The 576716-nt window shown below is 40.5% G+C and overlaps 3 protein-coding genes and 3 long non-coding RNA genes across 25 annotated transcripts; 1 reads left to right on the plus strand and 5 right to left on the minus strand.

Moving 5' to 3' along the window:
- Positions 1-36964: 36964 nt before the first annotated feature.
- ENOX1 (ecto-NOX disulfide-thiol exchanger 1) lies at positions 36965-401229 on the minus strand. Of its 8 annotated transcripts, XM_066988333.1 has the most exons (19): positions 400882-401225; positions 328004-328077; positions 320631-320708; positions 289531-289608; positions 231551-231598; positions 177384-177519; positions 176406-176543; positions 138879-139052; positions 136939-137145; positions 129931-130164; positions 118962-119174; positions 102922-103028; positions 99579-99696; positions 78793-78977; positions 62183-62290; positions 57585-57641; positions 42475-42577; positions 40230-40315; positions 36965-37318 (listed from the first exon to the last, which is right to left on the minus strand). In XM_066988333.1, exons 6-19 carry the CDS (start codon positions 177391-177393, stop codon positions 37187-37189), a joined length of 1872 nt encoding a protein of 623 aa, XP_066844434.1. In that variant the 5' UTR covers positions 177394-177519; positions 231551-231598; positions 289531-289608; positions 320631-320708; positions 328004-328077; positions 400882-401225; the 3' UTR covers positions 36965-37186. The 8 variants fall into 8 exon arrangements, with proteins under 8 accessions (XP_066844434.1, XP_066844414.1, XP_066844428.1 ...); XM_066988313.1 differs by lacking the exon at positions 320631-320708; XM_066988327.1 differs by lacking the exon at positions 231551-231598.
- LACC1 (laccase domain containing 1) lies at positions 399741-449206 on the plus strand. 10 transcript variants are annotated; one of them, XM_066988366.1, is made up of 7 exons: positions 439369-439631; positions 441955-442402; positions 442649-443238; positions 444490-444671; positions 445146-445311; positions 447632-447857; positions 448320-449206. In XM_066988366.1, the coding sequence occupies exons 3-7, from the start codon at positions 442671-442673 to the stop codon at positions 448492-448494; spliced, it is 1317 nt and encodes a 438-aa protein (XP_066844467.1). In that variant the 5' UTR covers positions 439369-439631; positions 441955-442402; positions 442649-442670; the 3' UTR covers positions 448495-449206. The 10 variants fall into 10 exon arrangements, with proteins under 10 accessions (XP_066844499.1, XP_013035142.1, XP_013035141.1 ...); XM_066988392.1 differs by having other exon boundaries at positions 441955-442057; XM_066988398.1 differs by lacking the exons at positions 439369-439631; positions 441955-442402 and adding an exon at positions 399741-400138.
- Positions 423396-438569, minus strand: CCDC122 (coiled-coil domain containing 122). 3 transcript variants are annotated; one of them, XM_013179691.3, is made up of 5 exons: positions 437124-437496; positions 436276-436406; positions 433661-434059; positions 432387-432503; positions 423396-428621 (listed from the first exon to the last, which is right to left on the minus strand). In XM_013179691.3, the coding sequence occupies exons 2-5, from the start codon at positions 436387-436389 to the stop codon at positions 428469-428471; spliced, it is 783 nt and encodes a 260-aa protein (XP_013035145.1). In that variant the 5' UTR covers positions 436390-436406; positions 437124-437496; the 3' UTR covers positions 423396-428468. The 3 variants fall into 3 exon arrangements, with proteins under 3 accessions (XP_013035145.1, XP_013035144.1, XP_066844510.1); XM_013179690.3 differs by having other exon boundaries at positions 437112-437496; XM_066988409.1 differs by lacking the exon at positions 423396-428621 and adding an exon at positions 429300-429948 and having other exon boundaries at positions 437112-438569.
- Positions 449207-515391: 66185 nt separating the features above from the next.
- Positions 515392-523149, minus strand: LOC125179875 (uncharacterized). Its single transcript, XR_007157881.2, has 3 exons — positions 522144-523149; positions 516287-516465; positions 515392-515754 (listed from the first exon to the last, which is right to left on the minus strand). It is a non-coding gene; the product is annotated as an uncharacterized lncRNA (long non-coding RNA).
- Positions 523150-528470: 5321 nt separating this feature from the next.
- On the minus strand, positions 528471-558242 carry LOC106035109 (uncharacterized). Of its 2 annotated transcripts, XR_010827784.1 has the most exons (6): positions 557519-558242; positions 550730-550860; positions 533391-533444; positions 531408-531516; positions 530543-530853; positions 528471-528748 (listed from the first exon to the last, which is right to left on the minus strand). It is a non-coding gene; the product is annotated as an uncharacterized lncRNA (long non-coding RNA). The 2 variants fall into 2 exon arrangements; XR_007157879.2 differs by lacking the exon at positions 528471-528748 and having other exon boundaries at positions 529188-530853; positions 557519-558241.
- Positions 558243-559324: 1082 nt separating this feature from the next.
- LOC136789049 (uncharacterized) lies at positions 559325-564548 on the minus strand. The gene is made up of 2 exons (XR_010827785.1): positions 561499-564548; positions 559325-560425 (listed from the first exon to the last, which is right to left on the minus strand). It is a non-coding gene; the product is annotated as an uncharacterized lncRNA (long non-coding RNA).
- Positions 564549-576716: the final 12168 nt, after the last annotated feature.

Here is a 576716-nt window from a genome sequence, read left to right on the forward strand (position 1 = left end):
GCTACAGATATAAAATTTAGATACTCCCATTCCCTCTGATATTTAGCTGGAGGAAAGTGGATAAGAGCAGTTAAATAATTAAAGCATACAGCTATATACTATACACCAGAACATAAAAATGCCTGCCCACCCAATGGTGGATAGCCATATTATTTGGATATTTCCTTGAAAGGATGAAAGAATACGATGACTTTGTGTTGTTGTTTTGGTTTGGTTTTAATATATCAGGTTCCTCCTGTTTTATCACAATTCCCTTTCTTTTATTAAGGAGAGATGAAAAAGTTTAAGTTGACTCTGACAGCAAATGCTAAATTGAGGTGATTTAGAGACTTTTTGATAATTGGAGTGGACATGCATATTGTATCTTGACTGGATAAAGCAAAAAAGGCTGCAGGGAGAATGGTAATAGGCATACACTGTGTACTACAGTTCTGTCATTTAATGCTCCCGTACAAGAGGCTGCTTTATTCCCATGCAGTATCCCTAACTAATTTTTCTTGAAGGAGTAGCCACTCATTATTGCTTATTTAAGATTAGTTATTCGTTTCATTAGTATTTCAGTATGTATGGGGGGGGGGGGGGGGGAGTTTTTTGCAGGTTTTTGGGAAGAAAGAGGTGGGATTGTCCCTAATTTTATGAATGAGCGTAGGTGATCTGAGTCATTGCCCCCAAACCAAAGTTGCTGAGTATGGTAGGTAGCAAAAATATTCCTTCTAATGATTTTGAACTGACTAGCTGATCTTTTCATGTGATTGCCTTTTCTTGTTGCTGAGTAAAATGAGGTATAAATAGCTAAAGTATCAATTTAAACAAACTCACTGAAGATGGCTAATCTAGTTCTGTTCTTAAAAATTAACATCCCATATCTTTGTAGGAAGTACAGTGTTTATTTTTGTCAGATGGTTGTGTTGATTCTTTTCTTCCTGATCTCATTATTCATATCTGATTATTTTGGAAGCAGCAGTTTTTTTTTCTGATATTCAGTTATGATAGAGGTTGTCGTCCTTGATTTAAAAAGAAAAGATCCAAGTTCTAGTTCTGCTTTCTCCCTCTTTTCAGGGCAGACTAATGACAAATTAGCAAATTTGACATATTAACTTTGGCCAGTAGTGTCTCTGGAAGATGCCATAAAATGAGTGAAGCTAATGAATGGTGGTGGTAAAAGCATAATAGCTGTATGTCCAGTACTGTAACGTCACACATGCAATAGCATAAATATCCATGGAAGCAACTAATTTTTTCCTTGTCGGGTCACTGGCAAAGCTTATGTTTTACCTACCAAATGATGTTTGGGAGGATGAAGATAGGACAGTAAAAGGAAAGATGTAGTCAAGCAAATCATGTAAATACTGTTCAATTTCTTGTCACTGACTGTAAATTGTGCAGGCTAAGGAATGTCCTCAGAGGACGCTCACACAGACTGCCATGCAGAACAGCACCTGTGCTTGGTATTTTCATCCTCAGCTGGACTAGGAAGAACAAGACACTACTTCTTTAGTAGCATAGCCTTACATGAATTTAACCTTAAAAATATTCAGCCTCTTGAGACTACTTTGTCAGATGCCAAAGTTATCTGTGTAAGAAAACTGCATAGAATTTGACTTATTCTGATGAAATTTCATCTGTAACTCCAGCAACAAGTAAAATAATTTTAATGTGTGTTTTAATGCTCAAAAAGTATGTATCTATAAATTCTTAGCTTGGGAGTTCCCAGGTAGTTTTCTCCTCACATGATAATCACTTTAGAAGCCAGACAGGACTGAGTGCATTCGTTTGTCATTGTTGCAGGTGATTCCCATTTTACTTAACGAAGAACAGATTGCTCATCTGCCTGGTTTTTGCTCTTAATCCATGTGAGCTTAATCTGAAATACCATTCTTTCCTTTGCCCTTGCCACAGGAGACATAAATTCACAGAAAGACTTGGTGAAATCTGGTCATCTGACTGCAAGAGTGCAATTTGCAAACCTTTACTGGCCTAAAATGGGACTTGGGTAGAATCAAGACATACAAGCACAAAGGTACAATTCACAAAACCTTTGCTTGATCTCTTTGGAATTTTAGAAGTAAAAATTTGTGCTCTTGTATGCTTAAATTTTTGCTTCTGCACAGATATCAGACTGCTTCCATCTTGCCAGGTCTTTGCTTATCTTAATGCTCTTCTCACACTTAATCCACAGATGTGGTGTCTGTTGTCTAAATTCCCTGGAAAACCTGGTCCAGTAGCTGTGGTTAGGGCATTACAGAAGGCAATGTGCCTTCAGCCTTGGTGTGATAATCCTCGTGTCTGTCCTGGTACTCAGATGAAGCTGGTGATTAGGCTGGGCAGGGGAGGTGATGGTGCTTGTCCCACTTATTGCTGAAGTTGTGTCTCTGCAGAACAGAAAAAGCATGAAGTCTGCAAGATCCAAGGAACAGAGTAGTGAGCTCCAGTCCTCACTTCTTACCGAAGATGTTCACAATCTAAAGTATTGTTAACTTCTTCAGGAGCATCACTTCCTACTTATTGGGCTTTAGGATCTTTCCTTTAAATCACACTCATGTGAGTTTGTCTGTCCTTCCATCCTTGACAAGCAGCACAGTAGACTGGCAGTAAATTTCCATCTGTAGCCTCCAGAACTTTTTAGTTGAATAGTGATAAAATTAACATTTTCCTTGGGTCATCAACACAGCTTTTGGCATGGAGGTTGCCAAGACATACTTATGTGTGAATCAGTGATGCCAGCACAATCTTGGGACTTTGAACTTTGTCATTTCAACAACTGCTGTCAAGTGACAGAATGTGTGCATATGTACATGTATGTATAAACACACGTGTGTATATGCACGTGCACGCTTCTCAAGATCCTCTAAGGAATTGTGCACCAATAGTGCAGTGCACTTTTAAAAATATTTTTCTTTTTTTTTGACTGTATTCATTTTTCAAATCAGGTTAATGTTATTTGAGAGTGAGAAAAACTTTCATCTTCCCTGGTACATGCAATTCCTCTCATTTTTTTTAAAGACAAAAAATAAAAATGCCATTGTAAGTTGCAAATCTCAATTATTGTTGCATAAAGATGAAGCCTTTTTTTTAAAAAAAAAAAAATCACCACCCAAAACATATCTAATTTATATTCTTTTATTCAGTTTCTTTCTACCCAGTTTTGCTCTGATACGAGCACATACTTAATGTGGTTAAGTCTTTCAAAGAAATTATGGCACTGTTTCTGCCTCCCCCCAAATACTGTAACTCTATATAAGCTTTTTTTTTTTTTTTTTTCCTTTTCAGATGCATGTTCCCAACCCTTTTTAAATAAACAGAATAGCAAAGTTTCTGGAAAACAAAACAAAAAAAGTAGAGCTTTGTTGCCCAAATAAAAAATTAAATTTGCAAATACTTAAAACTTCATGTAAATATATTATTTGTACTTTCTCCCATTTTATACGTTTGTTCACTTGCTCAGGGCACTGAATACTGCTAGGGAGGGAATTTTAGATCAGTCTTACTGACTGTTGGTGATCCAGGAACCATGAGGTGAGAAACTCCTCTCTAATGAGTAACCTGAATTATTAGCCAAGATAGCGATAAGCATACTTCATTTAATACTAAGAACTAACCAAACTATATTTAGAATAAGGAATATCACTTTGACAGTGGTAACCCCATCACATTAACATTCTTAAGATTCTTCAGGAGGTAGTCATAGTACACAGAATAATTGCTGTACAGCTTGATATGACATTAAAAACCACCTACTGTGCTATTATGGTTTCCTTATTTGTATACTAACTTATACAAGGAGAGGTTAATTAGTTTTTTAAATATAGCAGATATTACATGTAATAAACTCCAGTTTTAAATAGTTGAGAAGTTCCTCTCCAGAATGATTCCTCTCTGAAATGGATGTATGATTTAAACATCACATGAAGCCTGTTTCTGGATATAGTGGTTTTTCCTGCTCGTTGGAATTGACGTGGGCACTGTGAGTGTTCATTACGTGCTGGTAGGTGAGTGAGAAGCTTGTCTTACAAAGAACGGTGGAGTTCCCAAACACTGTAGTGAATAATATATGATGCGAGAAACCTCAACAAAAATCCACTGAGCAATTCCATGGGTAAAAAAGTTGGTTAGCATCGAATTTGCAGATGACACCAAACTGCAGGAACCAGTCAATTCTCAAGGGGGCAGGGCTGACCTTCAGGGGCCATGGGTGGGCTGCAGGAAGGGGCTACTAGAAACCCTTCATGCAATTTGGCAAGGACACAGATGCAGAGCCCGGCACCTGGGGAGGAAGAGCCCCTCACAGCGCTATGAGCAGTGCACGGCTTGGTTGGGGAGCAGCTCTGCTGGAAGGACAACACCTGGAGGACAACAAGGTCATGAGCCAGCAGCAAAGGAGGACAGCAGCCTCATGGCAGTATGGACAGGAGCATGGTCACTTGGTTGCCAGAAGTATCTCTTCCCATCTACTCAGCCAAGCACATCCAGATGCTGCACCTCTGTTCTGAGCAACAGACAGACTAGAGATCTCCTTAGGTCCCTCTCAACCTCTGTTACCCTATCCTATGGCAGACGTATAATTGTACAACCATCTTATCTGGGAAGTACCCTGTAACAATATCTGTGGATAGTGGTTTTTTTTCCACTTCTTTTTGTGAAGTCCAAAGTACAACATTTGTGGCCTAGTGTGAGCTTAGAACCGTAGTAAAAAGTCTTGAATGTTTGGAGAGCTGCAGAGGAGCTGAAGCTTGGTACTGTGATACAACTCCTTGGTGGTACTGGTGAAGACTGACCCCAGTGTTGGTGTGGCTGGTCAGGTCAGTCCTTTGTCCTTAATACCAGGAGGGGGAAAGCCTTCCAGTCTCCACTGGGCTGAGAGCAACACATTCAGCCTTGTAAAACTGCCAGTAGCCTAAACAGACAGAAATCTCCTCAAATCATGAGTACCTTGTTAGTGGGTTCAGCAACCGGCCAGCCCGTAATTGTTCAGTGCTTCTCTGGCTGGCGTCAGTGGGAATTACTGCGGTATGCATTGCTGTAGGGGACAAATTGATCAGCTAAGAGAGGCTTAAAGATCTGAGTGCTGAGGTTACTGACAGCAGCACAGGTTGCCTGAATTAAGTAGAGGGATACAAGATTCCCAGTTAGGCTTTCTTTAGCCGCAGCCAGGGAAGAAGCAGCAGGATCCCCATTTGAGAATTTGTTTCTGCTGATCTGAGTACGTGATTTAACCACCAGCCAACATCGCTCTGAACAGAACATAGATACCATGGGGTCTGAAATACCTGAGAGAGAGCCAGGTGCTGTGCTACAGAGCAACATCTGCAACGTGCTTACGTGCTTGGTTGGCATCTTCATATGCTGATACTGCACAACGAAGGATTTCACCCTTTGGTGAGTCAGCTTAGGTGTTTTCCACCACCCCCTTCATTAAGCATACAATCCTGCAGATGTTTTCGGGACTCCTGTTGTCCCTTCAAGCGATCTTAGTAATGGTGAAAATGCACTTGCTATCAGTCTTTTTCTCGGTGCAGCCACTTTACCTTCTGTCTCCAATAATTCATAAGCTTGCAGGAGGTGCACCAAAGTGGTTTTAGCTACCTCCAACTTTTTTGGACAGAAGGATAATAAAAATGATTTCACGGTAACTAAAGTAAGTCAGTTTATTGGTGAAAGCACTTAAATATAACTTATTAGCTATTCAAGAGGAAGGTTTTACTAAAGGTACAATGCATTTATGTATTAAAGTGCAGCTCAACTCCTGAAAAAATGCCTACGTAAATAAGCACTTGTCACATCCTATTTTTGTTGATCTTTTTTTCTCCTTCTAAATTTGTTTTCTGCTGTTAGCTGTATTGCTGTCATGGTTTTAACCCTGAATTGGGCAGGTCCTAGTCCTTGTGGGATTAATTGCCAGTGAGTTACAGTTGTGTGAGTTGCCACTGATGAGGCAGACGGTGCTACGGGCATTTGCTCAAGACAGAAAGCCCAAGTCAGTGTTACCCATGGTGCAATCTGACCGCAGAAGCATTATTCAGTGAGGGTGATGGGAAGATCAGGCTGTGGTCCAGATTTGTAAGTCTGGGGAAAAAACTGTTAACAGAGAATCCAGAGATAAATCCACCAAATGTCTTCAAATCTTAATTTCCACAGGACTTAACTGTAGAGATGCCAGTATGTACAGTTGTGGATCCAGAATCACTTTGGCTCCAACAAAATGCATTGCTCATCTAATTTTCTAGTTTTATTGGTATCTGTAGGACATCAGGGTGGTTAGCACTAATGGGCTTATTTCTTCTAACATGCAAAGGCAGAATGTAGTTTTGGGAAAACAGGGGTTAAAACAAGCAAATACATAGCTGCAGTGCATTTCAAAGCTGAGGTGAGGAAGCAGCTGTTGAAGGGTTTCTAGAGTACAAATTTGACCACAGACATTGGAATTCAAGTTACTCAAAAGTTTGTCTCTTTTTATCTGTTTTGGATCTGGCTGTTAGCACCTTGGTATTTGTATAGAAAGAATACTTGATAGCACAATCACAAAAGCAATAAACAGCCTTACAGAGGCATAGATCTTAAGGTGACTTCTTCAAGTGGAATCTTACTTTAAGCACGATTTCAATGTCACGTATCATAATTGCATCTAATATTAGAGACTGACTTAATGCAACACAGTGTCAATGACAATATAAAGGCAATCAGGAACAGAGAAGATTGCTTAAAAATGTTTTGGGGGATGGAAGGATTACACTATAATGAAGTCTTCTGTAGACTTTATAAGTCTTTTTTTTCAGCAGCACTCAAAGGGATTTTTTTTTTCCCTAAGTTTCTGGACACTTTATCCATGCTTCCATTTTGGTACTGGAATCTGCCTGGAATTTATAAACGTGATCTATTTTTGGTATTTTTTTCCCTTCCTTACACGTGTGAATCTATCTACTGCTAAGCACTGAAGTTGCATATGTAAAGCTGGTTAGCAAGTTGATTAGAGTACCAACTGCTGAGAATTAAATGGGAAGGGGCTCTCTTTCCCACTCCACTTTCTCTACCTAGTGATAAGGCTTAGAAGATATGAACCTAGATTCTTATGGCTCTATCAGAGGCTGAAGCTGGAATGAAAATGGCATACCTCTTCCTGAGCGTCTAGGAATCTCTATCAGATTTTCTGTGGGCAGAGGTTGCAGTAGCATGACCTGCTTACACCAAGTTAAAATACCATTGCAGCTCCTGAAAGCACCCTTGGTTTATTCATGGTTCCCCCTTGCATTAGGGCTTGTGATGGGGCTTTAATTGCAACAAATCTTATAACTGCACGGTCTCTGGCTTGCACTGACATTAATGAATAGGGACACACACACAGGTGCTGGAGAGGAGTAGCCTTTGACTGTGGCATGTCTTAGACCCATTTATCATAGAATCATAGAACAGCTTAGGTTGGAAGGGGCCTTAAAGATCACCTAATTCCAACCCCCCCACCGTGGGCAGGGATGTCACCCATTACATCAAGTTGCTCAAAGCCCCATTGAACCTGGCACTGAACACCACAGCATCCACAGCTTCTCTGGGCAATCTGTTCTAGTGCCTCACCTGGCAGTGAGTACTGAAAGGCCACCATGAGGTCTCCCCGGAACTTTCTCTTCTTCAGGCTGAACAGCCGCGGCTCTCTCAGCCTTTCTTCACAGGAGAGGTGCTCCAGCCCCCTGACCACCCTCACGGCCCTCCTCTGGCCCCGCTCTCACAGCCCCACACCCTCCTTGTGCTGGGCCCAGCCCTGGACGCAGCACTCCAGGTGGGGCCTCACGAGGGCAGAGCAGAGGGGCACAATGCCCTCCCTCCCCTGCTGCCCACCCCTCTGGTGGTGCAGCCCAGGACGCAGTTGGCCTGCTGGGCTGCAGGCACACACTGATGGCTCCGGTCCAGCTTTTTGTCCACCAGAACCCCAAGTCCTTCTCCTTAGGGCTGCTCTCAGTGAGCTCTTCTCCCAGTCTGTGCTCATGGCTCGGATTGCCCCAACCCAGGTGCTGCACCTTGCACTTGGCCTTGTTGAACCTCACTGGGTTCACGTGGGCCTACTTCTCCAGCCTGTCCAGGTCCCTCTGGATGGCATCCCTTCCTTCTGGTGTATGACTGCACTACTCAGCTTGGTGTCATCTTCAGACTGGCTGAGGGTGCACTTGATCCCACTGTCTATGTCATTGATAAAGAAGACATTGAACAACACTGGTCCCAAGACAGATTCCTGAGGGACACCGCTCATCACCAGCCTCCACCTGGACATGCAGCCATTGGCCACCAATCTCCGAGTGTGTCCTTTAAGCCAATTCCTTACCAACTTTCACTCTTTTGAAGGTCATGGTCCTGACATTGCTCTTTGCCAGGCCCATATTCCTCGAGACCACAAACTCAGCCAGGGCGTGCTCACTGCAGCCCAGACTGCCTCCGGTCTTAACCTCTTTAATGAGTTCATCCCCGCTGGTGAGCACCAGGCCCAGTAACGCTTCTCCTCTGATTGGGTTGTCTCATACCTGGACCAGGAAGTTATCCTCAACACACTCCAGGAGTCTCCTGGATTAATGCCAATCACAAACGGACAGCTTATGCGTTCTTCAGGTCAGTGATTTACCACTATTTGGCTGTATGATCTTTCCCCTGATTTCATTCCCCCCACCAAAGCAATAGGTGCTTGTCTCTTTATGCTCAGCTGAAATTTTGAAGTGACAAAACCCAGAGACAGCACCTTACAAAAGTTATTTAGCCAAAGCTAATGAATAGCCTCTGCAGAGGTTAATGTGGTAGCAAAAGTGAGCTCAAGAAGGAGGTGTCAGACTTCAAAACAGAGAAGTTTGCCGGGGCTTCTTTTACTCTTTTGAACAGCTTCCTACAAAATCTGGACAAAGAAAGGCCAAGCCAGAGGTTCAGGCAGCAGCTGCTGTACTCTTGTCTTCTTGGCTTGTAATAAAAGCCAGGTTTCTGGCGCTGAAGCTGAGGAAAGCTTTAAAGTGACCCTCCTGCAGTCTAACAATGACTGCATTTTCAGGAGTTCATACAAAAGATACAAATTCCCTGCTTGTTTCAGTGGGCTTCAATTCTATTAACGCTTTGAACATCGGCAGTGATAACTATTCCTAATTACTCCTTCCAGTAAAGGAAGGAAGGAAAGATGCAAAATTATTTTGAATGAGGGATGAAACTGCCCTCCTAATAAGTGCTCCAAGAGCTGCAGAGACTTGCTCCACTGGGACCTGGCTGACACTTTAGCTTAACACTTGAGAGTTTAAATGACCTTACAGAATTTAAATTACCTTATGCTACTTCAGTGCTAGCTGCCAAGCAGACGGTACTTTGGAAGTGTAACCTGGTTATTCATGTTGACTCGAAGCTTAGCCACAAACACGCGTTTTTTGTTGGATTGGGAATAGAGGCAGGGAGGGCACATAATTTTGTTCTATATCATCAAAGTCTTATTTCGGAAACCTGTCCATGGATAACAAGAAAACAGAAGCAGCAATGTTTGTTGAGGGATCTTTGCTGCCTGATTAATTCCAGGTTTCAGGATGCCAGCAAGGTGAGGATGCTGAACTCATAAGCAAATGACTTTACAGCCCTGAAAATGAGTCTTCTGATACAAGCTGGTGTTAGCAGTAGCCCCTAATAAACACGCAAGCCTAGTCTTTTAAAGCCCAATTTAGAAGTTGAAACACAATGACTCAAAAGTTATTAAGGATACCAACTGCTGGCCCACAAGATTCCAGACCAAAGAAGAAAAGAAACAGTAAGTGCACACCTACTGTGCACTGGAACAGGCTCCCCAGGGCAGTGGTCACGGCACCAAGCCTGATAGAGTTCAAGAAGCATTTGGAGAACGCTCTCAGATATGTTAGTCTGATTTTTGGGTTGTACAATGTGGAGCCAGGAGCTGGACTCAGTGATCCTTGTGAGTCCCTTCCAACTTGGAATATCCTGTGATTCACTTACAGAAAAGGGGAAAAATGTGATATCATTATTTAACGATATTACCTGAAATTCAGAAAAAAGTGTGAAGATAAGTGCTTTATTTTTTATTTTTTTTTTAATAACTCAATGTTTTATAAAAATATGGAGGTGAAATGACTTCACAAAAGACAAAAGTATCTTTTCAACTAAATAACTCATCCATGCCTGGAAAAGCTGCCCTCCGATTCACATGTTCCTCTACTGCATCAAACTAGCAACGGATGATAGTGATTCTGATTGCAAATATCTAGTTTCACTTCAGTAAATACAAGTAAATGGAAGAATGCAGCTGTTCTGTCAACTTCTGAGTCTTCCTTTTGTATCCCTGCTTGCATTTGTGAAAAAGCATCAAACAGCTCTAAATGCTCTTCATCTCCAATGCCTGGTAGCCTACAGCTGTACTGATAGAGCCCACTAGAAAGCAAGCTGCCTGACTTTTGTTGCTTTATGAAATGCTTGGCTTTTATTTTTATTTTTTATTTTTTCTGCAAGCAGCAAAAAGCTAATGCCTCTGACTGACAGGAAAGATTGCCTGATCCTCATTGCCATGCTTCTGCCACCAATGCCCAGGGCTGCAGAGAATTTTTAAGAGCATGAAAGGCAAACTGAACATGACTAGGCACAGGGTTTGTGTTTGGATTTCTTTTTCCTGAGGACTTTGTTTCACTTCCTTTCATCTCACATATTATTTCTAGGCTTGAGAGGGAGGGAAAAATAAGTGTTTGTTGTTCTTTTGATTTTTTTTTTTTAAGAGAAATTCTCTTCTCCCTTCAAAAGGGATTGACATGGTGGACCATGCTTCCGAGGGGGATGTCTCTTCATTTTTCTTTTCTTCACCACAGTGCTGGGCACCTCTGTCAAGATGCAGAAAACCTGTTTCTAGTTAAGTAGTGTGGCAACAGCTGCATATACCTGGAAATCCTTAAGAACCCATTTCAAGTTACAGAAGGTGAAACCCACAAAAATTAGGTGAGATTTAAAGCCAGGGCATCGCTCATATTTTATGTCATTTGAATGTGAATAATGAAACCCAGCAACCATCATTCTTGACTGTATAAAAAGTGTGCATGAGCAGGTAAGCACTTTAAATGAGAAATATAGTGCCAAAGTCATCTCTGTTATATAATGTCCTCAAATTCACTGGAGTTATAGTAGGGATTAATTTGCTTCATAATGTTTGAAGACTGGAGGAAAAATAAGTTAAAGCTTCCTGCCAGAAATTCTTTGAAAAGCTTTGAAGGGAAGAGGTGAATGGATACTATTAAACATAAATTAAAAAAAAAAAAAAAAACACAAACAAAACAACTATGACGAAAAAACAAAACTCCTTTTAAGTGCTCAAAGGCTTAACATTTTTCATCCATTTTTCCTCTGCTTACAGTTGTTCTATGTGAAAGTTTTACTAGCACAAACAGTCTGTATAAATGAACTTTATAGCCAGGCACAAGTGTTAAAAGAAACATTATTTTTTTTTAAATTCACAACAGCATTTGCAAGAATTGTGCAAATATATATCCACAGAGATAGTGGCAACAGAAGAGCTATTGTGATTAAACTCAGCTCAAATATTCTGCTATAACTACTTGTACAACTACAGAGTAAAAAGAAACAGTAGTGAAATAAATAGAAGAAAGGAAATTGCAGTCTGCTTGTAGATATATTTTGAGAGCAGCAATAGGAACTAATTTGAACACCTGAATTATTCACCATGAATTATTCTTTTATTTCTGCTGAGGATTTGGCCCACAATAATGGTCTAAGATGAAGAACTGATGTGCTGTTAGAAAACATGTGTGCTGTCATTTGAAACCTATTCCAACCAACATGGAAGTATTTTAATTTTTTCTAAACATGTCATTTATGAATTCTGTGGCCAGTTGCCTCATGCCAAGAGAGAAACAGAAAACCTTGATGATTAAGCTATTTCTGAGTACAGTACAATAAATTATTCAGCAAAACAGTTGCAGCATCTATAAAGGCACCAAGCCTTAGTCTCTGGCCTGATGCTGTAATGAAGAAAAAGCAATCTTCTGCATTGTCCATCTCTGACAGATTCCTTTTTCATGACCATAATTAAAAAAATTACTGAAATTGCTTCAGTATTATCTTTTCAGGGATTGGGCTTTACCAATCTGCTGAATAATTTACACTGAAGTGAGTGGTTTCTCTAACTACTTTTGACCTTTAAGGTGAAATAGCCTCACACATAGTCTTCAATGCAAATGTTTATGGCTGCTAAACAATTTTCCAATGCAGCTGGCCATTTTTATATCTTGAAAAACTAGTAATGATACAAACAGTTGATTATGGTTTACAATGGCAATAAACCTCTCAGTATTGGTTGTTACCAAAATAAACTGCCATTCTGTTAAATGGTAAATAACAAGTCATAAACTGCTGAAAACAACCAATTTCTTGTGGATTATTGCCTGAATAAATTTCAGCAGGAAGTGCAGATCATGAAGTTGTGAGCAGCGGATCAGGCCTAGTGAAATGTTATATATTTCAGAAAGCTGAAGGATCTCCACAACATGATGCAAACAACAATGTACTTTAGACAAAGAAAAATTAAATTTTCTACTACTTTATTTGTTGCAAGACTGTTATTATCTTCAGAGGCAAGCTCTTGCTGTTTTCCATTGTTTCTTCAGGTGTCAAAAACCGCTGTCACTACTCTACTGGTATGTGGAGCCCACCGAGAAGGCAGAGATGAGCCTATTTTGATACACAGCATCTGTATGGGAATCTGCAATGAAATAATTACTATTGCTAATCTTGAAAGCAAAAATACTGTCAAGCGTTCACAACACAGGCGCCATCTTCCCAACAGTGAATGACAGAAGATGTCTTCACCACGGCAACAAGCCTTATCTCCCAAGAATAACATTAACCTCCCCTGTTACCAGTTTTAAATCCTCAAGTATAAACAGCAGTGGCAAGGCGTGTGTGCCTTGATTGTGCATTTTCATCACTTCATACGCACTGAGCACTTAGTAGCTGAAGAAAGACTAAAAAAGACATTACTAGAAGGGGAAGCAATTAAAGGGCTGAAACTATGACCATTAATAATCCTGGCCTGGAAGCATGATCAGGGAGAGGTCTCCCATTTGCACTCATGAAAATCAGACCTCTCTGCTGGCCAGTGCTCTTGAATAGGAGCATCCTCTATTTCCATCCTCAGGATGATTTTGAAAGTAAGAGAGAGTAGTTGGGAAAAAAATGAGCAAAAAGAGAAGAAAGAAGGTTATTTCTAATTTCTTCCTTTCTCTTTTGCATCCTGCCACCACTTTTTCTCAGACAGAGCTGAAATCCAGGAAATCTGAACAAAATATTTAAGTTATTTTAAATTCCTGCATTAGACATTTTTTCAGAATGTCACCAAAGCCCTTTTTTTGAGTAAAGCTGATGAAATTCCCATTATAATAGCCCTGTAGGATATGGAGATATCCTGGGAGTGCCATAAAGATGCCATTAAGAGACATTTCATTTTGGCTTCCAGAGACTCTACACTTACCTATTTTGACTTAAACTCTTTCTTCCATCTCTGCAAGAGAAGAACACGACACGAGTTGCAAAAATGAACTCAGATCAGGGAAGACAGACTGTAAATTGAGATGTGCTAAAGCTGAATCATGTTCTCTCTCTTGATCTCTTATCTGATAACTTTTATCCAAAAGGGTATTGAGGAAGCTAATTGCAACTGCTAAGATGAATCTTTAGGAAATATCACCCTCCAGAACCTTCCCTCCCCTGCTCCCCAAATCCTATCCTGCAGTTCTTTCAAGGCTTCAGATATGAAATGGTCAACTTATGTATTTTAATCTCCTTATCCTTTTGTACAGAGCTGTTTGGGTGCAGGAGAAAACTGTAGCTTTTCATTTGCAGGATTTAGGGATCCAGAGAAGCAGAACAATAGGGGAAAAGGAAGGGGCTTTCCAAATTCAAAACCTCACTGTACCTGGCAAGCTAAAGACAAAGGAAAAAAAAAAGTGTTATGTTTAGCAACTGAAATACTACAGCCTGTCTCAGATTTAAAACAGGCTGAAATTTGTGTGGTAAGCTTCTAATTACCTTGTGTGACATGGCTTCTAGACATGTTATCTTGCAAAGATTATTTAATGTTTTGGAAAAAAATCTGTGACAGGTGGAACTATTGTGGCACTCAGAAACAATAACACCAGCCTGATATGCACCTTCCTTGACCTTGAGAAAGTCCCTCATGTTCTGCATCATCATCATCTCCTAAGAGGGGAGTTGTGAGTATGTGTTAGCACAGCTTTAGGTGTATAAAGAACAGGTATGATTGCATTGATAAAGACTGTGGGAGACCTAGTTGCTCTCTGGAAATATATATCATAAAACTCTTGGTGGCAAAATATTGCAACTTACCCTTTGCCAGTATGTATTTTAAAATTCTCAGGCCACCAGTCATTACAACAGAGCCTGTTGTTACTTAATTAAAAGACCACAGGCATCAGCTGACCTTTGAATGTTTGAAGGAAGACAAAAATGTAATCAATACCTGTTGAGAAAGATCAGTTTATATCACATTCAAAGAGAGAGCTCTTCTCCCAGATAAGGCAGATGTTTCAGAAGGACATTATAGTCCATGTACCATGCTGAGAATCCCAGAAGACTACTGCTGCTGGTTTAAATATGAATGAAGGTCTGTCCCTACAATAGATGCGTTGGATGGCATTGAGACAATCCAAAGTGGAGATCCTAGAAACTTCTGCTCTGCTACTACCCTGCTCTACAATAGGCACAAGAAGGCTGCACACAGTGGGTTTCCATCACTGAAGGTCTCCAGTCCTGGGGATGCCGCACCCAGGTGCAACCAGAATCATCTGCAACCTCATGGGCCAGCATCAACTCGACGACAAAAAGAGCAAGGGATGGCCTCCAACCTTAAATTCAACAAATAACCTCCAACAAATAACCTTACACCTGCTGTCAGGCTGCCCCCTCTACAAGTGATCTGAGACCTCCTCAGTGCTCTGTCACCTGTGAGGAAAGGGAGAATCCTCTAAAAAATCCAGCCACAGTGCTGTAAGTTCCTGGCAAAACCCTGAATACACAGTAGGCATTCAGTGATACCAAGGGTCTCCACTGCTAGCTGTTCTCTGAGGATGTCTAGTGCCTAATGGAATGGGTGCTACACAAAACATTTTGGCATGTGTAGGTGTCTTTCAAAACAAAATGGGAAGCGTGCCCTTGATCTTGTAGGGTGTAGCTCCTGTATGTCTTTGAAGAACCCAAAGAACATGTCCATGATAAGGAAAGAGATGGAAAGTCCTGATATTTGTTTTCTGCTCCAAAGACTGTTTGCTTAAAACACAACAACAACCCTTGAAAGAAGAACATGGAACTCAGATTCCACCACTCGAGGCAAGATCTGCCTCTCTTGTTCTTATCTGTTATCTGCACAACATACTGGTGTCTCTCTGCTTTGCACAGACCTACTGGGAAGCACTGTTTGACCCACCACGTGTGACGGATGTTCTCCACATAGGTTGTGGTTGTACTATACATATTGTGCATCTGTGAGGTGCTTGACTGTGGCAATGCACAAATAATTTTGTGAAATTGGCTTTGGTTAACTAGCAATAGCAAACCCTAGCAATTCACAGTGCAGAGGTTGGTGTGCATGCAACGAGGTTGGCTAAATGCAGTTCACAAGAAACAGGAGACCCCCCAACTGCTTTCACACCAATGCAAGCACAAACAGCTTCTAACCGTCTGCACACTTAAAATTAAGTAAATTACCATCTTGCTGACAGCTGCAACAGAGGCATCACACCTTACTGGAAATAGCATCTGAATTTGTGAGTTATTTGCTTCAAGACCCAAGTGATTTTGTATTTCAATCTGTTGGAGAAATGGATAAGAGTCTGGATACTGAGCCAGAAGGTGTATAAGGATCTTGTTTGCTCAGGAACAGCTTGCTGTTATGGATGTGTTTGGAGGAAAAGGCATTCCTAAATCTTTTCTATTACGTGCCACCCAAAGAGGATGAAAAAGTATTCAAAAGAACCACTGGATTCAGCGACCTACCTTTTCCCATCCCTCATCTTCACTCCGTGCAGTTGTAGGGGCAGCAGTTGTGCAGGCAAGCACCAGAGCTGGTTGAAGGCACAAGAGCTATATAAGTGTCTGTACAAATGTGTCATACCCACGAAAAGGAGTGGTAATTGTGTACAGGGGGAAGCACACCCATTGCATCCAGTGATCCCAAGCACATCTCTCCCAAAGTCATCTTTTTTTTTTTTTTTTCCTATGTGACGCTGTGTTTTGTATATTCATTTCCACTAACCATTTAATTTTGAACTCAATTTTTATCTGGCATAGTTACTGATGAGGCTTTAAGCTGACTATTATTTTCACAGCCCTACTGGCATCTGCAGTGTTTTTGGACAAGAACAAGTAATTGTTTGTAATCCAAGTAAGATGGCTAGTCCACAAAACCAGCAACAGGTAGGGAGGGTGTATGGGAAGCAGAGGAGAAGGTGTGAAAAATAAGCAGTACCAAGTGATATATATATATATTTTTTTTTTTTGTCTGCAGAGATTTCTTCCAAAGGCGGAAGATTATCCAACCTCCATTACACAGAGTTTTCCTTTCGGTTGTTTTCCTTTTCATTGAGCATGCCAGGGTAGAGATTCATGGTGAAAATGAGAAGAAATGAGCTTTGATGAGAGACACGCGCAATGTTTTGTTTGCTCAGTGTCTCAAGAGATGTTGTAAGACTAAGTTGAGAGGTCAGTAAAAAAAAAAAAATCATGTTCCTTTCATTTTGAGAGCACTTAGTGGCACATTTATATTTTGCATCACCAGTTTCTTCTCTATTTCACACTGACAGTTTATACATACAAAACAATCAGTAATTTGGGCATTTTTTTTTATATGTAAGTGCAATCAAGATTAAAAAAAAAAAATCTTACATTGTTCTGCAACACTGGCAGTAGCAAGCAGGATACCTTTAGGAGCAAAGCACTGGGATAGGTGCTAACACCATACCATTTTGTGACTGCTATTTTCTTCATATACTTTGAAGCAGACAGATACAGGGGGTCCCCAAGCCAGCTACATTTTCCTCTGTATCTGCAAGTAGACAATAAAAAGCATAGGCTGGGGCGTGTGTTTCCCACCACGTTAGCATTTTTACCGTCCAGTTTGCTTTCCTCCTTTAGAGCTCTCTGCCCTCAATATATGCAAGGATGCTCCGTGCTGTGGCAGTGCCATTCCATGCAGCTCATCCAGATGTTATTTCATCTTTTTATGCCTGTCTGAGGTAGGTGGGTACCTTGGGAAACTCGTGCATCCACGCAGGGCTCCTGAATGAAGAAACACAGATTGATCATAGGGTGGGTGTCCCACCAAACTGAGCCAGTGATCTGCCTACCCAGCCTGTAGGATACTGCTGTGGGACACATACGTACCGATAATAACACAACTACATGCCAGGCAAGGAAGCACTGGGCAATGGGCTTCCAGTGGGAGAGCAGTTGGCAACAGATTTTGCTTTGGAAGCCAAACCTTACTTCCCTTTCCCTTTTTCATTCATTTGCTCTAACTATGGCTGTTCTCATTATCTTTATGAATGCCCCATTCCTGCGCTCTGCTGGATTTCAGAGCGTGGCTGTGGAAGAGGTCTGACATGTGCCACAGGACAGGAGCAGAGATGTATCCTCAGGACCGTTCCCAAATTATCCTCATTTTGTAAAGCTGTCAGAAAGCACAGTAATGGCCTTGCTGTGGAAAGGGAGTTTTGAATGGCAGTTTGTTTTATGACTCTTAATTTATTTCTCCTTCAGTTGTTGGTCTCATGACTGACTCCTCCTTCCCTCTCCCACACACGCTGTGCAGTGCTGCTCTGCAACAGCTTTCCTTACATTTCACTGTATGCAGCCTCATAATTTTTACTGCTGTGAAATGCTTTGGCATATAGGCAGTGAGGAAAAATCTGTGTAACAAGCTCGGTGCCTTAGAAATATTATGTGTGTTGCTCTGCAAAGGAAAGTGTTTTTAAGGGGAAAATATTCAGCAGAAAAAAAAAAAGTAATGTATTGTTGTATGTCACATGAACGCTGTTGCAGAGTTACAGATTTCTGTGCAAAACATAGCAGAATATAAAAAACAACTTTGCTGCTAGCAGCCTAATGGGAAGCCACAGCTCAGCTGCCATGAGGGTTGGTAGGAAAGGGACAGGGAGGAGAGAAGCTCTCAGACTCTTCCAAGCAGAGGGCATCCTGCCTGCCTTCTTCACATGCTTGGACAGTGGGTGACATGGATATCCTTGCAGACCCTGAACCTACGCTGAATGAAGCAGCAAACTGTGATGGAGATTCTCCAGCCTTCCCAGGCTTTGCTTGGAAATGCTCTCCTGCAGGCACAGATGATGCTGAGCTAAGGTGGGATGTTCCTTTTCCTCCATTCCCTCCTCCCACTGCATTGGTTCCATGATGGAGGTGCCACTGTGACAACCACGTCATGGAGGTGGGGAAGGAGGCATGTCTCCTACATCCCATCTTGCTGTGAGAAAATAGCCGCCCGGCTCTGCCCTGTAGTTGCCCAAAAAGCACTTTTCTTGGGAGAGAAAAGATGGTGTGGGCAATGGAAGTAGCTGTGGGCTGCCTTTGAAGATTCCTGAAGCTCTTAGCTGGTGTGCATGAAAGTCTTGCTCTCCCATCAAATGATGGAAAGGGAGGTCAAAAGAGCTCAGTTGGAAACAATTACCGAGGATAGCAGTCGTACAGATCGATGTGCCTTTTGGGAGGGAGGAAGGGAGCGCAATTTTGATGAGAAAGGTTGCTCTCACTTTGGGTTTAATCATGCAAGGTGCTGAGTGCCTTCAGTCCTCATTCATGTTGATGGGAACAGACAATCCTCCGGCTACCTGGCAGGCATGGATGCTAGGTCAGTTCTCATTCCCTGCAGGCTGTCGCTTCTCTTCCTAAAGCATGTCTTTTTTGATGTCGTCTATAGCACAGGAAATTCATGAGGTTTTCCTTCAGAGTCTGTTTGTCCCCAGAAAATCAGTGATAAATATTTCCCTCTGTTAGAAGATAAACATCTAGGAAGAAGAAGAAAGCGAGCTGGTTTTATGCTTGTACCACCCCCTTCCCAGAATGCTGGGAAGAGCCATGTAGAAAAGAACAGGCAACTTCTCCGTGCCTGGCTGCCTTCACAGGCTGAGGTTCCTCTTTCCCATTTCAAAGCACTGCTAACCCTCAGGGAGCATCTCTGAGCAGCAACCAGGCCATTCCTCAAAAAAATGGATGCAAAGCACGCTTAAAGTCCATGACATCTTAGTCACATGTTCTTTGAAAAGCAAGAGGCCAAGACAAGTGCTTCTGTTAGCATGAGAATGATAGTGGTTGATAAACAGCAACTGCATGCATCTAGTTAAGATGTTCATATGCTGAGCTGTGCAATTCGCAAAATGTAAATGGAGTGCATATCAGATGGATTATTTTCCAAAAGCACAGGCAAAATTACGGTAATTACTTTTCCTCCTGCTACATTATCTATATTCCCAAGAAACTTTATAACTTCATACAGAAAATAAATAAATATTTACTTAAAAGATCAGAACAGCTGAGTGAAGGTTTCCTTCGCTTCGCACAAAATCAGCATTTCTCATGAACAGAAAGCTGTTCTTGGAACCTGACCTTTTCACTTGGGCTATGGAGGAACAGGTATTGTCAGTGGAAACTTTTCAAGGATATCTCTAGATACTAATATAGATATTCAAGGGCTACAGTTTACCTAAACTACTGCTTCTTTGACATTCCTTTAGGTGAGAAATGAATTATCACTGCTGTTCGTCCTTCAGCCACTGAATGCTTAGGCCCAGCTTCTTCAACATAACCACCAGTGGTATTGACAGAATTATCAGTATGAAGGAGCCACCATTTTGATGTGAAATAAAGATTCATCTACTTCCTCAATCCACAACAAATTTTCTCCTTTAAATACACCTGTATAGATTTATGGAATGGTTTTGGTTGGAAGGAACCAACACCTGCCATGGGCAGGGACACCTCCCAGCAGACCAGGTTGCCCAAAGCCCCATCCAGCCTGGCCTTGAACACCTCCAGGGATGGGGCATCCACAGCTTCTCTGGGGAACCTGTGCCACTGCCTCACCAACCTCACAGTGAAGAATTTCTTCCTTATATCTAAACCAAACCTACCCTCTTTTAGTTGAAAGCCATTATCCCTTATCCTATCACTATGCCCCCTTACAAAGAGTCCCTCCCCAGCTTTCCTGTAGGCCCCCTTCAGGCACTTGAAGGCTGCTATGAGGTCTCCCTGGAGCCTTCTCTCCTCCAAGCTGAACAACCCCAACTCCCTCAGCCTGTCTTCATAAGAGAGGTTCTGCAGCCTTCAAATGTAAATATACATTTTTAGTGATTCACAAAGAATAAATCTAAAGCAATGGCTTTAAAGTAAATAAATAAATAAATAAATAGAATCATCTTCCAGGGCTGGTTCAGCTCATCAGCCTCTGTAGATAACAGTGTAATTCTTACACCAACAGGTTCTATAGTGTCTCAGAGTTTCAGAGATAAGTAATAAGTAAAACTTACAGCACTCTTGCCTCCATCCCAAATGTAAGCATTTTAACCTGTTTTGTTTGGTTTTTTTACTCTCACATACGAAAAACAAACAAACAAACAAAATTATTGGGCACTTGTATGTCCTTTGTTCCATCTGTTGAGTGATAGTGCCCACAGTCTTTAATGTGTTTTCCTCAAAATTTCTCCATGTTTTAAAGTGCTGTTGTTATAACTGAGAAACTGAAGTACAAAAAAAGTTAGAAGACTCTTCTCACGGCCTGAGAAAGTCAATAAGAGATGAAGAATTTAAGCTCCAGCTGGGACCTCCTCACTTCTTTTCAAGCTTACTTTTAAGGAAAATGGGTCACAGCAACTTTCACATCTCTAATCTGGGAATATTGCAGTGTCCTTATGGGATATGCTTAGAGTTAAGACAACCCAGCCAACTATACTGAAACAGCCTCAGAGTGTTCACCTCACTTATCACACTGTTCACCACAAGCTGTGAAGATGGGAAGAAGAATCTGGGTGACATTACAGACTTTAGCAAGAAGCCCAGAAGGACATCTATTCCCTTAGTGACAACACCAGGATCTGAGACTACCTCCAGTTCTTAGGACACCACTTCAGCCTCTGAACTAACCTTCTCCCTATAAAATGCAAATGTTCACCAGGCATGACTTGAAAAGTGGTTGGAAGCTTCCAAGCTTAGTCAGAGACCTTATAATGGGACCGGTCTAGTTCCCAAAACATCCATTTGAGCTCAGTCAACGCAAAAGTGCAACCTCATTCACCCAGCCCATGCCCTAAGTACACGGAAGTCATGAGAAACAATGCTATCCTGTAACACATGGGTGCAAATAGTTGGAAAAAATCTTAAAAGATATCAAGTAGATAATTGAATATCATGACTGCATCACTGCATAAACTCCTTGAAAGAGCAGCAAAGGGTGAAAACTGCTGATGGCAATTTCCACAGTAGAGTAATTTAACTTGGAGGCGAAGAGTGGTGAAGGAGAGAGAGAATATATATGTCAGCGTGGGAGAGGGTGGACTTGTACAAGAGGGAGTGCATTAGAGTATGTGTGAGTGTGGAGGAGGGTTAGAAGTGAGCTTCTCAGAATTAGGGCAAATTTACATTGATGGTAGACCTTGCGGAGAAGCTGTGTTTGTGCAACTTTATGCATTTGCACACATGTTTGGGCTAGGTCTCACAGGGTCTCAGGGTCCTTGGTGTTTTTTGAGACCTTTCAGTTAAATATATTCCCAGTTCTTGTAAGTGCAGGGGAAAAAACTTGAAGGTGGGATTGAAGGCTGGCTGAAGAATCAAAACCCAAAAGATGTAGCAGGGATTTTAAGCAAGATGTAGCAAGACTTTTCTTTTTTCTTCTTATTTTATTCTTCTTCTTCATTTCTTCTTGTTTTCCTGTTCCCTTCTGCTTCTCCTTCTTCATCTTCTCCTTTTCTTCTTCTTCCCCTTTTCTTCTTCTTCTTCTTTTGAGAGTGGAAAGATGGAAAGAGAGAGATGTCAAGGGGACTCTGTTCCTATAATTGCCTGCTGGAAGGAGGCTGTCAGATAGCCAATATTTTCAAAAGAGGAAATATTTAGGGTGGGTGGGTGTTCCAGCTCCATCACTAGGCAAAAGACATATAGAGGGTCCAGTGTTGCTGAGAATAAAGAGTAGGAATTAAATTGGCACAGAAGCTTCCTTCCTCCCTCCTTCACCATACCAGAGCATTCAGGTAGGCAAAAATAAGATGCTGTTTGCTATAACTCAGGGTCACTGGATTTACACAGGAGCACACTACTTCTAAGAAACTGAAGGTTCAAACAGAGAGAAATGATGTCCTACAGCAATTTAGTAGAAAACATCTCTTTATTGAGATGTGCAGTGAAGTAAATCCGAGCTCTTTATGCACACTGAATCTCTCTCCAAAATATATGGCTGGCAAAAACTGTCAGATGTTTAGGCTCTGGTTCCTGCACATTTCTGGTTTCCCTGGTAATCCACTGTAGCAGTATTCCAGCTTTGAGACTCCTAAACACAAATTTTTGGGCTCATTTCCAGTCACTTATCTTTCCAGTGGGAACAGTCTATTTCTTACCTCTCCCACTTAGGCGCAGCAATTTATACTTCTGATTCATGCTGGGGACAACTGAGGGGAAGCTTTTATAGTGGTAATACCAATTGTCCCCTATCCCACAATAACTTTACAGTGCTTAGCAAAAACCTCGGGAGGCGTGGAAATGTATGACAGGAAAATAAAGTGTTCATGTGTCAGAATTGCCCTTTACATTTCCTTTTACCCTCAAAATCATCGTTATGAAAACAAGGTTTCTTCTAATCAAGAAAACACTGCACAAGGCAAAGATTTTACCTTTAAAGATATATATATATATTTAATTCCCATTTCTAAAAAGATCTTAGAGTGAGGCAAATATATTCTGTGGTCATTGATTGTAGCATGTCATTTATCTCGTTGGTCAGTGACTAAAAGATGTTATGCTGACCACATTAACCTGTGGATGAATCTAACTGTACATTAAGTTGTCTGTACTTTCTTTTCCTTGCAGTGATTTAGTGCAGCATTGGCTAAGGAAGAACAATTTTTATTTGTGGAGTTTGTGTGGAATAACTATATTCCCTAATTTTTCCACAGTTAGAAGCTTCTAGCACCAGCAGTCCCAGCAGCCATGTTAGGATAACATAAAGGATTGCGAAAGCCCAATAGTCCCTGATTTTAACCTTTTATATTACTTCTATAAGGGAAATGGAATACATTTCTGATATTTAGGCTGGCTGCATGCTGACTTTACAAGGCACTGCCAAATTATTGGAGATGAATATTTCCTTCAAGATTCTGTTTTCTCTTAGGATCTTCTTTAGGAGTGAAAAACATACAGGTTTGATTGTTCAGATGGCACCTGATTTCTGGAAGCTTTACAACTTTACTATGTGCATGTGGCAAGACAATAAACTGAAGGGTTCAGCCTTCAATAATTACTTGCAAAATAAAGATTATGTGGTTTGTGTTTCACCACATGATTTTAGTATTTGTGATAGATTTTCACCTGTTCGTGTTTTGACTGCCAATTCACTTTATGCAGAAAATATATAGAACAAGGATCAACATTGTGCATCTAAGGTAATCACCTTCTGACCTCCCAAAGACTGCTTAATTGCTTCGCACTGCCGAAATGTCCTCTTGACTGTGGACTATCACAAACTCTACATATGAATTTTTAAATTGGTTCAAAGCATTAGGCCACAAGCTGCCAGCATCTCTTTGGAATAATTTAACGGTAATGAAGTTAAAGATAGAACTCAAAATAACCCCTTTAAGATGCCAAGTCATTAACACACACTTGCATAAATTCAACTTTCAAATGAAAGCTTTTACAAGATTCCTGAAAGTTTTGCATGTTAGAGCCCAAGTACGTTTGTGCACAACTCACAGTGATACTGTTTAAGACAGAAGTGATTGAAAAATCATCAAGGCTCGTTGGCCAAAAGCTAGAAGAACCTCAAAGCACGTTTTGGTTATGGATTAAAAGTAGTATTTTTATAGACTACAGAACTTAATGGGAATTCTGGGTCTTGAGCTGGCTGGATACAGGAGTGCACACCTGACCCTAAAGCAGACACCTACATCTGGCTAACTGGAGAGCCCTGCAGACTATCTCAGCTTAGGCTATTAACTCACTTTTCCACAGACTGTAAAGGCTTCTCTATTGAGGCTATTAACTCACTTTTCCACAGACTGTAAAGGCTTCTCTATTGAGGCCAGTGGGGACAGGTACTGAACTCTCTGAAGATCTGACCCTCATATTTGAATATATTGAATCCTTACAGAGCTGTTTGTTTTACAATAGATTGAATACTGGTATTTTGAGAGAGGAAACAGGCAATTGTGTACTTAGGGACTAGTTCAAACAAGTGTATTGGTAATGGTTAGCTTGTAATCAACCTACTTAGGAGGCAGTTATTTGGCACTGGAGTTAGTGCAATCAGCTCTGAAACAATTTTTTATATTGATCCATGTCTAGCTACATCCAGACTTGTCATTGCAATCACAGTCATCGATCTGACTGTCATTTGCTGGGATGACACCACTGATGTTGGGTGGAAGGCCTCCTTATCCTCACAGGGATGGGTCATCTCTGGTGCACATGTGCTGATGGGAAAAGCCTACAACCTTTTGCCATGATGAAACAGAAGCTGTTGCTCAAAGTAACTGAAGCCTCTCTGCAGCTGATGAGCTTGTGGCAAAATTCACTTCCAGGACATGTCTCTCATTTTATCTTCAGCCTACCTAATGAAGGCATGATTACTTCCAGCAGCACATCATCAGCAAGCTTCTCTTCAATGGATGCAACAGTATCTTAGAGGCATGGATGTATGTGCAGATCCTAGTCCTATACTCTTCCCTAGGAGGACACAGGAATAGCAAACTTCAACAACTGGATTAAATAAAGCAAAAAACATAAATTAATAATGATGATAATAATAATAATAAAAACTTCCTTAGATCTAAGTTTGAGTTTAGATTTGTTTAGTAAATGATGCTTTCTCTTTGTTCCTTGTATTTCTTGACCTTCTTGCTGGCAGAACAACCAACTGCTGTCTGGGAATGTATTTTAATTTGTAAGTTTGTTTATTTTTAGTATGTCCAAGATAATCCTTGTGTTTCTGTGACATTTTGTCATGGAGCATAACAGCTCCCTGTGCCCCTTCCACAGCAGCGCAGGTCTCAGCCTGTCTGTGCCTCTTAACAGCTTTCTCTGCTTACATTATAGAAATCCTCTCTTTATATCAATTCTTGGGACAGGTCAATCACTTTGAAGAAAGAATTTAGATTAAATCTAAGGAGTGGGAGGGAGTTTACATGGTTTGAGCTAGCACAGCACTGTATAGGGTCATTAAAGAACTATTTTTAGAAACTATTTTCTTTTAAGATGCATTTACGATGTATATCTATATAGTTTTCCCCCTAAGTGTCTGGGACTGGAAGCAGTATGCAAAGTCATTTCATGTTTAAAATACCATCACATTCTTCTGGCTGGTGATAAATATTGAATTTGACACTAGGGAAATACTCCTGTATTAATCTGATCAGCTTTTTTGTTTGCTTGCTTTTTAATTTGTCCCTTCAAATTTTTTTTTGTAACCCCTTGGACATAATTTTTTCTTTTCCTCCTCAGAGATTCTGAGATGATATTGAGTTACGTGGGAAATTAGATTTGTCAGCTTTCTTTCTGGTTGCTGTCTACATTAATTTTATAATTAAAACCCAAAGATGTGTGTCTAATATGTATGAAACTACAAAAAGCACAAAGAGAAAGTATGCTTAAGCCCATACAAAACAAGCAGTTTGACATGTGTCAATGTTATGTTTCAGTGCAATAATGGAATTTCTTTTTGGCACAGAGCTCAGAAAACATATAGGTAAACCAAGCAAAAACTCATGTATCTGAAAGTTAGTCTGTGGAGTGTTTGTAGACGCAGTCAGTTTTTGCTAAAACATTCAAAGACAAGTTAATGGATTGCTGGATTGGTATGCACTACTACATCCGTTACATATGGTGCACTTTGTATTTTAGGCAGGGATAGGGAAAGAGAAAAAAAAGTTTATTTTTTAACAGCTTGTTCCTTACTTCTTTGGCAAATTGGAAGGTTGCCATTTACATGTGAATTTGCCCTATGTATGAGATTGTCATATTACATTACGTGGATTGATAGACATATTTCCTTTGCGAGAGGGATCTCCTATCCACATCTTTCAACTGCATTTCCCCAGGTTCTGGTCATTCAATAAATTTAAAACAACGGGAAATGTGCATTTTCTTCTCCTCTCCTCTATTCTATAATTATTATTCACTACATATGTTAGAGCAAGCTATTTACTTTGTCTGCAGCACTACGACCTTTGAGCGACCTGCCTCTTCTGGAAGTGTCAGGAATAAATCACTGCGTACGTGTGTTGGTTGTGGCAGTGTTCTCTGCTGACAGACACCTTCAGTGAGTGATGTTGGTCTGGGGGAGAAGCAACAGCAAGGGGATTCTCTGCAGATTTAGGAGCACCTGGGCAATAGCAATCACGGTCCCTACCACTGAAAACCTAGCTTAAAGTGTTGATACTTATCAGCTGTTCCCTTATTTCACTAAAACTGGAAGACCTGGGGAGGCTGAGGAGCAGTGGTCTAGCATTTCCACAGAGGCACATCTGAAGATGTTTCCCCATCACTCAGCATCTGCTGAACAGGGTGCCAGTGCAGGATCTGGGACTGGACTGAGCACAAGATCTGTCTGCCCAAGAGCCTAAATTGGGATGAGATAAAGCCACTGCCACAGACATGTTCCTGCCCTCTGTGTTTTGAATAAAGTCATCTCTATGGATATTATAACCCTTAATCTTCTTGCAGCTACCTGTGATGAAGACCAAGTGCTCTTTCCCCACACTTGCTTCCCCTCAGCTAACTGCAGTATCACGCACCTTGTCATGATGCCTGAAAAGCAGTGTCCCAAGTGAAAGATGGGAGCTATTCCCCCTCTCCCAGCATGGTTGGACTGTGAAGGGAAGATCCAGTCTTCTTTATGCAGAACCTGCTGAGCAAAGGATGGATTCTGCCCTTACCTGCCTGAATGCCAGCTTTGTAGCCACTTCCCATGACCAGCCATAAGGCAGGAGCCTTGAGTCCTACCTTGCTGTCTTGAATTTAGACGTTGCGGTAATGTCAGTGCCTGAAGTTAGGTACTGGTAATCCATGGTCTTAGTAAGGCACAATAGTTCAGGTTTCCTCTTTATCATAGCTGAACAAAAATTTAAATAGCTGGTAGCTTTTTGTCTGTTAGGACAAAATAACTCTGAAAGGCAGCCTTTCTTCTTTCAAGACTAATACATATTACAAATTTATTTAAATCTTTATGGGTTGTCAGTTGCAATTGCTCATTCCTTACTTCTTTGTAAATTGTATGGGTTGCCATTTACATGTAAATTTGCCCTGTGTATGAGACTGTCATTATACATATTATATTACACGGATTGATAGATGGGTTTTTTTACTTTACAATTCCCCTCTACCCATATGACTTCCAGTAAAATAAACAGAAATTACGTAATGAACAAACTGAGAGGTGTGACTTGTTGAGGAGATGAGAAGCTTTAGGTGAATGGTCTTGAGCTCATACAGACACACACCAACCTGTGGAGAAGACAGGAGGTCTGGATTAAGAAGATCTGAAGAGAGGCCCCTTTAGAAACATGGAACACCCTACTCGTCCATGTGCTGTACTTCAAGGTCTGGATTAAACCTGGATAAAGCCTTACACAAAGTGATGGAAATGGGGCACTGTGACATCTTGCTTATCCAAGAGTTCAGGAGTAATCTTCTGCACAAGTAAAATCAGGCTGTGTTCTCTGGGCTACAGCATGAAGTGATGAGCACCTGCAATCACAAGATATTCTGTGAACTTAGTCTAATGGCTAAAGTCTTTCACATCTTTAGGTCTCTCTGTCCTCATTGCAGTTAAAATCCTGGTATTAGTGGTTTAGACTTTAAAAGTGAATTCTTGGTAGGAACGTGCACCATCTGGCTGGGTTTAGGAGTGTTGCTGAGTAGTGTTAATATCTGGCTCAGTCACAGATTCTCTTGTTCTCCTGTATTTTTTGGTGACAGCTCTCATATGCTCAGTGGTTCAGAAAGCTGGGGGGCTATGACCTAGCCCAAGTCTGTATGCTGTCATGTAATACATCCGCGATTAACAAGAACTTTTTAGTAGTAAGTTACACTTCTATGACATGGCCCAATGTGGTAATTTCCTGACATCTGTAATGGGAAAAAAAGCCCTGGTACTCACGTATAGCCTTAAACTTGTCAATCTTCTGCTGAGCTGCAAAACTGAGACTTCACATATCAAGAGTTATTTTCTCTGTTACTCAGCTCTTGATGTGTGTTGTTTAGCTGGGCTCTTGTGGGATTTTGTGTAGCTTTTTTTGCCAGCCCAAACATTCTCATTCAGTTTGTTTCACAATGCGTCAAATAAAGAGAGTTAATGAAAACCTTATTTTAGATTAGTTACACAGAAGAACAGTAGCATTGATCTTGGGATTGCCCGCAAGGGACCTTTTTGTAACCTTCACAAAGCTTTGAATTACTCACATGACTTAAACTCTGAAACAGTTTTTGCTTTCCTCTGAGCATTGCTGTATGCTTGGATTGGGGAACTTGGGACAGGTATAAGTCAAACAGGTCTGGGCCATCAGCTGAAACCCTGTTTCTGGAAACCTTTTTGCTGCTCTGTCTCCTTTAGAAATCAGTGATTGAAGTTATCTCAATGCTTTCAGTGAATTTAGGAAAAAGGTGAAAAGGTGTCCAGATTTTTTTTTTTTTTTTAGTTAGGATCCACCCACTATCACTGCAGGTAATTCACAATCTCCTGTTGATGCTACACCTTCCTGGCTAACTGGAACAATGCATGAACTATTTCAAAATAGTGAAGGAGAAGACACCATGGAGAAAGACGTCCAGAAGAAGACACCCAGTGGTACGTGACCTGGGAGCAGTAAGAGGAGGGTACTGAGCTGCAGAGAGGCTCTACAAACACAGCTATCATATTTTCTGTGGCCAAAGTGGCCTGTTCACTGTTAGCATGGTTATCTCTGCACAGTTCTTTGTGACTTCACTAGTTAGCCTGTGACTACAACTCTTTGACCAGATCCACCCAGTTTACCCTCCACCTTCTTTATCGTGGCTATATATAACAGAATGTTTGTTCTCATCACTCCTGAAAGACAAACGGAAAGCTGAAGCCTGAATCCTGAACATGTCTGTATTCCTTGCTGGTTGCATGACCAATATACACCAGTGAACTTTTGACCATCAGCCTGTGTCTTATTGCTGTAAGTAGAAGCTCTGCGCTGCAGAAAAGCAGCTGTTTTGTGTTGAGTGAACCATCGCCCACTTCCATTTCACCCCGGTACACACCACCATGGTTTTTTTTTTTTGGATGTTTGAACTGCATGGCCCAGAAAAAATCAAAGAAAGATTCTAAATCCTGTGTTATTCCAGCTCTTGACTGTAAATCTTTGAAACAAAAGGGATTTCAGCCTCCACTCTGAAATCCCTTCAGAGGAAGAATAGTGAAGTTCTCATAAATGGTAATACTTTTTATTTCATTGCTGTTCCCGTTCTCCATACTAACCTCTGTTTTAAGAGTATCTCACAGCTACAATCTAAAGCATCTGCTTTAGACTTAAAACTTATCTCAGAGCACTATGTGTGAACTGAATATGAGATCTTTTTCCTTCTCTCTAATAAGATGGACCACTTTGCAAGCTATGCAATTCCAAACCTTCTGTGCTTATTGTGAGTGTTAAGGGGGAAGAATGGGGGTCACCAGGGCATGCTTCTTCACTTGTACCTCAGGAAGGCTGCCTTCCTCTCCTCAGTCACTGGATAACTTTGTACTCGGACAGTAGGAGATCCATTTTGTAGATCAGAGGTTCCAATCCAGCCCTGAAACTAAACTTTTAATGAGCAAAAGTTCTGGGGCCTCAAATCAAGGTCAAATGCGCATTCTGCAGATGTCTCCTTCATCTGCAGTTTGCATGTATGAGGCAAGTATTTCATAAGCATGGAAATGAAACAGCAAGCGATTTCTGTACATCTCTGCTAGGACAATATTAGACACTTTTCTTGTCTTGCCCTGTGGACAAACAGAAAGCCTGCTTTCAGAGCTGCCAATCAAGAACTTCTCAGGGTAGGAAATTAATTTCAGAAATCTTCTGCTGTTGAGCCACTATCTGGCTTGCTTCTCTGTCGATATGTTGCATTGTGTAAAATAGGCTCCTACTATCCTCCCATAAAACAGTTCCTGCCTGGTAATTCTGTATCAACTCAGTTAGTTTTGGATCGATGGCATGATGTTACCCATGGTGGTTCATCTTCTGAAGATAAAAGTGTAGGTTCAGCTCTGATGAGATTTTAGCTTTGTCGTCTCCATCTAACCAAGTGACAAATCCCAGCAAGGGTGACAGTCAGTCAGAGCGGAGGGGTATAGGGCAGAAATGGCATTCTGAAATCAGTTCTGACTGCCTGGCAAATGTTTGCTTTCCATGAGCAAATGTCCTCACTAGCCTTCAAGGACAAGCAAAGTTTGCTGTTAGTATCACCATGCTTTATCAACACATGAACTGCAGAGCTGGAGCTGCAGGTTTTTCTTGCATGAGGGCTCCTCTGCTATTGGAAATTTGCATGATTTGAGTAGCTCATTTCTGGGTCAGAGCTGGCTGCAGAGTGATTTTGGAAGGTTCCTCTTTAGAGAGAGACTCAGACAGAACACCCACCTGACCTGACCCCATGGGCAGAACCAACTAAGAAAACTCAAGAAAGTCCAGTTCATTCAATGCCACCATACTTTAAAATGAGTTGTACTATCAAATCGTATCTCTCTCTCTCTCTTTTTTTTTTCCTGCTCCTCCTTCTAGTTTATAAGAGGATTCTGAGATGTCCTAGAATTTTTTTATTTTATTTATTTTATTTTATTTTATTTTATTTTATTTTATTTTATTTTATTTTATTTTATTTTTTTTATTTTATTTTATTTTATTTTATTTTTTGATGGAATGCCATGTTCAAATAAAATCCCTCCGGTCTCCACTATTTTTAATCCAATTTTATGGTGTTCTGTTCCTCCACTCCCATGCCTCTCAGAAGCATACCATGTCTCCCCCCTGTGAAATGCAAGTCAGCTTTTAACGTCAGCACACAGATCTGCAGAGTGTACAAGTTTTCCACACTCCTCCCCTGATAAGTACAGACTAATCAGCTGTATTCAGTGAGGAGCAGTGATGAAAGCAAAAATGCATCAGAGGGTTAATTTATAAATACAGCGCCTCTCATATGGAAATTGTTTTTTGGGGGGAAGATTTTAAAGAAGAGAAAACTTACCTAGATAAGTGTATAACGCTACTATATAGAGCTATTTCAGAGTAACTACTTGAGAATGAATCCCTTTCTGGTCTTAGAGACCTGGAATATTAGAAGTCCTTTAAATTCATAGCCTACCTTCTTCCAAATTAACTGGCCTTTGCAGACAAGCCCTTGGCTAACTTATTCTAAAACTCTGAAATAGACAAACCCATGTAGACGCCAATGCCCAAGGGCCTAACTCAGCCAGCTTTTCACATTAAAGGCATTATGCCTTGTCTGCCTCAGACTTTTAAAATGTATCAGCTAATATGTGCTAATGACACACATTTAAACCCTAGTCTAGACAAAGCCTGTGCGATTGCCCTCTGAATGCTTGATGGGATCAGCTAACATCCTGACAGCAGATCTGATTATTCCATTTTAATCACATAAGGCTATAAACATCATGGAATTATCCAGCCTTTCCTCCTGGTAAAGAACAAATCCTGAAGGCCGTGAATGGGAGCTAAACCCCAAAATGCCCTCAAGGGGTGGGACCTTTGCCCTTGTGCAAACAAGCCTATCAGTAGGGATTGAAAAACCAGGCTTGGCTTACAGAAACACACCAATGCAGGGGAATCTGTAACACCAGGAGGATGAATAAGATGACCTAACAGTGATTTACTTGTACTAAGGCTTTGACATTTGTGATTAGCTAACAGTCTGATCAGAACAGGAGGTGGAGAGGTGAGTGGGAGCAGAGACATGACTTCACGTCTGTGTACAGCATTGATCAGACTAACACTCCTGACTGCTTTGCTGGGCACATTTTAAAACAGGTGTTGAAAAATTGGAAAGGATATTAAAAAAAAAAAAAAAAAAAAAAAGATCTGCAGAAGGGAAGAGAAATACTTTATAGCAAAACACTTAAAAGCTCAATCTGTTTAGTTTATGAGCAAGAATACTGAGAAGTAAGTAGACTACAATATATAAATATCTTCACAGGGAGAAAATATGCAGTACTATAGGATTATTAAATCTTGCAGAGAAAAGCAAAACTGGCTAGATGAAGCCAGAAAAAATCAAGTTAGGAAGCAGGGACAGAATTTTGACAATGTTGACCTCTTCTAACAATCTACCAACCAAAAAAGTATCTTTCCTATCACTTGATAACTTTGATTACAGCTAGATATTTATATGGGAGATGTATTTTAATTCACTGTATGTTTTTGGAATCAGTACAGAATTAATTGTAACATGGCTATGATACAAACAGTCCGAGTGGATGATTTCTGTTGGCCTTCAATAGAACGCCTTTAACTGCACATAAATTCACAAGAAGTACTCACCAGCCATAAGTCTGAGCAATTGATTGTAATATTGCAATGCTAGAGTTGCAGGAATGCTTTCTACTAGGTTTAAAGGAATACATTTTTTTTCCTCTTTCTGCCCCTCAAATATCCCTGTTGAGAGGGAGTATGACATTGGGCCAGCCCACTAAGTCTGAACAGACACAATATTTATTACTCAGTGTGAGTCACAACTCTTAAATCTGTTGTTCCTGAGCACACCCATTTGATTTTGTTTACAAACGAGGATTTCCATGTATTCAATGAGTTTCTGTTGATTTTGTTTACAAACGAGGATTTCCATGTATTCAATGAGTTTCTGTAGTCAGAATATCTGTACCTTCTAAACATAATTTCTTGATTTGGCTGCTTTTTCAGTAGACTTGTTTTAGAAACACTCAATTTTAATTTATTAAGTAAGACCAAGCAGTGACATTGACTGTGCTCGCAGAGAATCTGGCAGAAGCAGCAGATTCCTGCAGATCTTGTCCTGCTTTATTGGCACTTAATGCCAATAAATGTAGGAAGATGGCAGATTCAGGGAGATGGGCAGTCTATGGTGCAAAGTGAACATCAGTCCTATATCAGATCTGGCTACTACTGTAGGTACAGAAACAGTGTATCTCCCAAACCAACGAATTCCTTTCCCCCTTCCTCTACTCAAACCTTCCCCTTCTCAAGTCAACTCTCATCAGAGCAGCACATTTGTGTTATACGGATGCTGGCTGTCCAAACCATTCTGATTTTAAATCAAACCATTCTTGCAAGACAAGAATTTTGACTTGAACAAACCACCCAGAATGCTTTCAAGACATTTTTTTTTTGACTCCAGAAACCAGTCTTTTCTGTATATGTTGTGCAACAAAATGTAGTTACACATTGCTTGATAAAGGATTTTCTGTAAACCTCAATATTGCTGCTCCGTAAGTGGATGTGGTGGTCTGGCAGTTGTGAACATGCAAGTTTTGCCTGAAAAGTACAAACATACGTGCTTAAAAAAAAAATAAAATAATATGTGCAGTAGCACAAGGTGGCATTAGAAATTTCCTTTTTAGTAATGGGGATAATGAAGTCTTCATCAAACTGTGAATAAAGTGCTGTTTATCAGAGAGGGTACACTCATCTCCCTTGAGTGTGCAGGGTGAAATGCACATTAGTCCAGGAGGTTTTGCACAGTGTCTCTTAATCCTTCAGGTGGGATACAAACACAGTCCAGCATAAGGCTGTCCCTCTAAACTGATGAAAGTCAACTCTGCTACCACTCCAAGACAATTCAAAGCCAAGGGTGACCTAAAAAGCTCTCAAAGAACAACTGGAGTTCAGGCCAACTGAGTTCACAGCTCTCTGCACAATACCCTAGGCATATTTGCTCAACAGGAAACCAAATCTTCTCCTGCATCATTAGTCCCTATTTGAGAAGAGGGGACATTGCTACAACCTTCTGCCATAACTTGCAGTTTCATGCCAGGCCATTGCATTGTCTTACCTGATGAGCTTGTGTTTAGCCTGATGGTGTGGTGTCTTTGGCCTCTCCTTCCCTTGTTTTCCTTCCAACTACTGTTGTGAGGCTCCTGTTAACTGTAAATTACATTGAGTCTTTGTCAAATAAGTGGCCTCCTTCAACCTGACTCAACTGGGAAAACCTGCTATGGTCTTGCACTGCCTCACCTCACTGGGTACTATTTAGCCACTCTCTGGGCTATTTAGTGCAACTCTCTGGGCTGTGATGGCATCAGATTGACTGACACTACTGCTCAGATTAGCCAGCTAAAGGATGCATCATCAGAATTTAACACTGGCTTCCAGAACATCACTGACTTCTCCATATATCAATAACATACTTGCAAGAGATGTTGTTCAAAGGTGGCTTCTTTGACATTCATCCCATAGTGTTGTTTTCAGGACTCTCAGGTAGAACCCCTAAGAGTCAGCACCAGAATATTTCAGTTTAGATCTTTCATGATGATATCCAAAGGCCAATCAAGGAGGTTCATTTTTAGCTGGTACAACACAAGGACTAAAAATCTACTCTTAAAACACTTACAGTCTAGGAAAAACAGAACAAAAAGAACAAAAAGAAAAAAAAAAAGGAAAAGGGGAAGAGAAAGCACAAGGGTTACAAAGGTTACAAGGGTCCCATCAGTTTTAAATATTTTGGGGCTATCTGGGATAGGAATTGTTTTGTGGGAGAGGAGATGAGCTAAAGGGACAAAAAGGAGGGCACGAGAAAAGGGAGGATGACATAATATAATGAATAAATATGGCATGAAAAAAAGGTGAGGTGAAAGTTTTCTCACATCTCTTCTCCCCAGTCTAAGTGCCATCCATACACATTTATGTTACAGTACTTAAATAAGAGCTGTCAGACCTAACACATTTTTTCTTGAATTATTCATAGGTCTGTATGATCGCAAGAGAAGAAAGAGTAGCTATTTGGATTAAACTAGTTAATTTTCATTAACATAACTGGCATATAATTACTAGTTTCACCCAAGTAACTTACCTTAATACAACCCCTGCAGCAACCATAATAGAAGTGTATGTTCTTTAAAACATTTTTGGTGTGTACAGTCTGAAAGCATAATTTTCTCCCATAATAGACCTGCTAAGCCTCTTTCTTTTTCCCTTTTGTACACAACTAACATTTCATATAATATTTCTATATTCCAGGTAGATGCCAGAAGAGAAATAGGACCTAAAGCAGTAATCACTAACAGCCATGTAAGAGAGTTCCTTCATGACTAATTACATTTGACACTAATTGCTGTTTATTGAAGAACCTGAGTGAAACATCACTCTGACATGTGTCTGGATACTCTCTGCATCTGTTGCAATTTGCCACATTTCCTGCTGTTGGTGCCCCAGTTTATAAGGTTGGCTCTCTTGTGGCCAGCTCCTCTGCCTACATAGAGGTGTGATTTGGAGAGGGTTGCTGTTTCTTATTTAGCACCGTGCTAAATGCTGTACTGATGCAGTTCTTCAAAGTAGGGCTCTGGGAGGAGCCATTCCTTCCATACTCACCTGGCTTGGTTTATACACACACTTCTTCAGCTTTTACTGGCTGTTACAGGAGTGCTGGAGTTACTCTTTCAGGAGTGCTGGAGTACTGTGTGTTTGACAGTAAATCCTAAATAATGATTCAGGTCAATGTCCCTACTTAAGGAACACCACCAGAAGTTATTCCATTTCTTGCCTGGCCAAAGGCCGGGAGCTTTAGCTGGGAGTTAGAAGGAGCAACTAATTGGATGCATTGCCACTACCCAACACCACACTGAAAATGAGGTTTGTTTTTAACCTGGCTGACCTTCTGAAAAAACAGATGAAATCTGTTCAGATGAACAAAACTCCATGCTGGTGTTTCTTCCAGCAATAACTTTAGCTATTTTAATTATAGCTAATCTTGCAAGCTCTTTTTTGATTCCAAGTTATCCAAGTTATCCAATTTATCCAAGTTATCTACAGTTAATAGTTTAGGACAAGGACAAATGCCAGCAGACTCTTACTGGGTTGATAAGAATTCAAAAACATCAGAAGAAAAACTTGTACAAACAATAAGGTAGAAGTCATATTTATTGATAAAAATTAATATATCTGCTATAAAATTTGTAACAGTAATGCAACTGAATATTTATTTTGATGCATAAACCTGAATGTTACATACCAAATACAATACAGTAACACTGGTTTCCTCCTTATTTACATGTTTATGAAAATTGATATGCAATCCATGTTAAAAGAACTTGTAATGGAGAATAGTTACATTAGAAAAATAATATTCTTGATAAAGCATTCTCGAGGACTCCAATCACATTTTCAGGCCTCTTTCAATAAGGCAAAAATCCCTGGTACAGCATATAACTTAATTTACAAAATACAATAACTTCAGACACATCTTCAAGTTTTCTTTTGGTATGCTTTCCCTCACTGTAAAATTACTCAGTTTTCTTACTAAACAGAAATAACTTTCAATAACAAAACTTAATGAGTTCTACTACATATTACATACAGACCGCTGCGGCTTAGTGACCACAACTGGGCAATCTTTCTGTTTAACTGTTTGCTCAATGAGCTTTTCTTAGATGTAGGACATGTAGTATTTTGAAATCATTATGACTGTGGTATCTTTCTTCAGTTTTCATAGGAAACAGATCTGTCACATTTTGAAAGTCTTTTTTTTTTGTTGTTTTTATTTTTTAATTTTATCTTAGGAACTGGTGCACAACTACAATTTCCACTCACAAGAGAACGTCACAAATGTAACTAAAATCAGGCTTGGATAACTTTGAAAACATACTACTATGTGCCAAAACCCAAATCTCTTACTTTAATACTTTATAACCCTGCCATGCTCTAGGAATTCTTCTTCTGCATAGCTTCATTACTAGTCACAGTCAGACAGTTTTAATTCCTTCAAAGGCACAAAACTTCCACCTCTTTTCCAGTGTTGCTCCTACACCAGTGAATTCTTGTTTAAACATGCGTGGCAGTCTCATTAAAAGCATTTCTATCTCATTTGCAGAGATCTGGGAAAGACAGAAAGGTAAAATTAAAGTGAGAAAACTGCCCTTTGGACTGGAAAGAGGAAATAAGCTAAAAAAAGTAAACATAAAAATCCAGGGCAGGTGAAAACACTTCCTTCTCCACTCAGCTCCATCAGTTTTCTCTTGGGAAAAAAAAAAAAAAAAAAAAAAAAGATAACTGCTTTTTTTTTTTTTTTTTTTACTTAGAGTTTACCATCTCTGGAGCCATCCTCTCCCAGTCTGGCCCAGTTCAGCAGTCCCAGATAAATGGGTATTGAAGTTCCTGACTCAGCATGGCTCAGGATATTTCTACGGTCTTGAAACCTTAATAACTGGTCACAATCCTAATGGAAAAATGTTCTCACTGCAGAAAACACTTCCACAAAGGCAACCTTTCTCATACATTCAGTAGAGAAGTCAAGAAATGAATGGCCATGGAAAATGAACCATTCTATTTTGTAGCTACTATTTTTAAAGTGATGGTCATGCAAGGAAAAGTGAAGAAATGTATTGGTTCTGCCAGTTGTCTACAGCTATCTCCATGATTTAATAGACTTCTCTGGCAATTATGATATTTCTGCTTATTCACATTTGTAGGACACTCCCATGATGAAAAGTTTTATTTTCAAAGCAGTGTATAAACACAGAACACACTAATTACACCTTATTACACCCAAAGGAAGTGCGAAAATATCTATCACCTTTTATTTTTCCTGAAGAGCTTAGCGAGACAGAAAGATTAAATGATTTGTTAAGGTGGTGCTGAAAAATCTGTGTTGGAGGCAGTCTGTCTAGAGTCCCAAAGTAATCAGGTCCATCTTTTACGTACTCTCATGGCAGTAATGGATAGCTGGTTACCTTTATGTAATGCATCTGAGCTCTATAGTGAGCCCTCAGCCCACATGGGTACGCTGACCTTATCATTCCTGTTCAGGTGAGGAATGACAGGCTAACCATGGAAAGTAATTGAAATTAATCTCTGAGATTACATCTCAGGATTGTGCTATTAAAAAGTAATTTGTTGCTACAAGCAGTTACTTCCAAAGTAAACCAGCGAGGTCAAATTCTGCAGCTCGTGTTTATTATGCAGCAGGTAGGTCGAGTGGTAGCTGCAGGGGCTGGTACTTCAGTGCCTTGGAGAGACCAAGACAATGCCTCATCCATTGCAAGTTAAAGGCTACCTGATCCTGGCAGCCTTGCAGAAGCCAACAGGCTACTCACATGACTAGAAAAAAAAAAAAAAAAAAAGAGCCTACAAACAAACACAAGGAGGGGCTGCAGCAGCAAAGGGGGCAGCCTCTGAAGAGCTCAGCAGGCAGAAGCAATGAGCAGCAGTGCTGGAGTGCACGGAACTGGTGTTCCAGTTGATTGTTGTTGTCAGTCAAGAGACAGATGGAGTGGTCAGCGAGGGGGAAAAGCTGGTGAAACTTAGCCAAATACAATGGGCTAAGGAGTGATTTGAATGACTGAAGAGATTGGGCAGACTGGGTGCTGCAACTGTGGCAGAAGGGGAAGGGCTGCAAATACGGCTGTGAAGCTGTGGTTATAACAGGGCTTGGTAAAATCAGATTTTTTAAAATATGAAGTGCAGTAATACCTCACCTTTTACTACCATCCTCTTCCACTACTCCTTTGTTTTTATGGGTAACAATGGATTTCAAAGCACTACCAGATCTGAGCTGTCATGGCCTGAAGATAATGCCTACAAACTTCATCATCCTTCCTCACTTCTCCATGCAAACTCTCTTATTTCCAGTGGGCTTCTAGCTCAGAATCTCCTCTGCTTTAAGAGGATCTCCTCTGCTTCACAGAGACAGAAGAAGGATCCTCCAGAGGCACGAAGCAGCCCATCAGAGGAGTTGGAGGGTGATCTTGGTATTGCTGGAGGAAGTCTTCAGGAACAAAACATTACCAGGATCAATGGAGTCGTGTCTAACAAGCACCACACAAGGAGTGCTGCTCACATTCTGAGCCCAGGTGCACCTCATGGCTGCATCCTGACTCCATGTCACAAGAAGGTCTGGGCAAGCACCATAATCCCCATGTTCAGAAGAGATACTGGCAGATGTGGATGAGAGCTGCGGCTAATCCGAGGGTGACCCCTGCATCTATCAAGTATCTCATGCAGTCTAGTGTCTTGTGGAGCCCTTGTTTGGAACTGAGAGTAGCATTAACCTGATCAAAGCTGGCTATTTTACAGCTGAGCTTCTCACCCTTGACTTGCTTAACATTTGGCAGAAAGAAATAGGCACTTCCAAAGTTTGATTCATCTCATCCTAGAGTAGATGCTTTAAAGTCAAAGTATCTTATTCTGTGGGTGTGTATTGGCTATGGACTGTAGAAACTGATGCGTTAAGAAACACTTTTTCATGCTATAGAGTGTTGGCATCACATTTGTGTTGGCCACAGCTCTCTGAATTTAGCAATAGGGTCAGAAAATTCCTTTATGAGGCCCTTTTGCTTCTATGTTGAGTCAAAGGATATGTATGTTTCATGGTCCATTTATGTGTTCATAAAAGTTCATGTTCAATGTGACCTGAGACTAACAACTTTTAGAAGAATAGGGAATTATCTCCTAAAATTCTGTACAGTTTAATGGCCACAGCTAAATCTGCCTCTTGTTCTGTTTTCTTTCTCTTCAGCTGTATTTCATGATCAGTATCATGAAATCAGCTGCTAGTCTTTGCCATTTAAAGCTCTGCTCTTCTTTTCCACAAATAATAGCTAACCAGTGCAAGGCAAAGGACCTCAACAGAAGTAGGTGTATTGTAATTTGCAAATGAATAAAGACCGCAAACCCCCAAGCCCCATATCCCATTATCTTTCTAATGGAAATACACGAAGAGTTTAACCTGCAGTAAAGAATAATACAGTATTTCTGTAGAGAAAACAGATTTTGATTAAATTTTTTTACCCTAGAGTCCAACTGCTGCATATAAGACCAAAGATATTCTATATTGGCTCCAAAAGGGTGGACGTGAAGAAATGTGGATATGATACCTGTATTAAAAACAAACGCACACAATATTGAAATTACTTCAGACAGTATATCATTAAAATAAGCAAAATAATTCTGAATAGTCTGTTCTTACAGGTTTTTCAGTATGAATTATGATTCCTATTTTTCTTGCACAACCCAATAAACATAAGAAAATGGCACATTTTTAATACAGTCATAATAACATGGTAAACACAATAGCTCATCTTCAGGAATGACAGCAGTTAGCAAGTAAGTGACCAAGATAATATACTGATGAATAAAGGAATTTCTAAACAAAGACTTGCTGGAAGCATTTCAACTACCAATTTTATGCTTGATTTACCAATATAAAATTGTGGATATTGTAGTGGTAAAATTATTGCTTTTTTCCCCTTCACTGGGTACTCTGTTGTGAAAACGTTTCATATAATTGTGTCACAAACCACACTCCCTCAAATTTTTTTCTAGTAATTACGCTGATGCTGGTTATGAAAAGTGTTTAATCCATATTACCCCTAACTGCTGCTGAAGAAAACACAAATCCTTTTTGACATATTTACTCATTTATTTTCTCTTAAAAGAAAGCCAGATCTGTCTGTCTTTATTGTTGTTTACAGGATCACTGTAAAAGGTATGGGAATAAAAGTGGTTTAGGAGGAGTCAGGATCTAAGTCTAGTGATTTTTTTCTGCAGTGGAAATCAAGTGACAGCATAATGATGACCGGAGAAAACAAGATTTGGGACATCAGAATTGCTATTAAAAGCACTATCCAATTTCTCCTCTTCTAAACAAACAGTGAAAATACAGAATGTCATGTATGTTACTGTTTGGGGAGAGTTGAACTGTAAGAATCAGAGCAAATATTTTCAGCTCTGTTTGGATGGGTTTCTTAACTGAACCACCCTAGGGGAAGTTCCTTATATTTAAAGCATAAACACCAGGATTAAAAATGCTTACAATTGACAAAAATGGGTCACTGTATCTTGTGTACTGCAGGCCATATTGCTTTCTTGATGCTGAATGAATTAGGATAATCTTGGATTTCAGTTTTCCCCAAATACTGGCCATGGTTGAAAATGATAAGTAAAATTTAACTCATTTTAGACTGGATTTGCAAAGAGCACCTTTTCCCCTCCCTCTTTTTTCCAATAGCATTTACAGAGTTCTGATCCTGCAAAAGGAAGGACATGTATTTAATTTGTATGCTATGGCATGTCCTCATAGCAGTTGTCTTCCTTGTGCTTTGTGTGACCATAAGCATATACACAAGAGTTCTTGAAGCAAAAATCAAGACCCACACATTTGGGTGGGTTGGTTGGAAATTCAATTGTATTCAAACCATGTTTGACCAGTGATATTGCATTGGTATTGCATTGGTAAGATGTGTGTCCAAGACTTTATAGTTCAGGATGTTCCAAGCTAGCTCTTCCATGCAATGTAAAGAAAACATCACTTGAAAACCTTTTCTAGTTACTGAGTGGAGTTCCATCACAACTTTTTTTAGTAATTTTGTTTTTCTTTTATACTCTTTTCCTCCATATACTCTCCAAGGACAGCACGGGCACCAAAGTTTTTGTGTCCCTAAACGCTAGGTACTAGTTACCTGGCCCACTGCCTCTGAGCTTTAGTTTTTAGGTATTCTTAAACAGTTTATTTCTATGATTTTATTCTAGGTGAAGGATACAACAGTCCTTGTGGTATTCTTTATAAATATTCATATGGCTAATTCCCTCACCTAATGTCAAAAGCATAAATCTGGCTTGCTTAATACATCCAGTACACATATTTTTGCTTGGTAGTTTGCTAATATTTTTTCCATCCCTTTCTCCTTCAGCATTTTTTCTAATAAACTGTTAACAAGTTATACAGTTCTAACCTGCTAAATTTAGATGTAAAGGAAATCTTCATACATACATGCTACAGTTCTAAATGCAGATCACTCTTTTATTAAACTCTGCAGATTTTTTCAGAAAGCAAAAGTTCACTTGTATTCTAGGATTTCTCTTACTAAATGCCAATCTGAATCCAGATGAAAGACAAGAATCTTTTTTTTTTTTTTTGATTTATTAATGCAAAGGTGCATGTAAATGCACATGCAAACAAAAAACTTATTAAAAGGCAGTTTGTTCTCAAAAAACAAACAAACAAACAAAAAAACTTATTTTTGGGTTATCTTACCTATTAATAGTGCCTCTTTCTCTGATTTTAGACCTGGACTTCGTTTCTCCGAATTTTTTTCTCTGTCTTGGTTGACCAGTGCTACTGTCAATACATTGATTTCCTATGAAGTTTAAAAAACAAAACAGGTAGTCATGTAGATTTCATTTACTTTGATTAAACCTGTCTGCTTTCTTTTCAACTCTATAAGAAAGATCGTTACTTTAATTCACATCTAAAGACAACACAATTATAAATAATTGATTTGTTTGCAGAATATTAAGACACTTTTTGAAGTACCTTTATGCCAAGAGCTGCCCAGAAGACAAATTTTGCTTATGGAGTAAGTAATAACTTTGTTGCTAGTGCTTCTTCATTAGAACAGCTTGAAAGATGTGCCATAAAACGTGGAGATGGTCAGAAAATTCACATTTTCTAGCTATTAAAGCTGTAAACAATGACCGCCTCTAGGGAACATGGCTGGAAACATTCAACTATAGCTATAAGAGTAAATTCAGCAGTCACTAGCAATGTTTCTAGCTACTAGAGCACAAGCATCTACCCTGCTATACTCTCCAGCCAATGCCTGGCATGGTGTTGGCTGCTGTCCCAGACAATTCCCAGGCACATTTTGGGGGTCAGCACATTTCAGGAACCGTTCCTATGCAACCACCTTGTTTTGAGGACTGAAAGAGAGCCAGCCTTAAGGGCAAACTGGTTAAGGCTCCTGTTTTGAGCTCCATTTTCTGCAGTCAGGTGGCCTGAACTAGCCAAATCTCAGCCAAGCTATCACACGCGTGATGCTCCATCAGAAGTACACAGGCAGTTGTGTGACACAGATTGCTCTTCTCCTGGGCATATGTGAAGTAAACAAATTATCTCTACTTCAGAGGCATGTAAGTGGCCTCAAAGTGCATTGCGCAGTATTCGAGCATATACATGGGCTGTTTCCATGGAGTGACTAGTATGCAGTAACTTGTTCCTTGGCGAGGCGGTGACTCACGCTCCTGCATCTGCTCTGCAAAATGCTTGGCAGTTCCTTGCAAAACCACAGAAGCAGCGAACTTGGGGCTGCAGATACGGTGGTCTGAGGTGGGACTGTGCAGGAACAGTGCTCTTGTTCTGGTTGAGGGAGACAAGGGGTGCTGCTAGCAGCTGGAGGTGGCACAGGACTGGGCAGCCTTAAATGTAATCAAATTTCAGCTATTTGGTGTAGTGATGTGGCCCATCTAAAACAGGCGTTTTAGCGGTGCCTCGCTCCAAAATAATTGGATAGCATTTTTGGCAATAAAAGAGGGACACTGGGTTTGGGTGGCTCTAGGGCATTTCCAGAGGTGTGAATAATCCACAGTTAAAAAATAAATAACTAAATAAAAATAAATAAATAAATAAATAGTATCAAATATGCCTTTCTCTAGATGAGTAAAGGCTCTACAATCTGTGATGGGTTCAAACGTTCCCCCAAGTTGTGAAGTGGAATATGCTGCCATGTGCCAGCTAAGGAACCGTATGAGCATCTCAGTGACTGAATGTGTATCCCTAGCCCCCAGTGACAAGGGACTCCGGTCCGCCTTAGCCCACAGTGACAGAGGTGTGAGATGCATTGAGGGACCTTTGGTTTGCTGCAGTTGTAGCAGCGAACTCAGGCATGTCTCTTGGCCAGATATCTATGTATAGTTGTGTATATGTAAGGTAGTGCACTTGTGCTGCCATTCTAGTCAATAGAAATGAAACTCTTTAGTCATATATTTTGGTTATATACTTTATGTTGAGCTAAATTGTACCTTAGAGATGCCTATTTTATTTTCCTCATTGGCTGCAAAGGGAACCTTGTGGTACAGATTTAGACACCTACAGGTAGGAGAGTCAGCAGTTCAAGAGTGGCAGTGATACTTTCTTAAAATAATGGTGCGCCTGAGTGCTCTGACAGCTACATCACCTTGACATCAATGCTCCTGTAGTGCTGCAATGCACAGGGCACATTATAGCGGCAGGAATATGCCCTAAGTTGTCCAGCACTGTTGATTCCCCTCCAGCCACAGGCAAAGGCTAATGCAAATACTCATCTGCTGCCAGCCACGACATCTGAGAACAGTGAAAGAAAACCCAGGCAGGAAGCAGAAATAAGGGAAGTGTTCATATGCATTTCTCCATGAGGGCAGCAATGACAAGGGGGTTACGGATCAGAAGAGCAGAGCTGGATGGCAGATTTCCTGATACTGCAGCAAAAGAGCAGAACAACATATGCCACCAGAGCTTGTATAGGTTAAGATGTAACTTTTGACTCCATCAGAGACAGAAAAGCAGTCTAAAAATAACAAATCCTGAGAGGGGAATGAGAGAGCAGAGAGATGTGTATTTGATACAACAGGCCCCAAACACAACACACTAGCAGTTTCAGATGGGATTAGAAGTTTTGTCAAGCAGCGAGGCAGAGAAAGAAACTATATTCCCATTGGGAGCAATGAACAGATGGATTCTCATTTAATCTCTAGATTTGAGCCTGTGCAGAACATTTTGTATGATTTATAGGACAGGGTAAATGGATGCAAAAGGAAGTCATATCAAGTCTTCCTTAACTGTATGTTGGTATGGAGGATAAAAGAGTAAAAAATTGGTTATGTGGGAGCCTGAGAAAACTGAGAATGGCAAAGATAGCTACTCAGCAAAAGACTGACATTAGAAAAAGGTTGCAGGTTCCTGAAGGTTTGGAAAGGGTAGGCTTCTACCATCCCAAACTGCCTGCCTCACAGAAATATGATAAATTAGACAACTCTGAGGTATCCAGCTGCCAAAATAAGCTTTCACAGGCCATGAGAAAATCCAGGGTGCGCATGGCTGGACAAAAGATGCAATAGCAATACTGCTAGGAATTAGCTGCAACTTAAAAGAAATCGGCATACTTGTGTCTAAAAAAATTAGTGTGTAGTTTACCCAGAAATGAGGCTAATTATAGTACAAATGAAAACCTTTAAGTATCAGACTACACACTGGAGGTACAAATCTGGTAACCAAGAAGCCTCTACAACTTGTCCTCACACAGTTAATTTGTACATTTTTAGAGGCTCTACTTATGCCAACACAAGAAACAGGAGTTTAAAGAGTACAAAGGTGAATGAGGCAATAACTAACTGGGAACAAACAGCTAGGTCACCTCTCTGACATGAGAAAAAGCTACTGATCAGCAGATGCCTGAGGAAAATTATTCAATATATACTACATTACAGTATTTCCTTTCGTTCCTGCAGACCATCCTTTATTTGGCAAATGATATTTTCTGAGGCCCTAAGCAGTCTCCTTCAGCAGGTTTCATTATAAAAGGAATATTTTGCTACCATCTGTCAGTTACTGCATTAAAGGAGAACACAGCTGAGCATGTGCAAAAACAATACTTATTAGAAACGAAATGACCTTGCAGGAACTAAATACAGCATGTGGAAGGCTTAATCCAGGTTAAATCACACCTGGAGACCATTAGAGACCTGGTCCTATTCATTATTCACAAATTATGTCAGGTATCGTAGAACATTGGAGGCCAGACTTGATGACAGCTCCGTAGCTGCTCAGCATGGATGCAATCATTCTATGTGAAGCTCTTGCTACTGCCAGCTCGGAGCTTTTCCCTACAAATGACACTTTCATCCTTCAGCAGATGATGAAAGGCCATGAATTCCCCTCAGGGACCCAACAAACCCTTTGATCTTGCAGACACCCCTTGGGGTCAGCATTTTGATTCGGGGTTCCCTGCCTTTGAACCAGGGAGGGAAAGACAGAGAGTCTTTCTGGCAAACTTTCAGAAGAACATGCTGAGGATGGCATAATTATACTTTTCGCACATGGACTACTCATTTCCACGGGCAGACCTCTCGCACCACCACTGACACGGAGCTGATGGCTGCGTTTGCACTGTGGAGACTTGTGCGTGGCAGTTCTGGAATATGGATGTCTACCTTAGATGTGTCCTGGCCATAAGGCGGGACAGATGTTGAGGTTGCATCATCCTCTCATGTACCCTGGCTTCTTTTGGAAGCAATTACAGAGGAATGACCAAGTGGAGTACTCCAAGAGGTGTCTGGTCTCACTGTCCACCATGGCCCATTACAGAGCAGCTGGGTCCCGTGCTGTTAATACAGCAAATGAGGGTGAGATTCCTGATAGAGCTGCATTGCCAGATGGAGACAGAAGTCCTGAGGAATAGAAGAGATGAGTCTCTGCAGAGAATAGTGGCAGGTACTGTGAGAATGAAAGGCTAGCTCTGCAGTCCAGGGGACTAGCAGATTAAAAAGCCCTAGATATTTCATCTGGATGAAATAGGTCTTTCAGTCCTTCATCAGTTTCTTTTTCCCCACTGTGGGAAAGTGTGACATTACATGCAACATTCTCATGCCAGACTTCACACATCCTCTATAAGCCAGTCTTGCACAAGTGCAAAAAAGGCAAACAGAATACAGAATGTCCACTCTTGCCTAGGGTTTCTCTCTTTAGCAAAAATGGTTCTCTTTAGCTTATAGAAGTGTGATTCTGAAAACATCTGCCAGTAGGCATCCCTAAAAGTGGGGGGGAGTGGGGACTTGCCATTATGCATAAAAACTGACCAAGAGCTGAGCAGGGCTTGAATGGCAGCTAACCTACCTAAAAGCTACTTCTACTTCACCCATTGTTGAGGACTCTGTGTGAAAGGCAGAATACGGAACTGAATGAATGTGACGTTGAAGACAACTGCCATGTGACCAGGATGCAAATGACAAATATCCAGAGATGTGAGATACTGCCTCAACTATCTGGGTAATCCAAATGTTTGATAATCACCGTTAAACCTGGGGGGAACGATGACTGAAGTTGTCTTCACAGACCTCGTTCCCTTTGCCGTGGTATGTGATATTTTGCAGAATTTTCTGGTGACAGGGTAAGAATAGCATTATGCCTTCTGAAGGACGTGTTAAAAAAGTCTGGAAGAGTTTGCAGGTCATGTTGATGCTCATACAAATCAAATTGCATTTAGAACAGAGGCAGGAGAAGGAAATAATAGATGTCGGACACAACAGGCTGAATATTGTCAACACACTGAATGTTGTCAGATGTATGGGATCCACCATGCTTTCTTATCAGCCAGGGGATTTCTGAGAGAAAATGAGTAGGAGGAGAAAAAGCTATTTATCAGCTATATAAACAAAAATCTTGCAGGCTATTAACAGCAGGCCAGAGAGATGTTGTAAACTTGAAAATGAAATGCAATTTTATGGGTTTTGATGGAAGAAAAACCCATACACACATGATACCAAATCTACAATCCTTAAGCTCTTGAAAGGTATATGTGTACTTGTTCTCAGTCCACAGAACTCAAGCTTAGATTTCAGAACTACTCGCCCAAATCCTGCTTATTGATGGACATGCAGGTTTGATGATCCCACTGCAAAGAGGAGTAGAAACTGGCTTATGACACAAAAAGCATGTGATTTTCATTTACTTTCATTTACCTGAGGATCTCTTAAAGGCTGGAATAGTTGTGATTGCTTTGCTGTTTCTTTTTTAAATTTTATTAAATGTATTTCAGACCCACATCTGAAAATTTTATCTTGCTGCTTTAACCTGAGTGGAGCCTAACTCGATTTCCAATCAAGCGAATGGAAGCTTTGCAGTAGTTTTAATGCACATCGAGCCATGCACCTTAAATTTATGGGCGACCACAAGGTTGAGGTACAAGACAACTTCTGACAGCTTAACATGCTTGTCAGTTGAGAATGGGCTACTGTGTTGTGGATGTTCTTATCCATGGTGAATACAAAATTATTCAGCTCACCTTGAGCTAAACCACACTGAAATAACTTATTTAAATTTAGTTTTCTTGCAAATGCAGAAATGTAGGAGTACAATCACAGTCAGCAATCATGACTCAGATGATCACAGACACAAAATCACTCAGGTGACTTTGGCAGGTCTCTAGTCCAACCTGATGCTCAAGGCAAGGTCAGCTGTAGGCTCAGAGCATGTTGCTCAGGAATTTACCCATACTAGCCTTGAAAACCTCCAAAGATGGAGAGTGTATAACCTTTCTAGGCAGTCTGTTTCACTGCTGAACTGTCCTAGGTATGAAGGTTTCTCTGTATACCCAGTCTGAGCCTATCTTTTTTCAGTTTCTAAACTTTGAGCCTGATGATCCAGCCAGTTTTTCATTCATCTAGAAGTCCACCCAGACAGTGTGTAATATCCCATACTGGGTAGAAAGATGCTATTGGATACCTTGTCAAAACCCCTGCAAAAGTCAGGGTGGACTTCAATCCACTGCTTTCCCCTCAGGCAAGGAGTTAGTCATTTCATCAGAGGCAATCATGTTGGTCAAGCATGATTACTCTTGGTAAATCTGTATTGTCAACTCTTAATTACCTTCTCCCTCATTTGCCCAGAAAAAAAAAAAAAAAAAAGAAAAAAGAAAAAAAAAAAAGGCTCCCAAGATTTTTTGATCCACCCTTTTTCCAGGGAATGTGGTAATGGTAGCTTCCTCTGATCTGGACCTGCCAGCTTTCAGCCAGCCTGCTGCCTGTTCCACTGACGAGCTCCATGCATTCAAACTTCATGTAAGAAGCAGGTAAAAGCTTGCCTTATTTTCCCTCCCTAAAGAGCCTGTGCACCCACCCATCACTGAACCCCAGCTGTATTCACTGTCCCAAAGGGCTCAGTTATCCCTGCGATGTCACAGCCCTATGCCAGCACACGCTGCTCCATCTCCTCCTGTTTGTTTCCCAGGTACATTTGTGTATGGGTACCTTAGATGGGTCTCCATCTCTTCTGCTTTATCCTTACCAAGGGCTATCTCTTGCTATCCTAATCCATTTTTCTCACCAGCCTGACCTCTGTTTCGTCACGAATCTGCAAGCTGTCTACACCCTCCCTAGTCATCTCCAGTTTACAGACCACCACCCCAAGCTGGCAAGTTCTTGTTTTTCTTTTCATCTTTTGCCCCTCAGACTCTCAAAGGATCCTTATCCTACTACTATCTAACCAGTGATGCAGAAGTATGTATTTGCCATATGCTACACTGCTGGTGAATATTGTAACAGTTTATGCTTGTGACTGCTTTATCATTAGAAATTATAGAGACCAGATGTCACCTTTTCACTCAGATCAAGCCTCAACTTTATAACTTATCTTGTGCTATGCAGGAAACCAGTGCTGAGTTTGTCAGCCACAGCAAATTGTAATTACTGCTAAAGTGTGCTAATGTAGAAATGTACTTTTAAAGTACACTAATATAGAAAATCATACCATGACAGAACATTTAAGAGTATACCAGTAGTAGCAAATAAACCATTGACAACTGGTTTGAAAAATTATCTGGCATTAAAATTATAAAGAACAACAATGAAGAAAAATTAGAACAGCAAACATAAGGCCTTGCAAACGAAGCACTTCAGACACAGCCCTATGCATCTAAGATTAGTTTGTCTGATTTATCCTACATGATAGAAATGTTTTCAGGAGTGAAGATTAATTGTATTATGGTGCTCTTGACATCCTATTTTTCCGACCCATTTGCCAGAGAGATGCTTTTAACTTTTTCATTACAAAGCTTTTACTATTATAACTTTCACCTGCTGAGTTTAGGCAACTAGCGATAATGTGAAAATGCTTTTCTCACTGAAACTATCTCTTTATATTGTTCTTCTTGTATTTGAGCACATCTATTTTATGAGAATGTACATATGCAAAATACAGATGACTAATATGAAAGTTACTTCATGCTTATTTCTAAAAGTATGATCAGGTTGCTTCATTTTCTAAAGCTGGATTTATGTGTAGGTTCCTGATGACTTAACACAGATGTTTTATGTGATCTGAAGGTGGTTGTTTTGCAAAGGAAAGGTAATTGTCATTTTGCACATTTTATGATAGGGAATTGCAGCAGATCAATGGCTGGCTGAATGAAAGCACTGCCTACCCACCAGCACTGCTGAAATCATTGTAGGAGGGGATACTTCATGTTTACTTGAGACTGAGAACTTGTCAAAGCCCTTGCAAAAGTTCTTTAACATAAATATAATTCCAGGAATCACCTCGAGACTGATGCACTTCTTAAAATAAATAAATAAATAAATAAATCTAGAAAGGAAATTCACTTCCCTTCTTGGATACGTAGAATTGTTTTGAAAATGTCTTAGCTAAAATAAAAGGAATTAATTGGGAGAAAAACAATAAATAAATAAATAAATAAATAAATGTTTGATGAGAACGAATGCATTTTCAGCAAGGGTCTGGATTTGAAAGACTTTAATCTTAGTTATCTGAAAACTCAGGCCAATCCCTATATTCACAGGAATCTCCATATGTAAATCTATGAGAAGTACTTGAAACAAACATTTTAGAGCTCTCATTCCCCTGGATTGACTCCCGATTGGGAAGATGAATTCTTCCAAGAAGAGTGTCTCCTGGGGATATTGAACTTCCTTTCTCAGCTCAGTCACTTTTTACTGTCCATTCTCTGAAGGACTTCAGCAGGTTGGAAGGAGTGTGAATGTGGTGTGCAACCTCAGGACTGCAGCAGGAGGCTTGTGGTTGAAGCAGAGGTGTCCCGTTATCCTTATGGTGGCTCTGGGGGAGCCTGGGTGCTGTGCTAACAAGCCAACCTGCCTTGTGTGCAGTGTGGGTTAAGCATACAGCTGCATATGTATAAGGCTGAATGTTATTCCTCAGTAGAAACGATGGGGTGACTCCTGTATAAATACTTGGGGAAAATACTTTGGGATGAAAGGCTGTACTTAATGATCAGATATTATTAAAATGTCAGATGGCTCCAGGGATTGAAGAACTGTCTCCCTGTGGAGCTCATATGAAATATGAAGTCAAAAAACTTTTGTGGTTTGCTGAGTGGGTGGCCAAATGGTTTTTACCATTGTGTCTCTTTGACATTGTCTCATTGAGTCCTCTCTTCTCCTCCCTCTGATGATGGGTATTTACTCCAAAAAAAAAAGCCAAATTACGATGACACTCTGACACTTTCAATCAGGGACAAGGGAGTTGGTGTGATTTCTTTCTGCACATTAACAAAGGGGATATTTGTGAAAACCCTTATCTGCTTCAGGTAGCACAGTCTTTGTCAGAATACACTGGTCTGTTGTAGCAGTTTGCTCCCTATAGGGTTAGATCATGTCTGAAACTGTAGAGACTGTGATTCTGCCAGCAGAGAGATCACCACTGTGCTAATGAAACCGAAATGCCATCCTCTAACATATGAAATCAGGGCTGGGGTAGCGAAGGTGGACCTCAGGGGGCATTTATCTATCAGTATGTGAGAACTTCTGATGGCTGACCAGGGTCTTGGGTAACATGGTCCTCACAGCCAGTTAAACTCCTGTTATTTTTCAGCCCTCATGGTATTAAATTCACAAGGTGATCATTCCTCATTCTTGCCATGGTAAGTAGGAAAGCTGCTGATCTGCAAATGGTCATAGCTGCTTGAATTTATCATACTCTACATGCCTTAAATTGAAGGAAATGAGAGGAAATGAGTGATGGGAGGGCTACAAATAAGTGCCTGGAATGGAAAAAAATGAGCAGGGACAAGAGAGAGACATAGCCACTCCTCACCCCCTGGTCCTGGCCCCATCATGACAGAAGAACCTGCATACAGGGAGTAATTCGTGTCCCTAATGCCTGGGAATAGTTTACACCTCCTTTACACCTCCCTCCAGTCAGGATACCTGAGTCCTTGCACCATCCAACAACATAGCACACTCAAGATCAGAAACTAAATCTCCCTCCCCTCAGGGGGCTATCCTCATTCCTGTGCTGCAGTTATTCTCGGTTGCTCTCTTCAGACAATTAATTGCATTTGTTAAATGAATTAGTTGACTGAATGCAGTCTTGCAAAGGGGAGCAGTTGTGACAGTGTGGCTGGAGAGTACAGGTAGACCATTCTGTCTTAAGAAGAGGAAATGGAGCTTTTAACCTTCTTAGGTGGAGGACAGAAAAACAAAATACAACTTTTGGCATCCTCTGCAGGGAATGTAGCCTCCGTAGCATAGAAAGGTTGCTGACACCCTTCCTACCCTCCTCTAATTCACCCAGCTGTCATTGCTTCATATTTTGCAGCGCCCACGCATTCCCGTGTGCTCCAGAAATGCCTACTGCAAGGACAGAGGGTCCCAGCAGAGCTGAGGCAGCTACTTACTGACCCATCTCAGCTTGCTGAAGCTGAGGTCCACAGGATACAAACCCCAGGCATCTGGAAAGCTCAGATAGAAAACAAATGCACATAATTTCCTGTCATACGCAACCTCTTCACTAAGGTTTTTTGGCCTGTAACTGGAGGACCAGATTCTTAGCCATATAGAGTACATTTTTCATCTCAAGTCCATGCTGTATGAATAGCAAGCCTTTTGAAAAGTGGGTTAACTGGGAGACGATCATTGTACTCACAACGAAGTGAAGCAAAAGCATCAGCAACCACTTTCTTGGGATCTTCATCAATAAAGGTGGCCAACTTTTGTCCCATAGTCCTGAATTGCTGAGACAATCCAAGCAGGCCTTGCTGTCTTCTAGCTCCCTCTCCTCCGCCTGTGTTCAAGGACCCTTTTCATCTCACCTGGCTCAATGTGAGACAGTCACATAGGAGGTGCCCCATCCCATGGCCGATGTGTACTAACACATATATTGACATGGAACATTCACAGCAGGTGCCCTTGGGTGCCTACATTAAAACTCTGCACACTGAAGCACAAGGACTGAACTCTAATGAGTTTGGTGGAATTACAGACTTCTCCAAAAATTGAAGGGGGTTAGATTTCTAAATCCTTGCCCAGCTGATTGCAAATCTGAGCCTTAATTAAGAGCAGTCTTGTCTTGGAGAAAGATCATCAGTGATTAACCCATTATATGTGAAAAGAGAAGACTAGGGTGTACTTAGAAATAACATCACTTCCAGTGTAGCACAAAGTGAGCAATTTAGTAAAATGGTTGAAACGTTTCACCCTAGATATACTCCTCCTCAGAGTCAAGGATTGTCTGGTAATTGCTTGAAAAGCAGATACAGGGGGGGAAATTAAAGGAAGAATCAACATCAAAAGTAAGATGCTTGGTTGAACTTGAGAAATGCTCTGATAATAGCTTCAAGCATTCAAATGGAAAAATGCATCCCTACTTAATATTATTGATTCGATGTCTGGAGACAAAACCACAGAATATTGTGTCCAAGTTGCTGGAGATGCTAACTGGAGGGAGGCAGATGAATGAGGTCAAAGTCATTACTTTGTTCAAGCAGTGAAACTCAAGCTGGAAAAAACGCTGTTAAAAAAAGCTTGTGGTGAAATCAGTTTTCCCCTCTGAAATATATCTATTTTGTTATGGCCTGGTGATAACAAGGTAACTCTGAAAACCTTTTGGTGAAATGCTGGCTTATTAAATCTGATGGGTATTTACGACTTCAACAGAATCAGGATTTTACCATGCAACTGCAGTTTGGACATTCAAAATGTCCGAAACAAGACCCATCTCTTGTTTTGGTCTGAAGCAAGAGGGCTGGTACTCTTGACTACCATTTTGTGGCACTTTTACAAAGGGTAGGAGTTATTAACAGGAGCTATTCTCCATCTAAGGAAGCCAGGTGGCTGTCAAGGGAGAAAGACAATTTCATGGAAAAATAATCATGAGGTTCTTCTAAAATTAGGATCATGTTCAAAAATCTCCCCTTCACCACTAAGAATAGAGGGATACCATGGAGGTTAATCTTCCCACCCCCCAAAATAAGGATATATTCACCAAAGCTATACATTATGTATGCTGGACTCAGCAGTGAGCAAAGGAGGTCTTCAGTCAAAACACAGCACTACCATTTACAGAAGAGGCTCCGCGGAAAGCCAATGAACCCACAGAAAAAGTGGAGGAATAAATTATGTTTACAGAGTGAACCGCAAAACATGAGATTAGTATTTTGAATTTCCAAAATGTTCTCTACTTGAACACATCTCCAAAGCAAGATTTTTTATTTTTTTTTTCACACGGTGACTAATCAGGTCTCAGGAGTATGGGCACATCCTGGAAGAGGATTATATCTGAAATTGTAATTGTACATTGGCCATTATTTTCTCTTCACTTAAGACAGATGCGTGAATTAAACAGAATTATATTCAGCGACAAAGAGAAAATTAAAGGGGGTAGAAATTAGAAGAAAGAAGCAATATTTTAGCAATCTTTTCCTAACTGCAAGGCTGAAGAGAATGAACGCTTGGTGACAACACCTCTGGCAGCGCTGGGTGCTGAAGTCTCTGTTAGCACTCGGGCTCCATGTACCACCCGAGCCTGGCATCTGGCCTTCCCTATAGGGTCTAGCTAGGAAATGTCAACAGCTGTAACAAATATTACCACATGTACCTGGCAAGTCACTTGTAAAACACCCTTCTGACTGTTTATAGAGCTTTGTAAGATGGTTTTGCTTTCTAGAAATAAATGCTGTACCTGCGTGTACCTGCAAGATGCTAAAATTTCTTGGTTTCACCCTCCAGGTTTGTGTGTGAACTGCCATGGCAGGGAGGGTAACATTGCCATTGCTCCAGCCTCTTAATTAACTGTGCTCAATTCTCTTGACAAAAGCAAGAGAAAAAGTCAAGAGTTGTATGTTTTACAAATGGGGCGCATTTCAGGAGGGATATTTTTATGTTTCCAAAGGTATCCAGCTCCTTGCTTCTCTTTCAGGATGGTCTGAAATAATTGAAACCTAGAAAAAATGTCAGGATAGTTCTAAGTATATGTTTTCATCTATATCTGCTTTTGCTAGGAAAAAAAATATTTCAAGGCTTTGTTTTAAGAAACAATATATTTTTAATGTAAATTACAATGCAGACCAATGCAATCAGCAGAAAGCTTCTGCTGGAAGAAGATAATCTTTTAAGACTACAATAGGAACTTTCTCGATGTGCACACAACATGCCTCAAGAATCCTACTGTCATTTTTAGGACACCGATTTTCTGCAGAGTAAATAATCTAAATATTCTACAGTGTGGAGATTAGATTGTGTTCCATGTATAGGCATATGTTGCCATTTTTCCTCACCAACACCTCCCACTATTGCTCTTCATGTAAAGGTATTTCATTTGCTGAATTCAACCTGTCAACTGTAACAAATATGCCCTAATCCCATTATATGCATCACAGTTCACTAACAGCCACATAGGAGCCACCGAGCCTTTTTCTCTTTGATCATCCCAGATTTACACACTGGCCAAGGGCAAGAGCTATGAAGTCTGCTGAGAATAGATGTGGAGAGAGAACCTGCAAGGCACAACACCTGAGCTCTACATGTTCAGTATAAAGGACACTTGTTTAAAAGGTGCCTCAACTTCCACATTACAAAGTTCACTACTGTAGCAAATGCTTTAACATCTATTCTTTTCCTTTAGTTCTTCATTTCTAATTGTGCTGCTGTGCTTTCTCAGACCTCTTAGTGGCATAACTGTTGAACACATACATGGCTGTAACTGTTACTCAGTAGTTGCAGCTGTCTAGTTTCCCTCTTCACCGTTAATTTAGATATTGACTTCTTATTAGTCTAATATTGCATTGAAGAAGAGCTCACGGAAAAGAGGGGCAAAAAATAGTTTTATCCTGTGGAAAGCTCAGGCGTTTGAACAACTCCTACAATTAAAAACTAGAATAAAATATTACATTTTGAAAAATTTACAATTAACCAAAGATTCTGAAATATTTTATTTCAGATTCGGGAAATAATCTACTGAAACAATTTCTTTAGACAATTGAAATATTTTATTTTAATGTTATTTAAACCTGTATATTATATAACAATAAAGCTTCCAGGCTCTTCTGCTTTATCCTGTTTTGTATGAGTCAGAATGATAAAAGTTGAAGCATTTTGGAAATTTTCCTTTAAAACATTTTGATCCTGCAAAACATTGTTTCATCCGCATTTTTTGGAGAGAAAGCAAGCTTCCTTTGGAAAGTTTCTAAATCTTAAGTTTCTATATTCCCTTAGGAAACTTGGAACCAGCTGTTGTGCAGGCAAAAGTTTTTAAGTAGCAAATGTGAGCATTTCAAGCTCATCAGTGGATTAATGTTTTTATTTGGGTTTGCAAACAGAATCTTTCAAGGGGGCAATGAGATGCTGTGCAGACAGACTGCAATTGCAGATTTGTTGGAGCTATCAGACAATATTGAATGTCTCCTGTCCAAATCCTGAGAGCTATGAGGCCCTATCGACTTCGCTGCGGAAACGGACCACAATGAATGAGATTCAGGGACGGATTAAAAAGAAAGGACATTTCCTTATCACAAAGCAGTTCACAAAATTTGAGAGTTCCATTCCGGTTGAAAATAAAACTGCTTTCCTGGCTGTGTCATTAGATAACATATTGACAAAAACAGATTTAAAATATATTAGTGTTCAGGCTGTTGCTGGCTCTTTTAGCTGGGTTGAAGATATCATGTATAATCAGTTTTAATTTTCTTATGTTTATGACAAAACACAAAGCTGCACGGTTTGCATTACAAACATAGCAGGAAAATTTTTCTTTATTTCCTTTCCCCTTATCCAAATTGCTGTTTTGACTGCAATCATTAAGGGAATAATAGAAGCATTTTTTTGGCAGTAGGATTTAAAAACCACGACCTTAACAAGTCCTTTAACAATTTTGGACAAAATAATGACTCAATTAATTAATTTAGTCCTTTCTGTGCAAATTAACTGTTTCCAAATTATACGCATACATGAATCACCTCACTCAGAACTGAATTATGGCCAGACTTGCTCAGCTGCAAGGTGGCAGCCACGGAGACAACAATACAACTTTGTAGGTTGAGTAATCCTGGACAGGACACTAAGGCAAAGCATTTCTCTTGCAGTCGTTTCCATGGTATCTTTAACACCCACATACAGCAACTAGGACATTGGTTGTGAAAGTCTCATCCAAATAAATCCGACAAAGTAAATTGCACGGAACTCAATTTATCTACCTTGAAATGAAGTTTGCTGGGATTTGAACCTGTGGCTTCAGGAAAAAACAGCCACTTCAAACCTGATGTGCAAATCATTCAGCCATTCTATCAGGTTTAAGACATAAACAGAAAAATTTGAAACCATAAGCATGCATATATATCTCTAAATCTGTGCATATACAGCTGTACCTACATTTGCCTGAGATTCATCATGCCCATTGATTTCTGCTAATTCCTTGGCGCTTTTTAACTGCAAAGAGTAAACAAAAAAACAAAAACAAAACAGAACAAAACAAGCACATTACTTGAGTATTTCACACAGTTATCTTTGATTTATTTGAAGGAGCATTTTATAAGGCTTCCAATGAGAAAAACAGATGGAGCATATAATTCTAATGAGTTTTTGCTCAAACCATTTTGAAACCAACGTACTTAAGGCTTGATAGGTTGGTAAAAAAAAAAAAAAAAAAAAAAGAAAAGAATAAGACAGGGTCATTATTTTTTAAATAATAAGAAAGTAGTTTCAGGGCATAAAAAGTGTGTAGAATTGGCTCTCAAGAATAATAAATGATTTAATTTCCCCTTCTTCTTGCTATTAATTTAAACTTTACAATATTTTCAAGTTGCCACTAGCTAAACAGTGTTTTGCTAATGATTACTTTTGAATGATATATTTTGAGCTTTCCAAGACGCCACAGTGCTACTGTATGTTTCCTTCCTGAGGAAGCATCTAAATAACTGATATGGCTCTTGGGTATGATGGAAAAGGAGGTGAAGAGACAAACAGCTCTTTTACTTAACCACTGGCAGGAAGGACCGATGAGACGCTACCAATTTCAAATATATGATCTGAACCAAAACATTTTTTCCTCCTGATTTAGCTTTTTTGGGGAAATCCAGGATTACAGAGAGGATTCTAAAAGTCTTTCCAGAGAGATTTAAGGAGTGTCCTAGCTCATGTCTCGAGCCACAGTGAAATATGCCGTTGTTCATCCTGTGATTGAACAAACAAGGAAAGGAGGGGACACCACAGCTCTCCTGAGCCTGTAAACCACGCAGGTTTGTACATTTAGCGGAAGAACTCAAAACCATTTAATCTCTATGTACACTTCTGAAAAGTGATGTGTTTATTGTAACCTAATTCAAAGTAGATATTTGGGGATGATGGAGATAGGATACAATCAACAGAACTTTTCTCTATATTCCTTGGTCTCTATCTGTTTTTGCCAAAGAAGCTGGGGTCCATTTAACAAGTGATGATACAACTGTGACACTGAATGACAACCGTCCTAAAATCAAGGTGAATATGGATGTTATTATGTTTTGATTGGGTGTCTGGCACAGAAGCCTTGTCTGACTACCACTGTTGGATGACTGGTCAGATTACCTCTATCATCTTTTTGCTGTGCAGCAGCAACAGCTAAACTGCCTGTGAATCAGTTCTTGGCTTCTCACCATTGCCAATCTGACAATTAAGGTAAGTGGGCCATGATCTCTGTATACCTCATGATGCAGGCCTGTGTGAGCCACTAAAGTGGTCCTGAAAGAGGGAAGGGGGCAACAGTCCCTGAGAAAGCAGTACGAAGGACAGCTGGGGACTGCAAACTCATCAGGTGTCCTGGTTCAATTCACTGACACTCATCTTTCAATGCCCTTGAAAAGCCTGCAACTCATACTAAAAACAGTGTGATGCATTTCCACTGAATGCTGCATGTTTTCCTTCCACTGAAATACAACCATCCTGTGAAAAAAATCTCGCTGTGAGGATGCTGGTAAGAACGAGACAAGAAGGCTACTTCCAGCCAAGAAAAGTTAGGTATTTCTGCACTGTGCTGTGAGCCATTTCCTGATTCTGCCAATTTTTCATTTTAAATATTCACCTCATGTGGGCTGTCCCGTTGAGTTCAGCTGAATTACTCATCCGAATATGAGGTTAGGAGTGTGCTCAGGTATATAAAACTGTTCTGCATGCTACGTCCATGTCCTGAGCGCTTTGGGAGTGCTGTTCATTACTTACCTTTCTACTTTCCTTTTTCAGGTGGATAAAGTGCCATCACCCCTTGGTAGCTGCTAGCTTCTTGGGCAATGCTCCACGTGCCTTTTGCTGGTGACATGCAGCTCTCCCATCCACCTCATGCATGTTTGATGGGAGAATGGGCTCAGCTTCCAGCCTACGTTGGTCTGCCAGACTTTCTCCCCACCACTGATTCCCACCATCACCTTCCCAGCACTGCTGCACTGGTGGAGGTAGTGTTAACGCAATTAGTGCAGGAAGGATGCTTGATCCTTTTTCTCTCTTTTATGTCCTGCAGTGCCCTGAAGAGGATGTCAGAGCTCAGGCAAGAAGCTGCTAGCATCCACATGTACACTAAAACCACTGCAGCAGGAGGTGGAGGTAAACCAGTGGAGATAATAGGAGAAAACTTATGGGTAGAAAATATGTTTCTGGATTCCCACAGGTTAAAGGGTTAAAGTCCCCTTTTTCCAATATTGTTTGTTTGCTTGTTTAATTGAAATTTAATTTATACTCTTCTCTCACAGCCTAAATCATGAAATGTTGGAATAGAAACCTTGGAAAAACATACAATATTGGAAAAACAGGACTTGCCTTACCCCCGAGGCAGGCTCCTTTGCAGGTTGGTGGTGAGACTGATGTTACCAGCAGGAAGCATACTGAGGCTACACACTGAACTAGTGCCAGTAACAACCAAGGGACTACCTGAAAGGAAGGGAGAAGAGTTAAGGAGCTGGAAGGCTCTCATACATCTCATGCCATGGTGGGGTCAGGTCAGGCATAAATCAGTGGGCTCAAAGTCCTCTGACAACTGGAGCTGGTGGCTGTGGACAAGATCTGATCCAGAAGCCTTTTTGCTACCATCCTGTAACATGGTGAACAAGCAAACAGGATCTCTCCCAGCAGGACATACAGGATGAAAAGGCAGATTTTAGCAAATATATCACCAAAAAAAAAAAAAATTCCAATAAAGATGGGAGCCCAGCACTGTTTATTTTTTAAAGAAATGTTCATATTTACTTGACTCTGCCATGATTTTCAATACCCATGGTTGGAAAAACACACAGATGAGCTGTGGTCCTTGTAAAGGAAAGCTGTGAGCCTTGGCAAGTGGGGGTCACTACTGCTAGGGGCTTTGCTGTTCTGGAAAATTTTGGAAATGGTTCAGGATTGTTGGAGAAGCACACTGGTTGTGCAGCTCTCTTTAGGAATTCTGGCTACTTACAGCCTTAGCTCTAGGCATGTTTCAGTTAATGCTCAAGACAAATGCAGATCCATTGTGCCCTTCTTCCAGCTACTGTTTCATCTGTCTGCCTAGCATGAGTGCACATTTGATTTGCAATTAGTAGGAGTCTGCAGAGATTTGGAAGTCACCCCTGTGGTCTCTATTGAGGCCTCATATTGTGAGATATTCCTATATGTTTTTGCAGAATTTAATTGCTACTAAGATATAAAATAATTTATATATAAATCTATATAAAATAAAAACCATAAATATAAATCTATATAAAATATAAACCATGCAATTTCATTCTTTTTTTTTGACTATTCTATGATGCTATACTTTGAATGACATGAAAATGTAAATGAGATGCAGTTAACTCAAGAGATCTAGTAGTTTCTGTGTTTATAAATATGCTGTTACCTAATCCACTCTTCCTCATGGCATTTTGTTTAATGCAGTCCTGCATCAGTTCTCATTTAGAAGGTTTTCTTTGTAGCCATAAGTGCTAAGAACACATAGCATTTACTTTTCCCATTATGCATATTAAATGTTTAAATCTGTTTGCAGACATATTCAGACATACATGCTGAAAACTCTTGAACATAAGAACTATCATCATTTTGAATCTCTGCCATCAAAGCAGTTCAGAACCTGCAGTCTTTAAGCTACAGATACTAACCAACTCGCTAAATATTTTAGCTCAAAGTTTATATATAAAGGACAAAAATACGTCTCACAACAGAGACTGTGCCTATGCAGCACAGGTGGGGATTTGAAATTTCAGTGTGTCCAAGCCATGTGGTTTATACACAACGCATGTATTTGCGCACACTGTGCTTGCACACAGTGTGCACTGCTTCATTTCCAGATTTACAGATCTAGCTCCAGATTTCCTTTTTTTTCTGCGTAACTATCCATCTTACCTTGCTTATAAAACAGTACTATCAAATACACTTCTCAGTGTCATAGAACACCTTAGTATCAAAGAAGGCTAACATTAAAGAATCAGATATACAGTTGTTTGCTTTTCACTGCTTAAATAAGTGCATTGGTGAACTACTATTTTTAATGCCATCATGATAATCTTTTTTGTATACTCGTATCTTCAGATATAACACAGGAGATGACAAGCTCTTTTTCTTCAATACTAGTCTTAAAAGAAAGAGGTTTTTGTTGTTGTTGTTGTTGCTTCCAATATGCTTGCTTTTCAGGCATATTTAACTTCTCCCCATTTTATTTTTTTTTAAATTATTCAGAGAGACAACACATTTCCCTAATATCTATGTAGAATGAGTGGAAATGTTACTTCAGATGTGAAATTCACTACTGCATAGTGTAAAATAAGGGTCTACTTTCACTGTTTTCTTAAACTGTTAGCCCCAGCTGCATGCACAAATGCTAATCAGAGCAGACACATGGACTACATAATGTTATGTCTTGCTCACAATACAGTCAGTGGTCAGAATCCTATGCATTTTGTAGGCAAAGCCATACATCCTCCATCCCCTTAGCATACCTAAGACAGCACTTTTCTCCCATGAGAAACACTCACCTGTTCCTGAAGGACTTTAAGCATCGCTTGTGTGTGTGTTTGTTCTTCCTTGGCTTGCTCCAGCTCGGATTTTTTGTTATTTAATTCTTCCTGTATGCTCAGCAATTGCTATACAAACAAAAGAAGGTTCTGGTTAGCACCGTCTGGATCAAAATCAGTTTTAAACACTCAGTTTGATAAATCTTCATTTCAAACAATGCTTTGCAGCCCGCTCCTACATTGATTATTGTTGCATAATCTGCTGTGTCTAAATGGACCAGAGGTAGATTATTTTCATCTGCATCTCCTTCTGCAGCAGTGCTCCACGAGTAATGCATCTGTTAATGTGTGTTAAGCTATTTGTTACATTAAAGTAGAAACTCCTGGTACACTATATCACCCACGGAGGGACTGTCACATTCATCTGAACCAAAATCTTATTTGTAGAAGTGTATGCGGTGGTTTTAATAATACTAGGGTAAACACTATGGTACATAAATAATTTAAAAGCACAGCCTTTTAATATAATTAGTCATTGGACCAAAGCCATTTTCATTCTATGCAAAGCAATATTCTGGAAAGCTTTCACATTGAGCTGCCAAGAAGACAAAAGCTTTTTTTTTTTTTTTTTTTTTTCTTAACCATGCTGTGATATTTTATTAGACAAGGAAGACTGATGCCCTAAAATCAATATATCATTCAGGAAGACAGCTGATCTGAACTGTCAAAACAAAAAACTATGTCCAAAACCATATTTTATGAAGACAATTCTGGGATGTAGGGACATCTTGAAAAGCCTACATTCCCTGCTCTTGGCTAGCTTCATGTTCTGCACAGATTTATTGTAACTGTTAAGAGCAGGTCAATAGATTTAATTAATCTGTAATAATGATATATTTTTATTTTTATGGGTAATATACATTGCTGAAGAGCAAGAGAAGACAACTAAGAGATTAAAAAGGAGTTTACAGTGCTTTCCCTTGGTGATCAAGAAAGGAAACTCTGGTTTTCTTGCACAACTTATTGCTCTGCATACACTCCTTTCCAAGGACAACTTGAGCAAGCAATTGCTTTAGTAACTTGTATTACTGATCTAACTATGTGTCTAAGCATCTAAGGCTTAGTTTATGCTTGTGCTTAGGATGGGTAGCTCTGACTCAAACAGACGTTGTAGGTGTTCAGCATCTTGATATGTTTCACACCACAAAAGTAGAAATAGCCCCTGGCCTTGTTCCACAATACTGGAAGTCCCAAGCACGAAGGGACTCTGTGCCACTATTGTTTTCAGAGCTGCTAGGAAACACTTGACATTTCGGGGCCTGACAGAGTTATTGGCAGTGCATTTCTTGTGTAAGTGAACACCAGTTTGATGAATTCTGTCTGCCACGGATGTAAAAATCCGTGTGTGTATAGGTCTGATTATATCTTGCACCCTCTGCTATCCAGCTAGGTGTGCTCTTTGATGTATCTTGCCACCTGGACTGCTTCCTGAGGGCCTACAAGACACTGAGGGCCTTCGGGTATGTGTATCCACTCCACCACAGCACAAAAGCATTTCAAATCTCATGATTTTACATGAATAGCAAGTTCTGTTCCAGTGTGGCCCCACCAACTTCTGCATGGAAATCTCTACTTCTGGCAGTTCCTGATGTGGACTGGATTGCCACCTCAGACTTGTCTTCATCTTGCCTGTTGGGTACCACTCTCTACATTCTCAGAAGATAAAATGAATCTATGTGTACTGTCATGTGTCACACATTGTTACCCATGCAGCTTCTTAGCACAGTTACAGATTTCCAGACATTTCATAACCTTCTAACCCCAAAGGGACAATTTAGTCACCTCATGTAACCTCATGTTTATAACAGACCATTGATCTTCACCCAGGATAGTTTTAGCTGATGCCTGTACTTTAGAAAGAAGGGACTCCAATCCTCAGGAGAGAAACAAATCATACAAGACACCAGAAGGATATCAGAAGCTCTTTCAAGGATCACTAGCAGAGACAGCAGAGTTTTGGCAAAGAGAAGTGTCACCTGAATGGGGCTGGTGAAATTCCTCTCCTTCACAACTGCAACCTGCTTGTCCTTACACACCTGGACAGGGCAAGGGCGTTTTAAGAAAAAGGAGTCTTTGGTCTCCACCTCAGTGTCTTCTCTGAGTAGTTATATCTCAACCAGTCTCTGACAATTCAAAGTGAGGAGCCAAAATGAATTAAATGATCCTCACATAAAGCCAGGAATGCATTTAGCCAATTATGTACCTGAGAAGGGAACTTCTTTGCCTCTCTAGGCAACAAGCTGAAATCCTGAATTATGAGGTTTTATTGCCATCATTGTCTAGTGCAGCGCTACAAGTACTATGGAGTCCAGAGAAAACTACACAAAAGATCCTGTCTGCTCCACAGCCTCTGAAGGATGTGGATAGACATCTAAGTTCAAGGACAACATCACTACTTTCCAGATCAAACCTTCATCCTGTTTCAGAGATTTTACTCCAGATTCTGGGAGAAACCCTGGAGCCCATCCTTCTGAACAATGGAAATTCCTATTTGGAAGACCCCAAGTGAGTCTTAAGTTAATCTCTGCCACTGGAAAGCCCTTTCACTTATAGGTTGAACTTGTTATACTTTCACCAGAAGAATTAAAATCACCTTCCCCATCCTAACCCCTCATGGTTCTTCCATAGCCAAGTCTTACACATCATGGACCAGCTCACAAACCACCACAGCTTTATCTTCACATCTCCCACTGATATCTCCAACTGTGCTTTAGTCTATTTATATCCCTCTTCCTTTGATCTTGACTTTATGTTTTGTGTTCAAGGCAATTTTTTCATAGCTGGCTGAGCATGAGAGGAAGTGGTGTGGCAGACACCATGTGAGAGCACAAGGAGAGATGCTCCCTGCTCTGCATCATTGTATTTGGCTCCAGACCAGCCAGGAACAGGAATCCCAGGAAAACATCCAATTTTCTCAGTTTGCATGGATTTGCAGCTCATACTGGTTGCAGCATGATCTGCAAAGCATTTGTCATGAGATAAAACTTTCTGGGAATCTTAATAGTTAAACTGTAAACTACTGCAGGCTGTCTGTTTGTCCCTAGGCTCATATTTTCAAGACAGTCAATGGGCCCCATTTTCACGGGGATGGAAAACAGAACATCTGTAACTAGTGTACCACGTTCCCAGTCACACATAAGGTTTTTCATTCACAGAACTGGGACCTTCCCATCCAGCCCCCAGAGATGCCAGAATTGTTTAAAACTTGCAGTCATTCCCTGGGGCTTTAACCTTCTTTCTTTTTCTCTCCCTGACATTTATCTCTAAAAGCTGCAGAATCTGCTCATTTTGCATGGGTCAGGTTCAGAGCTTTCTTTTTCCTGTGTGGTTGATGCCATCAACAAGAACCAGTAACAAGGACTTATACCTGCCAAAAAACATATTTTTCCCTTCTAGTCTTAATTTGGGAAATGACAAAATAGCTTTGACTGAAAAAAAGTATCAGACTGAGACAGACAATCAGCTTGAAAAATTTCAGCACAAACACGTGACTTTTGGCAAAATTAGAAGCAAATGGAAAGAAGATTTTACACTGGCAGGAATGAGGCAAGTTTCATAACAGTAACTGCTGTCATGCCTACTTATAAACAGACAGCCACTCCATAACGATTTTAATGAATGATGCCAAGATGATGGTATTTAATAATTCAGAATTGTTTTGTTTTTCACATAAATGTGCTTATTAAAAATTGATCCTATAGATATTTCTTCTGCCCTTCAGATTGCATGCAAATGAATACTACAATCAATTAAAATAAAAAATTGTTCTCCTTGGTTTTACTGTTTGTGCTGTCTGATCCTGTTCCACCTACTTCACCATCTCGTCGAGCCTTTCTGCCAGAGCTTCCCCCCCCCCGTGCCCACCCACCCACACAACATTTGCTACCCCGCTTCCCACCTGTTGTGTCCTGCTGGCTTGTCTCAGAGATTCTGCCAGCACAGCTATCAAAAAGTCCCTTCCTTCCATCTTGTCTCACCTCTCTGGACATTTCCTTTAAGCCCTTATGCCCCTAGTTTTGTGGCACAGCCATGGCAGTCAGTCAGTAAGTCCCCAGTTTTCTCAGGCAAAGGAGTGACTTCTTGGCTATGCAGCCAGGAAATTCCTGGTTCATTTGTCTATTGCCCTCCAAAGCAGCAGTCCTCAACATAAAACTGTTCGGGTGTCTGGGAGTCCCCTGACACTTATGCAAGGATCTCTTCCCTGAGCCAAAATCATAGTGTCAGGAGGCAGAAAAGCATCTCATGGTGGAGAGACAGCACTACAGAGAGACAGACATATCCTTGCTTTAGTGCATGCCCTCTGCTCTTGCTGGGGAGGGGAGAGGCTGGCTGCAGCCTTCTGCCAAAGACAAGGGAGAGGCTACCAGAGGCAAGAGTACACAACCCACAACAAACCTGACACAAAGAAAGCTTGATTTAGGGAGTGTTAATGTGAGGAGAAGATCTTTGAGGAAGGTTGGGGAATGTCCAACATCATGCTGTGGTAAGAAGGTAAAGGTAAGGAGAAGGGAAGAAGTCTGCTTCTGAAATCAGCAGGGAAAATTGTTCAGGACCGAGTGATAAATTAAAGGAGTATGGAACTCTGAGGATCCCGGAGAGAGGCACACACATAGCCCAGAGTGCCACCAGCACTGCTCTGGAAGCTCAGCTGCTGTCCATGCAAACAAAGCTATTTGTCACCATGGCTGCTGGGTTGTCCGTAAGAGATGAAGCCCTGGAGTAGGTCAACATCAGATGGGTAAATATCACTAATATCCCTTCATTGGCATTTCCAGAGAGGAGACAGGAAAGAAAAAAAGAATTAACTTACTAGTTGTCTCTCTAGATGTCAAGAAATGCATTTTACACAAAAAAATGCAAGACAGCTTTCCTGTTTCCATTGGCAGTTCTGGAGCTGCTCTGTTTATAAACGGAAAAGATCCCTCTCCAATGTTAAGCTTGCTTCATTCATGAGGACAAAATTCCTCCCCATTCATAAGTGGGTAGCTAATTTCTTTATATGGGAGGGACATGTGTGTGTTTTGTTTTATTTTATTTATTTTTTTCCACACATTCCAACTTCCAATGCTGAATCTCTGTCAGCAACAGTTCAGTACCGCCCATGTTGCATAGATCTTGAAAGTGCAGACAGAAAATTACCATCTTAAACCAATCCTCACAGCTTCTGAAACATTAAATATAGATGGCATTATTGAAGCCAGATGAATTACTCAGACTGTGTACAATGCGGTGCCAGCATGGCCAAGAATGCTAACGACTGAACAACAAACAGTGCCTTGAAAGATATGAGAAGTCCTAAAGGGAAAGTAATAGCTGGCTGTTGTGTATCACAAAACATTCCTTCATTTTCCTCCTCACCCCCCTGCCCACATTTCTTCTTTTGTCCCCAAAAGGCAGTGTTACATCTGTACATTTAAATATAAATTATGGACATATCCAGAAGGGAAGCCAAACACACAGTCTAGCAAAACAGAGAAGGATCTCAAAAGGAAAGCATGGTTGCCAGCGTGAAACCATCAACTTAGTACACTAAAAAAAGGGAGGCAACTCAGAAGAGACCACAAGACCTGAGGCAGTACTTAGGATAATGTAAGACTGACAGAACAATGAAAAACGAAAACCAACATTTGCCACAAGTTTAACAGTTACACTGCTGAATGGTCCTGTTCCTGCCCTTTATTATTTATTTATTTATTTATTTATTAATTTTTATTATTAATTTTTATTTTTATTTTCCACAGCTGCTTGAAAAGAAATATCAGAGGGAAGAAATGGAAGTGAAGAAGATCAGACAAAAGGATGAAAATTATGTCTCTGAGGTAGGAGCACTGACTTTGATCACAGGTAACAGGCAGTTTCAGCAAACCAAGTCAGTTTGGCCACAGGTGGACTCTTCCTCCAGCTTCTGGAGTAGCTGCAGAGTGTCCAGAAAAGATCTGTGGCAAACTGTTTTAAAATGAGGATATCAGTTAAAGTGGGATGGTGTTACACAGCCTAACCAAGTCAACTTAGTTGAACAGACATCTTAGACACCCAGTGAACTTAGGTAAACTGAATTCTCCTATCTATATGATATTAGGGGGTAGCATATTACTCTCCACTTACTACCTATGGGGAGTATATTTACTCCCTTATACAGGAAAAATGGGAAGATCTGGTTCACTAGGTGTCTAAAATGAAGGCAAAGCCCATGTGCCTCAAATAGGTAGGCTGATTCCCACCCGAGGTTACCTTTTTCAGTCCTGAAAAAACTAAGGCTTCACACTATACAGAAAACTGGGGAAGCAGTTCTCACCTGTGTAAAAGGGCAACAATTTCCCCTAAAGTACACTAGAACTGGAGATCTAAAATTTTTGCAATCGTAGGCATTGGAAGGACTGCAGAGATCATCTAAAATTAAAGCACCAATTTACACTGGCCATTTCTGAAGTTTTATTCTTTCTCTTTTTCTTCCTAAAAACAAGTTTTGTAGAGTCAGTTTGACCTTTATCTCATAAAAGAAAAAGAAGAAAAAAAAAGAGTTGGGTAGATGGAAAAGGATAAAAATCAGCATGGAAAAAAAGTGTTTCAAAAGTCTTAGAGGCTGATCACAAATAACGAGGGGAATGATGGTAAATATTTCTTGGTAGAGTCTTCCTTAAGTAGAAGGAAAAAAAATAATAAATCAAAATGAAATCTCAGACACATGATCAATTGCAAAACAAAAACACAGATTGTTCTCTCAGTACTTCTGTGGACAGGCTGGAAGGGTGTTTGTGTCTATTTCTAAGACAGACAAGATTTCATATCACAAATGGCCAGCACATGGCAGGCTTGAATAATGAGAAAGTGACTTCCCAGCTGAGCAAATATGCATTAGTAACAAGACGCTGATGAGGCCAGACAAATCACCAAGGAAACAGGAGAATGTGAAAGACAAGTCAAAGAAGCTTTAGAAATGAGCCCTCGAGGAAGTTAGCCATGTTGCAGCAGTAAGGGCAACATACGTGCCATCCTAATGTATGACAAGGCATTATTAAAATAAAGAGCATGATTGTGGATTTTTTTAAGGGAGCAAAGGGAAGTGCAGTGTAATAGATCAGTGCTTCTCACCCCTTCCATCTCTCAGGGACCACCTGTGTCACAGAAATAGGGATGACACTGTTTGGATGGCTCATGGGGTTTGCAATGATAAAGGAGTCCCAGACCTGATCCCCCCTGCCCTGGGCCTGAGCTGGTGAAAAGCTGCATGTGCATCAACAGCCCAGCTCCTGCTTGCTTTGGGAAGTTACCTGTAAAATAAGCAATTCTGGTTCTGAGCAGAGAAAAAGAACATGGTGAACATGTTAGCTCTGCAGGTTTGCCACCTCTGAAGGGGTTGGAGAGCTGGGCATGCACTTGATGGGTGAGTATGTACCGAGGCAATACTGAAGAACATTGTCCTGCTGCCTCCTTAGAAAAATGTTTGTCATGCTCCCTTCCCCTTGCTATGAGATTGACTACAGAGGTCCAACAGCTCCACGGCACGCAGAACGGGAGCAGGCAGGACTGACCCACAGAAATAAGTCAAGCAGGAAAACAGACAGATGGACACACTGAAACTACCTAAAGGGAGGTTATGGAGAAGAAGGGGTTGGGCTTTTCTCAGGTAAGGGTTGAGGGCTAATAGACACAAGGAGGAACATTTGTACTACATATAAAGAAAACATTCCACAGTTAGTATGGCCAGTTATGGGAGCAAGAGCTCAAAGAAGCTGTGGACTCTCCATCCTTGGAGGAAATGCAAATACAGCTAGCTGGGGCCCTGAGCAAACAGACAGCTCCAGAGCTGACCCTGCTTTGAGCTGGGGGATACTGTACATGATCTCCAGAGGTCGCTTTTGACTTACTTAATTCTATGATGCTAAAGAATACCTAATAGATATCAGATAAATAGACCTCTGTTTCTTTTGTTTCCGTGAGGCATAGTAATTCAGACTCACTAACTACGAGAGGCAGTATTTGGGATTGGATGAAAAGGAGAATTTGGATGGTGCAATGAATGTCTTAAGTCTGCAGCTTTTCTTTGTCAAGTAATTTTTAAGCGTTATTCTTGCTCTAATCAAGAAGGAAAAACAGTCTTAGGTCAGTTATATATTGTTACACTAAATGAAGAAAAGACTGAAGTCCTTAGGGATCTTACAGGATCAGCCCCTCCTCCTAGAATTGAAATCCTCACAATTTGCAAATAGATTTTTACTGCTAGCATAAGGGATTCTCTCTGGGATCTGATTTTCACAGCAGATTACCGAAGGTCTTTGATTTTGATGGTGCCTTATAGAGGGGAGAAGTTTGGACAAAGCAGTTACACCTCATCAGGAAAGCTCCCTCCTACCTTTGCTAAATGAGGTCACTGGCATGTTATATTAGCCCTTGCCTTTTACTGACAATGGGTGAGTGAGCAGATGGGCTTACAGTTTGCTCTGATTCAGATCAAATTAAGAGGGCTGATCCCAGATGAGTGTCAGGTTCCCTCTGCCCTCATAACCTACAAGGCAACCACCTGGCACCTGGCATGATGGACAGTCAAGAGAAGACATGGTCATTCATTCACAGCAACCTCCTCTTCTCCAGCCTTTCACCTGTACCTGGCCATTCCAGGTACCTCCTCACTAGGCAACAGCACTTGAACTTTATGACCACATCTATTCTTTTGTGGGACTGCAAATGAGCATGTTACAACACACTCTTTCTTAGCAAATCAAATTATTATTTTTTTTAATTTTGATTTTTCCTATTCAAGAAGAAATATTTTCTTCATATTAAAGGAGGATAAAAAGACCTGACACATTTTAACTAGGAAAACAATTTACATGAGTCAATTTGTCTTCTGTTACTCCCACTGAAACTTAGTTCCTTGCTGAGGAAGCAGGGCTCCTTGTATGAAAGCATCAAATACTTTTGGAACCTATGCAATCAGCAAGCCGATACTACTGTTTGGAATAGTTTAAAGAATCCACATAAGATTGCTAGACCGTACAACTGATATGACTTGTTTTTCATTAGCCTACACTAGTGTGCTAATGAAGATAGTAGTTGATTTATTTCATATTTTAAATTGAATGTATGCACCAGATTATTTCTCTCTGAAGTGTTTATTTTTCCTACCAATCTCACTTTAGTTTTACCATGGTATCAGGCAAAAAGATGCTACCTTCCACCATTTCACCACTACAACAGCTATCAAGAAGATGGCGTTTAGAGTATCTATAGGCCCTTGTTTATACTTCCCCTAGCACTGTTGAAGTGGTGGTGGCAGAAATGGGAAATTAAACACCACTTTCCGTAAGGAAAGGTTGTTAAACACAGAGGAGAACCTATGTGGCTTGTCTGAAATCTGGTAAAAAAATATCATTTAATTTCCAGCTGCTTTTTTTTTTTTAATATAATCAGAAAGAGTAAGTATTTTCTGGAAGTTTGGGTGTGCACAGTACTGTACAGAGCCTTAAAAAGCAGAAGAGAACAAAAAGAATACTTATGGGAACATTTGTCTATGTCCTGGAAGCAGACATATTTCTTACCAGCTTCTACATATCAACCATAGGGTAAAAGAAGAAGAGTTGGACCTGGAAGCGAACATTTGGACATTGGGTCCAGCTTCTTGCTTTTATCTTGTATCACATTAAATTATAAGTAATGTTCTAATGATCAATATTGCCATTATTACCCCAGTGCTGCTTTTCTAGGAAAACAGAAAGATCTAATTAGAATTCATACTGGAAGAGTAATAAAAACATTTCCAACTTAATTATTCTGGTCTATTTATTCAGCAGGTAAAAAGCAAATACAAGGGGTAATGTTTTTATCTCTATTATTTATTCTTCTCTTTAATACTGCATTTGGAGAAGAATCAGTTTATAGTTGTGCATAAGTACATTGTCTGGGTTGTGTGCTGAATAGATGTTCGGTGTGCAAGAGGTAGTTAGATAAAAAAAGACTGCAAAGCTCCTTTGCATTTAGGGTATATTAATAAATATAGCCATAACATGCTCCATCTATTCAACAATGATGCTATTTTCAGCTCTAAACTAATACAGAACCTGCCTATATTTAAGGGTAAATGGTCGTTACAATGATCACAGCACTCACATGGCACTGTATTCAGCAATTTTCAGCCAACAAAAAATACGTCTGTGACTTCTGACATTTCACAAAGTTTTCAGGTGAGAGAAAGGAATGACTGTGGCAGTTAACAACCAAACATCTGTGAAGAATCTGAGAGATGCAGACCTAAATGTCACCTGAGGCTTACTGAAGTTGGATAAGTGATGGAAAGGTGGTGGAAAAGTGATGTGGAAAGAAGGTCTCATGATGAAGGAGGTCTCTCCTCATCCTACTTACTATTGAACCCTCTTGGACAGAAATGTGCTTTTCTGCTCCTAGTGAATGAGAGTGGACCATGGGAAGAGTAAATTCTTCCATTACTTGAATGAGAAAAATCTCATATTCATATAGGATAGGCTAGGAAGGACCTAAGTAACGCCACCTTTTGTAGAAAAAAAATAGAGGAGATGTGGAAATGGACTAGCTTTGCTCCAGTGGCTGGTAATGGTAGAAATCAAATTCATTTCACAGCATCACAGTGAAACCAACACTAGCTAATTTTGGCTTTTCTACTTGAATTTGTTACTATATGTTTGATATATATTGTCTTGCTTAAAAAGCTGACAGAGACATGACCCTTATGCCAACTCACTGAGATAAAAGGGACACAATCCAGTTCACACTGACTGTCCATACAGTGGAGGCCGTGTGTACCCCAACTTCCTTTTCACCAAAGGTGTACCCTGGCCGTCCTCCAGGATGAGTGAGCAGTGAATAAAAGGAAGGTGCTGCAATGTGCTTCAGCAGCTCTTCTCCTGACCACAACCGTGAGGCATATCACAGAGCAAACTGTCTTCCCATGGATGAACACAGAAAGCCTGAAATGACTTCTAGTCATCTGGCATTTATCAGAGCCCTTTGAGATCAGACGTATAATTTTCAGATGCATGTACTATTTATTTTACATGCTAACTGATTAGTAAACTGCAAAAGCTAGTTCTCAATGGGAAATGTCATGAGTAATGTGGCCTTCGAAGAAAGACCTCGTGTTGCATATTGAACAACAAGACCAGGGACGTATTGAATAGGTGATGATTAACTGTGCACTCCCTGTCTGCAGCACTGAACAGGGAAGGATCCCTGAGGTATACAGAGCAAAACACACAGGCAGTAGCTCTGGCAGTTCCTGCCTTCTGAGCACTCAGGTTTGCAATCTGCATTGCTGTTGGAGGGAAATTGATACTGTTTGGGGGAAAAAAAAAAAAAAAAGACAAAAGAGGTTTAATTGTGCTGAATCAGAGTGACACCCATGTGGGTCATTAACAGGGTCAAAATGTGTTCTGATTCCTGCGGAGACATCCAGAGCTACCAGAGTCGATGACACTGGCAGCAGCATATCAGCCTGTATGTCAGCCCTATGCCTACCACCCACGACTTTTCTTATTGTTCTTGCTTTTCACCCTGAGCACTGATTTTAAGTGAGGCACCTCCACACATCCCCTGCTCATGCAATAACCCCGTGGCTAGGCTTTAATGCTTCACCACCAACGAAGAGGAGCGTATGCTGTCACGGTATGTTAGGAATATGAACCTAAGCCCAGCTAATCAGGCCCCTTGGGGAACCTAGGCAATGAGGTGCCTCTTAAATGTCCCAGATAAACTCAGCATGTGCAACAGAAGGACTGTAGGCACTTGGGTACATTTCCTGGAGAAAAGATAGGTGGAAGCATGGTTCAGACGGGGATTTCTGGATAACACCATTGCTTGCAGGAGCTTACATTCAGCCTATATTGGATCATGCTTAGGGAGTTATGAGAGGAAAGAACATCAGCAAGGCATATTTATATGACACAGTTAAGCACCACACCGAATTACCAGCCTATAGGAAAATCAACCAGTTTAGTACTGCTATGCAAGCATGGCAACACACTTTGGCCGATTAAGCCTGACAGAATGGTGGAGCTAACTAGTTCAAGTAGAGACCCATGCTAAAGGAGCTAGATTATTTCCAGGACCTGAACCGTGCTCTGTAGATTCAGGACTAACTTGAGACTTAAAACATTGCATTGGTGGCTGTGCTGTGGAGATGGTTCATAAACAAGCCTGGCTGCCCCGTAAAGATGTAAAATTGATTTGGATATGTGCTAACGACTGACATCTCCTATGTGGCACATTGAGATATTTCAAAGGCTTGCAATGTTATCAGTTTCAGGCAGATTTTATAAAGAATGTGGGAACCACATCACTGAATCCATAGTGACTCACTGTCAAATTCTGAATCAGTTTTTCAAAGCATGTAAGTGAAAAGTGCATTTCCTCAAGAATTTTATTCAGTGGACAACAAACAAGAAAAACAGTTTTTTTTTTTTCACTTTGTTCTTGGAAGGGCTGACAGATTTTGATGAGAATTTTTCAAGACTCTACTTGTTGCTCCACATGGAATATGTAAACCCAAATGGTTAAAATTTGGATGAGTTATTAACACAGTGAAATCCAAGTCTTCATAATGGCAAGTATTAAGCAACACTACTAGGTGCTATTTTCTGCATTACCTATAGTCATGTATCTGGTAAAACATTCCAGAAAAAGAGAAAAGATTAAAAAAAATCTTATAGCTGTGCTGTGAAGTATTGTAAAAATAGTTATAACTAAAACATGCCTCCTTATGATCACAGACTTTATTACAGAATACCAAACACTGCTGAAAAACGGAGCCATTTGAAAAGTGATCTGCCTGGTATGTGTGTTCTCATATAGAAATAAATTGAAGGCAATACCACCTATGCGGCAGTGACAAGTTAATTCAATTTCCATCTCAAAATCAGGTAAAGTGTATCTCATTTGTTACCATGGATACAAGACATTACTTCCATTTGTTTGAGATCTCACAGTGGGTATGAAATTAAACTGTGACACAGTTTTATGGAGGAAGTTGACTCAAAACCCCATAAGTTCAACGTCATTAGTCCAAAGGATTTTCTTTTTCAGACAATAAATAGGCAGGTTGCTACTACTGCCTATAAGGTACACCTTATAAACAAACATCTATGTGATTTTGCTGATGCTACTTTGGAGCAGTAGGATTGATGGAAGAGAAAATAAACATTCATTTCATCAGTCCTTCAAATGTGGGAAATAATCCTGAAAAATGTCCAGATGGTAGAAGTACATTAAAAATACATTGATGTTGTGTTATTTGCTATTGTTTGGCACCAAATATATTTACAAAAAAATTCTTGATTCTGAAAATGCATCCACTTTTTCTCAGATAAATCTGCTTTTCAGACTGCAGCTCAAATCAATTGTTCTCTAGTTCTAGAAGTTAGAAGAAAAAAGAGTTTTATGAAAGAGTGGGGGAGAATGGAGAGGAAAGAGAGAGGTGAAATACATTTTTTTTAATGCTGACATATATGTAGGCCCTGGGAATTCAATGGCATTCAGTTTACCTTGTCTGAAATTAATTTTAATATATACAAAAGGATAAAAGAGAATACAGGTCTTCTTGTTAAATTATTACCACTCAAGTCCTGGGTATATGTTTAATATTTCATAGAGAGACTGATTTCCATAGATGCTGAGCACCTGCTGTACTGATGGATTTCAGCGAAGGTTGTCATCTCTCAACATTTACAAAACTAAGCTGAGATAAAACAAAGTCTACCTAAATCAAAGGTTTAGTTCTAAATATTCATGGATGAACTGCATGAAAAGCACAAAGGTCTTGAGATATCATGACTACAGCTAATCATTGAAATCCAAAGCCATCATCCAGCTGCTTAATTGACTGATAATTCCCCACCAAATATTCTGAACTCCACCTCTTGTGCTTCTGTGTTGCTGCCCTCCTCAGCATATTGTCAGACTGGATTATCTGTAGTGTCTTCTCTGGCTCCTTGGGCCATCTCTAATTATATCCCATTGGGAGTTGGTAGGTTTGATCCCCCAGATGGCAAAATAGAAAAATTCAGAACCTCACAGCAAAATTGTCACAAACATAAATACTCTCAGAGAAACAGGGACTACAGTGGCCATTGCTCAGCTGGACAAATAGATAAGTCACTCTGTGTTATTGGCTTGCATTATTAACATTTACTTGAAGATACAATAGTAATCTATTTATATTCTCCAGACTTGATTATCCTTCATCCAGACCCCAGGTAGGAAATTATAATAATGCAAAATGAGCATTAGGGCTCTAGTATTTTGATTTAGTAGTATTTTGCGTCTAATTTTCACTAATTTTAATGGAGAATTAGCACCAGGCTGAAATTTAGCACAATATTTATATATGCAGTTAAATTTAATGAAGCCAGTGATATTTAAGTATTCATTTATATAAGGATAACATCATGAACAGACCTCAAGCATATCTAAAGTACACTGAAACCTTGAGTATTTCTGATTAGTGATTCATGCTCAAATGATCAATGACTTCTTTTCTTTTCTTTTTTTTCTTTTCTTTTCTTTTCTTTTCTTTTCTTTTCTTTTCTTTTCTTTTCTTTTCTTTTCTTTTCTTTTCTTTTCTTTTCTTTTCTTTTCTTTTCTTTTCTTTTCTTTTCTTTTCTTTTCTTTTCTTTTCTTTTCTTTTCTTTTCTTTTCTTTTCTTTTCTTTTCTTTTCTTTTCTTTTCTTTTCTTTTCTTTTCTTTTTTTCTTTTCTTTTCTTTTCTTTTCTTTTCTTTTCTTTTCTTTTCTTTTCTTTTCTTTTCTTTTCTTTTCTTTTCTTTTCTTTTCTTTTCTTTTCTTTTCTTTTCTTTTCTTTTCTTTTCTTTTCTTTTTTTTCAGAATTACTCCACTAGATGTTAAATCTCCCTGATTTCGTAAAACTATGAGGGCTTAGATGGGGCTTATGTTCATATAAACACATGTGTAATACTTAGGCTTGTGTTGTGCTCTGTTATTTGGTGTTAAGTGGGATTTGTAGACTGGTTGGATTTGATAGGTACTGTGATAGCAATGCAATTCCTAATCCAGCCAGGCAGGCAGCTCATACGTAAATTAATATCTTCTGGCTGAGGAGTTTTGTCACAAAAAGCAGCTTAGTACAATCTGGAAGTGAGTGCGACTTCTCCTCTTCTGGAATCTAATAACCAGGAATGATTGAGGAGGACGTGTTGCATCAGGGCACTCATGAACAAGGCAAAATTAACCTCTTCAGTGACATAGCTGTGCAGCTCTGTTCTAAATCATAGTCACAGGATGGTTTGGGTTGGAAGGTACCTTAAAGATCACCTAGTTCCAACCCCGCTGCCATGGGCTGGGATACAACTCAGTAGATCATGTTGCCCAAAGCCCCATCCAACTTGGCCTTGAACACCTCCAGGGATGGGACATCCACAGCTTCTCTGCATAACCTGTTCCAGTGACTCATCTCCCTCTGAGTAAATAATTTCTTCCTTATTTCTAATCTAAATCTCCCCCCTTTTAGTTTACAGCCATTCTCCTTTTTTCTATCACTACAGACCCTCATAAAAAGTCTCTCTCCGCATTTCTTACAAGGCCTCTTTAAGTATTGAAAGGCCAGAGTCAGGTCTCCTTGGAGCTTTCTCTTCTCCAGACTGAACAACTCTGATTCTCTCAGCATTCCTTCACAGGAGAGGTGTTCATCATAGATAGATGACCAGAGCGGCGTCATGGTGAGCCACTGCCCTTGCCTTTTATTTATTTATTTATTTATTTTTGCCCTTGCTGAATGTAGGTGCCTGGGCAGGAAAGAAGTAATACACATTCAAGTTGAAAGAGAAGTGCTTATGTGTAAATGGACATGTGAGATGAAGCAGTGGGAGCAGTCTGGATGTGCTTGCCAAGTCTTCCCCTGCACCATGTCAAGAACACACTGGTAGATGAGGGATAATGCATATGATAAACTGAGCCCCCCCTGCGAGGACACATTGCAGTTTATGGCTGACTGGCATCAGAAGAAAGCTTTGTTGCTGCGCTGAACCACTTAAATGTTGCCTGAGTGGAAACATTACATACATGGTTCAGTATACGTAAAAAAAGATATTGGGAGATAACACCAATGTTACTATCCACTTGTAAGTTAGCAGAAGGGCTGTCTGGACAAGCTGGAGATGTCTGAAATCCTCAAACAAGAGGCAGGAGAGGAAAAGAAAGCTGAGAAGTGAAGATGCATCTAAAGATGCAGATGAATGTAAATGAAGGTGCCACAGAGCACTGGAAAAACTTTTTTGAACTTCCATGCAGAATTAAGGCTAATTGGATTAAGTGAGAAGAGAAATAGAGGATGTACAAAAACAATTTGCTCATAAGTACAACATGCATGAGGATTTTCCTTGAATGATCAATGCATTTAGTGATTACTAAAATGACTGTCCCTACAAATGTCCCCAGTTTCTCCATCCCTTCCCCCCCAAATGAAATCTGCATGATTTTGACTTTGAAGAGAAATAGGACTAATAATTCATAGCTAATAGCCTTGAATACAGCACAGCTCCTTGGCACCACTTTCCTAAAAAAGAAGACACGTGTTTTTCTTCCATAGCAATACCTGCTGCATGCCTTGCATTGTCTGCTGTAGAAACTGCAGCTGCTGGTCTTTTGTAAGGCTTTCTTCTGTTCGAAAAAGCTGCCCTTTTTCTTGTTTCAGAAGCTCCACTTCATTCCTGTAAGCGTCCAGTTGCCATCGAAGACTATCATTCTCTTCCTTAAGTGCATATGCTTGGGCAGCTAGTGCTAAGAGAAAATGAAAATGCAAAGAAATCAGTAAAACGGATTGTTTCCTTACAAATAATGCAGAAGACATTGTCAGGGGAGACGACAATAGAGCTGAAAGCCAGTGAGACATTTCAGAGCTGAGACAAGACCTAGTAGAGCTGAAAATGATTAGGTTCTGGCAAAGACTGTCACTGGGAAGTTATTTCATGGGATGGAAGGAGCCATAAAGTGACCCTGGATAATTCAAATCCTACATGCAATCTAGCTGCTAAATTTAGACTTACAGTTTAGGAGGAAACTGGCATGCAATCCAAGAGCAAATCACCCCCCAACTTTGCAATATTTTCCCAGCGATATTATAGAATCTGATACAATCATTTAATATTTATACTAGTATAGTGCAGATTCAATCAGATCTCTGCTAAGGAATTTAGACTATGTAAAGTTGTCTGGATTTAATCCCGTGAGAGAAGAAACAGAAATTCCTCTCCAATCTCCCCATGAACTACTTCATAGCAATGGTTATAAGGATCCATTTAGACAGAAAAATGATGTAATAGAGTAAAATTATATAAAATGCAAATGATCAGAAAAAGTGTTGGCACTACAAGAACATTACTACATTACAGGCATTGAAAGACACTTAAGTCATTTCCTTAGGAAGCTCCATTTGGCCCCTTTTCAATTTAGAATGGCATTTTTATTATCATAACTGATAGCAGGTGTTTGTGAAGAAATCGATTAGTATGCAGGGATGGAAATTACATTTGCCAAATGACTTGCACAGTCTGCAATATAAGCTAAAATTTGTGTAGCAAAAGGCAGAGGGCTATAAAGCATGTAGTAGGAACATTATTTAAATAAATTATCTGAACATAAATACATATAGGGAAGTGTGGCATTCACTGCTTTAGGAGCGTGGTTATCATCCTATAGAAGAACCCACCCTGGTAGTATTTATACTTGGCAGTATCAGTGGTCATTTGGCATAGCAAAGTGCCATACTATACTATTTTCTTTCTTGGAACCTGATAACACAACAACATTACAGAGCAGCTGTAATTAAAAAACAACAATCTACCATAGCCAATTCTATCAACATTTGGTAACTGAAGCACATAACTGATTTACATTCCTGATTAAATGATTTCAGGCTTGATATTACAGAATTCTTTCTTGTCCACCTACAACAGCAGTATGCTTAAACTCCAAATTATCAGAAATTGTGTATTAACTTCATTTAATGTTAGGCCTCTCTTGACTAGACCTTTCACAGATAAAAAGTCCCCTGTTCCCTATGATAACACGATTCAACATATTTGTGAAATTATAACAGCTTTAGATGTCACAGTATTTCATTACCAATAAAAATGTTTCGTCTTTGGTAGGACAAATCTATTTTTATCTGAGATATTTTTTATTAATTTTAAAATAATACAAAAGCATTCTCCAAAATAAAGTACAGTTAGCTGGTATTAAAATATAGGTGTGGATTAGTTATTGTGCTTAATTTGGATATTCTACAGAATTCCTCTGGAAGATTTATTAAGAGTTACAGTATTGTTACATCCAATTAAATTGTTCTGAAAAGCATGTAATCATCTTCCCATGACAAAATTTACCCTCAAGAAATTACAATGATGAGTCCAATGGGCAAATAAATAAGACGATGATTTTTTTTTAATTTTGTAAGAGCCAACAAATTATGCTAAAAAAAAATAAAAATAAAAAAGAGGCTGAGCAAATAAAAACCTTAGTCTAACAAAAACTCAAATCAAAATTTTGCTCTTCAATTTCTGAAATGGATTTGAACCTAATTTTTAAACATGAAAATTTGGGGCCTCTTTGCACTACGTAGAGGTAAATAATTAGATAAAATGGCACATTTGTTTGTATTCTCTTCCTCTTACCAATTAGACTATTCCCAGTCAAAAAAAAAATTGTATTTTTTACACAATACTCAATTCCAGCCAGAAATTGCCTATCCTTGTGCTCTCTGAGCACAAGGTGTCATAAGTGTAGTCAATTTTTTACAGTGGTTTGGGAGCAGTAATTCATCTGCTGTCCATCATTTAATCCAGCTCTTGAAAAATTTCTGAAAGTTGTTGCATAAGTAGAGGGAGTGAGGTGTACGTATTTGTTAATTACCATCACTGTGGAAATGAAGTTTAGGACCCAGATTCAGCCAAGGTTCAGGCCACCCTACCTGAAAAGCCACTGTGCACTTTCTTGGCCACTTCATGGCCCAATTGGAAAACTCTTCCTTCTTTCTTCCTACGAAAAATCAGGCTATTGAGTGGAACTAGGGACAGCACAAGAAATCTGCTACAGAGGCAGCAAATTAAGGGAAATGGAAATTATTTACACATATTGTGTAAATAATCAACCTATAGGTGATGAACCTGTTAGGGATTAAAAAAATAATAAAAAAAAATCCAAATGCAGCAAATCACATTCTAAGGCAACAACCCATTTTTCCTTTAGAAATAAAATACAGCTTTTTTACTGCTTAAAAAAAAAATCAGTTGCATCTATGAATGTCATTATTTTATTATTTTAAATTATTTTTAGCATATCATATCTATATGATAATAATTACATTGCAGTACTACCATGAAGTCCCATCCAAGGATGGGTGCCCCACCAATCTAGATTCCAGATACTGGAAGACAAAGGCTGTGTTTGGAAGAGGTTACAACCTATGTTAAGGCAAAAGGAAAATATCGCAAACAACCTGAAGTGTGGGAATAAGAGTACAGCAGAGATAAGTTTGTGATATTAGGCAGGATTCCCAGAGGTGTGCAAGATCTTATCAACATCATTATACACACTGGTGATCTTCCTAGCCATTCACAGTAAGCAATTAAAGACAGAGTCCAAGGTAGAAATATGTCCTTAAATAGGGAGGATGCAACACATACAGCAATATAATAGAATACTAAACTGTCACAAGCTTTCAGATGAATTAATTAAAGATGAGTCCACAAACGATATGGTGTTCATATACATAGTTCTTTTGTTATTTAATTTTAAACTACAAATACTCTGTTCCTAATGTGTGGACAAAAAGGTTAGTAAAGAAGTCATTAAATGGAGACTAAGTCAAAGAAAGGCATCTGGTAGGCCCCAGGGGCTCCATTTCATTTACTGGGTAAATGTGAAACAAAATCAAAAAGATTCCTTGTGTTGACCTAACATGACTGTAATTTTAAGTTATTTATGTTTTAGTGAATTAAAATCATTCTGGTTTCAGAGCAATGCTGCTTTTGATCCCTAATAAAACAGTTTGTTTAAATTTTGTGCATATAGAAAAGCACTTCATTTAATACTAAATTAAAATTGATGGAGAGTTTTTGCAGAGAGGGTAATCTGCATTTTAAAAAGTAAATATTTTTCAAATTTGTTCAGATTTTTTTTTCTATGACTTCATTGATAAAACTGATGAGTGTATTTTTTGCTGAAAAAGTTTACTCAGCTTATCTCTTTACAACTTCTGATTGCATTTTAAGTTTGGTAGTTTAGATACACATCTACAGAATCCCTCTCTGAGACACGCTAAAAATCTTCTTAGGATAAAAAGACAATGAAAGCTGAAAGCCTTTACAAAAGAACTATATACAAGGAAGCTAGATCAAAATAAAACTCTGACAAGAATCCCAAATAGCTGCTGTGCTGCAAGCAGAAAAGAATATTTGTACCTGAACAAACACAGCTGGCAACCAGCCCAATATGTGCTTTATAACATTTTCACTGAGGGATGCCAAATGACACCTGCTAGTCTCAGAGAAGCAGCTAGAGAAAGATCAGACATATGTAGGCAGGGGAAGCCTTCTCATTGATATTTTGAAGACATGCAAGAGGTTAGTGTGATCTGCTTGTGTAGAGGCAGGGGTGCTATGCAGAGTTCAGCAACAGCCTCAGTGGCCAACACTGGCTCCATGTAGTGGAACTGGATTAGACCCAAAGCAAAAAGGCAGTCTGCTTAAATCAAGAAGTGACTGGCTGATCAGAAATCGACTGAAGGATCCGCTGAGTCTAGGGGTGTTCTCTTGATGTCTCAGAAAAAAAATTAAAAATTACTTTTCTAGGGCATATATTTCAGATACTGTTAGGTGAGTGCTTTCTTTATGAGCATTTACTTATAGTGGTACTCTGTGATTGCATTTAACTTAATGCATAATAGTTACCCACTGGAGCCAATATGTGGTAAGTCTACACAGGTGATAAAGTGTAATTGTAATATTTTATAACACATCATGTCACAGTGGCCAGGAAATACCCTGCATTTATATTTATATATTTTTTTGGAATTAAAAAATTCTACCAGTTTTATTAAAGCACACCCGGGCATTAATAACATTAATAACATCACATTTAATATAAATGACAGAGTACTAATTCATGTATGGGTGACACTCCTGGTTGAAATGCATAGGCAGCAGCTTATCTTAAGAATCTGCCTCAAACTGGAAATAATATCTGAAAAACAAATGAGCAAACAATGGCAATAATAGAAAACCCTCTTGTAAATTCAAGAGCATAGACTTTCCTCACATCCTGCTAGTAGAAGATTTTCTACAGATTGTTTTTTTCCTATAGATTTTTCTGTACTTCTAAAAAAATGGATCATAAAACTGACAACTTCTTTGCTTATTTGTTTATCTTCAGACTTTCAGTCTAACCTCTTTAGTAGAATTTCTCAGGGTTTTGGAACTTTAGCCAATGTATTGATATAGTGACATGGATAAAAATAAATGAACATATTTCCAAGCCTTCCTTACATCTGAGTTCTACCAATGTCATTATTCTAATTTTCTGTCTTGAAAATAAGGTTTAAAATGATATAATGCTCTTTTTTGATAACATCAACAAGAAAAGCATAAAAAACTGTCAAAAATGATGGCTGTTATTATTGTAATTTTTTGTCTGCATCAATTCCACTGCAAAGCATTTACAATGTGTCCCTCCTCACCCCCCCCCACAAAACAGCTTGCAATAAACAGCTACTACTTGAAAGTGTTTCCAGTTTGAGGGATTGAAAAAAATGCAAGAGAAGAGAAGTAAGGACATAAAGTTCACAACTATAAATATAAACATAAAAGTTATCCTTGGCCTCCATCTAGCTTGCTTGTTTTTCAAATAAGTGAACTGTGAAGCAATACAGCCAGGGGAATGTCAGCAAGGAAAAATGTTTGTGGAGGGTCTGGGAGGGCATAAGGTATGTCTTTATGCTGTGGAAAACAGGATAAATTATACAATAATGACAGTTGTCATTAGTAAGAAAGATGGTCTTAGCAGATGTAGAGCTTTGAAGGTCTTAGCTGATATTCCATGATTCTGGGATAAAACAGTATTTCAAGATTTGAAGATAATAGTCAATTCTTATACCAACTTTACAGATATCTAAAATATATTAAAAATTCTTATTCTTTCCAGTAATATACTAGGGGAAACCTTTAAATAGAATGAACGTCAATGTAGATCATCATACTCTCTCAATGGAAGACACCACTGAATCTAGACATCTGCTGAGAGAGCTGGAGAAGAGAAGGCTTTGGGAAGACCTAATTGTGGCCTTTCAGTACTTAAAGGGAGCTTATTAAAAAGATGGAGAGAGACCTTTTCAATAGGCAGACATTGATAGGACAAGGGGGAATAAATTAAAAGTGGGGAGATTTAGATTAAATGTTAGGAGAAAATTCTTCACTCAGAGAGTGGTGAGGCACAGGCTGCCCAGAGAAGCTGTGGATGTCCTATCCCTGGAGATCTTCAGCACCAGGCTGGATGAAGCCCTGCGCAACCTGGTCTAGTGAGCGACATCCCTGCCCATGTCAGTGGGGTTGGAACTAGGAGATCTTTAAGGTCCCTTCCAACCCAAGCCATTCTGTGATTCTATGATTCTATGATCTATGCACCAGTTCCGTTTCACTAATGTGATGTGTCTGTCTCCCCTGCCATATGAAGTTATGAAGTTAGTCATAATTGCATCCTTTTTTTATTAAATATTAAATTATTACATGTGAAGCAGATGTTATGCTCAAATAAAAACAAGAACAAAAAACAAACAAACAACAAAAAACAACCCTTAAAAAATTAAATAACCATCTTAGCAAGACAACTTTTAGTGCCTCTTTAGCTGTCTTCAGGATTTCGGGCTCTTGCAGAAAGCACCAACTAGTCTTGTGTAGCCCAAACATTAAGAAACTGAAATGCTAATGAGTCCTGTCTGTTCAAGCAGTATTTGAAGCCACGTCTTTGTACGTAGGAAACAACTTCGTAGTTGGACTCGGTGATCTTGAAGGTCTTTTCCAACCTAAATGATTTTATGACATGTATGTTAACTTGAGAAAGGGCTCAAGAAAGGGCCAAAGAAAAGTTATTCCTGGAATTCAAACACAAGGTCACATGATTTAGGTCTGAATTTTGGCAGAATAAATGTGGAGGCCAGAATCTAGAAAGAGTTAGGTGAAAGAAGAAAATTTTGGACTGGAGCTAAATATGTGAAGAGAAAACGAAGCATGGTAGGGCTCATGGTGGTGGCACAAGAAAGAAGGTGAGGGTTTTGACAGTGACTGAGTGTTTGAAGAAATAGCTCAAAAGTGGGTAATGGGCACAGGTGTGTGCCAGGAAAGGGTGAAGCTGAGACTAGGGCTGCCCTGAAGGAAAAAGCTGTTTCATACACTAGAAGGAACCTCATTCATTTATGCCCTATAAGACTCTTCTTAGTGCTCCAGTCTGTAGGAAATCAAATTTTGTGCTAGGGTTTGAGGATCTGAGTGTGGTCTCTCAGTGGCACAGTGTATGCAAGTTGATGCCAATGAGTGACCCACAACTTGAGAGGGGTGGAAACATTGGGTTTGCAAGAGATTTGTGAGGTGGTGGGAAGGAAGGTGTGGCCCTACTGCAGATGGAAAACAATAGTTTCTGAGGTGAGGGAGGCACAATGAGCAATGAAGAAGCTTTAACCTACGTCTGCTCTGCAAACTCCTCTATAATCGTTCTCAGCTCCTGGCAGAAGGGAATTTGAGACCGTTATTGCCCATAACTGCCCAGATATAGATGCCCCTGTCTCATAGCTGACTTTCTTAAACCCTACCACAAAAAGAGCACAGAGAACAAGTATTAGTTACACTCTGTGCATAGCTCAAAGGCATTTGGGAAAGCAACACTTTGGTGGTATTTCCAACAAGCTTTCTGGAAGAATAAGACTAAGCTACACCCCAGTTGCTTTAAGGCATCTTCTCAGCCCAGCTTTTTAACAATGACAAGCTCCTGATTTCTACAGTATTTCAGGTGGCTTTGATCTATTGCTTTGAGTTCCTGGAGGACACTCTTGTTTATGGATGGTTACCAAGTACCTGATCAACAGCATAAATAATATTCAAATATCAATGATGGGTGCATAGAAATGTATTTAATATTACCTGATAAAAGCAACATTATTACTATACCACATTCTTTAATAAATGCCTCTTTCTTTGTTCTCCCATGTTTCTACACCAATAGACCATGTCACTTGGCTTTTGTTTTTTATTTTTTTGAAAAAACAACTTTGGTTAAAACTTGAAAGCAGCTAGTAAATTAGCTTGAATAAACTCTGAAAACAGAATTAGAATTGTATAAAAATAAATAATTTGGGGCAATTATAAGCTAACCTTGCCATGAACGGTTTTTTTCTTTCCCCTTCAGACATAATGTAACCAAACAATGAAGCAATTTCCACATTTTTTCTAATGTTAGGCACACTTCATTTGAATGTCTCAGTACCTGCAAATTTAAACTCCAAGGGCACTAATTATCCTATGTGTGGAGGGGTTATTGTCATTAACGTTAGTGGGAGTTAAGGCCTGCACACTGGGAGGGAGATTTACTTTTTTACAAAACCTGTTTTATTCAGGTGCAGTTGCTTCAAAGTCCTTTCCTCACCATGCTTCTTATGTTCAATGCAGAGAAACTCATTATACCAGTTACATTCATGATGATGCCAGATGTTCAAATTGAATACTCATGAGAATTATTTTCAGACTCCCTATTCACATAAAACTTGCTGGTGAACAATTAGTAGATTGTTGGATGCTGCCAAAAAAAAAAAAAAAAGAGAAGGAGAAAGAAAGAAAAATTCCACCACCATTTAACGGCAATTTTATCCATCCCATCCAAGACACACAGATGTACGATTTGAGAAACCAAAGCATTTCTCTGAAGAGAGATTTTCTCAGTTTACAAAACTTCATCCTGCTTAGCAGACTTCAGCAATAGCACTGTTCTCTTCCAGGTTTACAATATATATGGCTCACCAAGTAATTTATGAAGGCTTATTATTTCTTGTGTAACGAAGCATATTGCTTTGCAAATAGCAAAGAAGGTGTGGGGAGGAGGGCAGATTACAGTCCAGCTGGGCCTAATAACAAAACCAGCAAAGCAGCACACAAAAAGTAGCATGCAAATGCTCGTTCTGCAGTGGACTAAGAATGCCCCAGAGAGTGGTGCTGCCAGGTCCTGTGACGTTATGATGAGTCTCATGATATCTGACATTTTACTGAAAGCCCTAGAGAGATCATTAACTGAAAACCTCAGCTTTAAGCTTCTGGATTAGTAGCTTCCAGACTTTCTAGACCGTGAATTACTACTGGCTCTCTGTATTTCACCATGCCTTCACAAATTTGAACTTTTAGTTAAAAACACAAGGGAAGTTGATCTCACAGCTTTATCCAGTCCTAGGAATAAGATGCAGATTACTTATTGCAGTATTGCACATGATCAGTGGCTCAGTAGATTAGCTCAGGATCATTGGTCTAGACCTCACGGCTTCAAAAAAACACTTGAAGAGTGAACCAACTGTCTCTAAAGGGCTCCAACACAGAAGACTAATCTTCTACTTAAGCCAGTCTTTCTTCCCCACTCTTCATACCTTCCCCCCCCTTTTTTTTTTTTCCTTTACTGGTTCTGTACAGTTCATTTCCTCCTCCAGCTCCAAACATCCATCTCTTTGTCCACTTGTAATTCCCACTTGTCTGACATTTCCAGGTGTTTGTCTCTGCTCTAACTTGTTTTGCAGTACATGCTCCAGCTCCCTCTTACCCAGTTCGGTCCCAGGTAAATTGCAGCATTAAGTGCTTTGTTCTTTTCCTACAAAGATGTCACATCACATAACTGAAATGCATATTTAGAATTTGGAAGAGACCCCCCTGTTACAAAAAATATCAAAGCCTGTCACATTTTAAGTCTGTTTTACTTGACAGCATCTCTTTGGAGAACTGGCATCTATGTAACTTACAAATGATATTTTGACGGTCACTAGTTAGCCTGTCCTGTTGAGACCAGGTTTCTCCAGGTCACCTCTTCAAACCAAAGGGATCTTGTTTCCTCTCCTTTTTGGGTCATATTTCTTCTATTACTGCTCATAATACGTATGAAGCCCAATGGACTTGGCATGTGCGTAGGAGGAGACAGGAGAGGAAAGAATTGCCTCTGCACATATTACTGCCATGGCTGGACTGTTAGCTGGGCTGGCTGTTGCACTTCCTTTTCTGCTTGATTCTCCTCTTGAACTAGAGGCATAGTAAGCCAACCGTCATAAGAAAATTTAGAGGTGTAATTTTGATCAAAAAGAGTAGCGTTTCTCAGAAATTTTCAAAAATCAGTAAAAGTCACTCCTCTTTCTTAGACTATTTGGTCTGTGATTAGGTGAATTTTTCAGATACTTATTCTTTATGTGTTTACCAATAAGTGCTTGAAAAACTGCTGCCTCAGTTAAACATAATTAATCAAGCACTGAATCTCTTTTAGAGGTTCTGCTTTTTTTTTTTTTTTTAATAATTGAGAAATTAAACCATTAAGACAATTCTACAGAGACTGTGCTTTAAAGATGCCAGCAAAGAAGCAACTTTTTCCTCTAATCAATGATTCTCAAGAAATGACTGTTTTCCTGTAACACTAAAAATGAACAGAGAAGATTTTAGTCTCAAGAGAGAAGGGGGTATGCTCACTCAAATAAGAAAAGTGCTGGTTACTGGGAAGGTGCCAAGTGGCATTGATGACCCTCTCCTACATCAGTAATAAAAAATGCTGTTTGTGTTAATGGTGCTTTGCAGTTGGAGGTACAAGCTTTTGAACTCTGCACCACACAAGATATGCTGATGGATGCTCAGTGCTTCCTAGATGTTACATTAATCTTATGTATATTGTGTAATTAGATTCTATGTATGTGTGTACATGTGATACACAAATTACCTAGGATATTCAAGCATTATTATATGTAGGTAAACCTCTGTATAGGTGGATTACTGATGGTTATTTCTTAGGAGTGAAAGTAATTGTCATCATTTCATTCAGATGTAAACAATAAACACTGTCCTTTACAACATGCATGGCTGCACTGCTACTCTTGACATTTAAAACTAGGAATTGCACTGAGGCCCAGCACCATTACAGCTTCAAAAAGAAATCTGTAGGATGCATAAATGTGAAGAAAATGTCATTGCTGGAAACAAACCTGTTTGTAAACAAACCTGACAGTGTACATGTGAATCCCTCAATTTGTCACATTCATTAGGGAAAGAAAGGGCTGATCTGACTGCTCTAGGTGTCTGTGCTGTTTTGAATTGTTCTGATTTATAGTAGCCAAATTCTGATTGTAAATGCAAAGTGCTTTCTATAAATGTGAGGATAAACAACCTTTGTACAAAATTCTATTGCACCTTAAATTGCAGGAGAGCATTTATCCAGCTACCTCTCTGACCGTGTAACGGATTGAAGTGCTGAGCTAATTTTTCTTTAAAATTGTGCATAGTACTGAATTATTTTCTCAGTTACTTTTGTCTTAGGTAAAAATGTATCTTAAATATAGGAATACTGTTTTTTACGCTTTTGGAAGGCATCAGCAAATGATCACAAGAAGCTTTGAATTTATTGATTGTCACATTCAAAGGTAAGTTTTCTTAAGCCATTTATCCCTTATGGTAATAGAAGAGTATCCAGAAGAGTTGAATCTGCAAGCCAAAACCTCTTTTCTCTCCTACTTCCTATCTTCAACATACACATTATCTGCAAACTAAGGTCACCGTGCTTCTCTGCAATTTAACATGTTTACTAGGTAATTTCTCAGCTACTGAGAAAAAACAAACATATTGTGAACTTGCAGGTGGCAGGTTTCTAGAGAGATTGGTGGTACTTCCAGTCCTTCCAGAAACAGACAATTTATTGAAACTTGCAAAAAGTATGTAACTTTGAAGAAAGAACAGTAAAATACTCCTTGTACCATACTTTCTGGGTAAGCCGTTACTTAGGACTTTGTATCTGTGGGTGTTGAGCAGAAGGTGAGTGCAAACTCTCTGAGCAGCAGGCAATAGCTTGTGGGATCAAGGTCTAATAGCACAGGCATCTCAAAACCTATCATCAAAACATGAGACAGATGAATATCTGATAATAGAACAATATGGGGAGAGGTATTACTTCCTCTCGTGTTTCTCCTTGACTGTTAAAAGTACACACTTGTCTCAGACAAATTTAGGAGGGAAGACTGTCTATAGCTGACACATGAAAAAGAAGCAATGTAGAAACTGGTGTTCTGGACTAGTATCCACATAAGTCTTTCCAGATAGATCCCTAGCTGACATGTGAGGTGGACACTTGGTAATTGTAGAAACAGTTGAACAATAACTGGGTACAGAAGTGCTGTAACTGCATGCTTGGCACATTTCCTGTGCCTGAGTTACAACTTACTATGAATTGAATACATGGAGGGTTGAGTAAATAAGCAAAAAGACAGCAAACTATTTGCCTGTGAAAAAGTAAAAATTATATATATATATATATAGAAATTAGAACTCCTAATTTAAAAAGAAAGAAAGAAAGAAAGAAAGAAAGAAAGAAAGAAAGAAAGAAAGAAAGAAAGAAAGAAAGAAAGAAAGAAAGAAAGAAAGAAAGAAAGAAAGAAAGAAAGAAAGAAAGAAAGAAAAACAAGGCAGGGCAGGGCAGGGCAGGGCAGGGCAGGGCAGGGCAGGGCAGGGCGGAAGGGCAGGGCAGGGCAGGGCAGGGAAGGGAAGGGAAGGGAAGGGAAGGGAAGGGAAGGGAAGGGAAGGGAAGGGAAGGGAAGGGAAGGGAAGGGAAGGGAAGGGAAGGGAAGGGAAGGGAAGGGAAGGGAAGGGAAGGGAAGGGAAGGGAAGGGAAGGGAAGGGAAGGGAAGGGAAGGGGAAAAAAACACTTTTTTTGTAACAAAGAAGAAACAATTTTTCCTCCTTTTGAATTAGTAGAGAAGTGGAATAAAATGGTGTGTTACCTAGTTCTTGACTCAGTCATTTTATGTACAAGATGGCTTTTATTTGATTTCTCTTTCCTTTGCCATGAATGTAAAACCAAATAAGGCTAAAAGAAAATCACTCACCCCTAAGCAGAATTGAATCTTCAACGTATTGCTCACAAAAAATTTTACACTGTGGATATGTGACATTAGTAAGAAGCTTATTTTCTTGAGATAGTCATTAAGTTAAAATGAAAGAGAAGGACATAATGAAACTCCTCTGAATCTAAGATTTATTCATTCATCAAAGTAAAACAGCAACACTAACCTGTAATAGTTTGGGGAATTTCTGTGGCCATCTAGCTTGAAGCATGAGCCCTGCTGGCTGGGTTTTGAACTCCTGGCATGCGACCACATCACAAGCTGCCAGTCTGCTGGGTCCATAGGGACTGAGGAACTGCACACTTTGAAAAGGAAGCTTTTAATGCTTTGGAAACTTCAGCCAGCCTTTCATGTCTCATGACATAAGGATGCTCCCCAAACCTGTAATTCTGAGCTTAGAAGTTTGCATTAATGCTGTAAAAGACTGATTTCTGACCATTATCTCCTCTGCTACCTTAGCAATGTCTGATGTTTCATGGATTAAGAAGGTAAGTGGATAAGAAGGTACCAACATCTCCACTTCACGCAGTATCTGCAAGCTTCTCTAATGTGTTGGAGTGAAAAGGGTTCCTTAAAACAACAGGGCATGAAGGGCAGCATAATTAAGAAAATCCTAACCAAGAGCTTAGTTCAAATAATAATAGAAATGATCTTCTGTAAGAGGTCAGAAATAGGGTTTAGGCTGTAAGCACCATGAAGCCACTCTTGAAGGAATTTATTTGGGCTCTGTTCAGAATCAACCACCTTCGCTATTATAAAAAGGGCTCATTCTTTTGAAAGCTAAATGCAGGAGGTAGAGCACAAATGCTATATATTGGAGAGGGCACTATAAGGAAGGTCACTTTATAGAAAGCATGAAGTGTAATTTGGAGAAGGATGCTAATACCAGCTATATCAAATTGTGAGGAAGCTGAAAACAGCATATGTTCTAATATTGTCTTTTATTGATTTTGCTGCCAACATCCCACTTCAACAATGTTACAGCCGCACTTCAAGATTCTTAATGGAGGGGGATGGAGAAAATCAATACATAGAGCTCGCTTCTGCTCCCATTGAAGTCAATGCGAGTTTCATTATTAACTGCAATGAGCACAGGACAGAGTTCAGGCCGTTTTGGTGCTTTGTGTTTGTTTTTTCTTTCCCTTTTTATTTAACCTCCTATGGGGCAACATATATTGTTACTCTGTGTTTTAGAAAAGTCCCATTTAAGCAGGGCAATTCCCTACCAAACTGCAATTCTATGCATTCAGAAATGATGCTCAGCTTTATGAAACCTAATGAAAAATTATAGCCTGTATCCTGTACAGGGAAAGTTATAATAAAAGATATAGGATTTGAAATAAATTCTGATAACAAAATCATTTTTTTTCTTAAAAATATTTTCATTCAGATATCAAGCAAATAAATAAAAATGGTTTAGCTTTCACTGACTCATAAAGTGTTACTTTCAATGCACATTGTTTGCTGTATTACAAACAGAGGGGATGCACCTAAACTTCTTTTCACTACTATTTTAATGCTTTTTACACAAAATGAAATATGCTAAAATTATCTCCAAAAATTATAAGCATCATCTTCATTCCAACAACATGCTGTTAATTTTGTTCTAGCATGAATGCAAAACATATTTTAACATGCTGTCAAAATGAGATACTAAGAATGTCAATAAAATGACACTAAAATAAATGTAAATTTAGATTGCTGTCACAAGTGGCTGCTTGGTTTTGTGAAGATGTTAGGTTGCTATAGCATTTTCCATAGCAACTTTGCATCTTATTACATAAATAATCCCTCAGTGTCCTTAAAGCTTACTAAAAACAGGATTAAATCTATTCTCATATGTAATGATCCTGCATAAAACCTTATCAGTATGAAATACCCAGAAAACATAATAAAATGTAATCTAGATAATAGTATTTCTGGCACTTGCAAAGCATCAAAGCACAGCAGACTTGTTTTGTAGTTAACGGGACATCCTCCTAAAACCCACGTCAGGGGAGTATCTTTGAAGTGTCTATTTCCTCTAAAAATTGAAAGTTAGGTTTTTAACCCCTTCACTGCTGTGTCCAAAGGACCTGCATAGACCTTCATCCCAAAGCCAGTGTTCTGGCCCAGAGAAAAGACCCAGTACTTGGGACAGGATGAGGTTGCCTTTTTTCCTCAGGGCAGACAGACAGCACTTACCTCCAGCCCTGATTCATCAAGGTATTTCTGTTAAATTCAGCTGCACAAGTAGCATTATTAAAGCCAAATGGACTTAAAACTGGGGACATAAAATTAAGCCCTTGCCTACATGCTTCCTGGATTTCAGCCTATATTTGTAAAAGCGGTGGGAAAAACGGAATGCATTTTAAGGCAGAAAATTGGAGTCTGCCTGATGATAACAGCTCTGAACTGGCATGCTGTGAAAGACACTACAGCAGACTTTTCCTTGCGTAGAGGGAGTAATCATCTTGTGCTGCTTTCTAGTGATCATCTCTGATGGTCCCTGGGAGCAAAGCTGATTGTCTCTGCTGTGTCCAGAGCATCTCCATTTGAAGGCAAGCTACGCCACTCGCAGAGCTCAAAAAGGGTTATTCAGCTGTCTTCTCCAGCTAGAGAGGGGACTGTGTCAGTACAGTGACAATTCGGCTCTTCAGATTTAAAATATGTTCTTTCCGAGATGGTTTATAAAACCTGGTTAGCAGATTTTGCTAACAAGTTTTATTTTCCTCTGCATACATGTTTATAAGTTTATTGCCACAGGGCTGATTAAGGCACCAGCTGCTAATGGCTTTGAAAGAGTATTGATTTATCTGAGGAATAAACCAATGCAAGCCCATTAATTTTTGAAATAAATACATCTTTCTATTTTACATTATATTTACCAACAAGTGTTTAAAAAGAAGATGGGCAAATTATGGGCTTGTTAAATATCAGTATTGCTTTCACAAATTCTGATGTTAAAAAGCTATGAAATGGAGAAGTAATGCCAGAAAAATAAGACTAGGCTTACAAGAAAGGAAGGGAGAAATGTCAAGTCCAGGGAATTAGTAGGAAGAGGAAGACCTGACATGAGATGTGGCATGACACCAGGCCAGCCAGAGGAAAAGGAAGAGCAAAGCTTAGCTCCACACAGCTGGGGCCGAACGATTTCCATTCAAAGTTGTAACAAGCTATAGAAAGCTTTCCTACTAGTTTAATCCAGCTATAAAGCACAGTTTCTATTACATGTGTGCATCTCTGCATTCACGTGAGCTTTAAAGAAAGCAAAAGAAGATTGAATTGCAGAGAAAAGATGAATAAGCATCACGCAGATCACTTTGGTGTTGTTTCAGGCTTTCCTTGAAGACTTGCCAGGCTTGCAACTTTCAGGATAGACTTATGGACAATACCACAAAGCCTGTTTTATGCTGTGTGCACAGGGGTGCGATTGTCAAATCCTGACTTTCACAAGGACTTATATTCTTCTGTCAGATGGACTGCCCACTGTTTGGACTGTCTCCTATGGCAACTAACTCTGCTGATGCTGCAAAGAGGACACATCGGTTCAGAAGAGTGCTTAAAGATACAGGCTGCTGTTCAAGACACGAGCTGCAGTGTTTAAATTTGGCACCTACTTTGGGTATGTTATGGTATCCTGCCAAGGAGGTCTTGTGTGTTCAGACTGGACACACACTGCTTAATGTGCAATTTATTAGTTGCATGCAATCCCCAGGATGTTATTAAGACGTGTCGTCGCGGGTAATATGATGGTGGTGAAATGTTCCAGTGCCCAAAGTGTGGGCTATTCCAAGTACGTTTAGCTGGAGAGAGCCTTGTTCCAAGGTGTTTATCATCCACATGGACAGGACGGGCAGTGGGTGAATGAACAGAAGTATCATTGCCTCCCTTTGATACTGAAATACTCCAGGTTCGTTGATTTGTCCTGCGGTGAGGTATGTGTATTTGGCCCAGGGCTCTGTGATCCCAGCCCTATCCTTCCTGTGTCCCTCTGCAAGCACTGTGCATTTTCTCTTTCCCGCAGTGCCGACCGCTGTCTGTCACTGAAGTTGGAGCTGGAATTAATGGCATGTTGCGGAGAACTGCAAAAGCAAGAGATTAACTCACCTCCCCTTAAAAGTAAAATTACAGGTGCCTTCTAGGCATAAACCAAACTTCAGCTCTTTTCTACAACACACAGCTTCACTTCACTAATTCTTAAAATTACTTTGGAGGCTTTTACATGTGGATCCTTACTCCCAGTGCCAGCAGGTGGGAGATGAAGCATCCATAAATCCTGATCATTCTGAAGATTTTCCTATATCCTCTAGACTCCAGCGTAGAATCTCATTTTTTCCCCCGTGCTAATGCTTCAGTAGCTGCACCCTGACTTTCAAATGTATTAACTGAGTTGCCAATAATCATTATTTTTTTTTCTTAGCAATCTCCCAGCTTTACTTCAGCAATCCTCTTGCCCCTTTCAAACTCCAAAATACACAACGTAGAAAAATCACTGTTTAAAGGCTGAATTTTGAAGAAAACATATTCTGGAGGAATAGCTGTGCCCACGGGTCAGATTTGCCGAGGTCAGCCTTTTGCCAGCTTTCCCCATAAAGCAAAAGATCTTTGGTCTCTGAAACCAGGAGGAATTCCTATAAATTAGGCATATATGCTGGTTCAGCTAACTTAATTTTCTTTCCCTGGGGTGCTGTTTAGGAGGTCCTGGCAGCAATTTGAGACGCTCTCCAACAAAACAAGCAGGCAGCGATGCCTCCCCTTTCCTTGAACATTCAGCTTGCACATTCTAGAGAAAGGAGGGTACTAACTAGCAAAAAGTGGAATAACCTATAAAACACCTGGAGGAACAGAAGGTCTTTGTGCAGGAGACAATACCCCTGCCCTGCACTATGGAGTAGAGAACGGAAGACAAGTCTAGGAGACCAAAGGTCCCAATTCTTATTCCAGCTCTGCCACTGAGTCAATGATATCAGTAAATCAGGTTCATCAACAAGAAGGAGAAGAGCAATTGGCAGATGAAAGAAGAGGATTTGAGTCTAGAATAGAGTGATGCACTTTGCAATGAGTCCCTCTTGAGCAGTTCTGTATTGCCTCAAGAAACAAACATGAATTTTCCCAAACAAACAGCCATTAGCAAATTTCTAATACAGAACACAAATTGTTCTCCTGCATGACTTAATATCTTTCACGGCTTGAAGGAAGAATGCAAACCATTCTTGCTAACTGCTTTTTCATCATCTACCCCAAATCCACGCAATTTGTTGTGTACAAGGGCTTGGCTCACTGTAACATTGCTCTGAAAACTGAAGTCCAGCAAGCCTGGATTAATAGTCAGACACAAGTTCTCGCATAGTCTCAGGACTTAGATGTGCTGCTCTGTGTTTTTGAATGTTGGGGCTGGAATCCACCCTCTCCTTTTCACGATGGTAGTTTTCAGATATTGTAGAAAAGAGTTTTCATTCTAATTCAGTCTAGCTGTGAGGAGATGTGACACACTCAGCACCGCACTATCTAAATGCTTGCAGATGTGGTGTTATTTCTGAATGAAAAAGGCTTGAGTAACAGAAGAAATCACACTGGGAGACTGCTGAAACTGCACACTTTAGTGAGATGGAATCAAGTCTCAGAAACCAATCTAATTTGTAGAATTATTTTGAAATTATGCCTTCTTACACAAGGGATGATTTAAATAGGTGAATTAATAAAAAAGAGTTCATTCAGGTGTTAGAGACTGGGGAAATCTCTGTTACCTGTTGTAGGTTTGGGGACGGTAACCTCCCAGCAGTGTTGTTCCCACCTTTGAATAGATGGTGAAATTCATTTGCCAGGCTGAAAAGTAAAGTCCTCAAGAAAGTCCTTAAGATGGCAGGAGAGGCAATCCAAAACTCTGGAACTATCCAAATCAATTCATACTGTCTGCTTGCTTCTGACATTTTTGGAGTTGGACTTTTAAGCCTTTATGTGTGCATGCTGTCTTTGAATTGAAGAGGAACAATATACTACTTGTGTTATTCAAGCCTTGTCCTCCCCATGGTTACGGGTTTAGGAAAATATTTTAAGAGAAGGGGTTAAAAATAAGGAAAGTGCCAATGTTTTCTTGCTGTGCAGAATTGTTTCTTTGTGATAAAAGACTCTTTAAAAGATATTTGTAAAACAACGTTGACCATACAAATAACTACTTGAATACAAATAACCACTCCAGTGAGATAAAGAGGTGGTTGTGGAATGACATACTCAAAAAGAAAGAAAAAAAAAGAAAAAGAAAAAGAGAAGGTGGCTAACACCAATAACAATTTAAAAAATGCTGTACATAAAAATGAAAAATATGTTTTTCTCTTACTTTATTTTTATTTGTCCATATTTTATACACAATATGTTTTATGGTATAACAAGTTCCCCCTATTGTCAATGACAGATGAATAAAATTCACGTGCTTTACTTGAGAGTGTAATGTTAGAAGAAGAAAGCTATAAAAAATAATTTTAGAACTGGATGACTCTGTGCAGCAGGCTGGATCATCTCCACTAAGATCAAGAGGATGATGAACGGTACAATGGACAATGATGGACAAGTACTCAAGTGGATTCATATTGCTAAATTTTGATTTAGTATGCAACAAAGTACTGGGCTTGCTACTCTCGTCATTGAGGGGAGTCAAGTGCCCACGCTGTAACAATACAAATAAACTGAAGTACTTTGGAATGCAGTAGAAATCTCAGATATCAAAACATTTGATAGAAATGTCCCTTTTTATGGAAGAAAACTAAACATGCTTTCCTATTTGTGATGTTACTAATCAGAGGCAAAGAGAATGACCCGCACAGTTCAGCCCTACATATGCATATGTTAAATCCAGCTGGACCAATGAGTATGGCTGTTTAAAACATCATTACTCCTTTTCTGGAGTGCAAGCTGTGGGTATTTCTGGCTCTACATTCCCATTGTTAATTCTGCTGACTTTTCTCCATAGGACTGGACATAGTCACTCATAAAAATCTCTGATGGCTAGCAGTACTTTGCCTGCAGAGACCCATTGTCTCAGCTCCAAGCATTCCGCTAATAGTCTCTAGAAAATTCAAAGCCATGCAATTAGCCATGTGAAAATTAAGGTTGCCCTTTACATGTTGTATCGATGCATTTTCCTTTCAGGAAAAAACATTAATCCTCCCCTCATGAGAAATGCCGTAGTAAAATTTCCTTGTCAGAATGACACTCCTTCCTTTGGTCTTTCCTTCTGGAGTAATTTGACCTCACACAGCATTTTGTCACAAGAGGAGTCAAAGAACCCTTCTCTATGAGCACTGGAACCCATTGAATGGATTGTATTATTTCCTGTCTTAATATGGTCCCTACATTGTGCACATGGTACGCAAATTATCCTTATCATCAGACTGTTTCTTTCTGTACTACTTTCTCCTTCTTTACCTTCCGTAAAGCTCACTGCTGTCTGGCTGTTTGCAGTCATGTTTTGGCTTCAGCTTCTGTAAATTTTCCTTCTGAAGATGAGTTTCTGAACAGGCAAACTCTTGTTAACTTCTCACAACTTTGTTAGCTAATGTCAAGAAATCAATCAAAGGTTCTATCCAGATTGTTTTACCAGTAAATTAGTAGCTTGTGAGCCATGTCCTTGAATGTCCGCTCTGGATCTTGGATGTACTTGGAGAAGGCTGAAAAAGTTGCTTTCCTTTCCAAACATTACAATCACCCTTGCTCGTTTTTTCATGACAGCCACCTAACGTGTGTCAAATTAATGCAGCATGCAGTACCATATTGTGAAAAATGTACCCTAAAAAGTTCATTCCACAAAACACACAGTTAAAATGGTGTAGTGTATTTGTTATTCATTACTGTGTATTTGCTGTTAAGAAAGGTAAGTATTAGAAAATACTGACTGAAACAGAATTGCGATTGCTCTCATAGTAAGATGTTGTTACTACTGTGGAATTAAATAGTATTATGCAAGACTGCAGACAGCGTGTTAAAGAAACATAATGCTTCCAGCCATGGGCAGAATTGGAGAGTTTTCATCATTACATTTCATAGCAGGTGACAGAAACCTCCTAGACACAGCTCGTATCATTCAGATAACTAGTTTATGAGGATTTAAAATAAGATAGTTTTATATAATCAGCTATTAATATGCCACTTCTCATATGTGAGTTTTTGTTTGCTTTAAAAAAAAAAAAAAAAGCTACAGCTATATATACCTGGGGACATTACAGAGGATTTGGCTTTACCTGAATCATCTACTCGCAGCTTTTTACTAGGATTGTCACCACTGTCATCATCAGACATTTCCATCTCCTCTTCCCGGCGGATTCCCATGAGCTGTTCACTGTGAGCATTTCGGAGCTCCTAAAATCCAAAACGACCTTTTGTCAGTATTAACTTACATAAAGTCACTGCTTTATCAACAGTATCTGCTTTTAAAACTGCTCTTATTTTTAATTATACATAATTTACCATTGTAATTGTATTTATTTGGCTATGAATATTTATAAGAACAGTATCCCAGGGAATTCTTCACGTGGAAGAACTGAATTTATCAATGGTAACAGAGGAAACAAGAGAAAAAGTGGATCTCCATTTCAAGTGATCTTTAGTTCTGCTAAACATAGAATAATGTTTTAGCAGCAATGATAATGCTTAAAACTGTATATAAAGCAGACTGATAACTTGCTAGCCTGTTTAAGGTATAAAGAATTCTTGTTTCTCACTGTTACTTGGGGTAGGATTCCCCTGGTCTAATGTAGGTTTCTCCATTAAAATTAGTTCCTACAGACACCTTTCATAGAAAAATAAAAAACCCTAGCACCTTTAAGCAATTCCTATCCATAACGTAGCTATCAAAATGAAGTTAGATTAACTGCACCTTAAAAGTGCCTTAGTCTGTCCTGCAAATTTCTGCGTCTTGGTGGGAAACAACTGACTAGTCTCTGGGTGACCACTGCAAGGGCAGGGTGTAGGAAACCTGTGCACTTTTCGTTGGGGAAATGATCAGGCATGAGGGCTTTGTGGGAACCTAGACAGTTTTTGTTCTCGGCAGAAAGGCTGGCGCTGGTGTAGCGGCTGGCTTTCTAAAGGCAGTGCTGAGAAGATTGAGAGAACTCTATTTTGTCCTAATAATCCTGTCAGGTGTAACACAGGGATGCTGCACCGTGATTAGTGTAGGCCTTTTCAGCCTGCAGACAGCTAATTTTTCTGACGACAAAGAGTCTAATTCCCAAAGAGGTGGTTTGAAATCTTTGAAACAAGAAAGAGGTGCACGGAAGGAGGAACGTTATTGAAGAGCCCAACCACGGCTCCATGCAATTAACAATAAGCTATCAGAGAGGGACTGGATGAAAAAAGGAAAGGCGTTTCCCTTTAGTTGTACCCTTGGTTCATCAGGAGATCTCAAATACTCTGATAGATGTATACATGTCCATTAATCACAGCAAAGGCAAGGAAGCTAATTAGTGGGCTTTTATACAATAATTAAAAAAAAAAAAAAGTGATTAAAATAGTAAATTCTCAACTAGTGTCTCATGCAATAAGTGGCATCTCTGGAAGAAATTAGCAAGCTTATTTCCTTATTGGAAAATGCCACCTGCACTTTTTGCTGGGGAATATTGACTGCATACATGAGCAGACATAAGCTTACATTTATTCCCTCTTTAGGGGATAAATGTCCTTGGTGCATCAATTTCTATGCTATCAGCAAAGCCAATAATCTTCCATGGAGAACGTCAATGTGTATGACTGTTTGCTCTGGGCTTGGGTTTCTAGCAAATCTTTCCTAAAGTCAGAACACAAGGGTAGGTGATCAGATAATTAAACAAATCAGCAGATAATGTCATGGTTAGACAGTATGATTTAAATCAAAGATGCCATTTTGTACATTTCTGTCATATTTTACATCTGAAAAACAGGCATTTGTAAAATCTGTTGGTTCAGTGAGAGGCTTCACATGTTTTTGAATTGCTTTTAATATCCTCCTGTTAGAAAAACAAAAGGCAATAATACTTGAAAAAGCAAGTAGTGAATTAACATTTCTGGAAAGTTCAACCCTTAAACATTTCATTTTATTAAAGATTTAGAAGCCAGCAAATCAATGATACACCACATCCCTTTACAGAAAGTTGGTTTAAGACAGGATCGTCTTAACATAATTGAAATAAACTACCAACAAATCATACTTTCATACCTTGCTGAGTGATAAGACAAATATCAACCCCCAACTTCTCAATTTTGAATTAAACCCAGGCTTTATCCACTACTTTTATGAAATATTTGTGAACAAAATGCAAAATACAGTTTGTAGCAATAAATTATGCTAACATTTTATTTTAAGTGTCCCATTATTGTGAAGTCATTTGGTATTCACCATAATAGCACTGATAATAAAGAATTCATTTGGTATTCATGTGGATGTTACATTTAGTGCCATTGGTATTCAACTGTAATTTAGCATTAGTTAATGGGCACTTAAAATGTTATCCAAATGATTTATATCACAGCACTTTAGTGTTTCTCAAACTAAGTGTACAACACTTATTTTACAAGTGTACTAGAAAATAATTAAATAAGTGCACCTTACCTTCTAAAGTTTTTATTTTGAGACAGAAAAATCATTTAAAGGACCTTCACACTAACAATCAACATACTGTACTACATGAAGGTAAGCCAAGTGTATGTAAGTTGCCCATATTAAAAAAATAATTTAAAAAAAAAAAAAAAAAAAAGGAAGAGGAGAGAGAGAAAACAAAGACAGTGGTACTTACTTTTTAACATACAGGCTCATAGCGTATATACTGAATTAAAAACCAAAGCTGGATGACCAAAACACAAGATGAGGTCTATCACTTCCTCTGCTGCCACTTGCAGCAAAGAGAGTTAGAATCCTATTTCCTCTGCTCATGTTTATGACAGTCACACATGTATGCTAATCCTTGTGGTATTATGATTACATTTATACTCTTTTCTTTGCAAGCAATATACTTAGAATCAATGCAAATGATTTATTTATTTTTCTATTTTTTTTAAAGACAAACATAAAACAAATGGGAAGAAGTATGCCATAATTCTAGACTGAGTATGCTTAAGTCATTATTTAGGAAAGAAATTCTCTTATTTTATTTTCAGGCAAAGTATCTTACAATGACCATATGATGGTACAACCAGAAAAAAATTTGTGCCATAGAATCCTTCTTTTAGAACCAGGTCACGATGACTCCTACAAAGATGTTTTTCTTAAATAATTCTTAATTCTATCCTTAGTTGAAAATAGTGCTACTAATTTCACTACTTCAGTTCATTATTTTAGATAGTAAACATATTCCTCCAACGATTTCCCAAATCTTGCATGAAAAATAAAAACACACTGCTCTCTATCTTAGTGTTATTTAGTGACTATTATCATAATGAGAGCAATGGGAGCAATTCATAATGTAGATGAGCTTGTATAATGGCCAGTTGATTAACAGCTAAAATGGTAGCCGTAAATATTGTTGAATACTCTATGTCCAGCTAAAATCACACTCATTCTGTGTCAATCCAGCTGTGAGATGATGGATAGAAAGTAATAATAAAATCACCAACCTCAGAATGCTTTCGCCAAATGTCTATGTTCTTTCGCTGGGCTTTCGAGAAATGGTCCCAAGCTTTTTGTCTGGTAGAAGCGTTGAAAACGGCGACAATCTGCTCAACTTTGGTGAACAAGGAAGTCAAACAAGACAAGCAATTTATGTTGTGATCACTATAGAGAAGCAAAGCAAAGACACTAGGAGTCTATGGATGATGTCATTACTGAAACAACATCATCAATATCCATCCAATTATGTGTCTTTTGTACTTACATTTTATCAATGTTGGAGATGTCTGCCTTCAAGTCTGTCTCCATAACTTTAGTCTACATATAACTATGTACCAAAGAACATGCATGCAGCTGCTTCCCAGTGATGCCTGCTATAACCTTCTGTGCAGCCATGTGCCTTTGTGTTTGTGGTATAGGCATGACACTCAAGGCATAAACCGGACGTGTTCCCCTGCGGCAGCTGTGTACAGATGAGCTGACTGAACAAACTAAAGCATGAAAGAAAAGCAGGTTCTGCTTGCAAGAGTAGGTAACTAACAGGGGGAAATTGCCAGCAGATAGGAAACACTAAACCATATTTAAATGCTGCACACTGTAACTGCAGCTGTTTCTTCTCCTTTATTTAATATATAGAAGCTCACCTGTTGCAGATCATTTTGTCCTGTGTCCATGGCCTATGTATTTTTATGTATATGAACAGTTACATTTTTGTGCAAGTGAGGAAGAGATGTGAAATGGGCTTCCCTCATTCAACTCTAATGAATTCATTCTGAAGCCAGACATCATTGTTTAGGACAATTATCTGGGGAAATTAAGATCTTTAAGTTTTTAAGTATTTGTTCATCCTAAACCAGAACCTTTTCTCCCAACCCTATTTCCCTTCTCTTCATTCTAGTTACAAGCAATATTGTCCTTCCACAGCAGTGACCCCCCTACAAATAATTGGGCCAAGATGTAAGTTGCTTTCATCCTGGCACTGTTGACTACAAGACCATTATGAAAACCAGATTTTTACAAATGACCTGGGCTGCGCTCCTGAGTGAGCAGCTGTGCTGACCTATGAAGTGAAATTCTAAAAAGCTTCAAGTCTATGACAAGCTTCTTGGATATTAACCTCTTTAGATTCTTGGGCCGTAATGTTCAATGTTTTGCAAAGCTGTACTTTCATCACCTTCTTCTTCCCTTCTTCACTGAAGGAGAAGGCAGTAGAAGTGCTGTAAGGACCTCTGATCTGGCCTCTCATTGAGTTGCCTGAGAGCTTCTCTCTTTCTCTTCTCTAGTCACATATGTGAAGGATCTTGCTATATATATATCTTCCTTAAAATGGTGAGGTCACCTAGTAAGTCACTTGTAGATTTTTCACCTTTAGATCTGAAAAATAACCTCACTCAAATCGAATAGGAACACTTTTATTCTCTTTTTTACTACTTTTGCAAGCTACTTACAGACTCAGGAAGCTGCATTGAGGTGGGTGTTGTCTCCTTTTCTCAGGTGACAAGTGATAGAACGTGAAGAAATGGTCTCAACTTGCACCAGGCGAAGTATAGATTGGGTATTAGGAAGATTTTCTTCATGGAAAGGATGGTTAGGCATTGGAACAAGCTGCCCAGGGAAGTGGTGAAGTCACCATCCCTGGAGATACTTAAGGGATGTGTGGATGTGGCACTTAGGGACATGGTTTAGTGGTCGATTTGGTAGTGTTAGGATGATGGTTGGACTTGATGATCTTCAGGGTCTTTTCCAACCTAAATGATTCTATGATTTTGTATATGGAATATTTTATTTGCAACCATCATGGTTACTTAATTAACTTCTAAAAAAATAAATGTCTTCTTTCAAAATTAAATCTTATATGTTGTTTATACTAAAGAAGTTGACTCAAAAGTACTGTGATGATCTGATCCATTTGTGATTCATTCAGGTTTTAATTGGAGATACCATAATTTCTGCATATTAGAAATTTCTTGGAATGAAGGGGGGATGTATCAAGGAAGTTATGAGGTGTATATTTATTCAATTAATTTGAAAAGAATGAAAATGTTAAAACACTATTATTATGTGTATAGAAACTGAGTCTAGAATTTAATTATTATCATTGTGTTGATGACCAAGGTGCTCAGAATATCGTGCTTAATTAACAACCTGTTTTTAGTTTGCAAGTGGAAATTCAAGTAGAAAAGATTCACAAAGAATCACAAAGATATGAGAAAGAGCTGGTTTTCCATTTTCTACTAATGGACATTAATAAGATCATCTGAATTTTGAAAAACATTTGAACTTTGAAGTGTTTAATTTCCATTCTGTGAACAGGTGCTAAGATATATCAAAAGTCATTATCTGATCATTTCAGAAACTATCCTCAGTGAAAACACAAGATAGGAAGATGTCAAAGAGTTTTTTGGGCATAATGGCACTAAACAAAATGAAGAGCAGAAAAAGAATCTCCCTCACTTACATAACTGTCAAGTATTTAAAAAAAAAAAAAAAAGGAAGTAGAATACTGTGAATACTAGACATGCTAAATATCAAGGAGTGTAAAGAAATATTGTCCAACAGACAGCAAAGGATAATAAGGCAACCATAGGGGAGAATATTAAATGCCCGTTGTAACTCATGTTAGTTAACAGTAACTTAGATTTAGAAAGTTCTTTATGCCTACAGTTAGGTTGAGTTGCTCTTCCCATTTTCTCACACATTAGTGCATATTGTGCTCAATTTACTTCACTTCTGAAAGGATGTGTGTGAAAGCAAAGTCATACTCTGAGCTCAGTCAAGAGTCCTCAGGCTGACACAAGTCTTGACTCCTGAGCCTTAAGGGAAAAGACCTCTTAGGCCTTAAGGAAAAAAAAAAATCATATATGTCAAAAACCAGTGTCCACTGCTATGTATTCTAAGAAATTATCAACACGTATACAGCAATTTAAATATAAACAACATCTTAGGTTATGAAGTGTTACAAACAGCAGTTAGGAATGCCCAACCTAAAAGGTCTCCAAGCACGACATTAGAGCTAAAGAGCAGTCAAGACCATTGTTAGACCATGGTTTGACAGTACAGGAAAACAGTTTCATATCTCCTTGTACTGTACCAAAATCCCACATTACTGTTTTATGAGCTGCCAACCTAGTATACACGCATTCTGCAAGTTCACAGGTTAGGTTAATTAGGTTGTTTGTAGGTTAATTTACATTGTATCGAGATTCATTTGTTCTCTCACAGACAACCTGAAAGCCTAAATATGGAATAACTCCTGTGCTTTGGCTAATTGGCAGACAAGACTTGATGTACCCATCACTCATCAGGAACAACTTTGTATGGGTAAGTACACCGGCAGCATGAGCCCACAAGGGGAAGCCGGGAGAGCTTATATTATCTGAGAAGCTCTCCAGTTAACTCATTTTTCTTCCATGCCTGTGTAAGATTTGGCCAAAGAGAGGTCCCACATTTGGGGCTGGTATCTGCAGAATCTAAGTGAAACAGTTGTTCCCAGTCTAGCTGCTGAGCATGATTTTCAGACTGTTGCCTGACCTCCAGAAGGAAATTTCCAAAATGAAATAATAGGTCGTACCTATCTCTCTAAGGCACCTTGAGATCTAGGATGCACTGCACTATCAACTGTGACTAGTAAGTAGAATTATTAAGTAGTATGAAATATTCATTGTCAAACATCTGCTGGTAAGTTCCATGCTATATCAAATTTTCATTGACCATATGCAAAGCTGTTTCCTTACTAAATTAGGTTTCAAAAAAACACATTGTTCTGGAAGGGTCCATGCCATGTCATTGTTTTTTTCCTATGAATATAACTTACAGTGTATAAATAATTGCATCTTTCCTAATGACTTATTCTGTGGCTGGTAATTTATGTGGCATGTTTCAGACAAAGGATTTTATGTAATTGTTTTTCTGCTGATTTATATAAAATGAAAAAGACCCAAACATCTAAGCCTAGAATGATATGAAAGTGTCAATGTTTAACAACTGTAGTGTAACTAGAAAACACGTCATTAGAGGTATAAGCATATTAAATGTAAGTTTAAATCTCAGTTTTTATTGCCATAAAACATGCCACTGGAATAGAGTATTATTATCAAGTGTAAATGTAAAAACAACCAGAAAAACTAGAAGCAACACCAACAAGAATCCCTTAAATTATGCCAGTAGGATTTTCATGGAAGATTGGATTAAAGGGAAAACTAGAATATCTCCGTGGGAAGAGACAATTTGATACAGGTTATTTGAAAATGATACTACTGGAGAAGAAGAGAAATAAATGAGAACCAACATATAGCCATATCTGCAGATTAAGGGGCAGAGAGAACAGTTTTACTCTCCCTTACATTTATCAAGCAGGCTATTTTAAATACAATTTAGAGAAGGCTGAAATTCTTCCTTGTGTTCAGGAGACAAGAGGTAACCAATTTTTCCTTTGCCAATTTTGTTATCAGCTGCCATGTATGCACGATCATTTTTAATTTCTTTTATGGAATAATAAACAACATCAGCAACCAAATCCTTTATGACACCACAATAAAAATGAAGCAAAATAGAAACTGAAACACAACATGTTAAAATAAAAACAAAAGGTCTTCACTGACAGATAAAATAATCAGATTTCATACAGAATTTCACTCAAAATTCCACCAATTTAGGATACAGGATGAAAAGGGCTTTGCACTAAATTACTGTAAGTGCGAGAGTAGAATATATGGCAATTTAGCTCAGAAAAAATCTGTAAGAGCACAACAGTTGACACGCAGGATAAAAGAAAAATCCCACCCATAAAATTACAGTGTAAAGGAAACTGTTATAGTAAATGTATAACATGCTTTTCAAATACAGATTCGCAGCACAGGGAGGATATAGAGTTGGCATGCTTTGGGTCAGAAGCCTCGATGCTGAATTCTGAATAAGTAGGAGTCTGCCAATCGATTTGGCTCCAAGCCCAGCAAACCAAGGAATTACAGTAGTCAAGGCTTGATGCTATAAGTGAATGAATTAAAGTCTCCAGGTCAATTTTGGATAGAAAAAAAAAAGCATATTTCTGGCAACAGTCCTGAAAGGCATTTGGTAAAATGCTGAACAGACCTTAGCATAAAGTCCAAAGCTAAAAATGCACGTCGGCAAATGATATATGACATCAACAAGAGAAATTGTAGATAGATTGCAGATTAATGAAAGAAATATTTTTTAATTATTGTGGGCCAAACCCTCAGCCTCTTGGTTATGATATTGCTTACTTTCAGAAAAGATTTTTTTCCCCACATATTTAGAGCTGAAAGCCTGCAGCCCCTCCCTTCTATCCAATTCACATGCCACAGAGGGAGGAACAGATATGCCTGACTGACTGGCAGAGGAGGGAACCATCAAAGCTGGAAATGTCACGCTGGAAAGGACTGCAGATAGTACAAGGGTTGGAGCCTAAATTAAAATGAACCAATGGTCATCAGCTGGGTAGTTAAGCAAATGTCATTATAGGTTTTTATAATGAAGGCAGAGATTTTAAAAGCAATGCAAAATCACTTATCTTCCACAATTAAATGCCAGCCTGGTTTTGCTTTGTTTTTTTGAACAAAACGAAACAAAAAGCAAAACAAGCAGAAAAAGTTGAAAGGGCATCAAAAAGAAGGCTGCAACTCCATAAGAAAATAGCAGGCTGTTGTTTGGTCTCCTTGCTGTCTGTGTGGGTGTAGGTTCCTTAAAACATAGCCTAGTCTTAAGACAGGGCATGGTAAAGGAGAAAACCACAGGGCTTCTCTAATTTATCTTCAATTTCTACCTTTTGGGACAGGCCAAGGGAACGGTGCCTCCAGTGATTTACCTCTCAGATTGTTCTGCTCTGCGGGGAGCGAGTTTGCAAAGCTGCCGTCCCTTCACTTGCCCTACTGCCAACATCTGTACGAACAATCAAAACCTCTCAGGGACTGTTCTCGTTCACTGAGGCTAACTGGCACAATGTGCTGAGTTTCCCCAGAGCAGCAAACCCTCTTCTCTACAAAAAGGTACTTTTAGGGAAACTACTTTGGCAGCACGAAACTCAAAACTGTATGGAAATTGTGTGGGAAAATGCTTACCAGAGGCAGAAGGATGTTTTCATATTCTGTCTACCCTATGTCACCTACCTGAACACTAGAAAGAATGAGAAACAGTCTAAGTTTTCTCTTCCTGAGTTACTATATTGTTTCTAGATTTCTCTTTCCTGGAGACCAGGAGGAGGTGTACGTGGGTTGATGACAGCGTCCCACGTCCTGGTGCTCTCCTAGCTTCATGGATGTGGCTCTCCTATTTGCTACCTGAACACTGCTGTGCTTCTCACACAAAAAGCTGTCAGTGCCCCTCTCTGCTGATATACCTCATTGTTTAAAAGGCTCTAAGAAAATGTGAGTACTAAGAGTTGTAAGTACATAACATTATGTATATCTACCTATTTAGCTTTAGCTTACACATACACATACACCTAACATAAATTAGATAAAATAAAAGAATCTACCTCTGTGTATTTTGCTGTCCCCATTCCCTTTGCTCATCCATCTGACTCAGACTAGTATTAATCAACATGCTGTTGGGGGTTATTAAGAGGCTGAGTGGGCATCAGTGGTCTACACTGGAGTGATGCAGGAAGAAATCACTTTTCATAATATAATAAGCAGATTTTCTCACTTAGATGAGGGACAATCCCCCAAATGCTTGTTCCACAGCACAAGTGATAATTCTTTGCCTTGTAAAAAGATCCAACCTCAGTGTTAGCAGCTGTTCTTTTCCTTTCTTCTTTTTTTTAGCTAAGAAACAGTGAAGAAAAGTGAAAGAAGGGGCATTATGGGGATACTGAAAACTTCCCATTTGCAGGATTTATAATGAAAATTGCATTGCTACTTGCCTGAGGTATGAATATCAACAATTAATGGTTCTAGAAATGGGAGAATATACCTTGTTATACTTGGAAATAAAAATACACACTGATTAAATACAGCACAGTTTGCCCTGCAAGGTATTGCTAGAAAATCTGTCTACAAAATAAGCTTTGAAAATCTTTTAGGTTGTGAAACGTGGTTTAATTTACAACAAAGAAACTGACAGCTTGGTGTAACAGCAAGCGCTGGCACTGTGCCATGTGATAAATCACTTGGACTCAACAAGACCACTTCACCTCCATGTCATTTCTCAACAAACAAGAACCTGACATCATGGCAGCACAACCCAGTAGGGCAGGTACAAATGTACTGTACCTGCTCTTTTAATGCCACCATCTTATATTACATAACATTTTATGGACCTTATCTTGACATCCAGAAAACAAAAGCAAAAAACAAAGCAAATCAAACCAAAACACCACTACCATCGACAAGAACAAAATCAACAACAGAAAAGCTCACTAACTCGAAGGAAGATTAAGTGAATGTCACTTTCTTCATCAGTTTGACAAGATTATAAACCAGCCCCAATGCACTGCATTTAATTAGGTGTTCTTATTGTTATTTATTGTTTGGTGAACCTTTCTTTCAGTTCTCAGTTTTAAAAATAGCAAGAGTAGGAACAACTATTTTGGTAACACCCCCCCCCCCCCAAAAAAAAAAAAAAAAAGGAAAAGAAAAAGAAAAACAAACAAACTAAAAAGGAAGGAAACCGAAAACAAAAACAAAAAACCCAAAGGAACCCTGAGATGAAGAACTGAAAATGGTGAAGAACTGAGATGATGATTGAGCCTGGCAGGTCCCACTAAGTGAGGCGACTCTCTCTAAGTGATAATTGGCCAGGGATCTTGCACCTTGGGATGTTCCTTGGATATCAGAAAGGCTATATTTGTTTTAGACATATATGTTTTCTTTTGCTGAAGAAAGCAAGCAAAACAGAAAAGAAAAAAAAAGTTGTCTCACACATGTTTTTGTGGGAACATTTACTTCTCCATTTGCTGCCATACCTTATGTTTCCTTGCCCACCATGAATTGTCCCCTTACCTTTTTGTTTATTGCCTCCTTTCTTCTTACTTATGGATTTTTGCTCCCTCTTGTTGCATGACTCCATCTTCCCCTCCCACTTATTCTATCCATTTCCCAGGCTCCCATCTTTTTCTGCCCCCATATCTCTGTCATCACCATGAACTCCACCATTTGGGACAAATCCAATGATTTGACATGAAGCAAGTGTCGAGCCTACTGAACGGAGTAAACACTACAACTGACTATAGTTGCATAAGGTTATTCATATTCATATTCATATTTACAAGGTTTATTCATTCACTTAGAAGCAGCCTGAACAGTTTTAGATGTGTAGGCCACATAGTATGTGGCAATTCAGAAAACCTCTTGGGTGAAACCACCGTCTTTCTGTCCTTGCCTTATTCTCATCTCTTATCATTCATTTCCACATAACTTTTACAGCTCACCTCTCATCAGGCCCTTCCCTCTATCCCTGCTCAGCAAGGCAGCTTAAGCACAAGCACATATTTCCATGTGATTCAAGCACATGCCTCTTTTCTTTGAACCTTGCTACATAACCTAGGAGATCCTGCAGGATTCAGGTGAGTGGGATGAATTGTGAAAATGGGGTCTTAGAAATCTCTTGGGAGAGAGTTCTTTTATTCTGCTGTAAAGCACCATGTATATTTAATGACCTACATAAAGAAAAAGAAAAGTCTTAAAAATAACAGGACAAGAGCTTCTGCTGAAATTCTGGCCACACTTAAATCGATACCAAGATTCCTATTGACTTCAGGTGGAGTGAAAGCTACAGACAATGGAAGGAACAAAGCAATCCAAAGAATATGAAGTACAAAGGAAGAAGCTATCTGTAACACTACAGGTTGCAACCACAAAGGCTTATACTGCCAGAAAACAGGGAGGAATTATAAGAATGTGAAACAAAATAGAAATGGAGTCTTTCATCTCTATTCTCTACCACGGCAGATGCATCCGGGATAGATATGCTTTTCAGAACATGTGTACATGAGATGGGAAATGGGAGGACAAGTAAAGAAGAATAGAGATACCCAGCTGAGCTTTACCAGACAAATTATCAGTATAGAAGCAAGCAAACAGCATGCCTACTAAATGAGCTAATCAAAAGGGACTGGATGGATTGTGGATGTTATTATTTTTTTTTTTTTTTTCTTAGAAATACATCAAGGTAGAAAGCAATAGTGGCAACTAATGACATGAATGATTAATGTTTTTGTTTGTATTATAGTGGTACTCTATGACACCAACTGAGATCTGGGCTGCACTGTAAAAACACATTATATGACTCAATCTCTATCACAAAGAGCTTAATGATGACCTAAAAATTGCACATAAAGTAAGCTCCTATTTTTGAATTAGTCACTGGCAAAAGAAAGAAAGACTGTAAGACCGGACAACTAAAGAGCAGGAAAATCCTTTTAAAAGTTGTTATTAATGCAGAGCAATTGAAAGAATACTCAGAAAGCATGAATGCATATAAAAAGTCTGACCTCTAAAAGAATTTTAACTAGCACCCCAGTAATGAAGCCAGCTGCATTTATAGTGCAATGAGGATATGCTAAAAAGTTGAAGGATTATTGGGGAAAAAGACTGCACTACGGTATTTAAGGCAAATCCAGTAAGATGGTGATTTTAGTAATTACTAATGTATCAATGAAAACCCTAACTCTTTTAAAGTATTAGTGGAACTTTTGAAGTAAAACTATAACGAGAAAAACAAAACTTATTCCAGTCCATTTTTGAAGAAAGCTCAAAAAGGATTTTTAACATTTTCTTTCCTTTTTTTTTTGTGTGTGTGTGTGTGTGTGTGTGTGTGTGTTAAAATTCAGTTTCTATCTGTGAAAGCGCTGATAATGTTAAAGCAGATTAAATCATATCTAGAGAGATCAGAGAATGAAAATGAACAGTCCAGAAGAAAGGATAATTTTATTGTCTGTTTAGAATACACTTCCCTTCAGAATTATTTCTCTTCAATTTTGGGGGGGGCAAGAAGAGATGGAAACGTGTTGGATACATCCCTGCCATTTGATAAAAGGTCAGAGAACTGCAATATGCCACTAAAGTCCTTCAGCAGGGAGAGAAGGGAAACTCGAGGTGACAATCCTGATCTTTCCAAGGGGGCAAAAACAGAGTTTTCTCCCCAGAGCTTTTATTCTTCTTCATGAATAGCCCTACTGAGTAAACTCAACGGTGTATTTAGCCTCAGACCCTGTATCATGAATAAAAGTGCTAAGGATGCTCAGCAACAAGTTAAGTTGATAAATTGCGTAATTTCCCAGTTTGAGGTTTCTTTGGTTCCAGAACTTCTTGAGAGATGTGTATCTCTCTTTCAGGTACATTTTAGATACTATCCAAGAGCACAAGAAAGCAAACAAGCTTGCTGGCATCAGAAAGAAGTGACTGGCACCCTACATATTGAACTGTGGAGTGAAAACTATTTTTTCTCAGTAGCAAGATGGAAAGAATATATACAAGAAGAATGGATTTGGACTACACAGTTCAGATCTTAAGATCATTTTCAAAAAACAAAAGTAGATGATGATGGCACATAGAGTTGTCATGAATTTCTTGATGATGATGTTGTGTACTTGCTTGCTTACTTGTTGTCTATACTCCAGTTGCCCTGGATGCTTCCCCACATCTTTCCTCACCCCTACCAGTGCAGGAGTACACCTACACGGGAGCTGTTAGATTCAGAGAACCACAGCATATCACTCTGATCAAAACTCCTTGCAAAGCTGGGATACCACTCATACACACTTTTGTATGTTTGTTTGTTTGTTTGTTTGTTTGTTTTTTCTCTGCCATCACCATGGCTTTTCTGACAAAGGTGCATCGGTGACATAATGAAAATTGCTGTGTTTTTTCTGACCTTCTCAGAAGCCAGCTTGCTGTCCAGGAAAAAGTAGGGAATCACTTAGATGCTGTGTCTTTTCTTTTTTTAAAAAAGAATTAATAATGTCATTTTTAACCATAGATATGAATTCTCATATTTTAAGACTACATAAGCTTCCCCAAACTACAAGGTTTTAATCCCTGATCAGAATTAGAGCTGTACCGAGAAAAAGATACTGACATTTTGGTTTCAGCTAGTGGAAAAATCTATTTTTAGTACAAATACTCTGTCAGTTCTAGTGAAGATTGCATCCTGTCACTTATAAAATGTACTAAACTTTGTAACAGCTCTGCTTTTACTGCTTATTGTGATGACATGATATTTAGTAGCTGAAATGGAAAAAAAAAGGTGTCAGCATGTAGCTTGTCCATGAGGTCCCCTGGAAATACCAGGATGGCCTACTGGCCCAGTTTGAGTGCTGGGAATTGCTACCTTGGATTGCCACTGGCTTGCCTAATGCCAACAGTAAGGTTGTCACTTACCCATTGTGAATAAAATTTAGGATGGCCGTTTTTAGACAGGTCTAAGTGATTTAGAGGTCTACATCCTAGTTTTAAAAATTGCTTACTGACAGCCAATGAACTAACTACTGCTTGTCAAGTAGGGTGAGAACCTGCAGCACCTCTCTTCTCCTTAATGCCAATCAATGCATAGAGGGATCTCAAGGTTGCTGGGGAGTGGCTTCCCTTTTGAGTAACTTCATGTCCACCATGAGGTAAAAACATTTCTGTTATTAGTTACAGTGGAATAAATGACTGCAGGTTTCTACTCCAACTTGCCCTCTAGGATAAACCTGTGTCTATCCACACCTTCAGGCTTTTTACACAGGTTGTAAATCTCCAGTGATTATCTGTAATTAACTGTGGTGGGTTAAATCTCAGGCTTTCTACAATGTACAGGGGAAGGGCTTCACACTTGGGAGGGCATATAAGGTCACTGCTGTAACTAGCTGATAGTCTATGCACATAGATCCCCTGGACAGAGATTTGCCATAGACGTTCTCATTTTGCCGTGTAATAGGAAACAGGGAGACACCTTCCTCCAGCTGGGATTGTTCTGGATGAGGTGCCTGAAAGCCTTCTGCCAAACACCCTATGGGAGATCAACACTCCCTTTCAGAGCATCTGACCTCACCATTTAGCACGCTCTTGGAAGGAGGGAGGCTTAGGTTCAGTTCCTTCCCTAGCATTCAGGGTGTTTAAAGATATCTGCCCAAAAGATCGTTCCAGGCATTAGGCACTGAAATTTGCTGAAGGCCATGGACAGAATGGAAGTGAAAGCTACCATGTGACAAGGAAGTAATCTGTCCATAATGCTCTTGGACTAAAAACACCTTCCCACTGTTCCCCCACAGCACATGAGAGACTGATTCATAGCCCCTGATATGAACTTGATGTCTATGCCCCTGCAAGATACATCCGTTAGTAAGGTTGACAAAAAAGACCAACTGAGTGTAATAACATGCTCAGTACCCAACCATGGGGCACTTCTGTTAATTATGCTGTGTGTCTATCTATCTGCGTTTGAGGGTACTTCCATCCCACTGTAAGTCTGGCCCTTGAGATAACAAGTTTATATTTGAATATGGGATTTTAGCTCTTCATTCACCTATAGGTACTTTTGAAAATGTCTAGGGACACTGCACAAAGTAGTTTGAAACCTCGATAAGAAGCAGATGAAATTTACTGTGTAGGGATGAGAAAGTCAAAGGAGAGAATTGCAGCTTTGCTGTAGTCTAAAAAACACAGATGTTTCTAGGGCTTCCATTTTTCTTAAACATGAGGATCAACATGCATAAGCCTTAGGCTGAAAAGGTGGTTTGGGAGGAAATTAAAAGGAGATGCATGGAAAGTCAGGGAGCAGTGTCACATGTAACGGTGCTGTGCAAGTAAAGTGAAAAAAATTTGGAAATCAAACCACAAAGATGGAACGATCCATATTTTAACCATAGATTCAAATCTAGGAAAACTAACTAACTTAATAAAAAGAAGCAAATGGACATTTTTCTCTCGTTATCCTTTAAATAACTGAAGAAACACCATAAGGAGGCTAAGAATCCCTGTAGAACTTAAATCAGGGGCTGTAAGTTGATGGTGTGACAGCAGTATTATACTTTATTTTGCTGATTATCCTGGCACAAGTATCTTGGTTAGGTAATTAATTCATGTCCAGAACACTTGACCCGATTTTTTAGGGGTAATCCGCTTGGTAATCTTCTAAATACCTGCAGGCAGAAATAGGTAGCTGGAATTTCAATACCTGTACTTCTTTAGTGTCTGGGCCAATAAGCTGAAATGTTCTGGCCACACTAATCCTCATTAATAAGAAAGCATTTTATACTGAGACCCACATAGACGGCATATGTGTTCCAGGTGAGTGCACTTCAAGCCCATTTGCTTAACTTATCTCTTCTTCACTCTCCATACTATGTACTGCTACAACGCTGGCATTTTTACCTAACTCCAAGTTCTGCCCTTATGCAATGTCCTTCTGAGTTAAGATTGAACACAGTAAGTGGGATTAATTGACCCCAGACTATGCATGTGAAAGTTGGACATCTGGTTCTGAGCTAGGCCCTCTAAGATTCCTCTATGGGCAGCAGAAAAAAAAAAACACGGCATCTCCAAGGGATGATTCATCTTGCTGGAAGAGCACTGCAAGGTGGGTCTGATGACTTATCCTCTGGAAATGCTTATTTTTCTATGCTCACTGCAAAGAAGGCCCAGAGTGGTCAGCTCAGACTTGGACATCTGACACAGATCACAACAGAGGAGCGACATATAGTATTTTAAAAATATTGTAATATCTATGTCAAATGGACACAGCTGCAGCATTACACTGGACTTTTGGATCCTTACTGCAGAACAGCAGAAGTGCTTTTTGTCACTCTGCAGTATTTAATAGACCACATTCTTATTTTGGACACCTAGTATTTTCAGATTCTTCTTCATAAATTGACATATTGTAGTTCATTAGATAGGGCTGTGAGAAAACAATGGAAGAGGAGGCATAAAACATTCCTTGGATCAACTCAAATACAAGAAAATTCTTGAAAAGGGGAAGCTCATTTCACATTCTCCATGTTTAGTAATCTTAGGCATATACACGTGTAAAGCAAAACATCATCCATCTGTTCATAGCAAGTTTGCAGAGAATTTTAATAAGACATTAATGCTAATAATGGCCAATGTTTATGATGTTTATAAAATAACCAATGTGGAGCATCTGGAAAGCTCATAAAATTTGTTCTTATAAAATCCACAGCGTGTGACACCTTTCCCTGAGCCTGTGTTTTTGCTGACCTTGTCCTCAATGGCCAGACGTGCCAGAAACTCTCTTCTTCCAGGCCATTGTTGTGACTTTATCACTCTGAGACTCATGTTTTGAAGCCAGACCTATTGTCATTTCTGTAAGTTCAACATTCAGCACATTACAGGAACAAACCAGATAGCCAAACTGCTAGTTTCCACCTGAAACTACAGGGATCTCTATTTCCAAGTGACAGATGTTCCACAACAGTTGGTGACAAACGGGCTAATTTAGACAGATTTAACTAAAGTTCAGCCTGCTGACAATGGGGGATTTTTTATTTATTTTTTTTAATTTTTTTAATGCAGCTGAAGAAGGTATTTCTGAATACTGGGGCTGGCTGTTGCATACAAAAATTCAACAGCATGCGTGGTGCCCGTGTCTCTGCTCCTCACACTGTCTTTTAGTTGCTGAGACAGGAGATGATATTGCCTAACAAATTAGCAGGGGAATTAGCTGACTTTTAAAATTTACACACTGAACATATGTCCTCAGAAACCAAATGCTTTTGGCCCAGATTATTTCTTACTAAGTTCAGGTGTCTAAACTCTTAAATCAGAAGGACAGTTTTCCTAGGGGTGAATTGGTCTTCTGAGGTGTTGAGCTCTCCATCAACTATGCAGGAAGATTTCAGGCACTTCTGGGCCAGAAAAATAGTGCAGAAGAGCCTTTAGGGTTCAAGATTTTATGTAAAGATTAGGGGTGTGATTCAGAAATTGCAATGCAACAACTGCATTGCCCACCATCTGTTAAATTGTCCCAGTTTTTGTTTTTAACTTGCATATTAAAACTAGTTCCATGCTCCATGTTTCTGAGTATCATAAAGCTTCTTGCTTGAGCATGACATTATTTCACAATTTGGGGGTTAGATGAAGTAGATGGGCCCAAAGATATTATATAGACATGTTAAAACTAGCTACAATGAATTTCCTCTTCTCTTCTCTTCTCTTCTCTTCTCTTCTCTTCTCTTCTCTTCTCTTCTCTTCTCTTCTCTTCTCTTCTCTTCTCTTCTCTTCTCTTCTCTTCTCTTCTCTTCTCTTCTCTTCTCTTCTCTTCTCTTCTCTTCTCTTCTCTTCTCTTCTCTTCTCTTCTCTTCTCTTCTCTTCTTCTCTTCTCTTCTCTTCTCTTCTCTTCTCTTCTCTTCTCTTCTCTTCTCTTCTTTCTCTACTCTACTCTACTCTCTCTCTTTCCTTTGAAAAACACTTCTAGGCAAATTTCATGATTGCTGTTTTATGAGGGAAACCCATTAAGGTAACTTCATTGATTATATTTCTGTACTAAGGAAATAGCTGCCAGCACTAAATATTTAAGGCAGTTTATCTGCCAAATGAATATTGGCATTGTATCAGCTGAGCAGTCCTGATGCCAGCACTGGTACAGCATATTCTCCGACTGTGGGGGTGGCCTGGTATGGTGTGAATATATCCCTAAGTTTCTGAATCCTACTGCCTTTCCCTAAACCCAGGCTAAAAATATAACCTAATTGTCCTCTATTCTGTAACTGGCCTGAGCTGTAACTCAAAGTTTAAAAATCACTTCTCTCCACAAAAGCATGATCTTTTTCAGAGCAGGGAGGCTTCTGTCTGGTTCGTTCCTGAAGTGTTTTGCCTATGTAATTATAGACGTTATGCATAGAGCATGTCTTCATCTATTAATAATAATAATAATAAATAAAAACTACTGAAACTTTGCTCACCTTGAGAAATAAGCTCTTAGGAATGGTCCTTGTTCCTCCAATTGCCACAGAGTATGAAATAGGACATGAAGTAGAATATGACTGCATTGCAACTACTTACCCCCAAACAAACAAATAAAATGATAAAAAAACCACTACCACCACCACCACCATCACTACAACACCACTGGACAAAAAGGAGTTACTTACATTGTGTCAGGATCCCTGTTAAGGCATTTTTAAAACTCTCCTTGGCTTGCTCCATCTCTTGCTCATGAGCTGCCTTTTCATTCATGAGCCGGCGAACATGGCTGTTTGCGGACTGCACCATTGAATAAAACTGGTTTGCAGAGCGACGATTCACCTCGCCTCGCTCAATCCAGGTAAGCAGCACTGTGATGGCCTCCGAAAACTTGCTATCATCTAGAACAATCAAAACATTGGGTTTTAAATTGCAGACATAAATATCCTGTCAAGAACACATTTTCTGCTCTGTGTCACATTAAAATCACCGTAAATCACACTCGCAGTGTATCATTTGGGGCAACTTTTGGGTCCTTTGTTCTATCAGATGTAGGAAGCCAATGGTACCATGTGAAGCTCCATAACTCTTCCTTCAAGACTTGCCTTCTGCTTATTCTAATAGCCTTCTCACAATAAAAAGCAGCCCACATACATCCATGGGCTGACTCCTCTCTTTTGCAACAGCTCCCTTAAGCTGTTCAGCAATATGAAATGACCTTAGAGAGGAGTGAGAAGAACTTTATGTTACAAGAACCACTGAAGAAATGAAATTTGTCCTTGTTAATCTTCTTGGCCGAAAGCTCAGTCTTGGAGCTTGGGCTCAGCCCTACTTTTGTCAACAGATTTCACTACCGTCACATTCTTAATTAATGAACAATGACTAGGCTGAACAACTTCTGCTTGAAGCACTGATTAATTACAAGGAACTGCTTTGAACAGATGATGCGTCTGTATTTATTTTGTATTTTGCATTTTTCTGTGCTTTATTTTCAACATTTTTCTTAAAGGAGTCCAAATGAATTCAGGCAAATACCTGGATTACTGCTTTTTGGTTAGTATTCACGTAACTGAAGTAATATTTCTCTGCAGAAAGATCAACAAAACCTGGTGGCTAAATTTTGTGCACTTCTTCCCCAGGTAATCTTATTTCCTCTGACAGTGCTCTCAGCTTCCTCAGAAGACTCTTAACACAGCATCCATTGCACTTCTGGCTTCATCAGGATTAAGAGGACACATTTCTTTTTAAGTCCCATTTAGAGCAAACTGCAAGAAAACGTTATTACAACAGTGTCTTCCTATGGAACCATTTTTTTGTGCAGTTCTCTCTCATTTTTTTTTTTTCTTAAGGTTTTTTATTCTATAAAACTTCAATTTCCAAACAAATCATTTTAAACAGTTCATCTGGTCCTTGCTGCTTAGATTTCTTCATATATTTTAGATGATAGGTACACCTTTCTGTAGAAGGTATGCTGTTAAGGTACAGAGAGGTAGTATAGTTGTAGCCAAAGGACATTTAAAATGAAAATTGGAAAATATTAAAACCAACCAGCTGTATTGGAGAATACAAAAATGTGGAACGTTGTTTCTAAGACTCTGCATTCCATGTGCAAAGAATAAAGAAATACTAATATTCAAGTGATGATTTGGGCTCTTATTCCCAATCAGTAATCACTTCCCTAAAAGGTGAAGAGCTTAAAGTGCAGAGAGGAAAAGTGCCATGCTCTGCGCCCACAGCCTCTGAGGAGTAGATTTTACTTTGCCTTATCTTTAGCATCTTATTAACTGAAACATGCTTTCAGCTATAGCAATGGGATTTGCTCTCTGCTGTCTGTGAACGCATGTTCACTCAATATCTCTGGAAAAAAACTGCAAAATAAGAACATCATAACTTCCTTTCTCTGTATGATGGTGTATCTGTTGTGACTTTACATTAATATGTGATTTATCGTCATCATCATTCGTTAAGTAATTGTCTCTGGAGAGGAAGAGGCAGTTGGGGATCTTCATTTTCTGTGTTGTCCCCTCGGATTTGTCTCCACATTCTAGCTTCCCTGGATGTATACAAAGCAGGTATGCATTAAGTGGCTCTGATGAGTGAAGTTGTCTGAATATAGGCCTTAGAAAAAATAAATTTAAACAAAACTTGTGCAAAACCTCTTCACTGATAAACAAAATCACTCTCCAAGCTTTTGCCTCCTGAAATACAGGGGAGCTGGATGTCACAAATCCAATACAGCCAAGAACTCACTCCTGGATCATAATGTTTATTATAATTACAGTAGTCAATAAGAATAACCTGTAAGGGCTTTTGGGAATGTTAGCATGCGATTTCCAACAATCTGTAGAGTCAGGTCACCCCGAGGATGGCATCAAACTGTTAACTGCAATGATGTAACTGACTGTGAGCAGAGAGTAACTGCAGCTGAATGTTCTTCTTTTTCTTTGTAGACATCATTATCTGTATCATCCCACATAATTTATCAACCAACACTAAAGCATCATTTTGAGTAAATTATCCCATTCAATCTGGGTCAAGACATGAACCTCAAAGTTGGGAGAAATGGTGCACAGAAGCACCTCTGAAGAGGTACCCCATGACCTGTGAAGAAAAAGTGTGCAGAACTGGGCAATAACATTTCACTGAGATGTATCGGGAAAATTATTTGCACAGAGCCATTTTCCCTTCTTCCTACTTCAGTCTCTCCACAATACACAGCTATGTGCTGTTTTGCTTCAGAATCTATACGAAATGAAAACACCCCTTCTTTTGTTTTGTTTTTATCAGGCACAGTTGGTGTGTATAAGGGATGTACATAAACATGCCATCCATCTGCCAGATGGATTCAACCCATTTAAGGGGACATGCTGAAAACTTGTTTTCAACTTGCTATAATGCCAAGGAGCTGCAGAGGACTGTGGGCTTGTTATAGTTAATTCATAGCTCTATACTAGCAGGAAAAAAGTTTCATTGGTAAACATCAGAATCTTCATTGATTACATAATTAGAAGATACATTAAAAAATGCTAGAGGGTAATATATTCACAACAGGAACACATTAGTTAATAAAATCTTTTATCTACAGTTCTAAAATTTCCTTATTTCACCTTCTAGAAATAGAAAAAATAGAAATATTTTTCTATTCCTAAATCAGCTGCTCAGTGACTGGCACAAGGTAACTCACTGTGAATTAATTTGCTTTATCCAGAATGGAGGGACTCTTTCTGAGCAATCAGAGGTTCACTTGGAAAATCAGATTTTTATACCAGATTGTTCATTTATTTTTTATTTAGTAGATAAATAGCAGAAGAAATGCAGTGATGGAATCTAATTTAAGCAGAGCATGAACTGTCTTATGATTGCAACCATTCATTAAAAAAATAAAACAAAACTCCTAATTCTGTTCAAAATTATTCCCTTGCGGTAGGATGCACATAAATATACACTGTTTAAAAACATACTCTTAAAATAAATTCCTTTATATAAGAAATGCTCTCAGATGTAATTGTTCCTTAAAAATAAGCACACAGCAAATTATGTCTTGCACTTAAATAATTTCTCCTCCAAGTTGCAGCACTTTTTAAGTAAGTAAGGTAGGATTCATCTCCTTCATGTCAACCTGAGTTTGTACACCCAGACTCCTGGTACAGTCAATGGAAAGAGTTGGACACTTCTTGGATAAGCTTTGTTGGTCCTGTTTTAGCTGTCTACTTGAAGGTGAGGCAAAACATGCCTCAAAAGTGCCTGTTTCCTTCAACCAGCTGTAAAGGAAGCCTGGGGTGCCCTGCTCATATATTGACATCCCTGCAAGAGACATCAGCATTTGGTCTGAGGAATCCCAACTACTACACAAGTACACCAGTTGCAGAACACCCACTCAGCTTTTGTGTATATGTGTTGGGTTTTCAAGTTACACAGCAAGCTGTGATGCACACTGTGACTTTTTCATATACCCACCTATTGCTGGGTGTCTGTCGCTAGAGATTTCCATGTGCTGCTAGACTCAGTCACATGCCTCTAGAGGTACGATACTTCAAATTCTTCTTATATGAACTGAAGATATTTGGCACTTAAATCCTAGCTCACAACTCAGATGAAATGAAATATAAAGAAAAGAAAATGCATCCTTACAGCTGTCTGGGAAAATGTCATCAGGGATATTTCTACGAAAAAGGGAAAAACTGTTGACAAATGTTTTGCATTTTTCTGCCAATAATTTGACGACCTCCAAGCAACCACAACAGGCACTAACTTCTTAATAGAAAAAGCTATGACAAGAATGACTAACAAATGGCAAACTGGGAAAAAGCATTGGAAACAAAGATTTTATTCTCAGTTTATGAAGTTTCCCTGGTGTAACTCCAAGCAGAATTCAGCTCAGAGGAATCTAAAATTTTGTGACTATTTGTTTCTCAATGTTAAGCACCTTCATAAGGTGCTTTCACAACTGGGGTGATGGTTTCTAAGGCCCTAGCTATTACAGGGAAGATAGATTAATCCATCACTCTAAAGCCAGGCATTCAAACACTCTTATTACTATCATTTTTATATTTGTATATATATTTCAAATATAGCCAACTTTATATTTCTGTATTTCAAGAATGACATTGTATGCTGGACTTTTAGCCAGGGCATGATCATACATTGCAACTATAGCTGCTTTTAGCTTTGTCAGTATCTTCCCAAAGCTAGGCTTTCTCAAATGCTTGAAAAATACCTGAGATAATTCACACAACCCTGGGAGCCTGTCTAAATTATAGCTATTCTTCTATGTTGTCCTACTGGACGTGCTGTTGTCCAAAGTCAGCACATACTATCTCTTGATCCTAATCTCGCTCCCCTAATGCAGTCTCTTAGGCTTGCAAGGAGATGGTTAAGGACAGAGCTGTTGTTCGTTGTCTTAATGCCTGCACCTAGAGAGCATATGCTCATTGCATATGCTTTAGGTTGCATTAATGATCTCATTTTTCTCTGGCCCTTCTGTGAAATAGGAAGAGCTAGGTATGCCCTTAAGCTCTGCCTGGACCAGAAGAAATCCAGTTAAACAACTCTTGAAGGTATCACTGCATCTGAGAGTGTCTGTGCTACAGGGTACATCAAGAGGGGACAAGAGCCATGGGCTGTGTCCCATCCATCTGCATCTGACTGACAGCTTGTCCTCTGCCAGCTGTAGCTGTGCCACAGGAAGATTTTGTGTCCCCTGCCTCATGCCCACCAGCTCAGCACCATCCATTTGCTGGTGGTTACACGCCCTCAGGTCTGCCTGGAGCTGCCCATCGGATCACATCCCACAGCCAGTTTGTCAAACCGAGCCCAGTTATCACAGGAAAGGGGCAGAGGCCAGCTCAGGTTGGAAACTGCTTCACTCCATATAACTGCAGCAGTGAGGATGTTTGAGCAAGATTACTGTTATTCTGACTTCTGATCTGATAATTTGTTAGACTATAACTAAGATTTCTAAACCGAAAACATCGAATTCAAAACAAAAAATGACAAACCCCAGTGCGTGACTGGTGTGGGTGAATTGGGTCAGGGAAAAGGTGTAGTAACATCACTCATCAGCAAGTTCAACCCAGCTCCCCTGTGCATCAGGAACAGTTTGCTTTCCAGCACACGCCACACTTGGTGCCACAATGATGACCTATTTTTCTCTTGGCTTAAGAGCTTCTCCTGCACAGAATGCCTGGCACTGACCTAGAAACACAACTCTTCAGTCTGCTACCCTCACCTTCTTTTTTCCCCGCTCAAATACTTTATATAACTGTGCCACACACCACACACATCAGTCTGGTACTTTGGGGATTAATAGCATTTTTAACCCAATGGTACTGCATAATAAGTGAGAGTCTGGGAATAAATATTCTTACTGCCAAAGAGTTACTTTAAAGAAAGATTAATCATCCACCTTACTCTTTCTTAACTATATGCTACCCCAGAGAAACTTTTGCAGTTATGTAATAAATGAGTAAGTGAAACTAGATTATATATATATATATATATATATATGTTTACTAAAAGATATCTTAAAAGGAAATTTCTCCTCCCTGTATCATCAAACTCCTTCCAAATTCAGTCACGCAAGATTCTTCCAGGGGTGGGTGTTTTGTGTGACACACAGAAATCCATTATCTTATCCTGCTGATGCCATTATTGCCAATAAAAAGTAATTATGAAGGTACTGAGCTTCCTCCTTATTTCTCAAAAATCACACCACAAACTTTCAGATCAGTGAGCTGCAATTTCCCAGTTCATAGTAATTAACTCGAGTCATTTTGCAGTGCTGCACATTTAATCAAGTGGGTTTATACTAAAGCCTTAAAATTTGCATTGATATAATACAGATTAGGTGAGGGAGGGCACTTTTGGTAACACACTTAACAGCAAATGTATTTCTTGCAGGTTTATGGAATGAGGTGCCAAGGGAAGTGGGTTATCAGGCCACTGACAGCTGAACCCACCTTCCGCTCTTTTACCAGGAGACAAAACCAGCCTTGCAATGTGCCTGCTCGTAGCCCTTGACTGATGCACTCTGAGCCAGATGTATAGTGCCACAGCAGATGTCAGCAGCATATGGAAGAAGGAAGGAGAAGATGATAATCTAAGGAACAGGGAGAGTGAGCGAACAGATTTGATGCTAAAGCCTCGAAGCATGTCTATTGTAGGTCTCTGCCTTGATATACTACTAATAAAAAAAAGACTGCTAAAAAAAGGTCTGGAGTCTTTCAGCGACAAACCTGGCACACATTAGATTTGTTAGGATGATCTCGACTTTGCCTCCCTCTTCAACACAGACTGGTGCTGAGCTCTATCCTATCAGTGTGAGACCTGCCTCCCTGGATAACCATGCAGCGTCTGCAGCAATCGCCAAATCTGGCTCTCAAGTGCAGAGCGAGACCGACAGCAGCGCAGTTTTCTTCTCGGTGAAATATCCTATTTCCCAAACAATTAAACGTTGTTTATGTTTCAAATGATGTGCAAGGGTTGAGATTGTCAGGCTTGATGTTACCTGAATCTTGCACAAGATGCATCCCCAGTTAGTTCACTCTACTCTAACTGCCACCTATTTATTTAAATTTCCAATCTGTTCTCTCTTCAGGGGATAATACAGTGCCTGGCAAAGCAGCAGCTTCTCAATTTTTCAAATTATATATATATATTTTTTTAAATGGAAGACCACATGAATAACTTTCCTATGCTCATAAAGAGACACTGTATTTAAAAGGGAGGTAAATATCGGGGTATTGCATATGACTTGCAGATGCTTATGTCTCTTTTTTCGCAAGATATTTAAAAAACAGGTATTCAGATATGAAGAGATGTCTTTGTTAAATGGTGGAACTATGTAACTACCTGCAGCAAATAAGACAGATGTAGTATTTTAAAGGAGCTTATTTGCAAGAAGTGATTTCTGAAGATGATACCATTAGGTACAGATATGCTCGAATTAAGAATACCATAACATTTGAAACTCTGCTTTGAAACACAAATGTCATAAGCACACAGATTAAAATGATTTGTTCCAATACACCTGACAGAGCAGCATTCCACTTAAAGATGAAAGGTTCAGCTCATCTCTAGTTGTGTGATGTTCTGGGCACCACGTTACTCAACCATTTATACAGCACCCAGGAAAACAGATGTAAGAATATGCAAATTTGATCCCAAATATCTACCGACACATCTCACTGCGCAGTAATAACACATCTGATTTAATACTGAGGAATCAAAATCTGAAATACATGCATGAAACAAGAAAGCTGCAATGAACCAGAAGAAAAGAAGGTCACGTTTTTTATAATATAATAGCAAAAGGCATAATATTTTGCTGGGTTTGTTGGCATAAGAACTCAAGGACTATTCTCAAAGGCATTTTAAGGAGGACAGTTCACATTTATGGTAACATTTCACTGTAAGAGATCCTGATTTTTCAGAATTCATATCTACGAAATTATTGAGACATTTTTTTGAGGAAACACAGACTTTTAACCAAAGCAAAAGGATCTCAAAAAGCAGGCTAGAAGTTTAATTAACCTGAGTTACACTTAGCTTTTATCTTATTCCTTGGTGATCAGACAATGGTTTTTGAAACTATTTGCACATTTACATCCAACTTTGGAATAATTGAGTCAAAAATTAGATTTGAAGAGCCCCTTTTGAAAAAAGTGAAATTTTGCTTTACCATTTTAAAAAACAGCACTTAATTTTTAATTAATTCATTATTTAATTAATTCCCCTTCAAGTCAACTTTAGTGGTTTGGAAGGTTAAAAAAAGGCAAAAAACAACTTCTCATGCAAAATTAACTGCCAGTTACTGCCACACCAGGTGGCTTTAGGACATGAGATAAGTAGGAATATGCTGGCAATGCTGGCATGAGAGTTTGCAGCCAAGTCTGGTACATAAAAACAGTAATTTCTTTAAGTCTTATGCTGCAGTTTGTGGGAGGTGAAAAAAGATATTGTCACCTCTCTTATAGACCCAATAAATATCTAAAGACCACAACAGAAAACTGTCTGATGAATCTAGTTCATCTCTACTCACCAACAGATTTCCTTGCTGTCAGGAATTTCCAAGGTTATTTTGACAACAAAAGTTCTTTGGACTCAGACCAAGTTGTCTACATCTGTGATTGCAGAGCAGTATCTTGGGATGACAGATGTTTAGCTATCTTGGCTTGCTTTTCAGCTAGTGTTGCTCAGTGAAGTTCTGGAGGCACTGCAGGTACTGAAACCTGCATGTTGGGCACCTGCAACTCTACCTCATGAATTAGCAACAGAGCTCAGGACACTTTTGAAGTGGGTACCATGGGAAGGTCATGACTTTCCTTAAGAAAATAACTACAAGGCATCTGCTCAACAACCAGTCTTTCATGGTAAATCCTGCCAAGAGCAGATTTGTTTTGATGGATGGATTGTTCAGGCTTTTTAAGCAATGCAAATCTGGTGCTACCCAGAGAAATGATATTTTGACCCCAAGTTTATAAATATATGTATATATAAATATATGTGTATATATATCTTCTGTTAGCTTCACTGAAGCCCACATTTAAATTCTGAATGTGTGATGAGATGAACTGACCTTTGTCAGAGTGAGAGACTGTAGATTGACTTCTAGTTTTAGGATGTCACACAGGGGCTCATGGTGAATCTGTGTTGCCCAAGGGAGGCTTTAATATTCTACCCTCTCCCTCATAGGTACTGGCCAAGATGCTATTGGAAATGCAGCAGTATGCACCCGTATAACAATTGGACTGCATTTCTCCTTTCTAGTGTACCTAGTAGAGGAGACAACCCAGTGAGAATGGAGGGGGCTTCTTTACATTCTCCATCCCCAACGGTCTATACAGATGCAGAACCAGTGCTGTTAATCTCACTAAAAGTCAATGGTTAATTAAAACCATTCTTAAAACTGCAACATGTTCTGTTGCTGGATTATAGTGATTTTTAACCCATTAAAAATAATCTTAACATTTTGGTTTCTTAATTGCTTATATTTAGTCCTGTATGTTTCTGAAATTTATTTTAATTTCCAGAGAAACATTTGGCCTCTATCGTGATCAAAACATTGCTATATTAAACTTGTGCATATATGACAAGCTCTGGTCAAATGTCCTTCAAGAGAACCAAAGCTCTAAAAACTTGTAATAAGCTTTAATTAAGCATGGAAACTTCCCAGACTGAAAAGAAAAACTCTTCTAAATATAAGCATCCGAAACATCTTGCAAAAACCCACATTCACTTGCCCTAAGCAATGGCCAGCCATATGGAAGAAATTGCCCAGACTTCTTGCATTTTCTGGCTTAGTTCAGGAAACCTCTAGGCCTTGCTACATAAAGCAAAACTTCCCTATAAAAGATTAACTTCTAAAATATTCAATTGAAAACAGATTCTGGGAACAGATGTATCTAAAGCTGTATTGTATTGCATAACCTCTAGAGGAGCTGGAGTGGAAGCTAGGTAAGAAATAAAAATTCTTATACATGGGCTTCATTCTTCCTTTCCTCCTGGTCTATCAGTCCCTCTGGGTTATTTTACCAATCTCCCAGTCATTTAAGGAGTTATTTAATAGCGGAGCGTATGTGGTCAGAATATCAGTTAGCCAAACTAGCAAGCAGCTGATGTAACAGTGACCAATGCAGTACTCAAAGAGACAGTAGGGTGCATCTCTGCTCCATGCTCCAAGGATGCAACACTTTGCACTGTCCTCCTGCAGCTTCCCAAACACGTTTGATAGTTAGAACAGAGGCCAGCGTGTTGACAGCTAGATAACCTACGTCTAATCTGGGTAATTCTGAAACAGTGGCAAGAATCAGTTTCTTGTGACCTGGCACACAATAATGTGCTTGGCCACCACATGGGGAAAGAATGCCAAACACAGTTGCTAAAAGCTTAATGAAAACAAACACAACTCTAAGAGGTATGAGGAGTCATTTATTTGACTTTTTATTATTTTTTTACTATGAACATTTTTATTTCTTTGCTTCTTGCTTTGTGTGTTAACTTTAAAAGAGAGAAATCATCAAGCTTCACCTTTGTAAAATACTAACTTGGTGAGTGTACCCAGACAAAAAAAAACAAGCAAGCAAACACATGAAGAAAACAATACGTTATCTTGCACATGTACTTCTAACCCTAAAGAGGGAATGAAAGAATGGATGATGGCGTGTGCCAAAGATAAATTGTGCCACTGCAACTGAGGGCCATGTTAAAATGCGGTTCATGAAGGCAGTTTAAATACCAGGAGTTAGGACATTCACATGCATGTAATATAATAAAATATCTCCCAGTGAAAAAAAAAAAAAAAAAAGCATTTTAAGAATCAGGGCTTTAATATGAAGGATGTGTGTAACAATTTGCTTTATTATGAGATAATTTCCAAAGCAGATGACGACATCAACTGAGCAGAAAAAAATCCCACTATATAATTTTCTAAAAGTTGTCTTTTAGCTGTTAAAGCACAGCTAGATGGACAGATGCTATAAATTCCTAGCAGGTGGGTGAGTATCATTACCACTGACATAAAAATGGCAGAGGAATGGGGAAAGGCTAACAGGTCAGGTAATGAAATACATTGGAGAGAAATCACCTCCCCTGTTCTGACTTCTGGATGGCTCCTGCTCTTAAGGAATAATGCACTGCAAAGTATCAAATGCTGCTTACCTTTCAATTTTTCAGCCAGCAAAGCAGCTTCGTGTTCAGAATAATGCATTATTGCTGGAGGAGAAGGAGGGCGCAGTCTGTCTTCTTCCATTTTGCGTCTGTGGCGTTCTTCTCGGGCCAGCATTCTTTGTTTGCATTCCCATTCATAAAAGTCATCTCTTGCCTGAGCAAAATCAACATGAAGTCGACCTGAATCCTTTTTGTCTGTGCTAGATCCTAATCTCATGCGGTAACCTGAAACCAACAAGCAGAACTAACTGTTGCAGAACTTCTTTGCTCATTTTTTTATTTTTTTTTCTTTATTTTTTTCCCCTCAAGTGCAGTTAAAATGTACATTCACATATTCCCCCTTATCTACACAGGATCTATTGATCATTGTGCTTTTACAGACAGATAAACATTCATCCACTTCTTTTTTCCTTGTAATTTTCTGCATCACCTATCAACGTAATAGATGAGATGAAAAACTAACCTCAAAGGTACAGAATCTACATTCCTGTTTAGGAGTCTCTCCAAATATATCGTTTTTTCTAGCTGATACTCCCAACATTTCTAAAAGCAAAGGACAGCTAAACAAAAACAACTACTAAACGAACTACGTTGGTTTGAATGTAAAGTCCTTCTTCTCCTGATCCTGTTTAGGTCATGTACAGTTTAGCACTACCTTCCAGCCTGCCAATGGAATTGGAAGTGTGGGAAAAGGCTGAAATTTATAACATTATGACCATGGATGAATGAGAAAAGTGTGCTACGTAAATTTCTGGGCCACAAAGAGGGTGATGTCATATCTGTGTTGATGCTAGATATCAAATTTTGAAGCTTCCCAATTGCAAATACCACATCTCAACAATCTGGCAGCAAACATAAACCACCTACAAGTTAATCTGATATAAAGTCAATAACAATGAAAAAAAAATAAATTGATCATTCTTTAAACTAATTTTAAGAGCATGGAGGGATTTATTAGACATTTGCAAGACCTTTTTCAAAACTAATAATGAAACCTGTCACATCTCATCTTTAGCAATCTTTTACATATTCATAATTTGGTCAATGTGTCATATGCTAAAGCTACCAGACTGAAAAGCCTTTGTTTAAGTCAGAGCCTATATAATAGCACAACAGGGCCCTGCTCTGTATTAAAGCCCTTGACTGCATTCAAAGGATGAACAAATCACACCAAAGCTATAAAAGAACACTTCCATGACCATTCTGTGGAAGAGCATATGCTGGGCACCAACCTTTTTTCAAGTTTTATTTTGAAGGCTGAAAGATATTCACAGAGCAGTTTCTCTAACTTTTAAAATGCTGATTCAGGGAAGATGAGAGAACCCCAAATAGAAAGCTGTAAACAGAGCCTTCAGATGCAGGTAAAAATAATTAGTCTGCACAGGGCTAAGCTCAAATTTCCCCATGCCAACATGCTGTAGTAGCCTCAAGAGGAGAGCATCCCGGCAGAGACTTCTCAAATCATGGGATGCTGTGGAAATTGACTTTGTGCTGAGCTGGCACATAGGAGGCTCTTCAGAAACATGCTCTACTACAGCCATTGTGAAATAGCCCCAGGGACAGGAAGTTGCCTTTCAAAATGGCAGGAAAATGTTTGTTCCTTTTGAACATCTATCCGAAAGAACCTACCTTTCAGTCTCATGATTTGCCTGTGGTTTAAAGAGCTTCAGCACCTCACCACTACAGTTAAAACTCCCTTTTGCACTCTCTCCAGGGACAGCAAAGTTAAGGCTTGTGTAATAGAGTAGGAGCATCTTTGCAAAAATGTGTATCTAGGCATACTCTGTTTTACTGCTGTAAAAACATCTTGATGTATGAATACAAGGGACTGGCTGTACTACAGCACACATGAAACCACAGCTTCAAAGATATCCACATATGTAATGACCCCTTCAAAACAAAACAAAAAGAGCCAAACAAACAATCTGTGTGCCTTTTGCTTGACATTTTCCTTTCAAGCATCTCATGGAGTTCAGCTACGTAGCCCGTCAGTGAGGAAGAGGTATGTCTTTCACGTTTCATCAAGAACTCTAGAGGAAAGCTCATGCTAAGTATTTCAGAGGTCTCTCAAAGCCTGAAGGTGACAAAAAATTCTGTGGACCAGACCAAGACTGGTCTCCAAGGTTCACAAGCTTATGGTACAGAGAGGCTGACAAGGGGTCTGTTTTTTACTTTAACACATCCTCTACTTTGCCCTGCTTTCTCTTGCTCAGAGGAGTACAAGCTACTTCCTCCCCAAGAAGGCTATTTGTGGTCTTACACGTAGCTCTAGTGATAAGATGTACGCTATATCCATTGAAACATAACAGAAGGAGAATGAGGGTGACCTGTCAGACCTGGAGATCTGAACTAATAAGGGGGTAATTTTGTGGTTTTATGCACAGAGGTCTAGGCATGAAGGGGTCATTGGTGCAGTTACTCTGATAACCATGACAAATGTTTCTCCCCAAGATGCATTCCTCAAATAGTGACTGCTCTGTGCCAAAACAGCATTATCAGCAATGTGAAAGAACACTGCCAGGGTGCCAGGTCTCATGAACCTATAATTAGATCTCCCATCTGGGCTGCAGTTTCCAGGAAGACACAGTCTCTCTTCCTCTCCACTGTCTTTTGCCTCCCTTGGCTGGAGCACGCTGGGTATGGACACACTGAGAAATCCAGTCCTGTAGGAAGCACGACTCTTGTGGTCCTCAAAGCCCCACTTACTCTGAACAAAGAACTACTGGAAAGGACACTCTATCTACACCTTGTGCGTGCACCTGCAAAGTTGAGTCTTCCTGAAGTCTTACCTTATTTTTGAAGTAAATGGGGATAGTGGGAAAAAACACAAATGGTGTAAATTGAAGTCCAAAACACAGTATCCTCATTAGCACTGGACAAATGGCTCCCTCAGGTAACCAGTTTAAGTGCCTCCAAATTAATAGATTTTTGAAATTGGCAGCGAACCACATTGAGAAAATTGCATTGTTTGTTTAACTGTTAAGACCGAAGATGGCCAGTCAACCGGTGGTTTCCCCAGGCACAGAAACCTAGACTGACCTCAGTCAGAAGGGACCTTGGGCATCATCTAGTCCAATCTCCTCCTCAGAGCAGGGTTGACTTCAAAATTATATCAGGCTGCTCAAGGCTTGGCATCTTTCCGTCACAAAAACAGTAAATGTCTTTTTGGCATGGCTTCTTGCATCCTCCTAAATCAGGCATGGGGGACACTACAGGACCAAAGGCATCCCTAGTGAAGATCGGACTCCTTGACAGGCCAATAGCCAGCAAGGCGCTGTGTAGGGTAGGGTGCATGACTTCCAGGACCAATTTTATATATGGGATCCTAAGGCACCCATCTGTAACAACAGGTCTGAGCTGTAGGGCAGCTGAAAGGCTCGCTCTTTTTCAATGCCATGTATCCTTACTGATGTTCAAAGGCATTTAAATGCATGAGAAAATCAACTGTCTTTCCCCCTCCTCATGCATGGGCAAGGAATTGCCCTCAAAAAACCTTTTTCCCAGCTCTTTGCTCAGGACTGCAGCTAGCACTAACTGCATGCCTGGCCTGTCATTTTTAATTTCAGTTTTGCACACACAATGGCAGAGGAAAAAAAGTCTGGGAACATGCCAAGATCCTCACTTTAAAGGAGCAGCAGCAGGAAAAGTTAATGAGGGTGCTAAATAAAAATCAAACACGGTATTTCCATATCACAGATCTAGTAAAAACTCTGTGGCTTGACTTACCTTTGAGTGTTGCTATATTGGGGACCAGGCATTAGCTGCTAACTGGGGATGTAGATCAGAGTGCTGGTGATCAATGAGAACGTGAAATAAAAGCCAGTACACAGTGCTAAATGGAAATCCACGTGGGAAAATATCAGCTTAGGAAAAATATATCCTTGGGCTTTTGGGGTATAAGCAGGTCTGTTTGAAGCAACCTGTTTGATCCTTACTTCCAATCCAGGGCCATCAACGTTTGCAGGAGTTACTGAATTGTCATGAATCTCAGCCACAAGACTAAAGTACACAGAGTTTGGAGAAAGAGCTTTCTCATGGGGTGGTATGTTGATTTTAGAAAGCCTTTTCCTTGGAAGATCAAAACGCAGGGCTAAATCAGATCAAAAATCAGGGCTAAATGAAAATATATCAACACAACTTTTTTAACATTATCTTCTACCCACCTCCCAGTCTCCTTTTATACATATTTAATTGGGAATAGAAATGAGAAAACTCAGTGATTAATCTACTTAATGAATTTTCTAATCACTTGCAATACTCCAATGATAAGCACAGGATAAATATTAAGTTTGATGAGATTAGATGAGGTAGACAGATAAAATTGATTAGGTAGACAAAATTGTCATTATATTACAGATATCAAAGTCATGATTCCTCCCTAATATAACACGCATACTGTATTTACCACAAATTCTGTTTGTACGTCTTTTTTGTCTCTTACGGGGAAAAGAAAAGGCCTTAACAATGTGTTTTTCCCCCATCATTTCAGAATACATAATGTTTGAAAGACTGATTAGAAAAACACAAAATTTAAGATCAAATAAAACGTGCCCCTGTCTAATGCCTGACCTCCCTGCTTTGCCTTGCTGGGGGAGATTCAGTGCTCCTTGTTTCATCTGCAGAGGTCTGCAGAAATCAATGGTTGTGGCAAAAAGATGTGAACGCTGGCTGCTATGTGCCCCTGCTTTTCTCCTTCCTCCTTCTCAGCTCCACTGTTTTTTGTTTTTTGTTGGTTTTTTTTTGCCTTTTTTTTTCTTGTTTTGGTTTTTCCTTTTTTATTTTTTTATTTCTTTCCCTGATCTGGTCAGAAACACTAAAAGTTCTAGAAGCAAGGAAAGGACTGGAAGAAAAGAAAATGGGGAGAGAGGGTGGAACAGGCAGTGAAGGCAGTGGTGCAACTGATGAAAGGAAAATGAAGAAGGAAGTATGTGAGAACAATACAGAGAAAAGGATCAGGAACTCAGAAATAAGCTGGCAGAAAAATCAGAAAGGAAGGATAAGGAAGGTAATCTGCCTCTGTCTCTGCTCAATTCCTTTGTTATGGTTGCACACTTAAGTGAGGACACACAGCAGCACAGGGAACTTTCTAGTAATCATCAGATCTGGTGCTCCAGGATTTTTCCATAGAAAATTAAAATTAAACCTTACTTGGAGTGAAACAAAGAGTGCACTCAACTGCAGAGAAGCAGGAAACTGAGCTATCAGGATGCTGACGCTGCCCCAGGATGGCAGTCTGTATGTTTCTGCAGTTTTCCCTGGCCTCTTTCTTGCTACTGTTTCTTTTATTATATACAGTAATCTCAGCTCCTACTGAATTTGTGAGCTTCTCACCTCCTCCACAAGTGCTGGAGTTACAAGTTACTGCTGGAGCTGGAGCCTCCTTGGGACAGAAGCTGGAAACTGGGAAGTGTGCTGCCTCTTCTTACTACTGTAAGGTCTGTACCCCATTCCTGTAAACTTTAGCATTATGGAAGTAATAAGTGAATAAGCACCTAAGCAGGAAGGATGGAAAATGGGAAGAGAGGATGAGGAGGGAGGAAGAAATGCGGTAATAATAATAATAATAGTAATAATAATAATAATAGTAATAATAATAAAAAGGAAGAAAAATACATAATGAAATGGAGATCTGGAAGAAGCATTAAAATGCAGATGTATTCTAAAGAAATCTTTACATAGGTCTCATAAAACTCATGATTTTGTGGAGCTCGTTGAACAGATATTTAAGGAAGGCAGCCAAGTTATGAAAAAGAAAAATAAAAGTGAAACGAATTAGCTTTTTTTCTGACAATACATTTCAAAAGTTCATATGTTCTTTTAATTTTCTTTTTTTTCCCCTTTCTTTCATTTAAGATGTAGCCAATGATGACTTGAGAGACCACTGGTTTCTAACTGTGTGAGCTTCCTATTGACACCTAAGGGACATTGAAACTATGTCCTTGCTGCTAAACAAAAGATGGTTAGGATGGGAGCTCAGACAAGGTATGCAGAATTGTTAACTCCCTAGCTCCCTTTTGGGTGGTCCCAGGAGGATTCCTCGAGGTTACCCTACACGAGGTGGTAAGCATATCTGTGTCAACTGGTCTTGGCCACGGAGTAGTCCCTGGCACTGTTCATTATGAATACCTTGCATGAGGGGTGAAGGTGTTGTGGGGCAAAACAAAGACAGGGGGTCCTCCAGGACCCAAAAAGAGTGATGAACCAGCCTGTGGAGACACACACAAGGGATGGGGTCCAGCTCAGGGTAGTGAAGGAGGTCTCAGGTGGGAAGCCAATCCTCACGTAAAGGAGATTATAACTTTACAAGGACATTAACAGTCACTGAAGACTGATTTGAGAAAGCAGAGATGGTTTTCTTCTTTTTTTTTTTTTTTCATGTGAGTTAGATTTTTAAGTCTGTTCCTTTGTTGGAAAAAAAAAAAAAAAAAAAAGAGAGAGAATCTGAAATTTTACACCTGAAGTTCTGTGGTACTCATTGTCCTGGGAGGCAAAAGGCACAGCCTTTTGGGTCTCAGAATCCAACCCAGGTGACTGCTGAATACACACACACATAAAGGTAGACTTTATTCAGACTGCACTGCAAATCTATAAAAATATGCCAATGAAATTGCCAGGCTATCACAGAAATTGGCATGGGAAACCAGCAGCATTCCTGGCCTGGTGCCCTCCTCTTTCTACAACCTGTGAGCAAAACTACATAAACCTGTGTAAATCGAAAATAAGATTGCCCTGTAGTGAATTTCAGGGTCTGTTGCATTGTTGTGGGATGGCAGGAAATTGCTCTTGAGTATGCAACATACAAAACAGAGCACAAGTCTTGGCAAACACATGGATATACAGAATTGCCCCTTGTCAGTCCATGCTAGAGCCACTGAGTTTAAAAAAAAAAAAAAAAAAAAAAAAAGACTTGCTGGGATAAAAGCTAAGAAAATGAGCAAACATTAACATCACAAAATACAAATGAGAAGCAAGGAAAATCCATTAAATAATGTGAAGTACCAGAAAGGTAAATGGCTTTATCAACCATGAACTCCTCTGCAAAACGAATGTGACAAAAATTCTTCTTGCTTTTCCGAATTGCTGTTATATCTCCACACTGCTCAAAGACTTCCTGAATAATTTCCTCCGTTGCGTTTTCTGGTAGTCCTCCAACAAACACTGTTTTACACCCGGGAGGTCTCTCTCTTGTTGAAGGTGGTGGAAGATCTAAGTCAAAACAGAAATCACATTGGAATACAAAATTCGTCTTTTGATCCACTGGTTCTATTCATTCCCCTAATCAGTTCTGGGCAGCAACAGTTATTTGACATAGCATTGAGGCAGGAGAGAGGGAGAAGCAAAATAATTGAATAGTGCAGAGATTGTCCAAAACTGGCTACTTGAATCTAAACCTTTTCAAGTTTTAGGTGGTTTTTCAGAGTCTAATTCCTGCCACTGCGGGTCATTCTCCAGGTGGGAATGTCTAAAAGGATCTTTCTTTTCCCTGCACAGTCTCCTGTTAGAAAATACACAAAAATAGAAAATACTCTGTTTCAAAGCAGGCAAACTTCTGTACCTTCATCATCTCTGGCTCATACCCAGCACTCTCCACACTCACCAGTTTATGCCAGTTTAAGCCCCCTGAAAATGAACCCATGCTGCATATAGTTTGGGAAGCCAGGACTGGACGCCCTTCCCTGGTCTTAGCATAATTTATTTTCTTTGTCAGAACACAGAAGCACAGCAAACAGAAAAACAAAGCGGGAAACACGATGAAGTGACAACATGATGAAAGCACTCTGCCGGTTATCTGTTCTGTCTTTGTGCCAGATAATGGAGTGGACGCCAGCATGCAGGAAGGATAAACTCACTGTTTACAAGTGCTTGTGAGATGGAGTGGCTAGAAATTTTATTTTTATGTATATACATATATATATATATGTATACACACAAATCAGAAAACTGTTAAATTTTTGAGGGCTGTATGAAAAATATGCTCTGTCATAACATTTCACCTTGTTTATATGCAGATTGCTAGAGCATTCCTCTAACAGTAATTCTCTGAGCAGGAATCTCTGATTGATATGAATTAGTTTTTTGGCCTTTTAGCACACTAAAGGGGGTTACAACCTTAAAATATCCATATATATATTCACACACACAGTCAGGTTGATTAAACCATGATCTGGGTACACTGCAAATCAACAGCACCAGGCTATTTGCTTAAATTTCTCTTTTGTCTTCATAGTGATGCTGCAAGCAGCTGGTCTGATGGCTATGAAACCAGATTCCTGGGGCTAACACACTCAAAATTAGGCTCTGTGCTTTGTCCTGACGGTAGTGGCTCAGTGGGAAGTTTTCCATTTGCATGAAGTCCCCAGAAGGGGCAGAAGAAAGCCTGGTCCCCAAAGAGGAGAAGCAACTCATCTGCACGCTGCCTCTCCAAAACTGGCATGGCTTGGAGAAATCTGCAGGACTCAGGAGTCACTTCTGACTTGAACCTCTCTGAAGGACATCCCCAGAGATGGTTCTCCACAGCAATGCTTTCACCATCAGACACCTGTGTACAGCCTACATGAGGCTAGATCAGTGCGAACAGGTCAATGAGTGACCAACAACACGCAGCAGCTTCAGCCACTGCTGGTTTGCACGGGGCTATGCTTTGTGACACTGATGTAAGGGAAAGACAGATTTCTACTATGAGTAGTGTAGATTTTCAGTTTCTGTTAGCTTTAAGTAATTCATTTTATTTTTTGTACAAGCTGCGTAAGTTTTTACGTGACCTTGCAGAGATGAATAAGCATGCTCTGATACTCCACTATGATTTACACACAGAGCAGAACTTATAAGGAAACATTAGACTTGCCTACAATTTATTTTAAAACCATAGTTTTTATTAGATAAAAACATCTCAGGTAATAAATTTAGGAAAATAACATTCTTTCATTAGACCCACTTACTTGGGTTTGGAGGGAAGAGCGTGCAGCTTTTGCAGTGAATTATTTCTTTGACTACAGGCACATCTGTTGGTGGTGGTGGTGGTACTAACCCCATGCCTGGTATCATTGGGTTGATCGGAGTGATTCCAGTCATCATGCTAAGGCTTGGATCAAAGCCTGGTACACAGATTGAATCTGTAAATATATAACATAAAATCCTGGCTTTTAAATCTTGAAACTACTTGTTACTATTTTCTTGCACAGACAGTTTTGCTTTAGGCTTTTTTTTTTTTTTTTTTTAAGCATCACTGTTAAAAATGGGAGAAGGGAAAAGAGAAAAGGGAAAAAGGGAAAAGGGAGGGAAAGTGGGAGGAGGAGAGGGAGGTGGAAGGGGAAAAAGGGAGAAGGATAGGGAAGGGGAGGGTCCATTTTCAGTGATCCATTCCAATGAAAAGAATTAAACTATGCATAAAGAAGGGAATGTTACATAATTTAAAATATTAACGACTGAGCAAAATACAGCACATTAAAGTGTAAAATCATGCACCATGAATATCTGTTGTTATCTGGAATGCAATTTTCTGTTTCTTAATGCTACTGTGGTGTTTCCATTGCCTTCTAACCAGAATGTACAAAGAATATCATTTAACATCGATACACCCTCTCCACCTAATTGTCAGACAGATTTATCACAATGTAGCTTTCTGACATAAGTGACCTTGATTTACAAACACCATTTTTGGCTGTTTTATATGAGTGCAGTTAGCCAAGACTCCTAACCTTTTTATCCTGGAACATAATGTTTCAGCAGCATAGGATGGGGTCTTTCTGAACCTTGGAGTAAGTCCTTCTTGTCCTGTTATTTAATTGAATTAGTAGATTCTCTTCAACAGACATATCACTAAAATGCACCACCACAGCCCCATCAAGTACAATGCATATTTGGCAAATATTACTCTTTCTCCTTCCTGATCTCCTTGCCAAGACTTCCATACATACTATTTAAAGCTGAAAGATTTACAGGGGAACACCAGTACATTAACACAAAGATGTGTAATAAGCAGATGTTTTAGATGAGCGGAGAGCCAACTTCTGAAATTTGCTTTTCTTAAAAACAAGGCTTTGGGTTTCTTGAGGCATAATGAATAAAATATTTTAAGAGACCATTCTCTTTGTTGGCATAACACTGCTGCTATTTGGCATCATCAATTATTTAAAAGAAGATAGTTACTTTGGTGTTCTACAGGTTTTCTGCTGAGTTTTCTGGCTAGCAACTGGAAAGTATTTAATGATACATGTAAACACGGGGTTTGGTAGCTTGGGAGCTTGTTTGTTTTAAAGTAGCAAAGACAGAAATGACTCCTTCTCTAAGATTTTTTTTTAAATGTTTAGGAAATTTGAGATACATTTTGCTACAAGGCAGCACAGTCAACCAAATATGACCAGAGAGGTCTGTTTCTTCATCCAAAATCTGCTGCTGAAAAGCTATGTGGCCCTGGGTCAGCCTGCTGACGTTTCCATATCTTAATTTCTGTGTTTGCAAAACAAATACAATCATACTCAATTACTGGTGAGGATTAACTCAAACATTTATAGCACTTTGCAGGTGTAAAGCACTCTGTAGGGGCTGAAAATCAGCATTGTTATTTCTGTGAAATGTCCATAACCACCTTCTCTGGGAAAGACAGCTGCAGACTGAGATCCTCTACTCTAATAGAACTCATATCTGTCTCAGCCGCACACTCCCTGCTCTCCATGCACTGACTGTGAGCCTTCATCACTTTCAGGTAGTTCTGTACAACAAGCATGGCAAGTGCACAGCGAGCGAGGATTTGCTTTAGGCTTATTGAAGACTAGTATTAATGAAAACTCATGATATTACATTACTTTTTTTTTAATAAGTGGGCTTATGAAAAAGGATTTTCTCTGGGTGTTACGCTTTTTGCAATATTGATGTGTATGCATTGCTTTTCAGATTAAGCTTTGAAACTCAGAGTCTGTCATTTATTCCACAAGATGCAGTGGTGACCATATTAAATATTCATGGTTAGTGAATGCCAAGACAATGTCAGAGGTGAAAGGGAACTATACAATTCGAAGAAGTCCTTAGGCTGTTCTAATTTCTTCTTCACAGTGAGGATGACGGAGAACTGGAACAGGCTGCCCAGGGAGGTTGTGGAGTCTCCTTTTCTGGAGATATTCAAGACCCGTCTGGATGGCTACCTGTGCAATTTGCCCTAGGGAACCTGCTTTGGCAGGGGGTCTGGACCTGATGAGCTCTTGAGGTCCCTTCCAACCCCTACAATTCTGTGATTCTGTAATTTGCTTGATCTTGTTTTTCACAAGCCAGACTTCTGACAGTCCCAGTAGGCCACCCTGTGCAGCACTCTCCTGATGCAGGTGGAAGTCCATAATTACCACTCCCAGCTAAGGTGGCCTGCAGAGCTCCATGGCATGACACGTGGAACACCACAATAGCTCTCCATGCACTGTGTCATACCGATCCTCTCTTAGCATCAGGGAGAACTGGGACTGGAGAGAAGCCAAGGAAGGCATCTTGACCACCTCTCTGGACAGATGTAGGATCAGCTACAATTCTAGCCAGATTTGAAATTTCACATTAAATTGAATATTCATAGTAGACCCACAGCATTCTGAGACAAGGATGGAGCACGTGGAGTGGATCATAAAAGAGGACGTAGAGAAGGTCAGGTTCTCCCTGTTCTTATGCATCTTTCACGTCCCATGTGAAAGCCAAGAAGAAACATCCTTAGCTGGTGAATGTTACCAGCTGCATTTAACCATTGCTGTTCTCTCTGTAGGACAGTTACTAGATGTACTGATGTTTCAACTTCTATACAAGAACAGAGAACTGAAACAACAGCAAACTACTTGCTATTACCCAAAGCAAAGATGGTTGGTTTCAAAAGATACGGTTTTTTTGAATAGTCCATTGACAGTGGTACATATACAAAGAAAAACACAACTAAGGGAGACTACACCATGGAAACTTGTGTCCACAAATGCAGCTACCATGGCCTCAGAAGGGATCTGAGAAAGAGTGCTTTTGGATTGCATGATGATTTGGGATTGCAGCAGAAAAAATAAATAAATATTTATATTTCCCACTAATTCCTGCCATTTTCAAAGAAATGTGACTTCATAAGTAACTGTGCTTGTGTTAAATAAGTACATGGCTTTGTCATCAATTTCTTCCATGGAGATCAATCTACAAGGGCACGTACAGACTGCAAGAAGCCAACACTCCTGATATGTCCTTCTAGGTGCACTGGGACTCCTTGCTTCCAGAATACGACTGTTCTGAGTTATATTGAAAAGGACTGAGTCAATAGTTCTTGAAATCTAACTCCATATTTATGGGCACTAATCCAAAAATGCCTAAGGTCAATAGGAAGACTACTGATGACATGGACAGCTTTCAACCAGGACCACATTCACTTTCTTTGTGGTCTTAATTGTTTCATTTCCCCAATGTGCTACACTGAGAATGAAATGCTTTCATACAACACACAAGCACTGACCGAATGTATGAGTACCATTTGTAGAGCTATCCTGTAAAAGATATTACTGTGCATTGCAGTGATGGAAAATTCAGCTGGATTTCTGAACATGGAAGACCTTGTTCAGGCCCCTTGAAGAGATTGTTGGTGCTTGCATCTACAGAGAAGTTGATGCATGCCCCACCTGTATATTGCTGACACACCATAGAGATAGTCTATGGATGATACATCCAAAGGAAGTACTGGTCTGGACTCTGAGGTGCAGAAAAAAAAGGAACTGATAAAGTCACTGGAAAGGAAAGACAATAAATTTGCCACATCTCTGAGAGGATCCAGAAAAATCCCAAGTTTAACTATATTAATGCTGCAGAGTGGTGCATTAATAGAAGTTGGATATATAGCTCTTGTCTAGGGACAGGAGACGATCATCAATCAGTGCTGCCACAGCAGTCTGCTTCATGTCCTGGCATAATGCCCATTTGGATCAGGACCAGGATACCAGAGTTAGAGCTGGAGACATCTCCTGTTGAACTTACTGGTAAGTTTGTTGTTCTTCAGAAACAAGGATACTGATAGAGTTATGTAGGATTACAAAACAAAACAAAACAAAATAAAACAAAACAACAACAATGAAATCCAACATAAAACAACCCTGCCAATGTAGGTTTTGTTGTCAGATGCATTTAGATATATGATTATTAAAATATTGTGGACATAATTGTGATACAATAAACACAGATATATGCACAAAATGTATATACCACATATCTGAATACTCTAAAAGTAGTATTTTTGTGCTTTCAGCGATCATAGTATTATCTTTTAAAGGTCTATATACAGAAGTTTATGCAGACAGTTAAAGGTTTCTGATCTCTTGGAATTATAAAAACTAACTTGGCAGAAGATAGAAAGTTTATATTTGAAAAAATGTTAATAAATAATTACTAAATTAAATAATTAAAATGGAAAGCAATCAGAGATGATGAAGCACTTTAAGAATGGAAAAGTTCAAGTTAGAGCTCCTGTGAATATTGTGCATTAAGGACTGAATAGTCACATTCACATATTACAAGAATGTAAAAGTATTGAACGTTAATATTTTCAAGTCCATGTTCTGCCTAAATTTAGCAAAACAAGGGTTAATGCATAGTAAGAAATTGGTATAGTGGAGAGCAATGAAAACTTCTGAAGAACAAATATATAGAATTGGCAGAGAGGCAAAAAGAAAAATCTGCTTGAATACTCAGTGTGGTTTTTAAAACTTCTTTTCCTTCAAGAAGAATATAGGAAGGAAAAAGCCTTTCACATGAAAATTTTGGGTCTGGAAAAAGGAGAAGAACAATAAAATCCCTTTAAGGATAACTATTTTATAATGCAGTACATAGCGTAAACCAACTCCTTTAATTAGTCTGCATTTTGGAAGGGTAAAGCAAGTCTGTCATCCATAAAAATAGCCACAAGATCTTGGAAAACCATCATCCTTTCCTTCTTTGGCAACAGTTGCTGTCTGAATCACCTTCTGTTTTTACCACATTATTGCTTTGCACAAATAACAGGGATGCGTACTCCTACCCACTGTGCTTTCGGGGATTGCACTCCATCACCAATGTAAAGTTCCCATCCCACTTCTGCCAGCCCCTACCACAAGTTATTTATCTGCTCAATATTATTTTTGAGGGGTGTAATCCCCTATATGATTCTCAGTGTTTGCATCAGGATGTGTCATTTGTTTTGCCTGCCACTGCCAATTGTTTCTGTGGTGTTTTATGGTAGCTGCCAAGCTGTGTTTCTGTTGGATGCATAAGAACACCCACATGTGCAAACACGGATTTGGTTGTATGCCTGTACACACATGCACAGAAGGTTTCCACCTGGGACACCAGCAGCCCAACAGTGGCTGCAGTGTTCAGACATGTTGGTCTAACACACTGGTGAAGAAAATGATGCAAATGCACAACAATAAACCAAAATAACAAACAATGAAAGGGTCTCCACGGCTTGGGAATGATAATTTTGTACCTTAGAAAAAGCAGTCTACTTTTTTGCTGGTGTCAAAAGATAAAAAATAAAAATAAAAAAAGATCTGGTTCCAGGAATGGAGTTGCCTGACAACACGCAGTGCAAGGATTAGGACAGTCCAGGCAGCAGCTGGTAATAAATGTAGTGAGATGTTTGTTACACTTTGGTTTCTGTGGGGAAAAAAGAAAAGCTTCTGGAGCCTAGAGATTTGATCATGTACTTCAGGAACACAACTGCTGAGTATTTTGAGACTGAACATAGAGTTGATTTCTAAAAGCTTTAAGTTTTCCTGAAAAAGTGCAAATCTAATACTGTTTTTCCCTGTCTTAAAACAAAACAAAACAATATATCAGTGAGATTATATATTACTTGGCAGTAGCAAAGAAAGAGTCGCTTTTTTTCCTAAAAAGAAGAGTCTTATCAGAATAAGAAAAACATTGTTATTCTAAAAAGTTCTTGTGTTTCTATCTAAAATTCTTCAAAACTCTACAGTCTGCCAGTGTCTTTATCCTTATGTGACTCTTTTTTCTTTATTAGCAGTTAAGAATAGCTATTCATCTGCAATCTAGATATGCAGATATTACTGTCTTCCCTGGTCATTCAAACCTTTCCATCTTCTGGGCTTCTGAAAGCTTTTGATGGATGTAACTATTCGGTCAGTATTATAGGGCTTTTCTCAATGTAACAAGCTTCCCTCACTGCAAAAATAAATAAATAAATAAATAAAAATGTGGGGGGTGACTGTAGGCACAAGGTTTCTGATGTCCCAAGGAGGTGTCCCAATTTAATCAGGTGTTGATCCTGATGGAGGATCCCAGCTTTGGAGTGCCACGATCAGCCCCAGAGAGTGAGACCTTCGAATGCAGCACCAGCATAGAATCATCTAGGCTGGAAAAGACCTTCAAGACCACCAAGTCCAAGATCTTCCAGTACATTTTCTTGTTCAGTTTGGACATCACTAAACTTCTAGACGTCCTATATCTAATACAGATTCTGGATTGTCCAGAGATATTTCAATTAAAAAAAAAAAAAAAAAGAGTGAAAGAAGTCTGACAACTCTTCCATTTGACCAGCATTACCACTATTGTTCTGCCTCAGATAAAGGACTGTGACCAGTTGCAGACACCCAGAAATCAATAAGAAATAGGCAGGAAAAGAGCAAGCTATTTTCAACTCCCATACATTGAGTGTTTTCTTATTTCCAATGCTAGAGATGACAACTGAACAATCTTTTCCAACAGGCACCTACCCTGCATGATCTGATTTATCCCTTTTCACAAAATTCTACTATACACCTATTTATATTTTTAATCCATTGGAACCTGTTTATATCCCTGGCTTTTAGTGTCCTGGTATTATGGTAGTAACTGAGTGGGGAAACACACTCCCTCCGCTTTGCTTAAACAAAGCATTTGACAGTTCTGTGTTCCTTCCACTTCTTTCATCCCGAGAAATCATAAATAGCTGTTCCTTATTCACCTTACCCACAAGATTACAGATTTTATTTCTGCTTTTATATTTTGCCATCTGCTTGGCATGTGACCTTTGTCTCTGTAAGGCTGGTACAAAGGAATATGGATATGGTACCTCTGCTTGTGGACCCCTTTAAAAAAATTGAGAAGGTTAACTGCAAGGGCAGAGATGCCTTTGTAGGTGCTCACCTAGCCCTAAATTTTTGAAGAACTAAATATCAAAGAAATGAGCAGGTGCCCTTAAATAAGTTCTGCATGAACCCAATTGATGCAGCAACATGTAGGCAAAGGAATCCTGTAGGAACAGAAGTAAGGCACATATAGGCAATGTCTGTGTGTGTGTGTTGTGCACGCCTGTGTATGTGTATTTGGAGGATGGGATGGGAGGGGCAGAAAATCATCTCCTTGACTTTCATCTGTCTCATTTGGCCATGGAATCCATGCTAATACCTTTCAGCAAGAGCTCTACATTCTGTGAAACAGAGCCTGGGTTGTAGCAAAGGCAAGTCTCTAAGGGCATTTTGGCAAAAATTTGGGGGGTGTAGGGGAATTGAGATGAATGTTTCTCATTAATAATCAACCAAGCAATAATTTACATGAACTCTACAGTTTCTGCCAGACCCACTCCATAAACAAAGCCCTCATAGCATCATCAAAACACTTGCCACTTGAAAATTACTTCTGTGAGACATATATCACTGACAATGCTTTAGGGCTGCAACATTGCACTTTTGCTTTTTTTTTGCAGGAAGCTCTCTGTCTGTAGAGAGGATTAGTTTACAGCAGACAATCCAGAAACTTTAGATGCTGCTCCTCAGAGCTGGCTATGCTGTAGCTGAAAACACTAAAAAAAAAAAAAAAGAAAGAAAATTTGGCCTCCTCTTGATCCCTGCCCACAAAATCACACAACAAACACTATATTTAGAGCAATATACATGACAAAGAGTAAATTAAAGAAAACCACCTTCTCTTTTTACAAGCAAATAATGGGGTGAATCACTCTTGCTTCATCCTTTATTGCTGCAGTGCTTGGCACAACAGGACCCCAGTCTTGCTTAGAGCATCTAATGCAATGCAAATAATAGGTGAGAATAGCAAATAATAATAATACAACAAAATATTGCCACAATAGATGCCACTCTCCTCCTAAGATACAATTTCATCACTGTTGTGTAAAAAAATCTTTCACGTCACTGTAATGCTATTTCTATTGCTCTTTTTGCTTATATGTTGCCATCAGTGCCATTCTGACCTCAAAGAGGCCGTGGACACTATCTGCCAATGGTGAAACTATTTAGTTTCCCCTTAGAGCAGCTCTGCAAAGATGTACCTGACAGACAAGCCTAAGAATAAGATGGAAAACTCAGGACTTCATGTTGAGGGAGTCTGATGACAGTTTGTCAGTTCTTCACAGCTGACAGCTGCGTACGTAAGAAGCTAGAGCCAGAAAAAAAATTGACTAATCTTAGCCTCCATCCACAATCAGCTGCTCTTCCATGTATAAAACCCCATTGTCATTGTAGTGGAAACTTGTGGGGGTGAAAACAAAAAGGGGAAAAGGAGGAGAAAAACAGGAAAGACAGGAAAAGATAAAGACAATAATCAAAAGAAATGTAGAGAAGGAGGTGAAGGAGAGGGAAAGATGAACAAACAGCAGTATCACCTGGAACATGTGTGGTATGAGTGTGTGCTCTATCCACATGCTACTTTGACCAGTGTTAGAATCTTGAAGGATTTATGACTTTGTAGCAATTCATAATGTCCAGAATTATGACCTTCCCAAAGTCGCCGTTGCTTAAGAACCACTCTGTGCAGTAGGAACAATGGGCTTCTTCCATCTCCTCAATAATAAATCACTTTCTATTATGAAGTCAGTCACAAGTTCACTGTGGAGAGAATAGCAAAACTGCAAATTCTGTACACTGCTACCTGATCTCCAGTTAATAGCTCCAAAGACGGATTGTTAAAATAAGTGGCTGGCTAATATGCAAGATGCAATAGAGTATAGTGCTTTTATGATGTAAAGTACGTGCAGCTGTATTTCTTGACTTCCAAATGTCTTTGTGTGCTCACTATATGCTTCTTGGGGTTACCTTCTCTAGGTCTGCACCTTTTCATTCCATTTTTCCAGTTTTGGCCTCATCAAGGAGGTAAGTAAGGCTAGCTTTAGGCAAAGGAAGTAGGCTCTCTAAGCTCCCTCCACTCAAAGTTGTTCTATATCTGATTGCTCAATGAACCTCTTCTTGTAAGGTCAAACTTTGTCATGTTCCTTCAAAATGACATTACTTTTCCCCTCAAAGCTCTAGAAGATGAGAAGAGAAATAAATAAAACATGATTATATGGCCCAGGAACAGTTAATGGGTTTTTATTTATTTGTTATTTAGGAAAGCACTGTATTACAGAAGTTTGGGAAGCATTTGGATAGCACGAGAAGGAAAAAGATTATTAGAAGATATAAGCAACTAATGTAAATGAATATTGAAAAGAAATTGGACAAATAGAAAAAAGAATGAATTCCTGAGCTAGGCTAATACTGAAATATAGCCCTTGTAACAGATGAAACATAAAAAGCCTGCAACGTTTAAAAAAAGGGTAAAATACCATCTTCTAGATATCATGTGACCTCAAAGAAAATGGGGAAGAAATGAAATTCAGACATATCATTTGACATACCCCAACTGAAAACAGAAGGACTAATTTTTCTCATGAATCATGAAACAAGTTCTATCTATTAAACTGGAGTTACCGTGTGGATTCCTGGATCTGTGAAATGCATATAAACGCTTACATTCCCAGGGTCACAGGAGTAACAAAAGCTTTGCTGAAACTGGAAAGAAGCTGTACAGTCCAGAAACACCTATCACCTGCACAAGCAAGTTCTTACAAGGTCTCATAGAAATGCGAGAAAAACTGTGCTCTGCCAGAGTGAAGGATCCTCTTAGTCCACAAATCTGTCTCTAAAAGCAAATCCCTAATTTTACTTGATACAAGAACAGGACAGTCCTGAAGTTAAAACTTCTGTGTCTCCAAGCTCTCAATATTCTGCAGCCCAGGGACTTCTTAAACCACAGGAAATTCTGTATGTCCTTCAGTGTTATCAAGGCATGGATAAAAATACCAATGAGCTTTATTGCTTGGGATGTATTTCTCTTGGTGTCATTACTGGAAATGACAGGAAGTTGTCCTGAGAAATCAGCTGGAAAATCTTTAGTGACAATATTTCAAACTTTTAAGCAGGTTATCCTACGTGCATGCTTCTCCTTTAAAAGCCTGAGCAAAGAGGCATAAAAGAGACTTAAACTGTAATGTTAAATGATTGCTCCTGGTACTATTTCCTTAGCTTCTTTCATGTTAAATTCTTCAAATAATAGGGACCAAATTTCTAACACTGTTGTATCTTTAACCCACGGCATACTGGAAGGAGGATTACTAGTCATAATAAAGATTAATGCAGTAATAAATCCTGATATTTTGAATTTTCCTCTACTAGAACTGTTTGATCTCCATACAGTTTATGGCAGCAACTTGTAGGACAAAATTTAAATGCTCTGTGCAGGGGCAGAATACCTGTTAGATTTGAATTTGATTAACTAACTGTTAAGTAAGTAATGAAGTGGTACTTTTGGTGAATTAATAAACTGTTTATTGGTTAAGAATTAACCAAGAATCCTATCTTGAGAAATACTATGCAACATAAAACATGATTTAAAAAGAAGTCAGAGTTGATAGCAGCAAGTAATGCTCCTGAGTATCTATAAAACTAGCTGCCTTAATTAACCTGCAATGCACTATGACAAAGCTATTTTGTTAGATTTTGGCTTTAGAAGCTATCTTGCACCTCAGCAAATTAAAATCATTCCTACATGCTTAGCTCTCATTGCAAATGTTGTGTTACTACAGATCTTCGGGACCATGAGAAAACATTAAGCTGCTTTACAGAAGCAGGTATCTTATCTAATGGCAAGCTCAGTCCATGGGCAGTGTATCTCCATCCAAAACAGAAGGACTTGTCAGTTCACAGGGGTCTCAGGCAGATGTTGTTTGAGGACTGGGTAGCCATGTGGAGAGGAAGAGAGTGAGCTCTGGTGGTGAGAGAGCTTGCACATAGATACAGATGACAAAGGAGGTAAAATCAGTACAGTAAATGACTTAAAGAAGAGGCCTTTTGCATTGAGGAGTATAGGATGAAAGTTGTATGAACAGAGAATGGAAAGTACCACCCAATGTTTGATTCCTCCTACATTCAAAAGAAGAAGAACGGAAAAAAAGAAAAAAAAAAAAGAGCATGTTATTGAGGATCCCCAGCACTTTGGCTCAGGCAAATATCTCTTCAGCTTTGGACAACCTGCAACACCTTTGGCTTTGGGCTTTGGACTATCTGCAACACCCTCTTTTTTCTTTTTTTTTTTTTTTTTTTTTTTTTTGTTAGACACCTGCCAGAAGGCAGGGCAATGAAATGTTCTAGAGAAAAATGGAGTAAGTTGCTTACTAAAAAGGAGATTGTTTTTGTTTTAAACTTTCCATTGGTAAATCTGTGATTTGACCTGTATTCTCAATCTCAAAAACAAATAGATGGAAAACATTAAATAAACATAAGTTTCCACATTAGTGGAAGATTTTCTTGATCTGAAGCTAGTAAATTCATGACTGTAATACTCTGCTTGAGCTACAGGTATTTAGAATGATGTTTTTGGAACATCTCTTCGCTGGCTAAGGCTTCCTTTAACTACCTTTCCCCTTCCCAAACTTCTCAGGATTTGAAAAATTTGTGATGCAGTTGTTGCCATTCACAATGATATGTTTTAATTCCTCTACATCTACAAATCCAATTGTTTTTAGATCTTGACAACACAAGCACGAGGACCCTCTCAGCTCTCTGAAGTGCCTATTTTAGGCAGCCAGACTAAATAGTCAAACAGGCAGAAACGGTGGTAACTGGAGTACTCTTCATGGTGAGCAGAGAAGTCCCAAATGGGATACCTCTAACTTCACAATAAAACAATTCCCTTTCTTCAATATGCTGTCTGAGTACCGTAATTATTCCATTGACCAATTTAGAAGAGAGGTTTGACATTAAAACAGTGTCAGGAGAGTGTGCGTCAGGCTAAGGTAAATAAGTATAGCCCATATGTCTGGAAGTTGTTATTTCCATTTTCAGCAGACTTAGACAGACATTTCTGCATCCTTTGACATCTGGGTCACCACCATAAAGTTTTCCAGAACAAGTGCAATAATTATAACATTATGACTAGCTTTCTCAGCTCATCTCCTCTCCCTTTGCATCTCCCACAGAGCAGAAAACCCTTCTCCCTACCATCTGGGCATCTCTATAGTACAAGGAAGGTCATCAGCAGCTAGAGATGCCAGAGTAGCCAGCTGCTCTGCAGGCCTCCTTCCCCAGGGCCTCAGCGTGGGAGCCATTATCAATGGAACGGTGCAAACTAATAATCCTTGATTTTGGCCAATAGCCCAGGGGCAGCCAGCTGAGATGGGTTAAAACATCCTGAGGTTCTTTCAAGCTACTCCGGGAGCTGTGCAGGGCATTGCACAGAACTAGGTTAATGCATTCAGCCCCCAGTGACTCCTTCCAACTCTCCTGTCTCTCACAGCAAGGGGAAACACAATCCTCAACTAATAATAAACCAGTGCTGAGCATGTGGAGAACACCGTGCCAAATATCAAACAGCTGGGGCTCTCTGGTCACCCATTAGCTAGCCCAGACACAGCACTGCCTCAAGTCTTCAGCTGAAGAAGTGAAAATAAGGTGGATAAAAAAACAACAACTTCCAAATCAGCTGAAATAATAATATCAATAATAATAATAATGATAATAATAATAAATAAAAATAAACAGAAAAAAAAACCCCACCACCAACCCCCCTAGAACATTTGTATAAAGCTCTCATGTCTTGTCAAGGAGTTTATTAAGACATAGATTTTATTTTCTAACAAACAAAAAAATCCCTCTCACCATTTTTTCACCAAAAAAAAAAAGGGGGACTAAAAAGATGAGAAATGCTTACAGGAGTCAACGGGAATCTCTCCAAGAACACTTGCATTTCTCTACCTCCAAACACAGGAATTGCTCTTGGCTGTCTTTCAGCATGGGAAAAAAAAGGGGCATATTTTTCCTTCGAAAGCAGCAATCTTGACAACATTCTTACAATGTCATATTTCATTATCCAGTTTAACAGAGGAAAGATCTTGTTTGAAAAGAAATTGGAAGTCTTTATAAATGAACAGCGTACTTTAGGAAGCAGAGTGAGACACTGTGTGCACAAAATTAGTTCAACTTGTATTCCGATTAAGGAAGAATCCAGGCTTTGTAGCACTTGTGCATAATACATTTTAATTTAGATTATATTAGTGATTGTGTGCAAAACTTGTAACTTAAAATTCCTGCTGCTAGAGAATTTCAGCTGTAATTTCTGGCAGCCTGCACCAAGGACTCTTCTGCTAATATTTCAGAGCAGTGAACTAAAGGCAAGGCAATTTCACACACACTCACACACAGAACCAACCCCACCATTCAGAAATGAAATTAGCCTTTTTGCTATTTGCAATTTATTATCAGAACACTTTAAATGTGACTCTCTTTGATGATGCTTTAAAGAAAGACGCAGGTTTATAAACACCAAGAACAGAACAGACATTCATTATTTTAAGAAGTATCCGTTTTTTGTAAATCAAAGATAAAGCCAAATGATATCAGACATACTTTGTATGAAATTATAATAATTCTTTCTCCCGCTTTTAAGAAAAATGCATTGCTTTGTAACATTTATGGGCTAGAAGATGTTATACACATTAAGATGCTTCTTTTGCCTCACCATGCACATTACAAATCTAGGGTTCTGTCAGCAATTTTAAAATAAATTATTTTTTTCTGAGGTTTGTAACTCAGCCACTAAAATATGTTCTAGGCTGAATATTGGAATAGTGTTGGTTCTAAGTTCAAGAATACATGGTAGTATTATTTTAAACATATTTTTCACAACTTTTTCCAACCCGAGAAAGTAACTCTAACACAAATGTCCCGATTGTTATATGTTAGCTTGGATAAGGGACAAAGGAGAAAAAGTATGGGAAAAGATACTGCAGACCTCTTAGAGAAACCACTTTCTCACCTGACTTACCATGTTCAAAATTAATCATCCCATCCTCCCCAAGCAAACTAAAAGCCCAGTAAAAATAGGACAATGGGTATCATCAGGAACATTATGAAGCAAACTCATAGGAAACACCACTGAAAAACCCACAGATTGCTCACAGGAGAAGAGGCAGTTAGGTAGGAGCATTACAAAGCTCATGAATTTTACAGAGGGGGTAGATGGACAGGTTCCGTGGGCTCTGCTCCATAACACAAAACAGGGAGACATTTAGTGAATTTAATAATGAGGCTGTAAATGAAGAACAGGTAGGAGGAAGCACTTCTTAACTGCATCAAGCAATTACTCCCATGGAACTGTATGTTACCTAGAACTTAACTGAAGCAAGACCTTCCCAGAATTAAAATATAAATAACTAACTAAGTAAATACGCACAAAAGCGTACACACAAACACATAACAGACCTTACACAACAAAAGCATTCGAAACCATAAAACAGGAGGCAGTGTTGCTAAGGTCATCTATTATTAAAATTGTCTGACACTTCCTATTACAACACCCTGGTTGTCAGACGCTTTTAGTTTTTGCCAATCATTAACAGTTTGTACTGTAATTTTACACACCGAATATCTGCCTGAGGCTGAAATCCTCTGGTAAATTTTAGTCCAAACGATTCAACTGCAGCACAAATGGAGCCACAGAAAGTTATTATTATTATTTTGTTTTTTAATTTCATGCTTAAAAATTTGGTGCTCTGTTTCAGCAGTTGTAGCCCCTCAGTCTTTGGAAGGAGGATGCCATTTTTCAGCCTTTGCATTGGAGCATTAAGATTTGCCGTTCTCTTTAAGCTTTACCCCAAAACTGAGGCAAATTATGCCTTTGAATAACATGATATTCACTCACTCTGAAAAATAGATCTATTTTTGTCTTTAACAGCTGAAATCAAAAAGGATTATATCTTCCGTGCGTATGTTGTATTATATTTGAGCCTCTGCTCTGCAACCAAGGGAAGAGTTAAAGCAGAAAGATCTCAGCTATTGTTAACATTTGAAATGATTTGTTCCAGCTTTTCTTAAAACTTGAAACCTCAAGTTGCCTTCTACTTCAGTGCTCTTTTTGCCTTCTGTCTGCAAAGTTTCCAGCTTAGCCAGAGAGGACAAATCTAACCTTGTGACACTTGCTGAGATCAGAGTGGTTAAATCAGAACATTGTCTGAGCAGCTTGATTCTCCTAAAAGCCTCTCAGGTCTGGAGCAGCTAATTGGGTCTTGCCCCATATGTTCTGCCTGTGATTTTCCAGCAACTGAACACGAAGAGCATCAGAGCCAGCTAGCAGATTTTTCTAAAGTTTTGCTGCTCTTTTCTCTCTCCTCATTTATGAGCAAGATATCTTTTATGCCAGTCCTAGGAGAGGTTTGCAAAGTTCTGAAATGTTGGCTTTTATCACTTGTTTTCATTTGAAACATCTCCTCTCTGCACAAGTTTTGAAAGGCAACAAACTTTTCAGACTATGATCTACAGGAGGACACTTCACAACCAGGATGCTGCCAGCTCACTGCCCACCACCAGTTTCTCCAGGGAGACAGGGAAGAGCTTTTCAAGCAGTATGGACCAAGGAGCTGATGGCAGTTTCTTGCATGCACACTGGTGCCAAAGAAAGAGCAGGTCAGGGATAACATTTAACCTTCTTTGTCCTCCTCTCTGACAAGAGCAGCTCTCCTCTTTGTGTTGCTCTATGATGGGCGCAGGAGAAGGCATCTGAGAGGCTGGGAGGTGGGAAAGGAGACAAGGGATGGTGACTAGAGCTGATGCCATCAGTATGGGTGGCATGGGGCAGATAAATCTGGATCTTGCCCAAGCAGCTGGGATGACTGAATTCCCTAGAGTTAGTGTAGATTTGGGTGCTTTTTTAGGTGCTGTATTCAGGGAAGAAGAGAGAAGAGGTTTTTAGCACATGGAAGTGCCACTGACAGCTTTGTCCTTTGCTTTATTCTGAAGTGGACAATTTTGAGTTTGGAGGGGCCAGATGTTTAACCAGAGCTGCTAAGAGGTCACATGCCTGCTCTTAATCCCCTTTACAAGGCGGGTGAATTCTCAGCCTTTCACATTTAGGCAGCTTTATAGGTTCTTTGCACTGCTGAAATGGGACAGTTAGGGACACTGCAGAAATGGGACAAAAGGATCAGTTTAGGAAAGGTCCTTTCAAATTCTAGAATGCATACCTTAAAACCAAATGATAAATTTTTGGCTGAAAGAGGTTTCCAGATAGCTCCTTTGGTCTCTGGGTGCCAGCACAGACAGGATTTATGTTTCATACCATGTACTGTAGTTCCAGATATTTAAATCAAGAACGTACTCGTCCGAGCTTCACAGGGAAGTATACTACTTCAGATAGAATTATGGCCAGCATCTTTATGTTTTGTTGTCATTTAAGCATTAAACAGCTCCATGCTGCCTTGCATAATTCTCAGAACAGTCAGGTTGCTCAGATTAAATGCCAGTCTCACATTATGAAACAGGTTGTGTTCCTGAGAATTAAATCATAAAATAACTATGGTCTTAGACTAGGAATTCATGTGCATTTTTTTTGCTGGTACCTTTTTCAGCATTTCCAGTTTATCAGTTTTCTGTTATCATGAACAGCCAAAGTCACGGTACCCCTCACAACATGAACCAACGTCATTCTGAATCACAGATGAGAGACAGCCCATCCATCAAAAAAACACCCAAAGTGGCTGAAGTAATGCAAAACCTTTCCCACTTTATCTGCCACTTTATAAATCTGACTGCACTTGTCTGAATCTTTTTCCCTAGGGCTTGTTAAATTTCAACAGAATTCTCATTCACGTTGTGAACTGAATATGAAAAAGCAAAGCAACCAAACTGATACTCAGCAAAGCTAAAATGCATAGTAACACTGATTCGAAAGGTGGGCAAACCGGAGCTCGTTAGCATGATTTTCTAAGAAAAAGAGCTGAAAAAAAAAAATGCTGCTTCAGGAGAGAAAGAAAGAATCTCACATATCTTGAAAAGGAAAAAGAAGGATAAAAGAGATATGACTGATACAAGCACAGATTAAAATGTAAAATAACCAGCAACTCCTTCTTTGACATTCTTCTTTGAACAGAATCTACTACAGAACAGAATATTCTAAAATAAATATTTTGGACTGAGCTCTGCATCCAGTTCCACCAGCGCTACTAGCAGGACTGTGTCAGGGTCCCAGATGGCAAGGATGAAAACAGAAACTCATTATGGAATGAGAAATGTAAGAATGCTTTGGTGAGAGCACATTCCCCATAGAGTGCCACGCAAGTAAAAAGAACATTTAAATAATACTGGCCCTTGATCCTCTCAAAAGCTGAGAGCACATTTGTTCAGCTTGAATTCCAAAAACCCAGTTACAGTTCAGAAAATGCACTTGATCCTTGTGTAAAACCCTTTGGCATTTTCTTTCAGCGAAAAGATCTCCAGATGTTATTTTTACAGTTCATCTTAAGTAAATGTATGTGTTTAGTTAAACATGCTTAAACGAAAGAGCCACCTAAGAGAACAATGATGAAATGCTTGACTTGATTTATGGACCAACTGTCAAACCCTTGTTTATGAACATCTGGCTGGGAAGGTGATTTTAAAAGTTTTTGTATCAGTAAATATCAGCATAGTAAGCTCTTCTAGTTATTGTCTCAGGCAGCTCTAAATTCTAAATGTAATTAGTGGAGAAATGGCATAGGAGTGTATGTCTAAAGTCACGTTCAGCTTATCCATGCACACAAAACATTCATTCTACAGCATTGCTAATGCATAACGTGTAATCTTTTGCAACTTCTTAATTAACAGAATACAAGGGACAAGCAGGTTCAGAACCTGAAAGTTGTTTTCCCTACAAGCTGCACAAGCAAACATGAGGCTGTCTCTGTTACTGTTCTTCAAAAAACTCCACGCGCCCCCCCTGACAACTTCTCAGCAACCACCACAGCCCAGATTTGGTCACCCAGCTTTCACCCACACCCCCGTACCTGTTTTCTCCAGCTTTGTCACAAAGGTCCAGCAGGAGATCCTGGGAGTAAGGAACCTCACCCATCCTCTACCCACTTCCATCTGCTTCTTAGCAGAATTTCTACAGTTTCCCATGAACACAACAGCTTGCAAGGGCCTAAATGCCACAGCAACATTCCTAATTCAAGGGCTGATATCATTTAAAATCTACAAAGCAAGGCTGAGCCCAGGCAAATCAAATTTTTCTCTCCTTCTTCCCCTGTTTTGCAATAAAATGACAACTCTGAGATGACACAATCCAGGAACACTTTCTGTAATTCAATTCTAGTTCTCAAGCAAAAGTCTACTTTCATCCCAGGTCTAATCTAATATTGAGAATGATGGTGGATTTTATATATATATATATATATATATTATTATTATTTTTTTTTTTTAGGAATTCCTTTGTTCACTCTGTTTGCTGAGAAAGTACAGCTTTCTTGTAGAATTTCATTTTTAACCTCAGCTAAAATGCAGATAATGACAATCCAGGAGCTCACTTTAGACAGAGAGAGACTCATATTACCCACACCAAAATATTTAACCATGACATCTCAGACAAGAATCTTTTCATCCTTTGATACTCACAGGGTCTGTGGAAAAGGTGGATGATTCAGTAGAGTGATTCAGCCCACCAGTAGTAATTTCTGCACCTCCCAAGGAGATTACTATCTCTTTCCAGAAGTTAACAAGGAACCCTCTGTCCTCAAATTTCTTTCTTTGGCACTCCTGTTACACATCTAAAATCAAGGAGGCAGAACCTTGTATGTAGTTCTTTGTTATAAAGAAACAACTGGGAAATTTTTGTAGAACCTCACTAAAACTACAGCAACAACAAATAGGAATTAAACTTTCCTTGGTGGAAAACTTACTGGGAAGTGATTTAGAAAGATCAGTCTTGTTTTGGTTAACTCACATTAGAGAAAAACTGTTGTCTTACTGAGTGGCTGTGCACACAAGCAGCTGCCAAGGATGGGATGTTCAGACGTGCTTAAAACATTGAAGAGTTCCATCACACGAAAACTTCACAAAAGCCATTGACCATAAATCCGTTGCAGGGACATGATGAAAAATGTGTCAGACTTAAATGGAACAGTAGTCCATTTTGAATGAGGCAAAGGATGTGCACAAGTCCATGGGACCTGATGAGATGCATCTGAGGGTCCTGAGGGAATTGGCAGATGAAGTTGCTAAGCCACTATAAATCACGTTTGAAAAAACGTGGCTGTCCAGTGAAGTTTCCACTGACTGGAAGAGGAGAAACATAACCCCCATTTTTAAAAAGGGAAAAAAGGAAGACCCCGAGAACTACAGGCTAGCTGGTCTCCCCTTTGTGCCTTGGAAGGTCATGGAGCAGATCCTCCTGGAAACATATGGAAAATAAGGAGGTGATTTGTGACAGCAAGCATGGCTACACTAAGTGCAAATTGAAAAATTTGGTGGCCTTCTATGATGTGGTTACAGCATTGGTAGATAAGAGAAGAGCAACTGGTGGCATTTCTTAAGAACTACCTTACAGTGGCCTTCCAGAACCTAAAAGGAACCTACAAGAAAGCTGGAGAGGGACTCTTTATCAGGGAGTGCGGTGATAGGGGGGAATGGCTTTAAACTAAAAGAAGGGAGATTTAGATCAGATGTTAGGAGGAAATTCTTCACTCAGAGGGTGGTGAGGCACTGGAACAGGTTGCCCACAGAAGCAGTGGATGCCCCATCTCTGGAAGTGTTCAGGACCAGGCTGGATGGGGCTTTGAGCAACCTGATCTAGTTGTAGGGTTGTATCCCTGCCCATAGCAGGGGGGTTGGAATTAGAAGATCTTGAAGGTCCCTTCCAAACCAAACCATTTTACAATTCTATGATTCAATGGTTTAGGAGACAGGGAGCACAGGAAGAGAAACTAGAGCTTTTAGAAGACATTGTGGTTAAAAATGATAAGAAATATAAGCCTGGAAGCAGCACATTTGTTTCAATTTTAAAAATTATTTGACAAGTTCCCATAGGAGAGATCAATGGCTAAGATGCACAAAACAAGAATAGAGAAATAAAAGAGTCTTCTGCATATAAGAACTAGCTCAAATTGTTGTTTTGCCCTTAGAAGAACACTACACCTCTTACACAAGAGATCTTTTCCTTACTGGCCATTATCCTGCGGGTCTGGATTTAAAAAGCTACTTTAAGAATAAGGTCATGCAGTTGTAATTGTATTGCTGGAGCTGTGATGGTCTAAGGTCTAGGGCAAGACAACTTTCATGGGCCAAACAGTAGAGTCAGAAAAAAACAGACAACCCCATGTACAGGTCTGAGGTAGTAGCAGTGAACTTCCAACCTAAATACAAGTAGAGAGCACTTTCTTTGACTTTAATTAGATATGCTAAATCAAGTAGACCAAAAAGCAGGTTGTCACCTGTAAAAGAGAAGAGAATATTAAAAGGGAAGTGGTGACAAAGGGGTTATTCTGCAGAGTAAAGGAATAGATAGTTAAGCCTTTGGAAGATGAAAAGATTAATAAAGGGAGGAAAATTATAATGTGTTGCAAAACTACTCCCTCCTCTGAAATTCACCTTTTTTACCATCTGCTATAATTAAAATTTTAGCCTCCTGGATGCCTCAGACCACTGAAGGGCTGATGTATTTTTTTCCAGCTACATGAGTTGAAGCAATATAACTTTTACCCACAAATCTTGCCTTACATAGAAGACACAGAATCACAGAATCATCTAGGTTGGAAGAGACCTCCAAGATCACCGAGTCCAACCTCTGACCTAACACTAACAAGTCCTACACTAAACCATATCACTAAGCTCAACATCTAAACGTCTTTTAAAAACCTCCAGGGATGGTGACTCAACCACTTCCCTGGGCAGCCCATTCCAATGCCTAACAACCCTTTCAGTAAAGAAGTTTTTCCTAATATCCAACCTAAACCTCCCCTGGCGCAACTTTAGCCCATTCCCCCTCGTCCTGTCACCAGGCACGTGGGAGAATAGACCAACCCCCACCTCGCTACAGCCTCCTTTAAGGTACCTATAGAGAGCGATAAGGTCGCCCCTGAGCCTCCTCTTCTCCAGGCTGAACAATCCCAGCTCCCTCAGCCACTCCTCGTAACACTTGTTCTCCAGACCCCTCACCAGCTTCGTTGCTCTTCTCTGGACTCTCTCGAGCACCTTGACATCCTTCTTGTAGTGAGGGGCCCAAAACTGAACACAGTACTCGAGGTGTGGCCTCACCAGAGCCGAATACAGGGGGACAATCACCTCCTGGCCACGACCTGACCTGCTGGCCACGCTGCTTCTTATACAAGCCAGGATGCTGTTGGTCTTTTTGGCCACCTGAGCACACTGCTGGCTCATATTCAGCCGACTATCAACCAGTACTCCCAGGTCCTTCTCTGCCAGGCAGCTTTCCAACCACTCATCTCCCAGCCTGTAGCTCTGCTTCAGGTTGTTGTACCCCAGGTGCAGGACCCAGCACTTGGCCTTGTTGAACTTCATACAGTTGGCCTCAGCCCATTGGTCCAGCCTATCCAGATCCTCCTGCACAGCCTTCCTACTGTCGAGCAGATCGACACACGCACCTAACTTGGTGTCATCTGCAAACTTACTGAGGGTGCACTCAATCCCCTCATCCAGATCATCTATAAAGATACTAAAGAGGTCTGGCCCCAGTACTGACTCCTGGGGGACGCCACTAGTGGCCGGCCTCCACCTGGATTTGACTCCATTCACCACAACTTTTTGGGCCTGGCTATCCAGCCAGTTTTTAACCCAACGAAGCGTATGCCAGTCCAAGCCATGAGCAGCCAGTTTCTTGAGGAGAATGCTGTGGGAAACGGTGTCAAAAGCCCTACTGAAATCAAAGTAGACCACATCCACAGCCTTTCCCTCATTCATTAAGCATGTCACTTTTTCATAGAAGGAGATCAGGTTCGTCAAGCAGGACCTGCCTTTCATAAACCCATGCTGACTGGGCCTGATCGCCTGCTTGCCCTGTAAGTGCCGTGTGGTGACACTCAAGATAATCTGCTCCATGAGCTTCCCTGGCACTGAGGTCAAACTAACAGGCCTAGAGTTCCCCAGGTCTACCCTCTGGCCCTTCTTGTAGATGGGCATCACGTTTGCCAGCCGCCAGTCAACTGGGACCTCCCCTGATAGCCAGGACTGCCAATAAATGATGGAAAGCCGCTAGGCCAGCTCCTCTGCCAGTTCTCTCACTACCCTTGGGTGGATCCCATCTGGCCCCATCGACTTGCATACATCCAAGTTCTGTAGCAGGTTGCCAACCATTACCTTATGGATTATGAGGGCCACATTCTGCTCCCCATCCCCTTCCACCAGCTCAGGGTACTGGGTATCCAGAGAACAACTAGTTTTGCCGCTAAAGACTGAGGCAAAGAAGGCATTAAGCACCTCAGCCTTTTCCTCATCTTTTGTAACTAAGTTTCCCCCCGCATCCAGTAAAGGATGGAGATTCTCCTTAGTCCTATTTTTGGTGTTGATGTATTTATAAAAACGTTTTTTGTTATCTTTAATGGCAGTAGCCAGATTGAGCTCCAGATGAGCTTTGGCCTTTCTAATTTTGTCCCTGCACAGCCTCGCAACATCCTTATAGTCCTCCTGAGTGGCCCGCCCTCTTTTCCAATGATTATAAACCCTCTTTTTTCTCCTATGCTCAAGTCACAATTCTCTGTTCAGCCAGGCCGGTCATCTTCCGCGCCGGCTTGTCTTAGGGCGCGTGGGGACAGACCGCTCCTGAGCCATTACGATTTCCTTCTTGAAGAGTGCCCAGCCTTCCCGGACTCCTCTGCCCTTCAGAACCACCTCCCAAGGTACTCTGCCAACCAGTGTCCTGAACAGCTCAAAGTCAGCCTTCCGGAAGTCCAATACAGCAGTTTTACTGGTCCCCTTCCTGGCTTCGCCAAGAATAGAGAACTCTACCATTTTGTGGTCACTCTGCCCAAGACAGCTCCCGACCACCACATCTCCCACCAGTCTTTCTCTGTTTGTGAACAGGTGGTCTAGTGGGGCACCTCCCCTGGTAGGCTCACTAACCAGCTGCGTCAGGAAGCTATCTTCCACGCTCTCCAGAAACCTCATAGACTGCTTTCTCTGGACTGTGCTGTGCTTCCAGGATATGTCTGGGAAGTTGAAGTCCCCCACGAGAACAAGCGCTGACGATTTTGCAACTTCTGCCAGCTGCCTGTAGAACTCCTCATCCGTCTCTTCATCCTGGTTTGGCGGTCTATAACAGACACCCACCAGGATGCTTGCCTTGTTGGCCTTCCCGCTGATCCTAACCCATAGGGACTCAACCTTATCATTCCCAGCCTCAAGTTCCACAACATCAAAACACTCTCTAATATAGAGAGCCACACCACCACCCTTTCTGTGCTGCCTGCCCCTTCTGAAGAGCCTATATCCAGACATTGCAGCACTCCAGCCATGAGAGTGGTCCCACCACATTTCTGTGATGGCAACCAAGTCATACCCTGCCTGCTGCACGATGGCTTCCAGCTCCTCTTGTTTGTTACCCATGCTGCGTGCATTAGTGTAGATGCACTTCATTTGGGCCATTGCCTTCTCCCCCGGCCTTGCCATTGTTCCCCCTGGCACACCTCTAACAAGCCTTATTTCAGCCCCGTCCTCCGTCTTACCTAGTTTAAAGCCCTCTCAATGAGCCCTGCCAGCTCCTGGGCTAGGATCCATTTTCGCCTTAGAGATAGGTGGGACCCGTCTGTGGCCATCAGGCCAGGTGCAAAGTAAAGCGCCCCACGGTCAAAAAAAAAACAAAATTTCTGTGTTGGCACCAGCCTCTGAGCCACATGTTTATCAGGTGGGCTTTCCATGTCCTCTCTGTACCCCTCCCTGCCACTGTAGGGATGAATGAAAACACCACCTGTACTCCCGCTCCATCCACTAACCGCCCCAGTCCCCTAATGTCCCGTTTGATAGCCTTCAGGCTTCTCTCTTCAGTATTATCACTGCCAGCCTGGACTATCAAAAGATGATAGTAATCAGAGGGGCGAACCAGGTTGGGAAGCTTTCTGGCAACATCCCTGACCCTGGCCCCAGGGAGGCAGCAGACTTCCCTACGGGTAGGGTCAGGCCGACAAATAGGGCCCTCTGTTCCCCTGAGAAGGGAGTTGCCTACAACGATTATCCTTCTGTCTTTCTTGGTGGAGGCAGTCTTGAGGCGTGGAGTCGACTTCCTCGCCCAAGGCATCCTCCTGGGTAGACTTTCTACCTCATCCTCACCCACTGGTCTCTCAAGCTTGAGGGCCTCAAATCTGTTGTGTAAGGGCACCTGGGAAGGTGGGGACAGTAGGGGGGGGCATTGCCTGCGAGGTCTAGCAGGGACCTGTCTCCATTCCTCCTCAACTCCTAGATCCCCTCCCTCAGCCCAACAGCGACAGGGCAGGGGGTCCACCCCCATCTGGGGTGTCTCACCCTGGTACCTCTCCTTCAGGCCCTGCAGGGAGTTGCTCCACCAGTCTATCTCCTGCTCACACTCCTTGATGGCCCTCAACCTCTCCACCTCCTCCCTGAGCTCTGCCACCAGGCAGACCAGGTCATCCGCCTGCTCACACCTCACACACACAGTCCCTCTGCCTCCCTCAGATGGCAGCAACAGGCTGCACTGCACACTCCCTGCATCCAGAGACCTGAACTGCCGCATTTTTGAGCGGGCAGTCAGTCTGGGTGGTTACAGACTTTCTAGAGAGAGCACTCTGCCTGGTGTAGACCATTGCGGCCTAGCTAGTGGTAGACAGCCGTTAGATGAGTTGTTCTTATGGGTGGGGCGGAATTCTTCTGACGTGCCCCGCCCTGTTTGCCCACCCTGTTCACCATGCTCCTGGTCGCTCGAGCGCCCTAGAGGCTGCTTTTGAACGTCAGGGTAGAGGGACATTGCTGGCTCCGCCTACGCCTCGTCAGCCTCCCTCATGAGGGCTGCCGGATCCTGGCGGCTCCCTCGGCTGCCTCGAGTGGCCTCGATGCCGGAAAAAAAGCCCTGCCCGCCTCGATCCCCCGCTCCGCTGCAGAACGCGTGTGCCCCGGAGCCGATTGCCTCGGCGAGTCGCGAGACACACAGGCATACAGACTGCTCCGAGAAATAGAAAAATTTGCTTTCTTGCAAAATGAGCACAAGCATATCAGAGGACCCTGCTGTGACCCTGCTTCTTGTCCTCCTCTTTACACTCCCTGAAGCTAGATTTGTTATCAGCAAACTATTCCTTAGGTCGAGACAGCATGGGCTGTGTGTAAACCTGGGCATTAACTGAGAGGGTTAATTATATGTGATGGAAAAGACTTTGATTGTTTTGTTGTTGTTGTTGTTGTTACTGTTGTTTCTCTAAGAAACAGAATTTTTCTAATCTAAAAAGCAGAAGAAGCCTAGTCTTTTACAGCCAAATTAATTTTTCTTTATTTTACTCGCACAAGGTAAAAAAAATCACAACCTCTAATTCCTGCAGGCTCTGCATGAGTGCACAACTGAAAAAGAGTGAAGCTGGGTCCTATTCTGGTCTGCATTATTGGTAGGAGGGCTCTTTCCACGTAACCCTGAGATCACTCTCTCCTCTTGTGTTCATCTCTGGAACTCCAGGGGGGACAATCACAGCTCAAACCATGATATTTGGCCAGTGACATTTTACTACTGGATTTTACTGATGCCTGAGCAAAAACAGGTTTGTTACCCTTTAAATCCCCAAACGAGTTTGCAGAGCAGGCAGTACTGGCAAACTTGTAAACTCTATTTATATGCAGCCATTAAGCAACATGGAGTTTCCTGATATTTTCAATCTATAACACAACTGTAAAAGAAAACTATGACAGGTCGTCATCTTTCGATCATAAAAGCAGGGTAAGCAATAAAAAAGTCCTCTGGAGGACTTCTGTAGTTCAAGCTTACCATATACATATGTGGATGAGGCATTAAATACAGTATCTCGAGGCTACAGATGAAACAAAACTTGGAAGCACAACAAATAACAGGTCATGTAATCAAGTCTAGTGAGATGTGGCTCTTATGCAACATGGCCCACAGCGGTCAGATGCCATTATGCATCAGAGAAAGTGAAATAATTGAGCTAGGATACAGCAAACAATCTAGAAAACCTGTGAAAAAAACAAACTGTCTTGGAATTTGAACAAGAAAACACTTACAAAATACCACTAGATCAACAACCTCATACCTAAGCACTAAGACGGGAGAATTACAATAAACAAAGTGGCTGGAGTATGCAGATATGTGATAATGTTTCTGTCATACAGTCCTTAGAATAATCCCTCTGTTACTACTTGAGGTAGCCAAGAGATGTCAATGCCCCTCAGGAAATATTTGTTGCATTACAGAGACTTTATTCAGTACAGTACAGTATTCAATGCAATATGCAAAAGCTTTGTTGATGAAAGACAGAAGATCAGGGGAAAGAAGAAGAAGGGAGGTAGGAACAGAATTGTCTGTTAAGGGGGATGCTGTAAGAAAGCCCTCCAGTGAGAATTTGCGGCCTCAAATCCCTGGGTGAAGCGTTTGAAGGGTGGTTAGCTCTCATGTCCCCGATGGGATCAACTGCTGAGGCAAAACACTGGAAGAGAGGCAGTCCCTAAGGGACACCAAATGGTCTGCATGAGTCATTAGCTATTATTGTTTTGTTTCCTTAGCACTGCACCTTTCCATTTCTAAGACATGCACACATGTAGAGACGCACACCATCCCATCAGGCAGTACTGAATCAGTTTGTTACAGGGAAATATATGCTGGAATACTTTATGGAGAAATAGCTTCCCTTTTGAGGTCCAGTGTTAATAACTTCCATTCACATAAGGTAGCCCTGTTGCTTTCAAGGGGACAATCTATGTCATGATGATTACATACAAGACTGTTCTTGCAGAATTGGATGGTTTGGGTTTGTTTTATCTTAATTCCAGATTATAAATTCCACTCAGACAACAACAACAGCGAACAACAGAAATGTGGGCTGTTTGAACAGAAAACATAGGACACATGTTCCAAACCACATTTAGATATAAAGCTCAGAATTAACACCTTGAATTGCAGCCAGAAAAGATCTTAGTCTTGAGGCTGAAAAGTCCTAAGTCTTTGGAGTTGATAAATCAGCCATGACAAGCCTGAACTGGCTATGGTTTATTATAAAATCAGGCTTTATTATCTGCTTGAGGTAATTAGACAGACCAGAACAAAGGGACACAAAGTTAAAAAGCAACATATGTAGGAAGAACTGGAAGAGATATTTTACTTTACACAGGCTAGTGAATAAAAGAATGTACTTGAGTGTTTTTTTCATATGATGAATTCTGGCCACTAACATGAAGGGACCCCCCCCCCATATTTATAATAAGCAATTTATTAAATCAGCTACTCTTGGAGCTGCTCCGCTGCAGTTCCCACTCCCTGCTGCTTATGTGCAGCCCTGGTATCCAGCTACAGCATCCAAGCTCTCTTTTCTCACAATCCATGATCCTTCTCTGAGTCTCTAAGTGGTTATGAAATTATTAAAAGCATAGTAAAGAAAAAAAGAAGGATGATACTATGGCATTTACTACATTAAAGGACAGCAGCACTGCATTCAGGTATAAAGACAGTAAATGTCAGGGTATTTAAAAGAAAATAAAATCTGTTCACTTTTCTCTGTCCTCGTAATTTTGGTGAGTTATTGTTATTTTTAAGGAATATTTATCTTATTTTTGGTATTGGTTATTCTGGTAGATAAATCTTTAGGACATTATGAAATGTCTTAAAAATACTTGTACAAAAGAATGCTTGAAGTGCCAAAATTGCTTTCAAAATGCCCCAGAAAAGAAGGTTTCAATGATTGTTCTTGGAAAGGGCTAAGTCCTGTAAGTCCAAGTACAGTTCAGGTCCCAAAACAGGGGGTTCCCAATGGGAAGGTTACATAGATTTCATAGAGGCAGATCAAAACGAGGAAAAACCTCAACATTGCAGTTGGTTCTAATATTCCGCATTTAATTCTAGTGAAATAAACCATTTGAAATACGGTCGTATCAGAGAGAACAAAATGAGCCGGAGAAGCCTATAACTTGCCCTCTCTATCCACTGCAGTCTGGACATTTCTCTTCCAAAACACAGCTCGTGCTGCCGGATCTGTATAAAAAAGTTATATCTGCTCCTTCTCCTGCTGTGCTGTCTTTCTCCTGTAAATGCTAGCAAAGCTCTTTCCTATCCTCTCACTTCCCTTTTTGCAGTCTAGCTCTACAAAATTACACCAGCACAGTCAAAGAGGAAGAGCAGATAGGAATTGTCTGCCTGTTCCCATTTTGCTCAATAGTTTGCCTGTTTCTCACCGCCTGACTCAGAATATCAGATAAAAGAGTTAACCTGCTTTTTCAGTTACCACCATATCACTGCGGTGCCAAGGCACCTAGAAAAAAAGCCACACAGTAGGCAGCCAGCTTGGTAATCGCTGCTGCTTTTCATGCCAATCAGTATTATTCCATTGTTTCCATGCAATCCCTTACCTACCTGGTTTATCTAAGTGAAAGAAAACAGACTGTGCACAATTTGGGCTGGGATTAACTCATAAGTGCTCAGACAGTGTTTAACTTACCGGAGCTCCCCATCTGAAAGCCTTTCCTGAATACAAATAACAAATAATTACTAAATAGTCTAAGCACTATGGTCAGGAGGAGATTATTTATAAAGGAAAATCATGTAGGGTCATGCGAATGTTTTTTTTGTTTGTTTGTTTGTTTGTTTGTTTGTTTTAATAAAATCTGATTGAGAAATGTGCACATTTCAGCAGATAAAGTTGTCCCTGTTACACGAACAGACGTATTAAATTCCGGAAGGCACAGTAAGATAATATCTCTAATACAGAGACAGAACACAACCTAAATACGTGCTGGAGAGTCTTACAGCATATTTTATGTATCAAGTTTAATTATGCTTCACCTCCACGTCCACTAACAGAACCACTCTGGTGACCAGCTGCTTCCCATTACAGAGGCATTACTCAGTGCTGTTGATGTCACGCACATCATGTGTCACCACTGGAGCATGGGAAGGTGCAGTAAATCCACTGTTTATCTGAACCAAGTCAACATTAGCAAAGTATTATGTTACAAGCTCCCTCGCGTGTTTTGGGGTTAGGCTTGCTGAAGCCTAAGTGGCTTCTTCAGCATGGACTATCAAAAGACATTTTTCCATGCTGATCGCCTCTGCTGATATTTCACAGACAGACTCCTGCAACGAGGTGGTTTGTGAAAGCTAATTCTTTTGCTCATCCCAAAGCAAAGAGCATTTGAAGGAAAGATGGCAGAAAGGAAAGAAAACCATGTTTCTATCCTTTATCCCAAGATAAAATGTAGAAAGCAATCCTTTCCTGCTTGCTACCCAGGGGCCAAGCCCTAAGCACCCACCTATCCCATGCAGGCAAAGAGAGATCCTGACTAGGGAAGCACAACAGATTTTATGGCCCTTGACTTGGTGTGAGTTCATTCACAGTCAAGTCTCACTCTCCCAAGGAAGTCTTGCTCTGCAACTGCCCCAAGCAGTAACGTCGGTGTCATGCTGATCACTGCGCTCTCCTGAGAGCACTCTGCAGGTACTAACAGTCCTCTTGGGATGGCTGTGCCCATCTCCTGCAGACCATCCACATGACCTATTGGTGAAAAGTTCACAGATTTGGGTCCAGGACTTCAGGTAACATCGCCTTCACCTAGCCATCTCAACATACGAATGTGCTCAGCAAGCCACCTTCAAACAGTCTGAAAGCCTTGGTTTTGATGTAAATACACAAGTTGCTATTCATACCTCATCTTTGATTAGTTTAAAAGGTCAATTTCCTTTTTTCTGTTGATTTTTATCTACAATATCTCAATTTTCCTATTAGCAAATTGTATATCACGCAGCAGTTACACTGGATGCCTGACATTGGCTGCAGACACTTAGATCCTTGGATGGGACGTGATGTGTGAAAGGGAAGTGCTGTAAATAAACTGTACTCTAGCACAAGTGAACAGTCAACAGCAAATGGTTCCCAACAGCCTCCTGGCTTACTTCTGGCTTACTTTATGCTTTGGGATGCTGATAATTACTCATGGGTTTTCTTGTCTAGAATAAATAAACACATGGAAAATAGTGGGAATGGAGGCTTTCCAAAGTGGGAGGAAAAAAAAAAAAAAAGATGGTGAAAACTTTTACAGAAATTGAGTATGTCTATGTTATTTCACTGGAACTTCAAACAAAAACAGGCAGAACATATTTTCTGGTGGTTACAAAAAATAACAATTAACAACAGCAAGGGATTAAAAAAACAAATTATCCAAACAATATAGCATGCGTCATTAATGTATTCTGGGATTTTGAGAGAGTTAAGAGGAGTTATGCCAAACAGTAATCAGTCTGTTTTCCTGAACTGCTAACTGGCTGTGGACAAAAATATAGAAATAGATGCCATAATAAAATAAATAAATAAATAAATAAACACCTCACCCCACATACAGCACAAACTTTGCCCTTAGCATGTACCTGTATATGCCCCTGTCATTTCCTGAGTCTTTATTTGGGACAGTCACCCTTCATCTGACGTTAAAAAAGCACTATTTATCTTTAAGCACCAAGTAGATTTTAATCATTATCTTCATCCTTGGCCTCAATTAAGGTCTAATATAGAGTAGGCACTTGAATGACCTAAGAGGCACACTTAACCCTGAATAGTGTGTCAAAGGCACTTAGAGTTTCTGCCACATTTCCTCTGGCCATTGAATCTCTCTCTCCTTTTTCTGTTGTAACCTGACTGTGCTTGTTCCTAGCACTTTAATGTCCCCTGGTGTGAAGTCTCCTTGAGTAACACTCACACAACAGAAAGTGTGATTAACTCCACAGGCGCTTTTCAGGTCAATGATAAAAACCTACTTGTTACGCTAATATATAATATTTCTTTAGGGATGCTCCCAGTGAATCTGCATATTGGGATTCCCACAGTGCCTGTTCTCTTTCACTCTTGCTGTTCGCCTGTGTCTTGTCAATAGAAATACATAGTTTTTTCTGGGTACGGGCTCTACTCTAATTCTCTAGAGTAGGGTTCACACTTCTTTAATTATTCTGATTGGTTACTCAGATAATTCAAATAGTAAAGCTTTTTTTCTTCCTCTTGACTGAAATGCAATGTCTCCATAGTGAAGTCTATAAAAGTAAAGTATAGGAAGGAACTAGAATAAAATTAGAAAAATTATATGATTTTCTTCAGAGTATGCCTTACATTTCTCTTGCTCCATAGGCTTGCTTATTAATGAAACACAATGCATAAAACATGCTTGGAAGCCATAGTATCTGAAAAGATGTCTTCTGAAGATCTTGTAACCTCAAAGGTTTTACAAAATCTGTGGAACACTTTGAAGACTTAGATTAAGACTTCCTATATCTTCTTTTGCTACCAATGTCAAAGCAATGCAGTGTTCAGATCAAGGATAAGTACACTGTACATTACCCTGCCACTGGCCTGATGAATTCTTTCAGCAGCTAGTTGAGATCTACAGCTTATAAGGGCAGGGGAACAAGAGTGCAGGGAGTGTCTTTACCAGATGCTGTCTGCTTAAAAGCTTAAATCTGCAGTGTGATAAACTTTATTAACAAATAATAGATGCACAAGTATTTTTTCCTAGGAAAGGTACTTTCTTCAGGCCATAGTGCAAGTGGATTACTTAAAAAAATGTGTATGAGCCTGTAATCAAAAAAACAGGAGCTCAATACTGACTAAGAAAAAAAAATGGAAACTGTTTTCTTAAGCATGTCTTAGAAGATTCAAGTTATATGCTTGTTAGCACATTGGTTCAGTGGCTTAACAATGATGTGCAGAAAAAGGAAGCTTTACTAGGTAATAGCACAGCGCAGGTAAAATTAAGAGACTGCTCAGATGGATATCAATGTCTCCAGACCGCCAGTAATGGAGATGCCCCAGAAAATGCACAAGACTGGCAGAATCATCTGGCCAGCTGATTTCTTAAAGTCTTCGGCACTGTTTAATGCACGGCCTCTCTTCAGGGAACTGCTGAATATAATCAAATATACCTTGATTTCCTACAAGATTTGATTGTTCTTCATTAACATTACAAAAATAGTACCAAACCAGAACAATGAGGCACAATTCAGTCAGAATACAATGATCTGCAGTAGGCAATAATTCATTGAGAATGCCTCATCTATTTTGTGGTAGAAATCCAGTGAAGCTCAATAGACTTTTCCATAGCTGATACAGACTGGTGAGGGAATTTTTAAGCCTCAGACCACCCTGTATTTTTCTAATATAATCCTTGGTTTTTTTCCTTCTCCTCTCTTCTCCTCTTCATGGGAGTCAGTGACCTCTTAAGCTAGTGGAGTGAGTAGAAGGAAAAGCCATTATGCTAGTCCTCCACGATACACTCATTGCATGGGAAATTGCTTGGGATTAATTGTAATCTAGATATAGTGTTTGCCTTTAGTTATAATCTTCATTTTCAAGAAAGAGACAGTCTGAATATTATGTCTCCAAAGACTTGGAGGTCTTGAGCTAATAAAATTATGGGAGGGATATTTAACCTCATGCTTTGCGATTTAAGGGTCTCTAGATTGAAATTTCCCAATTTTGTCTTTTATCAAAAAGTACTTCTGGGGTTACAGTTTCAGGACTGCAACCACTTACTGTCACAGGCGCTGCTTCCATAAGTGAAGTTTTGCTGAGTTATGGCTTGATTTAGAAATACAACTTCTAGTTTGGGGAATCCTGCTCTATGTATTAATGATCAAGGGAAGAGCCCATTGGAGGGAGAAGCGCTTCAGTGCTGACTTGCCTTTTACATCTCCCTGTGAAGTATCTGATACTCAACACTGTCAAAAGCACAATCCTGAACGAGGTGATCTGATTGAAGCTGACAGTTTCTATGTTCCACTGAAATCAGGTCAAAAGACAAGTGTGTGGGGAAAGCAAAGACAAATGGAAAAACAGAAAGGCTGATGTAAGTGTCTAATATTTCACAACCTCCAGTGTCTAAAAAACATATGCCTGAAGCCACAAAAATGGTGTATAGTTTTTCTATACTTTTTAGTAACCACGATGTTAGGCTTCAAAGCTTACTAGCCTTTGTTTTCACTAGGATTTTGTAGAAGTGGTCAAAGTCTAACTTCAGCAAAAACAATACTGGAGGCCACAGAAATTTTAATATCCTGAGGCTGAGGCATGTTGGCTGGGTTCACATGGATGAACTTGCATTAATAATTATCCCATAAATAAGTAGAAGGCATCAGTTTTCAGGCATACCCTTGACTTATAAGCAGACGTATAAATTTCATCTTGGATGTCTGCACTTATGGTTTTTGTTTGTTTGTTTGTTTGTTTGTTTGTTTTCCTGTAAGAGTACAAACAAGCAGCATAGGGCACAGTCTTAAGCAAGTCTAGAAGAATTATCACTAATGTACCACCCTTCGTACTCATTTGTACTGGTGAACTTTTTGACATACACCACCTTCGACTAATGAATGTTTAGGTCATCTAAGCCATTGTGGAGGAAAGCATCTCAAAATTGCTTCATGTTTTCCGAAGTAATGACTCATTAGTGTTAGAAGAACCAAAGTATTTTTCTGGCAGGATGTTGTCGTTTAGAATACAGGTGACCTGCTGCCATTTGCTGAAACAAAAGAGATCATGAGGACACCAAATTCAGCAATGCCAAATTTGCCTTGAAAAAAATCCTGATGTAAAAGCAAAAATAAAACATTCTCAGTTGGACACTAAGTTTTTTTGCTGTTCCTAAAATGTAACAAAACAGTGGACTTGAACATAATTGAAAGATGTGCTTGAATCAGAACTGCTGAGTGCACAAGGAGGATTCAGATCTCAGAAATGTGGAGTACAAACTATCCTTTCCCTCTCACCTGGCCATATTTCTCAAAGTATCAAAGCATAGAAAATTGCAGTTTTAAGGCCTGGATAATTCAAAAGCAGTTTAGCAGATTTTCTCCAGCCTTTCCAGAAAATTTTTACCTCTGGGCTGAGACCAAGAAATTTCAGTCCAAAAGGCAATTTTTTGGAAAAAAATTATAAACTGCTGAAAGGGGAGGTTTAGAAGGAACGTGCTTTTCAGACAAGGCTATTCCACATCAGTCTTTAACACTTTAACTAATGCATTATTAAACTATACTAAACTACAGTTTATTGTATGAATTATACATATATAGTGTATAAATGCATATTAGCGTATATGTATTACAATAGCTAAATATTATGGAAAAAAAAGATGAGCTTTCAGAATAACAAGAAGCGTAAGCAAAATATATGTAGAAACTGAAGAGATATTATACACCTATTAACAAGAATTCATCTTGACAAATGAAAGGCTCTGACATTTGCCCAGATCAAAAATCCAATTTTGCAGTACTGAGAGATAAGGAATTAAATAGAGTACAGATATCATCTAACCTGGTATTAAAAGGTTAGCAGTGCTTAAAATTGATTAGTTACCCAGACCAGACAGGCTGTGTCCCAGACTGTGAGAAGAGAATTGGCCAGATGTTGCAGAAGCTTTAGTAGACATTTTAACAAACTCTCAGGCTAGGCAAGAAGTTCACAGCTTGCAAAGTGGGTAGCATAACTCTGTTACGAGGCAGGAATCCCAGCATGTTACACAGCAGCAAAGTTAACCTCAGTTGGAAAAAGAAAAAAAAGAAAAAAAAAAACAAAAAACAGCAAAACCCTGTAAAGAGACTTAGTAGATCATAAGGAGGCCATACCTAAAGGAGAAAAAATGCCCTGAAATTTAGGAATTAGGAACCAGTATGTTTGGAGAAGGAAAGGCTATGATAGAATAAGTCCTTTGGAAACTGAAATATCAGAAATAGGAGATACGTCAGGGTATAGATGAGTACCACACACCGAATTTCAGACTATCACAGTTTATAAAGGCACACGCAGGAAAGATCACACTCTCTCCAAGATAATTTTAAACTAATTATTGCTTTCCTAGCTGTCACCAAGGCAGAAAAATAAAAGAATAAAATAAAAATATTTATTTTTAAAGGCAGACAAAAAACGCTGGTGTTTCATTTTCATCTCCGATAAATGTCATAGATAACAGTAAAAAAAGCAATATGTGACTGCTGAGGGAGATTATTTCATTGACAGGATTAATACCAAAAAAAATGAAAAAAAGTCAGAAAGGGCTATAGACTGGTTAGATATTTGGTCTAATATGGTGATGGAAACTGTTGTTGAATGCAGATACAGTAAATATATTTATAAATATATCATTGCAAATAAGTCTATAAGTCTTTTCATGGTATATTGTGGTAAAAATTATGGATTTGCCATGATGAAAATGTGTCAAAAACTTATGAATCATAAGGAAATATAATGAAGTGTCAAAACACCTATTTACCTTGAAAAATACAAGAGAGTCTCAAAGAAAGGAAAGGAAAGGAAAAGCAAAGAAGTCATTCTACACCTGTAGAGAAAGCAGGCAGCATTTCAGTAATTAATATTTATTACTTATGGCACCTTTCATACATTGAAAATGCTGAACAAATACCAACTGACCTGTACAACACTCCTACAATACGTGATACACATGATTATGGAAATTACAGCAGGGAGCTGGCAATGAAATAAAATCCATGAGATCCTCCCTGTAGGGAAAAGCATTGCAAAGGAAAGGAGACTGCCTGGTAGGGATTGCATAGCACACCTCACACAACTTACACCAGAACTGGGGAGTCAGAGGAAGAGGAGAAGACAAAAAGGTGGGCAAACCTCCATGGGACATGCAGCTGAGATGCTTGTAAATCAACACAGAGAAGCTGATTTTGACATTTGGACATTTTCAGGTAATTGAATTTGAGTTCAGCACATATTCAGGACATGAGCATGAATCAGTAAATCTGTTCACAAGCACAGTGAGTTCATTAGGTCCTGTCCCAGTTTGGTGGGATTTCTCCTCTCCTCTCCATGTGGTGGGACCACAGTCTCCAGCAACAACCTCAGCTTCTACAGGCAAAGTCCCACCAGATAATGGGAAATTTCCCCACAAGCCAACAAGAGAGGCACACCAGGACCAGTCAAGTCCTTGGTGATGCTGCGAGAGGACCTTCTGGTGATGCACCATGCTGTGCCCCCATCAATACCGGCCAGTATTCCTGGGGCTCTACTCTAGGCTGTTGGGTTGAGGACCACCACCACTCCTCTGCTGGGTGCAGGACCGGCGCAGCATGGGAGGCAGGCACTGACAGTTCTGCTGGTTTCCTTTAATCAGAAGCATGGGGTTAAAGAACCAGTTGATGGCCTCTACGAGGTAAACTCTCTGCTTGAGTCTGATTCATCATAAATCAACTTTCGTGCAGCTTAGTTTACCCGCCTGTAAAATAGGTAATTCAGAGCCAGATCATCATCTGTGAACTGGCACAGCTCCACTCAGTTCCCAGTCCCAGAAAGGGACATATTTGGCCAAAATTAAGTGTCACGCATCCCTGGTGAGGCAGACAAAGTGATTTACATCCTGACCTGGCTTACTGCATCCAAGTCTACAGACAGGCACAGACAAGACAGGAGGCAGCTCTGATCCACATGTTGCACTGCTCTTCTCAAGCTAAAGATACATATTCCAGAGGGGACCTGTCGTGTGTCTGGCTCATGGCTTGCATCTGTGGGGCACCCGCTCACACAAAAATAATCTTTCTGTACCTCACAGGAACAATAAAGTTTAATTTATCCCACCTAACTGGAGTTCTACTGCTGACAGTGAAGTCTGATAACGTCTGGACTAGTCTGTGAAACAATGCTGGTTTCAAAATATTATTTTTATTATTGTTAGAGTGAGTGATTTCCTGACACATTCTCCCAAACTAAAAGTGAAATAACAAAATCAAACAAGAACAACCTCTAGAAATCAATTTATGGAGTCAGGCAGAGAGTAAATAATAAAATACCTGATGGGAAAGCTTCACTTCACTAATATCAGCTGAGCGTATGAACTGAACAGACTACATGATTTTCTGCCTAATTAATGTAACTTTAAAATCTTTCTCCAGTCAGAAGGTCCTAGTCCGTGGTGTTCCTTGGCAGAACCTCAAGATATCCTTCTTGAACGGAGAAACAAAAACAAACATTCCTCTTATATGACCTGGCCCCTGGTCTTGACTCAGCATGAAGATCGATGGTTTAGTTGTCCATTTTCCCCAGAGTTTTGGCTTTCCACAAGGCTAAAATATAATGTGGATTATACACCTAGTACAAAAAGAGACTACTATACAGTATGCAATATTAATTATAGATGGTGTTTTCAGAATATAAAAAATAAATATATCCTCAGAAATCATTCCAGATATTTCTAAAAGGTAGCAAAGAATCCAGGGACTGGTAAAACAGAACTCTTTTAAAAGAAAAGTCTTACCTGTCACAAGCTGTTGTCCAGCTAGTCCTACCGGAACCATCCCCAGGTTATTCATAGCTGTGGCCCAAGCTGTTGGATCAGTGACTGACATGTTCAGTTGCGTGGTATCTATAGCTATACTTCCCAAACCATCAGCTGCTGCAGGAGAAGAAACACATTCTAAGTAGAAAAGTTAACATCGCAGCTTTATTAACCAGAACTGTCAGTGAAAATGAGGTATCACAACCACTGTTCTGTTTCTTAATTATGTTTCACCTTTCAGACAACTGATAATAGTGCTTGGTACTGTATAGCAAATGATGAAGACATTGGAAATATTCAGCAAACATAAAATGAAACATGAACAATTCAAGCTGATTATATGGCAAACTTTTTCACCATGAGGAGGAGTCGAGCAGTGGAACAGGCTGTACAGTCAACAACCTTGGCAGTTTTCAAGAGTGAACTTGATAAAGCCCTGAGCAACTGGTCTGACCCAATGGCTGGCTCTGCTTTGAGCAGGAGGTTGGACTGGAGACCTCCTGAGATCCCTGCCAACATGACTGAATTATCCTGTAGTCCTCTGATATAATTTAATTGTATATAATCTATGGCAGACTGTAAGAAAGCTGTGAGAACCAAACACATCCCAAGCAAAAACCCGCTTCCCATGACATACAATTTTTTATAGAGGATTTAAGAATATGTTAGCCCCTAACTAAAAAGAGGTTATAACCAGTTGTTTTGCTATGCAAAACACCAAGTTTTGTTCTGAAAACAAAAGAGAGTTATGATTAATATGGTCAAAAAAGACTGAGCCCAGGTATGGATTCCTGGACTGGGGAAGGAAGAGTGGGTTGGATAGCTAAGAGATGGTACCCTCCTCATGCTGAATCCCAAAACACAAGTTGCGATTGCACATTTGTGCATCCATCCCATCACAGCCGAAACCATCTCCTAGCTATTTCCTTACAACCTGTGCAGACCTGAGATATTTACCAGCAGCCATTGCTTTTTCACCAGTTCCTTTTGCTTCTGTTAGACTTCTTCAGCAAGGAAAAATTAGCTACTGTATTAGCAGCATCTTGAGATGGGATGTCACTGAACGCGGGGCCCACACACAGCTCATTAGGCTCTGAAAGAGAAAAAAAAATGAAATCAGCCATCAAGTGCCGCAGTCAGAATATAGTTGCAAAACAACAGACCACTCTGGGAAGCCACTTGAATGATGCTTCTGCCCACTCGCACTGGACCACCAGCCCCAGCCTCCTTGCACCCATTTCAGTGAAGATTTTCAATGAATCTTAGCCCTCTAAACAAACAGTGCCATGTAGGAACTGTCAGACAGCTTGCCTCCAACTGAAAAGTCCTTCACAAATTAGGCCTTATCAGTAGCTACACAGCTTCCTCAGTATGAAGGCATTGGCTGAAAAAGCTCATTTTAAGGGTTGAATATGTTTTTTTGTTGTTGTTGTTGTTTTTTTAACTGTTAACAATTAACTGATGTTGCAAGTTTCAGGAAATAGTCTCCTGTTATTAAATGAACAGAAAAAAAAATGCAATGAATTTTAGGAAGGAATGCGCAGAGGTGTGAAAATGTAAGAAAACCTAACAGAGCTGAGGATGATGCCTGCTCCTTAACTAGCATGCTATGTTTGCCTCAGAAAGGTTAGGTAGCTCAAAGTGAACGTGGAGCATCTGCTTCCAGCTAAAATGCACTGCTTTCATCAGATATCTGTCAGACCATGCATTTTACATATTTACATATTTACACAGCAGAGGGAGGAAACGCCGAGAATCATGTGAATCACTGAATGGTTTGGGTTGGAAAGAACCCTAAAGACCATTTAATTCCAGCCCCCCTGCCATGGGAAGGGACATCTCCCACCAGACCACGTTGCTCCAAGCCCCATCCAGCCTGGCCTTGAACACCTCCAGGGACGGGGCATCCACAGCTTCTGTGGGCAACCTGTGCCAGGGCCTCACCACCCTCTGAGTGAAGAATTTCTTCCTTATATCTAATCTAAACCTACCCTCTTTTAGTTTAAAGCCTTTACTCCTTGTCCAGTCACTACTCTCCCTGACAAAGAGTCCCTCCCCATCTTTCCTGTAGGCTAGAAGAGGTTGAGATGAACACAAACGTATACCCATGTTAGATATGTGCATTAGCTACATTTATTTATTTATTTATTCATTCATTCATTTATTTATTTATTTATTTATTTTTGGCTGTCCAGATGCCAAGAGGGTCTGATCTACAGTCTTTGGTACCAGTAGGGAGATAGCACAACCTCTGACCGAGTGCTTCCAAGCTTTACGGGGGAATCATGAATGCCAGGCAGGTGCCTGTTGGTGACTTGCTCAGCCCTAAAGACACTTGCACTGTCTTTTTAAAAAATACTTGAAAGACCTTAATTATCAGGTTTCCAACATGCAAACCCTAAGAATTCATCTTTAGAAAAGAAACAATTAAAGTGATTATGCTGTATTTTAGCTGTATTTGAGCACCTCCCACACTTTTCTTTTTTCATATGATGTGCATAAAGTACAAGCTAGAAAGTTTTACAGTTCTCTGACACTGTACAGATCACTTCATAGGGACATGATCAAATTAATAGCTGTAAGAGCAAAGAAAGAGTCGGGATCAGACAATACTCTACATTTTTTGTATGTTGTAATTTTCAAATAACCAGCACACTAGGTTAAAAAGTATTTTGTTCAAATCTACAGTGGGTCTATTTAAAAGTCAATATTTATCAACTCTTAATATTCAAATTTGCAATTCCAATTCCTATTTGATCTCCACTATTCATTATACAAAACATAAAATAATTTCATGATAAAATTAGCTGCTAAATAACATCTATAAATACGAAAAAACATTGAACAAAAGTCCTCTTCAGGGAACATGATTAACTTATGTTAATCTTGGCAAGCCACCCAAGATTTATGTCATGTTTTTAAAAACTGGGTGTCTCTTATTCAGCTCCTTAAAATTGTACTTAGCTCTTTCTACTCAGGCTATAAACTTTTGACCACAAACATCTATTTTGAGGTTAAAGCTGGCTGAATAATTGCTTGTCAGTAAGATATTTCTCACTCTGAACATCCCCTTTCGTCTTCCTGAATCATTCGCAAATCAATCTGATTCACAAACAGATGCTGAACAACCCAGATGAGTGTGGTTCACCTAACACCCATGGATCCATATACCCCCCTGGCAAGGATCTGGGTGCCCTATTGCATTTCTCCTGTGACCAGGAACCTTCTTGCCCGGGTGCAGGAAGGAACATCTCATAGCAATGAAAAGCCTCTCCACACCTTGTTGTGGGCTAGTTGCTTATTTCCATCATGTACCCCCCTGACTGCTGGCAATAGAGGAGGTGTTTCCCCATGGTGTCAGAAGACCTGCACAGGTATCTCAGACCAGCATGGATTATGAGATAAGGGGCAAAAAACGGGATGTTGGATTGTTTCTGGATGTTTTACTGCCTCATGGTGTGCATTGGGTGACATTACAAGGTCTGCTGCCAAACTTCATGCTCTCTTCCCCCCAGCCCAAATTGCAGTTGTATTAGCTCTGGCAGAAATGGGAATTGGCCCATAAAGACTCAGACCTTGGGCTAAACAAACACACCTCAGTCTACTGAGAACTAATATGTGACTTCTTTTGCATTTGCTTTTTACCAGGTTGTTCATCTATTTCAAATTTTGGTATATTTTCATAAATTAGCCACAAGCATTTGTTAAAGTCCTTGAAGAGGACAAAGAAAATACCACCATGAATATGGGGTTATTTGCGAATCCCCTATTGGACTATGCAACCATCTCTGCCCAGTGCACCACGAAAGTTTTTGCCCAAAACGCACTCTCACAGCCCACACTGGCTCTTGGCAGTTTTGCTTTCTCTCTAGCCATCAAGGCTACTCCTTGATCAGCAGGACCTGGATGCAGTGCAGGCTGAACCAGGGGAAAAAGCACAAAGAGCACGCAAGGAGCCTAAAGTGGAACTAGTCCTATCTAACCAAGAACTGCTGCAGGCTATTTTGTCAGTGGAAGAGAGCTGAATAACAAGCATAAAGGCACCTATGAACACTGAATAATTTGCAGCAAGCTGCAGGCAGAACTAATGCTACATCCTGAAGGACACAGACTGTAGAAACTAGCTCTTTTAAAAAGAAAAATACTAATTGTGAAGATCCCTTCTACTGACAAGTCAAAGATTACATTAATAGAGAGCAGCATGATATGGCTAAAATAATCTTACAGGAACTTCACACATAATTGACACTCAACCTTTAGTTTTCATCAAGAAACTTCTGAAAATTCGAATAGGGGGAGGTTTCATTAATTCTTAAAATAAAATCAGCTTTGGGCAAATTTCAGCATTTCTTTGTGTAGCTCAGATACTGCACTATTATATTCTTCATGACACTGGAAACAAAACAAGCTAGAGAAACAAATAAACCCTCACTCTAGGTCATATAAAAGACAAGTGATGTGTGATGAGAAATACGTCTGATAGTAAAGATGCTTACTTTTTTAAAAATAAACAGAATAACTGTGATACTTGTTAAACGTCCAAGAGAGTGCAAGCTTATGCAGGCACCCTGTGTATAATGAGCAGGTGTTAATCAACACCATCTCACTGACATCACACCTTTAGATAGCTCTCCTGATCTATAAATCATTAGTACTCTTCTGGGCATTAATGACCTGAAGATATATGTAAAAGAAATCTGCGTACATAAACATTTGAGCATGGGAGTAGCTTTACTCCAGGGAGGGGGAGTAACTTGAGAAGCAAATAAAGCCATAATACTGATCTACAGGAGAAAACATGTAAAGTCTTCTGGGTGCTGATGGTTCTGGAGGTTTTTGGGGAGCAGGTGTATTAATAAAAACTTCATTTCTTTAGAGCTTCTAATTAACAAATTTCTAATACCAAACACTGTAAAGCGATTCCCTGGGACACTTTTTGTGGCCTCATTTTCTGCAGACACAATGCAAGTACCAATCCTTGCATGGTAGATTGTGCGAGACATTTAGACTTCCCTCAGACAGGTTGTCAGAAAGATAAAGCACCCTCAAGTCCATACCAATGAGCACTTCTCAGTCAAAGCAGTCATAGCAGACTGCACTTAGCACGCATATTTTATACCAGGCAATTAAATGCAGTTACCCAAATGAATACAGAAGTTGGTTATATATTGTGCATCAATTATCACAGGCAATGAATGCTGTGAGACAAAGAAATTAACACAACATAAAACTAATTCAATAACACAGCAGATTGCTAAGTTAAAATCCTACCCTTTAGATATCTATAACACCACAGACAGTGAATTATGACACGGAGTGAAGCTGATTAAATGCACCACGGTAATGAGGCTCTGTGGAGTGCTGGGTCAGCGGCCAGCCCCAGGATGCATGGAGGAGGTTCTTTGCCTGGCTCTGACACCGATCTGCTCTGTGACCTCAAGTCATTTTACCGCTCTGTCTCATTTTAGTGACCACTAAATCCTTAAAGGAAAAGACTGATGCCATCAATCTTTTGAAACCTGGGACTAAAAGTTGCAAAGCCATTAGAAAGTACTGGTGACAATTCTCATGACAATGCAGGTGGCTGGAGCGATGTGGCATCCTAGGAAAGTTACACCTAGGAAAGTTTTTCAGTTCTTACATGAACAGCATGTGTGAAGCATTTGTTATTGCTTACTGTGATTCATAGGATGACGGTCATTAGGTTGGTCACATTCCACCTGACCTGCCAAAGCACAGGTCATTTTCCAGGCTACCTCCTGCTGTCTTCTAAAATGCATCAAGTGTTTTGTACTGGGTCTTCCCAGTGTTTCTGTTTTTAGAGATGTTGACAGGACTCCCAATAAAGAAAGAAGAAAAAGAAACGAGAGAGAGAAGCAAAGATTTTATGAGAATCACTACCCATGTCTTCCTGACTATTTCTGGATGAAGAAGAAAGCTGTGGGTACTAACAATGAACATGATGTGTTTTTACCATGGCCATCCTGCCTGGAGCATGTAAAATGAAAGAACACCTCTAATGTGACACTGAAGATGGCTTTTACTCACTAATGTTGCATATGCAGCATATGAAAAAGAGGCATTGTCTTATATTTTTGCATGGTTAATGACATGTTAACAGCTAAAAAAAACTCACCTAAATTATGAACTTCAAAAGAAATTGAAGAAATTGAACTTTTCCAACAACAATTTGTAAAAAATATTTACAAATTCAATAAATAAAATACATGAGGTACCAGAGCATTTTAGAAAACGTCTTATTTTCTGGGATAGGACCCTCAGTTAAGTATCTATCATACGCTTCAGTCTTTTGCAGCTCTACTGGAGAGAGGCTAGATGCTTTCCAGGGTCTCCAGAGAGTCACCCTATTTATCTGGCTCTGTCTGTCAGACTCCCGCTTACTGGATGCCTTTGAAAGAAAAGATTGATTTTGAAGGAATTGGCACTTTCCTTAACAAAACAGCTTTATTAGGCAAAAGCCAGTGAAGATAAGAAGGGTCCTACCCTTAGTGCCTAAATAGGAGCTCTGGTTACATGTTCACTTACATAATTCTTCTGATTTTTTGTATTTTGAATTAATTATAACACCTATGTTCATTCTAGACTGTGCCTAGAATGTGTGTAGAAAAACTACATTTTCATCTTATAAACTCATAAAACATAGGCTGTAGCATTAAGAGATTTCATTTTTCGCTATGTACACTAAGTATGTTTCTACATATTTACAAAGGATACTCTCCACCAATTTTTGCTGAAAAACAGTTAACGAGTAAATCACGGCCGTACTGATAGGACTAAGACAACTTAGAGAAAACCACAATATATTTACAGTTTCCTTTTAAATTTAACAAAGCCAATTTGCACAAAACACATTTTCTGGAAGAACAGCTCATTTGAGATGCTGCATTACTAAAATCCTCTGCCCTAGCACTTTTTGAAGATAATACGTAGAACACACAAAGACCGGATTTCCCTCCAAAAGCAGAACACTGGAAGATTTCAGTGTGAAAAAAAAATAAATAAATAAAACAAAAATCTTCAAGATAAACAGGTGTGCTTGCCATGCTCTTTGTAAGGTCACCCCATAATATTTCATGCTAAATCCTGATCTTCTCTGGCATCAAAGAGCAAAGACTTAACAGGTTACAAATGTGCTTTTTCTTTTGTGTGTATTTTAGCAGCTGCAATCTGAATATGCTGAAGTCTATAAATAACAGAATCTGGAGGCACATTAAGCAAAGCATTACAGAAGTCCAGCTTAGTGATAAAAAAAGCATATGCAGTACCAAAATCATCTGGAAGGAAAAAAAAAAAAAAAGAAAGAAAGAAAAAAAAGCAACTTTGCCAGCTTGTGATGCAGTGTAGTCATGATAAAAATAAGCCTGATTATTACTTGAACACAAAACGCCATTGTGAATGGTGATTGCGTCTCCATTTCTCCCTCTTTCAAGATGACTTGAAATTTTGAATCACTTGCTTCCCATTTAAGAGGCCAGTAGCCTCTTAAACCAACTCTTCCTGTAAATTTCTGCATATTAAGAATTTATATGGCGCAAGTAAAGAATGATTCTAAAACCTTTTAATTACTAACAGCAGTATTTTAAGACTAGTCCTTGTGTCATGCTCTTTTCTACTGAAAGCCACTGACTGCTTTAGAAACGTGACATTCCCACATCACTGCATTTCAGACAGAAGAGAAGGCACCCAAAGCACGTCTTGAGCAAACAGACTTCAGCAACTTCACTGGAAGGCTGAATACTGAAATGCTCCCACGAGAGGTGCTGGAATGCCTCCTTGATGCCATACAGCACCTGGGGCAGTCATTATATGCGAGCTATACATGCTATTTCTTATCTCTGTTGGCTTGAGGGAACACCTACATAAATGCAGCACACATCACGCCCTCTCCCACTCTGCTGCGCAACACCCCTTACCTTGTGTTTACTAGAGCTACTTCAGGCAACTGCAATACAATGGGGGTTGTTTTTCTAAAAAAAAAGAAATAAGGACAAAAGAGAAAAAAAAAAAAAAAAAAAAAAAAGACCAAAGCAAGCTGGGACACACTCCCAGACAGAGCATTTTAGCTTCCAGGCTAACCTGAAGCAAAATCACTTCCATGCCACCCCTTGAAAAAATGCAGTTTGATGGGTAAGCCCTGCCTGTGGCAGGCCCCTTGTGACAGTATCATGCAGTCCATCAGAATGAGAGGGGGGAGCCTCATTAATGAATTTCCAAAGGAACACACACTGCATTCTTCAAGGCCCAGAAGACCAGGAGACAGTTGAGTTTCACATGGCAACATTATGTATGGAAAATCTATTTTAAGTAACTTTTTAGAAGTTTCTAAAATGCATTCATTATCATTTTTCTTTTCCTTCACAGCCTGTATAATTGAACTCCTGGAGTTAAAGCAGCCTGTCTTTTCAGGCAGTTTCATGGGGAAAAAAAAAAAAAAAAAAAAAAAAAAACACTTGTCAATCAAACTATTTTCATATTTTTAAAATACACTTTTATCATTGGACAAAATTGTGACAAGAGGTGACATCTAAGTGACCTTGCTGAAGTTCCCAGGTGACCTGCAGAACACTATTTCGTGGGGTAAGGAAGCAATCTAAAATCATATAGAACAAAATTTTATGCAAGACCACCATGTATTTTCTCAGTGAGGGTTCAGGTGAAACACCTGAAGAGAGGTTTAGATTTGTTTTGTTTTAATTCAAGGTTTCTGATGAAAAATTCTGTTTATGAGAAAAACTCAATATCTCTTCTATCAACCTGCATCTCTCCTCTCTCCAAAAGCTGCCATCGCCTCTTAGCTTGTCACACTTAGGATCTTTTTTTGCAACTATAAGCTCTGAATTGGTAGTGTGCTCTCTGGTCTCATTTATCTTGTATTCCTTCCATTCCTCTTAGTGTATTGCCTGTTCTTCTCCATTTACCTCACAATTTTCCTCTTTGCTTTTTTTTGACTTTTTTGTTTGTTTGTTTGTTTTTCCATCCATTGACTCCATGTTTCCCCTTACAACAAAGGCACATCGCTTGCCTGACTCTGCCATGGGCCATTCCCTCATCCAAATACCTCTTCACTACCAAGAATCAGTATTGTCTGTTACACTGTGCTGTTTCATTAAGAGAAGAAGGGATTCATCTCATCATGTGTGAGGCCTATGCCTCAGGCCTAAGCCTGAGCTTTCCCACTGCCAAAATTGCCAATGGGGAGAATGAGATACTTCAGATGGCCTGTTTCAGACTCCTACCTGATAAGGCAATGAAACAAGCCTCAGAGATGATCTGGGTTAATCAAATTGTGCCTCATGAGCCCAGCCACCACTCAGCAACCTGCCGTATGAATCCCAGTACACCTCTCAATCCCAAGGGACTCAGCTCCCAGTCCTGTCCTTTGCCTGGCTGGAAACTCCAGCACAGCAAAGCTCAGGAGAACAGAAATGACTACAGCTTGCTGTAACTCAAGATAATGTCCCCAGATATAGACACAAATGTGTATTTAGAGAGATGGCTTGCTTTCTGATTTTTTTCCTGCCCATTCCCAGTGAATATGCCAACATATGACTATTAGTGGTTGACAAGGGGAGCTGCCCACTCACACACATTTCCTACAACTGTATTGCCCTACATCTATCTGTTCTTTGGAGAGAAAACTCATTCTGGCCCTTTTCTTCCCACTTCCCACTTCCAAATGAATCGTTTCTCCTCAGCCCTGTTTCTTTCCCAGATGCTTAACTCCTTTGCTCCTTGCAGCTCGCTTCTTAAAGATCAGTGAACCACTCAGCTACAAACCCCACTCAGCTACCATGGTTTCCCTATTTCTTCCCATCAGCCTTGACCAGGTAGTAAATGGCTCTCTTTATCCTTTGTGCCATGCTTGGGGGCAGTACCCCCCTTTGATTAGAAGGTGAGGAGAGCTACATGGAGATTCCCTCTGTCCTTTTGCTTCTCTCAGTCTGGTTATTGTGGGTAAATGGGGGGAACTGAGAAGGTTTTCCATTTTCTAGAAGATGGAGCCGAGCTTCCAGGCTCTTTTTTCTCCCTCATACCCAATGGCTTTCAGCAAAGGCTGAATTAAATTGTGAAGTGGAGCCAAGAATTTTCTACCTGTTTTCTAAATAGTTGCATATGGGATCATGAAGCAATTACTGTAGGACTGCAAACAGGAATATCACATACTCTGCATGTGTGCTCTTCTTCAGAGGACACTTGTACACCTTCCTTCTCTTTCGCTGGAGTTGGACTCGATGATCCTGGTGTGTCCTTCGAACGCAGGATAGTCTGATTCTATGATTCACTCCCACAGAGGGAGAGGCAATCCCATATTTAATACGAGGCATTATCAGGAGACCATCAGAGACTGTGCATCAGCTATGATCAGGCAACAAAAAATGCTTTGGGGCTTCTCCCTTGTAACTGGCTGCCCCGGGGTTGGGGCAGATGGGGTTCCAGCTGCAGATCATGGTGGTTATGATGGTGCTAAAAGCCTTCCCTCCCTCCATCTCATCCTGCTGTACCTTTACTGGCTAACACCCTCTCCACCCCAAGAGGGCTAAAACCAACTGGAGACCCAGTGCTCCTTGTGATGTAATTGGGCTGGTTCTGGCTTCATCCAGGAGCCCCCTGGGACTGGATGTCAGCGAGTCAATGATGTTCCAAGAATCATGGGCAGGGCTGCCCTCCTGCCAGGCTTTTGCACCTCATACAGCTGGATCTTCAGCCCTTTGAGACTTTTAAGATGCTACTGTGACATAATATTAGGAACACTGATAACAATGGCATCCCCCTCTCTCCTCATGCAGGCCCTTCACCCTTTTCACGTAGCTAACAATGCTTTCAACCACCCTTTCCTGGAGTATTGTGCATTTGTTTGTCTTGCCTTATTTGAATTATGAGCTCTTCAGGGCAGAGAATTTGCCTTTATCTACATTGGCAAAGTACAATGTAAATTTACTACACTATGTAAATATTTTCTAATAACAGGGGCAATAACAAGAATAATGTATTTACTTTACTGTAATAAAGTATTTTCAGGCTTCAAGATACAAACAGGAACAACCCAAAGTCAACAGCAGGACCAAAAGGTTTCCAGAACCTTTAACTGTGAAGCAGAAGCCGTGAAGTCACTATGTGAAACTTTGGTAAATTAGTTACTTATATTCATAAATAGCATTTGTTACTGCTGTAAAAATCATTGCACACTGACCCTCTGGAAAACATAAAGCAGAATGCAACCAGTGTAAACCAGTAGAACACTGCTTAACATGTATTATGAGGGTCACAAATGGCCTACTAGTTACTTTTTAAACAAATGTAATGTTAATACTTTCACTGCAACATTATGAATAAAGCATTTAGCCTGTAGCTATGAATATGGTTACTGATGGCTTTAGACTTGTTTTCTTACATTGTCATCCAGCAAACTTCTGTACCGTGCTCTCCCGGGACCAAGTCTTCACCCCTTGAACTTTCAGAGGACAGAGGTACTAGCCCAGAAGACCCAGGGGTGCAGCAGTTCCCCCCAGCTCCCCCAGCACAGCTGGATACCCACCACTTGATATCGTCCCTACAGCAGCAATTATAGAATCACAGAATCATTTACTTTGGAAAAGACCTCTAAGATCATCACACACAACCGTCTACCACTAAACCATGTCCCTAAGCATCACATCTACATGTCTTCTGAATACCTCCAGGGATGGTGACTCAACCGCTTCCCTGGGCAGCCTGTTCCAATGCCTAACAACCCTTTCAGTAAAGAAATTTTTCCTAATATCCAATCTAAATCTCCCCTGCTGCAACTTGAGGCCATTTCTTCTTGTTCTATCACTTGTTGCTTGGGAAATGAGCTTTTCTGGCACTCAGGAGGTACCAGGGTCACTGCCCACACCTTGTTGACACCATCTCTGCTCATTTGGTTTTATTTGGTTTAGTTTAAGCTAGAAGGCATCAAATTATTCAAAATAATTGTGATGATGCAGGGGATTAAGACAATAGAAGTATGAACGGTCCTTGTTTGTCCAGGTGGCACTGCAGGAGTGCAAAACAGAAGCATGCAGAGACAAAACCCAGTCCTTTGAATTTACAGTCTTGATAGACAATGTTTTGTGAGACCAGTGAATTTCTGTCTGAAATATATGGTTTAATTTAGTAGTGCCTGGGTGACACCAGTGGCCTCTGATATATAAGCAGTCAGGTGAAATGACCTCTGTGTACCTTCTTGCTTGAAGCTCAGAGCAACAGCAAGCAGAGCAGTTTGAACGGGTCCCATTTATTATTCTTTTAATTGCCTGCTAATATTTCTTTCAGTGGGAAAGACTAATAGACCCCTTCTATCTCTAAATGTCTTCTAAACTACCTGAAATTGCAGTTCAACCGAAACAAATAAGGGGTCTTCTGTCCATTAGAAATAGAAAAGCAACTGGATGGGGATCCAGGAGATTCCTGTTCCTCAAATAGCTCTGCAATAGACCTTGGGCAAGTCATTTAAACTGTCTGTGCCTTGATCCCCACCCATGAAATGGGGTGATATTTTTTTTATCCTCCACTTCATTAATCTTGCATAGTCAGGCTGTTCTCTGCTTATAGGGTATGTTCAGCATGACAGGACCATGACCTGTGCCTGAAGATAAAACAAGATTGCATTAGGTCAAGGAATATATATATATATATATATATATATATATTTATTTTTTATTTTTTTTTCTAGGAAAAATGAAAACCAAAACAGACAAACCAAACAAACACACAAAGAGACAACGATCTTTTTTTTTTTTTTTTTTTTTTAATGGAATCACTGTCTATCTGAATGTGGAGAAAATGGCAGGTTTCCTTTAAAAGGACTTGCAATGAAATTCACACTCTGTCAGGTGTAAATTACAGCCTGTATCTCATCTTGTTCTATCTACAGCTCCTTTCTTAGTCATGCATAGCGGCAGTGTACAAAAATATTTCCTGAGTGTGATCAAGCGAGTATGGGCACATAAGATGCAAACAAAATATGAGACTTTAAAAAAATTGTTTACCGGTATCTTAAAAGAAAACTGAAAGTTTGTAATCATGTCATTTCTCAATCAGGGAACTGATTTACAGTAAAGATGCTTGGGAACACAATTCAAATAAATCTATACAAATATTTTCTTTATGAAGTTACAGGGAACAGAGGTAGCTAAAAAGAGACGAAGAAAAAATATATATCCTAGGAACATGATTATATTCTGTAATCATAGATATAGTAGATCATTTAAATTAAGCCCTTATCATAATAGAGCTGCTCAGTGGAGTAGCATGAGAGATATGCTTTTCATATTTTTTTCCCCACTGTTTTTACACGAAACCTTCTGATTGCATACACTTGATGACACCTAATAGATAATTGCAGGCAAATACCTATACACCATACTAAACTCTGCAAAAACCCAGCTTCATCTGTGCTCCTCTTTGAAATGGTGATTTCCTCCCCAGGTCCCATAAGCTAACGACATTGTGAAGTGCATCAATGACACACAGTGAAGCATCATCACCAGGTTTGCGAAGAGTCACCAGATGGAGCTGTAGCACATTGATGTGTTAATGCATATTTCAGGGTACAAGCAAGATTTCAGTCTTGGTAGAAATGCAAAGCTGTTAACTAGTAGAAATGCAATGTTGTTACTCTTCTTTAGGACAGCTGTGGCTAGTGGCAAGGGACAAGCAAATTCAGTTTAATTATGCACCCAGGAACACCTGAGCTAGGAAATCTTCTTTAGGTTGGAAATTTCCCTTTTTTCAGGAATACTTTAAAAAGTCTTCATTGTTAAGCTGTCTAGATCCATACTATATGTATCAGCTTTACTTCTGATTAGTCCTCCAAATACTTACTAGTTTGTTAAGACTACAGCTCAGAGGAGAAGCAATAATTTTCTAGATGTTTATTGAAGCACTTCCTTGGGCCACTCAAATTAAAAATTTACTTGATAAGTGCATGAATAAAACAGATTCACATGGCTTCTCAGTGAGTGAACAGATGCCATATCTGCTACAAGTGGCTATGGATTCTCTGAAGAGCCTGCAGACAAGGTGCCTGATTTTTCTCTCATCTTGGGCTCTCACCTTACACTTTCCAGGATAAGGTGATGAAGCTTTTACCCTTGCCTTCCTAGTAATCAACATCTGGGCCAGTAAATTAGGCTTAATTGGGGACCATGTATGTTTCTAAGGGGGCTTTAATGGTGAAAAGATTCATGCTCCATCTCATCTCAGTTATACTAAGAATCAAGTATGCAGATCCATCACTGAGAATGGCCTGGCCTCTGCTATCATTAATTGAAGCATATTAAGAGACTTGGCAGAAAAAAAAATTATCCAAATTTGAAATGTCAAGAGACAGATCCATCTAGTTTCACATCCTGTTGTTATAATATACCTTAATTACAGTTAATTAGGAGATATTGTTCCTGGTGGAAGAGCATCTGAGGCAGCTTTTGTGGGTGATTAAACAATGAACAGAATCGGATACATTTGTTGAATGCAGGATCTGTTTATTATGACTGTACAACTCTATCTAGAGTATCATTCCTGTTGCATAGCAAAACAAAAGAAAGTCACAGGCCAAAAATATTTCCCTTGCCTCATGATGCTTTAAAATTCCCCACTGGCTTCTTAAATTTTTTGTTGCTGGCCTCTTAGGACTCTAGTGCATGATCCAACTCCCACTGAAGTTAATCAGAGACTTCTCAGTTGCCTTCAGCTGAGCCACATAGGAACCTAAATGAACAGCAGGTAGAGGAGAGGGCTGTGGGAAAATTGCTATAGGAATGGACCTCTGAGGAAAAACAATGTGGTTGGACGCAATGTTAATGAGGGTTTTGATGCCATTTGTGAAAGAGCAATCTTTGATTTGTTGGAGGAATGTGATTAGCCAGAATCCTCTCCTTGTATAAAACACAAAAGGTAGAAATCCACTCTGAAGCCACAAGTTCAACTTCTGCTATTGTCAATAAGGTTTATGCACACTCATCGATCTATGACTGCATATGACCCTGAAATATGTTTTGCTGGGCTGCCTGTGATCATTGCTCATGCTTGGAACTGTCAGGATTGGATTTATAACTGAAAAGTAAGCAGTGCATATCTTCTGCCTGAAAAGTATCCAAATTAACATTTATGAAGTAATCTTTTTTTTTGTCAAAAAAAAAGAAAAAAAAAAAAAAAGAAAAAGAAAAAGAAAAAAAAAAGAAAAAAAGAGTAACATTATTGGCTAGATTACATTTAGAAGAAAAAGTCTTCTCTGCCATAAACTACATGCATGCTGCATTCCTAAACACTCCTTTACTCTGAACTGCAACAATTTGATAGATCATTTGCTATTTACTCTTTAGTGCAATTAAATGCTTTGGGCAAAGAATATTTTATATATATATATATATATATATATATATAAAAAAGCAAACCCACTCTTTTAATGCATTTTTCCATTCCCAGTGATGGATTTTATCTTTGATACGCAATCCAGCTATTTAACTACCTCTCACCACTTCTCCCATGAATTGTTTATACAGCAACTTGGCAGCATAATTTGCATATCACAGGAAAGATCCCATTACATGTTCCCAGAGGTGCGGTTTCACCAGCTTTATCACTTTCTGCCACCTATGCATATCCCTGAAGCAGAGTGTCTGGTTAATCCAGAAAGGCATTTCTTGGCTGCCAATAGTAATTAAACATTAATGGTGCAGTTACAAAATTTTCAGTCACTCAAAACTTCTCCCCTCCATTGTCTTCCATAAATATAATACCTAAAAAAGATATTTATCTTTCCATGCAAATTTTCCTGCTGCAGGAAGATCACAGAGCGTTACCTTTGCAGTAATCTATGCAACTGTTGTAGGCTTGACCTAAAATAATTAGACGAGGAACAAATACACAAAGAAAGAAGAGTTTAAAAGAAGGAAAACCTGTAAGCAGTGTAACTCAATGCACCAGAGAAAAGTCAGAGAAGACTTGGGGCTGGACACTACATTTTGCTCTCCAGACTGCTCTTTAGTGACTGAAGGGGACAACGGCCGCTACTTTCTTGGTCATGAAAAGACTGTGTTTGGATATGCTCCAGATTATCCTTCATCAATGGGATGAAACATGAAAAAAATGACAGTGGCATAACTTCCATCAAGAGGAACTCTACTGCAAGAGCATTCCTAGCAATATCAAAACATTAAAGAAATTAAAAGGAAGCAAGATCCCCAGATGCAACACAGTAAAACACCAACATATTGCCCTGCAAAAACCATTGTTATTTTCTTGGGAAGACTCACAATGTCTTCCCTATAAACAAACTATCAGTCCTATGCCTTCAGATAGAGACATCCAACATACATTTGGGGGAACAAACACTGAGGGTACCAAATCTTGCTACCTCATCCCTGATCATCCCTGTGCAAATCCATCTTACAGTGAGAGACTACACACATGAAATTTCAGAAATGAAAACTCAGTTTGGGTGAAACTTGGACTCTGAGGTGTAGTGTAGACTTACTACCAAAACCAGCCTCCTTAGAAAGTACCGCATGAAAGAGGAGTAACACCCATCAGTTGCAGACAGTGCAATAAGAACTGCGCCAGTGCCTTTCTGTCTAGCAGTATAACAAAACCACAATGTTCCTAATGTTGCAGAAGGCTGGAAGATAGGAAATGCTTTGATTCACTGACAAAACTAAGGGGGTACTGAGTCAGCAGCTTCAAGTCACGAAGCCAACCTCAGTGAACAGTGATTGAAACTTGTTATCCTCCCACAGCCTGAGACCGCATTATTTAGTGCAATAGCTGGCAGTCACAGCAACGGAGCAAAAGGCAGATTAAGCACAGCTGTCCCCTAAGGTCCAGGGATAGCCTGGTTGGCAGTAAGGAAAATCGGAGCTGCTCCTGCCTGTTGAAAACAGAGTGTTTAGTTTTCGAGCCTGTCAGCATGATCCCTTTTGAACGCATTGTGTTTACTGACATGCCACCCTGACATTTTGGTTTAGTAGTACAAAAAAACCCCAACCAACCAACCAAAAACAAAAAAACAAAAAGCAAAAAGTAAGGTTATAAAATCAAACATGATGTTTTCTGCATGTTAAAATGAGAATTGCTCCCACGGAGACCTGGAAGCTCAAAATGTTGCAGCGCTGTGCCAGTACATGAAAACCAAAAAATGGAACTGACCTGGGCTTCATGGTTCAAGCGTGCAGTGGCAGGGATCCCGGTACTATTTCCAAATTCAACACTCGAATAAACACAGTTGTAGTTTCCCAAAGTGGATGCTTTTAATGCAATATGAAAAGGGTGAGAGAGAGGGCATACTCCCGAAGCCTATATTTCTTAGGTAGAAATAATTCTGCCTGGAGAAAGTCAGCTCGTGACTGTTTGCTATTAAGTCTGTACAGTAGAGAGGGAGCGTCTTTGAGTTCACATACTTAACGCTCAGTGGTGTGTCTGCGGAGTGGCAGGAAATAAACAACAGTGAGGAGGGGTTAACCAGAGACCTGCTGGCTAAAATCTATATGCCTGGAAGCAGGAGGAGGAGGGCTGCAAGGTCAGGTGTAGTTTAATTGTTTCTAATGCGGGGATCAGCCATGGATCTACCAGGCACAAAGATGGCTATCACAGCCTGTAGCCACTTCGCATCTCTCCCCTAAACCCAAACCAGCAGTTGTGCATTTTTTGTGACAGCCTTTCTGAACTGATCTAGAACATCCTCCTACACACAGAATACAGCACCAGAACCTATACAGTAAGCAGGAGAGGGAAGAGAGATAAAATAAACCCCCTATGCATGATTCTCTACCAGGATAGCTAAAACCCCTCAATCTCACCCCAAGATGCTGCATTTTCCAAATGATTTCCTGAGTCTCCTGGAGAAATACCACTGCTCTGTCATAATTACATTAAGAGAACATCAATGCAGAAGGTCAGGTAGACTCCAGTAAAAACATCTCAGGCTAAGCCTGATGGTAGATGGTAGAAAGATGGTAGAAAAATTCCTTTACCAATGGTCTGCCTACCAAAATTTCCCCTTTCTTCACAGTTGCCACGACACGCAGGAAGAGAATGCTGCTTTTAGCCAGCAGTAGCAGGTGGAGCAGAGGGGACATGGAGAAGAGCACAAGCCACCGAGTCCACATGTGGGTAGAGCTTGAGAGGAGGAGGGAGAGTAGCTTACCATAATGTCTGGAGATGTGCAGAGGAAGAAGGAGAAAAGTTATTCTTTAGAAGAGCTTGTTCAGCTGCAAGATGTAAAAGGAGGCAGCAGATATTTTCCAGAAGAAAATGTCTCATAAGTTCTGACACCGGCAGAAATCAGATGTGGTTGGAGACATTTTGCTAGCAATCTTCTCAGTAAGTTTTCTCATAGAAAGAACTGGGGAACTGCCCCCCCAAAAACTCAACCATGTAACAGAATTACTGGAGAACAGTACCAGGGCAACGCCCATCATAATGGGGAATCATAATGTAAAGCATAACATTGTGTTGAAGTTGCATACATTTGCGTGCAGGGTATTTATAGATGCTAACCCAGGCAATTCTATACCTGTAGATATTTATTCTATGCTTGCAAAATAAAATGGCATTTTTCATCCCATCTTGACTGGAAGAGAGAATACATTTGGGTTATAAATTGTTTAAAATTACTTGTTAATGCTATTGGCTTTTCTGTATCTGCTTGTAGGAAGGACTGGAGGGAGACGGATAATGCTTTACACATAAAATCGTAGAGGAGAAAACCAGAAAGAAAGCTTTGTTTTCAACATGTTTAAACTGTTCAGATGACAGGAATTGGTTGCCTTGGAAGCAGATCTGCAGCTGAATGAAACCTTTCACCTGTCCAACATATGAAATATTTATTATCCGAGGGTGACTAGAGATTCAATAAAGCCAGACGTACAATGCAGAAAGCAGACCCTGGCTCATCACCTCCGTGAATTTCACCAGTCCTGCGGCAGCCAGATTAGATTTGGCCACAGAGAGAAGGAAGTGGCCTCAATCACAGTTCTGAGTGTAAGGAGAAATAAAACAAGAGGAAGTAACATCTTAACTTGATATTCAATTCAATCGGGTTTGTGAAGTAAAATGCTGATGCTCCTCCTATACTGCGTTTAGTAAGTCTGCAAACTGTTATAGCTTCCAATTAGAGAAGAGAGCTCACTCTCTCTTTGGATAATTACTTTTCCAATTAATTATTCTTGGCCACTTGTTTCCTCATAAAAATTGCCCAATGTTTTTGTGTTGCAGCAGTCTTTTTTTTCCTCTTCTCTTTTGTGTGGGTTGGAATTAATTTATTATAGGGCTGAAACTTGGCAGAGATCCAGACACAACAATCTGAAAAATGTTCATACTAAAATTCAACGATGGGTTTCCTGGTTTATTTTATCTCAGAGCCTCCCTGAGAATTCAGTCCTACGAAACGGAGCACAGTTGATGCACAAGTGGGCATGTAATCCAGTTTACTTTATTTTTCAGGGAAAAAAAAAAAAAGACTTTTGACATTTCAGTTGCTACAGACACAACCCTGACTATGAACAAAAGCCAGAACCATCATTTAAGAAAGCGATGTTTTTGCATAGCTGCTTTCAGCAGAGAATCACACTTTTACAAGAACCTTGACATTTTTGCCCTTTATTACATTCCTTTTCTTTTTCCTCAGAAAACCTGGATTTCCTAGGACTTTGGCATCCTTACAATGGCTAGATAGCTTTTATGCCTGTATTCAAGAGGTGTTGAAATTGTCTAATTAAGCTAAGAGGAAAAAATGAAGATTGAAGTCCAAGGTCATCATCTCCTAAACTGTACCACAATAAAGTACAATATTTGTGCTAACTCTGTATATGTGTGTGTGCATGGGTAAAGTGACTGAAAAGTTGTAGAGAGTTAGCACACAACACCAAAATATGATAGCTCTTTTCAGTTCATGCGGCGTCCTTATCACACTCCACTTGGCAATTTCACAAAGATTTTAGCAGTAAATATTGGAGCAGATAGCATCACTTCCAGTCAGGGTTGCAGGCTCCTGGGTGCTGCATGGAATTGATCCTGCACTCACAGTTAAGATGGAGGTGAAGTATGAATGAGATGGGAAGGTGGGGAGGGGAGGATAAAGACAAGAAAAGGCAACATGGTCCCCGAACAATGCCATTGTGCCAGCTGCCCCATCACAGATAGAAACTGATGCAAGTACTGCTGGAAAACGGGGATGCCTGCCTTCACAGTGGCAGGTAACATCTATCCCTGACCTCTGTTCTCAGCACAACAGATTTTAAAATATTAATTGGTCCTGTGCTGCTCTGGTGCTAGTCCTGTGCCTCAACAGAGTGTGCCTCTGCTCCCGGGCAGCAGCACTGCCCGATCCCTCACTGTCATACTTAGCTGTGCACTCAGGAGATCAGGCTTTTCTAGATTTTGCCTTCATTTCCATTGCTTCTGCGCAAATTACTTCCTCCACGTCTGTTACAGTAACTTCACCCTCTTGCAGAGCTCTGTGCTCACACATTCCCAGCAAGTTTGCCAGAAAGAGGTTGCTAGGCTCCAAGTGCACCAAAAAGTGCAGAACGTGCCTTCTTCCCTGCCTTCCCATATGCCTGGAAGACCCCCCCCCCTCCTTTCCCACCATGGTACATCAAGTACCTTCCCTTTCTTTCCGAAAGCTGAGAATCCATCTGTTCGGCAAAGCGCTCCATCTGTAACGACGACAAGTCCAGTGATGTGCTGCCAATATTTCAACAAAGGGCTCCTCTAAACCCAGCCCCCTGAGTCTGCAGTACAGCCCACGTCCCCGGGGTGGGGATGCTCGCAGACGGGAGGCGTGCGGGGCTGGCGGGATCTATTCATTTGGTTTTCCCATTTCAACAAAATGCTTTCCCATATCCAAGGAAAGAGGCAGCAGCACTTGGCAAATGTGTTTCTGTTACGTGCCTCCTACCAGAAATAGTCAGACTTGGGTTCTGGAAAGAAAAAATATCCACTTTGTTGGGAGAGTTGTGGAGTGTCCACCTGGAAAAAATGCAAGGGATGAAGATGGTAAGGATGGATTATGATCCCTTTCAGGGACCACTGGGGACTGTATCTATGTCAAGCAAATTAGGGAAGGGCCCCAGTTACAAAGAAGGAAATGATGTTAGGTTTTCCAGCCAGCACAATGACAGCGAAGGGCCAAGCTTTGCGAACAGGACTGGTAAGTCTGGGGACAAATTTCCAGAAGAGAAATGTACAAGTGCTTTTGCCACTCACACTTCTGTATCAGGTCTGAACGCATATCATACACTGTATGAATGTATATATGTATCTATGTATATACACACACGCATACATATATGTGTATTAGACATGAGTTGCTTTTACAAACTTTGGCTGCTGCTTATACTTCACACACTATTCAGTCTCAGGCATTTTAAACACCCAGGCTTGATAGTTTTCCATATATGATTTAAACAGAAGTCGATGCACGCAGGCCTGGGTGTTTTGGATGTGCTTTGGATCGCCTACTTCTTCTGTCACTGTTTATCAGCTGCACAGCGTTAGCTTTACAGCAAGTTGCAATCCCATCAGAAAGGCTGGCTCTTAAATTATGTTAAGCTCCCAAAGTTTTCAAAGGTGATACTCTAACACATTATTTGTGATCACACTCAGCAATTTTTAAAATCTTGATAAAAACAGGAGAACTCTTGGCATTCGAACACATAACCTATACTATTTCAACTCTTTCATCTTTATGTGCTTTTAAAATTGTACATAGGAAAATAAAAGCTTGGACTCAACAATTCAGCATATCCTTCATGAAAGCAGCTTGCATTAAGCAGCAGGTACTTCAAAGAACAAAAAGCACATTTAAAGCAAATTAATTTTGTTCTTTTTGAACAATAAAGAACACAAGATTCACATCAGTGGTTGCTATCACATAGTTTAGCTTGATAGCACTAATTTATAATACATGTGCAAATTACCACACTGAATAATCTCTATTTACATGTCAGAAAGCAATTTAAAAAAATATTTTCTGTTTTTGTCTACTTTAGCTGCCATGTAGACAGCAAAGTGTCAAGCCTCTCACCTAGAAACGCAGGCAGTGCTAATATATCTGTCCTATAACGAGTTCTTTCGGAGAGAAATACCGATCCTTATCTAGCAAAGCACAGCAGCACATTTTGGAGCTCACCGATGTACAGCAAAACACTTTGGAGCATGTTTACGTTTAAAGCATTTGTTGAATAGGCAGAGATTAAGCATGTGTCTGGTCACTCTGTTGAGCTGGATCCTGTCTTAGGCTCCCACAAGGCAATCCAAAATGCTCTGTATCGTCACAGAGCTGTCCTGCACAGCCACCAAGCTGGCTCGAGCGCCCTGGCTGCTCTACAAGGGAGGTCTAAAAAAGGTGCTCTGTGAAAGATAACAAATGGCAACTAGAGACACATCCAAACATCACTAGGAACTTTCCCTCCAAGCCAGGCAAAACAAAGGCCTTTGAAACAGACAGGGCTGGTATGGCCCGGGAAGGCTGGAACACTGCTGACCCAAGACACAGGCACACACAGCTTCAAAAATCCTATCAGCTAAACTGATAAGGCAGGACACCCTGGATGGAACATAAGCATCACTATTTCCTTTTTGCAGACAATAAAATGAAGCACAGACAGAGGAAGTTACCTGCTGAAGACCTGCTAAATCAAAGCTGTGACAGAAATTTGAAATAAATTCAGATCTCTGAATTCTAGTCTGAAACCCTAACCACCTGACCTTCTGGTTTAGAAATAAGCATACAAAGCAAGATTAAAGTAATTTATATGTCCATCATGTTATCCAGGAAAGGAAGTTAAAACATTTTGCAAAGAATTGTCCAAGTTACTTATCACAATGGAGGTGAGACGAAACAGCAAAGGTGCTGCAGGGTGCTTGTCAATCACGGGAGTATTTTCCTCTTCCAAATAGGTGTTAGTTAATTTCCTTCTCATTTCTTTCTGTTTTCTTCAAAATCTTTTAAAACCCCATTAATGTATCCAGCCTGGATTCACTTAATTTTCTTGACCTTTAAGACTTTTAAGTCTTCTCCCTACCCTTTACTCCTAAAGTGATTGCATGGCACAGAAAACCATCTGGTTTTCCCAAGCTAAATCCTTTGTAATCTGAGCAGTGCTCATCTCTTGAAAGCAGGCAAGCAAGAATGCAACCTTGTATACAAAAAGTCAGCCCGCCTTTCCTTTTGGAAAGAAAAGCTTCTTCCCTCACTAGTACATGAGTGAGCAGGAGCACAAAGCCACCTTTCAAGGCAGAGGGGTTGTCTTGGGCTGTAACAGTTGCAGTAAGTTTGCAGGTGGAATGGTTTACATCATGCCATGACTCTGAAACATTCTGCATTTTTTGGTCTTGTGAGGAGACATCTGTCATCTACTCAAAGCTGGAAGTTGTACTACTGGATACCAGCTGAGTTGTGGTTCCTCTAGCACTCAAGCCTCAACTCTCCTCTTCTAGTTGCATATCCAATTGTGTCACTTTTCAGCCTCAGTGTGCCGTGTCTCCACTAAATCTCCTTGTGGTTCTCCTCTCCATGGGTGCTACAACCCTCCACGGGAAAGAAACTCGATGATCTAGGCATGAGTTTCTGCTGGGGCCCCACTGAGATATCTCTCTTTGAAACACCAAGGAGGGAAACAACCTCCAAATGAATGAGTATCATTTAGTATCTTGTACTAAAACCCTGCGGGGATCATGCTGCTATGATCCTTTAAGCTGACCACAAGCCTGCAAACTGAGAACCTAATTGCTGCTGATAGGCGCGAGCCGGTAACACTTGAAATATTCTCAGTGTGAGCTCTGCCAACAAGAGAGTGACGAACTTTTTCTCTCCTCCTTTCCTCTCTCTGTGAAAAGACCTGTTTCCCAAAGGACGGATCTGTTTCCAAAAGCACACATTAGCGCTGAAGCTGGACGCCAACACTGCATGCAATTAAAAGTGCTGGCTGCAGCACAACTTCATCTTTGGCACACACCTGAAGGACCCATCAGTCTCTCTCTCTCTCTCTCTCTCTTTTTATTATTTAAAAACAGTCCTTGAATATCCTGTCACTCCAATGCAGTAGCTTTCAGTCAAGACTATACAAACTGTCTCCTCATAAGCACATGTGTGTGTCCGCTCTTGCAGATAACAAACAGGCCAATCAACATACTGGCCAGCAAGCACTGTATATTTACACTCAACATTCAACTTGCTGGGCACCTCATTTTAAACAAACTTTCTTTAAATATTTTCTTCAGGTTCCCTCAAACTTTCTTACCACTTCAACTCTGTTCATAGCTGCTTCTTCACAAGGCAATTTTGTTGCTCAGTTAACTTTCACATTAATCAGGTGAATGTCTCTCCCCAGTATGTCTAACAATTGCTCATCAGGTCTCCAACACTGCTGAAAAATAATTAAAAACCTGTTTTCAATAAACAAGCTATAAAGTCATTAAGGACAAAATACTGTGTAAGAAATGTATTGGAAACCCAGGGATAGAAAATTCTGATCTGGCATAGGCTGGGCAGAATTAGTTGAATACCAAATTAATTGCTAGTAGCATCAGGCAAATAGCAAAAAGAAAGATATAAATATTCACTTCATATTAACAATGAATTTATTGTGGCTGAACACAAGCTCCTTTTATGTTTGCTTCCTACAAATAGTCATGCAAAGCAAATGTGAAGCTTGTACACTCTGCGATTTGCTTCCAGAATAGGAGGTATAATTGATATGGGATTTACACAGCTTGACAAAGCAAGGGAAGCTGGGCTCCCAAAATCCTTTGGAGCCAGCACACAAAGGTAATTAAACAAACCGGTAAAGGAACTGGCTCTCTGCACCTTCCTTAGCTAGCACCATGCACACGGATACCTAATTACAGTTTGTCAGCAACTGAGGTGATGAGAGCAATCTGCCATCAGGCACTTCAAAGAAAAAATAAACTAGAGATAATACTTCCATAGGAAGAACAAGAGACTGAATTTGTCAAGTAAATGATTCACTTTGCTTTAATTGTGATGTGTAGAGTGAAATGGCACAGTGATATCTCAGTGACCAGATAAAATATGTCACCTTCTCCTCTCCTGGTGAACCATGCAGCATTGAGCAGATGTGTTGACATCCCCTGCCTGCATTAAAGGAGAACAACTGGAGAAGGTGTAAAACCCAGTCCGTGAATAAAACAGGTTTAAATCAGCCCCAAGTCAATCACCCTACCTTCAAGTCAGTCACTGACAGCAGAGGCAACATAGAAATAATGAGCATTTACATTTTACAATTCTCCATGTGTTTAGTTAAGGTAGCGGTGGTTAATCTACTGCTACACTTAATAAGATACTGTTAAATTATACTTAAGTATAATCTTATATCTTGCTAGCACAATTATAATCTCTAACTCTCCATCTAACATCAATCACTAATTTGCTCTCTGGCAACGTAATTTCTTCTTATAAAGCATTCATCTCTAACAAGCCAAGGTGTGCGAAGTGTTACCAACCCTGCAGAGATGAGCTGGCAGGGTGAAACTCTGGTCCAAGAATGAACCACCCACCTCCTGAAAGCCATGGTGTTGTAACCCAGAAGGAACTCCATGACATGCAAGAGAAGACATACAAATATATGATACACATATAGTCTCAGAAGGGTATTACTAAAGACTAGTAGTGGAACTACTAGTGGTAGTAGTGAACAAGCTGTGGAAATGATTTAACTATTGAAAAGCAATGACTGGACTGTGCACAGATGATTATCAGATCCACGGGGCTAGCAAATAGAAAAAGGGGGGAAAAAACCACCCCCACCACAGCTGGAAAAACAAAACAAACCAAACAAACAAACCACCAACAACAAAAACAAAACCCACTACCTCTGGAAAGGACGTTTCTAGTAAAATGTTGGGAAGAAAAGGGAAAGCGGGAGTTTCCTGGCAAGGAAGCCATGGATAGAAGTGATATTTTTACCTTGATTCTGTGTGTTAGTGATCTTTCTACATGACTATAAGGCTTAGCTCTACGTTGTTCTCTGCTTACTCGACACACCAGGCAGCAGGAATTTCATTGCTGCACAGCAAGACTTCTAGTGCTGCTGGAGCTTCTTGTATGCTCTCTGTCCTGTGCATCAAATTAGACCTTTTCTTTTTTCTCAGTATTGTTTTGTATCTGCTCTTCACATGTAAAGATTCTCCCTGTGGACTTTTGGATAATCCTAGCCTCCGAGGAAGGCACACATATATACATGGTTTGTTAAACAGTCATTGTATATGCTTATATGCAAACAAAAGCAGGTGTGCCTGCATCTCATCTGAAGTTTGCTATTCAATAATGTGGGGAGGTAAGATGGGGGTGTTGGGAGGGTGTTGGGGACAAAACGCTTTCAAAGGGGACCTAAATCCACTGCTTTTGCAAATTCCTCACGTCATAATTCTGAATAAGTACCAACCTTCATCAGTCATAACTTGCAGGTTGTTATGGACATTGCAATTCTATGCAATGATTACAGAGACATTAAGGCATATAGGTACCAAATATAATGGACATTTCTAAACAAAATAATTAGTTGCCAATTTTTGCTTAACGAGCAGGTAGATGAAAAGCTACTGAAAATTAAAAATGATTTAAAGTAGTCCTTGGTAAACTGCGTGTGTAAAACATCAACACTTTTGTCATGAAAATGCTTCAGAAATGCTTCATGGAAGAAGACAAATTGTTCCAGTCTCAAAAATTACAATCTTGGCTGCTTACAGTTAAGCTACACAAAACATTTTGTTTAGCTAAGCCAAAGCTTTATTCCTCAAAAGCTTTATTCCATAGCCAAGAAAGCCAATGCTCAGAAAGAAAGTAATAGTGAAACTTAGCCAGTCTGGTCACAATTATTTCATTGTCCTTTATAAGCTCAGAATGATCTGTATATGGTTCTGATAAACAGCTCTGCTGGCTAAGTAAATAATACTGATGAATCCCATTTGGCCTTTATTGTGCATGTGTCTTGCAAGAAACACGAGTTTTCACAGGATTATTTTTTTTCTGTCTCCCCAGGAAGGCGCAACTGTGCAAGACCTGTCCCAAATAAATAAATAAAAAAATTACTAGTTATAAAAACAGATGTCCCAGTAGTAATTGCAGGATGATGCAGCAAGCAGAAATAACCATGTGAAGTATTCATGGTAAACTATTCTTCTGTGCTAGTTTCTACTCTATTTTTCAGAGAAGGGCACAAACATTTATTCAGATGGCTGTAGCCTTAGAAAAGACATAGGCTTTCTTTCAGCTTTCCTTTCCTTTCCTTGGTCAGGCATGTCCTATTTCCAGACTTTTACTACAGGTCATACCTACTACAGTCCATATAAAAACCACAGTGTTCATAATCCATTTGTACATACTCCATATTCCACTTTTTGTTGTAATATGCTATAAAACATGTTATATGTTGGATAAAAAGTTCTTCTCCTACACCATATGAAATTCTGAAGTTTATTTCACCAACCTAAATTGGTCCAAAGATAGCGATCAAAATCTTAAACATTTTCTTGAACTGCAAAGAAGGTTTCCATTCATTAGGTATTTCATATCAATGTTGTTTTAAAAGTTTGTAAATTGTCTAGCTTAAAGTTTAAAAAGATTTCAAAAGGAAATGTATACCTTTTTAATTAGAAAAAGTAAAACTGGGATATTTTACTAAAAACAGTTAAAACATTGTTATATTTCAAACAGTATTGGTTTTGATTGTCAGCTTTTGACAAAATAATTGTAAAAAGTCTTAACTTTAAGAGATTTTCAAAGAAAATTTTCTGTGGCTAAGGTATTGAAAAAGCATGTTTTGCAAAACACGTCTGCATGAAGATACAGATTAATAGAAGAAGCAAGAAGATATGCGTATATTTATATGGGAAAGCAGATCCATCTGTGGCCATAATAATATTTATTAGACTTGGGCTTATTTTCAGTGTGAATGCAGGCATGTTTTAATATTCCAAACAACCACAGAATGCTTCTTCTTGCTTTGCTCATAAAAAAAAAAATATATAATAAATAAATAAATAAAAGAGAGAGAAAAGAAGAAGAAAACACCACATATATGTATTATGCATGGATACAGATACATATTTTCTACCTGATATTATAAACTAAATGTGTAAAATGCATAGATGCAGAGAAAAGTACGTGATATTGCAGTTTACCAAACCCTTTCTTTAACAACCTTTCCATTTCTCATTTGTGTAAGCAAATGACAGCAAACCCAGCAGTTTCTGAATACATACAGAACAGTTCAAATATGCTTGAGACTTAGAAAACTGCAAAGTATATAAAATGAACAGCATTTATAGAAGCACAGAAGCACAGAATGAAGGCACCTCTGGCAGTCATCTGATACAATCCCTTGTTCAAAGCTTGGTCAGCTTAGACCTGGTTGCCTATATCTATGGGATTTTGAATACTTCCAAGAACAGAGTTCACAGTATCGTTGTGCAATCTGCTCCACTACCTGATCACCTCACTGTAATTTGCTTTTCCCTAATATCGAGACGGGATTTCCCACGTTGCAAGATGTGTCCATTCCCTTCCCTCTTTCATCATTTCTCCTTCCAAGAAATGTCTGGTTTCATCTTCCTATACCCCGATTAGACAGCTGAAGATATCATTTAGATCTTCCCTTAGACATGTTTTCCTAAGGCAAAACGGATGCTCAGCTGTCTCAGTTTCTTCTTCTATGTCATGTGCTCCATCAACACTCAAGAAATCTGAAAAATGCCTACTATAAAGGCACAACACAAACATACAGTCGCTGTCCAAACCCCAGCCAAGACGGCTGGCAGATTATCATCTATTTCAAAGGACTTTTGATCAAATCCTTATTTTACATGTGCACTTGAATGAATAATGAGGATGGCAGGAGGAGGGGAAAGATTAATTATGTCACAGAGCCATTTAGTTTGAATGGTTTTTTTTTTCTGTTTAAAGTTTTTTCATCAAAATTCATAACTGGACCTTAAGCATCTTAGTTCTTGTTGTACCAGAGGTTGCACACTGCTGGCTTCAGAGAGAAGTTTCTGAATGTCCTGACACATAATTTGGTTTAAAATGAACTGGTACATTATACCTACCCGTTCTACAGCAGGAGTGGAAATCTTCAGATTTAATTTGCTAAGTCTTTTGTTCTTTCCTGGTTGTGGCACCCAGTGACCAAAGTACACTGTGTACAAATAGCACTGTGAGAAAGTACATTACCACATTGCTGGCAAAACACTGATTATCGAATTCTTATTAAAGTTCTAACATTTAGATGGCTTAACTTCCAGCTTTCAGCACTGGAATTCATCTATCTCTCTGTGTACCTTTATACTTTGGACATTTCATGATTCCCCTTGAGAATATAGGGAAAAGGAAGCTGTCCATACATTCCTCAGATACAGAAATTGATTCACTTTCCCAACAGAAGCATGAACTAATAGGATGGTGAAATTGTGAATCACATATTCTGTGGCTTTAAGGTAAGCTGATAAAGTCATAAAATGAAGCTCCCCGGAGAGACCAAAACCCAGCAGGGTATATTAGAACACATTTTCTGAATAGTTTCTTATTTTCTGTCCAACACAATATATGTTTTGAGTAAAACTTAGAATAATATGATCACTTCTGTCATCATCACTTAGTGATTTGACCATTTTTGTTTGTTTGTTTGTTTTTTAAAGTCAACCACCAAATAGGGAATTTACAAGCATCTCTTCAGAAACAACACAAAGCCTTCCACAAACTCCACGTTTCATTGTTTTCGTTCCCTAGAAGCAGGAAGTGCACTAGCTATTAGATATGAAGTGGCTCGAAGTCATTAGTATTACCCTTTTTCAAGAACCCTTTTTTCCCCAGCATTTTAAGGGCAGTCAGCCAGCAACATTTGCTGCGTGACAGACATCTGCAAGAAATGCGAGCGCATACAAAATCCCAGCTTTCTGACAACTCCAGCTAAATTACTACCTTTAGGTTTCAATATAAGCTTGCTGCTGTATGCAGCAGAGAAAGCACAGAGACAATCCTCTCTCCTAGACATCCTAGAAGACATAACTAAAACAAGCTACTGCTGAAGAAGGAAGTTCTCTTCTGCTGACTTCTGTATTTCTTTTACTAATTATTCCTTGAGTTTTCCACACCTTCTGCAATACTGTGATGGAGAGCACATTTGACTAGTAAAAGGATCTGAAGGTCTCCTGTAAAAAGGAGGGGGTTCTTCTGTAGATAATTTTCATACACACAGGTAGAATGAGGGATAAAAGTGCATTTATTTGACTTTTAGAACATAAAAGGTCTGGCACTTGAGACATGGAATATTACAATGTAAAAAGGTTTGTTGAGCTCTCTAGCACTCTTTCTGGATGATGTGAATGAGATCATCCGGATCAAAAGGGATATATGACCTTGAAAGTATAGAAGAAAAATCTTACTATGATTTCTCAGGAAAAGGGCTTCCAGTCAAAGCAAAAGGTCTCAGAAGGCTGAGAAAGACCCTGTGTGTATACAGAAAGTACAGGCTGGCACAAAGAGAGCATGCCATGGTAAGGCACAGCAGGGAGTGCACCAGGAAAGATTGCTTATGAGAGAGAACACAAACCAGAACCTTGGCACTAGATGACAAGATAAAACAAGAACACAGAAATAAATTTGTAATTTAACAGTGAAGAGATTAGAGCAGAAGGTTTCCAAACAAATGAGGTCGCCCACACCAGAGGTGTGGAGGGAAGATCCTGTGATCTGTGGGAGTTCAGCTGAAAGATGGAGTGGGAGGAGGAGAAACCCCAAATGCTATGTAAGAATGATGGGAAAGGGAGGACACGGCCGTAAAAGCAAAGGGAGGAGAAAGGGTCAATGAGACTGGAGTAAAATGAAAGTGAGGTGCTTCTGAATGTTGTTATGGTTATTATATAAATTACATAAATTATTCACCACTCATAGAGCCATTTCAAGAACAACTGCATTTTTTGAATCAATATAAAACTGCCAAGGTGCTCCACAAACACCAGCTTGGCTAATGTACCCGCCCTGCAATGCTTACCATCAAACCCAGCTTGGCAAATCTCATCCATTCAGCCATAAATAATAACTGCCCAAGCCTCTGCCAGATCGGCACTATTTCCAAACTTCAGCTATATTTACACACCCACAGTTAGCAGCTGACAAGTCATATATGAGGAAAATTGCCTCCCTCTAAAAAAGAGCTCCTGTCAGAGCTGCTGTGTTCCACATGGAAATAATTCAAAGGAGTTGTCACAGAAGAGCAGCTATACTCAGAATAGTTACCATGACAGACATTTTTACTCAACAGACCTATTTGAGTACTTTTGCAGTACTTTTGTTCTGCTGCTGAGTTAAGTACCAGAGATGTTTTCTTTCTTTCTTTAAAACTCATCATAGCTCCATAAGGCGAGCAGAAAAAAAAAGGCTGACAGAACCAGAATGGAGTCCATAGGTCTACCACGAACCAAACTTTCCTGAGATCCAGGCAACATCATTAAGGTAGACTTCCAAATATAGGCAGGTGAGCATTGCCCAGGGACAGCCCCTGCCTACTTTACTGATAAGCACTATCAATGCCTAAAAAGATGGAGATGGGCTGCTTTAACCTGACTAGTCTCATCTGCACCTTGGTGCTGCAAAGCAGGTGGAGGAGGGTAGACATCTCCTTGCATTTCAATAGCTGCCACCTTCACACCCAATTTTGGCAGCAACTGCAGCTTCTCCTCTAGGAGGTCTCTCTACATTTCCTCTTTCTAAATCTTTTTTCCTCTTTTTGGAGGACCAAGAATGTTGAGGAGGCATCATTGGAAATGAATTGGGAGGAGATGCCTGTTACAAGCAAGATGAATATAAGATACTGGATGGTCTTTCAGTTCCAGGAGATGTGAGCTCAGAGATGCATATCCCACAGACAGAGGATGTGGAAGGAAAGGGGTTCCCTAGGGCGGAGAGAGGAAAAGCCTCAAGCCCCCACTAATAGCCCGCTACTGCCTCCTCCACTTTTCCCCTAGTCCTGCAGCCTCTCCAAAGCTTCTCTCCCCCTTTCCCCTGCCACTCTTAGACACCGTGCTCTTTCCTTCCTCAACCCAGAGCTTATCTCTCAGCAGGATAGGGCATCTGGAGCCCCTGCAGTTGCTTCCAACCCCTCTTTCCCTCCTCTGCATCTGGAGGCCACCCTGCTACCACAGAGCCCCAAGATCTCTCTACAGGGACAGGAAACCTTGCACCAGTCCCTCACTACATGACAGTGGAGGACATTTGAGCAGCACACCTGTCCCTCATGTGGGTGGCACATCTCTTCAGGTGGGCCAAGAGGCACAAGGAGGAGAAAACAGGACGTACCCTCTGCTATCAGTTTGCAGGCCTTTACAGTGATGCAGCATTGGGCGTGGGAGATATTAAAATACAATCACACTGCCCCAAATGGCACTTGGTATTTTCATTTTTTCAATGTTAATCCTGAATGGAAATCTTTATAGTTTTGCTTTGAAGGTAATTTCAGTAACTGCTTTATTCCCTAATCTAAGAGAAGGGAATACAATAAATGTCACAGTAGTTTTAGTTACTTACAAAAACATTTGTAAAGATTTTAATATCATCCACTATATTTGAGCACTATCGCCCTAAGTAAGTGAATCCATAAAGAACAGGTTTTATTATAAGGTAATATTAACCTCAGTGAAATCATCAGTATTCCTGAATCACCTTTGGTTTGGTTAATGGAGATACTTCTTCCAGATAAACCTAAGATAAAAAGATGATGTGTAGCACTGAAGACACTGCATGAATTTGGAATAGTTCAAGATTTTTGGATGCATTGAAAGCATTACAATGAAATGACAATATAAAACTTCCTTACATGCCAAATATGTTGTCTGGTTTTGTTTGGTTCACATAACCCCAAAAACTCAAGTAACCATTTTTCTCACAGCAGCACCTAACAATTGCAGATAGTCAGCACAAATAACTGATATTACACCCATACATAACTTGCGTTATCACAGTTCATTTGGGAACATGTTGTGAGGCAACAACAACTTTCCACTGTGTCTTGCAAGTTCTTTGTCTGTGAGGAAGCATCACATGAAAACTTCCCATTACCAGACCTGAAAGAGATTGTAATGTCTGCACTGTAAACAAGAGTGACATACAAAGCCTGCCACACCATCTTTTGGACTGAACTGTGCCACAAGTTATCACGGCTGCAAAACAGGCTGGATGTAGTTGAAAAGAAAACATGAACAGAAATACTGCTTTGCTGAACAGCATGCCCAGTAATGCTCTCAGCTCTAACACATGCTGCCAAAATCCATAGGATGTGCAAAATTCCCACCCCACCATGACCAGCACCACTAGCCAGAGGAGTTCTTGTCAATGCATTGCACCTGACTCTGCCAGCAGGATCTATCTTCCACACTTTTATTAAGCTGTCTGCAAATTTAGCATCTCCTTAGCCCCATCTGACTATAGCAACAAAGTAGGTTTCTTTTTCCCTCTTTTATATATATATATATATATATATTTTTTAAGACTCAGAGCCATTACTCAAGAGGCTGGAGGACTCCCAGCTCATCTGCTTGTTATATAGGCAGTCAGGGTGTCAGGAGAGAGTGGAGACTGATTAACTTATTTATTTATTCTAGGCTGGCACCCCTTCTTCTGCAAACTATCCAGTGCCTGCCTTGGCTCACGCTCACAGCTTTCCTAAACAGTGATAGAATGATATGGACATAATCTTTGTCATGTTTTCATCACTGTCCAAAATGTTCTCAAGAGCACCAGTGAATATTGTCCAACATAATCAGACATTGAGTAATGTGAAACTAAAATAAGACAGAGGGACCAAACGATAGCCAAGGCTCCCCTCCACAAACAGAGCCAGCCACAGAACTGAACCAGATGTATTAAATGCTCCCACAACCATCACTTTAACTAAGTCCACCCCCTCCTACCCAAGAGCTCTGGTAAGGTATCTTGCTCTCCTCATGCTCTCCTCAAATGCTTAGCTGCCTTGCTAATTTTCTTCATCACCTTCAAATGACAGCTAATAATGAGAAGTAAGCATGCCCACAGCTTGTGGACAGGAATGGCTTTTATCTATCAGGAGGAGGAGCACCACTTTTTTTTAATCTATTTGGTGCTCTAAAATATGCACTTTCCTGGCTGTCTTGTTCTGACCACTCTACTCTCAGCCAAGAAATAAACCAATAAAAACTCCTTGCAGGCTGCAATTAAAAAAAAAAAAAAAAAACCACCAAAAAAAAAAACCACACAGCATTGCTATTACCTAGTCTCTGTTAAGCTTTGAACACAGGCATGTCTGTGCTATAGCAGAGAAGCTTGGTCTGGGGATTTTGGAGGGCAATAAAAATGTCACGCCTTGCCTTATTGGACACCCAGCTGATTTAGTTCTTCTTAAGCACCTCCTGTTCATCCACTGAAAAGATCCATTACATAGTACAGTCTTAACCAAGATAGTTCTCCTCATTTCAGTGCAAGCATGTTGACAAAACCTGAATACGACAGGATAGAGATTGATGAAAGACAAGACCCAGTTGCACGTGGATGAGGAATGAGCCATATATCCAAGCTCATACCCATCACTAGATGAGCAGTGATGAGACAGGAGATGTCAGTGTCCCTCAGGCCAGTGCTTCAACCTCTGCACACATGTGCTTGTCTTTTTTTCAGAGGGCAGACATGGAACTACTGGCTTCATCCTGTTGTTGACCATTCTTTGTAGAGCAATATTGAAAAAAAAATATGTATATACGACTAATCAACAAATTTCTGTTTCTGAAACCTTTATCATACTTTTTGTTGTTGTTGTTCTTGCTTCTTCATCTTCCCTCCATGCCACTACTTTTGTAACCGTGATTACTGCAGCACTTAATGTATTTGTATGGCTGCCCTATAAGTAAGTGACCTACATTTTCTGTAAATTAGAAAACAGCAAGCAAGCAAATAGCTGCATGCGGTTATTATTTCATACCTCTAGACAAGTTTTTGCCTTTATTATCTGCACAACAGCTCTGTTGGAACTTTTTGATATTCATTTTAAGTCTAGCAAGTGTTATAAAGAAGCTGAGACAAGTTCCCTGTCATTTAGACATTACGTCAGCTTGCCCTCTCCAGGAAGGATAAAATATTTATTATGATTAATACAGAAGGCATTACAGATAGAGCATTTCGTGAACATCAGAATAGATTAAAATTTAAAATAATAACGTACCTAATAGCTTTTTCTACTTTGGGATCTTGAGGGCTGTACTGAGGGTCTTTTGCCATGTTAGAAATGACATTAAAATATATTCTTATAGAATTTGCATATAGGCCTAGTCTGAAATGCAAGTGAAAGGCTCACTAAATTCAGATTATGGTCTTTTTAAACTCACCACAGGCAGGAAATTTTTATGCCGCTTTTCGTATCAGCACACACTGCCCGGGTAACCTGGAACCTTGCTTTCATTTTATTGATATAATGAGAAGCAATAACCCCTTGGCAATGATCAGCAGTCATTTTAGTCCTCCTCAATCAATGCCAACTGAACTTTTTGTGGAAAAGCTAAAAGTGTGAACTGGCGCCATGAGCAGCCTCGCTGGGACTTTCTTCCCCCATGTCTTGTCAGCTGTATTTGTGCTCATCCCTTCCCTCACTCCCTGCATGCATTACACTGCCCAGACCCATCAGCTTGACTTCTGACCTGGGTCCTGCTCTGCTGGCCTGGCTGGGGCACCATGGAACTTGCAGGGGACACCATCCCTGCATGCTCTGCTTCCCCATGGAGCAGCGCTGGCACAGGGATATGTGGAGATGTCCAAATTTCTGTGACGTCTTGGAAAGGCTCTGCTACTCACCTCTTTTTTCACACCTTGGTGAAGGCCAGCACTTAATCAGACTAACATTTTATGGATGCCAGAACTAAAAAAAAAAAATATGAAATCATAGAATCACAGAATGGCTTGGGTTGGAAGGCATCTTCAAGATCATTTAATTCCAACCCTCTACCATGGGCAGGGACACCTCCCACCAGACCAGGTTGCCCAAAGCCCCATTCAGCCTGGCCTTGAACAACTCCAAGGATGGGGCATCCACAGCTTCTCTGGGAAGCCTGTGCCATTGCCTCACCACCCCCTGAATACATAATTTCTTTCTTCCTTATATCCAATTTAAATCTACCTTCTTTCAGTTTAAAACTACTACCCCTTGTCCTATTCTTTCTTATACGCCCCCCTTTATATATTGAAAGACTGCAATAGGTGTCCCTGGAGCCTTCTCCAGGCTGAACAACCCCAACTCTCAGCCTTTCTTCATAGGAGAGTATCTCTGGAATTAAGCAGTTTTGCATTCTGATCAAAATCCAGTGAAATCTTTGATCTGCTAGGGGCTGACTGAGCCATAGAGCCAGGATGTGTCCATGGCCCTCAGGCTAGAGAGATGTTTCATTGAAAGAAATGGTGAAGTCTTTCCAACCTGTTCTGGTGTGACAAAAGGAGGAAACCAGAAACTGTGTAATTTTGGAAAAGACTATCTGGCTAAGTAAGGTTGTGCAGAATAAATAGGGTAATATCTGTTCCAGACCACAAATGCACTGAGGAAAATGCTGATGAGGGATTCCTTAAGCATCTGTTTATACTGTGTTTGGGAGAAATCTGAATTACCATGGAAAACTTCAATTTCAATAGCATGTGCTGGAGGCTCTGTGCTGCCTTGAAATAACAACAAAATTCTACATAAGGACACTTTTTGAGCTCAGTAAGAATTGCATTTAGCTTGCAGGAATTTTATATTACATCTTATCTTGGAAGATAACATAAAATTTACCACAGAATTAAAAATTAGCAGTTGCTTCTTTATGAATGACACCATTTGCTCATTATGTTTCTTATTCGCAAACAGGATAAAATGAAAACAAATATACCTGGTGCCTTAAAAGGACTCATTTTGCAATCCTGAGAACAATAAGGAGCAAATTCAGCTTGTAGAAGCAGTTTATTTGGGAAAAAGATGAAAGCTGGGACCTGTTCAAGAACATTTTTCTTGGACTAAAAAACATTAACAATGAGAAAAAGAAAAACTTGTCTTAATTGTCACATAGGCTTACTGAAGTTAAAACAGCTATAAAAATAAACTAGAGCAGGAGACAAAGGGAAATGGATTGCAATTAATACACATTAGATGATTATGAAGAAAACATTAGAAGAAAGGGGGGAGAAATCAATATTCTGCAGAGTAAAATATTATAGTAACTTTTTGAGTACGGCTGACAGAAGAAGAATCTCTGCAATGACTTTGGTCTTTTGCTGGAAATAAATGATAGAACTGCCAATAAAGATGCAAGAACACTATTAACGTTCAATAAATAGATCTGTTCTGCCTTTGAGGGTAAGAAGTTCTCCTGAAGTTTACTCTTCTACATCAAGTACGTACCTTGCCAAATGTACTTCCTTATTCTACTTTTGTGCTGGTCTGTTTGGATTTTCAAGTATTGCTTTGCTTGACAGCATTTCCTTCTTTATTGTCCTGTGCAGTGTGTGCTGTGTTTCTGTAGACTGAGTTTTTCTTCTCTGTGTTACCATTGTGTTCACTAAGTGAGGTTGAAGTCACTCCACAGAGAAGCCATGTTAGTCAGTGGCACTCTTAGGAGATGCCTTAAATCCCTCCATTGTTGCCCTTGACCTACCTACTCCTGACATGCTACGCAGGTGCAGTTTGCTTAGCGTCTTTGATGTTTTAATTCATGCTCAGCTATGACAAATACTTTCTTTGCTGTCAGTAGCTTGGAAACATATTAAACAGCAGCTGTATCAGCAGTTTTCGACAAAAAGCTGGCTTAGGACGTTTTGAACCACCAGAATTGATTTTCAATTAATCTCAGAATACCAGAGAAATTCTAGAGCACTGGAAGAAAGTTGAAACTAAGTCAATTCTTATAAAAGGCAAAGAGGATGACCAAAGTCTACACAGGTCTATCAGCCCATCATCAATCCCGAACAAAAAAGCATAGTGCTAGCTATCAGATTTAATACCATAAAACTATTGGTAATCTCGGCCAGATAAGTTTCACTGATGACAGGAATTTCCTGAACAGGACCACAGAATTGCTAATGGATTTGGTCTAAGAAAAATCATCCTGGAACTTGATTTAATTTGAAAAAACAGAGAACACAACCATCAGATATGCCAATTTTTATTATTTTTTTAATACAGTCTTATCCTTAGTAATTTCTTTGTAGGATTTTTTTCATCATTACAGTGCCCTCAACTTATATTTAAGTAGACTACAAAAATGAAGTAAATAATAATAAAGAACAGACAACAAAGTTATAGACATGAATTGGACTCGATGATCGCTGTGGGTTCCTTCCAACTCCGGATACTCTATTCTATTCTGTGAATTAAGAAGAACAATCACATAGTAAAAAAATACATATATATCCCATCTGAGGTACTAAAATGTCTTCTAGAACAGTATATTTTCACTTTTTAAAAATAGATCCTTAGTACATCTTTGGTTTGCCTTTTTTTTTTTTTTCAGATTAACAAGTACTATCGAAAAAATGCATGAAAAAAAATATTTTTCACTCAACCTTACTTCTTCATGAAGTCCAGAGATTTTAGGTGTAAGGGACAAAAAGAACATTTTGTGGACTTCTTTTATGCATTTGTTGTACACATTTGTCGTGGATTCATCTATTGAGCTACGAACATATCAAAGTAATGAAGGCAAGCAAAAATGGCAAACTCTCAAAGAGTATGTTCTGGGGAAAATTTGGTTACATAGTGTCATTTTTTGTTTGGGGTTTTTAAACAAAAGGCAAAACTTAATCGCTTGCAAGAATGCAAGCTTCACAACAAAAAATACTTCATGGATTGTTACTCATTATAATAAACTTTTGCAACATATGTCTATATTAAGAGAGACCATAACACAGAAAAGTAATGTACATGATGAGTTATGTTTCTGCTTTCCATGTTTCAGAATGCTGAAGATTATTCACTTTCTCAGCTGAAATCATCAGACTTATTTATCAGTCATTCAAAAAGGTGACTCTCACAGTGTTCAAAGGCAGTGTTTTGGAAGCATTATTTGTCTGTAAGAGTCACAGAACGCTAAGCAGATTTACAGCCTTGTACATAAGTTATCCTTGCTAATCTTTGCTTAAGAGTAAGTTGAGTCCGATACGACAGCTAAGGGTCTTTCAGTATTGTATTGAGTTACGCTTCTTTGCTCATAGTGTTATTTTTTTTTCTGGTAAATGATCAATCTCAATTTAGGTATTGGGGGAAAAAGAAAGATGAAAGAGGATGGAGAGAAGAAGGCCCTAATCTTCTCTCGATCCTCTGTAAAGCACAGCCATCTCCTGACATATCGATGTGCTCTGTGTTTAACTGGGCTGCAGAGAAGTTCAATATATTTACAGTTTATACACTTCAGAGAACTGCCCCATAACTGTGAAAGTCATTGAAAATTCAGGTTACTTATGATCAAATATTTTACATTCTTTAATTATTCTTCAAAAGTCCACTCCTTGCAGAAAGGAAATATGAAGCATCAAATTCTACCTGGCTGTCACTGAATGTGTATAATTTGTAGGAACAGGAAATATGTTCAGCACTGACTGGTTTATAAACTTATAAACTTTATATAGTCAGCTTCTCTATCAGGTGAAGAAGCTCAGACCTCTATTCTAAGCAATTCATTCATTCATAAAAATAAATAAATAAATACACGGTGTACCATTTTTAAAAGAATCCTGCTCTGTGTAGAAGGAAATAAAATAAGCTGAATGACCTCCCTATTCATAGCAGCTCTGACAAAAGTTAGAGGCCACAAAAGAAGCTTTCACACCCAGAGCATACCTGAGCTCTCTTTGGGCAGTAAAAATGCAACACTCAAAGCCAAAAGTCCTCCCCAGTAACAATTTCCAGGACTGAGTTGTCCAGATCTTGGACCTGCTAGCAAGAACCTGCTCATCTTTTTCACTGTAGTAGCATGTAAGGGAAGAGAGGCAATCTCTAAAATAGCTAGAGCACCATATTTTCAGATCTCTGTGAATCGTGTTCAGCCCTGGATTATACCCAGATACAAGCTGGAGGGCTGTGCAGAGCATGGGAATCCAACAGCGAGCTTTGTCAACTGGTAGTTTATAAGACTACCAGTCCCATCTCTGTCCGATGGGAAGAAGCGACTCCCACAGGCCATTCCCTCCTACGTTCATATATTGACTGCTCTGGGCAAACACCAGGAGGAAAAGTCTTACTGACACCAGTACTACAGGACAAATCTTGAAGCCCCTGTCTTTGAAACTGGTATAAAAATACCATTTGGGGCAATTATATACCACTGGAAACTTAGTCTTCACAGTACAACCATCACATATTCAGCCGAAACCCAACAGCCATCAGTGGACCTGTCAAACTCCTGTCCCATCAGCTAACGGGTGACACTCTGTGAAGAGAGACCTTGAAATCAGAGCCGCTGTACATCTCAGCTGGCTGATAACTGATCTATATGAGATAGCATGACAAAATGTGAACAATAGTGCTTGACATCCCACATGTTATCACATGCCGGCTATGTTTGGATGGTAGAGCAGAATGACATGAAAAGAAATTATGCGGAGCATACTTTTCTTTCTGTGTGAGGCAAGTGACATTGTTTTGGCAGCTCAGTCTGACACAGTAAGTACAGTATCATATGTATTTTCTAATTTGAAGAGATACGCCAAACTGACAGAGAAAACTATTGGCTTCTTTTATTTCTGTTGGAGTCGCATGTATTTAAATGCAAAGTACACATAATTTGTGTGCGTTCACTTATAAATGATCTCATACACTGAACTCCAGACTATCACACTTGTTTCTTCAAAGGTATAAGACTTCATTCCCTCCACCTACATTTTCTCATCAGATTTAAAATAAACAAGTAAAGCAAGAATGTGTATGATTATGGTTTCTCGTAAGAGTAACAATTGGTAAACACAGAGCTATTTCCAGATCAACAACTGATAGCACTTTGCAGCCTCTCAATCAAGAGAAACAAGTGGCTAAATCACAGACATTGCAAAGTCTCATTTGCCAGTGATCAATAGCCCTGGGATATGGCTTATGCACAGAAAAAGCTTTGCTTCCCTCTCCATTACGTGCTTGCCTACTCTAGCAATTAGACAACAGAAAACAGTGGAGGGGGAAGAGGAAAGAGTCTTATTTATCCAAAGGAAAAAAAAAAAAAAAGTTTAGTTTTCCTTGGCAGAGTTTAATTCTTTGATTCTTCTTTTTTTCTCCTCCATTTCTCAGATTTTAATTGCTGAACTGTGTGAGTTTTTTGTTGTTGTTTTCCCATCTTTTTCCACTTTTTTTACAGCTCCAAATTCAGCCTGAGAAAAATCTAGATGATTTCCACCCAAATGGCTATTTTCCTATTGAAACATATTCAGATCCCAGATTGCTTTTATTCACAACCTTTTGTTTCACATTTTTCTCTCTGTGTTTTCCTGAGGAGTCCCTATTCCCCTTTGCACCACATAGGGAATGAATGCTTCAAGAGAAATACCATCACCAGGGCTTCTTCTCAGCTGTTGCTGTCAACATGTAGACTGTGTGCCACCACCAAGTGTGCGGTGATCATGGCCCCATCCTCTTTGTCCACAGAAACCACTGCCACTTTATCCCGTTGCCACACACCTGCCTTTTTACGTACACAATCTTACGTCCCAACAACACACTAACTACATTGCAATAGATGAGCTGTGCATGCGTTAACTCAGGAAGTCATTTGGTAAAATTAGCATTTAGAAGCAGGCACCAGTAGTTATTTCACACATTATTAACTTATATTACAATTCAAATAAGCTTACAGCTGGCAAAAAAAAAAGTCTCTTCTGTAAAGTGATCTCAAACATAATAGGCTTAATCAGAGATAAATTAAATTAGTCAGTCATGCATACTACAGCATATTAGCACTGAGTAGTTATTAAATACATTTTCTGTTATCAGTTGTGCAGGCAATATTGTAGGCAAACAAAATGTATGAGAAACCAGTAAATAAACTTTATGTTTGGGAGGCTGCATGTTTGACATTTCAAAGTTTTTATCAAAATGTTACATGATCTTTACTACTATAACCGGCACCAGGTTAAGTCCCCATAAACGATTCGACTTCACTCCCAGGCAATTAGCCAAAAGCAGAGCAGACAGAACTAATGAATACCTAGACAGCAGATGTTCAGCGTGGTTTTGTGTTTTGGAGGGGATTTCTTCCACGGCAATTTTCAGAAAGAAAAGAGCATGCACGAATGAGTCATAGCTGGTACACAATTGATAAAGAGCAGACAGGCAACATTTCTATTTGTTATAAAATTAATCTTTGTGTTTAGGGCTTTTCAAAACTTATTTTCTCCTTCGCTTCCACTACTACAGTTTGAAAAGGTCTTGCAATTGTGTGCAAATATTGAAAAGCATTGCTCTTGCCTTGCTGTTATCATAACTTCCTTTTGTATTGCCGTTATGGCAGCTTTCAGTTATCACCTTCATCTTCAGCTAAAAATTTGTGTGAAAAATAAAGCAAACCCACTCACACTTGCTTTACGAGAGGAATCATTACTTTTGTGACAGGATCCTAAAACCATACCTTGTTTTTCATCAATCTTTCAGAAACCTATCAGTACAGTACCTGGGAACATCATAACTTACTGAGCCTGACCAAAAAGACTTGGGAGCACATCTGACATTCTCTTACACTCTGCACATTTAAAACTCAATGTAAGGTGACAAGAACATTAAGCTGCCCACAGAGCAAAATGTGAAACTAATCAGTATCTGTTCTGAGCCACAGGTACAATAATTGGAAAATTAAAGCGCCCGTGAATTGCTAGGGCTGGCTGCATCAAAAAGCAACACCTTGAAATGATTAATGAAGACAAATGTATGCACCTATTTCTATTGACAACAGCTTCAGACAAATGCAGACTAAAAGAATAACACTATAGTTCTCATTTATTTTCCTCTGAAGCTCGCCCCCTTCCACGGATCTCCCGTTAGGAAACCTGTAAGCAATCACTAGTTACAAAGAGTTCTAATTGGAAGCTCCTTTAACTCAGAGATGTGGAAAAAATAGATCCTCTCTTGCACCTATTATAAGCACAACCTGTGTCAACCGTGTTAAAGAAGACATCAGTTACCACAGTGGTATTTTGACATCAGGCCCTTCAACCAAAAACGCTAAGGTGACCTGTAAAAGTCAAGTGACTCAACTAATATGTGACGGCAGTGCTCAACAGACCTCTTAAGAAAGTCATTCACAGCAGTATGGTTTCAAAATGTACCTTTCTTCTCTAGTGCTCCCACGACATCCATCAGTGACATGGGCAGTTCACTTGCTCAAGCAGGCTGTCCTAACGTGCACTGTCATGGATGGGGCTGCAGCAGTGGCCCTGAACCATACAAGGGGGAAGCTCAGGAGATGGAGTGGGATTAAACAAACTCTCTTAAAGAGTAAATGGTACATGTATATAATCAATGTCAATTAAGTCCCAAGCAGAAAAGATGAAACAATATCTATTTTTAAAGGGAACTTACTGTACTGTGAGAGGATCCTGACTTCCAAGGCAGGCAAAGCTTTCACAGTATCTATTATGTCAAAGTATGTCAGATGCTTGGGTATCACATTGGAAAGAAAATGAGCACTACAGGCAAGGAGTATCAGTGGGGGTTGGAGAAAAAGAAAGGCTTCACCATTCTGAAGGCAATCTAAAATACAAATGAAAAGTCCTGTATTCAGAGCTTGCCATGACTATGCAATTACACGTATATTCAGAAGGTAGGGAAAGCAACTAACCACCGTGCCTTTATTGTCCACAAATACATGCAGTCATGCTATCCATGAAGCTGTGTCAACTTCTGTACTCTCTCCCCACATGCTTTCCACTGCCTTTTCTTAGGAAGGTTGTGCTCAATCTGTTTGAAGTCAGGCAAGACTTTTAACAAAAGCAGTAAGAATGGTTTGCAGCAGACAGAATTTCTTCACATTTGTTTATTTCTGTTTCCATTAGGAGTACTGTTTTGGATAAAAATGCACTTCTGATGATGCAGCTGTCTGAAAGCAGGATGTTCTCACACACTGCATTTTCTACCCTTTTCAGTTACATACAATGGAAAAATACAAAGGATTATTAAAAAAAAAATCATACACATATTTAAAGTACAGTTGTGAAAGAGAGATTATAACAAAGAAATGTCTCTGTGCTCATTTAGAATTTATAATTCTGGGTAATAAAGGTGGCAGAGATGGGAAGTGTAGTTTAACATCTAAAGCATAGGAAACCTGCCTTTATTCTGTAGTTCTACAAAAAAATTCTTGCATGACCTTGGAAAATTCCTGACAAAAAACAGACTAACTTCCTTCTGGTTTTGGATGCCATCATATACAGGGAGGGGGGAAGCTTGAGCAACTGTGAGAAACTTTGCACAGGACTTCCAGAGATGCTGAGACCAGAATTTAGGAGGGTTTGGTGGATTGAAAACTGGCTGAATGGCCAGGCCAGAGGGTTACGAACAGCAGCACAAAGCCCAGCTGAAGGCCAGTCACTAGTGGTGTAGCCCAGGGGTTGATAATGGCACTAGTGCTGTTCAACATCTTCATTAATGACCTAGATGATGGAACAGAGGGCACCCTCAGCAAACTTGTAGAGGATGCAAATCTGGGAGGAGGGGGTGATACACCAAATGCTTGTAATGCCATTCAGAGGAACCTCAGTAGAATGGGCCAACAAATAGGCCAACAGGAAACTCATGGAGTTCGACAAAGAAAACTGTCAACAGATGAATACCTCAAGTCCTGCCCCTGGAGATGAATAACCTCAGACACCAGTGCATATAGCAGAATGACTGTCTGGAAAGCAGCTCTGCAGCAAAAGACCTGGGGCACCTGGGGGACAGGTTGACCATGAGCCAATCATGTCCCTTTGAAACAAAGGCCAACAGCCTCCTGGGCTGCATAAGGCAGAGGATCACCAGCAGGCTGAGGGAGGTGATCCCCCTCCTCTGCTCAGCACTAGTGAGACACACCTGGAATGCTGGATCTGGCATTTGTTGTCCCAAAATCAGACTGACATGGACAAGTAGAGTCCAGAAAAATGTCATAAAGGTGATGAAGGGACAGAAACGTCTTTGGTAAGAGGAGAGGTTGAGAGAGCTGGGACTATTCTGCCTGAAGAAAAGAAGGTTCAAGGGGATCTTATCCAGGTGAATAAGTACCTATAAGTACCTGATGGGGGAGAATAAAAAAGACTGAACCACACTCTTGACAGCGGTGCTCAGTGACAGGACAAGACACAGAAGGCACAAACTGAAATACAGCAAATTCCCCTTAAACTTGAGAAAGAATTTTTTTTTTTTTTTTTTTCTTTTTACTGCAAGTGTGGTCAAGCACCGGGCACTTGACCAGAGAGGCTGTGGTATTTCCATCCTTGAAGATATTCAACATTCAATGGGACATGGGCAACCTGCTGTAGCTAACCCTACTCTCAACAAGGGGTTGGACCAGATGCTATCCAAAATGCCTGCCAGCCTCACCATTTCTGTGATTCTGTGAGGTTCTGCAACCAGGCAGAATTTCTGGAAATAAGGTCCAAAGGACTTCAGATTGTATACTGTCACTTAGCAGACTTGAGTGTCCCTGTTATTCTACAAGAGATTACACTGTTCCAACATATATACATCCTCTCCCCACCTTTCGTGCCTGTTATTACCTTGGCTACACCTTTTCTTTGAAGGGAACTAAAAATGGCAGAGGGTCCCCCATCCTTTGTAAGATATCAGTCCTGTGGTCTGCAAGAAGTGTGAAAGAAGCCCTGTCCCCTCTTTTCCTTGCAGGATTGAGGTAGTTGGAGAGGGACTATAGTGCTTTTTTCTTTACATGGTAGGAAAAGAGTCTAGCTTCCTCCTTTGCCTGGACTGTTGGAGAGCAGGGAAATTTTTGAATTTTATTGCTTACCTGGACCTCTTCTGACTGGGAATAGGAAGGAGAAGCCATAAGGCTTTCACCTCTGCCCAGTCTGAAAAATTAAAGTAGTGATCAGGGAGCAGCTGAATTTCTCATGGATTTTGTGCAATTATGCAGCACAGTACATATGTGAAAAACAGAAAAGACTGAGTTGGGGAAAAAAGGAGAAAAAAAGTGACAGAAGAGGGGTAAAAAAAAAGGATATAGTTATGACAGGCATGGAGGGAACAACACAGAAAAAACACACTCAAAGGTACAACATGCACTTGACATCTGTTCCTCTTAAAGAAAACTATAAAGAAAAGAAAAATTGGTTGGCTTTCATAACACTCTTTTTAGAGCATTCTCATCCCAAAGAGTTAGGTATCCTGAGGTACAATTTCATAAGGCCTGTCAAAAGTGCCAGAGTCACAAATCCATGATAAACAAAGTTTGAACTACATATATATATATATATATATTTTTTTTCCATTTTAAAGCTCTGCAAAAATGGGCACTTTCACAAGTACAGAGTCACAACCTCCCAGCCATCATTGCCACTTGTTTTTTATTAAGTAGCACATGAATAAAAATCTCATCAGAGAAAAGGAAAAAGTTGTCCCTCAAAACTGATCCTGAAGCTCACATCCTTGGAGCTCTGATATTTTGCACTCAAAGTGCAAAAACAAGCAATAGATTATAAAGCTCTGAATACTCATTTGATATTCTCTTCTTCTGTTATTCTGTGGTACTCCCTCTGCCCTCTTTGCTTCCATAGTCATAGGATAAGACTTACAGGAAGAGATTCTTCTCCCACACAGATACTGCAATCTAGATAGTCTGTTTTCCATTATTCAGTTTGAATCCTGTCACCTCTCTCCATTCATACTCACTGAAATTTAAATTTCTTAACATTCATTTCCCAAATGTAACTTCCTCATTATTCAGAAGCATATTACTGACTTCATTTTGCACATGTTCTGTTTCTCCTATCCTAGCTAAAGCCTCTTTTAAAGAATATCTTCCCTTCTTAAATTTTTCCTTTACCCTAGAGGAGTACTTCATGTTATTAACTATGATATATTTTTCAAAATCACCTGAAACACTCCTCAAAACCTCACGTTCCACATTTCCTATTTTATGTCTGACATGCCTCTACTTTTAGATTCAGAAATTATAGAGTACCCCAGGGCTCTGATAAGAAGCATTCAGTGAAATGTATGAATGCTGCAGGATAAAAAATCCACTGTATAAACAGTGCCGGGACAGTTCATCAAAACTATAATACTCATAGAGTCTCTTAGCATAAACAGCAAGTAAATTACCCTATGCACATGGGTTTTATTGTCTGCTTGCAATGACTCTATCTTATTTTCACTATTAATAAAAAATATGGATTTGGAGAGGCATAAAGTGGGTTTAATGAAGAATTTTTTAAACTCTAATAAAATGATGGATCTACTAAGCAAATGCATTGATTTTGAATGCAGTGAAATAATGAACACCACTACAAAGCCCATGAACACATAGGCAGGCAAAGGTAATGTCAGTATTTCCCTCCACAAGCCCTGTTTTTCACTGGTTTCAGAATTTGGCCTGCAAACTCTCACTGTAGACCACATTTGGCACAGAACACTTCAGCCTGGGAGTATTTTGTTGCCACAGATGATTTTTGAAAACAAATACAAGCCATTTTTGTGTGGTTAACAGTGCAAAAGACATTTTGCAACTTTGATAGTGGCCTTCAAAACAATGGTTTTGATTCTTAAAAAATACGAAACTTGGCAAGTGATAAATCCACAGAATTGCAAAATCTAATCACTTGGAGCATTCTGAAGGGAAACTTGGTTAAAAATAAATAAAGAGTTTGACTTAGCCACTTTATATGTGGTGTTTTTTGTTTTTTTTTTTTTTCACAATAGTTACAGTTCTTTTTATATGTGAGGACTTTAAAAGTTATCCCAGTTCTCCAAAGGAAATTTAAAGCATGTTTTAGCACTCCTCTTAGCATACAGTCATTTAGCCTTACAGTGGTTGTAAATGTGCTTTGAAGTGATGACACCGGAGAAAAATGACCCTCACTATCTCAGACCATCACTTGGCTAATCTGCATTGCCAAACTCAGTTTCATTGTGGTTTTAGTATTGTTATAAGAAATAGACATTTTAACGTCTATGTTCAGATACGCCCTTGCTGTTCAACCATGACTTCACGAGTTGTCTCATGTAAAATGCAAAAAAAAAAAAAAAATAGTGTTTTGCAAAAAAATCCCAGCTCTGAGTAATCAAATGGGACCTGAAAAGCGGGTGGACATTTCTCTACCTGCATCCTAACAAGTGTCAAAGGCCTGGCAAACAAAATAAGCCATTATTTATACTCCAGCTACCCTGCTGATTTCAAAACCTGTAGTCTCTCTGACAGCTGTGCAGACTTTCTGGCTTCAGCATATTTGCATAGGTGAAAATGATTAAAATGTAATAAGCAACTCTGTTGCTGCTGCAGAAAGGGCAAAAAAAAAAAAAGTTTCCTCTCTTTGTTGCATTCCTTCTATGCACTCAATAATAACAGAAAGCCTGAACTTACTGTAGACATTGAAGTGAGTGGATGTGAGTCTACCAAAACAGGGAAAGGACATCTTGTAAGACATGCCATTTTACCTGTCAGAGTATAAAACACAAATAGGAATCCAAACCTCTAGCTCCTGCACAAAAAAAAAGAAAAAAAAAAAAAAGTAGGTGGATTCCATGTCACTGCTGATAACTGCTGTTTTTTTTTTTTTTTTTTTTTTTTTCTGCCTGCCTCTGTGGCACAGGCAGCAGAAGGGGAAATGTGCATATATGCCATTTACTCAATCCCCATCCTACCAATAATAACATATAACCATCTCCTCTGCCCGTGCAAGCTAAAATGCCAGGTTCTATGTTGGGACTAATCAGGTATAAGTGCACAGTCCCTCTTCTGTCACTCTTTACTTCAAGGACCTCAGAGAATTATTGTTGAACTACCAAGAAATAATTCAATATTGCAAGGAATTAAACCTCTACAAATTAGACCTACCAGAGCTCATCTGTCTGTGAGGCCTGAACTCCGGAGCATTTTGTAAGGACACCTTTTAAGAGAGTATAGTCATTCTCCTGTGATGGAGAGAGCCTGCAGCTATGGAAAGAGTATCCAGATGCAGCTGTGCTTGCATTTAAGTGGATGGGAGTGTGCCAAACAGCTTGTCATCAATGGGAAAATGTGATATCAGAGAGTTCTAGCAGCTTGGCAGCCCCACATCCACCACCAGACACCTGCAATATATCTGTGTAACCTTCTGACTCTATAGCACAGTGGATGGATGGATGGATGGATGGATGGATGGATGGATGGATGGATGGATGGATGGATGGATGGATGGATGGATGGAGGAGAGCTTTGTAAGACTCTGGGATGCCTCTGGTGGCTAGGGCAGATACACGTGGTGCATCTGGAAGATGGACAAAAGGTGTTAGCAGCTCCAAGCAGATTTTCTGGTGACTAGTCATGGTGTATTTAGTCAATGCCTTTAAGAATTTGAATTGTTAAGACTACTGGAAAAGGGTTTTCTCGGTACAGAAATGGGGTACCTGAGAAATATTTCTGAAGAGCTAGTGGGCATGCCCTTTGGAAAATGTGGGCTTCTGAGAGGGTGGCTGTGGCTGCCTGCTTTTCAGTGTCACATGAAGGATTATTCTTTCTGGTGAGGTTGGGCTGGATTAGGTGGTTTGTTCAGGGTTGGCAGGAGTGTTTTAGCAACCAGTGCCAAGACTGGAATAAATTGGAGCACAGCTATACTGAAATGAATTAAAATGCCCAGATATTCAGGAGCTCCAACAGCCTTCTGGGGTTTGTGTTATCACAAAAAAAATACTTCAGTAACATTTTTTTCTGAGCATTAGGAAAAACAGCTTTCTTAATGTATGTAAAATAACAGCATTTAAATGTACATTCTATCTCTAGGCTGTATTGAGCTTTATTTAATACTTTTATTTAAACAGAAAGGGCTCATTATGAAATGTTTTATTTTACTGTGACAAGTGGTAGAAACATGCAAAGAATCACATGCAATGCATGGAATAACAGAGATCTCCACTTAAACAGACATATCAAGACTTTACAATGTTTTGAGACTACAGCTATTTCTTTGGTTACTGTGTCTCTGTGTCTTTTTTTTTTTAATTAGTTTATATTTACATAGTGCTTATACCATTAATGTGTGTTTTGGTGCAGGACATTCACAGATGCATTCATTAGTAGGAATAATTGATTTATATTTATGGACTAGTGAGTCAGTAGTCTGATCTTTAAAGGGGTGCCCATTACTTGCAACTCTCATAAACCTCAGTGTTGACCTGTGGAAATTAAAGACCTGCAGAAGGCAGGGAGGAGTGCTTGGGGCAGTTGGTTTTGGTGTTCAAATATCCATATGAACTGCAGAATGAGAATAGACAACTCAAAATTCTTAATACAGCACAGTGCCAAAACCAATGAGACAGATACATTTTTCTGGTGAGTTTACTTTGCAGTCATTTAAAAGGAACAGTAAAAAAAGTAGAAAGAAATTAATGATTGAAGGCAAGTTATGTTGCAAATGTGCTTTTCCTTAGAAAGCTGTCATTGTATATAGAGGTAAAATAAATGCCTGCAAGTAAAGAAAATACATACCTGTATTTTTAAATATTATACTTATGTTTTATTATGTCCTATTTTTCAAATTATCTACCATAAAACTATTATTTATTCCTCTATTATGAGTACCAAGCTACACTGCAAAAACAGGACTTATGGCTATACAAAGACATCTTATTTCATGTACACAGGAAGAAATATGTCTTCTTAATACTTCTTGGGGATGCAGTCCAAGTGTGTGGTCATCACACTTTAAATCACAGGCTAAAATGAAGCTGTATGTAAAACATTTCATTTTCTATTATTATTTCTTAAAATATTTGTCAGTAGCATTTTTTTCCTTTTTTTTTTCCCCACTTTTGATTTTCTGCCACTTGTGGCAGTGCACTGCTTTGTTTTCAGTTAGTTTTTAAAGTAAATAAATAAGGAAATAAGTAAAAGAAAACTCACCCTAGAAGCAGTGATTTGCTAGGGAGAGACAGAGTATACCCAAGAGAATCAAACCACAGAACATACGCCTTCTCCACAATGAATCTCCAGATCCTAGGCAATTGCAATTACAGTACCCTTCCACAGCAGGAACCCCTGTTGTTATTGATAACTTTTATAGTTATTGTCATGTTGAGAGGCTCCCAGAAGGTCTGATATTGTAAAACCGAGCCAGGCTGGATTGAAAATGTAAGCAAATAAAAGCCTGATATTTCTGTCTCACCTTAGAAACAACTTCCAACATCAAGATGTGAAGAACACCAGAAAGCAAGTTATGGCAGAGGGCTGGGTAAACTGCTAAAAGACCTACCATCTGAAAGTACAGATTCTATTCTTGTATCTTGAACCTCAGTGAAAGGAAACTACACATAAAATATTCTATTCAAAACATTCTAGTGGTACATATAAAGTAAAACTGTATTTGTGGCTTAGAACTTCACTAACCATGAAGGTTGAAGTTTTCCATGTTACGTGCCTGCCTCAGGCTGTTCTCCATGGTCTGTTCTCTGTCAATCTTCCCTGTTCCCAGAAGACCAAAAATTTAAACCAACTTGTGCTAATTCATCTAAACAATTGGGTTGTTTCTCAGGACAAGGTTGATGGAGATTTTATTTTTTTTATGTATGTTTTCTTTTGTTAAAATGTTCCACTGTCTCCAGAAGGACAAGCATACTGAGCAGGGTCAAGCAAGGCTGTATTTGCTATGTTTGTGAGAGTCTATTCAAATTTGTCTGCATAGAGCTGAGGTCTGAGAACTGTTCTTTGCATATCCTCAGCACAGAATTCACACGTGAGACTTCTGGTAACACCAAATTCTTTTCTCTGATGTCTGCACCTGAGTGTGCTGCAGCCCATGAAGCTGCAGTCCTCCAACTGCATGATCATGTACCAAACTAAACTTGCTTCTAGACCTCTCCTATTATCACGAATTCTTCTTTGACCATGAATTATTTTTTTTCGTTTGTGCCAACTCTTCTCTGCACTAATGTCCAATCACCATAGGAGAAAAGGAAGCCCTAGGTAGGATTAATGCGTCCTAGCTTTTGCTGCCTAAAACAGGAGACATTCAGATCTGGAATAAACCCTTTGCAGTCAATGGAGAGAAGGGGTTCTTCCTGTGGAATACTTGATCTCAGATGCTAATCTTAGATCTACCTGATCTCAGCTGTTTATTTTATGATGGCAGGAGTTGTCCCTAAAAATGCTAATTTCTCTTCAAAGAATACAGAGGAAGCTCAGAAAGGCTAGCTGAAATATGAGTGTCAATGTTTTAGGTGACTCTAGTAGAGCAGAGTAAGCCTACATATCCTGTCTAAGTGCAAAGAAAGAAATAGCAGATGGAAGAGAGACTAAGGTGAATCTAAGATGTAAGGACAGTCCAGACTCAGAAAGGAAAAAAAAAAAAAAAGGAAATGTTTGAGTGGCAGAACCAACATTTTGAAAGATATAAAAATCACCCAAGTCTGTAAGTAGTAGTTATTTATCTCTCTCCAGAGCCTTGAACTGATCTTAGACAGCTTGAGTTCTCACATTCCTCTGTTTTTACAAAATACCTCTGAAACTCACAAGGAAAATGACTGTCTTAGTCCTTCTTTAATGTCTGGTGTCCATGAAGGGCAGACAGCTTATTATTACCATCAGCTTCTTGACTAACTCAAATAGGAGAGATATGAACTGTGAATCTAGACATTTCAGTTTATGGTTAGCCTGTGAGGACAGTTTGTAAAATGCCTTTTCTTAGTTTGTATGTTAAAAGAAGATACCTTAAAAGAATCTTAAGTCAAGCTCCCAGGAGGTAAGCAATATCCGAATATAGGCATTTTTTACTAGATCCCCTATAATTATGATATAGATTATGCATGGGACTGTATGTTAATGTCTGCTGCATTCAGCAGTCCAGTACAGGTTACTTTTATTGACTAGGTTTACTCTGCAAAGTGAAGATGACTTTATTTCCAGCAGGACCCAAAGTTAGTTACTTGCAGAAGACCAATAGTATTTCAGTAATAAGGGGCTGAACCACAACAAAAACAATTTATATAAAGGCAGTGAGGGAGAGACATTTTTTTCTGCATTTGGCAATTAGAAGTTCTCTCTGGGGTGTTGCATGAAGTCATTTTGAGTTTGGGGTGACATGGCAGGAGCATAGCTGTAGACTGAAATAATCAAATATTGTGTTTTGAACATATAAAAAGCTATGAGAATGTGCTGTACTCTAAAGTACCAAAAATATCTTGAAAAATCAATATCACAGCCTGGACACCAAAAGTAGGTCAATGTATTTGGTAAAGCCCAACTGGGACAGATCTGTGCTGGGAATTTCAGTGTTTCAGCCCTCCTGTTAACCTCAGAGGTGGTTAATTTCCAGATGACTGAAACTGGTTTAACCTCTGTTAACCAAGCTTCTATTTCCCATCTGCAAAAGACAGATAAAATCTTGTCTTTGTTCCACTCTTTTTCTGCCTTGTCTGATCTGACTGATTTTTACGTTTTTTTAAACCAGGAACTTTTTATCTGAGCAGCACTTAACACCTCTCCTATTTCTTAATATGCCTTGCTAATCAATATCTGTAAGGCAATATGAGTGTGGTTCATCTCGCAGAACGCTGGACATTTGCAAAGCTGATATTTACATTTGAGGCACTTGTCTGAGGCTCTTTTTACAGAGACAAGAGAGAAATAAGTGGGTTTTGGCAGTCAATTCATCTGACCTATTTTAGATAGCTCTCCTGATATGAGACAGACAGCATCTGAGACATGCCCATTTTTCTCCTCTAGCTATGCAGAGGACTTTGGGCAAGTACCTCCATCACAGACATCTGCATTGGAGAGGTCCAAATGTGGGCAAAATGAAACCTACCCATTGCTTGCCCTTATAAATAGAGAGACCAGATTCACTGCGATTAAATAGTTTTACACAGAGGTAAATTTATCTCAGGATTTTTAACATTTTCATACACCTTAAAATGTTCTGCTCCTTTTTCCCTGTTGTCCTTATCTTAGACAGATTTAGGATATTGAACATGCACAGATAAGCCTTCATGACTACCTACTTTGACAGATACATAGATAAGAATGTACTGTTAAAGAGATTTAGCAAGATTGAGGTATTTAGGAATGGCTTTTAAGGTGCTTCAAAAGTGGTTTACTACCACAAAGGCATCATTAAAGTATTTATTATTTTTTCTACTTCTTATGAGGTAAAGGGGAAGAAGAAAGAAAGGAAGAAAGGAAGAAAGAAAGGGGAAATAAATACAAAAACTCAACATTAATTTAATGCCAAAAGTAAGAAATAAAGCATGGGAGTATTGCCACAAAATTCCCAGTGTAATGATTACTAATACACACCAATAATTTCTATAATTGTATTTTCTTTTTCTACTCTAATTTCTTTTTTTTTCTTCTTAAATGCAGTCCCTTGAACTTTTCATTATTTTTTTTGGTATATCATGAAAAGGATTATGTAACCTAGAGAATGAACTGTTAAGAAATATTTAATTTTTTCTCTCCAGTTTTCTAATTGAGTAATTGAACTGTCACTGAAATGATTAGAATCATATAATCACAGAATCATTTACATTAGAAAAGACCTTCAAGATCTTCAAGTCCAACTTTCAACCTGACCTACTGAGTCCCATGACTAAACGGTGTCCCTCAGTGCCACAAACTGGGGTCCTTTCACTTATTCAGAAAGATTATCTTGAGGAGTTTTTAAGTAACATCTTTAAAGAAACAATGCATTTTCAGTACTTAGAAAAGGCAGGTAAGCCTTTTTTTATCACTTGAGTTTTTAACAAAGAAAACAAAACAAATACATGACCGTATTTTATAAAAGCCTACTTGTGAGACAGAGCTTGAAAAGAAAAATATTGTTTTCTTTTAGTAAGAACCAAAAAGTTCTGATTTTGCAGTAATGTAATTTAATAAAATTTAATAAAACATCCAAGGACACAAAAACGCTCAATATTCCCAGAATTTCACTTTACCCTCTGTATGAGAAAGGTCTCTCACTTCTTTGTTCAGTCACCAGTTATCTGCTGAGAGAGAAAGCAGGTGAGCCTCTTCAGGCCAAATTTACAAAGCATTTCTTCATACACCATTTCGTGCATTTTACTTTTTACTGAGCCTTATAAGTTCAAACAGAAAACACCATACAATGCAAAACAAAGAAGAGATGTTCCTTTTTTTCTGCTGAACAGCATCCTGATAGCTTCTCCTGCAGCAGAACTGCTCTAAACTTTCTGATACTGTATCTTCCATTTTAGTCCACAGCGAATCAGCTACTCAGCAGATGAATCGGGTACTAAAGACAATCACATGCCCATCAATCACTTGTGAACACTGAGGGTCTTAATTTTCTAAAGGAAACCCCAACAGACTGCAGAAAACAGCTTTCTTCAGTTTGCTGTTATTTTTAAATTCTGATAGAAGTATTTAACTTGCATTCACTCTTACTTCTGTGCAAGACATGCATATTTGAAGCAGTAATTTCAAGTAACTGATATGCTATTACATGTATATAAATTGTTACAAATTTGCAGATGTGGGTTTTCTAATCTAACCACTGTCAATGTCTTAACTACAAAAGACTGAGTGAGAATCTGTAAAATATTTTGTAATAAAAGCTGAAATCCTTCAAAAATGTAAAAATGTTAGTCCCCTGGGTGAAAAAAATAAATCTTACTCAGTACCATAAGGTTTCATTGTGCTAATTTATGACTATGCAAACATGATGCACATACATAAAAGATGCTCAAAGGGAGAATCTTCTGTTATCCCTGAACACAATTTCAGGGACAGGGAAAGGAAGCTGTATGTGGGATGCAACTGTATGGTCAAGTTTTTCGTATTTTATGTGAGACTAATCTAAACAATCACACGTGATGCAAAAGTCACAATTATTTTTACAGGTTTCCAGGAGTTGTATACTGATGCACATATAAGGGAACATGAGAGAAACACATAGAATTAATTTCTTTCACCATGAAAGTAGAGCAAAATCTTGTATTTTATTCAATAATGGAAGGATGTTATTAATTTTTATATTTTTTTTCTGTAAGGTTGCAGAAAAAAAGGTACATAGCAGACAGTACACAAAAGTTTTATGAATACTCTTATTTACACTGTGCTTAAAAAGAAACAATGTCTGTGGCTGCTTTATAGTTTCTTTGTTTGCAGACTAAATTTATCTGGTTTACAGGTTCTTTCTGAAAAATAGCTGAAGCATAAAACTCATCCCAGAAATGTGTTCAGTAGTTGCCCTTTTGCTGACAAATATCTGGACAGGCTACAACAGTTGAAGAGGACTGCAGTTCTTTGAAAGAGCAGTGGAAAAGCTGGGAGGCAAGAATTAAAATATGGGAAAATTAATCTCCATAACACAGCTGATAGTAAAAGATAGTTATTTGTGCAGTGGCTGCAGTTCCTAAAGACCTGCTTTGTGAACTCCTGGGTTGCTGTGCTGAAGCTCTCTGTATGAAGCCTGGGATGAGCACTGACCACTGCAGTGGTGTCCTTACTGCTCTCATGTTTCTAAACAGCTGGTGCTCAGTGCTGGACCGATGAACCCATCCACACAAAGTCTTAATGTCATCCAGCTCCAGTGTAGTGCAGGATTGGACTACGAGGCCACAGAAGCTGTATGTGCCCAGTGTGGGTCAAAGAACTTCATCTGCTTTGCAAACAAGCCAGTCTTCTGCATGTCTGTGTGTATATATATACCCACACAGATACAGATACATGAGAGCTTCTAACTTCCCAGCAGTAAATCCTTGCTAAAAACACTATTTAAATGGTGTGTGCACTGCAATTGTGCCCCACTTCACTCCTCTCTTTGATGCAATAACACAGTAATAGGTAAATGGAGCAAATCTACTTCAACACTTTGTTACTGAGAAGCATGTTTCTGGGAGAAGCTACATAAGCAGCCTGGATCCTTATCAAACTTTCTCCTTGATGCTGGGATCATACCAGCCCACTCATAGCATACTTGGAATCACTAAGAAAGCCTCCTTGTATATGTTTCCAGTCGAATATTTACGTGTGTATTAACGAAGGTTTGGGACATTGCAAAACATCCAGGTGGCTGGAAAGCCTAAGAACAGAAATCAAAAACACATCATGACAGACATATTTTCATGAAAGACTTGACATAAGGAGAAAAAGAGCAACACAGGTTTGGAAAAGGATAAATATAAAATGTCATAACTCATCTTTGCATTTAGGTGAGCCATCAAATCTCTTGCTTTCGTTCTCCCCTATGAAGCCATAAGGGACAGATGACAACGTCAGGGTTGCTGCCTTGTAAAAATGATATTGAGGTTTTTGCCCTTGATGAGGCTCTGGTGTATAATGTTTGTGTAAGAGGGCAGACATATACATCCCCATAACCATGAAAGCTGCATCAAGATAAGTGAGGTGCATTTCAGTAACTCTCTAGCCTACCATCGAACAGTCTAAAAGGCCTAAAGTTGCCTAAAATGTCTTTAGGGATTTCAGGAGTAAAGCCAAGACAATCGAATTGCCTAGGCCACTCTCAATCATCTTTGAAAGGTCATGGAGAATAGAGGATGTGCTTGAGGACTGGAAGAAAGCCAATGTCACTCCATTCTTCACAAAGGGCAAGAAAGAGGACCCAGGAAACTACAGGCCAGTCAGCCTCACCCCCATCCCTGGAAAGGTGATGGAACAGCTCATCCTGGAGGTCATCTCCAAGGACGTAGAGAATAAGAAGGTGATCAGGAGTAGTCAGCATGGATTCATGGAAATAAATCATGCTTAACCAATCTGATAGCCTTCTCTGATGGGATGACTGGCTGGGTGGATGAGGGAAGAGCAGTGGATGTTGCCTACCTTGATTTCAGCAAGGCTTTCAACACTGTAGCACAGCAAGTTCCAGCTGAATATGAGGAAAACCTTCTTTACTGTGACGGTGAGAGAGCACTGGGACAGGTTGCCCAGAGAGGCTGTGGAGTCTCCTTCTCTGGAAATATTCAAAACCCACCTGGATGTGATCCTGTGCAACATGCTCTAGGTGACCTTGCTTGTCAGGGGGTTTGGACTAGGTGACCTCCAGAGGTCCCTTCCAACCTCAACCATTCTCTGATCTGTTCTTTGCAATGGATGGCACTCAGGACTGGGGGCTGTGCTGCTGCATTCCAGGATGCCCACGGGGATGTTCTTGCTACAAAGTGACCCTTGGCAACAATGGGCATGAGCTCTTCTCTCAGTCCTTTGGCAATTTTTCAGTGGGTTCTGACAGGGAGTCTCAATTAATAAAATCGTGTTTCACCAGTAAGGCTGATTAAATATCTCTATTTACAAATTCTACTGCAATTGTTTTCCCCTCCCAATAGTCTCCAGTTTTTGGTCTCAAAAGTCTTTTTACCTTTTCTATTGATCTATTGATCTCTCTTCTTCTTGAAGAATGCCCTCATTCTCCCCCATTAATGCATTCTGGGTTTAAAAACTTTTGTGTCTCTTGTAGGGGTGGTAGCATGTACCATGTTTTCGCTAGGTCATCATCCCAGGACAATCCAAGAATTTTTATAGTTGTGTCTTGAAAAAGGATTCCTCTCCTTGCCTGGACCTAGAAAGCTTCTTCAAGTGTCTGGGATGGATGTGATCGACTTATGGGATGGATGGGATGGATGTGATCACCTTAACAGGTGAGGGAGAAGCAGCACAAATGGGTGCTGTACATTCTTTTATTTTGTTTCCTTATCTCATAGCAAGAAAACACAATTTAGACAGTATTAATGTCATTATCTTCTCTGGGTTTCAACTGAACATTTATTCCACAACTTGGGAAATGCCAATAAACCTTCCTTACTTTCCCATTTCTCAGGGATAGAAGGGTTCATATTCAGCACACCAAGTTCTGCATCGTCGTCATTTATCTCCCAGCTAAGTCCAAGGCAAAGGGACTAATAAGATTTCTGGAATTATGCTTAATTTAGTGGACGATACCCGTTAGTTGTTCTCAGACACATTCGCTGTATACATATACTTGACTCTAGATCCATGCATATTCAAAATTGAGCTCAACAGCTCTGCAACAAGGTGAGGTTTGCTTGGTCTCCATGTCTCAGTAATGGAGTCAGAAACCATAACATATTTCCAAATTCTTTGATTCTCCACTTCTTGGCCAGTAAACCTTGAAATCCTACCATAGCTCATGGCACCATGGCCACAAGCCACGACAGAACTGATGTTCTCTGCAGACCAAGATCATTGCTTTCCCTTGTTCTTACAGCTAATCAAATCCCACACATTCCAGGTGAAATATTTCCAGTTCATCACACTGGCATTTTCCACATTGGCTGAAAAACTTCTGCCTGTTTCTGGTATTAGATAGTAATAGTGTGATACTGATATTCCTGCTCACGTTCTTTTCGGTTGTTCCTTCAACCTGTCTTGGTTGTGCAATGGCCAATGCATTGGCATACACTGCTGAGAATGATTTTGTCTTTGTAAACAGAACATGCAGAACTACTCTATTGACAGGTGAAAAGGAATAGAGAGCTTGCATTTAGCTATGTTGACTCTGCTGTGCTAACACAAATAAAATACAAGGGAAAAAAAAAAAAACCTTTACTTTTATCGCTAGCATTTGAAGATAGCGTACTGAATACACTCTGGGATTAGATCTCCCGAGTCAAATAGTGCTGTATTTACCAACACTTTTCAGAGAAGAATGGCATTTTAAGTGATGCTTAGCAACACGCATCCTCCATTCTATTCTGTCTATTAGTTTTAACACTTTTCATGTTTACCTTTCGTTTTGAGTGCAAAATACACAGGAGAAAAAAAAAATCATTCATAGTTGGAATGCCAGCATGTTCAGATGGCACTAGGCACAGAGAGCCCTTCTGTAATTCTGATGTTGCATTCAAAGTCTGTCTGGATCTCCCCACAACTAACAAAAAAACGAAGCTTCCCCACCCCACGGTTATCAGCCATCTTTACATGGATGTGCATTTCCCTACAGTTAGCTTATGCTTTATTGAGAAATAGATGGCTGTAGGACAGCAGGATTGGCAACCAGCTTTCAAAGACCGGGATGAACTACAGTTTATGAGATGTTGTACATCCACATATCCCACAGAAATAGAGAGTTGAGCTGATCAAAACCTGTTAGGACTGAGTTTGTACTCACTGGACTTAAGTAACCCAAAAAGGAATATGAGGATTAATCTTGCAAAAAGATAACCATACTCAGCTAATGCACTTGTCCTTAAAAATGGAGGGAGTTCTGCACCTCAAAATGTATTATTAGCATAAAATAAAATAGAGCCATTAGTAGATAACATAAACTTTGAGCCACTGCTTATTATTCTGGAGCTCTGTTATGGGGTGTGGATGGCCAAAACTCTGATCACACCCTATTTTCACCTAGAAATCTTCTGATTTAAATGTAGGCGCTGAATATTTATGTTAGCATCAGAGATTAGATGCATAATGAAAAGGAATCAGGGAGATAGAACAAACGAAAGCCTTCTTCTGTGTTCAGAGTCTGGCAGAAACCACCATGGCTCTAAATAGTAAAATCAAAAATTTTCCTACACTTCACTTTCAAATATTTTCATGTTTATTCCTTACCGTGTAACTGGACTTGTGCTATTACAAACCATTACTGGGACTGGTATGTGATTCTTCTGTACGTTTTAATGCAATTTCTACCAGTAACTTACAAACTGAAAAATCAACTACTTTCATCAGGATTAAACCATGAAATCAGAGTTCACACATAATACTTAACCTAAATAAAGAATTCATGGGAAACAGAATCTTGCTATCATAATATTTATTGGAAAGGTATACAGGAAGAAAAAATCCATACATGCTTCTCAGGAAAGCATAATTTCCCAGTGGATACCACTCTATTTGACTTGAATCTAAATTAACACTGTGGATTCTAATAGCACTTGGCAAGCTGCAGACACATCATTTTTTAACTTAGGCTTACGTTTGAATTACCTGGAACTCAAATTTCCAATGTGACCTTTTCAGGGTTTTGTTTAGGAACAAAAAGAGTTCTCACTAGAGAGAGCAAATACCTTTTAGAGAACAAGATATATTGTTGAGGGTGGAGGCTAAAACAGTACGGTGCTGCTGCTAGTCTAGAATTAGGCAAAACAATGAGTATGCATGTAAGCTTTGTTACCTTCAGCTGACAAAAGGGAATATCATTTTTTTACATTTAAAACTGAATTTCTGATCTTTTGTACTGTGCTTTCAAGTACGTATTTATTCACCCCTATGCCTGAAAGTTCTAAAATGCAGGAAGGTGTTTTTTGTTGTTATTATTTTTTTTCTGCCTACAATAATGGGCAAGCTGAAGATGTATATGCCAAACAGAATGCTTTTATTTCTGTGTTCAATTTTGCAAGGAATTCTGCACCAAAGGATTTAATCAATGAGAGCTGGGGTAGTTCTCACTTCTCAAAACAGATGCTGAAGCCTTTAATGACCATCTAAAATTCCAGCATATTAAGATCTCCGATCACCAGAATTTTTCTTTTCCCCCTTGGTTTGCTGAAAATCTGACTTGCAAAGTGTAATATCCTGTTCTGCTGTGTAACCACATCTATACTAGAGCTATAGACTGCTCTTGTTCCTCATTTCCTTTATCCTCTGGTAAGCTGCACAGACTGACTCTAAAATTGCCTTTTCATTGCCAAATTCAGAAGTATACAACAGGAAATTTCAACTGCATATTTGCATAGAAAAATGTGGAAAGCATGGGAGAGCCAAATACAGCATTGAGTCTTTTTTGTAGTGTGGCTAAAGCCACAAGTGGAAAAGAGAAACACTAAAACTGATATGGTTATCTAATTGCTAAATATTTACTTAATGCAATCATCTTTTACTGAGGAAGAAATAGAAGAAGATGAATAAGAAAAGTTTAAATATTTACAACAAAGTGTAGTATTATTTACTATAGATGTGGTTTAGCACTAATTTTGGGGAAGGCTACTAAATCAGATAAAGATCAGTTTATATTATTTGAACTGGTCTTGCCCTAATGTTCCACAAAAGCACATTTCAAAATATACCACAAAATTAAACAGCTCTTCCTCTGAGTTAGCTCTTTTATTTTCGTTCTTCTTCTGCCTGTTTTATTTGTGGGTAAAATTCTTGAGTGAGTGGTCCATAGTCCAACTTGTGTCATTCTGACCCACATGTCGGTTTAATAAATTCTTTCTCCTGTTTTATCAGAAGAGGCATGCCAAAAGGGCAGAAAGAATCACAATATTCAGATCATTCCCCCCACTGCCTGTGAACCTGAAAACTGCTCTACACTGAGATGGATCTACCAGGAACTGCAATGGGAACAGTGCACTTTTATCTCTGGAAACCTGAAGGAGTCTGGTTAGAAACCCATAGAATCACAGAATCATTTAGAAACATGGTTTAGTGATGGGACTTGGAAGGTCAGGTTGGTGGGAAGGTCTTTTCAACATAAATGATTCTGTGATTCTAAATGATGACCCATCTTGCCATGTACAAGCATCTCTTAAGTACTTCCAGGAATGGGTACTCCACCACTTCCCTGGGCAGCCCATTCATGCAGGGAATTTAAAATAAATAAATAAATAAATAAATAAATAAATAAATAAAAAGTCCTCAGAAAGCAGCTCAGTGAGCCTTAGGGTTTTGAAAGTAGTTTTCCAATCTATGGAAGCTTTTGCCTTGGAAGGAAGAATTTGGGTAGGTGTGTGCTATTCATTATACAAGGTACATGGTTTGGAAAATGAACAAGAGCTACCAGCATGTGCTCAGAGTTGCTGCAGGAACTGGTGAACACAGCAATTAGTAGTGGATGCCTACAAAACATCACTTTTGTCCCGTTTAATGGATCTAATTTATATGAAGTGTATTCAAAACATCACTTAAGGTTATTACCACATCTCTGAAATCATTTCATTCAACCGAATAACTGAAACGTTTTATGTACCTTTTATTAATGCATAAACATGATTAACTTGCACTTTACCCATCTGAAATATTAAAACGTTAAAAGGAGCATAAAAACAGAAAATTACTGGACATTTCCTGGTTGTTGCTGAGTGAGATAGGCAGGTGGAATGAACCATGACCAATCTGTGCCCCTTCCCTTCAATACTAATGCCTCTAATGAAATCTGATGTCAAGCAGAAACTCTCATCAAAAAGGCCTGATCATTTGCCATCAGTCCCTTAGAACAACATAACAATCTGAAAATTGAATAGGAAAGAAGTGTTTTGTTAAAGATTGTCCCAGCAAAGTGACTGCCTTTATTATTTATATCCCACTTATATGTCTAATGTTGCATCTGCTTTTGGTTGACTACAGTCAGGTTAAATTTAGATCTAACATGAGGTACATACTGTGCTATACAGTCAACTGCAGCTGAGATTCCGTGCAGAGTAGTTTGAAATATATTATTTCTACAAAGATGTAGTGTGAAGGCAATGTTACAATGTTCTTCAGCTGAATTTTCTCTTTCCCTTCCCAAAAATATTTTCCAACACTGTGGTAACATGAATTGTACTAATCCTCCCTGGGCCAGAACAGAGCGCTTGAAGAATGAACAGTATGAACTCCGGAATTCTGATCCAGATCATTAAAAAAAATAAAAATAAAAATAAATAAATAAATAAATAAAATCTGGCTTTCCTGAAAAGCTTAACTGGGTAAGGAAAGAGAAAGGATGCAGCAGGAGAGAGGGGAAAGTATGGGTAAAGAAAAAAAATCTTTTAAACAATTTAATAAAAAAGAGTAAATTAAATTTGATATTAGTATTGATAGGGCCATGATATGGCTAAGAGCAAGTCTTCACTATGTCCCATCCGCAGTGTCTCGTATTATATTGTTTCATTTTCCGTAGGCTTTTAACTGGCCCCTTGTCTAACTGCATGTAAATGCTACTTAATTTACCATTGCTTCAATTCTTACACATTTTTCAGTACGCTGTATACTCATAACTATAAGCAAATTGCTCCTCAGCAGATCATACAGTTTTGCTATTTCTTCATGCAAATTCTTTTTTAATAATTACAGAAGTACGTTTAAATGATGTATGCTGATCTATGGTACTAGAACTGTTCAGATAGGATACACTCCAATCCTTTTGTATTGCTAAAAAGACAAACTTCAGTTTGATGACAGAAAACGTCAACTGGTGCACCATGGGAATCTAGGAGCTGAAGTAAAAGCTTCCTTGGAAGAAAAGGAAAGTCACTAAAGTCTAAAAACATACAAACTCATTTAGAGACTTTTGTATCTCCAAATTCACATCTGAGGTTTTACTGATTTGTTGGTTCTTAGCCTTTCTCTTCTCTAAAGAATTGGGTAGTATCCAGCCAAGAGTCTTTGTCTTTCTAGGTTCGTTGCTGCAGAAAACCGGCAGCAGTTGCTTTCAGGTTGAGTAACACTCCTCTGGACCTGTCTTCTTAAAAAAAAAAAATAGGAAAAACATTGATATTTAATCGTGGGAGAGTGTCTACTGCATAGTGCTTGTGTTCTGAACACTGCTTGCTCAGAAGGCACTGTGGGCTCCTGGAGGCTAATGGTCAGCAGAAACAGCCAGTCTGCAAATGGATTTGGAAGCCCAGTTCTCTCCAGACTGCTCCTGTACGTCTGTGCCAGGAACCACTAAAGCAGTGCACAAATCCTGCCCCACACTAGCAGGTGATAGGGATGGTGTGCTTGAAGTCTCAACAACTCCATTAATATCTACAGAATAAGCATAGTGGGGGACTGTTTGTACAGCCAGAGAGATTTGGGGAGATTATGTCTCGTGCCCACTGACAGCATGGCTGTGTTCCTGTTGCAGCGCACATCCCCTGAATTCTGTCCAAGCATTGCCGCATTGTCTTTACAGCACAGACTTTGGTTTAAAAGTCATCTTCTGGCACTCAATTTGCAGAATAGCTGGCTGTTTGGCACCCTCTGCACCAGATGTTATCTTGCAAACAAAATGCACAAATGCTTATTCCATTCTCACAATAAAATAATAATCAGAATTAGCTCCTAATTCTGTGATTCAAAGCTAATAGCATTTAGGATTTATAAATATGTAACAGACGCATGTTAATTCTGTAACTGTGCTAAAAAATGGCACGTAACTCAAGGAATGAAGCAAAATGTGTCATAAATAAGCCTAACAATACGGATTTAACTTATTAGCAGTTTTGGCAGAATGACTGCAAAGAAGATTGTGGTTGTGAAGCACGTAGGTCATTTGACAAAGGAGAGACTGTTACTCAATACAGTAACAATACTAGTTTCATTTTAAGTATTCAAAAAATATCTGTCTGAAATATCCTCCATATTAGAATGTTTATCTCTAATCTCAAGGTAGATTTCAAGTCATTAGTTAAAAGAATTTAAAAGACCAGACATCAAGGTGCACTGTATCATAGACCCTGCTATATTCATTAGGATAGATACAGGAAAGAAGAAAATTTTAGAACCGTCTAGGAGGTTAGAGATGAAAATGGGAATGAACAGCATCATTGGTAACTGGATAAATGGGTAGAATGAACTGTTCCTGCACACTAAGAGTGAGGACTATGAGTGCTTTTCCTTCACAGTAATCAGAAGTTTTATGAAAGAGCGAGGAGTTCTCAGACCCCAGTTAGATAGAAGGACGACTAGGGCACTTCATTTTCCTTTTTTTATTTTTTTATTTTATTTTTATTCCTTCACTGTGGCTATTTCTATTCTAAGTGTGATAGATGTGAAAAACTAGGTTTCAAAAGAAGAGGTTAAATTAATAATAAAACATTACATACCATCAATATGTATTTATCCTACTCTGTGTATCTAAAGTTGAATAAAGAGCCTGAAGATTTTTGGTTGAGCAGACTGAAGTAATGAAAACAATTTCCTAAAATAAAATATAAGCATTGTCAAGAGTTCTTAAATAGAAGTCCAGCAAGATTAGTATCCATCTCAAAAAGACTAGAAAATTGGTTTCTTCAGATCCCCAATCAAATGTTTCAATAAGAGAAATTTTGCGTATTGAAACATAAAAACCGACGGCTGAGAAATGTGATAATCCTGCAAGGTGAAAAGATTTTATATCTTAATCACTGCTGTCACCAAAAGATTAACAAGATAATTTATATTAACTACATCAACTTGTTCATCACTCCTCAATGCTGCACTCATTCAGGACCAATCCCCGCTTTTCTTTTCCACTAAATCAAAAGTCAAAAATCAGTTATTGACTATAGCAGTTTTCAAGGATATACCATTCTCTCAAACTTATGTGCCTCCTTACTTCTGGCAACTTCTCTTTCATTGAAAAAGAATAATACAAAGCAGATACTGAAACTTCCCTCTTCTGTGAACTTCTTTGTGTGTATTAAAATTTATAGAAGAACAACAGGAAGCAGCCATTTTTTTTAGTTGTTGTTTTTCTTTGTTTAAAGAAAGACTCGAAGTACCAATCACAGAAGAGGGGTGGTAAGAAATGGTGCAAACAAGAAGAGGTACAAGGAAAATATATCCCTACTCAGTGACATTGATCTAATATCTTGATGACAAAACTGCAAAATATGTGCTGTTAAAAAGAAGTAGCTTTTTTAACATCCTTGTTCCTACTGTTAGTTACTAAACTGTTTAGGGGAAGGAGGTAGGAGGGAAGAATTTCCTTGTGTACCTTGTATTCTCAGCTACTTCAAAGGCTCATGGGGTCCACTGATGTTTAGCACAAACCATAATAACTATCATGTTGGTCTAATGTGAGCCAGAAGATGAATGCTATCACACAATAGGACATAGGGAACCAAAAGCACACTTTTCGGTTAGATATTCTCTTCTGTGCTGTGCTCTGAGGATCACATCCAAGCTGTTGAAGGTATCTCTCCGAAATTAACCACTAAAAGTCATCTGCCATATGCTCTGATAATGGAATTAGAATTTATTGGTCTAATTGCCAGAGAACTGGAAATGTATGAAAATAAAGTAATTCCCAGATGATGGGCCAACGGACAAATAGAGTGTAAGAGGAACATTCAGAAAAGATAATGCCATAACAGCCGTTAATAACCAATACATATTTTATTCATCTACACTCACTTTGGGAGGGTTTAGGGAAGTTCTCATGGTGGAAATTTTCAACTGCCACACACAAAGGATCTGCTTATAAATGATATGCCATTAAAAGGTATTATAAAACAAATAGGCTGAAAGATCAGTAAATGGAAGGTGGTATTCAACCATGAGTTCAAAAGGCAATGAAAGTAATGTAGCACAACTATTAATTGCAGCATGTAAGTCTTAGCTAAAGACAGCGCTGTTACCAGAGGACTGAGCTGTGTAAAACGTAAGGCCATTTTTTTAAATGATTTGACAAAGAATCTTGGGAACAATGTACCACAGATCCCAATGTCCAAAGGTGACAAATAATAATGACTATTATAAAGAATTGACTTAGTGGGAACATGAACAGAGTCAACACAGCTTCTGTAAAGACCAAGTCATACCTTACAGTCACACTGGCAGTCCTTGAAAGACCTAATATGCATACAGATAAGGCAAATTTGGCTAATATAATCAGGATTTTCAGCAAAATCTCTCATTCAATAAAATTTAAACACCCATAGGATAAGAGGTAAGTCCTCAAATGTATACAAGTTTGATTTAAGGAAAGGAAAGAGAAGGTATATATCAATTTTCAGGGAAGACGGGTCACTAATAGTATTTGGAGGGGAGTGGTATGGGGACCCCACATGTTGAACATATTAGTGAAGCTGAAAGGCAGTAGTTACCAGTATGGTAATAAACCTGATGATGACACTAATTTGCTCTGGATAGTAAAAATGAAAGCAACTGGAGAAGTACTGCAACAGGACTTGACTCTATGTCAAAACCAGGAAGAAACAAAGACCAGCATGAACAGATCTGTACGCTGAAGCAGTTGTTACTGAAGATCACACATGACCTGCATTTCAGGACTGGTTTTATTATTATTATTATTAAACTTCAACTAGCTTTAGTCTGCTTCCATGGATTGAATGCCAGTCTGTGTACAGGGCACTGAAATTGCATTTCTGGAGCTTATCTTTTGGTTCAATTTTGTCTGAAAGGAGTCCAGTCTGTGGGCTCTTAGAACCTCTTCAGTGTGAACAAATGCACAGTAAGTGGAGATGACCAGGAGATTTGCTTCAAAAGCACTCTCTTGCTCCTACACTCCTGATATACGAGCACTCATGAGGCTCAAGGGCCAAGCAATAGAATAGCAGGTGAAAATGAAAATAGATAAATTTAGGTTGCTGGACATGTGGAAAAAGCCAACAATCATGACTTTACACAAAAGGTGGTGAAGTCTGGGTAGACTTCATTCTATCAGACTTCAAATTATCAGTTACAAATGAAATCTGAGTCACAATAGTCACTCCTATGAACAGCTCAGTTCAGTGCTCATGAAAGTAAATTAAATTACCAGGAAAAGAAAAGAAAACAAATAGAAATATCATTCTCTCACTGTAAAAAAAAAAAAAAATCCATAATCTCCTGCTTTCTCCACCCTAAAAGGATTTTACCATGCAGATTTGACCATCCACAAGGTAAAATTGAATAAAACAAGAGGAGGGTGGCAAGTAACCACATGGAGCAGCTTCAAGGCAAAATATGACCATGCACAGTCGGCTTTTCAGCCTGGGAAGTAACTGAGGATGGGATGTGAGAGACATTTGCATAACTGTTAGGGGAATGTAGAAGCTGGAAGAGAACGACTAGTTCAGTGTATCTCTCAGATGGAGAACTGGGGCACACCACATGAAACCAGCATGTGGTAGATTCAGAGCTAGCAAAAAGATGAGCTTCTTCATACAACACGTAGTCAAATTGTAAGTCCTTGCCACAGGAAGCTGTACCTACTAAAAGTTTACATATGCTGAAAAGCTGACTGCACCACTTCATAGGAATGATAACCTGTCAAGGGTTATCACCTCTGGCTCAGCTAGCCTTTGAGCAAGGAATTGCTGCAATACAAGGTATTTTTTGGAAAGTAACCACACCTTCCTGCTCTTTCCTAGTCATTAATTTCAGAGCTGAACACAGACTATTGGGTTAGACTGCCTTTTGTTCTACTCAGTATGGCTGATCTTATATTAGTCGATGGGACTAGCCTGCTAAATAAAAATTTGAAGTTGGCTCTGGAACAGAAAAAAAAAAAAAGAGTTTGACTCAACAGAAATTTTATTTCTTTTTATTTACTCCAGAACATGATATTGGACACTTAAAGTTATAACCCAAGCTTGTGCTAGGAAAAGAGTTCACACGTCACAGTCCTACATGAAGATGATGGAGAACTGTAAATGTCACAGAAGTCTAAAGCTGTCTTTCAGCATTCAGAATTGCATTTTTTCAATGTATTTATTCCTTTCAAATGAATTTCCTAGCAAATGATCATGCTTTTAGAATGCTAAGATCAATTTGATTAAAATTTCTTATACATGATGGAAAAAGAAATATGTCAGTAAAGCATGTCAGTTATTAATGACACACTCTACATTATGGTAAACTGAACTCTCTCAGTAGGTTGGAGGATTTGATTGTAGTGTTTTGAGCCTGTCTTAAAGAATTGCATACTTTGCCTTTTGGACAATATTTATTATACCTTAGAGAGCACCAACAAATACTTTCACAAAAGCAATAATTTAATAGTATTTACTCTTTTTTTTTTTTTCCTTTACAAAGCCTTTTGGGAAGAGTTGGGAAGGCTTCCCTTTTTGGAGTCTTCCCCTACTCACTTCTTTCAAAGGTGATTTTTGGGTACAATTTGCAAAAGTCTCACTTTTCCCTCATTCCTTGAAAGCCACACAGTAATTACCCTAATTTAAAATTACCCAGTTTTATAATGTGCTCATTTAGAGCTTCAAATAAAATATTGATATTTGGTGCCAGGGATGAGTTATTATAAAAAACATTTGGTCCCTGTATTTTGCAAACTGCGATTTTTTCGGATTTGTAATGGAGTCAAAAAGACAGCATATGTTGGCTGGGTGTCACTAATGATAATAACTATTGCTCCCAGCTGTTTTTTTTCTTTAAATACAGGACACAGCTGAAATAAAATCTGCATCTGCCACTATTTGGCTTCCCTACATTTGATCATATATGTCCTGATTAACTGTGAGCACAATTACTTCATTCAACAAGTCCCATACAAAAAGAAGTAAAACATAATTAAAAAATGATCATAGTGTCTGGATGAAAGTGGTCATTTCTAGTACAGCAGGGTCTCTTGGCTTTTTTTGCACTTTCTTTAACCATTACTACTGACTAAAATTCTATTTTCATAGAGTTGTTATGAACAAGCAGTTAATAAGACAGCTGTCTATGGCTTCATCAGCTCCATGCAAACTAAGCCATTATTTGGAAGTGATGACATAACTGACAAGGAAAAGGTGATTAATCCATCATATAAATTAGAAGTCTTTAGACTGTGAGCATAAATGCGCATTATTCATTTGATCCAATTATTCCATAGATTACTACAACAGATAATTTATATATATACATATATATATATTTTCCCCTGAATCTGGAAATTAAAGCTTCACATCAAAAATAAATTAATATAAGAAGAAAAGAAAGGAAAAACAAATCACAAGGGTGTTGGATTATGAGAAGTTCCGTACATGAACATAAAGTAGCATTATGGCTGCCACACAACACTAGGCCTCAGCAGCATTGCCTGCTATGTAGAATATTCATACCATCAAACAGGTGAAATTAGCAATTAGTTGAGCTTACATCTTGCTTAGTCATAAGTACAGACAAGACCAAGTCCAGCTCTTTGCTACACTCAGCCTTGCCAGCTCCTGAGGACAGACAGGTTTTATATCTACCTTGGGGATACCAGGGGTGCCCAGCGCCAGGCCAGGGGCAGTGGGCACCAAGGGGCAGGCAGGAGGCTCCCTCTGAGCACCAGGCAGCACTTGTGTGCTGGGCGGGCGGCTGAGCACTGGCCCAGGCTGCCCAGAGAGGCTGTGGGGTCTCCTCCTGGGAGAGCGGCACAAGGCGCCTGGACGGGGTCCTGGGCACCCTGCGCTGGGGGGCCCTGCTGGAGCAGGGCTTGGGGCTGGGGGCCTCCAGAGCTCCCTGACAGCCTCAGCCGTGTTGTGGTTCTGTGATACCACAACCTCTCACTCAGTCGATACCCTGTCCATACTTGAGTTTTGAGAGTACTACTGGGATACATATGCTGTTGCAGCAGCCATTTTGGGACCCAAAGATGCCTTGTCCCCAGTGATGTCCTTTCCTTACTCTCTGAGACACTCCTTGGCACAGACACTGCAGGAGAATGCACCTTCACTTTTCATTGTTGCCTGCATAAGAAAATTACCATTATTTTACCTTCAGCATTCCTCATGCCATCGACTAGGTGAAAGAAAGACAATCTGGGTCCGAAGAAATCCTGGCAATGACACCACATCAGTGATCTAATTGCTTTCCACCCAAAAGGAAGAGCTGAGGCATGGTCATATGTCTATACTCAGCCTACAAGTAAGAGTATATCACTGCTCTCTGGCCAAGGAGCAGCCCGCTGTTCTTAACTACAAAGGCAGTCATCACGGCATGAATGTTTTAGATAGTGGTAAATTAAATGCGGGTTGGTTTAGATATGGCAGATGCAGTCACATGCAGTCAGGTTGTAACTGAGGGTTTGGGAGCCTGGGCTGTCCAAGCCTTGGAAATGTGTGGTGCTGTACCTGTAACACATACATAGACACAGGTATAATGACAGCTGCATGTTAAGTGCTTGGACACCTGCTGCAGCCCTCACATTACAGCACACATACAACCCTCACATATATAACACTTATACAGAAGTGCTACTCCTCATTGACATGACCTGATGTACTCTTCAGAGAGACAGACTTCCACCCTAAACTTTGCAAAAACCTGACATATTCCATCAAACTGGAAATCCTGTATCATCCATGCTCCTTTACCAGGATTACACTTTTCTATGAGACAACAAAAAGAGGCCCCCGAAGAAAGTAAACTAGAAGTCTTAATTCACCACCTTGGAACGGCAAATCCTGTACTTATTTTGAGGCTGGAAACAATATCTCAGGCACAGTCAAAAGTGAAGCATGAAAAATGAAAGAACTCTTTGAACACAGACGTTGCCCCAGCTTTTACTAACCATCCAGTTGCAGCGAATTTACTGTTAATACACATGAGTTCTTAAATATACTTGCTATTTAAATTTCACAAAAAACGGATTTGGAGTTTTGTTCACATCAAAAGAGTTATAACAAAGAAACAGGAGACTGAATTTATGATTAGGAAAAGCAGACACATTCATTTTCTTTTCCAAGCAAAGCACCATAAGAAAACCACACTCCGGCTGCTGAAGTTATTCAGTGATGGAGAGTTTAGATTAGCATGCAAACAAGAAAATGTTTGACTACATAAAAGATAACCTGAGTACCAGGACTATATTTTATGCAGAAACTAGTTATAAAACTGCTGCATAAATGATCCCCATAGGGATAATTTAAGGAAAATAATCTGAGATATTTACGTACCTGACAAACATTTGAGACTATGGGAGATTTTGCTGTTTATATGCCCATCATCTAAGCCCATAGAGCATGGCTGGCATATCCAAGGTCACGATGACCATGGCAGCTAGCCTTGGCACTGGGAGCAGCCCGTCTATGTGAGAAAGGCTAATCAGCCCAGGTGGAATATCACACTACAACAGACAGCCTCATAGCACCAGGAGTCATGTGTTCACACTGCTCAGGTGTTACTGCAGTCTGCCATATAGACAAATCCTAGGGTGCGAAAGCTAGCAGGACAGCTGAGCTCCAGACTGTGTTTATTAACATTTCATCTGAGCAACAGTCTACAAGCCCACTGCAAAATGTTCACAGCCCAAAGGCTGCATCTCCCTCACCTCTTCATTTAGAGCCTTCCCAAAATAGTGCTTCAACCTCATCAGCCTCCCTCCTTGCCTCCTATTGCACATCTCCCCTCTGAAATACCATGTCCTACCTTGCTCCTGCGTCCTTAGCCTGCAGCTCCTGCAGGCACTGTGGAATACAGAGCAGAGCTTTAAGCTGCTACTTCAAGTCAGAAGCACCGCACATATCAGAGCATCATACGTTGATCCTGTGCCTGTGTATTTTATTTTCTTACTTTGTAGTGCCAGCAAGATGCTTCTCTTGCATTTTAGACAACAGCACTAACACTGGATAACCAGCAAGAGAGTCACATTGCAAAAGCTTATGAGCCACATGCATTTTGCAAGCTGGAGTTTGGCCATTGTCATCATAAAATGAAAATGGACCAGGTGCAGAAAAGGGCTGCAAAAATCAGTTTGGTGAGAGCTTTTCTTTTTTTTTTTTTTTTTCTTTTTCTTTAGGGGAGATTAGAGGGGCTTAGATTGTTTAGTCTAGCAAAATGAAGAGGAACAGCTGAGCAGGAAGGTAAGGCAGGATATGTTTGCTCTCTATTAATTATTAATTAATACTCTATTAATTATTAATAAAGAACTATTCAAGATAAAAGGTAATGGTGTCACAAAACAAATGGATAAAGGTTGTTCATGAATATATTTAGGCTAGGAACGCAAATAAAGTTCTTAACCATTAATTGGGTTTGGAAACAGCTTTCCAATGGGAAAAGTGGAAGAAAAAGGCCTCAAAGATTTCTATGATGAAGCCTGTATGAAGAGACTATATGTTCCTGAACTCCATACACCAAGAGGTGATTCAATTCTTATTTCCCAAATCTGATCTCCTTGTTAAAGTGAGATGCTAAGACCTAGTTTTTAACATCTTTTCCCAAATCTGGAGCAAAGGTGAAGTCAGAGTGTTTCCTTTTCTAAATGCAGGGAGGAAAATAGAGAATTTTGTTAACTGTTTGTTATTTATGTTTAATATGATAAAGTCCACTTTAAGTATGACCTTGAGTAAGACCTCTAAGTGGTCATCTCACCTGTTTTAAGATGGCTATGGTATTTCATGGCTACCACCCTGACCTGAGTTTGAACCAGTAGGCCCTAAAACTTATTTTTAATATCTGCAACAGCACAGTTCTCCTAAAATGCACTTCAAATACATGGATCCATCACCAGAAGCATAAAAAGAGATAGGTGATTGCAACGGCAGTGGATGATGCTCCAAATGCAGTTTTCACGAAGAAATTGTTTAAAACTGAACTGTAGTACTGCACTGACAAGCTTGTCTGTTGAATAATATTGTGGTCAATGCTTTGTCATAAATACACAACTGATATCTAGAATACAGAAGTGACATTTAATTTTTACACAAAAACTATGCTCATCACAAAATGTTCTTTCCTGATACAAGTCATCCAACATGAAAACAAGGATTTATTTTGAATGTTGGGTCAAATGGACTGGCATATATCATGACATTAAAATACAGTTTTGCTGTGCTCTGTTGGAATAGTCTTCTTGTGTATTTAATTTCTTCATGAGAAAGGGAAGTCAAAGATATTTGGACTAGAAGGGGAAAATACACCAGAAAGAACAAAAAGAAAAGTTTTCACTAATAATTTTACAGCAGAATGCTAAGAAAATAAACGTGTGTATAGACACACAGGAAAAGGACTGTGATAGTTTGAGAACGTAGGGATTCTTTCATGACTGAAACTTGGACTTAATCCCATTTAAAAAAAAAAAAAGAAAAAAAATAAAAGAAAATATTTCTGTCTAATAGCAGTTTCATAAACCTCTTAGAAGTTTTAGTACAGTTCCCAGTGAGAAAAGAATCCACAGAATGAGCCAATATGTGGCATTTATGTGACAGCATTATCAAAAGGCTCATATACTCATTCAGTCTTGCAACTGCAGCTTCTCCAACCTCAGCAAATGTTTCTTTCAAAACAAGGTTGAGGTGCACCATTTCACAGAAAGGAATAATTTGCCCCCACCCCTCTTCAGTTGCATTTGCTTTCTGGTTCAGCAGGTGGCTACAAATTATACATCAAATTTAAATGTGACACAGAAGCTCCATGAACAAACCTGAGCTTCCTAGCCTACCCACACAGATCCCTTGCTTTTCAGTTGTTATGAGTTAAATTCTGTTCAATCATCCCGCTTCCAAGTTAGTAGTGTAGCCAAAAGAATTTCCACATTTTTTCCCAGCCAAAATAGGTTCTTCCATATTTTCTTTGGTCTACAGGCATATAAAAGTAGCCACCAGCTGGGATAAGCAAGATACTAGCCTCCTCTGGGAAACCAGATCTGTGAGTCTCTCTGCCTCTTGACACTGTGCCTGGTGTCCAGAAATTTCAATAGCTGTAACTGGAAGTTTAATGGAATAACACGGACGAGCATGATTTGTTTTTCCAACAAAAAAAGAATCATTAAAAAAATAAATGATAGAAAATGCACAAACTATTCCAGTTTCACAGTTTTCAGGAGAGATTTTTTTTTTGTTTACATTCGTTCTGTGTATAGGTCCAATACGAGCATTACCCACTATAAATAAGGAAAAACTAACACTTGCTTCTAAAGCAGCATTGCCATACTGGGATTTCTGACTGAAAAAGATGATGGGTGTACAAAATGAATGCAGCAAGTTCCTAAACTCTGCTTACAAACCTGCTCCCTGCAGAAGCCACAGATATATATTGAGATGGACAGATTCAGCAGGCAGGATAGAAACCCAGCAGTCTGTAGAGCCTTCATATATTATATGAATTTTATTTACATAGACAGTCCAGTGAAGCACGTTATACTACATGTCTTAACCATTTCAATACTTGCCTCTGTTGAAATTTGCTTCCTTGCTACACAGAACTGGGTTAGGAAGGATTTTTCATCTAGTAAAGGAAATTGATGTAATTACAACAGCCCTACTCCAATAGCAGGGGATGCACAACTGATTGCTGGGGCCATCGACTGATTTTGTTTGTTTGTTTTAATTATAGTCCTTCGGATGCCTGATTGTGATTTAACGTCAAGGTACTCAGAAATTAATGGGATGATCATGTGCTACCCTCGCTTATATAGTTGTCAGCACTGGGAATGAATTGAGAAACAGAAGAGAAAAGAGAAGACTGGGCAGTTGTAGTGAGATAAACAGAGCAGGTCCTGATCCAGCTTGTCAGATCAGGATCTAAGCACAAATGAAAAGAACTATTTAGCCACCCGACAGATATTTCAGAGAAAGTATATAAAAAATACTGCTCTCCCTTATTTATAAACCATAAGTTAAACTAAAATACTGTATCCTGAAGAGTTTCCAGTCAGGATCAAATGTAATTGCATACTGGCTAGTGTTTGTTTTTAAACGACTGAAATATCAAAGTAATTTCAGGAACTCTGCTGGAAAATGGGATTTGTAATGAAAAATATCTGCTGACCCATAGAAAAATGAAAGTACGGTTTGTGTTCCCATTTTTTTTATGGTGCTTGACAAATTGACACACAATTGTTAATTATGGGCACTGACTACCCCATGATTATGCATGAAATATTCCAGCTGATTGGAGCATAAGTCCGATAGCATTTGCAGGAAATTAAGTAGCATTCTTACAGATACTGAAGGCTACACATTTTGAATCATGATATAATTAAATTTCTGATGCAGATATTCAAAATGTTCCTAATTTTTATTTAGCATTTAACCATATCACAACCTAAGAGGGTTCTCTGGAGAAATGTTTTGAATGCAGACTTTCACAGCCATTGTTTGACACAAATCTGTAGATTACTGAAAGTCTTTCAAAAGAGTGTAATTTCTGATATTTATTTATGGAGGATTTTTTTTGATTTTCCATCTAAAATGAAGAAAACAGAAAAGTCAGTTTCACTTTGGAAGTATCAAAAAATGTGAGAACACCAATTTGGGTTGAACCCAATTATACATCAAAAAATACAATTTTTATTACAACATTAAAAGAAAGGTGTCTGTTGTAATGAAAATCCAAAATGGAAAGAAACAGTGTGAATTTGCCAGAGATTTATTTCCCCCACATGAGATCTCCTTTGTGTCGAATAATAGGAACACATACTATATTTTTACACTTTAATCTTAAGCCAAGCATTGGACTAGATGATCTGGGAGGTCTTTTCCAACCTTAATGATTCTATGATTCTGTATTACGAATCTATATAACTTTCTCAGCTCTGAAAGGTCCCAGTTGCTCCTTCAGCTTTAGCATGCAAATCTGAACATGCAATTTGAAGGGTGAACCAGACTTTACAAGGCACACAAAATAATGCCCTGGGAAGTCAATGCCTTGGAAAGTTATTTGACATTCCCAACTTCTCTACCTCTTTACTCAAGATACTAGAACAACAGCATATGCTCATTCCAAAAGTCTGCTGGTCAAATTTGGTAGCGATCACCAAACCCTTTAGGTATAAGAAGTACGAATGAGGATCACTGTCCCTCCAGAAATGTGCAGACCAGCTAGTTTGCCTAGTATTCCTCAGCCCTGAGAAATAAATGACTCATCTGACAAAGCGTTTCCAAGAGAACAAATACAGATAAGCTGCTCAACACAGTCAAGAGCCTTATATTCAGTGCAGTAGATGTTTCTAGTTCAGGCTGAAGATATAATTCAACAGTGTTAAGATAAACTCTCTCACAGACACAAACATTTTAATATTCAACTGCAGATGATGCTCCTTGTGGATCCTGAACTCCCTCTGCCTTGAGACAACTGCAAGTGATGCTTACCAGGTTCCCACTGCATTGCAGCAAGCATTGCCTACAACAGTGATCAACTATAGACCCAACAGCCTGATCCTGCCAAAGCAAGGAGATTGTCAGTGTGTACTGAGAGATGCCAGGAAGCGGCGAGCTTGTTAGAATTACTGGAAATGCTCCAAACTAAGCCATATATGTACAAATGTACCTCTGCTGTAGACTTATATCCTTCCATGGAGGTTTCATCGCAGTCTCAATATCGACAGTGTTTCACTACTCTGCATCACATCCTCAGGTGTTTGGCACCCCCAAACATGACTGGGTTTTCAAAAGAGTTCAGTTCCTTCGTTGTTGCATTTTTCAAATGAAAGTAGCATCTTTCAACACCATGGCACTCCCCACAGCTTCCTCATCAATATTTATAGAGAGGATTTCTGGATAGCTTAACCTTCTCTGCCGCATCCTTTTGAAACCCCTGGGTGCGCACTCAGAGCTCAGGGTGGAATCCAAACCTTTCTGAAAAATGGCTCCTGCTGTGACCTCCAGGCATATTTGAAAACAGTCAGGTAATCAGATATCTCCCCGCTGAAGCTAGTGAAAGCACGGCTGTCTATTTCAGTGGAGGTAAGATACAGAAAGTAATGAGTGTTTGGGATGAAAAGAAATAAATTCTGTTTTCCAAAGAGTTTGGTTTTAGCAGATGATTGTGGTATTTTAACCCTTAGCTGCAACCACTTTTGACATATAGTGTAAAGCATTAGATATGTTATAGAGAAGACTTAAGGGGATCTTACCTAGGTCTACAAAATCCCTACAAGGAGGGGGCAAAGAGGCCGCAGCCAGGCTCTTTTCAGGGGTGCCCAGCGCCAGGCCAGGGGCAGTGGGCACCGAGGGGCAGGCAGGAGGCTCCCTCTGAGCACCAGGCAGCACTTGTGTGCTGGGCGGGCGGCTGAGCACTGGCCCAGGCTGCCCAGAGAGGCTGTGGGGTCTCCTCCTGGGAGATTATCATAGGGTGCCTGGGCATGGTCCTGGGCATCCTGCACTGGGGGACCCTGCTGGAGCAGAATACCTTTCATGTCTGATGGTGGTTTGGCAGGGAAAGGGGATGAGGAGGAAGAAAAGAGAGTATGTATGAAAAGTGGTTACATGTGACAAAGACGCAATCAGACACATGATTGAAGACCAACACAAAAGTTTGGTCAATAATTCAGAAAAATTACATTGTGTTAATTTTTTTTCTCTATTTGAGAACCTTGAATTACTAAAATAAGTAGGCTAATAAAAACACTTGCTCAGACTGCAGCAAAATTCAGTGTCAACTTGTGAGCACAGGACCAGCTCAGGAATAACACAGACACAGGATATGAACCAGCCCGCACGTCCACTCTGTCCTGCATCAATAGGAATTAAATTCTGTTAACATTTAATCCATTGAATTTACTTTGTTGAAGTGAGATACTTTTTTAAATCTTCAAATATTTTTAAATGTGTGTACACAGCTGAAGGAATTCTCAGCATGAAATACAAATATTTATAAACAAAAGTCATGCTGTCTCCATGTCTCAGCTCATTTTTCACTGCAATTTTTACAAACTGTGAGAAACATTTTATGTATTTGTAGCAAACTCAGAGACTTTTTTTTTTTCCTGCAACCTTTTCAACATAACTTCATTCTCTCTCATCCTACAGGTCTGGATTAAAACAAAATCTATCATTCCTCCATCTGCTCCAAGAATAAAGAAAAAAAATGTCAAAAATCCATTAGTCCTTAGCCCATTTCCAGGGATACATTTCTGTGATTCCTATTTAATATGAGTGGTTTCATGATTTGGAGTTTGCAGACCTCTTCTACCCCCAGCTAACTACAGAGTTTTTCAGTGCTAGCCTGCATGGCAGACCCTCAGGGCCTGAAGCCAAGGAGAAGATCCCTTTTTAGACAACCCCTCCTCTCATGTAGACATGAGAGAAATAATTGCTATGTGTGCAGAGGAAATCTCAGCAAATTGAAAGTGAAATAGATGAAGCACAGGGAAAAAAAAAAAAACTTTAGAGATGAGAATTCCACTTTTCTGTCCAACCTCAAGGGTAAAATATCTCTTAATAAGTTTCTTTTTACCTTTTAATTGGTTTCGTCCTAAAGTTAACTACATCCAGCAACACCTCAGCATCTCAAATATTCATTTCCTCCCCTTGCTGCCCACCCTGTCTCAAACATACATCACTGTGGGATGCACATGGTCTTTGGTCCATCATGGGAAGCAGTATTTACAGAAGACCCTGTGGCTTTCCACCATGAAAATGTCTATAGCACTACATACAGAGGAATTACGACCACTATAAGGAAAAGGAAAACAAACAAACAAACAGGATATGAGGAACATCTGTTTATATGAACACCCTTAGAATCCGCAGTCAGGGTATGAGAACACCTAATACACAACAGACGAAAGAGTAGATGCTCAGAGAGCAGATGAAGAAATGAGACTTGAAAGGTAACATTTTAAAATAAATTGTTTCTTCTTAGATCTGAATTAAACCCAGATGATCACTTCAAGTTAATATCGCAACATTGTGGAAAAAATGATTCATGCTTTTATTGCCATAATATTATCATTTACAAAAACTACAAATGAATGGTAAATCGGATTTTGTGTACATCCTGAACAAGCCAATTAGTACACAGACTATCTCCTGCAATCACTCTCTAGCCAATTGCTTCCCATAATTTTTTTCATAAAAATTGTCTGTACTCATGCTTCTTAATGAAGCAGGTAACTAGTTTTGCATTTCAGTAATTTAGTTCCTTCAGCTAGAAAAGTTTACACATTTCAGATCATCCAATCTTCTACTGATTGACTTCCATGCAAATCGAAATATAAATTTTACTAAACCATATTTAGTGCCAGGAGAATAGACACTTAATATGCACATGACATTTAGACATGAGTGAAAAGTATAACACTGTTTACAGATGGTATCAATAAAACTCTCTTGCTTTTACCTTTAAAACTGCCGTAAAGCATGATCACTTGTGAGCATATGCGCTGACTAGGATGGCTACACCCCTAATAGAAACTGTCAGAATAACCAACTTCCTCCACACATTTGTCCAAAAGAAGAGAAATACATTTGTTTTGACTGGTTTGCTAATATTTTGCAGTCTGCTTCCCATTCCCCAGATCTTCAAAAAAATAATCCTGTGGCTGGAGCTGTTTTTGAAATAGTAAATTCTAAAAGGATTCTGTAGAAGTCTCATTGAAAATACATTTTGATTTTTGTAAATTAATTTACCCCAGAGGTCACTAAATCCCATTCAGAAAGGAGACTGAAGCCAGTACCACATGTCCAATTAAAAGAGCAAGACCAACATGCTTTGAGTATCTGGATGTATGTGATTAAAGTTCATAAGAAATTCAGCAGTCACATTTGTTTATTTATGTTTTCACATGTCAAATTCTGAAAAACAAACAGCACTGCAGAAATCGTGATCTGTTCACAGATAAATGACAAAGAAATGGGGCCAGCCTAATAAATTATTTGTTCACTGCATATAATTCACCCTATTCTACTGTGTCCTCAAGCGAATATCCCATTGCTTTCAGTCCATGGAACAGCTGTTGAACTGCCTCCTGGCTGTTTGCAGGAAGTTTCTTTGAATGAGGAGCAAGAATTAAGAACAAATTTCAAAACAACTGGAAAAAAAAATAAAAGTACTCTGTTCTTTAAAGGATCCTGGACTCATTTTAATAAACTACAATAAATCACTTTTTCTTTGCATGGCAAATTTTCAATTTATGAAGTGCCCCATTTAGTATTATTATTAAAATAGACTTCATGCCTTTTAATTGGTTTCCTTATCAGTCCCAGAAAAACATTTTTTTAATAAACTGGGAATGTACTAACGTACGTTGCTAGTTTCAAACCCATACTTTGCAGCGTAGAAGTCAGATGTAATTTGGCTTCTTTCAGCTTTGGCAGGAAGAAGGGAGACATAAGAGAGTGAAAAATGGAAAAGAAAAAAAAAAAAGCTAAAAGAAAAGGATTCTTCTAAAATACAAACTGCCTGCAAGGGGGACAAACTGTGCCACCTTTTTCACCCAGAACAATTTCTTGGGGATTGTGGTTGTATTCCTAGAAGATGCAAGACCACAAGCAGAGCTGGGGCTTTGTGGGCAGCTCCTCAGACGAAAACACAGATGAAACCCCATTGAGGAGGAGCAGCAGAAGCAGGAGAGATGTTACATTTGCTCTCTTGTTCTCCTCTGCCTTACACCAGCTGTTCAGCAAAAGCAGCCTCTGTCCTTATGTGCTGGAGAGGGAAGCACATTTTGTGCAGACTGGGGTGCTTTTGGGCAGGGATAATGGTTTGCTCTTTGTAATTGAGTCAAATTCACCTGCTTTCCTGCCATGTTCTGCCATGGAGGTAAATGCAGCCCTCCATTGGCCAGATAGCACTGGTTTTCCTCCCCAGCCATGAATCTATTTTGGAGACTGGGAGCTCTGTATTCACTAGCTCTGGTTGTGTACCCTCAATCACACACCTGCCCTCAGCATTTAGTGGAAAAACTGGTCAGTTTTTTATCCACGCGGTTACAGGCTTTGCTAAGTGTTGCCTCCTGTTACTCAAGCCTGTCAGCAGGATCTGTGCCTGCCTTCACGTCCAGGCTCTATGCAATCAGCTGTATAATGGCCAATCCCTGCTTTGAAAGTCTCACTGATTGAGGTATTATCTGGGTCCAAGCCTCCAGGATTTTGCTGGGAGAGGGGACAGCAGTGGGGAGCAGAGCTTGCTGTATGCGATTTGTAAAAGCCACTACAAGAACCGGAGCACAGCAGTGCGTCCTGGCTCCAAGCAAGCAGTGAGCCCTGAGTGTGTCTGGTGTGTAGGAGCTGCAAATCTGGACTCTTAGGACATCCCCTGTATTGCCCAGCCATGATGATAAATGGCTTTTTCTGCAGCAATTATCATTGACCTTTTCATTCATTCAAAAAATAGCATAAAAGTATGACAGATTTCTGAATACACAGGAAGGGTCCCACTCTGCCAGCCTTATTCCCTGCATGCCAAGATTTTAATGTGCCTGCATGGAACTAGATGGCCCTTGTTAAGATAGTTAGAGGGGCTTTGTTAACATAGTTACAGTTTTACTCATTAATTTCAACTCTGTTTGGAAAATAAGGAGTACAGGCTTTGTGTACTGAACCAGGTGAAGACCAGAGTTCCCCAGATATTTAGGAAATCTGTGATGCTTCTACATATCCTACAAGATCACAAGAACACCTAAAAACCCAGGTTCATTATAAATGAGAAGTTTCTGAGCTCTATACCGTTCAGTATAATTTATTGTATTTTGCTGGATCATGAGAGTGGGCACAAGAGATAAGGACTCTGGATTCTGGCAGTTTTCTGAGGTTTGCAGTTTTTTTCATGATGCTTGGCTTTTATTGCTTATACTTTTTTTCCTTCAGTTTGGAAAATGGCCCTCAGCTAGGGACACACTGTCACCTTTATTCAGAGTGTCTGCGGTGGGCTCATGTTTTTTCTAAAGAGGCTGGCTTTTCTGAGAAGTCAAATTTCTACCCTTAGAGTGATACCTGAAAGAGAGGTAGGAAAAAGGAGGAAGAGGTGTGAAAAACTATTTCTGTTTCTCAGAGGGGATCCACATCTTATTCTTACTCCATCCCTGGCTCCTCTACGCTAAGTAAAGGTGCCAGGGTAATGCAGCAAGGAGCAGGCACAGAGCTGCCCTGAAGGGGGCTATGGAGAAGACTCACATAGTGCTGGTGTTCAAGGTGCAGACAGACAGACCAACCATGCCAAGCCCTGCCAGAGGACAGGCAATGCACTGGTGCAATTTCAAAGACATTTCAGGGCTTGGTTCCAGCAAACACCACTTCACCCCCTAGAATGACTCAGAACTGAGGCAGTACATAGTCTCCCAAATGGACTGAGTGATGTGCTCTACCTAAAAGCTTCAAACACTATTTCCATCCTTTCCTGTTAATAATAATAATAATAATAATAATAATACCAACCAAAATATCAAAAGCAATACAATAAACATTCATTTTGCCAAGAGTAGCAGAGCAAATAAATGACTTATTCCAGTCACCCAAATGTGTGCATGTGCAGGCCAAGTACATATGCTTGCTTTTCATAGAATCATAGAACGATTCTAGCTTGCTCAAACTTGAAGCTAAATGGAATGGCACAGGACAAGGCTAACAGAATGAAATTTAATTTTTCCCTGACATGTAAAACTGCCAGAGTTTTCAAGACAAATAATCCCAGTTGGTGACATCTGACTCTCATATTTGGAATGATATATAGCAAAGAATTCATCAGACTTCGTCCTGCATTTGGTTTGGGATTTTTTTTTTCCTGTTAAGACTTAGGGTAAAACCAAATGCTGCTGAGTCTTAGCTTTAAAAAATGAAAATGTCAAGGTTGGAAGTGAAGTCCAAGTCTATTGCCAAGGTTTCAGAGCTGCAGGGTAAAGAAGAAATGTAAAAAGAAATGTAGAAACAATAGCTTGAAGTAGAAGCCCCTAGCACCTTCCCCCTGAAAGACTACCCCAGAAAAGCTGGGGGTGGGCTGGGGTGGGGTGTCTCCTTGCTGTCAAAGCAGAAAGCCCTGCACTGGCTACATGTGAATCTTGTTATAATCCATTTATGTATCACCTGAAATTGCCCAGGTCAGGGATTAGAAATAGCTTTAACGGTGTATTTCTTACAGGACAAACACTCTGCTAAGTATTAATGAGAAAATCTGTTTGATGGCTATTTGGTTGCCTCTATCTGTTTTTTTACTGACATGTACCTGTATCACAGAAACATATTGTGGCTAAAGAACTGAACAGCCAAGGGATGCAGTTACCCTCTCCTATTACACAGAATGGCCCTACACAAGATTTTAACGTGTTGCTGAGCAGAAACACAGGCTGCATCACCTGCAGTGGACTGAATCACGCAGCTTAACAAACTCTCCGTTACCAGGACTTCTCTGTCAGCAACATGAAATCAGGGAAACTGGTTCATCCAAGGCACTAGCCTTAAAACCAGGTGACATCTGCGATCACACCCACCACTGCAAACATCTTCTCCCTAAGTCACCAACAAATGTTACTAGCGTCACATCAGATTAATTCAAGTTTAAATGTCAAGGGCAATGTTCTCACACTGCTGCATCCCTCTGCTCCCACTGATTTTGTCTACTTGCTCATTCTGAAAGGTATTAGAGCACAAGTTTTATTAAGGTTCCATAGAAACTGTAGTTAAAGTAGCAAGGTTAAATCAAAGTTTTCGGACTTCTGTGAAATATAATTCATGGCAGATGTAATAAAGAATTTCTAAACGAGCAGGCTGGTGATTTTTTCCTATGAGTAATCCACTGTTTTACATTTCTAAAGTTTCTACCTTCATAAAAGTCCTCATGTTCAGCAAGTGTGTCACATATGTGCAAAAGAATGTAAACCAGACTCATTCTTATTCCGCTGCAAATAAAAACAAGTATTAACCCCGTGGCTGTATTTATGACCTGCTGCAAGGTAGCACTTGCTCCTTAACAGGTGCAGCTTTTTCCCTCTTACAGGAGGATCATGAAGCTCTGCTTTTCAGCTGGCATGGTGGTTAAAGCTCAGCCCTGCGCACCTTGAAGTCACTTGATTTCAAGTCACTTGCAGAACTCCCTCTTCACATTTGAGCAGGTTTGTGCCTCCTCGCAAAGCGCTGTGCCACTCATACAAAAAAGCAAGGAGTGGGCCTCAGGCAAAGGTGTGTGACAAATTTTAATGAGATAAGTGACTTGGAAAGAATACTTGGAGCTAAATTAGAGCGAGCATCTACTGGGAAAGAGTGACTGTGTTATACTGTATGGTTTCCCCCCACCTCCCAGTCTCATGTCCTGGAGGACTGTGATCAGTTTTTCCACCTTTGGCAAGGATTTTAGTTGATCTTATTGTTTGCCTTGGGGAGATGAGGTTGTTTGGGTTTTGCTCTTTAATTTCCTGCACGCAGTTCTTCAACAGGACAAATTCTGTTTTATTCTAGGTTTTGAGAACATCCCTCATTTCTTTCAGTTTTCTTCAGTATTTACCAGTGACTTCAGTAACAAGAGAAAGAAAAGAAAGGTGGAGCAAACCAAATGAGAAACTGCTAAACCATAGACAGCGGAAACTCCAACTATTCACGTACACACAGGCCAAAGGGCCCAAAGGAAAAAATAAAAACATAAAATAGAATGGAACAATTTCTTAGAGCTTTAGAATCTCTTCCCCCCAAAGAGTTATAGCTAGAGAACACAAACAAGGAGAAATGAAATCCAGTGGTGTCAACATCTGAACTCTAATAGCCCATTTGAGCATAGCTAGCCCATGTCAAAGCCCTGCTGCTGATGATGGCTGAGCTGTCTGGAGTAAGCCTGCTTCAGGCTGACCCACCTGAGGTACGCTCAGAGGCCTGCCTGCCCTGTGGATGTACACAGGATTTTGCAGATTCCTTCCAATTATCATCTCTCAGGAGCACCTCTCACTCTCAGGCATGCTTTTAAATTCTTATCTGGGCTCTCATCACCTCATGTCTCAATTACTGTGACATCCTTTTCCTGGCCACTGACAAACTCAGTCTTGTCCTGATGGTGTATTGATCCACGATGCCGCTGCAGACATCATTCCCTCATCTCACACTCTGCTGTCTTTTTGTTCTTCTTCAAGCTTCTTTTCCCTGTTATACCAAACAAGCAAACGGTCTTCACTTTCAAGGACTCTTCCACCTTACTGCTCATTTTATTCAGATCAAAAGGTCAACTCGCACACCCAAATAGGCCATAGTCCCTGCCGCCACTGATCGCTTGCCAGCTTTTCAATGAGGTGTCTGTGTAGTGTCTCTGAGCCTCATCTCCGCATTTGTGAGAAAGTCTCTGTAAAATTGCAATACCACTTTGTTGCAGCCCCTCAATGCTCTCTTCAGAAGTACCTGCTCATCAAATAAAAGTCTTGCCAATAGTTATGCTGCAGGTGGGCTCCTGTGGCTGTTTGTGGCATCTTTCTGCTAAGGGTAATTTTACAAAGAAGGAGATGCCATGACATCAGAAACTTCCAGAAACACGGCACGAAGTTCTGCCCAAAGCAACCAAGTACAAGTTGAGGTATTCCATCCCACAAATTTTAGTCTAATATGAGCTCCTTGTAAGGTCTTTCAGGTGGATACCTACTTTCCCTTCTCTATGCAGCACCTACCAGCATAATTTCCTTGTCTGTGACTGACACCCTACAGTAATGCAGCAGAAAACCTCCAACAGTTGCCATACACACACACAAAAAAAAAATAATAAAGAAACTAATCATCCATAGATGAGCAAAGCATAGTGTCATAGATGAAAAATGGGAAGGAGACAGGATAAAGGAATCTTGTTTAATCACTAGTTTCCATCTTGGAACAAAAACAGTTTACAGTTCTTTGAGATTTCCTCCTCTCATAGCATTCCAAAAATATATTACAGAACAGGAAAGCGTGTGTATGATGAGGACTGTAAGATAATGAAAGCTTCACATAACTTACATTTATCATCTGAGAGGTTTGTGAGAAGCTTTAGAGAGACCTAAACTAAGGTAACACAATAAAAACAGAAATGTCAGTGCTAGTAAATGCCAAGTAATACACACTGGAGGACACAGTGGAAGTGCCAGCATATGTTACATGGCTCAGCATTAAGTGGGTCAATTTTCAGACCAAGAAAAGTGATTTTTCCCCTCCGTACAGCCCTCATGAGACCATATCTAGAATGACATGCACAGCTTTGTGCCTCCCAGTACAAGACACTTGGAAACTGGAGTGAGCTCAGTGGAGACCATGACCTCATGTACATGACACACAAGTGGTTGAAGGAGATGGACTGGAGCAAGAATGAAGCCAGACCCTCCTCTTGGGGTGTGCAGTGGAAGGACAAGAGTCAGCAATCAAAAGATGTGCCACTGGAAATTCCAACCGGACACACAAAATAATTTCTTTCTAATGAGAGTCATGCAGCAGTGGCACAAGGGCCCAGAGAAGCTGCAGTATTGACATACTTAGAAAGTTTCAAAATTCAGTGGGACACAGTCCTAGGGGACCTCAACTAACTTAGATGCTAGCCCTTCCACTTCAATTATTCCATGAGATTTTGCACTTGGAAAATCATTTAGTACCTCTACAGGCAGGTCAATATAAACCTCCGGTCTCTCAGAATTAAGATGAAAAGATTCAAAAAAGCTTTAGATAGATATGTCTTACTGGAGGAAGTCCAAAGGGCCACAAAGATGACGAAAGAACTGGAGCATCATTGGTATGAGGAGAGGCTGAAAGAAGTGGGACTGTTCTACTTGGACAAGAGAAAGCTCAGGGGATCTTATCCATGTGGATAAATACCTGAGGCAGGTAAAGAAAATGGAGCCAGACTCTTCTCAGTGGTACCCAGGAACAGGGCAAGAGGCAGTGAGCACAGACTGAAATACAGGGAATTCTATCTCAACATAAAAACAAACAAAAAACAACAAAACCTACACATTTTTACTGTTAGGGTCGTTGAACACTGGCATGGTTGCCTATAGAAGCTGTGGCATCTCCGTCCTTGGAGATATTCAAAACCTGATGGGACGCAGCCCTGAGCAACCTGCTCTGGTTAAGCCTGCTTTGAGGAGGAGGGCTGGATCAGATGTCCCCAGAGGTGCTTACCTTCAACCTTCCTGTGATTTTTATATATTAGACAACATGACTGTGAAGATTCTATGTTTATAACAAATTTTGAAATAGGAATATATAAAACCTCCTGTTTCCTGTGTCTAGCATGAACTCTTACAGGAAATTTCTTAGTTCCTTTTTGACTTGCTTCCCCCCTTTTCCCAGCCACTTTTATGGTCAAGAGAGAACTAAAGGACCCCCAAATTATGTGTCAGTTCCTGTGATCCTACAAAAATTCCTTCGTTTTTCCCCTCTCCAGAAAGTAGTGTGAGGTTCAGCCTGGGAAGGCTGACATCTGGACTCCAGAGAGATTTCCCATCAGCAGGATTCCCAGAGATGTGGACAACATAATAACAGAGAAACTTTCACAGTCCACTTCTTCCCTTCATAGCCACGTAGCTTCCTGCCTCCCCCTTGCTGCTGCAGCAAGTGTTCACACAGAAAAACAGCATTTGGAGAGGAATGTAAGTTTAAGTAAACATATAGCTGCAAATTCAAGGTCAGGAGAGTGTTCGCAGCCACCTCTCCATCCTCTCCCACAAAGTGCTTCATGCACCAGGAAAAATCAGGGCAAGATTGCACATGCCTGAGTGAGTAGATTATGATAGGAAATGCTGGCTTATCTTCTGCTTTACAGCAACACACATTACAAATTGTCTGGCAGCTACTCACTCATTCACTCTCTCTGTAAATAACTATTCAATAAAATCTGATAGAGCCGTGCAAGGCACCAAAGCCTCTCTGTGATTTCCTCCATGCAACCGCCAGGCTGGAAAATCAGTGAGTCTCAAGGGCAAACTGCACGTGTAGGTGGGGAAAGGAGAGGCTGGTGGGTCCTCCTGAAGAACTGCTGTTTCGGTCAAGTAAATTTGTCTCCTAGCTTGATGTACATGCTTCGTTATTATTATTATGTTCCCTTAGGTGACTGGTTTGTCTGCGTTGCTGACACAGAGACCAGGTCTGCATCTCCAGGAATGAGACAGGAATGACAAGAGGTCAGGGCTGCACAGCAGGAAGGATGTGTGGCTTTCTCTCCCCAAACCTTGGCTCCACTCCAGACCTGCCAGAGCATCTCTCCCAATCTCTGGGAATGCTGGCGCCCCAGAGACTGTGAGAGAAACCCGTGCCTGTTTGCTGCTCTCAGACAGAGCAGTCATTTGTCCCAAAGCCCAGAGCCTTGGGCAATCTCTGGTGTATTTGGTTGTATTAGAGAATGTGTTAATTATGGTAATAATACAACTAATATGGCTTAGAGAAGCGAGTCTCAAATGGTGCTTACGATTTCCTGCTTTTCCTTTGTATGCTGCCTAAACAAGCGGTTGATTAGAAATCAGCAGAAATTTAGGTATTTATGTATTTAATTTTTGTTAAGTGGCCATTTACATTTCATGTGTCTGCAATTTTTTCTCTCTTGCACAGATCAATTTTCTCTACCTGGAAAAGGGGAATAAGGTAATTTGACACCTGCAATTTTCTGTGTTTACTGCAGCTTTTCAGATTGTGTCATAATTATACATATTTTCTAATTATGAAATCAAAATTTGGAAGAAGGCCTCTTATGATAGGGTAGAAAAACAACTGGATGTCCTAAGTTGTCTTTCTGTCACTCTTAGAAACAATAATAGAGTTGTTCCCTCCGTCCTAAATCACTGTTCTGTGCTGTTGACCTGAAGGTGACATCTACTGTCTTTTCTGCCCATGAACCTCACCTTCAAGAAACAATTTTTTTGTCAAATTTTTTCTCACTTTTCCACTCTCATCTACTTTCCGACATAGCCAGAGGAGGAGACAGAAGACAGTTATTACAGTTATTGCAGCGAGAAAGCAATTGTGTCTGTAGTCACTGGGAGCAAACACAAAGCCCCACTGCACTCGACAAAGCAAGATTAAGAACAGATCTCGTCCTGGAAAATTAAGCATTGCCATCATGATCTCTTATGCTTCCTTGTCTGAGTGAGGGACTTGGAAAGCATGCTCTTGACACAATGTTTCTTGGTGGTTGAAAGGGTAAGGACTGACAAGGAACTACAGTAGTTTAGAATTAATGTCCACGCAGTGCCAGGGTGTGAAGAGATGCTAAGAATGAGAAAAAGAGCAATTCAGACTCTCAGGAAAGGATAACTCCCTCAGCAGAACAATATATTTCTTAACCACTGACATCCATTGACCTCCTTCCTTTTAGCCTATAAATCTTGCCAACTATCCTGACCCATAGAGACCTTTAATGGAAATACAGTAATTTAATTCAGACGTAATCCATTCTTTAATGATAGAGCATGCAGAAAAAGCTTACATGGGCTTCCCTGTACATGTAATTAGTAGATCAGAAGAATAAAACAATTAATTTCTCTCTGACCAGTTCAAGGAGATAAATGTTTGTTTAATCCAAATTAAAATGTTCCTTTTCTTTTTTTTTTTTAATTTTGTTCGTTCTTCCAGCCCAAACAATGGCACGTGATTACAGCTGAGCAAGAACCAGTATTCATATCCCACAAATGCTAATTAAAAGAGAAACAAAAGAAATTGCAGTGGGGCGAAATTACTGATTTCAGTTTTTGAAGACTTCTGTGAGGAAACAGTAACAACTACCCTTGCCACAATAGCAGCAGGTAGTCTGGAGCTTTGGGAACTCAAGGAAAACCATGGGAAAATAAGCATTGAAGTCTGCAACCTGCCATTTGCCATCACACATCTCCAGTGAACCCCTCAGCACAAATCAGCCAGAGTTGCCGGTACAGGCATTTACTTGCAGGTTGTGAGCAGAAAAGTCCATCCTGGATTAGACAGATCTTTTCACAGTGGAAATTGTATGGCAGCTGCTGTGTTTTCCTGTCTTCTTTTCTTTTCCTCTGAGGAGAACATCTTTTTCTACCAAATGCAGAGATGAACGCAACTCCATACTGGCCAAGAGGACCAGGCAGCTGTGATTACATGGCACAGTTCAAGACCTTTCCCTTCACTGGACAGTGCTGATTGGGATGCAGAGAGAGTGTCCTTCTGGAGCCTGGTGAATGTATGTTACAACTGATGACAACGAGGATTTTCTCTGATGAGAAACTCATTCCCGCACACTGCCCAGTTCTAAAAGTGACCTCTAAACGCTAAGAGATAAAACAGTGTCTTTGGGAGCTACAGTCTCTTCACCTCACATGAATCTTAAATTTGTTCTTCTTGCAGGAAAAAGAAAAGATTAAAAAAAAAAAATCCATATTGGTAATTTAAAGTATCATGTCAGGAATCTGTGCCACACATTCCTGGGATTTTGGAATTGGTGCGAATGACAGGGAAGGGGTGAGACTGAAACTGATTTTAAAGGCAGTGCATTGTTTAAAAAACATTAGCACGAAGCAAGTGTGAATGCAAAACAGCTCAGACCAAGCTGCACATGGAAAGAGAAATGCAAAGAAATATCTTCTAGCCATTTTGAGCAGCAGTTGACAGGTAAGATTTCCTGTAAAAGGGATGACAACATTGACCTTTAGAAAATTATCACCAGATAGCAGAGAAAAGCTTTCCTCTGTTTTTCCTGGGGGACGATGAGCTGCACACAGACAGGATGCCAAAACAAGACAAAAAGCTGGAGGTATTTTTAAGTGTGCTGGGGAGCTACATACACCCTGAGATGATCAGCTCTGAAATAAAGCTCTAGGAACACAGAAGTAACACACTCATGAAATGTACTGATTATTACAAACACCAGCACTCTCTGCAGAGCCCTGCCTACAGATAGGGCTCCATTAATTCATGTTAATGGAGTCGCCTCTCTCCAAAGGTGATTTTCGGGCAGACTGACAAATTAAAGTGGAGATTTGTCCCCTGACACCAGAAACCTTTAGCTGCATGCACACACAAAAAGCAGGAGAGAAGCATCCTAAAATTACAACCAGTAGCAACCTCTTGTAACAATAAGCAGGCAGGCATATGGATTTCAGGAGAAATTATATTAATTACTTGTACATATTCTACTTTACAGATGAATTAATGTTTCCCTTTTATGCTTTCTGTAGCTCTAGCAATCCTCATGGCCATTAAAACACAGACACTAAACATCACCCAAACATCCCACGTCAGCAGAGAATGACAAAGTCTCATCTCAGGCAGGGATGGCACAAAGGACTTCTGACATCTGACTACCTGACTACTGAAAGGAAAGAAGTTCTGAAAAGTATTCTCATTTATCTGCTTTGCCCCTTTTCTTTGTAGGTATCTTTTAACGAGTAAGAATTCTTTTTTTTTTTTTTTTTTTCTCCTCTTTTTGACGAGAGGCTTGTCTAAACCTGCCCTTTACAGAAGCATGGCAGAAACTAGTAGCTATGTGCGCTGGTACCAGTGACCCCTTGTGGAAGCAGATTATCTTCTCTTGGTTCATAAATCTACTTGTCAACCCTACCTGGAGAGCAGACAACTCATCAGTATGGATTACTGAAACCACTTGCTGGAGAAATAAAGCTACAGCAAGATAGATTAAAAAATAAAACAAAGATCCCCCTTGGGATGTGACAATTCCTTTACCCCAGGCATAGAAAAAAATACAACCTTGAAATGGGGAAAAGTGATCTGCAGAACCAGATGCTGAGAAGAGATATGCAGGAAAATGGCAAAGGAGCTTCAGCGACAATGCTTGATCCAATCTGGTTCAGAGCACAGGTTTACTTTATGGCTCATATTTATCACAGCCAACAATGCTGAAACTGTACATTTCAAGGTTGCATCTATATTTCAATTTATAAATCCCTATGGTTAGGGGATTTTAAATTCTGCCATAAAATCTTGGCCAATGTGACCACGGGCCAAGGGCATTTTTCTCCTGTTAATGCAATAACAAAACATTTTGCTTGTGGCATTGGTGACTCATGGGTGGATTCAAAAAACAACTCAGGAAAAAAAAATTAATCAAGGAGTGGTTTCCAATGTAATCTACAAATTTGAAACTGTTTGTCCAAATGCTTGTTAGTAAAAAACAACTTTGATCCGTACTATGGTGCAGTAACTAGCAACAGAAGTTATTTAAATAGGTTAAAAGCACATTTATTGTAGCACTTTTTCCTGTTCCTGCATACCAAGTTTTTGAAATTCCAGCTCATAATGCATAGCTCTGTAGTCCTTTAATGGAGAAATTCATCTAGCCCTGCTCAGCTAGAAGGGCAATGGCCAGTTAAGGAAGCAACTCCTCAGGAAGGACAAAAGATTTATAAAGAAAAAGGATGGTCTGGCTATGCAGTCTGGGCACATCCAGCCGGCTCTTTCTGTCCATCTCAGACAGTTGTTATTTTCCCAGCAGTATATGTGCAGATACATAAAAATGAAATTTTTAGTGTATTAATTAACCAAGAATGGCTAAATATATAGCTCCAGGGCTGTATGTGCTAACTCAGCACAAATCCAATGCCTTTCATAGGCCTGTTAACTTACCTCAGCCAACATTACAGCCTGTACAACTACAGACAATCTCAAATTTCCTGACCTTTTCAGTCTGTGTGATAATGTTAACATAAACTTAAAGGAACTGTCATTTCTCTTTCTGAAAACCCTTTTTCTCTTTAGATTGCAGGATCCTGAATCACAGGGAAAAGAAGGCAGATTTCTCAATTGCCTATAAGAAAATGAAACCTGAGGCCAGCCTGATGTATGCAGGGACATCTTCTACTATATCTGAAGGGAAGCATTTAGTTCCAAGGGCTGATAAATTACAAGTTTGGGTTAATAAAATTAAAGCATTGTTTTTTACCTATATTCTTCTTCTTAAATTTCAAGAAAGGAAGGAATGAAAAGGAAGGAAGGAAGGAAGGAAGGAAGGAAGGAAGGAAGGAAGGAAGGAAGGAAGGAAGGAAGGAAGGCTTAGAAAATTAATTAATCCTCTTTAAAAGGATTCTCTTAAATAAATATTAGTAATAAATAGTTCTCCACATCTATGGCATCATTGTCCATGACTTCAGGAGCTTCCTAAAACCAACAGACTAATGCCTGCATTTAGTTTGTATGGTGGACAGTAATAATTTTTCCTCGTTTTGCAGAACTGAAATACACTGAAATGTTATGCTGCTTGCAAGGAAACATGTCAAAACCACAAATTGAAAAATGCAACTAAATGCTGCTGAGCTCCACCAACTCATGCTTACATGTTATCACTATCTCCACAAAAGTGTTAAAAACACCTACTCCTAGATGATAGTCTTAAATGATTGGTGATCATGCAGGGAGAGGAGACATAAATAGACCTCATTAGAAAAAGTTAAGGTAAGAATTAGTTGTGCATTGGTGGCCATGGTACCAGCCCAATGTGTGTTCTTGATCCAGAGCAAAAATAAACTAAAATATTTCACTGTTTCACTGAGGAATCAGCTGCCCCAAATTACTTTACTGAGTTTTACATGAACTCATTTCATTTATCAGGGGTAACGGTACACGTCATATCTTACCCTGTAAACATGTTTGTAGAAATATGTTCAGCAATGGTAATTGTTTACCACTATACCAACGTAAATGCAGTCTTGTAGGTTGTTTCTTTAAATATATATATATATTTTAAAAAAAAAAGAAGAAAAAAAAACAAATTAAACAAAAACCAATTCATTGGAACAGCTCCCTTAGCATAATTTTATCACCTTTATTCAATCCCATTTTTAAGCTATTGACCTTAAATTCAGATCAACCCCAAAATAAAAGGCCTCTGACAGAGATGTTTGTACTGCATTTCACAAAAAGGAAAGAACATATAAGCCAACAATGGCAAAACAGAGCTCAACAGGATGTCCTTGCTTTGAAAATTTCATCCCTAATGTGCATCGATGCACTTTTATCTACAGTCATCTTTTTTAAGGGATTCAATCTTAAAAAACCTTCCTCTTACAAGCATCCTGACTAGTTCATTGGAAAAGCCCGTGAATATAAAGATATCTTATGAGCAGAGGCTGGAAGATAGGGCATTTATATATTACGAGCTCGGTCTATAAGCACAGCAGTAGACGTCTGATTTACCTCAGCTCCTACACTAATACTAGCCAAATAACACAACCAGATAAGTGAGGGGAATGATACTTACACACCAGTTTATCTCAGATTTTCTCCTGCTAAGGCCTAGTCTGGACAGCTTGCCTCACATCTAGCTGTGCCTTGCACCAGGAACCACCCTGTGATGTGAACAGGACAGCTTGTGAATGGAGGCACAACACCACCCAAGCAAGGCTATCAGCAATCAGCTCCACCTGGGAGCACTGAGCGTCCTTCCTGACAGCCACCATGTCAGAGATTAGGGCCAGCGAGTAATGCATTAAAGCCAGCACCGGCAGCCCTCCGGCCAAATGTACTATGTCCTGCCTAAAAGCCTTCATGGCTGCCTAAGACCATTTAAAATAAAAGAAGTAAGCATAACAAGCACTTTTTCCTTTACAAGGGAAAGCAAGTAATCTCTCCAGGTCAATTCTGAATGACTGAGAACAATCTCATTTTACCTGAACGCATGCAGCACCTCCAGACTTCCCTGTGGTTCTCTCCCCATTACTTACAGCATATAAAAAGGGCAATTTAACTGAAGGAATTTATATTTGGGGCTTTTTTCAGCACTGTTTCCAGAAAATAGCAGATGTTGGTTAATGATCTTTAGACATTAGATCATAAACCACAGTCATTTCAAACACTGCAATCTCAGTGATTATTTGTATATCATTAAGCAAAATCCTCAGAGCAAGCTCAGTATATTTCCTTATTGTTTCATTTAAATACAAGAATATCAGATGACTTTTTATTTTGTATTTTCCAATTCACAGGATATTGACAGGTTCTTCCTTTCCTTCATTCCCTCTTTTCAGCTAAGATACATGTAAGCACAGTGTCATTACCAAGTGCAACGTTTCTTCAGATTCACACCACCTGACACAAAGCAGGTGACATCTGCCCTCACTGAGACACTGGACGAGCATTAAAACCAAATCTTACAAGCTTCCTTCTTCACAGAGCCACACTGTGCACTGGTCCCAGTGAAGTGAATGATCTCCTTTAAACTCCAGAAATAGAATCTGATTGTTCATATGAAAGCAAAGATAGATGGGTCGGAGTTAAACTGGTAAGGGTACACCTGAGGGAGGCTGGCCACACCGTGATGGCACGTCAGGCTCGCTTAGGGATGCCCACCAGCTATCCATCTTCCCACACTCGCCTGCACACAACTCTTCACAGCTGGGCTTGGGCTAGCGGGGAGCAGCACAGGCAGGCAGCGGGAAGATGCAGCAGGCTCACACAGACCCCCCCATCCAGCATGAGCAGGGAAGCAGAACTGCCTCGCAGGGTAGAAATGTCTGGTCTAACCACTGCTGGTTTACTCTATTTAGTATCATACCAGTTGTCTGTGTTTTGAAATGCATAGGATCTATGTATATGCAATGTATAGATGGAGATAGGAAATCTTACATGCCTGCATATCTATCTGTATATGTCTCTATATGGATAGATATCTGTTTTTGCTAACAGATAATAACACTATGTGCTAAATACTACAATATACCTATTAACACACATATAAAGTAAGATTCTATCTAATAACATTAACACATTCAGTTTTATCTAACTATCTGTTGGAAACATTATCTAGGCTTCTGATTCATTAGAACCACACATAAAAAAATTAATTACATAATATATGCTGAGAGATGCCTAGATACGTGACAGATAAATTAGTTTCATTTGAACACATGTAGTGTATGAAAGAAAGTAATTCAATAAACGTTGCGGCTCTCATTCTGCAAGAGCATATGTGAGTCCCAGGGAGTTCAGTAGTAATAACTCAAATTATTCATGGGCAAAAGTGTTTGCAGATCAAGGCTATATATACAATTTGGTTGTTACATTATGCTAATTTTGGATCTACTATTTCACCATAAAATCTGACAAGGCAGAGTCATTTATGAGACATAAATACAGGGAACTGAATTATAGAGAGTTCTCTACATACATAACAAGATCAATTATTAATTAACATTTGGAGATGAAGATACGTTGCCTTACAGGAATTATTTCAGGGCATCTATTGACAACACTGACCACAGAGTAGGCTCCTTTCTGTTTCTTCTGTATTGGCCTCCACGATAGAAACCCAACACCCCAGGAAGCGTTGTGCCCTGGGTAGTGTGTGCCACACAACCCAACCATTTGCAGTTTTTTGTAAAAAGGACCCCAAGGAGCCCTGCTCTCACAGCACGATATACATCACACTGCTTCCGCCACATTCACATCGGTCTTCTTTTCCCCTTTTCAAAGGTTGCTCTGATCCATTCTTCCCACAGATCCCTGGTAGGTAGCTGGAACAAGGCAAGACCACGCATCACACAGGCCTGCTTAAAGTAAGATAATATCTCATCACCTGACTGCTACTGCCATTCAGGTAGAGAATTACCTCTCTGTCCACGAGGACCTGTTTTATTGTAGTTAGTAGTGCTCTGCTGGCATTAATGGAGCCATACAGATTTACGTCTGCGAGGGCCCATCTTGTACGCTCGTGGACCTCTGCTAAGCTCTCTTAAATACTCTAAAAAAAATGGGATCTAATCTAAGCACATTATCTAGGACTCCTCAGCAGCCTCTTTTCCCCTTTGGGGACTTCCAGATGGTACTTGTTCCCCTGTAACACATCATCATGGGTTCCTCTGACTGAAATGTGGACACCTCCCTCTGAGCTGGTCACTCCTAGCACCTTTCAGTGTTAACAGAGAGAAACACTTCTGGGGTGCAATCTGATTTATTTTGCATGTCAGTTCAGAGCTGAGATGATTTCTGCCCTAGAAATGCCTATTTCTCTCCACACAGGATGACTAGCTCTCACGTGGATGACAAAAGTCATCTCACTATTGTGACAGTTTCATTAGCCGCAGTGCTTACTCTGAGCAAAATAAAACACAAGTACCAAGTGCTAACTAAAAATAAATTTCAAACAAACTAATACTTGCAAAATTAGAGATAAATATCTTAACCCAAGGCAGCATTCATACTTTCCTCCTCTGTGCTTTCTGGACAGAGTTTTGGGAGATCATGTTGTTACACAAGAGCATAGACATTTCTGAACAGAATCAAAACTTGCTCTGTATCCTGTCTTCAACAATCTTCACTAGAGCAAAAAAAAAACAGACACCAAAGCCACCCACCAAAAAAGAAAAAAAAAAAAAGAAAGAAAGAAAAAAAAAAAAAAGACGCAATTTCTGATAATTTTCAGGCAGACTTTCTGACCCCTAAATAATCAGAAATTTGCTGAAACCATAAAGCTTAATATTACTCTACTAAGTTGTTTTTATTAACTATTATAAAGCTGGAACAGTGATGTATGGAAACCTCAACCTTATCTGAATCTAGACAGTTAAGATACTGACTAAGCAACACTTTGAGGCATGGAGGTCCCCAGTCTTAAGAAGAATTTCCTTTAAATTAGCATTAAATAAATGACTCAGGTTTGCCATACCCCATTGTGAGAAACTGTGCTGAATTAGAGGAAGGGAAATAAAGACAGGATGAAGGGACACTGTTTTCTGTAATGCTGCATCCATAACCTTAAGCACCCCTTTGGAGATGCAGGTGATCTGGTCTGCAGTTGGTCAGGGCATCTCCACTTACATTTGGCTGCATTTTGGTGAACTAAACTGTGTTCCTTAAAAGCCTTGTCCCATATTCTTCATGCAGCTGTCCTTTATTCCCTTTCAGCTTTTGTGGCTACCATAGGAATAATGCACTTTTCAAGGTGGGTAATAAAAGAAAGAGGGGGTTAGGAGAGACAAAGAACACAGTGGAAAATACCAATAAAATGTAAACATAAATGCCACTAATTAATCACAGGTACAGCATATAACTCTACATAGTAATTCCCCAAAAGACAGTCCTAATCAATAATACATACATAACTCCTCCACATTTGCTAATTTGTTTTTGACCACTATAGAACCACTCCCTAATTTCCAAGTGCTGTCCAATGACTCTTTGTATTATGTAAAGCACGTGATTTGGACATGTTGACTTCTCTAATTAGTCTATAAATACTTGACTTTTACCCACTGCTTTGGTAAGTGTGATAATTGCTGGGGAAAGGCCAAAACATTTATGGTCAATCAGATGATGAGAAAAGGAATATGGCCCTTTCAGTGAGTAAAATGTAAGGCATTATGTGGCAAGGCAGAAGCTATTAGCAGGATCAATATTTCTCCTAGTACCTTAATAAATCATTATATCAAAGAACAGTTGCAGGATGAAGAAAACCTCATTCTACCAACGAGGATGCTTCCAAATCAGGAAATAAAACATCATTTAAATTACAAAGACCTAATTGGTGTACAAAGGCAAATGGCAAGCATAGAATACAGCCCTGTGATGCTAGGCATGTAAGCGTTTTGAATCATTAGTGAAGGAAGAAAAGGAGAAAGACAAAGAAACAGCTACACTAAGAGCTACACAGGCATAATTTGCAAATTGTAAATATGCATGAACCCACCACACTGTAACTGACTGATGACACCACGTTTGGTGTAGATATCACAGGTGGCTGAACCAGAGGAACACCTGGAAAACAGGATGGCCTTTGGTATCTTTACTATTGTACTGAAAAGAATCCACTTGCTGTTATTTGCAATGAGGCTTCTTTCTCCTCTTCTCTTTAGCTAGCTGTAGGGTTATAAGAATAAGCTAATATTTGTAAAAATAAGAGTAAGGGGAGGGAAATATTCTACAGGCTGTTTTGAAGCAGGGAAACATATTCTCAGCAGACACTGCATATCACTGCATACTCGATACAGCTGTAATCACACATATCTGTAAGGCTTTCTTGGCCACAAGGCAGAGAAGGAAGCTCTAAGTAGAGCTAATTGGAGTTCTGTCCAAGTAAGGAGGGACCATGATCATGTACATGTTCTACACAGTAGGTAACCCTCCCAGCATATATATATGGCTGTGAGAAGAAGATAAGGGATGGCAAATGACTTCATCTGATGTAGCCAACCTACATGTTGCTATGGAGCACAGTAGCGTTCCGCTACCATTTTCAGAAATACCGACTCACAGCACTTTTGATTTATTGTGTTACCTCTCAATCTAATAGAGAAATGATGAAACCTACAAGGGACAGAGTCACTAGAGTAATAACTTGACGAGTTCACACTAGGGGCAAAATGTAATCTACTGTTGCAACCAGTATTCTGGTTTATTCTTTGTGTGGTGACTACTATGGATTTAGTTCTTTACTGTAGAGTTATTATAGAAAAGCACATGCTTCTTGGTTGTTTAGTCACTACTCGTGATCTCTGTCACAGCCTTGGAAGCTTGTTCCTAATTTATTCAGAGGCAACAATTTCTTTGTGGATGTCAAAGTGGGTACTCTCTGGTTCTTTAGTTCATATTTCATACTCTTCTAATTTCATACAGCTGACACTTTAGAAGGTCAACTGTCATCTGGCTGGAAAGCTGACACCTCGAGAAAGTAAACAATGCCTGCAAAGGAGGGAAGAAGGAGCATCCTGTTGCTACGTGATAGCTCTTCTCCCCACTCTGAGACGGCAGAGATGCTACTCGCCTGTCAAAATTCCCTGCTAAGGCAGAATTTTGGCCATATGGCAATTGACCTTAAGTGCTGGCCATATGCGTTTCCACCATATGTCTGGATCTTTGAATTAAATGCATACACATAAATGAACAATGTCCAAATGTTTCATGCTCTGAACTCTCTATATGGATGTATTTATTTTCTCAAACTGTAATTTATTCCAAAAAGTAAAGCAGATCAGCCTCTCCATAAGTTACGCCTTGAATCAGTTTGTTGGCTGGTCCTTCTGTTGTAGAAAACACATCAATCCTGCTTTACAGAGCATAACATGCCAACTTCAGCTGTAAAGAAACCTGTAGTTTATATACTTAACTGCCTGTAGGCCTCCCAAGGGTTCTTCCTATTTTCCTGTAGAGATTATGCATTCTTCCCCTCATCTGATACCCACTAGCACATATCAACATATCTCTGCTACTATCCCTGATCTAGTTTAAAAAGAAATTGGAAATACCCTTTTTTGCCTGAATCCCAAAGTATTACTTTTGCTTGGCATATATCAGCTTTGTAGACTGTAAACCAGTTGGGGCAGGGACTACTCCTATTTACTTATGTGTTTAATGGCCTAAAGGCATTATTGACTTTATTAGTCAAATTATAAGCAGCAGATGGGATCATTGCGAGCATGACCCAAACTTTAGTGATCATGTTCAGCGTGATCACAGGGGGAAGGCTAATAGAGGAAGTGCGCCCTTTCAATTCTATTATCATAAACATCTTTTATTTCGGTACGATAAAAAGAAGCACTGACTCTTCTAACAAATAACCAAGAGCTATTGGGATGCTAGTAAATAGATTCAGCAAAGATTCAAGATTTTCTTATTCTAGTCAGCCTGAACAATTAATTAACAGCCTTCTTGTTTGTCATTAATTTCGGTTGCCATAGTAGCCTCTTTAAATGGTTTCTAACAAACAAGGAAGATTTATCTTTCTTACACTCAATCGATCAAAAACAAATGATTTCACATTCATTTTTGTTTCACTATGACAGTAAAGCACAGTGAATCATTACAATAGGGCCTTCTGAGAAGGATAAGGTGTCAGTTTAAAACCATAGACATCTTAAAAAGCAGACCCAGGGATTAAAAGGGAAGGGCCACTTGTATGCAAACAAAAATACTGGCTCCAAAAGGAATTTAAAAAAAAATGACAACAATCAATAAATAATACATATTAAAGAGGTTCTAGATTATTTTTTTTTTTACTCCAATTAATCCAATTTTGCTAGGATATAAATACTTCCACGCAGTGTTTTTTTGCTCAGAATTCACAGCTGGTGAGACATGAAGAAGGAAAAACATCGTAAAAGAATTTCCCAATGAAGAGAGTTAAAATGAATTACTTGAAACAGAGGAATTTTTCATCCACTTTAGGTTGCTTGGATCATAAAGAGAACAGCAGCCCACAAGGGAGATGGGAGGGGGAGGCGCATGCCTGTAAACTAAATGCAGAAGTTCTGGGCATCATCATGTGCTAAGGTTTTCGACATATTTAGAGAACTACAGGCTGCAACCTGCAAATTGGATCAATATCTTTCTTGCCTGATAAATTCCAAGAGAGAGATAACAGGCCCATTATTGGAAAAGATTGTTGTTGCCTTTCTTCTAGAGGACAAGGTGACAGATTCTCTTAAGGCAGTGACTGCTCTTCGCTTCTTCACAAAACCATGCTTTGAAGATCAGTCATTCCAAACATTGCTCCATCTATACTGTGTCTCTGTTGGAAGGGGGAGCAGGGAAGAGCTAGAGCATGGCAATATAGCCAGATTACTCAGACTTCCTTCATTAAGGAGCTAATAACAAACCCAGGTACAAAATGCTGTAGACATATTTGTCACCTCCCTCCATCAAGAAATAAACATGAAGGTAATGGGACTTGTGCTCCTTGTTATATAGGTCATTTCCTACAGACATACCCAAATGCCTTTGAAGATTTTCTTGTGCTATTGATACTTAAGTCATTGACTTAGCTACATATCAAAGCACATTTAGACCTTACTGGGATCAAATGATTTTGCTTTTTCCCACACTTGAAAGAGCTGAAGGGCAGTATTTGGCCATTTCCCATACTGACTAAGGAATCTGAACACCAAAGTGCTTGGGAGTTCATGCAACCATGAAAACTATGCTGCCACAAATACAGAATGACATTAAGAACATGCAAAATTCTTGATTTTTAAGTAATTTTTTTCCCACAGTTAACACATTTACTTTATTTTTGTTCAGTTTTGTGCTGACAGGACAGTTTATCTCTTGGATCAGGAGTTTATAAGCTAGAAAACAAGATAAAACGTGTAGAAATAAGGGGAGTAGGGAGCAGGAATTTGCCTCTCTAACAGCACTGCATTGAGGGATACAAGGCCTTTGATGTTGGTGGGCAGACCAGGGGCTTGTTCCTGACATATTCCCCCTTCCACCACTTCCTCTCAGCTGCCTCTGTTCAAGCATGTGCCTGGCCATGCTCCAAAATGGAGTAATTTAAAAAATAAATTAAATTAAATTAAAAAAAAAAAAGGCTTGGATCCAGTTTAGAAGGAACCTGTTAGACTACTAAGCATGGCTGAAGGGAGGGTAATCTCTGGTGGTGAGTGTGAAAATGAGAGCTTGAAGGCGATATGCTCTGAGACCAGATCTTTATAGGATTTTGATATTCGAAGGAGTATCAAAATTTTGATACTCAAAGGAGTACCAAAATGCAGTCTAAGAGCAAAAAGCAGGTATGATTTTCATTCTTAGTAGTTATTTTCAACTGAACCTGTTTCTGTCTATCTATTAAACCTCTGGCGGCAGAGCTGGGGCAGTAGCAGGGGATGTTTAAAAATTTGAAGCCACTTTCAACCTGTGACAGCACATGGGATATAAGAAGGAGCTAGGAAAGTGAGGTGAGAGTTTTAGGGGACAAGGGACATTAATGCATTAAAAGAGTCTTCTCCACTGCTTACAAAGCTGTTTGTTTCTAGGGTTCTGTTGTGACTGTGCTTTTCCTGAGCAAATGCAGGATTTTTTTGCTTAAGGTTGGAGACAACTGGAAGCCACATATATTTTCTATCAGTGCTGAGGCCAAGTTAACTGCACTGAGTCAGAGCTAATAAACACTGCCAGTCATGGCAGTCTATTAGTTTGTATTCAGCATCATGCTAGCTGTGGTACACAGCTTCTGGTTGGCTTGGAAAATGGGCCAAGATAACTCCTATCTACCAGTAGAGAGCTGTGTAGACATTACCCTTATCTGAAGGTCTATGGACTCTCACTGACCACTTGAGTCCTAGTGATCTGAGTATAAACTAATCATTTCAAACTCTGGGGGAAATTTTGCAGAAAGAAATACAGAAGGAGGACTGGAGGAGAAAGGAATGGACTCTGGACTCAGGCCATAGACTGCTGAGTTACAGCTTTCTACTGGGAGTGCCAGGCAAAAACTTTGTAGCCTGAGCATATGCCTGGAAGGCCTGAGATTGCAGATCAAAATTTTGGTTTGGTTTAGACTCCATAGTCTGAAGAACATCACTATTCATTTGGTGGTTAGACTGTCAGCAGTCCAGTGAATGGTCAGTGCATACAGTGAAATATCTTCATAGAAGCAAACAAAATACTGCCAAAAAGCACACCCGCATAGACTTAGTTTTTCTATTATAACTTAAAGACCTTAAAATTGCATGTTGCTTTGGGCAATCAAACACTGACTTTTTCCAAAGGCCTGCCTGATGGCATTGCAAGCTGTCTGCTGGCCGTATGGCTCTCAAAAGGCACTTACCAACTGAAATCTAAATACACTTGAACCTACAGAAAGAAACTACAATGAAAAACAGAGGTGGCAAAATCAAAGATGCATATACGGAGGAAGGAAGAAGACTGACCATTAGAAAATCTGGAGGCAAAGGTCTCTAGCATTGAAGGGGTATGCTCCTGGTGGGGTTATAGAAAGATCAGAGGCTCAGAATGCTCAGACTACTGTGAATGTAGAGTTTATTGGGCTCAGATAGTGCATGTGATTGATTTCACTCAGATGCGAATGACAAGAGAACCTGACAGCAACTGGTCTGCAGAACTTTGGCCAGGATTTCTCAGAGTGCTGAATAGCTCACCAAGGGGAAAAATATATATATATATGTATATATTTGACAATGATTCTAGACTTCATGGCTGAAGATGTTTTGTCTTTAACCTAGTACTCTGTAATCATCTTTCCCTTCTCCCCTTTTTTATTTACCACCCCTAAAGGCTGCATGAAGAGGGAAGAATGAAATATAAGAGCACTTTGGATGTTTTCAGTGGAGTGAAAGAAACTGAGAAAAAAATGTGATTAACTACATAAGTGAATTGGTGGCCTTCAAACATTAAAAGAAGAACATTTTGGAGAAATTAAGTTTCCACTGAGAAAACCACATGACTTGTCAATTTTATGAACAAGTTGCCATGTTTTAGATTCAGCCCTCTCCTGGATTTAACATATAACCTTTCCTTTCAAGATCTCTGGTCCCTCTGAAATTTTTTTCTTTATTCTCTTTGGTGCTAGTTCCTAGTTATTAATTAGATCAACTCAATTTTACACTGAGAATGTAAGAATAGTGACATCTGTGTGTTATCTGTCAAGTACTGCCATAACTGTCTTCAATTGCTCTTGTAAATCCAGTGCCTCTGTGGAATCCCATGTTATGAAAATTGTATGCTGTCTTTGAAAGTCCTTTCTCTAGTCTGTGTAACACTGCAGTGTACTTTTGGAAGGGAGATGTAAAAGTGGAAAACCTTCATAAGAAAAATACTAAGTGCTATAGTAAGAATACCACTATTAGCAATAGCAAGAAGAAAGAGTTGGTTTGCTTATCAATGGGAGGAAAAGCTATTTGAAAGATCAGTTGTGATCAGAAAGCCAACACAGTTAACACTGGAGACAAAAGAGTAGAAATTCAGGTAATAGTAGGGAAAATAAGATTAGAGAGCACCGAAATAAATTAAAACTTTCAGATTGTCTGGGCCTTAAGAATTTCACATGAGAATATGTATATAACTAGCTGAGGAAATCTAGAGCTGTTGGCAACTATCTTTGAGAGGGGAGGAAACAGTCAACTCAGCAAACACCAAATGGGAAATAACCAAAGAGGTTTAGTCTTGCTAAGAAGGATCTGAGGTTATCCGGTGGATCTCAGGCTTAACCAGAGCCACTGTCATGTATTCATGAATGTCAGATTAGAAATATAGAGAAGAGTGTTATCTACAAGACACATAAGGGAATTCTGCTTTATTACTTCCCTTTAGAAAGACTTCAACAACAACCTTAGGTCCTGGGTTGGAAGCCACGTTTTAAGGAGGACATGACCAATTGACACTGAGTTACTCCACAAAACATGACAAAAATTGAAGGAGAAAAATGTTGTTTAATATAAAGAAGACAAGATTTGAAGGAAACATAACAAAAGACTTTGAAAATAGTCAAGGTGGCTACAAAGAAAAGATAATAATGAGAATAAACTGTTCACTGAAGATAGGACAGAAGCAACTTGCAGGTCAAGAAATAAGAAAAACAGTTTTCTAATGGTAAGAAAAATTAGGCCTTGGAATGAATGGCCCAGAGCAGAGGTACAGTGCTGGCCATCAGTGGAGACCCTGAGAAATGGGTCGGTCATCCATAGGTCTGCTGGGAAGAGCATTGGTACAGCTGATGTAGTTGTAGGATCCTCCAGGTATTTGCTAGTTTTCTATGATTTGAAAAAAAGAACTGTCTAGTTAGCTGGAGATATTTTTTATCATTATTATTATTATTTTTCCTTTTTTAAGTTTTAAGATATTTGGGAAAATAGAATGCTTTACCCTTTTCTTGGTTAATTTTTAATAATGTTCTGAAAGCTCAAAGTTAAAGAGTGCTTTGACCCAAGATTTTCTTTCATCTTTTTACTTTCATTTTTGCTGTTTGAGCAAACTGCCTGGTATTGCTTTCCTCTGATTCTTATAAAGCCTCTTGAACACAATATTCAGTGGTCTTTTTGTTTCTGAAATGTGGGATCGATGACTTTAAGTAGGAACACATTATTTCCTGAGCGGTTGCCTACAGCCATTATTGGATCATTTCTTCTATAGAGTCAACCAACTCATATTAATGCTGATGTGGATTACTTTAAGTTTTGCTTCTTGTTTTTCACTTGTGGCATCTAATAATCCATTTCTTTGCATTCCCTCTTCTCTGATGTGATGGTTGACTCTAGAAACCTGAGTCCATCTGGAGCATTATATCTGAGGACTTTCAGACCCAAAGTGTTATGTATGATATGCATTAGCCTAAAAAGAAAGCTGAAACTTTCTTATCAAATTCAAGGCTTTGCCTTACTGTTATTTATGATATTGATTGAACTTTGCTGGGTTTTGAGTTCTGAAGATAAACAGAAATTGCTCCTGAATTAAGCTGATGTCAGAGTTTCTGTGAGGCTGGAAAGAAGGAGATGAATAATCATCACAGACAGGTTCTAATGACAATAGCATTGCAAATATATTAATTGCAGAATCAAGCTCACCACCATTCTCCCTCATGTGCACAGAGCCAAAAAAATACTTGTAATGTTTACTGTTTGAACCGGTAGCCTTTCCGCATATTTTAGCTAAAAAGTAAGAGGGAAAGGACATACAAATGCCAGCATTGTGTCGGGCTGCAGTGGAAAAAAAAAAAAAATTAAAATTGTAACTGTTCATTGGCCACCTTAACACTTTTTTTTTTTTTTTTAAATATGTATAACAAGCTCTGCAGGTCACACTGCTTTTTCTGGAGACTTGGACAGTAGCAGTTGCAGTGGATTTCTCCTCTCAACTGGAGAAGATGTTTTAACTTCCTTTCAGAAGTGAAATCAATTCATATCTTTCAGTCTAAGGTAACAGACTCTCACTGGAGCTGGAGCTTTTGACTTTTATCTTGCTGTGACACCTGCTTTGGTCAAGGGGATTAGTGATTACTCCTCCTGGAAGGTGTCAATACTGATGATGAGCAGCTGTCCTCCCTCTTCTATTATTATTATTCATGATGTGTGATTGATTCTTCTGAGGACACTAGTGATAGAAAACTTAGCAGTTCTTTGCTTTCTGTCTTTTAAAGGGACCTGAATGGACAATTACTGTTTCTGAAATGTGCCATGGCCACCATTTTGCCTCATCTATTGTTCAAATATCTCTGTGTAGCCAGAATGTGGGCAATGAAAAGGTGCAAGATGTGTAGTTATCCATATGCTGAGAGCTATCAATTCCACACTTATTGTCTCTCAAACAATGTCATTCATTACCTAGTATCATACTGAGAAGAGAGAGAAGACATTGGCAGGGATTCCACCTAGACAAAGCTGAGGTAAGATATGGATTGGAGTCATTTTAGCTTAGGGTACATCTCCATCATTAGTTATCAAGCTTCTAAACGTTGGGCTTATTTTACATAATCTGTATCCATTTAACCGTCATACTGACAATATTCAGCTTAACATTGGTGCCTGAGTCAAGAAGTTGCAGTAGAGGGATGCAGATACACAGAAGGAAGAAATAAATCCTTAAAATGTTTTTGAATTGGGACCTATAGGTTCTGCAATTGCTTATTCTGAAAAACAAACAAATAAACAGAAAAATTAAATCAACTCCAATATACAGGCATTCTCTCAGTACTCAGCAGACTACTTACTATAAAGAAAGTGATGTTCAACTTTTCCCTCTCTTCACAAGAAATAAAACACCTAATGGGTTACAGTGGAGTAAAGAAATCATGATTTGGATTTTAGGAATACCCTCTAAGTGTAGTGTAGTTCTGGAGGAGACTGCATTTTCTTGATGGGAAATTTTCTTGATGGGAAGATTTTGATTTTTATTTTTTTAAAGAATAGGTTAGGCAAACATCTCTCAGATTATCTAGACATCTTGCTGGCAAATCAGGCAAATGAGCCAAATGATTTTCAGTGTCCCTACGGCACCCTTGACTGCTAGCATAAAAGATCACCCTTCTTTTTACATCATGCTACAGGAGTTAAGATCAGCAAAGATCATTACCTAATTGCCACTTGGAAACAAGATGATGGGCATGGGGGTGTGACATGTAATGAGACTTACTTCTTAGGGTAGTTTGCAGGAATCTCTCCACCATGTTCCTGTCCTTCTGGGATGTAGCTGTGATTAAACAACAGGGAGGGGTATTTCAGGGTGCTTCTGGGCTGTTCCTCTAACAGAGGAAGCACTTGCCACCATTCCTAAAAACTCCTTGGAAGTAACTTAAAACATAAAAAAAAACCGTGGAACATCTATTTGTTCTCTGGGTTGGTTGGTTTGTTTTCCAGGCATCCATATGAAATGCAGAAAGCCTGCTCTGGCCACAGCTCTTACTCAGGTGAGCAAATTGTAATTTTATTTTTTCTAATCATCACTTGCTCCTTATCTTGCTATAGGCAACAAAAGAACAAAGTTGGATAGTCACAGACTCTCTCATTCAAAAAGCAAAGTACATAACTGCATTTAAATCAGCTTGTACATACACCCCAAGATTTGAACACATTAATCTTTATAAACTCACAGTCTTGTTTTAATTTCTGTTCTAATAAAATTCAACTGTCCCTTCATGACAGCTTTGAGAGATTTACTTTCTCCATCCTCTTCATTTTATTCTGCCACATTTTCTCTGAGCTTCTAGCTTATAGATTTTCTCCAGCTAACAGGCTACTTGGCTTCCACCTGTTCAATAATTCAAATGCACATATGGCATATTTACAGGTAGCAACATACCCTTTCCTTTCTCCCTTTTCATAGCCAGGCAATTCTCACAGAAACTGCACAGAGGTAACACATGCCTGCTTGCCTCTGTGGTTCTGGCTTATGCATCAGCGTCTGCTCCCTCACTGCAGACCTCCATCCATGCCATCACCCTTGCAGCCTCGGGTGGGAAAGATGACCCGTGAGCAAAGCCTGGTGGCATCGAGGGCTTGGCCTCTCTGGCAGCATGGCTTTAAGGCAGGCATGAATATCTAATACAGTGGCAGCAGGGCTCTCCAGGTACACGTGCAGTGCTGGTAGGGAGATCAAAGGTATGGTTGCCATGCTTACATGCTCACATGGAAAAGTGCTCTCCCTAGGCTCTTCCCCTCCTTTCTCCCCGCCCCCACCATGACATTTGCCAGCTCGCTATTCTCATAGTTGTGAAAATGACCTGAAGAAGCAGCAAAACAATGGTGTGGCACTCAGTGCACCAATACCCCATCAAGAACCGGCCCCAGCTGACCGCAGGTTCGGGAGGCTGTGACACAAGGACATAGCCGAGGAGCACAGCCCAGGAGACAGGGACTTTCCATGCCACATTGCAGCCCATTTGCCTTCCGTGCTCTGAACTGTTTTCATTACCTTCATTTTTCTCTGTTTCCCCTAAAACCAAGACACGTGTTTCATCACTGGAGTGTCAAGGGCAAAGATTTGAGGAGACCCTGAGAGGCCTTGGGAAAAATGCATCATTTAGGGACCCCAACAGGTAAATTTAAGAAACTCCAGCAATAAATGAATGAGATTCCAACATAGCAAGGATAAGTAACAAAGATGTAGGGGAAAAGGAGGCTTCTCTGGAGAATGTATGAGGGATCATAGGCAGGAAATAAGAGAAATTTTAAGAAAACAAGAACTGTACAAGAAGAGAAGATACTTATGAGAAAAAAATAAAATAAAATAAAACAAAATTTGCAGCGGATGACATGGGATAAGTCGAAAAAGCTGACCAGGATTAAAGGAATTATTTGGCTAGACCAGTATCCTGTTTTCCTTCAATGCCAAGACCAGATGCTACAAAGAAGTGGTACAATAGATACCTACACAGCTGCAGAAGCAGCTTCACTCAGACCCCAGGGGGAGGACAGGTGAGCTCACCCTTCAGCCAGGCAAATGCCGTGTAATTGCTCTCTGACCGTGCAATATGAAAAATATATCTGCAATGGAAATCTTACTGATGTAAATATCTATTTGTTGAACAGGTTAAATGCAACACCTTTTGATAATACCTTGGGGCAATAGTTTCCAGGGAGAAATTACACCTTGTATCTCCTTTTCAGTAGCAATGTCTTGCCTTTCAGTTTAATTGGTTTTCCATTGCTTCTGAATTATAATAAAGGTATAGCATGGTAGTATACCATGTTTCGTGTCATGTAGTACATATATAATCTAATATGTACATATATCAAATTAATAACTTATTTTTCCTCTTTCTAAATGACACCATGGCAATTTGTATGTATATCTCAAAGCCATTATTTTTCAGAAATCAGACTTGTGAATAAGGAAACTTCTAAAATGTGTTTTAGACAAACTTGCCTAAACCTTCTTTGCAGAGCAGCTGTTGACTGCATTTGTATCAAATTCATCAGGCCCAATCACACTTTACTTTGGCAAACTTAGCAGGAGCTCTTGGAAGTTTTTGGTGAGCCGTGATTCAAACAGCACTCACAGACAAGCCTGGAAAGGAAGATTTTATAAAGCTGTTGCTGCTAGTAAAGGATTTACAACCCAAATGCCAACATGAGCAACAAGTTTTCTCCCTTTATCCTAAGCGTCTTTCAGTGCTTGTACTTTTTTTCTCCCTCCATCCCCAAAGAAAAACACAAATTTTGCCCTAAGGGACAACATGAATAAAGAAAGAAACTGCACATTCATAAAGCTTTAGAAAGACAGAGATCATTCAACGGCTGTGCAATTACTCTGAAAAGCTACTTATTTTTGAGCACAGAGCTTTCACTCAACAGAGGCCTGAGGCATCACGATCTGATCTGTATCTGCAGTATCTCAACCAGCCCGATCTAGGGCTTTTGCTCATTACAGAAGCTGTAGCCATGTGTGAGGTTTACATCTAGGTTCAAATAGTTTGTAAAGCATTTTGGAGCTGGGGTTGCATTAAAGTGTATTACCAACTGATAATAATTTCTGATAATGAATTAAAGGTAGTTTTGGATACCTGTCTTACCCTAAATCTACCTGGGTTTGTTTTTGTTTAAGGTTTACAAGCCACTTTCCCTACAGAATTCATACACACTAATGGAACGCTAAGTGACTGTGCAGAGGCAACAAGAAAAGCAATTATACCCACAGTGCTGTTAGGTAAACGAAGTGAACGAAATAGACCATACTCAAGCACGACTGTTTTTGAAAATTATTTAGGGCCAGATACAACTCTCACAAGCCCTTCGAGTGCTCTGACAGCAACTTTTCTACCTAGATAGAAGTTTTTTCCCATTGGTTTCTCTGACCAAATTTCTGTAAAAATGCTGTTCTGTACTACCTTTGAAAGCAGTAAGAAATCAAATTTTTCTCTGTTACATACCTGCATAGAAAAACATATTGAAATGCAGGGGAGTGTTTTCTACCCTCTAAATCATTGTGATCGTGGCCCACTATGCTTATAACACTATCATTCTGGCTGACAAGGACACAGCATTAGCTGGAGCCTCCTCAGCATCCCTTGCCATGTTGACACTACAGGAGTCAAGCTATTATTATTACGCTTTTTTTACAGCTTCTTAAATATCAACTTTTTTTTTAAATATATATTTTCTTAAACTTTCCCTGAACCTCTCTTCCTGATCTGAAAGCTCCAGCAATTCTGCTGACCCTTTGCTGACTGTGCCTCCAGAAATATCCACAGCAATTGCTGTGGGACAGCCACTCACATATTAGCAACCTGGGTGGGAGCCATCGATTGCAGTGCCTTTTAGTGTACTGCAGCTTCAACGCACATAGAAAGACATAGTGGTGAGGTGAAAATGACTTACAGGCCCAATTCCTTTCTGCAGTTCAACTCTATAAGCTGTAATAATTCACTTCAAAGGAAAGATGAATGGGTTACTCTACATTTATACAACGGTAACAGAATAGAGTTATATCCTAAATATTTTGCAAGAAACTAAAATCATTCTCTGTAACACTTGCTCCAGATTAAAATTAGACTTTCATTTCACTTGCATGCATTCGAGATGAAAGAAAAAAAAAAAAAAAAAGATAACAAATCAGCACAGGAATCCGCATGGTGAAATAGTCAGAACGCAGTAGGGGTTACAGACCTGTACAAAAGCAGGCGACTTCTCAGCGGCCCCATCACTGTATTTCCAAAGAAACGTTACGAATTCTCATGGCCAATCCTGCAAGAAGTAGAAAGAATAGTTAAACCTAGAGAGTTTCTAAAGGAAAAGAAAATAATATCAGCTGTCTCCTTGGATACGCAATGCTAAAAGCCAGTCTAGAATTGGTTTAGAGGATGTTAAACATTTTAAACTACGGAAGCAGCAAGATCATAACAATTATTTAAATATAACAAAGCCCAAGTTAAATAAAATACAAAATGCTAAGTTCTTTTTAAAGACATGTTATTGAAAACAGTCCTGATAAAAATGCAATGAATATATGGGACTAGATTGGAAAGAAAAGAAAAAAGAGAGAATACTGCACCAATTTATATTCCCTTTGAACTGTCTGTAATACAGACCTTAAAGTGCATTTTCAAACATATAGCATATCAAAGAAGCAGACATTTATTTCTAGCCATGGCACTTCTAGGCTTTTGGTAAATGAAACCAGAAATAGTCTAGTGGAACTGTGCTGTGTGATAAAGCATGTACTGATGGGTTCTGCCCAACATCAGTAAACAATTGTTTTTCTTTTAAGCGAAGGAAAGAATTTCAGCAGTAAACAAATGCCTTACGTCTTGCATGAGTTCTTCAACAGAGTCAAGGCAAACCTGTCGTTTCACACCTCCTGCATGTGCTACTCAAAGTCAAAATACAAGTTATGTTCCCCAAGATCTATCAGTTTCTATGTTTTCGATTATGACAAGTATGATACACAAGGGTAAGTCCAATACACAACAGCTTTCAGCTATGATCCCCCTGGAATCCACACCCGTTGTTATAAGGATAATTATCTGGGTATCCCCGAGGCCAATTTTTGCAGTTTTCGTACAAAAACCACCTCTTGCATAAGACATGAAATTTAAAATCATCCCCTTCACAGATATCATTGAGTCACTCCATTACCTCTGGGACAGATATAAATTATGCATTCTTTGATTCTCTTTAAAATTTTAGATGCACAAGGGGACCGAGAAGCATCTAAATGGTACTAAAAATATAAGGCATTCAAGAAAGAAACAATAACTTGTATGGTATTAACTGCTACAGTGCTCTGAAGGCTCCCTGCCTGGTCAAGAAAAGCACATAAAGCACTGAAACATAACAGCAGGCTTGCATGCTAATGGCTGCTAGTGACAAGGACTCATTGAATGTCACTGCTTCACATACTGCGTACTGTTCATTTTTCTTATCTGTGTGACCTCTCTTTGAAATGACTGATGAAACTCCTGTGAATTAGCATCTCTGCTTCTGGGCATTTGCCACCAAGAAGGCATTCAGCAACATCTCTACTGAAACACAAAAATGAGGCAAGAAAAACAAATCATAATCTCAACAAAGACCAGTAACTATGCCTGTTAAAGGATAGTCGGTCCATACTGTGAAAGGCACGCTTCTCTGAAGCTTCCTTGTTAGGCTGGTTTTTACCTTGACGCCTTTTAAGAGCATTGGCTTGTCACAATACATGCATTCATATTTCAGACTTGGCTAACATTTTCGTAATTGGTGTGAATAAAAAGGAATAGCTGTTACTGCAAGAAAGAAAGAAATGTCTCTGTTCTAATGCCCTGCTGCTATGATGACCTATTTCACACTAGCATCTGTTCTGTTCTGATGAACCACTCCAGATGTAAGCTGGCAAAGCTGCACTGCAAGTATGTTGCCCAGACATCCACTGAGTGCTGCAGATGTTTTTTTCCTCACTTCACATTTAATGTGTGCTTGATTAATTTTTTTCTTTATTGTTTCAACTCCTTGGCCCACAGAATTTCCTATGAAGTTTGCAGGATCTGGGATCCAATCTGCAGCCATAAGGAGAAGCTCCCTTTTTGTTAGCAGGTTCATTAATGTCTGGAATAACGAGCCAAAAGAGCCTTGCTTCGAATTGCCAAAAGAAATGCAAACTTCAGTAATCTATTATGCCTTAATATTATTTGCCTGAGGAGTTAACACAACACTTATTTCAATTTCGAAATTACAGATGTTTGTAATAATCAGATGCATCGGTCTGACCAAAAATATTACGTCCGTTCTCTGCGTCAAGCCCTTGACCTGAATGAGGTTAGTGACAGCGATATGAATGACTTGAGCAGAAAACCAAACACAAAAGTAGTTTTATCGTGAAGTACAATATTTCTTCTGTCACTTAGCCTTTTTTTTTTCCTCTCAAAATTACAGGGTAGACTGCAAATCTTCAAGGCTAGCAGCCACCACGACAGCCTAAGTGCCATTTAAAAGAATTATAATTTATGACACGCCTTGGTAGAATAGCAAAGGTCACACAGAAGACTCCCCAGGGAGGGGAGGATGACAAAGGTTACAAAGATGACTAAAGACTAGCCTAAAGGAAGGGATTTTCTTGGAAGGGAGACGTTTTGTTGCAACAGCTTCATCCTACCTAATGCACAGGCACCTCATCCAAACAAACAGCTCACCTTTAAGTTATCTCCAAGGCATTGTTTATGAAATACACCTCCGAAATTCACGTCTTAGCAGCCTGGCAACGTGCCCAGGGCCCACTGAGCTGCTGCCAGCCTGTGGACGCTGTGAGTCTGCCCCACAGGGGACAATGGGATGCATGGTGACAGATTTGGGGACACCGCCTGCACACTGGGTAGACCGTATTTGAAACACCTCCAGGATCCTTGCAAGCCATTGCCAAAATGGGGCCCACTTTCCCACTTCTGGGGCACTCGGTGCCATTTCCAGACCTCTACCAGAGCGGCGCAGACTGCTGCACTGTTTCTCTTAAAAGCAACAAGAAGATTTGGTATGAGAAGAGCCTGAGATACACATTGCCACTGACACATTCTCGCAGGCAGTTGTAAATCTGCAAACCAGCCATCGCTCTACGAAGCAGCTTGGGCTGCTTTTCCTTGCCACAGCTACAGCGCTCCCCCCTTTCAGCCACAACAAGCACAGAAAAAAAAAAAAAAAAAAAAAAAAACAAGACAAGGATGAAGACAAGCAGGAACAACTCTTCTTGGCACAGCTCCACTCTGTGCAGCATCATTTCTAGGCTCATAAAATAAGCATTAACTGGTGGGAGAAGCTGGCGCTGCGAACCTGGGGGTAACCGGTGTTGTCTGCAGAACATCAGAGCGATAAAGAAAAGCTTAACCTGAAGCCAGCATGCAATACAAGACAACTCTCCCCTCTCTTCAGAAATGTATGGCCATAACCATTTTGAAAACTGACAGCTCCCAACTGCACCCGATCAGTTGTAGATGCTGCCTGCAGCCAGATCAATGGCTGGCGCTTGCCAAGGAGGTCTGCATGGCTCTGAAGGGTGCAGCTGACAGTGGCCAGTTAAGAAGAGACTATTAATCACTGAGTATAAAGGATTATCCCTTGTTTGCTGCTGGGTGACTAGTACAGTCCCATCCTCCTGGTATTCGGTCTCCATGCTTGGCCTCCCATTGCATGAGGAGGAACCTACCTGCTGAGGACTGGGTAACCACCCAGGCTGAAATTCTCATTTTCATTCAGAAATTCCCGTCTATTTCCTGTACGAAAATAGGGCAATTCACTGGAGGGGACCAGCGTGGAGGACATTAATAGTGTCTGCATTCTCTTGTTCTGGCAGTCTCTGGTCTATTACCATGGTTGATGAAGCCTTTTGCTGGCTATTCAGATCACAGGAAAATTTTACAGTCTCATAAACACAAGCAAATGACAGCGGAGTGCGCCTTTGGGAGACCGAAGGGCAGAAGGTAACAGGAAGGCGGGATGCAGCCAAGCAAGCCTCAGATTACAGCGGTATGTTTTATCCTGCGCATCACCTGCAGGAACAAGGGAAGGGGAGCTTAATGGCGCAGGAACGCTGCGAACACAATGAATAACCCAGGAGATGCCCCCTCCCAAGTGACAAATCCATAGGGCATGTTATCAGGAGCCCTCCCAAACCTGGCTGAGAAAAGAAAATAGGATTTTCAACACGTGTTTTGCCTCACACATGGAGTTGCTTACAGCGGTATGGCAACTCCTTCCCAGTGCCAGGCTATGATGGGCTCTACGTGTGGGGCTTTTATACTCTCTGGTGTTGGTTTTGTATGCTCTGTCTTCCTTTATTAATTTTAAACAGAATGGGGGGATGTAAATTCACCATTGGGGATATGTCAGTGTTTGCTCAACATGCTCTATATACCTTTATTAATTTTGTATTGAATGGTGGATGTGATTTCACTCTGGGGGAAAATCAGTGATAGCAAAAGGCCTTTCCCACTGCAGGGGAGCAGTGGGGAAGGGGAGATTATTTCTCCCTGGGTTTGTTTAGAGTGATTTGTGTACTTTCAAGGATTTCTGGAGCTGGGGAACTTTTGCATTCACGAACAGCCAGTTTCAGTGCCATGACCTACTGCTCTGAAGAGGTTGATTATCTTAACGTAGCATTTGTTATGCAAGACTTACTGCTTACAGTACATTTTAAAAGCAGAAGATGATGCCTTTTTATAATGCAGGAACAGAACTTAAAGGGGGGAAATTAAAAAGCTTTCAGAACAATACCTTTTTTTTTTTTCTTTTTTAATGGTGCAAATGCATAAAACCACACCAACTACAAAAGGGTTGTTTTCTGAGAGAAGTTCATGAGCTTTAACTCTCAGCATATTGCAAAAATGGCCTGAATCAGCATGGCCGGCTTGGCAGCCTGTCCTTTCCACCCCTGCAATTCCTGGGCCCCCAGCGAGCCGACGCTTGGCTTGGGGCACACAGGGACACTTGACTCCACAGACTGCTATTCCCCGAGGTCTGTTGGAAGAGAGCTGCTCACTTGTGCATAGCTCTTTGCTCCCTACCTTTAATTTACACATCAAGCTTACACTCCATCACAGCAAGTCCTTTTGCATCCAGACTCTTAGTCCAAGTCTACCGTGATCATAAAGGGAATGTCCCCTTACTGTCATTCTTATTTTCCTGGGAGAAAGAAGTCCCAGAGGAAAATATTTTCATGCCTCCTTCAATTTCCAGAGGCTCCCAGAAGGTCAAAACTTCTTCACACAGCTTTGCCAAATGCTGCAAAAACAGTGGTGTCCTGGAGGATCCTTTCACATATCTTAGTCAAAAGGCAAGGAAAATGCAGATGCCGTTCACTGTCCAGCTTTTCATGGCAGAAAATACCATAACTCTGCACTCTATTGCCACTTTTGGATACCTCTGCACATCATAGGGTTGTGGGCTTTTTTTAGCTCTTATTTTCTTACTGACCTTCAGAGCACAAAGTTTGGGACTTTGTAGCTCTTCTACAGTTCCTATAGTGCCTGGATTATGGTTCCTCTGTAGGGTTGATTCCACAGTGATTCCTTGATCCAGGGACCGGATGCAGCAAAGGGGCCATGGGGCAAAGGTATCCACAGACAGTAATTCAGGGAAATTTTGCTGTATGGAGAAGGGAAGTGAATATTCACAAAGGCAGCCTAATGTTTTTGTTTGCCCTTCCCCAGGCAGCTGTGACACAGAGGACACATGACCAGAAAGCAAAAAAATACATAAATAAAAATGTTTTACCGATCAGAAGACTATATATATATATATATATATATGTACTGAAAAATAAGGACTTCCTAGGGTTTTTATTGCTGAACAGAGCCTTCCTGAGATTGCTGCTCATTACAAACTTGAAACGTTGAACTGAATTAATTACTTGTTTGATCAAAACGTGTTAGAGACTTGAAAACTGAATCACGGAGTAGCTGGCTCTCACTGCACACGCTTATGGTACAAGTCATTCTTTTCCTAATCTGGTGCAGCTGGCACATGAACTCCTTGCATGACTGATGGCAGAGGGCAGAAAGTTTCTGCACTGGGACAGGAGGAGCACAGTTCCCATACTGAGCACCAGAAACAACTGCTTCAGATGAAAAATGAGTGAGGGAAACAGGAAAGAAAGGGTTTAGGGAGTGCAGCTGTCTGTTATGGGCTCTGTAGGTCAGCGCTGCTATATGTGCTGGGTACAGCTGGATTTTGAACAAGCAGAAAGGAAGAAGGAAGGGCAGGATTTGGAATCTGGCTCACATCCACCCAAGACAGTAACATGCAACTTAGGGAAAAAGTAATAAATAGCCGGTAAATGCCACAGCACATGATGCCAGCAGTCTGTAACAGAGGCGAATGTGGTGATACTCACCAGCCTCCCCGCTGTGCTGCCAACAGCCTGGGGGTTCCCTTTGACTGAAGGCAGGCAGGCAGGGGGGACAGGGAGCAAAGCACGTCAGGCAGCCCTGCCTAGCCATGAGCACCTTGTTCAGGATCCGGCTTACTGCACCCATGGGAGAGGACATGAGTCTCCCAGGGCTCCACGCTCTTCATCTGTTAGCTGCATCCTAAACAAACTGCAGGTCCAGCAGTGACATGTGGTGCCCAATTCCTGTCCAAGTCCTCTAAAAACAGAATATGGGCTACAGTTCTGGTTTCTGTCCTCTGCTGTCTTGCAAGCCACCATCCTTCTCTTCTCTCTTTCGGTGCCACTGTGTATGAAACTCTGGAGGGGAATTTAATTCAGCCATTTAGCTATCCTCCCAAATCCGATTTCACTGAAGACCAAATCTCAGAGATTCTCATCCAGACCTCCAAAGCTGCCCATAAAATCTACAGTTAATTTAATAAGATTAATAAGTGGCATTAGAAGGGACTGCTAGGAACACCTAGTCCAACCTGCTGCTCAAAAGAACCAGGTCAGGTCCTTTTCTAATCGAGTTTTGAGTATCTTTGAGGATGGAGATCCCACAGTCACTCTGGGCAATTTGTGTCAGTGTCTGATCACACCCACGGTGAATTTTTTTTTTAAATATATTTTTATATCTCCCCAAATATATGTAATCACAATTTCATTTGTTTCAATCTGTGTCTGCCGCTTCTTCTGCTGTCACTGTGTACCTTTGAAAAGAGTTTGGCTTTGACTTCTCTGTCCCATCCCATCAGGTAAATGTAGACAGCAGCAAGATCCCCCAACCACTTTCTCTTCATTACAAGAGCCCTTTCTGCTTCTTCTCATACATCCTCTGCTCCAGCCGTCTGTGTATACTGTTGGCACTCTCTGGGATATGTCTGGGATACTCTTCAGTATGTCTCTGCCTTTTGGGGAGCCCCAAAACCAGACACGGTACTTCAGATGTCGTTTTACAACTGCTGAGTAGAGGCAAATAATCACTTCTTGCTAAGTTAGGCCCAGCTGAAAGCATCCAGGAGGCTGCAGAGCACAGAGCTGGAAAAAAAAAAATGCTCTAGAAATGCATGCTCAAATGTGAACTAAATATACGGATTTTTGCTATGAGTGGACTAGCACTGAAACAAGATGAGAGCTGGTCACCTGAATCCAAAGCAGCTGCAGGCACCCAGGTAAGACAGACCAGCCAGTTGAGAGAGACTGCACAGAAATAAAGGAAGACAGGTGGGGAACACCATCATATTTCAGAGCACATAACCACTTGAATATTAGCATGAAGCAGCTACAACTGAGCTTAAATTACTGCTGATCCTAACAGGAATAAAAACAGCAGTAATTTGCCCATTATAATGTAATAAGGCACTGTATCGCACAAACACAGATTTTTTTAATATCGGTGTAGCCTGGCTAAATGCTGCAGTGCACCAGCATGAACAGATCATAAAATGGGACAGAAGTGATATAAATCAATTGACTTCAAAGCCATTTCTGTAACCCCATATCAAAAAAAAAATAAAAACTGTGATCCAGTCAATGTTTGTCAAGAGATGACATATTTTCATCTTCTATCCAGACCCACAGTATCCTGAAAATAAAATCATTCATTGTTCTGCCAAATTACATCTCGAATACATAATATTGCATCCTCCATATACCTGGAAATGAGACCTATGGTAACAGGAGGAAAGCATTTCTAAGAGATACCAGGAAAGAAACACACATGCACGTGGGAGGAAAAACAGCGTTGAATCTACCACCTTTATGAATAACTCCCTCAGCAAAAAAAAAATTTTAGTATTAAGACCATGAAGCCTGCCTGAGACACAGTAGCAGCAGTAAGTCTTGAGAAAACAACAGCCTGGAGGAGAATGCTTTTATCAGGACGGCAAGTGCTGGCTCTATAAACCAAAAGCAACTTTGCGTAATCATGCTTTTTTTGTGGTGGGAACAGAGGCACAAATTGAGTCAGTACCCAGAGCTGATCATAAGGAGCAATGGAAAACAAAACTTGTGCTTCTTCTTACTTTGTTACTGTAGGACATGAATGAGAATGAAGGAGGCTCTTATGTCAGGAACAATGCTCCAAGCACTGCAAGATCTGGAAAAGATTCCTGGTCAGTGCAATGATTTGGGAAATCTGCACATGAAATATGAACTCTGGTTAATTAAGATATTATTCAGATGAGTAACTCTCTGTCACGAATAAACCTCTGCCAACATGGATTTATTATACGGACAAGACTTCCAACAACTCCCTTCTAGATCACACATCCTCCACTTCTTCCATTTTCCTGGAGAGAAGGCACTGAAATGTAAGAAGTTAATAAGTACAAACTTACTTTTTTTTTTTTCTTTAACTTTACCCTCTCTTGCAAAATGCTTATTCTGATTTATTTTGATAGTGGTTTCTTATAGAGCTTTACTTGAGATGAAGTCTTGCCCTTGACCAAGCAAAATTAATGCACTGATGTTATCAGTGCAATACTTTTATGCAGAGAGAAGTGGTCTTTTGGACTGAACTTCCTTTTCTCAAACCAAGGTCTGTGACCCTAAACACAGCTGAAAAATGCTTCCAGCAGGGGTATAAGCAGTTGCCATGTTTGTGTTTGCTCAAAATAATGTTTGGATGGAGCCACAAAGTGGTCTTTGTGGTTGGAGGAGGTTAACAGTACAATGTTGAGAACCCTAGTACTGAACTATTTTAGAGCAGAGAAGAGCAAAGCCAGGATTAGGAAGTACTTTTTTGTTTGTTTGTTTGTTTTATTTTTTTGACTACGGGCTGGAGGAATGAGCAGTGCTTGTGAGGGCTCCCAGAGCCTAAATCTTACTAGGCCTCCACTTTTACTCCCAGTTGTTGTGTGCTGCGTAATTAAGCCTGGAGGGGATACATGCGTGACTCACTGTGCCAGCATTCACATACGAGGTTGTGCTTGAGATGAGGCTTTCTGGTTATCTATCAGCAAGACTGAGCAAGGACACCTGAGGGATTCTCCAACTTCACACCATCACAGTAATGAGCGGGCAGATGTCCTTGGTGGAAGGAAAGGTCATTATTTTTCAGAACAGTTTCCCCACCCACATCACCAGCCTGCTCACTGTCAGTTTAACAAGCTGCTCTTTAGGCAGAAATCAGCCTGACAGCGACTTTAAGAAACAAAAGTATAATTAGGATCCTAAAACATTCACAGTTACATTTCGGACGTGCTTTTGCAATGTTACCACTGACTCTGAAGCCTGCAACTAGTGGCAAAAATCTTTCAGCAAAGAAAAGCTTGAATTAAATAAAAACAAACCAATCAAACCACCCAAAACACAACAACCATATATCAGGGTGTATCTTCGAGGGAAAATCTCAAAGGCGTTTTTTTACATGTCTATAGCCTTGCACGTGCAAAGTTTCTGCAAAGCCAGCCTGTATGCACTGAACACAAAGCAGCAGCAAGAATTCTGTATTGGAAGTAATCCTTGAAGTACTTGTTCTTGCTCATACAGTAGCATTGCAAAACGTTTGCACTCCAGCAACCACAGTCACGCAAATTAAGGTCATGTTTTGTACAAAACAGATTCCTCTGGTGCCTGCAAGTGACTTGCATGTGCATTCGTAATGTGCCCATCACTAAGGCATCTGTGCCATGAGCTAACAATGGAAATAATGATGGAATAGTGGCAAAGCTGCAAGCATAGGCAAGCGTTGTACTGAAGACTGTGTTAGTACAAACAGAGGTCACCTCTGGAGAATATAGAGAAAGGGCCTCCTGTAGCTTAGTCTTAAGAGCCATATTTTCAATGAGTAGCAGCCATTTCTGCTGCTGAACTGTTGTGTCTGCAAACACACTTGCATGTTAGAGATAATAAAAGAAAAAAAAATAATAGTGAGAAAAGAAACATGTTATAAGGTATTTCCAAAAACAGTGACAGTCTGCATGGCTGGCAGCGTATGATGTCTTTACACCCCACAAATACAAGCAAATGGACAAGTGGGGCACTTCTCTGATATATAAGCTTCTACATTTGTACGTGTTCTCCAGCTGCAAAGACAAATACCCAGATTTCTGCAAATGTCACTTTGGATAAAAGTTTGAAATTCCTACCGTGTATACAGATGTATAACCAACATGAATTAGAATTAGAAGAAAATCTGTTTTGTTTTGTTTTGTTTTCCTGGAATCTGCCACCTTTACAATCAACTTGTTAAAAACGCTAGTTTCCATCTGTCAACAGCACCAGAGCATATATTTATAGCATTTTAAATACATAAGATGATATAAAGTCCCTTAGAAAACCCACACTGCTCCGTTGAGGACATATTTGGATGATGTTTCCTACAAACTTCCAGTGGTGGCTGGGCTGGCAAGCTCTGGCACAAAACACCAGACATTTGCATGTTGACTAGACAGTGTGTGAACAGGAGTCAGGTTAAGGACAACACTGAAGCGAGAATGGTTGTTTCTGCACTGGAAATAAGGCTCTAATTTCTAACACATCTTCAGGGCAATCCGCCCGAGGAAGAAAAACAGAACAACAAAAACAACAATAACAACAAAATTATTTTAAAATACAGTCTTTAAATCTATTTTTCTCAAGGTCTTATTGTAAGAGGATTTCTGACTAAGAAGGGGAAAAAAGCTTCTAAATTCTCACCAGCAATTTTGAGGCTGATATCATAGAAGCTATGCTTTAAAGGTCCTATCCTGACAGCCCATGTGCACGCAAATCGGACTGCACAGTTCAGTAGCACTCACTTTCATGAGCAAAGGATGTGTTTCTAGAGACAAGCTTGCAGATTTAAACCAAATACTTTATTTGTGGCATAAATTTTATCCAGCTAACCAGAGAGCTGGTAATGTTCTACTCCAAATAGAATAGAAAACATGTAATAGATGATATATATTTGTAGGACAGCTTGAAATCTCTTATGAAAAAATGTTTTTAATTTTTTTCCCCCATTGAACAGCTCAGAGAAGTGTGTCCCTGACAAAGGCCCATAAGGGGCCAAAATTCTGGTTATTTGTTCTCTTTTGCTCTTAACAAATGAAGCAAAATACAGTTAATACATTATGCATGTCTTCAAGCATAATTTTATTTAGGCTGTTTTGTTTTGTTTTGTTGTGCCTTGGAAACTTTAATTTCATTTGCTGCGCCTTGGGAACTCTGACTTTTTTATTTTATTTTATTTTAGTTTTAGTTTTTTCTGGTTAATAATAAAACTGAAATATTAAGGCGGAACATCAACCAATCTACAGAGTATGAGATTTTTTTAAAGTTTCAATGAAACGATCTCTCGGTGTCTCTTTTCCACTCCGTTATCTTATCAGCCACCAAACCATTCTCAACAAGTTGGCCTGTCAAAAGAGCAGAGCTGGCCGGTTGCTATTAGTCATTTCATTTCCTCTCACAGTGATCTGTTGTTTCACCAGTGTGAATAAGATACACTGTTCCAGCAACATGCTATAGTGTTTCAGCATTCTACACTTAAATTAAACAAGCAAAAGACAGTCCTCTGCCACGAGGCATTTACTCCTATTTCAGAAGTGAAACAATGAGAGAGAACAGCAAAGTGAAATGGAGAGAGAAGGGGAAGAGAGGACAAGACTAATGAGACTGGATGGCTAATTACATTCACTGCATTCACACACTAATGTTACTTTTTGTTTGTTTGTTTGTTTTTCAGCATTTAGCAGCAATTTGTGTTCCCCTGGGAGCATATGAGAAAGGTAGGGAGTAAGAATAGATTAAGGAAAGTGGGACCAGAGAGATGGGCAGAAGGGCAGCAGGTGATGGGTTTTGATGCAACTGAAGCCAAGTTCAGATTAAGTGACAAATGGAGTGATGCAGAGAGGAAAAAAAAAGCAGTAAGAAATGAAGATTTGCAAGGGAAGGAGTAGAGGACTGAGAGGTCATACTGCAGGGCTGAGGGGCTGGACTTTCCCTCAGCAACAGTGATCTCTCCAGTGCTCTACCCTCCTGCTCACATACACCACACACCTGCACACCTGCACACACACATACACCACAGCTACAACAAGCTGGTACTCTTGGGACACCAAGACACCTTTTTGGGACTTCCTTTCTCTCATCCCAAGAGAATATTCTTAACCATCCAGAAGACTTCTAGACTGGGGCAAGGAAGGATGGTAAGCCTACACAGGAACCATCCTGGAGGGTCACTTTTTATTTTTGGTGAACGAAATTGCCAGTCTGTGTAATCTCCAAATGGGCTGTCCTACTTTTTACATATCTGCAACACAATTTGGGCTGAACCATTCCTGTTCTTGGCTTTTCAAAGGCTTCAAGCCAGTTGGTCCCATGCAGCAAAAGAAGATACTCTGAAATTCTCAGGGGGGTGACTGCCTCAGTCCCTCACAGGTAGTGGAAAACTCTTATAGGATGTCACCCTGTCCTCTTGTTTAAGCACCAATGCAATGCAATTCCTCTGTTGTGAACAGCACCCGAGGGCTGAAATGATCTGTTATAGGCCAAGAAATACTCTGTCTGTCCTAGATGTGACCCACTTACTACCAAGCTCTCCTGCTTCCCCACCAGTGGTTTGATTTTTATGCTGGTGATTTTGGTTTGTTTCATTTGCTAGTTTATTTATTTATTCATTTATTCATTTCTCCTGGACAAATTTATTCATTTCTCCTGTTGGGACTCTGAAAAGGTGCTGAAGAGAAGCTCCTCAGTCACTATCTGAAGGGCTGTCTGGCTCCCCAGGTAAGGGAAAGAAAAAGGAAGGGATGCCAGTGTCTCACAACCAAACTGTCAAGTCATGCCAGCCCCTATTCCCTCCTCCTTGCACTCTTCTCATCTGTACGCAGTCGTACAGTCATCCTCTTACCATGAGGCATCCCCCAGACACAGCTAACGTACCAGGGAATCACACTCTGGTATGCTTGAACTGAGTAGGAACTTTCCTGGCTCATAGCCTGGCAATAAGCTTAAAAGGGCTGGGAAGCTGGTGTGGAAAGCCTCAACAGCAATTCCCACTGGCAACCTGGTATTCTCCCTCTGACAGAGCTTCCCAGAGTACCTCATATGGTTCCTTACAGGTCCATATCCAATCCAAGAGGCAGTTACAAAGGACAGACCGAAACCCAAACCACTGAACTAACTTTTTGGTGACGCTGCTTGTTCTTGGGGCTGGTAATTCTCAGCAGCATGGACTGTGAATGCTGCCAGCTGAGATCAGGCCGGTAAACCCAGGTCTGAAGACAGCTGGCAGATTTGCACAGGCTAACTCCAAATCTCCCACTGGGCAGCAGATCTTCAAGTGGGGATTTCAGGTTCATGAGGCATAGAGAAACAGGAAAAAAAAAAAAAAAAAAAAAAAAAAAAAAAAAAAAAAAAAAAAGCGTCCCCAGTAGAACAATACATCTTTTGGAGGCCCTGACAAGAACGTCTTTTCACTGCCTTAATCCTAAACCTTGCTGGTGACTTGTGCTTTTTTAGATTAAAATCTCTAGCCATGTGACCAACAGCCTTGAACCTGATGGCATTTTAGAAACATCATCTGGCTGCCCTCTAAAAGACACAGCCAGAACTCAGTATCAGGGCTCAGCTCACAACCTGGGGCACCATCAACTATTCAAACTGCTGCTGCTGCAGTCACAGCTACAGCAAAGCATGGGGCAAAGTTGCTAATAGCAGGGCTGCCAAGAGCTGATTTTGTCCTCTGTGGTGCGGCTACTAGGTTGACTGCTGTCATGATGAACATTATCTCTCTTGTAACAAAGACAGAGGCAGAAACCCAACTTTTTTCATGAAACAACAATGGTATAGTCAGTAATAGACTACTCATCTGGACAAAACGCTGTGCCCGTGCTTAAATAAGATAGTTTCTCACCTACCCCAGCTTCACCTGTAACTTGAATAAAGCCCAAGGAAACAGCCAGCATTTTTTCCTTTCCTTTCCTGCTGAACCCACACTGTCATCTGGAGGGACTGATTCCCTCTTCCCTTTGCTCCTATCTGGGATTCATTTTAGTTGGTCCTTCTGTACATGTTTTTAGAAATCTAACTTCACCACACCCACCAGAGGCTTTCCCCAGCTAAGGAGGCATAAGATTTATCAAGCACTTCAGTGCTTGACACACAGCCTCAGCATAAACTCTCCTAACTCCAACCAAACTGCCACGGTCACAGGGAGCAGTGCAGCCCTGCCTTAACCTGGCACTGAAAGTCGCTCAGTTGCATCAGTATAGCACTGCACCTGATACTGTTAGCTCCGTCTCTCAGTGAATCTAATGGGTCTGGCAATGGTACCATGCCATAGGTTGGAGAAGAAATGGCTTGGTTGCTACATCTCTTTACTCTGGTGCAATACTTGTGATGGAAAAGTCCGAAGGTGAGCCCACAATTAACTCTTCTGGCTCTGCCACTCTTTCAGTTCTTCCCTTATGTATTCTCCTGCCTTAGTAGGTAAAAAACCTTTCTGAGATATTCTACTGGGTGAAAAGAAAACCCTATTAAAATGTGACATTCCACGAAACACTACTGTGGATTACACTTTCATCAGCTTTAACTTCTTCATACACTTCTTCATGCTCAGCAGCCTCTTTACAAGCAAGTACCTTAGCCATCACATTTACGCTAATAAAACACATGTAATACCCTCTTCCTACCTGTCTATTTTATTTTATTTTTCTCTCTGAGGTCCATATATTAGAACAGGGATTCTCTAAATGGTGTTCAGAAAGCTTCCGACTATTTCTGTTTGCTTTCCTTTACCACTGTGCTGAGGTTTCACTCAGCTGATATGGAGGTTCAGTTCTTCCAGCTGCAAACCAGACCAAGACACAGCAATAGAAACAGCAGTCAGATCCCACTGGAAAGACACAGACTTTCAAAGCTGTTGTGAGCATGAACTCATTTAAAAAATCATTTAAGAACCATTTAAATTAATTACAAAAAGGAGTAAGAAAGCTTACCTTACTAATAGCTTTAGGGTCTGTACTGTATCTCATCTCTCAGCCTGGATCCCAGATGGTCAGAGCACCAAATTGGTATTTGAGTCTTAATTATTCTTGTTATTATATTCAAGATATGTCTGGAGACATTATGAAACTCCTTCTGAGTGGTCAGGAAGCAGGCACACAAAAAGGCCATCAAAAAGGCCTTGTCATACCCTGTGTTCTGGGTCAGGCTGCTGAACTGGCCCATGCAGATCTGCTGTATTTGGAAAAGCTGCAGGCAAACCAAGCAGCCGAAAAGTCTGCCCAGCTAATATCCACACGCCGTGCTCCCTATCAGAGCTGCGTCTGGGAAGTTTGCTAGCAACACTTCTCAAATACTTGCAGAGGTTCTCAAGCTGGCCAACTACGGCCTTGAGTGAAGCTGATTACTGTGCTAATTAGACATGCTGGCTTGAGTCTTACTACTATTCTACTTCACTTCACCCATACAGAGTGAGCTAAGTGCAGAAAGCCTGTCCTGCAGATGGCATACGGGTTGAAATGCTGGTTCCTGGCACTCCTCCGCTCCCTGATGTTCATCCCACACTCGCAGCCACAGTGTCATCGAGACCATTCATGAACCAGGCTGGGAGTCCTAACTAGCTCCAGGATGCAGCGATGTTGGCAAAATCAGCCACCCCTGAGGGGAAGAACAGCAGCTAGGGCTGTCAGACTCAGGCAAGGGAAAGCAAACTGTCAGACAAGCACCCACGTCAAAACCTTGTTTGGCTGGTGTATCGGAGATAGATATTTCAGTTGCCTTTGCCATATTATTAATTCATGCCCTCTCCATGCATCATTGCCTGACTTAGCATTGCACAGAACCTAAACATATATTAAAAATACTATCCCTGCATAAACAGCTCATTAAAATGGATTTAAAATGGGGCCTGTAAAACTAAAATAAACAAATCTAAATCAAGAGTAGAATGCCCTTAAAATTAGAGATCTATGCTTGGCTGGAGAAAACAAACGAGAGACAGTTCTCTCATTTCAGCTGTACAGATATGCCTACTCAACTGTACATACTGTAACAACTTGAAAGGAAGAATGTGATTCCTCTGTAGGCAAGCACTAATCTCCTTACCTCCACAGTCGACTGAAAATAAATGTAACTTGAATATTTGATAGTTTAGTTAGATTATTCCAAACAGACTCTATTTTCTCTAATTCCACAAAATAGATCCCTTTAAGGATATGCTTATGCCCTCAGCAGTAGTCTTGTGCTTCATCTGCCCATTATCTGAGCTGCAAAGTGTGAGACAGAGACAGCTCCACTCTATAAAAAAGAACAGTTCGATATCTTCCTGTAAGATTGTGCCCATGCTAAGAAAGCCTGCCTTCAGGAAAGTGATTTTTGTAACTCAGAGGTTATATATATTACCAAAAACCTCCAAGACTGTGTTTCAGCTTTAGTGCAGCTAAAGTGATCTGGATTTTACAGTAGTATTCACCTCAAAATGCACAGATGTAAAAGCAATTTGAAGTGCTCAGGATGTCATGATAAGACAAGACACTGAGCTGATTCTCTGTCCAATATGAATGTAAATAGAGAATTTGATTTTCTGACAGCATTTTAAAAATATATTTGTAACTGGACTTACAGATCACAATTAGCAGATAAAAAACCTAGCCAAAATAAAGATAGACCATTTAATGCAGCAAGTTCAATATCACATTTAATACTTTGGAAATCTTCCCTTCTATCTGACAGCCAGGGTCAACATCTGCCTATTCATCTTTTTAGAACAATAAACACATCAGTTCTAGGCATAATATTGTATCATTATGGGACTGACTATCAAAAGGTATGTGGCAACAATAAAAATGCAGAGTATTTACTGCTTAATATGCTTGAGATCCAGCACTTTCCAGCTTAATGCATTATTACTGGGAACATTAGTTTCAATATCTAATTTCCAAGGGACATGAAATGTTCAAACCCAAGTAGAAGAGAAAATGAACTAGCCCCAACTATCATATTTTGAACATCATTTTTAAATAACAGTTTTTCCATTCTAATCTGTGTAATGCACTGTATCTATGATTCAGAAACAAAATCCCTCGTTTTGCCTTCCACTTTTTTTTATTCATTATTCCCTTTTGGAAAGGATTCCTCACAAAAATCTCTTCTATTGTGTTTTAGAAAATAAGCAGTTTTCAGCTACTTTAATAGTACCACAATGAGAGATAAATTTCTCAGCATCTATGATATGAGAATTTACCAGTTGTTTCCTCCCAACGTTTTTTAAGACCTTCTTTCCCATGGAGACCCTTACTAAACTCCTGTACTTCCCATTCAAGGGTGAGACACCAAACATAACGAGAGAAAGAGAAGGAACAGCATTTTCCCAGCTCTGCAGCGCTGGCGTGATTCACGAGGGGAATTTTACTCCTGCCTCTAAACAGATGTCATGGCAGAAGAAGTGGACACACCCTCAGCAGATGGGTCCTCAAATGTCTTGATGTTGATAAAACATGTTTCCATTAAATTTTATGTCTAGAATGACCCGCTTCCACTTCTCAGACAATTGATGTCATGTCCCAGCAAAGGCTGTTCATCTTTTCCCTTAACTGTTGTCAGCTTTACAGAATTGGAAAAGGCCTGCTAGGCCAGAAGGACCCCAGCAAATATCTACAAGTTCAGCACTCTTCCCAGAAAAATTCTTCCAACACTGCTACCATAAAAAGGGATGTTTTCACACTCATATACTACTTTTAATCTAAGCTATCTGTGGCAGATAACAGAAGGAATATCTGTTACCATACACAGTGCTATCATTAGGAAATACACTGCTCTGAACATAGCAAGCTTTTTCTCTCAGATCATGCCTTTTGTTTTTGTATTTTTTTTCTTTTTTCCCTTGGGACATCATAAACAAGACTCCCCTCAGCTGGAGACTCTCTGGGAACTATGACAGCCCCAAGTCTCCTCAAGTTGTGTTGCACTCAAATGCCAGAGGTCTAACACTGCTGCTGGTAAAAACTGGAGTGATCCCACCAATATCAGTGGGGTTTCCTTCTCTTATAGCAGAAGAAAGGCTGGCATGTGGCAGAGGCACAAAACAACTGCACTGTCATCATTTTGTTGGTCTACCGCGTCCACACTCCAGCACAGGAGTTTATCCAGTTCAGGATGAGATCGGTGTTTATAACACTGACCGTTTGCACACTGTGGAAAAGCAGCAGACACGGTATGTGTGGCAAGAGTACTATAATGTCTGCTTAGACCTCTCACAAACTTGATTCACTGTGGCTGCTCTCTTTGGAAATGCTGAGACCTCACAGTACAGCTCATATGTAAAAATTTCACAAGCTTCTTCCAGTTAATAAAACAGCCCCACAAAAGTTAGATTGCCTTCTTGCTGCCTGTGGATATTTTGACAACAAAATGGAAAAGAAGATCCTTCAGTCCACCTGTGAATGACCTGTGTTTACTCTGCTGATAACAGCCTATGGCTCCTGCCATTTCTGCAGAGCTTGAGAAGATTTGTACTACACTTACTGACTAAACTCTTTTAGAAGAAAAATACTACTGAGGTTGCATGAGTTAGAAAACATTAACTTTAAGACAAACCAACCTATCTTTAGCTTTGGTGCATAGCAAACTACATGCTTGCTAGTACGATGTTCAGTGTACTGAGCTAATTAGAGGCCAATGCTCCTTTTCCACAGTTTCTGTTAAGGGCAAATTTATCTTCTACCAGATAAATGTAACTACTGGGAAAAATAAAAAAGAAAATAAAAAAGAAAAATAAAAAGCTGTATCAACTGTAATATAGCCTATTCAATAATTATGTTCTTATTTGGTACACAAAACAAATATCCAGAAAATCGTCATCAACTTCTACTTCATGTAATACATCTGCTGCATAATCTGCTAGCTAGGTCTTTGATGTTCTGAAAAACACCAGTAACTGTCATAATTAAATCCTCTATAGTTATTCAGAACTGCATAGCTCAACTAATATTTCACACAGTGAAAGCCCAGCGATTCTCCAACCTGCTAGTATAATTGGATTAAATTTCCTAATCGTTATTATTTTTGAAGGGAGCTACAGCTTGAAGTTTGGAATATCGTGAGGAAACAACATCCTTCCCTTTGGCCAGCAAACAGCTCTGCTGCATGGCCAGAGGAACACTCCTCTTTCATGACAAAGCCACATCCGTATTATAGTCTTGCACAGTAATCTCACATGATGTCAGAAGTGCTGCTTTATGTCTTGGGAATAATTTGTCTGGATAAATAGAAACCACAAAGCAATATGGAGAAACGTTTTACCAAGGACAAATGTCGTCCTGTGGATTTTTTTTTTCACTAGTAATAATTACTTCCATGCTCTTTTCTTCCATGTCCCCAAAAGAGGAGTTATAAATAATGTTATTAAGTTGATGTATTTCTGCTCATATGAAGGAAGTCAGAAGCCACTGTTTCTCATCTGCTGTTCTTATTTTGTGGTTTACATTCCCAAGGCTTCTAGTCGACTGTGGCCCCTCCTGCTTTCTTTTCCCTTCCTCTCTACCAAAAATATGGAAAAAGCCAACCCACATCAATTCATATTAAAATATACTCCTTAAACTACTCCTTAATATACTCCTTAAAATGCTCCTTAGCATTTTGAAAGCTCTTTACAATTTTCAAATTTTTGTTCCCTCATTTCTTTTTTTTTTTTTTCAGTAAGCCCCTTGAAGACAACACACAGAAACACACAGTTATTTTTCAAACAACCCTCTGTTGTTGTTGGTAAATATTTAAACAGTGTCTTTTGCCATGTTCTTCAGCAATGTGAACTGCCCAGAGCTCCTTTTCATGGGGCTTACAGCCTTAAAAGTCTACACACCCACAAATGGTGAAGAAAACAGTAGCGTTAATAAAATTGATAAGTTTAAAAGTAAATGTGCAAGATCGGTATCACTTATGGTATAGCTAGCATCCTTCAGCATGTTGCTTAATTCAGTACAGACCATACACTGTAGTTTCCTCTTGACGAAGCTACAGCATCTTGCAGTCCTAACAACTTTTATAGCATGTCCTTGAAATGTCCTGTTCCTTTCATCACTGCTGAGAAAATATCACAATCCCTTTACTTTTTCTACCCATAATGATAGGGCAAGCAGTGCTGAGGAAAAAAAAAAATGCAATCACAATAACAGAGGAAGAAAACATGATTCATGGGCATAGAAAGTAAATCACTGGGAAAGCCTGTCTTGTCCTCCTTTTCATTTTGCTTATAGGTCAAGCGATCTTAATGAAGCTTCCTCCACATGTGCTTTATTGTTTGCTCTTATATAGAGCATGGTTATTTCAAACTCCTTATTTAATTTTAAAAGCTGTACTGAAAGAAAGTCCTGTATGGGTTAACTGGGTGCTTGCTGAAGAACTGCTACATTTACAAGTATCAAAGATAGAGGACAGCACCATGCTCTGCTCTATGATTTACCTGCCATTATCAGGTAAAGTTGACGGTGGAAAACTGTGAGTGATGATTATTCCCTTCTGAGTAATCCTCATCAGGCAGGGAAAGGCCCTGCTATCTAAGAGCCTAACTTCCCTCTAACTTCCTGCATACAAATGAAGGTTGTTAGCTGCCCGAAATGTTATCTGTTTACCTGAATAAAGGTGATAAATTACCCTATTACATTTTCATACACAAATTTGAAGCTGGATTGAAGTCAGGTCAAGAATTTGCTTCAGCAAGTCTTGCTTGCTACGTATTTAGTCAGGGACCCTTATCTAGTAGGAAAAAACAAGGAGAAAAAGCCTTTGGGTGAGGGAGAGGAAAGAGGGAAAGGAAGAAAGCAACAAAGGTATGCTTGCAGACTGGAGACATTGCTGCTACCTTAATTCATCTTTCCTAGCTGGTAACCATTCTTAAAACAAATAGCAGTGTGACAGCATCCAAAATACATTTTTAGGATCCCTGATCGGCCAGGCTGGAGTCTATGCCATTACATCTTCATTGCTACCCAGAGCTCCCCTAACAAGCTAGATGTAATTGCTAGTATGGAGCAAGCTCCCCTTTAAGTGCGAGGAAGACTAACACAGTGCCTGACAGGGGCTTTACCATATGTACTCCAGCCTTTTTCTCTATCCCTTGGCAGACTTCTTCCACCTCCTCTTTACTTCTCTCCATTTTATATTCTTCTACCTTTTTCCTCGGTTTCTTTTTCCCTTTTAGGGACCTTTCACCCCTCCTCCCCTTTCTGCTAATCTTCACGCAAAGAATGATGACAATGAAGATGAAACAACTGCTGCATCTGAAAGTTATTTGCAAAATGATTCCCTCCTTCACTGTCTACAAAGATAAAGTCCAGCCTCTCCATTCCTGTCCCTAGCACTTGCTCCCTTTAGATAATAAGTCCTTCCACAAACAGCCTCAAATTCCTGAGACACCAATCATCACTGGGGAACCCACTTACAGCCATGTACAAACAAAACAGATCAGCTAAGAAACATGGTGAACTTAAATACAAATCCCTAGCACTGATTTGTCAGCAATTTTTATTCAGACCATGGTACAGAGATAATTTCTAGTTCCCAAAAATAAGAAGTCAGGATGCAAACCTGACCGAGATGTGAATTTAGGTCAGATTGTGTCCTGAAATAGACACACACATCTCCCACTGAGTCACATCATCTGGATGAAAAAATAACTCACGTTTTAACCTTGTTTAATACTCTGAACTTGGGAAATCTAATGATGACCAAGTCTTTTTTTGCTTGATGTTCAAAACAAATGAGCAGCAGGGATTCTCTACTGGAAACTATCTTTGTTCAACATCTTCTCCAGGGATGTTGAACCTCCTGGGTTCCTGCAAGGTGTATAACAGAAACAGTTTATACTAACCCAGAAGATCTACAAAGTGAATGGACTCGATAAAACCCCGAACATCTGAAGCTGAATTACTTAAGCGTATTGATTTTATGCAGACCCATGGTGGTGAAATTCCTACAGATGTTCTACTACTTGATGCTAGTTTCTCTTTAATATTTTTTCCTGTCTCTGGAAGAGTCCATTGGCAACAGCCATGCATGGTCCATTGCATTTTTACTTTACTTTTTTTCTGAAATATATGTTTATTACAATAAAGGAGATTTTAACTCTGGACATGTTTGTGTGTTTTTGAAAGTAGAACAAAAAGAACATGTCCTTTTACAGTATCTACAGACATGCTCCTGGAGAACTGAGTTTACTCATGTCTGTTCATTCCACCTCAAAGCTCCAACCACAAGGAATAAACTTGAAATGATGATTTCTTCCTCTGATCCACACAATCTACCTTCTTTTCTACAATGCCACCGAGAAAAAAAAAATAATAATAATAATTCACACATTTCTTTTTCAGACCTAAAACATTGCAACATCTTTTTAGCACATGCAGAATACAGTAGTGACCCAGTACCTATATTTGCCAGAACTCTAATAACAGAGAGAGTTACAGTAGGATCTTCTCAGAATATATCAGTCACATTAATAGGAGCAGATCATTGAGGTGGCTCTCTAAAATGCTGTTAAAAAGTCTGCTGGCCTTTAGGCACCATTTAAAGATATTTATCTGCTGATAAATATAATACTTTCTACATAAACCCTGCAAAATTTCCAGCAGCAGCAGACAAGAAACACATCGGTTTTCTCTGAACCTGAAAAAAATACAGATGCCTTAAGGTAAATAATTGTACTTCTGCTTTTTTATTTTCAGATCTTCTTGTAATCTTGAGATTGTATGTCTCATACTTCCCTGGAACTACATTTCAAATAAACATTCGGTGACATCTCCTGCCAAGTCACTCCAGACTATGAGGACACACCAAGTATTTCTGGACTTCTTTGGAAGGGAAAGATGTAGGTGACACACCCAGAATCACCAAGGGCTTGCATCATTGCTCTGAGAACATTTCCATCACCTCCGGAAAAGCTGGGTTTGTTTGTTGCTTGTTCTTTATCTGTCGAGTCCCTGCTTGTTACATTCTTGGCAAAAGAAGTTTCACACCACTTGTGCTTTTGCACACAGGATTCTTGCCCTTTAAAACATATTTTAAACTATACTTAATTTGAGAGTCTTAGCCATTTTCTATACTCCTGCCATCAGCACAGACCATGCTTTAACAATCAGCTACTATTCACTTTGCAAAACAAAACTATTTCCAGCAGCATGAAACTTTGCCCAGAGTTCCAGAAGCTCAACCTCTGGCAGTTATCTACTCCTTGTCAAGATCTGCAGAAATGTAGTATATTTTTCCAGTTCATTACTTCAGATTACAATAGACAGAATGCAGGTTGTTTGAAGTTCTACAAAGATTTTAGCATGAATTTCATATGTTTTCTTGTCGTTGTTATTATTTTTATTTATTTTTTTATTCTCCTCACATTGAAGAAATTGTTTCTTAGGTAGGGTGGGTCTGAGGAACCCTGGAAACCCTGTTTGCTTTCTATAAATGAATGCAGGCAGATGGAATGGGTGCCAATTGCATTTAGAAGCATTGTTACAGGCAGCAATAGGTTAAGAGAGAACAGGGCCCATATCCAACCAAAACAAAGGGCTCTCAGAAGAAAGAATGATATTTTTCCATCCTCACGAATACTCCAGCTCTGGTCTCCTTGCTGCGTAATGCTGCTCCTGCCATTCCCAACGGCACCAGGGCTCCTTTCAGACCCCATCCTACACTCTTCTGGAGCTGTGGGTTCTGGATTTCATTTCAATCCACTGGCACTCTCTTCCTTAAATGTATCATTAAAGAACCTATGTGGGAGAACCCCTATTTAAATCCATCTGCGTTCAACAATGGCAATAAAAAATGATTGCATGCTTAAGCTTATAGAAAGCCAAGCGCAAGACCTGGGCCAGTATTCTTTTAATCAAATAATTGCTATTCAGGCAAGACTTTCTGTGCAAAAATTATTTCTTTTAAAAAGCCAAAAATATATTTGAATGAACTCAGGCACTTGAATGACTTTATTTAATGCCCATCATAATATTATATTATAAATATGTTGGAATATTTCTTTAGCTTTGTATATATTTTCTTTTCTAATCATACCACTAGAAAAATAATACCACACTCTGGGATAAAAGAAAAACACAGTTATTGGAAAGAAGCTTCTTCTTTAGCTTGCCAAGCAGCTACCAGCCTTCCAAGCAGCAGAAACAGCATACAGTAGGGTTGCTATACAACATAATCAGTGGGACTTGGAGAATTGCTTTGCCGTTTCCAAACGTACAATGACTGTTCTGAAATGGCTGTGTTTTGCATGAGGAGGATTTGAAGGGAAGCAGGTGGCTACTAACAACAGTAAACATCGTACTACTATTAGAGGCGTGGGGAGAGGAGGGCAAGAGCCTGGTGCCAGAGTATTTCATCTCTTCATGACCATCTTAGAAAAGGACTGGCACAGGGAAAAGACAGCTCTGTTGTGACACATTATCAATCCACTGCAACTTTATTCTCCAAAGGTTTTTACCTTTCTAAAACACGGTAATAACTATCTGGCTGGATTGATTTCTTGTTTTCCCCTGATGATTTCATTGTAATAAAATTTCACACAGAGCAGTGCTACGTGTGAAGGGTCACCGAAGACTTCTGTAAAAACCCATTGTTAAAATTCAGGCTGTATGAAGGAAAGAAGAAAAGGAGAGGCAGGCAGAAAAAAAAAATAAGAAAAAAGAAAGAAATCTGAGGTTATTTACTTGTCTCTAACAGGCTTGGATTACATTCAGGATATAATGAAATCTATCATACCATCTAGACATGACAATGTCTATGCTTCATCATAATATTTGTAAACAGCAGCCTCTTTTATCTATAGAATGGATCAAATTCTACTCACCATGTGATAATTTCAGAAAGATTTTCCAGAAAGAGAACGCTCTTAGACTCCACAAAATATAGCTTGCCTGCTCTGCTCAGAGTTCAAATTACCAGTCTAAACGCTATCAATAAAATCAAATATATTTTTTTTCCTTCAGGAAAACAGAATCATAGCAGCCTGTCTCTGTTAACTGGGTGGGTATTTCCTGGCAAAATCCCCCTATTCCTACCTACCACCTGCCCCCACCTAAAGACTATAGGGTTCAGAAATAATTCACACAGAAAGTCAAGCACAACGTCAGCAGGAGGTGAGCTGCTCACTCTACTCATCCACCAACACACAGCTGTGGTTCTTTTGTTTAATTAACTTATGTCTGCTGTTATTTTTCTGGGGATTGTGCCCATTTGTGCAGGCCACCAATAAATGGACAGCAAGATTACAGAATAGCACAAACACGTCCAGCAAAGTGCCCTTAACAGCCATTTGCTTGCCAAAAAAGAACTACCTCTATTCTTAGTTAGAGTTAGGAGAAAACGTTTGTGTTTAAATGGAAAAATCTATTAAGACCGTCCCTGCTTCTTCCCTTCTGCAGGCTAATGTACTCCAAAATACAGATTTCTTCAAAAGACTAGAAGTATATCTGGAAGAGCTTCTTGCTAAACTACTTGCTACACACAGATAATACCATCCTGGGGACAATTTTCTCCTGCTACTTTTAATGTGAAGTGGCATTTTCAAAATCATTTTGTCAGACACCTCTTCTACACAGGCAGGGATTGAATTGTGACAGAACTGAAGTAACCGTAATACTGTCTTTGTTGTAGAGCCAGCCTTGCAAGGTACTCAATGTCCTTGACTTTCATTACTCTAAGTAAGGTACACTGTTCCAGGTAGGACTTTACACTAGGAAAAAAAAAAAACAAAAACAAACAAAAAAAAAACCTTTAGGAGTGCACGGAACCAGAAATAATAATAGTAATGATATTAATAACAATTCTGAAAATGAGTAGTTTATTGAGCTAAGAAGAATTTTACCGTACTTAAGAAGATGTCCTGTATCTCAGCTTATATAGCATAGAACATTAAAAAATAAGCAATCATCATTATCAGTGCTCTCATATAAGGGAGGGGAAAATGAGAAGCACAGGCCAATACCATCATCATCCAGAGGAAAGTCACAGCATGAGCTGGTGGTAGCAACAACTGCCCAAACATTTGGGCAGTAACAACTGCCCAAACATTTGAACTCTGTGCTTTGGTCAGTAGACCAGTGTGCACTTATACACAAAAAACAGGACTCCTAATGCTTTGAATGGAAGTCAAAAGTTACAATTCATATCAGAAGGCATCAGAAGTAAAGAGCAGTGACAGAAATTGTAACACAAAATTGTTCTGCAGAGATTTTGACTTATAAAAAAAAAATAGCAGGCAGGATTCTCTGGACATGCTGGGTTTTGTTCGTCAGATAAAATATCACTGTCCAGATTGCTGAGGAGTCCTTTCACACTCATCAGAGAGAAACAAACACATGCTGATGTTAAGCGTTTGGTCAAGTGCACATATTTATTCTTCCCGAGACAACAAATACTTCTGCTAAAGTACTGCTAGCTCCTTCATCTCCTTCACAATCAGATGTCTACAATCCTTCACTGGGCAGCCAAGATGGACCAGATAAAATAAAGATGAAGATACAGGCCTCAAGACACAGCCAGAATATATAGCATCTTCTTTCTGAAGGCCAATGTTGCTTTTTTTTGTAAATAATTATTCTACCAACTGATGCATGGTAAAGATTGGCAAGCAAGAGAAGAATTCTTAATTACTTTTTCTTACACATTCATATATGCTAATACTGCTAACTGCTAATGTTGACTTTTATTTTTTAAACTGTTTTGTTACTCTTCTGTTTATGTATGCTCCCATCCTGCACATTGCATAAGCATCATTTATTCAGTGAGGAGAAAGCAGGAGAGTCTGATGAATCTCCATTAACATGGAACACACAAGCCCGGAATACTTCATTTTAAGCACAGAGAGAAATCTGTTTTCTGATGAGGAATAAAACAGGCCCTTGAACTTAAAAGTCAACAACAGAAAAAAAAAAAATCAACATGCAAACACATGAAGGTATGAGTTATTGTAGTAAAAGAAAGTTATTCAGGAGTCAATAATTTTTTCAAAAGGATTAACAGAGCATATATAGCATTACCCATAATGAGATAGGATGAGTACGGGAAGTACAATTTGCATGCTGTTTAGATTCAACAGATAGTTACACTGTTGATATCCTAAGTGCTGTGTTGTTTCTCTAAAGGTAGAGGTCCTGCACATCCTCTGAAAATTAATACAGTTCAAAGACAATGGTAAAAATTGCAACCTTTTCAGTATCTAGTGGAGTTTAAACTGTATAAGAAGGATGGTCCTTTAGATGACTAAATTTCCTTTTTATCAACAGGTCACAGGGGTTGGCTGAAAAAGGCATCAAGGCAACTTTTTGAATCCAGATCTATTTACCTCTTGGATTCAACCAGAAATTTAATGCCAAATGGAAAACAGTAGGTAAGCACGAAAGCTAAAGTAATTTATCACTGCTATCTTTTCAACAGATAAGCATTTCTTTGTTTGAACAAATACACATTATAGTACATGAAAACAAAAATGTTTTGAACAGCACAGCTTCTATAAGACTTCTACATAATGAAATTTCTGAAAACATTCAGCATAGGAGTTTTGATGCACAAAGAACATTATTAATTTTTCTTCCACATGACAAATAGATAAATACCTCTATGCTAAACACAGTTTTAAGTACCATACGCTGTTCAGGTTTGTATTTTTCGAAGCTTCAGAAAGCATGAAGAGATGTACTTAAATTATTAATTTCTCAGTATATAAGGTTAAAAAAGCCTAAACAATTCAGTTGAAAACCAGTTCATCTGATAAGTAATAAGAATTGTTTTTCCCTCGACTGCCACTTACAAAGCCAGTCTTGATTCTGATACAACCTGGTTTATTTCCATCTCATACCAGTAATAATGGTATTCATCAGTGATAATACTGGATACTTATCATTACCAGAAATAATGGTTCTTCAGATGCCCCTGCTGCAACCTCACCGTGCAGTATATGTGCTGTCAGCAGCAGCTGTATCACTAATCTATGCTTTCTTTTTGGTCATCTTATAATAGAATCATAGAATGGTTTGAGTTGGAAGGGACCTTAAGGATTATCTAGTTCCTACTCCCTGCCATGGGCAGGGATGTCACCCACTAGATCAGGTTGGCCAAGGCCCCATCCAGCCTGGCCTTGAACACCTCCAGGGATGGGGCATCCAGAGCTTCTCTAGGCAACCTGTGCCAGTGCCTCACTACCCTTACAGTGAATAATTTCTTCCTGGTGATTAATCTTGGTCATTAATTGATCAGAATTTAGACTGTGGCTCTTTGGAAGGCACATGCCTCATTCAAACTGCTTTGGCTCAACAAAGTAAACAAGAATAAAGAGCTAAATAGAGCTTTCCCTTCCCTCACTCCACATGAGGGAAAAAATACAATTACAAATGACATATAAAATCCATCTACCATGAATAAAAAGAAGTAGAAAGAAGGTGGTTGCATTTGTACCCATCAGATAGAATGTACGAGATTCTAAATTGCACTCACAGATGTTTTTTAAAAGCTGATAAAGGCGATTGGAATCCAGGAAGCAGTAGTATGAGAAGAAATTAATGATTATGTGGGTTTTCTCTCGTTTTCTTTTCTATGTGATTAATTAAAGGGAGCCATGTATCTAGTGCATTTTAACACTAGTGTTAGATGTGACTGCTGATACACTGATAGAACAGTCTATCAAAATGGAGAGGAAAAAAAGAAGCTCTAAGTAGAACTACAGTTTATAGGAAATCAAAACCACTGTTTGTACCAAATGCTTGTGTGAACCTTCCAAATTGGCAGAAAGGTAGAAAGGGGATTGCATATCAATCCTTTGCCTGCAACAAGTAGTGGTTATTGGAAGGAAGAGGCTCTTAACTCTTAAGAGTAAAGGCAAGCACAGACAACAAGGAAGAAGAACTAGAACATGGTTTGTAGACAGTCTACGGGGGAAGGAAAAAGCCATCCGAAAGAATCCTAGAGTTTCTTCACTGTTTTTGTTGAATCTTTGAGGATGAAGAGCAAAGAAATTTCTTTTTGAGAAATGAATGATTTTACAATGAGAAGGAAGTTTCACAGAATTCCATGAGGTAAATATGGAAACCAGATACAAAATAAATTAAATCAATGAGAGGAAAGAGAAGCTGCAGAAATATAGTCTCCACTGTTTTCTTTCCACATTCACAAAAAAAAAAAAAAAAAAAAAAAAGTAAAAAGTCACTTTTCCAGTCCAGGTTAGCAGCCCTTGCACATCTCATATGGCATTTCACACTGTGCTAACATCCCTTTTGTCTTGGACCTCCAAAATTGCCTAGTGTTGGTATTCAAGCTTTAGGGTAGAACGGGTCACTAAGGAGGATCATTTCTCTTCCAGTCCTTTTAAGACTTCTTGACCAGTGAACATCTGTCCTGCATGTTTAAAATCTTGTAAGGATTCATAATTGAGCTTTTAGTTTATGCCCTCCAGAACATTCAGGATTTAAGAAACTCAACCCATAGGCTGAAGAGTTTCTTTAAATAGACACTACTTACAAGCACAGTGAAGTATACATACTTGCATGGGCAATAACCTCCTGCACCTTGTGGAAAGACAGTAGGAAGACAGTTTTTGGCCTAACATGACACAGTTCTGCACACCTGAACAGTCTATGAAGAGCCTACAGCACTGCTGTAAGGAAGTCTCCACCAAAGAGCAATCTAAGTATGGCAGATGGATGGATGGATGGATCCACATGGGCAACACCCAAACTAGAAGCAAGAAGTTCTCAACATTTTTTTCCCTTTCAGATTTTCAAAAGAATAACATAAAAATTAATGACTGCTGAACTAGAGGCAAGGAGATTCACAAGAAAGATGATAATTTTCTATACCGAGGTTACAAACCAGACAGCAGTTTGTTTGCAGTGTAAGAAAGTTATACAATCATTTTGTCTATGTCTTGTACCAATACAAAGAAATGTAGTCTCTTCCAAGAGAATGTATTGCAGCACATCCCCTTGCTGATTTAGGATGGTAGTGTTTACCTTTCCTTACAAGCCATCTGAGAGACAATTTTATATTGTGTAAATGCAGTGGGGACATGGATTAATTTCAAACCTATCACATAATCTGATGAGATTTCCCATGAGATCTCCTAACAGTTTGCAGCACTGTGAGCCATTATTTCCATATTTATTGGAAATAACGTCTGAGCCAAGGCAAGGCACAATATTCCCACTGAAAGCTGTCATGACAGGAATGGAATTAACTCTTGTTGCTGTATACGTGGAGGGTCTTTTTGCCTTTATTAGCATGCACCCCAAATAATAATTAATTCCATGACGATATAGCATACCGTACAACAGTACCATGTGGGGCCTGCTAAATTTTGACCTACATTCTCTTCTACATATACTGAACAAAAGTCAGATTTCACCTGCATTTATATAAGGCTGATGCAACTCCATCATTTCCAGTGGACAAGCTCCTGGGTCTTGCCAATATGGCATCAGAATTGAATCTGTGATATGGCAAGTACTCAAAATCTTTTAAGATGGAATTTATTAAGGAGAAAGACCTTAATCACAATGAACTTTAATACTTATTATCAGTTTAAAAGATGAGTAAGAAGAGGTTTGGATTTTTTTTGTTTTGTTTTTGTTTGTGTTTTGTTTTTCATTCAGTCAGTCGTATTATGGAACTAGCTACCTATTTGAAGAGTTCTCCAGCTCTTTGGTGTTACCAGTTGTGGAGAGATACATTCCTTTGTGCTTCATGGTCCTAGTAGCCATACTGATGTCTCTGGCTGTATGGAAGACTCAACTTTTTATTACAAAAAAATTATTAATAATAATATTAATACAAAAAAATTATTACAATAATTTTTAGATTCCCAAGCCATTTTCCTCCAAATTTTTACCCAACATTTCTGGCTTATTTTTTGTAAGTAAACTTTCTTCATTTTTAGTTGACCTGTTTCTTTTACCTGATTCATTCAAGGATGCTTGTAACACTGCAATTTGTCACCACGGAAACAACTGTTCGGTCAGTACAGCTGATGACACTGAACAAATCAAATAAGAAAATCATGAAAATCATTAAAAGAAAAGAAAGAGAAAAAAATACTTCTAAACAAATGCAGTAATAATTTGGAACAACCAGGAAAGAAATTCAATTGAATGTGATGACTTAATTTCAGTTTTCAAAATTGCAGCTTTAAAAAAAAAAACAAACTTTTTATGTTTCTCTGTGGGTGTCAGTGACTGAGTAAAATCCAGTAAAACGGGTTCTAGCAAGCCCATATCATAACCAGCACTGCATCTCACAATGAGATTGTTGCAGCTCCAACATCCCTGCCAACATTTTCATGGGAAGCTGAGGCACGGCAGACTTCTCTCTAAGGGCATACAGAGATCTGCCTTGTCCACTTAATTAGCCACTTAACCATTCCATCCAAAAAGGCTGAACATGCAGCTGCCTGCAAATAGCCTGCCATTGCCCAGCAGCTTTAAATATTATATATATATCTTTATCTAGCTCCATTTTCCTGACAGAAATAACCCTAGGCCCGAAATCTCTTCAGCTGTTTTTCCCTACCCATGTCGATGCTACAGTGATGTCTCTTTTATGGGTCAATGTTGATTTTCATCCAGGTTTCTGTAAAGCTTTGGGGGAAAAACCTTAGAAAAGGAAAGACAGATGCTATGTCATAATCCAGGGCAGACTTTTGGAGATTTACCTATAAGTCAAATATAAATGCAGGATAGCCTCATTGCTATTTAAATAATATATTTCAGTATTTAGCAAGAATGTAGATAAACCCATTCAAGATTCTGGCTAATTTACAAATTTCTTACATATTTCTTATAGCTACTGATAACACGCACCTAAAAATGCCTTCATAAGGTGATTCTAACTATAAAAATAATAATAAATCACATTTATCATAAAAGTGTCTTAAAGCTTTATAATTTTGTCACATTTTGCATGAAAAATAACCTCAAATTTATTTCTTAAATAATATAATTGATGCTGATTTAGGAGCTGCCATTTCCATCACTATCATACATGAAATCTCTGGGGGATTAAACTTTAGGAGACACTCTCACAAAAATGAAGCGCCTCTCTTATAGCTTTATTAATTAAATGTAATTAATTTACTAGTGCCCTGAAATGGCAAGTATTAAAAAAATAATAAAATCCTCAAGCATTTTTGCTTTACATGGGATAAATGCTACAATCATTCTTTCCTTTTAGGGAAAACGCAGAGGAAATACTATTAGGTGATAGTGGAGTTCTTCGCAGCAGGTCGATTGAGATTGTCAGGATTCATTAGCGTGTGTGTGACTGGTAAATAATTGAGTTAATTTTAGGTTGAGTGACATATTTAGAAAACTATGAATCACCTTATTTTGTGAATTTAATCAACCTTTGCTCTTCCCCAGATAGTTCAGCATACATCTGCAATATTAACTCGAGCTTACTCTTCACTGTGCACCTCTGACAAATACCAATGGTCTGCAAACTTTCAAAATCATCACCTGCTTTAAATGCTGGCCTCAAGCAAGGAGTTCAACATAATAAAGCATCACAATTACAAAGAAAACAAGAAATTTAAAAAAAAAAAAAAAAACAAGAAACCCGAGGAAAAATCTTTCTTTAACTAAAGTTTTAGCAAGTTTTATGTCAAGATCTCAATTTGCTTTGTCTCTAAGAACAAAAATAACTCAAGTCCCCTACATACCAATGTAGAAAGAATATTTCTCTAGAAACTTTCAAAAAAAATAGCTCCTGTTTGAAAAATTCGGTCAACTCTACAATGCTTCTTTCCACTGACACTCTGTTAGCCCAACCAAACCACATTAGAAAAGCAAAAATTGCACTGCATGAAGATCTTCCAGCCTTGGCTTCTGAAAAAAAAAGGCTGTTTTCACAGGCTGGAAACACCTTTCTCAAAGTTTTGCTTTATTTGGAATCAAGTCACAATTCCTAGCTAATGTGAGTGAGCTATTCATTTATTTTTCATTGGATGCCTTCTGACCTCTTAGCCCAAAGTTTCTTTTCATTTCTAAAACACATTCTATTAGCACTAGATTTGATATTGAAAATGACAACATTTAGGTAAAACAGTGAGCTTTTCTATGTAAAATGTACACTGTGAAGATATGTGCTTGCAAAAAGGGTAATTACTCTTCAGATTCATATTTTGAATATGAAAACAAATTACTTGTGGATTACTGGCAGCTACAGCTTGGGCGCTGACACTTAACTGTTTGTTATTAATAAGCAAAGCAATTAATGTAATTATAAATATGGAAAAGAAAAATATCAACACTATTTACATTAGTTAGTTACTAGGAGGTAAAATACTTTGTCAGCTGTAATACAATACAAATTGCTGCAAAGCGTTTAATACAATTATAACATGCATATATTCAAAGCACTACAGTTTATATTCTAGGTCTGTCCTCCTGGGATCAATTTATGATACTCTGTGCTGGGTATCTTGTCTTTACAAAACCACGGTACTTAGCTCCTATGTTGCTACATTTGGCTACCACGCACTTTATGTATGTATACGATTACAGACCCAATCATTGCATAATGAAGAGCGATGCACATCGCTGGGATACACAGGGACCCAAAGCAGGATGCTGATGAGCATCCATACAGAAAGCATGACACATGAGTGTGAGCCTCTCTCCAAATTCTGAAACATTTTCCTCAAGCAAGCACAGTAAAAGAGGCATAACAGAATCAATAGCAGATCGTATCCACTTCATTGCATTGATTTCTTGAGCGTTCGTATTAAAAAAAAAAAAAAAAAATCTTTCACTTGGACATTTACCATCTTCACACCTGCATGGCACATAGTGACATGCAGCATCTCTGTAATGGAGGTCTAAAGAAGCAGTTCCTATAGGTGACAGCCACTTAGGTGGGCACTATAAGGCGGGCGCTCACATCCTAAGCAGAACACCCAGTCATTAAGCCATATAAGCAGAAAGACTTGCCTTCATTTTCCTTCATTTTCTGGCATTTGGTATTAAAATCTGTGTTTAGAAATACTGGTATTATAAATGGTAGCCCAGATGAAACAAGACAATTTCAAAGCTCCTTACTACTGCTTTAATTTTTAAGTCTGACAGTTGTGTAACACGTTAGTGACATCCTCAATTAATAACACTGCGTGTTACTTGGTAACATATGGCATGTTTAGCAACGTGACTCAGCCCCAATTGTTCCAGCGAATCCAAAGACGATTTTGCTTCCAGATTCCCATGTACCAAAGTGTCGTGCTTGTAATCACCTATTGTAAACACACATTTTCCAGTGCTGCAAAGGGAGACAAACAGTTGCAATGCCAAGGCAATTCAGAAAAGGTAAGTGTTTTAACGTGGATCTTCTTTGCATAACTTTGATAAATAGAAGGTACAACGTAGCAGAGACACACAGTACTAAATACAGGGCACTGCCTAGATGGGGAAGCACAGGGCAAATTAAAAATGAACATGGATCTGCTAAAAGCTGACACCTTCTCTAACCAAACCAAATTGCTGCTGCCCAGGGATACTGGCTGATGCAGTCTTGCTTTGTTTCCCAGCTGCTCCATGAAGCTGATCCAAAGCCCACTGAAGGCAATGAAGCTTCAAGTAAGAACAAGAATGAACAAAACATCTGTATGTATCTCTTCTGGCCTAGGGCTGGCTGGGGGCTGATACAACCCTAGGTTTTTGATGGAGCAGCCTCCATGCTGCTCTAACTCTCCCCCCTGCATGCCTGGATTTAACACACTGGTTACAGCCTGATGTTTTATCCATATTCCCATCCCTCCTCTGAACTGTGCTCCCTTGCTCAAATACTCGAGCACAGAGCTGTTTGAAGAAACAGTCCTTCAAATCTGTCACTGTCCGCTGAAGCTCACAAACTTTCTAATTAGAAAAACAAATGGGAGGAGCAAGGTCACCCCAGACCTTCAGAGGATCCCCATGGGTGATACACACCTGCAAGACTATCAGCCACCTTCCTTCAGCCGTGAGGCTGTGCAACACCTGGTCAAGGAATGGGTGACCCAGGTGGAAGGTCAGGTACCTGCAGGGGACATCCTGGGAGCCAGTGGACATAAGTACAACGAGGGGAGGTAGGGTACAGCCTGGTAGGTGACCCCTGCCCCTGTTAAGTGACAGCAGTGCCTGAGCAGCAGTGCCAAAGGGCCACGGTTCCCATGCTCTGTGCCCTGCTACCTGAAGGGATGGGACACAAGTCTTCTGGCTGATCTTCCCGGCTTCTTGCCTGTTTGCCACAATTTAACATTAGTTCCCGTGTTTAATGTTTCAGATTTGTGTGTAGTCAAAAAATAAGTCGGCGTGCCAGTTATTTCTCCAAGGTTTCAGAACACAAACTTTGCAGCTCTTCTGTTGTTTTGCATAGGCTGCCACAGATGGAAGACAGATATCTGTCCGCCAACGTTTAAAGAGGACCAGATTTTTTTGTTTAGAGTTTTTCACTGTTTAGCACTCCCAGTCGCACAATCAGCTAGACCAATCCTTCCCTCCGTAAAAAGCGCATACATGAATGAACACGAGATACCATTGTCTGTGCAGGATTCACACGCATAAAGACATCTGCAGAGCACTGGGACTGCCTTGACAGTTAGTTTTGGAAGGAAATGGGTCAACAACTTCTAACCTGGTTGGAAAGCTCTAAAATTAATGTAACTTTCTGCCAAAAGGGAAAGGAAACTGAAAGGGAAGGAAAACAAAGTTGCCCAGTAGCCATTTCAGCTAGCATCTGACAGGAAGATTTGTTATTTCCAAGTCTTTCCAACTGAAATATCGGTGGAAAGTTGTTGCGTTGGTGCACCCTCTTGCTAAATCAGCCGTGCTCCTTTCCCAGCTGGCTGATGATTTAGACTGACCTCACATTCTCCAGCTTCCTTCTGCAGCAGTTACAGTCGTTCTCTGCCATCATACCTCATCCTCCACCTTTGAAAAGTTTTCACACCCTTCAGGCTCATCACGACAGCCCTGCGAGCATAAGCTGAAGCCAACTTGACACAACAGATTCAGTTTTTCTCTCCGAGGCACACATATGTCACAAAGATTGCAGTTCATCACCTACGCTTCTCAAATGTTGCTGAGCACGCTCGAGTGGGATAGCACTTGCAAACAGGACAGCACTGATGCTTCTTTTTTAACTTAAAAAAAGAAAAAAAATGGCTAATGTAAGTCCGTCTGAAGTTCACAATTCATGTTCTGTGAACTGTCTCATGCTGTGTCCAAAAGCTGCACAGAAAAAATTGTCACTGGAATCCCGTGCACAGCCCTGGGAATGAGGCTTTTCTTCTGCCCCAACATCTCCTGAGCTTGAATACTTCAGGGCTTACAGATTTCTTCCCTATTCATTAGGGTGGTGTCATTGGGTGGTGCCTGAATGCCTGTGTGCACACAGGCAGAAGTTTTCCAGGAGCAACGGAAAGTAAACTATGCCACAGAAGTCATACAGTGCTTACTGATTTCTTCCTTGCGCATGATGTCTTGGGAAAACTTGAGGGAGAAAATGAATGCTGACAACTGACAGGCATCGGGCAGTGCCTTGAGGAAAGCAGGGAAACATGCTTCCCCACGGACAAGGGCACCGGTGGAGGGAGGGGAGAGGAGAGATGGCTGCTTCGCTCCCAGACAGGGATTAGAAGTCGCAGGTGAACCAAGGCCACCTGCCCTACTAATAGTTTCAGCTTCCTGCTCAAAATAAGGAGCAAGTTCACACATTTGTTCTCCACTTGGGTTCAGGCATAAGCTGCAACACAGATGTTCACAGGGCACAAAGGGGACACCCAGCAGAGCTGGCTGCAAAAGAAAATTTACAAGAATGACAGCAAGTTTCCTTTTACAGCAGACTCTCTAGAGAGGCAGTAAGAGGCAGTAAAAAGGAAGCTCATTCTGCTATGATTTTTTCTTAAGCTCCTCCTTGTGTAAGATCCCACTGCTGCCAACCTCCAGAGACTGAAAATGAATTAAAAAGAGGAGGAAAAAGCAAAAACCATGGGAAAGCAAAATAAAGGAGCAAAAGAGAAAACAAAGCAGAACAAATGAGACAAATGCATCACAAAGAGGGCATAGAGGAAAAAAGAGATAAATAAAGGCACATCACTAGATTTGAGAAATATTAAAGAAACAGTGGTAAGATCTTCTGCACACATGTTGAAAACACCATTAAACATAGGATCCTCTAACATGCCTCAACACAGGCCTGAACATCCAGGAGATCCAGTAGCAGGACAATTATACATTAAATGATCCAGGCAAACGCCTGACCCCATGCATAAAATGGAGACAGTGGTTCTCCAGCTTCTGTCAGGCATCTTGGGACTTACAGATGAAGCACTCAGTGAAAATACTTTGCATTCCATTTCTTAGAGAACATGTAACTTCTTTTGAAAACCAATCTTTTGGGTCCTCTACACAAAAATCTAATTATGAATTTTATTCTATAAGAACAATTCAACCTCTCCCCCGTTATAAATCTCTTAAAATTTTCTCATACAGATCAAATTCAGTTCAGTTGTTACATCCATACATTTGAGAACCCTTTTCCTCTTTAGAGCTGAGATGAAAAAAATGTCTGGTTTTGTAAATTCTTTAGAAAGAATAAAACCTTCTACATCTTCTCTTGTTTCCCCCTCTCCATTACTAGAAGTTTAGCAGCATTTCAAGCATCATAAAGTGTGGCCTGAGTTTTAAAAAAGAAATCACCTAAAAATTGCTTCGTTATATGCAAGAATGTACTTCTGAAATTGCCTGAATATTTTCTGTAAATGTTCCAAGTAAGATACTAGCTTCACTGAAATACTTGAGAAAATTTTCAGGAACTCCAGCATGCCCGAGTTTTTTACCTTTATAGACCTTTTCTTCGAGCATTTCTTCACATTCATACCTTAACTACCTTAAGCAGTTGCAAGGAAAATCAAAGGAAACACACACAAAAAGCCAGTTAAAGCACAATCTTAAGTACAGGAGGATCAAGAGTAGAGCTACTTCTTCCAACTCACTTGCTTTATGTTCAGAACTTGTTAGTTGCTCATAGAGACTCACTTTTTCCTTCAGTTAGAAGTTAAATTTGTAAGTTTGGCTCCACGTTTCTCCCTGAGTAACTGTAAGCATCAAACACTTCCCAGTTTCTGCCATACAAATACCACGATATTGAAAATTCAGCCTCCAAAGATCCATCATATTCTCCCATTCATGGCAGCTGAGATTTATCAAGAGCTTTTAAGAAGTTCAGCATTAAACTGTCAACAAAACTCACACATACTCCAAATCATCCAACAAAAAATATGAATGTATCCATTACACATACCAATTTATTGCAGATATTCTCCAACTTTCAAGAAGCATATAATCAAGAATTGCTTCAAGTTCAGAATCCAAGATCTGAAAAGGAGATAATATATACAAGTCACTAAATATATACAGCTTAAGGCTACAAAAGAAAAGAAAAAAAATCATTGTATTTGGAAATGAGTTTATGAGATAGTTCTTCTACAGTAGTGCATCACATGAGCCATTCTGGGTGATAAAACTGATGGTATGATAATTTAAAGATTATTAAATTTAACATATATAATAGTATATAGATTCTTAGACAACTTCTGCATATGAGTTCAAAATTAGTACAAAACTCTGAAAACACATCAAATTTCCAAATAGCACTTTTACTACAACTATCCGTAATGAAAGAACAAAAACAATATATTCAATATGCAAAAATGACAGTAGCATAGCAGAAAATAAAAATGTATTAGGAAAGCACAAACATCCATATAAACATTTATGCAATATTCTACCTTTAATTTGCAGCAAGATTGTGGCATGAACAGGGAAACCACATGAAAAAAAATCAAGGACATCACTATGTGCATTATCTCTTTGTCCAAAAATGCTGAATAGGGCAGTTCTGCTACAAATGTGAAATTCTAGATGCACATTTTTGTAAGCATATGTGTAACACCTAGTCGCAATTAGTCCTAGAGTATCTGTAATTTTTCGTGGTGATTCTTGCACATTGACATAGAGCATAATGCGTTTGATAAGACTAACGTGCAAAAAAAAAATGCTGAAGAAGATGCACTGGAAGAAAGAAACAGGCTCAGCAGACCAAGAAAAGATGCAGAGGAGGAAAAAAAAAAAAATGAGGAGGAAAAGAATTTCATTTGTCCAAATACACTTGGTCTGATCTTCGTTCTGGACAGTGATTTCTGAGATGACAACATCAGCTTCAACACCATGAGTAGATGGTGCACTGAGTATTTCTACTGCACCATTATTATCATTGAATTCTGCAGCAGGAAAAACTCTTTCACACAGTGCTGTCAAATAGCCACATCCCTAAAAAGAATTAGATTGCACATTAGAAAAAGTCTTGCCTCTTTCCTTTCCCCACATTTTTTCCTGAGCTTTAGCCTGCAGCTGCACCACTGGTACCCACCACATGATTCCCAGTGTAGGCAAAGTGAATCACCCCAGCAGAGTTAGATGAATCAGTAACAGAACAGCCTATACCCACTATGCATCAACGGTCACCTGGCTGGGAGCACCTATGTGCTCCAGCTGCATAGCAGGCATTTTCTTCTCTAAAGGTTCAACCCACCAAAGGAGTCCTAGACTCCCTCTGTTCCCTCCTGTGAGCTGGTAATTTTCAAGCAGAGAGACAAAATGTAAATATCAGCATGGATAATTATTTCACTGCTCATTTTTTTGCAAGATAATCAGACATAAAGATATGGCTGTCTCTGAAAAGCAGAAGCAGTAGAAATTTTCATCCAGCAACTGCATGAAAGATCCTGCCAATTCTTCTCACAAAGGCAACAGTTCACTGATTTGTAGCTGCTGCCTACTTTCATGTGTAAGAACAACTACAGAAATCCTTCACTGGTCTTCTCTACATATTTTCAGGCAATCTCTATAAACATGACAATAGTGAGGATTATTTATTCTATACACTACATTGCCATTCCTGCTGTTGATGTCAACTGTGGAGAAGCCAGGCACAGCAACTCAGGCTCCATCACAGGGAGGCACGAGTAACGCCACTACTTCTCTGCCCTTTACAATTTCTATTCAATTCCCCCAAAGAGATTTTCCTTAGCAGAGGAATCAAAAAGAGAATGCCATTAAAGTTAAATGTGTAAATCAGCCAAATATCACCTCCAAAAGCAGTGGGAACTATTTACTAGGTAATACCAATAAGAAGCAACTGCAAGATCAGAGAGTAGCCACAGTTTACCCTTTATTCTCTACAGTAACATCTTCTGCTTTTCTGCATTTCCTTCTCCATCAATTAGCCTTGTAGCATTTTTCCCACATAAATTTATTCCCTACACTATGTTTTCCCCTCTTATTTATCCCTCTCATCTCTTACCCACTTTTATGGCTGCATGATTTATCCTCGCTTGCAGTGTTCTGCAGTTGACTGTAAGCACTCAAGCTACCACACCTGAACAGGAGTTACCACTCATCATTAGGCACCTAAATGCACAGATTCCAGGCTGCAAACATCTTAGGCTGAGTAATCTTCATGATAGGCAGTAGCTTCCAAGGGCTGAACTATGAAGACAAACCCAACTTTTCTTGTAAAGGTAACCTTCAAAACACGAGTCGCGTGTAAAATTCTCCTAACATGATAATGCATAAAACAACATTATTCGAAGACAGGTCTCAAGGGATTGTTGACCTGAAAATTTCTTGTATCACATTTATAGAGGAGCAGTATGAATTATTGCATGGCTGAGACAGGTCTGTTGCAACCAACGTTACATGTGAGTATACGCACTAAAATTGCTCTGCATAACATTAGCAGCTTTTATTTTAGAAGTGACCACCCATTTGACTGTTCCAAAAAATCTCAGAGGGTTGTTAAAAGATGCCAAGGAAACTTTTCGCTTCTAGCACACTTTCTAACTTTAATAACACCAGCTGTCACTTTTGCAAACACATCGTGCCCTCCACAGTTATCCCATATTCTGCAAACACCAAAAAAGCCCCAAACCCTCCCACAGTTATTAACATCTGCTTCATTGCTTCATTTACTGATACTGACAAACTGAAGGACAAAGGCATGATTTAACAGATTGTTCTGTGCAAAGAAACAATGCAGTTCACAAAAGGATTCATCAAATGCCCCTGTCAGAAAGCCTTACAAAGTACAGCTTAATGAACGTATGCAAATTGCTGTAATATATAAAATGTCTGCTACCACTTCAACAAGTAATGTGCTTATGAAATCTATAGAGAATGGTAAGATAGATCAATCTAATTTGTCTTTGAAATAAAGTGATTTGGTTTTCTCATGATAATTTCAATCTCTTTTTTTTTAATGCCTTGTGGCATGACAACAATACGTTACATACAATGAACCACCACCGCTTTAGACCCTAGAAAATGTGACTATTCAATAGAAAAAGCACCAGACAAACTGGAAGCACACTGGTACACTTCAATATTTTCCTTTGATGTTTTGACACATAGGAATATCTAAAAAAAAATGTCATTTCCAAGCCTTGCTGCATTTAAACAACCCCTATTTTTTGGAGTTGCTTGATGCAAGGTTGAAGCCTGCATTAAGCCAGGCCAAAATTTACAGTATGCAAAACTGCTCAGATCCTAGGGAACATCAGAAAACAACGTCCATGCAGGATGATCACTGCTGTTGCTGTTTTCAACATTATTGATCTCGAGATCAGATAATTTTCTTTTCATCAAGGTAGGGAAAATGGCTTCTGAGCTAAAATAATTTTTGATGGAGAGAAAAAAAAAAGAAAAACAACAGCAACAACAACAACAAACTTTCTAAGGCCTTTTTTCTCCTGAAAACTAAAAGTTCTTTTCACCAAGTTACTTTTTCAAAAAAGACAGTTTCACTGTTTTATCAAAGAAGCTGAAAACCACAATTAAACCCACCCTTTAGGAATTTAAGAAGAAATAAACAGAACTTCTCTAAATATTTACATTGAAGAAAATACATGGAAAAGAACATGGCATAGTGATCTCATCAAAAACCATGCAGAATTTCTGGATCTTGATTTTACTATTTAGGCCTAGAAGAAGAGATGGTGCATCACACGGCACTGTGATCTACCATGAGATTCTCCTTTAAAGACCTTTTTTTTCTCTGAAAACATCTGTCAGAAGGAGCCTAGGTACAGGTAATGATGCCTTGGGGCTGCAGTGGACTAAATCACAGGTTTTGCACTCTTTTCTTTTCTTTGTAGAGGCACTATTCACCCTTTGCAAAAAGTACTCAGAGCATCATGTGTACTAACATAAAACTGATTCCTCTTCAGAGCCAACTGAAAATTAAACAAAACTATGAATGTTTATTATTTTATCCCAGATGGTCTGTCTACTTATTTGCATCTAAATGAGTCTATATAGGTGAGCTGGGAGGCAAAGAGGAGGAAGAAAGGGTGATTTTTTTTGTTATTTTTTCTTTAATTTTTAATTTTTGACCACCTTTTTACACTTTCAGAAGCCCCAGTCATCCAAAGGCTACAAATACAGAACACAAATTATCTGGCCTCTTCATCTTCCTTTCAGTCTCATTTCTCTGGAGTCTGTGATGGAAAAGGTCCAGGACACAGTTTGCCAGTTCTTTTACATGCTATTTATTAGACCCAAAATTTTCCAGCTGGAAGGTGTCCATCACATTCTATGGAATTCAAGTTTTCATAGGAAATAAAAAGAACTCTAGTGCTGGGACTGCAAAAGGAAAACAAACAAACACTCTCTAAGTAACACTTCACTGGGTGTTCCTTTGTTAATTTACACTAGGACAAAAGTCCATGATGTGAGTATGGTGAGAATGTTCCCTAGTTATCTTACAAGGAGAATTTTCCCCTGCCCAAAACAACTGTCTAATAAATAAACAGTTTCAACTCTTACATCATTCATTATGTCTATCACATTACTGTATAATTACTATTACTATTGAAGAGAGACTCAAGTTTTGCTCACTGCCTGAGGCAAAATGACTAAATTGGACAGCACTCTGGGCAGGATTTTTAAATCTCTGAATCACAGAACAGCAGTTACTGCATTAAGAATTAAGCAAGCTGTAACTTAGAGTCCAGGTTGAAACACAATGCCAGAAATGTGTTGTGATCTCCTTTTAGAGGCATTAACTTGTAAAATCCCTTCCAGTTTGTTACACTGAATATTCAGTATATATCAGACACTATGGAAAAGGTTTTTATTTCTATGCAAAAATGTATACACTAGAGTGACTATGTGTAATACTTTTTTAAGAATTTGGTTTGTATCTGATAATTAAGGGGTGATACCTTTAACAATTTCTATCACTTTCAGATGCCAGGTAGCTACATTTAACATAGCAGACTGTTTTCTTTTTTTTTTCTTTTGGTATTAAAATTTGCAAGATGGTGGGTGGTGGGTTCTCTGGCTTCCCTTCACATTCAGCCAAAGACTGTAATCTGGGAATAAATGGACATGCCAAGCCTTCCTTTATTATACCTCATTTTCTAAAATTACTCTTTCAGATTCCATCATTACCATCCCTATTTTAAATTTGTTCTTTTTAACATAAATCTACAAGTACAGAAAAATGTCTCCTCTTTTGACAGTACATTGAGGCCAGCAGGTTCACAGTTGGTACAGTTAATAAAGGCAAATTAAGGAAGCTCTATCTCACATCTCCTCTCTCATCTCTTGAACCCATATGAAATTGTACTAATTACCCTAAGTAAAATTAAATATTTTAACTTTTCCCTGGAAGAGGAGGAAAAGATTATTCTTGCGAGTCGATCTTCTTACAGCTCCCCTAAGATGCAACATCTAATAGACATCTAATAGAAAGGGGGGGGGGGGGGAGGGGGGGGGCAGAAAGAGCCTCCTGTAGAGACTTCTGTTTCAGTCTAAAAAAACTGCCTCAATAAAGTATATTAACCTGTACACCATCATTGACAAAATTACAGTCACACCGTGTGCAATGGAGTGTGCTACATGATAATGCAATAAAACATTTTTTTTCACCTATTACTTCAGGCTTTTTATCCATTGGCAACATCAGTGTTTAAAGTCTGAGTTCCCTGCTCTAACAGAACAGGTGGGAAGCGGAGTCAATCAGTGTCCACCCAGTCCCACATCCCTAGCCGTTAACAGACTCCTTCCACCCATCACAATGAAGGTATTCACCCATCGCTGTTACGGGCAAGGTAACTATACTGGACAGCAGCTTTATCAATAGCAGCAAATGGTTCTGGGACTATCCTACACTGACAGTGAAGTAGATTAGTAGAAATTGAAATCCTTTCTTTGATTATCTCCTTGGCAAGCTAGGACAAACCAATGTTCCTTGTTGAAAAAGAAAAATGAGGAGTTTAAAAAGAATGCAGATCCTTCTCAGCTCAAAGAGAGCTAATTCCAAAGGGATGAAAATGTCCTTTTTGCATGAATGGGTTCTCCAAGTGACCTGTGTGAGAAAAGTGAGAAAGCTGCACTAGTCTGTCTCAAAAGCAGCATCCAAGGTGCTCAGATTCCCAACATGAAATACTTTGGTGAAAAGAAAAGAAAAAAAAAAAAAAAAGGCAACAAAATGCTGAGCAACTTTACTGTGGCAGGCCCTTCTAAAGGGAAGCGGGCACAACAGGCAGGCAACATGACCACTGCTTTGGTTTGGGCAGTACAAGGCCTAAGCTCCCCTGCTGCATCCCTATAGAGGACCTGAGATAAGCAGACATGCTGCCATCACAGTGGTCCAGAGCTTGGAATAGAAACTTGCTATGGAAATACATTGGGGTTTTGGTTTGTTTGTTTCTCTTTTAAGAGTGTGGCAGATGCACTAAGCTGCATTACTTCAGACTAGTGAAAGACTGGGTAAGCAAATCAATGCTTTAGATGCAACAGATCTCTAACCCAACACATCTTTAACTACAGTGAAAAGTACTAAGAAAGCCCTGCTCAAATAATCACAATGCATGCAAAATGGGGGGTCCAGGAAGTTGAATATAGATCACATTTTTCAGGACTAGGGCCTATAAGGACAACATGGGTAAGTTTTGCATGTCCATGACATTCAGTTATCTTGGAAATTCCTTAAATAACAGCCAGCATCACAGTATCTGAAGATTATGATACCAGATACCTGCATATAAGAGGAACCATTCAGTACTAGCCACCAGTGAAGTTTATGCTCAGAAATCAAAGATGGGTCAACAAATCCATATGAGAAACATTGTGTCCTCTTTGAAAGGAGGACCATCATGTCCTCCTTGAAATAGACAGCCTTTGCAACAGCAGTCAGCTACAATTCACAGGTGTTTGCTCACATTATTTTTAGCGTTACAGAAAAGAAAGGCCAACTTTCCCCCTGGTCTCAGAAGCAAGCACAAAATCTGAAGCTGTGAAGGGGAGCAAGATCAAGAAATTAGAGAGGAGTCTAAGAAGCCTTTCTAAGTAGTAAGTCATGTCTTCTGCTAAAAGTGGAGGACAGGTACCAACTTGTTATCCTCTGAAAAATCAGAAATAATGAGGAATAGCTCATAAGGGTTATCAGCAGACAGGCTAGTGGCAGAATGAGTTCACCACAGCGATGATACAACAGTATTAGGATAGCAGAGCAATTCTAAGCAAAGGCAGCTAAAAATACTACCCCTGCCCAACACACACTCCTCCAAGACCTTCTTATCTTCAGTACAGTGATGTTTCAAAGTTAAATGTCCCAACAGACAATTCCGTACTGTGTCTGCCAGCATCAAGATGAAGCATGGTGTGCTGTGGTAGGCTTGTAGTCTCTGAGGGTTGCATGTCTGTATGAATGATGAAGATAGCTGCATTTTGTTCCAGTTACTGTGAATTAAGAGCAGAACCCTGCTGCCTGGCAGGTTTTCATCATGGGCTTCAGCTGGGAAAAGTCTGGGTATGGTGCTTGGGCTGCAGTATTGAAGGAATACGCAAATCTGAGGGACAAAAAGGGGTCTTGTCTAGTTTCCTGATCTTGCTTTGTCCAGTAGGGCCACACAGCATCTGTTCCACAGAGACACACACAAACCACACAATCTCTTCCTAATACCAACAAGAAAAGACCAAAACAAAACATCTCAAATGCTTTTGTTTGTTTGTTTGTTTGTTTTTTGGGGGGAGCAGCTGATATCCCTAACTCCAAGGATCTGGCAACAGCAAGGAATTTTGCACACTGACCTCTCAAAATGAGTCTTCCTGGCATCTGTTAGTCAAATATTCTGGTTTTCTACTTTACTGTTAGCAAATTATTTTGTTTTTCTACTCAAATAGTGTGTCTGGAGTTTATTCCAGTACTTCACCTCTTGGGATGTTTGAAAAATTTCTTTTAATTTTCAGTCTTAATTCATTCAGGACTAATTAATAAACATATTAACTTCTGCTGATATTATCCTTCAATTTCAACAGCTCTCCTCCCTCTCTGGTGTTTGCCCTCCAAATGTATTTAGAAAAAAGTTTCCTCCTGGATATTATATACAAATTACAGGGAAAGGAGGCTTAGCACATTTTGCCATAAAGTCTGACAGAAGGGAACCATCCACTGGGAAACCATACTTAATTTATTTTTTAACTAATGAACAAAACACAGATGCTGATTTCTTTTTCTATGAGCTCCATTACAAGCTAGGAATGATTATACCTGCATGGAGAGCAAGCTATAACCTATGGCTAGCCAAAAGGCAAGAACTGCATCTGAGCAGTCAACTGCCTAGGGCTGCACTTTAAATGCAGTTAGGGTTCTGAGCACTAGCACTGAGCTGTCAGTAGAGGACAAATATATAATAGGGGAGGGGAGAACAGCAGGCATCTGTCATCCAACAGCCATCTTACTAGATGACATGGAAAATTAAAGATATTGGCCATAGCCTTCCTCCGGCCCAGAGAGACTTGAAAACCAAAGAATCTGGCACGCAGACCTCCTACTCTCTAGGTAAATACTGCACTTACTTCATGTCTATGCAAAAGGCAGTTTCAACCATCCCCCAGTTTTTCAGTGTAACCACCATACTTCTCTGTTGACTTCAATGTCATCCAAATGTGTCAGGAACGGTCTCAGCACACCCACCAGGCCTCGCTGAGTACTAAAGCACCCCACTGCTGTCTCCAAGCCACGGTGGCATTGCCGCAGAGAGCACCAGGACTTCTCTCTTCTTGAACTGTGATGTCTGAAGGTGCAGAGACCCAACCTTTAAATACCCAAGGTAGTCTGTGGTCCAGGACAGAGGGACTGATCAATGTAAGTCAGGTGGCCCTCCAGCACAGTTGCCCTGTATTGATCTCCACAACTTCAGCACCAAGGGGGGAAATTTGTCTCACTGACTGCAGATGTCAATATGTGAGCTCATCACCTTGGGCTACCCTTAATTGAAAGAGAGAAATAGGTACCTCGAGGGCTCAATTCTTCTCATCATAACATGGATAACTAAAATAGCTCAGATGAATTACACCCAACTATAGGGTCCGATGGTTTTAAAAGGAATCTAGGGAGAGTAGCTTTGATGTAAGCACTCGCACTAGATAACTCAAGGTACTTTGGACAAATCTTACTGATGAAGCCTGCAGCAGGAGAGCTGGCATTCAGACAAATCACTGATCTGAAGTCACAAACAGGGGTTCAAAGGATGGGTTTTCAATAACACCATGATCTAATCTGTAAGTCTTTATTCAGCCCAGCCTTTTCTTGTTGAATTTTAAATAGAAGAATTTGAGATTTGGCTCAATGATAGCAGCAATAAAAGTCATCATTAATCTAGGAAGACTGATTTATTAGAAAATATTAAAATAACTAAATATGTATAGCTTGTCTAAAGCCACGATTGAAAGAGAAATATGATAATTATCTACAAGCTCTGGAACGATGCACACAGTAAGGATTTTTTTAATAGGGATTTTCAGGAAACTATAGCTAAGAGTAATGTGATTATACCGAGCAAAGTAACATTTAGGCTGACAAGAAAAAAAAAATCCTAATAATGAAGTGTATTCTATTGTAGAATAATCTTCCAAAGGAAATTGGCTGAAATCCAATCACATCTAAAGCCAACTGGACAGAGATCCACAGAGAACAATCCTGCATTAGCTGCAAGATGGACTAGATGACTCAACAGCACTTTTTCATTTTTAAATTCCTATCATTCCACTGTACAAAATAATCCAATAAGCCAAAGTGAGAGCGAAATAGGCTTAGCAACAACTGCACAGCTGTCTCTTCTCCAAGGTCTGTATAGTGCAATCAGTGTGTCTTGCAAGAGGGAAGGACCGTCTGTACGTGGTCAGAGTACCTTGTTAATTTGGTGTTACAAAGTCTTATGCTTTCTGTCCCCTTTTCCTTCTTGCTCCACTCCCTAATAAAATGACATTACAAGGAAAATCGACCCTGTGTTATAAATGTATCAATCATGATTTTTGCTGCACGAGTTACTCATAATTTGTTTAAGCCTTCTTGATCTCAGATGCCAATTGGTGTTAAACAAAACACACACACAAAAAAAAATAGCCTGTAGGCACATATTTCCACCAAAATAATTTTGCCACATGTTGATCTACAAGGAGTAGGGTAACAGTGGTTTCTTAAAGTTTTCATACTCATTTTTATGGCCATCCAATAGTTTACCCTAGTTTTCAAGAGGTTTTGACATTTATAGCTAAAAAATCTTTCTGAGCATATGTGTTAATATACCCTCTGTTGTCTGTTACACTGCAGGAATAAATAACAGAAGTCTTCCTAAAGAATGACTATTCAATTCAATTTTGAATTTGGTTTCCCTCATCGGGGAATATTAGACAGCCTTAACAATATATATATATAAATATTTTCTGAAGAAAGTGCTTTCAAGTGTAACACTAGCTTCCTACAATCCATTGCAATTCCACTTTTCCCACAGCAGTCTCACTCTGTAATGCAGACCAAATCTCTTCAACCCACTTCATGGAGTGGCCTGAGATTTCGGGGCATGTATACAGGATGTGTAGCTAGGAATGTATTTTCTTAAAAGGATTTTAAAAGAACATCCTCTGAAGAATAGATCTGCATGACATAGCTTGTTGCTTTTTTTTTCTCTGTTTAGTTTATTTTTTTGTTGTTGTTGTTTTGTTTTCCCTGAAGCGCTCAATTAAGCATACAACAAACAGCACAGACAGGATTTCTGTTTTTCTAAAGAAGGAATATTAATGGAAACTTGTCCACAAAAGCCAACAGTGATCAACAGCTCTTAGCTAATACCCCTGGTTCTGAATTATTCACCTAATTTCTCCCTGATTTTTTTCCCATCTCCAATGAACTTTCCTAATTAGAACCCACCTTCTTTCCTACTTTCTTTCCACTGTCAAAGAAGTTAAAAAAAAATACAGTGTTAGAATTTTACTGTACGTCATTCTTTTAATTGCTTATACATCTGAGATTTTTCCTTCTCTCTTGTCTTAAGATAATAAGAGACGTAAAACATGAATTACCCTTAACCGATACAGCTGCTAATTCCCATTACTGGCAATAGAGCTGAGGCAATAAAATGGCAGCTGTGTCCCTGCAGTCTACCTGCACGTGAAACTGAGCTTGCCTTAGTAAAAGTGACTCACCACTTTTAATTGGTCTGAAGATATGCCAAGAGAAAAACTGACTGCCACATGATAGTTCAAAGGGTTTGGATATATACTGCTGCGGGATGGTGTTCAAAGAGCAGTCAGAGATGCCATCTGTGGTGGTTTTACCCTGCTACGCAGCTGAACTCCACTACAACCACTCTCTCACACCCCCTCCTCAAAGGAAAAAGGGGAGAAAATGCTATGGAAAGAGCTCAAGGGTTGAGATAAGAACAGGGAGATCACTCAACAATTATCATGATGGGCAAAACAGACTCAGAGTAGGGAGATTAATATAATTTATTGCCTATTACTAACAAGCTAGAGCAGTGAGAAGTGAAAAGAAAAAAAAAAAAAAAAAAACTAAAAACACCTTCCCCTCATCCACCCTCTTCTATGTCTTCCCCTTGAGCGGTACAGGGGAATGGGGAACGAGGGCTGAGGTCAGTCCCTGATGCTTCGTCTCCGCCGCTCCTTCAGGGTCACTCTCTGCCCCTGGGCTGCCCACAGGCAGCAGCTCTTCAAGAACTGCTCCCACATGGCTCCGTACCACGGGGTCCATCCCCCAGGAGCAAACTGCTCCAGCACGGGTCCCCCACAGGCGGCAGCTCCCCCCAGACCCCCTGCTCCTGCGTGGGCTCCTCTCCACGGGCTGCAGCTCCGGCCCGGGGCCTGCTCCTGCGGGGGCTCTCCATGGGCCGCAGCCTCCTCCAGGCCACATCCACCTGCTCCACCGGGGGCTCCTCCACGGGCTGCAGCGTGGAGATCTGCTCCGTGTGGGACCCGTGGGCTGCAGGGCCAAAAGGCAGATTTGTGGACTGCAGGGGTGACTGTACACAAAAGGGTCAGTGGGTAGTGACAGAAAAAGGAGGAAAAGGCAGTCTCAAAGGATGAGGAAGGGGCCCAGATGAAGCAACATCCCAGCACCTCCAAAATGACTATGAGGCAGAAGACATTGCCCAAAAGAAAATCCTAAACATGTGAAGAGCTCCTTTTACCCTGCAGTGTTCTGGGTAACCTGGGCAGAGCTCCATATCCCAACCCAGCAACAAAGTCTCTGCTGCTGCCTTTGGGTTTCTTTTCTGCTTGAAATCTTAGGAAAAACAAGAGTCACATCCCCAAACCAGGATATGATGAGCCATAGAAATGGAAAAGCTGACTAAAGCACTGTCCAAGTCCCACAGAGAGCGGAAGATCAAGGAAGTAGTAGAAAGAATATATATATTTTAATTATGTTTAAGGAATTATTACTAGGAAATCAGCTGTATAATTCTTAACTCAGACAGCTAATTCTAGTGATGATATTTTAACCAAAAGCTAACCTTGCTGTAATTTTTCTCTGATTTACAATGTTGAAATAATTATACAAAAAAAAAAAAAAGAGGAAATATTATATTTCTCTTTTAAATGGGTGAGAATCAACCACTTAAAAATAATCGTATTATTTTTAGTAAAAAATAAAGTAGTAGCATCTTTTAGTAAAGATGCTATGACATGAAAATACCTTCACAGCTTCACAGCAGAGTAAGTACTTGTTTCTTTGTCCAGTTTATTGCATGTATTGCTCTGTCAGAAGAATTGTGGCTAGGCAGCGGGCATGAAAGCTACATAATTTCCTCCTACAGGCTTCTGCACTTATATGGAAATATCTGGAGAGAGGGATGATTTAATGACTGAGTGTGTTCAGCCACAGGAGGTTTCTCGAGGATGGGTAGGAAAGTGAGAGGGAAGAGAGAGATGACCATCCCTGCAGTGAAGACTGGGGAGCAAACTCACAGCCAGGCTACAAGAGGTGGCAGAAAGAAAGGGAATTTGCTCATGGAGATCTTCCAGTGGGGATTTCATAGGATCTGTGTTTAAACCTGAGAGCTGCAGGCTGGAAAGAATGACCAGAAGAAAACACCCTTCCTTCTATCCCAAGGGTCCACTCTGAAGGCGGCAGATCCATTTTCAGTCTCATTATTTCCAGCTGTCTTTCAAGCAGGTCACAGTTTTCTCTCTTAAGAGGAATTTGGCTTTAGTTTAATATCATGCACTGTAACACCCAGTGTTAGGAATAGGAAGTCTTCATGGTCATCAATGCAGTGTACTCACTTTTAGGAAACCAAAACAGCCCAATACAAAATTCTGCCCCAAGCTCAGATTGTTATTGAAAAGATGATGGGAAATGAAAAGAACCTGCAAAATTAATAAATTTTATTCAAAGGAAATAGATCATTTCAAAGTTAGTAAAAGCATTCTGGGGCTTGTAATTTCATACATTAGCACTGAATAGTCCTACTCCAGCAGGTATTTCCAGGTGGTAAAGTAAGAACGAAGAAGCAGGACAGTAACAGAGCAGTTATCCTTGTTTCAGGGTGACCAGAAGCAAACTAGTTCATCTTAAGAAAGCAGAGAGGGCTGTGAATTAAAGGTGCACTTTTCAACGTCAAATTATTGTCCACCCCCTCACATACACACTGAGAGAAGTCGTGAGAAATTAAAATGCATGAAGACTTGGGAAAAAAGCTTCCTTTATTCTTAAAATCACGTAATTTGGGGGGTTGAATCTTGATTTTTAAGCTTAGATTGCTAACAATGGCACCTCTGTCATTTTGCTTTAGTATGCACATTTCTCCTGAGGCCTTGCAAGGTTTTATTTGGACAGTTTTGGGTTTTGTGGGCCAGGGAGACGGGAGGGAGCACAAGGAGATGATCACCTTTAGAAAGTATTCATATATTGTTCCATTGTGTCCTAAGAGTTTTTAGGGACTAAGGCTTTCTGCATCTATTGGGTGACATCCTCTGATTCTTGCACAAGCAAAAAAGCTCCTAGGGTCCTCTGCCACTGTATAACACTGCACTGAGCAACTATCACAATTAAAGGGCTTTTTAAAACTATAAACACTTACAGAAAGATGTCAAAAATTGCTTGGCATGCTGAAGTAGAAGAAAAGGAGCCTAATACACTAAAAATTAAATGTACTCTAACTGCCCACAAAAATGCAGCAAGTTTACATGCATTAATTATTGCCACAATGTTGAAGTGTCTGTGAGTGCAATTGCATTACCTAATTAAGCCCCAAATTGTCAAATTTACTCATGCAGTGCAACATACCATATTTTAAAATGATCCCAGTCAGTTAGATGATACTCCCTTTCTGTGCATGAAGCCATCCAACATTTAAAAGAAAAAAAAAATATATTTCCAGCTTCCTTTTAGATCCCAGGTGGCTTGGATTTTTAAGCTTAAGCCTCCCTGAAACACAGAGGAGTAAATATTTAAAGCATTGTGCAGATTTCATATATCAAAAAACAGGGGGGTTAGAAGCACAGATCTCACAACTATATGAAGAGCGAAGGCCCGGGTTCTTTAACCACCACTCCCACTGCAGTCTTAGAATACCACATTATGGTCCTCCTGGATTAGAAATTTAAAATGCCTTTAACTAATCAAGACTAATATATAAATATGGAAGACTAAAGAGTACACTCCGTGTACTAAGTGCAACCCAAATATGTTATCAAATATTCTGGTATTCCTGTTAATCACAGTAACCTTTTTTAACCTTATGCTCACAAAATCAATTGATTTTCTGAAAAGCAGCATGTGTCACCTTTCATTCAGAAAAGAAATGCACACTGGCAACACTGGCTATCGAAATGTTTCCATGCCAAGCACAGGATCATGAGATCTAGTGGTTACACAGCATTTTCACACTACTTACAGAGATTTCCTAGGCACTAATAATACCAGTTTATTTTTTAATGGGGCTGCTCTGAAGAAAAATAATTAACATATGGTTGACTTCCCATATATTAGAGAAAACAATAATAGTGACTAAATCAGTCTTTCTGTGGTATGGCATAATTTCAGCTGTCTTGGTCATGATGAGTTGTGCAGCTGACTCATCTCACAGACAGGCATCACGTAATGAGAATGAACACAAATTGTTCGCAATGTCAAGGATTAAATTCTACGTAAGACAAAGGCCACAGGACCATATTACAAGGGACTACCTAGAAAGCAGAAGCCAGCCAGCCATAACCTCTCTGAGTCACAGGAACCCCCTGACAGGTGGTTAATTGATAATACCGATAATAATGAGGCAACATCTACTCTGTCAGCTGGATTGCTAGGCTTCAAGTGAGGGCATGTTATCTTGACTTTTCACTGTCCCTGAGTTCAAGGTATCATTCTGAGCGCATGGCTTAAACGCCCCAGATCCATGCAAAGTTAAATTCTTACAAGAAATTTGTGTCTGCTACAAAAAGAGCTCAAAATAATCTCAAGTTGTAGCAATGGCACAGAGGACGTCTTAAGATGCTGCATCCTACCAAATTGTGGTCACCAACAGAGCACCAGTAAATGTCAAAGAGAAATCAGTACACTGAATCCACCTGAGAAGCTCCTGTGAGGACCTGCTCTATGATGTTTAGGGACATTAGCTGAAATAAACTAAATATGGAAATGATTAAGGGCATCATGTCTGGCTAGTAGGTTCTTATCACGGCACACGCTTGGCAGACTGGGGTTCTACTTAGTCACAAAAGCAGGATGTGGAGAAGCTGGATCAGATAACACAAAAAAAAAAAAAGCCTGTAAAACATGCCTCTACTTGGGATCGTATTTGTTAACACAGCCATTCAAGCAGTCTTAATCTCAGTACAGGAACTAAAATAAACAGAAAAATCCCAGCTGTCAGGATACCACCAATTAATCACCAGGTTTTCTGTATCTGAAGAAAAACAGAAAGGCATCTAAGGCTACCTAGTTTGGGTCCCCCTATATTCAGTGGAGCAAAACAAGGAGCCTAAGACAACTGGACTCTTGACTAAGGTGGCCAGCTAAGGACCTAGGGTTGAGTGGAGCAAATCCAAGCTGTTGCTGGATTGCATTTCTGTACAGTGTCGGGGGAGAGAGGCAATGCAAAACATAGCTGGGCTGAATCACTCCCTGAAGCTGTTCTCTCAGCTGCACGGGGAGAATAGGCACCTAACTAACATCTGTAGGATCAGATCTGGATTCAACCCACCTCTATCTTGGCACAACAGACTCTTTATACAAATTTAGCATGCCAAAGGATTAATCTACCCATCATTTAACTCAGATGTCCTTAAAATTATTGCAGGAGTTCAGAAAATATGAGAGTGGCATGGTAGACAAACTCCTGCTTCCATCAATCATCTTTTCATTAACATCATTCATCCTGTCCTCTTTATTCTGAGTAAAATCTGCATTCTCCCTTTACCATGCAAATACCACTTACATAATAAATACTGCAACACAATAAATCCTTCAGTGTCCCTTTTTCCTTGTATAGAACCTGTCTCTGCACTGCTTTATACTGAAAAGACTTTTCAGACCTCAGCACACGCATTAACTGTAGTATTTCCTTCCTGTGCAAGCTCATGCAAGGATGGTATTCTTCATTTTCTCCTTGGCGAGGAAGGGCATTGACATTCAAGATCTTAACCTCTACACACTGGGCTGTGAATCTCTGCATGCATGAAAGCTCCTCCTCTCATCCTAGGTTTGTCCTAGTCAGGAGAAGTCTTAGACTTTCCTCCAAAATGAATGACATGTGAATGGTGTTTTGTTGTTGTTGTTTTGTTTTGTTTTAAATTTCTTTGCTCTCCTGTTTTGTTCCCAACTGGATTTTTACTTACCATTTAGGGAAAGAGAAAAAAAAATGAGGAAAGTGAAAGGTCACCCTACTAGTGGCCTCTAACCACAGAAACTATGAATAAGAAGAAAATAACTTTGGACTGTTTTCTGCTAGAAGTTCTGCCTCAGTCTTCCCTTCTCCTCCTGCAAAATGGGTGATGTTCAGAAATAAAATTCGGGCTTGGACACATCTCTAATTGTCATTCATCAATTCTCAAACAGTTTGTCTGTACACAGAAGAAAAAACTAGAAAACTGTGTGCATGTGAAGACAACCATCTGTAAGCAAAAGGACATTATCCAAGAAGAAGCAATGGGAGGATCTGCTCCTGTAATAATTACTGTCTGCTGTTAACAGTGTAACTTTGAGTTGTCAAAACTTGGGACCTAAAATAACCTCCTCCATGTTTTCTTCAAGGCTTTCCTGTGTCCAACTACTTCTCTTTTCAATTGCCTTCACAAATTCTGAATCCTCAACAGACTTGTTACTGACTTTCAGAGCAAATATTCCATGCCAGAAAGCTAGATTTTTATATGCAGCCACTTCAAACAATCTCCAAGACTGATTCTTATCCTGCATTATTACCTCCTTCAGCACAAGAACTTTGTTTCTCCTGGGAAGGATTTGACTTCCTCACTTATCAACACCTTCCTCTGTATGGCAATGTGTTTCCTCTCACCCTTCTTCAGTCACACAGTGCAAAAATCCTAGAAAAGCTGAAGAGCTGTATGTGTTAATGAAAGACTGATTAGGAATTGACTGCTAATGTCATAGACGCTGCATCCCCTATTGCCGTGGGATTTTCTACCAACTATCAAGCCAGAACACGTGTGCACAGGTAGCAAATATACCATGGAGAGGCACTTGTGCACCTTGCTATTAGCGTGAAACAGATTTTCCAGCATCTGAGCAGTGACCTGTTAATAGCTTACATAATGAAAAACAGCACTGAAATGAGTCAGTGTGCTTGGCAAATTCAGATCATTAGCCATGAGAAAGCGCTTCAAGTGGATCAAGGGAGAAACACATACCCCAGAGAACATTAAATAGAGAAGTCTTATTAGTGACAAGTAAACAGGTGCAACGTTCCTCTAGAAACAACAGGATGGGCTCCTTCATTTCCCATAGAGAATTCCTCTCTGAAAGACTAGATCTCACCTTCCACAACAGAGCAAGTGATGGACTCTTGCATCTCTTCCCAGATATCTACTTGCTGAGAGGGAACCCTGTCAGAAATAAGGAGGAAGGGAAAGCCCATGGCTCCTACAACTGCAGATTCACTGCTGTGCAAACACAGCAGGAGCAGGGAGAGATGAATAGAAATCCATATACAGATACACACACCAGGGCTGCAACCGTTCCTCTTGAGCTGTTTCTCCTCTAGCAGTGACAACCCTCAGCCAACACATGCACATGGTGGTTACAGTTGGCCATTCGAATGGTGGACTTGTACCAGCTTTAAATATTCAAAGAGGTACCTACATCACCAGCAAGTCCAGTCCAAACATTTTGACCATTTTAACAAGACATTTCAAACACTTTTTTTTAATGGATTTTTTGAAGAGTGAAGTAATGCAAGACAAAAATGCAGATTTTCACTGACCCAAGCAAATATTTATTATGTTCTCCATGAAAACGCAGTGTAGATTCCATGTTAAACCAAAGAATGTTTTTTTTGTTTGTTTGTTTTGTGTTTTTTTTAAAGCATGGCTTAACAATTTTTTGGGAAAGTTAATTGTTTGCATTCTTCTATAAATGATCACAGCACATGAACAGCATACTTTGTTGTATGTGAAACAGCTTAAATCCTAATGTTTACAAAGACAGAGTCTCTAGCATATACCAGGCTGCTTGAAAAACTCATGTTTTACACTTTCAGCAATCCTCTTCTCTTTGGGATTCTCAGCCCCTAGGCTTTATCCTAGAGATATGACGTATACTTAGCAGTTCTCCATATTTCATTTTTATGAAATTGGAGAGACTCTTTTGATGTGAAATATGTAATTTCTTCTCATAAAAGACTGATACAAGGGCCATTTGACAGGATAGGATGTTGCATTAATGTTTTAGATGCCTATCTCTGCAAGCAAGTCTGATGTTATACACAATGCTCACTTGGCTTCGTTTCCTTATCTATTTTATGTGCATGAACAGCTGGAAATGGACGTATAGAGGTTCTAACCTTCCACGGCACATCTAAAAAATTACACAACCAAAATCTATGCAGCTGTGAATGCCAGAAAGCCATCTGTATACAAGTTAATTGCTTTTGGTTTGAATAGTTTCCATTTTTATCCTGCCATCTACATTTGCACCTATTCAGTAGTTCATTTTGGACACAGCAGGGAACACATGCCACATTGCAATCCAGTTCTTCCATGTTCCAGGCTGGCTCGTTGCTTGCCTTCCCTCAAACCATTTCCTCCCTTCAGCATTTTTCTCAATTTGTCTCAGAAACCAACAGAGCAAACCTAAGGACTGCTATTTTCACCAGCGCTTCTGTGGAGTGAGTTACCAGGCTGAGTGGATGACAAGAGCAAGCATAGGTTTATTTTCTGGTTTCCCAACCCCATTTACTTTCCTGTGACAAAGTAGAGGTGTCTAGGAGCAGCAAATTCACCACAGTTCAGCCACGAGCAGGAGGAATAGCAATATCAGACCATGCAACACCTTGAACTGATTGCTTCGAAAATGAACCAGCTGTTCCTTTTGTTCCTTAAATCTGTAGATACACATACGTATGTGTGTATAGCAAATTAACAATGCAAATCATACTCAGAAAAATCTCTGACATCTACTTAAAATCCTGCTACTAATTACAGATGTGATTCAGACCAGTGATGTATTTCTAATTAGCACAAATAATCGGTCCTTTTTCCTTGGAGGAAATTAGCATGGCCTAACTAGTGAAAATAAAACCAAACTTCACTCTAAAGACTGCTGCTTCATACCCTCTAGGCAGTTTTTGCTAGCTCTGGCAGGTCTTTATTAATGACCCTATAAAAGCATCAATATCATCTAAATAAATCCACAATTTTCTTCAAATATCATCATCTGTAGATCTCAGAATGCAGTTTCTGTCAGAGATTGTGTGCAGGCAGGCTTAAGCTCATAATATTTACTGAAAACAAAAACAAGAAAACATTCTGAGTTACACATATGGAAATGCCATTAAAGAAACGTGCAACTTTTCTATGTTTACAGGAAGTGTTACTGGAAAAAAAAAAAAAAAAAAAAAAAAAACAGAGTCATGGCATCAAAATCTTCCTCTTTATAAATATATAGAATAAGTCTCCTAAACGTTGTTTGCTAGATGTGGGAATGACAACAACAAAAAACCTTACACTGAGTCACACTACTCTTTTAGGAATAATTAAACTAGAACACTATTTACAGTGACCTTTCTAGTTTACAGTTACTGATCAAAAGTACAGTGTCACCCTGTGGACACGCATAATCAACTTTATTTTCCATTCTAACTGAGAAATGGAGCTGTTAATGTCAAGAAACATTAGAAAGAAGCTGCTCTACTGAAGTTGCTCCACCTAGCTAGCATCCCAGCGCTAGCTGTGTGATAAAAAGCCACTCTGTACATGCCTGAAGGAGCTCAGGGATCAGTGGCAGAGGAAACCCAAATCATCATCTGCCCCACTCCCCACAAACCCATCACTGGTGCCATCAGCCCGTCAAAGGGGCATCTCTATGCACACAAGGAGCCCAGAGGCACTGCTGGGGAGGAACGACCATGGGAAACTGAGGGATAAGGGGACAAAAATGGCTGGTTGTGTATAAACAGGTGGCTGGTCTGAGGCCGCAGCCAGGCTCTTTTCAGGGGTGCCCAGCGCCAGGCCAGGGGCAGTGGGCACCGAGGGGCAGGCAGGAGGCTCCCTCTGAGCACCAGGCAGCACTTGTGTGCTGGGCGGGCGGCTGAGCACTGGCCCAGGCTGCCCAGAGAGGCTGTGGGGTCTCCTCCTGGGAGAGCGGCACAAGGCGCCTGGACGGGGTCCTGGGCACCCTGCGCTGGGGGGCCCTGCTGGAGCGGGGCTTGGGGCTGGGGGCCTCCAGAACTCCCTGACAGCCTCAGCCGTGCTGTCACTCTGTGATCAGTATGGTTGTCTGGCCATGCCCTGCCCTGAACAGCACAGTCTGTCCTACTTCCTTCAGGGACCTGGACAAGCTAGATTAAGTGGGCCCCTGTGAACCTAATGGTGCTCAACAAGGCCAAGTGCAAGGTGCTGCACCTGGGCAGGGGCAATCCCAGCCATGAGCACAGACTGGGAGAAGAACTCACTGAGAGCAGCCCTGAGGAGAAGGACTTGGGGTTCTGGTGGCCAAAAAGCTGGACAGGAGCCATCAGTGTGTGCCTGCAGCCCAGCAGGCCAACGGCGTCCTGGGCTGCACCACCAGAGGGGTGGGCAGCAGGGGAGGGAGGGCATTGTGCCCCTCTGCTCTGCCCTCGTGAGGCCCCACCTGGAGTGCTGCGTCCAGGGCTGGGCCCAGCACAAGGAGGGTGTGGGGCTGTGAGAGCGGGGCCAGAGGAGGGCCGTGAGGGTGGTCAGGGGGCTGGAGCACCTCTCCTGGGAAGAAAGGCTGAGAGAGCTGGGGACGTTCAGCCTGGAGAAGAGAAGGCTCCAGGGAGACCTCATGGTGGCCTTTCAATATTTCAAGGGGGCCTGTAAAAAAGATGGAGAGCAACTTCTTGCTCAGGCAGACAATGACAGGTCAAGGCAGAATGGTTTTGAACTACAAGAGGGGAGCAGGATGAGCTCATTGCTGCTTATGTTTGCTAAGTAGGTCTGTACATGTTGATCTGTGTGGCTGACCACGTATATAATATGTGTATACATGTTGCATATGTGTGTCTGTGTGTGTGCCTACTGGCACACTGCTGCAGGAATATAGCCCAGCCTCACTGCTGGTCAGACCTGGAGGCACGGGGCTGTGGCAGCCTCGTCTCAGCTGGGCTGCTGGATTCAGCCTCACCATAACATCTGCAAGTTCTCAGGGGAGGTGTTATCCATCATGGACAAACTAGTATTTAGTTGGAAACAAAGTGGTGTGATCAGTACTGGCAACTCACAGCCAACTGCCATGGTCATGATCCTCTCTCAGGATCTGTGGCATAGACAGAAAGCCCATACTGCAAGATTGGCACAGCCATCTCCAAAGGATCTTTTGTTTACAACAGTTGAATGATTTTTTTTGTTGTTGTTCAAAAAAGGATGCTAATTGCGTAGTGTCTGCTCTTGTGATCTCGTATTATTTACTTTGTCTACAGACAACAGTGCATTCTTCTAGTTGGCACCAAAAAAAGAAAGTAAAGGAAAAGTTTCTGGTCATACCAGTGCATCACAGCACTAGCTTGTACTTTTGTTATTTTGCTCAGTTAAAACTATGCTTCATGATACACAGATATATAAGGGAATATGCTCTTCTGCTTAAGAATACTGTAATCCTTGGAAAAGAGAACACACAAGTGGGACATCTCTCTCTGTCGTCTTGACTATCTTAATCACTATACTAAAAAGTCACATTCATTCTTGTTTTCTCTTATGGGCCAGTGAATTTTGACTTCTGCTCAGCCTAGCAGTTTCAAGAGAAGTGGTGTGGCAGCCCTGTACAGCCAAGCTCGTACTTGAGGTTTGGCGCTTCTCCTTAGAGAGGCAGGGATTATCTTGGGACCTGTCCAGACAAGGGCAGGTTGGGTTCATTTCCCACATTATGGGTGAGTGCGCAAGCCCCTAGGCTGGAAGAAACTCACCATTCCCTTGCCCTGTGCCACACTACTAATCTCTATAGGACAGACATACCTCTGGAGGAAAACTAACAAACAAACAAACAAAAACAACACAACAACAAACAGCGATATTAATATCATAAGAGGGTAAGAGATTTCTGGGCATGAAGACAGTGTCCAGCAAGTTCCCCCTAGCAGCCCTGAGGACAATATCTAAGGTTCAGATTCAAAATCTTACTGCTTATTGCTTGGCATACATACACAAACACATACAAACACTGCAAACTGGGGATTACTGTGAAATCTATCCAGAGGCACCTCAAGTTTAGAGAGATGAAGTGCTCCAAGGGCCGTTCAAAACATAGGCTGGATCTGACCCCGAGGGTAATATCCTGCTTCCTGTCTGCAGTAACTGGGAGCCACAGGTCACTGTTTGTGGACAACTCAAAGCCAGATAATCTGATCTACCTCACAACAGCCTTACACTTCCCCTACTTCAACAGAGCTAGCTTTGATTTGTACTCAAACAAGACCAGCATCAGATCCCTGGTTTACAGCAGCAAAATGTCCCACAGCACCAAGACATCGTTAGAATCCCATGCCACATGCACCTGAGCCAAGCAAAGTCCTTCCTCTATGTAAACAATAATGGACCAAAGAGGATTGCAGCTGTTCACTTTATGCTTGGCATTTCCATTGTAATAAAGAAAAATTTTTTTTTTTTTTTTTAAGAACACGGACAGTACCCAATACATGTCACCCTTTAACAGGAACAGAGATATTTCCACACCATGAAAAACAATGGCATCGGCTGAATAAGGAGAGTCTTACAAAGACATCATGAATTAGCAGAAAACTAGTTTGGAAAGATAAGATATTAAACAATTTCTGTGGGGAATAAGAACACTGGAGATTATTTACTTTGCTTTAATTACTTTGGCACATTGCTAGATTAGTTTTTGTACGCTACTAGATTTTCATACCATCATTTTACAAATGCAAAGAAGCAAGTTCATGTTCTGAATATTTAAAGTTCGCCGTATCTGTATTATCTTGTCCTGTGCTGGATTTTCTGCCACTCAATTCACAAATAAATAAGAGGCTTATATCTTCACTTATAGCTTCACTTTTGAAATTATTATTATTACAGTAATGCAAGCAGCATCCTTAATTTCTAGGTTTGTCTTTCTGGCTTGCTTAGCATCTATCTACATGTGTTTTGACAAGAAACCACTGTTAACATATGCAATACCAGAATATTTGATAATCATGACGTGTCACTCATGCTTTCCATCTAGATCACATTAGGTCATCCTCCGTTCTCCTGGAGCACTTTACTTTGATGGAAAATTGATAATAAGGCAATTTCCAGAGGGTTATAACTTATAAAAACATAGTGTAACATTTGAAAGAAGTTTCCCTGAAGGCTTTATGAAGTGTTTAATAGGCTCTATAGTTATGGACCATATTACTGCACAACACTAATAAAATGGCAGTTTTAGGCTTTTGATTAAATAGAGCACAAAGAAACCTGTGATAAAAAACAACACTTGTCTCACTGTTTTGATACTATTGTGAGATTTATGAGCCCCTACGTGCAAGATTTAACTGGCCGACATAAAGATCCTGTCTTATCCTTGACTCTTTCCTAAATCCAAACTATTTCAAGATTGTCATTTGCAGGAAATCTGAAATGTTCCTGTCTTGAAGAGCTGATTGCACCTGAAACAACTGGAGACAATACTATTTCAATACATTTAAACAACAACAGTCTATTCATGAAACAAAACTCTATTAATAACATGATTATGATCCAAAAATTCCCCAAACTAATTTGCCACATTTTAAGATTAGCACATTTGGCCATAAGTACTGTTAAAGAGCTTTGGAGTTGCCTGCAGCGCTAACAGAGCAGGGACTTTGCTTTTTTATTCTGTGCGTGTGCAGTGTCTAAGACAGTAAGGCCCATTATTGTAGCTCCCCCATAAAGAGAAATCCAAAAAATGTAACTATTATAATAATTTTCATTACAAATACTGACCAAACAGTAAACACCTATACACTCATAAACCATTTAAATTGTAGTGTACCCCACAGAAGCTTGAAGGATTACTCCACACAACATGATGACAGAGTTAATTTATAGCCAACTGGGAGAAATTAAAAGGTTCAGGTTAATTATTGCTTTACAGCTGGGCTTGAGGCATGAAAAACAGAGCAACTGAGAAGAGTTCAGAGATACGCAACTGCAGCTTCAGCTTGTCTCCTCCCTGCTACACTCAGGCAGGGCATCACGACAGGGCTCTTCAGTAAGCAAAGAGGCCACTTCAAAAGTCCCTCTCCTCCGATAGCTCGACTCTTTGCTCTGCTCTTCACTATGCTTCCCATGGCCAACACAGCCCCACGACACACAGTGTGCCTCTCTTTATGGCTGTGTCGCTGCCTTCTTTTCTCTGCTAGGTGTTTTCACCTTCTCCTTTCAAAGGTGCCAGATTTTCAATGTGCCTGTCCTTCACAGTACGAAGTGAAGAGTGGATCCCACTCACCAAGTGAGCTGCAGAGAGCCTGGTGCTGTGACTCTCATCAAAGCAAGGAAAAATGTAGATGAGCTCCTGGTAGAACTAGGCAGCATTATAAAAGTAGTAGTTTGACACTGAGGAGGATGGTTCATTGCCAAGGAAAAGGAGAACAGCAAAGGCAAATAAAGGCTCTGGGAGATAAGTATTTATGGAGCTGTTCTTTTTCAAATGTGTGTTTTTTGCAGCATACAGTGATAGAAACATGAAAGAAAACTACATTATAGTTTTTACTAAATTTACTGGCTACAGCAAGCAAAGAGGGAAAGTGAGCAGAGAAAGATGGTCACACATTTTGTAGATATATTGCTATATATTTTGAATAACATGAATCTGAAAATAGAAGTTATCCTTAAAAACTAGTTTCAAATTACTTAAAAAATAACATTTGCTGTAAAAACACAGATTGTTTGGCATGATATGTAAGAAACAGGTATCTAACCAGAATTGTATTTAAACCTTGGTGTCAAAGGTAAAAGGATCCTAAATCTTCCCATTGAAGGGATTCACATTTGGATACCATGGCAGGGTATGCTCTCAGAACCAAAGAGAAAAAGAACCCAAGAGAGGATTAGAAGTACTTTTTCTATGGGAACTAGAATACAGAGTGTCCAGTATGCTCAAAATTCCTTCAAAGTAGGGAAAAAAATCTGTAAATAAGGAGTCTTCCAAAAAAAAAAAAAAAAAGACAGACTAGATACTGAGATACTTCCTTGCTAAGAAAGTGTACAACTTGGTTACTAGTCAAGCATCTCTGAAATGGCTGTGATCCATGAAGGAGACCAAACCAGGGCTGACGCACTAGTACCTGGTCCTATGACTGTGTGTATATAGAGGGTATCCCAGAGTATGGATACAATCTACCAATTAATCTTTCTTAGGAAGCACATGTATTCTGGACCTTACTTAGGGACTCAGAGGAAACACAGACAAGGCAAAGATCAGGAAAAAAAAATAAGGGAAATATCCTTTGCCAGGAGCTCACAAAGAGCAGGCAGAAAAAATCTCTGGAGTTGGCCATCTGCTAAGATCAGGGAAATATGACTGTGTATGTTAATTCATGGCTTTTTCCATATTTGAGTAATGAGCACTGTGCCAAAACTAAGGTCTTGCAGCAGGTTCAAGCACAGCATCAATTATTTTCTTCTATGACATGCCATTATCAGGACCTTGCACAAAGCACCCTACAGATTATAGGTGCCTGCAATTCCATCACTTAGAAAACAATGACATCTATGTTTAAGGTAAAATTTCTCATTGTTACTATTTTTTAATTTAAATTTGCAAACCTGGATGCCAAAGGGACATAGTTTGGTCAGCAAGATTTCCACATTCCTCGAACATGCACCTCAGCCAGCATTTCTTTACCTGCTCTAGCAGAGCTTCATGATGCTCTAGTTGAATGGGCTCCAGCTCACCACCAGGTTTGGTGGAGACAGAACTCAGTATTACTCTTGACAACAAATGTTCCAGGGTTGCACAAGAGTTGCCAAGAAGCACACAGCGATTTCTCTTCACTAATCCCAACAGTAGCACTGACACTGATTAGCTCTCAGAGGAATCTAGTTAAAGATCATGTCCTCCAAGCTGAACAGAAGAAATAATCAACAGGCAATGCCATACTTTTTTTTTTACTTTTTTTTTTTTTGAGATAAAACTTCAAGGACAGGGCTCTTTTCCCTCTCTCATATCTTGCTGTTGTAGATATATAGACAGATGGATATAACACATTGCTGTGGATTTCTATTTAACATTATTTTCATGTTTATTTACAAAAACAAGATTAAAAAAAATCTGCAGCATTGAAGTTCTATGTATAGAAATCTAGAGATAAACTTCAAAAGCGCAGAATAACATATATGTACTAGAAAAAAAAAAAGAAAAAAAAGCACGCAGAGCGACAATCTACAATTCCCAAGCATACCATTTCACAAAGGGCTATCCCACAAATTAAATTATATTTGAGGATCTCTTGTGCATTTTGTAAATAAAATTTATTTTAAAAGTAGCACTATATTATAGTTGTGGGTTTTTTTCAGTGAATTTCTGGAGAAAATGGCATACAAGATGAGACTGAGAAAATCTTTTTTTTTTTTTTTCATCTTTAAAAAGAGCACATTAAGGAAAGATTTTGCTGCTGCCTATGCTTACCTAACAGGAGGGTATAGAGAAGACCAAGCCAAACTCTTCCCAAAGATGTACAGTGATAACACAAAAGACAACAAACACAATTTGCAGTAAGGGGCACTCTGATAAGGAAAAAAAAGCAAATCACCATGAGAATGGTCAGACAGTGGAATGCATGCCCACAAAAGCTGTGGGATCACCATCATTGGAGATGCTCAAGCTCCAGCTGGACAATGCCCTGAACAACTTTATCTAGTCAGTCTTGCTTTGAGCAGGGGTGGGACTAGATGGCCTCTAGAGATCCACTGCAACCTAAATTGTTCTGATTCTATGATTCTTTGCATAGAAAAAATAATAAAAATAAACTTTTTTTTTTTAAAAAAAAAAGGCTGTTCAAATAGCAAAACCTGATCTTTTGTGATATTTCTTTTTATCACTGGAAAAAAATTAATGTAAAAATACAGCAATGTACTGCTGCTAATATCCTTCTGCATCTAATATAATAGAAATGCACCTCTATTGCATAAATCATACATGACAGAACATTAGCTCTTTAAATAACACAGTGAACACCAGAGATCATGCAGAAAAGCCATCCTTCGGGTTGTTATTAATAGGAATCGAAGCCGCAGTATGCATCCTCCCACTAATTCCATTTGATTAGACATCTTATAGGCATACACTGGCCCTCTGAGCCTTGAAAAGGGAAAGGTCCCACTTTGCACATCTTTTCCTAGCACTGGTGAGTGAGGCAGTTCAAAGAGAAAAATGACACAGTTTCACAACTTGAGACTCCCAACCGAATGCCAACACTCGAGACTGAGATGGAGCTTCTGGAACTACAAGCACAGGCTGTTACAGTACGAGTGTAAGGGCAAGGACTTTATACACATATGGCGGGACACAAAAAAAGGATTACAGTGATTTGTGATTCAGGTCCAGAGGAGTACAAGTAATACGTATTTACCCATAGTTTACAATTTCACTTCTGCTTTATCCAGCTTTGATAAAACATGCACCACATACAGGAACTTGGCAACATACAAAGGACATGAAAGTCCTTGAGTCTGGCTTTGGTCCCACATCTCCACCACGGAGGTCCATGCTCAAGGCCCCATTCCCCTCTTTTAAAGGTAATATCAGAGAAGTAACTCCAGCTGGTTTAAATGTCAGCGTTGCTAACTATTTTACTGCTGTTCACAATAGACATTGTGGCATTTCCCATATGCCTGCTGAGATGCCAAAAGTCATAGTTGCCAAAACTTGCAAGGTTCAAACCACCCCAGTGCAGTGGAATTTTTTTAACACAACACCCTCTTCTCCTAAGATCAAGCAAATCTCAAGTCTGGCACAGAGACTTCATCAATACAATGTAAAATCAATTTGTTCAAATGGAAAATAAGTACTCAGAGATCAAGCATCCTAAGCTGTCACATCTCATATTTATGAAACTCATGGTATCATAAAATTCTGAAATAAGGCACAATTCTCAGTCTGCTACATCAAAGCGTGGCTGATTTCTAAACCCTTGATGAGGAAACCAGTATGAGCACAAGGAGTTTGGGTTAAGAGTTGTAGGGCTCTTATTTGCTCTGTCACGAGTGCTGAGTGAAATTGTGCATGGCTGAAATGGAACTGCAAGATCATAGTGATAAGTCTTACAATGAAATCTGACAGAGAGCATTCCGGTCCTGTACAATAGACAAAAGTAACTGGGAAAGCCTCATCTTCAACGCAGGGTTCAGCTGAGAAGCACTGAGGAACAGAAACACAGTGGCTGATGCCAACACACCATTATAACCACCACTGTCACTGCAGCAAATAGGAAAAAAAAAATATTTGCGAAGTCTATAAAAAATCTTTTAACTCTTCCCATTTTTGATTAAGCATTTTTCTATTTTGTATCTTAAAGACACTGAGGAATTTGGTTTCCTTAGCAAAGTGGGCAGCATCATGCAAATTAATGGACTGGAGTGGAGGGAAAAAGGGGAACACATCTTTACACGCTGATTTATTACATTAACTGAAAAAATAATTTAAGTCAGAACAGAGAAATAACAAAATTTTGTGGGGATGTACAAAGAAGAATGATATTTAGAAGGGTCTAAAAGCTACCATAAAAACTAATTAAGAAGAGCATCAAGCAAGAATAGTGAATGTGTCTACTGGAAGTTCTGTGTGTCCACAATAATACATTGGAAACAAACTGAAGGAGTCAGATATCTAAATAGAATAGTATTAAACTCAAGTATCAGAGACTTGAATAATCCACGTATCTAAAATATTAATACAAAGAGGTACTGTTCATTTTAAAGGCCTGGCAGTGAAAAAAGGGTACTGCATTGTACATCAAGAACATATACAATTGATTGAGTTCCAGGCTGTAAAAAATCTGGATCTTGAGGAAACCTCAGTGCACTGATTACAAAGTAGGTTAGAGAATTAAAAAACAGGAATGCTCCCATGGTGGGGATCTATTGCAAACCACCAAGGCAGGGAAATAAGGGAAAAATGAATTTTTGAAACAACTGGCAGAATCATCCATAGTACAGGACTGGGATAACGTGTATGTTAGCTACTCCCACATCTGGGAGTAGTTGAGAAAGAAACACATCAGAACATTTTGTTCAGAAAAAAAGACAGAATAAACTAAAGTCAGCTTTTGATATAAAAGCTAAAGAAAGCAGCTAGTAAAGGACAGAGGGGAATAGGACAGCTCTTCTAACATCACCATAAAGTAACTGAGTTCGTAATCCTGAGGATGCAAAACCAGAAGCACTTTTCAACAGCAGCCCTTAATAAATGATTAAAACAGTAACGTGGGTGCTGTCTAGTTGGAAAAACACTCAGAAAACAATTGCTGCAATCACAAAAGAGCAGCATATTGAGCAGGACTCCACCGGCCTGTGCTTCACATCCAATGCTATTCAATATTTATATCGATAGCTGAAAGAGTGGAATAGAAAGTACGTTTATGAAATTCACTGATGACACTGAGCTCCAAGAGACTCCAAGTACCTTGGAGGGCAGGATTAGAATTCAAAATATTATGGGTGAATTGGAGAGATGGAATTGGATTCAGGTCCAAATTGCAGACAAATTATGTTTACAGTTAACAGAGAACTAATCGATACAGTCATTGGTGTCTGGAGAATCTAAAAAGACTTCATCTGACCCTCAGTAAGACATCCAATTGTCCTAGGTCAGATGCACATTCATGTGTGCCAGCGACACGCAGTAATTCTCAGGGCCAGTTCATACAGGAACATCTGTCAGGTTGATTTTTTTCACAGCAGTTCCTAAGGGTTAGAACTTGTGGCAGACACACAGACACGCTCACATCTCCACACAGTATCTCCTCTTGGTGTCCCAGTACAGACCTCCAGAACCATTAGCAACAGCAAAGAAGATGGAGCTCCACTGAGCTCCCTTATGCCTTCTTGCAAAGGTTTAAGAAATGAGATGAGAGCTGATCAAAACCATAGCCACATGGCAGGTCCTTTCTTCGTGCTTGAGAATGACTCCGAAGTGAGACCATAACTATTAAATTGTGAAAGCACAAATACCTTGCTGGTGCAGTTCACCTCGTTCACTAAAGCTCCTGAGATTGAATAATCTAGCCTCCCCTCTTTTTTTTTTTTCTTTTTTAAAGACAGACATTGTTATTAGTGCAGTAGTAATGGTTACCTCTGAGAAATCTTTCATTAGAGATATACAAAAAAGACTAAAGTAGCAAATCCAACTCAAGCTTTGCACCAATGTACCTTGCACTGCACTTTTCAATGATTTTCACAAACATCTTTGTCAACTGAAGTCAGGTGATATAAGTGAGAAAAGTGAAAAGTGAGAAAACCCTTACAGAGTTCTCACAAGAACAACACCTTACTGACAAACAAAAGTTGTCGAAAGTCAGAGTTTGTCTAAGTGTTTTCATAATTACTAATACACTAATTCTAATAATAGAAAAAAAAATATGCCACTAAGTATTGGCAAACAAACTTTCTTATGGTATCCACTATACATTAAATTTTAGCGAAGGTGTCCACACTCTGTATGCATGGGCATTAAAGATTTCAGAGTTGAGTCCCATTAGCCAGAGATGCTATATCTGCTTCTGAAGAAACCATCATTAACAAATCTCATCTGGTCCTCAGAAGCCCTCTTGGATGCACTTTCACGAACACTTGAAAAAGGCAATCAGTTAAAATTTCACACAATAAAGACAGATGACCACATGCATGCTAGATCAAACAGATTGTTGAAATAATTGAACTTGTCCTCCACCTAACTGTTTATAAAATGCAAAACCTAACTCTTTGCTTATTTCTGTGGGAGCAAAAACTTTAAAGGGTCTTCAGAATTTACATTTCAAACTGTTAAGCAGGGTCTTTTTCATTATCCTTATTTATTTTAAATTATTCACCATACTTCAAACACTCCAGGATATTCTTGCTAAAGTTAAGTGGCTGAAATTTATACAGCTCCATATAAAGACGTTGAAATGCCTCATTAACTCTTTTTCCTCCCCAGGAATGTTCTCTCCAACAGCAATATACATATCTATATCTATCTATCTATCTACAGTTGAGACTTTATTTTCAGTTTTCTTAGAATTAATTCAGTTCATTAACTTCTGAACAGCTCACACAAGCCCCTGCAAGCTGCAAAAGGCCCTTTTTAGGCAGTTTCCTGAAACTCATGCACTAAGGACACAGCAGGAGGTCACTTTGTTCAGGTAAATTTCATTGCCTTATAGTAACGATAGGGTCTGACTGTGCAAATAAGAAGTTACATTTCAATCTCAGGAAACTATCCTGTCTAGTTTCTTCTTCCTTCCCCAGTCCCGTGTTTCCACAAGAGATGTTGGAATGTTGGATGATCTCAGATAAAGGTCCTGATAAATGATAAAATGTCCTGAGAACAAGGACAGGAGGAAAAGACAAGGAGGAAAAGACAAGCTTCACAGGATAAAGAGGAAGAGGAAGAACATCTTTGCAAACAGGCTTGCTACCAAGAAAAGAAAGCTTTAGAGCATGTTCATGAGCAGATGGTAAGCTAAATACGGAAGTAAGCAAAGAAGCAATCCAGATAAAGAAGAAATACTTGTTGGGAGAGGCCAAAAAGCAGAGGGTATTCAGAGCCTTCTCAAGCAGCTATACACCAATGTGCAGAGCCTGACCAGCAAACAAGAGCTGGAAGTCTGTGTGGACGCAGTGCTCCAGCACCACCAGAATCACAGATCTGGAACAGCATATATGACCAGAGTATTGCCACAAATGCAGGCTGTTTGAGAAGGAAAGGCAGAGACGGAAAGAACAGGGTGCTGTGCTTTCTGTTAAAAAAGCACAGTGCTCCAGTGTATGAAACCAGAGATGTGTCTGTCAAGAACCTCTGGGTGAAGAGCAGAGTTTAGACCCTGTTTCTGTTTTAGACCCCATGATCAATGGGATGAAATGGAAAAGTCTTCCTGTGAGCAACTTGTAGAAGTCTTCTGCTTGTAGACCCTCTTCTTCATGGAGGACTTCAGCTCCTTCAGGCATCTGCTGGGAGCAAAACAGCACCATACAAGTTTTCCAGGAAGTTTCAAGACTATGTTGATATCTACTTCCTAATGCAAATGTTAGTAGGTCTGGTGAGGGATAATGCTTTACATGACCTGCTGCTCACAAACAGGAAAGATTTGGTAGCAAATATGTTCTTACATGGCATCTTGGGCTTCAGCCACGGTGAGCAAGTTCAGGATCCAGAGTGAGGCTGGGAAGGTAAGCTGTAGTCAGGACTTAGAACCTAAGGAGCTTGGGCAGCAGGTGGTAAAGAAGTCTTGGTGGGTGGCATGAGATGGAGAGGTGCCCAAGATAGCTGGTTGATTTGTTAATGAAAATGTATGGAAAACTTAGGAATAAATCATCTTTATTATGTAGGAAAAGGCAGGCAAAATAAGAGGCAAAGGCCACAGATAGCAGCTTGGGAGGTCCACAGAGTACATTTGAAAAAAATTCCTCACTAGGAGGGTAGTGGAGGACTGCAACAGGCTACCCAGGGCAGTGTCCATCAATGAAAGCTGACAGACCCTAAGCAGTGCTGGTAACAGTCCTGCTTTGAACAGGAAATCGGACTAGAAACCTCCAGACATCCCCTATAGCTAACATTACTATGAAGCTATGGGGAAACTCACGGTCTGTTGATTTTGCCAGCAAAATCCATGGGTTTTAATCTTTCCTCCTCAATTTTTGTTTGTTGGCTCTTTGTTTCCTTATTTTTATATGTCGCCCAACCTCTGAGAGTAGGATTAAATCATTTTGGCTGTACTGCAGGTGAGTTCAGTCAGTTGAGCAGAGAGAAGTGAAAACGGGAAGCCAAGCCACCTGGTGAGCCTTACTTATCCAGCTCCGAGGTTACTCACAGAGAAGGAAAGGTCTGGCAGCAAGCCAGAAATGCCAGCTTTATCCCACTGATGGTCCCCTGCAGCACGCAAGTTTTCAGCTCCCCTTTCAGACCATAATCAAAAGGTCCTTTCATACTGTTCTGCAGTACTGGCCAGGGTCTGGCCCTTAACCCTCACAGCAGTCACTGCTAATTCCTAATCCCTGGTAATAGTATATTGGGCACTAAAAATGAGACATGGAGCAAGTACATACAATAAAATAAATCTCTGCACATAACCCTTCTGAAATGTTATAAGACAGTAATACCTCAAAAACTTCAGTTATTCAGCTTTGTTTAATTTCTTTAATTAAAAAAAAAAAAAAAGATACTACATTCACCAGTACACTATTAAAACAGAACTTATCAAAACAAATACATGAATAGCTGCATAAAGAATACAGAACCTATTATTCTGGACCAAAGACATGATTTTTTCTGCTCACTAACTTATAAAGTTAACTTATCTTCCACAAATTACTAAGATCTGGCATGAATTCTGGTACTTCTTTTTCCCATATATTTTATGCCTTTATTCTTCTTTATTGACAAAAATTCTTTTTAAAGTGTCATTAGAGACATCACTCAGGATTTTCTTAACATGCTGAGCTGCCATTTTACAAATTATAGTACCAAATAGAATTTACTTCCTTAGTCTATCCATAACAGTTTAGGACTACAGCAAATGGCTGATCTTATGACCCAAGTTATTATTTGTGTATTTGTTTTCAGATGCTGCTTGGGACCTTCAACATAGAAAAAAAATCTGTTGGATTTTAGTCTCACACAGTACAAGAAAATCTCTCAGCAACTGAAACAGTAATTGGTTTGGTTTTTAAAATAAAATCTGCTCCAGACACACTCTATAGTGTGCATTGTCAGTTCTTCTCTACTCTTCATTTCAACAGCTTTGTGCCAGTTTATAGAAACTGATAATCTAGATCCTAGAAATGACTGAAAAAAGGGAATTCTTTGTCTTTCTGAATACCACTGAAATCTCCACAGAGGCTGTTTTTTCTTCACTACTCTTTGAAGTTTGTGTTACAGAAATCATCATTCTAGAGAAGAAAGAACAATTGTTTGTCACCTCCACAAAAAAAAAAAAAATTTATATTAACTGTCAGTATGACATATGCAAAAGTTCTGATCTCTGGTTATTTGCAATATGGTCTGGAGATAACTTTTTTTTGTTGTTCTCATGGTGTCTTCAGTAAGTTAGAGTTTATTCTCACCTAAAATACAGTGCCCCAACAAATTTGTAGCCTTCTGATAGAGTCATTGTTGTTCCCTAACGCACATGCTACTCCAAATCACTTTTCAGCAACATTGCCCCAGTCCTACATTCCACTGTAGATACATGATAAAATATGCAGGAAGGTTTAATGCATACTTTTGTGCTGAAAGTCTTTCTTAATCGAACAGATACCAAATTTCAAGTGGCCTCCTCATTACCCACCAGCTTCTTCTGGAGACCTCAAAGCACCTCTGTCCTTAATCTCCTTCCATTCTCCATTCATGACTTACCACAATACAGCATCAGCAAACCAAAATTCCCAGGGGATGACGCATGAATCTACTGTCTCTGCTCTTGGCCTGCCTTCTACTGTTTCCACTAAACCCTCCTCCTGTAACGCTAACATCCCCCTTCTATTCCTTCTCCCTCCCCAACATAAGATGTCTTGCTCAAGACCAGAATAAATACAGACCAGTAAAATAAAGCAAATAACTTCTTCCTCCTATCTCAGCTCTCCATATCCTCCTCTAATCACTCTGGAAAATATCACTGCCTTGCCTGTCATGCAAACCACAACAAGGATAACATTTTCAACTCTGACAGTCTCTCAAATCCCAGTTATGTGTCAGTTCTACATAACCTCTCTATGATATAGCCTTTCCTGTCCATTCACGCAGCTCATGTTCCTGGACAAAGCTCTCATCAGATCCATCAGCACAGGCATCCTCTCTGTACTTGACACGCACAATCTTGCCTATATCATACCCTGTTGCAAAGGTTGTTTTCCTTTGTCATTCACTTTAACCATGTAGCTCCTCTTTGCATCCCTGCCTTTGGCACATCCAGCATAATTTGTTCTCACTTTTAAGGCTCTTTATGCCCATCACACACCCGATATATTTTCTCACTCTTTACGGTGATGTCAGCTCTTCCAGTATTGCCAGCTTCCACTGTCTACTAGCTTAACATGTCAAGCAGAGTCCATGAAAAATGCTTTGCTGAGATGCCTCCAAAATACGTTTTTTTTTCTCAACATGTTGAAAACTATTGTTTATCATGCTGGTCAATACTGTCTCATCATTCCCTTGTACTCCCCCATCTGTCTATAGCCATCTGTTACCTCTTACCTCATATTCCTTTGGTTGCTTTCCAAACCAGCTTACATACATCTTTGTTGTGTATCTACATAGTGTTAAAAAGAGAACCCTCATTCATGATTTGGGTTCTTGGGTACTAAGGCCAATAAGTACTATCTATAGTCTATGAGATTTCATGCATGTGCATAAACAAATGAGGATTACTATATCTGAGACACTGAGAAACAACGAGATGATAATGGTGTCAAAAGATGAGGCTGTTTTTGTTGATCCTAATCCCAAAGTCAACTAAACAGCCTTCTTGGTGATGTGAGAAGAAATACATCTGGGAAATTCAGAACAGAGCAAGGAAGGTTCGTATTAGCTGTACTGCTTGTAAAATGCATATATTTGTATACACATACTCATTTATACACATATATCTTTGTGGCTATACACATATATGTAGTCAGAAAAACAAAACCTAACATATTTAAAGTATACTCTTGCTTTACATTTCAGCATATATCTTTCAAAGATGGCAACGCCTTTTCAAATTTCAGAAAGTGCAAAATCATCTCTACTTTTAGTATCATTTCAGACAAACTCAGTTCCAGCTAAAGGATAGACTAGCAATGATTCACCACTTATGAACCAACAGAAACTGCAGGGAGGCAAAAAAAAAAATATTATATCACAATTTCATATACAATTACTTTTAAAACATTCTTAGCCAGATTATGTTAGCTGTCAGCTTGGCAGGTCTTTTTTAAGGCAAGTAGTTTAATGACTGGTCAAGGACCTTACAAGAATAACCAGACCTGATTTTTTTACCTGCCTGCAAATGATGATCAGACAATATCATAGAATCATAGAATCATAGAATATCCTGAGTTGGAAGGGACCCTTAAGGATCATCAAGTCCAACTCTTGATACTGCACAGGTCTACCCAAAAATTCAGACCATGTGACTAAGTGCACAGTCCAATCTCTTCTTAAATTCAGACAGGCTCGGTGCAGTGACCACTTCCCTGGGGAGCCTGTTCCAGTGTGCAACCACCCTCTCTGTGAAGAACCCTCTCCTGATGTCGAGCCTAAATTTCCCCTGCCTCAGCTTAACACCGTTCCCGCGGGTCCTGTCACTGGTGTTAATGGAGAAAAGGTCTCCTGCCTCTCGACACCCCCTTACGAGGAAGTTGTAGACTGTGATGAGGTCTCCCCTCAGCCTCCTCTTCTCCAGGCTGAACAGGCCCAGTGACCTCAGCCGTTCCTCGTATGTCTTCCCCTCCAGGCCTTTCACCATCTTCGTAGCCCTCCTCTGTACACTCTCCAACAGTTTAATGTCCTTTTTGTACTGTGGTGCCCAGAACTGCACACAGTACTCGAGGTGAGGCCGCACCAGCGCAGAGTAGAGCGGGACAATCACCTCCCTTGACCTACTAGCGATGCCGTGCTTGATGCACCCCAGGACACGGTTGGCCCTCCTGGCCGCCAGGGCACACTGCTGGCTCATATTCAACTTGCTGTCTACCATGACCCCCAGATCCCTCTCTTCTAGGCTGCTCTCCAGCGTCTCATCGCCCAGTCTGTACGTGCAGCCAGGGTTTCCCCGTCCCAGGTGCAGGACCCGGCACTTGCTCTTATTGAACTTCATGCGGTTGGTGATCGCCCAGCTCTCCAACCTATCCAGATCCCTCTGCAAGGCCTTTCCACCCTCATTCGAGTCCACAACTCCTCCAAGTTTGGTGTCATCAGCAAACTTGCTCAAAATACCTTCTATTCCTACATCCAGATCGTTTATAAAAATATTGAAAAGTACCGGCCCTAAAATGGAGCCTTGAGGGACCCCATTGGTGACCGCCCGCCAGCCTGACGCAGCCCCATTTACCATAACCCTTTGGGCCCTGCCCGTTAGCCAATTGCTCACCCATCGTATGATGTTTTTATTTAGCTGTATGGTGGACATTTTATCCAGTAGGATCCTATGGGAAACCGTGTCAAAAGCCTTGCTGAAGTCCAAAAAAATCACATCAGCTGGTTTCCCTTGGTCCATCATATCATCTTTAACTTCACCTTACCATCTCCATTTTCACAATCCTGTCTTACACACATGTGGATATAGGTAGGTGTTCTCTCACTGTCAGGCTGCACTGAACATGTCACAGTTTGAGCCCAGGTCACTAAGCAAGAACTGCATACACTACCGACATAAATTACACTGAACCGCAAGGGCATGCATGCAAAGTAAAAGACAGCATACACTTAATTGGTTGTGTAAGACAGTTTAACTCTCTGCTTCATGAACCAAATTCTCCCTCTACAACATACTAGGAAGGTTTCCCATCTCTCCTTGTTAGTTCCTTCTAAGCCACTATTCTATACGTTCAGAGAAAGGGGAAGAAGGCTGCAAAATGGCAAACATCTAAGGGAAATACAAACAGTGTGGAACAATAATGGAAGTGAAAAAAGTGAGAGTAGGAACAAAATGCTTGCAGGTTTCTGTTTTCCCTTGAGAAAATCCAGCACAAAACATGAATATTAGAAATGCTAGACTAAATCCGGCACTAAAAGCCTTTAATGTTATAGAGGTTACAAGCCACATTCTGCCATGGTGTGTGCTGCATGCCTACACGTAACACATGTATGCCCATATGAACTACAATGAAATACTAAGAATACTGCTCCAAAAATCCATAACCACCACAAATAAGTGTCTCTGGTCAGATAGGTGGATCTTCAGCATTTACAGACCTACAGAAACATGCAGGTAGTTTTTTCACTTGCTTAATCCTAAGAGAATGCCAGAAGGCAAATGGCTTTCAGGCATGAAGTGTTTCTTTTTGTTAAATCATTGCCATCATGTTAAGCACAGTTTTGGTATAAAGTACACCAGCCACATTTTTAAACAGAAAACAAATAGAGATCAACTATGTGTCTTCTCAAAATTGGCTGATGATATCAAAGTAGCAAGGTGCAGGCACAAGAAGAAGAATATTGAAGTTCAATTTATTTTGGATTAAATTACTTTGCCAATCTCCGAAACTCATTTAGTAAAGTGCTCTGCTCCACCAAGTATATATCAAGATATGAAGTGGTTAAACATATTGGAAAGCATGACATTTAAGATTATTGTCTGGTAAAGAGATGACCTTTATGAAACAGCTACACAACAGAAGGTAGAGCTACTGAACAGAAAAAAAAAATCTATATATTTTTAACATACAATAGCAATGTAATTAATAACACACATTACTGGCATTTTCAAAAAAAAGTAGCAAATACTTGAATTTAGACCATTCATTTCAATATGCTAACTGTTTTCTTTAAAGAAGAATCAAAACCAGAGGAGACAAACTGCAGTTAACAGCAGACATTTTAGCTATTGAAAATGACAGGAAAATAAAGCATACCAAGATTTCTATTTTTTAAAGAAGTCATTGAGTCAGAGAAAAATCTACATTCAAGTATTAATAGTTCAACACATTCACAGCAGCATGCAACTAGGCAAATCAAAGGTAATGACAAATACTACATCTGACACTGTCCTCAACTAACCCTATTGTGCCTAAGGACTATAGCATGCATAATATATACAATCACATGTATTTTTGGACACTAATGTAATAGACAACAACAAAATGAGCTGAATAGCTAATTATAAGACCCACTTTTCAACTTTAACTCTCTGCTTTCCTTTTCTGAATTTAGTCAAAGCTACAATTCTATTTACTTTTTCTGGGACCCAACAATTCAGTTTTGGTACTCTCAAGACTCCTTATTCTCCACTTTAAGGACAGGACTGTTCCTGTACAGAATAACCATTTTATATAAAAAAGGGACAGAAAGCCTACCAGGAACTGAAGAGGACTGAAGAAATCACCATTCTAAGAAGGAAGAAATGTTTGTGGAAGCAACACTGTCTGTGCCTCCTGCCAGCCGAACTACGCAAGCATCAAGTTGTTTTACTCAAGGCCCTCAGTAAACCCACGCTTCTGAGGCATCATGAAAATAGTCAGCCGTTGGCTGAGAAATTTGCTAACGTGCAGCTGCATGTGAAATTCATTCACACCAAAAGGTTATGTGTTTAAAAATGGGCTAAAATCTCTAATAGGATCTTGGCAAATACATTTGAGGTACTTTGAAGCCTGAGGTATCTCAGTGAGAGTGTCTAGATCCAGCAATATGCCTACATGTTTGCTGAACTGAGCTCCGAGTCATACCAAGCCCATAAGTAAAAAAGAAACATGATCTTATTAATCTCTTTAGCTTCTCACAAAGGCAGGTCTTCCCAGAAAATAGCAGAAAAAAAAAAAAAAAAAATCAAAAAAATCCTTACCTACATTACAAGGACCCTAGCAAGAGCATCAGCTATCTTTAGTAAGGCAACATGCAGGTAAGCCCCAAGAATCTCAGATTCAGAAGGCAAGGTCCTGACCTAGCAAGGTCAGCTAGGCTTGCTCTCTCCTCATCCTTCCTTCTCATGCTCTTGCTGGGGTAGAAGAACCATTTCTAAGTAGCTGGATTCACACATCCTCCCACTGAACCCATAATGGCCAAACTAGGTAATTCCCCAGATTCTTTCCTAACATTTCATGGAAAGCTTTTCTTTCTCTTTGTGGATCACAGCAGCATTTCCCAACCTAACCCAACTAGCATGTGGGAAATACTATGTTCATCTCCTCCAGAATTCACTAACCTATTCCATTTGTAACCAGTGTGGCATAAGCCACAAGGTTTCTTAGCTCCTCCAGACAAAAGAGCACAAGGAGAGGACTAGATGAACTTTCCTTGGCACAGCCTCTTTCAGGAAGCTGCTGTTTCCAGGTTGAGGAAACCAAAGCTGACAGCTGAAAAACAGTAAAGTCTGCAGTTCATTTCCCCTTCAGCAGCTGTATATGGAGGCCAAAATGTATGCAGAAAGCAGAGAGGTAAACAATGGAGATGAGCAATACATACAATGCACACAATACGTACATACAACTCCTCACTTTTGGGATACTTAAGTTATCCTCCCAATTTTTAGTGGAAACATTAGTTAGGGTTTTGGATACAAGAAAATAAATGTTCAGGATTCTAGCTGATATTTACATCTATCCTGGGCAGCTACAGAATGACGTATGAGCATGTCTGCGAAGCTGAGAAGGAAATGGTGCAGCTTTGTAAAATTAGCAGCTGCTGACCCATAACTAATTTGCAATAGCGTTATTTTTCAAGCTCATTAATGAAGTAGGATATAGAAATCCAAGATACTGCATTAAAATGTTAAATACAGCAAAGGCACCTTCCTAAGCAAATCATCAGGGCCACAGCATTATGGATGCCATCTATAAACTTTGCAACAGACTGAAAGAATGGAAATGAAAACTTGTAATATGAAGCCTGTTGGGTTTTCATTACTTTCTCTCTGTATGCTTTCAGCAGTAACTTACTAAAAGGGCATTTTTTTATAAGTTGATGGGTCATTTTGTGAAACTGTGGCACTTTAGTCAAAAATAACTCACTGAAGAAACACTCACTGAAGAAACAGCATGAGTAATAGAGCCACTTACCACACAAGTAAATAAGTGCAGATTTTTCCTGCAGTAACTAACCACATCACAGAATAGTTCAAACTTTATTCCACATATATATAGTACCGCATTTTAAAATGTTGCTCATGTTTGTGCTGTTTGATCACAAGTATCTGTGAGTGTGAGATTTTTGATTGCTGTCTTTTCCTTCAGGTGATGAACTGTACTGTCAGGAGCCATCATTATTAATTGCAGAAGTTTAAGTCTTTGAATTTACGATCATTACCAGCTCAGGGCATCAAATGTTGAAAGTAGCGCACATCTGCTGAAAACCTTAGCAGTGATTGACTTGTTATAAAAATTGCTTTGTGAAGACTACAGGACTTGATTATACTGGTGCTGCATTGCACTCATGTACTCACCACTAGCACTTCTCTGCACAACTCCAAAATCTGATTCTGTACGCTGCTGCCTTTTAGGTACTGTTCCTTATTGACTCTGTTATTTGCTGTCTCTGCAAGGACACCTTCTCTGTCCTTCTGCCTCTTCGTGGAAGGATTTCTTTCCTTTCCTCTGTCTTCATTGTCCCCCTGTAATGCCACCAAGAGGCCACTAAACATTTAATCTTTGGAGCTTCTCTGCTTGTCCCAGAGATATGTCACACATTTTACAGTTGATAATGTTCTTTCCCCTGTGTACACAGGATGTTTAGTGTAAAGGCTGAGGAAAAGGGCAAATAGCTGCTGTACTGATTCCAGGCTTTGTGGCAACACTGATAAAGCACTGCTTTTCTAAACAGCGCTGGAAGACTTATCAGTGTTCTCCATTTTAGGATACACATGGAGATCCCAAGACATGGCCCACCCTACATTTCTGCTGCATACACTCCATTTTAATCCTAGTTGGTGACAGGTAGGTAATATCTTGCATACTTTTAAGACAGTCCTCAGGCAGTACATGTTACCAAGAAACAAGGAACTCATTCAAGGAATTTACCAAACAGACCAGATTATGTACCTATCAATTTACTTCCTCAGAGATTATGAAAACATTATGGCTGAATACAGGTTTCTTGGAGAAAGTTCCTGTACCTTGCAACATTCATGCTGGATTTATGCCAGAGTATAATTACTGCTAGTTAGCAATATGCCTTATTATCTCAAGGCAATTTTTTTAAACATCTAATTCTGGAAAATGTCCCCCACAAAATATTAAGTCTGATGATCAAATTTGCTCTGCTTTTTCCCCTTACTTGATGATTCAAAATTATGTTTTTATCACGCTCCCTTTAATTTGAAGATAAATTACACAACTGTGTTACCACTAGCCTGACCTTGTAAAATAGGAGGGACAGGTCTCTCAGCAGGTAGAGGATGGGATGCAAAATGAGATTAAAAGATGAAGCCACCATGGTTCTTTCATGGAGAGGATCTGAAACTGGCAAGTCAACAAATGTCACTGTGCTGAAATTACCTTGCATGGATGTGTCACTCTGAAGACCTAGAGGGTGGGAAGAGCAGATGGGCCCCAGAAACAAAGCCAATTGAAATAACAATTAGAAGTGCTGTGTGGTTTCTATCCATGCAAGGCAACTGCCACTGGGTATATGAAACTAGATGTTGTTAGTCTTCTCCATACAGTCCTAATGCATTATCATGCATAAAGCTTACTTGCAGAAGTGCCTCTTTTCAGTGCTGCTTTATTGTGTTCCTGCTGGCTATTAGGATCTCTCTGTTCCTCAAAGCAGAGCCAGAGGAACTCTCTGCCTTACCAAGACACGAAGATCTTCTCATCTGGTCGATGGTGCTTAGAGGCTATAACATCTTTAGCACTTTAATAGAGCTAACAACATACTGATTTTTACTAGTGCCTCCTTAATTAAAATGCTTGTCAGCTCCCCTAAACAAGGTAAGTGCTTGGGGTTTTAATGGGGTACAAAACCTCTGCTCAGATCAATGTGGCTAATCTCAGTTTAAGTCCACAATGCCAGGTGCACCATTTTCACTTTTCCAGCAAGAGATACTTGTTTCAAGAAATAGATCTTCCCCTGAATGAACATGCAGTTCAGGAGTGGAAATACTGTAGAAGAAAAAAAAATCCTTGATAAATTGTTTTTTGTTGGTGGTGGTGGTTTGTTTGTTTGTTTGTTTTTTAATTGGGAGAAAAATCAGAGTTAAAAACAACAAAAGTGCCCCAAATTCCAGCAAGTGGGAAACATTGTTTTTGCAGACATTACTTGGGACTCTTGGGATAAATACCAGGACAATAAAAAGCAGCTTGGTTTATTTCATTTTCTTTCTCTTCCCTCTTCATCATGGTGTTTCCGCCTTCCCCTCCCCTACCCCCCCTCACATATAGACATTTTAATTCCCTGACCTCTATTAAGTCTTCACCTTGATTTTCAGTGTTCCTATTTTGTTTCTTCTCCTCCTTCCCTGAACAACCCAACTCTTCTTTAATGCCACTGCTTCCAGAAATAAAAAGAACCCCTACTAAAAAGATCTCCAACCCATTTGTAAAATGGAAGCAACTTCACTTAACAATTCTCTATTGAAATTAATAAAGCTTCTCTACGGACAAAGGTGGTGAATCACCTTTTCAAAAAAAAATTGCAGCAATTAGTAAGGAAGTTTAATGAGCGATATTATAATTTAATAGTTATGCCAGAGAGCTATTAAAATATAGTATCATATATTAAAACTTCTTATTAGCTACTGCCATTTACTAACCAAAAGAGTTGATTGCTAAAGATGAGCAATCAAATTTTAAGCAGCAAGATTTTGTTGCTGTCCTGCTGCTCCATCAGCTAAAATGCATGGATAGAAGGGGCATCTGCTGTAAAATGGACAACGCAGCAAGCTGTCAATTTCATGCCACAAGGAAACCTTGCTTCCCTCTAACTTTTTTCCTCACAGATTGATTAAAAGAAAATACACACACACTCCTACCTTAGTAACCCATGCTCTAAATGGAATCATTCCCCTAACTTTGAAAACAGACTCATCAAGTTCAGCTGAACTGCCTCTGTGCTTAAAATATCCATGCATGTGTTTATAGACTTAAACTGTGTAGTATTTTCAGGATAATCAAAATTGATGTACAGCAAATCTCTTCTATATTTATTTAATGTTTTGACATCTCAGGAAAAGTGTTAAGTGAAATGACAAAGCCCAAACAGCAACAAGAACAAATGCACCACTAAAAAGGCACACAAACTATTACAATGAAACAGTTTAGTTAAGGGCATATGAAATAGTGAATGCATAAAAATAAATGAGGAAAGAATCCCCCTGGAAACAAAATTATTTCAGTTACAGTTTATTTTGATCCCTTTATGATGCATGTACATTGTAAATGAAAAAACTTGCAAATTGCCAGCTAAAAGATATATCAAAGGATTTTACCATCCCTACTAAGTGAACAAAACCACATGATGCTTATAAGACAGCACTTTGTTAATTCAAAATAAAATGTTCATTAAAATAATAATAATCATCATCATCTAATTGCATTTCACTAGAGAATCTTTTGAAATATCAAGTACAACGAGCATCATATAATCTTCTACTAAAAATAATTAAATACCATGTAAGTATATTCCATACACAAACATGAAAGACCTCTTCAAGGTCCATTTCCTATATATTTTCTAGCAGTCAGAAGTGTTCATTCCAGGATGAATCTAAGATGGCAAAAGCTGTCAATGGGCACACTTTACCTAAGTTTGCAGCACTTTAAATGAGTTCCTGTGCCTCTCAGTGCATGTTCAAATTCATATTTCTACTCTTTGACACTTCACTTGTGAATAGTGGCCAAAAATATCTTTTCGTCATTACTACCTGGCAGAATTTCACCTGCTTCACTCAGACGAAGATGTGATCACAGAGATCCATTCCACTGTCACTTCTCCACTGAACTGCTGTAATGTCTCCTACTTGCCTCTGACAATGGAGGGTACACCTCATAAAACATGCAGCCATATGTCTCCTAATGGGAACTAGTGGATATGGAGTGGGTAATGTATATATAATATTAAAAAGTCACATTTGTGTTGCGTGCTTTAAAATTCTTCCTCAACTATAGAGAGCTCGGGTCTGACTATCCTCTAAGAAATTGTCTTCACACAGCACTAAAAGCAACGTCGATTAAAACTGATAAAAACCAACTGATAAAACAGCCTACAATACCTAACCTCAAACTGTTGGGTTATGGCACTTCCACTGAAGACAGCCAGAAAATCTGAGTACAGAATTCCCTTCTTTAAGAGGAAATGCAAGATTTTGCAAAGGCCTTGCCATACCCGAAGCCACAATCCCTTAATTAGAAAGTTCACTTCCTTGCCCAGCTGACCTCTCAGCAAGGAGACAATGGTTGAGTGGACAATGGTTTCTGCACAGGGAGTGCAGAGAGCATGGCCCTAAAGCAGAAACTTGTGTGCATGCTGTCTAGACTAACATGCTGAAGACAAACACGTAGACAGACCTCAAGTGTTGCGAATGCATGTGAAGAAGCAGTAGTCTGAGCTCTGGCCATAAACCACGTGCAAAGCTACGCTAGTCTTGAATCTAAGCCAGCAGAGAAGAGAAATCTAGAGTTTGCCTTTAATAGCAGGCATAAATGTTTTCATGCCAGCCAGTCCAAATCAGGAACTAGCAGTCAGCAGCCTACAACAGCTGACATTTCTTTCTCTCCCTTTTCTTAAGTGGTTTGCAAAGATATATTTGTGGGCAAGCCACTGCAACAAGCCAGGCTGTACCAAATGGAAATGTGTACAACTATAGTAAGTTCCTTGTCCACAATAAACAGTTGTAATCATGCAAAACACTGAGAGAAATAGGCATTCACAACCGGTGTCCTTGAGGACTCCACAGAGCACCCCCAAAATGAACACCCTCTTGCTGACCAGTGCCAAAGTTGGGAACTGGAGGGGGGGGGGAGATGAAATAGAAAGAAACTCCCTCTCTCTCTGCCAAGCCCTCCACTTGTTTTAACAAATGAGCCATTAGCATCTCCAAATTATCTGGCCAGAGCTACAGCCAGCTCCCTTTCATCCAAGACCAGGCCGCAGCCAAACATTAGGAAATTACCAGCTGGGTCCAACACTAAGGCAGCAGGCCTGCATATCATCAGCACCACAGCATCAATGAATCCCAAGCTGTGCTCTCCTTCACCACCTTTGTCTATACACAAAATGCACGTGGGCAACTGCTCGCTACAAAGCCTGAAGGTATTATTACTGGCCTCAGTCACCAGGATTTCCTCCGAAGGAACCTGGGAGCAGAGAGAAATAGGGCTACTTAAATTACTTAAATATAGTTCTAGGTACCCATGCAAGAATTGTTCAAACACAATCAACGCCAGATCTGTATCACCCCTTGAATTAGTGTGAACATCCACAACAGTCTTTTCTAAGAGAAGTCCACAAATAGGCTGGAATAGTACCTACTGTTGCACTGCACGCAACTAACTAGTTCTGTGAACTCAGCTAACACAGAACACAGAAATGACACTTCCCCAACACTGACAAATATCTCACTGCCGCTTCTTAATCTCTTTGTCCCAGAAAGAGAAAGCAGAGATGGGACAATTAATTCTAATGGTACTTAGCTAGTTTACCTGAAGGTAGTAACCAACATAGGAAATTTTGGATATGCAAATAGATTTTGTGGTGCTTCTTGAGCTTCTGCTTGCTTAAACACCCTCTTAGTCAGACATCTTGGTAGGAGCTCCTAGACATCAAATACGGTGACTTTTTACATTTCAAGAAAGAGAAAAAATGTTTATATGAATATGCAGTACAGTACTCCAACTGAGAACCTCAGATTTTCTAAGTTACAAGGCAGTCTACATTACTTAGCCGTAAAGTGCTATACCTTTTATGACACTGCAGATTACATAGGACCCAGGGCAAAAGAAGCCCTCACATTAAAAACAATCAGATTAGCATAATATGAGCAGGAAAGAAAAATGCAGAAACATTTGGGGAGCTTTTAATTTTTTTTCTTTAAAGCATTTCAACTCCTCCAGCCAAAGTAAACGCATCACAGATTAGTTCTCAGAAGTGCCCTCAGCCAAAAAGTAAGTTATTATAACATGGAGAATGATATCGGGAACTAAGTAAAGCTTTAACAGCCTCCACGGAACATAATAGATGTGGGGGGCTCAGAACACAGACTGAAACAAGCACACATTAAAGTTTTCAGACCTAATAAAGACATTGAAAATCGGGTGAGCTAGCAAGAACACTGCTAATGCATATACCTCTTAGTGCCATTATGGAATTAAGAAGGTATTATGCTAGTTTTGACTCATACAGTTCCTGTTAAATTTCCTATAGAAATGGCTTGATGAAATAAATAGCTCCCCTTGAACCCACCTAAAGGCAACAACTACTCTTGCTGGTGCTGAACCAGCAAGGAAATATGGTGTGTCAGCATCTTGGGACGATCATCCCTGCCGGACAGCATCCTACCATCTACAATGGATCAAACAAAATTATAAGCCCCAACCATTAAAAAATAGTGACTTCTTTACAGTGAGATTTATGGGAGGGGAAAACAGAAAAAGCTTTCTAACAATCATTTTACTTTGGAATAGAGCTTAACATTTCATTTCTTAATACTGATTCTTAAAGAGATTTTCCAATTCATGAGAATTGCTTTCTGGGACTAGACCAATATCTCACTGACAGAAACCAAAGAAAATACACAGATGAGGCAGTTAAGGAATAACCTGTCTTCTTGGAGTTAAGAGGAAGCTCCTTTAGTGCCCACCCACAGGCACAATCCAAGCCTGATCCTGGTTAGTCTCTGATCCCAACCTGGTGTCCCAGTCCATTCTCCCTGTGGCCTGGACCTCACCTGAGTGAGCTAACTGAGTCCAGGACGGGTTGCCAGCACCAGTTCTGCAACGTCCCTTTCAGATTTCTACACTCCTCCCAGATCAATGGAAAAGATGAGCCCCATTTCCAGAAATGTTTTCCTCTACTTGCAAGTAGGACAGCAGAAACTGCTATCAAAGTACATGGTAGAAAAAGTGCTCACTCACTTCTGACTCTGGGAAAACTGCCTTCAAATTCAATCCTAAACAGCCACATAAGATGTATCCCAGAGGCAATGTTCTGCACCTTAAGTTAAGATAGCTGAACCTCCTAGATGCTGATCATTTGCTACCTCATTTGTCCAAGTATCCCATCTATTTTCAAATTATCCCACAATGGCGTACAGTTGGTGATGAAAGGCTTAAAAGAAGGTGCTGTTCACCACTCTCACAGTAGCAAAAAGATATTCCACTTAAATTGTTGATCTCAGCTGAAGGACACGAATTGAGTACATAACCATCCTACAGTTTGTGTAGTCAAGATGTCACCCACGCTAAGATTGAAATCTATACCTATAGATATAGATCTAGAAAGGTATCTGTCTCTCTCCATACAAAGGAAACTAGGGTGACTTCTAAAAAAAGGCATCTTTCTTAAACACTTCACGTGTTAGCTGGGATGAATTCAGGCTATGCTTCCCGAAGATCCAAACTACCTCCTTATTTTCTCAGCAACATCAAAGAGATGAACATTATCTAGGACGCATAACAGTTTTGGTCATGTAGTTTACTAGACATCTTAGAAACTGACACACAAGACAGCTTTAAAAAAATAAAAAGAAGAAAGGATGACATCCTCACACACATACAGAGGCTCAGTAAATACACTCTCTTTTGCTATCTCCACTAGTTCCAAGAAATGGCAGTCTAGATTTTCATGCCCTGTTGGCTCTGCTGCACACTACAGATAGACAAGTGGATGACTGATGGATTCTACAGTACAGGAAGTCTTTCTTGTTGGCAAATGCACACTTGAAAGAGGATTACTGATCTCCAAACCACAGCAGAAACTAACAGGGTCTGTAGACCACTTGTTTGAAATTTACATTTAGTGTATGACAAATACAAATATTATTTTGGGTTTGAATACCCTTGGGTTATCCATACAGTGCTTATTCTAATTCTCGGTGAAGCAGGTATTCAGAACTAGGTAATATGAGCATTGATTCTCAATCTGTGTCATTAAAGACAAAATTTACAGTAAAATTTCATACCTTTGCCTATTGGAATTGATCTGAATTGGACAACACATTTTCATACATTTTCAATAAGCTCAGGCAGAGTTTCCCAGCTAGACAGTCAGGAACTGAGTGCACTCTGGTCTCAACGCATTCAGTGAGGATGTCCCTAAGCACTCTTTGGTAGGCAGTGTTAGCTCTTCACCTGGTTTGTGTGGCACATGGTTTTGGGATAGTCCTCCTGTCCTTCATCTCTTCAAAGAAATATGAATCAGAGATGCAAGCGGATACTAAAGACCCCATGACAGCTAAATCAGTCTTTCCCAGGGTCACACTTCCACAGACAGTCAGGATTTATAGTCCAGAGCCAACTCAATCAGTTTTACTTTACCTAGACTTTATACTTCTACGCTTCCCTTTCCTGCAGTATGTTTCAGCTAAAGCCAGAACACTAACAGGAATACGGGATCCTTTTCTCCCAACAAGACTCCTCTACTGAATCACATGCTGTTGCCTTATCCCCCACTTAGAGTACTTCCTTCCTCCTAGGCCAGACAGTCAAGCAAAGCATTATTCCCTACAAAAGTCAGCCAAGCTTCTGAAGCTCAGCAAGCTCCCCAGGGTCTCATTTATAAACTTCCTTTGTTCTGCTTCTGGAAAAATAGTGAATGTTTCCACTGCTTTCCCTGCAGAGTAACTTGGCTGAAGCCTCTTTTCCTAAGACTTCAGTGCCAGTTATTCCCACTTCAGTGGGTGCCATCGAGGCTAATGGTCATCTATCACTCTTGCTCTGAGCCCCAACAGCGTTATCGCCTGAGGCATTCTGTGAGAAAGCAACTGAGCCAGAATTCATAAACTGCACATTGAGATTCCATAAATACAATTTCCAAACCAACTCTGACTCCTTTCTCAAGGAGCTTTTGAAAATCAAATGAGTCCATCAGTGAATCCAGACATCAGCAACTCCAAAATGAAAAAGGCTTGTGTTCTTGGCATGAGATTATATCAACAGGAAAGTGATCCAGCAGCAAAACCTCTCCATTTCTTGTAACATAAAATTCATTCTTGGGTATTTCCGTCAAAGATGAAGGAGTATTGAACAGTTAATGGCCAAATAAATACAGAAACTTGGTGAAACATCAGGAGTGATCTAGTGATTTCATCAGCAGATCTCCAGCTTCTTTACACAGAAAAAGATTTTGCCTAACTCATCATTCAGTAGTTCTAATCCAACCTTGAAATCGAATACAACCAGGGCATGTCTCCCCTTCAGTTCTTACTTAACCTCCCCAAATTAGGAGACATAATGCCACTTTCAATTTTCCATACAATTCCCATGGCATTATGCTGAAGTATTATGACATAAAATTAAGCCAAGTATGCTGTTCTTTATGAGGGAATTTTTTACCCCTTACTTTAAATTGGTCTAAAATTCCTATCAGATGCCACAGTAAGAGCTACCCTTCTTTCTGGAAAGAAATTTCCCTGCATTGAGGCACAATAATCTTCTGTGATATGTATACGACATACCGCTTTGTACAGGCAAACAAATGAGATTGGAAATCAAAACCTAGTCAGAATGACACTCTTATGACAATATCACAGCAGTCTTAAAATACCAGCTACGTATTTTTTAGTCCCCTCGGATATGTTTTTCTAAGAGCTTGCAGAAAGGAACACCATCATTTTTGATGTAAAGAACATTGAAGATTTAGTCAAAACACCCAAACAAATTGACAACAAAAATTTTAAACAGAAAAAGAACAGAGGGAAACATTTGGACTGCAAAGCTCTTATGGACGATATCAAGATTTCCTCAGCTTTCACTAAATGGAAGTTCCTCTTGTCCGTAACCTCCACAGGGCAGATAGAAGGGAGGAAATAGAGATTTTGAAGCATTAATTAAAGAGCTGAAGATGGGAAAAGAATATGAAAATGGACTTCTTTCCTTCCTTCACTTGAAATACTGAAAATTGCTATTGTGCAAACAGTTCTTTTCTACTGTGCACTCTTTTTGTTGTGACTTTTAAGCCCCTAGACACAAGGCTGAGGAAAATGAATGCTCATGATATATTTGAACAGATCCTCTCCAAAACGAAAAACAGCAATTAAGAACAACCTTTCCAGACAAAAGGATCGTAACAAATATTCACTGGGATGATTCCCCCATTCATATCATTTAAGGGAATGATACCACATACAGTGTGTTGAAGTGAAGTTTCACAATACATCTCCTTCCTGTCACTGTAACGACAACCCAAGGGAGTGTGGTGATACTGCAAATGTTCTTGTCCTGATCATGTTCTTCCTGAAATGGAAGCTCAAATGTAGAAAAATAGAGAATATTTTCCAACACTAACTGCCATGTTACCATACCTTTAAAAAATAAATACATAAAAGAGTTCTGTGGCATATTCTGTGGCAGAAAAACAAAGCTAAACAAAGACAGCTTCACTATCCCCAAACAAGCTTCTTTTCAGGGAAAATCCTATTTATTCTAGATTTTGAGATGGCAGCTAAACTCACACAAAAAATGGCATCATACGAAATTAAGTACTACCTACAAACTACAAATCTGTTCCACTTAGGTACGTAGAGCAAACGTCTTAACACCTTTTATTTGGGAATATTTGGTGCAGCCCTCAGAGCAGCTGAGAGCTCCTTTGAGCTCCTCAAAGATCAATCTGTTTTGCAATCACACCAGACCTGTCCTCTGTTACTCTGAATTTGATCACTCTTTGCAAAGAACGGCATGATGGTTCACTTACTACAGAGAAGATGCTGATACTTTTTTTCTCCTGAGCCCAGGTCCTGACATATTTTTCTTCTTCCAGAAGGTAGTCAAAGCACATATACAGCTCCCTACAGTGGAAATTCACAACCAGTCAGTTAATCTACTTCAGATCCCCTTATACTACCCTTGGGCCATGCTGTAACTTACGCAATTTGTGTAAATCATGTATTATTTTGTTCATTAGCACTGATGTTTGTTATAGACCCCAATACAAGATTACAGTTAGATTAAAAAAAGAAACAAACAAACAAAAAAAAACTATTTCACATACAGTAGAAGGCTGATGGCATCCACTGGTCAAAAATAAATAAATAAATAAACACTCAGATACTGTTGCAGTCAAAGTCATTGCTTTGCTGAAGAATTACAGATTACACTGAAATTGAATTCCTTTCCTAAAGAATGGAGGAAAACACACACAAAAACTCTGCCTTTTCTCTTCCTTCCACCTGAGCCCCCGTTGCTGCTAAGTGCCTAACAAACATTTACCGGGATAGTCCCTAACAATTCTCTCGGAATTAGTAAGGCAGTATGCACCTTTGCAAAGAAAGGGCAGAGACCAAGCAATAAGCTTTTATGATTTATCTTTTCAGTTACAAGTGGAGGCAGATATGATGACAAATACATGTTTCAGAAAGCTGAATGTGTTGTTATAGCACAATACTGTGGGATACCAAACATTTCCCTTTCTACTTCAGTTTACATGAGAATACCAATACTCAAGATTTCCCACATAAATGGCCTGTTTCATTTTTAAGTCTGATTTTGTGTGGTTTTGTGTTTCTTCCCCCCTAGAGATCTTAACTATTTCCTCCCAGTGTTCTGTCTACGGTGTGATACATTCATACTTTTGGCCTTGGGGTTACAGTGCAAAGATCTTTTGTCTGAACAATCCCTAGCAGGGGACTGAAGCAAAGATGGGTAAAATCCATACCACGAGAAAGTGCAAAAGGATGGGCCAGACATACAACAGGCAATCAAATAACATATGGCAAAATCTATGCCATTCAGTGGGGTCATTTTTAACTTCTTGCTTATGCACGTATATAGTAACAACCACTTCCACCTCAAACCATGAAATAAGAAAAAAAATACAATAATTTCTGACTGAAGGAAACAAGATTCAAGTTCTCACTAAGCCAAAGTCAAGCAATATTTTTCTTTCTCCTCTCAAGAGAATGCACTGAAAAGCCTTTCTATTCACAGCAAGTAATGGCAAGGCTTACACTAGACAGCAATCCTCACTGAGTACATGTAGAGATGGTGGTTTCATAGCATTCCCCAAAGCACGCATCCCCATTTGGGATGTACCTGTGTGAGAGCTACAAACCCAGCACACTTCGGGATCCGGTCTGCACAGACCAAACAAAAACTTGTTTGTGCTTTAAAATTTGAGCTGTCTTTATTAAGTGCAACAGTGTTAGATACAATGATGTTTTGAAATATATTTTTATACAGTTAACTGATGGGAGATGAGGCTTTTATATTCATATTAGAGATATTTTCCAAGTCATGTTACATTACCTCCTGATATAAAAAAAAAAAGAAGAAACAAAAACAAAAAACAACCCAGCCACTTCAAAAAGATGTATAACTTTCTAGAAATACACCAGTGATGCATGTGAATTGATGTTAAGTTAGAAAGCAAGCTTCCAAGCCAAAACTATGTATAATTTCTACTACCACACAAACCAAAACAAGACAATGCTTGCATAAATATTCCTACTATGCTTGTCACTCTGTTTCAGTTACATGCATCCTGGTCTTTCCATTATTGAAATTTAGAATTAATGACCCACTGAGATTTATAGGGCTAATTACATCTCTCAACATTACCACTTCGTAGGCCTCTGCAGCCTTAAAACAGACGTTGGAAGGTCACTAGGAAAACTCTCATTACGTTCAATAGACATCAAATGAGGCCTTTTGCCAATAAATAATAAATAAATAAAAATAAAAGAGAGAGAGAAAGAGAATTCTTCATAGGGGACACTTAAAAAAAAATCCACTTCTATCAATATTTCCGTAAAAGTACTCACTGTGCATTTTTTGAGAGAACTGATTAGTAGCATTTTCAACAGCACAGTCCAGTTGAATCCATTTGTTTTTCTTCATCTCTTCTAAAAATTTGGAATAAGTACTCCTGGACTTAGCACTGGTCATTAGGCAGTGGGAAATGAAGGAAAAGTTTGTGTCTATGTTAACACACGTATGACAGATATTACCAATAAGTTACATCTGTAGGGATTGCTCAGTGTTCATGAAACTGAGGAGTTCAACTGGCAACAACCCCGGTAAGTGAGAAGTCCATAAAATAATTTTGCCTAGTTGCACTTACTGAGACAGCTGAAGTTTGTCTTTGCTCACATACAGCATTGCACACAGATTGCTCAATGTAGATAATTCCATATGTTTTTGTGTTTCCTTTCCCCCTTTTCACGGGCATGTCTTTCTTTAAGGAACCCAAAGTGCTGGGACTGATGCAAGTCACTGAACAGTAATCACAAGTTGCACAACAAAAAGTTTGGAAATGAAAAAAAGCACAGCGTTTTTGTAAGAAAAAGGCTGATTGACAAACAGATATGAACAAAGACATTCAGAACTCAAAAATATTGTGCTTTTTTTTTTTACCTTCAAAAATTTTAACAAAAGGAAAAGAAATCCTGAGTAGATAGCTAGTCAGACTTCTGCATAGCAAGAATTAAGCCATTCAAGTACATACAATTTATAATAAATGCCAACCACCATCTTTAACTACAGCACCACTGACAAATGCCACCATAGCTAAGCTAGAAATGCTCTGCATTTTGAGTCATGAATAGAATGTGCTCAGCCTAATTTGCTATATACGATCATGCCATCCAAGTACAGGCAGCAACATTTATTGAGAAATTCACTGAAAGATAACAACTGATTTAAAAGGAGTTCATGCAAGTTTAGTTAAGAAGCAACTTCAGAGATTATTTTCAATTACTGAGATAAAAATCACAGCTTCTCTCTGGACAAAAAAAGGAAAGTTATTTTTCCATACACTATATACAGCATATGAAAGCTTTAAGAACAGCCTGATTTCACAAACAGTATCAGGCTTCTACTAATATTCCTTAATTCTGGTTTTCCCTCCCTCAAGTCATTTTTCAAATTATTTTCAACATTTTATTTGATCGATTAATAACAAGCAGCTTTTCTGCTGCAGATAGCAGGTTACAAAATTCCCTTTTACATTGAACAGGCTTACCCTGCTCTAACTGATTTTTTTTTGTTGTTGTTGTTGTTTAGTTGTGGTTGTTTTCTTTTACCAGATCTGTAGGGTTCTGGCCAAGCATTGTATTTATCTGCAGAGAACTCCTCATTGATTTCAGAGAGAATGAGGATGACAGCAGGACACGAGCACTAATTTTCAATCCTCCTAAACTAGCATGAGGGTCAGGTTTATGAATTAATAAACCAGAAATCCTCTGTTAACTTGCATCAAAAAGAGCTTTCCCAGCTTGTCTTGAAAGGCCATGGATCTGGGAAAAAAAGCCCCATTTTCAGCTCCTCTAAACTCACTATCAAACAGGTCAGCATCCCTATTTAACGAGCAACACGTGGCATCCTCAACTGATGCACGGGGGATACATCCAGGCTGTCTACTTTACACATACAACTTTGCTGAGACTTAAACTTGCAATTGTAGGGTTCCTGTACACTCAGTGGAGAGATTCAGACACCTGGAGCAGGCAATTCAGAGCCCAAGGGGCTGCACTGATGGCACACACTGTGCTAGCTCATAATTAGCACACCTGTGTTGCATGTTCAGAGTCTGTCCAGTCCCTCTACAAATTTCCGCACAGCACCCTACTGCCTCATTTCATTACCTGACTAAGAGAAAGAAATCTGCATATGCAATATAGCCATAAACCTCTTAGGGCAACAAAAAGCCTCAGGTGTTAAAGGGCAGGATGTATGTAGAAATAAAGAAATGTGAGATTTATTTTCCTCAGCACGTAAACCTGGAGACTTGTCATGAACATATATTAGCCCTCTTAAGATAACTACTCAAGATACCGATGGAGCTGACAGTGCAATCTTGTCAGGCTCCCATCAGACTCATGTTAGTAGTATTCAGGGCAGACGGCAGCTCCAGAGCAGTTTAGCCTCCCTAATACATTCCATCCGTCTTACAAGGTCTGTTTTATTAGCTTGAGAAAATAATAAGAATAAACTGTATTCCAAACAGTAGAGTCACTGAGAAGAAACAGATTTCTTGGAGGTAAAACAGGAAAGCGTATACGGCTGAACAGTGAATGGCTTACTAGACTGGGAAAAAAAACACCTTTGGAGAGAAAGTACTGCTATCTGTATGCCTTTAAAGACAAAAGCAAAGGTTTTCCAGTCGTAAACCATCAGAAGATTATTGGCTGATCACCTGCTGTCTTGTATGCACATCAAGCTGTTGTTACAGCAAGGTTTGTTCACTTGCATTGCCAAAATGAAGGTCTCTTAAAAAATAAAAAAATAAAATAAAATAAAATAGACCATTGAAAATAACTCCCTAATCTGCCATCCTTTCAATAGAACTGAAGTGCTCTTCACACACATAGTACACAAGCATCTTGAATTAGCAGGGAACTATTTTTAAATACATGAAGGCTAAGATACGAAATTAGTTTCATGGGGAATGAGAACCTAAGAGATTATTTACTTTCCCTTAATTACTTTGACTCACCACTCATTTAGCTTGCCAATAGTACTACCTATTTCACACTCAAATTTTGAATCTAAAGACATGCAAGTATGTTTTTTGAACATTTAAGATTATGGATCTTGGTGACATAACTGCATTTCTCAATGTGACTGACCCACATATAAGCTACTTAAAGATACTGTACGGTACAAATATTTCTTTCTTTGGAACAACTGCCTCAAAGTAAGGATCCCTGCATAAAAATAAGCACCTTTCTTTGAGCAAACGCATGAAAATTCTGATAACTGTACAAAATTATTATAATAGATGCAGGTAGCCTATTATACTACTGATCTCATATAATGAAAGGAGTTAAACAGAAATTAGTACTAAAAAAAAATATTTTTGAGAGAAAGGAACTCAGGTAACAAGACAGTACAACTTCTAAGCCTGAAAGAAAGGCTCAAGTTTCTAAGCCTCAGAGTAACAAGAAATTAAGTGCATACATTGAATAATAAATAAATAAATAAATAAATAAATAAATAAATAAAAGTAATAATAATAAGCTCTATAATCTTATCCCTGTAGAAAAAATAAAAATAAAAAATTATTAGGATCTTTTTGACAGAGTCTTGTAACATAGGAAAGTGGGAAAACAAAAATAGAAAGGGTGAAGGGAGCAAAGAATAGGGAAGTAATAAATGTATGGTGATCTAAAAAGAAAATAGCAAGTCTGAAATATAAAAGAAATGGAGGCCACAGTTTAAAAAAAAAAAAAAAAAAGACATGAGACAGGAGAAAGAAGGGTTAAAAATAAAAGGAGAGAAGGCAAGGGATAGGAAGACATGGAAGACATGGAAGGGACAGCTTAAAAAAAAATAAAAGGAACCACAACACAGCTCTAAATTCCTCCTTCCTCCCCCCCGCCCAAAAAAAATTACAGTGGAAGCCAGAGCTGGAAGAAAAGCAAGTGCAAACCATTTCAGTAGCTAATGAAGCTCCCTTCAGTGCTGACAGCCCTGGGAGCAGTCCTGTCTCTGTCAAGCAGCGGGACTTTTGGCCAGAACTTCTCTTGTCCCCTTGGGAATAAGGTTGAGCTGAAGCAATGCCTGGATGATTTTCAATGCTTTAACACCTGAGACACTGCGTAACATAACATCAGCTCTGGATTTTTTAGGATGACTAGTTTTTGCTAAGAGGATTAAGAGGTGCAAAAAATGTCAAAGTACTTTCTATACGTAGCAGCACATACTACTGCCACCATGTATCTGAAAGTGTGAGTTTGTATCTGAAATTATGAATTTCCTCATTAAGCAAAGTTATCAAACCATTAACATTATAAAGTAAGAATTCTATCAGCTGACAATGACTAATTTAGCAGGAAAAAAATAGAGGCTATTAAAGCAATTAGCAAATGAAAAATTTTAAGCGGTGTTTCTGAAGATTTTCAAGAGATTTGATGAGAAAGAAGCTTGGGCTTTGGGTCACAGTTTTCAGCAGTGAATTTTGTGCTTTTCCAGCAGAACAACCATTGCAGTGTAGAAAAAGAAAGAGGAGAGACCCTGAATAGAATTTCTCAAATCACTTATTATAATATAATGAATATTAACAATACATAGTACAAATTCTCTTGAGAATTGACTATTGCTGGGTTTTGGATCCCTTCTTCTAGGCTGTTCAGGTTGCTAGGGAATTTCACAGTTAATGGTGTATTTCCATATGAATGTTTGAAGAAGGGGGAAGGGTTTGCAAAACTGAATCTTAAGCATGGAGTTTTCTTTGTGCTTTTGAGAAAAAAAAAATCCAATGTTCTTGTAAAGCTGAAATAGGACACTCTTTCAAACTTACTTATGCATTATCTACGTTTTTTTAGGAGAAAAAAAAATCATAGAAAATAGTTAGAGTCACTGTGAGGAAGAGCTTGCTTCTCTTGCTATGGCCAGCAGTAATACACCAGACTTGCCATGGTACACACTCAAAGGGCAACAAGTGGTCTAGAAAACATAGCAGCTGTATTTTGCTTTGATGGTTAAAACCAAGAGATATATTTTGTTTTAAACAGATTATATGCACATTTTTCATAGACCATTTGGAAAGCACATAGCTGTGGGCTTCCCAGTGACAAATACACAGAGACACCAGCAAGTGACAACATACTTTGTACTCCTTGACATGGATGAAAGAATTCAGTTCAACTGTTCTATTTTTTTCTATTTCAAAAGAGAAATGCCTAGGAAAAAGATCTTTTAGCCCTGCTTCCTGAGAACAAAGCTTAAAGGATGGCTTTATCTTTCCCATCTTAATCTATTTCTCCTTTCCTCAGTAACTTTGGGTGTCATTGGTAGACATCAACGAAAACTGAAAGAGGGCAGAATCCCTTCATTTTTCTGAAAATAAGTGGCTGGAAAGAGGGGTAAAAATAACTAATGTCCCAAGGTTTGAAAGGTAGGTATTCAGTTTTCTATCAGAAAATGCACAGAGGAATCGCCACTGAAGAAGAACCCGCAGAAAACAAGGCAGGGTTGGCTCCAAGCTCACACCACTACCACTTATCTGGTTATGCTTTCCCATCCTTCAGAATTCAAAACATCTCAACTCTGGCAACTCTTATTTACTGCCCGTGTACAGTAAATAGAGACACACTGTCATTAGCAGCTACTGTGACAGTTGATCTTCACACCACAGTATTATCCTAATAAACTGTTTCTATGCCCCAGGGTCTTTGTTCTCATACAACTGACCTAACAGCTGGTCACCCTGGATCTTACACAAAGCATGACGAGCACAGAGGTTATATGAGTTAATTGCATAGCGACTGCAGAGTAGCATGCTTTCTTCCGTTCAGCAATGTGTTTTTTCTCTACTGAAAACAATTGGAGTTACACTGTAATTCAAGTTAATGATAGAACGGTATATGTGGATAACTCTATCATTAGTTAATGTTACCACCACACGAGCTTGCCTGTATGGTATTTGACAACAAAATTCAAGTTAAACAACCTCCTCCAGAATGAAGACAATATTGGATTAATTAGGTAACTTGCTAGACATTTAGAAAATGAAGATGAATATCCCTTTTATAACCATATTAAAATCCTGAGGAATAAGAACCAGATTGTAATCTGTTATTGTAGTGTAAATCATGAATATCTCCAGTTTGAATTAGTTGAGATTTAAATCCCTGGAGATCAGAATCTGGCCCCATCAATCTTAACAGAATATTTGACTTATTGCTCGCATAAAAAGGATGTAATTTCCATCAACACATAATGCACAGGAAACCATTTGTTTCCTAGGAGAGTTCAAAATTCTCAGAAAAAATGTAAAAAAAAAAAAAATAAAAAATCTACTTATTCTGGTAGTCCTACCATCTTCTATTATTTTTATTGGTCTGTATGCTACTTTTGCTTTTAAGTATGGAGTGGAAGTCAGGAGAAAGGCTGAAACTGGGTTCCATTACTCAGCCTTTTCCCCACACATTTCCCAGAACTCAGGCAACTTTCTTCCTCCAGCTAAAGACAGCTGTTGGAAATACTCCAAGAAGTCCATAAAGATTTTACTAGGTAAAACACAAACCACACATTACTCAATTCATTTTGTAACAAGATTATTCCTTCACATTGGTCCAAAACTGAGACCATGCAACTCTGAAAATACACCAAAATGTAGTAACTGAGTCACTAGTCTCTAAATAGTCTGGCCTAACACTCTCTCAGTCTATTTTTAGTTGTGCTTTAGCAATCTGGGATATGTCTACATAAGCCTTTTGAAGACAGGTTAGTTTTCTCTCTGCCTAAGCTTCCTGATACTTCCATACCAGCCGGGGCTGAACCTCAAGTTGTGTTAGCAAGGGATCATGAAAAAGTGAATTTATCATAATGTTTCGAGCCTAACAGTGCAGGATGGCAAAACGTTCAACATTGGGCTTGGCAGGAAAGAAAACGCTTTCAGATCTGAAATGTATCCATGTTAAACCTCCAGCATCTCCTATAACGTGCCTGCTACATTATCCATTATTCTGACACAAACAGACTGACCATCTGCATTACAGTTTAAGCTGTAAACCACACCCCTTCCGATTGTCCCATTTCCTTTTATCCCACTCACCGTAGGGCTTGGCAAGAATCACAGACAAATAGAGCTGGAAACAACTACATGACAGGGTCAGTTATCTCCTTCAAAGATAACACAGTTACATCTAAAACACACTTAAGAGACCTCAACAGATACAGGCCCCACAACGTTCACACAATCCACTCCAGTACCCCTCGGCATTCTACCACTAGAACATTTTTCATAAACTCATTCTTTCTTGCAACATAGTCAGCCTATTACCCTTACTCATTGTGGGGTTTGTAAACAGACTCCCCCCCCCCCCCCCTTGTATGTCAGACTTCATCCTGTTCTCCATCGTCGTTCAAAGCATTAATCCTATCAACTAGTTTCTATAGCTGCTGAGGACTGTTTTTTTGTTTGTTTGTTTGTTTTTTCCCTCAGATATTGACTGTTATTTATTTGCAAGCTGAAGGAAGAAAATTTCCACTTGAACTGAAGTGTCATCAGGCTGCAGTTGGTCAAAATCCTTCTGAAACCATCATTAGTTGTGTTCCTAAGGTTTTGGGTTCCTTGGGGATTATCTTGCTGTGTAAAATTTATACAAAAAACATATTCAATTTCATTCTAAATACACCTGCATTATTGAGGACCACAGAGTAGAGGCAAAAATAAAGACAAGACCTTTCCCCTCAGTGGACGACCAAGAGAAACTGAAGGAAGAGACCATAAATAACCTTTTCTCCAACCAACTCTTAGTTCTGGTGACTGTTCTTTCTCACCGAGAATGAACTCAGCATTAGGACAAACCTACTTCAGAAGTTCTCATTTCATTTTGTTTCTGCGGCTGCTACGCTTGCTCCTCAGGCACTTAGAGAACACCTTGTCATACAGTCATTCCATGGGATCCCTTAGAGACATGACTGATAGCGCTACAAAGGCCCACATCTTTCCTTGCATGGATGCTTATAGCTACTCTCTGAACATTTCTCATATCCAGTGAACCATCTTGCATTAATGTAAGTGCTGTTTATTTTAGGCTTTGGTTTTCAGTTCTGCATTTCTTTTTTCCTTTATCCATTGAACGGTGAACGAGTGAATTTAAATCTCTTTAAACGGGCAATACACAGAGGCTTATATCTCACCCTGTATTGCTCATTTTGTGTTATGCTGACAGCAATGTTACCACAAAAGAAAGTTTCTCATCAAGTTTTAAGTCTTCATTTTCCTAGTGTTTAAGACATGAATGGCTATTGCTCTTTGTCCTCCCTGATGACAAAGACAAACTGATTCCTCTAGAACGAAGTGACGTTGAAGAGCCACTGAAACAGCTAGAACAGTGACTTCAGTGCTCATCACAGCTATATTTCAGTGACGGCAAGGGTGTCAGAGCATCTCATCTCCCGTATTATCAAACTCAATATTCTGCTTTTGATTCAATTTTCAGTTCCATCTGGCAGCCCATTTGCCATTGAAGAACCAAAAGAAATAGATTTTCTGCATGATTTCAAGATGGCCACTAGTCTTTTCCATCTAGCTACTCTCATGTCTCTTATACCTTAGATATAGAAGAATTGTTTGATTATAGTGTTTGACCACTTCATACTACTCCCTATATTCTTGGGCAATATGAGCCTGAAAAAAAATATTACTTTTATCAATTCTATTTCCCTTGTAGAATACAGCACCAAATAGAATCAACTTCTTTATGATGGAAAAGGTAAACCTAGATGACAGACTGGCAATCTTATAAACAGCTGCACTGTCAGATGTGCTGCCTACTTCCAGATTCTAATTAATGAAACCCACTCTGACTGTGCAGTACTCCATTTGCTTCCTTCTCACCACTGTCCACGGAGGGTGGATTACATTAAGCAGCTACTCCGTTCTCATTATCAGCAAGACTTCTCTTTCCCTATCCCCAGAGACTTTATGTAGTTACATAATCTCTCTTAGTATTTCCCAAGAAACATAAAAAGAAATTCCAAATTTCAACCTTTCACTTAAAAAAAAAAATGTTAATAGTTTCCTTCTCAAACAAAAATTGCAGCCTTGTATTTTGCAAAGAAAACAATATTAACTACCCATTACATATGTTCTGCAAAATGATACATAAGTTTAACAAATGCAACATGGAAAACAAAACTGTAAAACCCAACTAATGACACACATACTGCACCTGGTTTCACATGTTTTCTGTAATAGCATTAACCTTTTAACAGAATTGGCAAGCAGCTGGATAGCTAAGTAGATTGGCAACAGTACACGGAGCCTTTCACCTGGAGTGTATCAGCTCAAGTTTAGCCCAGCTCCCTCTAGGAACTGAAAACATGTGCTCTCTCACAGGCTGTCAGTGAAATAAAATGGTAATTGCTATCTGCTTCATACAAAATTGGAGATTACACTGCAGAAGAAGAGCCATCAGCATAAACAGCATTTCCTCTCAGTGTTAAGATATGAATAACCTTGAACCAAAAACTGACCAAGGGCCCCTTCATTTGTTAAAATGATGTTGACCTAAGAAATGCTCATTTTGGGCCAAGTAACAGAAAGGCAACATAATGAAGATTTTAAATCAAACTTATTTTCCAAGTCCTTTAAGTTTTCATTCATAGCAGCCTGCCAACAGTACCTCTGTTTATACTCTGCCTGAAGACTGTGGAAGCCAGATGCCTGCATGCAGAGGAGGCATGAGGATGTCTGAATAGACCACCCTTTTACAGCTAGTAAATCCACACAGAGTGCTTGTTCACATCCAGGTGCCTGCCATCCTTATCTGCCAGCAGAGGACCATAAACATACACTTTTTTTTGATGCTTCTATAACCATACTACCCTGAGCTGTGATCTCATCAAACTTCACTGCTAAGCAAGGGTCAGAACTCCATGGAAAATTCTCAATAAGCTAAGTGACTAAGTGGATCACTTACTCAGTAAATGCTTTCTTCTGAGTTGGTGCTGAAGTAATGCCAACATCCACCGCAAGTCATCAGAAGAGATTAATCCATGGATCTTTGCCACCAAACTCTAAGCCTCTACCACTGCAGAATGTGAGGGAACTGTTTGCTTCACTTGGTAGCAATAGCAAGCTCTTATTCTATATGCACAGGAGACACCAAATTAGGGTATAACACAATTTCACAGAATGTCAGACCAGCAAAACACAAGGAAGCAATCTGCTACTTTCAGATGAAACAAACTTATTTGTCATCACTGAAAATCCTCTTGACTCTTCTTACAAGGGCACAAGTATCAGCACCTCTTCTAAGAGTGTGCTCTCACTCCAGTTATTGCATTCCACCTCCCTAAGTGCACCTCGTGCCTTTATCAGCTACTTCTATTTCATTTCTTTGTTTCCCTGTCAAAATGCTTGTTAACAGGTATGGGTAAGTATAGACAGAATTGTAAAAAATGATGTTAAACTCTAACTGTATTCTACCCCAGACACACCTGTTATGTCCTGAAACTTTTTTACACAGTCTATAGGGCACAAACTCCTTTAAAATCTACATAAAGCCAACCTGTCATGCCAGAATAATTGTGTGTTATCCACTCTGGTCACAGAGGAACTGTTCTGTTGATGAGATCTAGAATACCAAAGCCCACATCCTAAACACTATCTTAAATGTACTTGGGGGGGGGGGGGAACAAAAAAAAAAAAAAAAAAAGAAACTGCTTTAAAGTCTCATTTAAACTATTACAAAAAATAAAGATTTATTAACATAAACAAATTGTAATTAAGACAGTTGTTGACCTAGCTCCTCTGTGCAAGAACAACAGACAGAATAATAACCTTGTACTTTGACAGCATCTTTCATCCAAAAGGATTCCATCCAACAAGCCTGATCTTACACACACTTACAAAGAAGAGCACTTAACATATGGAGTAATCCTAAGTAAACTAACCTACCTACCCACAGCTTTACCCACTCAATTGTACAGGTTATTTTTGTCTACCTTATCCATCCATCAAAAAAAATTATCCATCCATCAAAAAAACTGCCCTTCTAATATCAGCAATGCATAGGCAACAACTTCAGCCCTAATCCTTAGGCTCTGCCCTAAAAAAAAACGTTTTTCCATTTTCATTCAACCTCTTCTCAGACCTCCATCACCAACGCTATCAACCAACCCCCAGAGACAAGGACCAGCAAGGGCTGAACCTGGTTTACACATTGAAGGATTTCTTTTTAAAGTTACCTGGGATGTACCAGGAGTGCATTGTTTACAGACCAATGTTTTTTCTCATATTACGCTGCTCACAGGAAATCTAGAGGAAGCATAAACCTGGCCTCTATAACTTCGTAACATGGCTTTCTTGCACCAAAACTTATTTAAACCAAAAGCCAGTCTCACCAAACAGCTCTGCCACAGATCATCTTTCACTTGAGTTTGGCACTCATGCAAAATTGCTGTTTTAATCACCATCCAGCATGGAAGGGTTATCCCAAATCACCTGTTTTTACCGTACGATTACTAAAATAGACCTTGTTTAATCAGTTGGCTGCCAGGTATCCACAACACATGGCAGAGGGAAATCCACCTCCTCGCCTGCAATTTGCATGGCTTTTGGAAAACTTTCCCCTATGATACCAGACTGCACTATGTTTTTTTGTTTGACTGTTTGTTTGTTTGTTTGTTTTTCCCCTGAATACATGCTTCAGAGTAAAATAAATTGCAAGAAACCATTGTAATAGCATCATTCCAGGCAAGGGTTCCTCAAGAAAACACCCACTATACCATGAACCTGCATCTTGCCTGTCTGTTTTCACCCAGACTGAGTGGATGAGGGAGCTATTTGAAGCAGTACACCCTGAGAAATATTATTCATGCTTCTGTCCTCCTCTCACGGCCTCTTCCAGAAAACAAGTCACTGACAGTAGTCATCTGGACTTGCACTGCACACAGACTAGCCAGATCACAGCAGACAACTGGTGAGAGATCATAATGGGTACAGAGGCAGGGAGGGACACAAAGGGATAATTAGCAAGTTCTACTGCTTCATCATTCATACCTGATGGCAGTGAGCTTCATTATATGAAGAAACAAAATGCTGCAGAAGCTGTCACCCCTGTGCCCCCTATACCACCCTGAGATGCTCGCTGTTTTCAAAAGGGAAAACAAACGAATGAAAAAAAAAAAAAAAAGAAAGAAAAAAAAAAGAGTTGTTTACTAGAAAATCTACTGTAGCTAATCCTTGCATATCCATCATCCCAGCATTAGATCAACCTGAGCCCATATGATGACCCTGCTCTGAGTCATGCTTTTTTAAAATCATAAAACCCAACTGTCTTGGCACTGGAAATTGCTTTGCCAAGGTACAAATACTCCAGCTTGAGAAAAATCAAGTCAAGGATTGCTGGCCCAGGTTCTGACCTAGTTTCTCCTGTAACCTTCAGCTCAAACTAGAACAAACCACAGACACGAAAAAGGGCTGTTAGATCTTGTACTCCTACACCTTTAAAATGCAGAATCTCTTCCTCCAGTACATTTTAGTGACTTGCCTACAGAAAGGACTTGCCTAAAACTCTTATTTTAAACATCTGAAAGGGAGGTTCTCACTATACCTAGGCTAATACAGGCCCTAATACATATTCCTATCATTAAGCTTTTGCCCAGAATTCAACTTAAGCTTTTTCTTCCTTTATTTCATTATGAGGATGACAGGACACTGGAACAGGTTGCCCAGAAAAGCTGTGGATGAGCCACCACTGGAAGTTTTCAAAGTTGGGATGTACGGGGCTTTCAGCAACCTGGTCTAATGGATGATGACCCTGACCACATCAGCAGGGTGGGATTAGATGACCAAACCATTCTGTGATTCTCTTCTCCCACATAATGCACTGAAAAAAATAGATTCCTTCGACTGTAATACATTTCAGAAATCTCAGTATAGTTTAATAATCTACTCACATTTGGTGCCAGGCTAAATATATATATATTTCTGAATATTTCCCCTCAAGCTAGTTCCTTCGGACATCTGATCATTTTGTTGCTCTTCTTTGAGCTCTACTGAAATAGTCTTTAATATCCTGTTGATATGGTATTCAGTTTTCAGATGTGTTTGTGGCAGATGCGTACAAAAAGGAAACATAGAATGGTTTTGGGTAGGAAGGGACCTTAAAGATCACCCAGTTCCACCCCCCTGCCATGGGCAGGGACATCTCCCACCAGACCAGGTTGCCCAAAGCCCCATCCAGCCTGGCCTTGAACACCTCCAGGGATGGGGCATCCACAGTTTCCCTGGGCAACCTGTGCCAGTGCCTCAGCACCCTCTGAGGGAAGAATTTCCTCCTAACCTCTAACCTTTAAGGTCCCTTCCAAACTTCTAATCTAAATCTCCCCTCTTGTAGTATTAAACCATTCCATCTCATCCTATCACTCCACCCCCTGACAAAGAGTCCCTCCCCAGCTTTCCTGTAGGTACTGGAATGCCGCTGTAAGGTCTCCCTAGAGCCTTCTCTTCTCCAGGCTGAACAACCCCAACTCTCTCAGCCTGTCTGTCTTCATAGGAGAGGTGCTCCAGCCCCTTGACCATCTTCATGGCCCTCCTCTGGACCCGCTCTAACAGCCCCACATCCTTGTGCTGAGGGCCCCAGAGCTGAAAGCAGCACTCCAGGTGGGGTCTCAGGAGAGCAGAGCAGAGGGGGACAATCACCTCCCTCACCCTGCTGGCCATGCTGCTTTTGATGCAGCTCAGGATATGGGTGGTTTCTGGGCTGCAGGCACACATTGCTGGCTCATGGTGAGCTTCTCGTGAGCCAACACCTCCAGGTCCTTCTCCACAGGGCAGCTCTCAACACATTTGAGGAATCCCACTTCTTTGTTCACTGGCATAGCACCTTTTTGTTGTCAGCTCAACTACAAACTGTGCTGTTCTGTAATCAAGTCACACTGCGAACCTGTGTATTTCTTCCCGCTGGGTCTTAATTCTAGATTACTTCGAGCATTGCTATTATCCATCAGTAAATTCCCAATTTGAGACCTCCTCTCCTATGAGCCTGCCTTTTCATGAACTTTGTTCCCTTTGCTCTACTATCCTGTAACAATTCTACTTAAGTTCAGTTTACTCCAAAGCAAAGATGTTGCTAGTTTCAAAGGTTACAGGTTTTGCTTGAGGCCCCTATTCAACAAAGCATTTAATTACATGCCTAACTTTAACCACATGCTTAAATCCAATTGATCTCAGCAAGCAGAGATGAGCTTAAGCATATGTTAAAAAAGAAAAAAAAAAAAAGTTAGGCATGCAAGTCAATGCTTTGCTGAACCAAATCCTCAGTTTCTGTAATCACATGGATGATTTATTTTCCATCTTTGGCAAGAATTGACAGCTCAATGCTTTCATGTTACAGGATTTAAAAATGAAGCTTCTCGAGAGTCCAAAACTGACATCATGCTTTTGTTCCTTTCTTAAAATAAGAAAGGGAAATAAATACTTAAGCAAATATCCTACAGTACGACAATCATTAAGCCTCTAGGATTTAAACACACAGTGACTCTACATTCTCGTTACTGCAGTACCCTCTGAAAAAGATAAAATAAAATTTAAAAGCCATGTGAAAATGTTTAAAAAAGACTTGCCGCACGTGCATCTCAGTAAGATAAGCACCATGTTCCCTGCTAGCTCGTTAGCCACTACCATCATTGCATAGTTAAATGGTGAGAAAAAAGCTGTCAATTTCTTAATTCTTTTCTAACTAAACACATTTAAATAAAATGGATTTAACTCATTGCTCCAAGAAAGATTTAAGGGGGAGAAGTGGCAAGAAGTTACCAGTCTTTGGTTTTGGTCATGGGTTGACTACTTCTACCAGTCTCCAACCCACATGACAGCAGATGTAAGATTTCACGTCGATAAACAACAAATGCAGTTGGCATAACAGGAATTTTGTGGAGAGTGTTTAAAATCACTTCCAAATGTCTTCCATTGTTTACATGCAGACTACTTCATGACCTTTCTCTTAATTATTTTTTGGTTTGTTTTGCTTTGTTTATTTGTACTGTTTTGCTTCTTTTGCCTTCCCTCATTCTGCTGCCTGGTAACTACAGGTAGGGGCTACATGGAATGGAATTAGGCAGCCATACCAAGAGTAATCTGCGCACTACCCCACTGTAAGTCTCTGGGTTTGGGAGGAGTGCCATCTGAGAAAGAAATGACGAAGAAAAAAAATGGAAAATGACTACTTCCTCTCCAACCATAAAGCCTTCCAAAATTCAATTAACGTGTTCTAAACTAAACTGTCAACACATGCTATGGCACTAAAATGTTTAATTACAAATGTATATAAGAAAGTAGCTGCTCATTGATATTTATCAGAATTATAATATTCCCTGACCATTGCATTTCAACCATTGTTATTGAAGTGACATTTGTTTTAACTCTTTTGTCCCTCAGTAGTTACAATGAGCCGTAAAATCCTATAGACAATATATATGATCATATATATAGACAATATATATAATCACACCTGTCGTATCTCTTAAATAGCACTACAAACCCCAAAAGCCACTCAGAGATGTAGTTCCCACACCTAGCACAAATAGCATTGTTTACTAATGATTACTAAAGGATTACATTTGCTGTTTTCCCCACTGCAAATACATCTTGTGATTTTAGGTTTTCTAAGATGGAAATGATATCTTCACGTTCACAGATTCAGTGGTGCAACCAATAGGAAAATCACCCCTGTGTTCATTTACAGCACAACCACTGTAAATGCTGCTGGATACCCAAGACCCGTAGGTAAAACTCTGAACAACTTTTTGCCACTTTCTACTATAAAGGAAGGGCAGGAGGCAAAGAGGCAGAAGTGTAGAAACTCCTCTGCGCCACTGTACATACAACTACTCATCTGTGACTGCTCATCTCCTTTTCCCACTGCGGTTCTAAGCACTAACACCTGCTGGAAAGCCGAAACCCGATAGGCAGTAAGTACAGATACAGGGTTAGAGCCACAGCCTGCACTAATGGATTTTTTCGGATAGATGGCAGTGTACAAAGTGCATATGAGACTGGTCCAGGGTCGAGAATCCATTTCAATGCTCAGACACTAACTAAGGGAATTACTGCATTATCAAAAGGGCTTTTAGAAAGATCATGGCTTCAGACCCTGTCCTGCTGCACTGGGATAGCTTTAGCTCTTTTGAAGGGGTGAACTGGGTGCCAAAAACATAAAAGTAGCAAAGCAGAGCTTTGGATTTTATTTCCCGTTCCTGTGAGTGGCAAGGGGGTTTTTTTTATTTTTTTTTAATGCATTCTAACAAACATGGTTTTAAAGCACAAAGCTAAAAGATGATTAGCAAGACTAAGTAGGAGATCCTGCATACTGGACACAGTAGATCATAAAACTGGTTCTCTGAGGTCAGTAACAGTATAGATTTAGAAATATTACAGCAATAAAAAAGGGCATTTCAAATCACTCTCATTGGCAACAAAATCTACAAATACTACTCACTTTGTGCCCTCCTCTCTCTAACAGACACTGTTATCAAGCTAAGAAAGCAGCGTGAAATTTTAACCGTTTAACTGCATTTAGCCTGGCAAGTCCCTTTCTCACAAAAGGAAAACCCTAACAAAGCAGCCAAAACGCACAGGAGCGGATCTCACTACACGGCTGGCAGTTCTGTGCCCACTTCGGGGTTTTGACACACAGCTCTCATGATGTGGAAGCATCCACCACCGTTTTGTTTTCTGTTCACAGTAGGGGGTTGCTAGGAAACAAAATACTATTGTCTGATTTCATGATCTATTGCCTGGTTTGCCTGGCGAGAGCGTCTCCTGAAGCTATCGCTGGATTATTTTACATTGCACGGAGATTAAGACTTACATTAAAACACATGTATGCAATGAGACGAATTGTAAAAAAAAAAAATAAAAGCCTCAAAAAAGGGGAAAGAAGACAAAGTATCCTGGAAAAATGAACTCTGGTAGCCCGGTGCTATTTATGTACATACACACTCGCACGTGCATCACCGCTCCCTTACTGTACCTATAGTTTTGTGGACTTGTCGGAGACTCTCTCGCCTCCGAGGACACAAAACGTTCCCTTACTACGGGAGAGCTACTGTACGCTGCAAGTTCTGTAAATACCACATGCTGCAGAACGCCTGGTGCCGCCAAGCAAACACACTGGAGTCATTTTTTCCAGATTTCAGCTGAGGGTTGTTTTGGTGCCTTAATTTCTTTATGTAATCGGTTTTGCACATTCGGACAGAGAGAAGAGTCTGAGACAATTACCCCCCTTGCTCCCCCCCTTTGGCTGTAATGCAAATAAATAAATAAATGAAAACATCAGGAAAAGAGATCTAGAATTGAAAGCCACAAAAGCACATTTCACCTCTTTTTTACAGCAAGGCATCTTTGTGAAGCAAGAGATTAACACATTATTAGGCACCACATTTGTTTGGTTCTATGAAGGCATCCCCACAGCACACGCGGAGACCTCAACACCAAAAAAATACACAATCACACTTAAAAAGCTGAGAGGGAGATGGAGAAGCTTCTGTACAATGCATTACAGAAAGAGGTTTCAAATAAAACCTGCATAGTAGTTATTACTCTTTTATGCATATCTACGATTTCGCACCATGCACAACACGCGCTATTTCAAAGTCCTTTCAACTTATTTATTAATGTCGACGCATTTTATCATTCTGTTTTAAATTCCGGAAGAAAAAAAATGAATGAGGCACGTTGCAAAAGGCATCAAAGCTCTTGACACGCTACAGCAGAACTTCCAGCGATAAAAAGAGAAAAGTAACAACAGGCAAGACAGAAAATACACCAAGGCTTCTCGCCTCCCCTGCCCAGGGATGGACTCCCTCAGACTCCAACCTTCCTCACGGCCACCAGCCCTCTCCAAAACCACCCTGGGGATGAAAGACCGGGAGTAAAAGGCAAGGCAGCTTCTTTTGCAGCCCAGACAACAGCAAGATTAGATCAAAGCAACGGGAGATGGACACGACCCGCAGCCAATCCCGGGTAGGATACGGCTTTTCCCCAGCTGGGAAGCTCCTAGGGTAACCCCACTGCCACCCCGGGATGCTGGGGCGTGCAGCATCGCCCCGACACCTCCTCCGAAGCGCTCGCTCGGGCACCGGGGGGGACAGAGGAGGAGAGCGACGGGACAGCCACCCCCGGAGCCGCCACCGCTCTGGGAGCTGCAGGGGGGGCTGCCTTGCCGCAGCTGGGGACGCCTGGCTCCCCGCAGACACCAGCAGGGCTCTGCGAGGGGGGACACGGGTTCTGTAGGGTCCCCGGTCCCTGCAGGACAGGGCTGCGGGGCCCGGAGGGTGCTCCCCTGTGTGGGGGGGAGACAAAAGGGGGGTTCCCAGCCCAGCCCGGTGGGGGGCGGCGGCAATTGCAATTTACAAAAAAAAAAAAAAAAAAAAAAAAAAGATAAATAAATAAATATACAAATATAAATAAATGGCCCGCTAGTGGAGCGCGGGGCGGGGGGGGGGGGGGGGCATGGGAAGGGTGTGGGAACACCCCAAAAGCAGCCGGCCCCCAAACAAGAGCCGAAGCCGGGCGCCCAGGAGAGCAAACTTTCCGACTCACCGGGGAGAGCCGGTGCCGGGGGGGCCGTGCACGGCCCCCGGGAAGCGGAGCCGGGACCGGGACCGGGATCGGGACCGGGACCGGTATCAGGGACAGGGGCTGCGCGGCTCGCCCTGCTCCCCTCGCCCTCCTTCCCTCCCTCCCCCTGCCCTCCCCGTACCTACCGGCTGCCGGTGCGGGGCCGCGGAGCAGCGGGAGCCGCCGCCCGCCCCCTCTCCTTTCCTCCCCTCCCCTTTTTCCCTTTTTCCTTTCCTTTTTCCTTTCCCTTCCCCTCCCCGGCGGCGCTGCAGCGGGCGGAGGACGCCCCGCGGCGGCGGGGAGCGGGGGGCCGGGGAGGAGGCGGCGGCCGCCGATGCACAGGGAAGGGAGCGAGCGGTGTGTCCGTGTGTCTGTCTGTCTGTCTGTCTGTCTGTCTGGGTGCGGGTGTGTGTGTGTGTGTGTGTGTGTGTGCGCGCGCGGCGGGGAGGGATGCTGCAAGGGAGCGAGGGAAAATTCTCCCCTCCTAGCGAAGCCGCCGACAAATGGCAAGGCAGGTGTGCAGGGGAGGCAAGGCTCCCGGAGGATGAGGAGGAGGAGGAAGAAAGAGGAGGAGGAGTGGGGGGAGGCGGCCGGGGGTGGGCTGTGAGGAGGGCGGGGAGCACGGAGCCCGGCGGCGGGAGCAGCCCCGAGGAGGAGGAGGAGGAGGAGGAGGAGGAGGAGGAGGAGGAGGAGGAGGAGGAGGAGGAGGAGGAGGAAGAAGCGGCAGCGGGGAGCCCAGGGTAACTGGGGGAGGTGCCCCAAGTTGTCCCCCAAGCCTCCGCTCAAACTGCCCCAGCCGCGGCTTAGGGAGCTGCATCCCACCCGGTGGGCTCCCGGTGCGCCCTACGGAAAGCCCCCTGCGAGAAGTACCGGTGTCGGACACGGGGCTGGGGACAGGGTGAGGAGGGGGGCTTGGGCTCAGCTTTCCTTCAGGAAAGGGGCAGCTGGCCGAGGGCAGAGCATCCCTGCTCATGGGAACCGGTGTCAATAAGCAGTTCCCAAAATCCGAGCTGCTCCTAGAGGTGCCACCGAACACCTCGGTGGAGAAGAGACTTAGCCAAGCCCTTTGTGGCTGAATTTCATCCCTGACAAGGGGTGTTTGCGAGTCTGAACTCTCCGTGCTGCTTGGGAAAAGCCTGTTCTTCTCCTGGCCTGAGCTGCCATGGGAGGCTGCTGGAAGCGGCCCCATTGCGCGGTAGAGATGGCTGTGATTTAGTGCTGGAGAAAGCCTTTGAATGCCCATTTATAACAGGTTTCAGCACACTTCTGGGTGACGATTAGTTGGTAAGTGAAAAGTGGCTGTGGCTGAAAGGTGGAAACTAACATCAGATATTAAATATTGCACGCGGCAGCTATGATTTCTAGTAGTAGGAAGAAAATCTGATAGAAAAATCTCCAGTCTCTCCTTTTTTTCACAGTACTTCTTTCACCAAAGTGGCACTGAATTACATCCACAGGTATTGGGCTAATTGTGTATGCTCACCAGCCCATCATTTTGGGTTTACCAGCAAACATGCTTATGCAACAGAAGCAATTTCCACACCACTGGGCTCATCTGATTTAAACGACACTGGCTTGTGTTGCCTCCATGAGTAGCTTTTTTCCCCTGGCTGGTAGGGTTAGTGTCACAGCTTCAGTTTGAGAAGTGACAACAAATAATACTGACACAAATTATACCGAGCAATGCAAGGGCATACACATAGAGGACAAAAACCGGGAACTAATGCACTACCGTAGGTAAGTGTTAACTACCTCTGCTGAGGAGCAGGAGCCACTCTTTGCCCAGCTGTGCAGATGTGGATTACTTATTTCTTCATGCTTTTTTGTTTGTTTCTTTTGCTTTTCAGTTGTGATACAGATAGCTATATAAAGGAAAAATTTCTGGAGGCATTTCTGTTAGATGTAGCCCTGACAAAAGTAAGACGTAATTATAACTTGGGCATCCTATTCTATGCTATTTACAGTAAAACACATCTATTTAGTCCTTTAAAGCACAGACATTAAACCCATTCGTTCTTAAGCAACCACCTACTTTTAAAAAGCCTCCAGAAAACTCATGGAGAAGTTCATGCACAACTCATATTTATGCACAATTTACATGCACAATTTACACCTTTAGCATAAATTGGTTTGGGAAATGAAGGACTAGTTAATAAATCACATCACTTCCAGTGTCTGAATATATTTAAGTTTGTTGCACTTATCTGCATTGAATTTGCTTTTTTCTAACACTGAATGTAGTTGTACTTAGAAACACACACATGTACTACTATGGAAACAAAAAAAAAAAAAAAAAGCATTTTAAGCATACTCCTCTTGACTGTTGTGTAAGCCTTGGCTGGTATAAAATAGAGGTAAAAAATATCTCTGCCAATATCGGTCCTCTTTAACATACCTGACTGAAGTGTCAAAACTTGATAAAGTCATTTCATTAAGGCAGTTTAGGCTTGTCCTCTTCTCCTGTCCCACAGAACTGTCTGGATGAGAGCAGGCACCCAAACATGATCACGCACCCACATGTGTGTGTGCATGCACAAATCTGCAGAAGCAGGTGGTGTCTGCTCTGCACGATTTTCACCAACACGGGCTCCTTGCCTCATGTATTTGCTATTTGTAGGTCAGTACACTGCCAGGTCCCAGCCAAGATCTCACTGTGTTTGGTTCTGAATAGCTCTCAGGAAGTTGCTGGCTTGACCCTGGAGACTTTACAGTCTAATTTTTTAATAACTGAAGGATTTTTATTATTATTATTTTAAAAAGACACATTTTAGCTGTCTCGTAAGCATGCATTATAACCAAAGACTTCAACAGGAGCTGCACAGACACATCTGAGAGCACAATTAGGCCCTCTGGACCTTTTAAAGCTTCAAAAAATAGTCATGTGTAATTCCTTCTTCTGTGGATACTGCAAGCTTTAAGAGAATTTCTGAAAGCTGTAAATTCCTATTTATCCACTAAGAGGCTCACAGGCAATCTTCCCCTAATGGAAATAGAACTGTAAAGCCGAAACATTAATATACACAATATGATACATTACGCAGGGATAGACTAGCCCGAGCCAATCGGAGGGCTGTGCTGCCGTGCCGTTACAGAGCCATAGCCAAACGGGTGAGTGGAGCCTGCTCGCTGAGTTCGGTATCTGATTTATAGCAGCACTCTCAAGAAGAAGAAAAAAAAAAAAAAAAAAAGGACAAAAAAATAGACAACATACGACCTTTGAATCCCTCATCTGCATTGGCTGGCAGCTGAATCCCTCATCTGCATTGGCTGGCAGCTGTTATTGGCTAATGGGAGAGCACCCTTTTGGTCTAAATACGAGCCAGCTATTCTTCAATAATGACGCTGTTAATATGCAAATCTCACTGCTCCGTCTACTGTAATCTCCCTCCACTGATTGGCTTCTGTGATGAAAAAATTCAGGTTATTAGTTGGCAGACAAAATACACTCTTCAGGTTCCCCCTTAAGATGAAGCGTTATAAAGCCTGGAGAATGTACGTGCTAGAGACAAACAACAACAAAGCAAGACAAAAAGAAGCAAAGAAAATGGGATTAGAAACATGATAAAAGGGGGAGTTGTACATTTAAAAATACTCCTGATTCTCTTTCTTCTTTCTAGCTTTCTCTTGGGACTTTTGTCAGTTACTATAGATAGGCCATTTTTGTCCTTTTTTTTTTTCAACCTTTCCCTCTTACAGATGTGTGCTTGAGTTCACGGCAACAGACTTTAATTAGTACCAAAAATGTAATTTCTGTGCTAGAAGACATTCATGTGTCTGCCTTCATGGGTCAGCTTTGCTGGCCTGCCCACAGAACATTAGGAAGGGATACATCACTATGCATTGGCGTGTATCTTGGTATTGAAAAGGTGAAGGGAGCAATTGAATGAGAGGCAATCCACAGTTCAAGTCTTTAAAATCCATTCCAAAAAAAAGCAACCACCAATATCAGCACCTGTATTGACATATTTGTCATAAAAGGCCAGACTTGGGCCAACCACTGAACTTTTCACCAAGGACCTTTTCTACAAGATAAGGAGCTGATGGGAGCACTCATGCCAACTGAACCGTCAAGATTAGCATTTCATTTTCCATCAGAAAATATGGCATATATCCCAATATGGCATACAAGAGTGAGATCTGTTCTCTGTTGTACGGTATAGAAATTAAACACTTCCATCGACTCTGGTAGTGTAAATTCTGAGAACTTTCACAGAGACGGATTGGGCTCGGGGATCTCCAAAGCTGACCTGCAGCCACACTGTTCCTCCCTCTTTGCTTTTGTTTTGTAGACCTTCCCTCGTTCTTGCAATCCACCTCTCCTGACACATAGCACCTGACAGGCTGCATCGTCTTCAGTGTGGTACAGACACATCCAGCTCTCCCCCTTCCTTCCCTGAAGTGACAAATGAGATCAACTTATTAATTTCCCAGATCTATGTATCTGCACTGAAATCACGGTCCCAGTGAAATCAAAACAAATTTTGTCATTGATTTTGTAACAGCCCTGGTTTTCCTTCACAGGACTGGCAGCAAAGTATTTTTGGAGAACTGGACACTGATTCTAATTTCCAGATGAGAGGAAGAAGGCCGGCTACTGCTAGTGTACAATGCGTGACCCTTCTCTTTCCTCAGGCGTTTTGCCAAGGGGAAAGGGCTGAGGGCTCAGCTCATAGGAGGCTTCCCACAGGGCTTTTGATTAATTTGCCATGAAAACAGGATCTGTGTGTATATATATATATATATATACATATATAAAGATAGATACCAAGCCTGCTGCAGTTCAAGTAGCATTTGGACAACACTCTCAGACACATGGTCTGATTTTTATTTTTGTTTTTTCTGTGTGTGTGTGGTCCTTTAGGGACCCAGGAGTTGGACTCGATTCCAACTCGGATATTCTATAATTCTATGATTCTATGCCATGGAGCTGCTTTCCTTTTCTGTCTCACGTATTTCAGATGCAGAGATAATGGAAATAGCATAAGCAGAAATGCAGGCAGGTATCTGAAACTAAAGGTTAGAAGGAAAAGGTTTTGACAAGAACCACATAGGCTCTGCCTGAGCTTCCCACAGCAAAGGTCAAACAATAAGCTTCACACAAATTAATAGCACTTCAGCTACTGTAAAGGAACTTTAATATTTCAGTTTCAATAGAAAGCCTGAAAAATGTATAATGTATAATGCAATTCATTTATTTTTCTGAGTGTTTTTTTTGTTGTTTTTTTTTTTTTCTGAGTGTTTTTTTTTTCTTTCCCAAGTGGTATGACCATTTCTTTCCAATATATATTAGGATCCTCATTTAATAAATAATAATAAGGCTAGTTAGTAATTAACTCTTAATTGTGCTCTCCCTGGTATTGCTCTAGGGTTAAAAAAAAAGGGTCCACATGCTTCAGCAGGCAGAGCTACAAAACACATCCAACCAGATAATTGACACAGCCGTTGAGCCAGCACAGTGTTAACTCTCTTTTAAGCTTCCTCAAATCATCTAGCTTTAGAAACCATGTAACTTAATTGGATTGCTACAGACCTGACAGTTCCCCACGTACTGTACGCTAACGGATTGCATCGTTACTGTATGATTGGATGCATAAGCTACTGCTGTCAGCTCTGAGACCCGTTAGGCACCGTCACCAGCCCATCTTTCATCTTCTGATCGCCATCACAAAGTGAAAACAACAATGTTCCCCCCTAATAATCTGGAAAATTTAATTTGGAGAAATTTAAAACAACCACCCACCAGAACCAGATGTAGGCCTAGCCTCTCATCCGCAGTCACGTAGGTAATTCTCCACCACATGCCCAGTACTGCTGAAACTCCAGTTAGTTCAAGGAGACTCATCAAAAGAACAATCAAAAGAATAAAAGAATCAAAATTCTTTATCGCAAGAATTACTTAGATGAGGAAAGTCTGCTGAACAAGGCCGTTATAATCCCAAAGGGGAAAATATGAGGGCAATTTACAAGGCAACACTATCTTTGCTCACTAAACACAGTTAGAGAGACAGAGTGGATAACAGAAGCTAAACAGCAGCTTGACAAATTCCAAAATGCAATTTCGGTTTCCACCTTAATGAAGCAAAAGTTAATATCTGTAAGTCGGAGATGTCCCCGAGGCACGAGTGACAGGTAGGTGTCAAATTGTCATCGAAAGCCTGTGAAGACTAGATACATCTCTGCCGTTTGTGACAGCACACACCTCCCTCACTTCAGAGACCTTTCGAAAGAGAAGATTGGTGTTTTGGCCATTATACTGTCTCTTTTCTGCTGGTTTCCTGAACACCCATTGTACTGCAGCACTATTGTGCTTGTTTTGTAACATAGGCTTTGCTTCATTCAGAAGGCACCCAAAGCAGACATAATTTTTGTTATTAACCCTTATAGGGGGTATCTAGACATTATTACTGTTGGGGGGAGGGGGGTTACAGCACTGAAAGCACCAAGCTGCTCAACCTTTCCCACGTTAACGTCAATAAATGCTGAGATAAGCTGCCAGCGATCATTTTGTATACAAGTCTCTGCTTTTCAGCAACACCATGTGCATTTTTCAAAAGAGCCAAAGGTACATATTCTGAAAGAACCCCTTCCAGGTGGCTAGTCTTAATGTGTTTTGTGAGTATTTCATTCATTTAGTTATTTACTTGTTTATTTATTTATTTTAGTAGGGAGCGTGGCTTTTTTTTTTTTTTTAATCAGTCAAAACCAACAGCTACTCAGAAAACGATGTTGCCTTTTCCAAACACTCTTCTCTGAGGGCAATATTACCATTGTTTCAGCAAAACCCCTCTTCTTTTTGCCTTAGATAGTTCTTGTGCAAGCCTAGTGGTTAGGCTGCTAAAGAAATATTTATCCCAAGCTATACCATTTTTTTAAGTTAAAGACTCAATCTGATCTAACTTGTTTATAAAGACCTTCCTGAGGGAGATGAGCAAATCCCTTTGCTGTTCTTTGTCATGCCCATACCACTATGTAAGGTTTCCACAAGCCATTGACTATTGATATAGTCTATCCAAAAAGGCTGCAAACCTTCATCAAACAATCTTTAAATTAAGCAACTCTCACCCCCAACATTGCAATTATGTGTTGTAAATAGTCCAGAAGGAGAAGAGATCCTGATTTTGTCCTACTTAGTTTAGTGATCACTAAAATGCAGCCACATCTGGGTGGCTCTTCAACAATACCCAACGGTGCTATATAACATGATGATCAGGAATGGGAAATAAAGACTAATGTATTCAGCTGAAACGGCAACTGAAATTTACATAGGCAGAATATAATTACCTGAACTGGCATCTTGCCAGGACACTGGGGTTAACATTATTACTCCTACAATACTCCTATTTATGGGCAATATGGGAAAAAAAAAAAAAAAGTAACAACAGGATTTTTTAATTGAACCAGTGTGAACCCAACTACAGTAGGTTGCAGACCAATTAAAATTGACAGACCAGTGAAGCAGATACACATAACACACAGATAAATATAGAAAATCCAAATTGTTCTCTTTTTCTTTGTCTTCTCTTGATGTATTTTCCACTAGATATTTCATTTCATTTTCTTAATCTTTTGATGCCAGGAAACTATCATTGACTGGAAACACTTACTAGCTTTTAGCAGACAGTTTTCATAACTTAAAATAAAGATGGAAAAATATATCTTGTTAAATGTTTCAGCATTGCATTTCTTCCCTTTTCTACTGCACATGGTATTAAAATTACATTGGCTGTGCAGCAGGAGATTAGAAAGAGCAACTGCTTTTAACCTTTAATAGTAAGTGATGCTGAAGCCACTAAATCTGTCTTTGGAGTACACACACTGCACACACTACCAATTGGAAACTTGTGGCTAACTGACAAGCAAGCAGACTGATCCCCTATCAAAAATGTTGCAGTGGTTAACTCCTGTAAAGCAAAACTACTTTCTTTTTTTCTTCTTCTTCTGGAAAAAAAAAATTGAAATGGCATAAGATATATTACCCTGTTTAATCCTGGTTCTGCAGTCTTTACTCACCTGAGTATCTATTTCTCTGACAAGTCGAACCACACAAACACCCACTGAGGTCAGTGGGACTCCTGGGGAATTAATATTCCCTATCTGACAGAGGAGTTGTGAGGCATACTTCATTAGTGTTCAGAAGCACTCTGAGAGACCTAGATAACAGCCGCTATATGTTGTAAGAAAATAGTACTATTCATATTCAACAGAAGAGCTACACCATGTTCGTAATTGACCATTGCCTGAATCTTTTCCGAAGTCATTGGTTTTGGAGATATGCCTCAAAGCAAATCCGTTATTTAACAGAACAGAGAAAGTAAAGAAACATCATGGTATTTTTAAGAGCAAAGCAGAGGAAAGCTCCCTTGGGCTGTATCCTATTGACCTCTAGTTCCATTATTGTTTCTAAAATGTTTTTCCATTTAAGGCATTGCCACTGCATCCTTCCCAGGAAGGCCTGGGAAAGGATATAAAGTGAGGTCTCTGCTAAGCCTGTAAGTAACATCTCTAAAAATGGAGGGTTGATTTATCTTTTACTGGCAACCAGGTTTAAGGGGGAAAAACCCTCCAGGCTTTGGTTATGAATCTTCTATAATATAATAAATGGTGCCATCTACTGGTTCTCTTCTGCTTTTGATCAGTGTCAGGATTTGATTGTACGGTACAGCTACTGCAAGTAGCACTAAAACACCAAAGAAATCAAGCCAACATCGCTGTAGCTAGCATACTTCCCGACAATGGATCTTGGAATGATTTACAGGGGTTTCCGTAAAGCAAACAAGTCCAAAATGAAATAAGAGCAGTAGGAGAAAGAAAAATGACAAGATGCAAGCAAGGGAGAAAAGGCAGCATTCCAGCAGATGTGAAACTGGATGAAGGGTCGATATTGAAGACAGATTTAGCTGAGATTGAGCTAAACTGAACCAGATGCAGGCATCCCATTGGACAAATCAGTAAGGAGACTCCTCAGAGACAGGAGGAGAGCTTCTCCAGTCCCTCCCAATTATTTTTCTTTCGGAAAAAGAACAGCCGATCATGATGTTTTTTTCCTTCCACCCACTCCAGTTTCTACTATTAAACAAAGACGAAAACATAACCAGCCCTGACAGAAGAAATATACACCTAGACATAGAAGTTATAGGTCAATTTCTTTCTCAGAGCTCAATATTTTTCCCTATTTACACCAGGAATGAGCATTGACTCTGACTTATGCCTCAGAGAGATATATGAACACTGTCATACACTGTCATGTTTTTAACTAAAAAAGGGTAGGTTTAGATTGGATGTGAGGAAGAAATTCTTCACTCAGAGGGTGGTGAGGCATTGGCACAGGTTGCCCAGAGAAGCTGTGGATGCCCCATCCCTGGAGGTGTTCAAAGACAGGCTGGATGGGGCTTTGGGCAACCTGGTCTGGTGGGAGGTGTCCCTGCCCATGGGCAGGGACATTGGAACCAGGTGATCCCTTCCAACCCAAATGATTTTATGATTCCATGATTCTACTCCTAGTTGAACTAAGCAATCTTGGCACCTCTTGCAGGGCTAAATGGGTATCACTGAGTAAGGGAACTGGTACAGAATACTCTTTATTTGTTGTTACTTTTAATTTATCTATGTAATTTGCTTGAAAAAGCAAAATCAGCTGTAGAGCTATTTTAGTCCTATTTCCTAAGAAAAAGAGACCAGTGCAATCACAGCATCTGGCAAAGGGGAAGCAGTATCAAAAATGCACAATTTTGTCAAGTGCTTCATGAAAGCATAGTGGCTTTTAGAACTGCTTTGGAGGGAAAAGCACAAGGGGAAGCTCTTTTCAGGCATCAGACAACCCCGCCAGATGCAAATCCATAGAAGGTATTCTCCTTCAGTTCATCTTCTCATAAAATACTTGCGTGTCATGATAGTCTTCACCTGCTAAGAAGCAGATAAGCAGGACTGGGAGGAAGTGCAGATTACCAGGGCTTTCATTGCTACAAATGTAACCTGCATCAGAGCAAGTTACAGCTTTTGGGGCTTCAGTTTCATCTCCTATCAATGGAGACCATGCTTATCTGTGTCTTGTAGAGTGCTTTTAGACTTTAAAAGTACAAAAGATCATGGACAGCATGCCCTGACATAGATGTAGATTTCTCCATGCTTGAATGAGAAGCGCAAAGAGAGTCAGCAGCTCTCAGAGCATAGCCCATTTCCACCCCTAGAACCTAAGTTAGGTGTTGGAGTTGTGCTGGAAAAGACTGGAAGCTTTAGAGTTGCTGTGGAAAGCCCTTTAAATGAGCTGGAAAGTAAAATCATTATGCTTTGAAGGGGGAATAAATTCTGTTTTTATTCTGCCACATATTTTTCACAATGATTCTTTCAGAATAGGTCCCATGGGTCCCTGTATTCCCCAAGCTTCTGGGATATTTTTCATTTAGCTGTACAGAACTTATCTCCAGTGAAATGGCCTTCAGCCCTTTCAAACCTGAGGATCCTTTAGGCTAACCAAGCAGAGATTTCCTTTTCTCAGCAGCCTTAATAGATCCCTTACAAGTAATCCATGGGCCTCAAAAACCTACGTAAGACAAGTTGAAAACTCTGTTGCCACATGTAGTCAGAACTTTCAAAAGGATGTAACTGAGGGCCACAAAGAGGTTATGTCAATAACAAATGACGTGTACTTTGTGCATGCAGACCCAATCTAACAGACGGTTTCCATATTGATAGGAGAAGTGTATGTGCACAAACATTTTCTTCTTGTTTCGTTTAGTTTACCCAGTAGTTAATGGGCTGATAACGTAAACATGAAGTTCTATAGATTTAGTATCCCACTGGATAAAGGGTCAGTTTTGTAGCAGACTTTCACCAGTCTCCCTTGAAATTCTTCATCAGTCTCAGTTCAAAACTTAATGATTTTAACCTAATGAAGATGATATCAGCACATTGGTCCCTCCAGCCAGGCAGGGCAGTTTCTGACACAGTGTGGGTGTGAAAGAGTAAGAGCTCTCTTTTTGGCACCATCTCTAACGTTCCATCTTAAATAGATCTCAACTAGTCTGTGGTGGTCTCTTGAACAGTATTAAGAGAAGAAGGCCAGCCTCAATAAGAAAGGCACTGACAAGACTTCCATTCTTCAGCTCCTATAATGAGTTCTCAGGACAATGTGTGACATTGGAGAAATTGACTGCAGCTGCTGTGCATGAAATCCAAGGCTTCCAGTTCAATTCTTGGCTCCAGGAACCGGCAGGAAGCAAGCACGAGTCTAGGCAGCAGATGGGGACATTGCTAATTGGTCTCTTTTGATGCTGGGCCATCCGCTAACAGACACCTCACACTTCTCTCCTAGCCGTGATTTGCCATGTCAAAGAGCTACAGATACGGAAATGATAACAAAGAAAATGAAAACAGCAATCACTTCAGTGCAGACAATCATTTATCCTCAACCGTGCCAAACAAATTAATTGCAGAACTTTGTGAGGCAGCTTGAACTCACAGATGCATGCAAGTGATTCATCCTTCTTACGGTGTCAGGTGGCAAAGTTGTTGTTACATGAGTGCCATCATTTCTGATGCATTTTTGCTGCTTTCTTTAAAAGCCTGGTGAGCATTACAAAAGAAAAGCAAAATGGCCTAGAGTACATGGGAGAAATACACTAGGGGAAAACTAATACGAGAGCAGCGGTTCTTAAACAAAGGTGCAGTATTTGTGTGTGTGACAGAAGTTTTGTTGAAAGAGTAGGATTCACAACCAGAAACAGGAACAAAAGGCTGTAGTTGCAACTGGAAGGGAATTCAGGAACACATTGGAATCAGTGAAGAAGTTTGGGAACTGTTCCATTAAACTGTTCCAGTTTAAATAGTGGCATCAGATTGCAATCTTTGTTATGTAGAAGTGCTGCTCTCACACTTACTTCTTCTCTAGAGATTACTGGCTACAAATCTTAGTATTTTTTGTGTTAACAGTTGTGGCTTTGTGTTCTGCAATGTCCTTGCCATATTTTACATGCTCTGGGACAGTAAACAAGTGTGATTATATTGCTCTGGGGGAGGAACTGTATCAGAGATTCTGTGTCCCTCTCACTTTTGAGCATAGTTGCCAAGTTCTCTATCTTTTAAGGATTTTTTTTGTTAATTTTTAAAATAAAATGAAAGGAAATTAAACTGCTACACTCGTTACAAATCAACCATTTACAATACAGTAAAATAACCAAAATGATTTTGAATGGAAGTGACATAAAATTTCTTCTTAAGTGACCAGTGTCTAAAAAGTTCTCTACATGGATCTGTTTAATTACCTCATATGGAAAAATGTCACCCTCTAGAGGGCCAAGTTCCATTCTTTCATTGTTGGTGGAGCCATATATTTCTATATATGGGAGGTCATGAGGAGATACACTGGCAGAATCATCAGTAGAGTACCTCAACACAAAAGGTAATTTAAAATTTAAGAGCATCTGTTTTGCCCTGGCTTTTCTGAATGTCACTACCTTTATTCCTGACAAACACATTGAAGAAAGTCTGCTCACTGTGGTATTTTTGATAGTAAGTGACCAGACAGACAGGGGTAAACAGATACCTATCTGCTGATTGAAGTGACCAGAAGATTCAATACAACAAATATTGTAATAAACATCAAGGACCAGCCTATGGTGCTATTACTAATGTGGTGTTATTTCACATATTCCTTCACTGCCACTGTAATCCTTGAGGATGGCACCATAGTAAGATAATATTTAGAGGGGCAGGTTCACATCTGCCACCTAATATAAATCCAGTGGCCTTAGATTTGTTCTCAGAATTCTGCACAAGATACGAGCAACAACACAAGGAGATGCAGAGTCCTTTGATGGTGTAGCTTTCAGAAACTTCTCATGTGCCACCTGCTCCATGGATTGCTTTCCTGTATGCATTTTCCATGTCTTCTACTTAAGAAGAATTCTTTGCAGATACTCATAGAAAAAGTAAATACTAAAAGCCTAAAAGCTAAAGACCCATCTCCACCTTCTACCATCAGGCTAAGCTTTGAGTAAATACAAGCACCCTGAGCAGACCAAAACAAGAACCTTGTAGCATCCATAGAACGGTCTTGTTTTACCTTCTCCAGATCACTGGCTAAAGTAGTCTTTCTGTGGCCCTCTCTAATAGCCAAGAGAAAGCTTCACATCTTCCTCAACAGCTCATCCAATTTGCACCATCAATGCACTTGCACCGTCAATGCAATTTCTAAGCCCTGAACATATTAACATGCTCAACAGAGCTTAACTATTTAATATCTGCATGTTTAGGCCTCCGTTACAGAGGGAAAGTGACAAGCACCTCCACGTGGCTTTTAGTTACCAAAAATAAGTGGCTAAGATATACTGAGTGAAAATAGTGGTCTTATTTACACCAGACACCCAGATATTCCATGCCTAGAAATTAGGAATTTGCATCCGTGCCCTATTTTACCTGAAAGAGTCTCATTAGATTTCATTATTCCAACTGAAGGTAGATTAGTTGGTTCCTTCTATAGTGCATGGAAAAAGAATGAGTCACATCCCCAGCGTGATTCATGCTACCTGGGACCATCATCAATATTAGTATGCACATGACTAGTACTTTTTCTCAGTCTAAGAAGCCTAGATGATTAGCTTACATCATCTAATATTTAGATGTTAATTATTAGAGAAGACAAATTCCAACACAGTCAACTGGAGCATCTCTATGGAGAGACATCACTGTGGGACAATCCTGTTTTCCTAGAGCATTTCATCAAAATATTATTTGAGGAGAGGATAAATCATCTTTTTAAGGTACTTGTCTTTTGCACAGGAAATCTAGCCTACTTGTTTAGATGTTTGGTGTGGTTAAGGTTAGGCAAGAAAAGTCACACAGAGATTTAGCAAGCTTCTCTGCAAGTGGTTCCCTGCCTTGCTGTGCATTGCTCTACTAAAAGTCTCTTTTCCATTCTGGTGAGGGGAACAGATCAGCTAATACAACATGCAAGTGCAGGCTGTGGAGAGAGATGGTTTGCAGATAAATTACTTGGAACTCCACCACTGAAGAACTGCATTAGTGTATCTGCTAAGGAACATCATTCCCAGTTGGTGTTTATTAGGCACATCTGCAAAAGGAAGAGAATTAACAGCCATGAAACAGACCATTCACTTTCATGACCACTAAATCCCCACTGAAAAAGTGCTCCCACTTGGCTATTGATTCAGCCTAATTTTTAGGTTAAACAAACATGTCCTGAACTCCATCCTAGAGATGACTGTCATACATGAGCGAGGAAGAGATAAAGGGAGTATGCATTTCATGCTAACAATTTGGACTCAATAGCCAAAATTTCACTTTTGCTACCTCTAGCAAGTATGCCTCATTTTACATTCAGGAGAGAAAAAAAATCTCAACAAGTGTATTTCCAATCAAACATATCATCAGAGTCCTCTGCTTTTGTATTGCACATTTCTAAACTCTAATTTTAGTACACTAGCGCATGTTTTCTGTTAACAGATCTTCCCTTTCTCATTTATACTTAACCTTTTATACATTATTAATTAAAGTTGTTAGCATCACAATATGTCTGCTCTTCATGCATTCCATTGCTTCTAAAAACAATGTTGCAATGCTGTTTTTCTTATCTGCTGCTCTTTTATGCTCTTCTGACAGCTTTTTTGTTGTCCATTTCCCAATGTACATTATTTTCCACACTTATGTATTAAAAGCAAACATTATTATACTAAATGGTATCAGAAAATTAAAGCATCTGGGAAATACACTAATGAAAGTTCAGAACTGCCTTTGTACAAGAAAATTAGCACTCTTGATGGTCTAATAAGCATGGTTAAGAATGTCTCTGATGGCAATAACCTGAAAAGTAGTCAAAATCCCCTGTGCCATCAGCTACTAATATAATATAATGCCAAGAAAAAAAAAAAAAAAAAAAAAAGAGGAAGCATTGGGGAAAAAAAAAAAAGGAAAAGAAAAAAGCAACCATCACAAAGCCACTCAAATGGAAAGCAAGCCATTTGCAGATGCCTGGGCAACAGGAAGGCAAAGTGAGTTTGATTCAGCTATAAAAGTGATGACTAAACTAGCCACAGGTGTAACTGTAAGTGTATGGTTCCTTTTTCAACTTCATGCTTATTAAAGTGAGTGGAGTTAGACTAAATAAAATCTGCAGCAAATAAGCAACTAAACTATTAGTTCCTACTTTTATTCCCCCCCCCCCCCCCCCAAAAAAAAAAAAGCTTTGAAATGGTTAATTAATATGCTTTTGAAAATGCAATAAGTATGTTCTGTAGCTGCTTTTTAGGTATAATTCTTAAGAACAGAAGGAGTCAAACCCACCAAAACATTGTGATTGCTACTATAAAAACTGAGGTGTGTTGTGGTGATTGTAATGAGTTACTTTTGATGTCATACTTTGATTCCTCTGTGAATTGTGAGGTGCTTCTTTGTTGTTTTATGAGTGCTAATTGCTGCAGAGCTGTGTTAAATCATCGCTATGCTGTGTTTTTTTTTAGCAGCAGGATGGATACTTGAATAATTACAAAGGAGTAGTTCATTAAAATGGGTTTGGCTATGGAAATGAGATTTTCCAGCAATTCAGTGAGGGTGTGTGTACAGCCATGCAAACAATCTGTTGAAAAAAATTCTCTTCCTACCTAGATCAAATCTTTTGTGCATACAGTTTCTCTCAGAGGTAGGACAGGAAATGACAACAATTGCACAGGGCTGACTTTCTTCCCCACACGCTACTGTAAGAATCCTGATATCATTCGAAGTCTTGCTGCACAATTCCTCTGTTATTACAGGTAACTCACCAGAACTCAAATTCTGTTCCCTGCCTGTAAAAAAGAGATCTCAAGTGTGTTAGAGGTGTAGGAACTGAAGAGCAGCAGGGTCTGAATACCACTGAAGAGCAGAATAAACTTTTAAATGAGAAACTCTCTTCCACTTTGGACTTTCAAGTGATTTATTTTCTGGTGCAGAAGATGGCAAAATGTTGGGTCCCATGATGGTTGAATACACTTATGCCATTAGGTCACACAACAAAAGAGTACCTGCAGTGTTGAGCTGCAACAGGATCTAGGTGCTACCTCCATAAGTACCATACTCGTTACATTAAATAAGTTAGCAGCGACTGTACCCTGTGAAGAAGCATTACAGGTGCCAATGAGGACAAGAGAGAAGTTCCATGGGAAACTGAACACGTAAATCAAACAAATCTCACAGCTTGGTTTAAAAAATAAATAAATAAACAAAAAAAAAAAGGATTTTTTTTTTTTTTAAAAAAAAAGTTATCTAGTGAGATTCTACTAATATCCGTAGGGTCAGCAACAGGACTGATACTTTAGATCTTTTGCACAGATCTCTTATCTTATCTTATTACTTGAGGTAATAAGACACTGACTGTGACAGTAGACTGATTCCCCAGTGCCTGGAGCAAGATGAGATTATCTGCAGACAGTGGAGGTTTATTCAGACAGGAACCTCACGTTCCACTATGGGCTCTGTAGTATGAAATGAACACAGGCCTATGTACTAACTGTTCTCCCTGCCCAAATTTCTTTCACTTCCACTCATTGCAACCTGTGTTTTTTACCTACATTTCCAATTTCATCCTCTTTTTCAGGAACCACTCACCATATTTCTGGTCATTAGGTAATAATTTTAAAAGTCAAGGTAAAAAAGCACTAGATTAGAAATTCTCTCTGATACAAGTATTATTGGCAGCTGGGATGGTTCACATGACTGGAATGCTAAAGAAATTTAGTTAAAATATCTTTTGGGAAGAGGTGACAGTAGTGAATGATGTAGCGGTAGCACTAAGAAGACACTCCTAGCTGGTGTGTATATTCTAATAATTCAATGCTAATTACCAATGTGCTAAAACATAGAAGACAAGAAATACAGCAGAAGGGAAAAATGAAGAGTCTTTATAAACTATATCAGAATTACTTCTTATGGCTTGTCTGCGGTAGGAGGCAGAATGCAGGAAGCAATTGTCTTGCCATGGGAGAATTCAATCTCAGAAATGTAGCGTGGAGGTCACACAACTTATTAAAGTTTCTAAAATTATGCCTTGTGATCCTTTAACACACAAAGTATTACTGCTCTCAATACAGGGTAACTCAATTATGGGTCTCGCTGCGATGGATAGAGCTGTATTAATTCCTGGCCTTGAGTCGTTGAGGGATAACTGGAGATGATAGATGGGATTTATGTCATGTAATTTTAATTATCTACCAGGGGTTTAGATCTAGTTGCCCTGGACTCCTTCTGCAGGCAACAGAGGGAAACAGGCAGTGCTAGAAGGCAAGTCATGACACCTATCTTAGAGCCTGAGGCGGTTTCATCTCATCTCATGTTAGTTATCCAAAAGTTAGATCTCTTCCCATCCAAATTCCTCTCACAGTCAATGCAAGGGGCAAGGCACCACCAGAATGTGAGTTATTACATTTGAATAGGTGTCTAAAAGAGGCAAGGTGAATCCCCTCTACAGTAATTGATGTTGCAAAATAGCTAAATTCCCATGGCTGATGAAAATTGTGAGAGAAGTTGACTGGGGAAAAGCAGATAGAAAAAGACAAATGAAAAATGAGAGGTCTGTAACACAAACTAAAAAAGCGCTGAAAAAGCAAAGAGTACTCCACCAAGAAGGAGGAAATCCTTAGCTAAAAGCCTACTCTGGTTCACTGGCAAATGGAAATAGATGTTAGAACCAGCCACCCACTGCTCCCCAGCGTACCATATGGAAGAGGTCCATCAAATGCAATAAATAAATGAGAAGCTTAAAGCCCAGGAAATCAATAGGGAAAGCTAGAGTAATACGAAGAAAAATATATGGCCAGCAGTAAGACAACAAAGGGCAAAAAGAAGAAAAATTGAGAATTTACTAATAATGCTGTTATTGGCTTAAGGAGCTTGGATACATCTTACCTAACTTTAGACATCAAAAGAATATAGTTATTTATTTACATCTGAACTAGTGACCCTTCACTCCCTTTACACTCAACTGGCAGAAATAAGAATTTTGGTGGCATGATTCTTGTCATCCTAATCCAATCATGTAAAACACTTCAGATGAAACCCCCTCTTAGAAGTGCTCTTTTCCCTCCATGACTATAAAGGAAGAACCAACAGATACAATTGAGAAAAAACTTGAGATACCCAAGCTCTTCTCCGCTGAAATGATTGCTTGGCTTTCCAAACGTATTAATTAACCTAACACAGACGCATTAGCAACTAAAGAATCCTAAGCAATGGTATGAACTCATAATTTGATAGAGACAGTAATATTTTTAGTTGAGATGCACAAAAGGTAGGTAGTATATTGGCATTTCACCAGAGCACGATGTTCCAATCCTTTACTAGCTGTGATAGATATGACAAAATCCGTGGGTAAAATGTTAATCATAGATAACTTTTATCCAAGCTGACTGAGGAGGCCACTGACCTATTGGTGTAAATATTATATTAATGATATAATACTAGGATTCAGTAGATTAGAATTCTGTGTCAATATTAAAAAAAATAGAAAAGTGATTAAAATGGATAACTAGATGCTGGTTAGCCTGAAAAAAAGTTCCCACCAAAAAGCCCCTGCCAAAGTTCAATCCTTTGCTCCAAAGCGCATAGCCATAAAATAAAAACATTTTAATAAGGGTAAGCAACAGAATGCCTGTGCTGGTTCTGGGCTTATCTCACAAAAGATAGGCATTTAATTGAATCTTTTAAATTAAGGGTAGTTGCACTCCATCCTTTTGTAGTGAATGAAGCCAGACCCTGCCACAGGGCACGCAAGAACTGAATCAGCTCTGGGATGCCTTTCTCTTGTCAAGTATATGGGGAGCCTCAAGCGATGACATTCATACCTCATGTTTAAGCTTTCCAGAACACTGACCTTGAGACAGAAATGCAGTTTCAGGCCAAAAGATTCAGCCCAAAAGATTAGGCAGGGTTATTTAAGAAGCCTGGAAACATGGGTTTATAATATGTTATAAATCCATAACTACTAGCCATAGGCAGTTTTAGTCAGCTGTAAAATTTTTTTAGGGCATCTAATCTTTTTGAAATGCATTTTTCAAGAAACAGCAGGGAGCCAATGGCCTTAAACAGAACGGTTTTAAGAAGAAAGTGACCTAGGGAAAAGTTTGTAGAGGATTGCTTTTAGCACACACACAAAAAAAATATTAATGTTTTTTAAGGAAAAAAATATGAAGTACATATTTTTCTAGTGGATTTTGCATTATAACTCAGATTAGAACAGAAGGTATGGGGAAATTTGCCCAATTCTTCTTTTATAACCAGGCCAATAATTAAGTATAAATCCAATCCTCCGTCTGTTGTTTTCAGTAGTAAAAGTTAGAATAGTCAGCATCTCCCTTTCATCTTATTTTTTTGAGAAATAAAATATTATTTAGGAGTATTTACAATATTCTGTAGAAATATTAACTAATCCCACTTTAAATATTGATCTTCAAATCGCAACAAGTACGAAAGATGCCTTTACTGTGTAAAAATATATTTCTCCACTAGAGGGAACTATTAGACCTGATTGCTGGGGGGAAAGGCTACATTTCAAATTGATGGTGCTGATTCCACTTCAGAAAAGTGTTTGTAATTTCACCGAAAACTCTGTGATTTATTATGTTGATACACTGTAATGTGCAGATGATAGCAAAACACCGGAGCTTTTGAGTGGCATTTAGTCAATAAGCACTGAACATGTGGTATATGATATCTAAATAAAAAGAGAGATTAAGAAGCTTGCTTCTCTTGGAAAGATTTAGAGATTTTACTGAAATATGTAAATCTAGACTATGTTAAATAAAAAGACATTATAGAATGTAGAAGTACTCATGTAATTTCCTAACATGGGAAAGCCCTCTGTTCAACACAGAGCACTGTCCTTTGCTCATTATTTTAACAAACCGTTTTCAACTAGAAGTATATTTAGTGACACGATAAAACTGTCTCCTCTGTTATTTCCTTCTTTCCTCTAGATTGTGGAATACGCAGTGGAAGTATCCTTCTTGGAGGGGCTAGGGAGGGTAGAGATTTTGCTTGTTGATCTTGCTTTGTCCTTCATAGTTTGTCGTTTGTGTGGGTTTTTTTTTTGGTTGGTTGGTTTTTTTTTTCCATTTTGATAGGTTACTACATGTTGCTTCCTCTAAATGCTAGAAAAAGCAAAGTGAAAGAATTGAGCTTAGTACTTCCAAGTGGGCAGTGAACTGTTTTCGCTACATCCACGTTTCTGGGGAAGTTTGTTGCAGTGCCTCTGAAAAACTTTCTGCCTCCTGCAAAGTAGACAATTAAAAGAGAACTATTTCAGCGCTGCTTGGAATTCCTCAAGACGACACTGCCTCGACATGACTCAGAGCTACATGCTGCAGCTGCAAATATGATCCTTTTAATGAAGGATCAAATAATTACTTTGATAAAGATATATCCATACATTTCAGAAAACTGGGTAAGAGTTCTGAAAGATTTTTTCACTCTTACATTGATGTATGGTGCAGCCACAATTCTTCCTCTGAAGTTTCACGTATGAACCACCGCAGAAGAGCAGGCATTACATACTGTCACGGCCTCATGCACATTGCTCTCTGAAAATGTGTCCTCTGTTTTGATGACCAAAGTAAATTCTGCACCAGAGGCAAAGCAACATAACATTGGTGTCTGTCTCCAGCCCACCTTCCCTTTTCTGTTGTTTACTGGATGTATCCTTGATGGGAACTTGATGATCTTAGCAGATACTTTTCATATTTTCTAATACACTTCCTCTGCTTCAGCATCAGAGGTTGTTGCTGGGTCACGTGAAACGGTTTCATGTGGAGTGTCAGCTTACAACATGGGGAAATCCTTCCCTTTAGCACCCATCCATACACATTCCTGCATCATGTGACATGATCAAAAAAAAGAAGGCTGCATTATTTCCCTGTTGAGTGTGGAGTTTCCGTGATATTTTCCTATTTGTTTATGTTATATCGTTGGAATCGATCAACAGTTTCCTCAAACTTTTGCTAAGTGGCAGGTAGGACTCATCGCTTGGTAAGTTTTCCCACACTCTTATTAACATGCATGTTGCTGCTTGCTGTTTGTTTTGCCCTTCAGAGTGGGCAGTCACTCCTCTTCCTTTTGCCTGCAGAGCGCCAAAGCCCAAAGTTCCCGTCTTAGCCCCACACCCATCCTCAGAAATGACTGATATGGGTTTGGCGGCATGCTTCCGCGCTGGGAGCTGGGAGAGCCTTATGTAAAGAGCACAAAGTGCATTCACTGAGCTATTCCCCGAAAATCATAAATCATTCTCCTACTGTCTGTGTTTGCTCGTTAAGGGGAAAAAATGCCCTGAGATCAAGCTACTACTGCTCGACGTCACTGTACCAAGAAAAATCTGCCTCAACAGGCTTCCAGGATTTGCTAGAATTAGACACTTATAGAAAACTGCATATATTTCCTTTTTCATATATTGTATAGAATGCTGATAGTTTAGAGAAGACAGTAATTTTTATTTCTCTGTTTCTGTTGATTTTTTTTCCCTGATGAGTTTTCGCCTGGTGAAGCAGAATTCACTAGTAAAATGTTTATGCCTTGCTAATTTTTATTATCTATCTGTTAAATATTACAACTCTAAATTTGGAATGCTGTACATGGGAAAATCTGTAAATACTGTGCGATACAAAGTTCTGTTTAATCAGAAGTGTGCCAAATGCATCTCATCCTGTAAAAACTTATTCTTAGTACACTAAAAAAACAGATGTAGACTTCAGCTGTATTCAGTGACTAAACTTGTACAAGTTTGGTGAAGATAGATAACAAAGCTTCAAAGATGAGAAATGAAATTTGCTTAGGTGTCCAGGTAGTTGAATTAAACACACAAATACTGTGTTTATGTGGGATAAGAGCCCTCAACTGGCATTTAATGTGATGGTGATATGGGATGACAATAACAGTTGGAGCTTATATCCTCTAATAAATTATTTCAGAGATGGAACAGACTTTCTGGAAGATGGTGGCCTTCATACTACACAACTTTTGTATGTAAGAGTTCATACTCTAAGTGGTTGGAGAAGCATAAGTAAAATGGATTAAGGACTGACTAACACATTCCCTTAAGCAATTATCAAAGAAGCTCCAACATATTAGGGGGTATTCATACTAGCACTCTGCAGATATATTTATTAGGACCAATACTAGTATTTTTATTTGATATGGAATAGAAGATAAATTTAGTTCCAGTATAATTTGTTAATGACACAAAAATGAGAGAACGGTTGTACATAGCATAGACATACACAGCAAAACAAAATGCTTGAATTTTATCTATATTTTGTGGCAAGAAAACTGAGAAACACATTTGATAGCTGAGGTACCTTAAAAATATTAAGCACCCCAGTAAATAAGAGCATGAGCTTTCTTGGGAAGAACAGAGTCAAAAGGTGTATTAGAAACTTTAGGCTTTGGATGACAGTAAAGTCTATGTAGGAGAAGGAAACCTCTCCTCTGCATAGAGCTAACAGGAATATTACATACACTTCATGTGTTCACCTTTGTTAAATGATTCTAAACCAGTTAAAAAGATGTGCAAATAAGCATGGAAGTTTCAGTGAGATACTGAAATTTACTGAGAACAGGTTAAAAAAAAAATACAACAACAAACAACAACAGTTAAAATGTATGCCTAAGTTATTTACTAAGTTATTTATTTTGATATTAGTGAAATGTGTTGAAAGTGTGTTGATACAGAGAAACTGCCTATTAACCAGAGAAATAATAATGAAAATTTTTCTTGGTCAAAAAGAAAAATAAGGTGTGATATTTTCGTTAAGTTAGAAGGTTTGGATTGTTGTCTAGAGTTGTTTTAAACTGGTAGTAAAGTACAAGGTCAAACTGTGACATTGTAACTGTGTTAACACAATAGTAAGCATCAAAGTAAATTCTGTTTACTTTACTTTGTGTAGCTGCTAAGAAATATATCTCCATGCATTGGTTGTCCTGGTACAGAAATAATTAGAAACTATCTGTGAAAGCAGGAAAATGTATGTTATAAAAGGCATATGTAAGGGCATGTCGCCTTAATATCCTGGGTGAGAATTTTGGATATTGTATCTTTTTGGAGAAGATACATTAAGATAAAGCTCTCATTCAGATTTGACAGTCAATAACTTTGACAGGCTTGATCGATTCAATTCAGCAAGCAGACAGTGATTTTTCTTTTTTTTAATCATTTAATGGAGAGAAACTACCTGCTATAAAGTACACTTACTTCACTGCATGGCTGAATAAATTCAAATTTGAAATGATACTAAACAAATAAACAAAAAGAACAGTTAATCACTGAAACTAACAGAAAGGCAGTAAATTCTCAAAATTTTCATCTAGAGCCCTTTCTGGAAGATATGCATGAATCAAATGTTAGCTGTTTTGCTGTGTATAGGGAAGACAGTTGTTATTGTTTCAGTAATGTGCAGCATACATGACCAGACAAAGTTCTGTTGGTGCTTTCTGGACGGACTTACAAGCAATGAATGTCTGAGTCACATCAGAACAGAAAGGTAACTAAGATTAGGGGTAAATTTTCAGATGTCTATCTTTGTCTTCGTTTAAAATAAATCAGATTAAAAAGTTTTAACCAATCAAATTATTCCTATCATATTACAGTTACTACAGCATAGGATACTGATGGTTTTATTTCTACAGTATTGTGTTAAGGAAAGTAGCCTGTTTCATAAAATCATAGAATGGCCTGGGTTGGAAGGGATGTTAAAGATTACCTAGTTCCTTCCAGCCCCCCTGCCATGGGCAGGGATGCCACCCACTAGATCAGGTTGCCCAGGGCCTCATCCAGCCTGGTCTTGAACACCTCGTCACTGGTCTCCACCTGGACATGTAGGCATTGGCAAACCACTCTCTGGGTGCAGCCTTCAAGCCAATTCCTTACCCACTGAATGGTCCACCCTTCAAATCATCTCTCTCCAATCTGGAGATCACGATGTCATGTGGGACTATGTCAAAGGCCTTACAGAAGTCCAGGTAGATGACATTGGTCGGTCCTCCCTTGTCAGCTGGTGCAGCCACTCCACCACAGAAGGACACCAGATTAGTCAGATGCGATTTGTCCTTGGTGAAGCCGTGCTGGTTGTCTTGTATACCCTCCTTGTCCTGCATGTGCCTTAACATTGCTTCCAGGAGGAAATGTTCCATGATCTTCCCAGGCACTGAGGTGAGGCTCACAGGTCTGCAGTTCCCTGGATCCTCCTTTTGACCCTTTTTAAAAATGGGAGTGATGTTTCCCTTTTTCCAGTCACCAGGAACTTCACCTGACTGCCAGGACTTTTCAAATAGGATGGAAAGAGGCCAACTCCATCAGCCCATTCCTTCAGGACTCTGGGATGCACGGCGTTGGGCCCCACAGACTTGTACCTGTTCAGTTCCATCAGGTGGTCTCAAACCTGCTCTTTGCTTGCAGTGGGAGGGACTTTGATGCCACAACCAAACCTTGCCCAGAGGTTCAGGGACTCAAGACGGGGAAAACCTGACTGGCAGTGAAGACTGAGGCCAAGAGGTTGCTGAGTACCTCAGCCTTCTCCATGTCTGTTGTTACCAGTTCTCCCCTCTCACCCATCAGAGGGGGCACACTCACCTTGTCCCTTCTTTTCTGGCCAATGTACCGAGAGAATCCTTTCCTGTCATTCTTTGCATCCCTCGCCATGCTCAGTTCCATCCATGCCTTGGCTTTCCTGCCCCCATCCCTGCACACCCAGACAGCATCCCTGTGCTCCTCCCAGGCCACGTGTCCCTGCTTCCCCTGCCTGTGCATTTCCTTCTTGCACCTCAGTCTGACCAGCAGGTCCTGGCTCAGCCTTCCCAGCTGTCTGCCCTCCCTGCCTGTTTTCTTACACAGGGGGAGGGAGACTTCCTGTGCTCTAAGGAAAGCATCCTTAAAGAGCTGCCAGCTCTGCTCAGCTCCTTTGTCCCTAAGGACAGTGTTCCAGGGGATCCCATCCACTAGGTCTTTAAACAGCTGAACGGTCACTCTTTGGAAGTTCAGGGTCCTGACCCTCAGCCAGGGCATGCTCACTGCAGCCCAGACTGCCTCCAGTCTTAACCTCTTTAATGAGTTCATCTGCTCCGGTGCACCAGGTCCTGTAACGCTTCTCCTCCAGTTGGGTTGTCTCATACCTGGACCAGGAAGTTATCCTCAATGCACTCCGGGAGTCTCCTGGATTGCTTGTAGCCTGCTGTGGGGCTTCCCCAGCAGACATCCGGGTGATTGAAGTCCCCTATCAGGATGAGAGTGTGCGAGCATGATGCTTCTTGTAGCTGAAGCTAGAAGGCCTCATCAACAGATTGGACAGCCTGTGGTAGACCCCAACCACAAGGTGTCCTTTATTGGTCCAGTCCTTAACTTTTACCCACAAGTTCTTGACCTATCCGTGGCTGCTTCTCAGAGGTATCTCGTTGCAATCAATCCATTCCCTAACATAGAAGGCAACACCCCTGCCCCTCCTTCCCCGCCTATCTCTTCTGAAAAGGTTATAGCCCTCTATTCCACTGTTCCAGTTGTGTGATTCATCCCACCATATTTTCATGATAGCAATCAAGTCATAGTTTTCTAATTGAGTCATCTTGACAGCACCGTGGTTTCCAGCACCTCCTGTTTGTGTCCCATTCTGTGTGCGTTGGTGTGGAGGCACTTCAGCTGGGCTATCAGTCGCATCACCTTTTCAGAGGAACCCTTCCTAATTGCTTTGGGACAGTTCACAAGTGTTTCCCTGTTGTTTCCTAAAGTGATTATGCTCCCAGGTTCACTTCCATCACTTGGAGGTACATCTCCTTCCCTCACCGCATCTAGTTTAAAGCTCTGCTAATACACTCAGCCACCTTGCTGCCCAGAACCCTCTTGCCCTACCTGGTCAGGTGTGCCCCATCCAGTGTCAGTATGCCCGATCTCTAAGAAGTGCATCTGAGATCACAGAACCCAAGACTTTGAGCACGGCACCAGCCATGCAGCTAATAGTTCACTTGATCCATTTGTATCCTTCTTCTTGGGTCCCAGTTTCCAACTGGGAAGACAGAGGAGAACATAAACTTGCACGCACGATCCCTTCAACGTCTTTCTGAGGGACATAAGGTTCCTTTTGGTATTTCGGAGCCTCTTTATTGCAGCCTCATTTGACCCTACAAGTAAGAATAGGAATGGGTGGTAGACTTCTAGCCTCACCAAGCCTGGTAGCCTCTTCGTAATATCATGAATGCGGGTCCCAGGTAGGCAGCAAACCTCTCTGGAGAAATTATCAGGATGGCAACAGTAATTTGTTTGATAAAGTCAAGAAGGAAAAAGACCATGCAAAACTAACCTGAGAGTCTAACAGTTAAAGTTGAGAGAGAGCCTTCATGACTGAGTGTGTTGCTTAAAATCTCTCTATATTAAGCAAAATACACAGGAAAATGTAAGTATATATGAATATACAAATATCCAAAATAAATTAATATTGGTATTTCATTTTAATATTTGCTTTCCTACACTGACAACATATAGGCAGTTTAACAGTTTTAATAGTAAACAGTTCACTAAAATCTTCATTTTCTATTCAGTTGTAAAGATAAATTTAAATTATGTAAGACAATACCTCAAATTAAAAGCTAACTACATTCACAGAACAGATAAACGTTACAGGTTTCAACCAGACAGAACTATTACCATAAGTGTAAGAACAGACAAAGTACTGTAAATTCCTCAAATGCCAAGCACATAATAAAAACAAGGCAAAGAAAAATATCCACTACTCACTATTTTAACAAGAGCTTTTAATATATGGTCATTTATGTTGAGAATAATCTCACCTAATATTCAGCACTTAGGTGTTAGATGACTAGTATTAGTTAGTTAAGATCCTCTACTCTGTCAGTTCCTCTAAAATCAATGATCTGCAATGCATTACTGTCTCTAGATGGCGAATTCCATTTTAAAAGCTGTCTGGAGCTTTTAAAAGCTCTTCACCTATTCATTCCTCTTTATTAACTACTTGGGAGACATATGTTTGTCCAGTTGAAACCAGCCTGTTTGTAACCCACATCTGAATATACTTGTTCCCAAGCCTTTTATAGCAGGAAAGCCTATGTCCGCCTTGTACCCCACACAAGGACATTCTGGCAGACACAGGGCAAACAGGCTGTAATATCATCTATACGAATTCCCTGCTCAGCAAAATATAGGCCATCAGAGCTTTGATATCCCAAGAACGCAAATATATGTGGATACTATTTTTTTCTGTAGGAAAAGAAAAGTAGATCTCAATTTTCAGAGATCTAATCAAATAAAAAAGAGCTCCTCAAATGTTATTTGGTTGACTTTAAATGAGTTTTAAAATAAAATTGGCACATACTTTGTAAACACCTGAAAATTCTGATAACATATAATTATTGATAACATAATATTAATAATACTGATATTCTTCTCCTGAACAGCCTCTGGCCACAGGAAGAAAAAAACGTTATTCCAAAGCATTACAGATTGAGCTCTGCTTAGTTTGGGCCACACAGTTAAAGTGAGAAAAACTTAATAAATAGATAGATAGATAGGTAGGTAGGTAGATAGATAGATAGATAGATAGATAGATAGATATTGGGCTACTTTACTGTTGTAGCATTCCCACAAGAAAAGAAAACTAACAAAAAAAAACAAACCAAAAAAAAAAAAAAACAACCTAATTTGTCTGGAAAGTATTACCCACATTGTTGTACCCCATTGTAGCTTCATTAGGTTATGGTTACTCTACAACTCCACTACTCCGAGACACTTTCTTAGTTCTGCTGCCTTTTTCTCCATCTGCTGAATGTTCCAATGCCATTGTCTTTTATTTGAATGGAGTTTGTTCAGTTGGCAATGCAAACGCTTTAGAATAGCATCGTATCTTTTATTCTGTACCTGATAAAATAGAATAAAATACACATCAAATGTTCTTTCAAGAGAGTATTTACAGAGGTGGGTTCACTTCACCTAACTCTGTGTACGTGTAGATTCTGACATTTGACTGTGTCATTCCATGATGACTTTATAGATACTGAAGAAACACAGAAACATGTAAGAAGTCACTCATCTGATTTATTGCAGTTATCTGCTTTAGGACAGTATCGGTTATCTGCTTTAGAACAATATCAGTCATGCCTCTTTCTCCCAGAAAAAAAAAAAAAAAAGAAAAAAAAAATAAGGCTGTTTCCCACTAAGAGCTTAAGTGACCAGTTCAGTGTGGATACCTGGTTTGTAGATGTTTAACAAAGTAAATCCCTCCCAAAGATTCATAAGTGAGCATCTTACAGCTGTGGCAAGACTTTGAATGTGAAACATTTCAGGTTCCAGAGTGAGAAAGGATGAAATTTTCATTCTTTGACAACTGTGCTTGTGTATAAGTTAGAATACAAACGAGGTAACCTAAACGGCTGTAGTAGCACCTTCACTGTTGCAATGCACTCAGAAAGGTATTTTTTGCTTACTAAGGCAAAACTGTAACAATGCGGTACCATACCAATTTTGCCCTCGATGCTGCATTATTTTGAGAAGTATTGCTGCTGCAGGCAACCCTTTGGAGATTTGCATTCTGAAGTGTAAAAATGTGAGACATTTATTGTAATAAAAATGTAAATAGTGCCTATTCACTTAAGGAAAAACTGGCCTCACCCTAATTTGAATGACATTTGAGTGGTAGTATTTAACTCTTCTTGTGTCTGCTTGTTGAAACATTATTACGTTTTATTAAATCCACACATGATGGCATAGAGCCGCAATGGAGTTACATTGCCAGTGACTTCTGTGAGTCTCATTGCTTAAATTTCACATATAACTAAGTAACTTCTTCACTTTTGTTTCATTAATTACACTGCCCTGTTTTACTGGTGATGGGTTGCTTGGCTGTCTACTATAATCCTTCACAACTTTTCTATGGATACAGTCAGATTCGGTCATCCCAATGAGTGCTTGCCAGATCTGAACATTACCAGGACTGTGTCACACAGCTTTGAAACATTTATGACCAACATTATCCACTCTTCTTAGAAATGTGTCTCTAACTTCTTTACTGGGAACTGTCTGGAACCACGAAGACAAGGAACACTCCTATGCTTAGTGAAAACCAGAGAAGGGGACTTTGCTCTTTTATTTGGCATCGTGTACATGTAAGTTAATCATTAGAAAATACGTTGTCTGGGTACTTCTTGAATCTCTACCACTGGAGTCCTTTAATAGGATGGACAAATATCTGTTAAGAATAATAAAGCTGCACAATGATGTCGGGAAAAGAGGGCAGCAGGAGAATAGACATTTTTCAGAGCTTTTCTTTTCTAATTAATTAATATAACAACCTATTTTCTATTATTTGTGGGTGTCTTGTAGTAGTTACTATGACAGAAGCCTCATCTCTACAGAGCTAATCACCCTCATCTATTGACCTTTCCCTATCCAAACTGGGAATTGGCTAGGCTTTTTAAGAGATAGGTATTGGGGCAGTCATTCAGGAAAGAGAATGAGACATGGCCTACAGGCTACTTAGAAGTTCACTGGTACCCCTGTTATAAACAGGGGAAGCATCCCTGTTATAAACTAAGTGTATGGCATACGAATTAGCCATGTCAGAGCACAGACTTTCCTTGGAAGAAAGGAAACTTAAGGGACAAATTTCCTTGCAGAAAGATGTTTCTTCCACAATTTATTTTTAATTTCCAAAATTCATCTTTTAAATGATTCAGAATGTCTGCTTTAGAAAGGCATTCCAAATCACATTCATGGACAATGTGTTTCGGCAGGGAAATCTTTGTGGGAAACCTGAGATAACACTTAGGCAAAGTGGGAGTTCAGTCCATTCAGCTTGAGTACTACCTCTAGCCATTAATGATGCTTCAATAGGAATTCTGTAGGCATTTAAGTATAGGGCTGTATAGGGGCAAACTTTGACGAGTGCTTAAAATCATTGCTGAATCAAGGCTCCAGAAATTCTAGCAACAACAAACATATTAATCAGACATAATGATTTCCTTTATCTGAAGGCTCAGAAACATGAGACCACAGATACTCTCTGCAAATTAATGAGAGAAGGCCAGTTACTCTTGGCCCAAGCACTGCTAGAAGCTCACAATCTATACAAGATGTAAAAAAAGTACTATGACAAACTCTGACACCTCAAGGTGGGGTCAGTTTGTAGACTGACAACTGTCTTTTGAGGTGTACGTGTGACCTACCCTACATGTCTACATTCCTGGTTTGATCACTAGAAACCTATAGTGTTATACATACTATAAAAGTTCAGAAAGACTAGATTATGTGGCTCAGCTGTAGGTGCCATGAGCACATACATTTGGTCAACTGAACTGATCTCTTTATCAGCTGGACTGAGTACACCTCCATTGATTATAATGGGAACTGTCTGACTTGTGTAGCCACTTACATTCAGCCAACCACTTTTAGGTGTCTTGAGCCGAATTCCAACCTTGCAGCTTAGTGGATCTTCATCCACGTCTCCAATATCTCCCTTTATTCACATCCTTGCACTAAGTATTCTTTCCTGGCTTGTGCTGAGGGCTGCTGGGTATTAATGTTTCTGCTTGTCCATTGTTAGTTTATACATTGAAAGTTGGACTATTTTCTAGAGAACTCTTAATAGAAAATAATACCCTGAAACATTTGATTTTTAATCCTGCTTCATTCTGAGACAGAAAGATCTTATAATCCAAACAACTGAAAAAATACATTAACCTTCACTACTTAATTGGTTCTGATAACAGAACAGAACATTATTTTTAGGCTGCCTAATTTCAGCATGGATTTAGAGAACTTTATTAGGAAGCTGTTGCCTTGGTAATAAATTATTTTTTCAGACACTGAATAGCAGAGACTAAAGTGGCTGTGCTTTGCTCTTCAGTTTAAAAATTCTCTGCCATTTCCCATAACATGAACGATAATTTTTTTTTTCTTCCTGCATTTTACAGTGGCAATAGAGCTAACCTCAGTTCTGTTAATCTTTATATTATCAGGCTTTTATCATTACATTTTGTGCAATTTATTTGAATTAACAAGATAAATGATGTGAAAGTTCCAAACTAAAACCCTTGCAGACATGCAAAGTATTTTAGTATGGAACAAAACATAAAATACAGTTCAATTACCTAAAAAGAGAAGCGTTTAACTATTTATCAGAATTTTATCTTGTCAGCTACATATTAGCTGCTCTGTTATCCTTAATTTAATGTCAACTTAAATTAGAGAGATTCATTGGAAAACCATTTTCTTGGTGCAATTGATTCTCACATTAATGTGGTATCAGGAACCATGAGAAAAGTCATGAATAATCAAGTCAGTAGTGAGATTTAAAATATTTCAAAAGTATTACAGAAATAACAAAACAGACATCTTACTTTACTACCATTCAGTGACATCTTTCTTTCCAGAACTTCATTCCAAAAGTTAAAAGCTGAACTCCTTCTTAGGAGACTTTAGAAAAAATGTTCATAACTTTATCGCACAATAACAATTAAATTCTGAACTTTAGAAAGACTAGCAATACCAAGAACTTAAGAAAGCACAGTCACTATATGTACTTGAATAATGTATGGCCAGCAACCCTGTATAAAGTACTCCAAACTTCACCTGCACTATCCACCTTTAATCAGAGAACTACAATTATATTTTATTGAAACGACTCACCTCAATTTCTTTTCTAAGCTTAGCATGCGTTTTTTTTTCTTCTTCCAGCAAATCTGTTTTTTTGTTGATGAACTCTTTCACTGATGTGATCTCCTTTTTTAAAAGTGTAATTTCTTCCTTCGGGTTTAAGATAGAGAAAATCCCCTTGTTTAAAAGGTTGTGAAATACATCTATTCATCTTATTACAACTGTCACCTTTTAATAGTCTCACTTCATTAACAAAGGTGAGATAAATATCTATTACACAGTTGCACATTAAAATAATCGTTAGGAATTAAATTAATAATTTAAGAATCATAATTAAAATTATTAAAATACTTAATAATATGGTTTTATACACTTTAAAAGATATTCTCTTGCTCTAAAATATACAAACAACTGTAACAACACAGGAATCTGAATTCATTTGGGTGCTTATAATTTTGTTTTAAATTTAATTTAATGCAAAATCTGTGAATATTTACTGTAATATTTGAGATAGTTTTCTTTCTCACAGGCAAATACAATGATCATAGTCTTCTTTTACTGAGATTTTAAAAGTTGCCTGTACAACAAAGTTTTCATCATTATACTTGAATAAAGTAACACCACATTTTCAATAACACAAGTTGCATCACAGCGGCAATTTGTGACTTCATTTCAAATTCATACATGTTTGCTCACGTATTCGCAAAATTTTGTGGTGAGGACTTCCAACATTTTAGCTTATAATAAGTCTTGCAATTAGGCTCTAACAAAAACAGTGTTAGACTGAAACACCAAAACAAATGAATGCTTTCTGCCTCCTCCTTTTTATCACCTTATCAAACCTACCTCCCGTTGGCAAACAGCTCAGCTGTAGTTCATTACCTGACAACAAAGTTAAATGAGTATTACGCTCTTAGATAAAAAGTATAAAAACATGGCTATATTCCATTGCTGAAAAATGAATGCTGAAAAGTGTACATGTAACTTTATCCAACAACCCACATAATCCCACAAATCACTTGGCAATGATAAACTTTAATTTACAACCCTGTAGTTTTTTTCTTAGCTGAGTTCATTCAATCTCATAGAATGAACACTTTAAAATAATATACAAGTAACTGGGGCTGATGATTTTTCTACTGCAGACTGATGTCTTAATTTCTTTAATTAATCTATCCTTTTAAATGAATCTCTGTTCCCCTAGTCAATTCATCGTGGATGTAAACTTATCAGACAAAATAATCATATTAAACTATGCCAAAATTACTTCACACAAAATGAAATCAATCAAAGAGGAAGTATAGTACCTGCACTTTCCTTATAACAGAGCCTTCTGGATTCTGGAGATCACGCATTAACTGCTCTTTCTTTGTCCTCAGCTCTGTAACGATGGCTTTCTTTTTAGCAAGCTCAATCATAACTGGCATTTTACTTTCCATCTCCCAAAAGAGATTTTTATGAGCCTTTATTTTTTCACGATATTCGCTATTTCTTGCAAATGTCATCTCATACTCTTCCTGTATTGTTTCTGCATCAAACCTCAGCTTCATATTTTCAGAATATAGGGCTCTGACTTGGGCCTCCAGGTTTTCGCAGTGATACTTTGTCACTTCTATGGCATCGTCTTGCAGATATATTTCCCTTTCTGTTGTTTTTGTTTGTAACAGGATAGAATTCATTTCTTTTTCTAGTTCCTGAAACTTAGCCTGTAAAATATTTCAGCATTCAGTTAAGAGTATTTTTATTTGAGAGGATGCCAGGTATCTAGTTAAGCACTGTAATTTATATTTCTTTAACAGAAACTTCACTTTCTTAACGGGGTTTGAATTAAAGTTATTATTTCCTAAAATCATCACCTTAGAGACATAATGGAGGAATAGCTTAGACTTCCACCTTAGATTGAGTCTAAAATATGAAATGAAGTATTATCCAAATTACTTTGACTTCCCCATATTTACAAGATACATAGTACTTGACGGATCAAACCCAATCTTAAAGTTTGTTTAGAGACCGAATCTCTTTTAGCCCAAATCAGACTAAAACCACATGGTACCAAACCCATACTTACACACACGCACAGAAACACATGGATGGGTGATGGAGCCTAACTAGCCTGTTCTGCTGAAGTCTTTATCCTGTCTTCATCACTGGAAATTTGAGATTAAGATTAATCCCAGCTATTTTTAAACTTCTAAGAAATAGGCACCTAGTCCTACAAAGGCCTCTACATCTTCTCACTGATGAGAAGCAAACAGCTCCAGGAAGCAGTACTTCGTGCCATCATAAGATGGGAGGGTTGAATTGCTGCCTCAGAAATGTTTGTCTCCCTTTGTTGACTACAGAGGTAGCCTGGATGACTAATATGGGTTTAACATCTGATTTGTAGGTGATGCAAGTTTGCTGTGATTAATCCCACCCCAAGTAACAGCCAACTATTGTGTATTAAGTGAGAGAATTTGCACTGTGATTTATGCTGCCTATTATCTTTTCTCTAATGGAAGCATTTATGTGTGCTATGAAGTATCCTATTCAATGCTTTGAACAGAATAAGGCATTATCAACTGTTAAGAACAAAATGTTTCTGCATAACTTTTAATTTGGAGATCCTGGGTTACAGTTTTAGCAGGATCAGTATCTCTGCCACCATTTACTGGGAACAAAAGATCTTAATGGAAAAGATCTTCGATTTTGGAAAGGAAATTACAGTCTTACATGTCTACTGTGACACATACATATGGGAATAGACTGGAAGGTGAACAAGCGGTTCTGCATTCAGTTCCTAACTACTTAATTTAGTTGTTCTGCTAACAATAATGTTTGTACGGAATTTCCTAACATTTGTGTGTTGTTTTTTTTTGTTGGTGGTGGTGGTGGTGATGGTAGTGAGTTTTTTTTAAGAAAAAGAAAGGTGTTGGAGAGGAAGAAAAGAAATTAGCTAAATTAATTATCTAGGACTGTAAAGTTCTGTGTGTTTTTGAAAACTGAAACTCTTAATTGCTTGATCATAAGTTAATTGTTACATCGTCATAGTATGTCACAGAAATATTATTAATATAATATCATCAAAATATTACAGTATATTATTAGAAGAAATCTTCTTGCAAGGTGTGGCCAGTTATTAGACTTTCCTAACCAATAAAAGTCTTCACTGCTCTTTCAGATAAGATATCTTTGTGCAACATTTCAAATATCAGTTATTTCAGTTGTAGAGCTATTTGCAGATATTATAATAGGATTTCCTTTTGCATTCTCTCATGCTCAAAAATGTCTGAACACTGTTGTGGTTTTCCTCATACTTAAATGTATGTCTCTTGACAGACATTTTTGGTCTCAAAGTTTAAATGACAATTGAAGGCTTAACAAATTCTGTGAGAGATTGTAACAGAAATGATTACTTAGTCTTCAGGAATACTACACATATCTAACGTTTTACAAAATAATTAAAAATAAAAATAATTAAAATAAAAATGGACATCCGCTAAACATGCAGAGAAAAAATATTCTGAAAAAAAAAAAAGCATTCTGTATGCTAAGAAAAAAGGATAGTTTTGGAAAACCTGATAAAAGGGATGCTTTCAAAATCTTTTTTTTTCTTTTTTTTAAATGCAAAAAGCTCTAACTTTATGTTGATTATTTAATGTTGTGGCTATTTCAGCATTTTTTCTCAAAGTAATAATAAATAAAAACTTCTGCTAAAACTTACTCTAATGAAGTCTTAGCTAAGGAGCAACCTTCCAAATAATGATGCACATGCAGTTTCAGCAAGGCCTAAATACCACACAGTGGAATAGAACAGCTGCCTTACAGTTAAATGCAAACACTCAGAAAAAAATGTACAATCACCTTATCTTGTTCACAGGAATACTTCCTCAACTAATGAATAAATTAAATGAATTAAACTCCTCTAAAGAAAGCTTATTACCTGTAACTGGAAAAGAACTGCTTTGTTTTTTTCTATCTCTGATGACTGTAAATGCTGCTGCTCTGCAACTTGTTTTACCACTTCAGTTAGTGATTGATAATTCTGCTTGGCCATTTTATAGAAGAGTTGACCTACAAAGACATAAAAGAGAAGCGAATTGTGTTATCAACATTCTGTTTAATTGGTAACTGTTAACGTACGAGTACAATACTAAGGACTTCCCTATGCTACATTTTGTTTAGCTATATGTACATAATCATATACACTCAATTTGGTTTTGTTCATTTTTTATTACCAAGAAGAGGTTACCAATGGGCAGATGCTCAAAGATGATGATTGAGAATCAGAACTCTATCTTCCAGAGTTTTATTAAATAAAATATTGCAATATTCTTCTGGCTTCTCCAAAGAACAGGTCCTTTTTTTTTTAAATCACAGAAACACAGAATCACAGAATGGTTGAGGTTGGAAGGGATTTCCAGAGACCATCTAGTCCAACTCCTCTGCTCAAGCAGGGTGACATAGAGCATGTTACTGCAGACATCTTAAATGCAATTTAAAGCATATATTCATATTTAGCCTGAATGCTTACATTATTGCAGTTACCATACTGCAAAACTATCTGTTAAACTATCCTTAATTTATGACAGAAAATAAATGGAGAAAGCTGTCACACTGGAAACCACAAACCAGTATCATTACAAAGAAACCCCAATGACTAGAAAGCTTTTAGTACCATCTTGGTATCACTTCAGATATCATAAATTAATGAAGAAAATCTGTATTGTAATAGAAAGTGGAACTAAATTGTGTTGAAAACATGCAAATATGACTTGCCACAAAGTGCACCTTCAGCGTATTAGAAGGCACACAGATGAACTGCGTCTGCAAGCTGGTATGCTCGGCCAGGAAACCACCTTTGTCATTTCGTATGTAGGGCTGTTGCTACTGTCGTGCGGCCATCCCTCACTTCTCCCCTCTACCGCGCTCCCCCAGCACCCTCACACCCCTCAGCACGGAGGAGCCCTTCCCCTTGTGGCACAGAGCCCCAAACACCCAAAAATCGTAGGAAGAGGAACGGAGCCAGGCGGGCGCCCCGCACATTCCGTCCCCCTCAGGAAGGCTGTAATGGCCGCCCCCGCCCCTTCCCGCCCAAACCGCCGGGGAGCGCCGGGCATGGGGCCGTGGGGCGGTGCGGCCTCAGGCGCTTGGGGGCGGACGGGGAACCTCGGGGAGGAAGGCGGTGTGAGGGGAGGCGGCCATTGCCGGCTTCCAAACGGCGCTAGGGGACCGGGGGAGGGCGGCCGTGCCTAGCAGGAGACAGAGCTGAAGCGTGGGGAACGACGCAGCCTGTCAGAAAGGGGGTGGGGGCTGCGCCGTGGGGCTGAGAGGGGAAGGGCAGCCTGGCTTGTCCCGCGGCTGGGGCACGTTTATATGGCTCCTGGGCGCCTTTATGTCCCCAGAGTTAGCGAGTGGCGTTGTATTAAACTGTGTTTTCTGTCATCATTTGTTAGTGTTCGATATGCACTGCAGAGGACCTAAGTTTTTCTGAGTGCTGTTGAGTTCCAAAAAATAAAAATAAAGAATCATAAACGTTGGAAAAAAACTCCAAGATCATCCGGTCCAACCATCCCCTACCACCAATGTCACCCGCTAAACCATGTCCGTAAGCACCATATCCAACCTTCCCTTGAACACCCCCAGGGACGGTGACTCCACCACGTCCCTGGGCAACCCGTCCCAGTGCCTGACTGCTCTTTCTGAGAAGAAATGTCTCCTCATTTCCAACCTGAACCTCCCCTGGCGCAACTTGAGGCCATTCCCTCTAGTCTTAATGTGCAGTCGTGGACGCATCTTGCCTACACACATATTCCTCACAATTCCAGGCTAAATAATTTTAACATTAAATTCCACTTTTTTTTTTAATTTAACAGCTAGACTCTGCATATGGTGGGTTTATTTCATCCCTTTTATGAGATGGCAGAAACTCAGTATAATACACCAGCTGGAGAAGTAATCCCAGTTTGACATTTTCAGTATTGTTTTGTATCCTGACAATTTTCAGACCTTTTCTTTATCCCTTTACAGCACTCTATACTGAAAATAATCCCTGTAAGTCTTTTTTTTTCTTCCTTAGTCTGATTAAAGGAAAGAAAATTGCTTTGTTTGTCTCTCTTTGTCAAGCCCCTGCTGTTAATTTTTAATGCCATGCCCTAGTTCAAACACATTTGACAGTGGGCTGAAAGCCTCAAAGATAACTGCTTTCTGCAAACTTCATGAAAATTGAAAATGTACTTCATGTAAATTTTCTCCACTGGGCAGAAGAGGAAGGACAAGATACCCACATCAGTTCCCTTTGGGACTGAATGCTGGAAGAGTTCAGCTCTCATCCCTTTGCCCAGTGTATGCTGGAAGACAATACAAAAAGGGAAATGGCAGGGGACTCCAGAGGTGTGTCCTGGACCTGGCAGAAATGTAGGTGTATTTCAGTTTGAAGAGAAAGAAGGGACAGGAGTCATAGGAGAGCAATTTGTAGGAAATTTGACTTTACAGATTCCTCTGTTCATGGAAAAAATATTTTAATTTTTTGTGTCTGTTTCTTCAGTTGTCATATGCTTATCATTGCTATGACAATGATTTTAGCAAGGCTGAGAAAATGTATTTATTACCATATGATTCTTGGACAAACCCTGATACAAATTCCACGTTCCCCTACTTGCCTTCTGACTGTTGAATTGCCCTGTCAAAACACTGGCTTTTTTTACCAAGCGCTGCAAAATTTCTCACTGCTCCAAAGAGAAGTTTCCTTCCTCATTTCAGGCGGTGGCAGTGAAGACTGGCATCTCTTAACCTCTGTCGGAGCCTTTCTGACTGTGCTTTTTCTTGCCTGACTGCTAAATCCTTCATTGGAACATGCCAGTACGCGTGCCTTGCCTTATAGATCCCTCAGAAAAGGAAACTTTTGGTCTGCACAAGTTTCCCCTTAACTTCTCTGTATTCTTGTTCTGCCATACGTCTCTGAATCTGAGATGGTGCTAAGCAAATGCACTGGCACGCGTGATGACAGCAGTAAGTTACATGGCAGGGTTAATGCTGCTTCCGGGTTTAATCCTTAATCACGGTGATGCCTTTCAGTACAGTTTGTTATTTCCTGGGGATAGTGACAGCAACAAAGCAGGGTCTCATCACGAAGAAGAAATACAGGTTCCCACTCCAATCTTACCTAGAATAGGAATTTCCATCTTGTACAAATCAGCTGCAAGACTGACAGTGAGAAGTGAGATACATATATAAAGCTGGCAGTGTGTTTATAGCAGATGATATCTTGCAAGAAGTTAAAAGGATTGACTGCCTGTTGTAAGTAATTTTTGTGTTTTAAACTCTTGACTTTACTTATAAAAACTGTGTGTACTTCAATTTTTTAATTTTAAGTGCTGATTTCTGTTTCTTCCACCTTTCCTAAATACCCTTAAGTTAAGAGAGGCATAATGTTTTATTTTAATCCAAGTTAAGAGGTTTTTAAAGTTTTTTTGTTTGTTTGTTTGTTTTGCTTTGTTGTTGAAGCTTTATTGCAAGTGTGCTCTCATCCCTGTTGATTTGGACTGCTTTAATGTTTTCTCTGGGCATCTCTCTCTGGCATGATGTTAAATATTTCTTTCCTGTTCTATTTTCCCAGAACAATGTCAGTTCTCTGAGTTTCTGTAAGATAAGATGATCTGTAGGACTCACAGATGCAGGAAATTGCCAGCAATCTTGTCTAGACCGACAGAGAATTTTCAGGACTGGACCTCTGGGTTTTCTGAAAGTTGCTTTTTAGATGTCTTTCTGAGCTGTCTCTTCTCCACCACTTGGTTTTACGTCTTTCATAGTTTCTTTTCTATGTTCACTTTGCATTTCTCCTTTTCACTCTTGATCTTCTCCTTACCTCTCCTCTCTCCTCATCATCTGTCATTTTCTTTGATTTTATTTTCTTGAAGCCTGTGCTAGAGAATCTTAGTACTCTCCAAATTTTTGTGCAGACAGAGTTTCAGAGAGTGAGTGGAATGGCTGACAGGTGGCCTTGGCTTCAAGTTTGTGCAACTATTTGTCTTACACTGTGTACTGGAACGCCCAACTCCTTTATTAGAGCACTTTATGCTCTATCTCTGATACAGTTATGTGCAGTGTGAATTTCCATTTAACACGGAACCTAGAGCGTGTTGCTTAAAACCTCAATAACCATGAATGCATTTCTAATAAGTCAAAGCGTTGATTTGCTTGGCAAGCCCATATTTTGAGAAGGGTTTTGTTTGCGGGACTTAGAAAGCAGTCATGAATTTCTATTACGAGTCTAAGCAAATTTACTTCTGACACCACTGACCTCAGTAGAGCTCTGTGATGCAAAACTGGAAGGATATGAGGGTGACTCAGCCCCATTGTTCTTGTGTGTACATCTCAATAATTGGTTCTGTGGACTTTTTGCAATGCATAGACAGCTTAATAATAATGCAGGCAGCTTCCTCTCCCTCAGCAAACACTTTCTTTGGTGGTATTCTCATGGGGAAATGTGAGGAAAACAATGAACTCCACTTACTTTCCTCTGTTGACATATCTGAAGTGGAGCAATAATCTGTTTTTCCACTACACCCCTCTGTTGTACTATCTTTGCTGAGGCTTTTAGCTGTAGTTAGGTTGGGACTTGTCATATTCTTACTGACCTCCCACAGAGAGAGTCAGGGTAAGGAAAGAAATCTCTGGATTTCCCAAGTCATGATGTTTGATATGAGACTGTTTCGACACTGTTTCCCTTGCAAGCTGTTTTCTCTAAAATCTGTTATCAGTTGTGTGCAAATAACACCCTGAGCAAAATCGAGAGTCATAAATTCCTTGGCAGATGCTTTTATCTGCTGTCACATTTTGATGCTTTCCGTTCACCTGTTTTGATAGTTGCTAATTAATCTTTGTAAGCGTTCAAGTCGCACAAAGGAAAACATCATTTTCAGTCAGGATTGTTTTTCTTCCAGTCTGGAGGAAAGAACAATGAAGAAAATAAAGAATGCATTCTGTAAAACCTCCTCTGAATAAACAGTCCAATAAAACAAAGGTCTCTGATCAGGTGTTAATTTGTGTCCATGCACAATTCATTCCTCTGCAGAGAAATGGCAGTATTAAGGAATAATCTAAATAACTATGGAGTCTTCCCACTGGTGATAAAGCTGAGTCACATTCGTCCCAGATAAAGCACAGTGCTTAGTCATGAAACAGCCATCTGCTCAAGGTTCCCAAAGAAAAGGGATCCAGTCTTTTGATCCACACCTCTGGAGGCTTTCACTGGAAACACTGAAAAATTATCAAGGACAGAGAAAATAAAATAAGATGCTTCTAAGGGAATATGTAAAATATGCATAAAAAATATTTCAAAAATATTTCATAGCAGAAAAAGGAAGAAAGAGATAGGCAGGTTTCCGAAGCAGACAGGAAGCCCAGAAGAGAGGGGGCGGGGGAAAAAACAACACAGAGAAAATGAAAGTACACCATGAGCCGCAAGACAAGCCGTGAACTACAGGATGGTTTTGAATAATCTCAATGCAGCTTGATTTCAGAGCAAAGACTGCAGTTAGCATAGTGAAGAAACAAACCAGAGGCTGTGCACAGTGTTTTATTTTTTTCATTTGGTTGTGTGTATTTCTTATGTTACTAGGTGAAGTTTCGGTATCCTGTGCTGAGTTCCTGTGTGTCGTGTGAGAAGAAGAACTCTGCCTAACATGTACCCCTCAATGTAGAAGCCAGAAATGAGCAAATTGGTATTTTCGGTTATGCAAAAGGGAGAAGTGTAAAAAATCTTGCAGAGGTCAGCGGGAAAGTTGTGGCTGTGCTCAGAGCCCAACACCCATACTGCCAGGAAGGGTATCAGATATGAGCTCCAACTCAGCGATACGTGTGTGAAATGCCTCAAAAAAAATTGTTCTAGAAAATCCTCCAGTCCCAGTAAGCTGATAGCGTGAAAACCTCCATGTCTGATTAGCCTTACAGGAGGTCCAAGCACTCAGAGGCCAAGAAGATCGTTATGTTAATGTGGGGTATTTGAATCAATAAATCTAGTATCAGGGACTAACCTTTTCTCATCTCTGATCTGGGATAAAACTGAGGTAGGTGTGGTGGTATGGAAATTTAAATAAATGTAAAATATTTCGCAGTTTCTGTAATTTTGCTGCAGTACTTTTTTTGCATTTTCTTTTAATTCAGGGGAGGAAATCCTAAGACAATAATTATAGCTATGTCACCTTATCTACACAACATCACTAAATACATTGCTTTAATAACATAACTCTATTTGTTTGGACTAATGGTGTCATCTTGGCTTTTTTTTTTTTTTTTTTTTTGGCTATTTGTAGGAATCTTTAAATTGCCTAGACTATGGAGGAAGCAATACTGATTGATCTGTTCAGCCTACCAGCCATCTTGCAGAACAACATCCAAGGACTGCTATGTAACACTCTGGAAACTATTGAGAAGTGCTCTTCCATCCCTGCTCCGTTTGTTTATGTCATGTGCTGCCAAGTGCAGGGCAGTGAACGGAAGGGTGAGCAAGATTCCTTGCTTCCAGCTCTGAGAGATTTCCAGAGTCTGAAGAAAAGACTTGAGGTGGTACGTGCTCTGACTACAGCTGCTGCGTTGTACACCATCAAACAAAGACTTGATGAAAAGGACATAAGCACCATTAAAATTATTCTCCCTACCTTAAGGAAAGAATTAATGAAAGTATATATAGACCATCTCTTTACTCCAGTCTACCAGTTTGAATTTGAGGATTTACAGGTGCCATCTGATTGTAATAACCTACAGATAACTGAACCTCAGAGTGAAGGGCAAACACTTTCCACACAGGACGTGGCGCTCATCCAAAGTGAGATTCAGATGTACTTGGAAAGCCTGCCGAGTCTGAAAGGGGAGCTCACCATCCTCAAATCTTCCCTGATCCCAGGTAAAGTGGACAGCAGCTAGTAGATTTTATGTAGACTGTTCGCAAGCGTATTTCTTCAAGGGAATTTCAAAATGGGTAAGATTTGGAAATGTCTTCAGGCAGCAAATATCTCCATATGGTGCTGTGATAATGTCTGTAATAGGGAAGGTGTCAAGGGAGATAGAGTAAAAGACCTGCAAGTCTGTTCCGGACCTGGGGCATGATCAGTGGAAGGAGAAACCTAGGTTTAGTGAGAGCATTATTGCAGGCAGTAAAATCTGTTCCACTCTGTCTGGGGATTACACGTTCTGGGAGTTACCATCATGTTCTGAAAAGACAGGATGGGAGTTTGCCCCAGTCTTCAGCCTTATGTGCTCCTGGTTAATCAGACTTATGTCTCAGTGTCCCTGCCGTGGAATGACCCAGTTTACTGCAGTATGTCTGTCAATTAGTGTAATTGTGGGGTCTCTTGATTCAGAGGGAAGCTGAGAGGTTTCCTACTGCAAAAATTTGGAACTGTTTTTCCCCAAAAATGTCTGAAATGACCCAGAACCTAAAAGGCACTCTAGTTACTTAAAGCCATCTGCCTTCGTTGTCCTTCAAGTTTTTGTCTGTGACTTTTGATCACACTGCATAAAAGATATTCTGAATCTCAACTCTGATTATGTCACTGATCTTGTCAGCTATTAAGATAGCAAAAAGCAGTTCTAACAGTCTCTTTGTTCAGCTTTGCCATGCAGAACCCTCCTCCCTACCAAAAAAACCAAACCTGCAGTGATTCCATTTGGTGCACGAGACCACAATAAAGTCTCTACACTGTAAACACAGAAGATTTTTCAAAAACGCTAGTTCTTGATCCTCTCAGTGTACTTCAAATGATGTTTGAGATTGTGTGAAGTCTTGAGAACTAATAATTCATTTGCCAGAAAAGCTTGGGAGATGCCACCTTGGAATGTTGCTTTAGAAATCGACTCTTCTTTTCCTCTGTGAGTTGGCTTTTTTGTAGGGTTTGCACTACAGCTCTATAAAAAGACAGGCAATATCTGCCAGGACTCCATCTCACTCAAACCCCTCTATCTAGACTGCAGAGGATTATGATTATGAGCAAGAAGGAAACTTAGAATTCTTCAGTTTCAATGTCAGATTTAAATAAGGGGTAAAGCAGCACTCAACTTGTTTGACCAATTCCAGTTATCTTCAGTATAAAGCCACCTAATATTTGGACTGGTCTTTTGTTAAAAGCAATTGTTTGTTGTCTTTTTGCCTTGTCAGATGATATCTTCCTCCATGGATTCACCACAAGGACAGGTGGGATCTCCTACATACCAGCTCTAAGCTCCTGCAATCTCTTCAGCAGTTCTAAGAGGAGGGACCCACAAGTTGTTGTTAAAGAAAATCTCCGCAGGCTGGCTAATGCTGCAGGATTTAACCCAGAGACTTTTCACAGAGTCAAGGTACCTTATCAAATACTAGATTTACATAAACTGATCAAATCTTCCTTCATGCATCACTGGCTAAAACTGTAGGCATTATTCTTATCTTTCTCAGGAAGAATTTGTGAAAGGCAGGGCAATTAAAACATTTACTCTGGCAGTTTATCTGTGGGAACAGCCATCCAAACTATCAGCCATTTGGTGCAATATGGAGAAGCAGCACTGTTTCTTCCAAGTATATTCTAACATTTGACTTACCACAGGGTAGAATAGTCAGATAAATGATCAGCACAGTTTCTCTTAAAAGGAAACAAACAACAACACTTCTTTGGTGTCTTTCTACTGATACTTGTGCATGTCATTTAAACAAGGGAGTGCCTGATTTCTTTGCAGAACGGTTGGTGCAGAATAGAGTGTTTCATGAAAAAAAATACATTAGTCAGAATGTTTTTTTACTGTCTCATCACTATGCACATTCTGGTTTTGTTTTGACAGACTGATCATGCTAATGCCGTGTATATTATGGGAAAGACAGAGCCTGACAGCTATGATGGAATAGTTACGGATCAGAAAGGTGTTACAATAGCAGCTCCAGGAGCCGATTGCATACCTGTACTGTTTGCTGATCCTGTCAGAAAAGCCTGCGGTGCTGCTCATTCTGGTAGGAATTTTAAATCACAGAAATCAAAATAACTAGAAGACCCCTGTTAAGGGAGCTTTGGACAAAGAATTAAAAATTAGCAACTGAAGGTGCATAAATAAAATGAATAAATGAAAGATTATGTAACTATTTAGTCCTTTGCTTTTTAAGCCTTTATCTTGGGGGGGGGGAAAAAAAAAGAAAGAAAAAAAAAAAGAAAAAAGCTAGCCTTGGGAATAATTTGTTTCCCAAGCTTTGAAATTGGTTGATTTTATAGCTACAATAATAATTATTTATGCATTTATACATTTATTTTTCAGAGCCGTTAACCAAAACCAAATAAATACTTTCTTTGCCCCATCAAACTTAATATGTAAAAAATGTCCTCAAAACCAGAGCAAACCCCAAATCATTCTGAATCAGAAGAAATATTTAGTTAACCCAAACAACAAGAAAACTGAAGTAGGGATGGTAAGGGATGGTTAGGACAACCTGGGGAAGTGTCTGAAGTGTATGTCCCAGCTGTTAGGCTAGAATATGTATACTATAGTGAAATTTTACTTTTGGGGATGTTTTATTAAAAGAAAAAAAGTATTTATGAGGTCAGAGAGAATGCATGGCTACGAGTTTCTCCTCAGCTTTGATGCTAGTACACACCTTCATATACACACTTTTATATCTGTGAATTTTCATAAGGGAATCAAAACTTTAATTTTCCTTCAATGAAGTTGTCTTTTTCTCTAGGTTTCTCTAACCTAGTAAGCTTAGGTTAGAGAAATTAAGCGGAACGAGAATTCTACTATGGCTGTCTATGAGAGAGAGGAATATTGTGGTTTTAAAGGGGGAGAAGGGATGGAAATAATTTTATCCACTCTTGAAAGTTTTATGGGTTTGAAGTTTTACACTGTTTTACATCAAACCTCGTAGCTGTAAAATATTTCAATCTGTATATGCTCCTTTCCTTGCTGCCTCTTCATTTATCTTGTTCTGCCTTCCCTGACTCACCATACTGTGCCCAGCCCACACTGCTGCCTTCTCCAAGCATACGCTCCTCGTAAGACTTGTTCTCCAGACCCCTCACAAGCTTGGTCGCCCTTCTCTGGACTCGCTCGAGCACGTCCATGTCCTTCCTGTAGCGAGGGGCCCAAAACTGAACACAGTACTCGAGGTGCGGCCTCACCAGAGCCGAGTACAGGGGCACAATCACTTCCCTCGACCTGCTGGCCACACTGCTTCTTATACAGGCCAGGATGCCGTTGGCCTTCTTGGCCACCTGAGCACACTGCTGGCTCATATTCAGCCGACTATCCACCAATACTCCCAGGTCCTTCTCGGCCAGGCAGCTTTCCAGCCACTCATCTCCCAGCCTGTAGCTCTGCTTGGGGTTGTTGCAGCCCAGGTGCAGGACCCGGCACTTGGCCTTGTTGAACTTCATGCAGTTGACCTCAGCCCATCGCTCCAGCCTATCCAGATCCTCCTGCAGAGCCTTCCTGCCCTCGAGCAGATCGACACACGCACTTAGCTTGGTGTCATCTGCAAACTTACCTCCCATCTCGCGCCTGAACTCCCACATTCCATCTCCCAAGTTATGGCCCTCATTCCCAGATCACATTCCTTGCAAGGTTTCCAGTTATCTTATAGTTTTTCTTGCCTAAATCCTTTCCTTCCTTGCCAGCCCCACTCAAATCGTGTTTAACTTGAATACGTGTTGCTCTGCATACAAATCCAGACAATTAGGTATAAGGTCGTGTCAGTCTTTGGATGTTGAAAAACAGGAGAAAAGTTATTAGGATATCCTATCCATCAGAATGAGACACTCCCTGTGCAATGCAAAGACCGCCTAGGACTCAAAATGAGATATAAGAACTCAAAGCAAAACTTTCTTCTACTTGTTCTGAACAATGCCAAAGTGTAAAGTGTAAGGCTAGAGACTTGAGCCTTCTTTTTTTTTTTCTATAATAACAGTAAAAACATTTTTACAGTGTTATATGTTTCTCACTCTAACATATTTCTATTACGACGTATTCTCACTGAAATGTTCCAAGATCAGAGGAGCGGTAATGTGTTCTAGCTGCTAAAATTGGGACACATGGAAAAAGGAATTCAGGAATCCTAATCCAAACTCTCCTCTCTACAACTCCACAAAATGATGATAGCATAATCATACCGCATCATCATATCATATCACCGTATAAAATCATGACAGTTTTTGATGTGTTGTTTTTTAATATAAAGAATTGCTGTATCTATTCATTTATACTTTGAATAATAACATGCTTTTAGTTATTATAAAGTTAAAGAGAAAACTTACACATTTTTTTCAACCTCTTATTTCTCACAGGATGGAAAGGCACGTTGTTAGGAGTTTCTATGGCCACAGTAAATGCGATGGTATCTGAATATGGCTGTAACGTGAAAGACATCCTTGTGGTCCTGGGCCCTTCTGTAGGACCTTGCTGCTATAAACTTCCTCACGAATCAGCTAAAGAGTTTCACAGAATTGATCCAAAGTGTGTGAGACACTTTGACTCTGCAACTCCATATATTGATATTAGAAGAGCCACACGGTAAGTCTACTGAGCGCATTTCCATAATATGCACTTTTTTTTTGTGCTGAACTAGAGATGACAGCAGAAGAACTTGTAGTGTTAATTCCACATTAATTATCAAAACAGAGTATTACCCAGCAGTACTATGGTGAGGGTCCTCACCATCTTAAAGTGCTCTCTAAGTAATGTGCAGATCAACAAATGATACCTTCAAATCAAAGGTATCTGCTCACCTTTGCTGGGTTTCAGCTATTATTTTATTGTTATACTTTTTCTGGAATATTAAAAAAATGCTCAAATTATGTGTTTTAATGGTTGCAGAAAAGCAATATTTTAATCTAATATTGGGAGAAAAAAAAAAGTAAAAGTCCCAACTACAATATTGGCACAATTAGTTCAATTGGTACTTGAGGTGCTGTCTGAATGATAGGAATGTGAAGATGTACAAAAATTACTGTTTTCTGTTTGTCTTTCATAAAGGATTCTTCTTGAGAGTGGTGGGATTCTTCCAGAGAACATCCAAGATGATTCTGTCACAGACCAGAACCAAAATATCACATTCTGTACTGCATGCCATCCTGAAAAATTTTATTCTCACTTTCGTGATGGCACTAACTTCGGCACACAAATTGGCTTCATATCAATCAAAGATTGAGATAGTATCTGTCTCTTGCTCTGGAGTAGTAGTTAGACAATAAGTCTGGTGTGTTGACTGTTATCCTGCTCTCCTGGTAGATTTCTTTCCTTCTTTGTTTCACGGACTTGCGATGGAAAGAGTACACAGGCCTTAAGATTCTCCTGCTTCTTCCATTCCCTGTCATTCTGAGGCAAGAAGAGATGTCTAAGATACGGATCCTGGCTTGTGTGAGCCAGGTTCCAAAGGAAACAAGGAGAACTCACAACAGTAACGAAGCACTTTGCAAAGCCAGATGCAAGATCCCATTTTCTTGCCTTTTTGACCACATATATCCCATAAACCTTACTGGTGGTGAAAGCATAAAATAAACAACAAACAAAACCAGTAATAAAATAAAAGTCTTCATTACCTTCTGGATGAGTCTTCTGAATGAAGTTAAGGCTGACATTGCTGATAAAGGAAAGGAAACCTGTATTGCACATTAACGGTTTGGGTACGCCCATCAGTGTATGTTTCAGCTGAAGGTTAGCCTTAAAAAATGATGTGCCTCGGATTGTTTTTGTTTCGATTAGCTTGAAAAAGAGCTTCAAAGCACTTACAAGAATAACTTGAAAGTGAGAAGCAAGCAAGGTCCTTTGGGGCAGACATTGTAAACATACGAATGTTAACTTAAGCATTTTTTGATTGTAAAAAAAAAATAAAACTAAGACTCAGTATAATTTGACTTGTATGGTCATGTTTCCCTAGGATTTTTTCTTTGTCATTTGTGCTCTGCTAATGTCCATTGAGACAATTTCCACAGTACTCAGTTATTTAATAAGTATCTGAAAAGGAGAGTGAATTTATCCTCAGTTAATTTTACTGACCAATTGTTGACATGTTTGTATTGCTAGTAAATTCAAAGTGTGCACTGGTTTCTTATTGCCATAGATGATTTGACCCTAGATTTTGCGCTAGATGTTGCAAGGTTAGGATGGATGGGACTCTGACTGCCCTGATGCAGTGGAAGGTGTCCCTGTCCATGGCAAGGGAGTTGGGACTAGATGGCCTTTAACCATGGTCTTTAACCCTTCCAACCCAAACAATTCTGTGATTCTCCGGTTCTGTCATTCTATGTGATAATAGTTGACACACAGTCAGACCTTCCTAATAGTTAAGTTTTTGTTTTCAAGTCTAATAGCGTGCTGGCTGTAGCTTGCACAGTTCCCAAACACGAGTCTTGGAAGAACTGCCTGCATACGTTATTTCCTATTTTGATTTAAACGGGCTTTACCAATTCTAGACTGTTTTTGTCCACTAGAGGTCAGTGCTAGCCCACGGTGCGCTTCCATCTCTGGCTGCACTGTGTATCTGGGTTTTCAAACAACGCTTTGCAAAGCACTGTACAGCACAGCACTTCTGCCTATATAATCATCTGCCAAGTTAGTCTGCTACCTGTGCTTGAAGAGTAATCCGTGTTTCATTCTGTTGGGGTGCAATTCGTAAGCGACCAAAGTAAAATTTTCCATGTCCTCCAGGAGAACAGACTTCTTAAAAACCTTCCTTTTACCTGTGAATGGTATTTGTCAGCAAAGACTGCTTCTGACTGCTACCCCAGACTGTAACCATCTACCAAAAATATTTCTTCCAACTTTCCTACTTCTTCTTTAGAAATATTATTCCTCTTCTGCTGTAGTCCCACAGTCCTTCAGAAAAACAATTCTTACACTTTCAGTTACCTTTTAAAAACCTCACCGTTGCTTTCATCATTCCGGGGGTCACCACTGAGGTGATGTTCATGGCTGGGTTCAAACTGAAGGTTCAAGGTCCCGCAGGGACAATGCTCTGCAACTTAATGCTGCCAAGCATGTTACTTCACGGTAGCTTAGGGTGTGCATGGCATATATATGCATGATGTGTATAAATGTATGCATATTATCAATTTATTCTAAATATAGGATAATGTAATTATATGGTCACGGAAAGGCTTGTCTTGCTGCACTGGCTTAAAGAATAACAACCTACTTTCCCCTCTCGGTTCTGTCCCTTTGCCTGCGGAACCACCTTACGGGCACTGATTGACGTAGCTGTGGAGTGACTAAGGCATCTTCGCTTCTGCTGCTGCTGGTGTGGGGGCAGTAGCACCACACAGCCTTCAGTCCCTGCACCAAAAGCTCTGACACAGCTTGTCGGTGCCCTTCGCTTAACCCTCTTCCCTGGTGGATTAAGAGCGTGCCATCAAAAGCAGCTGAGACCCTCGGCTTTGCAAGGTACTGCTTGACAGCTGAAGCATCATAGGTGCCCACGTGCCTGCTGTTAGCCCAGCTCACCTCAGAGACGGCTTTAAACTAACACATTTTGTGTTGCAGTGAGTGAAAAGACCTTGCAGCAATGCTATTTACCACTGTTCAAATGCTCAAACAGTATAATAGTAAGTCACAGTAACCTGATACTGATAGTAAGACCTGGCTTGTTCCTACCTGCTCAGGAACGACAGCAGACTTTTTCTGTTTAGAAAAATACTATTTACAGGTCGTGGTAGGACTAGGCAAGCTGGAGAGCATGTGGGAATAAGCAGAAACACCACAGGCATTACCTTTTAGAAGACAAATTGCTACCTCAATCATTGTTCGTTAGTTCTTTTACACTGAATTACCTAGACTGTAAACCTGTCAAGACAAGAAACAGGCTTTTGTATATGGGTTACTGAGGTGGAGAACTCCACCACCAATAAGAAAATAATAATATTGAGTTCCCATCAGGCTAGGCTCTGTATCGTACAGAGAGTTTCTTTCAAAAGTCATTGCCAGAAAAACATTTTAGTTCTGGTATTAAAAAAAAAAAAAAAAAAGCTTAGGGGAAGGTCATGATAAAAAGGAGAAAAGGCTGTTTTGCATCTGTTTTGTGGAGATTTTATTTACTCATTTGTTATTACTGTTGCTCACTAAAGGACCCGAGCAGATCAGTCCTGATTCACCACCTCTGGGGAAGCTCTTAAAATGCTTCATAAATTGTTCAGCTCTGCCTACCTAATGACCAGATCCCATTCATTAACCTCACCCGAGAATTTATTAGCTGCCTCTATCCCATTATTAAGTTATTTAATAACATTATTAATTATGATTGTGGTTTGCCCTGAGGAGAGCACAAGTACGCGATCACACTGGATATTGGTTTTGATAGATATTATTGTGCAATTAACATTTGTTGCCGTTGTCAATTCTGAATATGGGTCTCTTCAGTTACATTTATGTATCAAAATGAGGTGTATAAACTATGTCTGAGAAAAGCTTTTTTCTCTGTTCCACTACAAAAATGCAGCTCCACCGCAGCTCTGGTTCCAGTGCCTGGGGAAGCAGTGTGCAACTTCAGAGGCTCAGATCTGAACCTGAGATAATTAGCACAATGTTTCCCCAAACGGTGGAATTTACTGCCACAGGTGTGGCAAAGGCAAAAAATATCAAGGGAGTTAGATTTAAAATGTCTGTAATAAATTTATAGAGGCTAGATCCATCGGTGACAGCTCGTCTCTTCCCACTGATGCTCCATGGAGACGGGCTAGGGGGAAGGACAGCTGCTTGCCCTGGGTTCTGCGTTTGATGGCTTTGCTTGTGAGCAGCAGCCAACTCCAAAGCCACAGGACAGGGCCTTCAGCAGGATATTTGGGCACATCTCAACTCAGAAAAAAATAATACATCCAAATTGCAAGCATTTTATTACAGGAAGGTGTCTCCTCAGCAGTAACAGAGTTTGCAAAGTCATCTTTTTTGCCTTCCTCCTTGTTTTCCTCGTGCTTACTTCTTGCCCATTGCTTTCCACCCAGCACCACTCACAATTGCCCTGTGAGAGCTCTGTGTCTAGCCACAGGGTGCTGAGGGAAGCAGAATCCATGTTGTGCAGAGCAGCACAATTGTTGCTTTCTTTCGCATGCATGTGCCTTTTTTCTCTTAACAGCAGCGTAAAACTGTTTTCCTCTGCACAGCATCTTTCTCCAACCCATTCCCATTTCCCATCTCTCTGCAGGATCTCCCAATTTCCAGCCTATGTGGCCAAGAAGTCAATATTCCTAGATTCTCTCCTTGCTGTCCTCATTTCCACTGCATGCTCAATTTGCTGCCAGGCGATGCAAAGAGGGAGATAAGCTGCACTCATTTGTCCCAAGGCTCAGCGTGTGTGTGTGCATGTGCGCAGGCTGATGTCATGCATGCCAGGCTTTTGTTCTCGGAGTACCAAAGTCCTCTCTGAACTCCAACCTCCTGTGCGATAATTTAACAGGACAGTGCAGTGACGGGAGCAGTAAATCCTATATGTGACGGAGGAAATAATGTATTGACCTGCCGAGGGATTTACATAGCTCCACGGATGGACTGCAAGCTCAGCCTGTGAGCCTGACTTGTTCTACTTCCCATTTCCAGCAGATACTAGCCAGTGTTTCCAGATGAACGGTTGTTAGAAATATGCGTGGATTTGAGAACTGTCTTAGTTGGGTATGCTTTTGTGCCCAGGATGCTAGTAATCACTACCTAGTATCTCACCTTTTCATAAAACCAAGGGATTTTGCTGGTCTGCTTGCTTTAAATACCCAGTCCTTGTGGCCGTGCTGCTAAAAAGCATTATTATGTTTCCCAAAGGCACGTGGAGAAAGAGGAAGTTAGATTTTTTTAAGTCATCCCTCTGATCTGTCATTAGTAAGTGTTTAATTTACAGTAACGTCTCATGTTGCAAATACTATCCTGCGCCTCTTTGTCTGCGAGCTCTCGGGGGTCAAAGAAGGCCCACGGAAGAATTTCAGCAGCGCCATCCCTGGAGGACAGCGGGGCCGAGGTCCCTCTGCTCCCCTTCTGCAAATGTGACATCATGTCTCCAGGGCAACCTGGATTCTGACAGTCATGGGAGCAAGGACACGGCATGGATTTCCGTTTGATTCCTGCAACAGAAAAGAGATCTGAGACAAAATCAATGTGCCACTAAACTATGAGAGTTCATTTTAACAATTAATTTTATCTAAGGGATCATTTCTTCTGTTCTTGCGTAAATGTGTTTCACTGCTACTAACTGCATTTGTTTTTCTGGTGTCACCTTTTCATCTAAACATCTGAAATGCATTGTAACGTAAAAATTTGGGGGGTGCCTACCATAGAACTGAACAAGCATTTTATAAAGGCTGCTAAAAGCAATGTTTGCATTTCAAGATGTATAATTTCACTTTTTTTCACATGTGATGTAATGTTTTGGACAGTGAGTCATAGTTTTGGTCAGATGTTTCAGTTTAAAGTGATTTTATCAATGGCAGCTAAGGAAAGCCCTACCTATCTGATGTAAGTATCTTTGCCTTTCTCTTTGAGGCACTGAGCTCTGTCCTAAAGGAATATCCAAGTGCATGTCACCGCTAAAGCAAAACATATCTGTACTACTTTGGTATGCTTTGTTTGAAAGCTGTGAGCTTGATTTTACAGCACAAGAATGAATCACAAAAAAACCCAACTCAGTTATAAAAATAAAATTGTGACAGGTGACTCAGACCTCTTTAGTATGTTTTAATTGGTCCTTTTGATAGGTGCTTCATAAAATTGGTATTAAATAAGACAAGGTTATGCAGAAAATTTTATTCTGTATCTCTGCATTCTGCTTTATATCATTGCCTTAAGAAAGCTTTCAGAACGTGAAAGGTGAGCAGAGTACGAAGTGAGTTAGAGAGGGTCCTCTAGATGTGTGAACATTTCCTGCCACATTTGATGCTTAGACCTTCCTCAGTTCTCTTAATTAAACTTGACAGAGTTCTCCCATCACTGAAACATCCCAGCTTATGTACCCTTGTGCTAGCAACAGCTGAAACACAGACATAGGCTTGATAATGACATTTATGTTGCAGAATTTCTTCAGATTTTCATGACACCACCATAAACAACATTGTGATAAAAATGTTATGCCACGATGGTGAGATATTCCCGAAAAATCTCCTGAGAAGCCTCACGTTTAGTTGAGGTTTTAGGGGCTATAATCAGTAGCAGCTTTTGGTTCTTTGTGAAACTGTGAAAGCTAAAGACAGCTTTGCACACTCTCCTGATCTAGTACTTGTCTTCATCAGAGCAACATGCTTTGGGTTTTAGTGTCTTGTCCAGTGAACAATTATATTCTAAAAATAGGATTTGAATTTCTATAATTTCCCTTAAGAATGGCTTCCTAAGAGAAGACTGACCGCATATACATACATAGGCCAGTAACTGCAAAATTTAGCTGAAGTCCTTTCATTAGTTAATATTAGTATTTAACATGAAAGCCTTCTAGGAGAAAATGCAGGCCCTACAAAATGGGGAGATCACAGTGCTCTGGCTAAAATGTTCTTGTAGGACAAAGGGTAAAGGTTGAAACAGAGCCGATGGCTAGTTTCATCATCTTCAGAATGACACATTTCCATCCGTCTTTCAGAACCATTCTCCATTTCCTGTTTTGAATATTAAGAGCAGGCTGAAATAAAATGTTTAAAGCTGAAGATGTGCCATTGCAAATTAAAACAAATGTTGAGATCTCAGTTCATGCTGAACAGAGAGAGACTGCTTTCAACAGAGCTTGCCTTACTATTTATATGTATCTATGTGCATGAGCCAATCCTCTTATTTCTTCAGTAAACATTTCCTTCGTAGATTGCAGACTGTTATGTTCCCTTTGGTAAATGTTTAGCTATGGTATTTAACTCCATTAGTCTTTCATAAGATGATCCTTCCAGCTCTTAATTCTCTAAATTCTGCCCTATTAAAGTCAGTTCACTGATAATCAGTTTTCACTTGCATTTTCTTTTAGAAGGAGAATGACATTTGAACTTTGCCGAGGGACTAGTTTTTTGCTTGTTTGTTTTTCTTTTTTTGTTTTTCTTTTTTTCTTTTTCTCTTTTTCTTTTTCTTTTAGGCTTGCAAAGTTGTGCTTCACAGTACAATAAAAGCCTGAAGTAGCCTTAATTAAGTAACCTTAGCCTCCCTCTATTCCTTTTTATTCAAAAGAGTCATAGCCTATTGCACTTTAATTAGAATTTATTTTAGGCTTCCTCGCTATAACTCATAATCCGTCACATTGTTCCAGAAGTGATCTTCATGAAGGAGGCTCAACTCAGCAAGTGAAAAATAGTTGGTGTATTTGTGGCTGACATAGGATTTATAGTAGGAGAACATCTTTAACTTTAGGAAAAACTTTTTTAAAACCTAATGTTGGAAAGCTGACACAAAGAAACTAAGATACGGAAATAATTTCCCAGTTTCTACAGTGAAAAAAAGAAAAAATCTGAACAGAGTGTGAGACTTAATACTCATCCCTTGAATTATATTTGCATCAGGACTGGATGCCTTTGTACATACTGGTTTATCCTAATCTAGCTGGATGAGCCTGGAAGAAAAAGGTGACATTGTATGCCTGCTATTACAATTGATATCAGAGAGCAGGGACACAGCAGCATTCCTGTTAGCAAGCAAGTTAAAGAGTGCTCGAGCTAATGATGAACCCATTCCTTCCAAGCCAATATTTGAGATTGAGAAAACAGCCAGTCATTCCTTGGCTCTGCAGCAGTCTTGGAGGCTGTTATAAACAAACAGAAGCAGGGAACAAAAATCTGCCCTGGGACGCAGCTAGCCTGAAACAGCGATCCATGGTGCAACCCTGTTGGACAGAAGAGGCAGAAAAAGAGAGCATCATGACCATGAAGATATTTCTACGCCTGCACATTTGAGATATAGGGCAAGAAAAGTTCATCCACATGGAAACGTGCCCCCACCACCACCATAAGCAGAGGGTAGCGCTGCCAAGCTTCTTCTTATGCATAGCTATTTGTCACAGTACTAAAGCTACCAAGGTACCTTTCTGTAGTCAGGATTTTTCCCCCAAACATGGCAATGTTGGATGATTGAGTGCTTATGGGCAGTCCCCGTTCTCTTCTCTCTTCCCCCCTAATTTAAACCTTACACAGGCATACCATGCACTCACAAGCTTCCGATGTATACAAGCAGGGGGAAGACCACAGCTAATTGTGGGAAGCAGAGAATGACCACTGCATGTACTGTCTGTGTGCAAGGCTCTGGGACCTTGCTAGATCCAGAATGATTGCAATGGTGGGCAGATCTGTCCTCGCCCACTGCAGCTGTCTTTCTGGACTGAAGATATGAAAGAGAAGCTGCTTTTTGAAATTTCATTCAGCTTGGCTAACAGCCCAATTCTGCAGACTTGGAAGATTTTCTATCATAATATTTCTCTGAAGCTAGCTGTGAGAATAAATGGCGTGAGGTATGTTTGGCTCAAGAGCTGAGAGTTTAAAATTTTTGAAGAATCTTTTCTTGTTTGTTATGGAGCAAATCCCAAATTTCTTGCTTAGAAGTCCAGGCTCCCTGCTGCTATGGGGCCCCATCTGAACATCTTGACTAAAAGGGAGAAGTGCTCTCCTCTGTGAATACTTACTGTTAACATTCCTAATGTGCCTTCAGCAGAAATCAGTTCACAGTGGACAGGGCAGAGCCAGGACCTGGTCAGTCCTGGGAGGGCAAAGGGGAGAAGGGTGCTAAATATAGTGAAGTTATTCCTTAATTGCACAGTAGCCACCTAAGACCATGGGCAAGGCTGCAGTGCTGAGAGGATGCAGAACATAGAGAGGAATGTATCAGTTCTCTCAGGTTCTGCTAGAAACCAATAGGTCAAAGTAGATTGTTTTCATATTTCCTGCTGCATATTTTGTTCTAGTTTGCTTAATGGGAAGTTACCCAGCACCCTGACCACTACTTCTTTTGGAGCAACAGAAATTGTGTCTCGTGTCTTTTGGGAACCTCTTGTCTGAACCTCTTTTGGGGAGAGGTTCAGATATTTTGATACTGGTGGATCTTTAAGATTCAGTGTGGTCAGTTGAATATTCTGTTCTTACCCCACTTCTCTCAAGAAAGCATGATAGAGAAACTTCTGACCTGTACATTTGCAGTGTTTTTATTCTTCTGTGTGGGCAGCGCTGCTAATAGAGGCAGTAATGCCATTAGCATAGCTCACAAGATAGGAAACTCTTCAGATACAGCATGAAGGTGTGAAGGATTCCTCTCGTATTCACTTCTAAATATGTAAGACTTACAGACCAAGACACCTGTAGGGTTGTGCCAAACCTCCAGGTCCTGCAGGCACCATCCCAAAATTTCAGAGCTGTAAGACACATTCCAGATGCTCTCAAAGCTGAGAAAAGAGGGGGGGGGGGGGGGAATTTTTAGGAGACACCCAAAAAAAAAATGGAAATCCCATGTCTTTGTGTAAGATGTGTTTGGCTGGCATTGCAGGTGAGTTTACAGTTGGATCTGCCATAGGGCACCCCAACAGTGCAACACCTGCAATCAAAACAAAACAAAACTAAACAAAACAAAAACACTAAAAACAAACAAGCAAACAAAATAAAACCCCCAACGTTTTGCAGTGAGTTTTGGGACACAGAATTGGTTTGGGATCTGCAGTGCAAAAGCTTGTGAACCTCCCCTTTCTCAAAATCCATACCTGTCTACCTGTGGACAATACAACGTCCTTTCATGCTTTTAGACTGGCTCTGGCTGCTGTTAAAAGGCTTGCTGTGTGAAGTGCATGCTTTTTTAAGGGATAGGAATGTCAGGACACATTTTTGTTCTAGCAAAAAGCATGCTATAAAAATTTATTATGTAAGTAGTCAAAATTTCCAGCCACAGGTGAGGCCCTTTGTTTCAGCGAAAATCAGTGTTGTTGCAGTAATGTAGTAATTACATTCTGGGTTACTGTTTTCACAAATCATCTGGTTTAATGAACAAAGCAAAAACAACTTTGACCATTTCGTTCTCAAATTATGTCTGAGTATGCAGTTTCTACAGACCATCTCAGGAAATTTTGGACTCTTTCCTACTTCCTGCCTTATCCACTGTGGGAAGCAGCATGTTTTATTCTTATTTATTTATCAAGCGAATAGGGAGAACAATTTGAAATTGCTGTAGTGTTTTTTTCTTCTGTTTCCAGATTGCAATTTTCACAGAAGTGTTGGGCACTATTTAAACTTTTCAGCCTTAAGAATGGCTCACAAGCAAATGTTTCATGGAGGTCAGTGTTTGTGTTTTGAATTTACTGAGTAGCTGTGGTTGATCACATTAGTTTCTTGTCTGGAGGAGTGTGAACTACCTTTCTCCATGTATAGCTGCTTGGGAACTGAAAGTGTGGTTACGGACACAAGTTCAAAATTCTCTTGTTAAGGGAAAAAATGCCAAGAAAAAAATGAATAAAGCTTGTGAAAACATGAATATAAAGAGCAGAAGCATTTCCAAAGTGCGTATGTTTAAAAATCAAAGTGAAAAAATAATCCCAGATAATTTGGAGAGAAAACTTCACTTTGTTTCTAGAGAGTGCAACACCTCCCATAAAAACAGGAGGAGGATAAAGTACTAAATTAGGGCCAAAACCCTAATGATGGCATAAGGACCTCACAGAAGAAGGGCAATGCTGTGCCTTGTTGCTCTATGAGTTTGCAAAGACCACAAAGGCCAGAGGATGTAAAGGGTCATCTCCTTTCTCCCTCCTCATGGAGCTTCATCTTAATGCAAGAAGTGTAAGAGACCACTGGTACCACAGTTGATCCGAAAAGAGTAGTGGGCAAAATGTATCCTGGTCAAACTTAGAGGGCAGCACACACTCTGTTAAGGCAGCCAATCTCACTCAAACCCACCTCTTTCCCCAAGAAAGAGAGATTCAGTGAGATCCCTTCCGTAGTTGCCTGTGGTAGATGGTACAAATATGGCATTAGTTCTACTAAACTAGGAAAATTGAATTATACTGGATCAAAAGCTGGCAGTTCATCTTGACTGCAAAGCCTTATAATTAAATCAACCAGGTTCTGGTCCTTCGGCTGTCATACAGGACATATACTTTGAAGTTCTGTGGTGCATTGGTTGAAGATTGGAGTTCATTACTTCCCTTGGGAAATCTAATTAGATTGATGGCCATTAGAGACCCATGAAAGGAGGAGAGGAGGGCAAGCTGCAAAATGAAGTGTGGATTAAAAGACAAAAGCCAGCTTCTGGATATTATCCTCATGAGTTAGTGACCTGTGGGAGAAGGAGAGGACTTAGATGCTTGCAAAATAAGATCGCTTTTAAACACTGTTTTTTGTCTTCAGATGTAATCCAGGTGGATTCACAGACAGAGACTGATGAATGTCTGATGAAAGCTTACCCCAATTTATCAGTTATATTGTAGGATGTCTAAGACTGCTGTACTGGAACTACCTGGGAAATTGCTTCATACTGTTAATTTAATGAAAGGAGATTCATTTGTTTCCTATCACCTGCACATCTAGATCAATATTCAGCTTCTACTTCAGTGTATTTCTTTGCTTGAAACTAAAGTACTCTTCATGTTTCTTCCATTTCAGTTTTACAATGCCCTTGGTGGTCATATCTGTTAAGACAAATTAGAACAATGAATCCTTCAAAGTCCCTGTAAATGCCTGTTTTCACATTTCAGCCTGCAGAATTGCCAGTAACAATTGCTATATTTAAGTCACAGTTGAGTATTGCCAGTGGTCCTGATCTTTTCTTACCAGAAACTGTAGCACATCACCCTACTCCATTTCCTTAACATTCTCAAAGTTCTTATTTTTTTTTTTTTTTTTTTTTTTCCAGGAAGTGATCGTAAAGAAATCTCCCATAAACTCTCATTATTTCTTTCTTTAATGATGTGCATTCCAGTCTTCATTCTCCATTACCCAGTATTAATTTCTCATTTTTTTCATCATATCTGGTATAAACAGAAATGGTACAGGTACATGGTGCAATTCAAGCCATTATGCTGGGAACTAGACCCAGATTTTGAAGGTGCTCTGTGAGCAAGACCTGGAAAACCTGGAATTCCATCTGTCTGCAAAATGACATCTTCAAGAGGCCCAACTCTACCACATACTGAATAACATAGTTTATTGATACAAGAAATGAATCCAGGCATCAATACTGTTGGGGAAGAGTATGTTGGTAAGATCAGAATAAGAGAGTCTCACATGGGAAATATTTTGAGAGGGAGAATAAAATTATTGGCAGAAAATGTGAAACATAGCAATGAAGTTTAAGGTCTCCCAGAAAAATTTGCTTTGTGCTTAAGAATATTCAGACAAGTCCAGGAAGAAAGTTTCTTCCAATTTAAATAGAAATCATGGAAAACACAGATTTCTCTGCTCTTTGAATAGATGTGCCAACTAATTTGAATGCATATGCTTCCATCTATATTTTTATCACTTATTTACATGCATAGGCACACACTTGCAGCTATGCATCTGTGTAAAAATGCACGAGCCATGTACAACTTCAAGCTTGTTTTTATTAATATACATACATACGTATATATATATATCAGGCCAGCCAGAGGAATAGCAATAATATTTCTCTTGCGTGCTTGTTCTTGTATGTCTCATTTACATATTTATGCAGCTCCTATTTTCTTTCTAAAATAAAGTCTTATGAAATTATCTGCCTAGGCTTTCACAAGGACACAAATCACCAAGCTTTTGAATTTTTGATTAATTCTACCCACTTCATTTTTGCAATTCTGGACTTTCCTGAGTGTGTTACTATGCCGTCATTCATTTGCCATCAGCAAAAACACGATGGCTCCAGAATGAACTCTTAATTATGCTTAGCATTCATGTCAACACTGTCCATAACAAAATGAATTGATTGAACATCTGCTTTTTCATATTTATCTTGTAGTGCTGACTTATTATACTTTCATTCTGTTATCTACGAGAAAGAGGAATAAAATAGGATAAGTTTTGCATTGTTTTTATTTGTTTGTTATTTTTCTTTAAAGCAGCAAGCAGATCACAAATATAGTAGAAGAAGAAGAATAGAAATGGAACTAAACAAAAAAATTGGTAACTTAAAACCAATGAGTACATTCACAGTGTTCATTATATTGTCACATAGCCTTGCAGTTGTGACCAATATGCTCTTTCTATCTGTTTTGCACTCAGTTGTGCTGGGCTTTATAGCGACTAAAAGATCTACGAGGAATGAGCTATGTCCTGGATTGTGGGACAAGCTTTTTGTTATGCCTCCAACAGCAAAACACATGCTTGTACCAGCATCAGATTATACCAAGAGGTGTAAATCCAGCTCAGCTATCAAAGGAAGGATAAACCCAAAATAGAAAATAAATTAGTAGCCTAGGCTATATCTTCCCACTTCAACCCTAGTGCTGGATATAAAATTTTTGATGGAAAAGAAAGCTCTCCTGGAAGATCTCAGCATTTGATCATGGAATACTTAATCTGAAACATCTTGGGGTCTGTTGAGGTTTCAAAGAATACACAGATGATTGTTGCCCCGTGACCAAGGAACCAAGGATGGGATTTGCTCCTACCTTTTCAGCCTTGCCTAAAGGAGAATTATAGAGAAAGACAGAGCCAGGGTAACCCAGAGTAAAAGGATCTCATACTACACAGCAAAGAGAAAAGAGCCAGCTGTAAGCAATTGTATCATGTGAAAATCTGATTGCATGTAAGTATGTATATTTTTTCCCCAGTGAGGGTGCTGCCCAGAAGAGGCACTGAAATTTCCAACAGTGGATATTTCAACACTCAACTGGACCCTTGTCCAGTTGAGTGTTGAAAGGGTCCAGGTGAAAACAGTTTCTTGAACCTGTTGTATTCATATTCAGGTGAGATGATTATTGTGTTACTCCTCCTGCCAGATCTGAAAGAAAGGGAAATTTAGGAGAAACACTTGTGAGACTGACTGAGATGATAGTAGCTAATATACAAAGATTGCTCTGATTTGTGCCTGTCTGGCTGAAGTCATTGCATTTAGAGGGAGATTTCCACTGCAGTGAAAAGAAGAGCAAAATGCAAGTCCCTCCATGCAACAGAAACTGAACTGAAGGTGCAACCCACACCTGTTACCTCTGAAGTGATGTGCAGGGGGGCTTTCTTAGCGAGCTGGTGAAATTTATTGCTATTTTCTGCAGCAAAAGGACACTCAGCCAAGAGGGGGCAGTGTCCTTTTACTTCATTTCCTCTCAGCTCTGCTTTTACTGTGAGAGACTCAGTGCTCACCAAGACAAGGAGAAAGTAAGGGACATTTTGTGCCAGCACCTGGGAGCAGAGCCACTAAGATCTTTCTCTAGGTATGTCTCCCACGACTGTATGCACCGCTTTAATTAAGATGTGATGTTTACTACCATCTTCTGAGCTAGAACAGATGTTGTGTTCCAGTGAAAGACTCTTCCAAGACAACTTGAGAACTCAGTGACATGTGGAAATTAATGGGATTTTTGTGGTCAAATTTATCTTAGCATCGCTTGCCATGAAGAGCAGTCTTTGGGGCTCTTCCACCACATCAGTCCAATAATGTTCCTAAAAGCAAAGATGAAACCACTTCTCTCAAAGTGCTTAGAAACATCAGTGACTATAAACAACACCTCCGAATGGTGAAAAAAAACAACTTGATGCCAATACGTGAAGCCTCTTAGGGAAAGAGAAGTTGCCCACAGTGATGGAATAAGTCTGTAGGAGCAGTGACAATACTCTTGCCAGGTATTTGGGTGTGGGCAGATGCCAAACCTTGCTTTTCCCACCGGCAGACAGGCTGAGACCCCTGCGAGAGGCCGAGGCACCACGCTGGGCTCTGCACCCTTTGCTCCCTCCACACTTAGCCTGCATCAAAAAAGCATGAGCTGCAGCTCAGCCTGCCAGCCTCTGCCTCAGTGGGACGGGTGCCAGCTGTGATATAAAAGCTGGGGACTGTGGCAGCATGATGCTGAGCCCGGGCTGGTGGGTGCTGCCCGTCAGCAGGGCTCCTTGGGGCACATCTGCCCCAGATGTGTTTTTTGGGGTCTCCCAGGACATAGGTTGTATTGGTGGACACTTGCAATGTGTTGTATGTACGTATTTTGGGAAACATGCCAAAATCAGTGTGTCAGGGAGGATTTGGCCTCTTCCCTGCTGTGGACTCCGCACTGAGGGAGTAAATAGTTTATGGTATTGACGAGGACAGAACCGGATCCGGTGGTTCTGAAGCAGAAAAATGTCAAATGGCTAAAACCAAAGGAGCACTGGTGACTGATCAGCTGTGAAAGAATGAATTATCTTTGCTTTCCACATCCTCCTACGAGTCCCCAGAATAGTTGGTGTGGCTGCACCGCCTATTTCTGAACATGTTGTGCTCTCTTTTGTGCTGGCAAAAAGAAAAAAAAAAAAAGAAGAAAAAAAAAAGAAAAAAAAAAGGGGTTCTGCAACAACAGAAACACGAGACTCCCCACGTTTGGCTAAAATCAAGAGGAGAATTCTCCAGGAGGAGAAGCAGGTACGGCTGTTTTCACAGCCCCCGAGCAGGATGAAGACAGGTTTTGTAAATAGCCTGGTGTTCCCGTATTGACATTTCCTCTGCGGGCAGCGCTCCTGCTTTGTGCGGGCGCCTGGCGCTCACACACAGCCCAGCTCTGTTGTGCAAAGCCAGGCATGCGTGAGCTGATCGCTGGAGACAGGCAAGGAAAAGGGGGGACCTGGGCGAGGACGAGTCAGCTGGGGACAGGGAACACTGTGGCTTTTGTGGAGCGGTGGGAGAGGGAGAGGCAGGAGAGGGAGGCATCCCCGGGCTCCCCTTGCTTCCCAGGCCAGCTCCCAGGGAGAGCAAAATAGGCAGAGCCGCTCAAGCACGGCAAAATTCTGCATGGGGAAAATGAAAGGAAGCCTTGGGGCACAGGGGATAGCACTGTGCTGTGCAATCGTGGAATATGGGCTCTGGGGAGGGAAAAAAAAAATCATGCCATGGCTGCTGCAGAAACCAACCCCAACCCCAGGCGCACCACAGCTCCGCTTCCCACCTCTGCTCCACCCAAGGCTTGCATGATTTGGGGCCTTACATACAGAAATGAAGACTGACAGGGCTGCAGTAGCATTCAAACAACCTTCCTGGCAAAATATGTTCAGGTCTTTCCCTGAGAAATGCCAGAGACACTCAGTTATTGTTTACTGTTACAGGAATGTGCAGATTCCCCCCCCTCCCCGCCCTCCCGAACCAGATGAGGGGGAAAAAAAAAAACAGGTTTAGAGGGATCACCTGGGTTTCCTTTTTTCCCATGAGACTTTTCCCACAGCTGAGGTTTGAGGAGAGATGATGGCTAGAGAATTCATTTTGGAGCAGCGTGAGCAGCCCAGCGGAGGAAAACATGCTTCCTATCGGTGTTGTTTCTGCTGTGTCTGTGATGGAGGAAATGAGAGCAGGGGCTGAGGGGGAGTGAGCAGGACTGAGGAAGAGAAAGGAGAAGAAACAAGGGTGATAAGGGTCAAGCAGGCCTTTTATGAACTTCTCTCTGTCTGTGCGTGTTCCAGGCTGTGGAATATGAAAGGAAATTGCTCTCTGAGCCCTGGGTAGATAAACATTTTGTATTATTTTACTTTATTTTATTTATATATTTTTTTCACAGCATCTGTTCTCTTTACAATGTGTGTCTTCATGGCAGCTTTGTATTCATCAATTTTCTTATACCAGAACCAGTGGGTTACTGCAGACAGGAGAAGCCAGTATCCATGTATTTACTGCACCATCCATACACAAACCCTTTGTTTCAGAGAAACCTCTCAGCTAGGCTGATCTGCACATTTGGGTGAGGTAGAGGACGAGGCATAAAATGACCACAGCAAAGCTCGAGTCCCTGCTTGGAGAGGGCCTTGGTACCTGCTGGGGCGAGGACAGGAGCATCCACTGAATTCCTCTGGAGGTAAAAGGACCTTCCCTACATCAGGAATCAAAAAGCAAGGTACTATGCTAGGATGTTACTGGAAACTGGGAAAATGTATCTGGGGGGGGTATATCTGCCCTATTCTTTTATTATTCCCTTTGCATCCATAACTAGCTGCTGCTGGAAAGCCTGGGTGCGACAGGCCTGCCCTAGCAGAGCGCAGCTATTCTGGCAGCCTGACGCCGTTCCTCCACGAGGAGCAGTCGCACTAAACTGAACAGCAACGTTCTTGGATGTGTTATATCACGAACGCATCCAAGTGTTTACAGGATTTTGACTTTACCGAAGTTTGCAGGGCTTCTGCTTTGGTCTAGCTCTCTGGGCATCAGTGGAGATGCCCGTTGCATTGTTGTGAGAGCCAGGGTCTGCCCTGCTTGCTGCTACCAAAGCTTATGGGGACACACTCCCAGGCCTGTGGCACATGTTGTAAGGCTGCAGAGTATTTTAACTGTGGCTAAAATAAAAAATAAAAATTAAAAAAAAAGCATCTGAAGACAGACAGAGAGACCTGGCTGAGTCCCGGGAGAGGGGCTGGAGCTGGGAGGAATTTCACTGCAGCAATGATCAGCATCTTCTGCAGAGAAGAGAGCAGCAAGAATGCGAAGCATCTGTCCTATCTGCACCGCACTGTGATGGGAGAGTCGCCCTCTGCTACGAGCCCATTTTGGTGGCAGTGAAACTCCTGCGTGCCTCGCTGCAGTCATTTCCGAGGAAAGGTTGGCAGGAGGTGGGCACCGGGGCAGCTGATTCAGCAATTGCTCTGAATTCAGCTTTTAGCTTCATTCCGTATCAAAAATAAGGAGCTGTTGTTTACGCCGGGCTCACTGAACGGCCCCTGTTCCCATGATACCTAGAGGAGGCTGACAATTATTCTCCCTGGCTTCTCCCCGGAGCTATTTTCTTTGCTGGCGGGGAGGAAATTGTTCATGTTTCATTGGCGCTACCGTTGTTCCAGCTGCCAGAGCAGGAATGTTTGTCCGCCAGCCTGCATCGGCGGCAGCGGCTCCCCTTCGGACCTGCCATCTGTTAGCTTATCGCTGCTCTTATCTGTGCCATGGCAGGGGCTGGGGGCATGTCCCCCTGTGCCCAGCACTGCTCCAGCATGCCAGCAGCAGCGGGGGGGGGGCACAGCAGGGACAGGTAAGGGACACACAGGGCAGGAGGGGGGCTCTGCTCTGCCCAGATCCTCTAGGAAATCTAAACTGTGTCTCCACATCTCTCTCCAGCCTCTTACTGAAATGCCTTCTTAAATATCCGCTGTAAATAGCAGCTGCAGTGTAACACAGGGGGCTGCTAGTCCCTGATTTACAAAACAAGGGTTCGTATAAACATCCTCTTTCGGAAGCCTCGCGTCATCTGGGGAAAAAAAAAAAAATAATAATAATAATTTTCATTTCACCTGGTTCTTAGCCCACTGGGATTCTCTGTACCATGGGGTCCTCCTTGCTTGGGATGTTATTTTTTTAGGGTTGATTCCTGGGGAGGCCTGGATTTTCAGATGTTGCAGTCTCAGGCCTGACTGTGCTGCAATTGCTGTTTTAAGAACTAAAGCCCAAGAAATGAGACCTTAAAAACAAGACCCGCAGCAGCTCTGGCCACCCCCCCCCCCCCCCCCCCCCCCCACGGCTGAACTTTGAGCCTGGCAGCACTGAACCCCCTGTCCGGAGCCGCGTCGGACATCTCATCTTCCAACCCTTGTTCCAAGCTCTTGTTTCCCTTTGTCTGGAGCCGGCGAGGGGTTGGTTCCTCCCCACGGGGCGTGCAGTGCCGGAGCCGCGCCGCTGAGCGGCACCGTCCATCCAGGCACCTCGTCCCGCAGGGCACCCGCGCCGCTCCCCGAGCGGGTGGCCCCCCCCGGGACACCTCACCCCTGCGGGGGCCCTCAGCATCACCCCCACCCCCCCAAAGCCGAGGGGTGAACCTATAAAACACCAGGGGATGGGGAAAGCTCGGCCGATGACCCAAACCACCCCTACATCGTCCGTGTTGCGTCCTAACGCAAAGCACCTTTTGTGGTTTGCAGGACTTGGACTTGGTAGGAAGCGTTCTTATTTATTTATTTATTTATGTTACCCCCTCTCCTTTCCCGTCTTTGTTTTTGAATTTGCATTCATCGCCTCCAGCTGTTCAAATGATCCGAGATTAAAATGTTCTCGACAGCACTGTCTTTTTGGAGATTTTATTTTCTTTCTTTTTTGAGATGAAACTTAGGAGCAAAAGTTTTTGACTTTAAAATAACTCAGCGTTTGGTGTTTGCTGTGCTATGAGTGATATTTCCAGTAAATGGTCTCGTATAAGTCAATATCTAATTCGTGTCTACTTTCACTTTCTGACAATTATGACTGGTTTTTTTTTGTGTGTGTTTTTTTTTTTTACCTGGAAATCTTGTTTTTTAACCTTATTTAATAAGATTAGTGAAGATACAAGAGTAGACTAGTGAAAAGGGGAACATTTCAAGTCCTGTCAAACAGAAACAGGATCTGCACTTTCCATTAGTCCAGTTCCTTCAATTTCTGACAGCACACCATCCCAGCTGTCCTCGAAGTCCTGATCTGAGTACTCGTGGCCGGGGCTGGTGCAGGACCACGCGGGGCTGTGGAGGAACACACACCGGTGTCCTCGTCCCCACACCGTGCAGACTAGCAGGACAGCACAGCTCCTTTCTGGTAAAAACCTTTCCGGAGGGAACCACAGGGATAGGAATGACTGCTGGGGTGCACCTCCATCCCGCCCTGGTCCTGACACGTGCGTTTGGCTTCAGAAGCTGGAAGTCTCCCAGGCTCACCACTTTCCCTGTGGCCCATGTGTCTGCTTTGCCTGGCGGAGCCACTTCCCCCCTCCACCTTTCTCGGCCCAGAACTGCAATTTCTGTGCCTTAAAAATGTGTATTTGTTGTTGCCAGATGACTTGATAGATGACATGCACCCAGAGCTGCAGCATCCGTGGCGACCCGCAAGCCCACCTTCCCAAAGTTATACAGGGTACCTAAACCTCACTGGAATCAGTAGCCCGACATAATCAGTGGGGACCTTGCATGAACATCAGCTGTAGTGTCTTAATTGTTGGTGCTTTTTCTTTCAGCAAGCTAAAGCTGGACCAGCCAAGGCTATCCCAAGAGGTCAGCAGCCAGCCGGAAAACCCAGGAGCAGTTATGGGAGCCCAAGGCTGCATATCGCTGCTGTGTAACAATGTGTGTTGTTTTCTCTGTCTTACATGTTTTAAGGAAAAAATAAATAATACTGTGGCCTGTTTTTCCTTTCCTCCCCAGACCAGAGTAAAATTCTCATAGCACTACCCTTCGTCCCACAAAAGCCCTTACTCAAAGACTGGTGGCACAACAAACAAGTTTTTTTTTTTTTTTTTTTTATCTGAAAGAAATACAGGCAACAGAGAGTCCTTTTGCCAGTCCCATCCTCTCACTGGCATTGAATTCAGAAAGGCTGCTCCTTGACAGTAGTCCTGCCAAGCCTAAATGAGCTGTGTCAGCTCGGGTTTGGATGCTTTCCCTCTCGGTCCCAGGCATTTTCTTCTGCAGTCATTGTAGGGCACAGGCAAATTAGGCAGCGGCTGAGTAGATAGACCTGCGAAATGGCCCGCCACCACTTTGCTAAGGCTGCAGAGCCAGGTGTCCCACTGCGGGACATCCTGCATCCTGCACCCCACCCTCCCCTTTCTGTGGCAGAAGCCCCACCAGCTCCTCTCCTTGTTCTTCACCGTCAGAAAAGCAAAACGAAGCCTCTTCTGGAGTGTTGAGCAGCCTCGAGGTGACTGCCCAGCTGGGACACCCACCTGGTGACACACCACACCGTCTCCGAAAAGCACTGTACCTATGGGCACCCCTACGCTGTCAGGGCTTGCTGGGGGAGAAAGAAAGGTCACACAGCCTGGATGAACAGCATAGCTGCAGCCCCACAGTGCTTTGTTTAGGAAAACAGCTGCCTTTTTTTCTCCTGTGTGGTCTGAGCAACATGCGAGCAAGGACCAAAGCGCTTGCATGCCACGGTGGTGATATGAAAGCAGTAATTGCCTGCAAAAGCCTCACTTGTGTGGGGATCCCAGTGCAAGCATTGGGAAGTGACAGCCAGCTGTGTCCCCTGCCTTCCTCACGCTCCTGCTCACCATGGGGAAGGCGTGGAGTCACCTCCCACACCCGAGCAGTTCGCTGGTAATGTCCGTGATACATTTGCCCCTTCTGCCCTCATGTCCTGCTTCTCAGGGGCTTCCTCCTAGCTGAAGATACAGGCTTAGGGAATGACCTATCTGTCTGCCCAAAATTACAGGGGGAGGAAAAGTCCTTTGTGTGCGTTTTTCTTAGGATTTTGTTTAGTTTTGTTTTTGTGTTGCTAGCATGGCTGAAGATCCCAGCTGAAGCTGTATTAGGGGTTGTACCAGCACTTCATAAAAAGGTGGACATGTCCTGAGGACCCTCCCAGGAAGCAATGACAAGCGGTGGAAGTTGTTGAGAGAACAGGGAGAGTGTCTAATAAAACACACTAAAATGAACATCTGCTTTTTGGCTGGGGGTTACTGTAAATAAAATTAAATTGGTTATCTCTGGTTTCTGCACAGTCATTGTTTTATTCACATATCACAGCTGAGAAGGCAATTTGAGAGGGGAGGAAGAGTTCACTTCTAATACTGCTGGCTGAAACCGCATAGTAGCAGTAGAAATAGATTTTCTGTCTTCTTAAATTTTCAGATTAGGACTAGCTATCTTCTCAAGAGACCTTCCTTGGTCCAATGCAAGTCATTCGGCTCATTTGTAATTGCACAATCATAGGATAATTTAGGCTGAAAGTGACCTCACCATGTCATCTAGTCCAACCCGCTGCTCCAAGCAGCACAAGCTACGTCATGTTGCTCCGAGCTGTGTCCACTTAAGGACTGAGTGTCTCCAAAGATGGAGATAGCATAACTTTTCTATTTTTGTGCAGCTCTGAAAGGATGTCTTCTCTGTACCTTCCCCTTAGGTAGCTGGGGTCAACAGAACAGTCACTTCCCTTCAACAAACCCCAGCCTCTTCTCCCATGCCATGTGCTTCAGCACCTTGACCATTTGATGGTTCTCCTCTGGGCTCACACTAGTGAGCAACTTATCTTTTTTGCTAACTGATTTCACAACTTTTTTTCTTTTTTCCAGCAAAAGAATGGAGACTACCCTCTAGTCTCACCAGGCTGTGAACTCTACCCTTGACTTGCTGCCTCCTGTATTGCTAATAGAGCCCAGTGTCTGGCTGCCCGTCCTGCAGAAAGCGCACAGCGTTGGCTCACATTCAGCCTACTCTCCAACAAATCACCCTTACATTTTTCCCAAAGTTGCTTTCTATAAAATAAACCTGCAGCCTATACTTGTGCAAGGAGTAATTCCCCTGTCCCAGATGCAGGATATCGCACTTCTCTTTGCTGAGCTTTGTGGCTCTTGTCAGCTCATTCCTTCAGCCTGCTGTTCTTCTTCTGAACAGCAGTCCTGCCCTAGCTTATCACCTGCTCCCCCTGATTTGGTACCATCCATGAACTTGCTGAGAATGCACTCTGTCCTACCACTCAGGTCACTGACATTTAGCAATGCTCTCCCTGGTGTCTAGCCCAGAGGAACACCATTTGTACTGCTCTTCACAAACCTTCGAACCCAAAGGTTCAGCCAGATTTTAGCCCACCTTACTGTCCACTCCTGCAGTCAATATCTGACCCATTTGGTTGTAAGGACACTGTGTCAAAAGTCATCCTGAAGTCAGCACCTGTTGCTCTGCCCTTGTCCGCTGAGACAATCATCACAGAGGAAAAACAGGTGGGTAGAGCATGATTTGACCTTGGTAAATATCTGCTCCAAATCACTCTCTTGTCCTCTGTTCCAAATCACTCTTTTGTCCTTTGTGAGCCTGGAAATGGCTTCCTGGAGGATCTTCTCTATAACCTTTCCAGGGACTGAAAGGTGAGACTGAGAAGCTTGTAATTCCCTGGATCCTCCTTTCCGCCTTTCTTCAAGAACACTGTGACATTTACCTTTTCCCCATCATCAGAAACCTCTGCTGATTGCCAGGACCTCTCAACAGTGTCCTCACAGCTCTCTCAGCACCATCTGATGAAGCCAATCTTGTCTCATGGACTTGGGCATGTCTGATTGACTTAGGTTGTCCCCCTTGCTGAAGGCTCTGCTGTCACACCTTTGCCACCTTTAGTTGTTACCCCATGAGCCTAAAACCAGTAACTGCTGCCCACACAACCCACAGCCAAATTGGCAAGCTGCCCATTAAAATCAATGAGAATCTTTCTTTTATTTTCACATTGTTTGGACTTTGAACAAAGCCTTGTGCCCTGCATGTTTTTCTGATGTCTGACCAGGAGCGAAGGTTTCACTATAAACAACAGTGGGGAGCATTTGAATTTTTGCCTTCCAAAACTACTTTATGGCCCAGTCTTCCCTTTTTTGCTAACTCATGTCTCAATTTTATTTTCTTTTTTTTTTCTTTCTTTCTTTTTTTCAGAGAACAAACAAACAAACGTGCAAATAAACAAAAAGAAAGAAACAAACAACAACAGCAACAAAACCAGAAAACAAGATAAGTACCATAAGCCCATGGGATGCAAAAGACATTGAAACCCTGGCAGAATAAGGAGCCTCATTGTCAGCTCCAGGTTTTTTGTTATGTCAGTTGTTCTTGGAAGTGTTTGCAATCTTCATTCTCCTCTCACCCTGAAGATCATGTAATTCTGATGCCAAGATACTGTTTTTATATCATGAAAGGGATAAGATTGAGAGAAAATGGCTGCTAAAAGCAGAGATATACTCGGGAAACCAAATCTATTGTAAGCTGTTAGCAAAACCACACATGAGATCACTCTGAATGTTCAAAGAATACATGTTACTTTCCTGAGGGTGGAAGTGAGATTGAACAGTTTTTGAACCCATGCAGGATAGGACTCGGTAACCATATGTGCTTGGTTAAAAATATTTTATACTATAACAAAAGCAAAACCATCCCACTGAAAGGAGATGTTGGATCAGTTATCTGAGTGCAGCTGAGAGAGTGAGAAACCTTACTGATTTCCTGACCAAACACAGTGCAAGTCACTTTGCCGAAATACTTTATCTATGAATTTTAATAGCTTTGAGAATTTGAACCTTCATTTCTTCATCTATAAAATGATGATGTTGGCAATATCACATCTATGTCATGAGCTACTTGCATACTGTGTTACTGGTGATCCTATCAATATCTTAATTTAAATTAAATAGAAATAGATTTGCTTTGCTGCAGACTACTTTATCTTGGTCTAAATTTGATCCTTACGATCAATAGCTATTTTTGCTCATTTTTTAATATACAAGTTCCTATTCTTTAGTTGTTTTTACCTTCTTACAATAAAGATTGTCAGAAGGGTCACACTTCTTCAAGTTTGAGGAAAGCAGGATTTATCCTGCCACTCCCTGACTTTTTCTACTGTAATGAAGAACTACTCTGACTATATCCACACAGTATAATACTGCTTTTGATGCATGACAGCAAAATATTGTGATAATTTATATCACTGCTCAATGCCCTGACTACATGTTACTATCACAAGCATAAGACTTTGTTCTGAAATTGAGTTTCCAAGATGATAGCCAGGGTACTGTTGGCCATGATTAGTTATTAGCTGTGACCATTACTTGGCTTTCAAACAGGATGGGAGCTATGCCAGGGGCATAATTGTTCCAACTAAAGAGAACTCAAATGTTTAGAAGAACAATTCCTATTGTAAAATTTCATCTACATTTTCCATGTCCCCATATTCGCATTATGCAAACGCAATGGTGTGGAATAGATAGAATAGGCGACCAGTGGTCAGAACATCTGGTTTCTCTTCCTGGGTGTGGTGTCCCTTTCTTCAGCTCTAACACAGGGGATAACTGCTAGCTTGTCTCCTGGGAGGGGTGTTTTTAGATGAGCTGTGGCTAATGTGTAGAATCAGTGCTGAGTACTTGATAAAAATTGGCCATTTTTCCTCTTCTTGAGGCCTGTTTCAACCTCTGCAAAAACAAATGTGTTTTGAAGTGCAGACTTATGTCAGGTTGTGACTGAACAAAGTTCTAATGTTGCTACATTAAAGCTGAAGAGTAAAATCCTGTTGTTAGAAGGGGATTCAGGAGCCACTCTCAAACCTAAATCTGCTCCTAATATGGGGCTCTGTGCTTCTGAGTGAAGCACACAAAGATTAATAAGGCATTATAAAGGCTATTTTTTTTATTCTCAGTCATTACTTCAGTGTAAACAGATTGCAGTACTTTGCATAGGGAGGAGCATGAGCTTCAAGAGCTGGTGAGCCACCAGAGATGATAATTGGAGTTTCTGGCTGAGTATAGAAACACACACACAAATCCCCACAGCAAACAGAGTATATAGCCTGAGCTGCAAATATGAATGTTGTTTCTCTGTGCTCATTTTTATTTCCACTCAGTAAAATAATTCACTGTGTCAATAGTACATGGGAAGCATGGATGCTAATTTACATCCCTTTGTAAAGGGTTTCAGATGATTATACTTCCCTCACAGCCAATCCTATGCAAATGAGAACTCCCTGATTCCAAGACACTGCCTGGATTAATGTTCATGGACTCTGCATCAGGGTAAATGACCTGTGGCATAGCTTTAATTAAGGAAGACGGCCACATAATTAGAATAACAACGGCTTACTATCAATTTCTGCAGCAAGTCTCAGCCTCCGGATGATACGTCATTTGCGTGCACCGCCTGCATGTGGGTGGACTACTACATGAAAGGCCCAGAAAGGAAAGCTTTGTCATTTCTAAATGGATATTACATAAACTGCACCCTTTGTAGAATCCCTCCAGCAGCCGTTGTAGCTTATTATTGCAAGAAGAGAAACAGAAACCAACATTGCACAACACAGACCCAAGGAGAGATTTGTATGAACTGGTTGCTGCTCTTTTGGCCTGACTTTTTGAGCAGATGTAGTAAAAGATTTGGCAATGTTTCAGACAAGGAGCTGGCAGTTCTGTGGAAGAGTGGAGCATAGGTCAAAATATCTGGGTGCCTAGTTCTACTCCTCTCCTGTATACTTCACATGGCATATTTTGAGGTGGCAGAGCCTAGCCTTAGTATTTTAGGTGGAGATTTTACCTACCAACTATAAAAATTCCTGTGAGAGCAGATAGATGGTTGGAAAAATAAGTCACCATTATCCATTAGCCATTGCACTTTCCAGATAAAGATTTGCATGAGAGCAATTAGCTCTGAACAGTCTGGTACTGAAGAAATTTGGACCCGTCTCTGGTAGCGACCAGATTCCTTTTGAGTGTTTGCATGGCCCCCTAGTCAGATAAAGACCCACCTCTCAAACATAGCCTGTGGACTCAAATTCTTTTACAACACAGATTCTTTAAAACAGCATTTTAGAACACCCTTGCCACAAATCCCAAATCTGGTCCTGTAGTACCTCTTTGAGTATTAGCTATCACCTAAGCTCTCCTGACATGTCATGGCTAGACCGACCCTCCTGTCGGATCCTGTCCAATGACCCTCAATGATTCTACTGCTTTTCTCACCCTCACCCATCATATCTACATATGTCTAAGTCTCCACACATAGACCAAGTCACAGATTTTTTTTTTATTGCTTTTCTAAAATATGGTCCTGTCTGTTCATCTCTATAACAGTTTTGTCTCATTGTTTCACTGCCTTGATGGCCTGCCTGGCTATCCCAATCACAAAGCAGAAGGAACCTTCAGGGGCTGTGTACTCATATCCCGTGGCAGCATCCACGGTGACAGCAGATGTCTAACTTGCCCAGGAAAAATAAATCTGCAGTCTGCCTGGAAAATCTATTCTAGTGCTTCACCGTCCTTGCAATTAGAAAGTTTTTTCTCCTCATGTTTCAATGACATCTCCAATGCTGCTGCTTATGTCTGGTCCTATCTGGCACAAATATAGGACGGAAGATTTATTCCTTTTTATTTTCAGCAGTCTTCTGTGTGCTTTAAAACTGCTAGCTTGTCCCTTCTCAGATGTCTGGTCACTCTCCTTGTTCGCCTTGTTTTCTCTACAATTGATTTCTTATACCTTTTCTAAAGTGGACTCTATCTGCTTGTTGCTTTTGACTTCAGCTGCAAGTTTCCCTCAAACTAAGAATATCTTTTTTTTTTTTTTTTTTTTTCTCGGCTCTGTCTATGTGCACAGGAGCTTGTAGATCCTACAGAAATAAAAATAAAATATTATTATAATCATAACATATGACAGCAACAAGAACAAAAAATAATTATAGTAGCATCTTATCTGTATAATGGCCCTTCAGTGAGTAAGGTGGTACAAAGATAAACGAAAGCAAAGTCAGGCTTTTTGCATGATATCCAGATGAGTTGCCTCATTGTCAGGCCTTCAAACCTTAAAAAATAACATTTCAGACATCTGGTTACAGCATAACACAAGACTGACTGATGTTCTAATTAGTCTGGTGGACAACAGACTTGTTCCTACAGAACAGGAAGCTAATTATTTTTGTGTATAATAAACTCTTCAGTTTTCACTATTAACATCTGCTCTTTAGCATTGGCACAAGCACAACACACAGACAATGAATAATTATGTTAACACCCAAATGTTACCAGAAGTGGGGTTCTATTTTAAAGTAAGGCCTCATTACTCAACACTGTAATAAAGAACAGAGAGTTAAACGCAGTAAACTCCATTATGTGTTGTGTAACTGCAATTGCTTCACACAGAAATTCAGAGAGCCCGTAGCTGGTTTCCCTGATCCCCTGTGACTGGAGTAATGTTTCTGCATGAGCAGCACAGGTCTTCACTGCAGGACCAGCCCAGACTTCCAGTCTCTTCTTAGCTCGCCTGTCTGCCTGGCACGTAGAAAAAACAGAACTTTGCTAGGAGCATGGAGATCCTTCAGCGATACAGGCTGACAAATAAGCTTTTCCTAAATGATGTATTATTGCATATGAGCTGGTTAATAGTTGCTGCCCTGTGCCAGACTCTTATTCCAAGGCAAATTCAGCAATTTCACAATCTCAGAGAGTCTTAGTGCTGGGTAAGAGAAAGGGTCCAGACAAGTACCACAATGCCCATCCCCTTGCCTGTATGTCTGCAGTGGAAGAGTAACCTATGTGACTAGGCATGGGTTTGAGCCAGAGCTCTGACTTAGTTGAAGCCACCTCTTTGATCACTCAGCTGATGGTAGCCCTGCTTGCCCTTTCCCACAAAGGACACACAACTTCTCCCACAGCTGCCTGGAGAGGACTCCTGGAGAAGTGGTTTCCAGATGTTTGGGCCAGTAGATCACCAGTAGCCTCTATGCTTTCCATGGGCCTGTGGTCCATCCACTAGGAAAATTAATAATACCTACTGTTCAATAATACTAATTCAGTAATACTGCTGAACACCATTCAGCAGATCATTTACATGCCTTATGGGCAATGATCCATCTGCTCAGTTTGTGAGCCAGCATTCCTAACCTCTCAGGACAAAAATCTATGGGATGTGCCCTGAACACACATGTGCAGGTACAAAAGCAGTAGGGATAATAGAGGGAAGAAGGCTCCTTTACCACAGCCATGCTCACACCTCCATTAGGCTATATCAGATGTGAGCACCAACTCCCCTGGTTAAGTGGGAGATAAAAGCATGTGTGCATTGTTGATAGGAGCAAGAAAAGGTGAATATGGTGTTCCCTGGACATTCAGTTGTTTGTGTACTTCTCCTTATGCCAGAGCAACCTGCCCTTCCCAAACTGAAGAATGGGGTTTTCTTTATTGGGGTGTGTGTACATCTTTGCCTCTTTTCTCTTTGGGATTCCCCATCTTTCATCTATTCTTCTTCCTTGCTTTAGGCCATATGCATGACTAACCTGTCCTTCCAGCTCAGATACGTTAAACATGACTCCTCCCTGAAACCATCAGCTGCACTCCTCAGACCTGCCGGGTCCTGTGTAGTCGAGTATGAGGATCCCACCTGGCTCCCTCCCTCTCCACTTCTGCTTAATGCATTTACAATGCAGAGCTGTGGTGCTTTTCACACCCTGTGATGTACCATGCAGGTACAGCTGGTTGAAGGATCATCTGATCTGCTGACAGCTGGGGTGGGTAAGTCAGGTCACCCAGGTATTCCTCTGCTGTGCCAATTCGCACCCCCTCCAATGGAGCCCTCTTAGGGTGGAGGTGATCCACCAGGAGCATCAGGAGGTCCTCACCGCCCTGTGACCCGATGTGCCAGCTGTGTGGCAGACGAGACCGGCTACAAAGCCATCTCAGCTTTCTGAAATTTGGATATATGACAAGTCAGACTTCAGGGTGGGAGGGGGTGGTGGGCTGGCAGGCAAGCAGAGTCAGCCTCTTTGGCAGGCAGAATTCATTGCCCTTGCAGTGCTCCTGGCCACCGAGTGCAATGTGGATGGAGATTTGTACACAACATCCAAGCATAGATCTCATTTATAGAAACATGACCCTGCCAGCAGGCTCTTCTAGTGCTAATTCTTGGCGTGGGATAGGTAACATTCAAGAGATTATCTAAAAAGTGTTGCTTAGTGGAAGAAACTTATAAAGTGAAAATCTCCTGATCTTCACTGGGATACTTTATAGGAGACTGCATTTATTGGAAATTCACTGTAGGTCTACCAAATGTTCTACCACATGAGGGCTAAAGAACAGTCACCCAGGTGAAAGGCACTAAAAGTTTCATTTGTCTCAGCCTGCAGAAATCTTTTAAAATAGGTAAAGTGAATGATGGCTTGGAAATACCCATTTAGTTCCATTGGCTTCTTTAAGCTTAGTCTGACTAGCTCATGTGAATATGTCAGAGGTTAAATGGGATGAATCCCACACTGAAAGTACAATAACCAAATCTAAATCTAGGATATGCATGTTCCCATGTCTCCCACTGCTGGGTGAAACAATACCCCTTGTGTTGCAGGGTATCTCTACAAATGTAGATTCATTTTCTGGTACAGGTGACTCACTCAGACCCAAGCCAACAAACTGAAGGACCTTTGCTTTGCTCCTTTCCACAGGTACTTGCTGTGGACACACAAAGGAAAATGTCACTGGGCTACTCCTCACCATGTCAGGGATGGCATCAAGGAAAGTGAGTTCATGACACCCATTTCCAAGAGACACAAACTAAACAAAAAAGGCCAAGTGTCTGACATGTCTTCCTCTCTGTATGTGGGAGAGCCAGGACACTGCCTGTTTAACCACATTTGCAGTGTGTTTCTTGTTGTTTCTGTTCTCGGACCCTCAAGGGGTCAGCCCACTCACACCAGGGCAGGCTGGGGCTCCATGGAGAAGCATTTCACCCCCATTTTTCACCAGCTTCCTCAGGGGTGGGGATGGAAGGAAAGATCCCCCCTGGGCTTCTGCACTGCTCCCGTGGTGGAGTCTGTGCTTTGCCAGGGGAACAAAACACCAGGCTGTGCTTATATTGCCGAAATGAACCGACTGACCCCCACCATGATGAGACATTTCTGTGTTTCCCAAAGCTTGGCAGGAGGCTGTTTGCTCTGAATCAGGGAAGATTTTGGTGTAAAAAAAAAAAAAAAGCAAAAGCAGACAAGAAGTACATGTAACTGAAGGAGGTTAACCAATGCTTGTATAGATGGTCTTTGCCCTGATTTAACTGATTCACAGCAAGATGAGTTACTGAACACAGCATCAGGAAAATCACTCTCCCTTCCTCTGAGAAAGTTAAACTGATACTATGCTATGTTTATATCAGGGTCTTATCATGATGGCATGGAGAGGAATGGTGGACTTTGATCTGCATAAATAGGGAGGGAATCAGCATTTTGTACCCGGTGCTTTGTTTGAAATGGGCACTTTTTAAGAAACTCCTATCAATTAATAGAAGAGGAGTGGAAGAAAAAAAAAAAAAAGAAAAAAAAAAAAAGATTAGACAATATTTGTCCTTAGGAACAACAACAACCCCTGGAGTTGGTCCTCATATTTATTCCCTAACTTTCCCTAACCGTGACTATACAACCATTGCCCAAACCATCTAATCCAATCCAGAGAAACGTGATGGCAATAGTTGCAGGCTTTTTCTCCAAGAGGTAAGTGAAGTGGCCTCACATTTGCAGGTGGTGTGCAGGGAAAAAAAAAAAAAAAAAAAACAAAAAAAACATACAAACTAGGAAATGACAACCCATGTAGATTATATTGAGGACTGTGCTCTTACCCTGACTTTGAGCTGGGCAAAACCCCTTCTTCCTCAGCCACTCCCTTTCTCTCAGCTGGACTGGCAGTGATATGTATGGATGATAAGGCAGGACCAAGATGGAGATAAAGTACAAGGTGGTTGGTTGTAGTTTCTGTCACTATCAAGAGACTTGAACATCTTTTGTCTTGTGCTTTGTCATGCAGAACAGTGCAAAGGTCTCTGAAGACAGGTAGGAACTCTATCAAACCAGAATAATTGTTTGTTTGGTTGGTTGGTTTGGTTTGTTTTTTTACCTCTTTTGCTGAAATAAATAAGTCCACACAGATAGGGCAACAAAACAGTCCCACTTTCCCCAAAATACTATTTTATCTCCTTTATCTTGGATTACAACATTGAATGTAAGACAATTGTGCTGCCTTTTGGGCTGGTAAGAACACCGGTGGGATCAGTGTTGAGTTTAGCACCCTCCTGATTTTCCTCTTTCCTTGGAACAGGATACAGTGCCAAAGTCATCTCTGTTTGAAGAACAAAGGACAGGATGATAAGCAATTTATGTTATGAGTACTTTTGTAATGCTTTCTCATCCCAATTCCCGACATCCCCACATGAGTCATTCTACCTTCCTGCTGTGAGCGCTACTGGTCCTACATGTGAAATTAAACTCTGGAAAGCATTTCGTAGCACGAGGGGTTTGCTCTCTGGCTTCAAGCTCTTCCTTTTGTTAGGAGGCATGTGTTTAGTTTATGTTTAAATGCCAACTGGTTTCACTTGCTAAACCTGCTCTTATTTATAAGCAAAGCTGCTCTTGTAAAATGTGAATCATCAAAGCTTAGAGACTGAGAGGGTAGATGAGGTTACCCGCTCTGCTCCTGTGCCAGGGCAAGCTCGTACGCAGCTAGCTGTCTGTGCTGTGTCCGGTGTAGTAAACATTTGAAACAATAGAAAACCCAGCACTTCTTGGGGAGACTTTTGGCTGAAGAAGCAAATGATGACTTCTGTCGCATTTCTCCTAGTTTTATCTTTTCAGATCCTGTAGCATCTAAGCACACAAAACTTAACATCGATCTAGTCTAAGTTTGAAACTCCCAGAGAGGAGAGCACAAATGGCTCAGCAAGCCACAGGAACTGTGGTAGGTGTCATGAAATGGCTTTTCAGGCTGTTTTTTTTCTGGAGACTGCTCTAACTTATCCACTCAGACCTTCCTGCCATTACATTCGTTGTAGTTTGTTAAAAGTAAATTGGGCTTTTTGTTCCTGTGGTATATCCATGAGGTATTTTTTCTTCTCTTAAACCAAATCTGACTTATACTACTTGCACTCAGATCCTCCTTAGAAAAGACTGCCCATTTTTCAGTACCGCTGATGTGGGCTTGGTTTTATTTTTGTCCTGCCCCACTTTGGAAGCATTGGCTTCCCTCTCTTCCAGTGCAGCTGATTTTATCTCCTGCTCGCTACATGAGGCATCTGTGAGCAATTGGAATGAGTTTATCCTCCTCCTTGGTTTCACACTTTTTCTGGTGTTAGCTATCTGGACAGCGAGTTCTGTGCTTTCTTTTCAAGAGCCCTTAGGAGGGTGACAGCTTCAATTTTTGTGTGCATGTTGTTGGTGTGATTTAGGAGTTTTGTATTTTTCCCCCCTTTAGCTATCAGTCTCCATCTTTCCCCCATACCAGAAATGTTCCTCCCTCCCATAACATTAGCTGTAACATATGGTAGAGTGTGCATATTGTTTAGAACCGTTACAGCTTCATTTTGACTTGCTATGAAAACCCAGTTATCTCGTATTGTTTTATGGCTTCATTTAGCCAAGCTCTTCTGTGCAGATATAGATTTAAATACATGGCTAAACTGGGATAAAGTAAATGGCTTTAAATGTATATTTAAACTTAAATATACAGGTAAAGAAGCTTTGCAGAATTGAGACTATATGCTGTAGTGACATTAAATGATTTAAAACACAGGAACATGAAGTTCATTTCTATTTTTGCTCATCCCCAGGCCCTTTCACAAAACCAGGTCACCACAAATTAGAATTTGCAATCCCTCATTTTAGTTTGAGCATAATCAAAAGACTCTGAACAATAAAATCAACCTCAGACACCCTGAGCAATAGGGATGTGCAAAGTGGCATTGGTGAGGCAGTACGAGGTGGAGTTTATTAAACTGTGACTTTTTATTGAGCTCCAGAGCAATTAGGTGCTCTCAGCAGAGTGGCAGGGCTGGAGGGTTTTTTTAGCTGATTTTTTTTCCTCTGCTGTTTATTAAATCATAAATCTACTGACTGAGTCCATAGATAAGCACACAGCTTTCACCACACTCATTGCATCTTGGTTTGCACAGGAAGGCCATCAATGGCTCTACACACAGAATTGCATTGTACAAGAATATGTGTTATTAAACGTAGTCTTAGTGCATTTTAAAGCAGTTTGCATTAAGCAAAAACATGGCTACAGAAAATTAACTGAAGATATACATATATGCAGAAAATATATGGAAGCATATATGCAAGTCTCACAATGCCTTGAGACAGCTACAGTCTGTATCCTTCTGTTCTGTTGATGCATGAGAGCTGTAACTCATATTTAAAAAAGGCTGATGTGTCCATTTTTGGCCATGCTGGATTTCATAGCATCCTGCAGACATAGATGGATTAGTGTTTGATCTCATTCTGTTTTCTAGGTGGCACTGGCAACCTGTGCTATAAATTTGTATGGTACCTGGAGGGTCTCTTTCATTTTATTCATCCGAGTTTCCCACTAGCAGTTCTGGTTCAAGCTACAAACCTTCAAAGCAAACTGATTTGTAACCTAGACAAATTGCAGAACTGACATCCCACAACAGGAGCCCAGGAGGTGGTGAACATATTCTGAAGGTCTGAAATTAAATGAGAAAAGAAGGAAAACAGGCTTTTTTTTAAAAAAAAAAAAAAAAAGGCAAAAATGTTGAATTTACTATAGCTAAAATCCTAAAACGGAGCCACCCCACAGCTAAAACCAAACAATTTAGAAATAATTAGTTCCACAACAGGATGTACCATCTATCTGCAACTGTTTAAGGTTAGAAACATTGCCTCTGTCTGCTTTGTAACAGATCTGGACAGAACCGTGACATTGTCTGGGAGACTGTCTATATGCAGGTATATAAGCACATGTTTACACACATTTGCACACATAGACATACCTATGTGTATGTGAGAGAAAAGATATGTATGAGGTTTTAAATGTATGTGATTCAAGCATGTCCTGTCATTTATGTTTATAAATCTAAATCAAGTAAAATAAAATTGTGTGTGCACATACTTGTAGATGAAATCCAAGTATATAATCACATAGCTCCTCTTACTCTCCATGTTGGCATTTCTATTTTCTTACTTTCCAGAACACAGTGTCAGTTAAAAAGATAAGGGTTGGATCCTCCCCTGTTGGAAACAGGAGAAATGGGAGCAATGCCTTGGTGCTGGCTCTGGTGCTCTATGACAAATGCTGTGGTGTATTTACCAAAGCAGCACTTCAAATGTTGATGTATGCAGTTAAAAATGAGCAAGGGTACCACCATTCTTAATCATGCACTCACATACTAAAACTGTCCACTTTTGTAAAACAAAAAGCATAGCAAAGTACCATCTAATAAATCTATTTATTACACCACCAATTGTAGGGAACGCAGAGCAGACGTAGTGCTTTGTCTGTCCTCTACCATGCCTGCACATCTCAAGAAGCAAGCAAAAGCCACATAAGAGAAATGCTGCTCCCTTCAGTATTGCCACCTTAGGTAGTTGGCCAGACCATCTCAGTCTTGCCTGGGGGACTTCCCTCCTTTCTGAAGACTCAAACACTTCTCAAATTCACTGTTCTTCGCATTGTCCTCCCTTATGTGGGGTGAGGGGGTCCAGAAAGATGAGAAGATGGGGCTACAAGTACAGCCTCATCTTCACGCTCATTAGTCCGGATGTGTCTTCCAGGCCTACTCAATTGTACAGAACAGAGTTGGGTCAGAAGCTGATAGCAAAATTACCTATGAGTTTCAGAACATGTATTCAAGCAACGGTTTACACCCGAGTGTACAGAATTTCAGGAACTGAGGGAGTTGTTCTCTATAACAGCAACTTGCCTTTTGTCACAAGACTTTACTGGATACACAGCAACAGCATATATGCAACCAGGAGATATCAAAGGATTAACACGAGCTTACAAACAGCCTCAAATTCCGCATGCAAGTACAAGAGATAAAAACAGCAGCATTTTTCATTTGAAAGTGGTCTTGCAGGAGTGAAAGAAATTCTTACTGATAGCTACTGATGGTGTGTGGTGTACTTTCTGACATTACTAGTGGGAACAGGATGGGCAAAAGGGCCACCCATTTTGAAGCATGGCCATTAATCACCCAGCTGTAAGCAACTATCTAATATTTAATCTCTCAGCTGGAGTTGCCCTGTAAGGGTGAACTCTCACTTTTGGAATTATTCAGCTTGGATCAGATCCATTCAGATTCTGGGCTAGCATTGCCATATTGGTAGGAACGTCTGGTTGATATAATAATTCAATAAAAGAGGCTTTTCTCCCATGACAAACTAGGCTGCAGGATAAGCTAAATAGTGTGTTTAAAGAACTAGAGCCAGAGGAAAAATGCCAGCCAGTGAAAGTCTCAAACTCTTGAGTGTAAATCAAAGGAAGTCTCAGAAGATGAGAGGAAATAGTGACAGACCTGGGATCTGTGATGGATCGTCATTATGGTAACTGTGTAGATAGGAGTTGGATAGCTGCAATCTGGAATGATCTCTTTCTGCTAAATACCCTTTCTTAACATTGGGACAAAGTACATCAACCTCAATGGAAAGCTTCCTATTGACACAATGAGCCTCAGAACATGTTTTCATTATTATCTGTGGACAAGAATTAAACTTCAAGCCTGCACTAATACTAGAGAGATAGTACAGTCATCTACACTGATGTAAATAGGTATGTGTAATCAGATACGCTAAGAATTAATTCTCTCTGTAAAGAAGTGTTAATCTTTGCAGTGGGTCTGTCTCCCATTTAAAATGAGTTTCATTTCATCAAATGTCCTTTGGAGAGAGAACCCCAGTGGTGTATACGGTCATCTCTCATGAGTTTCCAAGGAAGATGAAACTACACAGAAGACAGAATAGTCTTACAGCTGCTTTCTAACACATAACCCATGTGGTCAGCTCTGTGGATGCTAGCAGATGAATGCAGCTCCATCCTGGGATTTGGAGCTGTGCAGCAAACTGCTCCATTATCATGGGACTGAGGATGGGCAGAAGTGAGAAGGAGCAGTCACAGTTCCTTCGCAGTAAAAGATCAGCCCTGGTTGACATCTTCATTTTGAATTATTCCATAAACCTGCTTTGCCCTTTTGACAGCCCTGCTTTTGGGAAAAGAAAAAAAAAAGAAAAAAAAAAAAAGATGATGTCTCTTCTGAGCAGCACATTAGCAGCTCTCAATAAATAGTTCTTTTTCCCAGTGCCAAATATTACAAGAAAGGGCTATTGTGAAAGAACAAGTCAAGGTGAGATCAGGCGCTGTGGCTTAATTGCTGCTCCAGCATTGAAAAGACTCTTCTTAACGATTGCAAGATTTGTTTTTAAAGCAGGACAGTAGCAGAGAGGAAGAACTCTCCAGCCCATTTTCAGGAAACAGATGGAGGACTGGGCTCATAATATAGTCCTGATAAATTATACAGGATACTGCTTAACACTAGGTTTGTGGACTGCATTAGCCTTGACGGATCGTTCCTTCCAGCAGCTGATAATACAGTACTTAGCATCCCTGCTCTGTTTTGCTAGATCACTTCCTCAGGAGGGGCAGAAACCCAGGAGAGCTGGCAGTAAGATTCTGACCACCAGTAAGGTCCTAATGCTGTTGTGCACTCCTCTGCTCAGACCTCCAAGATTGCACAGCCTTTGGCATCATCCACGCAGCAAGGGACAGAGCTGGTCTGCATCACACATTTCACCCCCATCCTAAGCCAGATGGTTTCTTCTTGTGGTTATGGAGGACGATAATATCTCTTCTCATAATAGAGGGTGGAGGCACTTTTGATATAGACAGGAGCTTATTGTTCTTTAGGTTGGATAAGACGCCCAAATTATATCTGAGCCCCTGTAGGCTAAGCAGTATCAGAGCAGAGGGACAAGACAGCACCTGCCCTGAAGAGTTCGTAGTGTTTGTGACGGTTAGAGGGTGGATGGAAGAAGGGTTGTTGTCCTGCTCCTGGAGAATGGAGGCACAAATTTCTGCTGGGACAATCATGCTCAAGTTTCCTTTCACTGGAGACTTGCACAGGGGAGTGGGGAGATGGAGAAGGAGACCTGTGCCTCTTCTGGAAGCAGTGTGGGCTAGGGGTACCAAAAGCACTCCTAGGTCCTCCCTCTTCTACAGAAATAGCCAGAGGCTGAGGGAGCTGCCCCACAGGAAGCCTCTGGGGTCAGGGACTTGACCCAGCTGGTTATGGATGCTTGGTGGTACCCAGGCTTTGTACTGGTGTTTCCTCGGTTTTCCATACCTGCTACAGGGATGTGCCCTTAACAGCTCTTCCGACCCCTCTTGCCAGGTACCAAAAAATACTCCTATCCATGTAGTATGTCTTTCTCCCACCATCAGAATATCTGAGAGTCTCTGTCCCCAGTTTAGCACTATTTTTGTAACAATTTAATAAAACACTACAAGAGAGTTTTTTTTCCTGCTTGTCTTAATGTAATGCGAAGCACAACTGAGAGAACCAATACATGAACTCAGAGGGAAAGTTCAGAGGCTAAGAGCAGCTTCTAAGCCATAGGAAATGTTGAAATGGAAACAAAGCAGGAATTGTCAAACATGTAGGAAATCATTTCTGCTTCAAATTCATTGAAGACATTGGACTCATTCCAAGGAGGAGCCAGTCCAGTAAATCACATGAGAATGGCTGCACTGGGTCAAATCAAAAGCCCATCAAGACAGTATCCTGTCTTTGACAGTTATCAGTAGCAGCTGCTGAATAAATAAATAAAAGAATTAAAAGGAAAAAAAAAAAAAAAAAAGGACAAGGAGAGGGGACCTACCTAATAAAATCTGTATTTCAGGGACTTCTGGAGCTGGCCATAGTGCCCAGCCTATCCTCCAAGGTGAGTCCACCTTATCCTTTAAGGACCAATGTTCACAGTCTAGTTTGTCAACCTGTTTGTACATTTTGTGTTCCAAAAGCTTATGGCAGTGAATTTACACCAGTGAAAAAATTATGGTACTTACTCTCCTCACTGAGTTATGTGTTGTGTGAAACAGTGTTCCCCTTAGGTTGCTTGAAATGTTCTGCCTGATCATTTAATTCTGTGTTTCCTGCTACTCCCCTGTAGTGGGCATTTACACACTTTTTGACCTATTTGAAAAGCTGGATAATTTTATATTTCACCTCATTTTCTTTCCCAGACTGAGGAATCCCAGTCCATTTAGTCTCTCTATAAATGGAAGATGATCATCTTCCTCATCTTCAGCTACACTTTCTTTGTGGCTTGACTGAAACATCTTCAAGAGTAAAAGCAAGTCCTGCCTCACCTACATAAAACACCTTGCACATGAGTGTTGCTTCTTCTGACCCAAGTGACATTGGGCAGACACTCTGATTACAGGCAGTCAGAAGGAAAGTGCAAGATGCAGAATTTCTGTAGGTACAATTTATGCAAATGAATACAGATTCTGCATTGCGGACTGGAAAAAAAGATGATTTTGCCATCTCTGCCACTTCACCAGTGATATCAGCTATTTCTAGTCACCACAGGCAATGCAGCAGTCCAGTGACATTGCATTGTTCAAGGTTGGACAGGACAGAATTAATAGCAGCAGATATTTAAATGAAAACTGAACACCAGGAAAGGAGTGATGTGTTTGGATTTGCTTTATAGCCTGAGATGCAAAGCAGGTAGGAATATCCTGGACCTATTCCAGCCATATTGCACAGCAGCGTCCAAAGATATCAGCGCTAAAGAGCCCTTTTATTTTCCTAGCCATGCCTCAGTAGTCAGGAGAACTTGTTCAGTGGGCCTGGAGCCAAAAGGCCCAACCGCCTGACTTTCCGAAGCTGATGTTTACTGTCCCTTGTATCACAAAGCTGCTGCCTGGAGAGCAGCTGGCCTGAGGTGTCTGGAACAATCCCAGCCACGGTTTCATAAGAAACTCTTTCTACGTCTCTGCTTTCCCACAAAGGCTCATATTTTATGATCGCTGGTGGGCAGGAGGCCGATGAAATGTGTAGCTGATCTGAAAACATAAAAAAGGCAAGAGGCAGATTTAAAAATTCTACCAGTCATGGTTAGGCCTGTGAAATAAATAACACACACAGTCATTGTGCAAGGAGGAACAACAAACTCGCTGCCCCCTCAACCAGCTGGTTTCCTGTCTGTGGTGTAATGGGGGGGAGTCTGGGTGGTAAATTTACACCTCACCAAAAGCTAGATTATAAATTCATTGTTCTCTCCCTTCCTCCCCCTCTTCAATGTCCTCTCCAGGGTTAAGAGTTGGATTGCACCAGCATCATTTTCACTATATATATATTTTTTAAAAGTCCCAAATGTCACTTTCCTGTGCCTAAGTGCTAAGGTTTTTGAAACAGAATCCCCCTTTGAATCAGAAATTGGGTGAATGCAGCAGTGCAGACTTTGACACCATGGAAACTGTGAACTCTACCCCTCTCCTGGTGGTCCCTTTCAGTCCGGGTGGAGGAGCTCAGGAGCGAAACCAAATGAGCCAACACCTTCCTGGCTTCCAGTCCCTCTGGAGAAAGGCAGGGTTCGGATCTGCCATGCTCTAAGAGTGGCAGCAAAACTCCCTCCCTGAAACAAGCTGAAAAGCAACGACGGTTGGTGAGTCAGTAATTACTCATCCCAATCAACATTAGCCATATGTATGGTGCAGACTCTTCGCCACCTCCTTTGCCCCTAGGTCATGGGCTGGGGAACCTCTTGGAGGACTACAGACCTGCTGAGCAGCCTTTTCACCTCGGCTGATGGTGGCTACTACCATCATGCATGCTCTGAAGCCCACCTGCACGGGTTTTTCTGGGGATGAATGCCGTGGCTGTCCCTTCTGCCCCCCACATGTTGGTAATTTTGCTTGGGGGTTGCTAGCGCTGAGACCTATCTTGAGGCAGGCCTGAAGGAAAGCAGATTACCAAGGTGATTTCAAGAGGTGTGTTGTGAGTGAAGGCCAGTTCCTTTCCCTCTGATTCTCTTCTGATGCTCACAGCCCATGCCAGCAAAAAGAAAAGTACTGCTTAGGGTATGAGTCCCAGATGTACAGATGCCAGTTTATCCCAATTTGCTTGTTGAAGATGCCTCACCTTGCTAGGATATGAACATAAAAATAATTTCACGGACATGTTAGAACGAGTCCAGAGGAGGGTCATGAGGATGATCAGAGGGCTGGAGCACCTCTCCTGTAAAGACATGCTGAGGGAGTTGGGGTTGTTCAGCCTGGAGAAAAGAAGGCTCCAGGGAAACCTTCCAGCAGCCTTCCAGTGCCTGAAGGGGGCCTACAGGAAAGCTGGGGAGGGACTTCTTATATGAAGCAGACTTGGCTTGGGAAGGAGGTCTGAGCTTGCTTGTCAGAGTTGCCGTCACCTGTGGGCCATCTTCTAGCAGATGAGAAATGGGTTTTGGCATAAACAAGAACAGAGCCCCATTTTCTTTAGATAAGTTTTCCCAAAACTTCCCTGAACACTCCCCAAACATGAAAAAATATCTCAAAAGAGGAAAGGACAATGTGCTAGGACTCCAACTGCCTGAGGCTAGCTCAGCTACCTGATCATTGCCATGCATTGCAATGGCGAGGTAATTGTCAAGAGGTTTGCTCCTCAGAGATAAACTGAGGCAACAGTGTTTATTTCGGTGGTTTTGGGGCAGTCTGTGTATATGATTCATGACAGATGTGTTTATCTACTGGGAACTTCAAGTAGCTAAAACATTTGTTCCAGTCGATACGTTCACTGAGGACGATAAGGGTAAAGGGAAACCAAGCGCACTATTTTTATTCCTGTCTGAGTACTTGTGTTTTCCACATAAAGGGATGTGAAGATGCAGCTTCGCAACCCTCTCTCCTCGCGGGACAGGATGAGAATACAATTTCTTTTAATCGAGTGAACCGTTGTCAGCACGCAGCCCAGAAGTCTCCAGCTACCCTGGCAAGCATCCAGACACACAAGATTGCTCCGTTTTGAGCCTCAAGTGTCATTGAAGTGTGACATATTAGTAAGAACAGTCTTGGATGGAAAATATACCTCGAACTGTGACTCAGCAAGCTGGGGAGCAGAAGTGTCTCGCTTTCCTTTCTTATTTTTATAGTCTATGAGAACCTCTAATAGCATGGACCTCATCTCACCAGTGAAATTCTTCTCTGAGCATCCTTCCTAACTGCATCACATGGGGCCCTCTGCTCTCTTTCTCTGATAGTCACACAACCACCTTGTGGCTAACAAACAAATACAGCTTTTGATTCTGTGTGAAGCACCGTGTGAGAAGTACTAAGGCACTTTGGCTTTCTGTAATATTATGAGGGTTTTTATTTTTCTTTGTATAAGGATGTCTGCTTTTATTTTTTATTTCACTCCAACCCACCCATCTGTTCTCCTCGGAGGTAGAAATAAAGGGGGTAGGCTAACATCTGATGAGCCAGCACTTCACAGACCAGCAGTGGCTTAACTCCAGTCTCATGATGCTTGTTCCTGTACACAGTCTTCAGATCTGTTTGATGCTACACTATGCTTTGCTATGTTACATTGCTCTCTTCTCTTCTCTTCTCTTCTCTTCTCTTCTCTTCTCTTCTCTTCTCTTCTCTTCTCTTCTCTTCTCTTCTCTTCTCTTCTCTTCTCTTCTCTCTTCTCTCTTCTCTTCTCTCTTCTCTCTTCTCTCTCTTTTCTCTTTTCTCTTTTCTTTTTTCTCTTTTCTCTTTTCTCTTTTCTACTCTACTCTACTCTACTCTACTCTAATCTGCTCTAATCTGCTCTAATATGCTCTGCTCTGCTCTGCTCTATGCTACTCTGCTCTACTCTATTCTACTCTATTCTATTCTATTCTATTCTGTTCTGTTCTGTTCTGTTCTGTTCTGTTCTGTTCTCACCTTTGCCAGGATGTCAGGTCAGATGACAAGCACTTCCATTTTGGACTCCACAAATCACTTAATCTGTAGGCCTCTTCTTCCCCGCCTCCTGACAAAGGGCTCATCTGGGGTGTTCTGTGCCACCGTGGGGATAGAGGCAGAGTCCCTTCCAGCTGGTGTGCTGCTGATCCAATGGCACTTATAAGGCACTGCACCACCCATCGCCAACTGTTTTGTGGATTACATACACAGGAATTGCCATGCCAGAACAGGCTACCAGTCCATCTAGTGGCTAATGTCCATTTTTTTTTAGAGAAATACATAAAAGGTTCATAATGAATCCAATTAGTCAATATTATACCGATGGGGGATATCTCTCCCTGACCTCAGCTGGTTATCAGATTATGTAACCTGAAGCGTGAGGATTGATAGCCCCTGTCATTTCAGTGTATCTGGAGTAGTTGCAGATGATCTTTTTATTCATATTTATATGTAGGAACGAATTCAACTCAGACCCAAGAAAGTGCAACTCCTCTAGATTCAGTGTTGTCAAACTAGCAGTGAATCAGATAAATCTACTGATTAAAGATATGTCTTTGAACATGGAAGAATAATGCCAAGCTTTGATTTTTTTCCCTGCAGTATAAAATAGATCTGTTCCTACAGAAGAAGAGCACTGCTTACAGTGCAATACTCTTAAGTAGATTATTTCAACATAGGCACAGCAATTAAAAAAAAAAAAAAAACAGCTGGCACTTACTGAGGCAGACTTTACACAGGAGCAAGATCAATCTTAGGAAAGCAAACCTCAAGTGCCTACTATAATATTGATATGTTCTTCAGACTTCAGAGGTATGTAATACATTTTTAATGAAGAAACACTTTTTAGAAATACAGTGTGGCCCTTCAGAATATTGCCGTGGTACTTTCTGCAGAATTCATCTGACCCTAAAAAGTAACACAACAGCGATGCAAGCAGGTATAAATTGCCCCCCCAGCTCCAGTATTTATGAGGAATGTAACTTCCATTTGTGAGGAGGGAGTGTATGGGCACGTGTATGTTTTTGTGCCTTTGTGTGACTGGCGTCAACCTGTCCTGCTGTTTGTGCTGAGATGTTGCTGAGAGTTGTACACGGGGACCAGTCTCTCTGATGAATTTAACCAGCCCTCTTTGTGCAGATCAGGGTGACTCACTGACTGGTGTGTGGGAACATAATTCATCCCGCAGATTTCTCCTAGTTTTTGCTGCAATTATTGTGCTGAGTGTTCAGTGATTTACAAATCAGGTCCGGTACCGATCACCTAAATCACGTAGTTTTATTTCTACTCCCTGATGGGGATTCCCCCAGGGCACTGGGGAGCTTTCAGAAATGCACATACAATGCGTGCTGCTATTTTGGGAGAATATCCATTTGTAAAAGTTTTGCATAGTGTGTTTTTTGCATTACTGACACATTCATTTTTTAAATGGTGGAGAGGCAACAGGAGAGGCTCTGTATGAATCAGAAGATGAAGTGCTTGCTATAGAAACTACCACTCATGCAATTAATAGTGAAACATTTGTTAATATCTGGTGAACACCTGCATATACTATTCCTAAGAATAACATTTAATTCCAGTTCCTCCAGGAGAAACATTACAGAACCATGCTTCTTTCCTATGATGTGGTACATTTGAAAATAAAACAAGAGCTTGGTGCTTGGAAGAGTTCCTAAAGCTTTCCCAATCCATCATTTGTCCTTCTTTAATGTCTCTGACTTCATTCCCCGATATGTCATGCTGTTGCAATGCTTTTCTGCAGCTGTCACTCCCACCTTCATGCAGAGTTGAAGTGACACATTTGTTGGGATTGTTCTGAGGCCCCTCGCAGGGTCTCAGATGGCCATCTACACTTGTGCCAAGGTGCTGCACTGGGTGGGTATTCACAGTACCTGTCATGGTGTCCTCATAATCCTCTTCCCTGCTAGAAGAGGAGGAGAGGTTTTTCCAGAGACCAGCCCAGAGACCAGACCTGTCCACGGGTGCATGGGATTCTCTGTCCTGATTAGATCCACCCACTGCCCTCGCTCGGGGCCCCTTCATAGCATGCTGTTGCTACCATCTGGTTTGGGTTGCAATTCTGTGCAAAGCTGGGTGACAGAAAAGCACAGAGTTTGGGGAGCACCTGGACTAGGACATGTCTGGAGTGTGCATCCAGATGAAGAACTTGGAAGAGTGCCCAGGTACAGTAATATAGACACAACTGTAGAGTATCTAAGTTAAGCTCCTTTTCTGAACTACCATCTGGAGGAAAGTCTCTCCTGCTTCTGCACTGCAGATAAAGCTTAAGAACTGGAGATAAACAATAATAACCCTCCATAACCCAGCTATGAGGAGAAGTAGGGCATTTTGACTTGCTGGAGTTTTGGCTATGCTTTCCATTGGTGTCGTGCTGGGATAATAATCAACGTCTGGGATGCCCTTCCAGCTTATGACTCAGCTGTGCTGAATCCTCCTACTCTGAAAACTGGATGAGCAATCAAAATGTGGACTGAAAATCAAAGATGCAGGATGGTGTCTATCCCTTTCTCACAAGGATTCATCTTCATATGCTTTCTGAATTTTTCAAAAATTTTTGGCACATATTATCCCAAAATGTTTGTTTCAGCTCCGGGAGTTAATGAAAACTCATCAAATGCAATAATATATTGACACTTAGATGCATGCTATCTCCATTAGTGGCTCTTCCCTATTCATTTTCATTAACATAAAAGTAGAGAAGCTGAGCCTTAGTTTCTGACTTACTTACTGCCTATTCCTACTACAAGGATTTCTTTAGAGGACAAACTACAGCAAATGAATGCTGAGAAAGCTACTGGAGTGACCAGACATTAATTTATCCCCCTCTATCTAATTTGACTTCTTGCCTATATACAAAGGATTTGGCTGAAGAAGTCCTTGCCTTGAATATGTCTAAAGTTCAGTTTATTTTTACTTACTTGGGTCCTGCAGGACTCCTAAGGATTGCAGGCACCAGACAGCTGTGTTTAGCCTTGTCTGTTACAGTAACGTCAAGGAAACCTATCATAACTGGCAAGCCTTCTAAAAGCATGAGTGCTTATGGATTACAAAAGGAGAAAACATTCAGATTAAAATAAACTGTTACCAGACTAAAAAGACACCCACCCTTTTCCCCCATTAGTTCTTTAAAAACAGGGAATTTGCTTTGATCAGTCTTTAAGGTGAGAGCAGATCTCCTGGAAGTTATCTTCAAGCTAACAAAACAGTGATAAGCAAGGGAGGAAATGGAGCCAAGATATGGCATGTTTGTCAAAAGACAAAAATCTGGCCATTGTAACAATCTCCTCTGAAATCTCCCAGAAAGGACATTACAGAAAGAGCTTAGTTGGAGCCCTAAACAGGATTCTTGCACAGTTGGTCTATTGTGTGTACATGGAAATAATCTTTGGAGAAGACCTAAAGAGACACAATAATTCAGCCACCTCTAGCTGGCTTTCCCCTTGCTGGGACAGAGTCAAAATATACAGGGCAAATGCAAATTAACAAACAAATAATAATAATAATAAAACCTTACTATTGATCTATACTGAGGAGATGAGTCCCTGAGAGATTTCCAAGCCAACATATACTCATGCCCAGGCTGCTTGAGAAGCTGGAAGAATGAGCTTCTCCAGGGAACACTTTATGATATGTAAGAAAAGCTATGAAAAATAAAATGCCATGGAAAATATGTCCCACTTGCTCAAAACTACACGAGTGCGAATCACGTTATCGGGTCAAGCTGAACGGTCTGTTGGCTGCAGGCAGGTTGTTATGAACCCAGCATCACCAGCTAGCTGACAGAAGGCTTGTGTGAAGCATCTGGAACACCCTGGTGAAAACGAGGCTTTGATTTTCATGGAGTGGTTCCAGGTTCAAGATGGAGTGAGTGAGATGAGAATTTGCAATGAAAGACCATGGATTTGCAGGCTGGTGGCCAGCAGGAGCAATGGAAAATGTCCATGCCCTAGAGGAGCCACCAGCTACGTCACCAAAGGGGAAAACACCTCCAAGAGTGAGTCACCCCATCCTCAAAAGGTGCCTAAGAGAGGTGGGATGAATCACCCTTGTAGTGTCCCTCCCTCTTTCAGCTGGCCACGAGGGAAGCACGAGCAACAGCTTCACATGTTTGCTCAGATTTTATACCCCTAAAATCTGAGTCTGGTGGAACAACTCAAAGAAAATGGCTTATTGCCCCTGCAGGGGCCAAGGCCACAGTGCAGATAAGCAGAGGACTCCACTGCGTTATCGGTCAGGGCTCCTCCACCCAGCTATATTTAGAGTGAAGAAGCCCAACAGCACAAACAGGATTTGCGCGTGTGGTTATCTTGTTTGTCTGGGTTTTGAGTAGCAGCAAACCGCTTGACAGGACATTCGGAGGAAGGTGAAAACAAACAGCCTTCCATCTGGAGTTTCTCTGATAGCACAGATTTTTTGACCTGAGAATCCCGTGTAAGCTGGAGTCACACGGAGGAAAGGTCAGAAACGATCACGGGTCTGAGAAGAATCAGACTCTCTTATGCTGCTCATCGAAAAGGGCTTCTGCTTAACACATGATTTTGCAGTTTTGCCCTTGCTGTGTTAGATATAATGCTTAGATAAGAATTACAAAATTCAGGCAGTAAAATGACTTTCTATTTGAACTTGTCACGGATACACTGAGGATAACTCAGATTTTACATGGTGTATTCAAGACAGAGTAAATGCCAGTAAAAAGGAGTGTGCCTTGCACATCAGCTCAGAACATTTTGTTTTTATGTACTGCTGGTCAATGGCTAAGAACACCATCCTGAAACCATCTAAGAGAGGGGGAGACACTCCTGCTGATGTTTGGAGCATGTCTGGAGCCCCAGCATCCCTTTGAAGACTGTAGGTGTTCAGGAGACAACATGTCCCTTTCAAAGCTCACTGTGTATTGGGTCTGACGCCTACCTGTAACCGTGTATTAATATGCTGACTATTGGGCACTTCCACTTTTGCTTAGAAGGTGCTTTTCTCAAATTCCACACGGTGTCTTGCAGCTCCTCCATCTTGGGATGAGGTAAAAAAGGGCATTTTTTAACGATGCCATTTATGTACTCTTTGAGTGCTACCTCAGTCTTTGGCTTTGCTTCCCTTGACTTGGCAGCAGGACTGTGTTGTTTCACTCCTAATTTCCCCCAAGCCCTCAGCAGACACTGAGTCTGTGCTGTCAAGGAAGGCAGGAGAAGGAAATCACTGAGAGTTGTCATAGTCCCTGGAGCACTGTGGCTCCATCACTGCTTCAGAGCAGGAGCAAAAAGGCAGCACAGGCAGCATGCACTCTGAGAGATATAGCACAGAGGGACCCTGCATCCTGCCAAGCAATAAAACTGTGTTAGGAAACCAGTGCTCAGTGCCTTTCACAGCCTAATGCGCTGCAAAGACATTTTGCAGCTCTTCCCACCGCTTCCCAGTTGTGTTTTCCTCCTCATGTTGCTGCTCCGTTGCCCTTCAGGCCAGCTTGCCCCCCAGCACTGCCAGCTGGCCCCAGGTGACTGCAGGGACAGGCTCAGCGAGGACAGACAGCCTCTCCCCGTCCAGGTGCAGAGCGTCTGCTCTTCCCTCTTCCCTCGCCTTTCCTCGCCAGCCATCACGCCCACATCCCACTGCCGCTAAGCAAAGCAGCGCAAAGCCAGTGGATTTGCATACATCTGTGCAAGCTCTCTGTGAGGTCTGAGTGACGGAGTTTCACTTGGGGTTTCAGGTGTGTGTGGAGCCAGACAGCGGTGGATATCAGCACGTGTGGGGAAGTCATGTCTTTGGTCACTTCTGCTTGCCAGGTTGGGTGTTTCACTGTTGGATAGTTCACTCATATAGGTATTCACGGGTTCCCAGACACTGCTTTAGTATAACTAAAATTATTGTCAAGATTTTGCTGCTTTTGGCACTGATACCTGTGAGGAAGGACTGAAGCCTCTGTGTAGTCTATGGAAGAAAAGATCAAGGTGGTGGTGAGGTTGGGGTGAGAGGGTTATAGTACCAGTTTTCAAATAGAATAGATTGATATACAGATGAAGAACATTCTTTCCATGTCCTTAGAGGATGAGAGAAGATAGAAAGGACTTAAATCATCAAAAGAGATGCTGAAATCATAATTTCATTAACTGGGAAACTTTGTTATGGTAAAGATGGTGCAGCCATGAAATAGTCTATCAGAAAGAATTGTGTAGCCTCCATCATGGTATCAGAGCAGGAGATGGCAGAGGTCCAGAGCAGATTAGATCAGTACCTGACTCTGCTGATGGGCTGTGGAACAGGCAGGTGGACCAGTTGACCTCTCAAGGTCTTGTCTAGCCCTATTTTCTCTGAGTCATATTGATAATTATTATTACTTATAATAAGTAGCACCAAAAAGCTGCAATCAGCACTGTTTTGGAGGGTGGATTAAGATGGGTTAGAGATGGCCTCTGCTCAGGACAACCCAGAGACAATGGAGATGAGACAAAATGTGCCTACAGGGGGAGGGAGACAAAGAGATGGGACCCAGATTCCCCAAAGCTGCACAGTGGCAAGGGGGTCAGGAGGAATCTGTGCTTCTGGAGCCACCATCTAGAGGCGGTCTGGCCGGAAACATTAAGTTCCTGTATTGCCAGTTGGTCTGAAATTTGGTGAGTTTTATACTGCTTTCAAATATCTCAAATATTTTGCAGCTCCTATCAGAAGGCTACAGAACTTCACATCCTACCTTTCTGAGGCCAAGGTAATACCCTGAAGTACTTCAAATCCCTTATCAAACCCGTGGCACACAATGTTTTGCTCGGATAGCCCCAGTGTCAGATTTCCAGGTGATGTTTTTCTGCAGAGGAGCCCAAGGACTGAGGCAGTCATCGATCCAGTTTGGTTTGGTTTGAAATCCCTGAGGTTTCATCAAATTTCCATCTTTCCCCCCTTTTCACCCCAAGATTTTCTTTCTGTCCTTCCTCCATTTTCATCAAGGAAGATCTACTGGCCAGTTGCCTGTGAGCTGAAATCTCAAGCCGCATAGGATACTGGTTTCACTGGTGAACCAGGCTGCAGCTGCAATAAAACTGAGGCTGCTCCTTCGGTATAACGTTAGGTTGGGAGCACGTATTAAAGTAGGGGAAAGAATATTTCTATTAATCATTTGATCTGGATCTTTTTATGCTCCAAGTCACAGCAGCCACCTGGGGGACTCCCATAGGCTCAGCTGGAGCTGTCACGTTTGACACTTGAGCCTGGAGCACAGAGAGCCAGCACGCACTCAGGCACGTGCACGGGGACCAGCACGCCTGCCCCTGGTCATCTCCTGTCAACAGGAGCAGCAGCTCCCGGAGTGACGTTATCTCCTTGTTCCCAGCACTGGAGACAGGGAGGATGGAGAGGGGGTTGGTAGGAAGCGTGAGGCAGGGATCCTGCCTCCTGTCCTTTTATTTCCCCATTCACACATCAAGCAGTGTCCAGCCCTGTGATTACCAGCGGGACATTAGAGATAAGTCACGCTCCTGGCCGTGCTGGAGCACACTCCTTGTGGACATCTGTCCTGCCAGGGCGGTGGGAGGAGATGCTGGCAGCATCTCATGCCGAGCCCCCGGAGCACATCAGGTGGATGGGCTGTGCCAGATTGCCTGCGAGCCAGCAAACAAATCGGGCTGAGTCGGCGGCGTCTCCAGGCAGCTCAGCTCCTGCAAGTGTTGTTTTTATTTCTGACATCAGGGGAGCGATGCTGAGGCTCTGCAGAGGGATGGGGGAGAGAGCAGCCTTCCTTTGTTCACTCTGATTTCTTGGAGATGCCAGAACAGCCTTTCCCAGAGCTGGCTTAACTGCCTTCTGCGTGAGGAAACCAAAAGCAGCCTAATTAGGAAGCCACCTCTGTAGATTTTTACCATGTTTTTTTTTCTTTCTAGGAATTACTCCGACTCACCAAACATGCTGTATGGTCATGCGTTTCAGCTCATTTCTATTTGCCCATCCCTGCACTCCCTTTCCTGCTGTGAAACCGTAACACAGAGCTGGTGCTCTGTGATGTATCTGTCACTCCATCAGCCATCCCAGAGCTCCTTGCAGGGCTGTGCTCCCTCCCCATCTCACTGATGTCTGTCCGACTGCTCTGCATTCGCACAAGGAAGACCAGGATGGCTAGAGCAAACTCTTTGGGGCAATGATTGATATTTCCTCTTTAATGGCCAGTGGCGGTGTCCTCTGGGGGATCTTGCAGTCTGGAGGAGGGCAGGGTATCCTCCAGTCTAGTTGCTATTTGCCATTTGGTATTTATTAGCGGCAATGAATAACAGGGAGAACTAAGTCCATCCTCTCTCCTGGGAGCTGTTGGCATTACTTAAAATAGCAGAACAATGAAACCAAAGCCAGGAGCAGACTTTCAGGGATATCATCCCTCTGAAAAACAGCACCATAGTAAACCTCAAGCCTTGCAAATAACCTTCACCCTCATACATCAGCCTGTTTCAGCAGACAGCCACCCTCACAAAATGCCCCCCAAAGCAATAATCTCTGGTTACTTCCAGCAGTAAAAGCATTTGATGAAAGTGCCCGCTACACTGCGGAGAGCTTGCTGAGACAGTATCCCAAGGCTAGAAATTAATCTATTTGGGAAGCCTTTGACCCACAGCAAGGTGGTGGGCAAGTGAGCTTCTGAGGAGATGACAGTGGGTTGTGTCCCAGGAGCTTCTGCAAGTACCTTTGGGCAGCAAACAGAAATGATTCGTCCCACTCGTCCATGTGGGATGGGACTCCAAACAGGAGTTGGTATTGATGTAATATATAAAACTACACAGCATGTGTGCATTTCCCACCTCTGCTGCTTTGCTAACCAAGGTTTTCATGCCATTGAGGGGAAAGGCAGGCCATGTTAAGGTGACGTGCCAAGTACAATGGCTCTAGCAAAACACCACTGACAACTCATGGGAAACACACAAGGCTTGACCCAAAGTCTCTTATGGAAGAAGAGCAATAACATGTCTGACTTCTCCCTAACTAATGAATATGAACCCTGCACGCATGCACCCAGAGACCATCCGAGATTGTCAGTCATGGCTACAGATTAGGTACTGAGTGCTTTGGATGGTTCCCACCTGAATGCTGAGTGAAACACCTGCAACAGCCTGGAAGGCAAAGCTATGCCTGGTTGCATTTCTCAACAAATGGACTATCAACATGTAATGGCTTCAGACATGGCCTGCTTGCAGTGGCAGGCCTGTGCCGGGCAGCAGGGTACCTGCCGATAACCAGCAGTGTATGAATGTCCATGTGCATCACCATCTGGCGTAGCTGGAGTTGGTCCTAGCCATTTGTTACTCTGAAGGAAACCTCAGGAAAATGTGGAGCCCTCTGTATTTTGTTGATCCATTAGGAAAGATGAATAGACAAGCTGAGGGCATGTTGGCTACAGGTACAACAAAACAGCCTCTGGGTCATTGGATTGACTGCTAAGACCATTACCCTTAGACATAATTTTATAAAGGTTTCTCTTTTTAAATGTCTGAGGGAACAAAGGATTTTATTATCTTTGCTACTACCTTGCTACATGAATCTGAGAAGTCAGCTAAGCTCTAGCTGCACCCATTTCCACATCCGGGAATTAGTGATAATTATGATACAGTGAAATGAAAATTGAAGTAGTTGAGATGTGATCCAATTTCAGGCGTCCATGTAGGGCACAATCCACATTACTTGAGTCTAATTGAAGATATTTACTTGGCTGCAGATGAAAAGGAAATGATGATAGTATTAACACAGTTACTTCAAGAAGAAGTAGGGGGTAAGAATAGTTTAAGCTGGCATTCACTGCAGAGAAATATTTGTTAATTCTTGACCTAAGTCTTTTCTGGTGTTAAGACAGTTGCTGCAATAGGAACATCTTCTTAAGGTGTGTTAATAGAAGTCATTAAAATATAAAGTAAATATTTACAAATGAAAAATTCATAAACACACACAATGGATGCACATGCGAAAACTTGTTTTGGTGAAAGCAAAGAGTGGGTGCAGACACTGAGCAGTTGCTGGTACACGTGAGTAGCTGCTGGAATTTACCTTGAACACAAAAATGTTCATTTGCATGGTTAAATGTTGGCTTCCAGCAAGCACCTGGATTTGATGCAATTAATAGTTCTTGTGGGTGCTATTCTGGTCACCCAAATACTCTCGAGACAGATCTACAAAGTGACTGAACAGGCTCAGTAAAGGGTTTTGTGAAAAGAAAGTTTTATGATTTACCATCTCATTTTACAGCTTTTCTGGGCTTATTTGACCATGTCTGTAACTCTTCAATAACCTCCCTAAAGCTCCAAATTGCCCTTTTTTTGGTATTTACTATTCGAATTCCATAGTAATAATCTATTCATGTGAATTGGTTTTCACGAATGTTTGGTTCATCATCTAATGAGGATGGAGAGGGTCAGCAACCACTGTGCTACCGCTTCTTTGTGAGACACCGGGATTAAAGCAAGGCAGGAAGGTCCCTTCTTCCACTTCCATGCTTTGCAGGAGACCTGGCAAACTGTCTGCACGTCCCGGGGTGGGAAGCCAATGCCTGACCAGGCACTTCATTTTGACTCTTCAGCATGCCAGGTTATGCCACTCAGAGGGCTCATCTTAAAAGTGCAAGTAAAACAGTGACATTAACTTCCTGCCTTGCAATACTGGTTTCAACACCCTCCATGCAAATTCTCCAGAGAGTTGCAATTAACGGTTGTAAAGAAACAAATTAAATTCTGAAAAATAAACTCTTTTCCTCGGGTCTATCTTGCCTGGCAGAGATTGGAGATTGTATCAAGGGAAATTAACTTCCAGAGAGGTGATTGCCAGCCACTGAAACAAGTTACAACACATCATCCCCCTCTTCATACCCCTTTCCTGTGCAGGCACAATTACGGTGCCTTGATGTTAAGGCTCTAAGGTACTTGATGATGAAGATTTATTTGGGCTGGGCAACAGCTGTCATTTCACTAGCACACTCAGGCAGTGGAGATATGCAGACAGGCAGCATATGTAGAGTGGAAAATGTCACTGGAAATCTGGCAACATCTGTATGAACTAGAAAAATCTGCCATATTCATAAGATCTAAGGAGATCTGTCCTCACAGTCTTCTTTATTTTTCTCCAGTCAGAGGAGACCACGACAAATTGTTACACAGGGACACAATAGAAGGTGTCAATGAATTGTCTTTTCTTTTTTTTTTTTTTTTTTTGGTATTGTCCCAAGCAACGAGATACTCTGCAACGAGCAAAGGTTTCCATTTAGTGATTTAAAGTGATGACTGTGTGTTTAAGCTTCAGCAGCAGACGTGGAAGGAAAGCACTCCCACGTCCTGGAAATGGGAGACTCCTGTATGGGTAATACTTGAAGGTGTTGTTAATTCTCACATCAAACACACAAATCCCACATCAACTGCTCTTCTCAAGCCTGCAGCAATCCCAACAGTTGAAGGCAGAGCAAAATTCAGTTCTCTCAGGTCTTTTGGGAATGTCTGGGACTCAAAATCTACCCAGCTATAAGTAATGCTGGTAGAAAGAAGCTGAATTTTGCATTCCAGTCATGGAGCTGACAGCAGACCCAGGCAGCACACATATGAGGCTTTCTGGGGTTATAATACAGGGTTTCCTGGTACTCAAAGGCTCTGGAAGGTGTTATTTGACTTCAGCTTCCAACAAACTAACAAACAAACAAAAAGCGTTTAACAGCTCTGGATTTACCCTTGCACCACACCATATGTTAACAGTGCTGCAGGTTTATCTGTTGTTTTCTATGGCTGGAAAAACTTTCAGAGCCTCTTAAACTGCAGGGCCCATTGCTATGTGTGCCCTGCGCTGGGGGAAGTGTTGCAGGTGAGTGTTAGATGCAAAATACATTGCTACAAATCCATAGTCATTGTCTGAGGCAGTCATGCTGGCATCCCCTATATGCCCATCTACCACAACTGGCAGAGGAATAGTCAGGTCTTCTTCTGGAGAGAACAGGTGTCACCTACACTACACGGTGTTAGGAGCACACCGTAAACTCAAGATATATCTTGTTGGTTCCCCAACAACACAGGCCTCTGTAGCACATGGAGGCATTCCTAGAGGCATTCCTACAGAAACCAGAAATGCCCCCCTCATATCAGCCTGTTTGACTTCTCAATTTTCTTAAACAATGAAAAGCCAAATTGTACCTTTCTAACTGAAACTATCTGCAGAAAGGAAGACATTTTCTCAAGCAGGCCAATCTGACAGCCTGGAGTCAATGCACTGAAGGTCTCTGCATCCTACACATATGGACAAGTGTTTCCATTTCCACTCCACTCAAGGAGTAGGGCACAGTCAATTCCAAAGCATCAGTCTCCAGAGAGGCTGGAAAAGTAACACTTTTTCAGTTTTGTTAAGAGAAGCTTCCTTTCTCATCCTATCCATGAGCTCACCTGCAGCCCTTCAGCCAGCAGCTTCAGCAGGCCCTGGAGAATGCAGCTTGCAGGGAGCCAGTGGATTTGAGTTACCCTTGTCTGAAATACCTTCAGAGGCAAAGGCACCAAAGGTTACGACTTTCCAGTTCATGATATGTTGGTTCATGACACGTCAGTTTGTGACACACCTTAGCACTTACACCGCACAGGGAGGGGAGGGTCCTACGCACACAGCCAAGGGGCAGGACCCGTCCCTGCGGCAGGAGGTACATCATGACAGTGGTGTTTCCTTCCTGTGCCTCAGTGCCAGCTCTGAGTAACAGCTGATGTGTCAGGTGCTGTAGTAGGCATTAGAAATCACAGATGACGTACACAGGCTGTGTAGCTCCTCAGGCACATGCCAGAACTGATGTCCTACCAGGGACTGCTCTGCTCACAAAAGAGAAGCTGTCTGATATTTGTCAATGTGCCTGATGTGTAAGGGTCTGCCTCCATCACCTACCCCGAGCTGTTCCACCCTGGGCAGATGATGGACTCCCTGTCTGAGTCTGGCTTTTGTTGCTTCCAGGGGTCTCCTGGTAGTAGCAGCCAGACCTGTTGGCCTTACCCTAACAAATATCAAAAAGATCTTGTGTCAAGGCTAGATAACCCTTTAACCCTTCATACTCACGGTTGCATAGCATACCTGCATGCACAGGGGCTTGGCATGAGGCTGTGAAAGACCCTGGATGCTGGGGGAGCAGCAATGGAGGATGATGAGAAGCTGAAGGAGCTCCCTCTGGCACTGCTCAGATCTGCTCTGCAGAATGCACACGATGGTGTGGCCACTCCATTAGCTCACATCTGATTCACACCACAGTGTAATTTTTAGTTCACTTTAGAAAGCAGATTGTGTGCAAAATAGCGTGGAAGCCTAGCATGTAACAGAGGATCTCCTTAATCTGACAATGCAGAAATATTCTGTTAACATCAGTAGTTTTTTATCCTTTTGAAGCTGTTTGCCTGACCTTAAGGGAAACAAACTTCCCAATTTTAAAAATCTGTGTCCTGATTTTAAAGTTGACCCTGAGAAGTTCTTATATGAAGCTGAGCTTTCTGAAAGTCTCATGAACCCTAAGTCACTGTGTTCTAGGAGATGTTTGTGCAGTAAAGAAAAATGATGACAGAGAGAAGATGCTAATAAGCGTGTTGCAGTTAGTGGTGACCAAAGACCATCTTAAAACTTATTTCTATAAATTTTAAGAATAAATGTATCTTTTTCTCCAGAAGTGTCTCCCTCCTCTGAATGATGAGCTAGGAAGTGGAAAAACTTGGTGCTACTTATTCAAGAAATAAAAACTGCTAGTTGGAAAACAAAATTGCCCCACCATCCAAGGATTTTGAAGTAAACAGTTTGTATTTCCCATCTAAACAGAGATTAGTCAATCAGAACCACAGGTTTCCCTGGAAAAGAGGACTCTTTATAAGCAAAAACAATCACGATGCTTAGCGTGGTGTTGGGGGAATATCTTGAAATCACAAATACAAACAAATATCATTCAGTGAACCCAGCAGCAAACTAAGTCCCCATTTATTCCTCAAAACCAAGTTGCCGTTGCAGAAGTTTTGGAATCCTGGCAGGATCGCCTGAATCCGCATGCAAAGGGCCCTTAAAAGTAAACATGTTCAGATCTGCCAAGTCTACCAGTCTTCCCAATAAACCACTGTTTTTGATCCTGTGAAATTACTGAACCAGCTTAGTGCTTTTCCAAGAACTAAGTTCCAGGTTTCGTGTGTGTATTTCACAAAAGCAGTGTGCTTTTTGTATGTGTGAGAGATGACTAGCAAAAAAAATTATAATTGTGGGTTTTCTTGCACTTCAAGATGTCTGAAGATAATGTAAAAATGGTTGTTTGTTTTGTTTTGTTTTGTTTTGTTTGAGAAAGGCAGTATTTACTTTTCTTGTATTACACATTGCAAAAAAAATACCTTTTTTTTGTATTGTTTTAAGTATTAATGTTGTATTTTCAGCCAGGAAGCTCTGCCTTGCCTTGCCAGCCACTAGCCTGGCTTCCGCCCTTCGCAGCCTCTCCATATAGACTTTTCCTTCCAGGTGTCCTTTAGGTGTTTGACCCAAATCAGGGTGAGTATTCCTGTTCTCCATTCAAGAAAAAAGTGGTTTCTCTCCTGCCCTTCTATTTCTGTCTGTATTGTTGAAGAGATAACACTGGTGTAGCCTCCTCTGCACTCAGCTGCTCTTGCTGTCTCTAGGGGCAGAGACTTCCCTCTGCACAGCTATAGCAAGGGAGCCATAAATCATGCTGCATGTTTGTGGCTCAAAGCCACAAGTGCAAGCGCTAGAAAATAGGGAGAGGCATCCTGGAAAATTTGGGGAGGTAATCAAAAGCTTCTAATGCTGTCAAGGGTAAAAACAAGATTCATCAGAAAATATGAGCTTCCTCTAAGCCAGAGGATCTGGGGCTGTGGTGGAGATCCACCTCTGGGATAAGCATGGTTTTCTGTTTTCTTCATCTCCTCTCTCATGATCCAGTAGATCCTAATTCTCCCCAGTTTCTCTTAAGAGACATATAAATTAATACCTGCTTGCTTTGCTCGATTATATTCAATGCTTAAGGTGCTCAGGCTTCCCTATTTGCTCCAGCCAGGTGGTAAACAGATGGTGAAATGTCTTAGAAACTACAACAGGCTTTAACATGATGCTCCCTGGGACCATGAACAAGAAGTTTTGAAAGGGGAAAACTAGTAGTAGGAGTAAAAGAAGAGAATAAGAAGAAAAAGCTGAGTCCCGCAAATTGTTTTTAAAATGCTTGAAATAAGGACACCTTCTGGGAGATGAGGGAGCAAAGAGTTGAAAATGGATTGACATTTCTCTGTTTCTTTTTTGACACTACTAGGGTTGATTAAGTGACAATTAAGCTAGGGAATGTGCCAACAGTCACTGTTTCGTCCAGTTCCTTTACCCCCTCAGGACTTGTCACCACTGAATGAAGGGTAGAAATGATATTAGAAATGTCTGCAGTTTTGAGACAGTGTAAATTAAGAGGCTTGTGCTTTTTAATGCTTTATGGTTGATTCGAGGCAAATCAAATTGCCAGACTGATTTTTCTTTTCCCTCCGGAAATGAAAGGAGGTTGGATTACATGCTATTTACTAGCAGGATATAGAGTCTGTAGAGTCGATGCACGGACCTTGCATCTGCATTTCTGCAGACTAAACAGTAGAGGTACATAGGTGTGCACCACACACAATGCAAAACAAAGGCAAATGCCAGCAGATGCTAGTTTTCATAGAAGATAGCCTCTCAATAATACAATACTACTTAAAACAATACAAAGTATTTTTCAGTGTACCTTCTAGGACTTCTAATCTAAAGGAGTTTCCAAAGTTCAGGTATTTTTGTTCTGATTTGGAGACAACTTTCTTTGAAAAATCTTACAAAAAGAAAATTCCATTAAAGAAATCCCTCTCACTGGTTGGAGAAATATATAGTTTAGGAAAACTTTGAAATGTATTTAAAAATTCCCTAATCAATTCACTTGATTTCATAGTGAATTTCATTTTATTTTACCATTAGTTACTTAATTCTAGATAATTTCATGAGGTTTTAGCATATGACTTCTAATTTTCTAACTTCTTCAATGAAAAACTACTGCTTTTCTAGAAAGCACCTTACTCTATAATAGTCAAAATATTATGAAATCTTCAGAGTTGTTAATAATTATGATTGAATAAAAATCTTTACATTCTAGATTTTAATGTCTTTTGTTGATTTGCAAAGAAGCAATTCACTGAACACTCAGGGAAATAAGAGCTTTGAGCACAACCTCTTTGGGGGTTTAAATTCTTATTTAATTACAATATGAGTTAGGTGCCTGAATATGAATAATGTGAGTGTATCTGGTAACAGCTGTTTCCAATTTCTGAATATTTGCTTGCTACGATTACCCTCATGGCTTAGATAGAGTCACAAGTTCCTAGGCCATTTTTATTCTAGTCTTTTCAGGTAAACTCTAAGAAAAAAAGAAAAGGAAAAAAAAAAAAAAGATAATTCCTCCATAGCTTTTAGGAGGGAAGAGCATGGAAATGGTAAATAGAACAGAGTATGATCTAAAGGCATAGTAAAATTTGAGCAAATATTTGATGGCAGTGGATATTGCATTTACATAACTATTAGAAAACACGGTGAGTTCACCACTCATTAAATTGATTATTACTTTTTCTATATTTCTGGTTGATTATCAATCCTGAAGCACATTATACTCTGACACACAAGATTATGTTTGTTTCTTATCTTCCTTCTGAAATGGCAATGCTCTAATACAAAAGGTTTCCCCCCTCTGGAAGAAAAAGACAGTATAAATCACAAAGTTTAGCCTCTGTATTCACATAGATGCAGATTGTATATGCACACTACAAGCTTAGAAACACTTTGGTAAAATCAGATCAAAATCCTATATTCAGTCAAGTACTAGGGTTTTGACTCCTCTTTATTCCTGGCTTCTCATTGATTTTGTATTTTCAGTTTTCAGTGTGAAACTTCAAGCTGACTTTTGGCTATATGAAACATTCCCCACAAATAACTGGGGTGAGACTCCTCTCACCCCATTTCTGATGTCTGCAATATAGGCATTTATTTCTGGGATTTTTCTTAGAGATGATAGAAGAAGCCATACTTTGTCTTATCCTTGCCTGGAGATGTAAAGCACATCAGATTGGTTGGAGGGATGACTGATTTCTCTCAGCTGACCATGCTGGAAGTCTGTGTGACTATCTCAAGTGTACCTGCATACTGTAGATTCAAGTTATGATTGAAACTGCTGATGTCAATTCATTCCCTTCCTCTGAAAACGTACAGAAACTTCTGAAAACTGCTGTGCTGGTGATCTTGCACTAAACTGAAGTATGAGGAAGAGATGTGTTAGTTAATACTGCAAGGAGAGCAATGGAAATGGCAAAACAGTTAAAATGTTCTGATTTTGTTTGCTTGAGGCATGAATTTGAACACCAGCATACCAGAGGGGATGCCGGCCCCCAAATGTTTGCATATCCCTATATCACTCAGTCTATAACCTGAATTATTTTTTTCTTCTTGTTGTCAGTCTCCTCCACTGCTTACATTTACATTCCCCTCTTCTCAGTGCATTTTTTCCTGGAATAACAAATGCAAAACCTGGCATTGTGGATGCTACATGCCCCTCCCCGCCACAGCAGAGATGGGTTGTACAGCCCCAGCTACAGAGCTTGAATGATACCTCAAACTATGATGTTTCATATTATTTGGGGTCTTTTTATATGTCTGATTCAGTCTCTTATGGGCAGGATAACAGCCCACAAGCACACCGAGCTTAGTGCTTGTTGTTGGATGCTGACCCTCAAAGCTAGGTGAGACATGAAATGAGAACATGGTGCTTTAGGAGTCTCTTAAAAGTGCCTCCAGCTACCAAAGGGTAATGCACAGTCCCTGATGCCCCTGTTTTCTTTACTTAACCATGATAATGACAGGGCTTGTAACCTGAGAGACCATCAGGAGGCATTTTTACTTTATGCCCCAACTCCTTTCAACTTTGAATTCCAAAGCTAAGCTATTATCATGCTGAAATGTGAAGAATATGGCCAAGAGGTACTTTTTAGCTGTTGTAGCTGTTGGCTTTCTCCTGGGAGAGGCAGGACTGCATAATTTGTCTGATGTTTCTCCTGAGTAAGAAGAAACATGTTTTTAAAATCAGGCTCGAGATAGGTTTGTGGTAACAATGCTGAGATTCCTGAGATAGTTCTGTGCTAATGCCCTGGCCTCCTGTCCGATAAACCCTGCTCATGTTGCTCTTGGCAGTGTCCTGCTAGCTGGCAAGTGGGCATATATTCTAATACCAGAGCTGAACTGGAAAATGAACCTGGGGGCACTACTCAGTGTCGAGTGCTTGTGGAATGCAAAAGGAATCCAGACATTTAATTCCCTGGTCTCTCTTTGGAAAATCCCTGCCTTGCTACTCTCAGTAACTTCAGCACGTAAACCTGAGCAGCCGGTGTCGTCAATGAGCACCAGAACAGCTGGGATGGTGCATGCTCATGGAGCATTTCTCTTTGCAAATGCTTTGTGACGCAGTGGAGATGTTGTACCAGGGACCTAATATTTTTCTGGCAAACCCTCAGTGAAAGCCACTGCTCTCAGAACTTACTAAAAAAAAACAAAGAAAAACAAACACACAAACAAATAAAACAAACAAACAAAAGCAACAGCCAAACAATAATAATAGAAATGGAGGGGATAAAGTTGATGAAATACTCTGTAAAATATTCCTGTCTGTCTTAACAGGCATGGCATGTTGGGTTGTGATCCCTCCTAGAGACACATCACAAAGGGGACAAAAGGTACATGCCTCTGAGTATTTCTTTCTCTAACCTTGCATATGAGATTGCTTCTACATCCTGCAGGGATCTCCAGTTCACCTCGACATTGTATCTAGGAGTGGTAGACTAGGTCACCCCCTGCAAGGCTGACATGGATGCTGATGTGGATGGGGCGAACACCTGACTTTAGAGGACCACATTCAGGTGAGATGAACCCATGCTCCATGCGTATAACAATTTAGCTCACAGGACTGAAGCATATGGACTGTTGTGTTTATAACTTAATTAATCTCCGTATATCAAAGAAGGGAAATCTAGTTAAAATATACTGAGCAAAAATGGAATCTTTTTGCTCATGCCACCGCCCATCTCTAACACCACTGCAAACACCACAGATACTGCTACGTACAAGAAGTCTCAGATTTACATGGACCCAGGAGGTCTCAGATTTACTCTCAGCTTCAGCTGCAGAGTATGAAACCAGCCCCATGCTTCATAAACAAAGGTTACCCATTGCTTGGTAAGCTCCTAATGTGTTGTCCATGGCTTCTAAAATGGTTTCTCTAAAGAAAAAGAAACTCCCCTGAGAACAAGCAACTCCAGTGTTAGCATACCCAGCCAGTACACAAACAGATGTTGATGACTTCCAGCAGTGAGATGGGTCAAATTCAAAAATCTCCTAAGTTTCCTGACCTAGATGAGACCAGTCACATCATGGAAGAGATTGGTATCATCTTTAGCACCCCAAAATAGCTGTTATTGTCACGTCTGGGACTAGTAATGCAACATTAGTAATGCACTAGTAATGCAACGCTATTAATGCATCCATTGAAGTAGTTCATATTTTCTGTGTGAAGTATGATTGTCAGCATGTGTTTTGTAGGAAATGCCTAATTTATTGAACAGAATAGCTTCACAATGAGATTAAAGTATAACTTGACCAGGTGGAAAAGCATTTTACCCTAATGAAGGCTAATGACTTGCTCAGCCAAGTCATTATCAACAGTATCTGTTTGCTACCAGGATGGGAAAGGATGGTCCCTGACCACCAAAAAAGAAGTCTTTAGCATCTCTAGAGTGCTAAAGGCAGACACTAGCCTTGGGGCAGGAGTGTGGGAAATATTTCCTGAGTAAATTAATACCAATAATCCCGGGAGTGAAGAGTGTCTCGAACTTGAAGAGAAGCCCAGGGGATTCAAAGAAAGAGCATCAAGAACATGAAGCTTAGGTAAAGAGTGGGTCCTTAGGTATGGTTGATCAGCTCATTAGGCAATAGTGAGAGAGACAAAAGTCTTGCTGGAGCTAACTGTAAGGTAAATAACCAAGTGCTTGTGTTTTTTGTCTTCTTCGCCTATTTCTAAGTCATTTCAGTGTTCTTCTTCTTATTGTTGTTGTTGTTATTATTATTATTTAGGTTCTGTAAATAAGCACAAGTATCTCGCTATGTGTTAGACTGTTGTTGAGGATGAGAATATGTCTGAGGTACCTGGCAGACAGCAAGCTATTCCCCACTGCACAGCTGCTGCAATCCTTAACCTTAAACACTGATGCTCCAGCTGTGTGCTGAAGTCACTTCTCTGGGCATTTGGGAAGAAAAAGAGGGATTCCCTGAATTAGTGCAGAGTCTGCTTTAGGAATGAGAAGGAGGAGGATCTGTTTGGAAGGAAAATTTTCCAGTGACCTGCATTGGCCAAGAAAGTGCATAGCTCTCCGGCAAGACACGAGAGAGAGACTGTCCAAACCCCCAGGGACATAGAAATAGTCACATGTTAGCAAATAACATATTACATCTCAAGTAACAAGACTCCAATGAAATGAGTAATCATGCAAAAGTGGAAGATTGGCTGATTTCCTCTCTGTATAGCAATTTTACAGACAACAACTCTGCATGATGCCACACGTTAGCTCATCAAGTGTATGACAACATCTTTAAGGTAGCCATAACTTTCTTAGTCTTTAAGAATGCATCTAAATAAAAATACTCTTATTTGCAGACATGAGGAATGCATACAACTCACATGGAAATGTCCATGAAAAATCCAGTTGTTCATAGTGGTATTGTCGTCTTGTGCAAAAAGTGTTACATTGACATCGTGATCCCAGACAGCTAAAACTTTAACCCAATCCTAGTTTCTTTCCACCTTTTGGCAGGGACACATCAAAACATGTCAGATCAAGCTGTCCCACATGATATAACCCATGAAAACACAGTTGCCCCATCCTGGATTTGGTACATCTCGTGAAGGATGAACAAGGGCTCTGTTCGTCATGTTCCCAGATGAAAGATTGGGAACTGTCCTTGTTCAGTAAGATGACTCACAGTTCTTTAAAAAATAAAACAAGAGAATGGGAGAGAGAGAACTGCCATCCTGTGTTTGGTGGAGCAAGACTTTCTATATCTCCTCTGTTAATAAATAGGATTGTAGCAAAGTGACACCTGACTGCATTACCCACTGATTTCTCCTCCTCGTGGTGCTAAAAGGGCAGCTGGAGAAGTAGTGTGAGGGAGAGCCATCCCCACACACAGACCTCTTCTTGTGACCCTGTGGGAAATCTTGTGCACATATCTATGCCACAGTTCTCATGAAATTTACCCTGACCAAAAATATGAATAACTTAATGGGACCCGTTCTCGGCTTAGTGCAACCCAAGCTATGTAAATCTAGTACAGTTAGTGTCAGTATTTAGTACAGTGACCTGAAAATCTAATCCCCATTTGTCAGTTCATTCTGGGTTGGTTTGGATTTTTTATTTTTTTTTCTTCTTATAATGCAGCTTCTTTAACCCGGAAGATGAATTGTTATGTGATTAAACCTACCTTGGAGGCAGGAGATGAGAAATTTGCCAGCCTTCCTATAGATGGGTGATGTGCAATCAACTGAGTAATTTTAGCATCTCAGTGCCTCAGGTACTTTATTTATTCAGAGGTATTTTCCCCTTCCTATCTCAGAGGGGGTTGTGCAGACTACAAGGAACACCTGCCTTTGATGATTTCAGCTGCTATAAAACTCAAAGTATTAATGGACCTCTGAAACTTTGATGCAATGGAATGAATGAAGTTATACAGTTCATGTTCCAGGCCCTAAGCTGTGCTTGAGTCTATATTAAAGCCTCTGTGAAGTTCTTATTGGTGATTTTTCTTTTCACTGAGTGGGATTGACTCCATAATCCTTGTACGCCTTTAGTCATTAACCTGGGCTGGAGAAATCAGTGCTCATTCCTCTCTTCGATAAATATGTAGATGGAGCCTGCTTGTGGGGTCCTTGGGTGCTTGGCAGGCCTTCAAAATGAGGAGGGCAAACTGGAGGAGTGCAATTTCTTCCTTGCTCTTCTCATGTACTCTTGCTTCCTTGCATTCCTGCAGCAGAACCACTGGGGGTTAATGAGTTTTTCTCCAGTACAGTGGTCCTCACAAACATTGAAAGATGCCAGCTGCCTGCCCACACGTATGAGGTGGTGAACTTCACCCCCTAAACTTTTGGATGCTTCCCCAGCTCCCTAGACCTGTTGCAATTCATGGATGTTCATGGAGAGTCAAACCCTGCACTTAATCACAGCAGCACTTTGAAGAGGAGGTTTCAAATCCACATCTGCAAAGAGTAACTGGCCTTGTCTTCTTAAAAGGCAACAGAAACACCGTGGAAGTTCAGCTCTGACTTTAGCCCTCACATCTCAGGCTCACCGTGGTGCGGTAAGCCATCTGAACACATACAGTCTTGGAGTAACTAAGTGGGTGTAAGAGTGTCTGCGGCTCCTGGGCACCTGTTGGTTTCAGTGTCAGAACCAGAAAAGGCTTATTAAGAGACGTGACGTAGCTCATTTATTTTGGTCGAGAGTTTTCAACCATGCAATTTGATTTGCCTGTGGGTAACAGGTTATACCGGATGGTTCCTCATTCAGGCTTCTAACATTGTAGTTCACAGCCTTATCTTGCTTGCTTCACAGCTCACCCTCCTGCAGTAGAACACAGTTATTTTATTTTTAGATAATTAACCTTTTCTTTTGCCAGCCGTAGATGAAGTGCAGGGCTTCATAATTGGTGTGTTGTTGTCTCTGACTGCCATACACCCCCATGGGGACATTCAGTCATTGTTAGGGCTGGAGTTTCGGTCTGAATCCATGACACAGAGCTGCCTTATTATTTACCCTGAGTAGGAATGCAGCAGAAATCGATGAAATGAATGATTATTATTACCCAGAACTGACTAGAATTCGGATGCTGAATGATGTGGCCAAATTAATTTTTAAAAAGACGGAGGTGCACGGTGGCTGCGTAACACTCTTACACTTGAAAGCACAACTCTCATCGGGGGGGGAGGGAAGTATGACTGTAAATGTTTTTTCAGCAGCTAGTTAGCAGAAAAAATGTGAGAGATTTTATTGACTAGTGAATTTCTCAGGAAGTAGGGCGGTTAAAGCAGTATTTACATATTGAAATAAAGGGCAGTGCCCAAGTCCTCAAGGACAGCCAAAGAAATAAGCCACATCCCGGGGAGGTCCTGTCCTATAAGCCTTATTCCAACAAGGAGGCCTTGGAAACCAGTATAAATGACTGCCTACATGGATATTGTCTGAATACAACTTTTAGCTGTGGCACAGGGGCTTTTGATCTTCGGATCATTGAAGGGTTGGGTTTTTATGAGAGCTGTAAATGGGTTGTTATTCATGATCACACATCATCACTTCTCAGTACTCATGAGCACTTGGAGAGTCAGCACGATCTGGGGTAGCTTCTGATTTTTCTAGAAAACAGGATTTGATAACAACACGTGGGGGAAGGAAAAAGGGAAATCCTTTCCTTTCTTCATCTGCATGTAGGAGATTTCACAGGCACTACCTGAACTTCTTCTCAAACCCATCATTTCTTCCAGTCCTCTGGACAAAACATTGCTCTAACTGCAGCGGTCAAGACCTGTACAGACCCATGGTCTTGGTTTACTGGAAAATCAAAGTGAGGTTATGTCAGAGCAATTCCTGATGCCCAAGGGACTGAAGTCCAGTCTGTGCTGCCGTGAGGGCACCAGATGGGAAAGTGAGCATCTAGATGGTCTCCACTCCATCGCCTCTGAGCCTTGCCTTCTTTGTCTGGTTCCATCTCAGTAACAACATGTGGTGAGTGACCGTGGAAATGGGAAGGGGAGGGAGGTCCTGGCTTCAGCCTTGCTCTGTGCAGCCCCGTCAAGTCTGGGCTTTTATTGAACTGTCCAGAAGCATGCCTGCCTACACCAAGTAATTGCGTTTTGTTGTGGCTGTTATAAAATACATTGGAAACATGTGTGGCTAGAAAGGCACATTAAACTCCTGCATTTCAGTGTGAGTTTCTTTTGCTCTGTTTTGGTTTGATTTAATAGGCCAAAGGAGACATTTCAATGAGGAGCTGTGGCTCTCTCAGAGTTTCCTGTGTTCTTCAAGGGGCTGTAGGCTTTGGTATTAGGAAGGGAGCAAGCTTGGGCTGCTGTGGGTCCAAGGGAAACTTTTGCTTTAGCTAAGTCATCCATAAATTGCAACCCAGGGTAATATCCTCTCCCTCTAGGACTTGCACTCTTCCTTGGGTACATGGTGCCTAAGAACAGAGAAGGAAGAAGGACATTTTCCAGTGTCTCATGAATATGGGGTTCACCCTTAGGGTAACATTTGGTGTCAGGGCAATGCCTGATGAGAAACAGCAGTCTTTCTTAGCAGCAGTGTGTGGATATTTCATCTGTCAGAGTCACGTTCCCATTGCTACCCATGGGAAAATTTCACTGCATTGCCCAGGGCTCCCAGTTATCTGTCTGAGATATCTCTTACTGGTAGTAGCACTTAGGGTCTGATCCTGTAGAAAGTCCCTACGAGGTACATGAGTTCTCACAGGTGTTGCAGGCACTTTACATGCCTGAGGTTTTGCGTGATCAGTCCCTGGGTTTATGGACAGGTCCTGTTTCCCCTTTGTTGGGTTCCTCTTTGTGCAGCCCTGCAATCAGAAGCTGATCAAGGACGGCAGCACGATATGTCAGGTTTCATTATCACCCTGGTTCCTGGTAAAGAATGAGGATCGAGCAGCCCAGTTCTCACAGTTTTCAACTTTCATCTGCCTTTGTGCATGAAGCAGTGTTTAAAATGTTGCTACTACTCTCCCCTGCAAATAAGAGAAGTCTGTACCTCCAGCAGGAGGTATAAAATATTTTGTTTATTCAGGGAAAGATAGCAATCATGAACATTAGTCTGGATTTAAAAGCCTTGAACTTTATTAGGGAAATTGACTTCAGTTTAATAGGAAAGAAGGGGAGGGGTGGAGGGGGTGAGAGGAACAAGAAGGAAATTTCAAATAAAAATGTTCCAAGACCTCTTATTCATGAGTTTAGCTTTTGCCTGTTGAGCTTAAACAACTTTCCATTAACATTCCTTATTGAGTACTGCAAATGGAAAAAGCAAATAAACATTGGTCCATGGCCTGATGTGTTGTCAGTGATGCTGTTCATGATTTTTTTTTGCTCTGTCAGTGAGAGGGAAGGTGCCAGCAGCACTGCTAGTTGCCATCCTGGCCAGACTCTGTGCTGCATTCCTGTACAAAGCAAGCATGAGAAAAAAGTTTCATTCCACCTCCATGCTGCCCACGTAGGGACAGGTGAGAGGGCTTAAAATGCACCCTAGTATAAATTAATAGTTGTCAAAGATGAGTCATCACATCCTACATTACCTTTCCTAAGCTGGTCAGGTTCTGTTTTGCAGAGTCAATAGGCTTTTCTGGAGTTTACCATTCTCATCTGGAGACCTCACAGCTTTAATAAGCAAGGACGTCTCTTTAATTTCCAGCCTGCATTTTATTGACCTACTTGTTATTATGCCAGGATTCTCTATTGTAGTTCTTCCTTTCCTCCCTCCCTCCTCCCCCTTTCCCCCCCACCATTTTTGCCACCCCCCCCCCCCCCCCCCCCCTGGCTTGAAATGCATATACATCAGATATGTAACCTTTCAAGACTTGTTATTGAACAAGCCAAGGTCTCCTAGTCCCTTCTTACAAAAGAATGTCTCATCACCACGCCCAGCTCCCTAGCAGGATTCAGCAGATTCATTTCACTAAGTGCCTTACCCACCGTTGTCATAAATACTTGTACTCTTCATCTCTTGGCTGGGTATTCTTCCTACCACTGACATTGTTTTTTTCCATTGATGCATCTTCCTTTGCCTTGCTTTCTTCTTGCAGTCTGCTCATAATTGCATATAGGAAAAACACTTCCAGACTTGCTCCATCATTTCTTAGTTTAAAGCTCTTCTTACCAGAAAAAAACAACAACAACAACAACAAAAGCTGAAGGTGAGTGAAAGAAAGTTTCTTAAGCAGAAAAGACCACTTTCTAGGCACAACCTAGATCTGTTTCAGGGAACAAGCTGTTTTGAGCCACCTGTTCTTCAGCCTCCTTTTCCCTCTTTCTGTGCAGACCAGAGGAATTCCACTTTAGGGCCGTTGAGGATGTTTGAGCTCTTTTCTACCTTGGCTGAACTATGACAGCCCTAAATCTCCAGGCAAGAAGGATGCTCAGCCTCATGAATTGGCCTAACCTCTAATTTTGTACAATCTCTACCACAAGAGAAAACTTTTTTAACACTCATCTCGCTTGTCAGCTTTATCAAACAGAATCAATCTTTGGCTAAATTCAATGACGAAAGTTTGTGAGGGAGTGGGGAAAAAAGTCACCTGCCTTAACCCTATGCTTTTTCTGTGTTAGGCTATGTGAAGGGACCTCTTGCCCTTGTGTAGACTGAGAACATCATATCAGAGCTGGCTGGAGTCAACGTAAGATCAGCTACATGCTGTAGTATTACTTGAATGCAGCACAAAATGTCCTACCATGGAGTGAGGCCAACACGCCTAGGGCTTGCATGAAAGTGCATCATTAGGTCTCAGATGATCTTTCCATATGTCTTCTAAAATGTCAACACACAGCTGATCCCATACAGGCCAGCACATCCTTTTATACTGTTGTGATTTTCAGTCAATTTTTCATTCCTAGCTAGTAACGTGCTGCTGATACTCTGCTAATGGGTTCACCCAGAACTCCCCTCCTGATAAACCTCTTGCCTTAGACTCAGGACAGGGGAGGCAAAGAACCAGGTGATATTTTGTTCATGATCTAGTGAGAGATGTCCCTGTCCGTGGCAGATGGGTAGGCTAGATGACCTTTAAAGATACCTTCCAATACGAACCTTCAGTGATTCAATGATTCTATGAAACCAGATTGCTTGGCAAGTAAATATATGTGTATTTTTGCTGGAAATTATTATCCTTTGTACTTGAAATCCCTGCTCTACATGATTTAGCAAACTTTCTATTTGACTTGTTTCTATCCAGTGAGGAATTATAACATCTTCTGAACTCAAGATTCTTAATTCAGAGCTCAGAAACGTTCAGGTGATTTACACAAGGCACCTACACCTGGCGTCCAAACAGCTCCACAGGCTCCACCAACTGTTTTAATGAGCAAGAGGAACTGTTACACTGATGACAGCAGGAGCTCTAGCACTCAGCTCCTATGTATGTGTGCATATTATAGGCACCTAAATAACCTGTTCCTGGAGCTGAGTATCAGTATACGTGCTTAGCTTAGGACAAAGGATTTTGAGGGGGTGGTTCAGAGCACCCATTAAGTGGGTAGGGAATCTCTGCTGCTGAAATCAGATGCCTCCAGTGAGATGGTATTTCTATGGGGGAGTAAAAGAGAAGAGGAGGAAGACAGAGAAGAAAGCAGGAATGGAGCTGTTGTACAGGGTCTTGGGTTATTATAAAACAGCTGGTCATGGCAAATATCTGAGTGATGGATTACAAGTCAGATACATTTCAATTAAAAGGCAGAGTAGGCAAAGGTAAGCTAATAAGTAAGATTTCAAAAAAAAAAAATCAAAAGAGGAAACTTTGACGAATTGTAGGAAATAATTAGCAAAGACAGCTGATCTCAGGATTTGAAAGTGTTTGGGGGTGAATTTTAACCAAAGCTATGGAAAGTATCTTAGACTTCTATTTCAAGAAAGAAGAGAGAAAAACAAGTAGAATGGGACTACAAACATAAAAGTATGAATAATGCAGAGGTAAAAAATCCTAAGAAGAAGCAGGGAACAAAGAAAGAAAAATGGAAAAATGGAAACAAGGAAACTCTCTTAAAAGATGTAGAAGTAAAAATGAGATTTTGCTAAGCTCCAGGTGAACTACAAGCTTCAAAGATTGTTAGAAAAGGATGAAAGGTTCACTGGGTATGTTGAAGTTGAGCATTCTGGGGTGGACATTAGAGATATTAAAATAACTTTCTTTCCAAAACCTAAGTGAATATGTTGCCTCTGTTTTCAAGAACTTAGGGAGAAAGGCAATGGTTAATGACAATGAGCGTCTACATGGAGCTCAGGTGCTTATGAAATGATGAACAGATAACACAGGACTTTAAAAGAACTCACAAATAACACCAGAATTGGTAGTAAAGTTTTTCAATAAAATTCTTGAGTTAGAGATGATGTTACAGAAATGGTGAATAGCAAAGGTAATACCTATGTTTTAGAAATGTGAAAAACGTGATATGGGAAGCCATAGGCTTGTTAATTTGATCTTGATACACCTCAGGTCTTAGAATGCAATAAAAGGACGTGGATAACATGTAAATGATAGAAATGCATCTTACCAGACTAAACTGACCTTTACTTCATAGGATAATTCATTATCTGAGACAAAGGAAATTAAGTAAATTATACCTATCTAAACTTAGTGGAGTATTTGAGAGAGGGCTGCATGGGCGATTATTAGTTGAGCTGGAGAAGGGGATTAGCAGAAGAAAAGTTATACAGAACTGGCTAAAGATAAGATGAAAATGGAGCTAATATTGAAAATAGAGGCATTATAAGGAAGAAACTCTCTCTGATTTGGCTGGTGATTTAAATAATTTTGCCAATACAGAGAGGACTCAGAATATCTTAATGAAATGGAATGTAATTCAAGAATACTTAGGATCTAATAACAAGGGTTTCAGCCATCAGCTTAGAGCTTTTCTGAAGTGAATGGCTGTGAAAAAGGCCAGGTGACTAGAAGCCGCTGAACTGAAGCCATAAAAAAGGCAAAAGTGATCTTAAAGATATTGGAAAGGTATGTCCAAAAAAAAAAAAAAAAAGTATGACATTATAAAGGATATCAGTGAAATTTTAGAGTGTAGTATGACCAGGCTGCCTTAGAGCACATTAGACTTGTTTATTCAATCAAAGGTGGTGTCACTAACCTCAGTTTTCTTCACATGACTCAAATTCACCCCTTTGCACACACGTTCCCTACCAGCACCACCTTGTGAGAGCTCGTCACCTTTGCCCCACCTTTGAATTGTGCATAATTTTATATCCTGCTTACCAAGTGTGACCTGACTGTGTAACAGTAAATCATAGCTTTGGAGTGATTCTACAAGTACGTATCTTAACCGTGACTGCAGTGAAAGTTATTTTAAGTGTCCCTGCCTCCCTTATTCATTGCAGTACAAGGGTGGGAGTGCAGATTACAGTACAACTGAGGCACGCTAGCAGCTCTGGGCTTGGCTGTCTCTTCAGGCTGTTGCCCTTCTCTTTTTCTCTTGCTCACCCATCATACCCTGCAGGAAAGAAATATCCACCTTGTCTGTTTGACCTAATGATATATCATCACAAAACCTTCCTAAAGTCTTTGCTACCAGTTTAGTGTGTGAATGTAAGTTGTGTTAGTGGTTCCCAAATAACCTGATAGAAGAAAGAGATGAAGGATGTTTTCAGGCTTTACACCCTGAAGAAAGACTTCTGAGATCAGGCCAGAAATAGCTATGAAATCACTGTAGATGAAATTAACGGCAAGCACAAAGTTTGGTGTAAAGGTGAATCACAGAAGGTTTATCTACACAGATCTGGTTTCCTAGTACACCAGGCTTCCCAAAACAAAAATCATTAGAATAGAAGTCAAGAGCAAAACTTGTCGAAGTCTAGCCACAAGGAACACAGGCCCCAGCTAAGAGGTGGAGGACTGTCTCTTGGAAGCTTTGATGAGCTCCAATTGCCCAGTACGTGGTAAGGAGAGCTAAAAACATAAAACATAATTCTAGCTTCTATGGTGGGTGATGAGTAAGGGACATGATTTCCCACTGTGAAAGCATATCTAGTGCCGGTAGTCACGATTTCAGAGTAGATGTCATAAGGGAGGAGATGATAAAGCAATAAAAGGTGACTCAAGGGCTGGAGAAAATGGCTTGCAAATGAAAGTCTGTAAGAGCTCACATTTAGTTAGTTTAGCAAAGAAAGGACCAGGAAATTAGTGTATTAGAGTGTGCAATTGCATGGAGGGAAAATGCCCAGATAGTGAAAGGTGCTTCTATCTAGCTGTGACATAAGGTTGGAGAGAAGTGCTGAGAGAAGTGCAGGTCCCTGCCCCCGGAACCAGAGTAAATGGGTGATCTGGTGTATGCAGTGCAGAGGTGGACAGACTATGGGGTCTGATAGCTGTTCTGGATCCTAAACCCTGTGAATCTTTTAATTGTGCTGCAAAGATCTTTCTTCATACAGGGTTCCTGTCCCTCACCAGAAGACAGAGCAAAAGTCCCCTGGAAGGCTATCCACTGTCTGCAGTGGCTGTGGGCCAGGGCCACAGCATTGCAGTGACATGCAGGGGGAAGCAATAACTACTAAGAGAAGTATTAAATACCAGTAGTGGCCTGAAAAGTGTCTGTGATTGTGTGGCTGTGAAATTTAGGAAGTGAAAGGAAGGTCCGTACTATCTTTCCAACCAAGAAGGACTTGGAAAACCACACCCCATCTATTACAGACAGATGGGTGGCACACTGGGACTGCTGACAAGACTGTGAGCAGCTCTGGAAGAATTAGCTCTTCAGGTTAATTTTCTGGCAGGCAGATTAGGACCAATCTCTTCTTTACATTACCTTTGATCTGCAATTTATTATATTTTATTTTATTTATTTTCTGAGGCTTAACTCACTGCATTGCCATTTCCTCAGGTAAAACCTTGTGGGCTCTGCTGTGCTGCAGAGCTGCAGAGATGTGCTTCTCCTCTCAGCCCTTGCACAAAGCCCTAAGGTCAAAGCAGTTGTGATCTCCTCACTGGGACTGACTTGCTAATTATCAACTTCAATTTCATGCACTGTTTTTATCCATTTAGCTTCTTAAAGAAAGGCTTTCATGCTGTATTTCGACAGAAAATTCCAGTTCATGCTCACCAGCTCTTCAAATATCCTTTGCCACAGGAAGGGAGATGCATTTCTCAGGCGGGTGAGAGACCTCTGTGTTGGTCTCTTACATTCTCTGTTAGGTGCTATTGCAGCAAGAGCACATAGCATCTTTCACAGTCAGGGATTTGAAACCTGACTTAGGCTCTTCTGTCTACTTTAGGTACTTCTATCTACTGCAGTACATATGTGCTGCATCTCTTTTCATGAAAAAGATGAGGACAAGGAGAGATGCAGGTGCATATTTCTCCATCCAAGCCTTACTCTGCAGTGGGAGGGTGAAGTGGCATGCAGCCCTTGCCATGGTCAGTGGTGGGAGATGACAAAGGAGAATGTCATCTGGAGGTGTCTCTCTCACCACAGCCATTGTAGAGAGTGTAAGCCACTGTGCTCTTAAATGTCACACCAAATTCAAGCAACTTATCTGGATGTCAGAGATAAGGTTAATCCAAGGGTATGGACAGAGACAGCATTAGGAACCTAGTGCATCTCCACCCAATAAATTGCACCAAAATTCCTTAACACTTGCTTCTTTGGAGAGCATCTTAGGACCATCCATATGAGAAGACAGACTGATTAATCCTAAATATTTAGATGCTTTAGCCCTGTTAGATGGTTGCACAAAGGACAGGAATCTGATTCTCTGCAGCACTCTGGTGGATGTGACCAAAAGAGATTACAGATAACCTTTGTCTATCAGCGATTACCGTGCAGTCTTGCTTACCCTGGTTTTCCTCTGTTGTGTCCCAGTGCCTGCATTGGATGAAGCTGGCTTGGAGCTGGGCTGTGCCTGCACATGTGGCACAATGACACCACCTCTCTCTGGTGGATGGTCTTTACTGGGGGCTCTTCCCAAGGAAACTTCAAAGGGAAAACACGTTTTTGGTCCTTTCTGTCCCTCACTGCAGAGGAAAAGGTCAGACATCATAGAGAGATGAATTAGCTCTGTATCAAGGCCTCGGCAGTTGTTTTGTTTGGTTGGTTTTTGTTTATTTCTTTGTTTTTTAACACAACCTCCAAACTTCAGAGGCTTTAGTAAATCCTCCTATTTCAGCTTCATTTCAAAACAAAAGAGTCTTAGGGCTTACCTATGACCTAACCACTCAAAAGTGCAATTTCGTTTCCCTTAAAATTCAGACTAAACAGTTTCAAGCCTCCAGAGAATTTACCTAAGCTTTGCCAGGTTCTGAATTAATCATGTTTAAAAAAGGTAAATAATTTTTTTTACTAAAATGACTTCCTATCCTGGTGCCTGAAAGAGTGGTGCTACCAGGGGCAGCTAAAAGCAGAGGCACAGTTGTTTTAGGACAGTACCCCACAGAGCACCTTTCTCCTCCCCACTGAGTAATGCTGTTTAGAGTCTATTGCTTTCTCATTTTCTGTGTATAGTACCGAGGAGCAGAGGATGAATGAAAGGCAAAGCGTGATGAACTGTTCTTGCAGATGACAGCTGAAAACTGCAGTCAATCAGCCACCATCCGCCTTCAACACGGATTCGCAGAGAGGGTTAATGAAACCAGAGTCGATCACGATTGTCCTCTGGCGTAGAGTGCCTGTGTGCTGCAGCGTAGCAGCTGTAGCTTGGGAAAGAAAGGGCTGAGGCTTTAACTGCCCCCAGAAAACCTCCCTGACAAAATAAACACACAAGCAAAAAGGTGAGATCTTAAACTCTGACACCAGTGACTCCCAGCCGTATCTCAATAAGGAAGGCAGATTGCCTGGCGAGCACGTTATTCAGAGGTGGTATCATGTATTGATTTATTTCCAAGAAACCTTAATTACATTGTTCAAAGTCTTGAAAAAGAAGGATGGCCTTGGAGTTATCAGCAATATGAAACTGGGCAGTAGATAACAAAACCCATCAGTGATTCTGAGCTGTTTTAATACACTTCTTGATGTGTTTCTCAGAAGACAATCATCACCAGATATGCTCTTTTAATCTAACTAACCAATGTTGTATGTTGACATCAACTTGTTCCATTACCTCCTCACATGGTTGGGGCTTTATGCTTCACTTATCTGAACAGATGAGCGGATAACCTCTACTTCCAGAGCATCCTTTGGATTTTTATGGTGTTTTGAATTAGTGATGCAAATCTAATTTTGCTGAAACAGACCTAGACTCCATTACTGAAGGAGCAGTTTCTATTTGGATTAACAAGGCTGCATTGTGTCACTGCCTGATGTAAGGTGCAGAAGTGCCCAATTTATCAGAATATTAAACGTAAGAGCCTGTTGTGGTTTCTCTCTAGCCTACAGAATGTACATTTGCAGGTCTGCAGCTGAACTCCCTTCATCAAACACCTCATTACCTTGGCAAAGTGAGGGGAAATAGCAACTTAAATGCTTCAGGAATATACTGGTTATATATTAACCCATGGATCTGTAGCTGTAGGAATAGGACAAGCACCACAGCGTTTCTTTTGTTTAATAGAAAATCGAACCAGAAAAAAAATGTACTCCTGTCCTCTTTGGGATGTTGCTTATGACAGAAACAAGAGGAAGAACCATGTTGGAAAGGATTTTAAACTATGCCTGCGCTGGTGATACCCAGGAGCATTTCTGAGGTGTGTGCTCCCACGCCGTGCTGAAATGAGACACAGGCATGTGCCACCTGCCCCCTCCAGGGTCTGGTGTCCCCAGAGGGCATGGGAGCTGAACAGAACCCCTGGCGTATTCTGCAAAAGTGTCTCATCTGCACTTTCAGTGGAATACGATCCCAGATTATACCACACACCACCCTACTGGTCAATGTAAATGCAGACCAAGAAATCAAGGTTTTCTTTCTGGCTAAGTAAAAAGCTTTCTGAGTGACCTTGTAGCATTACTGGATCCTTTGTAGCTGGTCTATTTTATGTAAACCGATGTGAATAACTTTTATCTATTTGGCAAACATGTTTCAGGTAGAACGAACATTAGAAATTACAGCATGATACAACGATAGGAGGATCACAGGATCTGATTTCGCCTTTTGCAAAACTTGCCATCCCTTGGGAGGCTGTTGCCTTGCAGTTAGACCTTTACAGGTCTGTGGAAGCTCCTGTGCTGGTAGTACAGCAAACTCTGAGTTTGTGGCTCCATTGCATGCTATCAGGCTCTGCTGTTTTCAGGATTGATATGCCTGCCACAAGGTGTAGGAAATAACAATGCAGTATGCTGCTGTGTGCAAACCCAGAGCTGCTATGCAAGATTTACCTTTCCAAAGAACTATAAACTTCAGCGAACTGTGTATCTTCTCTGTCTGTTGTTGTTTATGTGTCTATTGATTTATCTACTCATTCATCCACCCAAAAGTAACTCACAGCAAGAGGCTTCTCAAAAGCTGTACAAGTGTTTCCATGTCCCTGTTTTGATTCTCCCAGGAGTTATTATTCTGGCAGTTCACAAAGCTCCTTGTCAGTCTCTATAAAGTAAAGAACTTAATTGTGCAGAACAGATAGTTCTTTGCTGGTGGCACAATGCCTACAATTATGAAGATGGACAAAAATTACCAGCAACTCACTTTGCTGGGGTAAAGTTTGTGACATCAACAGTGGATTTTTCTTCCTCTGAAACAAAAGTTTCTGCATTTTGAATAAGTATCATCTTTTGCATGTACTGCCAGTCACCCACCTAACCAAAGGGGAGAATTACCACAACCAACCACATGGGGTTGTAAACAACAGGAAGGAAAAAGGGACTTCTTGTTATAGAATTGATGGGAGTGGGTGTAGTTCAAGGAACTTTGCTGCTTCCAGTCTGCCCTACAGCAGACTTTATAGGGATGCAGGAGGCAGAGGGGATTCCTAGAGATACCCAAGCCCCATCCCACTTTGCATCTCTCAGAGGTTCTTCACCAGTGTAGAAACATTTGAGCATCCCAAGGAGCTCTGCATGTGTCAGAGAGCTTTGAAGACCTGACCTTGAATGTCCTTGGACAAAGTCCTTAGACACACACAACTCCCACTGAAATGGGACTAAATGGGAGTTAGTAAGGCGATGAGGTGAACCTCTGGTGTCAGTTCCTCATCTTTACTGTCTGACTCAAAAAAGCACAGGGACATCAAACTGGGGCACTACTAATCACAAATCATTATGATAACTGCATTGGAAACCAAACCTTGAAGATATTATATGCTCATACTGTTGCATGAAAGAGTATCTTAAAGGGGGGTGCAATTATTTTAGTGATGTCCCTAAACTGGATCTGGACAGGTACAAGTGGCAAGTTGTATTTCTGTGAGTGCTGAGGACATCTAAAACAAATATCTTTGTAATTTGTGATTATCCTGAGAACATGAAGATGGCATCCTGGCAGATCAGGCCTGAGTAGAGTAAGAAACTAATGTCAGTGGAGGTTGAACCAAACAGTCAGCAATTTCTGATTGAAGAAAGGTGTCCATGAAAAAGATGCATTCTTTTTTGGATAGTGGCTAAAGATACATTTTATCCTTAGACAGGTTTAATCTGTCTCATGACAGGGAGAGTTTTCCCTCAAGACCAGTTTGCATTATGTAGAATTGATAAAGCGTGAGCTGACTCCTCCTTTTTCTTGTACCTGGTGTGATTTCCATTTGTCCCTATCCTGGGCAGAGGCAGCACAAGCAGCAGCATAGCTTTTCTTCAGTCACTTGCCCTAAGTGCAAATGCCTGTATGACATAAAAGATCAGAGGAGTTAGGCCATGTATCATAATTTGCTCCTAGTCCTCAAGGTTCTGAAGAATAAATTAAAAAAAAAAAAATGTTTTCTGAAACCATGACTCTTATCTCAAACGCCCAAGATGAATTTCTCTGTTCCCTTCCCTCCTTCCCTACAGCCTTTTGGGCTCAACTGCCGGTAGAGTTTCTTATCTCGGTTCCTAAAACAGACCATATCTCCTTCCCTCCTCTTCTTTCTCACAGGCACCCACACACCTCCTTGGCAGGAGGCACCAAGAGGGATTTGCTCCCGCCATGACTGGCAGAAGAATCGTATCGTGTCGTTTCTGGTCTAAACTCTGTGCTGACCGTGCTTTGAGGATTTCCTGAGATCCCTTCCAACTGGGATCCTGCTGTGAGAGGATGATTCACATGCTGTGAGGGGAAGCCCTGAGCCACTGACCAGCCTTGCCACAGTGAAGCAGCCACCTCACGAATCATCTGCAATCCAGCTATGGGTTTAACCTAAAATGTGCGTGCAGGTTTTTGCACACAGAAAGCACAGGCAGAGGTACAGCTGCCTAAAAACTGGTTTGGGGGAAGGCAGTAGTGTCAGCCTGAGAGAAATGTTGCCTGGCACCTTGTTCTGGTCAGGTCTTTGAGCACTGGGAGAGCTGCCTCCATTGCAGCCATGACATTGCTGCACACTGGGAGGACACGCAGGACTTCTCTGGAGTCACCTACGTGTGGATTTTACTGCAATACAAAAACCTGAGAGGGCACTGTGAGCTGTAGCACTCATGCTACAAAACAGTTAAAAGTGGCTGAGGGAACTGCTGCACTTGGTATCACTGTGCTTCCAAAACAGTCAGAAACAAACATGCAGAAACCACTTACTCTGGGGAAGGGAAAGCACTGGAAACAAATAGCCTCAGGCTTGGTCTCCTACAGCTTAGAAGCAGGTTTCCTGTGAGATAAACTGCTGTGGAGTTCAGGGTTTGATCCTGACCTCCTTATACCTCCGGCTTCCCAGGGACTTCAGCAGTGACTTGCAGAAGGAACCATCTCCTTTGTCAGGGCCCAGGAGCCTACGGTTGCATTAATTAACGTGTTCAGCACTGAGGCAGTTCTCAATCACCTGCTCTGCTGATGGTGTAAGTACTGTCAGAAAGGCACCAAATTAGCTAAGTGGTTTCCGTCATTTGAGGATGACCTGTGGTTCCCGCCCCAGTGAGAAAACACAGCATTCTGTATGAGACTGAGAAACAAGGCTGTATCAAGTCATTTCAAAGCCCTTTTAAATTCTTGTTAAGGTTTGGAATTGAACAGCCAATTCAAATTCATCTCTTCTTGCCCATTGCTAATTTTATTTAAGCTGAAATACTTTAAAAAAGAAAAAAAAACATTTAAATTGCATGCAAGCAATAAATGTGCAGATGGTAGGTGGGCAGACAGATAATTTATGACCTAGAGCAAGCTATATGCTATCTTTACCAGTTGTAAATGATGCCCTATGTGTTTCAGACCTCTGACACTTTAAACTCTAGTTAACATGAATGATGATTTAGCCCACAGTCCAATTCCACCCTGAAACAAAACATTTCCTTGATTAAAGGATTTCTTAGGGGAATATTTAATGTATCATATAACAGCAAAACCCTTTTACTTAGCAAATAATTCCAGATTTCCAAAACTATGCCAAACTGAGGTTGTACTGGCAATTCCGTATCTGCTTCATAGGAACCATATTTCTCCTTTTTAACTAGATTCTTTAAAAGCAATAATAAACTATTGGAAATGCAAACAGTGCGTAGAATAAAAATATTCAGGCCTTTCTTGGAAATAAAAAACCCATATAGGTAGTTGGACATACTTTCAGGTCTGTGGACACATGCCATTATTTCATGAAAACCGGGATATGCAGCACTGGAAGGGATCTCAAGATGTTTTCTGGGCTCGGTGTTCCTGGGCGGTGGGACATTTATCATCGATGACAGACAAACTGTTTCTAGGATGGTCATGAGGGCATCTTACCTGTTTCTCGGGATAAGGCCATCCAAGTAGGCAGTTGTACCAAACCACTAGAAAGCATGAAAATAAATGGGTGACATTAAAGATGCTGGGAGTGTGGGAAGATGATGGGAAACTAGAAAGCATGGCACTGGGAACTTAATTGAGTGGATGACTGTAAGTGATAAGAGGGAGAGAAAAGGCCAGAGGCAACTCTTTTCTTGCTCATGACATTGTTGCAATGCCAGCTAAACCCACTGAAGGAGATGTCTGTATTACTTTAGCCTTTCTCTTTTGAACATATTTCCATTTGATGCCCTCTTTCTTAGAGCTCGAGGTAGAAAAGAGTGATGCAGGGCATTCAGAGTGGTTTCTCCTTTAAGAACCTGTCTGGATTGCATTGATTTTCCTGCTCTCCTGATGCACCAGTGAACAACTGAGTGTGGTGGGTTTGGTCTCTGTGCAATGGAAGAAAAACAGTTCTCCTGTTCAGCCCCTGTCACAGCTCTCCCATGATCTGCCTCATCTTTGCCCCATACTCCTGTGGGCTCTGCTTTAGTCATGTCTGCAGCTTCAATGCCAACCTCTTGGGGCTGGGAAACCAGCCCATGGCAGTGTGTTCTCCGCAGGTCCCTCAATTTCCGCATGGCATAATAGTACTCAGGTGCCGTCACTGGAAAGGGTGGCTCTGTGAACTCGTCCTACTTGTGGAGGAGACAAGATCAGCTGTGAGATATGATACACATCCATGCACAGGGACAGGACCAATCACCATGAAAACAGACACAGCAAAATGTGGACTTGTTTGCTCAAATAAGACACAAATGCTTTCTAACAACTGTCTCTTCTTTATTCTATTTGCTTTGCATTTACAAACAGCGATGCCTTTTCTCTGTTACTTTTAACCACAACCTATGTATATATAATTTAAGCTAATGCTATCTTTCTTTTCTTTTTTCTTTTTTTTTTTTTTTTGAAGACTACATTGATATCCAGGCCTAACTACTGAGTGGGTGGGGTTTTTTTTCTGATTTTCTTTTGGTGGCTCTTAATTAAAAGCCTCAGTCTGGTTTGTTCCTTTGTACTCCCTTTTAATTCTCTAACCTGGATATTTTCAGCCATTTCTTATTTTTTGCCCTCTTAACGTTCTCTGTTGCATCTATGCATACTGATCTGAAGGCTGCTGGTAGTGCAGCTGCATTTCCTAACTACCTTTCACAGACCATTTAGTATTAGTTTATGAGCCATGAGCTGCTGCACTAGCCTCTTCCCTCTGTTTTACCAAGAGCAAAATGTGACCCATTTGCACCTCAGATTGTGTTACAGAACGCCATGGGAGCAGAGCTTTTCACAAAATTGCCCAAGGCATCTGAGAAGCATACAGAACAGTCTTATTTTTTTAATGTCATTTCCAGTGAGTTTTGTTGTCTTGAAGGTGTGGCCCAGTTTAAACTGGCCACCAATTATTTCACTCAGACCCACAAGCTTTTGAAAAGCCCTGTTCACAGAAACCCCAAGATGGGAATGCAGAAATTGGAGCTGGCACTGGATATATGTGCACAAGGGGTGTTGGCAGTAGCTCTGTCCCTGACTCTGGAAATGATGTCCAGTCTCTTGCCTTGCCCTCCTGATGACACAGCAAACCAAGAGGTGGAAAAGCCATCACTAGTTGTAAGCCTGTGTTCACCGTGCCCATCCTCAAGTGGCTGGCGGACGTGAGATTGCTCAGCTCAGCAGCTGCCCTATGTTATCGTGCCAAGTGGAAATGGATCCTACGGCTTTTGTTAGCAGGCAGGCTTTACCTCAGCCATGCCCCTTTAAATCAAAGCATTTGCAATTCAGTAAAAGCAAAGGATAACTACAATGAAAGCCAGGAGTTCCCTTCGATATGGAAATGTTTCCCCAAGTGACTCAAATTAAATTTCATAAAAAGAAATCTATAGTTCCATGAAATTTCTAGATGCATTATAAAAAAAGTACTGTATTGCAGGTTGCTTGATTTACTGTTGATTCTTTGGGCAGCACTCAGCAGACTAAAGGAGGAATGTGATTTGGAAATGCACTGGAGGGGATTCAGCAGTATGCTGGCAGCATCAAGTTTCATCCAATTTGAGGGGATTTTCACTCTCCTTGGATACTGTAACTAGCTGGGCTTACTATCAAATTACATATTGCTGGATCTCCTGTAAATCTGAGAACTAGTGAAAATAAATGCAAATATAGCGACTTTTGCCTCATTTGCGCTCCCATTAAGCTTTCAGTTATTCTGACATAATTTGTTCCTTTTTTACCGTGTCTTGTTTATGGATTGTGTATGAAGACAGAAGCTTCTACACAGCGTAAGGACACCAAGGTATGTGAAGAATAAGTATCGTGGACAAAAAGTCTTTAAGAATGGGTACTGTCACAAGCTGTGTCTACAAAAATGGTGCAGATATTTGAGCATTTACTCTTCCCTTAAAATAGAGTGGACGGAGTAGTGGTCCTCATGATACCATCACATTCATGTGTATGTACGTGTCCACCACCCTGGAGCAGACTTGTACTGTCCAGATTGAGTAGAGTGAGCAAGTGACCATCTTCACTTGTCCATGCCTTGTCTATTCCTTGGATCTTTCTGTTCTTCCTTCCACTTTTCCTTACATCACACAGATGGGAAAATGTTAGTGATTTGGAGGCAGCTGCAGCCACAGGAGTGCTGGGCTTCTATTTCCCCTCTACGGGGTTCCCTAATGAACCTCAGATTTAGCTGGGCTCCTTGCTGCCTTTGCTCCATTTTCATTAAAAAGCTGTCCTGAACTGTCGTCTGCAAACAGAAAATGAGAGATAAATTTCACTTTGGAGTTTTAAAGCACAAATGATCAGCTGAGGTGAACAGGGGCTATAAGCACATGGAGACAAAGTACCAGGAAGTCTGTAAGATACGGTGAGACATGAAACCAGCAGTCTGCCTTTGCTAGAGAGAAAGGTTGGCTCCCACAAAGCCAGAGGAATCTTATCCTCGTAATCAGTTACAGCCGTGTTTGCTCAACGTAGTGTGCTAAAAACGTGCAAAAGCAAGCCCTGAAGCCTGCCACAGAGATATCGATGAGCAGACACTTGAAAAGGCTGGGTGCTTGTTAATGTTTAACAAGCGAGTCCTCATCTGACTCCGTGGTATTGAGCTTTATTTGTTTAATCCCTAAATTCACCAAGGGAAATAGAAAGCTGTCTATTAGCCTCTGATAAGTAAGTAAAGAGGAAGACCTGGAAGAGTCTTGCCATATTTATTCTGCTTAATAATACAGGAGCCTGTTCTACACAGCTTTCCATTTATGAGATGAAGCAATATTTCACAGTGATTTAAGCAAATCCTCTTACCTCAAACGTGATGGTGAAAGAGGTAAAATTTGTCTGTCCTGAGGTTTGCAACTGGATTTGAGAACTGTCTTTACATTACTGCTTCTGCCAGACTCAGTTATGGTGGAAGCTGGGGACAAGAGGGGACGCACCACTTTGAGACAGAGTTAATTTAATTTTAGACGGGGACTCATAGCTCAAATCTAAGGACAAACCATGCCTTAATGGAATATTTGTGTGGGAAATTTGTAGCTTTTCTAACTAATAATCAGGCTTCTGTCCTAATCCATGGAAAATACAGACTTATCCCTTCTACTGAAAGCAATTTCTGTGGAATTCCGTGAGTTTGCTCTCCCGCTTTAGGCAGCACAGCAAAGATACTGCCCATGTGGGATGACATGATAATCCTGGCAGACCAAGGAGTTTCTTCCAAACCAAGTTAGAAAAAAAAGAATTTAACCAAGTCTACTGGAGTAGGATCCAAAATGCTGTCTCCAGGTCTGAAATCTCCCATGGGCTCAGATTTTTGGTCAGTTTGAAGTCTTGTTTTTACAGCCCAGCTCAGGCAGGATGAGTGTCAAAGCTGTTCATAGCCAAGTTTCATCAAACCCATGTCAAAAGCTAGAGAGGAGGCCACCAGCTTCCTACAAATGGCCTTGCTTGGAAGCAGTCTGTGCTGCAAGACATGATCTCCTGAAAGCAGAATGGTGAATCCTCATCTCAGGCAGAGGGAGGATCCCTTATTCCTGATATCTGCCTTAACAGGGGGTTATAAAAATTGCACTTAGTGACGCTGGGGCTGCTATTTTTAGGCTACAGCACTAGGAGTTCTGGTAGGTTTGTTTAACACAGAACAGTCATTTTCTTTAACAGTCCTTGCATGATTTTACAATCTGACTGCCCATCCATACCTCAGCTAACAGGTTTTTTTGAGGTGGGGTGAGGGACGGAGTTGGGGGGTGTCACACTTTCATCTTTTCTAGCTGCCATGGTGATGGTAATACAAACACCTCCAAAGGATGAGTTACTTCCCTTGGAAGAAGAACGTCTTACTGTACACACAAGGACTGCAGAAATCTTTAGTGTAATTTTGACCACATGGTAAGCTAGTTTGGTGGGTCATAAAGCAGAAAACTCCATCTGGGGCCAAGGTCATGTCAGCCCCATCAAGGGAACATTTTATGTTATTCTCTTCCACTCAGAAGACCACGTTTTATTTCTCACTCAGGCCAAATCAGGGGTATAACTTATGAAGAGTATTTTGCAATCTAAATAGCTATTTATACATTAAGTAGAAGATTTGCTGCCAAAAGAAGTTTCTCCCCAGATTCAGATCTAAACCACATTGATTATATGCTTTCAGAAAAGCCTTCCAACCCTTTATCCTCCTGCTCGTACAGTTTTCCACATAGGAGGGTGAGCAAAACATCTCAGCCCCTTCATGGAGGACCGATAGAAGTTAGCACACACTATGAATGCAATTCCACATCTGGTGAAACTGGGGGAGACTGTGCAAATAACTTGTTCAAAGCAAATATAGGAGTTGATTGCCAGAGCCCAGAGAAGGGCCCGGCATGGCTGGGTGGTACCTGACCCGTACTCCACACTCTTTAACAGCAAATACATAACACAAAATGATGGTCTCCAAAACTCTAACACAGAAAAAAATAATAATAATAAATCTTGCTATGTCTGGCATTCTATTCCAGTATGGGGTGTTTGGGGGTTTCTTCTGGAGATTTTGTATTATTTTCCCTGGGAAGGAATCGTTAGAATATAGGGATATCTGGGAGAAAAAAAAAAAAAAAAAAAAAGGAAAAAAAAAAAGCGTTCACTGGAAATAAATATTCAGGATGGAGCCAAGAGAAAAGAACTTGCATTATGAAGACAGGCAGCCTTTACCATTATAATTTAGAGTCAAACTGAGGTTATCATAACTTATCTTATTCAGCATGAGAAGAGTTAAAGCAATATGCTTTCAGATGTCCTCAGCTGCAGTCTCACCTCCTCCCACTGGGTCCCTGCCCTACATTCTGGCACTGCAACTGGTGGAGGAGTCTGAAGGAAAACAGAAAGAGCAATGTTATTAACATTCGGAAAATGTAAGAATAAACTTTGCTCCCTGAGGGAATGACTTGAGTGACACAGTGGAAAAAAGCCTGGGGACATGTCTTCCTGCACCCTCCATTACCAGTGCAAAGATCCCTGGGTCTCCAATGGAATTAAGTTTGCATTGCCTGTTGCACAATCAGGACATACCTTGGTAAGATACTGTTGATTAGATCTTTCTTAACCATGAATATGTACCAAATCTATCTGATGTTGTTCAGTTATAGGGAATGAAGTTCACCCTGTGGCCACTTTGGCAACAAATATTCTTCATTTTCCTTTGTAGTTCTGAGATTAATAATTGAATATTATATCCTTAAAAAAAAATCAAATATGTGAAATATTTTATTTTATATCAGTTCCAAGGGGGGGGGGGGGGGGGACTGAAACAGCATTCATGGATACACACATAGAAATGTAGACTGTACATTACTAATATATTAACAATCTGTATTACTTTAAGGTAAATATATAGGGTAAGAATGAACAGGAAATGTACAGTAAAATGACTGCAAATGTGACTCAAAGGTTTAGAATATTTTGAAAGTAACTCTAAAGGTAGCTTCAAGAAGATTTCAGTTTGGCATTGAAGTATGTGTAAGTTTTCCTATATAGCTGGGAAAATGACAGTCAGAAGGTGGCTTTTTTAAACTTACTTGGCAAAAGTTTTAATAGCAACAGCTGTCCAAACATGCTGCAGGACTTCTCTACACAAAAATACAACATCTACTGAATTTTTGGGTTGGGATTTTATTTACAAGCAAATCCTGTTGCCCTTGCACTGCCTTCACATACTGCATTTTACAGACAGTTACATTTTTTGTTTCAAACAGCCTTGGGGTTTCTGTGAGGGAGAATGGCAAGACTGAAACAGAGAAGAGAAAAATCATTGTGCCAGTGCTCAAGGTTACAGATGTTGTCGTAAGCACGAGTTCACTGCTTTGTAAAGGTACACAAGAAAACTAACATGGAGAGTGCAAAGCTGTTCAGAGCAGAGAAATAACTCTGATTTTGTATGCATGAAAATATTTGAGAGCTGTGTTAGGGCAGCACCACTGTTTTCTGTCCCCAGTCTAAGCACACCAAAGGCCACCTTCACCCTCAGTGCCTGCCCAGCGCTCCCCATCAGCTCTCATGGCACCAAGCCCAGAAAGCAGCAGCCCGTGTCCCAGTGCCAAGTTTCCCCTTCTCCAGTCAGCTCTCTTCTGCCATGTGTGACCAGTAATTTGGGGAAGGTGAGACGGGCCAGGGCTTGTCTTTGATGGGGTCCTCACCCTTAGCTTTGCCAGTGGGAAACACGAGGTACTGGCAGGTCGGTGGTAGCTAACTCAGATGACCATGTTGCAGGAGTACCACAGGACTTGTATGGATCTGCTGGATGGAAAGGGACAGAGTGGATCAGAGGTTGTGCCTTTCACAGATAGGTTTCCATGGTGTGAACTTTTCGCAGCACCACTCCAGTGATCCCTCCTTCATGCAGCAGCCCTCGTGTCTCCCTGCTGGAAATGCTCTGGCTCCCATAGCCTCTTGTGCAGCGGTCTGGGGAAATCACCCAAGGCATCTTTTTAGAAGAACCAGCTGATGTAGAGCTGCTCCTTTGCACACAAACAGAGAATCCATGCTCAGGCATCTCCCATGGGGTCCACGGTGTGAGATGAGGTTTGAGAGAGACTCTGGTTCTTGGATAAAGGTAATAAGAAAACATCCAGCCTATTCCCCCCCTTTTCTGAGGGGCTCCACTGAATCAGCAAGATCACTTCCAACTATTAAGATAATCACTAAGAATATAAATATATAAATGCATTAGGAATAGAAGGAAAAAGAAAGAAAGAAAGAAAGAAAGAAAGAAAGAAAGAAAGAAAGAAAGAAAGAAAGAAAGAAAGAAAGAAAGAAAGAAAGAAAGAAAAAGAAAGAAAGAAAGAAAGAAAGAAAGAAAGAAAAGAAAGAAAGAAAGAAAGAAAGAAAGAAAGAAAGAAAGAAAGAAAGAAAGAAAGAAAGAAAGAAAGAAAGAAAGAAAGAAAGAAAGAAAGAAAGAAAAAAGAACTTAAATAAGGAGAAGGGGAAACAGAAATGCTTCCAGAAAAAAACAGGAAGAGAACAAAGCAGTGAACTCTGGAAAGAGAAGATGAAACAAGTGAGCTAGAGTCATGCAGACCTCAGCATTACTCAGTGTGTTGCTGAGAAACTGAGAATACGTCTGGTCTAACTCCCACTAGGCATGGGTGGTGGGTTTCGCAGAAGGAATTATAGCGCGGTAAGAAATGGCATTAGGTTTAAGAATAAATTTTCAAATGACATTAAAATGAAGGCCTTGAATCGTCCTCCAAAATGTCATTTTGCCCTTCCCCTCCATATTCCCCACTGTCATCTAAGTTTTTTTTTTTTCTTATTTGAAAGCAAGAGCTGTCTAAGGATCATTAAGCAGTCAATTTGGTGGCATTTGAGCATGGGCTAAATGTAAGCCTTTACATACTTTTCCTATCCACAGAGCTGAGACTCAGCACTTTCAAGGAAGGGGGAAGATTTATGGATTAGACATCCACGCACGTTCCCACCCGGGTAGCCCCACACTCCCTCCCAGCCGTGTCTTGGCTCAGACACCTTGGAGAACAGCATCGAGGTAACCATGGTGACTAGGGCCTTAAAATGGTTGTAGTCATGATCATTTAAAACAAACAGCTGCGTAAGTCTGGCCTAATCCTAATGTAATCCTCCCAAGTCTGGCAACCTAAAAATAGAAAGGAAAAAAAAAAAAAAAAAGGCGTCCACCTACTCAAAATTAGTTCTGCCTCAAACAGCGAAGAATTTGTGCTTTGCAGCTAAATCTAAATTCTGCTTCTCCGTGAGACAGGGCTTTTGTGTCACAAGTTCATTGTTATATTTTTAGACCCAGACACTGAAAGGTGGGGCTCAAATATAAACCTCATTGTACTTTGGCAGCAAACAGGAACCAAATGATACCTTGCAGAGGTCAAGCTCGATTTGAACTCTCTGGAAGGTTGGAGATTTTTGTTTGTTTGTTTGTTTAATTTTTCCCAGACATTATAGTTTTTTCATTAGCTTCCTTCACAGGAAGCTTTTAGTAGCTCTTCATGTGGCTCTTATGCTTGTCACAGTGTGGAGGGATTCAAAGGCTTTAAATGACTTTCTGGAAGACCATCAAGATGGGATTAAATAACCATTCTGCTATTTTAACCTGGGTCTTCTGCTTTTGCAAGCCCAAAGTCATCATTTGTGGGTCAAGACATCAATATCCATGGTTGTACCTTGCCTTTGAGAAAGATGCTTTCACGCTTGTCAGAAGTTGCAGTAATAAATAGGGCAGAGCTGTATGGTACAGAGACAAATAGAAGAAATTACACAAGGTCTGCATCAGGAGCTTGTGTGCAGGAACCAGCTCCTCCCTACCACATTCAGGGACTACTGCCATGTCTTTGACTGTCTAAGGACACTGGTGAGGGGATACTGAGAAAAGAGAGTGTTCTTCTCTGCTCCTAGGGTCCCACCATGCTCTCCCCAATAGCAGTGGAGACAGACCAGTGTTGTCATGCACATTGTTTTTGGTGTCCGAAGTAGGATCCAAGATGTGTATAGACATTCCCGAGGTCACCCATGATCAGCAGCAGGGCGCAGAAGGACATCGTTGCTTCCAAACTGACCTTGGCCCCACCAGCTGAGGAGGCAGCACCAGCATTGTCACTGCACATTTGGTCTCCCCCACAGGGCTGAACTGAAGAGATGCACTCAGAGTGATGGAAAAAACACCGGGGTTGTAATGGAGGAGTGAGGAGGCTGGGAAAATCTTATTTGTCTTCCCACAACCACTAAGTACTCCTTACAAAGTGCTGATGGAGAAACTCTGGTACTTCCGTGGGAGAATGCGGCAGCACTCAGGTGCAAGGGGGAACCTCATTTTCTATTTCTGCTAGGATTTAGGTAACACAGCTTACTTTTAACCTTCTTTTTTGTTATTGTTGTTTTGTTCATTTTTTTTCTGCATAAATTTGTGAGAGAAGGAGCCAAGGGGTGCTGAGAAAAGCAAAGCTGATTTCAAAGATATATTTATAAATCTCTAATGTTGTGTTTTAAAATCTCTCAAGGTAATCATCTTCTTTCTATCTCCTAGGTCTGTTTATATATTCCTTGCGTCCTGAGTGTACAAGAGGACCTTCAACTTCCCATCTGTGAAAAACAGCCATCATAATGAGGTGTTGATATGTTTGGAGCGCTACCTGCTACTGTAATAGGAGTGATTAATAGTGATAGATCATTTTCCACACCCACACAGATAATAGCATCTCTCCTGGGATGGCTGACAATGTAATTGTGGCAGAATGCAGGGAGGCCTGAAGCGCATTTCATTAGTTATTGACTGGGGTACTTTGTCTCGTCCTTAAAAAAAAAAAGAAAAGAAAAGAAAAAGCACAACACATACACACAGAAAAACCACCTGACAGGAAAAAGGAAAAGTGTGTGCAGTACTTTTTAAAAATCAGCACACAGGCACAATTAAAGATAACAATGCAGCAGCAAATCAGTGCAACCCATCGGCATTTTCTTGTTCCACCGCACACAACAACATATTTGCCCCAAGAGACATTTTTGGAGGTGCAAAAGTTCACCTGCAGCCTGTTAATTCACTTTGAGACGGGACTGCGACCACTTAATGGACTCTTCTTGTACTGGCTGCTATGGTAACTGCTGCATCACGCTCTCCATAGGCTTGTTTTCGGAGAAGAGTGTAAACTGCGAGAGCAAATCTCAGATGGGTTTGTTACTGGAATCAAAATCCCAGGGCGGATTTGCAATTCTACACATGGTCTTGGCCCACCGAGCGCTCCTTTTATGGGCATGTTTGCTCATCTGGCTTAATTTTAAACCCAGTCCTTGAGCATTGTGTGCTCAAAAACACTTCTCAGAATTGAAGTCTTCTGGGTTTGGGCTGGGTTGGAGGCACATGTGGAAAGCTTGAAAAAAAAAATAAAAGCATAGAAAAAAATAAAAGATGAGACAAATAGAAAGGAGATTGGGTTAAATCATTCAGCCCATCTGGCCTAGTCATCAAGCTCAGAGGCTGAAGAAGCAAAGCCCTCTTCAAAAGCAAGAAAAGAAATGTTCTCAGGAAGTGGGAAAAAGAGATACCAAGTCTTAACCAAGTGTAACCAAAGCAGTGGTAAATACCCAAGTCTGCAGACACTCTGGAGCAATAACAAAGAGACCTGGGAGTGGAGATTTCTCATCCATTTCCTTGGCACGAACAATACGATGAAAAGTGACCTTCACCATCTCCTGTTCCATCTGTCTGCAGAGAGGGTCAAGGAGTCAGGTGCTGGGACAGGGCAGAGGATCTCTGTGAGTGAGACGAAGGAAAGTGTTGAGGGAAAGCAAGGGGAAAAGGCATCAGGGAAAGGGGAAAAATGAGGAATGAGAAAAAGAATATGCAGAAAAGTGAAACTGGATGTAAGTGACCTGCTGGAAGCTAGCAAACGTGTTCCTGCGAACGGATGGGTGAGGTCAGGCAGTGGCGGGCAAGCAGGATAGGGGTAATAGCAGAGGATGCAGGTTCATGTCTGGGCAGGAAGCAGACTTTAGAGCTGAAAGGGGCCTCAAGAAAAGAAGAAGCTTACTCTTCACCCCGCAGCAGGACCTTCCCTGTCAGGGTCATATCTCGCAGATATATGTCTGACCTGTTCTTAAAGATCTCCAGCAGCTGATGCTCCTGGACCTTCATAGACCTCCCACTCAGTGGTTTGCCATGTTTTTCTCAGAGCTAGGCTGAACATCCCATTTCTTTCTCAAGTGCATTAGAAGAACGTATTGATTATATCTTCTTCTCAGAAGTGTTTGAAGACTACTTAGTCTATAATGTCCAAGTATTCCAGCTGAGATATTAACAATGAGCTTCAAAAAGATTATTTAATATACCTTGCAAGCTACATTCCTGTCAGTATGATGCCAACCTTTTTTGCAGCAACATAACCTTCTTGACTGAGTGTCAGCTTGTGATCCACCATTACCCTCATATCTTCCTCTCCAGAACTGCTACTGATCAGATTTCCACTGTATAGCCAAGGGAAATATATAGCCATATAGTCATATACTTGATTATTCTAGCCTGAATGCAGTACCTTCTGTAACTGTTGAATGCCATTTGGATTTCTCCCTTCAGACCAGTCTTTAAGGTCATTTTGAATTTTAACTCTTTCTTTAAAAATATTTGCCGTCACCTCAATCTCCAAAGTTAATGTATGTCCTTTCTAGTCCCGCATTTATTTTATTAATGAAGGTACTGAACAGATGTGATTCAGGACAGAACCTTGCAAAATCCTATTGAATCCATCCATTTTAGCATGGGTCTAGGGATAACTTCATCCTGGAAAAGGGCAGAAGAAATAGAGAATGAAGAAGAAAATGGGAGTAGGTCAGTTAGAGTGAAAAACCTCTTAGACTGGGTGGAGGTGATATGGTAGTGGTAAATAGGTAGGGAAATGGACTGTAGCATCAAAAGCAATAGCTTTTGGCCATAAGGTAAGAGACAGAAGTGAGTGAAAGGAATAAAAGAAGCAGCATGAAAATCAGGGGAGCCCAAATTGAACTGATGGGTTCCCAAAGCATTTGACAAAATCAGTGAATCAAATAAATTATTTTTTAAAAAATCAATACAACTATCAACAAACTACACAACTTATATGTGGTGCCTGTCAGACCAATGAAAAGGAAAACTACTCCTAGAAATGGGCAGACAGGTAGTGATGGGCCAGTCAGCAAAGCCACCACCACAGCAGAAGTCTGGGAAGAGTAATAGTGCAGGGGAAGCAGTTCAAGCAGCACTGGGCCGTGCTGTTCCCCAGTTCCTCCATCTGCAAACCAAACCACTCCTGTTATGTCCATGGGACAAGTGCAGGGAGCAGGCAGCACTGTATGAGTAAGCACCCAGTGGAGCTGAGAGCAGGAGAGGGAATGACTGAGAGTCATCTGATATCAGCTGTCAGCAGGACATGCTGGAGGGCTGCTTTTTTCCTTGCTGCTGCATCTCTGCAACCTGCCAAGTGTGAAAGCAGGGCTTTCAAATTGGTGTCAGCGAGCAAAACCTCAAGGAAGATAATCAGCCAAGAGATAGGGTGGTGTGTCTCACAGGCTGTCCTCCCTTGATGCCCCTTTCCCAGCAGAGGCTGTCAGCTCCTCAGGTTTGAACATCAGGCTTCACCTAAGCCATGTGGTAGCCCAGACATCCTTCCTTGTCCCCGTCACATGGTGTGAGCTATTTAGGCTTTCCACCCTCTGCCCTGTATGATGACTTCTGAGGTGGCAAGAGCTGCCCCATGTGGGTGGAAGGGCCGGAGGGCAGGCAGGCCTGGACCACCACCAGGCCTTCCTGGGGTGTGTCACCACCTCTGTCACCGGGAGGGCATAATGACAGGTCACCAGGCAGGCATTAAGGTCACGGGTGGGGAAATGACCATCTCGGTGCCACCAGTGACGTGCACCTGCTCCTGACTGTCCCAAAATGTGCAATAAGTCAGCGAGGACAGACCTCGGCCCCTTGGGCTTGGCCCCGTGCCACGGCCACTGCTGGCAATTCACATGCTGAGATCCTCTTACTCACCATTCACATGGGCTGTGTTCTGACACACATCGCCCAAAATAGAAATTCCTTTCTAACTACATGGTTGTCTCTGGAGCTGCGTTTGGGCCTTGGTCAGCTCCTGAGACACCAGTCACCCTCCTTTGAGGCAAGGAGCAAGTCCTCCTCGGTCAGCAGGTGCTACCAGCCTTCTGGGAAGCTTGCAGCCATACAAAATAGGCAAGCTGTGATAACACTCTCTTCCCACACATTTTGCCAAGATTGACAGCTCTACCCAGTTGCCAGTGGTGACGGTTTAGCTACCTCGTCGTTCCTCCATGGAAGCTCTTCTGGTTGGCCACAGCAGGAGATGTGCCTGGTTTGGGGGAGCTTGAGGGTGCAAAGTGAGGTGCACAGGGGTTAGGAACATGAAAATTAAGCTAGGCAGGCATCTTCTGTGGTAGTGAAAGATAACACACCAGCAAGGCAGTCCCTTAGGGACTCTGCTGCTTTGTATCCTTCCAGATGAACATACAGACAGGGACCCCCTCAGCCTGGATTTGGTGATTATGGCCAAAAAGTAATCCCATACCTGTTCTTTTAGAGACCTTAATATTTGTCATCCACTGTCCTCCAAAATAAAGGTCATATGTAATAACACAAACAAGCAAGGGCTAGGCTTTTTTTGCTCTGTGCTTTATGTTTTACCTCAATGTACCAAAAAGAGAGACAAATTAGCTTGAAGCATCCATTTTTCAAGATACCTGGGCACTGTTTTCTGCAGGAGAAATATGAGCCTGAAACCATCTGTTATTTCCTGTGAAATATCTCCCCTGTCTGACGGGGCTGACTGCTGCACTTCTTACTTCCTTTACACAAGCAGACAAAAAAAAAAAAAAAAAAAAAAGAAAAAGGCAGCTCACGGCCACCCATACTTTCAGCTTTGTTTACTGATTTCTACAGCTTCCTCACAAGACACTGCCAGAAAGACAGTAGTTTAGCTGACTACAGGCTGTTCTCATTAATCCCCCTTAGCTAAACAAGATGCAGGATGGAAAACTGCAAAGCAGGAAAGCCAGCAAATTGCATCGAAGAAGCATTTTAGGAAATCTGAGCAAGACACTTTTTGCATCATGCCCCTGTTGATGAGCAGTTGTTTCTAACAAAGTGCTTTTTACCAGTCTAAAGCACATGGGTATTTGTATGCATGTAGGGCTATTTGTAAAGTTTCTGGAAGGCCACTTCCTTCCTCCCATGCTCCCACAGCTTTTTGATGTCTTCGCTGCATTCAGAACATCATTAGTTAGCTGACCAAGGGTGCTGACCCTTCTTGTTTCCACCTTATTTACATTGTTCGCATTTCAGGGGAGCTAATAAAAGGCAACAGTGGCAATGTGGTAAGCAGGAGTGAAGCTATGACATTGCCGCTGCACTTCTCAGTTCATCCTGGGGCCTGCTCCTGTGTTCAAAAGCACAGCAAGAGGGATGGGAGGTCTCTTTCCTTCTCCTTTCCACCTAGCAATACTACTCTCTTAGTAGACAATACCTCATCTTGGTGGTTTGGTGGGCTGATTCCTTTACCTATTTGCATAGCCTATGGGTGAGATAACACAGGAGGAAGCAGACAGTGGTTGTTAAAGCCAGCCCCATGGGAGGTGGAGGAGTATGGAGACCCCATGGTGGGTATCTCCAGCAGGGCTGTGCCCCACTGACTCTCGAGGGAAAGGGAGACTCTTGACTTTGTGGAGGGGCAACAGCAAAGCATGAGGGACATGAGCTGGGGACCATCTGCACTGCATAGGATCACAGAATAGCTGAGGTCAGCAGGGACACCTGCTCGGAGCAGGGCCACCTACAGCAGGTTGCTCAGGGCCATGTCCAATTGGGTTTTGAATGCCTCCATTTTATATATATATAAAATCTAAAAACCTTTATATATATATAATATATATACACACATATATATGTATAAATCTACAGGAATTTCTTATATTTTAGGTTGTACCCATCATCTCTTGTTCTGTCACTGGACACTTCTGAAAACAGCTTGTCTCCTTCTTCTTTACTCCCTCCCATCAGCTATTTGTCCACATGGATAAGATCCCCTTGGGCCTTCTCTTCTCCAGGCTGAGCAGTCCCAGCTCAGCCACTCTTTTTATGAGACATGTTCCAGTCCCTTCATCATCTTCATCGTCTGTCATTGCTAACAAGGCAGCTGGCGAATGGCATTTCAGAGCTCCCTGTATCAGCCTTCTGATCAGCTCCTGTTTTGCCATAGCCACCCTGTCAGGCTGGAGGAGCCCAGCTGAAAATTGCTCATATGTTGATACCTGTTTGAAAGAGCTCCCAGTCATTGCACATGATGCTTTCCTGACAGCATGCCAGAGACGGATCACTCGACTTGCTCTTTGTTTTCTTTTCTCTGCCAAGCTCACAGGCTCAGCAGTCACAGAAACATAACCTCCAAGGTATGAAGTTAGTTTTTCGGTGAAGACACAGAAATCAGTGTTCATTTCTTTATTCTTGTTTTGGCAAGTGATGTTACCCTTTGCTCAGATCCCCTACTACCTGTCTTCACTGGCAGTATAACAAGCTGAGAGCTGGCTCCCTGCTTGCTCAGAAACTCATTCCTCTTTTGAGCTTAAGCATTGCAATCACTGAGGCATCTAAGTCAGGCAGTTCTTGTAGATGGCTTGGAAACAAGTGGTCAATCTTTTTATGCTTCATTTCAGTAGACATAACAATGCTTTCTTCTCCTTTATCTTTCCTGCCCTTATTAGGTTGTAGTTTCTGCAGAGAATCCGTTTACTACTCAGTGTTAGCTTAATATAGTAAATAAATATATGGTGATACAGTATTATGGGATATATATGATACTATAAAGATAGATAGATAGTTACATACATACACAGTATGAAGGATAGTAGGCAAAATACAGGTTCTTATTTTTGCTTGAACTATTCCTATTAGAGGTACCCTGATGACTTCTAACCTTTTGTTAAATTAAATTACTAAAGCAGTCTCCTGAACGTGTTGCCTTCACAAAACAATGGTCATGAAACAGATGAGAAGCTTGGGGACTTTCCAGTCTTCCTGTAAACAATATCTGCATGGGTTGTTGCAACATCATCCATTAATGCTGGTTCACGTGGAAAGGGGTGGGATGAAATTGCTCGTTGCTGAAAATCCAAACAAAACGAAGTCTTCTTTTATGATCTTCTAAAAGGATGCAACTTCAAGTCCTTTATGTGTCAAAGTTTTCAGATAAAAAAGGCTTGGTAAATTGGTAAATAGGGTAATTTTCTCTAAACACGTGCTATAAAACCCTGACAGATTTTTCCAAGCCTAGGAAAAAGAGTGAAACCAGAGTGACTATTTCACATAGAAAGTAAATCCCTTAATAGTCAATCTTTCTGATGGGAAAGGAAATTATTATATAGACCTGGCCAGGCACCATCACATATTCCGTCAGAAATACTTCTGTGGGCAGAGACCCACAAACCTACAGTATGAAGGGATAGATCAAGAGACCACCGTGTCCGCTGGAGGGATTGCAGTACATTACTTTACAGCAATACGTAGCTTTGCCAGCCCGTCTAAAGTTACAGCATTTCCGTAATCCACGTAATATGCTGAAGAGTTATTAAGTTTGAGTAAACCAAACACCAGTGGGTGTGACAGCCATGTGGCAAGTGCTTGACTCAGACGTCTACCGCAGAACTTGAATTTCTCATATATTTTTGTACTCCTCAGTGAGGACAACAAGCAAGGCTGGAACTTATTGGTCAAGGGCTCAGTGGGCTGTGTCGGGATGACTAAACACTTGTCCTGGCTGTGGCACCAATCCTTGACTAATCTCTCTGTGCCCGAGGTTTCAGCCTTTCCGATTGCTTTGTTCTCCAGCACCATTCCCAGCAGGAGAAGAGAAATGTTGTCTGTGGAATAACTTCCCCAAGTGAACAAAGATTTGGCTAAATATGTTGTGACACGGGAATAGAAACACACGGGAAAAAGTGGGAGGTTGTTTAAATTTGCTACAAACAACAATAGCCTGTGTATGCTGACAAGACGTAGCACTGTCTGACATAATAGATCACTTGTGTCCTCTCATTCTGCCGATCCAAGTCAGTGAGTCTTGCAGCATAAGGTGCCCCACAGGTTTAGCTGTTTTCAGGATCTAGATCTTAGTTGTGATTCTGGAAATGCTCAGGTGACTTTGCTGTTATGCAGAGTGATATAAACAATGAACTCTGTGAAGAAGCCCAGAGATAATGGGGAGTGACTGAAGCCTAGCACGAAACCACTCTTGGGTGTCGTGCTGTTTGTAGACTCTGTCCATTCAAGCAAGGCAAAGCCTCTCCTCCTGGGGTATCTGTCATCCTTTAATGGTGTTACTTGGCTTTAATAATTAACCCCACTTATTGATATAGCTGTTTTGATTTATTTACTTTAAGAACTGGGGAATTTTCACACTCTTCTTAGAATAACAGCTCTCTGCTTAGTACAGCGTATGGTAATTTGCAGTTCCTGGACAAATGGGCTCTGAGCTTTGATTCACCTATCAGGAACTCTTTGCCATACAAATAACAGCAGAATATGTGAGGTGTTTGTAGGCTCACCAGTTTCTATTTCACAGTATGAAGATTTGTTGACTGATACTTCCAGAACTGTGGCAGTAGGGGAAAATGCATAAACATGATTCTTGTTTTCTTGTGTTTGTAGGTTATGTGTTCAATAAAGTGATGAGCCAAATTAAGCTGTTACAGTGCACAAGCTGAGTACCCTAAAGGTAGCTAAACCTCATTCCGTTTCAGACCAAAAGGAGGAATTTTGAGCCAAAGAAATCTTTCAGAAAGAAATTGGCTTAACAAAAAATGTGACCACTTTCTATTAACATTGTTGGTCTGTGTTTTCAGATCATCACAGCTATACTAACTCTACTAATAAATTTTATTTTGCATTATTAACTCTGGTGTCAATTTAAATCTTGAACTGGGAAGCAGGTCCTGGAGTGAGCTGATTGTTAGCTAACATAGTGAAAGTCTCATAATAAAGTAAAGCCTATCAGTAACAGCAGTTACTGATTTAGCTGTATGATTAACTGCAACTGTGAGGAACTACCTTTCAATGAGTAACTAAAAAGAAGACTTCAGCCTTGTCTGTGGGCTGTTTTGCTCTTATGCTCTAAGGTTTTGACCCTCCTCCCTTAAAAATAGCATCTAAAACAATTCTCACATTGATCATTGCTTATTTCTTTGCAATGCATTTCAGCACACATCTGGTAGTCATGGGGTTAAAAAACAGCTGGGGAGGGAGGGGGAGGCAGATATTACATTTTGCTGACTTTGTCCTAAAAAATTATTAGATATTGTTAATGAGCTACAAGGAAACACTAAAGTATAGATGCGTAGAGGAAGCAGAACAGTTCTGACTCCATTCCCATCTGTAGGTCTCCCTAGATTCCTGCTGCAATATGGGAAAACAAAGAAGACACTCAGTCTGTACCATCAGACTTTATTATGTTCCTCTGTTATGCAAGAAAATGATTGCAAGGCATGTTCATAAGGAGATCATCATTATACAATTAAAGTGAAACTAAGCTGGTGTTTGGGAGCATTTAAGCTGCCATTAGAAACTGAAGCTCAAGCTAATATCATATTTCAGTGATGTTCTGACAAGAGCTCTGAAGGAAATTGCCCTTAGTGAGTTGTGCCTGAATCTATATGTTGGGATGTACAATAGAGCTGATTCCAGGCATTGTATCTTTGTGATTCCCATAACATATGCAGAGTAAGAATATCTGTAACACAAATACTTATTCTATTTGAGCCTCTAGGCCTGTCCTAACTACTGTGCTTCCAGGCTAAACTGTATCAGGGATATGCAAGAGAACTTCCTTCATCCATTTTCGCTTGAAGCAAAGAACATCTCTTTCTGAAAAGCAATCTAATCTTGATTTGGAAATTGTCGGTGATGGAAGAATCAACCACAACCCTGGATAGATGTTTCCGATGGTTAATTATCTCTGTGGTTGAAAAATGTTACTCACTTCTAGTCTGAATTTGCCTGGCTTCTGCTTTCAGCCACTGGATCTCATTATATCATTATCAGCTATGTTAAAGAGTCCATTTTCATATTTTCTTTATCCACGTAGGCGTCATGAGAGGGATCCAATTTATGCAGATTTAGCTGTCAGACAGTCACTGTATAATCTAAACTAGTTCACTAGGCCCTTTATCAGTCAACTCAGATAGCCAGTCATCCCTCTTCCATGCTCCTTGAAGCTGGCACATCTACTTTACACACAACTACAGCTGGGCCTTGCTACACGCTCCCTCTTCTCCTGTTTGGGTTGGGTTCGTGACTGGACATTGTATGTGGACACTGTGCCTGGATGACTCTTGCTGTGACTCTTCGATTTCTGCCATATGCAGAACAGAGCTTTCATACAGTCAAGGTGCCTGATAGGGCAATTATACCTCCAGGATCTAGTCTAGCTTCCTTGAAATACCAGATATATTTGTCTGCTACCTGATTCCTGTGGCCAGTGAGCCAGACATTTAGTCTGTATCCCCTATCTCTGTAAGGTTTTCTTGCAGACTAGAATGGTTTGCAAAGATATGAGAACTTTTCTGTTCCAGACTGCTAAAAGTCACTTACTGATGTCAGGCCTGACACTGACTATATGATGTCCCCCTTTTTTTCCTCATATGCACATCATATCCAATGAAATAGGTGATGAAGAAAGATAATCTGGCAAATTTCAGGGCAAACTTATGCTATTCCAGAATGATTGACTGACCTTCCTCTTGAGGCAAGAAGCAACACTTCCTCTAGTGGAGACCTCAACCCCACAGTTTCCCAAGACACTCATTTTCCAAGAACATCAAGAGCTACTGGAATAATTTCCTTCTCTTCGTATCCCTGTCTGGCCAGGTCACCACCCAAACCACTGCCACTGTCTGCTTCTCTCTTTCCTGGGTAAGCAGGATGTTTTCTAGACTTGCCACTTCCATCTTTCATTTTCTTTTTGAGCTAAGAGGGAAAGAGTGGTGTCTTTCCTTGCCTTCACTAACAGGAATCATGATGTCTTAACATCACTCTTGCAGAGTCACATCAATTCCATTGAGTCAGGTCACTAAGTTGGTGGATATCTACAGTAGAGATCTGTCTGACTCTGAAACTAACATAGGCTCACAGCAGCATATTTTCCCTTTTGAAAAAATAAATTTTAAAAAGTGAAAAGGGCAACAAGAAGTGGAACAGTAGCACCAAAATGAGAAGAAATAACTCAGTAATGAGAATTTGAAATTTTTACTACTTATATTCCTAGACTGTTATGAACCATTATTAGTTTTAGTCTCAGAAATGCAGTGGATGCCGGAGCAAAAACTCCTTTATGTAGGAAAGAATCTCTAGCTCAGGAATGTTGAAAAAGATTAGTTAAAGTTTGAGTCCTTGTGTATAAACAGAGTCCGGTCTTTGAAGCACTGGTGACATAAAGCTTCAACCAGCGGGTAGTAGCAAGGATTTCCCCAGTAGTGACAATGTGGTAGGAACAAGTGGCCCTTTAGACCCCACTGGAAATGTTCTGCTGTTTACAGGGAAAATTACCTTGAACTGGAGAGTGTGCACGTTTGTGTGTGTGATCGCAGCTCCTGATGGATATCACATTACAGGAGTACTTTCACCACTGCTTGTAGAAGCACAGATGTGCCAAAAGCAGTGATCCAGAGGGAACTTGTCAAAGGCTGAGTGAGAACAGTTAATCCTTCATGTCTATCCAGCCTTTTCTGCTGCAATTGTCTGCAGGAATGCTGCCTACCACCAGCTGCGGTAGTGCATGTAGGTGAAAACTGAGCCAGGGGCTCTCACACCACCACAACTTATTCCATGAAAGCCACTACTCTGTAATGGTAACAGCCAGCCCAGTCTGGATTTCCACTGCAGTTAGATGCCATATTCAGATGGCATGATTTGTGAGCAAAACTCAGATGCAGTGATAAACCTCCATCTTCATTCCCCAAATGAACATCAGGGTCTCTGCCCACAGAGTAACATCCTTCTGGGTAGCATTGTGGTTTGGTGGTGGTTCCCCAAAGGAGTTAGAGCAGATCACCTGGATGATTCTGAGATTTAAGAATATGAAGTCCACCTAAAATGGGGTTTAGGGAAATTTGGAGGGGAAAGGCTGAATATCTCTTTTAGCCACAAGTCTCTTCTACTCAATCTTCACTGTCTGATACTAAAAGACAATGCATTAAGAAAAGGGTTTCCCTCTTCACGCACACCAATCTGATTTATGAGGCTATCCTCTCCTCACAAGAGTACTTATGCTTTGTATTTCTCCAGAACAACCTCATAGCTTACAAATATTTGCACATGATGGAGCTGGAAGAAGATTTTTAAAGATTTGTAAATAGTTTAGGCAGATAATTTCCATTCATTTAATGTAATTCTCTGGGAAGCATTGAAAAATATCAGGGTGTTTATGAGAAATTTCTTTCAATGCCAGAAAACCTTTACTTAGCTACTGTCAATGCTACTGTGCAAATAATAATACTGTAAGATTTCAAAATCATGTTTATAAGCTGGAGCTGTTATGGTTCAGAAAACTCCAATGATTCACCAGCACTGTTGTTATGGTTAATTTTCCAGGAAAAGTACGTTATTGCAACAATTTCTCTTTTTTTGTCATCACAATGTTTGTTCCATTTTCTGCTTGTTTTTACTGCTGAATCTTAGTCTGGCACAGAGATTCTCGTATCTAAAAAGGGTTTCTAAAACCATCAGCATTTTGAAACATATACAGACTGCCAGGGGATCTTATTTTTGGCTTTTTTAATAACTTAGTGTTTCTGAACTTTTTAACAGTACTGAGCAATCCTCCCCCACAAATAGCAACATTTTAAAGTGGCGTTTCAACTTTTGTGGCTGCAGTCCACTTTTTTATAATGTGGGAAATGCCCTGCCTTTGAACTGTGTAAGTGATACGTCATTCTCCCCAAGTCTGCTTTTTAGCAGAAATGAGTAAACACCTCTGAGGTCCTGAGGACGTGTTTTTAAAACAGTGTCCAGTACTTACAAGGATTGCAACAACGATGGCTGAGGAGTTAATAGAAAGAAAACACCAGGTCAGGAGAGAGTTGCTGAGGACAGGACAGGATGAGAAACTTGGAGTAATAGCATGGAGCAAAGGACAATTTTCTCTTTATTCCCCAGCAGCAGCAAAGTCTGTTGGAGTGCTGACTAAGCCTCCCAGGGGAGAGAGTAGGAGTCCCAGAGGATGAGCGGTAAACATGGGCCTGGACAAAGCACTGGGAAATGTGCTGCTTGTCAGCAACCCTCTTGCTATGAGATGGAGATAAGATAGGTAGCCTAAACTGTCTCAAAAGACATCTGTGAAGTATCTCTTGAGGCAGACAGGGAGCAGGAGGCCCTCCAGGCTCTCTTGTTCCTCCAGGCCCTGCCTTTCTTCCATTTCCTCCTTCTGCTGCTCCCTTCTCCTCTCTCTTCCTACCCTCCCCTATAAGGTCCCCACAAGCAGCTATCGATATATGTTGTAACTCTTTCTGAAGAAAATTGATAGCATGCCGGCAGTCTGGATTATCCCAGTACACTGAGGATATGGAGACCACTGCATGCAGTTTGTAAGACAGCCACAGCTCACCTTATGGTGTCCACAAGGTTTTCCTGGGAGTTGAAGGGGAAGGACCATTTGAGGAAGGCCCTGCCATCATGGGATGGATGTGACGCATGGGTGCAGCATGTCCAAACCATCCTCACTGCATGTATCTGGATCTGTGTTCATGAATAACACAAGCCAGAGTTTTCAGTTTTGTGATGGATGTTTTCAGACCTCCATCAGAAGGTTGGTCCCATGTGACACCAACACCTGGGGAGCTTGGAATGAGGAAAGGTGCAAGAAAACCATCCTCCTTTCCTATATTGAACAAGGCAGGCCCAGAGAAGAGCGTTTTAAGAGTGACATCAAAGTTTTCTCATCCAAAGGGAATCTCTCTGGGTCAGATTCCTCTGAAGAAATATAATATCTATATCTGGGCATCCTACGCCTCCCAGCATCAACATGAAAAATAAGCACAACTAAAAGTGGTAATACACATCATCTGAAATACCTTTGAAATTTGCCATGTATTCCTGCGCATTGACTCAACAAGGATCCAACAGTGATTAACTCAAATGTAAATAACTGTGTTGTAGACATACAGAGATAGGAGACATGGATCTTGCCTCTGTGCCTTGGTATGCCCTGATTTCACTCCGTCAGGGTTGCAGGCAGTGAACCTTAACACTGCTCCAGCTTCAATTGTTTAATTTCCCTTTGCCTTTCAGTCCGTTTTTGATTCACACCTGAACTTTGTGACTTCTTCCATGCCACTCCCCATATGCGGAGCATTCCTCCAGTTGAGGTTTGACAAACATCCTGGTTCTTAACACAGCTCAGAACACAACTGCTCTGTGAAACTGTGGGGCTGTTGTGGCCCCACCCCAGCAGGGGTTTTCTAGGTCCTGTGGAGCACCACTGGCACTGCCAAGTTCAGGACCTCCTCTCACTCGTATTTTGCTGGTTCCTTATTGCAAGGAGGTGTTGGATCCCACAAATAACGTAATAAATTCACCTCTCTAAAGCCTGGGAGTTCTAGTCATTCCCTTGTATGGAGTGGAAGATACAGGGAAAACTGAAAGGAGACTTAAGAACTGTCTCGTGGCTGTCATTAGGTGAATGATTTCTGCCAAAACAAGTGAATAAATTGCTCTCTATGGCCGCTGAAGGTAGGACAAGAAGTGATATATTAAAATTACAGCAATGGTTAGCTGTTAGCAAAAAAAATGCAAAGGGAAAGAGAGTGGGGTTATTGAATACCTTGGTTAGATAGCAGAGACCCTGTTGCTGTTGGTTTTAAGATCAGACTTGAGAAACGCATCACACTGCCATCACAACTGAGCAGCAGAGGAATGGGTTAAATAGTGGTCCGTGACCCATTTCCCGTGAGTTCTGTGTGCTTGTAGATAAGAATCCAAAAGCGTTGAATCACAGGGACAGTATCCCAGCTCATCCAAGGGCAAGACAGGGGCAGAAGGTTAGGATTTGGTGATGTAGTTTGGTAGCCCTGAGGAAAGTTGCCGTTTAGGTCACAGCCTTGTTTGACTTCTAATGAAGTTGCTTAATTCTACAGAGCTGACAGAGCAATCTCCTGCTGAGGTTAGCAACGGTTGAAGTTCAAGAGCCGGTACAGAGACAGAGAAGCATCAAAAACATGCAGGTGCATTTGTTTCTCCTACTTGTTGCTCCAAGAGACACTTGAAAATACATATATGCCAGGTGTTTTTCTCATTTGTGAAAGCGCAGAGAGATTTCTAAATATTCTTTGTTTAGTTTTGAGTTTTAGCCAATTCCTATATACCAAAGAGATGTCATTTGAACAGGCTTGCAGGTAGACTGGAGAAATATTTGGTTTGACTTGCGAAAAGTAGGTTTAAGGTAAGCAAGTGCACAGGAGGCATCTCACACCTCTGGCTCCCCCCAGTCTCCAAGAGCAGGGCACCTTTTTGAACATGCCCTAACTCCTTTCCGGCATAAGCTCAGCTTCCTACATGGAAACACCTTTTCTGAGTCACATCTTTGCACTCAGCTGGGATTTAGCCAGAGGCCACACCTGGAAACCTCTGCTGAGGAACATGCAAGGATACCAACCCGGCAAGCATGGTTTAACAGAGTCTACATTTGCTCTGGCACCCTTGTAGCCTGTCAGATGATTATGGTTTATTCTCTAGTCAGGTATCCAGTTGTTTAACTTCATCATTTAGTAGGGACTAGGTTGGGATGTCTGTCTCTACAAGGTAACGTGTGAGATCCTGATGTCTTGTCTGAAGGCAAGGCTGTGCTGCTCACATGCTGGGAATGATGAAAGATATTCCTCACATGTTGTCAGTGCTTGACTGGACATGGGAGTCAGGTTGTCACATGCCATATCTGTCTCTGTGTGCCATGGTGGCCTGCGTGGCCCAGCCTGTATGGTCTGCACCAACCCATGTCACTGCCTCCTGAGGCTCAGAAGCAGACACGGAAATACTGTGCGTTGTCTTGCTGCAGTAACCATGCTGCCAAGAGGAACCCATTGCCCTGAGTGGAACGTAAGCCTTGAAACCGGCTGGAAGGGAGGTGAGAGAGGTATGTGCTAGGCTAGACCAGTGCCTTGTCCTTATGCTTTGGAGTATACATGGTCTGGGACAGGTCCACATAAAATAACTCACAAACACCCCATTTTGTGAGGTGCAAAGACCCCAGGGACACACTCCTTCACATCAGGTCTCCAGCATGGAGGCCTGAAGGTAGTAGACAAGTGGAAATGCCATGTGAAGAGTCAAACCCAACTTAGGCCAAAGTCACGGACCTGGGCATGTTCAAGCCATATTGTAATGAAACACGATCCCATCAGTCCTGCCAAGACTGGTAGTAGAAAGCTCTCTGAGAAGGGAGCGTAAAGTAGCCTCAGGATGGGTGGAAGGAGAGGGAGGGCTAGCTGAGGAGCTGGATGAGCTAAGCAAGCCGGGTGAGGTGGTGAATCAATGCGTCATTCCTTGTGCAACCACAAGGCAACTCCCCAAGAGGTTGCCCTTCCCAGGAGGAGCGTGTGTCTGCACAATGTGCGTGGATTGCTGGTGGGGGTGAATCCCTTCTCAGGACCCAGCAGATGAGTCAGAGCTGACTCAGGTCTTTGTAGTCTTCCTTGCTCAAGTGATACTACGTAAAGAAGGGAAAAGATGAAGCCTGTTTGTATTTCTTCTGTGTGACTCCCGCTCTTGCTATAAACTGTAAACACTGCAGAGGGGCATTTTTTTCTTTTTTTCTTTTTTTTTTTTTTTTTTTTGATAAACTTGACTGCTGGGTGCACACATTAAGCTATAAATCTAGTCTTTCATAGGAAAAAAAAAAAAAAAACAAAAAAAAAAACAGCCTCATTTATAACCGTCCCATTAAGCAAAAACATGTTCCATTCTTTGTGGGGAGACCATTCTCCTGCCCACATGTTGAGGTATCTTGGAAGCAGTATGTAGCTCTTTGAGGACCAATTATTAATTTGAATTTATTGAGTGCTGACAGATGTGCTTGGTGCTTTATGGTCACATAAGGGAACCCTTGTGGCTGCACTATTTCAGGAGAAAACTCCCATGAAAAGGTAGAAACCCTTTTGGTTTAAGGAAACTGAAAGACACTGTTCTGATTTTTGAAACACTGGCCTCAGCAGCACTCCACTGCATTGACAAGCTTATGGACCAACTTGTCTCCTTAGCAAAGTGCTAATAAACACTGACAGAAGTAAACAGGGAACCTCTCCTCTGCAACCAACCAGGTAACATTTGCTACACTGATTCTATCTGCTTCAGCTATATCTGAGGGACACAAAGCTGCTGGGTACTAATAAATCAAACTCAGTTTGTTTTCATCTGTGCAACCATGAGAAGAATTTAGCTTCTCATTCTGAAACCAATTTGTGAGTTGCAGGGGTTTTATTGACCTTCTGTATTGTCTTCTCCCATCATCCTTTTCTTCCAAAGCAAATGGTATCTCCCATGAGTCTGTGGTTTCAAGGATGGTGTCATAATAGAGAAGAAAAATATTACCAAATTATTTTATTTTTATGATACTTCTAATGCTCTCTTTCAGCAGTGAAGAGCAGCAATTCAGCTAATGGAGAGACACGTGAGTATAAAATTCAGAGTCTGGGGATGACTCTGGAAAACAAAGAAAAGGAGGCATAAGTATATCCTACAGGCTCACACAACATATCTGGAGGTATTTTTCTTCTTTAAAACAAAACTGGCTGCTCTACAGAAGTAGAGGTATAGTATGTCCTGGGGCTTCCAGGCTGTCTGTTCATGCAATTTTTCTGGTAGCTTCACAAAGTAAAATCTCGCCTAACTCTTTGCCTCCTGACCACAACCTTGAGAATACTGACAATACTTAAATTGTTGTAAAGGCAAAGAGCAAATGGGCATACTCCCTTCTCGCTGCTGCTGGAGGGAGAGGTGAGACCCTAGAGGCTCTCACACACTTAGGCTCTTTAAAACCAATGAGTCAGTGACACGTAGTATGGAGTCCGGGAAACCATCCTGCTAACCTTTTCCAAGTCCTTAAACTTTTGATGTGTGATGGTGAAGGTGATAATGATTAAAAGAAGAATCTGTTATGTTTGGGGAGGTGAAATGGCGAAACACTGTTGTTTTTTCTATCCCCTCCCACAGGTTAGATTACGCTATATAGAAAGAATTTACCCAAAGGCAGATAATGCTTAAACCATTTAGAAATAATTAATAGACATTAGAGTCATTGCGTACTACAGAAAACTGTGTCCTGAAAGGCTAGACAATAACTTTCTTTGTTAGAGTAAAAGATGTTTGTTTAGGCCCAGCTGGAGCTTCCAACTACCTAATCACCCCGAGATGAGGTAGCTGTGCTCTTAAGGAAGTCAAAAATGCACTCCAACGAGTGCTGGGCAACACAGGCCACCAGGTTTCCACAAAACGTCGTGCAGATATGTTGTTAAATTAGTTTTGCAGGTGGAGGCTGTTCTAAACTTCTGCACTTTCTAGAAGGCTAAAATAAGTTTGCAATTCATCTGCAGAATTACTTTCTTCCTTCTGTAATGTGCATTAAAGAAGCATCCTAGAGACTGCCAATGTCTCTGCTCAGGATCCATGAGGACTGTCCTCCTAGCCATGACCAGCAACAGGACCCCCTTGTCACTCGTGGGTGACCACCATCCCTCCTTGGGACCATGGGGATGGCAGGAAAGATTCCAAGAGCCACGTGCTTGGCCAGCTTTGTAAACTTGAAAAGTCCTATCTCCTTGGCCATGTCTCACACTCGTTTTGTCTCTCCCTTCTCCCAGTGGAAGAAGGAAGAATGAAGAATGGAAAAATTGAAGAAGGAAGAATGGAAGAAGCTGGCAGTGTTCGCACCCCAGTGCAGCTGGCAAAAAGTGAAGCTAAACCATCCCCAGCTCCTCTGCTTGTTAAACACAAGGGAGGAAGGGGATGTATCTGCTCCCAAGGTTTTGTAGAAGAAGATTATGGGAAACATCCCTTCTCCAAGATCCTTTCTGATAGTGCCACTTCCCAGCTCGCGCTCCTCAGTTCATCTCTGGCACACAAGTCTCAGCTCAGCTTGAGGTGGGAGCAGTTTGCCCTGCTGAGAAGGGATGTAAATGGGGGCTTAGACATTCAGGAACTGGAAGCCAGCTCTCTGGATTTGCTCCTGATGTTTGCCAAATGCTTTCTATTCACTGGAAGATGATGAAAAACATTTCTGTGAGTTTGTGGCTGTCTAGTTCCTAGCAAGCCGTTAATACAAGGGATGAAGGGGAAACCCAAACCCCCAAACCAAAAATCTGGACAATTTACAAACCTTCTCTATAGCTTAAATAGAGGCTTGGTCTAATACTCCTAATTGGCTGGAGCAGCCCTTACAATTTCCCAGACGGTTACTTAAGTGCATGTAACCACTGTAACTGCTATGCCTGTTATTGTGCTGCTTTCCTTTCCTGCTGACTGACACGGAGCAATGAAACTACCCAGGTCTGACATTACAAACCAGAACATTGAAGCCAGGGTATGAATGTAAAGGGCAATAAATACCCTGCTAATCTCTCCAGCAACACAGAAGCAATAGCAGGAACTATTTGCTCCAGAAAAATCTAGCTGGTGTTTATTATTTTTTTTTATTCTTGGAGTTCAAGTTGTTCCAGTTTTTAAATATATGCATACATTTGTGTCCAAAGGGTTTGTACTGCTATAATAGAAACCTAGCTTTTTCCTTCGACCCTGGATCTGCTATTGTCTGTGACTCTGACATGTCACTATGCCACTTAACATCTTCCTGTGACTGAAGACTTCCCCTTCCCCTTCCCCTTCCCCCTTCCCCTTCCCCTTCCCCTTCCCCTTCCCCTTCCCCTTCCCCTTCCCCTTCCCCTATCCCAGCAAGGATGCCATGCTTTCCCTGATTGCACTTATTGACTGTTTTTAAACTTTTCTTGATGGTTTTCCTTTCATATGTCCATGGAATTTATTTAAACCCACGCTTACTTGAGAAATAACAGAAAGAGTCCCAACAGTTTATAGCAGGAACTTCTACCAGGAGCTTATGCTGCTCTGCCTTAATATTTTGGTTTTCTTAGAGAACAGATATCTGTTTCTCATGCTCCTGTACTGAGTTAGCTCTGTTTACAAGCTACTGCTTTTATTGATACCTCGTAATGAAAACATCTGCTCTCGGGACATCAAGATACCCATTTCACTTTTGGCTTGGCAGTTTGGTCTCAGAACTATAAATCTCTCCTTTCCTAGCACCCCTTGAAATGATGACCTCTCTGAAGGACCTCTCCTCTCCCGGGCCACCCAGCAGACTGTCGGCGGAGTTCCCCAGCACCCTACTTACAGCTTTGAGGAGCACAGCCATGCTCAAGCAGCTTTACACAGTGAAGGTTTCCTTCCCTGTGGCTGGAGTCCCGGTCCTGTTCCCCGTGTCTCTTGCAATTGTCGTCTCCTTTCCCAGCCCTGCTAGGATCCAGGCTGCATCCTAGACTAAACACGCTCCTGGCCAAGGAAGCAGCTGGGGTGTCCATCATCTGCCACTTGGCTCTTCACGTTTGTGTGTGAAACCAGCGCTGGCTCGCCTTGCCTGCCCCTCTGCCCCTCCTACACACTCATGTTCATTCTCTCCTCCAGAGCTTTCGGAAATGGAAAACAAAGATTCGGGCTGTCTTGGATCCAGGCATGGGAGCGAGGCAGGATGATGTCTATAAACATCCAGAAAATAATGGCATCATTTAACTTACAGCAGAGGGCTTATTTATCTCTAAAGAGATTACACCAAGTGTTTCCATCCAGAGCAGAGCCATGGAGTAGATGTAAAACCGTGACAGGAAACTTTTTATACACGAAAGGGGATTGTAAATTTCTGGCATAAAGTTATGAATTACATTCACTGTGGGCAATAAGTCAGATGGTTCTGCTTTACATACTTTTGGAGTATTGATGTTTAAACAGACTGCTAGAAGAAAGTGGGGGGGGGAGAAGCATGCTCTTTCTCTGCAAGACCCAGGTGACATCGGGGGGCATGGCAGGGGAGCCTGCACTGCTGGAGAGCTCAGCTTTCCTTCTGGGGAGCTGTGCTGAGGGTTGTCAGCACCCCTGCCTAAGCACGGTACCATAGGATCAAGGACCGATGGTGAAGAGCAGCTTGGATTCACTGTGAGAGCTACTGCAGGTTTTGAGGCTAATTCTGCACCACATTAGGATTCAGAAAGCCTAAATTCGCTGAGCCAAGGCACCCTGATGTGTGCGTGTGTGCCAACCATGAAGGGGGTCAGCAGCTCCAAAATTTAGCAGATGACAGATTGACCAGGGCATGCTGGAAAAGCCCCAAACACAGGAACAGACCAAGAGAAGTGCATTACAAGAATATCCTGCTCCTTTCTGTAATATGGCTTCCGTTGGCATGCAGCAGCGGCAAAATCCCATTGCCTGGCATCAGGGTCAATGTACATGTGTGAGAGATTCCTGAGCCTAAACCACCCACCCCCTGTGTTTGGGGTGGCAAAGGAAAAACAAACAAACGCATGAACAGAAACAGTGATGAAAGGGTTCTGCTGGGCAGCAAGAAGGTGATGTGAGAAAGCCCATTTCAATTTCTAGATGCGGACGGAGTGGATGTTTTAAGTGTTTCTTCTGAGCCACCCTGGGACTGAGGGCTCTGCAGGAGGTCTGTAGACGTGTTTCAGCTGAGACTCTCTGGAGTCAGGGGAGATAGATGCTGCCTGCCTCACTCTGTGAGACGTGATGGAGATTACTCCACTGCAGCAGACAATAAGTCTGGAATCACAGCTTTATGCAGCTCTGTCCAGGCACCTCTAATATCCATTTACTGGAAAAATTAGGGGGAGCTAAACACAGTAATTGAGGTTCCCCTACTGAGTGGAAATGATACACCTACAGAACATCCCTGGGCACCCATCGCTGCTGCACCCGAGCACGTCAGCTGTACAAGTGGCTCAAGTCTTCCAGGTCCCCTTCAGTGCAGTCAGGGCTTAACAGCCCTGAATTATGGTGTGGGAAATGAAGAACAAGGAGGGAAAGTGAATCTTTTTAAGAGCTTTTTAAAGCAATGTTGAGTCTTTATCTCATGTATTCTGCTCTTGCTGTAATACTGCTGTCTCTTCCCACATGCTTTTTTCAGTACAGGGCAAAAGTGAGCTTTACCCTCCTCCCCTCTGTTCTGGTTAAACTCTGTAGAGATTAGGGACCACGACTCTTGCTTATGCAGGTGCAAGCCAGCGCAGTCAGAGGGAAGTGACTTGGGTCTTGGCACGGCTGCAATTTGCTCTGTTGTGCAAGCGGGATCCCAGTACACAGTGAGCTTCCCACTCCTTATTCACAGTGGTTTGTCCTGGGCTGACCTGGATGTAGCAAGTGAGAAAAATGCTGGATGAAGCCTCACTTAATGTTAGGTTCTCTTTTAACTACTAACTAAGCCGCCTCTGTACCAGCATGCCACTCTGAGAGGATGTAGACAAATATATCTGTGCTGAGGAGTGGCAGAGGCTGCCGTCCGCTTTTAGAACTGCTGAGATGCACGTTTTCCTAAGCTGGCTAATTAGTATGGGCTCAAAACTAACGGCTGTGTTTAACTGACAAGGCAATATGCCCTTCACCCGTCCCTCGAGATGTCAGGAGAATTATTCCTTTTGAGAAGTGTGCCCGTTAACACATTCCTCTCTGTCTGCTTTGATCTTTTCAGTCCAGTGCTTTCCCCCCACACCCCTCTTCTCCCTGTGAAGGAGAACATTAAATAGATTCATACTGATTTCCAGCCAGGTCTTCCTCCCTCACCCTGCTGAGTTGCATGGCTCAATCTTCTGTGCCAGCACTAGCAGATGGCACCCTGGTCTAATACAAGGAGCTGGAGAAAAGGCAGGATCACGATCCCAAGGTGTTAGCACCAGTGCAGCCGTGAGAAGATGCTGTTAGAGAAACTGAATGGCTGCAGATGACTCTGTCCTCCTCCAGGGTAGCAGGGAGATCAGGAAGAGGCAATGATTCAGCAAATCACTATTTTCCTCCCAGGTTGTTCCCCTGGGCTCTGGATAAAGCTGAAAAATGATGACCTGGCCTTTAAATGGGAAGGAGGATAGAGTTTTCTGGAGAAATCTCATTCAGGCAAGTAGCGTGCAACCCTAGTGCATATAAAACCATATGCCCAGATGCTTGTGATGTTTATTTTCTCCACAAGAAGATGTTAACACCTGTTGAAAGCAGGTCAGAGTCTAAAGGTAAATGGCATTTGCTGAGAAAGAAAGAAAGAAAGAAAGAAAGAAAGAAAGAAAGAAAGAAAGAAAGAAAGAAAGAAAGAAAGAAAGAAAGAAAGAAAGAAAGAAAGAAAGAAAGAAAGAGAAGAAAGAAAGAAAGAAAGAAAGAAGGAGAAAAAACACAGCAATAATCACACACTGATATTTAGGGACAAATCTTGCCCTCAGATTGAAGGGCTCTCAGCAAGGGTGTGAAATGTTTGTGCACTGCTCAGTTCATCCAAGAACTGAGAAGTTAATTGACAAAGTGGCAAACACTGCATTTCTCAGCCTTGGTATCAGAGGCAAGCCAGGCTACATAGGAGTCGGGAGGGATTTCAGTGCCTAGGTTGCACTTGGGATACAAGAGGCATCATTTTGCAAGTTAAATGTTTGTCAAACATCTCCAGGACCTTCACTCCTGCAAGGGTCTGTTTAGCACTTGACAAGATTCACTAGCTTTGCATTTCCAGACAGGGGTGGCTCTATTTTAGCTCCCAGATTTGGGGAGCAGCATACCAGTACCTGTATTCCAGGAGTGCTGAGCACTTCTCCGCATTATGTACAGCTACAGCAAGCTGCAGACCTCCGAGACTTCACAAGGTCAAGTAGTCAGGATTTAAATCATTGCAGCATGGAATTAGAGTCCTATTTTGAGCCACCAACATTCAAAAAAATTTACTCCAAGCCAGCAATTGCCTGCAGTATCATACCAAATTCAAAAAGAAAAGAAAAAAAAATAGGAGGCAGAAAAAGGGTAAGGGAATAAGAGAGGTTTGGCTGAGAATAATGTTATTACACACTGTGCACCAAAAGGAGATGACTCCAGGGATAAATGACCCTTGTGACTTACTTCCCCAAATCACAGGATGTCAATTTGTGTTTTGAAGGCACCTACTATGTATTGCAGGGGACCGATGTGAAAAAGTGCATGCTGTCCCCAGACTAAATAAGTGTTGCTTTGTTTTCAAGCTAGAAAAGACAGAAAGAAAGTGGGAAAGGAAGGGAGGGACAGAGAAAGGATGTCACAGATGAAAGCATGTTCTCAAAGGTCACGCCAGAGTGTCCTTACCTCAGCAAATGCTCTGGCTTAACTTCATAACCGAATAATCCTGCTATCTGATACTGTCTGAGAAATAAACAGTGTTCTTTAAAGCTCTTGCCCATTTCGCAGCACTTCCCTGACACTGTAATAAAGTAGGTTGCAGCAAATATCCTGCATGCCATGCCTCTAAATGTACCAGTTAATTACTGAGCCCTTTAAACCTGCTAACAAGACAAGCCTTGTTCTTTCAACCTATTGCTTTTTGCCAAAAAAAAAAAAAAGGGGGAAAAAAAAAAAGAAAGAAAGAAAAAAAAAGTCTGTTGGGCAAATAAATCTTTCCAGAGAAAACAGATTTGTTTCCAAATCAGTCAACTGTGCTGAACTGGAAAGGAAGAAATGTTATTTTTTCCAGGATGAAAGCAAAACAAGATCTCTCCCTGTTTACCCTGTTTCACCCATTTCTAAAGAAGGTCAGTTTAATTCCTTCATTACTTTTTCCTGCTGTCTTATTTATCTTGAAATCTTCTAGTCTTTTTCAATTTCACTGGCAAAGCTCTGCCTGGTTGGTCCAACATAGGAGTGCACTGTGCTTTGCTCTTCACAGCCATGTGAAGATGCTGAATAGAGCCGGGTGAGTTGTAAGGATCCAGAGTTTCTCCTTTCTTCATCGTTTTCTCCACGCTCCTGAAGAAACATAAATCTCAAGAGCTTATTGTCGATTTGGTTTCCTTTTGGCATCGTGTTCATTACAGATGCTCCTAAGCCCGTGACAACAATCGCAAATTGATTTTGCCCCAGCCCTGTGTGTTATGCCACACCAAAATACAAACTTACTCTAAGCACCTTTTTATACTGATGCCTGGGACAGAATTGGGAAGGAAGGAATAGCAGTAAAAATAGGAGGCAATGCGGTGAGACAGAAGGAAAACAGTGCTTTTCTGTCTTCATAGTGAGTAGCTTTTAATTTTTAACTCAGAAGGAGGTTTGGACAGCTCTGGGGGATGACTGCAGTTCAGTGACATAAAGTAAGGGCCATCGGGTCTGCCGTACACCAGCCAGCCAGCCAGCGTGCAAGGCATGTTTTGCATGTCAGTGTCAAACTGCAGAACTAGATGCACTTTTTATTCTTTTTTTTTTTTTTTTAACAGTCATAGGCTGTAGGAGAAGGTCATTAGGTCAATTAGTTGGGTCTCCTAGATGACATCTTAACTAAAGGCAAACGCACCTTCCTGAATTCTCATGTAAGTATTCTCATTGTGCTGGGTTGGTTACACCAGTCTGACCTCTTTTAGCTTCACGTACACACCACTGACTTTAGAGCATCAGACCCAGCAGAAGGGCCTGAAGGGAGGTATAAGCTACTTGCTGATATGCAGGTTTTAGGATAAAGGCCCAGACACGTGATGAAGTGCCCATGCCTTATCTCCAGCGTCTTCTGCAGCTGAATTACTTCACTCATGCCTCAGGCATTGAGTGTGCAGACACAGGTACAGCAGTTTAGCTGGGACAGGGAGCGGTGACATGGTGACTCAGGCACCATAACCTGAGCAGGTGCCTACGCCTGACTGCGGCTGGGCAGCTCTAGAGGCAATCCAGGTTCATCCAGTACATGCACACACCAAAGAAGAGCCACAACGGCCAGAGGCTCTGTGTGAAAGTCTCCAGTGGTAGACTGAACCCACTGCAGGACTTGGTTCTCACTTTGGCATCTAGACTCGAGGTGATAGTCCTGTTGTACTACAAGATATGCTACTTTCATAACCAGAGAGTGATAGGATACAATAGATGGCAGTGCATACATGGTTCCGAAGCTTTGCCAGTGAAATGAACAGCATTTTCACATTTTTTCAGGGCAGTTCCAGTCCAAGTGCCAGCATTAAGTGCAGCAACCCTTGCAAAACAAACCAGCACTCCCCCATGCTCCCCTTTCGTTACTTCTCATGTTTTATCCACACTGCTGAAGCTGCCAGCAGTTTTGTTTCATCATGTCGTCCTTTATCTGCCCAGACTCCAGAAGATTAGTCAAGCCATTTGCTCTTTTTTGACTTTCGTGGCACACAAGGCAGATCTTCTGACACCACAAGTATTTTCCTTGTTCCAAGCACTGTCGCCTTCTGAGGTGGCGCAGGTCTTTCCAAAGTTGCCCAGTTGTTCCTGGTAAAGGTAGAACCTTATGGGATGAAGTCAGCTGCTTATTTTCAGGAGGATGCCAGCCCAGAGAAAAATCAATCCCACACTACCAAAACCATTTGGAAAAAGCTACCTACCCCATCCTACCCACTGCTAGGATGTCTCAAGTGTTCCTAGGTGGCAACTGACCTGTTCTGATGACCTTCATGAGAATGGATCCATGCTTTAACTCCCTCAGACTTCTGGGGTTGTCATTTTGAGTCATTGTTAATACTAAAGAAAGTATTTTCAGAAAACAAATAGAGTGGCTGTGAAAATCAGCATACTCCCATTGAAGTCAACAGGAGTTATTTGAGTGGGAGCAGATGGCACCTGCTTTTTCTTTATAACCAGTGTTTATTCATTCACTCTAGATGCTCCTAAAATCTTTACCCTGTCAGCCCTTCTCTGCATAGATCTAGTCTAGCCTGCATGAGAGCAACATTTGCCAGCTGTGCTGCCAAGAAATTACACTGCGCAAATAATTACCCTTGAGCAGGATAGCTTTGGCAGCAGCTACCTGAGTGCTGGAGAACTGCAAGTAGTCGAAGGGCAAGACTTTGGGGAGTGCTGCCATAAAGTGTCTGGTGGAACGTATTAGGGAGACATTCAGCAAATGTGACTGAGACCTCTGATTCTCTGCCAGCTGTCAGGTTTGGAATTACAGCCATAACAATTAGCTATGATTACTTCCCGATGTTGTTAAGTACAGTGCAAAGATCGCCAGTCAGAGTAGTTTCTTTCTGTGATAGGCAAGAGTGGTGCCAACGAAGAGTATCAGATCACAGGGTTGAAGACTGGTGATGGATTGACGGATGTGGATCAGGAGGATCAATATTTACTGTTTACGCTTAGTAGGTTTCCTTCCAAACAGCTACTGTCAGTGTCTGTTAAAACTCAGCCATTATTGCAATAACGATAATGATAACCCCAAGTAGGCTATGGAGTCATCCCATGGTGTGGTAGTTCAGCCAGCTGCCTTGTAGTTTGTCCTAGCCAACCTTATTCCCTGATCAAAAGCACGAAGAAAATAATGTATCTTGGTACACGGCCACAAAGTTCAAATGTTAATAAATTATTGGGCTTTACCTAGAACTCTTGACCACCATTAGTTCTCAAATTTAGTCTCCTAAGATCTCACAGACAAAAGTGATGAGCAAATACCAGAGCTGGAGACCTGCTGTATGAATACCTTTAATACCATGTAGTCAGAAAAAGCATTTTCAGCTGAGTTCCTCTGGAGCTCACAGGTAAATTTGGGCAGAGCACCTCTCTGAGCAGCTGGGGACACCATCTTTCTATGGCATTCATGTGTAGTATCTGAAAGCACACCTTAGACATTTCCTCCATGTGTGATAGGTATTGTGATTTGCAGCAGGGCTGAACAAATATATTCCAAGCTCACTACAGTTTAGTTTTGGATTTCAAGCTTTCATTTTCAACGAATACAGGCTGAAGGCTATTTACACTGAAGGGGCTGGATAACCTCACCACAGCCATTTTTTTTTCCCCCTTCATTTACATTTTCCCACACTCCTACCTCCTATCCTAAAAGCTTTCCAGAAGATTTTGGAGAGTGTAGTGAAGATGGGGTTTGTGTGGAGAGATGGATCAGTTCAGCCAACCACAATATAAGACTTGCTTCTCCTTGTTGATCTCAAAACCTGGTGTAATGTCAAGGGGTACAAACACCTGTAGAAGTCATGATTCCAGTCATGCCTAATTTGCCAAGTCTAAAGTTGAGGTGTTCCAGTTTACATTATAGTGGCCTGTAAAAATAGTTGATGCATGGAGAAATGTTTTTGTTAAGAGCCAGGCAAATTCAGTGCTTTCTTGAGTGCCTGTCTTCCAGTCACTGTATCCTAATCAGTGTTTAGTTCCTGGCTTGGCTGCTGGACACCTCTTATCCAAGAGGTCTGATATGGAACTGTTCAGTTATAACTGATCATAGAAGGCAAAATCACTATTTCCCTTCCTCTGTAGAACAAATGTGGTTCTTACAATCAGACTTTGGTTAAATGCTTAAGGAAGACCATTTCTGCCAGATCAAAAGAATGCCCATGGAAACCAACCATGGCAGAAATTAATTTAGTTAAACATTTGAACTAATCCTCTCTGAAGTTCTTTTGGCAATGTTTATTCAGCTTTAATTGTTTCGTGAATGCACAGCAGTTTAAAGAGGGCCTTAGAACCTACATCAAGCCCATACGGTTCATTTGATACAATTTAATTTGACCACTTGAGAGGCATAAACATTCTTAACATGTGAATTAAAGGTGTCTCTGGAAGGCATTCAGCTTTTCACTACATGTTGTTAAGAAGTAGACAGAAGCCAAACAGAGAACTGTTATACAGAGTTGGTAATCTGATATTCTGCTATCATTACCATGGAGCTCTTTTTCACAGTAAAAACACCTTAGACTTGGGATTCCAGGAAGAGGTGATTTTTTTTTATTATTATTATTATTTTTGTGTGAAAGAGTAGATGCTTTATTCTTCTACAGTTAATGGAAGAAAAATCTTGCTGAAGTTTGCATAAGTTTAAAGTATACAAGATCTGGAGTTATACTGCTCTCTTACAGGATGCAACCTGGTAAGTCATTGTTCCCAATGTTGCCAAATATTATGTGTGGGAGTATAAGGTTAGCAAGTGTACAACAAACTCTTTGACTTTCTGTCTTCTCTGGAGACAGCAGAAATCAGTGGGTAAAGAAATAGCCTACCAATTTTCCCTCAGCTAAGCCAAGAACCTTTTAACTCTGAAAGTCCCAAAAACGTGCAAAAAGTTATGACATTCATAGGGCGTAAGGCCACCTGTAGTCCATCTTCATCTAGATTTCTGGATCTGCTGAGGAGAAAAATCTTGTGTCAGGACAGCATCATGGAACAAAAGACACCTTACACATTTGGCCTTGAGCAGATTTGGTCCTGGGAGCAGAGGGAACTGAGCACATCCAGAGGGAGTTTCAACCTAAGACTTAATTGCCCAATCATCTCCAAGAAGCCTTTGTCCTTCTCCAATGATTAGGGAGAGTATCCAAGGGTAATTAGACTACTGGCTTACATGCCTTAGCAAGGGCTGAAAGACAGGATGAATCTAGGTTCCAGAATCTGCAAAAATATATATGCAAACCAGCAGTTACCACTTTGATTTATTACATAAAGAGGAAGAGAAAGGAGATGGACAGGAAAGGAGAAGAGTGTACCTTCTGAGCTACTTAGTGTAAAGTAAAAGTGAAAGGACATTTGTGAGTCAGATATCTGAAAGGCAAAATCATGCTGAGAACCAAGAGAAAAACAGAAGTTTAAAAAAAAAAAAAAAAAGTTGCGTTCATCCTTTCAGTTGCTGTTCTCTTCTAAAGAACCCTTTATCACCTACTCTGAAGTGACTTGTGAACTCCCAGTGAATTGCAGTTTGTTACATTAAGTGGGTGACAGCAATGCAGTTTGCCAGAGGAAATATGGATGTGGAGATGCTCCAGCGCAGCCTAGCCTTCCAGAAACTTAGCTAATAAACGTATGATAACAATTAAATAACAAATATGGCATTTCAAATCCCTAGATTAGAGTCACTGTCTTCTACACAGGCATGTTCTCTTCTGCCCTAAACCTGGCCAAGTGTTTTTCTGTTCCTGGGAAAGCCAGGTGAAGGGGAAATGTGTCACTTTGGCCTAGGGCAGAGCAACAATGGAATTCTGCAAGGGTAGGTACAGGGTGGAGATGGAGGGATGAACATCAGGGAGACACAGAGGAACTGAGCAGCTGCAGAAAATCTGGAGGGTCTGAATTTGGTCATCTGGGTCAGCCAAGGTTGGAAGGTGTACGTAGAAATCACAGAATCACAGAATCAAAGGGGTTGGAAGGAACCTCAAAAGATCATCGGGTCCAACACCCCTGCCAAAGCAGGTTCCTGAGAGCAGGCTGCCCAGGTAGGTGTCCAGACGGGCCTTGAATATCTCCAGAGAAGGAGACTCCACAACCTCCCTGGGCAGCCTGTCCCAGTGCTCCGTCACCCTCACTGTGAAGAAGTTCTTTCGCATGTTGGTGCGGAACTTCCTGTGCTCTATCTTGTGGCTATTACCCCTTGTCCTATCCCTACAAACCACTGAAAAGAGGTTGCCCAAATCCCTCTGTCTCCCACACCTCAGGTATTCATACACATTGATGAGATCTCCTCTCAGTCTTCTTTTCTCCAGGCTGAACAGACCCAGGTCTCTCAGCCTTTCTTCATAGGGAAGATGCTCCATGCCCCGTATCATCTTTGTGGCCCTCCGCTGGACTCTTTACAGGAGATCCCTGTCTTTTTTGTACCAGGGAGCCCAGAACTGGACACAGTACTCCAGGTGAGGCCTGACCAGGGCAGAGTAGAGGGGGAGGATCACCTCCCTTGACCAGCTGGCCACACTCCTTTTAATGTGTGCCAGGATCCCATTGGCCCTCTTGGCCACCAGGGCACACTGCTGGCTCATGGTCAACCTGTCGTCCACCAGGACCCCCAGGTCCTTCTCCTCAGAGCTCCACTCCAGCAGGTCATCCCCCAGCCTGTACTGATACGTCCGGTTGCTCCTTCCCAGGTGCAGGACTCTACACTTGCTCTTATTAAACCTCATTTGGTTTCTTCCTGCCCATCTCTCCAGCCGGTCCAGGTCTTGCTGAATGGCAGCACTGCCTTCTGGCATGTCGGCCACTCCTCCCAGCTTTGTGTCATTGGTGTACTTGCTGAGGGCAGACACTATTCCCTCATCAAGGTCGTCGATGAAGATGTTAAACAAGACCGGACCCAGCACCGACCCCTGGGGAACGCCGCTAGTCACAGGTTTCCAGCCGGACTCTGCGCCGCCGATCACCACCCTCTGAGCTCGGCCAGTCAGTCAGTTCTCAGCCCACCTTACTGTCCACTCCTCTATCCCACACTTTCTCAGCTTTTCTATCAGAATGTCATGGGAGACAGTATCGAAAGCCTTGCTAAAGTCAAGGTAGATGACACCCACTGCTCTGCCCCCATCTACCCAGTTGGTGATGCCATCATAGAAGGCAACGAGGTTGTTCAAGCATGACTTCCCCTTGGTGAATCCATGCTGACTACTCCTCATAACATTCTTCTCTTCCAATTGCTTGGAGATGACATCCAGAACAAGCTGTGCCAACACCTTTCCAGGGACAGAGGTGAGACTGACTGGCCTGTAGTTTCCCGGATCCTCCTTCTTGCCCTTCTTGAAGACCAGAGTGACACTGGCTATCCTCCAGTCTTCAGGCACCTCTCCTGTTCTCCAGGACCTTTCAAAGATGATAGAGAGGGGTTCGGCGATCACCTCTGCCAACTCCCTTAGCACACGCGGATGCATCCCATTGGGACCCATGGATTTGTGTGCATTGAGCCCACTCAGACGCTCCCGAACCACTCTCTCGTCAACCACGGGGGAGCCCTCCATTTCCCAGCCCCTTTCTCCCCCCACCAGGGTTGAAGAGTCCCGGGGGGGGGAGTCCTTGAAGCAAAGACTGAAGCAAAGAAAGCATTCAGTATCTCTGCCTTCTCAGCGTCTCCTGTTACCAGGACACCCCCCTCGTTCAGCAAGGGACCCACATTATCCTTAGTCTTCCTTTTACTGTTTACATACTTTAAAAAACCCTTCTTATTATCTTTTATCTCTCTTGCAATCCTCATCTCTAGGTGGGCTTTAACATTCCTCGTCGCGTCCCTGCAGGCCCTGACAACACTTCTATACTCCTCCCAAGAGGACAGGCCCTTTTTCCACATTTCAGAGACCTTCCTCTTCCTTTTGATCTTATCGATGAGCTCCTTGCTCATCCACGCAGGTTTCCTGCCCCCCTTCCCCGATTTCCTACTCTTAGGGATGCACCGATCCTGAGCTTGGAAGAAGTGCTGTTTAAATGTAGCCCAGCTCTCACAAGCAGTCTTGCCTTCTAGCAACCTAGCCCATGAGATACTCCCAAGCAGGTCCTGAAAGAGGTCAAAGCTGGCTCTTCGAAAGTCCAGGGTAGCAATCCTGTTTTTAGCCTTACTTCTTCCACCAAGTTCCATCTTGAACTCCACCATCTCATGGTCACTGCATCCCAAGCTGCCCCCAACCTTCACATCCCTAACAAGCCCATCCCTGTTGGTAAGGACAAGGTCCAGAAGCACCCCCCACCTCGTCAGCTCCTCCACCAACCGCGTCAGAAAATTGTCTTCAACGCATTGTAGGAACCGTTTGGACTGCGTATGCCTGGCCAAGTTGCTTACCCAACAGATGTCTAGATAATTGAAGTCCCCCATGAGAACGAGCGCCCGTGATCTTGAGGCTACTACCAGCTGCTTGTAGAAGGCCTCATCGACCTCCTCTTCTGAATCTGGTGACCTGTAGTACACCCCCACAACAGTGTCCCCCATACCAGCCCACCCCTTAACTCTCACCCACAAGCTCTCCACTTGTGCTTCACCCTCACTACACTACAAAGGTCTTTCACGCAACATTTCTCACTTTGGAAGAAAAAAGTGAAAGCTGTATAGTATATGTTTTGGCATCTCAGATAGCACTAGATACCTCTGCATGGGTAAGTGCTCTTACCCTCTGTAAGATATCATCTGTACTGCTAAACAAAAAGAAGGCAAGGACTGCTGCCAAGGACAAGCAGCACAGACTGCCGTCCGTACTGCTTAGGGCTTGCTCTCTCTTGCCTACGCTGCTTTGACTTGGATATCTTCTGATGCCCTTGTGGTCTCCATGTGAGAGAGAAATGCTGCTTACTGTTTGTTGTCTTTTTTGGTGGGAAGTGTGTGAGATACCCCGATGGCTGCACCTCAGCACACCTGAGTTACATTTTTACAGAACATCCCCAAATTTAAGTCGTATGCCTGGATGTATGCTGTTAGAGGACAAGTTCAAGGACACAAAAGCTTTTGGGACAGCGGTGGAGGGTTGTTTTGGGTAGAGGGAGGCAAACCTGGTGCAGTCTTATCTATACTGCGTTTGGGAGGAATCCACTGGATTTTTTCCAGGGGCAATATGCATCTAGGATCAACATGTGTATGACTATTGGTCAGATGATACAGGCCACCGCTAACATCACATGGCATTTTATCTTGAAATAGGTCACTGCCATGGTTGTCCAGAGAGTTTTCTTATTGCAGCCAGTCTCACTGAACAAACACTCGGTTGTTGTTTTTCTCTCCTGGCTAGGAAAAAAATAATAATAAAAAAAATAAATAGAAAGCATAGTTGTTTAAGCTCTAATGCTTTTTAAGGGCTTGGGATTTCCATCATTTTTTGCTGTTCAGCAAACCTGCTAAGCAGAACCAGAAGCCTGTAGCCCCTCTGCACTGCTGTTGGTTTGGGTTGGAGCGCACCACCTCAGCGTGTGCAACCCAACCGTGAGAACAAGCTGCGCTGCCCTGCAAACCCCGCTGAGCATGCACGTTAATGCTTAATGTAGTTCTTGGCCCGCTGTCATTTTGGCAGCACTTTGGGCTGCAGACCTCAATTTAATACAATTATTAAATGTAAGACAAATACCATGTAGGATACATCAGTCATCAAATCACAGACGGGAGGTCTGGATCTCAAGAGGTTATGTTGCTGGTCCATGCTCGGAGAATCAAACACACCCCACACTATTCCAGGTTATATTTGTACTATTTTTTCTTAAAAACATCTAGTGACATAAAGGTCTTTAGTAGCTCTGTAGGTCTGAAACCCACAGGAAAGACAGAGTGAGCCCCACTGCCTCTGTGATCACAAGGTATTGATCTGGGAACCAGGGGGGTGAGAGATTGCATCTCAGTTCTCCTGCTGACCTAGTCTGGGACCCTTATAAGCTTCCCAACCACATGAAATGATTATATTGGCTTTACCTGACAAACCACTTTGATGAAAAGTACTTCTGATAAAGATCTACAGTCTAAAAAGACCCCAATATTATTAGCATTTAATAATACTATTAATAATTTTAAATAAACTCTATTATTAAAATTAGGAACTGGTTCATTATAATATCCTTGGACCACAAATACTCATCTAATGACATTTTTTTTTCTTTTGTAAAGATAGCAATGTAGAAGACTGGTATTCTTTCCTTGCTCTCCAAAAGATTTGAGCTGCAGTTTGTGGGATGGTGAGGGAGACTTTTTTTGCTCTTTACCATTTTGTTTTCACTCCCTCTGTATAGGACTTTGACAGGAAGCTACATGTCTCTTTCTTGTAATCAGCTTACTCAATTCCCTCTCCAATGGACAGCCTATAGCAAACTGACTCCAGGTAAGAGCCAATGAGCATGGCGAGAGCATGGGGTCATCATACAAATAGCCCTTTGCCTTTCAGAGTTGTAAGTTTTGCATGGCCCTGGGGATCCTAGGGGTGTTTTTAAAAGGGAGGCTTCAAATGCATTCCTGACTTTTTTTTTTTTTTTTTTGGGAGCAAACCACAATTACATGGGGGAGAGCATAGTGAAGGTATTTGACTGCCAGGCACTGGAACAGTGGATCTACGGGAACACTTGTGCTTGCATGGCTTGGTTTATTTAATCTGGAATGTCCTGTGACTTGAATCCCCTGTCCTCCTCTTCTCTGGCGCACACAGAAGAATGGGGCTCTTGGGGGATTTCCATCTCCCCCATGCAAGAATTTTGCCTCTGACACGTATGAGGAGTAGGAACAGGACTGCGGCAATAAATAAATATCAACATGATTAAAAACAAATGTATGAAGAATTATTAATGACACACTGGAGAGAATGGAAGTGTGCTATGCCAAAAACACCACCAGAAACTGAATGGATATCAAGGGCCACATAGCCTGTTAAGGCAGCAGAAGAGGGCAAAGCAGTGATTTAGTACATATGCAAAAAGCAATATTTGAACCCACAGCTGGATATTTCCTGTTTAATTAGTAGACTTGTTCTGAAGTAGGAAGACAGACCAGACTCAGGACTATGCATGTAACATACTTCTGTCAACAGGGACTGCCATGTTTTTTTGTTATTTTCCTTATTCCACAGCCCCCTCACGCACACATCATGCCTCCTATGTCTACAGCTCTTGGAGAATTTTTGAGAACCAGCAGTCCTTTTCTTCTTGTTTAGAAGACATTACTGGAAAGATAGCTGGTTATCTGAAAGCCCAGAAAAACATATTTTTTGCAGGGTAGGAGGCTGAATTTGGAGATACAGAGGGGCTCTCACCATAAAATACAGCTTTTTTTTTTTTTCCAGTGTTTTTCCTGTTTTTGCCACCAATGCATTTGAAATGCAACCACCACATGTGCAGGGTTTTACTCCAGTGAGTAATTATCTAGCAGCTCCTATTCTGAGCGTTCACGTAACATGTAGATGGAAAAGGAAACAAGTCATTTGCATACAGAGCAAATATTTTGTCATCACCTGCTGTTCATCCTAATGAGATTTTGCCAGACTCATTAGAATGATTCCACGCTTCTTAATACCCACTGGGATTGCTTTATTATTTGATAGAGTCAACAGTTGGCATATGCCACAGTGTCTTTGTATTCAGCTCCCTTGAAACTCCAAAGGCAGCTAAACAAAGAAAATGAATAACTGGTTTTGCTTTTCTCTTTCTCCCAAGATGTCTTAAGGCTGACACAAGTGACTCTTAGGCATCACCATTAAATGGATCTCTTTATCAGTCCACTCCCACCAGCTTCTGAAAGCAGTAGGTATTCTTTCACCAGGGACCAGTTTGTCCCCACATGGCTGAAAGCAAGGACCCCGAGGGTACCTGCTGCTTGCCAAAGACTAATGGGGATTTCTGTTTTTCTGCTTTCCCTGCTGGTTTTAAAATCTCTATTTCTAAATCCATTGGTGGTATTTTTTTCCTTCCTGTTACTCTGTCAGAAAGCTATACAAACAACAGGAAAGAGTCCTAATACGTAGACAGGGAAGTGAGGAAATTTTAAAATAAACAAACAAACAAACAAATGAAATTCAGCTGGTGATTAGTTCACTTCAATAAGAAATTATGGAAGATTTAGGCAACATTTTACCTGGCACTTTTTGTGTATAGGCTTTCCATATGAGTTGGTAATCACAGACAGGTTGTATCAAGTGCAATTAAAAAAAAAAATCATACAGAAAAGCATTTTTTACTTTATTCTGACATCTGTAATAATCCAAGGTGTTCTGATGGCATTAACAGGATATAATTGGTTTGGGTGATACTTGTAACAGCATTAAGGAAAAAAAAATCTTGAAGTGTGATATTTAAGTTGACAGTGTCACTTTAAACAAATACACTCTGGATGATTTTTGCTTTGGGAGTCTCCTTTTACAAACAGACCTTGCCAAAAGCCAGAGTAAACATTATGTTAATCTTAGATCAGCCTTTAATTTCTCCTGCTTCCTTTCCCTTCCCTTTTCCTTTTTATTTCCTTCCAAGACAACAATATTATAGACAATTTAAATCAGACATGTCCATAGTTGAACAACAAAATCACCAACAGAGAACAATAAGAATAGCAATAAACTCAACATCGTAATTATTTTCCCGTCACACCAGCAATTACAAACGCAAAGAAAGAACAACTGAGTGCTCTTAACCTGATATTGATCATTTAATTTTCTCATGCCATGTAATATTAAACAGGGTAATGCTACTACAGGGATCCCTGGCAACAGTTAAGTGCAGCTACAAAAGTCAAACTCCTTGCAGGCTTGAGCAAGGGGGATAACTCACTATTCATGCCAATGGTAATAATTATGTGCAATGGAAAGAGTGGATTTAAAGACACGTTAATACATAGGCATGAATTTGACATTTCAGTGAGGTTCTTATCTGGCCCACTTCCCACCAGATTTGTGTTAACATGATCCATATTTCTTATTCAGAACTTCTACAAGGCCAAAATGCTGGTCACTGGTTGGCATAGGCTAATGGGGAATTGTAGCTTCAGTCTACACAAGGTGAAGAACGAACTTGGCAACAGGTTAATCCATAAGCATTGAAACTCATATGGTTTTCATTCATGCTGTGTGCTGTAGCATCATCATAGCTAATGCAGACGAGCTGAAGTTGAGGTCTTTGCTGATGGGCTGCTTTTAACTTTGATTTATCTGTTGTCCAGTCCACCCAGAGCATATGCCTCTCTTTACACTTGGAGATTTGGTTGACAGAACATAGGTGCTGTTTGACTTGAGTACCCTTCCTGGTATCTACCTGCTGCTCCTAGAGACCACTAATTTCCCATTGGTTTTGAAACATATCTCCCAGTCCTGTGTCAATATTTTAAATACGGGAAGATAGCTCAAAAGGAAATTGATATCCATTTTTGTGCAACTGAGTTTCGTCTCAGCATTTGGTCCCATGGATAGCTCTCCAGGTGCTGCTGGCTGCACTGGCTAGATTTCAGTTGAATACACTGGAACTTGACACCTGTCTCTTCTGTCGACCACAAATATATGCTAAGTTTCCTAAACTTTGTCCATGGGAGCTGTTTTGCAATAATACTGTTGGCTTCCACTTGCCTCTTCAGGCGGACTTGCCCCTCTTGTAGATACTGTGCCTTATCCGCCAGCCCTGCCTGAATATCCCTCTGCATCTCAGATGGTACTTGGTGTCTGTATCTGGGCATCTGAACTGAGCTTGTGGAGTGTATCTCAACTCTCTCCAATCAAGGTGACCTTATAATGTTGTTCTTGAGATTCATACCATGAATTAGATGGATAAATCTGTTTATGAGAGCAAGCTCAGACCTGTGTTTAATTGAGAGCATAAAGAAAACCACAAAGAGTCACCATGGGAGGAAAAAGAATGGTGAACAGACACTGTGGGGTGAGGTTTTCTTCCCCATGTTTTCATGGTGGGTGCAGTGGCGGTTCCTCAGAAGCATTCTTGCTGCAAGAATGCCATCAGATACAGAGGAAGCACTGAATTTGAACCATATGTTGGGGCCCTGCACAATGCAATCCCATTTACAGCTCCATTAATTTTAGTTTCTGTTATTTCATGTTGTACCACTTACTTTAACCTCTCTCTCTAGGCAAATTATGATCAAAGTCCTAGTCAAATTAGCCGAAGTTTGAGTGTTTCCTCTCCTGATTTATGTCAAGGAAGAGTGTCCTGATTCAGACAGGTTAAGAAACTTCACATCAAACCTTGCACTACTTCTGAAAGACTTTAAAGAGTGTTCAGAAAGTTTGGATGGGTTTGCTTTTGTTTCCATTTCCTGAGGAAAGCTGGAATCATTGATATTTGTAGTATTTTCGGCCATCCCCAAATCCTCTAGCCACTGAAGGGAAGAAGGGAGAGAGAGGCCAAGTCAGAGAGGTCAGATAGTCAGACATTACCTCAAGGAAAGGATCAGTAGTGAAAGAAAAAAGGAGTTTGATAACAAATGCATGGTCTTCTAGGGGGGCAAGCATGGGAAATTCTGACACTGCAATTTTTACCAGTCCTTTAGCATATTTTTTATTTTCCTTTAAGTACTCCTAGTGTCCATACAGATCCCACCATTGGAATTCCATGATTTTCATGATTATATAAAACCAAAAAAGCCAGAAGAATGAAAGTCGTCAGTGGCACTTGACACTGGCACGCGTAGAAACATGGGCAGACATAGGAAAGCATGTCCTATAGAAATTTCTGAAAATGTAGAACCTGCCTGTGGAAAAGGAAAAATAATGCAAGTGGAAATCATTTTTCCTTTAAATTGCAATATTGTTTATTTGAAAAAATGAGCCTTTCTAAAGTTGTGATGTACATATGCTAAAGTGTAAATTTCCTACAATTAATCAAACCATTTGAGTTATAATTAAAGAATATGTTTTGTACTAAGCACTGTAAGTTCACTTAACGAGTTTTGAGGAAAGGTCAAAACCACTGAATTATGAAAATCATGAAATAAGCAGAATCTACATGTGTGCTCAAAGAGCTTTTGAAGCCAAAAATTTGCTTTGTTTGTTCAGCTCTAGCATCCTCTACATTATCTGTGCTATGGCAACAGAGACATTCTGGATGATAATGATAATAATAACAATAATGATAATGGTAAAAGCCACTAGCCAGAGTATGTTCTCCAAAATGCGTCATGGGACTCTTGTCCTGCTCTGCAGGGAGTCAGGCTGGGCCCC

This window comes from Anser cygnoides, chromosome 1 (genome assembly GCF_040182565.1).
Source record: "Anser cygnoides isolate HZ-2024a breed goose chromosome 1, Taihu_goose_T2T_genome, whole genome shotgun sequence".
NCBI lineage: Eukaryota > Metazoa > Chordata > Aves > Anseriformes > Anatidae > Anser > Anser cygnoides.

Coding starts and splice junctions, on each gene's coding strand:
- LACC1 (XM_066988398.1), top strand. CDS start 442,671: ATGGAGGAAGCAATACTGATTGATCTGTTCAGCCTACCAGCCATCTTG. Junction 445,312..447,631: donor CTGCGGTGCTGCTCATTCTG/GTAGGAATTTTA, acceptor TATTTCTCACAG/GATGGAAAGGCACGTTGTTA. Junction 447,858..448,319: donor GATATTAGAAGAGCCACACG/GTAAGTCTACTG, acceptor TCTTTCATAAAG/GATTCTTCTTGAGAGTGGTG.
- CCDC122 (XM_013179691.3), bottom strand. CDS start 436,389: ATGGCCAAGCAGAATTATCAATCACTAACTGAAGTGGTAAAACAAGTT. Junction 434,060..436,275: donor CAGTTCTTTTCCAGTTACAG/GTAATAAGCTTT, acceptor AATATTTTACAG/GCTAAGTTTCAGGAACTAGA. Junction 432,504..433,660: donor CTGTTATAAGGAAAGTGCAG/GTACTATACTTC, acceptor TTAAACCCGAAG/GAAGAAATTACACTTTTAAA.
- ENOX1 (XM_048046938.2), bottom strand. Junction 139,053..176,405: donor TGGACAACAGCTTGTGACAG/GTAAGACTTTTC, acceptor ATATATTTACAG/ATTCAATCTGTGTACCAGGC. Junction 130,165..136,938: donor TAAAGCCATTTACCTTTCTG/GTACTTCACATT, acceptor TGTTGGTTTCAG/GTTACCGCATGAGATTAGGA.